Source organism: Callospermophilus lateralis, chromosome 2, assembly GCF_048772815.1.
Source record: "Callospermophilus lateralis isolate mCalLat2 chromosome 2, mCalLat2.hap1, whole genome shotgun sequence".
Lineage (NCBI taxonomy): Eukaryota > Metazoa > Chordata > Mammalia > Rodentia > Sciuridae > Callospermophilus > Callospermophilus lateralis.
The window spans coordinates 6,324,793-6,884,512 of NC_135306.1; the positions used below are offsets into that span (position 1 = coordinate 6,324,793).

General features: G+C 49.8%; 21 protein-coding genes, 1 long non-coding RNA gene, 1 other non-coding gene and 3 pseudogenes across 72 annotated transcripts in view; 12 read left to right on the top strand and 14 right to left on the bottom strand.

The window, feature by feature from the left end:
- The first annotated feature begins 33,051 nt into the window (after positions 1-33,051).
- Trnat-ugu (transfer RNA threonine (anticodon UGU)) lies at positions 33,052-33,124 on the top strand. Its single transcript has one exon. It is a non-coding gene; the product is annotated as a tRNA-Thr (tRNA).
- Positions 33,125-68,278: 35,154 nt separating this feature from the next.
- On the top strand, positions 68,279-69,777 carry Ier5l (immediate early response 5 like). Its single transcript, XM_076843088.1, has one exon. It carries the CDS (start codon positions 68,466-68,468, stop codon positions 69,690-69,692), a length of 1,227 nt encoding a protein of 408 aa, XP_076699203.1. The 5' UTR covers positions 68,279-68,465; the 3' UTR covers positions 69,693-69,777.
- An 18,525-nt stretch (positions 69,778-88,302) lies between these two features.
- On the bottom strand, positions 88,303-115,497 carry Ptpa (protein phosphatase 2 phosphatase activator). 4 transcript variants are annotated; one of them, XM_076845292.2, is made up of 10 exons: positions 115,318-115,497; positions 109,450-109,547; positions 107,153-107,239; positions 102,696-102,821; positions 101,266-101,383; positions 100,010-100,109; positions 99,087-99,211; positions 96,971-97,071; positions 92,959-93,066; positions 88,303-89,820 (listed from the first exon to the last, which is right to left on the bottom strand). In XM_076845292.2, exons 2-10 carry the CDS (start codon positions 109,471-109,473, stop codon positions 89,743-89,745), a joined length of 867 nt encoding a protein of 288 aa, XP_076701407.1. In that variant the 5' UTR covers positions 109,474-109,547; positions 115,318-115,497; the 3' UTR covers positions 88,303-89,742. The 4 variants fall into 4 exon arrangements, with proteins under 4 accessions (XP_076701407.1, XP_076964911.1, XP_076701406.2 ...); XM_077108796.1 differs by lacking the exon at positions 115,318-115,497 and adding an exon at positions 115,126-115,308; XM_076845291.2 differs by lacking the exon at positions 115,318-115,497 and adding an exon at positions 114,280-114,422.
- On the top strand, positions 114,956-128,611 carry Crat (carnitine O-acetyltransferase). Of its 3 annotated transcripts, XM_076845288.2 has the most exons (15): positions 114,958-115,178; positions 116,947-117,084; positions 117,779-118,042; positions 121,097-121,215; positions 122,449-122,502; positions 123,046-123,211; positions 123,502-123,676; positions 124,310-124,488; positions 125,039-125,139; positions 125,493-125,612; positions 125,773-125,895; positions 125,985-126,120; positions 126,465-126,527; positions 127,225-127,362; positions 127,805-128,611. In XM_076845288.2, exons 2-15 carry the CDS (start codon positions 116,989-116,991, stop codon positions 128,018-128,020), a joined length of 1,950 nt encoding a protein of 649 aa, XP_076701403.1. In that variant the 5' UTR covers positions 114,958-115,178; positions 116,947-116,988; the 3' UTR covers positions 128,021-128,611. The 3 variants fall into 3 exon arrangements, with proteins under 3 accessions (XP_076701405.1, XP_076701403.1, XP_076701404.1); XM_076845290.2 differs by lacking the exon at positions 127,805-128,611 and having other exon boundaries at positions 114,956-115,178; positions 127,211-127,356; XM_076845289.2 differs by lacking the exon at positions 116,947-117,084.
- A 2,149-nt stretch (positions 128,612-130,760) lies between these two features.
- Positions 130,761-139,600, bottom strand: Dolpp1 (dolichyldiphosphatase 1). 2 transcript variants are annotated; one of them, XM_076845295.2, is made up of 8 exons: positions 139,488-139,600; positions 136,055-136,155; positions 135,773-135,857; positions 135,575-135,674; positions 135,265-135,363; positions 134,631-134,759; positions 133,931-134,020; positions 130,761-132,092 (listed from the first exon to the last, which is right to left on the bottom strand). In XM_076845295.2, exons 1-8 carry the CDS (start codon positions 139,561-139,563, stop codon positions 132,056-132,058), a joined length of 717 nt encoding a protein of 238 aa, XP_076701410.1. In that variant the 5' UTR covers positions 139,564-139,600; the 3' UTR covers positions 130,761-132,055. The 2 variants fall into 2 exon arrangements, 1 of the variants encoding a protein (XP_076701410.1); XR_013090326.1 differs by lacking the exon at positions 130,761-132,092 and having other exon boundaries at positions 133,975-134,020; positions 134,574-134,759.
- Positions 139,601-143,702: 4,102 nt separating this feature from the next.
- On the bottom strand, positions 143,703-170,140 carry Miga2 (mitoguardin 2). Of its 10 annotated transcripts, XR_013090329.2 has the most exons (19): positions 170,074-170,140; positions 167,225-167,466; positions 165,841-166,051; positions 164,208-164,320; positions 164,018-164,074; positions 163,279-163,396; positions 162,811-162,947; positions 156,205-156,322; positions 155,472-155,572; positions 154,879-154,994; positions 153,724-153,796; positions 153,444-153,530; positions 149,424-149,522; positions 149,000-149,134; positions 148,273-148,377; positions 147,548-147,664; positions 145,013-147,315; positions 144,229-144,252; positions 143,703-144,128 (listed from the first exon to the last, which is right to left on the bottom strand). XR_013090329.2 is itself a non-coding variant. In XM_076845297.2 (18 exons), exons 3-18 carry the CDS (start codon positions 167,318-167,320, stop codon positions 147,109-147,111), a joined length of 1,890 nt encoding a protein of 629 aa, XP_076701412.2. In that variant the 5' UTR covers positions 167,321-167,466; positions 167,896-168,133; positions 170,074-170,114; the 3' UTR covers positions 143,703-147,108. The 10 variants fall into 10 exon arrangements, 6 of the variants coding, with proteins under 6 accessions (XP_076701412.2, XP_076701413.2, XP_076701414.2 ...); XR_013090330.2 differs by lacking the exon at positions 144,229-144,252; XR_013090327.2 differs by having other exon boundaries at positions 143,703-144,252.
- Positions 170,141-173,011: 2,871 nt separating this feature from the next.
- Sh3glb2 (SH3 domain containing GRB2 like, endophilin B2) lies at positions 173,012-188,281 on the top strand. 8 transcript variants are annotated; one of them, XM_076845303.2, is made up of 13 exons: positions 173,012-173,137; positions 177,334-177,475; positions 178,129-178,257; positions 181,680-181,813; positions 182,053-182,145; positions 184,203-184,265; positions 185,219-185,368; positions 185,742-185,765; positions 186,198-186,287; positions 186,508-186,608; positions 186,926-186,940; positions 187,037-187,277; positions 187,599-188,281. In XM_076845303.2, the coding sequence occupies exons 1-13, from the start codon at positions 173,075-173,077 to the stop codon at positions 187,704-187,706; spliced, it is 1,353 nt and encodes a 450-aa protein (XP_076701418.1). In that variant the 5' UTR covers positions 173,012-173,074; the 3' UTR covers positions 187,707-188,281. The 8 variants fall into 8 exon arrangements, with proteins under 8 accessions (XP_076701418.1, XP_076701419.1, XP_076701421.1 ...); XM_076845304.2 differs by lacking the exon at positions 186,926-186,940; XM_076845306.2 differs by lacking the exon at positions 185,219-185,368.
- Positions 188,282-189,098: 817 nt separating this feature from the next.
- Positions 189,099-244,873, bottom strand: Nup188 (nucleoporin 188). 4 transcript variants are annotated; one of them, XM_076845313.2, is made up of 45 exons: positions 244,798-244,845; positions 244,376-244,468; positions 236,932-236,986; positions 235,210-235,283; positions 229,413-229,497; positions 228,464-228,544; positions 227,986-228,030; positions 226,840-226,932; positions 226,593-226,712; positions 222,232-222,443; positions 221,387-221,501; positions 220,369-220,569; positions 218,438-218,527; positions 213,401-213,466; positions 211,984-212,103; positions 211,600-211,726; positions 208,662-208,814; positions 208,344-208,470; positions 207,983-208,070; positions 207,814-207,890; positions 206,337-206,451; positions 204,574-204,694; positions 204,378-204,444; positions 203,589-203,717; positions 202,938-203,077; positions 201,755-201,861; positions 200,402-200,608; positions 200,133-200,302; positions 199,096-199,165; positions 198,679-198,746; positions 197,877-198,072; positions 195,982-196,059; positions 195,629-195,714; positions 195,241-195,386; positions 194,795-194,976; positions 193,164-193,364; positions 192,923-193,015; positions 191,953-192,111; positions 191,573-191,710; positions 190,932-191,006; positions 190,613-190,852; positions 190,360-190,491; positions 190,026-190,099; positions 189,771-189,900; positions 189,099-189,652 (listed from the first exon to the last, which is right to left on the bottom strand). In XM_076845313.2, exons 1-45 carry the CDS (start codon positions 244,827-244,829, stop codon positions 189,476-189,478), a joined length of 5,355 nt encoding a protein of 1,784 aa, XP_076701428.2. In that variant the 5' UTR covers positions 244,830-244,845; the 3' UTR covers positions 189,099-189,475. The 4 variants fall into 4 exon arrangements, with proteins under 4 accessions (XP_076701428.2, XP_076701427.2, XP_076701430.2 ...); XM_076845312.2 differs by having other exon boundaries at positions 193,164-193,367; XM_076845315.2 differs by lacking the exon at positions 244,376-244,468 and having other exon boundaries at positions 244,798-244,873.
- LOC143390678 (proteasome subunit beta type-6 pseudogene) lies at positions 216,546-217,261 on the top strand (annotated as a pseudogene).
- A 61-nt stretch (positions 244,874-244,934) lies between the features above and the next one.
- Dolk (dolichol kinase) lies at positions 244,935-246,963 on the top strand. Its single transcript, XM_076843089.2, has one exon. It carries the CDS (start codon positions 245,228-245,230, stop codon positions 246,842-246,844), a length of 1,617 nt encoding a protein of 538 aa, XP_076699204.2. The 5' UTR covers positions 244,935-245,227; the 3' UTR covers positions 246,845-246,963.
- Positions 246,964-251,579: 4,616 nt separating this feature from the next.
- On the bottom strand, positions 251,580-261,896 carry Phyhd1 (phytanoyl-CoA dioxygenase domain containing 1). The gene is made up of 11 exons (XM_076845318.2): positions 261,776-261,896; positions 258,909-259,067; positions 257,238-257,313; positions 257,033-257,080; positions 255,003-255,058; positions 254,858-254,920; positions 254,226-254,247; positions 253,066-253,194; positions 252,864-252,980; positions 252,074-252,200; positions 251,580-251,983 (listed from the first exon to the last, which is right to left on the bottom strand). The coding sequence occupies exons 1-11, from the start codon at positions 261,806-261,808 to the stop codon at positions 251,938-251,940; spliced, it is 876 nt and encodes a 291-aa protein (XP_076701433.1). The 5' UTR covers positions 261,809-261,896; the 3' UTR covers positions 251,580-251,937.
- A 718-nt stretch (positions 261,897-262,614) lies between these two features.
- Lrrc8a (leucine rich repeat containing 8 VRAC subunit A) lies at positions 262,615-292,239 on the bottom strand. 8 transcript variants are annotated; one of them, XR_013090337.2, is made up of 6 exons: positions 292,122-292,239; positions 289,065-289,170; positions 271,934-274,098; positions 266,482-267,082; positions 263,138-264,466; positions 262,615-262,928 (listed from the first exon to the last, which is right to left on the bottom strand). XR_013090337.2 is itself a non-coding variant. In XM_077108800.1 (6 exons), exons 5-6 carry the CDS (start codon positions 274,088-274,090, stop codon positions 266,807-266,809), a joined length of 2,433 nt encoding a protein of 810 aa, XP_076964915.1. In that variant the 5' UTR covers positions 274,091-274,098; positions 278,739-278,824; positions 278,934-279,031; positions 289,065-289,170; positions 292,122-292,239; the 3' UTR covers positions 264,760-266,806. The 8 variants fall into 8 exon arrangements, 6 of the variants coding, with proteins under 6 accessions (XP_076964915.1, XP_076964914.1, XP_076701431.1 ...); XM_077108800.1 differs by lacking the exons at positions 262,615-262,928; positions 263,138-264,466 and adding exons at positions 278,739-278,824; positions 278,934-279,031 and having other exon boundaries at positions 264,760-267,082; XR_013090336.2 differs by having other exon boundaries at positions 262,615-264,466.
- A 15,837-nt stretch (positions 292,240-308,076) lies between these two features.
- Positions 308,077-341,920, bottom strand: LOC143392263 (uncharacterized). Its single transcript, XR_013090339.2, has 3 exons — positions 341,797-341,920; positions 341,425-341,540; positions 308,077-309,901 (listed from the first exon to the last, which is right to left on the bottom strand). It is a non-coding gene; the product is annotated as an uncharacterized LOC143392263 (long non-coding RNA).
- On the top strand, positions 310,987-311,947 carry LOC143390607 (kynurenine--oxoglutarate transaminase 1-like). Its single transcript, XM_076842975.2, has 3 exons — positions 310,987-311,052; positions 311,282-311,410; positions 311,813-311,947. The coding sequence occupies exons 1-3, from the start codon at positions 311,005-311,007 to the stop codon at positions 311,945-311,947; spliced, it is 312 nt and encodes a 103-aa protein (XP_076699090.1). The 5' UTR covers positions 310,987-311,004.
- Positions 313,167-344,550, top strand: LOC143392259 (kynurenine--oxoglutarate transaminase 1). Of its 4 annotated transcripts, XM_076845321.2 has the most exons (14): positions 313,167-313,256; positions 332,655-332,725; positions 336,820-336,878; positions 339,669-339,816; positions 340,755-340,904; positions 340,980-341,066; positions 341,292-341,420; positions 341,822-341,942; positions 342,447-342,523; positions 342,649-342,738; positions 342,858-343,044; positions 343,127-343,206; positions 343,931-344,017; positions 344,107-344,550. In XM_076845321.2, the coding sequence occupies exons 3-14, from the start codon at positions 336,826-336,828 to the stop codon at positions 344,170-344,172; spliced, it is 1,275 nt and encodes a 424-aa protein (XP_076701436.2). In that variant the 5' UTR covers positions 313,167-313,256; positions 332,655-332,725; positions 336,820-336,825; the 3' UTR covers positions 344,173-344,550. The 4 variants fall into 4 exon arrangements, with proteins under 4 accessions (XP_076701436.2, XP_076701438.2, XP_076701435.2 ...); XM_076845323.2 differs by lacking the exon at positions 332,655-332,725 and having other exon boundaries at positions 313,172-313,256; XM_076845320.2 differs by lacking the exons at positions 313,167-313,256; positions 332,655-332,725 and adding an exon at positions 334,442-334,575.
- On the bottom strand, positions 314,505-314,992 carry LOC143390680 (ragulator complex protein LAMTOR5 pseudogene; annotated as a pseudogene).
- A 4,979-nt stretch (positions 344,551-349,529) lies between the features above and the next one.
- On the top strand, positions 349,530-356,056 carry Spout1 (SPOUT domain containing methyltransferase 1). The gene is made up of 12 exons (XM_076845328.2): positions 349,530-349,580; positions 350,114-350,159; positions 350,428-350,556; positions 351,060-351,219; positions 351,548-351,637; positions 351,752-351,801; positions 352,026-352,156; positions 353,320-353,392; positions 353,508-353,606; positions 354,054-354,156; positions 354,325-354,472; positions 355,343-356,056. Exons 1-12 carry the CDS (start codon positions 349,545-349,547, stop codon positions 355,409-355,411), a joined length of 1,134 nt encoding a protein of 377 aa, XP_076701443.1. The 5' UTR covers positions 349,530-349,544; the 3' UTR covers positions 355,412-356,056.
- Endog (endonuclease G) lies at positions 352,907-358,982 on the bottom strand. The gene is made up of 3 exons (XM_076845329.2): positions 358,071-358,982; positions 356,786-356,895; positions 352,907-355,844 (listed from the first exon to the last, which is right to left on the bottom strand). The coding sequence occupies exons 1-3, from the start codon at positions 358,581-358,583 to the stop codon at positions 355,562-355,564; spliced, it is 906 nt and encodes a 301-aa protein (XP_076701444.1). The 5' UTR covers positions 358,584-358,982; the 3' UTR covers positions 352,907-355,561.
- Positions 358,983-359,081: 99 nt separating this feature from the next.
- Tbc1d13 (TBC1 domain family member 13) lies at positions 359,082-380,088 on the bottom strand. 3 transcript variants are annotated; one of them, XM_076845327.2, is made up of 13 exons: positions 379,975-380,088; positions 379,021-379,094; positions 376,818-376,858; positions 375,981-376,042; positions 375,729-375,828; positions 374,830-374,912; positions 371,386-371,545; positions 368,272-368,322; positions 368,112-368,178; positions 367,425-367,588; positions 366,094-366,254; positions 365,821-365,878; positions 361,704-364,980 (listed from the first exon to the last, which is right to left on the bottom strand). In XM_076845327.2, the coding sequence occupies exons 1-13, from the start codon at positions 379,995-379,997 to the stop codon at positions 364,915-364,917; spliced, it is 1,110 nt and encodes a 369-aa protein (XP_076701442.1). In that variant the 5' UTR covers positions 379,998-380,088; the 3' UTR covers positions 361,704-364,914. The 3 variants fall into 3 exon arrangements, with proteins under 3 accessions (XP_076701441.1, XP_076701442.1, XP_076701440.1); XM_076845326.2 differs by lacking the exon at positions 361,704-364,980 and adding an exon at positions 359,082-359,270 and having other exon boundaries at positions 368,112-368,322; XM_076845325.2 differs by having other exon boundaries at positions 368,112-368,322.
- Positions 380,089-396,730: 16,642 nt separating this feature from the next.
- Zer1 (zyg-11 related cell cycle regulator) lies at positions 396,731-426,007 on the top strand. 2 transcript variants are annotated; one of them, XM_076845332.2, is made up of 16 exons: positions 396,731-397,325; positions 407,444-407,693; positions 409,171-409,321; positions 409,546-409,982; positions 410,271-410,447; positions 411,367-411,481; positions 411,639-411,785; positions 412,024-412,191; positions 418,001-418,216; positions 419,078-419,119; positions 419,220-419,339; positions 419,984-420,099; positions 420,407-420,595; positions 421,461-421,558; positions 422,356-422,458; positions 424,433-426,007. In XM_076845332.2, exons 2-16 carry the CDS (start codon positions 407,536-407,538, stop codon positions 424,488-424,490), a joined length of 2,295 nt encoding a protein of 764 aa, XP_076701447.1. In that variant the 5' UTR covers positions 396,731-397,325; positions 407,444-407,535; the 3' UTR covers positions 424,491-426,007. The 2 variants fall into 2 exon arrangements, with proteins under 2 accessions (XP_076701447.1, XP_076701446.1); XM_076845331.2 differs by having other exon boundaries at positions 396,732-397,325; positions 412,024-412,197.
- Positions 426,008-433,021: 7,014 nt separating this feature from the next.
- Zdhhc12 (zDHHC palmitoyltransferase 12) lies at positions 433,022-435,536 on the top strand. 4 transcript variants are annotated; one of them, XM_076845337.2, is made up of 6 exons: positions 433,022-433,175; positions 433,926-434,062; positions 434,416-434,490; positions 434,591-434,757; positions 434,830-434,843; positions 434,887-435,536. In XM_076845337.2, the coding sequence occupies exons 1-6, from the start codon at positions 433,076-433,078 to the stop codon at positions 435,192-435,194; spliced, it is 801 nt and encodes a 266-aa protein (XP_076701452.1). In that variant the 5' UTR covers positions 433,022-433,075; the 3' UTR covers positions 435,195-435,536. The 4 variants fall into 4 exon arrangements, with proteins under 4 accessions (XP_076701452.1, XP_076701450.1, XP_076701451.1 ...); XM_076845335.2 differs by lacking the exon at positions 434,830-434,843 and having other exon boundaries at positions 434,907-435,536; XM_076845336.2 differs by lacking the exon at positions 434,830-434,843 and having other exon boundaries at positions 434,594-434,757; positions 434,907-435,536.
- On the bottom strand, positions 435,478-446,396 carry Pkn3 (protein kinase N3). 2 transcript variants are annotated; one of them, XM_076845333.2, is made up of 24 exons: positions 446,027-446,396; positions 444,813-444,977; positions 444,546-444,646; positions 443,762-443,986; positions 443,413-443,558; positions 442,984-443,095; positions 442,791-442,918; positions 442,392-442,575; positions 441,252-441,398; positions 441,070-441,179; positions 440,816-440,959; positions 440,328-440,403; positions 440,077-440,245; positions 439,555-439,663; positions 439,380-439,447; positions 438,942-439,005; positions 438,706-438,797; positions 438,163-438,339; positions 437,471-437,533; positions 437,253-437,329; positions 436,517-436,659; positions 436,328-436,435; positions 436,087-436,167; positions 435,478-435,974 (listed from the first exon to the last, which is right to left on the bottom strand). In XM_076845333.2, the coding sequence occupies exons 1-24, from the start codon at positions 446,368-446,370 to the stop codon at positions 435,762-435,764; spliced, it is 3,246 nt and encodes a 1,081-aa protein (XP_076701448.2). In that variant the 5' UTR covers positions 446,371-446,396; the 3' UTR covers positions 435,478-435,761. The 2 variants fall into 2 exon arrangements, with proteins under 2 accessions (XP_076701448.2, XP_076701449.2); XM_076845334.2 differs by lacking the exons at positions 444,546-444,646; positions 444,813-444,977 and having other exon boundaries at positions 443,762-443,990; positions 446,027-446,147.
- A 4,168-nt stretch (positions 446,397-450,564) lies between these two features.
- On the bottom strand, positions 450,565-457,945 carry Set (SET nuclear proto-oncogene). Its single transcript, XM_076845339.2, has 8 exons — positions 457,512-457,945; positions 455,947-456,004; positions 455,133-455,275; positions 454,401-454,504; positions 454,195-454,308; positions 453,498-453,668; positions 453,253-453,399; positions 450,565-452,389 (listed from the first exon to the last, which is right to left on the bottom strand). The coding sequence occupies exons 1-8, from the start codon at positions 457,582-457,584 to the stop codon at positions 452,366-452,368; spliced, it is 834 nt and encodes a 277-aa protein (XP_076701454.1). The 5' UTR covers positions 457,585-457,945; the 3' UTR covers positions 450,565-452,365.
- A 21,798-nt stretch (positions 457,946-479,743) lies between these two features.
- Positions 479,744-494,940, top strand: Dync2i2 (dynein 2 intermediate chain 2). The gene is made up of 9 exons (XM_076844980.2): positions 479,744-480,028; positions 486,413-486,661; positions 491,635-491,744; positions 492,182-492,339; positions 492,766-492,875; positions 493,258-493,425; positions 493,542-493,774; positions 494,019-494,176; positions 494,383-494,940. Exons 1-9 carry the CDS (start codon positions 479,744-479,746, stop codon positions 494,619-494,621), a joined length of 1,710 nt encoding a protein of 569 aa, XP_076701095.1. The 3' UTR covers positions 494,622-494,940.
- On the bottom strand, positions 488,008-488,305 carry LOC143390681 (prefoldin subunit 4 pseudogene; annotated as a pseudogene).
- Sptan1 (spectrin alpha, non-erythrocytic 1) overlaps positions 494,695-559,720 on the bottom strand; it is a 70,932-nt gene continuing 5,906 nt past the window's right edge. Inside the window, exons 2-57 of one of the 8 annotated variants that reach the window (XM_076845340.2) lie at positions 552,268-552,507; positions 550,510-550,635; positions 545,968-546,108; positions 545,558-545,704; positions 543,299-543,432; positions 542,967-543,111; positions 542,737-542,891; positions 541,923-542,058; positions 538,664-538,765; positions 538,104-538,241; positions 536,872-536,982; positions 536,219-536,296; positions 535,936-536,091; positions 535,550-535,754; positions 534,902-535,083; positions 534,315-534,558; positions 534,000-534,122; positions 533,245-533,462; positions 531,505-531,597; positions 531,166-531,300; positions 528,645-528,793; positions 527,543-527,602; positions 526,225-526,423; positions 524,192-524,296; positions 523,741-523,764; positions 523,162-523,197; positions 520,453-520,500; positions 519,861-519,952; positions 519,081-519,225; positions 518,811-518,992; positions 516,601-516,700; positions 516,288-516,485; positions 516,061-516,207; positions 514,930-515,033; positions 514,636-514,798; positions 514,268-514,282; positions 512,150-512,281; positions 511,810-511,947; positions 510,768-510,872; positions 508,159-508,367; positions 507,278-507,398; positions 506,935-507,056; positions 506,497-506,629; positions 504,382-504,480; positions 502,400-502,559; positions 501,924-502,000; positions 501,183-501,392; positions 500,467-500,763; positions 500,181-500,293; positions 498,784-498,801; positions 496,543-496,597; positions 495,970-496,166; positions 495,816-495,869; positions 495,592-495,738; positions 495,349-495,496; positions 494,695-495,166 (exon numbers count right to left, since the gene is read on the bottom strand). In XM_076845340.2, coding sequence (XP_076701455.1) covers positions 495,041-495,166; positions 495,349-495,496; positions 495,592-495,738; positions 495,816-495,869; positions 495,970-496,166; positions 496,543-496,597; positions 498,784-498,801; positions 500,181-500,293; positions 500,467-500,763; positions 501,183-501,392; positions 501,924-502,000; positions 502,400-502,559; positions 504,382-504,480; positions 506,497-506,629; positions 506,935-507,056; positions 507,278-507,398; positions 508,159-508,367; positions 510,768-510,872; positions 511,810-511,947; positions 512,150-512,281; positions 514,268-514,282; positions 514,636-514,798; positions 514,930-515,033; positions 516,061-516,207; positions 516,288-516,485; positions 516,601-516,700; positions 518,811-518,992; positions 519,081-519,225; positions 519,861-519,952; positions 520,453-520,500; positions 523,162-523,197; positions 523,741-523,764; positions 524,192-524,296; positions 526,225-526,423; positions 527,543-527,602; positions 528,645-528,793; positions 531,166-531,300; positions 531,505-531,597; positions 533,245-533,462; positions 534,000-534,122; positions 534,315-534,558; positions 534,902-535,083; positions 535,550-535,754; positions 535,936-536,091; positions 536,219-536,296; positions 536,872-536,982; positions 538,104-538,241; positions 538,664-538,765; positions 541,923-542,058; positions 542,737-542,891; positions 542,967-543,111; positions 543,299-543,432; positions 545,558-545,704; positions 545,968-546,108; positions 550,510-550,635; positions 552,268-552,504 — 7,434 coding nt within the window. In that variant the 5' untranslated portion in view covers positions 552,505-552,507 and the 3' untranslated portion in view covers positions 494,695-495,040. The remainder of the gene's footprint in view (positions 495,167-495,348; positions 495,497-495,591; positions 495,739-495,815; positions 495,870-495,969; positions 496,167-496,542; positions 496,598-498,783; positions 498,802-500,180; positions 500,294-500,466; positions 500,764-501,182; positions 501,393-501,923; positions 502,001-502,399; positions 502,560-504,381; positions 504,481-506,496; positions 506,630-506,934; positions 507,057-507,277; positions 507,399-508,158; positions 508,368-510,767; positions 510,873-511,809; positions 511,948-512,149; positions 512,282-514,267; positions 514,283-514,635; positions 514,799-514,929; positions 515,034-516,060; positions 516,208-516,287; positions 516,486-516,600; positions 516,701-518,810; positions 518,993-519,080; positions 519,226-519,860; positions 519,953-520,452; positions 520,501-523,161; positions 523,198-523,740; positions 523,765-524,191; positions 524,297-526,224; positions 526,424-527,542; positions 527,603-528,644; positions 528,794-531,165; positions 531,301-531,504; positions 531,598-533,244; positions 533,463-533,999; positions 534,123-534,314; positions 534,559-534,901; positions 535,084-535,549; positions 535,755-535,935; positions 536,092-536,218; positions 536,297-536,871; positions 536,983-538,103; positions 538,242-538,663; positions 538,766-541,922; positions 542,059-542,736; positions 542,892-542,966; positions 543,112-543,298; positions 543,433-545,557; positions 545,705-545,967; positions 546,109-550,509; positions 550,636-552,267; positions 552,508-559,720) is intronic. The other 7 variants (XM_076845345.2, XM_076845341.2, XM_076845342.2 and 4 more) reach the window with 7 other exon arrangements.

A 559,720-nucleotide genomic window follows, 5' to 3' on the forward strand; every position in this document is an offset into this window, starting at 1 on the left:
AAAGTTATAAGGCCTTTACTATTATGTTATGTGTCGTATGTATTATGTGTGCACACTTGTGTTTTGTGTTTGAACGTACGTATGTCCATATGTCATATATGATGAGCGCTCATGAAAAAATGGATCCAAATAATTTTTTTTATTCACGTGATTTAAATGGTTTAATTTAAATTGGGTAAACAGCTGTTGAAGATTGTTTTATAATGTGAACAAAAAAGGAGGTTAACAGATCTGTTTGTTTACTTTCACCTTTCATTTTCATTATATTTAATAATTCTCTTAAAGATAATGTAAATTGTTAAGAAAATTGTTTTCTTTTAATGCTTTCTGGAACATTACATAATTTTTTCTTTAGCCATTATTGCCAAAATTCCTATCTTCATCCCAGTGCCGGTGAAGACAATGTAAATTGTTAAGAAAATTGTTTTCTTTTAGTGCCTTCTGGAATGTTACATAATTTTTTCTTTAGCCATTATTGCCAGAATTCCTATCTTCAGTGAAGACAATGTAAATTGTTAAAAAAATTGTTTTCTTTTAGTGCCTTCTGGAATGTTATATAATGTTATATAATTTTTCTTTAGCCATTATTGTCAGAATTCCTATCTTCATCCCAGTGCATGAAGACAAAGATAAAACCAATCTACAGCTTCTGCAATAGCCATCACTGAACTGCTTGCAGAACTTGCCTGGACTATGTATCACTTATATGCATTGTGAACTCACCTGTATGCATTGTGAACTATCTGTTGGTGCAGCAACTTCTGGTAGTGTTGGGGTATTTATGCTGATGGTGTCGTCGGTGGTACAATTTTTCCAAAAGGAGCCGTCAGCTGGCTTGGTGTATCTTCCTCCCTTCTGTTTATCATGATCGTTCAGCTAAAATTTGGGGGCCAACAGAGGTGAGGCAAAGAACCTCACCCCCCCGCTGGTACGAAGACCTCTACACAGGTGTGGCTGTATACTGGACTGGTAGTCAATGACGGGTAAGATCCAATTACTATGGTACCAACCTAAGACAGGAGGCTGACGCCTTGAGGTCAGCTCATCCAATAACGGGTAAGGACCATATGTACTATTGGACAACCTAAGGCAGACACGGTCCCTAAGCCACATGCTTCTTGTTTAAACAGAGAGGGGGAGATGTTGAGAGCCACAGCCGCAGGGGCTCCAGCAAACTTTCAGACTGCCAGCTGATGATTGGCTCACAGCGGCCCCAGCAACACCTAGCTGATTGGCTCCTCTGTGGAGATGCTCATTGAGCTGTTTCCCTGCCCTTTCAGACTACCAGCTGATGATTGGCTCACAGCAGCCCCAGCAACATCTAGCAACATCTAGCTGATTGGCTCCTCTGCGGTGATGCTCATTGGGCTGTTTCCCTGCCCTTTCAGACCACGGAGCTGCTCATTGGGGGACTTTTTTGGCTCCGCCCATGCGACCCAGCCAATCGGCCTCAAGAGCAGGAGGATTGTGGGAGGAAGAGGTTGTTGGGGTGTGTGGCTTGTGGGAAGCCGGTGGTGGCAGTTGGGCTCTGAGGGTTTTTTCCTGAGGAGCTGTTTTGTTTATCTTGTGTGGTTCTAAAAATAAAGTTAGTTTCTTTTGACAAGTGGCTCCTGAATTGTGCCCAGCCAGACTGCGGCACTGACTTCCTCGTCACGGTGGCTTTCGCCTGAGGATGACTGGGGCCCAGGACGATCCAGGAGACGGGCCAGTGAGTGACGCAGGAGAGACGGGCCATGCTGGGGTGGAGGCCCAGGGAGGGGGCGCCTGGCACATGGCCTGGCGGGAGCTGGGGGAGTGAGAGGAGGGGAGGGAAGGCCGCAGTGGCCAGGTGGGAGGTCATAGCTGCAGGGCAGGGGGTCCTCCGGTTGCTTTGGGATTTCCATCAAGTAAGAGCAGCTCTTCCCGAGAGCTGGCCTGGAGGGAGGCCGGGCTGCGAGGTGGAGGGGGCAGAAGTCGCCGCCTAGGACACAGGGGCCGCTGATGGCAGCAGAGGGTCACGAGTGTGGCCTGGGCTTCCCGGTGCAGGTCCCACTGCGTGTGGCTGAGGGGAGAGACCAGCAAGGACGTGGCCAGGAGAGGAGGGGAGAAGGGGGCGCCCTGGGGCAGACTGAAGGTGGGCAGCTCCGTGGAAAGAGGACTGACGTGAGGGGCCAGAGAGGGCATTGTGGGCCGGGGTGGGCCGTAACTGGCCACTGGGTGAGGTCAGGGTAAAGGAAGGACTGGGTGGGGAGCCTCAGAGCTCATCGTGGGGTCCTGCCTTTGCTGTGGGGGGATGGGGTCTCTGTTGGGGGTCAGCTCCTCTGTGCAGCTAAGCAAGGACAGACATCTCTTGGTGGTGGCTTCTGGCAAAGGTGACCATCAAAGTTGTTTTAGTCAGCTTTTTGCTGCTGGGACCGAAAGAACTAAAAAGAACAATTTGAGGAGGAAAAGTCTTTTTGGGGGGCCTCACAGTTTCAGAGGTCTCAGTCCATAGGTGGCCAACTTCATTCCTCAGGGCCTGACGCAGAACATCATGGTGGAGAGGAAAGCAGTTTGGGGACATGGCACCAGGAAGCAGAGAGGCAGGAACTAAGCACAGCTCTCAAAATATAAACCCCAGAGGGGTGCCGCTGCTGCCTTCGCCACCTCCTCCTCCTCCTCTTCCTCCTCCCCCTCTTTCCCCTCCTCCTTCTCCTCCCCCTCCCCCCCCTCCTCCCCCTGCCCCTCCCCCTCCTCCTCTCCCTCTTCCCCTCCTCCTCCCCCTCCTCCTCCTCCTCTCCCTCCCCCTCCTCCCCCTCCCCCTCCTCCTCTCCCTCCCCCTCCTCCTCCTCTCCCTCCTCCTCCTCCTCTCCCTCCCCCTCCTCCTCCTCCCCCTCGCCCTCCTCCTCCTCCTCCCCCTCCTCCTCCTCCTCCTCCCCCTCCTCCCCTTCCTCCTCCTCCCCCTCCTCCTCCCCCTCTCCCTCCTCCTCCTCCTCCTCCTCCTCGGTTAAGCCCTCTCTGGAGACTGACATACTGATCCAGTCAAGGCGCTCAAAACCCAATCATTTCTCCTAAACTTTCTTGCATTGTCTCCCACGTGAGCTTTTGGGGGAACCTCACATCTAAACCATAACAGTTTTTTTATCCATAATTGCAAAATGCCTATGACCCCAAACTTGCCACATTACCATTTTAAACCGTGCAGTTAGGTGACCTTGTGTACTTTTGTAACATTTTGCAACCATCACCAGCAGGACGTTTCCATCTTCCCAAGCGGAGACTCTGTCCCCATAAATGAGGCAGGCCCCATACGACATTCTGAATCTGACTGTGCTAAGGGCTCACACGCGGTGTCACTGCACTTAGCCTCTGTGACGACTCTTCACTTAGTAGAATATCAAGGCTCACTCACATTCTAGAGTCAGAATTCCCTTCCTTTTGAAGGGTGAGTAATATGCCATTTGTTGGTGGATAGACACATTTTGTTCATCCATTCCTCTGTGGATGGGCACTTGGGTTGCTTCTACCTGTGGGCTATTGTCACATGCTGTTATGAATGTGGGTGTACAATACACTTTCAATGCCCGAATTCCAATTCCTTTGGGGATACACCTGGACATAGGGGTGCGGGGTCCTCTGGCTGATTCTACCTTTGGGTTTCTGAGCAGCCACCACATTGTTTTCCCCATGGCTGACCACTCCCTGTCGTCAGCAGCGCACAGAGTTCTGATTTCTCTACATCCTTGCTAACACTTGCTTTTCTTTTTCTTTTTTTTCTTCTGCTTTTCCCTTGATAGTAATCGTCAAGGTTATTTGACAAATATTCTCTGGTTTGGAGAAAAGAGGGCATCCTAGGCAGAAGGGGCAGCTGGAGAGGAGCAAGGGTCCTGGAAGACGGGCAGAGTTGGGGGCAGAACGGCAGGCGACCCGTTTGGCCAAAGTACAGGAGAGTACCTGGAGATGAGGCTGGAAATGTGGCTGAGTTGGGGACGTGGAGGGTCTGGGATGTCCCTGAAGGAGCGAGGAAGCGGCTGGGAGGCGATGGGAGCTGCTGCAGGGCTGGGGCCGCGGGAGACAGGACCACAGACGGGGACACTGGCGATGTTGGCCAGGTCAGGCTGGCCGTAAGGAAGACAGGAGGTTGGGGAGCCGGATAAGGGAGGCCTGGGACAGTCTGGAAGGAAGAGGAGCAACCCTCCCCGCTGAGCAGGCCAGGCTGAGCAGCCTCGTCCCTCACCTCAGGGCACCTGCTCAGGTGTCAGTGCTCACCCCACTTTATAGATGAGGAAAAGGAGCCTCAAAGCCATCAAGTACAGAGCTGGGATGCAAACCCAGTGTTTTCCATAATTCTACAGGATTTACAGCACCTACTATGTGCCAGGGCCCGTCTGGGGCTGGGTGGTAGCCATTGCTCCTGCTGGCTGCTCTGCGTTGGCCCCAGTCGCTCGAAGACAAGGTGCAAGATGCATGAAGGGAGCTCACTGGGGCATGGAGGATTCCGAGAGCAGCTGCTGAAGCTCAGGAGCTGTTCTATTGTCGCACACGCACGCTCACCCGGCAGTCGCTCCAGCAAGAGGAGAGAGGGGAGTCCAGGGAACAACGGGCCGCCCGCAGCCCCCTGCCCAGCAGACAGGCTGGTCATCGCTGACTGGTGGGGTCCTTGAAGCAGGAGGGCTCCCATCGGGCAGCTGAGTGCCCGTGGGTCTGTGGTGGCCGGATGGCGCCTCCGCATCATCTGACCTAATTCAGAGAGATGTCATCGCCTCCACTGGGTTTCACTCTCCATCCAGCTCTGGGGACCACGGAGGGGAACACAACAGACATGGCTGCTGCTCCCCTGAAACACGGGGTCTGCTGAGGGTCACAGACAAAAACACGAAGCCACAAGGACAATGGCGTCAGGCAGCCATAGGGGTCAGTTCAGGGACAAGGAGGACAGCTTACCTGATGATGAACCGAAAGCATGAGCAGGATTGCCCGAGGAAGGGGGCAAAGGGAAGAGGGTTCCAGAAAGAGGGACAAGAAGAGGGACAAGAAGAGGCCTGGAACATTGAGAGCCCCGGCCGCGTGGCCAGGGCTGAGCAGGCGCTTCGGCCACATCAGGGAGGCCTGCGGCTCCCCGTGTGCAGACCTGGGACGATCAGGACCAACAGGACCAACACCAGAACCCCCAGCCGGGCGCAGGAAGCTTGATGCACCCCCCTTGGCTTCTTGGGTGGAGTTTTGTAACACCCCCGCCTCCAGGAAACAGACCCGAGGGGTTTGCCCCAGGAGGGCCTGGTGTGTAACATCTGGATCCCAGAGTTAGGGACGCAGGGGACGGGACACCAGGAGCTCCTGCGAGACAGCCACAGGTCTGGGAGACCTGGCAGGGCAGGAGGAGCGAGAGGACGGGAAGTTGGAGGGCAGCCGCGGGAGACCCGGGTGGGGATGGTGGCATGGGCTGAACGGCACCAAGACACGTGGAGCCTGGACTGCCAGCACCTATAGATGTGACCTTGAAGTTAGGAAAGGTCATTGGAGTGGCCCTGACCCAACCAACAGGCGTCCTAACAGAAAGAGAAGACGTCCTTATGGAGACAAAGGCAAGATCAGAGCCACCTGTCCCCAAGCCTGGGGCTACCAGAGGCTGGAAGAGGCAGGAAGGACCCTCCCAGGGAGGTTTTGGGGGGGGATCTAGCCCTGCTGACCCCTCGGCTTTGTACTTCTGGCCTCTAGGACTGTGACAATCCACTCCTGCTGAATATAGCCCCTTGGTTGGTGGCACTCCTAACAGCAGTCATGGGGGTGTCGGGGCGGGGGAGGATACAGTCGGAAGAGGCTCCACTTGAGTCTGGGGCAAAGCAAGGTGCCGGGTTAGGTTTGAGGTGAGCCAGTGTCTGCAGGTTTTCAGTTCTGTCCCGTCCCCCTGCCACACCACCAAGATAGGAAAGGGCACAGGATCAGTTCTAAAAAAATCAGGGCTTCGCATACACCTTAGTCCAAGAACATACATTCCACCAGGCAATGTCCCCTTGTCAGCATGGTCTCCTTGGAGTTAGGGCACCTCTTTAAGTGTGGACAGAGAGGCTCAGACCCAGGTGGGGTGACCCAATTCATCATGAGGATGTTTGCTGGAGTCTAGCTGATGAAAGTGTTGGAAGCAACCTACATACCCAGCCCCATGGGATTGGTAAATAAATAATCACAGTGGACTACCATGTGTCACAAGCAGTTTAAGATGTAGCGAAGAGGCTGTGACCAGGGCTAAGCGGCAGGAGGAATCAGCCCGAGAAGGACGTCACAGGGTAGGCCCGATATTGACACAGTGTGGCTGCGTAAGGCCACTCTGACAAACACCTCCTAGACCTCAGCGTCTTAACACAGCAGAATTCTGTTCTCCCCTAAGACCTGATCCGTTATGGAGTGCCAGGGAAGGGAGGATCCCCTGCACGGGGGTCCTCCTCATGGCTTGGCTACTCCCTAGGGTCTCAGAGTCCTTCACTGGGTCCCTCCCTCCCATCCCAGCCCATCTGGAGAAGAGAGAGCACAGAGGATCCACAGACCTTATGGGCCAGACCCAAGAGTGGGTGACCTCACCCTCTCCCACATCCCATTGGTCAGAGCTCAGTCAGGTGCCACCCTTCCTGCAGGGGAAGCTGGGAAATGTAGTCCAGCCCCCGCCAGAGGAGACAGGCTACCAGACCAGGCTGCCACAGCTGATGGCAGGGACAGTACTGCCAGGAGGTCCCCACATGTTAATGATGGTTACTTAAAAATATCTCTTTTCTTTGAATTTTCCAAAAAATTCCAAATTTCCTGAAATAAATATTTTTTTTCCAAGAAAAATATAATTATAACTTAAAATTGATAAAATATCGTCCAGGCTTCAGAATTCCTTTGGAATTTGGACTGGTTTGCTCAGTGGTCAGGCTTTGGGGTCAGATCTATAGGAATATGACCAAAGGAACATTGTGTCCCCTTCAGATGGCTCACTACAAATGCCTTAAAGTGGGAGGCTTAGAAAAACAGACAGAAGTTTATGTCTGTCAGTTCAGGAGGCCGGAAGTCCATGGTCAAGGTGCTGCAGATTCCGTCTCCAGTGAGGACCGGCCTTGGCTTTATAGCTGTCCTCCTCGTACTCTTCCTCACATGGTAGAATGCCGAGCATGCTCCCCGGGCCTTTCATCAGGCACTATTGCCACAGTGGGACTCCGCCCTGGTGACCCCAGGGCTCACCTCCTAGTACCATCACCTCTGGGGTGACACCAATCATCACAGCATGATCTAAGCCTCGAAGTCTCCGTATCCATGAAATGAAAAATAGAAATACACATCGCAGAGAGAGTTGGAGACTCAAAAGGGGAAACGTGAAGCGCCGTCACCCTGGCTCAGGGTGAGTCTGCAGCGGGGCTCGCGGTGGCTGTGAGCACTGGTGGCAGACTTCCTTCCTCCACTCTGCCCTGTCTGGGGTGACCGCCTGCGCGTCCTCCGGCTCTCAGACCATCATCACCATCTCCCCACCCTCTCCTTTCACAAGGACAGAGGTGGGCAAGGTCCAGGGCCTGCCACCACCCTCCTGCCCTTGGCCCCTGGGCCACTCCCTCCACCCACTCCCGTTTCTAGAGCAGACTGCCCCCGGGGACGTGCTCCAGCTGGCCACCTCTGCCCTGCACCATCCAGTCTCCCTGCTGCTCTGCCACCTTGACAGCGCCCCCGGCTGTGCCACTCACTGCCACCACGGCCCTGCTCCGTTCCCTTTGTTACATTTACCCAAACACCTACCACTGCTGGGTCTGCTTCCTCCAAACAGGCCTCCTTTCTCTGTTCCTGTGACCTTGCTCTTGTGAAGGTCACCACTGACCTCTCTGTTGGGACCTCTGAGGTCAGCTCAACCTCCCCTATGGCCCCACGGCCATCACCACGTCCTCGGTACCAGTGCACACCCCACGGATCCTCCTTCACCTTACGGCCTCTCTTCCTCCACCTTCTTTGCTTGGTCCTTACTCCCATCTATGACCCTGGCGTTGGAATGACCAAGACTCATCCTCAGGTTCTGGGTTAGATTGTGTCCCCCAAAAAGATATGTTGGGGAATATTATTCAGCCTTAAAAAAAGAAGAAAATTCTGAGTGTTCGACCTCCTAGATGGACCTAGAGGGCACTGTGCTAGTGAAACAAGCCTGACCCAGAGGACAGATTCCTTCCTGTCCACCACGTGGTTCTGTCGGCATGAGGAACAGCAGGCATCAGAGATGGCCAGCAGAGGGGAGGCTTCCGGGGGAGGGGGCAGTTAGTGCTCAGCCGAACAGAGCTCCAGCTCAGGGAGATGGACACGTGTAGGTGGACCCCAGCGATGCTGCCCAGCATGGTGAGTGTACCTCATGCCGCTAACCTAAAAATGGCTAAAATAGTAAATTTTATGTCATGTGTATTTTTCCACAATATAAAAAGATAACCTAAACAAAATTTTTAAAAAATATAAAATAATTTATGAAAAGATGTTGAAATTCTACTGCCAGTGCCTCCGCATATGACCTTATTTGGAAACAGGGTCACTGCAGATGCAATCAGTCAAGATGAGGCCATACCTGATGGGAGTGGACCTTCAGTCCTCATAAGAAGGGGACAGAGGCCATGTGACCACATAGGCAGAGATAAGGGTGATACAGCTGCAAGCCAAGGAAGATCAGGGATGGCCAGCCACCGCCCAGAGCCAGGAAGAGGGAGAAAGGATCCATCCTGGGTCTCAGGAGACACAGCCCTGCTGACCCGTCAGTTCCAGACCTCTGGCCTCCTGAACCGTGTGAGAATCCGTTTTTGTTATTTAAGTTCCCAGTTTGTGGAAGTTTGTTACAGTCCCAGGAGACTAACACAGGCCCCTTCTCTTCCCCTCCCTCCAGGTTGGTCCCATCCAGCTCAGGGCTGTCAGCTCTATAACCACGGATGCCACACTGACATCTGCACCCACCCTCCCACCCCCAACGCAGGTTCGTCCGGCCCTTGGCCCACCTGGTTGGCTACCAGGCAACTCAGACGTGACATGTCTCCAACAGAACTTCTGCTGGTCCCCCAAACTCACTTTTTCCATCTTGGTTAATGGATCCTCATCCAGCAAGTGGCTTTAGCCCCAAACTCCAGCCTCCTTTCTGACGTCACCTTCTCTCCCTGCCCCTGTCAGGAGCACCAGGTAATTACTGGCAGCTCTGCCTTCAAACTAGCTCCCTAACCAATGCCTTCCCTCCAGCGGCTCCCATGGAATCCTGCGCAGCGGCCCCGCGTCTGCCTGCCGTGGGGTTGCAGGGGGTCTGGACCATGTTAGTCAGATTTTCTCAGCTCAGAATCCTCCAGGGACTGCCCGCCTCCCCCTGGCAAACATCACAGCCCTTGGTGGCTGGCAGGCCCCATGGAGCCCTCTGCTCCCTAACCTGGGCTCCTCGCCCACTCCAGCCACTCTGGCCAGCCACCTTGCTGTCCCGCAGGTCCCATCCAGGAGACTTTGCTCTTACTGTTGCCTCTGCTGCATGCTCTTCCCCGGAGCATGAAGTGCCCTTCACCCCCTGACCAGGGAAAGTGACTTTTCCACGAGACCCCTCAGGCCCCTTATTTTATACCACGAGCCACCTTCCCTGGGACCCTGCTCCCACCGGCCCTGCTTCTTTCCTCCCCAGCACAGTCTCTGTCCTCTCTAGCAGGGGTACCATGCCCACCCTGGGCTTCTTCCCTGCCCCTCTGTGCAGGAACATGGGCCCCGAGATGGCAGCAAGCTTTATCTCTTTTCCCTGCTGAGCCCCCGAGCCTGGCTCGGTGCCTGACACACAGAACTGCACAGTCGATGTTTAACAAATGCACGGGGACACGGATGGATGGATTTTCTGGTTAAGGCTCTTAATTTCTCAACATCAGTGTGGATTCCAAAGGAGGCTGGCTGAGACCGAGGCTCAGAGACGGCCCCCCTTGTCTTGCTTGGAAGCTGACTTTAGATTCTCCTTCCAGAGGACCCAGAAGCATTTCAGAGCCCACTGAGCTAGCTTCCGGTCAGGGCTGGAGGAGAGGTCTGCTCAGCTGTTTCTTCCCCATGTAACTTCTTATTCTCCTCCACCCTCCATCCTGCAGCTCGGGATCCTCCTCCTCCTTTTTCTTGCTCACAATGGCCAGCTAAACAGCCTCCTAGGACTGTGGCATCTCTGAGGAGCCTCCCGTGGGCCCAGCCCTGCAAGATGGCAGAGGATACAGGAAAATACCAGCTGCCTCTAAGATCCTGGAACTTGCGTGCAGGGGTGGGAGGGGGGAGGACTTGCACCAGGAGCTACCAGGCAACAGCTCAATCAATGGTGGCACAAAGAACTGCCATCGCAGGTGGGGCGCCGGGTTAGCAGCTCAGTGAGAGGCCAAGATTCAGATCCCTGGATCCCAAACTTCCACTGCCGTCATCTTCCTCCGCCTCCTCCTCTTGCTTGGAGGTAGATGCTCCTGAGATCAGAGGGCAAAGGTGGACCTGAGACGGGGCCAGCACCCTCTGGCCGAGGGTGGGAAGGCAGAGCCCACTGGTCCTGCAGAGCGCCGGGCCTATGTGATCCGGAAGAGCCCCACTCACCTTAGAGAGAAACCTAGGGCTCGGGGAAGGGAGGCGACTTTGCCAAGGGCACAGAGAAAGGCAGTGCACTGAGACCCTAATGCATGCCCTGGCCTCTCATCCCTTGTCCACTGAGCAGCAGGAGGGACACTGTGGTCAGCAAGGAGCAGAACGCTGGAGAGGAGTCTGTTCCCCAGGTGGCCAAGGCCCTGTGCTAAGGCTCTCCAACATGCTGCAGAAGCTGCCCACGGCACTGAGAGGACACTATGATTGTCCCCAATTGTCAGAAGAGGAAAGTTGGTGACAGGAACCCATCCGTCAATCTCACGGTGACACAGCAGTAGGGGGAGGGGCCCACTCAGAGAGCAGACTCCTAACAGTGCTCTCCACAGCTCCTTAGAGCCAGAAGCCCACGAGGGTCTTAAACCCAGCCCCGTCACCACCACTCTCTGAGCCCCTCATCTGCAAAGGGGGACGACACCTCTGTCCTCAAATGTGTCTCCAGAATGAAAGGAGGACGTGGGTGGCTGGCCCAGGGAGGCACTTGGAAAACGGCAACTGTGCAGTGGGGCTGACCCTCCAAGTTCAGCGAGCAGGAAGTACTTTGCTATTTTTTTTTCCTACTTTTTTTTTTTTTAACTGTGATAAAATACGCGTGACATAAAAGTAACCATTTTAGCCACGTTCAAGGGTGCAGTTCAGCGGCACCCAGCACATGCACACTGTGGCACGGCCACGGCCACATCCAGCTCCAGGACTGTTGCCCCATCCACGCTGAGACTCAGCCCACTCCACAGCTCTCCTTAAAACCAGCCTCCGCTGCATCTGCTGGTTGGGGAGGCCCGGGGAGGAGGCCCTGGGGGCCAGAGCAACGAGAAAAAGGAGACGGAAGTGACGGGGAGAAAGGCTACAGGGAGAAATCCAGGAAGCTGCTTCCCAGGGACAACCCCACCATGACCCCATCAGCCACAAAGCAAGGATCCGTGCCAGCTCCCCCACCTCTCCAATCAGGGACAGCAAGATGCTTTGCTGGCCTGGGGTCAACCTCAGCGTCCTCCTCTCTGAAGTGGGGTTGCAGATAAGGGTTGTATCATCCAAGACCCTGACGTGTGCAGCCCGAAGCAGATGCCAGTTGTAGTGGCCCTCAGTGTCAGCCACCACTGTCACAACTGCTGTGTTATTATTCACCCCAGTAACCAGAAGCAGAGCAGAGGGCCTGTGTACCATGCACCATCACCTCTGCCCTTTATGTCCCCAAACAGCCCAGCTGGGCCCTCACCACCCGAGACCAAGTCCTTGAAATCAGTTCAGCCCGAATGCACAGAGCTCCTACCAGAGCAGGGGACTGCTCCCGTGCTGGGCACTGTGGCCAAGAGACAAGCAAGACACTGAGCCGACCAAAGGACACGAGGAGGCAGACATGGGCTCAAATAGCTTTGAGTCACCTCTTCAGTGATGAGCACATTAGGTTCTGAGGAAGCAAAAGTGACCTGGTCTTAAGGGAGGGAGGGTGTGCCACTGGGGGATGGGCATGGGTCTCAAGGGGCCAATGCGGGGAGCAGATCAAGGACCTGTGTGTCAAGTTTGCACTTCTCCTTGCAGGCGTCAGGGGCGATGGCAGTGGCAGCATCCATATTTTGGGGCACTGGCCCTGGGGCCTGTGAAAGAAGAGGGGTTAGAGAGATGAAGACAGGTGCTTCTGGTGGATCTTAGGAGAGATGCCAGTAACCAGGAAGGGAGTGTCGGGAAGAATGGTGAGGAGGGGCCGACTGCAGAGATTCCAGAGGGGAAATGTCAGCACCTGGTGTGGCTGGGGCAGCAATGCCTCCAAGATGTCCCTGTCCTAATCCCCAGAACATATGGATAGTTTACGTTTCATGGCTGGGCAGAATTAAGGTTGCAGATGGAATTGAGGTTGCTAATCAGCTGATTTTGAGGTAGAGAGATTATTCTGGATTATCTGGGTGAGCCAATGTAATCACAGGGTTTTTAAATGTGGAAGAGGGAGGCAGAAGAGCCAGCGTCAGAGAGATGCTATTGCTGGCTTGGAAGACGGAAGGGGACCAATGTGGGCGGCCTCTATACTTGGAGAAGGCAAGGAAACTGATTCTCCCCCTGGAGCCTCTTGAAAGAGCACAGCCCTGTCACCACCTTGAAGCTAGCCCAAGGAGATCAGGTCAGACTTTGGGCCTGTAGACCTGAAAATAGTACATTTGTGTTGTTTTAAACCATTAAATTTGTAATTTGTTACAGCAGCAGTAGGAAACTAATACCACCTGTCATGTTGGGGGGAGTTGGAGGAAGGGGACATCAAGGACAATTGGCCTGGGGACTGGAAGGATGGTAATGCTACCAAACACGGGAAACTGCAGGAGGACAACACATGGGACAGGTGTCCAGGTCTCCTTCTCTGTCCACTGCATCTGAGACCCCAGCCCAGCACTAGGCACAAAGCCCAGTGACCCCTGTAGGGGCAGAAGGCCACATCTTCACAATTCTACAGGCGCTGTGGCCTGTAGAATGAACGGATGGTGGGTGGATGGCGAGGTCTCCAATTCCTTCAGTCTCTCTCTGTCTCTCTCTCTCTCTCTCTTTTTTTTTTTTTTTTTTTTTTTTTTTTTTTTTGAGTATCAAAACAACCACACTTGTAAGCTTCTGCTTCTGTAACAAGCCAGGAAAACAGAATTTTAACCTCAAGGGCTGATGTCAAGGCGGGATGAGGAGCCAGGGCCAGAAGGCATAAGTAGGACACTGCAGGTTTCCCAGCATGAAAGAGTCTGCGAGCCGGGTTTTTGCGGAGGAGGGCGGGCAGGTGGGACTGGCCGGGACCCTCTCCCACCTGGCTCCCACAGCAGTTCCCACCCCCACCTTCTGTCGAATGATGAGGGGTCCGGCTTGCAGGAGAAGCCGTCGCCCTCCCGGGCCTTTGTCTCGCTCCCGCGCTGCCGCGCACATGGTCCCCTGTCAAATTCCGGGCGGCTCCAGGGGACACGTGTCGGAAAGCCAGCAGCTCGGCCTGCCCCGCGTCACCATGGAAACGGCGGCCAATGGGAGGTCCGCGCCGCCCGCGGGGGCGGAGCCGAGGGCGGCCGGAGCGGGGCGGGGCCGGGGCGGGGCGCGGACGTCAGCCAGCAGGGGGCGGGGCCGGCCGCGTGCCGGACTCCGCAGTGCGGAGGACGCCCCCGGGCTGAGGTCGGCACCGCGTGGTTTTGGTGACATCTTGACAACATTTTCTTGGCACTCCTGGGCATTTCGTAGCCTACCAAGTATAAGGTTAAGATTCTAGAGTCCTACAGAACTGGGTCCCCCTCTCCCGCCACACACAGCACCCTGAGCCTTGTGCAGCAAGGAACTGGACCTTTCAGTGCTTCAGCTTCGTGACCTGCTAAATGGGGTCGTTGTGAGGGTCCAGGGAATGACAAGCGATTAGCCCCAGCCTGGCCCCAGGAGGTAATCAAGGAAAAGCAGTGACCCCTAAGACAAAGTTCTTTCTTGAACCCCATTGGAAGAGAGGACCTCTTTTGGGGGTGAAGAACCCTCTACTCAGCTGGGAAATCCTGGGGTTCTGCCTCTTGACTCTATTGTCAGAAGCTGGTTCTAATGCCAACCTCCATGTGCTTGTCAAAAAAATGGGGAGATGAGTGTCTCCATGGGAGGATCCCCACGCAGCAGCCAGGCTGCAGAAATCCTGGAAGCCGGCAGAGCAGAGCATCTCTCGGTGCAGGGCTGGAAGGAAATTCCAATGCCAAGACCTGGGGGCCAGGACAGGTTTGGGCACTGCTACCCACCGGGTGATTCACACTAGCGTTTTGGCCTCTGGGGAGGGGGGGAATCTTGTAAAACAATGAAGATTTACCTGCCAACTTCCCACACAGCATGGTCGGGGACCTGAAATGAAGATGTGGAGTCTCATCACCTCTGAGATGTCCAGTGGCAACAGATGCAGATGATGAACTGCAACAGGAGGGACAGGGTCCCTCTTACCTGGTTCCCCAGGGCCCAGGGCAGGGCCTAGGACAAAGGAACATCCCTTAGCCAAGATCATCAATGAGGCAGAATCCGCCTCACTTTTATGGAGTAGAAATCCATTCATTCATCCATTTAATAAAGATTTCTGCAAGTCAGCCATGTGCCCAGCACTCTGCTAAGAAGTAGGCTGTGGAGGTGAAGAAAGCAGTCGCCACCCTACAAGGGATCACCAACCCTCTGGAGAAATAGGCATTAAGGAAAAAAATAAACATGCAAATAACACAGGGACACAAATATCCATAAATGCCCTGAAAGAAGAGTGCAGGAGCCCTGAGCATGCCGGGAATCAAAAGGAGGGCTGGTGACAGAGCAGTGAGCACAGAGGAGAGATAGCAAAGGGAACCACGTGCAGGGCCCTAAGGAATGCAGGACATTCATGGAAGGGGAGAGTGTAGGTGGCCCAGACGCCTGCAACGACAGGCACCATGCTAAGGAGGTGGTTCCAGAAAATGACCGCAAAATAGGCTCATGGAGATTTGGACCAAAATGCACACCCCGTTTTTCAAAATTTTTCCCCGGATTCAGTTTGCATTCAGTCTGGTCTCCGCCGCCTTCTACCTCTTCCAATCTGAAGGCACAGGACCATCCAGAATCAGAAATGAGTTTCCCGTTGCTAAGCTTGCTCCACTGACTAGGAAAGAGGAGGAGACCACTAACAGAAAGAGCTCCAACACAAGATGGCAATTAGGGCTGGGGTGGGGTTAGGGTTGAGTTTGGGGTTAGGGGAAGACTGGGCGCGGGGGTAGAGCTGGTTTTATGTTGGGGTTAGGTCGGGAGGAGATTTAAGGATGAGGTTGGATTGGGGCTAGTGTGGGTTTGAGATTAGGGCTGTCTTTAGGATTTGGGTCAGGGTTGGGTTAGGGCCAGGCTTAGATTTGGTTTGGGGTTTAAGGTTGGGATTATGAGTTTGAGCTTCATTAAATATGCATATATCGCTGGCTCTCCACAGAATATCTGGCATGTAGTAGGTGCCCACAGATTTTTTTTTAAATGAATGAATGACTGTTTCATTGTGAAACCCACAAGACAAAGTGACCAGCTAACTTTATTTCCCTGGATATTGTGGTTATTTGGCTGTGTTTTGTCCTAAGAGTGAACAAACTGGTGAAACTTACCACGGCACTAATTTTATATTCTTCTAAGTCAGAACAACAAAATCATCCCAAAATAGGAGACGAAAAATAGTCTGAGCATGCCAAACAGGTGACCAGGGGAGGGGACCAGGGAGACAAAAGGGACAACCCAATGTGAGTAGGTTCTAGGCAACTGTCATAGCCCAGATAGGGAAGAGGGGAACCAGGCTTTTGGGAGAGGCCAGAGGAACCAGCCCAGCTGGAAGGTCAAGTGTAGAAAAGGGATGGGGGAGGGGGGAGAAAAAAATGGTGGTCGAGAAAATAGAAGAGCTGGGCAGCTCCAGGTCCCGATCCCAGAGAGCCCTGGAAGCCCCAGGGATGTAACCCAAGTAATTCCTGAGGTCCGAGTGGCCCGTTGCTGCAGAGGCTCATTAACGAGCTCAGGAAGGACAGCAACTCAACATTCTTTATAGGGATTTTCAATATTTTTCACGTCATGCAAAGAATATTAAAGGGAGTCCAAGTTATGCCCTTGAGCAGGGCTCCTCAGACCTCCCTCCCCCGGGCTCCTGCACACCCCCCCCCCCAGAGCCTCAGGCTGCCCTTGGTTCTCCATGTAGCTCGGCCCATGGTGGGACCGGTGACAGTGGGACCAGTGACTCTGCTTCTTGGCCTCCTGTTTTCCTGGCCCCCACCCAAACAAGAACAGACCAGTCGGTGCACCCGGCGCCCCTTCCCTCCTCCTCTGTGGTCCTGCCCTCCACCTTGTCTCTCGTCACCCCATGAAAGGTGCTGGCCAGGCTGGGAGAGAGCTGAAGACCGCGGGTCAGGATCCTCTGGAGGCTTAGGTGGCAGGGAACACTCCTGAGACTTGTCCCCAGCACAGTATAAAGACGGCACCATCTTCAGGGGGCCCTGGGGAGCCACGGGAGGATTTTGAGTCAGAGCGGAGCAGTTGGATTTGGGGGTGCCCTGAGAGCAGGGCTCCCTGTGTATTGTAGGTGACCCTCTGTCTGCAGCTGGAAGTTCTCACTTAAATACACCCCGGTGGAAGGGGCCAGTGGTGAATGGATTCTTGAATTTCTGGTGTGTTCTGGATTTTCATGCAGGCTCAAGAACCCCAGGATCACTGCCCCTACCACAGCTGCTCCAAGTCCTGTCCCTCACCTTGTGCCACCATGACCTCCAAACTCATAGGACGGGGACCCAGGCTGCCCGCCTGCACGGTGGGGCTCCTGGACCAGCTCCACCAGCCTGCTCCCCTGGGCAGGATCCGCTACGCACAGGAACCTCCCGAGCTCTGGCTGTGGCTGTAATTCTGGTTTCCAGCAACACATAAAAATAGCTTCAAGGACATCCAGGGGGCGGGAAGGGGGAGACCTGGTCCCAGGGTTTCCAGGAGAAGCAGATACACACGACTCCCCCTTTCCCTCTCCAAGGGCCCCCTGTCACTCACAGGCTTCATATTTGAACCTCCCTGAGGACCTCAGGCCTCAACACACAGAGCTCCTTAGTCAGCAGCCTCCTCTCCCGCTTCAGGCACAGGGAGGCATGCGGGGTTCCTCCCTTGGCCAGCCAGGCCAGCACCAAGCCTGGGAGCTGGAATAACAGGGAGCCCCGCAGGAGGGGGGGAGGCAGGAGGGAGGGAGGGAGGCAGGAGGGAGGCAGGAGGGAGGGAGGCAGGAGGGAGGGAGGCAGGAGGGAGGGAGGCGGGAGGGAGGCAGGAGGGAGGCAGGAGGGAGGGAGGCAGGAGGGAGGGAGGCAGGAGGGAGGCAGGAGGGAGGGAGGCAGGAGGGAGGGAGGGAGGCAGGAGGGAGGCAGGAGGGAGGGAGGCAGGAGGGAGGCAGGAGGGAGGCAGGAGGGAGGCAGGAGGGAGGGAGGCAAGAGGGGGGCAGGAGGGAGGCAGGAGGGAGGGAGGCAGGAGGGGGGCAGGAGGGAGGCAGGAGGGAGGGAGGCAGGAGGGGGGCAGGAGGGAGGCAGGAGGGAGGGAGGCAGGAGGGGGGCAGGAGGGAGGCAGGAGGGAGGGAGGCAGGAGGGAGGGAGGCGGGAGGGAGGTGGGAGAAAGGCAGGAGGGAGGCAGGAGGGAGGGAGGAGGGAGGCAGGAGGGAGGGAGGAGGGAGGCGGGAGAGAGGCGGGAGGGAGGGGGGCAGGCGGGGGGCAGGCGGGGGGCAGGAGCAGGCAGGGAGCTGCCCAGCTCTGGGGTGGGGCCTTGCAGGCCTTGGTACTCTCCTGAAAGGTCATTCCCCAGACCAAGGTGAGCCCACCCACCCAGGGGCTAGGGAGACCGCACAGCAGGCCCAGCTCCCAGCAAGGCTGGGGAGAGTGGGGAGGGAGAAGACAAGAGGCACATTGTGAGCTCCCTGGCCCTCTCCTTGTCACCATCTGTCCCCATCAGACAGATGAGCAAGGAAAGGCTCATAAAGAAAACTGACCCCTAACAGGGCTCACAGCTGGCAGGGCGGAACCAGCCCTGACCCTGGGGGACTCAGGAGCCTGTACCAAAGGGACAGACTGAGTGTGGAAACTCAGGGCCAGCGTCCACTCTCCTCCCTGCCTCTCAGAGCCCCGAAATAGACCGCTCCCTAGAAGAGCTCTGCAGCTCCCAGGCCCAGCCCAGGCGGGCCCTCAGGAGCACACGGTTGGACTATTTCTGGCCGCTGCCCGGCCGCCACAAGCAGCCTTCTGTGGTGGCCTCAGTCACGGCAAGGCTGAGGCACAGGCCAGACCTCCAAAAGGGCCCACTGTCCAGCTGCCAGTCCCCACGGCTGGCTCCTGGACATCCGGAGTGTGGGGCAGAAGGCAGCGGGGGCTGGCGCAGAGAGCGCAGTCTGGACTGAGGGGCGCTGTGTGCCCCAACACGAGGGACAGCCCCGGTCCACTGCGGCTGCCGGAGGAAAACAGAGTCCACCCTGGGATGGGCCTCAGAGGCGACTCCCCACCAGCTCACCCTGTCTCTGTGTCTGTCTGTCTGTCTTACGCGCGCACATGCACACGTCAATGCTGGGAGCAGCCACGGTGTCCCCAGGGACACTGGATTTAGGGTCCTCTATGGTGCCTGCTAACCCTCAGGGGGAAATCTAATTTTCGGGAAATTCTCATCGGGACCATTTTTAAAAATATTTTTTAGTAATGAATGGATCTTTTCTTTCACTTGTTTATTTATGTGTTTATTTACATGTGGTGCTGAGGATCGAACCCAGGGCCTCACACATGCCAGGCAAGTGCTCTACCATTGAGCCCCAGCCCCCATTTTTTGTTCAAGTAGAATCCAAGTGAGGTGCACACCAGGCATTTGGGTGTTATGTTCTATACTTTTGAAAAATTTTATTTTCATGACATTGATTTATTGAAGAAAATGGTGCAATTGTCCTGTGGAAGGCCATGGCCTTGGCTTTGTCTGTCTGCTTCTTCACAGTGTCACTTAACCTGTTTCTCTATCCCTGTTTTTATGGATCAGAGTGGAGCTCCCTCCCTGGTTTAATAGCTGCAGTTTATTGGGGGTATAATTCACATACCATAGAATTAACTTTTTTTTTTTTTTTTTTTTTTGGTACTGGGGATTGAACCCCAGAGCATTTACCACTGAGCTACACTACGGCTCCAGCCCTTTTTATTTTTTATTTTGAGTTGCTTAGGGCTTCACCAAGTTGCTGAGCCTGGCCTCCAACTTGCAAGTCTCCCGCCTCAGCCTCTCGCCTCAACCTCCCAAGTAGCTTGGATTACAAGCATGCGTCACTGCCCCTGGCAAAATTCACCCTTTTAAAGAGTCTAACTCAGTGGTTTATAGTATGTTCACAGAGTTGTGCAACCATTGTCACTACCAGATTTCAGAACATTTTCACCCCCCCAACAAGAAACGTCGTACCAGTTAGCAGTTACTCCCCAGGCCCTGGGTGCCAGCCCTCGGCAACCACTAACCTGTTCTTTCCTTCCGTGGATTTTCCTGTTCTGAAGGTTTCTCGGGAGTGGGATCAGACAATAAATAGCTTGCTGCGTCTGGCTGCTTCTACTGATTGTGTGTTCGAGGCTTGTCCCTGCACAGCACAGTTCCGGACTTCATCCCTGTTTATGGCCAAGAACTATTCCAGTGGATGCCCTGACCGTTTCCCTGGCCCACTCATCAGCTGGTGGACACCAGGGCTGTTTCCGCTTTGGGCCTGTGATGACTGAGTGTGCATGTGAGTGTGGTGTGAGCGTGGTGTGAGCGTGGTGTGAGCGTGCGTGTGAGCGTGGTGTGAGCGTGGTGTGAGCGTGGTGTGAGCGTGGTGTGGATGTTGGCTTCCAGTTCTCTTGGGCTGATGCCGAGGAGTGGACCTTCTGGACATGGTTTCCCACTCCGTGTGTTACAGTGCGGGGACTGCAGGCTGGGCTCTGCCTCATCTTGGACCCAGAGTAATGGGGTGGGGCCCCCATGGACGGAACCTCTGAAACGGTTTGTCCAAGATGATCTTCTCGCCTAGGTTGACCTTGGGTGTTTTAGTGGCTTTTTTTTTTAGTTGTAGATGGACACAGAATCAATCTTTCTTTCTTTCTTTCTTTCTTTCTTTCTTTCTTTCTTTCTTTCTTTCTTCCTTCCTTCCTTCCTTCCTTCCTTCCTTCCTTCCTTCCTTTCTTTCTTTCGTTCTTTCTTTCGTTCTTTCTTTATTTTTAGGTGGTGCTGAGGCTCCACCCCAGGGCCTCCTGCCTGTGAGGTGAGTGCTCACCACTGAGCCCCAGCCCCAGCCCGCTGGTCCTTTTTTAGGTCCTTTTTCTCACAGTGTTGCTAGCGGAGGTGAAAAGTGTCCCTTGTGGCTTTGATTTGATCCCCCTAATGACCAACAGCGCTGAGCACCTCTTATTGCCATTGGTACCTATTCTTTGGGGGAATTTCCATTGAAATTCTTTGCCCATTTTTAAATTGTCTTATTTGTCTTTTATTAGCAAGTCACAGGATTTCTTTGTATATGCTGCTCTGCGTCCCTTGTCACCTGTGTGATTTGCAGAGGTGTTCTCTGATTCTGTGGCTTACCTCTTCTCTTTCTTCATGTCCTTTTGAAGCACAGAAGCGTTTAATTTTGCTGAAGTCCATTTGTCTATTTATTGTCTATTTATGTTTCTATAGTTGGGTCTCATGTGTGTAATCCAACATCACAGATATTTACTCCCATGTCTTCTTCAAGAGTTTCACCGTTTTCGCTCTTAACATCTAAGGCTCTGATCCGGGCTGGGTGCAGGGCTGGGCCCGGCACTCAGGATGGTGAGGCAGGAGGATGGTAAGTTCGAGACCAGCCTGGGAAACCTAATGAGATCCTGTCTCGAAATAAAAGGTAAAAGGGGCTGGGGAAGTAGCTCAGTGGTAGAGCACCCCTGTATTCAAGCCCAGTGCCACACCCCCACAGAAGACTCTGGTCCATTTCAAGCTTCTAAAGTGACTCGGTCACTTCACCTTTATCCAGATCTGGGCTGGGACTCTCTCCCTAGCCCTGGGAGACATGAGGAGACAAGTCTCAGGGCCTGCAGGAGGGAGGTTCAAAGGGTCAAACCCCAGTTGAGGGTTAGGTTAATAAAAAGGCTGCGGCCAGTGTGGGCAGAAGAGTCTCCGCCACCCTGACGGCCTCCAGGCTGCTGGGCACGGACCCCCCAGGCCCCTGCTGGCACTGGTTACAGGTTTCCTCCTGGTGTGTTGCCTAAGACTGCAGAAAATGTCACATCCTTGGGCCAGTAGAGATTGCTCCGTTCCCCATGACCAAGGAAAGGACTGGGAGAATTTTTGGACAATCCAGAGCATTGGGGGAAAGAACCCGTGAGCTTCGTGGACCTATCAGCAGTCAGGAACCACAGTCAGGAGATTGACGTAAACACCAGCATCCGCCGCGCAGACAGGAGGCCGAGTCCAGAGCAGTTAGGAAGGTCGGAGATTCCAGGACGCACTCAAGTCGTCCAAGAGAATCAAGGCCCGAGGCTTCTCCGGCCTGATGCAGAGGAAGCCAGACCTGGGGCTGGAGAACAGATCCTTGGTGGTATCCCAGGCGCAAGTCCAAGCAGGGGCCTCTCCTGGACATCAGTAGAAGGTGCAGAGGAAACGACTCCTGGGGTGCCTGCCGCCACGTTTGTCAGACGGGTCGAGAAGCAAGCAGCAAGGAAAAGAGAAAAAGGTTGCGAGGAGAAGTCCCCACCCGTCTCTGACCCAGAGGCCAACTCGCCCCTGACGTCGGAACTCTTACCTCACCTTCTGGTTTTTCTTGCTAACCGTCTACCCAGAAGTAGATGGAATTCCGTGGTTTATGATGGAAAACATGTCGGGGAGGGTCTGGGTGGCCTGAGAAGACTCGGTGCCAGCAGGGACACCAGCTGCTAGCTGCCCTCCCCTCTGGAGAGCCCCACCCCACGCCCACCTGGTTCCCTGGATCTTACCCGACACCCGGTGGGTCCTCCTCTACGAGGCAGGAGGGGAAGAGGGACAACAAGGAGGCAGCCAGTGGGGAGGCCGAGAACACAGGGAGGCTGGGAGCCAGACCTGGCGGCCAGACTGGGCTGGAATCCACCGACCCCGCTGTGCTGACAGGGTGACCCGGGCAAGTCAGTTCAGCTTCCTGAGTGTGAATTCCCCCTCTGTGAAATAGGGGTAGTGACAACATGCCTTTCCCAGGGCCCCTGTGACAATGACACAGGACCCCCTTGTAAGTATTCTGCTTTGGTTTGGAACCAGGGATTGAACCCCAGGTGCTTAGCCACCGAGCCACATCCCCAGGCCTTTATATATATTTTTTATTTTGAAACAGGGTCTTGCTAAATCGGCTAGGACCTCACTAAGTTGCCGAGGCTGGCCTCAAATTTGCGATCCTCTTGTGTCAGCCTCCTGAGTCGCTGGGATCACAGGCGAGTGCCACTGGGCCCGGCCTTGCAGTGTGTTCTTCATAGTACAGAGCACAGCGCTGGCACTCCATGGACTCTAGGGACTGTTGTCATTGTGACATTTGCCACCATTTACATCCCACTGCTGGTGTGACGGTTGGCAGCCGTAGAGAAACAGTTTCTCTGGATTCTTAGCCTTTGTGATTCCTCAGAAGGCTCTGCATGGCTCAGATGGGGCTCCAAAGGCAGAGGCCTGCCAGGTCCTCCCCCTGGAGGCAGGTGCACTCACTGGTATCCCCATTTTACAGAACAGAAAACCGAGGCTCAGCGAGGTTGAGCGATTTATCAGTGCCCAAATACTTTTTTTGCTAAATTTATTGCTAAGTGTTTTATTCTTTTCTATGCTAATGCAAAGGAAATTGCTTTCTTAATTTCATTTTCAAAGCTTTCGTTGCTAGTGTATAGAAACACTGTCAATCTTTGTATATTGATCTTGTACTCTGCATCCTTGCTAAATTCATTTTACCTGTAAGGATTTGAACCTGGGTCATTGTTCTTACCTACCAGCTACATCCTTCTCCCCAGACCCAGGACCACTTGAAAAGCACATGTCAGCTTGGGACAATGGGGACAGGGCACAGTAGACATCCCATCCCCATCCTGTGCCCCTGGAAGGCTCCAGGACAGAACCATGGGGTTGGGATCTGGAGCCGTGGCTGCAGCACTTTATGGGACCCTCAGCATCCATGGTCACGACTCCCCCAAGCTCTGGGCCCCTGTGTGGGCTGAGGGGCATCCAGGTACCCCTGAGGGCTCACGCTAAGCTGTAGCCAACACGGACCTAGGACTTTTACAACACCACTGGTAGGTCACCTTCCACATTCCTCAACTGACTCATAGCCCGAGGGCAGAAGTGAAGGTTTCTTTCTAGTAAACCCCTGTGAGCTGTGGATCCCAGATGCGCATCTTAATCCTGACCAATTGGGGAACCAGCTCCTGAGGACCCTCCCTGCATCCGCCTTCCAGGGAGCCAACTCAGCTATCTAGATCATTCCATCCTTGCTCCTCACTCCACAGACTCACTCACCTCTGAGCGTCAGGTGGGGGTTCCAAGACAACCAAAACAATAGCTGAGCTGGGCACAGTGGAACTCGCTTGCAATCCCAGTGTGTCGGGAGGCCAAGGCAGGAGGATCGAAGGCTCGAGGCCAGCTTCAGCAACTTAGTAAGGCCCTGTCTCAAAATAAAGACTAAAAGGGCTGGGGATGTGGCTCATGGTTCAAGCACTCCTGGATTCCATCCTGACAAAAGCCAAGGACAGTGGTGACTGCTGTTCTCTGTCTGTGAACCTCTCCTTCAAGCCATCAGCAGTTCACTGTCAAGCTGTGCCAGGCATAGCAGGGATTGGGGACCCAGGTCCCTGCCTCCAGGGAGTGACGCAGGCCCGTCTTCAAGCCCCTGAGGGGCTTCCAACACCATCCCCCTGAAGCTCAGAACAACCCGTGAGCCACGAGCTGTCATGACTTTATGGACAAATGTTCATTAAAAAATATCCACTGAGCAGCTGCAGGTTGTCCCTGCAAAGAGCGGACACACACTCATGATGGACATCAGGTCCCTGCTCCATGGAAGATGCTCCCCAGGAGGCCACACTGGACGGGACAGGAAGGCGGGGAAGAGGGGACAGGAGGGGACAAATGGTGCTGAATGCTGTGGATGGAAATGAGGAGAAGTAAGAGGGGGGCGCCTTGAGGAGGCCACCTGTCAGCCACGGCCACGGCCACGGCTGAGAAGCCAGCGTGCGCGGTGAGGGGGTGAACGAAAGGCCGTGAGGGCAGCAGAGAGCAGGGGTGTGGGTCAGGAGCCAGGCCTGAGGGAGCAGGCCAGACGGCGCCCCTGGGCACCAGGGCCAGGACAGGAGCAATGAGGAGCTGAGGCCACGGGGTGCGGGCAGGGCCTCACTGGCTGGAGTCTTCCAGGAGGGAGAGGCAGAAGGCGTGGCCAGGATGGGCCTCAGCAACCGTCGTGGGTGGCCCAAAAAGCCGAGGTTTGGATGTAGGAGGTGAGGAGAGGAGGAGGTGGTCCCCCGGTGTCCCGCCAGAGTGATGGCTAAGACCTAGGGACAGATTTCCCAGTTCTGGGTTCGTCCACCTGGTTCGGATCAGGTCTCCCCACCAACGTGGACAGTGGGCAGTTTGAACGGGCAGGTCAACCCTCCCTTCCTCCTGTCTTTCCAGCTGCCACACTTGGCAGCGGAGGTAGGGAGAAGAGATGACTTCTGGGCCACCCACCAGCTGTGTGACCTTGCACAATCACTGCCCCTCTCTGGTCTCTGGTCTCCTCATCTGTAAAATGATGGGCCCCACCCTGTCCTCCAAGACTGAGACCAGGGTGAGCACGTCGAGGAAGTTTTAATATCTTTTAAAGAACGTTACAATGTGGAGAATGTCACATGCTCCCTGCAAACCCCAGTAGGAGTGCGGGCCTCACATCACATCCCGGCGTTTGCTCACGGGCTTCTGCGGGCCTTGGGAGGTCCTTCCGTGCCTGGTGGGGTCATGTCAAGTTCTCCTCTAATGAGGAGGACCTGGGGCATGGAGGTGGCACTCTACGCCCAAAGCCTCGCGGAAACAGAGGTTGGGGAACAAACCCTCAGACAACACCCCGGGGCACGCCTCTGTCCAGGTGATGGGAGGGGTTTTCACCGTGTGGGCTCTTCCCCACAGTGGGCCTGCCTGGGCCATGTCACTCTCATTAGCAGTGTTTGGGAAAGGCCACCGGCCCTCAGTTCAGAAGCAGGAAACCATGGAGGGTCCCCAGCCTGGATTAAAAGGGCGGTAAATCTCCAGGACCCTCCTTGATCTGTCCGGGCCTGCTCTGGGGACTGGGGCACGGGGCCAGGCCCCCTCTGCTCTTGTCCCAAGGCCCAGGCGCAGGCGGCCCAGACCTCTCCCGCCAAGCCTGGGCCTGTGCTCCCTCCCGGAAGCTGCACCTGGACAGAGGAACCTGCGGACATCTCAGGAGCAGATGGGGGTCACCCCCAGGTCCAGCCAGACCCGCTGCCTTCCCTCTGCGCTCATCATCAGGAGGCAGAGAGGTCTACTGTCCTGTAGCCCAAGCAGCGGTCCCCAGGTCCTATGTGACAAGCTGGCTGCAGGGATAGGGACAGAGCTTCATCTGGTCATTACTAAGTCCCAGAGACCTTCGGGGATGCTGGATGTCCCCGTTGTGAGGACCTGGGGCCCCTTGGCCAAAACTGGATTCCTTGCCTCTCGGCCACACCCCCTGGCTCCTACTCTGGGGCTCTTTCCATATGTAAAGGACACTCCCCGGTCATCTCGTGGTCCTCCAGAGCCTGAGGTCCAGGCTGTGGCTCATCCCCACCCACTCAGCCTCTAGACACCCCAGTCCCCACCACCACGGCCTCCTCCATTCCAGCCTCAGTGCTCCGAGTGCCTCCTGGACCTCCCTGCCTCTGCCCTAATCCGGCTACACCCCTTCTTTTCCTTTAGCCTTAGGATCCTGTCACTTCCTGGCTGCAGATTCTTTGTGCCCTTTAACACACACACACACACACACACACACACACACACCCTGCACTTGAAAGAACACCAATCTTTCAGTTCCTCCTCCTGCCCTGTCTACCAGATACCAAGCGGGGTGCTGGGGGGGCACATCTCCAGCCCTCAGGGACCCTGCCCCTGCTCAGTGGCCTCATGGGTGATTCCCAGGAGGGAAAGGGCAGTCTTCTGGGTGCCCTGTGGGACATGCAGGGAATGCTGAGTCTGAGTCGAGTGAGGCTCATTAGCTGTGTGACTGCGCAGTCACTGTACCTCTCTGGTTTCAGGTCTCCTCTGTAAAATGATCAGCCCTGCCTTGTCCTCCATAATTGAGACCAGGTTTGAGGATGTGGGCAGAACACTTACGTTCCACCTTTAGATATGTGGCGATGCCAGCACGGCTCCTGAAAACCCCAGTTCCACCTAAGTTCCACCACCCACCTTGGTGACAGCCTGGGATCTGGGGAGGTGTTCCCGTCAGGAGGCCCGTCAAGCAAGACCACCCCCCAGCAATCCTGCTGAGGAGTCTGGGACACACCCCCAGGTCTCACTCAGTGGTGCGTCCCCAGGGGCCCTCGGTCAATGCTCCACAGGAACAGGCAACTCGACTCTGCTCATGAGGTTCCTGCAAAGGTCTGAGCTGACCAGAATAAGGAGGAGGAGGAGCCTGGCCTTGAATGACAGGTGGGTGTGACCAGTCAGGGGAAGGGAAGGGCATCCTGGGGCGGGGCAAACCCTCCAGCCCAGCCCTCCATCAGCCTGGGGCAGGCGGGAGGGAACTCACAGGGTGAGCGGAGGATGCAGGTGGTGAGGATCTTTGCTCGGAGTCCCACAGTCAGGACGGCCAACCCAAGACCCAAGCCGGAGCCCCTGGAGGCCATCGCTGCCCTGGGCGCCTCCCCACCTTGCTTTCTCTCTCAGTGGGCTTTGAAATTTGTGGGTACAGCAATGAATTTTAGGTGCAGTAGGGTTTTCTGTGGTTGGAATTAAAACAGGCTGCTCAGGTGTATTTTCCTGTTCCTGTGACCTAGGGTCAGGGAGATGGCAGGAACCCCAGGAGGAGCTGCTAGGAGGAGCCTGGAGCCAGTTTGTGCAAAGGCCAGGAGGAGGCCAGGAGGGGAAGGTGATGCTGGAAGGACAGTCCTTCTGTCCAGGTACTGCCAGCTGAGTTGGGGAGCAGGAGATGGTCCCAAGAGACAGAACAACTGAACTGTCAGGGCAGGGTGAGAAGCAGCCACCCACTCACCCACCATCCATCCAACAAGCATGAGCTGAGCCAGTGTCCTGGAAGCAGGCAGTTGCAGCCCAAGGCCATCGGTGCTGTGACAGGAACGTGCAGGGAACTACCAGAGGAAGCACCTGGCAGAGCAAGGGTGGGTCCAGGGAGGCTTCCTGGAGGAGGTGGCCTCTAACCTGAGAGGGCCAGGCCAGGAGGTGGGGAGAGTCAGCTCAGCCTGGAGAGACCACGTAGCACCTGCTTCCGCCAGAGCTGAAGGGCTTGGAGACCGGCACTGCTCAATGTGACCGAAGTGGAGAGAACTAGGGGAGGCGCAGGAGGTGAGGTTGCAGGGGAGTGACCCAGCCAGACCTGCCAGGACCTGGGGAGACACGGTCAAGAGTGGATCCTCACTGGAGGGTCGCAGGAGCCTGTCAAGGCTTGCAAATGGAGGAGAGATGATTCCTGTTTAGAAAGATAAATGGTGGGCTGGTTGACTCTGAGCAAGCATCCAGCTGAAGAGACCTTCAAAGGTCAAATGTCACGACTTAATATAGAGAGATAGTTTCTGGTGGGGTTCTTCGTCTTGGTTTGGTTTGGTTTTTGTCTTTTTGTTCATTGAAACTAGGGGTCGAACCCAACACTTTGCCACTGAGATACATCCAAGGCTTATAAGAGAGTGAGAAATGATCCCATCAAACCTGAAGGGACAGCAGAAAGTCAGAGAAGGGGACACACACAGAGCCACTTTTGCCTAAAGACGGTTTCCCGCCATACAGACTTCAGCTCACCACTATAAAGAACAAGGGGGTCAGAAACAGAATCCCAGGGACCCCAGATCACAGCAAGTCTTGCAGGGGGTCCTCCCCACAATTAGCTGGAACTCCAAGGGCCACAGCCTCAGAGGGAAGGGGGTGACTGCCGAGGACCCACCGTCTGGGTTTGGGTGGTCTGGGTCTTCTAGGGAACCAGCCTCAAGTCTGAGCTACAGGGTCCAGACAGGTGACATCCGAGTGTGTGTTAGAAGAGACAGAAATCACTCTAGACAAAGGGGACTTCCTCATGTCCTTAATAATGTCCCTGCTCTTTGATTTTTCAAACACTGCACCCCACACACGAAGAACCCAAGGCACACGAGGAAATGAGATGTCATTAGAAATAGCAGCTACAACAAAACCCCTTAGAAACGTGACCCCAGAGTCTCAGGTGCTGGAATTAGCAGATGAAGTGAAAAACAACTAAGCTTCCTGATTCTCAACAAAGCAAAAAGACAAGCTAAGAAAACAGCCCAGGTGAATGCAGAACTGCTAAAGCAACGAGGCAAATTCAGGCAAGAACCAAGCGGAAGCTCCAGAGGTGAGCTTGGCAAAGGTCAGGGTTTTATTTCTTGGCCTGGTGGGGATGGTCCCATGTGTATTTGTTTCTAATCACCCATCAAACTGCAAGTTTGTGTTCTTCCGCAAGATCATATGTTTATAAAATATGCACTTTATGTATGTGTGTTATACTTCAAAATAATAAAGAATTAGAAAATATTCAAGAGATGGGTTTAAGCATAGATTAAATGCAGCCAAAGAAAGAATTGGGCTAAAAGAAGATATGTTGAAAGAAAATATCCATGCGCTAGGCCCTGGGCTCACTACCCAGCACTGTAAGAAGGAAAGAGAGAAATAGGGAGGGAGGTAAAATCAGAGGGAGAGAGGGAGACAGAAGGATAGAAAAGACTAGAGTTCAAATGGACCTAAAAGACAAAGAAAATAGGCAGAAGTAATGTCAAGAGATGATGGCTGATCGTTCTCCAGAGCCGATGGAAGACACCAAATCATGGACTCAAGACACCAAAGAGTCCCAAGAAAGAGAAAAAGATTCCTCACCTCAGTCCATCAGAGTGAAGCTGAAAGAAAAAAAGAAAACAACCAAAGTAAGAGGAGGGCATTCCTAAAAATAGCCAGAGGAAAAGCCCCCTTGGGAGGCCTCGGGCGGCCAGCGGCTGACTTCTCCACGGCAACACTGAAGCCAGAAGCCACCTGGATTGTCACCCACCAGGGGGTCCCTGGGCTGCTGAGTGGGGGATAGCATGGAGGGGCTGGCAGAGGCTGAGGACCCAGCAAGGGGCCACGATGACAGGGGCCTGGAGTGGTGTGAGGAGAGCAGTGGACAGGTCTGAGAGGGGCTGAGGGGGAAGAGCCAGGAGGACTTACTGTCCGGCTGCTTCTGGGGGTGAGATGGGGGGGCTGTCAGGGCAAAGGCCGGGTTCTGGCTCAAGAGGCTGCATTGTGGGGGCACCCCAGGAAGATGGGACCCAAGGGGAGGAGCAGAGCTGGGCGAGAACGGGCTTGGTGGCCGTAATCCCAGAAAACCAAGGCCATTGGCACCCAGAGGACGGAGAGTGTCCTGGGCAGGAGAGCCCCCCAGGAGTCACTACAGTTAGCTGTTAAGGGCAGGTGGCACGGCGGGAGCACAGGCTGGACAGGGAGGCTGGGCCAGGAGGACCGTTCCCTCCCAGGGCCACAGCAACCCGCAAAGAGCTTGGATGATGGCCAGTGTCAGCAAGGAGAGAGGCCTCCCCGCAGGTCGGGGAGATCCCAGTGGGTGTGACAGTGCGGCCAGAGCCTGGTCCTCCTTGTCCACCTGGTGCAGAGAGAAAGGCCAGGTCACCCATCATCATCCCCTGGATGTCAGAGTCCCGTGGAGCCTCTCTCCCTGTCACAAACAGAAAAGCTCAGCCCCACGCATGTCCAGGGTCCCCCCTCCAGGGCTCGATGCCCAGCCATTTAAGGACATGGAGACCCTCTCCTCCAGGGAGCAGAGAGGCCCCAGGGTCCCTGAAGCCTGTGAGGCTGGGGGAACTGAGGCTCCTCCCATCTGTGGCTGAGCTCTGGCGTGTGACTCACCCTCCCCAGGAAATGTCATGTAACGTCAGCTGTCCCAGCTCCCTCAGCAGCCCCCCGCCCATTTTGGGGGATGCTGTTGGCCTCCCCGGGATCGATCAGCATTCAGGGAGGGAAACAGAAACCCATTTAGGTCCAATTAATGGCAGTCGGGCGCCTGTTTAAACCCCGCTCCCCACAGGTCGAGGGTGGTGGTGCCAGAGCGGGCCAGGAACAGGCGCGGCGAGGCCGGGGAGCCCAGGATCCTCCGGCATTGAGAGGAGGCTTCCCCACCACCAGGACCCCAGGAGCAAGGAGGTCCTACTTCATTCACAACCCACCGTGTCCCTGTCGCTGCTGGGGCTGGACTCCCACCAGGAGGCTCATGGCCACCGTGTGACAGTCAAGGGTAAGCAGCCCTGGCTCCAGCTCCCACCTGGCCAGTCAGCAGCGTGACCTTGGGCAAGTGGCTGACCCTTGAGCCACTGTAAAATGAAATGGTAACGCGCATGCTTCGTAGGGGGCGGGGAGGAGGAAAGAGGGGGGGCTCTGGGCCCTGGGCGTGGAGTCCACCCGCCCCAGCCTTGAGACTGCAGCTCTGGGACATCCCGGCCACACACAGCCGTCCCAGCCAACGCCCGTGGTCAGTTTGCACCCTGGCTCCTGCCACCATCCCCACGACAGGACAGCCCCCCGGGCTGAGGACCTGGCAGAAGAGGCCTCACTCAGAGCCAGAGAGGCTCTACCTGGGCCCCCTGCACCGGGGCATGACCCCAAGCAGCAGCCGCTCCCTGTTCTTGGAATCCACAGTCTAGAGGGTCATGAACCCGCAGTCCCACCCTCAGGACCCTCAGCCGCCAAGGCAGGGGGTGCTTCTCACTCCTCCTAAGGTGGGGAAAGATGAAAGAAGGGATCTTAGAGTTCCTCCACTGTCAGAGCCGATCAGAAGACCGTGCCTCTCTGGGCCTCAGCCTCCTCTCTGCCCCCAGGTGAGCCCCAGGCAGGGGTCAGGCCCAGGCAAGCCCCTCAGCCCCTGTGCCCACCATGGTCCTTCTGTTCCCTTTCCCTACCCCATGATGCAAGGGAAGCCCTCTCCCAGGGCCTGCAGAGGCTTGCCCCAGGCCCCCTCCCACCAAATGGGGGTCGCGACTGTTGAGGGGCTGGAGCTGGGCTGCTTTCCAACTGTCCTCTGAGGGCCCCGGTAGGGATGGAGACCCGCTTCCCACAGCGATGACCAGCCCCATGCTCCCTGCAGCCCGGGAGCCCTTCCCAACAAACCATTGCACAGGAGCCTCATCTCAGGCTCCGCTTTCAGCCAAGTCAAGGATAAAAATCACAGGGGCTTCATAAGCCCACGTGGTGGCAAGGTGAGCTCATGGTGGCACAGGACGAGCCCAACACCACGGGCACGTGACAGGCCCGGTATGGAGCAGGTGCAGAGAAAATAAACGGGCGCAGTTTCCCAGGGCACAGTGGCCGTCCATCCACCTGCTCCAAGCCCCGTTGAGAGAACCTCCGTCTCGGGCCAAGCCAGGGCTCAGCCCCAGAAGGGCACAGTCCTGCCCTAGAGGGCCACACTCTCATAGGACACGTCAACCGACCGCTACACAGCCAGGTGGCGGGGTCGTGTCAAAGTGGCAGAGTGCAATAGAAGAGAGAAGGGCGACCCTGAGCCCTGGGCCCAAGGGGTGGGGAGTGTGCAGAGGCAGGAAGCTGGCGCGAGTGCAGGGGGCGGGCAGGTGTTCCAGCGGAGGCATCAGCTGGAGCAGAGGACCCGAGACCAGGAGGCCATCAGGCTGGGAGAGGGTGGAGGGAGCTGGGCAGGGACGCGCTGGGCAGGCGCGGAGCCTGGAGCTCCCGGCACACCCCGTCTCTGCCAACCAGGCCTTTGCTGGCCCAGGGGTGCTGCCTGGCCTCTGGAGCTGGCAGAAGCCCCCGGGCCAGGGTGGCACATATGTCCCTGCACCATGCCAGCCGCAGCTGGGCCTTTTGTGGCAGTTCCTGGCTCTGAGGGGTGCCTGCAGGAGGGACCCCAGCTGTGCTCAGGTTCCGTGTGGCTCTGCCAGGTTCGGAAAGGCCTAACAGAGAAAGGAGGCTGGCAGAGCTCAGCCCAGAGCCCAGGCCTTGCCAAGGACAGGCACAGACAAGAGGCCACCTCAGCAAGGCCAGAATATCCTGTGCAGCTGCGCTGCTCAGCCTTGCTCAGCCGGTCCAGGAAGCCACCATGATCAGTTCCCGGGGCCTCCCCACAGGGACCCTGCAGACAGTGCTCATCTGGCTTCCCACATGCAGTGGGTGGGGACATCAGAGGTGGAAGAGTGTTGAGTTAGCCAGGCTAGGCTGCACTCTGCTGCAGGAACAAACAGTCCCCAAATCTCCAGGGCTCAGCAAACAGTAGTTTGTCTCTCGCTGGGGCTACAGGGCCACTGCTCTGCTCCACACAGACACTCGGGGATCCAAGCTGGGGGGCTGCAGCACCCTGCAGCTCCCTCTCTGGAGCAAGTAGCCTTCTTGATCAACTTATAGAGGAAGAGGCTAGGGAAGTTGGAGCTTGTCTCTGTGTGCGTCAGCCCAGAGAGAACACGTCACTTCAGCTCTGGCCTATTAGCCAGAGATGCCTGGGGGCTGGGGATTGTGGGGGCTCAGACGGGACCCCTGGTGAGCACAGGCTGTGGTGGGACTGCTTAGGTTGATCCCCAAAGCTGTGGGCATCCGACTGTGTATCAGCTCCTCACCCAAACTCACTCCCACCCAGGAGGAACGGCCCCTCCTGCCCTCCCCGGATCCCTGCTACAGCACCCACAATGCTCCCCCAGGGTCTTCAAATGTCTGCTCCTCCGCCAGGCTGCTCTCCCAAGGGCAAGGACCAGGATGCTGTATGCCCAGCTCCCAGTCAGAAGAGGGCTCCCCAAGTGATAGTTGAAGAAAAAGAGATGGATAGAAGGAGGGAGGGGGCCTGGGGTTGTAGCTCAGTTGGTAGAGCGCTTGCCTTGTATGCACGAGGCCCTGGGTTCAATCCCCAGTGCCACCAAAAAAAAAAAAAAAAAAAAAGGAGGGAGGGACAGATGGATGGATGAATGGATAGGTGGGTGGGTGGGTGGGTGGATGGATGGATGGACAGGAGGATAGGTGGATGGATGGGTGGGTAGTTGGCTAGGTGGATGGATGGATGAAGGGAGGGAGGGATTAGGTGGATAGCTGGATAGGTAGATGGACGGATGTATGGATGGATGAATGGATGGATGGATAGGTGGTTGGGTAGATGAGAGGGTGGATGGATGGATGGATGGATGAATGGATGAATGGATGGGTGAATGATAAGTGAATTGATGGATGGATAGGTGGATGGATGGATAGGTAGGTGGGTGGATGGATGGGTGAATAGTTGGATGGATGGATGAATGGATAGATGGGTGGATGGGTGGGTGGGTGGGTGGATGGATGATTAGGAGAAAGACTGGATGTCTGGGTGAGTGGACAGGTGAATGAAGAGAGGAAAGGCTGGATGGATATGCAGATGATGACATTGAACAGATGGATAGATGACAGGTGGGTGGGTGGATGTGGGGATAGTGGGATAGAAGGTGTCATTCACTCTATACAGAGTCCTAATGGAGGCAAAGCCAGAGATATGCTCAGGAATAAGAAGGGTCCCCCTTTTTTTTCTTCAAAGCTTATAATTTAATAGAACTTTCCACTAAAAGGTGGTAAATCTTTTAAGATAGAGAAATGGAGTCCATGAGAGGAAATTCAATCTTTCTTTTTGCACCTGCGTTAATCAGCTCTCCCGCCAATACGTCTGCTCGTCCCCCACCCCGTGGCTCTGAATTACCTGGAAGTGTTTAAGAACCATAGCACCTGAAACCTTCCCCAGGTCAGTTAAATCTGAACCTCTAGGGGCAGTGTCCAGGCACCAGGGACCTGTTACGGGTCCCCAAGTGGCTCTAATGAGCAGCCAGGGCTGGGGCGTCTGCTCTGATATTATTTCATCTCAATTTGGTTCCTAAAGAAGGCAACATGTGATAGGAACAGATCCAGGACAAGCGCCCAGGCTGGGGGCTCCTTCCTCTGGCCCGGGCTGCCTCGGGCAGGGCAGGGTGCTGTGGGAAATGGAGGGTCCCAGCCTAGAAGAGGCCCCCCAGGAGAGGGCTGGGACCAGGCAGGCTCCCTAGTCAGACATGCTGGGCTCCTCCTCTTGCTGAAGTGGCCAGGTAATCCCACCTCTAGGCCTCACTCTCCATGTCTGTACAATGGGGAACCTGGTGGGACCACCTAAAAGGGTCGGTGTGGGGCTTCAGTAGGCCTGACTCGCGGACACGCTCCCCAGAGCTGTGGGCACTATTCTTCAGGGAGCCCAGGGAGTCCCTTTGTGCCTGATGACAGGCCACTGGAGAAACATCTCAGGTGGAGGGGACGTGCCAGCCCTCAGTCAGCCTCAGTTCTCTCTCTTGAGACCCAACTCGGGGGACAGGACATGGAGAGACAGAGACTCCAGGTCTGGCAGGCAGGCCGAGTGCCAAGCAGAGGCCAAGGGGTCAAAGGCCAGAGGTCAGAGGGAGACCCAAGGCTGGGGGAAGCCAGAGGGTCTGTGATTGAGAAGCCCCAAGCCCAGAGTCAGACCCAGGGGGCTCCAGCCCGACTCTGGTGCAGCACACAGCAGGCAGGTCAGCCCCTGCCCCCCCCCAGCCTCTGCAACCCTGAGCCAACCATGCTCTGAGCACAGTCCCCACCTCCTAGGACTCAGAGGCCGCGTGGGCAGGGCGCCTCCCCGTATGTCCACTCTCTGGATCACTGCTGGGGAGTGGACCCTGACGGGCCCTCGGTACGGAGGACACTTTAACTCCTTGTGAAAACTGTGCAGCTGGACCCCGACCCCTCACCCAGAGACACCCACACACCCACAGCCCTCCCAGCCTGCCCCACGGCTACAGGGAAAGGTCCTGCTGCCAAGGACGGGGCGAGGAACCCCCAAGGAATTCTGGGCCCATTTAGGGTCACCAGATTGAGCAAATAAGAATATAAAGTGCCCAGGTACATTTTGAGCTAAGCAACAAATAGACTTTATAGTTGTAAGAATGTTCCAGGTGATAACTGGGACTTACACTTTTTAGAAAAGCACTTATTTATCTGAAATTTAAGTTTCACTTGGTGTCTGCGTCCTGTTTTGTTTTTTTGTTTTTTTGTTTTTGTGGCAACCCTGACCCATTACAAGGAAAAGAATTCCTTATGTCCTCTCTGGACATCCATCCATGGCTCCCCAGTGCCAAGGCCAGAGTCTGGGACAGCAGAGCCCTGCGTGGTGGCTCCTGCCGCGGTCCAAGAAGGCTGTGGAGACAGATGGCGAAGAGGGGCCGAATCCCTGTCACCCCCGAATCTGACCTCCCCCATCGGGCAGCAAGAGGGTCAGAAGTCCTCTTAAGTTTGGGTTTGCCTGACGTGAAGAGCAGCGGGGTCCCCTCACTTCACCAACAGCGACTGAGTCCAGCTCCAGAACAGGCCTCTGGCTGGGGACGGGAGCCTCCTGCGTGACGCTGCTCCGGGAACCCTGGCTTCACCCCATCCCCGGCCAGGGGTCCCCCAGAAGCATCTTCCTTCATGAAGCACCTATTGCCAGGTCAAGGGCCCCCGGATCCCCGGTGCTTCAAGCTGAGCTTGCACCACGGAGGGACCATCCGCTTCAGGGGTCCCCAGGGCACCAGCGGAGCCTTCCCTGCCTTGCAGCAGACCAACCTCCAGAATCCTGGGCAGTGGCAAGGGACAGGCCACTCGCCTCCAGGCTGAGCAACAGGCCATGATGGGCGGGCAAGGACAGTCCCTTTTGGGGGGTGCTCTGTGCTTAGCACTCACCTCACTAAAGACTTGCTCCAAGTTGACCTTCCTGCACCCCCCCCAGAACAAGCCAGGTCCCCAAGGGACACTGCCCTGCACCCTGTGCTCCCCTTGCCTGAACCAGGAACAATGCATTCAAGGTCTGCCTCCCCCATTGGACTGGGAGCTAGCACTGGGGACAGGGCGTGACCCTGTTTGGGACTTCCCTGGCTACCTCCTAGCACTCAGTACCCAGCTCCCAGCCCCCAGCACCCAGCTCCCAGCACTCAGCACCCACCTCCACACCACAGAGTAGGTGCTCAGTAACTATGGGGTGGAAGAGGGAGGGAGGAGGACTCTGGGCTCCGCCCGACAGGGGCTTGGCCCAGGTGCGGCCCCAGGCGGGTCCTGGAGGGTCTGTACAGAGGAGGGCTCCCAGGTCAGCGCCATCGCACCCTTTCCCAGAGTTCCGGAGCCAGCGGCTTGGGGACACGCAGCGCCTCCTTCATCAGCTGTTTCTCCGCTTCCCCTTCACGGGAGACTGGGGCAGGTGATCAGTTCATGACGTTTGCATTTTACCTAAACTTCTTAGTGAAAGTTTTTCCTCTTTAAAAGAGAGGGGGAATTGGCAAGATTAGGCTTGTTTCCATTTTACAGATGAGAGAGACAAGGGTCAATAACAGAGATAAGGCCACGTGAGAACCATCTATACAGAGACCAGGAGTTCGCAGCCCCAAGTCCCCGCCATGCAGGTGGGCAGCGGAGGAAGCAGGTGCTTCTCCAGCCAGATTTCCTGGGTTCAGATCCGGCACTGCTTCGTGCTAGTTGTGTAAATAATTAACTTGGCAAGTCAATTCATTCCCCATACCTAGTTCCCCATCTGTGCAATGGGATCACTGGGGGACACCTGGGGTCTATGTAATTCCTCAGTTAACCAAGCAACAAGGTGACTACAGCGCAGGTGTGTGCTGTCATCACCAGCCTCCAGGAGGCCACCGGAGGGTGCCACCAAAGAGGCCTTGGTGCCCACTCCCAGCTCTGCTCTGAAAGATCCGCGTGGCTCACCAAGGAGCCTCGGGCTCTGTGCCTGGTCCACCAGCCCCGCCACGCCAGCCCTGCGGCATGCTGCTCCATCCCCGTGTCCCGAACCCCTCCACGTGCCCTTGCCGGCCTCTTCCTCCTCTTCTGCGCCTCTGCTCCCAGATCTCAGGCCCCCGGGGCTCTGGCTGCACCTGCAAATGGTGGGAGATCCCAGAAGCCTCCGGGGAGGGAGCGGCTCCTTCCTCACAGGTCCTCTAAGGCCCTGGAAGCCCGACTGTGGGGTCCCTAGGTGGGCTGGCCTCCAGTGTCCTCCCAGGAACTGCCCTGGACACCTGGATAAAGCTGATGGCCACGCCCTCCCTGAAGGACCCATCCCTCCCCCCTGCCCCACACTGGACTCCAGAGCCACCCACTGATTCAAATCCACAATGTGCTGGGCCCTGAATGGTGGCCCTGCTGCACCCCAGGTGGCCTGTGGCCAACAGCTCCAGGCCCTGCAGAAGGGAAATGGTTAAGATGAGGCCCAGGTGGGTCTCTGAACCAGCCTCAGTCACACCCCAGCAAGAAAGAGTCATGTGACCTTCCCAGAACCGCTGGCTCGCCAGGATCAGGGTTGGACGCCACCGTGGGACCGCACATCTCTACCACCTGTCTGAAGCAGAAGTCATGCCCCACTCTGACCAGGACGCACCCACTTCCGAGGAAGTCCAACTGCTTGTCAAATGCACCTTGGAGTCCCCAGGAATCAAGTAGACACTTGAAGACCTCACAGCAGCGAGCTGCCCAGGCTAATGACGAGTGTTCTAGGACAGGAAATAGCTCATGCAAAGGCCCCGGGGCAGTCGAGACCCTGTTCCATTCAGAAACGCAAAGTAGCTGCTTGAGGCAGAGAAAGGAAAAGAGATGAGGGAAATCAAGGAGGAACAAGACCAAGGGGAGCCGCCTGGCGCGTGGTCTTCGTGGGGAATCAGGCCCCAAACTCCACAGTCCCGGCACTGTGCCCTCCCAGAGTGTGGTCTGCCCACCGCCTGGAACTCTCTCCTGCCAGAGCCCTCTCCCTTCGCCCTTCCTCTCCTCTCTCCTCACCCTCCTCTTCCCCCTCCTCTGTCACACAAGCCCCTCCTCCGCTGAGGAGAGGACCGGCCGCCCCACCCCCACACCAGCTGGCAGAGCCGCCCTGACGGCCCAGGACCCTGGGAGCCAGGAGGCTCTTTCCCAAGAGCGCTGGCCAGGGGCGGCCTCAGTCTCCCCGTTCCTGGCCACACCGCCCCCTGCTCCAGCCGACTTCCCGCAGCCAAGGGTGGGCAGGCCTGGCCCTGTCAGATACGCCCAGCCTGCGGAGGAGGAAGGGGGTCAGGAGGGGGTGGAACTCTCCAGATTTTCTCCAGCCTCCAAGGGCCTCTGGAGAGGTTATGTAAGATTTCTTTTTTAAAAAAGTGTGGAAAGAAAATTTTTGCCAATATTAAGAAGTGTGGAGCCAGGCAGATGAGGGGCGAGTCCTGAGACGGGAACCCTGTGGCTCCCCGCGGGCAGGGGCCAGGCCATCTTGTCCCCGCTGCGTCCCCAGGACAAGCTCTATGCCAGGCAGGAGGAGGCGCTGGGCAAATATTTGCAGATTTGATGAATGAAGTGCAGGAGAAGGAAGCTGGGAGAGGGGGATAGGGCAGGAGGGTGAGAAGAGGGAGTCCTGTGCGTGGAGGCTGCTCTGGAGCCAGGAGAGGGCTGGGGTGGGGAGACCGCTCTGGAGTCTGGAGTCAGGAAAAAGTGCTGAGTAAAATCTGTCTTTGAAAAGGCCCAGATTATTCATCTAAGTCTTCATCTCGCTCAATTTCAGTTCAAGCGGCTGCAAATATTTGAAATGAGTAATTTCTCCTGATGAAGAGAGTCTGATTTTGATTCTGCCTCATTTATTTCGAGATTTAGGGGAGAACCCGGAGGGAGAGGGCTGGGTCTGCAGTCAGGCAGCTCCGGGCCTCTCCCCCCGCCGCCTCTGGGTTGGGGGTCCACACCCTGGTTGGTCCTGATCCCGGGTTTGAAGTCGAAGGACGGCGGGATTGGCTGGCGCACCTGGACCAGGGCAGGGGCCTGTCTCTGATTCACGAAGCCCCCGGCCTCAAAGCAGAGGCCCCATCCCAGGACAGAGGCCCAGCTGGGAGGCCAGGTCTGCACCAGCTCCTGGATCTCCAGCCCAGTTTCGGGTCCCCAGGCCCCTGGGTCAGGCCCCGGGGCCACTGGTACAGCCACAAGCCCTGCCTGGCCACTGCCCTCCGCCCACAGCTACGGTGGCTCCCCAGAGCTCCTGGACAAATCCCCGAGCATCTCACCCGGCCTCAGGTCACCCTCCAGCCTCACCCCTGGTCAGCAGGCCCAGACCTTGGTACCTCCTCCCCCTCAGCCGGCCACCAGGCAGTCCCTGTCCCTCCCACGAAGCTTGACCCAGCGTCATCTCCTCCATGAAGTCTTCCCTGCCCCCACAGGAGGTGAGGGCCACTGAGGCCCCTGCCTCTGCAGAGCCTGTCCAGCCCCGTCCGGGGCCTCCCTGAAGCTCCCACTCGCGCGAGGCCAGGGCTGCTCTGAAAGCTGGGGCTCTCCGTGCTCAGCGCCCAGCCCGGCTCACAGCGCTGGGAACCCGGGAGAACACACGGGGAGAAGTGCAGCGTGGGGACAGCGCTCGGAGGGAAGCTGCCCTGAGGGCCCTGCAGCCGGGCCAGGGCGGCCCTGGTGCTCCGGCTCCCACTCTGTGAACCACCAGCCACACCATCCCGTGACGAGGTGCAGAGAAGCAAAGACGGGTCCGTTCAGAGACGGGGGCCACCCCAAGAAGTGAGTCCAGGACACCGGCACAGGAGCACCCTCGGCCTGCTCTGCCACCCAGCAGGTCCCCACACAAGGAGACTCAACCTCCAGGGCCACTGGCCCTGTCCCCAGCAGTGAGACCACTGACCCACACCCAAGAGCAAACATGGCCACAGAGACTCGGGAGAAGAGGGTCGGGGAGCAGGCCCTGCTGGGGCCAGGGGTGTGTCTGGAGTCCTGGAGACACCGGACGGGCAGATGTGCCCAGGGGCCATGTCAGAGGCTGGCCCTGGGCGGGGCCTGGCTGGTGGGGACCTGCTTCTTCTCCTGAAGGAAAGCAGCCCATGGGAGGGGAGGGGCGAGACGGGGGCACCGTGTGGGGCAGCAGGGCCGGTGGGGCTTGGGTTCCTGCAGAGGACATGACAGCCCTGCAGCACACAGTCCCCTGTGCCAAACTGGGTCTGGGGCTCAAAGGGGAGAAAGGGGCTGGCCAGCAGGATTCCCAGTGGGAGGGGGCACCCAGAGCTCCCCTGGAGGTGGCCAGACCAGGTCTCCGGTCCAGGCAGATGGGGCAGGACTCAGGAAGGGGGAGCCCACCACAAGACCAATCAGCTTCTGGGAGGAGGTGCCATGCCCAGACCCCGCCTCGCCAGCAGAGACCTCCAGCCAGGAGCCAGCAGGCGGAGCTGGGCTTGACCCCTGACAGGGACAGTTTGAGCTGGCTGAGTGGGTGGGCCTCCACTCCTACCACCTGGTGGTCTCAACTTCCCGGAAGAGGGGCATGGGGCAAGGTGGGAGGGAGTTCCTGGTTTCAAATGCAGGTTCTCCACCTGCCCTGCTTCTTTATGTTTTATTTAGAGGCAGGGTCTCACTGAGTTGCTTAGGGCCCTGCTAAGTTGGTAAGTCTGGCTTTGAACTTGTGATCCTCCTGCCTCAGCCTCCCGAGCCGCTGGGATTCCAGGTGAGTGCCACCGCGCCCGGCTCTGCCCGGCTTTTGACTTTGTTTCTTTCAGCTGGTGCCAGGCACGGCCACCAGGAGGGCTGCCTGAGCTCCGCTCCTGCCTCTGCAGCTCCCTGCTGTGTGACCCTCCAGGGCTTCGCTTAACTCTCTGGGTGACAGTGCGCTCCTCTGGGCAGGGCCACCTTCATGATGCCTATGAAAAGGACGTGGCACCAGCACCAGCAGACACTGAGTGGATGCGGGCTCCGGGAACACGCTCCTGGCCTCGAGCCTGTGTCCCATCAGGTCTGCCGGCTGACCCCCTCCTGTGGCCACCTCTCGCCCTGCCCTCGGCTCTGCCCACTGCCCCCCTGCCCTTCCTCTGCCAGAAGCTGTCCTGGGCTTGACATCTCATCTGTCAGGTCTCGGTCCAAATACGGTACCTCCCCTGCACTGGCTTTTTAGAGTTGCATTTAACGGCAGAAAGAGACAAAAGGAGTTTGGGGGGAGGGGCAATACGAGGGATGGAACCCAGGGCCTTTGCACCTGCTCAGTGAGGGCCACCACCGAGCTACACCCCCAGTCCAAGAGGGACCTTTACCAAGAGTGAATCATGGGGCAGGGGACCATGCTGAAGGAACAGAGGCCAGGGGACTTCTCACAGCTAGGTGTTGACCAGACGAACGGACCACACACACGACAGAGAAATGAATGAATGGGTGCATTTTTAAGGTCACCTTCCGGGGGACATGCTCCTGGGCCAACCTTAGTAAATGAACACTGCTGTATATTCTTCCCCCAGGCTGAAGATCAAACCCAGACCATGAGCCTGCTGGGCCGGCCTCTGCCCCTGTGCTGCAGCCCCAGCCCCCAGGCCACTCTGTTTTGAGCCGTAGGCCTGTCGAGGACTTTCCCCGGTCAGGTGTGTATTTGAGTGTTGTGTGTCCCTCTCATTGGAATCGCACTCAAATGAGTGAAGGGTCATGTGCTGCTCAACCTCGTGTCCCAGAGTCTGAATCAGGGGACCCAGGCCAGAGGCACTGAATGGATACCTGTGGGCAGACAGAGAGTAACCACAGAGCTGCACCCACCTGCCTGACTGCACCTGCAGATGCTGCCCGGGGCTGCCCGGTGCAAGGTGACCTCGGACACAGGACTGAGCCTGGCACACCACAGGTGCTAGATGATCTTTCAAATGAATAAAGGAAGGAATGACTAAAGGCCTTTGGCCAGATGAAGGCATTTCTTCCAGGGGGACAAATGAAGATTTTTAAGAGGAAAATGACAGAGGAGCAGCATACAATAGATGCTCAATTCACAGAAGCTAGTACAGTAGTCCCCTCTTATCAGAAGGGACATCCCAAGACTCCTGATGGGTAGCACTGACCCCTCCACTTGATGTTTTTTCCAGACATGCACATCTAGGATACACTTTCCCTTTGCACCTAAAGGGAGCATTTTCTCTTCTCTTTGGTGTACCAAATTGCCAGTGGACTGCTGCTGTGCTTTGGGGCCACGTTTAAGTAAAATAAGAGTCATCTGAACACAAGCCACTATGCCACCGCGACAGTGGATCTGATGACTGAGGATAGTAAGGGAATAACAGGCAGGTAGCATATACAGCGTGGATACCCTGGACAAAGGATGATTCGATCCTGGGTGGGACGGAGCAGGATGATGTGAGATTTTGTCACACTCCGCAGAATGGCACAGAATTTCAGACTTATGAACTTTATTCATTGCTGGAATTTTGCACTTAATACTTTTGGGCCAATTTGACCACAGGTAACTGAAACCTCAGAAAGCAACAGCACAGTTGAGGTGGGCGGGACTACAGTGTGATTTATTACTGATCAATGATGATGGACCATCATCATTTTCTAAGAGCAGGAGGAAGAAATTTTTAAAAGCCCAAAGAAGAGAGGGAGGAAATTATTCCAGACACACAGAATTTCTATTTGGAAGGTTTTCTACAATAATTATATAATTTCCCCTTTCTTTTCAGAAAGTCTCTGTGTGGGTCTCTTGCCCTCCCTGTAAGACTTCCCAGTTTAGGGGTCATGGGTTCCGATCAGAGAAGCCACAGGTTCAGAACAGTGGTCAGGAAGCCCCTGGCCCCCACATGGCCGCTCGGTGGCTGGAGGCTGGGGAGGGGTGTCTGCCTGTCACCCTACCCGGCCCTTGGGTTCTGATCCTTGCCGTCCTGGGAGGGTTGCGTGGTGGAAGGAACCTGGCCTCGGGAATCTAAGGGCCCTGGGTCCTGTCCCACTCCTGACCTTCCCGCACATTCTAACCCGTCACCTGCCGCTGTTGGATATGCCTGGTCATATTTCAACCCCAGGCATCTTCAGGAAGCAGTTGGGTCACCGCTGGGTTCCCAGCTGAGCAGGTGAGGCTGGGAGACTGGCGGCTCCAGACCACCAGCACCTGCCAGAGGCTGGTCTCTGCCCCTCTCCCGGCCTCCCCCGCTTGCCTCCACCCGCTGAGCCTCAGTTTCCCTGTCTGTAAAACGGGGACACTGAAGACTGATTTTCGAGTTGGCTGTGGACACCTAATCCCTTCCAGAGTGGCTGGACCCCAGAAGAGGTCCCTCTGACGTTCTTGGCCCCCCTCCCTGGGGAAGCGCTGGGTCGGCCCCCCTGGGACAGCAGCCTGGCTCCCCGGCGAGCGGATGAGGGGGTGGCAGGATGGGGTGGCCCGCGGGGACCCGGGGCGCGGCTGGGCGGGGCTGGCACGGGCGAGGACGGGGTCTGCCGCCCCTGGCCACCGCCGCAGCCGTCTGTCCGGGAGGGCGAGGGCGGGAGGGCAGCGCCTCCACCTCAGCGTCGCCGTCGCCGTCGCCGGGTTTATTTTTGTGTGTGTGTGTTTCAACTCCAGCCACTCTGCGGTCCCATCCGGGGCCTCCTGCCTCCTCCCACCTCCTCGCTGGTGGCTGTCACACGACAGACATTTTTAGTGGTGACAGCTGGCCTTGTGGAACTCGGCTCGAGTACGGGAATGGTTTTTAAAAAAAGAGCGAGCCGAACCACCGCCACTTGAAATAGCAACGCGGGGAGGAGGGCGGAGGCGCCGCCGGGTCCAGGCGCTGGCGCTGCTGCGCGGGAGGGGGACCCCGCCGGGCACCGAGCACGAGCACCGCACGGAGCACCGAGCACCCAGCACCGGCTCAGCCGCCCGCCTCCGCATCTGACTGAGAGGGACCCGAGGCCCAGAGCGGGCAGACGTCACTCCCAGATCACACGCTTGCCAGTGACAGTGAAGGCTCCAGACTCCAACCCAGGTGTGGTCTTTCCCAGCCGAGCTCTTCCGTGATGGGGTCTGACACTGGAGGGCAGAGTGGGCTCCAGAGCCCACTGCAGGGGGAACCAGCCCTCCCCAATAGGGACAGCAGGGGGACAGAGGCCCCCAGTGCCTGGAACCCACCTCGTCCCCAATGCAGGGACTCAGCTGACATTTGCAAAGGGACCCCAGACACAAGGCAGGACTCCAAGTCCCCAGGCCCCCTCAGGATCTCACAGCAGCTGCAGGTCTGGAGACTCCCTCCCTCCAGTCAAAATAGGGTCTGTCACTTCTGTCCCCTTGATGTCCCTTTTGGAAGACTGAAATTGCCCAGGTGGGTGGGGACACCCTGGGGACCAGCACAGACTGTCCCTCAGAGAGCTGGAGGCAGCCACCCGTCTACACCCCGGTCCAGTCCTGATGCCCGGTCTCCTGGGTTCCCAGGCAGCTCCTCAGCATCACCCAGAGCCCAGAACTGCCCCTGCCACCTCTGGTCATGCAAAGGCTCGTCACCACGGGCACTTCCATGTCACCACGGGCACTTCCATGTCACCACGGGCACTTCCATGTGCCCTCTGTAGCGTGGGAATAAGACGGGGGGAGGGGCGCTCTCTGGATGGCCCAGGCATGGCTGCCTCTCTGACAGGCCCCTTTCCCTGGGCCTGTCCCCCTTTGCCTCGGGGTGACCCTGCACAGGGCACTGTGTGCCAGTTTGGCTCAAATTTCCCTGTTCTAGAGATTGTTTCTCCTGGTAAAACCTCAGAACGATTTCCCGGGCTCCAGGACCACCCTCCCATACCCCCCTTGCCGCGATTTTCTCCACACCACACACACACACACACACACACGCACACACGCACACACATGCACATACACACACGCACACACACACACGCACAGACACACGCGCACACACATACACACACGCACACACACACACATGCACATACACGCACACACACACGCACAGACACACACGCACACACGTGCACACACATGCACACGCGCACACACATGCACACATGCACACACGCACACACGCGCACACATGCACACACACACACATGCGCACACACGCACGCACACACGTGCACACATGCACACACGCGCACACATGAGCACACATGCACACACATGAGCACACACACATGCACGCACAGAGGCACACACACACGCACGCGCGCACACGTCCCAGGAGTGCTGGTTGAATACGGGCCGGCCCCTCCCCCAATACAGGCACCACGAGGGCAGGGAGTTGCCACAGCATCCAGAGCCCAGCCCAGTGGCCGGCACACGCGGCTCTTGGTGTGCATCACAAGGGCATGAGCGTGCCCAGGGACACCTCAGCTGAGTGACAGCTTCTCTGTGGCGTATTTCAAAGCAACCTGGAAAATTGCAGGTGGTGCTAAGGACTGGAAAACTGGAAGCTAAAGAGGACGCACGCAGCAAGAGGGAATTCTTGTGCTGTGGGGACCTTGGGGTAAGCACACCCCTCTACGAGCTCCTGCTGGGACTTATGTGTCTCTCCGTTAATCCCCACAACCACTTTAATCCCCAAAGCTCTGCCCAGGACAGTGGTCCTGCATCAGGCTGAGAGAGTCCTCAGGATGGACAGGATGGCAGGTTGGGGATGAGGAATCTAGAGGGACTTCAGGGTCTCGATGTTGAGAGGTTTCCATTCTACGACCAGGTTGTGAGCTGTATATTTGTATATGGATATTATCCTTAAAATATACTATATCACTTGATCCTCAATCTCATAAGTGAGCACTAGTATTATTCATGTGGCTTAGTCAGGTTTCTGCTCTGATAGTGCTGTGTAACAAACAGCTCCACCAATCCAGGGGCTGTCACATTTATTTTCCTTTTGTTGTTGTTGTTTGCTTTGTTCTGTGTGTGTGGTGCTGGGGATTGAACCCAGGGCCTTGTGCATGCGAGGCAGGCACTTTACCAACTGAGCTGGATCCCAGTCCTGTCACATTTGTTTTCATCTCACAGTTCTGCAGGTCAACTGGAGTGACTTTGCTTCATTCTGTGCGTTGACTCAATTTAGCTCCAGGCCACAGGGCAGATTTATTCAGCTCCATGAGTCTATCTGGGGACCATCCATTTCTTGGGACACATTGGTCTTGCAGAACATAGCAGACCAGGCCAAAATCCCAACCATTGTCCAAGATTATGTTTTTAAGATAGTGTCCCAAGTCACATAGCCAGACCATGCTTCAATGGGAGAGGTAAGGGACACTGGGCCTGCCCCAGTCCCAGACATTGCAAGTCATTTGGCAAACATAAGTGCAAAATTCAAGGATGAAAATTTGGGAATAATATCCAATCTACCCCCAAGAGGTCTCACACACAAGAATCCAGGGCCTTCCACAGGGACACAAGTGGCCCCATGACCCACAGCTGCATGTGTGATTCCAACCGGGAACAGGTTGTCTGACCTCAAGCTGCTCTGTCCCCCAGGTGCCAGGTGAGTATCAGGTACACAATAGGTGGATATTATTCTTAAAGTATACTATATCATTTGATCCTCAATCTCATAAGTGAGCACCAATGTTATCCATGTGGCTTAGTCAGGTTTCTGCTCTGATAGTGCTGTGTAACAAACAGCTCCACCAATCCAGTGGCTATTCTAAATCCCAAGTTCTCTGCTGAAATGGACCTTCCAGACTGTAGTTTACTACATGTCAACAATTCCTCCATGAATCTATTCAATTATTTCCAAAAGAGAACTTTAAAGAAAAAACATAATCCATTTAGAAAATGACACGTTAGTCCCTGGTATAAGACTTGATTTGGAAGAACCTCAGCAGAGGGTTGGGGCTCAGAGTCCATGAGCAGGAGTCAGAGTCTGAGAGACCTAGGTAGGGGCCGGGTGGACAGTGAGGGCCCTTGGCTTTCCCAGCAAGGCCTCGCTGGACACCAGGCCAAGGAGGACTTGATGTTCTCAAGAAGTGACAGCTGAAGCCAGGGAGAGTCTCCCACTCTGCCAGACACTGGGGTCCTTGCTCACCGGCCAGAGAGCAGAGGGGTGAGCTGGGAGGGTCTGCGGGGTCCAGGGCAGAGGGCCAGCTTTCACATGTGGATCTTATTTAGGTCCAAGTTCACGTGAAGATAGGCGCACATGGGTGTGTGTTCTGCATCTTACACGAGATGCATTTCTATATAGATACTTATAGACTAATAGATGTTACACAAGTGCATTTTGTAGGCATGTGTTGATACGTTGAGCAGACACTGGAAATCCGATGGTGCCGTGTGTTTGGCACGTGGAACTGTGGAAAGGTGAAGGTGCTGATTTGGTTTCCTTCGGGGACCACGGCTCGGTGTGGAGTGGGAATGGCCCTGATAGTTGACAGCTACGTCCTGCAGTGTCTCCAGGTGAAGCAGCATGACCCCTGGCCCTGGGACTGGCCTCAAAGTAAATCGGGAGGGGACAGAAATGAAGTGACACAGATGGCCGAGCGTCTTGGTGTGGCCGGGCGGGGGCTCACCAGCTCTCTGGTTTGGGTCAGTGCTCAGTGTTTCAGAGTGAGAATCAAAGCTAACCAGCTCCCACGATCGAGTCTAGCAAGGGTTCTCCCCGGCATTTAAAATCGTGTTAGAATCCATCCGACAGGAATGTACCTTCTTAACCGCCGTCAAGTGTCCATTCTGGTGGTGTTAGGCGGGTCACATTGCTGCGCGGCCATCTCTACTGTCCCCCTCTGAGTTTCATCCCTCTCCCCAATCTGAAACTCTGTCCCCAGTAAACACCAACCCCTGCAGCCCCGGGTGCCTGCTCTAGGGACCTCTCCTAAGTGGGATCACACAGGCTTTGTTCTGATGGCCTCTTCACAAGCCTCGTGTCCTGGAGGTCCATCCATGATCTGTGTTGTACGGCTGTCCAAATGTCCTTTTTTTCTTTTTTTTTTCTTTTTTCTGAGGCTGGCTTTGAACTTGCAATCCTCCTGCCTCTGCCTCCCAAGCCCCTGGGATTGCAGGCATGCACACCACACCTGGCTCCAAACTGTCCTTTTTTAAGGCCAACTAATATTCCATTGTATGGATGGATCACATTCAGTTCATCTGTTGTCCTTTAATGGACACCGGGTGGCGTCCACCTTTTGGCTCTTATGAATAATGCTGCTACGACCACGGGTGTGCACATATGTGGAGTTTTTTTTTTTCTTAAGATTCTATCAGTAGATAGTGGTCAAGCTTTTTCAAATCAGAAGTGAGACCTGTGGCCTGACATCCTACGCTTACTTATTTGTGAAGCATTGGATACACAACACGTCCAGTCCTGGCTGTGTGCGGACACCAGGGACGCCGCGGCTGCCACGGTGAGCAGGACGTGTGCACCCAGGTCCAGGCGGCCTGCGCTGAGGCCGTGGAGCGGGGGCAGGGCCCTGGGGGTGCAGCCGTGTTTCCAGGGAGTCTTGGCAGGGTGACAGCTAGAAAGGGACAGTGCTTGCCACGGCGAAGAAGCCCACCAGCCCAGCAGAGGGCAGGGGCATCGCCCCCATCGATGTCACAGCCCCACCCCAACCAGGAAGCCACCCCCAGCCCTCCTGTTCCTCCTCCGGGCAGCCTCCTCGGAGCCCTGGGACGGGGCCACCCCTGCAGCCCAGCCAGAGTCCAGGGTCACCTGTCCTCAGGGTGCTGGCCTGCGGGCCCACTTCTGGGTGCCTCTCTTCAGGAAGTGCCAGGAAGCGAGGGCAGTTCCCAGAGCTCCCTGCGGGCAGCCCCCCACCACCCACCACCACCACCCACCACCCACCACCCCGCGCGGCCTGGAGGGGCGTGGGGCCCGAGGCCCAGCCCTGGGGTCTGTTCTCAAGGGCTGGAAAGCAAGACACAGGCCACGGGCGGGCGGGCGGGTGCAGCAGGGTCAGCGCCCCGAGTGGGGAGACACCCTGGAAAGACCCGGAGGGAGGGCGCCAGGCTCCTGTGAGGCTGGGAGGGGGCAGGACCAGGGATGAAGCAGCAACAGACCCAGCCCTGCCAGCCCAGGTGCAGGGCCCAGCGCTCCTCTCTCTCCACCTGTCCGTTCTGACCCCTGTTCTCTGGGAGGTCCCCTTTCTGATTCTCAAACCACTAAAATCCTCCTTGTGCCTCTAAGCCAGCCCCCAGGCCACCTCCTCCCCAAGTCCACCTAGACTCCCCTTCCCGGGAACCCCCGGACCCCAGCCCCAGGCTCGCCTTGGCAGAAGCTCTAGGGTCACCTTGCCACCTCCCCTTTCAAATGGAGGCCTAGTACCAGGAGGGGTTGGTATGGGCAGGTGCTCAGCCCTGCGGAACAGACAGGTGGACAAAGGACAGGTGGAAGTGACGCACACTTTCTGCCTTAGAACGAGTTGCAAGTACAGAAACAATCCAAGATGCCCTAAGCCAAAAGAGGTGGACTGCCTCAGGCAAAGCTGGATCCAGGTGCTCCAACAAGGCTCCCGGGTGTCTCCCCACCTGCTCCATCTCTCAGCTCTGTGACTGTCTGGCTTCATCTTGGCTCAGGCTGTCCACGCGGCTGACTCCGGGAACTCCGGCTTTCTGCCCTGCCAGCCCAGGCTCCCCCGAAGAAAGAGAGCTACATTCCCAGGATTGGGTCTCATGGCCTCCCCAAGCTCTCTGACCAGGGGATGGAGTCCCCTGATGGCCAGGGAGGGTTGGCCTGTTCCTGGAAGAGAATGGAAATGCCTGAATGAGGACCTGGTTCAGGGAGACGCCCGGCAGGTAGAAAGAGCCTGCCCACCTTCCCGCCTGCACCCAGGCTGGCCAGCCCAGAGGACGGCAGCCCAGGGCGGACAAAGACAGAGGGCCCTTCTACAGACCCAGCCCCAGGGAGGAAATGTACAGGTAAACCTGCCCCAGGAGCTACGCTGTGGGGCCGTCAGACGGGGGTGCTGCAGCACAGAGGGCGTGGAGGGAGCCGTCCACCTGGGGCCGCCAGGGGCTCACAAGGCAGGAGCTCTGGAGTCACACCAGCCCTTCTCTGCCCTCTCCCTGCAGATGTTCCAAGCCACATCCCAGGCCCCAAGCGTGTCCCCAGCTCTGACTGGCCCCCAGTTCTGCAGTGTCCATTACAGCAATGACCCGCCGTCATTTAGACAGCAATAAAAAAAAAAAAAAAAAAGAAATCTAAAGCAAGCCCGGCACAGTGGCACGCACCTGCCACCCCCTACTCGGAGCCTAGGGCAGGAGGACCCCCCAGGTTCAAGGCCAGCCTGGGCAACTCGGCAAAACCCTGCATCAAAATAAATAAAAGCGGCTGGGGATGTGGCTCCGTGGTAGACACCTAGGTTCAGCCCCCAGCCCCAAACTCCTCGCTGCTGAACATGACGGCAACCTGGATGGGTCACTGCTTCGCGGACAAGGGAAGGGACATCACCAACGTCTGGCATTGGGCTGGTGCTGCTGCGCCCGTCTGTGTCCTCCAGGCTCCGAGGCTGCCCTCTGCTCTGGGGCGTGGTCTCCGCAGATGCCCACCACACCGCCTCGGGATGGCCTGAAATCCACATTCCTGGGTCTCTCCTTGGACCCTGTATCAGGATCTCAGGGAGGAGGGGCCAAGAATCTGCATTTAACCAACATCCAGAAGATTCCGATCAGCAGACACCTGGGAAACCATCAGAATACCAGCCCTGAAATCCAATCCAAGGGGTGAGGAGCCAGGCGAAGAGAGTGCCCAGGCCTCAGGAGCCCAGGGCCCCCATGGGGAAGGGACTTCTGAGGAGCAAACACCCATCGGGCCCCCACATACACTTTTTTTTTAAATTTTTTTTAGTTGTAGTTGGACTCAGTACCTTTATTTATTTTTATGCAGTGCTGAGGATCGAACCAGGGCCTCACATGTGCAAGGCGCGTGCTCTACCGCTGAGCCCCAGCCCCAGCCCCAACATAAGCTAAGTTTCAACTTATGTATACTCTGAATCTTCTCCCTGTCCCACCAGGATGGGGTCAGGGGCATCTCAGGACAGCACATTTTTCATGAGAGAAAGAGGCTCCCTGATCCTCCAGAGAGATTTTTTCCTGCCGTCTGAATTGCATTTGTGGAAGGGGTAATTGATTTGCTTCCCCATTTTTTATTAATCAAAGACAAACCACAACGCAGCCGGGCCTCTGATCTGGGGGACAAGGCCACACTGAGGGGCACAGAGCCCCGGCCTGCAGCCGGCTTCCTCAGGTGCCCAGAGCACTTAGGGGAAGTGCAGGGTCCAAGGTGCCGGGGAGGAAGCCCAGGACCTGGAGGGGCAGGATGGATACCTCCCTGGGGCCTGCAGGCCCAGGGCCAGGCACCAAGCCTCCCGCGAAGCACAGGCCCAGGCTGTCAGCATGGAGGCCAAGCTCCCTGCCACGCCCTCAGAGCCAGAGAACGTGACCTCCCGGGTCCCATGGCCATCGAGACCAGAAGAGGGACCCAGAGCAGCCATCCCAGTTAGGACCCCTCCAGGCCCCCAGCTCCAGGTGGCTCCGGGGGTCTGACATCAGGGGGCCTGAACCCTTCCTACGGCTGCCACATCTAGGCAGGGAGGGTGTGAGCGGACCCTCCTGATTTCTCGATGTCCCCAGTGTCCCAACAGCTGGCGTAGGCCACACAGCGGAAGTTCAGCAGGGTCTCGGTCTCCCTTCTCCCAGGGAGAGACGCTGGCCCCAGCCCCTGGTTTCCTGGCTGCCTGGCCCACCTCAGGACAGCACTGAGCCAGCTCTGGGGGTACCCTGGCCCAGGGAAGCCCCTGCCTCTAGAGACAAGCGGAGCCTGGGAAGAAGGACCCTGGGCAGGGGGCAGCCTCTGCCTCGACCCTGGTCACAGCCTCCTCTGGGATCCAACAGACCCCTGCTGCTGTGGCTCCAGGTCCCTGGGATGCACCTCCGCTCCCCCGGCTGGTCCCCAGGCTCTGCGCTCCAGCCCCAGGATTTCTTCCCCAAAAGCCCAAACTCCCTTCAGCCACTTCCTCAAGTGACCCCTCCCGCATACTGTTCCCCCGACCTGGACCCCATGGCCAGGCCGAGTGCCAAGGCCAATGGAAGCCAGCCTGGGCCAGGTCCCCGGGGCACCCTCTCCCACGGGGGAGGGGCGCTGGCGCGTTTTGACAGTGGACAGCTGTGATCCCCGCTCCTACCCGGCTTCAGTCCTGTACCCCCAGGGGCCGCACAGCTGGGAGCCAGCCCGGGCCAGCGGGCACTGGCGGGGTCTCAGTGACATCAGGGGCTGGAAAGCGCCAGGTCCGACTCCGCCCGGGGTGGCGTCCAGGGTGGGGCGCCCAGCCCGCCCCTTAAGGAGACCCCACGGGAGCGCACGAGGGTTTCTTCCAAAGGCCGGCGGCCAGCGGGGTCCCGCAGGGAGAGCAGACCGCGAGCCCCGCTGCCCCGCGCCGCGCACGTCCAGCCGGCGCCCGGGCGCGCGGGACCACAGCTCCGAGACGCGCTCCGCGCCGCCCCGCGGCCTTCTGGGGACCGTAGTTCTGGGGGGGGGACACCGGCGCCGCCGCCACAGAGCGGGGCTGAGGGCGCGCCCGCCTTGTGGAGTGGGCACCTACTAGGAGCTGATCTCTAGGAGGACAGACACAGGTGGACCCTGTCCCTGTCTTCGCTGGACACAAGGTCCAGGCGGAAGACCGACCTGAGACCTTTGGTGGATCCAACTTGTCATTGCTTGAGGAGTAGAGCTACAGGGTGACAGGGAAAGTGGCCACAATCAAAGACACCGGGCAGGGGCAGATGCCGGCGGGGTAGGCAGAAAGGGACTGGAAGCTTTCAAAGGGTGGATTTGATGGTGAGTGGGGCCAGTCCAGACCCACCCCCTGGTCATCCCACTAGAGCAACAGCAGGGCCGTGTGGCAGGGGGTCCCCGGCCTGGGCAAGGTTGGATCCCAGAACCAAGAAAAAGAACAGGAAGAGCAATTTGGCCCAGGGACAGGAGGGGACTTGTCCAAAGTCACACAGTGAATCAGAAGAAGGTGGCCCAGGAGTCAGGCTCGAAGGCTGGACTCCCCGAGGGCAGGGCCCGTCCTGTGTCAGCCAGGCAGCACCCGCACGGCCCCCCAGCCAGCCTGGCGCCTGGTGTGTGAGGGGGAGAGCCGGGTCCCCATGTCCAGCATCGATGCAGACGCAGGCCAGAGGCTGGTGATTCTCACATGCTCCTGGAGAGGCCGGAAACAGCACCCACTCCCTGGGCCCCCAAGACCTTCAAATCAGGGCTAAGAGAATGACCGCTCTACCCTGAGCAAAGGGGAGGCGCCCGTCCAGCCAGGGCCCAGAGCCCTCTCTCCAGGTGCAGTGGCCGGTGGCATCAGGGCCACCAGGGTGAGCAGACCTTCCATAGGCAAAGGTCCCCTGGAGCCTGTTTCCCCATCCATGAAGGGAGGGCTCCGTGACCTCCCTGGGGACAGGGTCAGCTCTAGCAGGAAAACCAAAGATGATGGATGGACATGCGTGGGCATTCTACAAACCAGAGAGGTGCCACTGGGAGCCACTTCCTGCTTCGCACCCTGATGCTAGCCAGGAACCATGTGTGGCCAACCGGGATAGGGGCTGCCAGGGCTGGAGGAGGGCAGAGGAGAGAGGCCAGACTGGAGGCCCTTCTCGGAGCCCTGGTCACGTCTTAAGTGAGCCCTGAACGCTTTGGTGGCTTGTCATAGGTTCTCAGTTTAAATAGCAGAGCTTCGGCACAAATCTCCCACGTCACCCTCCTGACAAGCTCTCTGGCTCCCTCTGGTCCCCCAGGTGAAGTCCTGGTGGACACCATGCGGTCCCCTCTCCATTCCATCCTCCACTAGAGAGACCAGCAACGTCTCAAGGCTTGTTTTTCAACCTTCCTTGCAGATGGAGGCAGCCGCGTAATCCGCATCTAGCCAATGGGACACAAGGAAACCCCGGGGAGGAAATTCTCTTTCTGAATAGAAATGGGCTCTGGCACGGACGAGGTCCCTGGACCTTTGGCTCTTTGGCCTTTTGCTCCTTCCCCTTCTTCCTGCCTGTCACATGGACATGAGAGCTGGAGGTGTAGCAGCTGCACTGTGACCATGAGGCAGCAAATGTGAGGGGACAAGTCCTCCACATTTGAAGACAGTGAAAAAGAAGAAAGTGCCACAGTGCCTGGTGACATTTATATGTCACTACATGAGCACCCAACTACCCACCCCAGGCTTAGTGTTCATTAAGTCAAAATCTGCTATCTGTTTAAACCACTGTAATAGTGTTTTTTTGTTTTGTTTTTTGCAATCAAGGCAATGGTGCCAGTACACAGCCGTGGGTGAGTGACCCCTGCTAACTCATAGCCTGTGGCCCTCCTTAGGGCTCACTGTGCTCCTGCCACTGCACTGACCTCTTTTGGTTCCTTGACCACACTGAGCTCATTCCTGCCTCAGGGCCTTTGCACTGCTTGTATCTACTAATGGCTGGCTCCTTTTCATCCTTCCAGCCTCTACTTAAATGCCACCTCCTCAGAAAGGCCTGCCCCGCCCACTGCAGGAGCGGAGAGCATCCCCAGGCACCTCCGCCCACCACCACCCTCTCACCACCTCCCCGTCACCGTCAGCGACTTTCTTCATACTTATTTCTTCATTTGCTTATTTACCAAATGTGAGCTCCACGAGGCACTGGGGGTTGGCCTGATCCTTGCCCTGTATCCCTAGCGCGTGGCACAGAGTAGGCATGCAGCCAAGGTCTCTCTGCCCTGTGCTGGCTCCCCCTCTGCCTGGAGCTGGGGAGTCTGGTACCTGCGCCCGGCTCTGGGCACGGCTCCCCGTCCCCAGGAGTTGGCACCTTCACCTCTTAGTGCCGCCCCGCCCAGCCCTGGCCAGCGCCCCGCACAGTAGGTGCTTGCTGAAGGAGTGACTGACAGGCAGGACAATGGGGCAGAGGCAGAGACCTCCCCCACCCCCAGGCCATCCCTTCCCACCGCCCTTCCCTGCTACAGGGACCAGGAACCTACTCCGTGGCTCCGCGGAGCAGCCTCGCTGCCATCCCGGGGTCGGGGGCGTCCCTGGCTAGGCCTGGCCCTCCCTGCGCCCCATCCTCACGCCCCTTCCCCAGTGGCCCCGCGCCCTGGGCCCCGCGTGGCGCAGTCTTCAAAGCCCTTTCTCAACAGGGCTCAGTCTGCCCCGGCACCGCGGGCTGCTGGCCTCGTCTGGTCACAGGCTGCAGTTTCCACGGAGCGGACACGGCGCGGCCCAGATCACTGTCTCAGGAGGGGGACATCGCGCTGCCCCAAGGACAGTGGCCAGGCAGGGCCTTGAGCCTGTCCCCTGCCCTCTCGCCCCTGGCCCCTCGCCTTCCTGCCCCCGGGAATGTCCCCTCCTCACCCCGCCCAGGAACACAGCCAGAGCCCCGGGAGCCAGGCCAGGGGCCTCCTGAGGAAGGCAGGTCCGGACAGAGGGACGTCACCTCGGGGACGGACAGACCCAGGTTCGGATCCCAGACCCGCCGCTGACAGGCTCTGGGCCTCGGACGGGCTGGACTCCTGGCCCCTGGGGGCAGCACGTGCCCAGCACAGGCAGGACTCCCAGGGAGGGCTTGCCACCCGGCAGCAGGTGCACGTCCAGGAGGGGACAGGCCCAGACCCCAGGGAGCCCTCACAGTGGGAGAGGCTTGCGGCCTCCCCCAGAGAGGGCTGGGCCCCGGCTGCCCCAGGCCCTAGTCAGAGGGAGGGGACCTCCCGGCCCGAGGGCTTGTGCTGAATGAACTCCGCTGTCCCCAGAGTCCCATCAAATATGCCGCAGCCCGACTGCACCGCACTGCGCCCGGCTAAGGGAGAGCCGGGTCCCTCAGGGCACCTACCAGGGATGGCCGGCAGGTCAGGGGAGACAGGCCCCCCGTGTGGCTCCCTGCAGGCAGGAACCCGTTCCGGGGTAAGAGCACTGCTGGGAGCCAGAGGACCAGGCGTCCCCTCCTGCCTCCTCCAGGGGGAAATGTGCCCAGGTAAAAATATTCCCCTCCCAGGCTCCTTTGCAGCTAGGGGGGCCACTTGGCCCAATGCTGACCCTGAGATGAAATCAAGAGTTTTCTGCTGGGAACTGAGCCAGGAAAACAACTGTTTTTCTGATAAAAATAGGAACTTACCTGGCAGGGCCCTTTTGTTGTTTGCTCTTCACCCTTCCCTGGTTTCCTCCCCAGTTTTACTGCCTGGAATGCTGTCATGATACCTGGCATGGAAGCAGCCATTTTGTGTCATAAGGATGAAAACCACATGTTGGGGAGGCCAGAAGGACATCACTGTAGCCCCGACGGTGTGTACTTCCTGTTTAAGTCATCATGGTTGGGGCTGGGGATGTGGCTCAAGTGATAGTGTGCTCACCTAGCATGCGTGAGGCACTGGGTTTGATCCTCAGCGCCACATAAAAGTAAAATAAAGATATCATGTCCACTTAAAACTAAAAAATTTAAAAAAATTTTTTAAAGTCATCATGGTTGGGTTTCTGTGACTTGCTGCTAACTGACTCATCAGCAGGCTTCCTCAGGGACTTCCCAGATGTTCAGCAGAAGAGCCAACCCAGAGCAGCTGTCATAAACACTGAGCAAAAGAGTGAATGGATGGACGAGGAGACCCTGAGACTCCAGGACCTGAACAGCAGCTTTGGCCCAAAAGGAAGGCGTGTCAAACAATTCCGTCCGACTTAGGGGACCTGGATTCCTCCCAGGGCCACGCTGTGTGACTCCAGGTAAGCTCCTTCCCCTCTCTGAGCCTCAGTTTTCCTATCTGAAAAACTATATGGAACTTGGAGGTCTTTAAGGTGGGTCTGGCCAGAAGGAGGAAGCTCCTCTCACCTTCAGATTCAGGTTCCTGGAGAGGACCGTGGGTGTCCTCTGGGCAGAACCAGCATCGATTGTGCCACTAGACCAAGAACATCCTGTCACCTCTGAATCTCAGGCCACCCAGGAAAGCGGGGCACTCTTATTGTCCCTATTTAATAAATGAGAAAACTGTGACCTGGGCGACTCAAACACCCTGGCCTGACATGTAGGGTGAGCGTGTGTCACCCGGTCACTGGGCGGCGGGCGGCAAGAGGTGGAAGGGTTTTTCCTGGAGCCCAAGGGAGAATGCAAAGGGCAGTCCGGACCCTGACTACTGCACGCCCTCCCAGGAAGAGCTGGCCGTGGGCAGGGGGAGGTCAGCGTGGGCAGGGCAGGTCGGCGTGGAGAGGCACCGTGTTGGCTAAGCAGAGAAGTTCAGAGTCACAGAGGCAGAGAGCAGGGAGCGTCTGTCGGGCATATCCAGGAAGGCTTCCTGGAGGAAGCAGCTCTGGAGGGGGCATTCTGAGGTGGTGGGAATGGGGAGGGGACTGTCCTCCAGCCGTGAAGAACACCGCCACGCTCTCTCGGAGTTTGGGGAAGACAGTGGAGGCAGCTGGCGCTGGACTCTCCCCCATCAGACTGAGCCCCTCTGTGCCTGGCACAGGCTGAGTGCACGGGAGGCAGGAGGGAGGCCAGGAGACGGGTGAGCTGGAGGGGTCCCAGGGCTCTCTGAGGGCCCGTGAGACATTCAGGACGGCTCTGTGGTGGGCTCACCTGTTGTGGTCTCTACCTGCTGCCCTGGGTGGCGGAAGTCCAGGTGGACGGAGGGGAGGGGCGTCTGGCTTGGAGCCCTGCGGGTCAGGTGACCTGCCTCCCTCCTGGGGTCCCGCATGATTGACGAGCCCTGGGTTCCGAGGGCAGTTTGAGAGCCGCTGGCTTGGCATTTGCAGGTCTCAGTTTCCTTATGTGGAAAGCGTGGGGCAGGGGTCCCACCCCCTGGCAGAGTCAAGAAAGGGTGAGTGGAGCCTGGAGCTGAGCACAGGCAGGGGACCATCATCCACCGACATCTAACCAGGAGTCCTCGGTTACCGCTAATGGCCCTGACCTCTGTGGAGACCAGGAAATGGCCCAGAGACCACAGCTAGAGGATCATTCCATTTGTGAAAAGTTCATTGGGACCAAAGCCTTTCACATCTCCCAGGTCACTTTTAAAATGCAAATTTTTGTCAACCAAGAGGGAAGCTGAATGAGCAGTTAGCCCAGGGGCAAGGAGGCAAGAGAAGAGACCCCAACACCAAACACTCCCCCCATCCCCAGACCCACGCAGCAGCAGTCAGGTACTGATTAATGTGTCTGCCTGCGGGATGAGTCACGTTTGATCTCACCCTGCAGAGACCAGCAATCCCAGCCTCTCCAGAAGGGCCCCAAGTCACCAGGGGAAGCAGACACGGGCTTGGCTGGACTAAGGGAATTTTCTCTTTAGACAAGTGTACCCCAATTTTCAATCATTTTTATATGATACCAAGGAGCCGGCAGGCATATTATGTTTACCTGGATGACAAGGTCATTGCAGGCATTTGGAGCTATTGAACACTTGCACTCTTGAAAAGAATAATCCACAGAATTTGTAAATAACACACATACGAGAGGACTCAGAAAAATTCAGCAAGGCCAGGTGCACACCTGTAATCCCAGCGGCTCAAGAGGCTGAGGCAGGCGGATGGTGAGTTCCAAGCCAGCCTCAGCAAAAGCAAGGAACTAAGCAACTCAGTGAGACCCTGTCTCTAAATAAAATACAAAATAGAGCTGGGGATGCGGCTCAGTGATTGAGTGCCAAGTTCAATCCCTGGTTACCCCACCCCCCAAAAAAGATGAACTCAGTAAGTTCCAAAGTAAAGCACATTCCCAACACAGGGAAATGAAATATTAAAATTCATAGCTCAGGAACTATTTTTAGAAATCAGACTTGGTGGAAATTTGAAAACTTTCTTCCATATGACTCTTAGGTAAAAAAGGGAATGCAAAAGGAAATTCTGTGCTAATTAGATGTTTTGTGCTAGTTCAATGTTAGGTAAAATGAGAAGATTGTACACTACAACTTGAGGATGCAGCCAAAGCAGTACTCAAAGGCAAATTCATATCCACAAATACACCTAAAACGTATAAAGTGACTGAGAGATTCTTTTAGCCAGAAAGTTGACTTTTTCACTAAACAGCCCTTAGTAAAGTAGAAATTTATAAGACTATCTAGTTGTCTAAGTTTCCTTAAAAGTTATAAAATAGAAAAATTGTTAATACATGGTTTTCCCTCCTAAAACTCTCCATCTCCAAACATGAATATGATGATGGAATTTTACAACTAGTCAAGATGCATCAATAAGTAATAGTCCCCTACTTATAGTGGTTCCACTTAATAATTTTTTGACTCCCCACTGATGCAAAAGCAATATGTACTTAGTAGAAACTATAGTTTAAAATTTGAATTTTGAGGGCTGGGGCTGTGGCTCAGAGGTATAGCACTTGCCTAGCATGTGTGAGGCACTGGGTTCGATTCTCAGCATCATATAAAAATAAATAAATAAAATAAAGGTCCATTTGCAATAAAAAGTATTTAATTTTTTTTTCAATTTTGTGCTTTTCCTGGGCTACTGATAAACCATACCATAATGTCTTGTGATGCTGGGCAGCTACAGTGAGCTGCAGCTCCCATGATCAGCCACGAGATCACAAGGAGAAAAAACCTAATACAGTACTATATATAGTGTGCCACACTGTGACATTTGGTAGATTCGATGTTTTAAATTCATTTTTTGCTAAGTGATACTTTCCATTTACAGTGGGTTTGTCAGACCCTGATTCTACCTTCAACCAAGGGGTGGTCAGGATCACCGTCTCCACTAGATACAGAAGGCGAGCTAGGAAAAGGCCCTGGGCCCGGGAGAACCCTCCCTCCTGGTTCCGTTCTCATTCCTGGACTCACTTCCCTGAAGTCTCCAGATGTGTACTGGAGAGGAGGTCTAAGGAGGCCAAGATCTAGGCCCTGCCCTTCTCCTTCTAGGTCTGTGGCCGTAAGTCACTTAATGTCGATGGAGCGGTCAGCTTTTGCCCTGACTATGCTGTCCTCCAAACAAATAGCCCTAACACTCAGAACTTCCTACAGAGGCATTTCTTCTCCCTGGTCCACAGCTGGACTGCGATTTGGCTGGCAAGGCTGCGCTCTCCCCAGTCACCTGGCTTCAGGTGTGGATGGGTGGAACCTGTCTCCACGCTGTGGGCTGAGCTCCAGTCTGCACAAGGTCTCCGCTTCCTTTGGGACCAGAAGCTCAGTAGGGTATTTTGTCACAAGAGATCCCAAATGTGGCAGAGGACAAACAGAAACCACAATAATCTCCAAGGACCTCCTCTTAATAGGTACATTAGCCCTCTTCCCACATTCCATTGGTCAAAACAATTCATATGGCCAAGGCCAAAGTCAGTGGGGTGGGAAAATTTTTTCTGCCCCGGGAAAAATGGAAAAATGTTGAACAGTAATCCAAGGAAACTTCCTACACAGAGGAACCTAAGGGTACCTGTACCCTGGGATGGTTGACTGTATGCATGGGTTACAGCCACTGCCCAGCCAAAGCAATACTCCAAGGCAAATTCATATCCACAAATACACCTGGAAGGTCTTAATACCTACGAAAGAAGTGTATTCTTTTAATAGAAAGTTGACTTCCTCGTTTAGTAGCTCTCAGCCATTGCCACGGAATCCTCGGGGCTGTTCCTTGACTGAGAAGAGCTGGATCCTGCGTCAGGAAGTTCTCCACAAGACCCACCTTCGGTGGTACACATCCCTGTTCACACACATCAGATACAGATTGCTGAAGCCCCACTAATTCGTTTGTGACAAGGAGCCCCGGGACCCCTCCTGGGCCACAAGCACGGCTGACATTGTAACTCTTATCCGCTGACTTGTCAGCCCTGTTGGAATCGGGTTTGTTCTGGCCCAAGACCAGCTGGTGTGCGTGCTTGTCCAGAACCCCAGACGAGGAGGCCTCACAGACCTTGTTCTCCAGGTGGGTCTCGGGACCGCTCCCCAGGGGCCCGTTCAGGAGACACTGGGTGCAGGAGAGCAGAGCTGTTCGCATTTGGCTTCTGGGAAGGAGAAGACGGGGGCTCCAACTCCAGCCTGCCGCTTTCCGACTGTAAATTCTCCATGCACCAGGCGTCCCCACCTGGGAAGTGGGTCCAGGACGACACCCCGTGACTGGGATTCACGCTTCTCACAAGGGGCTCTAGAAGAGCTCTGGTCTGCAGAATGGGCACCATGCAAACCCTTGATGGGTGTTTGAAAAGCCCCGTGCCATGAAGCCTGGGCACACGGCCCAGTGAGCACTCAGTTCTCAATAAAAAATGGCCCCCTTTCCCTTCTCTGAGCCCCTGAAATTCTGAGTAGGCTATCTTAACCAACCTACATGTCACCAGCTGTGGAATAAGGAGACATGTTGTGTGACGCGCCTGCCTATAAATGTTCACTAGTCTAAAAACCCAGCCCTTCTCAAATCTAAGAGGTCACAACAGCAAGACATTCTGATTTCTGAGATGTCAGATATGGGGATGAGGGTGCTTTAGAATAGACTAAACTCAGTGTATGATACTACAGATGAGAGACCAGACCTTGGTATAACTCATTGGTTGATTGCACGCCCAGCTAAGAACATTTTAGTTTATTTTTGCCTCTAAAAATCAGTCGAACCTCCTCTTGTGCATTCTTCAAGGCTTTTGTGCCTACAACAAAGCTGTAGAGTCCCTGAAGTGGGTCATCCGCCTGCTGAACACATCTGAGGACTACATTTCCCAATCTCCCTGGCACCTATGTGCTTCATGTGACTCACTGCTGGCCAATGACAGGGAGGAATGCTAATGAAGGCATCACAGTAACACATCTGTGTTTACTATCTTCAGACCTTCCTGCCTCCTCTGTCTGCCCTCTGGGTTGGTAAAACCACACAGTGAGAGGATCCTGGAGCTGGAGGACAGGGTTTGATCTACATGGAATTGTAGCATGGGAAGAAAACACACTTGTTCTGGTCAAACCTCTAAGATTTGGGGCATTATTTGTTACTGCAGCAAAGCATAGTCAACTCTCACAGACTCTTTTATAAAAATCACTGCCTTTTGCGCGGGAGGTGGGGCACAGGATTGAACCCAGAGACCCTTAACCACTGAGCCACATCCCTGGCCCTTATTTGTTTGTTTGTTTGTTTGTTTGAGACAAAGTCTCACTAAATTGCTCCCAACTTGCCGTCCTCTGGCCTCAGCCTCCCAAGTGGCTGGGATCACAGGCGTGTGTGGCCGGACCCAGCTCACTGTCCTTTCCTTCTGAAAGAAGCAGTGAGTCTAACCATGTTCTTGGAACCTCAGGAAACCAGGAACTGAGGAAGGGAGATGAGGCTCCCTTCAGGCGGGGCCATGGCAGGTGACCCTGTGGGAGCAGCCAGAGGCAGAGAGCTGGACAGTGAGCCCCTGCTGCAGAGATGAACCCCAGCAGCAGGGAAGCCTGGCTGGTTCCCCGACATCCACAAACCCCGGCCCCAGAGTCCCAGAGGCCACCTTCTACCTGGTACTGAGAAGGCACTGGGAGCCACCCATTTTACCACATCCTGAGGCCAGTTCTGGGGAAAAGGAGTGCCCACCTCACCCCACAGACCACCAGGCTCTTCTCGGTCAGTCTCTCCCACTCTCTCCCACCCCTCTCAGCCCCTTTGCGTCACCCCTCGGTTCCCTCATCTACACCCTCCTGAGGCCAGGGCTGCGGCTTTGGGAGGCCATGTAGCTGGGGCGTGGGGGTGTGGCTCAGAGGCCCGGGGTGTCCCCCACAGGAGAGCGCCACAGCCCAGCCTGGGGTGTGTTCCTGCCTCTGAGCCTGTTTCCTCGTCCGGTATGGCAAAGGCCGCGAGGGCACCTGAGCCCCCCGAGGGGCCGGGGTGCCCTGCCTGCTGCCCCTGCCCAGCACCAGGTCTAGAACGGAAATTCTACTCGGCCCCTTTTTTGCTTTTTAATTAAACAAGATTGGGAAGGAGCTCCGGGGACAGCTGAGGACGACCCACGGCCCAGGCCCTGCCGGCCAGGGCGCGCTCAGACTTGAGAAATGGGTTTTGAGCTCTTGAAACAAAAACAGAAACTCTGCTTTGTTCTGGGGAGCCACATTAGAAATTCAAGTTGTGGGGAGCGGGAGATGGGGGAGCCCCCGCCTCTGCAGACTGCTGGAGGGTTCCGGCCCTAGAGGCGCTTAGCGGACGCCTGGAGGGGACCTGCCCAGGGGAGGCCTGGGGACCCTCTGCCGCTGCCCTCCTCAGGCTTCCTTTGTCACCCTCGTGCAGACTTGTTTATTTTTCTGCTTACTTCCTTTTCCCATCTGGAAAGCAGGAAAGGGCTAAGAGGGCAGGACCGCCATGCTCCAGGGTTCCATCCCAGCACTGCAGAAAATGATAGATAGATAGATAGATAAGACATCTCTCGCCAGCTCGGACCACAGGCTCTTACGGCTGGTGGCCGAGGCATGCATGTTCCCTGATTCAGAGCTTCCCTTCTATGGGTCTCAGTTTATTCAAATGGGGGTTATAGAACTACCCACCTGGCTCGATCGTTTTGAGGATTAATGAAAAATAATTCGCGTTCAAGCGAGACCTGGTACAGTGGTGTCTACAGTTGTTATTCGCTGAGTAGGGAGTTGTGGGGGGCAGCAGTGCAGTCACCCGCCCCCACCGTGCAAATGAAAAATAAAATTCTAAGACTCAGTTCCTAAGATCCAAAGAGCTTCTCACTCCTTAGAAACTCCCAGTGGAGCCGGCAAGGGGACAAAGGTCTGCACTAAGTGAGTTATAAAAACAACTCCAAGCCAGGGACTGCAGAGCTGCCCCCCACCCACCCACTCCTTGCACACACCCACCCAGGCTGCCTAGGATTAACCCCGACCTGCCCAGCCTGTGCAGCTTCAGGAAGGATTTGGAGAAAGGAGAAGAGGGAGGGGCGTTTCCTGTTCTGTTTGCCATAATCCAGTGCTCCCTCTAGTCACCTGACGCTCAGAGCGCCTCCTGGAGGAGGGTGACAATAGAGCCCAAGGGAGGCACATGACCCAGGGACGGCGCCTATCAGGGGCTGATATCCCCTCTCCTGGCCCCTGCCCCGCTCTCTGTTAGACCACCCAGATGTCCAAAGCACTGAGCAGCTCCTCCATCCTCCACTCCAGCAAACTTGCCATAAAGACTCCGGCTAAGCCCTTGGCAGACATCACCAATCAATTGGGGCACATGTTAGATCCCAGAGCTCCTGGCAGATGCTACCAGTGGATCAGACCTGGCCCAGAAGATCAAAAGGCTCCCCAGCCCAACTCTGGGCAGTGAGACATGTGTGGCATCTCCCTGTAGCTTGGCCAGCCCTCAGCCCATGAATGAATGAGGGAATGAATGAGCAAATGTACGCCCAACAATGCCAGGAGCCCAGAGACCAAGACCAAGCGGTATCTGCAGTTTACGCAACTCCATCTACGAGTTCAGAATCACACATGAACCCACCTGGGCCAGTGTCAGGGTGTGGTCCTGCAGGACTGGGGGAAAGGGCTGCCCTGGATCTAGGACCCAGCCTTGCTCCTGGTGCCCACTGGCCACAGGCCTTCCTGAGATGCAGCCCAGAGCTCCCACATCCAAGCCCCAGTGGCCTCCCTGCCTCAGAAGGGACTCAACAGTTGACCCTGCGCTGGCCAAAGCCCAGGTGTCAGTCCTCCCACAGCAATTCACACTCAACCAAAGAGACAGGACATTGGGGCAGTTAGAGGCTGAACTGGGAAGCAGGACATCTGAATTCCAGTTCTAGCTCCTGGCCAGTTCTCTAAGGTCTCTGGACCTCAGTTTACCCATCTGGAAATTGGGGAGAGGGAAGCCTGGTCTCTAGGGCCCTTCTAACACTAGCAATGCCTTCTGCACAGTTGTGTTCATTGATTCACTTATTCCATAAGCATTTATTGAGTACCTACTGTGTACTGGGCCCTTTGCTGAGCCCCTTGCTGATCTCTGCCAGAAGGCCCTCCCCCTCCTTGGTCTCCAGTCTCCAGGTCTTGGCTCCCCACAGGAAGCTTCCTGGGCCAGCTCTGGGGTCCCTCCCGCGCCCTCCAGGTTCCAGGCAGTGCTTCTAATCAGGCTTATCACTCCACATTGTTCATCTATCTATCCTGTCTCTTTCCCGGAGAACTGTGACTTTCCGTCTTGTTCCCTTGCCCATTTCCAGGGACTCCAGAGGAGGGTTCTGGAAACATTTCCCTGGTGAACAAACACATGAATGCATGTGTGAAGCCCAGGTCTCTCCCCCTCCTCCCAACACGAAGCCCCCAGTTCAGCACTTTGCTTCTGCTCCTGTCCCCAAACCAGTCCCTGGGAGCCACTCGGCGAAACTCAACCTTCCCAGCCACCCCACGGCCCCAAGCCTGGGTGACCAGAAGGTGGCCACAGGTATCTGTGCACTTGAAAGATCTCCTGGCTCTGAGGTGGGGCTGACACCCCCTGGGGCTTGACGGGAGCCCAGGTCCCCAGCAGTCCCCACACCTTGCTCCATGCTGTCCCAGCAGACACTCGGTAAATACTGGGCCATTAATTAACTTCCTCCGGGAGCAGTGACTCAGGCCAGACCTCCCCAGCTCCAGGGGGAAAGGTGAGCACCCCAAACTTGTGCAGGTGCCCAGACAAAAAGGCCAGCCCTTCATCTCAAAAAGCCTCATCCCCCCCTTGACAGGGTACAGATGGGGGGCTGCACCCCAATGTGTGCACACAGACCCCCCCAGCGGCGCCCTCCCTGAACCACGGTGCACACAAACAGGGGAGCGACTCGCCCAGCCAATGAGCACTTGTGGTTCCTACGGGGAGCCCGAGCCGCACCCTCCCAGCCCCCCACGCAGCCCACTGTCCTATTGGCTCCTTTGGTGAGCTGCGAGAGCTCCCCTGCCCAGGCCACCCCAAAAAAGATCTAGCTTTATCAAGGTAGACAACGGCTTAGCCCTCCCTGCCGGCCACCTCCGGATTCCTTGGGAGAGACCTCAGGAGGAGCAGGGCTGAGAAGGAGCAGACTGACCACTTCTCAGTGGGGCCCAGGGAGTGCAAGGCCCTAAGGAGCTCCAGACTTGCTTCATGGCAGTGGATGGACCAGAGATTAGGAAGTACCAAGAGGAGTTGCCCCAAGTGAGGAGCCTGGCCCCCTGCCCACTATCCACTCCTACCCCACCCCACCCTGTCCTCTAGGTGCACCCGTAGAGTCAGGTTGCGGGGTACAGCTCCAAGAATGGATGTCAGAGGACTGAGCTCAGGCTGACTCTTGCTCCTGTGGGGCTCCGGCAGGCCTGGCCTCACAGCAGGTGGCTGGGGGGCCAACAGTCAAGGGCACATTCACCAAGAGCTGAGCCCAGAGAACAGGGCTCAGCTCCACTCACAACAGAAGCGGACTTTCAAGGAACCTGCTGACATGGGTTCAAATCCTAACAACTCCAACTAAAACTGTCTTACTGTTCCCAGTAAACACTGGGCAAGAACAGAGTGAAGGCCACACTACCTCCCGGGCCCCAGGCTTGTCTGTGGCAGGCCCATGTCCCTGGCTGTGAGTCGGACAAAAGTTACAGATTCTCTCCACATGCTGGTGACATCTCAAAGGTGAACTTCAAACATAAATAAATGAAGCCTTTGTGTGTCTTTGAAATGGAATTTAAAGAAATATAGGGCATTGTGGTTTTATTCTTACAGGTATCACCACGTGAGCAGGTTCCCCAGCCCTGGGTGTCCCTGTCACCAGATCACCACTCCGAAGTAAATAAAATGTGCTTGCTCAGCAATTCCGCTATAAGTTAACCCTGGCTTCTCTGGGAATGGCGGAGAGAGGTGCTTCTGGTCCCTGGGGTCTTGGACCAGTTTGAGAATGACCTCAGAAGGCATGGGAAGGACAGGGCACTGCACCATGAGCCCCACAGTCTTAGGCAAATTCCTTACATTGTCAGTGTCCAAGTTTCCTCATCTGAGAAACGGGCAAACACCCTGACTTTTTTTTCCACTCTTGACACCTGGCACTGAGAATGTGCTGGAGAACTGTTTGAAGAAACAAACTGTGAGAATTCTTAGGGTTAAACGGAGACCCCCGAGACCGCAGGATGGGCTGGCTGGGTCTCTTGACTCTCACCTAGGGACAAAGACTGTACTGAGGAGGGACCAAGGAACAAAGAGATTCAGAAGAACCCCAAGTAGGATGGGAAACAACAGGAAGTGGCCTCCCCTACCCCAGCCCCAACCTCTCTCAGGACAGGTCCTTCTTATCTCTCCTGGTCTCTGAGGACCGAGTTCACCCACTTCTGGACCCCTGCTCAGGTAAGGAGAGAGCCTCAGGAGCTGCCATGCAGCCCGGATCTGGCACCTCGGAACCCTCAGAGCATCAGTCACCCCACTGCCCCTCAGGCCTAGAGCTGCCAGAACCCGCTGCCCTGTCCCTCTCTTCCCAGCTGGGAGATGGTGGACCATGGATAGCTCAGGATAGGAAGGAAAACAGTCCCCAAAACTTGTCAGTGAGCTCCTCTGCCTTGGGGACACATGAGGGTCTGGAGCTCAGGGTCGTCCTTGTCCCTGTCTTAGCTCTGTCCCCAGGAACTGGGTGCCTCCCAAGTCATTTCACACCTCCAACCTCAGGCCCCTCCTCAGCAATGAAGGCCTTTCTGGAAAGGGCCTGCTCCAAAGACGGCACATAAGAATGGTCCCTATTGTCATTAGTTAGACCAGAAGGGAAGCGTTATAGAACCGGTGGTTAGGAAGCTCAGGGTCCTCTCAGAACCGGGGCCCTCGGCCGCAGAAGGGTCCTCAGCTCCCTGGGGCGGGCCTGGGTGCTTCTCCATCCGAGATCAAAATTCACCACCCTTGGGTTTCCCCCATCAGTGTCTGAGTTGAGGTGGCAGGGCATTGCGCGAGCATTCCCAAAGCCCTGGGCCCAAAGAGTCAGGAAGTCATTCTCTGCGGTGAAAGATACCTCCAAACCTCTCTCCCTCGAGGGGCCCCCAGTATCAAGCAGCGGCCCCACAAGCCTCTTGCAGAGACCTTGGCTTCCCCTGGTCACCCGGGGGGCCGGCAGGTGAAAAAGAGAAGGCGCCCAGTGCCCGTCAGTTGGGGAGCCGCGCGCACCTGCAGCAGGTGAGGCCCAACCGTGCGGAAGGAGGAGGAGCCATGGTCGCTGCACTCAGATGAACGACCCCCAGCACCAGAAAGCTAGGCTGAAGGAAGCTGCGGGCTCCTGCGTGGCCGCTGCGAAGCGACCCATGTTGCAGACCGCAACCCGGCGGCTCCGAGTCCCGCGCGGTGCGGCGGCCCCAGGAGAACATTCGAGGCAGCGGCGGCGTTGGAGGCCCGGGGTCCGTTCGGTATTTGAATAGCACAAAGGAACCGCCTTGGTCTGATTGGCCAGCCGAGTGGCCCCGGGGCGGGCAGCGCCTGTCACTCGGGAGGCTCTGAGCACTTCTATTGGCTCATCAGGTGTGAGGCGGGGCTCGGGTGCTCAGCTAAATAGCTGGGGCCGGGGCCGGCTGAGGCTCATTGCTTTGGCGCCGTCTGGGGAGCGCGAGCCTGCGGGTGGCGCGCAGCGCATGGTGGTGGCTCCTTTCGGAGCGCAGCCGACCCGCTGACCTGGGCTCCGTTCCCCTGCCCGGCGCGCTCGGGCGACCTTCTTGAGACAGAAACAGCAGCAGCATTAGCAGCAGCGGCGGCGGCTGCTTTGCCGCCGCCGTCTCCACGGGAGCATGGAGTGCGCCCTGGACGCCCAGAGCCTGATCAGCATCTCCCTGCGCAAGATCCACAGCTCCCGGACCCAGCGCGGCGGCATCAAGCTGCACAAGAACCTCCTGGTGTCCTACGTGCTCCGCAACGCGCGCCAGCTCTACCTGAGCGAGCGCTACGCCGAGCTTTACCGGCGCCAGCAGCAGCAGCAGCAGCAGCAGCAACAGCAGCAGCCGCCCCACCACCAGCACCAGCACCTCGCGTACGCAGCGCCGGGCATGCCGGCCAGCGCGGCCGACTTCGGCTCGCTCCAACTTGGCGGCGGCGGGGACGCGGAGGCGCGTGAGCCCGTCGCCCGGCACCAGCTGCACCAGCTCCACCAGCTCCACCAGCTGCACCTCCAGCAGCAGCTGCACCAGCACCAGCACCCAGCGCCCAGGGGCTGCGCGGCGGCGGCGGCCGGGGCGCCCGCGGGCGGCGCGGGGGCGCTCTCGGAGCTGCCCGGGTGCGCCGCGCTCCAGCCGCCGCACGGCGCGCCCCACCGCGGGCAGCCCTTGGAGCCGCTGCAGCCGGGTCCTGCGCCGCTGCCGCTACCGCCGCCTGCGCCCGCCGCGCTCTGCTCGCGGGACCCTCGCGCCTCAGCCGCCTGCTCTGCGTCCTCCGCGCCCCCGGGGGCGGCCCCTCCGGCCGCCGCCGCCTCCCCACCAGCCTCTCCGGCCCCCGCCTCTTCCCCTGGCTTCTACCGGGGCGCGTACCCGGCCCCCTCGGACTTCGGCGTACACTGCAGCAGCCAGACCACCGTGCTGGACCTGGACACTCACGTGGTGACCACGGTGGAAAACGGCTACTTGCACCAGGACTGCTGCGCCTCCGCCCACTGCCCCTGCTGTGGCCAGGGCGCTCCGGGACCGGGCCTGGCGTCCGCCGCGGGCTGCAAGCGCAAGTATTACCCTGGCCAGGAGGAAGAGGACGACGACGACGAGGACGCGGGCGACCTGGGGGCCGAGCCCCCCGGGGGCGCTGCGTTCGCCCCCTGCAAGCGCGCCCGCTTCGAGGACTTCTGTCCGGACTCGTCCCCGGACGCGTCCAACATCTCAAACTTGATCTCCATCTTTGGCTCGGGCTTCTCCGGGCTGGTGAGCCGACAGCCGGACTCCTCCGAGCAGCCGCCGCCGCTCAACGGGCAGCTGTGCGCCAAGCAGGCGCTCGCTAGTCTCGGCGCCTGGACTCGAGCCATTGTCGCCTTCTAGGGACCCCGGAGAGCACGGGGACCCGGGGGCCCCGCGGGGCTGGGGCCAGACAAAGACTCGGCCAAGGGGCTAGAGGAGGGAGCGAGCGGGCGCCTGGCCACTCGGGGCTGAGCTGGGGGCGACCAGGGGGAGGCAGCTGATGTTTTATAAATTGTAAAATAAAAAAAAAAAAAAGAAATCTAAATTCTTGGACTTTATTTTTGCAGAGAGAAAAGCGCCTATTTAAGTATGCTTTGTGTTTCTCCTACTCTTTTTCCCCCTTCTTTTTATTGTAGTGATTGCAGTGGTGTTTAGCAAGGAGCCTGCCACGTGAGGGAGGGCTGCTGCCCGGAGGAGGTGCCGGGCAGCCGGGGGCGAGGCAGGGCGCCCGGGCCGCAGGGGCGCGCCGGGGGCGCAGCGCAGGAAGGTGCGGAGCCGGGGACGCTGATTCCAATCAGTTGTCAGACCCGGGAAGCCCGACGTTCCGCTCTCCTGAGTTCCTCCGTGGCGTGAGGAATGGGTCTTGTGAAATCCTGAGCAAAAAACAAAGGCAAACTCAATCTCCAAAAGGGACGTTTGGGTCACATTTCCTCTCTGGGGGCGGCCTCCAAAGTTCTCAAAATGAGAAGGCAGAAATGAAAACACTTCAACTTTTTTTTTTCTTTTCTTCCCGGGGCGGGTGTCTGGAGCCCCTCCTCTCCCCGCCCCTCTGGCTCTGTTCTTCTCCCCTCCTCCACCCGTCTCCTGGACTCGGGGGTGGCGCCGGACACCCCAACACTCTTGGACACTGTTTGGGGAAGGGGTGGGGGGCGAGCACGGCGGACTACATTTCCCATCATGCCCAGCATTGCGGTCCTCACTAAACAAAAAAGGAAGTCGATTTCTTCACCTGGATCCCGGGCGGCCCCAGGGGAGGGAGGGGCCGAGACCGCCGACTGCGTTGGAGACTTTTCACTAAGTTCCTGGTCAGCTGTGGTGTTTGTGTGTGTGCTGCTAAGTTGCACTGTCCTGGTTCAGTCTTAGGTTGCATTTCATGAAACCAGCATTGTTCGAGCCTGTGAGAACCCTGTCTTGTGTCTTCAGCTCGATAGATTTTGTTTAATTTAAAATCCTTTTGTTATAAAAAGGTGGGGTTCTTCTGCAGCCCCTCTGGTTCTCTGCCATCAGCATCATGCGGACTCCAAAACAAGTCGCCAACCCTCCCTTTCTCGGCCCTTCTCCCTCGTCCTTCTGTATTTTTGTGCATACTGAATTGTATATCACCGGATAAAACTGTTCAGATTATTTGTTTAAATTTATAATCTTAATAAAAAGTCGACTGTAGAGTATGGTGGTGCCTGTTTTCGTATGGGCCTGGGGTCAGCAGGGAGGGTAGAGGGAGGTGGGAAACACACACACACACACACACACACACACACACACACACACACACATCCAGGCAAACCCCAGCTCTCCAGGGCCTGGGCGGGCGGGATCTGCCCACATCCGCAGGGCTGGGGGGTGGGAGCGGGAAGGGGGAGAGGAGTGGTGTTATTGGGGGGATGAAGCCGGTGCCGCGCGCCTCCTGCCCACCCCCTCGCCTGCGGGTCCTGTCCCCCACGGGAACCGGTCGCCCCGAGGTCTCCTGCAGGAAACCTAGCCAGCCTCCAGCCGGTTCCCTGCGCAGCCACGGGTGAAGGGCCTAGTCGGCCTCAAGTCTGAGCTTTCCGCAGTGGAGGGACGCCGAGGGGCTTCTGGGCCACCCACAATCCCCACCCCGCGCCTCCGCCCGCACGTCCGCATGTCTCGGCTGCAACTTGGGAAGTTTTTTTCCTTTTCTTTTTTCCTTTTTTTTTTTTTTTTTTTTTTTTTTTAAGTTGAGTTTGTTATCACTGCTCGGTGCCACTTGGTGGTGTGCTGGCGGCGTCTCCCTCCCTCCTCGCGCCCCTCCCCTCTCCTTCTCCTCTCCTTTCCTCCCGCCTCTCTTCCCTCCCCAGTGGATGGAGGCAGGAAGGCTCCAGGCGCGCGCTCCCCTCTGACCACCTACGGAATGACCTCAGAGTGGGAGAATGTGCCAAGGCCCGGAGGAAGCTCGCGTTCTCCCCACTGGAACCAAATTCACATCTGGAACCGCGGCTCAGGCCTGGGGGCTCGCGGGGTGGTTCCAGCTTTGCAAAGAGGGGATAGGCAAGAAAGAACAGGACGGGGGGGGGGGGGGGGCGGGTGGTAATAAGCAAAGCAGCAGCCTGCTTGCTGTTTGATAGTGCCTCTGTCGGTGTCTCTGTCTCCCAAAGCACTCGCTGGCTCGCCCCCGCGCTCCCCTTTCCTGCACAAGCCTCCCAGCCACCGGCAGGACGGCTCGCGCCCCCCACCCAGCCTTCACGCCTCCCGCAGCGAGAGGAGGGGCTGCTGCCAAGACAGCCCAGCCCAGACTCCGAGAGGCGAACACAAGCCAGTCTCGGGGGAAGGCTCGCCTCTGGATCCCGGTGTCGATCGAGGCGAAGTTCTCGGGGACACTCTCTAGAACGCAGGGGGCAGTGAAGGTCCGTGACACGGGTAGGGGGAAAGAGGGAGGCTCTGGAGGCGTGAGTTACTGGGAGGAAAGGCACCTTCACACACACACACACACACACACACACACACACACACCCCAGGGCTGTTTCCTCGGCCTCCCACGGGAGGAGTCTGAAGCTGCTGAGGAGGGGGAACAGTGCGTCTTTACCCCTCCCCATTTTCCCCCTGCAAGTCCAAGGAAATAGCTGTTGGATGCACGGTTTTGATTCAATCCACCAAGCCAGTTGCCAGAGCTCCCCCTAGCGCCGCTTCGAGGGCGCTGCAGCGGTTGCGGATGGGAGTGGGCGAGGCACAGCCGGGGGCGGCGGGGCTGCTGGGGGTTGCTCCGCGCTGCACCCGGGCGCCGCACAGCTTCTTCACCCACCCCGGGCGAAAGCCGGGGCCGGAAGCCACTGCTGTTCCTACTCCAGGTCCGCGATGAGAAGGGCACGTGGTCGGTCGCCTTTGTTGAGAGCGCGGTGCTGGGCACAGAAAGCCGTGCGGCTTGGGAACTCCGCACCGACCCTGGGATCCCTATGGCAAAGAAGTGTCAGTGGTGGGATGCGACACAGGAGCCTTGAAATCTGCAGAACACCAGATTAGGGTGCTCCTGCCAACCACCTCCCCACCAGGATTTTTGAGCTTCAGCTCAGACACGCTGGGCACATTGAATCTAGAGAAACCTGAAGCTGGGTGTGGAGTGCTGGGAGCCCCCCAAGAGAGGTGTTCTCCCCTTTTATCTTCCTAGAGCCCAGGGACCTTGAGTAGTCACCCAAAGGGTTAATGCCCTGAACATAATGCGTGACCCAAAACAAGCCCCTTGGCAACCTACCAGCGCGCTAAGAATTCCACACAAGCAGCCTCTGCACAGCCCTGATACTATGCTAGGCTCCGCACCCACAGCTGGAGCTGGCCAAATGCACTGTCTCCAACACACCATGCTCCAAGCATTCTCCTCATCCCACCGGAGACCCCTAGGGCCACTGGCACAGCATGCAACATGCTGGCCTTGAACATCCAGAGAGACTAAAGCTCCCAAGCATAGCACACAGAAACACTGGCTCTGGGAGGGGCTGAGCGTGGATGGTGCTGTCAGGCCGTGGCATCCTCTGAAAGTGCTGGGCTCAGGCAGACAGAAAACCCAGAAATCCAACCAGGTCCACAGACAAGCCCTTCTCCCTCCAGCAAAGAGACCAGCTGGACCCCATGAGAGCCCGCAGGCAGGACTTTGAGTGCTGCTGGGGAGCAGGGGGATTGGAAGAGGCTGGAGACTCCCGGGAATGTGGAGGGGGAGCTTCCAGAGAACAGCAATGCAGGAAGCCAAGAAGCCCCTTGTTCTCTCAGGTTGACCAGCTCCCCCTACACACTTTCCAGCTCCTAGGACACCACAGGGCCTGCTGCCCTTGATTCATGGTTCAGGGCTCAGTCAGGCTCTAAACTGCACTCCCAGCAACACGGAGCTGCTGGGATGACAGCCAGTGCCTTGAAATACTGCAGGCTGCCTCCAGAGAAGCCAGGGGCTGGGGATGCCCTAGGATCCCAGAATGGCCACTGGCACTGAGACCTGAGCCTTGGGTGTGTGTGTGTGTGTGTGTGTGTGTGCGCTTGTGTCCTTCTGGTACAGTGCAGACACACCAGGAGCTGTGTCTTGGACACATTTACAGAGTGTCAGCTTAGTGCCCAGCCCATGCAATACACTAACTGTCCACCATGCACAGTGACTAAGAGCAGCAAGTGCCTCTGCATGCATTAGTTCATTTAATTTACCCCGTGACCCTGGGAGGTAGTTAGCATCCGTATTTTAGAAATAAGAGACTTTGCCCAAGATCACACCACTAAGAGCCCAGCCTCTACCTGGTGGGGCTCACAGTCTAGTGGGGAAGAATCTGAAACCTTATGGTACAAGCTGGCAAATGGCCCTGATGTTATTTAAATGGTCATTTTGAGACTTGCCATCTGAGCCTAGGCTAGATTCTGGGATCTGGTCATGCCTGAACTAGCAGGTTGAGAGCAGTGCAGCACCCCTTAATGTTTCAGGCTCCAAATTTCAGGGACAAGGGATAGAAGACACAGGGCAGTGGTGTCTGTATGCTGCCCCGTGTCCATTTCTGTGTCCATCAAGACTCCCGTGTGGAAGGGGACAGCAGCGTGACTGGCATGAGCTTAGGCAAAAGGGGGGAATTTCTTGGCTCATGCACTAAACCGTACAATGGGCAGGTATGCACCTGGCTTCAGGCACAGCTGGATCCAGGCACAAATCTTCTTCAGAATGCTCTCTCTCAGTTTCCTGTGACTTTCTTCTCTGAACTTGAGCTCCCCACTCTTCCTGCAGACCAGCTTCTCTATACAGCTGCAGGAAGCAGCTCTGGCCTTCTACCTCACAACTTTACTGCCCAAGAGAGACTGTTTTTTTCCCCAATTGCTAACTCAGAAAATCCAAGAAAAAAGACTGTGTCCCAAACCTAGGTCCCATCCCAAACCTATGACCAGGCTGAGGGGCAGTTGGCTTACCCTCTCAGAAAAGAATGGTACCAGGTGACAGAGCAGGGATGTCCTCCAAAAGCAGCAAGTCAAGGACTTGGGGAGACAGAGGGCTGCCTCAGGCCCTGAACGGTGCCCGCAACTCTGGAAGGAAGCTTCTCCTTGCTCCATGCCTGGACACCTGCTGCCTCCAGGGTTTGCCACCCATGAGAGGGCAGGTGAAGCCCCCAGGGCAGGGGACTAAGTTTTCCAGCAGGCTCACCCCAGGGATCTCAGCAGGAGCCACCCTCAGGGGACTTAGAGCAGGGGACATCCATGGAGGTCAGAGTGGAAGAATGTGGCTGGTACCTCATAGGTGGATCCTCTGGGGACTTTAAGATGGACCTGGGATAGGCTTCGAGGGGAAGCCAGGCTCCAGCCATCAGGATGGAGGGGACAGGGCCATACAAGCCAACATGGCCACCTTTGGTTGGGACCTGGGGACCTCTGGGGTCAGGTAACACCATCTATTTACATGTTCAGATGAAAAAGTCTCCACAGTGTTGGAATGGCATTCCTTGGCGGTGTGATTCGAGATGACCATCCTGCACCGGCTCTCTGGTCACTGTGGTTTGTTCCGGGGGCTGAGCCTTGCGCGTGCCAGGCAAATGCTCCGACATTGAACTACACCCCAGCCCTGCAACCTGTTCTTGTTAAAAGAAGTGGCAGACAAAAACACAGGCCTGGGCTGGGGTGTAGCTGATGGCCAGGGGCTCCCCCAGCATGTGTGAGGCCTGTTTGATCCCCAGCATATTAAAACCCATCCCCACACAAAGCAACCAGACGAAGCACCAGCCCTTCTCCAAGGGCTGTGGCAGGGCCTTCTGGAGGGAGCCTGCTCATCCTTACAGCTGACCAGTGTCCCAGCTCCATAGTCCTACCCATCAATCATCGCAGGACAGTTTGCTTAGAGCTGCTAGATTACCTGGTGAGGTGGTGCAGAAGAGGCAAATGTGCCAGGGAGATCTTTTTAGCAGCTTAGGCAGAAGCTAAAAAGGAAGACGTGAAACTTCATAGAAGAGCTATGAACCAGGCAGCCAGAGACTGAAGGCAAGTCCCGGCTCAGCCGAAGACTCACCTAGTGACCTGAGATGAGTCACCCCCTGAGCAGGCCCACATTCTCTCCTCTGTAAAGCTGCATGAAAGGAGAGGTAAGGCCCTGAATCAACTTGGATGCTTTGGAAGTCAGAAATGCAACCATGGCTTCCAGCCTTCTAATGACCTGAGCCTTTGCGTCCAAGCAGATTAAGTGCCGATTGAATACCAAATTCTACAGCTACCTACAAGCACGGACATCTGCCTCCCACTCATGCATTCAATAAACACTCATTCACTCAAATATGTCTTGCCTGCTTAAACATGTCCAGCATTGTGCTGGGCTCTGGCCTCATGGAGTTTACACTCTAGTGAGGGAGACAGACAGTAACCAAGTAAACCAGCTGGGCATGGTGGCCCATGTCTGTGATCTCAGGGACTTAGGAGGCTGAGGGAGGAGGATCACAAGTTCAAGGCTAGCTGGGGCAACTTAGTGAACCCTGTTTCAAAATTTAAACCACAACAACAACAACAAAATATTTTTAAAAGTACATTTTAAAAGACGTTGAGGGGCTGGGGATGTGGCTCAAGCGGTAGCGCGCTCGCCTGGCATGCATGTGGCCCGGGTTCGATCCTCAGCACCACATACAGACAAAGATGTTGTGTCCGCCAAATACTAAAAAATAAATATTAAAATTCTCTCTCACTCTCTCTCACTCTTTCTTTAAAAATAAATAAATAAATAAAAGAGGTTGAGGATGTAGTTCAATGATAGATCACTTGTCTAGCATGTTTGCAGCCCTGGATTTGATCCCCAGTACTTAAAAAAAAAAAAAAAGAAAGTGAACCAAGGAACAATTAGAAAAGTGATACAGAAAAATAAAATCAGGGGAGGGGGTGGGATAACTATGGATTTGGTGATTATAGTAGCTGGCATTTTAGCTGAGACCTAAATGAGTCAGTATGGAACAGGCCATGCTGCAGTAACAAATTAATCCTCATTCTCAGAGAATTAATTCAACGATGAATTCTTTTCTTTTTCTTTGTACAGTGCTGGGGATTGAACCTAGGCCCTTGTGTGTGTTAGGCAAGTGCTCTACCCTGGAGCTACCCTCTCAAAGATTCATTTCTTGACTATGCAAAGTCCATGCTCTGGCCTTCCATGCAGTGACTCAGCAATTCTGGCTGCTCCTATCTCAACACCACCGACGTGGCAGAGAGTGAGAGCTAGGTCTTGCAAGGGCTCTTTATGGCCTCGGTCTGAAAATGATTCTCCTCACTTACACTCGCAGCTCATTGGCCCCTGCCTAGCTGCAAGGGGACTGGGAGGAAGACTGAAGTGCATGTCAATGAGCACCGGAGACCTCTATCACACCAGTAGAACAAACAGCAACCAAAGCACCTTCCCGGCAGAAGGAAGAGAGGGGGCAGAGACAGGAAAGAGAGGAAGGCAGGGATGGGTCCAGCCCTGTCACTGTGGGAGGTGTTTCCTAAGCACAGAGGGTGAGCATTCATCTGGGGCCCTGGACTGACAGGGATTTGGTCCCAGCTTCCCCCCAGGACCACAGCAAGGAGCTGTGGGATTGAGGTTTCTGAGACTCAGTCTCCTGGGAGAGCGCTGGGTGACTCAGCGGTGGCCTGGGAAGGGGCCTGAGCAGCCTGACGCCCAACACGCTCTCAAGAGGCGGCGGCAGCTGGAGGCGGCTCCGGCTCTTCCTTCCTTTCCCAGGTTGGGGGAGGGAGGTGCCGAGGGGCAGGGTGGGGACAAGGCAGCTGCCCCGACCAGTTTTCCTGGTTGTGCCTGGCAGGCTAAGGCTGCAGACCAGCCAACCGGAGCGATGTTGCTAGTCCCAGTGGGCTGAGCCCCATGGACAGCTTCTCCCAGGGACCCTCAGCAAAGAGGGAGAAGGAAAGTGTCCCAGGCAGAGCAAGGCGGAGAAGGTGTGCCTTTCTCCAAGTGGCTCAACAGCAGGTGAATGGTTGGAGACAGCAGGCCCCCCCACCCCAGTGCCTGTCCAAAGCCCCAGCTGGTGGTCCAGACTCAGCCTCCCAGCCACACCCACCGAGCATGGATCCGGCTCTGCCACGTTCTAGGTGACTCACTGCAGCTCCTTCTTCTCCCAGTACTAAGGATTGAGCCGAGGGTGCTCTACCACTGAGCTACTCCACCTCCTTTATCATTTTCATTTTGATTTTGACGTGGGGTCTCGTTAAGTTGCCCAGGCTGGCCTTGAACTTGCCATCCTCCAGCCTTAGCCTCCAGGCTAGCTGGGATTATAGGTGTGCGCCATGGCAACCAGCTCCTGCCAATAAGCTCTGCAAAATAAGGACAGGCCCGAGAGCTCCTGCCTGTGCAGTGAGCTTCCAAGGGCAGATGGCATACAGTTAAGTGCCCCCAATAATAAGAGCTGTAAGGAGGGTCACAAGTTCAAGGCCAGCCTGGGCAACCTGGTGAAACCTAACGCAAAAAAAAAAAAAATTAAAAAGAGGCTGGAAATGTACCTCATGGTACAATACCCCTGGGTTCAATTCTCAGTTATTTACTTAAAAAATAATAATAATAACTGCTGCAGTCTGGCTGGGCACAAAATAACCGGGAGGTCACGAGCCACTTGTAGGTTCAAAACAGGAACTACTTTATTCCCCAAACCACGTGAACTCAACGGGAACTCTGCGAGAACTCAAAAGTAGCGGGCACCCAAGACAGCAGGAGCCGCCCCTTCTGGCAAAATGCCAGGCACAGTCTTGACCTGGCCATGGCTCTCAACAAATAACAACCTGGGTACGGTGGTGCACGCCTGTAATCCCAGTGGCTCGGGAGGATGAGGCAGGAAGATGACAAGTTCAAAGCTAGCCTCAGCAAAAGCGAGGCGCTAAGCAACTCAGTGAGACCCTGTCTCTAAATAAAATACAAAATAAGGCTCGGGATGGGGCTCAGTGGTTGAGTGCCCAAGTTCAATCCCTGGTAGCCCCCCGCCAAAATAACCTGGGTGTGGTGGTGCACACCCGTAATCCAGTGACTCAGGAAACTGAGGCAGAAGGATCACAAATTTGAGAATAGCCCTGACAACTTAAGGAGATGCTGTCTCAATATAAAAAATAAAAAGGGCTGAGGGTGTAGCTCAGTGGTAGAGTGCCCCTGGGTTCAATCCCTAGTACCAAAAAGTTAAAAATAAATTAATAACAAGGCTAGTCCCCAGAAAGGTGTCTAGGTGTCTTCAGGGCCTGGCTGTGCCGGACAGTCAGCGTTTACTCAGTACTTGCTAAACAATGTCGTTCAGTGGCCCAATGAGTGAACAGGTGGATGAATAGACTATTGGTCCATTCCAGGGAGTGGCCTAAGCCCTTTCCCACCCCCAGGCGCTCCCAGTCCCAATTTCCCGATGCTTCTTAAAGACCCCCAGGTCCTTCTTGCTCTCCATTCACTCTCCAGCCCCCAGGTATCCCCAGCCCCTATACACACACCCCTCCTTTGACACCCACATCAACCAGCCTGGGGAGTGAAACTGGAAAGACTGGAGAATAAAGCTTTCCTTTGTTCTAGGAAAAAATCTAGGCCTAAGATAAAGCCCATGGCCTGAGGCCAGAGGGAGCCACGTGGGGAGGGGCGCCCAGACCTCTGAGTGAAGTACAGTCCAGTGTCTGGAGGGCACCAAGGTACTTTAAGTCAAGGGAGGAACCTGGGTCTGGAACCCAGGCCTGGCTCTGTACTCTGCAGGACCCTATGGTCAGGCCTCAGACACACTGTGGCTTCTGCCCCAGGGGTCTGATCGTTAGCTGGAAGCTAGGAGATCCCTGGTGTGTTGGTTTGGGCACAGCACATGCTGTGACAGGGCTGGTGTGCTGTCTCCTGGCACCTCCCGGTTCTCCCTGGCCTCTTCCTTGGTTTTCTGTGGCATGCACAAGACCTGCCAGGACCAGTGCAGTCACACCAGATCCCAAATCCGGATGTCCCCATCTTGGGGTTTAATGCTCTGCAGTTGCTGTGTTGAAATACACAACCATATCTTTGAATTTGTGTTTTAAGTCTGGGACGTCAGGAGCATGATCCAGGGGCTTTGAGTTTCAACTCCCGTAGTCCTGTCTCCTGTCACCTCCACCTCCTTGGGGCAAATGCTTGCCCCTGGCATCCTGGCCCATTTACCTGCCCTCCCAGCGTTGGCCAAGGCCTGGGCATAAGCACAGAGAGGGCTTGGGCTCAAGCAAATGTTCCCAGCAGCTTTCAGGGTATGGTAGCAGCTGTCACCGCCCTGGGTTGACCACATCACAGCTGACTGGCAAGCAACCAGAGACGGTATGGGGAGAGCTTCTCCCCTCCCCTGTCCAAGTACTGACATCCTTGGGGGCTATTTCTGTGCAAGCTAGAAGGGAGGCCTGAGAGAAGGGGGCAGTGCTGGAGCTCAAGACTTCAGCCTGGAGGTGGAGGGCCTGAGCAGCAGGTGTCAGGCCCAGGGACAGGGCATGTCCTCTGGCTGGCACGGCAGGGGTGAAAGGTGCTGGAAGGGTACATGCTTCCTGGTGGCAACCTTCTCCAGAGGGTAGAAGAGTCCCTTGTGCTGGAAGAGTCCTCTCCTCCTGCTGTGGCTACCTGCCCGAGCCTGGCTTCTGGTCAGCTCAAGGGACCCTCCAAGACAAGCCACGAAATATTAAATATTTATTTTTTACTTATAGGTGGACACAATATATTTTATATTTATGTGGTGCTGAGGCTCGAACCCAGTGCCTCATGCATGTTAGGCAAGCGCTCTGCCTCTGAGCCACAACCCCAGCCTCTCATTTTGATGATTCTGCAGATGAATTCATATATGTGTGTATATATATATATATATATATATGTACATACATATATTACAAAAATATCCATCCAACCATATATGGATGGATATTTATATAGTAAATGTTTATTTATTTTATAAAAAAAATAGTTTATTGCATGAAATTTAAGGAATTCCCAAGCACTCTTATATTCATAAAAAAACAACATGCTTTTTAAAGTTACAATCTGTTACACACAGTGACACCTTTCCTGGGAAAGCCCCAAACTAATGACTCCTTTTACCTGCACATGAATTTAATTGATATTCATATTTATTTAAACTAAACTGCACTATATAAAAATGAGTGGCAAAATTCATGCTAGTAATTTCTTTTATTTACTTATTTATTTAGGTACTGGGGATTGAATCCAGAGGTACTTAACCACTGCCCACACTTGTTGTTTAGGGCCTTGCTAAACTGCTGAGGCTGACTTTGAATTTGCCATCCTCCTGCCTCAGCCTCCCTATAGGCGTGCACCACTGCGACCGGCTTCATGCTAGTAACTCAACTTTTTAATTTTTCCTTACTTAGAATGACATAAATAGAAAATTTAAAACACTAGGACAAGCTGAGAGAGAGACTATGGAAGTGTCATTCTTCCTTACTTTTTTTTTTACTTTTAGCAAGGGGCCCTGAAATTTCATTTTGCACTGCACCCCATGGATCATGTACCTGGCCCAGCCACGGCCATGCCCAGGAAAACACCTCCCCAGCTCACCAGCCCTGGCAGAAGGGGCAGCTTCCCAACAGCTTCAACAGGAAGTACCAGGCATAATAATCATTGGCACAATCAGGGTCACATGCCTATCCCTGAGCCAATCACAGTGGGCAGGGAGATGAGAGCCCTCTGAATGGCCAGGTCTGGGCATGTGACCTTCCCTAAGAGTAGGGTGCCTGATTAGCTCCACCTCTCCCCCTTCTAGTGGGTTCTCTTAGGAGGGATCCTGTGCCCAGAGGGAAGGGAGCAGCAAGTTACAAACTCCCACTGTGCTCCCTCCACACACTTAGTTTGAAACAAAAAAGAAAGCAGAAAACCCAAACCGCTGGGCAGGAGAGAGCTAGTGAGCTCCTCTCTGCTGCTCCATGGGCCCAGGCTCCTTTGCAGGGCCCTCCTCTTCCTTCAGGGTTGGGAATACCCAGGGCTCGGGCATGACTGTGTTTTCCTTCCCTGCCCGCTCCCCTGGGCCCCTTGATCCTCTGACAGCGCTGTCCAGCCAGGGTGTCTCTCCAAACGCCATCGTGGGGGTCTCAGGCCCACCTGACCTCTGCTCTTGAGCTACTGGTCTCTCAAGAGCTCACCTGTCTGAGGCCAAACCCGAGAGCCACCACCTCTCCCACAGCCCAGCAAGCTGTTCAGGCCAGAACTTTTGACTCCTCGTTTCTCACACCCAAATTCAGCTCGTCGCAAATCCATCGGTACGCTCTCCTTTCGGGGTCACCACCCGCCTACTTTCAGGGCTGTTCTCCGCCTTGCCCGACCCCCACAGGGGCCCTCACTAGCCGAGGTCTTACTGGAGCGCCAACCCTCTTCCTTCTCTGGCATTCGGAAGTGTTTAGGTTGGACCGTGGCCCCTCCCGCTGATGCACACCGAGGGCTCTCCCAGGCCTCTCTGAGACGCTCCAGCAGCCCTGCCTCTCTGGCCTCACTCCGCAACCTCCAACCGTGGCCTCTAGCATTCCCCGCTGGATCAAGGCTGTTCCCGCATCAAGGCCTCGGCACTTGCTCTTCCTCTGCTGGGAATTTCCTCTCAGTTCTTTCCATGGTTAACTCTGGAGCCCACTGGATCTGTTCACTTGTCTCCAAGCCACACCCCTCTGTCACGCTCATCCTGTTTTTTTCACAAATGTCCTCACTGCTGATGCGTTGGGTGCATTGCTCCTTCATCCCACCAGCAGATCCCCTCAGTTCCCAGCTCTGGCCCAGCACCTGCAGAGCACAAGTTGTGCACATAGTAGGTGCTGCGCAAACTTCTGTTGAAGGAGCCTGCTCCTGTGGGTTGGGAGGGTGGCTGTAGATGAGCTCTGGCCCAAACCAAAAATGGTCCAGGGGGAGACAAGGAGGCCAGATTTTCCCCGGAGAGACATGGGTGCCAGGACTGGGGCCTGGACTCTTCCTGCTATGGTAGGAGCCACCTCTAGGTTGCTGAAGCACTGCCACTTCAGCGCACCCAAGGCCAAGGTCATTGGTCTGCCCTGTCTCCATCAAGGGTGCTGCCCGTGCTGGGGAGGCTCAGAGCGGGGGACGTGAGACTTTGTCCTGCATAGTGGCTCTCCAGAGGAGCTCCTGCAGCACAGGGGGGAGAAGGGTAATGTGGCACCCAGAATCAACGAGCTGCTAGATGATAATATCTCAGCCTGGGGCTCAGGTGGTCTTAGGTGAAGGACCAGCAGGTGCAAAGGCCCTGGAATAGCAACAAGTTTGACCTCTTGGAGGACCACAGAGAGCAGGGTGACAGGCACAGGGAGAGGAGGGAGTAGAAGGAGCCCTGGGGGCCAAACCTTGTAGCAGAGTCTCTGTATTTGGAGGCGGCTCCTTGAGGGATCTGAAGGGAATCACCTGCAGCCGCTCAGGCAGACCCTAGGGATGGTGGGCAGTCAGGGGAACAGCGAGAATGCTGCAGTTAGCGAACCAGTGACAGCTGACAGTGGCTGAGACTGAGCTGGCATGGTGCAGGTAAGGGACAAGTGGACAGACCTGGTATAGCCCAGGAGGGAGACCCAGTGAACCTTCCCATGGGTGTAAAACAAATTAAGGGAAGTGCCCTGGTTTGGGACCCAATGCCTGTCCACTGAGATGACCAGGAGCCAACTTGGCCATAATCAGTTCCCACTACTGCTGAGAAGTCTTCCTCCTGCCCAGCCATAAGTGCCATGTCATGGTGGCCCTTAGGACCTGCCTGGTGTCAGACAAACCAGGACGAGCTGGAGGCCCTGGACAGCCCCCAAGATCCCCAAACTCCACCTTTGTCATCCCTAAACAAGACATGATGCCACTCTCCGGCTTGTTGTGGGGACTCCATGAGGGGGCAAGGGAGCATGCCCCGTAATGAGCACACTGAGATGCGTGCTGTCAGAACTGTGCCACTGTCACCATCCTGCCTCTTCACTCTTTGTGCAAGATGGCACCTGCCATCTGGAAAGAAGCTGGGCTGGGTGCCCCAGCCAGGGCCAGGATCTCAGCAGGAGGGGGACTTTCAGCCACAGGAATGGGCGCAGCACAAGACAGCCTCAGCCTGAGCCCCAGGGAGAGGCTAGAGAGGCACAGGTTTCATTGGGAAGAGATCCAATGTCTCCTAACCAACCTGAGCCTCAGTTTCCTCTTCTGTGGAAGAGGATGAGGTGAGACAGGCTTTCAGGCACTTGGCTCCTGGCCCAGTGTGCAGGTGGGACACATAGAACACCAACTCCTAGGATCTGCAGAAACCCCAGGGGTCAGGAAACCTGTGGCCAATGAGGACATGCTGGCCAGAAACTGGCATGGAATGGGGTATGAAGCACTCCTGAAAGAGCTGGGCCTGGGATCCACAGCCAGCAAGGGGGCAGGCACTCTTGGCTCCAGATGTTGTGACACCTCAGAGCCCCACACGGTCCTCGTGGCTGGGGGCTCTGTTCCTGCTGCAGGGAGGCCTGCACCCTATTCTACAGTGTCACAGTTCTTGCATGCTTTTGTGTCCCCCTGACCCTCTCAAGAGAAGGACAGCATCCGCCTCCTCCTTTACCCTTGGCTCGCACTCAGGGACTGCACGCAGGATGGAGGTGAGGCTGTTACAGGGCTGTGCTCATTTGGTGGCTCGGGTTTGAGCAGCACTCGTCAATGAAGTCCTGACCCCTCTGTGCCGCCACCACCCGCCCACCTCCTGGGCCTGCGGAATTTAAATGAGATTGTGGCTGCAGGGCCCTGGTACTCAGTAGCTTGTACAGCCAACCCGGAGGGAGGCCATGTTTACTTACCCCATGCACAAGTGAGGACCCCGGGGTTGGGGGTTATAATGGGTCAAGGTCACACAGCAGCAAGTCCAACAGCCGAATCCAGAACTCAGACATGTCCTGACCACCACAGGCCCCCTTGCAGAGGCTAGCAACTTGCGCTGGAAGGGTTGGTGGATCCCATAGCCAGGACATAGTCGCCAGAATGTCCATAGGCAGAGGTCTGCGCAGCCAGTCCACCTGGACCCCCAGCCTGCAGTCGCGCTGGGGCTGCTCTCCAGGCACCTGAAGAGGCGCAGTCCCTGCTGTGCCTGCTTTTCAGGTGTCCCTTTTGAAAAGCTCCATTCTAGTCTCAAGCAAATAAGATTAAGGGGTTTGTCCACACAGAGGCCCTCCTGAGTCGGCAAAGGTCCAGCTAGAGAGGGGGCTGCAGAGGGAGAGCGCTGAGACCAGAAGTGGGTGTGGTAGCTGCCCACAGGAGGGAAGTGCTTGGGTAGCTCCGGTGGCATGTGGGGCACTGCAGAGTCTGCTTTATGACATGCTTCTGGATTGTCATCCCCATGTGCAGAGAAGTGACCAGGGCTCCGAGGGGGTGGAGCCCATGCCATGGTCACACAGGGCTGATTCTTGTCCCAGGCACTCTGGTGCAGGGAAGACACTGGCTCAAGCTGGACTGCCAGGGCGCTGCCCCTCTCTGGGGCTCAGGGAAATGCTCAGCAGAACCACAGCATCAAGAAAATGGAACTGCCACTGGCACCACGCCCAATCCAGCCACAGGTGGAGAAAAGAGCACCTCAACTTGGAGACGGAGTTCTGTACCCAAGCCATGTCTGCCAGGGTCCCAGGAGCAGCAGTTGGGCCCCAAAGTTCACTTCCAGGCCAGGGAGGCTGCAGATGCCCATCAGGAAACTGCTAGCCTTCCCCTCTCCCCGGTTCAAAGGCCCTGGAGGTACCCACTGCCTCTCTTGCAGGCCAACCAGATGGACTCTCAAACCCTGTCCCCCCAGCTCTCCAGTCCAAGAAGTCCCCAGCTCCCCTAGCCTGCTCCTTCTTCTCTGGGCCAAACTACCTGATGAGAAGTCACTGCCCCTTCCTTTACCTGAGGTCCCTAAGCACTGCCTCCATGTCCCTCCACCTGCCTGAAGGGACAAGCCCCCTCCTTCCCCCAGAGGTGCACAACTCCCAGGTACACTTTAGAGGAAAATATTTTTAATTAGTTTCCTTTTTTCCCCTTAGTACAAGAGTAACATGAACATTGTGGAAAGATCTGAAAATCCAATAAGAAACAAAAAGTGAAGTTAATACCCAAATGCCTTTTCTCTTTTGTTCATAATGTTTAACATTTTCATGACCATCTGTGGAAATAGGAAAAACCAGTAGGATTTCCCAGAACTCTCACAGCCCCACCACCCAGAAATGAGCACATTCTCAGTTTCACCCAATAGATGGGCAAACAGAGGCAGAAGCATCTAGAATGTGGGTCTGTTTTTCACTAAAACAGGCTGCACTTCACCCACCATCCTTGCCGCTGCTCCCCGTTGAACCAGGGATCGTTTGCACCTTTCCAAAAAGAAAGAACACAAACAAGCCCCCTGATAGTCCACTGTATGACTGCCCCACCGGCCTCGGACCACCCCAACCACTGGACAACAGAGCTGTTTCCCAGAGGCCGCTGCAGGAGGCCACCTGTTGCCTCCTGGATACAGCCAGCCTCTGGCCCTGGCCTCCCTACTGCTCCTCTGCAACCACATTTGGTTGTCCTTCCCCTTCTCTGCTGTCCTAATCCACCCTCCTCTTTTCCCCAGGCCAGGGCACCTGTGCCTCACAAGCCCAGCACCCTCGGAACACTGTCTGAGGCCCCCACCTCCAGTGCTGGCCATTAGGCTTCAGGACAGCCACGGCCACCTGGTCTCAGGCTAAGTGCCCAGTCTCACTTCTTCCTATTGGATCTTTCCAGGTGATCTCACCCTCTCCTTCATCTCCATCATCCTTCCATGGAAGAACCCCTGACTCTATCTGGGTCAGATGTGTCCCAAGCATCTGCCATGTGGGCACCTTCCTGGAGACATCAGCAGATGGTCAGAAGAGGGGCCTGCACTCCCGGGGAGCAGTGGGACAGGTGCCAAGAGCAGGTGCCCACCTCTCCCCTTCCCCAGAAAGTCACCGGGCATATGTAACCACAGCCTCCATGGCCACAGCTAAGGCCACGCTCAGGGCCAAGTGAGGCCTCTCAGAGGAAGTGAGGCCTTAGCTGAGCCCTGCAGAATAACCAGGGCTCCCCAATGGGCAAAGGGTTCTGGGAACAGGGTCAACCGTTCAGTCACCCAGAGTTTGAGGAATGCAGAGAAAGCCAGTGCGACAGGGACAGAGAGCAGGAGAGGGCAGGGAGCCTAAGGCTGGAGCCCTGGGTGGCTCTGCCAGCCTCTGTGGTCAGGCCCCACGTTCTGCCCAGCAGAGCTTTCCAGCCCTTAGCAGGAACCTGCCCCGGCAGCCCTTCTCCCTCCCCCCACCTCCTCACCCTCATCATGGGGTCTGGTGGCTGCATCCTTGCCATGCTGCCCGATCTCCAATCTTCTTGGGCAGCCCACCCTGCCCAGCCAAGGGCTAGACCAGCACCCTAGTGCCCGCTCTGGTCCTCCCAGGGGAAGAGGTGTGCCCAGCACCAACACGAACCCTCTCCCTCTGGCTCAGCAGGAGTGGCGCAAGCTGCACAGGCCAAGAGGTGGGCTCTCCTCCCACACCTCCCAAAACCTGATCTGAACCACTGCTCAGCCCACCCTGTACCCTCTCCCTGGCCACCATTCTGTGCCTGACCTCAGCTGCAGCCTCCCAGACAAGTCCTGCTCCCCTCCCACCTCACCGCAGGCCCTTCTCAGGCACAAAACCCAGATCGAACTCCAAGTCCCCAGGCTGGGAGGCGGCCCTGGCCCCTGGCAGCACTGTGGGCTGCCCCTACAGCTGCTCTCGGCTAAGGCCTCCTCTAGCTCAAGAAACCTCTCCACCCCACCTTCCCGCTGTTGCTGCTGCTTTCTTTACAACACACTCCCCCACCAGCATCACTGCTTTTTGACCCAAGGCTACCATGAACACATAGCCACCACCTATGAAATGACAGGCTCAGAAAGAAGTCAACTGTCCTGGGTTTCCACTTGTCCTGTCACCAGCAGCAGGCCTCAGGTTTGGCCTCACATGTGCCTAAAGGAACCCCTTAAAGGAGGTACAGGTGACCCAGTGCTGAGGCCTCCAGGGCTTGGGGAAAGCAGCTAAGACTGTTCACTCCAGCACTACAGGAACGGGGTGGGGGGGGTGGAGGAGGAGGAGGAGGAAGGCCACCCCCTTAAGAACTGCAGAGTGTGTCCCAGTGCCATGCCTAGAGGGGCTGCTTCATCAACAGCCACAGCAGGCTGGGCACAGCTCACTGACAGAACTCGTGTTTTGCAGGCATGAGACTGAGTTCCACCAGAGCACCAAATAGCACCACAACCAGCAGCCGTGACCACAAACGTTTGCTCTGTGCCAGACCAGGGCTGAGGACTTCACGTCCAATGACACTTTATACATGAGGAAGCTGGGACTGAGAAAGATTTGGTCATTTACCCACAACCTTGTCACTGGGGGTAGGGATGACAGGATTTGAATCCTGGTTTCTGCTCTAGAGCCTGAATCCCGTGGGTTGCACTGCCAGGGAAATCAACCCAAACTGAAATCCCTCAAGCCCCAGACACAGGGGCCCACAGGAAAGGACCTGATGGGACAGTCATACAGAAAGGTGGCAGGAAAAGATGGGCCTCACACAGGCAACAGGTGCAAAACAGAGGCTTTAATCCAAACAGCAACAAAAGAGCAGGAGCTACAGGCCCAGGGGGGCACATGGGAACCAGGAGGGTGATGATCTAACCCTGGGAGGGAGGCAGGCCCTGGGCCTCTCCTGGGAAACTTCATCTGTGACTCTCAAAATCCTGTCCCAGCCTCTGCCCAGACCATTGGCTGGTCCTGGTTCAAGCCCTCGGTTGTGCTTCTCGGTGTCCCCTCCCTGAAGGTTCTGTAGACTACACCAGGGAGGGGGCTGTGGAGAAGGGCAGGCCTGGCTGGGCAGGGAAGCCTGCAAGAGTCAGCCCAGGAACAGCCCCAGGAGAGACGTGGCCAGCTGCTGTCAGCACCCCCACCCTTGGGGGCCTGCCAGGCAGCCCTTCCCATGCTCCAGTCAGTGCCTGGGCCTGGGGGCCGTTGCTTACCTCATCCCGTGAGGGGGTGGGAGGACGAGGAGTGTGTGGCTGCAGCCTCTCCAGCCTCCCACACTGGCCACTCAATCTGCTAGAGGAGCAGGGCAGAAGCCCAGGGCTCGGGGGAGGCTGTGCAGTGAGGAGGGGGCAGAGGCAGCCGGGCCCTAGACAGGCTGGAGGAATGAATCCAGGTTCTCCACAGACCCAACAGCGAGGCCTCCCGCCCCGCCAACCAGTCTCTTAACACCACTCCTTGCTGGGGAGAGTTCTGGGAAGACAGGCCACCCAATGAGACGGCCCTCCCGGGTGTCCAGGGCCTACCCAAAGGGCAGCTTCCATAGCTGAGCCAGCCCCAGGGTGGGGGGGGTGGGGGGTGGAGGTATGCAGCTATGGACAGTAAATCTGGCAAAGTCAGGGGCCGGAGCACAGAAAGCCAGGACGGAGCTCTGGGTATAGATGCACTCTAGCTCTGGGGCTGCCTGAGGAGTCTGGAAGGTCACTGACTAGAACAGTCAAGGCCTTTCCAACACCCACCCTGCCCACCCCATGGCTGCCCGCCAGCCTCAGCCTCCAGCCCATATGCCCCCACTACATGGCTTAGGAGTGACCCACCCTTGCGCGGGGCAGCCACCCCAACCCCTAGAAAGGCCTCACGGAGAACTGGACCAGACAGCAATGGAAACAGTGAGATGCCTCCTCAGCCCCTGCCTCCGAGTGGGACTGGACAGGTAAAGCAGGAGAGGGGCAGGGAGCAGGAGTGGGAAACAGATCCTGTCCCTTTTTCTTGCCCATCCACCACAGGGGAGGTCAGGAAACTGGCCACACTTTGGTCATTTCTCCCAACTTGGGTCCTTCAACTTTGGGATCTGAGCCCTCCTCAAGCCCCCACTTACCACCCACCCAGTCAACAGCCTCTCATCAAACAGAAGAACAGAGGGAGGGGCAGGAGGAGGCGTGCCAGGGTCGGGGAGGGCACGGGAACCCCGGCCTGGATGGCGCTGGTGGCTTGGCCCCTCCTAGCCAGATGTGACAGGATGGATGGGCAGCAGGCTTCCGAACTTGAAGTGCTGGATCACAGGGAACTTCTCCAGGCACTGTGAGGAAAAGAAAGAGCGGAAAGGTAAGGCCACACAGCACCCAGCCGGCCAAGATCGGTCACTCAGGTCCCCGGGAAGCTTAGACAGCCACAGAGGCTGGGACAAGCTGCTTCCAGGAGGTGTCCCAACAGGACCTAGGAAATGGCCAAGTCAGAGCAGCGCCTTCAAGGAAGGGTGACAGATACTCTCCTGTTCCCTATCACGAGAGCAAGGGGGAAGGGGGAGGGAGAGGGAGAGGAGGAGCCAGACTGGCCCCCGAGTGGAAGCCGAGAGACGTCACTTGGTCCAGAGGGGAAGCTGGATACGGGACCAAAAGGACCCTCCTAATCATGGGACCTCCCAGCCCAGCCCAGGTCCTGGCCGTAGAGGTACGAGAACGTCTGAACATAAGCTTACAGAGCAGCTAGGGCCCATTTTTTCCATTTTTTAGGTTCTCTGGACTGAAAAAAGGCATCTTGGCACTTCAGAGTGAGACAATGGGAACCAGCTGACACCCAAAGCAGTTCCCTGCAGCCCTGTGTGGGTACAGGGACAAGAACACTGGACGCTGACATCCTGAACCCGCCCAGCCCAGCTCCTTCAGAGGTTGACCATTGAGACCTGCCCCAGAGGCTGGCTTAGTGCACAGGCAGCCCAAGCCTAGGCCACAGCCCTACACTGGCCTCCTGTGCCCACAGCCCAGCTCAAGTCTCAGGGCAGCAACTCCAGACAGGCAGGCAGGGTCTGCCAGGCTGGTCAGGGCCTCCTCCCACACCTTTGGCCATGGAAACAACCAGTATGCTAGGTGCCTCATGGCTGGGCTAGAATAAGACTTATGGCCTCAGAGCGGGTGAGAGCTTCGCTCTGGCTATAGTCTTGACCTCAAGCTAATGCAGAGGGACAATGGGTGCTGGGACTGGACCAACTTCCCTCACCTCAGAAACCAGCTGCAGAAATGGGGAGGGGGTTGGGTTGGGTTGGGGGGGTCCACAAGTCAGAGGAAAGGAGAGGGACACAAGGCTCAGGTGAGCAGGGTCCCAAGCCACAGCTGGGACCCTGGTGTGGTTCCTGGAGGAGCAGCAGATCCAAACCAGGGACAAGGCAGCTACCATTATGCTTTGGTCATCTGCAAGTGGTGGGAATGTGGAGAGCAGGCCCTGAAATGCCAGAAAAGGTCAAAGGTCAACCTGCCTCCAGCTCTCATGTGAGAACCCACAGGAGAGGCCAGAGGCTACTGGGAAGAAGTCGAGGCTCCCTACCCGGGAGCCTCCAGCAAACCCTTTTCTAGGCACACCAGGCAGCCCTGCCGTGCACCTAGATAGAGAGCTGCCTCAACTTGTCCCTCACAGGGCTCCCAACACCAGGCCCTTGAAGGTCCCAGCAATTCAAGTAGAGGGACCGTCTCCTCAGACACAGTGACGACCTCAGAAGAGACAGGCACTACCGCGCAAAGCCCCGGGAAGGCAGGCCAGGCAGGTCCTCCGACTCCTGAGCACCAGCACCAGGCCTGGGCAGGCTCTGTGGCTGCTCAGGAGGCCACTTCCCTCCAGCAGCCAACTGTGGCTCGTGGCCCTGGTCCTGCTAACCTCCTTCTGGACTTCAAAAGTGGTGGGTCTCAAAGGTCCCCATTGCCGTATGAGAACTGGGCTGACAAAGTTCCCTGGGCCCTTGGGGACCATAGGTAAGGGTTGCTTGCTGCCAACTCAGAAATGAGAGGGGGACACTACAAAGCCTGGGCTCTACCCCTCAGAGGAGTCACCTGGCAGCACCCAGGGCAGGGGCAATCCCAGCTCCCAGAGCGGGCAGCCCGGTAGATGTGTCTTGTCACCTATTGCTGCTCCCATGACTCGTCCTGAGTTGGTGGCCATTTTCAGCAGTGTCTTCCTTGTGTTCAACAACCATAGAAATGCCGGCCACCTTTACCCTTCAACTGTCCTGCTGACGGCCTGCACTGTCTCTGGCCTGCCTCGGGGACCCTGGGCCAAGGTCCCAAACAGGGAAAGAAGGCAGCTACAGCACTGTCTTGACACACGAGTGGGGCAGGCACCCCTATCACCACTGCTGGGACAGTCCCCAGGGGTGGAGAGGGCCAGCACTGTGCTCAAGTTCCCAGCAGAACTGTCAGAAAGAACAGAGCTGGGACAGAGGATACTGACCCGGGTGCACTCAGGCCGGAAGGAGCCTGGGCAGCCCTAGCAACTGCCTCTCAGATTAGAGAGGTATGTGGGCTGGAACCCAGACACAGGATGTGAAGCCCAGAGGAAGGGGATCCAGGGGGAGGGGCGGAAGGAGAGGTCTGGTCAGCTCAAGCAGCTCGCCATTAACCCCTTCAGGCCAAGCACAAGGAGACAGGCCAGCTGGAAGCATCTGTGCTACTGAATCACGCTACCCTCTCACCCCTCCCTGGTCCTGCTGCCACTCATAGATGGAGAAAGCTCTGAGCACCCCCTCACAGGAGGGAAGGAAGACTGACCAGGAATCAAGACATGGGCAGCCACAGGACAACCACCAAAGGTACTTTGGGTTCCATGGCTTCAGGTGAAGGACTACAGGTCCAGGTCTTCCTTGGCCAAGGTCAAGCAGCTTCTGCATTAGTGTGCCCAAGACATGGGAGAGCTAGTGGAAGGGGCAGGATGAAAAGACATAGGCTCTCTCCAGGCTGGGAGGGTGGTGCCAAGGAGCTGTGGGCAGGAGGCACCAAGAGAGGGGCAGCACCTCCCAGCAGGGGGAGCTCCAGCACCCGAGGCCCCTCCCAGCCACAGGTTTGAGAGTAGGGACAGTACCTGCCATTGGTCATTAAAATGCCAGTTCCCAGCCTCCCTGCAGATCCCCACCCACTCGGCAGCCACACACACAGCTTCCGAAAGGGCCTCTGGAGGAGCCCCTTCCCAAGAATGCCTTGTTTCCTGTCACCACAGGGACAGACATTCAGGCTGCCTGAGGGGCCTCTGGGCTCACTGGGCAGACGGGGCTTAGCCCAGTGCCTTTCTGACTGCCCACACACCAGATGGGGACTCTGAGGTTCCAGGTGTCACAGGCCCTGGACTAAGAGTTGGAGCAGAACAATGGGGTGGGCGCAGCAGCCTTGGCCCCCATCTGCTTGGTACCCAGCCCCAGAAACAGCACGGTAGCAGGGGGATGGCGGCAGCCACTCACCTCAGCCTTATACATGCGGATGAGGCCCTGGTTCACCTTGGACCAGGAGGGGACGGCGCTGATGTTCCACAGCTGGTTGGAGTGCTCTGCAAATGGGCCGGTCTTCATCTGGGAAAAGAAGACCACCAGCTAAAAGAAAGTCACCTGGAGGCTGGCCCTGTCCCCTGCGGCCTGTGCTCTGTCTTTCACACATACACACCAGGGCCAGGCCACAGCATATTCTGAGGGGCACACATGCACACAAGTGCCAGAAGCAGGGGTCCCCTTGGCCTTTGAGGCCCACTGGAAAAATACAACTACACTTGCCTGTACCCCCAGTTATCACTCTTCCTGCAGCAAAAATAAGGGCTGGGTTTCTATCACCTGACACATCCTGCACCCACAGAAAATGTCATGGCCACACAGATCCTGGTACAGCTCCTACCAGCTCCCTCATGCCACAGAGTGCCTCTCCAGCTGTGGATTCATTCCCATTCAGATAACAGCAGCAGCAGCTTAGACAACCCCATTCCCTGCAGCATACTTGGTCCCCACCTGCCAGGCAGAGCTAACGGGGCAGAGGAAAGGGGCTGCAGGAGGGCTGTGGTGGGTCTGGCCAAACATAGGCATCCACTGTCCCCTGCATGGCAGACAACGGAGGGAAGGAATGCGGGGTGCACAGGAGGCAGGGGCACCAGCAGCAGATTCAGGAAAGACAGCCTGGCTGGCAGGAGGGAGAAAGGGATGGCAACCACAACAGCAAGACTGGCAGGGGACACAGTCTATCCTTTAGCCCAGAAGTCTGACCCTCCAGGAAGGAAGAACATTCACAACTTGGGAGAAGGAAGTGTGTGTGTGTGTGTGTGTTTGTGTGTGGAGAGCTATTCTGCACTCCACAGCATGAGGCTTACAACACCATCCCAGCTCCCTCCCCAGCCTGTAGGCAGCACTATGCTGGGGAACAGGACTCAGCACTGGGGCCCCAGACTGCAGAGACAGACTGTAAAGCAAAGAGGCTTGAGTCTGGCAAGGAAGCAGCCTTGGACTCTGAGTGGGTGGAAAGTTCCAGATGAAGCTGTGCATGGAGGATTGAGAGTGGGGGACTGTTCCATGTTCCAAGCAAAAAGGAGAAGCCCTAAGTTCCCTCTGGGTGGTGGGGCACAAAGCCCTCAGGAGCACAGAGTGGCACCCCCAGCTGGGGACCCACTGGGCAGGCCCCTCACTTCTCCAGGGAGGCCAACTCAGAGAGTTCATCTGTGCCTCAGGCTCAGGCACCAGAGCCCAGCCCATCCTGGTCCCCAGAGGCTCTTCCTGGCCCTTCCCTGAACCTCATAGCATCAGTGCACCCCAGCTGACAGGGCCCCTTTGCACAGCTTTATTCCAACTGTCCTACTCGCCAAGATGCCACCTAAGCCTTTCCCAGATGCCCCTTCTCCGGGTTCGCTGCCTACTCCCAAGCCCTGTGAGCAAACTGCCTGGGAGGCACCCTGGTCTCTGCAAGGCAAAGGCATGCAGATGGACGCAGGGAAGGCGGGCCTCGCCCACCAGAGGCATGGGCTACATCCCCCAAAGGCCCCTGTGGCCTCGTGGCAGAGCCTGAGTGAGGCTGGGCTGTATGGAAAGGCAGACATCCCCAGGCCTCCAGAGCCCCCAGGTCTGCCTAAGTCCTTCAGAAGGAGACTGAAACTCTGGGAAAGGAAAACAGATGAGGAAGAAAAAAGAAATTGGGGGCGAGGCGACGAAAAAAATTAGCTCATTCTAGCCACAAAGGGAGAAGAGCGCGCAAGAACGAGCAAGCAGGCTGCAGTCCCGCAATGACCCCAGGGGAATCGTGTGAGTCAGAGCAGCCATATTGAGCAGGAAATTACTCACAGACGCTGCGTTCCTGCCTCTCCACTCCCCAGAGAATCGGCCTTTTGTAAATGGTTCCTCTGTCAGTAACTGAGGGGGATGGGCAGGGGGTGGGGGAGGCTCTGCACAGCGCCTTCCTGTCAGCTCCTTCCCTTCCAGCTGAAATCTGATCCCTCCCTTCCCAAAACTCCAAATTTAGAAGCCAGATTGAAACTGAAATTCTTTTCCTGCCTGCCCTGGGCTCTTAAAGGCGCCAGAGCTTCATTTCCCAAAGCAGAAGAAAAACTCCAGCGCAGGGTCCTTCACTGGGGACACATTCCAGGGCTATTAGGGCAGCAGAAGACTCCCCAGTTCCAAGATTCCCAACTTCTTGGTGTTTGGTTTAACCTCCTAGCTGCATCAAACCTTAGGAATTTCCAGGTCTCCAAAACAACATCGCCCCCTTTCTCAGCAAAGAGCACAGGGCCTCCACATAAACCCCCAGGCTCCTGAACCCCAGAGTCTGGGTGCACCAAACCAGGCCACTCACCCACCCACCACACTAAAGTGCAAGAGTAGAATTAAATACAAGTGTGAGGCTACCCAGCAGGTTCTGAGGCCCACGTCCCCCAGAATCCACTGCTTAACACCATGTATTTCAGTGAGTCTCGACCCCCTGAAAACCAGCCCTTGCAGAGAAGGTGCAAAACAGCCCCAAATTGCCCCCAGCTCCCACATTTCCCCCAATTAAATGTTACCAAATTCACCCAGAGTTCAGTGTGCCTTTAGCGCCACCTACTTGCTACAGTTCAAGAACGGTTTTGGGGTTTTTATACCACCATAACCAACTAAACAACAAAAATTGCAAAGTTTTAGCATGGAATCAATTCTCATAGTCCCTGAAGCTCCCACGACATTCCTCCTTCTCAGAATTACTAACAGGGATCTAGGAGCATGGCACAGTCACCAGAGGGAACCAGACAGCTTAGCCTTTGGGCCTGAAGGCCAGCGGGGTGTGGATCTGCACCCCCAGCTTCCCACCTGCTCTTCTTCTCTCCTAGGCTCTGCAGACCCCTACACTGCACTCCCAAGAAAGCAGTGCATGATCGGCTTTCAAGGCAGAAAGCCAGGCTGCTCGAGTCCTTCCGACCTTGGGCCAACTACACTGCTGAAGGCAGCAGATCTCCAAAAGCAAAGCAGTAGCCATCCAGCCGTCAGTCCCAGCTCCATTTGCTGACTTGGAAAAAATGTGTCATTCCCCTTTGGCCTCTGGAGTTTGGCAGAAGCCTGAGCCGAATGTTGACCAGGAGGGGGGAGGTGAGCTCTAGGCTGCTAACCATGTTTTTCCCTGCCTCAGGGGACTCAGAACAGGCAACCAAGGAGGCAGCCCCCTGGGGTGGGAGTGCACAGGCACCAGGGGGCAGACAAGCATGTGGCTTTAGGGAAGAGATAAGAGCCACCTCTAGACAGCAGAGTTAGGGCACCCTTTGCAAATTCAGGGATAGAGGGTTGCAGGCACAGGGTGGAGACATGGAGTCTCCACACCTCCTGGAAGCAAGGCCCTGAGAGCTCTGGGCCCCAGGATTTCCTTGCAGTCAGGTGTCCAAATACAGCTCTTGGTGCTTGTCCCGAGGTTCTGGTTCAAAAAGCTAAGGCGAGGCCTAGGGATTCCGTAGAACCCCACCACCCATGGGGGTTCCCACCTAGGGAGACAAGAGCTTGCAGTCAGAGCCCTTGCCAGGTGGGTTGGGCCCAGCGACTGCCACCACAGGCTGCTCATTTTCACTTCTAACAGTTCACTCAGGCGCATGTCCTTAGGCACTAAGATATGTCCCTTTAGGTGAAAAGCTGTCCCCTCCAGGTCACTCTAGTCCTCCATTCCTACAATGGCTCTGCAGACTTTGGAGGCCCCACCTGGAAGATGCTGGCCCTCCCCCCACAATGCCCACCACCTTCAAACCCACTGCACAGGTCGCCAAGTCTAGCTAGTAATTGAGTCTTAGATCAAGAGTCCTGCAGTGTCCAGAAGGCTGGTTAGCCCCTTCAGGAAAGGCAGAACGGACTTTCTCTTTCAATGCCCACTTTTAGTGCCACCCCTGCCCACCTTTGGTAGCCCACCCTGGGCTGCTCTGAGCCATCCCAAAGCCATCAGCCCTGGTCCCTCTAAGCTGTAGGCTGTTTCCCCCCTGCCTGTTTCTCTCACCTCAGTGATAAACAGGATACACTCCAGGAACATATAGTCCTTGTGGTTCTCGTTCACGGCCTTCTCGTCCACAAAGTGCCTGGGCTCCAGGTACGGGTGGTCTGGGAAGAGCAGAGCCCTAGGGGTCAGAACAGGCCCTCAAGCCACCTGGGCTCCCCAGCCCAGCACTCTCCAGGGCCAGTTTTGCCTGCAATGTTCTCAACAATGACCTCGCAAGAGCAATAAATGGCCTTCTCTGTGTGTCCAGTTGTGCATCACATGGTGATGCTCAGGCAATGAGGGACCATGCCCAGGAGCAATCCTCCTGCAAGATAATCATGGAGGGGCTGGGGTGCTGCGTGTGGCAGCAGGCATGGTGTACTGGGTTCAAACCCCAGCACTGAGGGGGGCGGAGGGAGAGAGGGAGAGAGGGAGAGAGGGAGAGGGAGGGAGAGGGAGGAATGTGTGTATGTGTGTATGTGTGTGTGTGTGTGTGTGTGTGTATGTGTGTGTAATGGAACTCAAACACTCCCATCAGCTAGTGATGCAGCCATCATGATGTTACACTATGGAGCAGAACCTGTCACTCTCAAGGTCATGGTGATGCTGGTGCAACAAACCTGCTGCATTACCAGTCACAGAAAACATAACACTCACACTTAGGTACTATACATAACACTTGATCACGATGATAAACGATTGCTACTGCTTTATGTTTTTACTATACTATACTTTTTATCATTATTTTAAGAGTATACTCTTATGTATAAAAAAGTACCATAAAACTGTTTTGGAACACCTCTTAATATATATACATTTTTTTTTTTTTAAACTTTAGGTGGACATAATATTTGTTTTTATGTGGTGTTGAGGATCGAACCCAGTGCCTCGCGCATGCCAAGTGAGCACGCTACCACTTGAGCCCCAGCCCCAGCCCCTGGAACGCCTCAATCTTTATGGCCACCGGCCTGTGTCAGGAGACAGCTAAATACAGCTCAGCTGTCCCAGGCGGCGCGGCAAGCACAGGATGCTGGCGCAATGAGACCACTTGAAAACACGCTTCTCAAACTGTGTCCAACATGAAGCGACCTGACTGTGTTCTCAGGCACTCAGATGACTGTCTCTCTCTAACTGTGACCCTGGATGAAGGAGGTCAGCCCTGTTTCCTCATCTGGGCGGTGAAGATGAGAACAGTGGCCCCTCGGGATGTTGAGGACCACATGACAAAAATTACCACACAGCACTCAGCACCACGCCTGGCCTTATGCGGGTAAAGACCCTTTACTGGGTGACCCTCCATTGGGTCACTAAGAAGATTGTGGGGTCAGGGAGTAACCTCTACCTAGGCACTGAGGGCAGCACCTCACACAGAGAGGGTCCTCTACGAACAGGCACCCAAATATCATCTTGTAGGCAGTTCATCCTACATTAAAACAGAGATAAACCGAGTGCAGATGAACCCCAGTGGCTTGGGAGGAGGATTATAAGTTCAAAGTCAGCCTCAGCAACTCAGTAAGACCCTGTCTCAAAATAAAATATAAAAAGGGCTGGGGGTGTGGCTCAGTGGTTATGTGCCCTGGGTTCAATCCCAGTACTAAAAAAATAAAAAAAATAATAGAGACTATGACACACCCCCCCAGCCCACTGGTGGATCCTGAGCGAATGATCACGTCTGGAGAACAGTTTCACAGTGGGGCATCACAGAGCAGGTCTGTCCAAGCCCCACAGGAAGCAGCCCACACCCCATCATGGCAGCAGTTCCCTGATGGGCCCCAGCACACAGATTGATAATAAGTGGATGACGTTGGTCATCAAATCGAAAGAGCCCCTCGTTTTCAACATAAAATCCCGCAGTTGCTGCCAGGAGCAAGGTGCATTTCACACAGTCCATTATGCATCCTTGCTCCAGCCCATGTCACTTTCCATTATCTTGGTGGCACTCGGCCTCCGCCTCCCCCGGCCGGCCACACGGGCTCACAGCAGAAGGTCGACAGCAAACAGTCTTCATCAATAGCAGGTCTAATGCCCGGCTTTACAAGCTGTCACTGTCTGCCCTGGGCAGGAAGGAGGGAAGGGAGGAGGGGCACACGGAAGGCACCCAGGGTCTGGGCAAAAGGATGGGCGCCCCCTCCATTACCTATCAGCTGTGAACTGCCCCAGATGAAGGGCAGAAACTGGAAATCATCCAGGCCCCACACACCCTGGCTGCCAGCCGGTTCCATCCGGTATGTTTTCTGGAGCTTCCTCATAACCTCCAGGTACCTGCATGGGAAATGGGGGTGAAAAGTGAGTACAGTCTCCATCCCTCAGCCCCTGCCTCCAGAAGAAGGCAGCCAAGAACCACGGAAGGGCGTAGCTGGACAAAGGCGGGAGGCCCAGCCAGCACCTCCAAACCACGTCACTCTGTCCCCCCAACTCAAGTCTTCTTTCTGCAGGAAAAGGGACAAAACACCAACTAGGAAACTGGATTTTGTTGCCATCAACTATAGCAAGTGAGACCTCAGGCAAGAGCCTCCACTTCTCCAACCTCCAGGTGCTGTCGAGAGGTTGGCGAGAGTCTAAGAGATCATCTCCTCGGTCCTCTCAGCTCCAACCTCCCATTTTGTCAGAATGGGGCTTCCACAGGCCGCACCGCCCATGGGCCTGTGCACTGGCATGGTGGAACGCACCCAGGAGCGGAGGCTCTGTGCACACGGCACTGCCCAGCGAGCTGCCTGGCTTCAGGGGCTGAGGGATCTCAGTAGAGACCGTTTCTCTGTGAAAGGAAAGGGACGCCTGCACTTCAAAGGGCTGTCACAGGACTCTGTGAGCTGAGCAGGACTCAGGACGGTGCCTCACAGGCCCAGCACCAGGAGCATAGCTCACAACACTTCCTTCCCTGGCCTTCATTTGAGGCCACAACCGGGTGAACAAGGAGTTGTGGACGCCCACAGCCAGGGCTCAGTTAGGACAGGACGAGGGTTGTAGGCACTAAAGACCCTCCGGCACCCCACCCCAGGACAAGAGACCCCCTTGGCTCCCAACCCCAGCAGCGCCTCTCCTGCCCCTGTTCCCCCTTACCGATTGAACACCTTGAAGACAATAGCTATCTGGTCGTCCACCCGGAGCACCCCGATCTTGCAGAGACAGCAGAGGAAGGCAGCAAAGGCCGCCTCATGCCCTAGGGGAGAAGAAACAGTCAAGTGGACAGTCTTCCAGGAGAAAATCCGGGCTGCTCCTGACCTGCTAGAGGCCAGCGAGGAGGTAAACAAGCCCTCTCTCCTACCCAGGAGGACCTGGGCCTTTCCAAAACATCCATAAGAGTTCCCCAAAGGCCCAGGCTAGTTTTTGTTTTTTGTCTTTTTTGATACAAGGATTGAACTAAGGGAAACCTCACCAGTGAGCCATAACCCCAGCCCTTTTTGTTTTCTACTTTGAAAAAGTGTTTTGCTAAGTTGCTTACAGCCTTGCTAAATTGCTGAGGCTGGCCTCAAACTTGCAAACCTCCTGCCTCAGCCTCCCAAGTGGCTGGGATGACAGGCATGAGTCACTATACCTAGCCAGGCTATTGGCTTCTTAAAAAGACACGTACCTGCTGGGCACGGTGGCTCATGCCTGGTATCCCACCACTGGGGAGGCTGAAACAGGAGGATTGCACATTCAAAGCCAGCCTCAGCAATGGCAAGGCACTAAGCAACTCAGTGAGACCCTTCTCTAAATAAAATACAAAATAGGGCTGAGGATGAGGCTCAGTGGTCAAGTGCCCCTGAGTTCAATCCCCAGTACCAAAAAAAAAGGGGGGGGGATGCACATTTTATTTTATGGTTTTACTCATTCAGCAAGCCTACCCAATTTACTGAGCACCTACTATTTTTGTAGTCATTGTCCACGTCAGGTACTGGTGAGACAGTAACAAATGAGAACACGGGTAGGAGGCAAGAGGCACCAGGGAGTGGGGCCAGATGCTGCTGGGGGCACAGAGGCTCTTTCATCTGACAAAGCTTCTGTAAGCAGTTGCCTTGAGGTATAGTAAGTGCTCAATCAGTTATTATTTGAGTGATGATACTGAGCTCACAGAGACTATCTTTACAAAACCAGCAATCAGCTCTGAGTAGCCACCATGCATGTGGCATTGGCTCCCCCTGGTGGCCCAATCCAGAGCTGCAGCATTAGGCTACCCACACACACCTCCCCAAAACAAGGGCACCCAAGCAGGCCCCAGTAGGCTGTGAGGGCTGGGGGAACTGCTGCCAGCTCGGAGGAGGGCCATGAAACAATCCCCAGCAAGAAGAAAGCTGCAAGGCCAAACCCGCACAGACCCCACAAGCAGCAGATACCTGTGCCGTAGTCGATGCGCGTGGAGTTCCCCACAGACTCCTTCAGGTAGACAGCCACTTCAGGCACGGCTGCGGCCAGCTGAGGGGGCACGACTGTGGATACCAAGTTTTCTGCTTCCTGATAGCACAAGAGACACAAAGACAGGGCAGCAGGTCAGGTAGTATGTGGGGCAGCATCTGGCTGGAGCCCAGGCTGCCATGTAGGCTGGCCCTGCGCCCTGATCTGAGTGCCTCAGAAGGACGGACACTTACTTTTCACAGCAGAAAGAATACCCTGGGTTGACCTATCACCTGCTGACCTTCCCCCAGGGCACAGGGGTCTGAGGCCAGGACAGAGAATCTACTCTCCTTCTGGTAACTCACTGGGAGCCCAGAAGGACTCTGGGAGGCCAGGGCTACTGTCCCCATAGTCAACATCCTTCACACTCCAGGGCAGCAAGAGCCTGTGCCATAAATATGCCAAAGAAACACAAAAGAATGTCCCAAGCAGCATTATTCTCCCTGATGGAGAGCCCAAATACTCTGCAGTTTGACATGGTGATGAGTGTAATGGTAAGAACATAGGTCATGATCCATATGGCTGGCCAGGTACAGTGGCGCACATCTGTAATCCCAGCGGCTGGGGAGGCTGAGGAAGGAGAACTGCAACTTAGCAAGGCCATTTCTCAAAAAATTAAAAAAGGGCTGGGGAAAGGGCTCAGGGACAAAGCGCCAAAGGTGCAATCCCCAATACCAAGCAAACACTTTAGATGGGCTGCTCAGGTCTCTCTCCACCCCTCCCCACCCTCAGAAGAAGCCTTGCTGGAAGAGCCTCCTGTGCACCTTCCAGGGTGCTCCTCACGCAGATGCAAGCAACACAGACACGTACTTTATTTCCTCTTTCTCACCACCTGCATCACTACACGGGTTCTTCCTTCACTTGACATTAAGTCACAGATTCCCTTCCAATGAGCTCCCTGCACAGTGTCCTTATTCTTCTTTATAGCTGCATGGCACTCCATGGTGTGGGTGGCCCAGTATTGGATACCCCTCGATGGGTACTTGAGATATTTCCTATCTGCTGCCAATACCAACAGTAACTTAACAAGCAGCCTCCTGACTGGGTATTTAGCTCAGTGGTAGAGCACTAACTCAGCAATTGAGAGACCCTGGGTTCCATCCCTAGCACCACAAAAAAACAAATAAGTAAAAAAGTAAGCTTGTTCATGAGATCATGTAACCACAGTAGCAGTTCCCAGAAGACGTCTGGGACATACGGTAAACACATTTGCAATTTGAGAAAATGGAATTGCCATTTTAACAAATTCCCTGTGACTTTTATGTGCTCAAAAGCTTGATATGCCTGCTCCACACACGTAGGCCCTTCTCCCTTCAGTGCCAGAACCAGCCTCCCACCGGCTCACCCCACATCTGTGCTGTGGCAGCCTTACCTCATCGAGCTTGGCATACCAGGTCCTGTAGGCCTTGTTCCCAAATCGAGAGGGCTGGTCCACCGGAGGGGTCTCATCAATCCACCTGTCGAGTGTGTTGAGAAGGGCCACCAGCTTCTCAATGGCCTGCATGGTAAAAGAGAGGTACCAAGTCAGTGACCTGTGGCCCTAGGCCAGAGCAACTGAGGGAAGTCCCAACTGCTGCTGGATGGTGACGCCTCACCATGGCACCTTCTGATCATCCTCCTTGCTGACCCCCTTTCTTCCCAACTATCCTGAAGATGAAGGAGGGTCATGGGTGCAAGGGGCAGTGGAGCTTTAGAGAGGGACCAGCACTAGGCCAATGGGAAGGAATGGGTGGTTCAGCACTCTTTCTATGGAGGGCTGCTGGACAAGCACAAGCCCGGCCCTGAGCTTTGCTAAAATAGAGTTTATTGTGGCCTTCCATAAGGACACCTTCCCTCCCAGAATACAGAAGTGTAAAAGGAAGGACATGAAAGTGGGGAATGGCCTGCCATTCACAAACGATCCACATCTCAACAAGCCCCCTGCTCTTGTTTTTTTCAAATGTATTTTTTAGTTGTCAATGTGCCTTTATTTTATTTATATGTGGTGCTGAGAATCGAAACCCAGTGCCTCACACATGCTAAGCAAATGCTCTACCCCTGAGCCCCAGCCTAGCCCCCTCTGCTCTTTTTATACTTTGTCTTTTCCCATGTTTAGCACGAACTCTGACGGCAGATGGGCCTGTATTCAAATCTTAGCCAAAACACTACTGAGCTGCTGCAACTATAGTTGTGAGCCTCCATTTCTTCATCTCAAGTCTAGGAACAAGGGTTCCTACGGTGCACAGTGCCCACACAGGGTGGCAGGGTGACTGATGCACACATGGACTTGAGACCCAGAGGAACCTCTTCCCACATCAGCACGAATTGAATGCTATGATGCCCCTACTGAGTGGGCACATCCCACTGCACAGTGCATGGCAATTGATCTGGCAATTCCTTGCTACTAAATGTCTGGGCCGTTTCCAATTGTTTCACAGCACAGACCACACTATGGTGAACGATCTTCGACTCAACCTCCATGGAAATGCTGGACCATCGCATGCAATGCCCACCTCAACACCTTTCCCTCAAAAGACAGGGACTAGGGAGTGGAAACGGTGCCATGGAGACGGGAGGTACGAGCGCACAAACATCACTCAGAAAAGAGATCTGGGCAGCTAGAGACTGTGGCTTGGAGGAGCTGGCCAGAAATGAAGGCAGGAGGGAGAGAGCATGCAAAGGCAATCCCAAGCCAGGCAGATCCTGCCTGTGTCTACAGGAACGAATGGCATCAGGAGAAACCTCAAGGAAACCCTGGCAATAGCTAGGAACCAGCAGGGCAATGCCCACAGAAAAAGCAGTGTCTTAAAGGCAGAGTCAGATTGCAGCTGTGTGCAGGGCCGCTGTTGTGAGTGGAGATGCCAACGGCTGTTGTCCCCCTGTAGTGGGGGAACTTTGGCCAATGAAATACAGGCTAATCTGCAGCTCCAGCTGTGTCCAGTCAGGAAGCACCAACCACGACACAGGCAATGTGCCGGGCTGTGCAGCTCCCTTGTACCTGTGCTCGGCACATGGGGGAAAGGAAGAGAATTCTTCCTTTAATACCTGGCTGAGGCAGATTGCTAGGGTGGCATAACTGCCTTGCTGAACCGTGACAGCAAATGCTGCCACAGCCTGGCTTTGTGAAGAACCAGGTCACCAGGAACTGCTCATGAGCACAGCCCAAACCAGACCCCATGCGGCAACCAGGGCTCAGGAAGGGTGATAAGGGAAGCCTGGCTTCAGGAAGCACAGCCTCCCTGGAGGTCCCTCCAGGCCCCAGCTTCCCTGGGCACTGAAGGAGACCAAGGCGTGGCTCCAGGAGGCAGGAGCCAGGCCCCAGCTGCTAGTTCAGCTGGGTCAATGAATGATTAAAAGGCTCCCAGCTCCTCCTCCTGGAGAGGGCTTTTTAAATGCAGAGGCTGCCTCCACTGCCTCTGTGGAGTCTGTGGAGGGAAGAGTGAAGGAGGTGGGGGACTATGAGCTGGATTCCCTTTGAAGCACCAAGAATAACCTGAGGGCCCTCCTTCTGCCTGGAGCAGGGCTTCCTTTATGGATTTCATGGACCAGGAAAACCTCCCCTAAAACTCTTATCAGCCATCATCTCATCATGCCCCCTTAGCATGTTAGAAAAACAAACAACAAAAATAAACCTTCTATCCACTATCACCTTTATTTTACAAAAACAAAAAAATAATAACGCCCAAAGAGTAGGACAGGCATCTAAAATAAAATCTATCTTTTAAATCTAAAGTACAATCTAAATCTAATATAAAAGCTTCTAATCACAGGCTGAGACTGTGTGGAAGCTGTAGCCAGGTCATTCTGCCTGTGCTGGAGCAGCAGCCACCATCTGTGAGGAAGGAGCCAGAGCTGAGAGGACAAGGCAGCTCAGCAGTTGCGCAGGGCAGGCGGAAGGAGGAGAGGCCACAAGCCATGCACAGTGCCTCTGCTACCCTGCAGGCTGTGGGCAGAAGCAGAGAGACCGCTGGAGACCAAATTAGTCATCTCTGCTCAGAGTCAGGCCAGCACTGGGATGAACCCAGGTCAGAAAGACCCCAGATGAAGCAATAGCATAAACATTAGTACCCAGTAAAACCTATCGAGAACACAAAGCAAGAGAGCAGCAAGGGCCTGTAGTCCGTGTCAGGCACAGTAGGTGGGGAAAAACCCTGCACGAGATTTCAGGGGCCCCTCCCTGGGGCCATACATACATACATCTGTTGTCTCTTCTCACCATACAGATGAGGACACCAAGAATCAAAAAGGGCAAGGTCACTAGGTTTGGAAGTGGTGCAATAGCAATCCCAGTTAGCCTGACTCCAGAACCCCAGCACATAAACAATGCCACATCCTGCCAAAAGAACAGCTCTTACATTAAGACAATGCCTGGCATGGTGGCCGTTTCCCATATACCCTCAGGAGCAGCTGAGGAACCAGAAAGGGATTGGCAGCTAAGTATTTGCTGGGGTAATTATGACATTCCCCTTTAATTAGCCCCTCCATATTCCTGGCCCACTGAGCAAGATGAGCAACCTCCCCACAGGCTCAAGGAGGAACCTTTTCTCCTGCCAGTCACCTGTGCCCTGAGCCACAGCCCAGGAAGAACCAACCTAAAAGCCACTGGTGGGCTGGCTCCCAAGGGAAGGCTACCTATCTGCACCCAGCACAGGCCTAGCTCCCCCAAGAGGACGGGAACAAGTCCTGGGCCACTGAGTAGCTAGAGAGGACCCAAGAAGAGGTACTCCACCAGGGACATGGTGTGAGGGCCGAGTGGGCAATGTCAGCTTTGGAAGGTGAAGAAACTGGGCCAGGGCAAGCTAGCCCTTACCCAACAGGCCCCAGGCTGTGGTTGGGTAGGCCGAAGCATTGAGAAAGGACATCAGGCTCTGGTGGCAGAGATAAGAGGTTCACAGTGGCTCTGGGCCAACTAGAACATGAACCCAAGAGGCCACTGAAGGCCTAGGACCTAGCCTTGGGAGATGGCACTGCCACAGTGAACAGTCTGCAAAATACGCCCTCCCACAGGTTCTGCCTGCCCACGGTTCCTGACCACCCTGAACAAACAAATCTGCCTGTGGAACCACCAGAAAGCACCACTGAGCAGTGCAAACCAAACACCAAACAAACAACTGCATGTGACCTCTGCTCCACATTTCCCCTTCTGAGAATGAAACCTCAGGAAATAGGCCCACAGGTCTGTGTGTCAGCTGTGATCAGAGCAGCAGTGTCCAGGGACACAACCTTAACCCTCAAGTCAGGGCTGTTTAAATAAACAAGGGCTGGGCGGATGAGGCAGTCACTCGGTGGCAGTGCCAAGAGGCATGCCATCTCCAGGGCACTGAGGGAAAGGCCAGCTTTTTTGATAGGGTTACACACATTTCAATAAATGATCTCTCCAGGGAGCACATTTACTTCTTTTGTCCTTTATTTTAGTTTCAAAAGTTATATTAAAATGCCAGGTAATCCCTGGGGTTCAATTTCCAGGACCAAAAACAGCAAAAATGCAGGTATAAACTGTACGAAGAGTTACAGGTAAGGCGGTCATGCCTGTGATCCCAGTGGCTTGGGAGGTGAGGCAGGAGAACTTTTGAGTTCAAAGCCAAAACCTTAGCAGGGCCCTAAGCAACTTAGCAAGGCCTTGTCTCAAAATAAAAAATAAAAAGGGCTGGGATGTGGCTCAGTGGTAAAGTGCCCCTGGTTCAATCCCTGCTACCGAAACAAAACAAAACAAAACAAATCTGTGTATTGGCCTTGATTCCAGTTATAAATTTTCATCTCTTCAGACATAAAATGTTAGAGCTATGGACAGCAGAACAAACCATGCATCTGGCGAGCAGCCAGGGTGGCGCAGCAGCAGGCTCCGCCTACCTCAGAGACTCTGTACTCAAAGGTCAGCTTCTTCCCCTTCACGCCTTCGTTGAGGGTGAGGATGAATCCAATGTAGTCAGCGTAGGCCTAGCAGACAGAGGAGAGGACGTCAGACCCCACCTTCACCCACACCGCTCTGGCTCCCAAACCCATGGGAGGGCTCAACACATAATGTCACATACTCAGTAAAGCTGGCAGTTCCCAAGTACAATGACACCTGGTTCTAGTTATGCTCACTGAATGCTTGCTGTTGCTGCCAGTGGCTTTCCTGCACAACACCCCCATGAGGGGGACACTACTGCTGGCCCCACTTCACAGATGAGAAAACCAAGACTTCCAGTGGAGGAGTGCTTTGCCCAAGATGTTCAGGACCAAGATCTCACCAGACACGGAGCTGGGAGCCAGCCAGCCCAACTCCATAGCAGAGTACCTGGGTGCCTGACCACTGTGCTACACTCCTAGGACTCCAGGGAAGACCTTCAAGGGTCCTTCCCCATCATCTTCCAGATGTCCTCCTGCTGCACACAAGCCAGGGTGTCTGGCTGCAGTGCAGAGGCTGTGCTTCCAGGAGCTGTGTTCTGCCTACAGCCAGGTCCCTGACACATGCAACCCCAGCTTCCTGCTGGACCCCTCCTCAGAGCCAGGCTGGAATGCACGTGGGAACCAGGCATTCCTACACCAGACAATCCTGTCAGCCCATACCAGCTGATGAGATGAGCTGGGTGCAAAAGAGTTGGCCGTATCTATAACTATGAAAACGGCGAAGAAGCCTCTCAAACACGAAAACAACTTTTTCTCAACTGCTGAGGTTAGGGATGGCTCTGGGACCTCAGGTATCAGCTCCCATGCTAGAGGGCAAGGGGAGCAAGGGAGGTAAGAGGCAAGAGAGCAGGCACACCCTGAACCCCTCTATTTATTGGGGAAAGGACATTGGATAGAAAGTTCTACCCAAATAAGGCAAGGGATTGGGTTTCAAAGGGTGGAGTCTTGCTCAGTGATGTCTTGTGGTCAGCAGATTGACTGACATCATGGCAAGTCATGCCCATCTCAGGTGCTGTGTGAGATGACAGGCAGAGCAAAAGGAAAGGCACACATACAATGCAGAGCCCAATCAGACAGCAACATCAGACCAGTCCCCTCATATCACTCAAATGCGCAGAGCTCACACACAGCCCATGGATGGCTCACGACAATGTGTTCACTCACTGCCTCACAGGGATCCTGGGGATCCCAAAACACTAGCAGGTGAAAGTAGAGAAGCAGGTTTCAATGGCTCCCAGAGGACAGCTGACAATGCCTGGAGACATTTTTGGTGCTAACAATTGGGTAAAAAGGTGCTGCTAGCATTCAATGGGTAGAGCTGACCACTCCCAGGACAGCCACCTGCAATAATTCTCTGCCCCAAAATGTCCCCGGTGGAGATTGAGAAACTCTGAGGCAGGGAAGTTGGAGATAAAAGAACTCAAACTCAGTTTTCTGGGCAGCTGGAGAGGCCAAGGTGTTTATCCAGGGAAGACTCAGAACACTGAGAGGCAGACATGTGAAGCCACAGGTTGGTGACCCCTGACCCCACCAAGACAAGGCACAGGAGCTGCAGGGTCTGGGCTCAACGCAGCAGAGCAGATCCCACTCCTCAGAGAATCTGCCAGGCACACAAGGGCCCCTGGCCTGCCTGCCTGCATGAATGACAGACACTCTCTATCCCAGCTGACCAGATCAGGTGTAGGAGCTTGACAGAAGCTGGGCCCAAGGCCTTCCCTAAGAATTCAAAATGGGCTTTGTTTTTCTCAGTCCCCATCTTTCCACAGCTGGACCAGAAGCCTGGCATGTACATGCCACTATTTGAGCTGAGCAGCAGAGAAACCCTAAGCCCTGTCTGCCCACAGTCCCTAGCTATTTTTAGGCTCAGCCATGTCCCTGGCCAAAGTGAACACGAAACAGCATTTTCTATCTCTGACGCACTGGATCCCAGTGACCAGATATTATTCAGAATACTCACATTCAGCCAGTACAACAATATTCAGGGCCATGGTCTATGACAACCAGAGTAGAACTCTCTAGGGCTACCAGGGACCTAGCCCTGAGACTTCCTGATCCAGCATCTCTGAAGGCTGCCCCTGAGGGCAAGGGACAGTCAGCAACCTTGCCATTCCTCTCCCTTACTTCTGACAACTCAGGCTTCAAGAATAAGAAAGGCCAAGATACTCATGGCCTCAGTCATACCTAGAAAACCCTGTCTATGAAGAGGCCCAACCTCTCTCCCAGTTCTAACTCTACAGTACAGACACCATGGGTACCTGAGAACGCTTCCATTTGCCCATGTCTGGAACTGTGTGGATCTCCTTTTTCGGAATGATGAAGTTCTGAGCACCTGAAGGGGTGTCCTCTGAAGAATCTTTATAAAGATAATGAAATGGCAAATAGGTAATTAGAATCCCTCCCCCGGTACATACATACACATGTGTGCTCACTGTTATCTCTCTTTTCTAAACCAAGACTCTAACACCTGACCCTAGCAGAGCCAGACATGCACTTCCAGGACAAAGGAATACCTTATTAAGCCAAACCCACAAGCCTCCTGCCTTCCTCACTCTGCAAAGATAAAAGGTGAGGTGATCCTAGCAACCTGGGAGGTTGAGGTAGGAGAATAATTAGTTTGAGGCCAGCCTAGACAACTCAGCAAGGCCCTGTCTTAAAAAAAAGAGACTAGCTGGGCATGCTTATAATCCCAGTGGCTCAGGAGGTTGAGGCAGGAGGATCACAAGTTCAAAGCCAGCTCAGCAAAAGTGAGGCGCTGAGCAACTCAGTAAGACTCTCTCTCTAAATAAAATACAAAATAGGGCTGGGGATGAGGCTTTAGTAGCCATGGCCTGGCCTCCCACTGTCTAACTGGGCAAGAGAGTTAGAAAAATAAAACCAAGTTGATACACAGGCAATTTAATGATGGAAAAGAGAAATACAAATTGCAAACAACATTAGGAAAAAAACCCACCAACTCCCAAATAAGCAGAGACCAGTAAATTACCAGTGAGCCCTTATCCCAAATAGGGCTGGTGGATTAAAATAACTGGCCCTGGACTGGGGATGGAGAAAGATAGGAACTTTCCTGCATCGTATCAGCAGGAGAGGCAGTCAGTAGGACCCGCTCAGTGGCACTCTGCTGTCTCCTCAAGAGCCAACTCAAGCAGTACCCATGGGGCCAACAGCTCCTTACAGCAACCTTCCCTTCAGATGCACTTGTCAAAGAGACTGAGGAACACACAAAGGCACTTACTGCACTGAAAAAAACTTGGAAACAACCCAAATATCAATCAATAAGGTGATGGGTAAACAAGGATATGACCACATAATGGAAATATTCAAAGCTTTTAAAAGGAAGAAAGTCTATATTATGGGCCTAGGAAAGGCAGCCTAGATATTAAAAAGTAAAGAGAAAATTGCAGTATGTGGGCTGGGGCTATGGCTCAGTGGTAGAGCGCTTGCCTTGCAGCACAGGTGAGGAGGCACTGGGTTTGATCCTCAGCACCACATATAAATAGAAAAATAGATAGATAGATAGATAGATAGATAGATATTGTGTCCATTTACAGCTAAAAATATTTTTAAAAAGGAAAATTTGCAGCATGTAATATTTAGCATAATCTCATTTTCGTAAAAACATTTACACATCCTAACATAAATAACACATGCACATATTAGTATATGAATCGAAAAAAACCTAAAGGGTTAAACACCAAAGTTACCGATGGTCGTATCTAGGAGATGCGATATAAAGGATTTCCATTTTCTAAGTTACGTATTACGGGTTTTTTATTTTTGGGGAGCATTCCCCCCCCCCCCAGGGAAAATCCCAGCCCTTTTTTGCATTTTACTTAGAGACAGGGTCTTATTGAATTGCTTAGAGCCTCGCTAAGTTGCTGAGGCTGGCTCTGAACTCACAATCCTCCTGCTTCAGCCTCCTGAGCCACTGGGATTACAAGCATGCACCATTGTGCCTGGCCTACATATTACTTTTAAAAACAAGCATACAGCACTTTTGTAATCCGAAAAAAGCCACAATTTTAAATAGAAATTTGTATTTTCAGAGGTTGGGGGAAGGAAAACAGGAGAGCACAATGTGCCAAACCAGAGGCACACCTCACACTAAGCCACAGAATACCCTCCACTTTGGGACGTTGAGAAACATGAGCTGCAAATCCTCATTCAGAATTCCAAAATCCAAAGATCTCTGGAAACCCAAAGGTTTTTTTTTTGTTTTGTTTTTTTTTTTTAAATGAGTTTACTACAAGCTCATTTGGAACAAAACTTAAGGAGATATGAGGACACTTACAGGCTTTGTGTGGCCCACTTGGTGAGGGGATTCATACATTTTGTGGAAATAACCATTTGGTTTGGGGTGCAGCTTTCTTAAACATGAGAAACTGAATGCCAAAGCACAGCTTGCAGCAGGATTGGTGAGTGGTTGCAGGCCCAGACCCACGACTGGAGAGGGCAGTGAGCTGCGGGCGCTTCCTTCAGAGACACGGCCCTTGAGAAGAGGGCTACCACTCAACATAGCACGAATCCCCCTTCTAAGATCCAGCTGCAAGTACCTGCATGAAGGGACGGGGAACTAGGAAGGTTCTGGAACATGTGATATTTGGGGGAATAGACCCTGCCTGGAGAGGCCCTGAGGAAAGGAAAAGTGCCAGGAGATTTGGAGACCTGAGCGGGAAGGACAGAGAACCCAAGAGCAAGAAGACAAGCCTCGCAGCCTCTGCCTAACTCAAGTCAAACCAGGGCCCCAGGAAAAGACCAGCTCTTCCTCCTCCCTCCTGTCCTGTAAGCCTGTTTCCCAGAGCTCCAAACTGAGGCTCCCACAATTAGCAAATTGCTACTTTAAGTATGATGCCAAATAAAGAGTTTTGTAGGCTAGGCTGGTAACCCAGGTTTCTATGGGAAATGTGTTCCACCTTCAACCAACTAACTGGCAAGCCATCTTTGGGAATTGAGCCTTTGTAGACTTTCTCGGCAAGAAATAGCCCTCCCGGCTGTTTCACAGGGAGGAAGGAGCCTGGCCCCATCTCCACCGGCAAAGGCTACCTTTAGCAGAAGCAATGAAAGGTACCACTGGTGCAACGCCCAGACCCTAAATTTAAAACACAAGCTTTCTGTGGGCACAGTGGCACACACCTGTAATCCAGCAGCTCAGGAGACTGAGACAGGAAGATTGAGAGTTCAAAGCCAGCCTCAGCACTTTAACAAGTCTCTAAGCAACTCAGCGAGAACCTGTCTCTAAGTAAAATATTAGAAAAGGGTGGGGATGTGGATCAGTGGTTAAGTGCCCCTGGGTTCAGTCCCCAGTACCAAAAAACAAAAGACTTAAAGACTATGTGATGAATGAGGGATCTCTCTCCAGGTCCTGAATGAAAGAGGACAAAGGGGACGGTGAATCCCCTATGACCTCAAGAGTACAAGATGGCAAGCAACATCTAGGGTTTTTAGAGATGTTCCTAAAAAGCCCCCAGGAGCATAGTGGATTATCATCCAGCATTTGGAAACAGGTCTACATGTTCAACCTGTCCAAGTCTGAAGCTTATCAGCATCAGCGTTCACTGACTACCCACCGTAGTGGGTCTTTTGCTCAGTCTTTTGACTGAACACACGTAACTCCCTGAAGAAAGCGCATTATCCTCATTTTAACAGACAACTGAGGCTCACAGAGACTGTGGCTTGCCAGGCCAGAGCCAGGACTATGGGATTCCAAACTCCCAAGTTTTCACCCCTGCACTAGGCAGAAATTCTTTCCACTTGATCCAGAAACTCCTGTTCAAGCTTCAAAAAGGGCAACCTCCAAGGACCTGGATCTCTCTAGGAGCCATAGATAACCTCCTGAGCCACCCTGTGTAAGTCCACAGGTTCTCTTCCCCCACCATCTTCAGAGACATGCATCTCACTGACAATTCTGGTTGCTTCATGTCTCATATCTCCTGCTGTCATGCCCAGAAAACCTGGAGTGATATCTCATATCTCCAGCTGTCATTGCTAGATGACCAAAAAGAATATCTCAGCTTCTAATGCCATCACCAGAACTTATAAGGGCACATGCCCACAGAGGGTTTTGTATAAATTAATGTCTTTTTTTGAATTTCCTAACAGACAAACCAGCACTCTGCTCATCCATTTGGGGGAGCAGAGAGGATGCCTCCTCTGATTTTCAAAATTTCTTCCTGAGACCTTCCTAGGGACCAAAAACATGTATGGCAGGACATACAGAATATCAAATGCCTTCAGAGCATTAGTTGTGTTTGGACTACCTTTTTGCTTCTGTTAGATTTCTAAGTTACCTATGGCCTGTCCTTCTCAGTTAAGGGTAGAGTCAGCCAACAGCCTTCTCCAGGTGAGGGATGGACCGAAGGGCCTTCCCTACATCCCTACGGATCTCTTTAAGGAGAGGTTTTTCTAGGCTTCCCTAGAGCGGTCCCTCATCTCCATCCCAGTTATTTGAGATTAACTAAAAGGAGGCCAAGGTGTAAATAAAAGTTACAGTAGGTGACGCCAGAGACTCTCAATTCCTGGCACAACCAGCCTTTTTAAATTAGTGGTCTAGACACCAAGGACAGTTTCTCTCAATAAATTCCCAGCCACCGAAACCCCGGTGCCCTGCCTCCAAGGAGAGAGGGAAGGAAGACGAGAGACGGCAGGGCGCGGGGAGGCTGAGACGGGGCAGGCAGGCCCAGGCCCATCCGAACAGGGCCCCACAAAGAAAGCGGCGGCCCGAACCCCTTCCGCCCCCATCCGCGGCAACTTTCCCACCAGGCCCGGAGCTCGCTTAAGCACGCGCTGCCCAAATGCGGGGAAGACGGGCTCCGCTGGCCCCGGGCTCCGCGTCCCGGTTGTGCCGCACCCGCGCCCCTGGGGACCCCCGACTCCCGTCCTCACTGGACCCCCAACTCCTGTGTCCCCTGAGCGCCCGACTCCCGGCCTCTCTGGCTCCCCAAATCCTGTCCCCCTGGGTCCCGACCTCGTCCTGCTGGTACCCTCGACTCCGGTCTCCGCCGGGTGCACCCCGGCTTTCACGCCCCGCTTCCCCGCCCCGCTTCCCCGCCTTCCGGGCCCGTCGCCACACCCCGGCGGCCCCGGCCTACCTAGCGGCGGCTGCCGCTCGCCCTCAGCCATCTTCTCCCGCCAGCGGCCGGCCGGCGCCCGCGGTGCCCCCTCGCCTGGCACGCCGCACCTGCCCTCCGCTGCGCGGGCTCTGAGGTCCGGAAGAGGAGCGAGTGCCGGGCGGCTACAGCCGAAAGCCGAGAGCTGCAGTCACCGCCGCGCCGACGGCCGCCATGCCGGTGCGGGGCGCGCGGGGAGCATGCCCACTAACGGCCGGCTCGCGACGTCCGCGCCGGCGGGGGCGGCGGCCATGTCCGTGAGGGGCGCCACGGAGCATGCGCGCCAACGGCCGCCAACTGCCAACCGCCGCGGCGAGCGCGGCCCGCAGCCATATCTCTGAGGGGCGGCGGGCGGCAGCCATGTCTCTGCGGGGCGAGCCCGCCGGCCATCTTGGTGCGTGAGACCGCGCCGAGCCCGAGTACCCCGGAGGACAGGACTCCGTCGACATGGCTGCGCCTCCCTGCCACGCGCGAGCGGCTCCCTGGGACGCCAGGCGGTCGTGGGGAAGCGCACCGCCGACCCCGCCCGCCCGCCCCGGGCTCGGAGCGCCGCCGGCCGCCTGCCCGCCCGCGCCTGGGCCCGACCGCTAGCTGCGCCCGCCCCGCCCCGCCACTCGCTGCCGGCCAGCCCGGGGCCGCGGCCGCCCGAGGCCCCGCCCGAGAGCCCTCCTCCCGGGCCGCCAGCCCGCCGCGGGCCCGGTGGGTGGGCGCGGGGCCGCCTCCACCGCGGGCGGCGGCTACGCAGCGACCTTGGCCCCGGAGCCCTAGCGGGGACCCACACTACCCGCTGCGGAGCAGACTTTGCCCAGCGCGGGGGGCGGAGCGCACCGAGTGTCGGTGCCAGCACCGCAGAGATGTTAGCCTTCGCCGCCAGGACCGTGGTGAGTGCGGCCGCGCCCGGCCCGTAGGGCCTGGCACCGGGCGAGAGGCCGGGCGGGGTCGGCTGGGCCGAGGAGGAAGCGGAGAGGCAAGGGCAGAGGCGGGAGCGAACCCGCGTCCCGGGCGCGCAGTGACAGCCACCTGCAAAAGTCGGCGGAGACCTTGGCTTCAGGCAGCACCCTGAGACCTGGAGCCAAGCTGGGAGGGACCGGGAACGTGCAGCCCCGCATTCGCTCCCCCGGTTACGGTGACTGGCACCTGTCGCAGGAGCTCAGACTGAGCCACCCTTGCGCAGGCCTGAGTCACTTCTCCAAATCTACAGTTGGTCCGTCTCCTTGTGTGTATCACATGCCCCCTCCCTCGGGATTTGTGTGTAGCTAGACAGACTCGTTGGAGGCATGAAGCTGAGCTGCACACGAAGTCCTTGGAACTGGTAGGGGACAGCAAGTGGCAGTCCCATGCCCTTTCTCCCCACCAGCCCACTTCCCCAATCTGTCCACAGCCACCCTATTCTCCCCGGAAGGCAGCCCAGATATTGCTATCCTGATATGGATTCCTTCCCTTTTTTGGGGGTGCCGGGGTGGTGGCCGGTACTGGGGATTGAACTCAGGGGCACTCGACCACTGAGCCACATCCTCAGCCCTATTTTGTGTTTTATTTAGAGCCTCCCTTTGCTGAGGTTGGCTTTGAACTCCTGATTCTTCCTGTCTCAGCCTCCCCAGCTGCTGGGCTTATAGGCATGTGCTGGCTGGGTTCCTTTCCTTTTTGATCCAAGCATTTCTCTGCTTGGTTCTTTCCCAGACAGATACTCCAGGCCAGTGGCTGAAGGTACACATTGGAACTCAGACTTAAAGAGACTCTTCAAGGTGTTCCAGCACCTGAGTCTCCACCTCACCATTTGCATTTCAAGAAATCTGTGCTTTGTCCCACAGAGGGCCTCTAGGTCATCCTCCATACTGGCCTGATCACTCTACTGCTGGGGAAACCGAGGCAAGGGGGGACTTGGCCAGTCCCCCTGGATCTGTTGATTCAAATTTACCCTAATTCCAAAGCCAGTGTCATTTTGTTTATTTTTTAATATATTTTTAGTTGTGGTTGGACACAATATCTTTACTTCATTTATTCATTTTTATGTGGTGCTGAGGATCGAACCCAGCGCCTCCCAAGTGCTAGGCAAGTTCTTTACTGTTGAGCCACATCCCCAGCCCATTTTGTTTATTTTAAATAATAAAAGTTCTCCACTTTCCACCCCTAGCAGAACCAGCCACAGTGAGGAAGAAACACCAGACATTGGTAGAGGTGTGGTGCAGAAGGGTCTCATTAGTCCAGGAGAGAAATGGGATGGATGGGGCTCTTGGCAGTCACACTGGTGACTGGTGTCTCTCACTTGCATCAACCCCAATTTCAGAGCTGCTATGACTCAGTAGCCTGGCAGTTTCTGCCCTCCAGCCAAGTTTTCCCACATCAAAAAGATCTACATAGATTTTGACAGGTGGATTTTTAAATACCTCTTGGCCTGCCTCCCTGGCACTGGGCCCATCCTGAGAAGAAAGGAAAAATACTTAAAGATTTATTGCTACTTCATTGCCCACCACCGGCAGCCCATTCACCTGCTCCCCATTCCTCCACTTGAGGAAGCTGGGGAGGGTGGAGCAGGTGCTTCAGTCTGGCAGCTTTACCCGTCAGTGTCTCAATCCCAGATGCCACCATAGCCATCACCATTACCATCTTGCCTCTCCCCTGAATCTTGGCTCTTGTCTTTTTTTCCAGCCCGGGCAGGTGGCTGCCTCTTGGTAGGTTCTGCTCACCCACATGGTAGCACAGTTAGGCTTAGAGATCCAGCCAAGGCAGACAGACAGGGCTCAGAACCTCAGTCTTGCCATGGAAGACGGGCAGCAGAGAGAAAAGGTATGGAATGGAGCTTCTGCCGCTTGCCTACCACCAGCCAGCAGCCTGGGACCCTCCTGTCTCTCTTTCTGCCACCTCCAGAGTCTCCTGGACTCCTCTGTGTATCTTTCTCACATTTTTTTACCACTCACCTTCCACGCCAGGCCACTCAGCTCTCGCCACTGCACTGCCCTTATACCCCCTACTCCCACCCCACAGGCAGGAGAAATCCTGAGGCCAAGGCCTCACCCAGGGGTTCTCTCAATGTCTGGCTCTCTAATTTTCTTCTCCCTTCTATTTCTCAGCCTGGAAAGGGTGGGAGAAAGGAAGGTGGGGACCACAGAGAGGGGGCTGTCAGCTCTCTGCTGCTGATTCATCTTTTCAGAGCAAGAAGGCAGGGCCTGTGCATCCAGACAGCAGGGAGGCCCTTCACCTCTACCATTCCAACAGCACCTTTCATCCTGACTGGGGTCCCTGGAGCCTTGCCAGGATCAATGGCCACATCTACCCTCCTCCACCCCTGCGTGTAGCTGCAGGCCCCTGGGAGGCGGGGACACCTGTAGCTCAAGGGTTGGGAGACCAGGGCAGGCACCACCCATGAGGCCATCTCTGCCTTCAGGGGTGGACACATAAGCACCTACCTAGGATTGCAACTTTGGGAGATTCAGGTGCTCAGAGCCTGCAAGAGAATAAACAGGTCTTCTGCTGCTCACAGGTGAAGCCCCTGGGCCTCCTCAGGCCCTCGTCCCTGATGAAGGTTTCCAGCCGCTTCAAGACACACCAAGATGCTCTGCCGAGGCTGCCTGTGCCCCCACTTCAGCAGTCCCTGGACCATTACCTCAAGGCACTGCAGCCCATTGTGAGTGAGGAGGAGTGGGCCCAAACCAAGCAGCTAGTGGATGAGTTTCAGACCTCCGGGGGCGTAGGGGAACGCCTGCAGAAGGGACTGGAACGCAGGGCCAAGAAAACCGAGAACTGGGTAAGTGCGATGGTAGGCTGCACTGGTCCCCAGCTCCCAGAGCTCTGGGTCCTCCTGAGCACCCCTCACTGTGGCCTCTTGCCAGCAACACACCCAGAGTTTTCACTTATTTGCAATGTAGAGTTTGCTGAGCCCTTACCTGGGCCTGACACTAGCAGGTGCTGAGTGGGCAAGAAAGACCTGATAACCAGCCTCTCAGATCTGACACTGACAAAGTGCAGAGAGGAGGGAAAGGTGGTAAACAGGATGCAGGTCAGTGGGTGAGGTCATTTCAGGCAGGGAAATTCCATGGAAATAAAAGAAGGTTGTGAGGGCTGGCATATGGCTCAATGGGAGAGCCCTTGCCTGGCATGCCTGAGGCCCTGGGTTCCAAAAGAACTAAAAAGAAAGATGATGATGCAAGTGTGGCCTGATGAATGGCAGCATCTTCATAGTGGGTGAGCAGGGAGAGCCGTAGGAAGAGGAACTGCCCTAAGACTGTAGGGCAGAGGTGACAACAGCCTGGGACAGAGCCTGGAGTGGAGTGAAGAGCAGGGCAAGTCAAGTAGAAGGAACATGGACTCGAGCTCAGTGGGATAGTCTTGGACAGGAAATATGCCTGCCAGGGGTCAGTTGCCCTGTTCTGCAGCTGCACTGTCATGTGTGTTTGGTGTGGCACATGTCTGTACTGGTGCCTGTGCCTTCCTCTATATTATTTTTTTTTTTTTTACATTTTAGTTTTTGGCAGACACAACATCTTTGTTTGTATGTGGTGCTGAGGATCGAACCCAGGCTGCACCCATGCCAGGGGAGTGCGCTACCACTTGAGCCACATCCCCAGCCCCTATATTGTTCTTATACTTCAACATAAAGATAGAGAAGGTGATCCCAGCTGCTGGGAGGGAGGCAAGCTTGAGAGCAGAGGCAGTGGGAGGCTGGCACTTGCCCCCCAGGGAGATGCTGGTGGCCTCAGGCTGGCATTGCAGGGAGAAGGGGGAGTCATGAGGTCCAGGATGGTTTGGATGGCAGTATCACTGGTACTTAACTGATGGGTGGGGGTGCAGTCCCAATCCTGAGCAGCTAGGGGCAGGAATGGATAGGACCAAGGGAGAAGCTGATTGGGACAGAACCAGTGCTGGATTCTGTTCCTGTGAAGTACAGCTGTCCTTCAGTATCCATAGGGGATCCACTCCAGGACCCTGTGCATACCAAAATCTGAGGATACTCAAGTCCTTTATAGGAAAAGGCATAGTATTTGCATAGGACCAATGAAGGTTCTCCTGGGTACTATATGTCACCTCTAGATAACTTACAACACCAAATACAATGTAAATGTTATGTAAATGTTGTTACACTGTGTAGCTTAGGAAAAAAGGCAAGAAAATAAGTCTGTACTTGTTCAGTACAAACATAGATTTTTCTTCAAATATTCTCCATACTGAGGTGTTGGATCTGTGAACAGGAACCAGCAGATTCAGAGGGCCAACTGCACTGTGAGGTGGGAGGTGTAGAAACTGGCCCAGGGATCATTAGAGGTGAGAGGCAGATGGGAGTTGATGTAGGGGCAGCATTTACTGAGGCTTGGCAGGTCAAGGCCTTGGATTCTGGAGTCAGGGTTTGGCCCTGGTAAGACCTTGGAGGGTCTGGAGTCCACTGGTTCTCCAGTTGTGTTAGCCAGGGACTCCTTCAACCCAAAGCTTCTGACTCAAGGAGTAGGGCCTGTACACTCAGAGCTCCTGAAGCAGTTTTGATGCCACCTAACAGGATCCCACGGGGCCATACCAGTAGGTTTTCCTGCCTCCCAAGATGCAGCCCAAGGCTCTGAGATCCCTGGGAGAGTGCAGACCCCTGACTGTGAGGGAGCTTCTGTCTGTCCCTCCCTGTACATAAAGCACACCAAGGCCCAGAGAGGTAGATCAAAGCCCAGAGCCTCACAGCAGCTCTCAGGAGGCACTGTGCTACACAGGAAGACCTGCGTGACTCAGGAGTCCAGTCCTTAGGCTGTGAGTCAGCGATAGCAGTCACCCAGTATTCATCCTAAGGCAAGTCACCTCCCCTTTCCCTCTTGCCAAGGATCCAAGGCAAGTGGCCTGGTGCCATAGGCCATCAGTTCCTCAAGGGGAGCAAGTGTTGAGGAAGTACCTCCTGATGCTGCTTGGAATGGGACAAGGGTGCACAGGGGGTGGCCTGGGTCTCCAGGGTCTGAGGGATCTGCAGAGAGGTGCACAGTGGTGGGGGCAGTGTTTACTGGAGAGGGATTGTAATCAGCACAGAATTCTCAGGGACACCTTGGACAGTCACCTAGGAGTGTCCACATCATCAAGATAGCCTTTAATACCATGCCCATGGCCAGTCCCCAGAGAGACCCCCTACACCCCCAGGGCAGAGGATAGATCTTAAGGACGTGTCATCCATATCTTGTCACTAGCACAGTAATTACCCTTCCTCTCTGGTCAAGATTGCTCTGACCTTGAGATCAAAGTTTATTTTCTGGTCTGACACCAAGAAAACTGAGGCTACTGAGGAGGACAGGACTTGTGAGCTGTCCTGACACCAAATCCCTGTCTCCTTAGAAAACCTCTCAGCTGGGGATGGTCAAACACTCATTCACTGAGCCAGGTGTGATGGGACACACCTAAAATCCCAGCTACTTAGGAAGCTGAGTCAGGAGGATCACAATTTTGAGACCAGCCTTGGCAACTCAGTGAGAACCTGTCTCAGAATAAAATTTTAATAAAGGGCTGGAGATGCAGCTCAGTGGGAGAGTGCTCGCACAGTATGTGAGAGGCCCTGGGTTCAATCTCAGCACCACACACACACCAAAAAAAAATCATTTACCTTCCTGCCACCCTACCACCCCAGGTTTCCTTCCTGGCAATGCTAATTGCCCAGGCTAAGGGGAAGATGGTAGGTTTAAGGAGGTGTGAAGGGTTTCTGAACCTCAGCATTCACTTGGAAAATCTGGGCTGCAGATATGGGGCAGAGGGCATGGGGCCAGCCAGGTCCCTGGCCCTGGGGAGAAAGGGTATCAGGTGCCCATGCCCCTCTCCTAACCAGACTCTGGTCCTCGTCCAGCTGTCTGAGTGGTGGCTCAAGACAGCCTATCTCCAGTTCCGTCAGCCTGTGGTCATCTACTCCAGCCCTGGAGTTGTGCTGCCCAAGCAGGACTTTGTGGATCTGCAGGGTCAGCTCCGGTGAGTGGCAGGTGCTGGGGTGGGGCAGGGACATAGCAGCAGGGCTGTGCAGTTTTCAGCACCCCCAACCCCCAAGTCTAAGCCCCAGGAGATTGGAAGGACCCAACCCTGATCTTGTATCCCTACAAACAGACTTGTGAAGTAGGGAGCATCCTAAATTCTACAGATAGGGAAACTGAGGCTCAGAGCAGTAAAGGGACTTGCCCAAGACCACTAATCAGGATAGGAGGCAGGGCCTCCAGGGTCAGAGATTCAAACCTGCGACTGAGTCCACTCCTTCCCAGTTTCCTGAGCTGGCCACAGGGGTGACCTTTGTACACAGTCCCCTTTTCCACATTCGGCATGTCACCTGCCCTGGCCCACGTTCCAGTCCTTACCAGAGATAAAAATACCAGCAATAGGGATCTCCTGCCCAAGAGCCAGCCACTCGATGCTGCCACCTGCTTCTTTTAAAGGGCCAGGGTGAGACAGGAGGGTGTGGCCCCGTGCAGAGCACTTGCCTCACATACTCAGGGCTCTGGTTTTCAATCTCCACACCACAAAAAAGGACCAAAGCACTTGGGGAAGGGCTGGAACTCAGGCCGAGGAACCCTAGCCAGTGGTGCGCATGTTGAGGCCACTGCAGGCCCCAGGTATAGGGGCTGATTGGTGTGGGCTAGGAAACCCCTCTTCATAAGCCCAGATGACCCAGGGAGGAAGGCCAAGTTGAGACCAGTGGCCCAGGGAGGACACAGAGTCTCAGAGAGGGGAAGGGACCTAGCAGAGGGGACACCATGAGCCACTGCCGTTTCCTCCACACACACATCCTGAGGTCCCTCCATGCCTGATACTTCACAGCATATGTCCTCTCCTGGTCCCAGCCTGTGGTTCAGGACCTCAGACCCTCAGACCGTGGTTCAGGACCTGATGCCACTGACCATTAATGTGCTGCCATTGATTAGCACCTAAGTCCTGCCAGGCCGTAGACCACCAACCTCCCCCTGAGCCCTGCTGATGGCCTTCCTCTAGAGAGTGAGGAAGAAAGCTCTCAGAAGAGCCTCTCATGGAGGGGCTCAGAGATCCCTGCCTGAGCCTCCAGTTTTCTGTAAGCAGTGGGGGAGGTGGGGAGAGGGAATCGGTAGGTTACCTTGGCTAGGCCTCCCTCTCCCCCACCAGGTGATCTTGCCCAATCCCACGTGTCCTGGGCCTCCCTCAGTGTCCACACAGTTTCACATCTCTAACCAATCCCTCCAGGTTCGCTGCCAAACTAATCGAGGGTGTGTTGGACTTCAAGACCATGATTGACAAGTGAGCATCTCTACCCTGACCCTGTCCCACTCCTGCTCAGGCCTGCCTGAGCCTGTGGCACCCTTCACCCAATGTGTCAGCTTGGGTGCTAGGCAGGCCCAGAGGCCAGTCATTTTCACTTCCTGTTGACCCAGCCTCGGTGGGGGCTAGAGACTGCACATTCTGGGGATTAGAATGTTTAGGTCCTCCTCACTCCCGCCACTGGGACCACCAGGTAACCTTGCCCCATCCCAGAAAGAGGACCCCAGAGATTGACTTGCTGCCTCATATCTTCTGTGGCAAACCGAAGCCCAAAAAGTGGGAGGGAGGGAATTTCCAGATGACTCATAAATGGGACCCTTGGGCAGGAGTAATATAGGCCTCCTGACCCCTGCCCAGCTCTGATGGCCCCTGTTCATGCTGAGGGTGAGTAGGGATGCAGGGGTTCCTGGCCCTGTGTGAGCTCCCACTTGGCTGGTCCAGCCCCTAGCAGATTCCTGTCCACCTTGGCCGCCTCCCTGTTTACTTGCCCAGTAACCCCTCAATGTTCCCCTTCCCCCACAGTGAGACCCTGCCTGTGGAGTATCTGGGGGGAAAGCCACTGTGCATGAACCAGTACTATCAGATCCTGTCCTCCTGCCGAGTGCCGGGCCCCAAGCAGGACTCAGTTGTCAACTTCTTAAAGACCAAGAAACCACCCATGCACATCACTGTGGTGCACAACTACCAGGTGGGTGTCCCTGCCTCAGCCCTGCCCTGCAGCAGGAGGCAGCTTCCCAACACAGATGCTCACCAGCCCGGGAACTCCATGCCCTGGCCAGGAGGGGCTGTGGGCCTGCCCAGCCTGAGGAGGGCAATCTGAGGATCTCCTTCCTCTCTTCCTCTGAGCCTGACTCCATCCTCTCAGCTGGGCCCTGGGACAGCACTAGCTGTGAACTCCAAGATGCCAAAAGGAGGCTGGGGGGTGGGTCAGGACGGTTCTTGCTCGAAACCCCCCAGCCCCTGCTTCTGCCTGCACAGTTCTTTGAGTTGGATGTGTACCACAGCGACGGAACACCCCTCACCTCGGATCAGATCTTTGTGCAGCTAGAGAAGATCTGGAACTCATCTCTGCAAGCCAATAAGGAGCCCGTGGGCATCCTCACATCCAACCATCGCAACACATGGGCCAAAGCCTACAATACCCTCATCAAAGGTGCCTCCAGGGTGGGGCCCACACTGAGGCCATACTTCAGGGCCTCTTTGCACAGTGAGCAAGGCCAGCACCAGGCTGGGGCAGCCACATGTCTCACTGGATCCTCTCAACTCAGAGTGTCGTTGGCCCATTTTATAGATGAGGAAACAGGCTTGGTTTGGTTAGGCTGGTTCCTCTCTGTTAAGTAACAGGTTGGGATCAGAGTCCAAGTCTTCTGCTGCAGAGCCTGCCTTTCACTCCATACTCCCTCTATCCCCCTAAGTAGGTCCCCCTAAGGCTCCAAATCCATATTGGTCAAGGCATCATCATAGAGCCAGACCACCCACTCTGGATCCTTGATGCAACATTAGTCCCCTGGTGTGACCCTGGGCTTCCACTTCCAGTGTCCACAGTGGTCAGGTGTTTGGCCTTGCCATTTAGGGAGGGTACGGGGGAAGTCTGAAGTGCCTCGTTGAGGGTGAAGTTCCAAACATACACCCAGCACTCAGTGAATGTCCTGGAATCCCCCAATGCAGGGAGCTGCCCATCCCCAAAGGGGTGCAAACAAGCCATAAGATCTCCAGGCAGGAAACCATAGGTCATGGGACTCAGCCCTGTCTCCCCACCCCTACTTCCCCCTTCCACTAACCACAGACAAGGTGAACCGGGAGTCCGTGCGCTCCATCCAGAGGAGCATCTTCACCGTGTGCCTGGACAGGCCTGTGCCCAGGGTCTCAGAAGATGTCTACCGCAACCATGTGGCTGGCCAAATGCTGCACGGGGGTGGCAGCAAGCTCAACAGTGGCAACCGCTGGTTTGACAAGACATTGCAGGTGAGGACTTGGCAAGGCCATGACCCCCAGACACCTACCCAAAGCTGCACTGTGGCCTAGGGACTTCCTGCCCCTCTGGATCTGGCGTCCCTAGCCTCCCACTTATAAAGCAGAGAGGAAGCCAGCAGGCTGGACGGCATGCCACCATAATTACCAGGCAGCCAACCTGTCATTATCAGATCTGCACACCGCTGTCAGCCCCAGAACAACGCTTGGGCTCATCAGAGATCCTGGAATCTGGGGGGTCAGGCAGGCGGTACAGGCTTGGGCACAACTTTTCCTCCCTGCGCCTTTAACATGGTGGGGGCAGAATTCTCCGGGCCAGGGGGGCTTTCTAGGCTTGGCTGAGCTGAGCATGAGACGGGCTTCGGACAGCCTGGGCTGGCAGAGCCAGGGTACCCTACAAGTGTTAGTTGTCATTAATAACAGAAACAGCACAACCCCTTGAGATGACTTCAGAGAGGCCCTTCACATGAGACCTACCTGGAGTGGCTGGGTCAGGAACCACCCTCCTGACCTGGGCCTGACAGAGTCCCTTCTCCCCCCACAGTTCATTGTGGCAGAAGATGGCTCCTGTGGCTTGGTTTATGAGCATGCAGCAGCGGAGGGACCACCCATTGTTGCCCTTCTGGACCATGTCATCGAGTATACGTGAGTAAGGTCACACTCTGGTTTCCCAGTTCCTGGTGTAGGAACTTTAGGGATTGTTACTCTTCTTTTCACCTGGGAATCTACTTCAAAGGGAGTTGGCAGAAGACATGGTTCTTAGAGCCAGTTGGAACTCTGGCTCCCGACTTCCTGCTGTGTGGCCTTGGACAAGTCCCTTGCGTCCCTACATTTAGCAGCGTGGAAGCTGGCGCAAAGGCAGTTTTCTGAAGAGCAAATTTGAGTGTCCCTGAACTGGTCCCCCATCTTCAGGGACCCATCCGCTCTACCCCAGTCCCAGGGACACACTCAGGCTCTGGGGCACCAGCATGAGCCTGAGCCCCCAATGTCCCATGCAGGAAGAAGCCAGAGCTCGTGCGGTCCCCCATGGTGCCTCTGCCCATGCCCAGGAAGCTGCGGTTCAATATCACCCCTGAGATCAAGAACGACATTGAGAAGGCCAAGCAGAACCTTGGCATGTAGGTCTTGCACAGGGGCAAGGCCAACAAGCCTTCAAGCCCAAGGCTCCATGCAGGCCTGTCCCGGCACCTGTCCCTGTGCTCTGGGTCCCTCCCTGGGGTTGGCAGGGGCTGCTGGGTACCTGCTTCTCACCTGTTCCTCCTGTGTCCCCCTTCTCAGAATGATCCAGGACCTGGACATCACAGTGATGGTGTTCCACCACTTTGGAAAGGACTTCCCCAAGTCAGAGAAGCTGAGCCCTGATGCCTTCATCCAGATGGCCCTACAGCTGGCCTACTACAGGTGTGCCTACCTCCTATTTGCAAAGAAAGGAGAGATCTGGGAACGGGGTGCAACCTTTCAGGGTGGGCTTAGCAATGTCTCACACCCAGGATCTACGGGCAGGCGTGTGCCACATATGAAAGTGCCTCCCTGCGCATGTTTCACCTGGGACGCACTGACACCATCCGCTCAGCCTCTATGGACTCACTGGCCTTCGTCAAGGCTATTGATGACTCCAGTGTGACGGTGAGAGATCTAGCAAGGGCCGGTGAGCTGGACTCAAGCCATCTCCTTTCCTGTTCACTCTGCCATCACACATGGATTGCACATGTGTGGTCTTCCAGCCCTATGGTGGGCAATGGGAATCCAACAGAAGATGAAGCATCGATTTAGTTCTGAGCTTTCTGACAGTCAGAGGAAACGGGAGCCATTCCTATGTTGGGGCCTTGGGGGCTGGGGACTGAAGAGATAGCAGTACTCAGCTCTGAAGGAGCTGGGAACGTAGTGCTGGGTAGAGAGTGGGCTACGAAGTAGGGGAGAAAGAGGGAAGGGACAGTGCTTCAGCTCTCCCTTACCTTCACACCCACCAGGAACATCAGAAGGTGGAACTACTGCGGAAGGCTGTGCAAGCCCACCGAGCCTACACTGACAGGGTGAGTGAGCCCAGTGTATCACCGCTTATTGTCCCTTAACATCCCCCACCTTTCCATCTTTCTTCTCATCCCTGCATTACATGGCTGCTAACCTTTCACTAGAAGCACTCCTTCCCTGAGCTCTGGAACACCCAGAGCAATAGCCCCATTTTAAAGCTGGGGAATCTAAGGGGGACCTGGTAACTGCCCTCATCCCAGTTCCAGAGTTGGCATGGGCCCCTGGGCGTTGTGGGATGCTGAGGGTGTCCATGGTTCAGCAACGATGCGTTTCCTGCTTTCTAGTAGCTTGGGCTACAGCCAGGGAGCTAATGGTCTAGGTGCCCATCCTAGCTGTGGCACCTGTTTGTGCCATACACTGCTCACATCACATGCAGCTGTCATCTAGATCTTACTGCTTTCTGCCACAGATGGAAGACACTGAGGCTCCAGAACCTAAGGGTTTGTCAAGGTCCCACAGCCTGGACAGGACTGGGCCGCCCACCTCCGGGGCTCATGCTTTTAAATCCCACATTGTCCTGCCTCCTGGCCAGATCTCTGTCCCTCCCTGGGACTTAATTTCCTCATCTGGAAATTTCCTCTCCTGCCTGGATACTTTGATGTCTTGGTTCCCAAGGACTAGTGGCTGGAAGGGGCAGTGCTACCGTAGCCCTCTCCTGCTCCTGGCCCTCACCTACTCCTGACAGCTCCTTCCCCACAGGCCATCCGTGGAGAAGCCTTTGACCGGCACCTGCTGGGCCTGAAGCTGCAGGCCATCGAGGACCTAGTAAGCATGCCTGACATCTTCATGGACACCTCCTATGCCATCGCCATGCACTTCAACCTCTCCACCAGCCAGGTGGGCCACTGCCAAAGCCTCGAGTCCCCAAGGAGGTGGGGACAGGGGCAACACTGCAGCCTAGGCAGGCTGAGGTAGTGTCAGAACTCCTTAAGAAAACTGGCTTCCTTCACTCACTGGTCAGATAGAAACACCTGATGCTGGACTAGCAGGGGACAGACCGCCATGCCTGCTCCCCTCTGTGGGAAGTGCTGGGGGTCGGGAGGGCAAAGGAGGGAGCAACTACAATCCCCCACACCCCAGGAAATGCCTAGGAAGGCTCCCCAGAGGAGATGACTGCACCCTGGAGGACAAGAGGGAGTCCCCCTCTGCTGGAGATAAGGAGAGGGTGTCTGTAGCAGAGCAGGGTGGGAGCAGACAGAAGAGAAGACAGGCTGGTGCCTCCTCATGGTTGGAGGCAAACCATGGACCAGGGATGAGAGCTTTGATCCACTATCCCCAGGTCCCTGCCAAGACAGACTGCGTCATGTTCTTTGGGCCTGTGGTCCCTGATGGCTACGGCATCTGCTATAACCCCATGGAGGCCCATATCAACTTCTCTGTGTCTGCCTACAACAGCTGTGCTGAGACCAACGCTGCCCGCATGGCACACTACCTGGAGAGGGCACTCCTGGACATGCGTACCCTACTTCAGAACCACCCCCGGGCCAAACTCTGAGCCTTGTGCTCAGGCCTGCTTGTGCCATAGCCAATCCCATCTGGGGATAGCTACCCTCCAGGCTCAATTCTTTTGCTTTCTCTGCCCTTGGCCCCAGGATCTGAACACATCTTCTTGGGGGTCCTACAGGCTCAAGCAAGTGCCTTCTGTGAGCTGGGGCTCAGTTCAGAAGCTGAGCAGGACCTAAGACCCAGGCCTCCAGCGAATCATCCCCTGGAGAAGGGACCCAGTCTAGCCCAGCACTTATCATACTAGGAGACTAGAAAGAGCTCCGTTTCTTTCCTAGCTCAGCTCTGGCTAGTCCTTGCCATTTCCATAGCCACGCCAGGGTCTGTACTCTGAACTCCATGCTCTCAAGGACCTGAAGACAAAGGATGATCTGGAGCTGAGGAGCCAGGGAGCAAGGTTTCCTGGTCAAGGGGACCCCCTGAGGTACCATCAACAACACGGTTGCTATGGTCTTTTTGGATAAGGTGACTCATGAGCCCTGGCCCTCTTGCTTCCACGCAGCATGATCCCTGAACCACTTCACAGTTGTAAAACATGAGCACACCAGGTAATTAATTAATAAAGGGAAAATGTGCTGGCAAAGAGGTCTTTCAGCTGAGGGGAAAAGAGGGGAACAGGTGCCTTCTTCCACCTTGGTGTCCCAAAAGGGCCCCCAGAAGAGTCCTTGGGTTCAGGGAGGTAAGGGCCAGCTGGGACCTTAGGTGCTGGGCCAAGAATGGTGCCACACCCGGGGCCACATTCTTCATCAACTCTCCACCCACTTGTCCTGGCTTGGGCCTTCCCAAGTCCCATGAGCTGAGTGGCACCATGAGGCCCTGATCTGATGGGCGGGGTGGGGTGGCCAACACCCAGGGCCCATAGGCTGGTCCAGCTGCCCTCCATGGAGCCCAGCAGGACTGGTAGCAGATCAGGCACGCTTGCCCCAGCTCGCCCCAGCCCTCACTGCTGCCAGGGCAAACACCTGCTGGGGGTGCACCAGGGAAGCAGCCACCTGCCAGCACCACATACCTGCCCTCAACCCCGTACACCTAGTAGAAGTGAAGCATCTTGTCAGGGTCAAGTGGGCACATATGGAATGCCAGGAGCAGGTGCACTGGGTCTAGGAGGGCAGCAACGTGTGAGGCGCTTCATGGCCCGACCAACCTGTGACCATCACTGAGGGTGTGGCCCATGGTTTTCCATTTTTCAGATGAGGAAACAAGCTCAGAGTTAAGGTTACCAGGACATTAAGTAGCAGAACAAATTCCAAGAGAGCACACTTATTTCCTTCAGGTCAGAGCCTGAGGAACATGTGTGGCTGAGCCCCCAGCCCCACAGCATATCCACCCAGGGCAGGGGATGGAGATGAAGATGAAGGTGGCTATTGGTGGAAACTGGATTTCAAGCACGAGAGGGCAGTACAGGAAGGCACTGGCACACCAGGCACTGATCCAGCCTTGAGGCCCTTAAGGTCTGACCAAATCTTTCCTTCACCTGTGAAGGTGGACACTCATTGTGGCCTTCTTTTCTCCTTTCTTGATAAGGCTAGATAGATGCCGCTTGCCCAAAGCCCCACGGAACAAGAGATGGACCCCAGACCACAGGCTCCATGGTGATTTAAAGCAGTATTTTATAATTAGCTGGGGCACAGTGGCACGTGTCTGTAATCCCACTGGCTAGGAAGGCTGAGACAGGGAGGATCACAAGTTTGGGGCAAGCCTCAGCAACTTAGCAAGGTCATAAGCAACTTGGAAAACCTGTCTCAAAAAACAAAAAGGGCTGTGGAAACAGCTCAGTGGTAAAGCACCCCTGGGTTAAATGCCCTATACCAAAAAAAAAAGTAAGTTGATAACTAGTTTTAAATCTACAAGGCTCCTGGGTCACCACTAAACTTAAGTTGGCTTAACTGAATGTCAAGGTTCAGTGGCCCCAGGGGACCTCACAGGCATTAACACTTATTTGATTAGGGATAACTTTTGATTCCTCCTCCCATGAGGGTGTAGCTGTTCTGCATCTCAGGGCCATCCCTAGGTCCCTCTCTTATAAGGCCTTTAAAAACCTAGTTCAGGGGCTGGAGTTGTGGCTTAGAGGAGAGCACTTGCCTGGCATGTGTGAGGCAATGGGTTCGATCCTCAGCACCATATAAAAATAAAAGGTATGTGTCCATCTACAGCCAAAATTAAAAAAAAAAAAAAATACCCAGTTCAGTGTGCAGTTACTTCTGCAAAAGCAAGATTTTCATGCACCCAGAAATATGGAATGAAAGAAGTGGAGGAGACGGTCCTCTTGCCTTAAGAAAGGCAGGCCCTGTTCCCCAGTCTTACAAGCTGCCCCATGAAGATGGAACCCAACTTGCTGAGAGCAGGCCAGAGGCAGGAAGGGAGAATAAGACTTGAGAAACTGATGGTCCCCAATGCTGAGAGCTGCAGCTTCGGCAGGAAGTGGGACCACAGAGAGGATGGAGCCAGAGGTTGGAAGGCCCTGGTGGAAAATGCAAAGGCCTTCAAACCCCTGCCTTGGGGCCTAGAGTGCAGCTCCCAGGTGAGGCACTCACCTGGCACCTGTGAGGCCCCTGGCTCCCTGTCCAGCATTAGTGGAGGGACTAGTTATCTCAAGATGCTTATGATTTCCTTGTCCTAAGGGTCACATGTCACCACAGCCACCCCCAGCCGCCTCACATAAGCTATCACATGCTCAAGCCGCCATAGTTTAAGATTTTATTTTAAAACAATAGTAAACAATTTTGTTGATTTTTCTTAAACCACCTTACACTTGGCTTGTCTCAGGCAAAAAGTAAAAAATAAAAATACTAAGGGAATGGGAGGGAAACATGGGGACTGACCTACCTCCCTAGAAACCAGCCCTGGTCCTGGCATCTGGAATGGCTTTGGACACTGCCTTTAACAAATGAGAAAAGAAAGCACCGAAAACTTGTGCTTCAGCAGCAGATTAGGACCCTCCACTGAGAAAAGGGTGGGGGGGAAACACAGGTCCCCAGGGGCCTGGGTCAGCTCTGGAAACTTCTGGGAGTCTGCAAGCCTCTCCTCCATGAGTGTTGCAGAGTGACTCAAGAGATGGTCCCTAGGAAGAGCCCTCCTCCAAGCTGGGCATATGGGGATCTGTGAGCTCACACCTGGACAGATTCCCCGCCTGCTGGGTGAGGTGGGAAGGACAAGGACATCTTCAGAGCATATAGAGAAAGGCAGGGGATCAGGCACTGGCTGCCAGACTCCTCCTGTCGTGGCTCCTGGTTCCTTTGTTCGAGGGATGAAGACTGACTGGTGCTGGGTGGCAGACACGAAGCTGTAAACAGCTTGGGTGTGTCACCCATACGTGCAGGCTCCTTTGTCATCTGGAGACCAGAGAAAGCCCTTGTGGTGTCAGGTTGATAGGAAGAACACAATGATAGCAGCCGCCAGACGCGTGCTTGCTCTGGGCCCTGCCCCCAAACGAAACACTGACGGTTCTGGAATGGCAATGGTGGCAGGGAGGGCACAGGGGACACTCCCTTCTTCTGGCCCCCAGCCCCTCAGGTCCAGGAAGAGGCAGTCTGCCCCTGGCTCGGGGCAAAGGGCCTGGGCCCCTCTGTACCCAGGACAGCCACTGCAACGTGGACTCTCTAGGTTCCATCTCCAAACTCCCATCTGCCTTTGACAAAAAAATCAAAAAATAAATAGTGTGCACTTTTCACGTCACCTGGAATCTCTGGCCCAAGACTAGAGATGCAAGCCCTCATCCCCTTCCCCACACCCTGGTGCCACGTCAGGGGCACCTTCTGCCCAGCTGGGGGCTGGCAGCAGCAGAGTTAAGTGTCTCTGGCCATTTGGCCCCCAGGCAGCAGGCTTTCCAGGGTCCTAGTTGAGGGGCTGGCTCAGCCCTTTGGTCCACCTTGTCCATTAAAATTAAAATAAGAGGGAAAAAAAAGGCTCCACTTGGTGACTCAGGTCTGTAGAGGTCTCTGCTTCAGCCCTCTGTCAGTCATTCTGTCCATCCTGCAAGGCATCATGCAGGCCAGATCTGGAGGCTGGATCCAGCCCTACCCACCAGTCACTGCAGTTTCGTCCCCAGCTTGCGCTGTCTATTCCTGCAAAATAGGATAGGGTCAGATGTGGGGACACCTGGTGTTCAGTGGTATCCCCTCCCCACTCAAAGTTCCAATGAAATGGACAAATGCCCATACAGCAGCTGCATGACTGACCCAAGCTGTACCAATCAGAGTCCCTGCCCTGGGGCTGGGACGTGGACAGGGTCAGTCTCTGCTGGACTGTATCATGATACCTCCTCAGCTTTGGAGCCCACGAAGAGGGCCAGGAAACAGGCAGGGCGGAGACCTGGACAAGAGGGACCTGGCTGATTCCAATTAATCATGGAGCACTCCCCTTACATACAGGTCAGCCCAAGCAGTTCACTTATCACCAAAATAGAATTACAAAGAAGCAGCTTGGGACTGGGGTTATAGCTTAGTTGGTAGAGTGCTTGCCTCACATGTACAAGGCCCTGGGTTCAATCCCAACACCATCACCACCAAAAAAAAAAAAAAAGCAGCCCTACATCTGGGAATATGTAAGCAAAGCAGACTGCAGAGTTTGGAACTGCTGACATCCTGGTTTGGAATGTGTCTATATCCAAATGAGCTCAGGAACCTAATCAAAGCAGGGAATCGCCCCTATTTTCTAAAGCCGCTGACTGAGGCTCAAGAAGAACAGGGCTCGTCTAGGATCCAGGTTAAAATCCAGAAACCTAACCATGGCCCATGAGGCATAATATGACGTGGCCCCAGCCCTTCCTGTTCCCTGGGCTCCTACGACATCTGCCTCTCTGCTGAGCACCTCAGCAAACTTTTCTGCCTCAGAAGCTTTGTGTATGCTGTTCCCTCTGCTGAGAGCCCCCACTTCTGGCCCTAACAGGACCACTGTTCCTTCTCCTAGGAGGCGGTCCTGGGCGGTCACGCAGCAGGTTAAGTTCCTGTTGCAAACCCTCAAACCTCTGGGTCTGACTCCCTGGCACAGACCTCACTTCACGGACAGGCTCTTCATTCCACACATCTCCCTGCAGCTGTGAGTGCCCCCAGGGTGGAACCCTGGCTGACTGCACCCAACCTCACAGCCTGGCACAGAGCAGGTCCATGTGGAGGACAGGCAAATGAAGGCAGGTGGCAGCCAGCCAGCCAGGACGGGCAAGGCAGCACCACTCTGGGAGCCAGGTAAGAGCACAGCAAGGGTGGCTGGGGCCTTTCTGCTGTTAATGGGATTGCCCAGCCCTAACTCCTTTAAATCCCCTTTTCTCTTGGAGCTGAGGCTTTACAGTTAAGCTTATTAGGATAATTTGGACCTTAATATACTAAACACATTTCCTAGCTGCTGGGACACCCCTCCCTGCCCCACCTCTTCGTTCCTCTCACTCCTCTTTGGAAAACATCCTCTGGAGCCCAGCCTGCTTCAGCTCCTCTCTGAACCCTGAGAGGAGCCAGTAGACATCCCACCCAAGATCTGGGGTGAGCTGAGTGGAAGAGTGTGAGTCAGGAGCATCCAAAGCCCAGCACTGCCCCGACATGCTCTGCACCTGAAGGCTGCCCTAACTGGGTGTGCCTGCTGACCTGGCCACCAGGAAGCATCTCAATAAATAGCTTGGAGGGCCATACACAGGACCCCTGAGATCTCAGTGGACAAGCTCTCCTGTTTTTGGCTGCAGATGTTAAGTGCAAGGGCTCTGGGACAAAAGTTCACTGCCCAGCTCCCTCACCGACTTTCTGAAAGATGTCAGGCAAGTGACTTCCCTTTCCTCTGAGCTTACTTTCTCATCTGCAAAATGAGGATCACAGGAAAATTCAATAAAGCAATAAAAGAAAAGTAGGCAAGTTCCAGGCTTCAAGGAAGCCCTCCAAATATGGGGACAGCAGTAACTTCTGGCCCCTTAACTTACCTGGCTTCTGCCCGGGTTACCGTGTACTCAAACCAGAGTACATTGGGAATAAGGCTCGTGTCCCGGATTAGGAAGAACTCAGAGACAGGCCTGGAGAGACAGACCCAGAAAGCCACAGCTGTGTCAGTGCATGAGCCTCCCACCAAGCCAGATGCCCCACCAGATCCTGGGGCTGGTGCTGCACCCTCCCCCACTCCTACAGAGCCACAGTACTCACAACCCAGCAGGACTTTGGCCCACCCCACCCTCCCTTCTTCCTTTTCTTTTGGCAGAACTGAGGATTAAACCCAGGGGCACTCTACCACTGAACTCTATCCCTTTGCTCTTTTGATTTTACTTTGAGACTGGGTGTCGTAAGTTGCCAATGTTGGCCCTGAACTTTTGATCCTCCTGCCTCAGCCTTCTGAGTCCCGGTATTATAGGTGTGCACCACTTTGTATGACTCCAACTGTTTTCTAAGTCCCTCAGAGCCTAGGCAAGGACAGAGGATGGTACTCTGGCTTCTGGATGTGGGGAGGCCCCATAAGACCCTGCAGCAAGACCCTAGGGGAGGTGGAAGCTAGGCAAATGGCTGGGTACTGGGCCCTCCCAGGGAGATGAGGCTGGACTCAGGTTGCTGGAGACTTCCCATTGATGGCCACACCTGTGGGAGTGGACAGGTGCCACAGGCCAGGAAGGTGGAGGGACAGGAGGCAGTTACCAGGCTGCTATCCTGGGGAACAGCGGGGTGAGGACCTCCTGGGTGAAGACGAACCAGGCGATGGCCATGAGGCTTCCAGCAATGCCCCCATAGAGCACCTGGCTCCAGGTGTGGTACAGCAGGTAGACCCTGGGCCAAGGCCAGAAGGGAAGTTCATGAGAGCCAGACAGGGACAGGCTTACACAATCTCCTGTGTTCAACACGGTCAGTTTCCCAGGGACCTTGTATGCACACGTGGTGTCACACGCAAATAGGACAAGCTCCCAGGAACATGCCTCAGCCCACCTTCCGAAGGGGGGCAGGGCACTGGAGCCCAATAGCTGCTCCCTATCTCTAGAAGTGACGAGGTTGCTCAGCTGGGATCTGCCTCCCTCCCATCCAGCCCTTAAACTGAGTCTGTCTGTAAGAGCCTCCCCCAGGAAGCTGGGAACAAATGGCTGACACACAGGGATATCCCCAGAATCTTAGGCTCCGTCAATGGGCTAGAAGGAGCAACTAGAATCCTGTCCCTTTAAAACCTGAGGTGTGGGGCTCTTTCCCAGACCTTCCCTACAAGACCTGGGAGGGGACCCACAATGAGGTCTAGCAGGATCCCAAGTGGGCAGTGCAGGGCAGGGCTCCTCCTGCCTCATACCTGCTGTAGGAGACCAGGAAGGCTGCAGTGAGGAGCCCCAGGGACAGCACATGCCTCCACAGCAAGTCCAGGAACCTGGCGTTGTTCGTCTGGTGCATTCTGGGAAAACAGACCATCAGCCAGCCTCAGCCCACAGTCTGTGGTCCAGGCCTTCTAAATAGCCCCTGGCCCCATCCACACGCTCCTGGAAACTTCTGCCTCAGCTGCAGCTCTTTCCACCCCTAGAGGTATCTGAAGGGCTAGCAGTAAGTCCCCAGCACAGCCCATCCTGGGCCATTTTAGGGTCACACCCACTGGGACAGAAGCTCACCTTAAATACAGGAATAGGAAGGAATAGACGGAGAAGAACCACATAAACTGGGAATGGCTGGAGGGCATCCCGTACTTCGTGCCCACGGCTGCATGGGGGCCTGGGGGAGAAAGGAGACCAGGGCATCACGGGAGGACGCAGGCCTCCTGGCAACACCCCAACCTGGGGAATCACAGGCCCTTGCAGCCCGGGCCCTACCTCCACAGGGCCGTGGTTCCTGGATGACGTGTTTGATCAGCCAGTTGACCCCTTCGTTCAGTGCCAGGCCCCCGAGGAATGAGATCTGCCAGGGGAAGATGTCAGTCAGCTGAGCCTGTGTACCTGCTGGCCATAGCGCAGCCGCAAAGACTGTGGCTTCTGACTGCCCTCCCAGGCCAACAAGTGAACAGCCTAGACCAGCTAAGAGCTCTGCACCGCAAGACACGCAGCAGCATGGAGGGTACAGCAGAGCAGAGTGTGGAGCTAAGGGGACAGACTCACCGTGTGTAGCTCCCGCTTGAATATGATGAGGGTCACAAAGCCGACAATGACAAAAACAGGGCTGAGGCTCAGGTAGGCAAGGAGGTGGCCAGAGAGATCACCTGTGGGAGACAGAGAAGCAGGCATGGGAACAGGAGCCAGTCCCTACAACCCAAGTAGGGCCTGAGCCAGCAAGGAGGTCCCAACAGGACCTGGTGCCCAGGGCGAGGCAGTGAAGATGCCCAGTAGACCAACCGACCATGCCAACCTAGTAAAGCAGGTATAACAAGAAAGGTCTAGTCCTAACCACCAAAAGTCACACAGCATGAGCTTAATGCAGGTGCCTTCACTGTCCCCATGCTGAGTACCAGAAGGAGTTATGGACCTGCCCAAAGTCACTCCCACAAATCACACACACACAGAAGTGAGGGACTTAGAAATCCAAGGATCCAGCCTGGTCCACATGCCACACCCATCACTCTGCCAGAGCAGAGATCTGAAGCCTGCTTGGTCTGACACCAGAGGCAGGTCCCTGCATGGAGGGCAGCCCAATGGCACAGCACCACACCTCTGCTGCCCCAGCCAAGCCCTGGGCCTCCGGGAAGGCTGATGGTCTCTGGACTCACACAGACTTTTGAGTCCACACTAAAGCTCCAGTGCAGCCAAGCTGGGACAGTGGCTACTTGTGGCAGGTAACAGTTTCTCACTGCTTCCCCATCGGCAAGAAATTGTGACCTACTGACTACCAGGGTTTTAAACTCCTGACAAGCCTGGAGGGAGGTGGCATGAAGACCACTGGCCCATAGAGACACTGAGGCCAAAGCAAGGATGAGCTCAAAAGCTACTTCTGCTGTTTGAGACAAGGTGGCCATGGTGATCTGGGGTTAGAGGGATGGCTCAGTCCTTGTGTCCAGGACATGCTGCCCACAGAACTCAGGCAAGGATTACCCCTGCCTGAGTCTCAGTACTATCCCAGGAGGTGCAGGTATTAGTACCTACCCCCTCCAATGGTGTAGACAGGATGTGATGGGGCCTGAGAGCCACCAACTTGGTTCCTGGCACCCAGGACACTTCCACATGGGGGTCACACAGAGGCTGGGAAGTGGGAAGTGGTCCACACCACTGGGCTGGCCCCAAGCAGCAGGAAAGGTGCCCACAGAGGGCTGAGTATGGGTTCCAAACCTGAAAAGATGGGTGCCTCATCTGGCCTTACCTGAACTTACCCAGGGATCTGGCTTAGAGCTGGTCTGAGAGAACAGAGCAGCAGTCTAGGTTCAAGTGCTTCTGCTGTCTGAGCCCCACTGGGAAATGCTGAGTGAGTCCTTTCCCTTTTCTGGGCCTCTGCTTCCCCATCCATCCCCTCTTAGCTCTGAGATTCTGGGTCTCTCTGCTACCTGGCTGATGGCCCTAGTACTGAGCTGTGAGGACAGAGCAGTAAGTAGCTGGTACCGCATACCTTCAGCCATCTCATCCGCCTGCCCTAGAGCCAGAACTACCCTGGGACCTTCCTGTATGTGCTGCCAGGAATTCTGGTCTTTCGACTCTCTAAGTTCCTCCATGGCTCCCACTGCCTTTGGGATACGTTCCCCTCATGCAGTCCTGGCCTGCTTCCCTTCCACCTTCTGCTCCAGTTCCAGGGACAGCATTCTAGTTCCCTGAAGGACTGTGCTCTGTCCTACTTCTGGACTTCGTACACACTACAGTCCCCATCTGGGATGCTGCCGGGGTGAACTCAACAAACATAAGTGAATACACCACAGCGGCAAAAAAAGACAAGACCCTACCATTGCATAGCTCTCAGTCTGGACAGAGAATCTGTAATCGGGACACAGCTCATGATCTGCTAGTTCATGTAGCTTTTGGTCTAGTGTGTGTCTCCCCCTACACTTCAGGCCCCATGAAAGGAGGGTCAGTCTTTCTATACTCCACTACTCCCCTGCCCGCCACTTCACCATGCCTAAAAACCATGTGAGGTGAAAGATGAAGGAAGCAAGTTCAGTGTAGGCAGTGACACAGAGGAGAGCAAAGGATTCCAGAAGCATCTACAGGGGATTAGACCTTGCAGGCACAACCAGGTCCCTTATCACAGCCTGTGTGTACACTGCCAAGTTGCTTCTCCCTTGTAAGACTGAAGCTCTCTGAGAAGCTACTCTGAGGCCAGGGAGGGGATGTCAAGAAGATGCTTGGTCAAGACCCTTCCCCGCTCAGAGACCTCCTTCCAAAGAACAGGAATGTAGGGACCTATCAACTAGGACTGTTCATCAATCTAAACCCAGAACTGCCCAGGGCCTAGCACTTGGGAGGTGCTCAGTGGATACTGGCTAAATCAATAATTGAATGGTGGGCAGGCAGGCAGATAGGAAAAAGCACCTGGCAGCACGGCCCCACCCCTAGTATAGCCCAGAACAACCAGTCAAAGTTCTCTGGCATCCAGCCCTGAGGTCCTCTGCAGGACCAGGTTCTCATGTTCCTGCCCAAGAAAGCAGTAACAGCAGGCCCTTTTTGAGCAAACTAGGGCTCGGTGAGGGGTCCCCAACCTCACCCACCACATAAACATCCTACCTGTGAAACAGGTAACATCAGCTGCAGGTATTTAGGGGTTGTTTACCCTGTGGTGGGCACTGTGCCCTGCACTACTCATGCCTGCCTTCGTTTGATTCACACATCATTACAGAAGAGAGGCACTGAGCTTAGTGCCACTTCAGGGATGAAGTGGCAGGGTCGGGTTAGGGTGGGGATAGGCACTTGCTCAAGGCCTCAGCCTGAACTGGAGCCCAGATACGTCTGACCCCAAGGCCCAAGCTCTGCAGTGTATCTACTAGACTGCCTCCGAACGGTCGCTAATGGACCTCTCAATTGGAAAGCTCTGCCCTCCTAAAAGTGTGTGACTGCGAAGCTGCATAAAAGTCAGGATCCTAGGGGCTGGCTGACTGCCTCCTTGCCCGGTGCCCCCAGTGAGCGCTCCTCAGGGCGTGGCTCCACAAGAACTCACACGCCTTGCCTCGGCTTGCACACTCCCTGCAACAGGGAGCTCTTTCTCTTACAGCCAGTCCAAAGCGCTATCCCAAAGAAACAGGCACTCCCCGCACGCCGAGGAGGGAATGCGGCCTCTTTGGCTTCGGGGAAGGCGGGGAACAAAGGCCAGTGATCCTTCTCCGCCTCATACAGACCCCAGTCCCATTTCAGCCCACCGGAGCCGCGGGACCCTGGGGGATCGCCCCAGGCGCGCAGTCGCAGAGTGCGCGATCAAGAGGCACACAATTTCGCCCAGCTCATCGCCGCCCCACTGCGCCTGCGCGGCGCGCGCGCCGGCCGAGCCCCTCCATGGCTCGCTATTTGACAGTTCCCACCCCGGTGCCTCCGCGCCCCCTCCGCGGGCCCACGCGGGCCGGAGCGCCCAGGGCCTCGGGGCCGGGCCCGGGAGGGGGGCCTCGGGGTCGGGGCCGCCTTTTACCTGCAGGATATTCGACGTGGGTGAGAGTCACCGGCCGCCATGAAGCGGGGAGCGAGCACTGTCCGTCCGCTGCCATCTTACCCGGAGACCGGGCTTCGCCAAGCAGCCAATGGGGAGCCAGGGGGGCGGTGGTCCTGACCTATCACGCCGGGAAGGCGCCACGCACCCAATCGGAGACCGATACAGGTATTGGCGCAGCCATTCAGCGTACAGGCCGTGAGGCTGACCCGAGTAGCGAATCAGAGAGCTGGCCCCTAGGAGCCTGGGAGCCGTCCCAGCCGGCACCCAATCCAGGACCAGCGCAGGTAGTTGCCTGACCAATTAGGAAGAAGGAGAGTTCCAACCCAGAGCAGAGAACAGGCCAGCCAATCAGAAGGTAAGCATGGCTCATAGTGTGGGTAGGATGGGCCAATCAGGCGCTAGCTTGGGGGGCGTGTTGAGCTTTGGTGGGAGCTTTGGTTCGGCTGGGATTTGCTCTGGAGGAAAGTTTCCCGGTACCGGAGTACCTCTGCGGTCGGCGGGACCTGCGCGCCGATAAGAGCGCGTGCTCGAAGCAAAGAGGAAACCTCAGCACCACTGGGTCCTATCCGCTTTTAATTATAAGTAAACTGAGACCAAAGACTCGGGCATTTATTTTTCTTTGTCCTTTACTATCAACGGAAGGACGAGTCCAACGAAGCAGAGGGTTTTTTGTTAAAGAGCTCGTGGGTTGGAGAGGGAACTCCTGGGGCGGGGCCACACACGTTTAGGTACCCTAAACGCTTTACAGAACAGAAGCCTAATTGAGGTTAAGGACGCCTTCCTTCTTCCACTCATTTAACAAGGATTTATTGGTTCAGCCATATTGATACTACTTAATGAGGCATCTTGGAAGCATGTTTTCCACCTACCCCTCAGTTTTCCCAAAACATTCTTAAGTAAACCTCCATACGTCCCCACCCACCTCACCCTCTGACTCCCTCTCCAGCTAGATGAATTACAGGTCAGGTCAGGTGCTCTTGTCTCCTTACCTTGGCTTATGCAATGCCTCTGCCTGGAATGCACATCTCTTGCCCTACTTTGCCTGGCCTAGTCTGACTCAAGTGTCTGTTCACACGTAAAGGTTTTTGTGGCCAAGTGAGGGGCCTCCACTGGACTCCTGTGGTTGCATCCCCTTTTCTACCTCAGCCCTCACAACACAGGATTGTTAATTGCTTCCTTTTCTGTCTCTGCAAGTGAGCAGTGGTTCTCTGACAACCTGGGCCAACCTCAGCTTGTAGAAAACATGGATTCTTGGGTCTCACTAAGACCTCCTGGGTTGACCCAGAAGATCCAGGATGGAGCCTTAGCCTCTGCACTTTTTTTTTTTTTTTTTTTTTTTTGTGTGTGTGTGTGTGTGTGTGTAGGGGAGTACTGGGGATTAACTCAGGAGCATTCTACCATTGAGCTACATTCTCAGTCCTTTTTATTTTGAGACAGGGTCTCAATAAATTGCCCAGACTAGTCTTCAACTTGCAATCCTCCTGCCTCAGCCTCCTGAGTAACTGGGATAACAGGTGGTGGCAAACATCAGAAAAGCCCTGGGCAACATGTGGACAGAGTCCAGTACATCCCTGAACCTGTCTCAGGCCAGACCCAGAACAAGTGCCTGATAAATGACATCAGTGCCTGTGAGGTGGAGAGAGAATCAACAGGAATCACACTGACCAGAATGGCTGACTCTGCCAGCCTGCCTGCCTGCCAGCCAAAACCAGGACCTCTCAAGTGGACAATAAGTAGACAAAAACCAAGGGCCCAGGAAGCCCCTGTCCCAGCTCAGCTGTGCTCAGCTTCCCTACCTCCCTACCCAGTGGGCCTTTCTGGGTCAGCTGCTCTTGCAGTCATCTGGTCACCTGCCCTCAGCTGCCTCAGACACTGCCATTATTAGTCTCTGGGAAGCAGGAGGTGTGAGGAGTGGGTCCTGAGCTTCCCAGAATAGTTCCCTGGGACATGGCAGCTATCATGGGTCTGGGCTGCAGTGCCCTTCCCAAACAGGCCCAGAGGAGCAATTCCCTGAATCACAGAATTCTCAGACCCCAGATTCTCTCCCATCAGGGAGTGTTCCTGAGGAGGTGACAAGGATGGGGGACTACAAAAGGAGTGGGAGTTTTGCAAGGTGGGTTTCCTGGCAGAGGAAACAACACGGCAGGTGTCCTGAGGCTGCAGTGGTGGGTGACAGAGACAAGAGGGACAGGGAAGCTCTGCAGGGAAGAGGTCAGCAGGGGTCTGGCCATCCATGGCACTGAGGGCATTGTTGGTGCTGAGGAGAAAGGGGACTTCTAACGCCATATGCCATACACGGTATGTCTAGGTTTTGCACTCACCCCCTGGATTGAACCCAGGGGCACTTAACCACTTAGCCACATCCCCAGCCCTTTTTATTTTGAGACAGGGTCTCAGTAAGTTTCCAAGGCTGGCCTGGAACTTTTGATCCTCCAGGCTCAGCTTTTGGAGTCATTGGTCTTAGAGGTATGCACCACCCAGTATTGTTTCAGGAATATTTGAACTCCTCGTCAGTGCCATCATGAGTGTCAAAGAAGTCTGCCCTCATGAAACTTCCATTCTGAGGAGGTTGCAGAACTTCTGGGTCCTAAAGATGCAGTTAGAGAGACTAGGAGTCTCAAACTAGGAGCAACCATGTCAACTGTCAAGACACTCCCAGAGGAGCCATCTATGGCCTGTCTCTTAGAATAGCTTCTGGGAAGCTGGGCACGGTGGCGCTCACCCATCATCCCAGCTACTCAGGAGGCTGAGGCAGGAGGATCACAAGGCTGAAGTCAGCCTGGAAAACATAGCAAGACCTTGTCTCAAAAAATAAAAAGGGCTGGGGGTGTGGCTCAGTAGTAGAGCACCCCTGGGTTCAATCCCCAGTACCCCCCCACACACAAACACACACACACACAAAGCTTCTGGAAGGCAAGGCTTGGGGTTCCACACACTGCAGGACCTAGTCCTCGAGGCTGCAAGCTCCCCGGGTTTGGGGCATTTACTGATTTCCATAGTGTAAGTACTTTAAGTTGTCTCAAAAACCAGAACAGAGAGCCCAACCCAGCAGCAAACACCCATGGTCCCAGCACCAGAGGCTAAGGCAGGAGGGTCACTCAGCTTAGAAGTTCAGGGCCAGCCTGGCAACGTGAGGAGACCCTGTCTCAGGAAAAAAGCCAGGGTGAGCAGGTGGCTGCTGCACATACCACACCTGAGCAGTGCCTGGAGCACAGACCTAGCACACAGGAGGCCCATAAACACATGGTGGGTGTCCTCAGCTGTCCTGTCCCCCTGTGTCCAACCTGGAAGTCCCTTATGTTGTAATTCCTGCCACTGTTTGCTGGGCCAAAGACTCAGTACTGTGTCCTGCAGGATCTTATGATCATTGTCCTCTATGACCACCTGAGTAAAGGCTGGGAAGGGCTGGGATTAGATGGCTCATCGCTAGCTGCTTATGGCCATGGGAGTGCCATGCCAAGGTAAGGGGCCTGGAGTTCTAGGCTAGGCTCAGGAGACCTAGATGTCCATCCCACAGCTGCCATGGCTGGCCAGCACCACTTCCCTCCAGATCTCCGTACCATTAGTGAGGGGACTGGGCACAGTTACCTCTGTCCACAACACCCTCCCCCAAACCTGTGCTGAAAACCACTGTTCTGCACTGTGGGTCTGAGTTCTTGCCTGGGCTCCACTGGGCAGTTCTGCTGGGTCACTCATGCAGCTGGTGATTCAGCTGGGCCCAGGTGGTACCAGACAGCCACCTTTGAGTCTAGAGGGGAGCTGCTGAGCTTCCTGCAGCACCATGCTGTGTTCTGTGAAAGACTGATGGGAGGGTGTCCAAATGAACTGGCAGCTATTCCAAGAAGCTCCCAGTGGCTAAGCGTGTGACTGTTTTAAGTATTACAGGAATGATTGTGACTGCATCATATCAAATAATTAAAAACCCATGAGTTCATAGAGGTATTGAACAAGCAGGGAGCAAATCAATTCCAGAATGGTCTGCAGCAACAAAGAAAATACTGGCCAGGTGTGGTGATCATCCCAGCGGCTCAGGAGGCTGAGGCAGGAGGATTTCGAGTTCAAAGTCAGCCTCAACAACTTAGTGAGGCCCCATAAGCAATTCAGCAAGATCCTGTCTCGTAATAAAATGTAAACACCCCTGGGCTCAATCCCTGGTACCAAAAATTAAAATACTGATCCATACTATAGAGCGAGTAAAGCTCAAAAATATATATATATTTTAGCCAAAAAAGGTAGAAACCAAAGATCACATAATGTGTGATTCCATTTATAGAAAAGGCCCAGAAAAGGCAAGTATAGAATAGAGGTTGGTGGTGGCCTGAGGGACATTCTGCAAACAAGCACATGGGGTCTTTTCAATGTGATGGCAATGTGCTGATGCTGTGTGTGGTAGTTAATACACACCTATTTTTAGTAAAGTACCAAGAATCATTACAGCAAGTACATTTTATCGTTTGCAAAGTACACCTTTACAAAATTGTTTAAAACAAACCAAGAAACATACTAGAGAATCACTAATAGTTTAGGTGTGACTTTGGTGTGTGGGTCTTGCTGGAGAAGAATTACCTTCTGAAGAACTACCTGCTTCAAGTATTCATGGGTGAAGTTCACATCTGAAAACTAAAAATATTTTGGAAAAGAAGCCAGCTGTGGTGGTGCACACCTGGAATCCCTCTTACTCAGGAGGCTGAGGCAGGAGGACCTCAAGTTGAAGGCCAACCTGGGCAAATGAGTGAGATCCTGTCTGAAAATAAAACAGGAAAGGCTAGGGAGGGAGCTCAGGGATACAGTGCTTGCCCAGCATGTGTGAGATTCTGGGTTCAATCCCAAGGACCACACCCACACAGCAAGGAATGGAAAATACATACAGGAAATACTATAGCTAAGTACTAAATACTGACTAGAGATATTAGTTTTAGCGGTGTTCTTTATAGGCTTTGTTTTGTTTTACAGGGTCAGGAATTGAACCCAGGGCTTTGTGCATGCTAAGCAGGTGTTCCACTACTGAGCTACAACCCGACATTGTGTGTGTGGTTGTAGATGAACACAGTACCTTTGTTTTGTTTATTTATAAGTGGTGCCAAGGATTGAACCCAGTACCTCACACATGCCAGGCAAGCATTGTACCATTGAGCCACAATAGCAGCTTTAACCCCAGATTTAAAAGGTTCCCCCCAAAACTTTTCTGTAACATTTGAATTCTTGTTTTTTTTTTTTTTAAAAAAACTGGAGATCAAATCCAGGGCTTCTTGCATGTTAGGCAAGCATTCTATCACAGAGCTATGTTCCCAGCACCACCACACCCTGCCACTTTTTAATTTTGGTAGTTGCTTAGGTCTTGCTCAATTGCTGAGGCTATTTGCCATCCCCCTGCCTCAGCCTCCTGAATGCTGGGATTAGAGGCATGTGCTATGCTACCACTGCTGGCACCCAGCTCACTTTTTAATTTCGAGGCAGGACCTTGTTAAGTTGCCCAAGGTGGCCTTGAATCTTGTTTCTCCTACCTCAGCCTCCCACATTGCTGAGACTTAACAGCTTGTGATTTCCAGATGTCCATGAAGTAGCTGAAAACATGGCAGGCTGGATCTGCACCCCCACGGGTCTCTCTGCCCCTGCAGGGCTCTCCTAGTGCAGGCAGTTAGAGAAACTGAGCCTGGAAGCCTGTGGGCCCCAGCCCAGTGCCTACAGCTTGCAGACCTGGAAACTAAGGCCCGGAAGTGGCCTTCCTGCCGTGGCGCTGAGGTGAGTGCACGCCCAAGGCGCCCGCCTCCCGCCCGCCTGTGAGCGTGGCACTGCTCGGGACCAGTAGTCCTGTTCAGTGAGGGATTTCTCCCGCTCTTTGTCCCCTGCTTTGGCCAAGAAGCAAAGAGCCACCCCATCCCCATGTCAGTGCAGGAGGAGATGGTGTCCGTCATTTATTGGACTCGCGGTCAACGCACAGGCTCCACCACACGCTGCACCACACAGAAGCTGGAAGCAGGCCAAGTGCACGGCGTGTAAACAAAGACCAGGTGAGAACGCCACTTCCAGTGACCGGGGCAGCCGGGGCAGCCAGGGCAGCGAGGGCCCAGGGGTACATTCACAGCGCAGGGTAAGTGCAAAAGAAGGAATGTGAGGATGGAGGGCCGGGAGGGGGTCAGGCCAGAGCCACACTAGTGCCCAAGGGTCCTCCAGTCTGGGGACCAGGTTCAGTGAGGACAGGCATGCCCAGCATCACCCTTCTCCCGTCCCCCCTCTGGGTGTGCCCTCCCCACCCAGCAGCTCTTCCCATTCCAGTGCTCTGGCTCCAGCCTGGGAAGCCAGGAGTCTGTTTCTCTAAAGGTCTCAGAACCTGGAAGGGGCAGAAACTCCAAATAAAGTGTTAAGGCAATGAATAAAACTTTCCAGCTCAGGCAAAACACTGGCAGAGCCGCGAGTCTGAAGGGCTGGCAGAGCCCTAGCAGCTGCTGGGACAGATGCTAGCAGGATCCCCACAGGAGCAGCGGGTGGCGCCAGCCCTGAGGCGGGCCCCACTCCCTTAGTCAGCTCCTGGAGCGTCTGTGCATCTTGTTGAAGGTACAATGCCAGGTAGTTTCTTGTCCCCATGAGGGTAGGGGATCTGATCCAGCTGTGTTCATCTTCTGATACCCCCCACCGTGGTCCCCAGCCCCTCACTCCTGGGGCTACTGATGGCAGCACAGGTGATGGTCCCGAGTACCCCTGGTCAGCACCCCCAACTCCAGCCTAACACCACTCAGGGAATTCCTGGCTTTCCAGGGGAGGTGGGAGGGGCCCAGAGCACCCAGCACCACCTCCTCCATCTTTGGTGGTGGCAGAGGTGGAAGGAGAAATGACAGTCTTTGGCAGGGTATGGGCACATGGGGGGACAGTATCCTGGGTTGGTGCTCAGGTTTGTAGGGCCAGTCCCTGCCAGGGGGAGCACAGGGGGAGCAGGCCCACCTCTGTCCTGGAAAAACAAAATTTTTTTTTTGGCAGCGCTGGGGATGGAACCCAGGGCCTTGCACACACTCGGCAAACACCATACCCCTGAGCTACAGCCCAGCCTCTGTCAACCTCTGGATGACCCAGACCTTTGCCACTAGGTGCTGTCCCCTATCCCTGTGCGCACTTGCAAACTCTTGCAGGAGGCAGGCAGGGTGGGGCCTTCTGGACTGACCAGAGGACACCTGGGTCCTGAGACCCGCCACACAGGTGCAGGGTGCTGTAGCTCAGGATCCCGTGATGCTCCCGCCTCCACCTCCCCCTTCACAGCCCACCTGTGGACAGCCATAGGGTAGTCAGAGATTCTAGGGCCCCACACTCACAGGACTTTGGCTTTTCCTGTCCCAGGTCTCCACGATGCCACCCTCTCCCACGGACCCTTCCCCAGAGACAGCTGAGAGCACTCAGGTGGGCCTCTCTATGCCTCCAGCCCTGTCCAGGGAAACTTGCTCTCTGGGCTTTGGGGATTCCCAGATGAGGGGGGTGGGGCAAGCTCAGAGGCAACTGCCCTGGCCACCATGGCCCTTGAATGCCAACCCAAAAGGAGGGAGGGTCACCTTCTCTCCCATCTGCATGAGCGAGGCCAGACAGCCACCTCCCCTCCAGCCTGTGCCTGCCACTACTGCGGCTCTGCCAGGGGCCCATTCTCTCGGGGCAGTGCCCCATTCAGGCCAATGGTGCTGGTCATTGGTGTCCCCAGGTATCCCAGAAGGATCTCGCTGCGGCGCCGGGACAGCTGCAGGATGTCATCCGCCAATGCTGGCACCGATGTGTAGCGCACATTGTCCAGGTCAAACATGTCCCTCAGGTACTGCACAATCTGGTGCTGGGGGCACAGGGCTGGTGTTGGGCCTGGGCCCTTCAACGATGTCCTCCAAACCCATTAGGTCCCTTTCTCACTCACCAGGGCCCCAACCCATCCTCTCCCACCCTTGGGCTACTCTCCTGTTGCTGCCCCTGGCCCCTTCCTCTGGGAGCAGGTCCAGGCCCTCACTGCACTGCTGGCCCCTCCAGGGCTCCTGTGCCAGGGGCATGGAAAGAGGGGTGTTGCTGTGTACCTTAAAGAAAGCACAGACTTCAGCGAGCTGGGGCTTGGGTCCAAGGAAGCCAAAGGCCAGGACAGGACTAACGTGCTCCGATACGGAGTAGAAATGGGAGATGAAGCCATCGGGCACCTGTCAGGGTGACAGTTAAAAAAGCGCACTGTGGTCAGGGAGGGTGAGCGCCACCAGGTCCTGGGGGGCATCTGAGGGTGGTTACATGGTGGCTAGGTGGCCCTGGGCAAGCAACGGGCACTTCACAGCCATTTCTCACTGGGACAGGAGACTGCTATGGGAACTGCATGAGGCCTCAGCAAGGAAGTGCCCAGAGTACTGGCAGTGGCAGCTGGTACCAGCTGGGCAGCAGAGCCCAGAGGGCAAAGTGAGCATGGACAGCAGCTGAGAGAATGCAGCCGGCTGTCACCGCATGTTGCGTGGGAGAAGGGGCTCTGCCTGCTCCCTGGGCATTCTGCCCCCACCTTGACCTGCCAGCCCACCCTGTGCACAGCCCTCCCAGGATGTCCCTTCCCCTATGCCGAGTCCCTGGACACTTCCTAATGGCTACTCTGTGCTGGGCCCTGGGGGGGGAAGACAAAAAGGACCAAATGACCATGGGGATCTCCAGGCCAACGGAGGGGTGAGGGTAGGACAGGTGGCCAGTGCAGGAGATGAGAAAGGCCAAAGGTGCAGCAGTCTGGGGACTCGGGAGACCTCCCTGCACCAATGTTTCCCACCCGTCTTGCCTGAGAACCAGGTCCGGTACCAGGCTCCCTGGTGACTGTACGGCCACTCACCATCAGGAGCCTCCTCTTGGCTTTTAGGACCGACCAGCAAGCAGTGGCCAGGGCCTAGAGCAGAGATGGACCCACCTTGGTGTCAGAATAAGGCCAACCCCAGAACCCCTACCCACCCTGCCTGGGTCTAATCCCTTATCCCCAGCTCATCCCACCCCAGGGAGGAAGATGGGGCTCAGTCCTGAGCTCTAGATTCTTTCCCCTAACTCAGGAATTTAGCCTTGACTGCAAGGGGCCCTGAACTAGGTGCTGCTCTCCTTGACCTGGGTTTCCTCCCATAGAAAATGGCCAGGATGAAGCCCCCATCCCATCTGGTGGTTGGGGGAATCACAGTGACTGCTGAAGAATCCCTGTGGCCCAGCAGACTCTGTGCCTCATTTCTTCTTGTTTTGATTGTTTTCTCCTATTTTCGCTTAATAGGATGTATCACTATTGGGTGGAAGTAATGCCAGCACCGAGTAAGCAGAGCTGGGGATCCACGCTGAGAAAGGCCGGGCTCGCTCCTGGTGCTGGACCCAGTGGAAGGCAGTTCTAGGGTGCCCAGGAAGAAACCGCAGGCCCAGAAACTGATGGGCAGGTGCCCAGCCCTGGTGCCCCAAGCAGGGATGGCATGAGAAGGGGTCAGGTGAGTTCCAGGATCTTGTGATGTGAGGTTTGGGGTGGGACAGTGGCCCACCGTCTCCTTGAAGCTGTCTGACAGCCAACGGTTTCGCAAGACAGCAAGCACTGAGGATGGGGGGTTCTCCAGGTCCTCGAAGGCATCCATGAGGATGAAGTCAAGCACGATGTCGAAGAAGCTCATGCAAACCACCTGCGGGGAGTTCGGGGCTGGGCTCAGAGCCACTGTGCACACAGCAAGGCTGAAGCCAGAAGGAGCCTGGATGTGACATGTGGAGGGTGTATATATCTTTCCCTCTGCTCTGCAACAGAGGTCACCTCCCTCATGCCTGTGCCTGGGGCAGGGCAGGAACCAGGGCTCTGAGCAGTAATGGTGTCATCTCAGCTGCTTGGAAGAGAGGCAGAAGTTGGCATACCCTTCCCCCACCCCCAAGGATCTCAGGTACAGAGGAGCCCAGGAAGTTGAGCACAGACCAACTCACCCCACGGCCCTCCAGCTCCAGCCGAGTGGTGGCCCAGGTCTCAGGCCGCAGGGCATAGCTCAGCATCTCCTCATAGCTCTCCAGGAAGCCTTTGGGGCTCTGTAGGGAGAAGCACAGCCTGTTTTGGTTGTGGGAGAGGCCCCAAGCCCCAGCTGGATGAGATCCACAGGGACAGGCTGGCCTGTGGATGGGGACATGCCAAGGCAGGGCTGGGGCCTTGCCCTAGGGAAGAACAGGTGAGGAAGCATCTACTGCCTGCTGCAGTGGGCCTCTCCAGAGAACCAGGGAGCACCTGCTGCCTTCCAGATGTGCACAGCCACAGCACAACCTGACTCAAGGGAGGCACAAGAACCTGAGCTTTAGTCAGGTGGTGTATGATCCAAATTTTGACCTTGGGCCTCAGAAGCTACAGCCCACATTCATAAGGCTGTTCTGGGGGAACTGGTGAACTCCTGCCTCTAAGACAATCAATCCAGTGCCTGACACCTAAGTGTTCAATACAGAGTCTAAGACTAATGCAGGGCTGGGGCAAGACTCAGTGGCATAGTGCTTGCCTAGTGTGTGCATGGCCCTGGGTTCCATCTCCAGCATAGCAAAATCAATCAAAAAGACTGCTAATGTTGGGGCTGGGATTGTGGCTCAGGGGCAGAGCGCTCATCTAACATGTGTGAGGTGCTGGGTTCAATCCTCAGCACTATATAAGATAAATAAATAAAATAAAGGTATTGTGTCCAACTACAACTGAAAAAATATTTAAAAAAAAAAAAAAAAAAAAGACTGCTAATGCTACTAAGAACCAAGACCCTCAGCTCTACCGTGCACCTTCACTCTGAGACCCTGTGGTTCAGTCGGCCTCTCGTTGAGTCTGTGCAGAGACAGGAAGTACCAGGGTCTGCTCTAAGCATGGCTGACTCCCCAGCGGGAGTTATGCCCACTTTAGGTGATGCTCTAAAGAGCCAGGCAGGATGACAGGTTGATGACATTTATAAAGACCATGGGCAAAAGGGGACAACAGGTGGATATTCATTAAACTGTGAGCAGGGTAGAATCAGAGACAGTTTTTACTTTGTTCTTTTTGATTTCTTTTGTGCTCCCCCCCACCCCCCACCCCCCGGGGATTGAATCCAGGAGCACTTTACCACTGAGCCATGCCCCCAGATCCCCAGCCCATTTTTAAATTTTGAGACAGGGAATTGCTTAGGGCCTTACTAAGTTGCTGAAGCTGGCTTTGAACTTGCAATCTTTCTGTCTCAGCCTCCTAGGCCACTGGTATTACAGGCATGCGCCATGGCACCTGGCTGGTTTTTTTTTTTTTTTTTTTTCCTTTTCTTAGTTTTTCCTACAAAGAGCATCCACCCATCAACTTTTTAACCATTTATTTATTTATTGGTACTGAGGACTGAACCCAGGAGTGCTCAACTACTGAGCTACATCACCAGCCCTTTTTTATATTTTATTTAGAGGCGGGTCTTAGAGACAGGGCTGAGTTGTTTAGGGCCTCGCTAAGTTGCTGAGGCTGGCTTTGAACTCATGATCCTCCTGCCTCAGGCTCCTGAGTTGCTGGGATTACAGGTGTGCACCACTGTGCCTGGCTATCATCACTTTAAAATTTTTTTATCCTTACTTAACTTTATATATATATATATATATACACACACACATACACATATACATGATATATATAGATACATATATATGTATGTGTGTGTGTATATATATATATAAGTTAATTATATATATGTAATATATATAAGTTAAGCAAGTCACATGCTCAGTAAGTTCTCTACCACTGAGCTACATCCCCAGCCCTACAATTTACAATTTTATTTATTTATTTACTTACTTATTATCATTTTACTTATTACTTATTACTGTGGCCTAGGCTGGTCTCACGCTCCTGGGTCATCAGGCATGCACCACACCACCCCACTGTTTTTATTAAGTTTGAAAGAGAATTTTAGAGACAGCCCTGGGCTGTCAGGCACTCCCAGAGCCTATGTCCTTACCTACAAATGACCAATGACTCTCAACATCAACATCAATGTCAAGGAGGAAGGCAACTGATCCTTGACACTTCTAAGCCAGCTGAGCAGGTCTGACATGGGACATGCCCGCTCACACACAGGGACCCACTGACATACAATGATCCGGAGGTTTCTGGGACTGGCCCATTGACACACGGTGAGGAAGAAGCCTGATGCTGTAACTCTAGGGCCTGGCCACGCCCTATAGGGTCAGTATCTTCTCAGATGGCCTGGCCCTGGCCACCTGTCTGGGGGCCCTGATGGGGCTACATCGGCTCCTGCTGTAGTCACACAGCTCAGCACAGGCTGTGGCGCTCGGGAGCTGCCAGACAGCCTCTTACACTTCTTAATGACAACAAAGCCCAAGTCCTGCCCGGGGCAGAGGCTGGACAGAGGCATGCCCCAAAGGAGCTGGTCTGTCCAGCTCCTGGCTCCTGCTCAGCCTTCGTTCACTCATTCACTTGTCCTCCTGGGGATGCCACAAAGAGCAGGCCACAGGCACAGGATAGGCCAGGCCCACATGGGTGCAAAGCCCCGCTGCACGCCTCACCTGCTCAGAGTCCAGACCGTCCCCTCTGCCACACAGGAGCTGCAGTAGGCTCCAAGGAGCAATTGCGAGTAAAGAAATGCAAGTAAAGCGCTCACTACTAGGTAAATGGCAGGTGCTGGAGGTGACCACCCAGCGAACATGAGCGTTCAAGGAGCACTTGCCCTAAACCTCGTGGGCTTCACTGAGAGGGGAGGAGGACAGGACTTGAGCAGGATGCAGGGCACTGAAGCCACCGCAGCCGGGTGAACCCTCATCTTTTTATTCATTAAGTCCTACACATACTTTTTCACATGCTTTTATGTATATTTCACATAAAATTGCTGAAGTAAAAAAGAATTGGTTGGATAATGTGGTTCTAGCTCCTAGAAATTAACAGATGAAAAATTAACATTCAAATGTAAAGACCCAGCTGTCAATAAAAACAATCTTATGCAATGGAAAAAAGAAGGAAAAAGAATTAAGGAACAGTGTGCTAGGCACACAGGGACCAGCACAGGGGAAGGCCAATACCAGGCGGAGGGTCTGCTGTGCACTGGAAGCCCTGGGACCTTCACTCTGGCCAGGGTGAGGCCATCACAGAACCGAGCTCAGACTGCACATGGCAGGCAGCAGGAATGAAGGGTGTTCAGAAATGGAGGATGAGGGCACATGTGGACTTCAGAATCGCTACTCCAGCAGGTGGGCAGAGAACTCGGGAAAAGGCCTGTTCCAAAACTTTGCTCCAATTCGTTAAAGAAACAACAAAAAACCCACAAGTGGCCAATAAACTCGAGAAATTATGCAACCTCACCCATAACCAAAGAGCCATAAAGCAATGGATAAAATACAAAGAGTAAAAAGATTACTAATATCTCATGGGAATATAAGTGTCCAGGCCTTGCCGAGGGCAAACTGGCAAGCTCTGCCGGCCTTAAAAACTTCCTGCCAAGACCATGGACAGAGACTTCATGATACCACAGTCCTGAGTGAGGACAACTAAAGTAGCACTGTCCGTGATGTGGACTGCTGTACAGTCAGCAACTGTCACCCCAGGGCCTGAGGTGCCACCATGAGTGAGCTACGCCCTTAGATCACACAGCAAAGCTGCAGGCGGTTGGGAGGGTCCTGAGGCTGGGAAACCAGACAGCAGTGTCCAGGGGTCAAGAGCCTCCACAGAAGCTGGCAGAAGGGGCACGTTCCCAACCATAGACAGGGCTCACATTTCCCTTGGGCAGAGAGGGTGCAGGGAACCTTTTACAGTTTGTGTTTTATAATTGGTAAGTTTTGTAAAACTGTACTATGTTGGAATCAGAAATAAAAAGCAATACAGATTTTTTGTTTTTCAAAATTGGCACAGGGAGTCAAACCTCAGCCCTTCCTCCATTGCCCACAGGATGAAGTCAAAGCTCCTCTGCTTGGTTTTAAATTGTTTTTTGAAAAAAAAAAAGAAAACCCCACCCTGGCTACCTTCTCAGCCTTGGTCATCAGGCCTGTCACCATCTGCCGGCCGACCTCTCCAAAGAACAGCTGGTTACTCTGGTCTTCCAGGAGCCCCTACAGGATGAGGAAGGGAGAGCTGCTGGGGCCCCGTTGCCCATGGAGGAGGCAGAACAATGATCCCATCTGCCCAGGAGGTATCCTGCACAGGGCAGCTCTGGCCAAGATGGAAGCCATGTGCACACCACATGGCCACACTGCCCCTCATCCTTGGCTCCACCATCCCCAAGAGGCCCTGGACCACACCTACCTCAAAGGCCTGCCGTACACAATGCAGCTTGGCCAGGAAGTCCTGGTCACTGTAGCAGCCCAGCAGCTCCGTCCTGAGGGGCGGACAGATAGTGTCACACTTGCCCGCTCAGCAAAGTCGAGTGGGGGGCAGGGCGCACTCGGGTGGGGAGTGGGAAGCTTTGCCAGCCTCACCTGGCACTCTGACGCCTCCCTGTAGGCCTCAGCCTCCCACAGCCTGAGGCAGAGGTTTGATGGATGGTCTCTGAGGAGAGGCCAGCCTCCTCATCACGGTGGCTGGGCTGACCTTGGCCTCCTTTAGGCCACAACCAGCCCTCAGCCATCACTGGCAAAGGACCAAAATGGTCAAATTGCTCCCAGAGGGCAGCACATCGAGCAGGGGGTTTCCACCTGCTGCCGCTGCCCTTCATCCAGATCACCACAGATTCAACCAGAACTTTCAACCATTTTTGATCAGTGAACTATTTTTTTTTGTGCGCATGTGTGGTGCTAGAGATCAAACCCAGGGCTTTGTGCATGCAAGGCAGGCACTCCACCAACTGAGCTACTCCCCAGCCCAGCCCTGATCAGTGGACTTTTAAATACATGAATTTGCAAGCCTTAGTCAGGAAAATTTGAGTTTTATACTATACAGAAAAGCTAACTCTCTGATGGCAAAGAGACCGAAATATAAGCACAGACAAAAGCAGGATGAGAAGGGACAGACCTGCTCAGGCCTATACACTACAAAGGACAGAACCTGGACAGAAGCCAGGGCTCTGTCCCCAAAGCCTGGGTTCTTTACCTCTACTACCAAGGGTTGTCAGGACACGGTGTAGGACTGTGTCCACTGTGCTGCTGGGATGGACCATTTGAGAACTCAGAACAATGGTTAACTATTACTGTAACTTTTGTTTTTTTTAATTTTTTTACATAATACTTTATTTACTTTTACATGGTGCTGAGGCTCGAAGCCAGGGCCCCTCGCATGCGGGGCAAGCACTCTACCTTTGAGCCCCAGCCCCAGCCCTGCAGCTGTCATTTAGCGGACCTGCTGGACTTAGTTCAAGACCAGCCAGGTCTCCCTCAGCAGGGGCAGAAGCCACGAGCAGCTCCTCCACCAGCTCCACGCAGCGGCTTTCGCCCACTGCCTCCTGTGCCCTCCTTGCACCCTCACCTGAGGCTGCGACAGGGCACCTTCCCATCTTTCACCAGTTGCAGGGCCTCCTCGTAGGCAGCAGCAGGCCTGGATAGTGGGATCGGGTAGTCCCCCACCTGCAGGGACTCCAAGATCTGGGGAAGAGACACAGGAGGGGCTAAGGGAGCCAGCGAGCAACACCCCACGAGGCGAGGGCACCTGCCTACCCATCTGCCGGCAGAGGCTCCCGAGGGGTCTGACCACTGCCCCTCTCAGAGCAGATCAGAGGGAACACTGGTCCATCAGATGGAGGCTTGGCTTCAAGTCCTCCTGTCCCAGGCAAGGACATGTGCCCAACACTGGAGGCCACACGGGAGGCTAATGCCAAGCACCAACCCCACGACAGGTGAGTAGGGGCCAGAGCCCCGGGTGGGCCTCCTCTCTAGCCATGATGCCTAGCATCTCAGGCCCAGTCCTCAGCAATGCAGAGTCCCCAGGGAGCAACACTCTGCTTCTGCGAAGTTCAGCTCCAGCTGGAGGAAGTGCCTCACATTCCCACAGCCCAGTGCTCCCGGGCTGGCCTCCCGGGAGCTTTGGGCTGTCCAGTCTGCTTGGTTCCCTGCCCTAGTTACCTCAGTGGCTGAGAAGAAGGAGTCCTCCGAAGTCAGACTCTCCTCGTCGTCAGCCCGCAGACGCAGTGAGCCCTCGGTGAGGGGCAGCATGAGGGTCCTCTCTGAAAGAGCAGTGAGAGGGCTGAACTGAGGCCCCTCTCAGGGCTGAAAGGAATCTGGGCACAGGGATCGGCAACTGAGCCCTCCTGGCCTCCAACGTCTTCCCTGGGCCTGGTAGGTGTGGACACCAAGCTGCCAAGGGGACTTGCCATAGTTACAGCACTGGACTTGAGGTCTGCAGGAAAGCTCAGTTTACTGTGCAGCCCTGGGCAAGATGCTTCCCCTCTGACAGGCTGGAACTTGGCCTGAGGGAGGCGGTGGCCACTCCTGGCATCCCATCTCTGCCTGCTGAAGTGTGGTAGGCTCTGGTCCTTCAAAGGCACTCAGCTACACAGCCTCCCAAGGGTCTCAGAGCTCGGGAACATGCTGACACAGGCCCCAAGGCCTGCTCTCAAGGGCTGCACAGGTACCTGGCCAGGGGCTCCAGGGGCCTCACCTGCTCTACTGGCCCTGCTGAAAGGGTGCCTCAGCTCCTCATCTGTGCAACAAGGACTGGGTGCATGAAGCCAGACCCCAGTGGGCCCCGGGAGTCAGGAGCTGTCTAAGGTACCCAAGGGGCCCCCTGGTTCTCTGGCTCCTCTATACCTCCATCCCTGCCACCCTCAGCCCCACAGCTGCTCTACGGCCCCCTCACCAAGGTCCAGCAGCATGCTCTCCGAGGGGAAGGTGGAGCCGAACTCCTCCTGCAGGTGGTAGGCCCGGTGCAGCAAGGACTCCAGCTTCTCCGCAAACTCCCTGCGCTGTGACTCTGGCTGTGAGGAAAGCCGTGACCATCAACGCACGCCTGCCACCTCCCCAGTGAAGGGCCTCTTGCCCCATCCAGCCCCTGGAGAAAGGGGAGAAGGCACTGGGGCCTGGCACCAAGAGCATGAGCTCTAGACCTGCTGCCCATGACAGGAGACACCAGGGCCATGGGCACTTGAAATGTGGCCAGTCCCAACAGACATCCCTATGTACATATGCACAATGGATCCCTCACTTAGAGCCAAAAGGAAATGCAAAATATCTCAGCAGTCTTTTATGTCATCTACAGGCCAAAATGATCAAAATTTGGATACACCAAGTTATATAAAGCATACCATTAAAATTAAAGTTAAAATTTCTTTTTGCCTTTGTTTTTTTTTGGATATTGGATTGAACCCTGGGGTGCTTTATTACTCCGTTACATCCCCTGGGTCTCAATAAGATGTTGAGGCTGGACTTGAACTTGCAATCCTGCCTCAATGTCCTGAGCTGCTAGGATTACAGGTGAGTGCCACCATGCCTGGCTTTTTTAAATATGGTCTCTACAAAACTTTAACATGGGGCTTTCTACTGAACAGTACTGTTCTACAGCCAAACACACCCGGGTGTGGATCTTGGCACCAGTTCCAAACTGTGTGACCCTTGACAAATAATTTTCCCATTTTGAGCTTCTCATTATCTGTCAATGGAAATGAGTGTGCCCATCTCCTAGAGTTTGGGGAAAAACTTCAATGAGAAAAAGTGTGCAAACCACTTCACACAAATACTGGCCCCTAGTGACAACCCGTGGCTGCCAGCTCTCATGATAATTACTGTAATTATTATTTTAGCCATGAGAGCAGTTCAGAGCCAGAAGAGATGGGATGAAATTCCTTGTTGATAGCCACTCGCGCCTGGGAAAGCACTGCACTGAGCCTCATCAGCACTGCCTTATGAGGACAGAGCCTGACCGCAGGTAACAGCTGCTGTGCTTGGGTCTGGCATGACTCCCAAGGTCACATGTTGAAGGCTCAGCCCCAACACAGCAAGGTTCAGAGGTGGGGCTTGGAGAGGTGCCGGGGTTGCACAGGCTCTGACCTCATCAGTGGAAGAATCCACTCATGGACTCCATTCAATGGCATTATGGCAGGTGGGGCCCAATTTTTAAAAGTAGGTCACTGGGAGACCATTTTTTGCCTGGTCCCTTTTCTTTCTCTCTGTCGTCTCCCAGCTGCCATGAGCTGAGCACGTTTCCTCCCAAGCCCTTCGGCCAAGACATTCTGCCTCACCTCAGCCTCAAAGCAACAGTGCCCACCGCCCACGGTCTGAAACCTCTGGAATTATGGGCTAAAATAAATCTGTCCTCCTCCAACTTGCCTGTGTCAGGTATTTTGGTCACAGCGATAAAATGCTGACTGACATAGCTGTTACTGTGGTGTTGGGGTGCAGAGTGCAGGAACCCCAGCACCATGCTGTGGGGTTGCAGCCAGCAGATCACAAGGCTGGCCAGCAGAGGGAAGGCTGTGTGGGAGGATGAGGGAGGCAAGGGGACGCTTGCAGAGAGGCCCAGGAGGGTCTTGGCTATGGGGGGTGGTGCGGGTCTGGAGTGAGCAGGCTCCCTGGGGCACTGTCTTCTGCTACACAGCACCCTGTGGCCTCCAAGGCCTCCTTGAACCCTGAGCGCTCTGGGCCCAGGGAGAGACACAAGCCAGACTACTGTGTTTCCGCAGGTTACCAGAGCCTGCCCCTGCATGTAACTGGACCCTGGGAGGAGGCTGCTGGGGAGAAAGGGCTGGAAGGGCTGGGAGTCACTGGGCTTGCCCTGGACAGGGACCTCGCTGTTCAGCCTCGAGGTGTCCTAGGAAGGCAGGGATACTGTGATCCAGATTCACACAGAAAATACAAGGAGGTAGCAGAGCATGGTGGCGACTCCGGAAGCTGAGGTGGGAGGATCGCAAGTTCCAGGTCAGCCTAGGAACTTAGCCAGACCCTGTTTCAAAAAATAAAATAAGAACTTTTAAAAAGAGCTGGGGGGGTAGGGGTTGAGGTTGTGGCTCAGTGGTGGAGCACTTGCCTAGCACATGTGAGGCACTGGGTTCAAACTTCAAACTTTATTTGATAAATAAATCAAATAAAGGAATTGTGTCCATTTACAACTAAAAAATACAAATAAAATTTTGTTTTAAAAAAAGTGGGGGCTGTGGGTACCTGGGGTGGTGGCTCAGCAGTACAGAGCTTGCCTGGCACATGTGAGGCCCTGGGTTTGATCCTCAGCACCACATAAAAATCAATAAAATAAAGGTATTGTGTCCAACTACAACCAAAAAATAAATATTAAAAAAAGGGCTATAGGCTGGGCACAGTGGCACATGCCTGTAATCCCAGTGGCTCTAGAGGCTGAGGCAGGAGGATCGTGAGTTCAAAGCCAGCCTCAGCAATGGTGATACACTTAGTAACTCAGTGAGACTTGTCTCTAAATTAAAAAAAAAAAAAAAAATGGGGATGTGGCTCAGTGGTTGATTGCCCCTAAATTCAATCCCCCCACGCCCCCAAAAAAGGCTGCGGTTGTAGCTCAGTGATAGAGCACTTGCCTACATTACACAAGGCCCTGGGTCCATCCTCAGTATTGAAAAGAAAAGAAAGAAAATAGAAAAATTTTAAAAACTCAAGAAGTGTCCCAGATTATCCAGTTAGAGCCTGGCATAGCTAGGACCCAGGCTCAGCTTACAGGACCTCAGACCCATGGGCCTCTTTGCTGGGTTCTATAGCAGGGCCAGGGCCCGTCTGTGTGGCCAGAAGAGCCTAGCAGCTCTGGCAGCAGCCTGCTCACTACTTTGCTGTAAAATGACCTCAGAGTAAGCAAAAGTTTCTTAGCTATGATACCAAAAGTATGAACGATAAAATTTAAAAATAAGTAAACTGAATTTTAGAATTAAAAATTCTAAAATTTTTAATTCTAAAATTGGTTGGGTGTGGTGGTGCATATCTGTAATCCCAGTGGCTCAGAGGCTGAGGCAGGAGGATTGCGAGTTCAAAGCCATCCTCAGCAACTCAGTGAAACCCTGTCTTTAAATAAAACATAAAAAGGACTAGGGATGTGGCTCACTGGTAAAGCACCCCTGCATTCAATCCCTAGTACCAATAATTAAAAAAATAAATTTTGTGCTTCAAAGGATACTATCAAGGAAGTGTAAACAGCCAGGCATGGTGGTACATACTTGTAATCCCAGCTACTCAGGAAGCTGAGGCAGGAGGATCTCAAGTTCAAGGCCCGTCTCAAAAAATAAAAGGGCTGGGGATGTGGCTCTGTGGCAGAGTACCCCTGGGTTCAATCCCTAGTACAAAAACAAAACAAAACAAACAAAAAACCAAAAATCAAAAATACCCACCCCTACATAAATGCTCATAGAGCGTTCTCATTACAGCCAGAGTGCAAATGACGCAAACATCCATCTACTGATGTATAAAAATCAATCAAGTGGACACATAAAATGGATATCCATATGCTGGAATGTCATTCAGCAGTGAATCTTGGAAGCACAATGCCATATGAAGGAAGCCAACCACAGAAAACCACATATTTCATGATTCCACTTATAAAAATGTCCAGGATAGGGCTGGGAGTATGGCTCAGGGTATAGCGCTCGCCTCACATGTGTGAGACCCTGGATTCAATCCTCAGCACCACATAAAAATAAATGAATAAAATAAAGATTTAAAAAAATGTCCAGGGGGGCTGGGGATGTGGCTCAAGCAGTAGCGTGCTCGCCTGGCATGCGCGGGGCGCTGGAGTCAATCCTCAGCACCACATAAAAATAACATAAAGATGTTGTGTCCACCGAAAACTGAAAAATAAATATTAAAAATTTCTCTCTCTAAAAAAAAAAAAAAAAAGTCCAGGATAGGCACATCTATATATGGAGAAGGGAGACTCATGGTTGTACAGGGCTGGGGGATGAGGAAATGTCGGGGTGACTGCTGAAGTATAAGGGGTTTCATGAAAATGTTCTGGGAGCAATTTCCATGATGGACAGACAACTCCAGGAAGCTACTAAAGCCACTGAATTATAGAAATAAAGTGTATAGATTTGACAGCATGGGAATTCTATTTGATAAAGCTGTTTTAAAAATTATAGTGTAGAAATATGCCTTTGGGGGCCCACGGTGGTTACTCCTGGGAAAGGATGGGGGCTCAATGACAAGCACCCCGTGTGACAGCCCAGCACCCAGGAGGCTGAGGGCCTTCGCCCCACACCACAACCATGAGCTGCGAGGGCAGGGGCTGGGCTCCTCCATTTTCCTCTCTGGGATTTCTGTGGTTTTCACTGTTCTCCAAGTGGGGATTCCATTGCTTTCACAGTGAGGAAAACAGTACAAGATCCAGGATCCTAAGATGCAGCTTCAGCAATGAGTATAATTTGGGAAACAAAGCGGCCTCGCTCACTCCCCCTCCCTGACAGAGCCTGCAGGTGTCCATCATCTACTGCATGGACTGGCATCAAGAGGCTGTAGTGTGGGCCCTCTACACCATGCCCCAGGCACTTCCCTGCCCTCGTGTCTGCCCACGGCCCCCGTAGGCATGCCCACATGGCAGGAGGCCTCTGAGCTCATGCTCCAGCCAGGGCAGAGGGCAGGTGCACTCTTAGCCTTTGAGCGGCTGTGCCAGGTGCAATCCAGGTCTGCAAACTGCTTGCCAGCACCCCCACCTAATGGCTCCTGGCCTACGGAAGACACAGGTGAGACACAGACAGAGGTGCAGGGTGGAAGAGTGGGCATTTTTACTGTGAGTTCCCCTGTGGGCCCAGCTCCCACAGAACAGCCCTGACCTGGGCTCAGGGCCACAACCTCTTCCCACATCCCTCCAGCTCCTCCTTCATCCAGGCAACTGAGTCCCTGGATTAAACTCCCTGTCTGGTTTGGTTTGGTTTGATTTAGAACTGAAGGTTGGGGCCAGGATGCTGCAGTAGTGAGCCACAGACCAAGTCCTTTTTATTTTTTATTTTGAAACAGGCTCTCACTAAGTTGCTGAGGGTCTTGATAAATTGCTGAGCCTGACCTTGAACTTGCAATCATCTCCCAAGTCTCTGGAAACTCCCTGTTTTTAGCGCCTCAAGTTGTTGCCATTTCTTGGCTGGCTGCAGATACCATCATGCCATTCCTGAAAGAGGGCTCCTGCTTGTCCTTGCTCCAGCAGGACAGGAACCCACCAGCCTTTGGTTTTGCTTTTTATCTTTTTCAATACAGAAAGGCATGAGGGGGAAAAAAACAGCCCAAGATATCACTACCTATATAAACCCTTGCCATAAGGGTCTGTTCACCATTATGAGAATCAGAGAGGCTGAGGGTGTGGCTCAGCAGCAGAAGCATGGCAAGGCCCTGGGCTCCATCCCCAGCACCAAAACAAAACAAAACAAAACCTAAAAATATTCAAAAAGAAAAGTACTGCAAAGTAAAGTAGAAGTTTTTCCCACCTTCCTCTTCAGACCTCTCCCCTAGTAAATGCATCCATTCAGAGAAAAATGGAAATGTACGAACACACCAGTGCTCTCTACTGCACATACACGTGCGTCTTGTTCAAAGCCAATGCACACAGGGTAGTGCTATGCACACAGTTCTCTGGCTTATTTTTGTCACTCAAATGACACACCCTGGGCCGGTCTGTCCACACGGCTTTCCCCTGATCCTTGCAGTGGTAGAGGTGACCCAGGCCATGTTAATGGGCATTTAGGTAGTTTCCAGGATTTTGTGTTAACTTCAGTGAACATCCATCTTGGGACATGCATTTGGTGCCCTTTTCACAGAAATGTTTACTGTAAAAAACAGAAGCCTTGGGGCTGCAGATGTGGCTCAGTGGCAGTGTCCTGGCCCAGCATGGGTGAAGTCCTGGCTTCAATTGTCAGCCCCACAAAAAAAGCAGCAGCCACCTTTATTTTCTTTCCTAATATTGGAAAACAAAAATTCACTACAGAAAACCACCTACAGTGTTCCAAAATACAGCAAAAGAAAAGAAAAACAGCCTGCCCGGTGGCACACGTCTGTAATCCCAGCAGCTGGGGAGGCTGAGGCAAGAGGACCACAAGTTCAAAGCCAGCCTCATCTAAAATGAGGTGCCAAGCAACTCAGTGAGACCCTGTCTCTAAAAAATACACAGAATAGGGCTGGGGATGTGGCTCAGTGGTCGAGTGCCCTTGAGTTCAATCCCGGGTACCAAAAACAAACAAAAAAGGCCCCGTGAGTCAATCCCCTCTGAACAGAGGCCCATTTCCTTCCAGGCTTTGGTCAATGTACATTTTCCTCAGAGTTGGGAGGAGGGGTCTGATAATCATTTACTGAGGAACTACCAAGTGCCAGGCACTGTGCCAAGCACCATCGTGGACTGTTATATAAATCCCAATAATGCCCTCATGGATGGGAAGCTTCAGGCCAAGAAGGAAAGGAGTCACAGCGCGGCTGCCCAGTGTCCCACATCACCAACCTCAAATGGCCCGGGGGCAAGACGTGGAGGAAGACCACCTACCTCTGACAGTGCCTCAGAGGCAGTCTCAGGGCTCCGGAGGCTGTCCCCTGGCGTGGGGGTGCTGCCGTCTTCCCCCCTCTGGCCCACGCTCAGGGCCTGCTCCCACTTCTGCAGTGCCTCCTCGAAGAGCTCCATGCCTGGGCACAGGCAGGAGGACAGTCAGGCCCCGCCTCCCGAGCCTCGCTTAAGAAGAGCACCACAGAGGGAGGCAGGGGGTCACGGGAAAAGGAGAACCTAGCACGCCTGGGGAGCTGGGTCTGACCACTCTTCAGAGTTGGTCAGATTCCAGGCCTTCACTTAGACCAAATTTGTTCCTGGACACTGTCCCCTGTCCAAAAAGGGCTGAAAACCACTCAATGGAGGGCTTGGGGCAGGGTTGGGGCAGCACCTGGAGCAGGGCCCAAGCCCCAGCGGCTCTGGGCAGCCCTCTACCACCCCGCCCTGGCGGAGTCAGCCTCCTGCTTGCACCTTGTGCGTAGAGACGCTCAGCACTGCCGTCAGTGACGGGCACAGACTCCTCCATCCCTTGGATGTCCCATGGTCCTGAGCACGCAGCAGTGGGACTGGATGAGTTGACCACCACCATCTGGGTGCCAAGCACAAGGTCAAGGAGTGAGGACTCTGCAGACCCTTTCCAGGACCCCTCTGAGCCCACCCCCACAGCCTCCCAAAACCATCCTGCAAGCCTGGCCACTGTTCAACTTTCAGAATGGCCTGAATCCACAGCTCAAGCACCTGACGATGCCAGCCAGAGCCACCAACGCAGGAGGAACCAGGCCAAGGCCCGCCTGGCACTCAGTGTCTGCCTGTGAAACATGCTCCCAGTCCTTGCTGTACCAGTCAGACTCAGAAGGCAGGAGTGCCCACCACGTGCCAGGTCTCTCATCCACAGGACTGGCCGTGCCCTCCTGCCAGAGGCTATGGGCTCCAGAGGACAAGAACCATCCCTTGCTCACCCCTGTGTCCCCAGGGTGGTGCTGAGCTCCCGATTGCTGAGTGAATTATTAACTAGACGAGTGAAGGAGCCGAAGCAGTGCTCCAGGAAAAAACAAACTTCCCTTTGTCCTATTTATCTCTAGATCCTCAGCACCTAGCAGTGTCCCTGTCACCAGCAGGCGTTTGCTCAGTGTCTGAGAAAAGAATGAAGAAAGGTATTTTCAGAGATAAGTGCCTTCCCCAAGAGGCCGTCAGCCTCTCTCTTCTGCACCTGTCCACTTTCTCCCATGATGGCTGCAGCCAGCAACCAGCAGCCATCTCTGAAGACCTATATGCATGGATGAACAAAGGCAAGAATAAATTGAAACTTCTCCGTCTTCCTGCTAGTCCAGAAGCTCCCTGAGGGCAGAGTGGGGCTGTGCTGGGTGCCCTCCCTGGCCATCCCCACCCCAGCTCCTCACCGAGGCCAGGCTGTGGGAGGAGCCTGAGTGTTTGCTGGGCTCAATGGAGGAAATGCCACTGAGAGTGTCATTGCTCTTGCTACTGGGGCTCTGTCCCCTCCGGCTGGAGTAACCTGTGAGGAACAGGAGGCAGGTCATGCAGAAACCCCCCAATTCCCTGGCACTCCTCATCTGGGAGCACGTCCTGACCTTCTGGGTCAGGTAACAGCAGAGCCAAGGAACACGGGGCTCCTGCTGTTCTGCTCAAGCCCTAACCTGTCATCCAGCACAGGACCATGCCAGGAGGAGCAGCCCAGGCCTGCTGGGATGAGCTTAGGATGAGGTCCGGCCACTTCCCTGCCTCCGTACTCTGCTTCCCTGTGTTGTTGGTTATGTGAAAGATTTGGAATTTTCCTCCTTCCAAGAGGGAGTTGAGACAAAAACATTTTTAAAATATAGAAATTTTTTTTTTTTAAGTGAGAAAAGTAGGGGCTGGGGTGTAGCTCAGTGGTAGAGCACATGCTTAGCATGCATGAGGCCCTGGGTAAAGAAGGGAAGGGGTCAAAGATGAAGTGGGATGGTAGTGGTGGCACAGTGCAAGCAGACTAGAGGCTGGTGTGGACATGGGTCCAGACCTCCCAGGGGCCACTGCAAGGTGACAAGACTATCGTTAACTTTTTCTAACTATAAAGATAAAACTTTACTTTGCTGTGAAATTTTATATCTAAAATTCTTCTTCCAGCCAGATGCGGTGGTACATGCCTGTAATCCCAGCAGCTCAGGAGGCTAAGGCAGGAGGATTGCAAGACCAAAGCCAGCCTCAGCAACAGCAATTTAGCCAGACCCTAAGCAACTTAGTGAGACCCTATCTCTAAATAAAATATAAAGAGGGATGGAGATGTGGCTCAGTGCTTAAGCACCCCTGGGTACAATCTCTGGTACCAAAAAAAAAATAAAAATAAAAAAAAAAAGTTCTCCCCAGAAGGAGGCTTTGGCTTCTTAAAATGAATTTCTCTCCAGGTGAAAGTTTATGAGAACACTTTGCACTGGAACAGATTGATAGGATGCTCAGGTGTGGCAGACAGCTTCATTTAATAGATTACAAGGAGCCATAAGAGTTTTCTAAACCCATACCAGCTAGCCACAGATGGGCGTCTGCCAGGAATAGGAGTAGGGGAGAGAGGCTGAGGACAAAGGAACTGGGGGGGGATGAGGGGATGACAGAAAGGTTATTGTTGTGGGCCAATTATATGACCATATGCATGTCAAGGCTCAGAAGTGTTATGCGAAAAGGGTGACTATTGCCACAGGCAAGTTGTGGCTCAGTTTTCTAAAACAAGGGAAGAGAGCTACAGCAAGAGCCAACGGCCCTTCCTGTCCCTGAACCTCAGGGAACTGCCCCCAGCTGGCCACACCCACCAGCGCCCCTCTGTACAAGTGCTCCCAAAGGGTCCCTGGAACCACCCCACTGGTGGGACATGTGCATCAGGCACACCATCCACTACACCCTTACGATGACTGCAAGAAGGTTCTACCCCTGTCTCTTGGATGGTGGGAACCTAGCTATGAGATGGAAGGCACTAGCCCAAGACCCCACAATTACTGGTGGCCCCTGGAACGTGACCAAGTCAGTGCTTCCCCACTGCAAGCTTACCTTTCTTCACTGATGGGACCTTCCGGGCCATAAGGATGGGTAGGGGCACTGTGCCCAGCTGTTCACCTCCAACTTCAGGGCCAACCTGCTTCTTCCTCCGCCGGCGCCTCTTCAGTTGGTGGGCAGCTAGGGCCAAGGCCACAGTCCCGAGGGCTGTGGCAAAGAGAACCTTGCGCAGGCCTGGGGTCAGCCGCAGCTGTGAGAATGCAGACTGTGGGAAAGAGAGGGTGGCTGGTTACACTGCCCCAGGGAACACTATCCCAAGAGCACTCAGGTGCCGGGCACCTAGCGTCCCTGCACTGACCAGATAAGTGACAAAGGCAGTCACTACTGGAGAGAAGACCTGATCAGCCTCTCTGAAAGTGGAAACTATAGATACATAAAGATGGCAAAGGGCCAACACCAAGGAGCTGAGGCCTGGGGTCCAGCAGGCATCCCTGAAGTCATTAGTCAGGACGACCTAGGGCACAGGGATACAGCGCCTCTCCACCAGGCACTGCACCAGCACTTGAGCTGTGTCACATCCCGGTGACACATTGTCCAGGTGAGGAATGGAGGTCACAGAGGTTAAGACACATGCTCATAGTGACAGAGGCAGCATGGGAACTCAGGTCTGCCGGCCCTCGATTCTCTGCGAAGATGATGATGCGTCTCACTCTCCCCTCGCCCTCTGCTCGCTGGACTGGGAGCCTGCTGGGTGGACCACATCCCATAGGACAGGGCTTCAAGAAGCATCCAGAGGACTGGGGCTGTGGTCAGTGGTAGAGTGCTTGCCTGGCATGTGTGAGGCCCTGGATTTGATCCTCAGCACCACATAAAATTAAAAAAATAAAGTAAAAAATATTCATTGTCAACTAAAACTTATTAAAAAAAAAAAAAGAAGCGCCAGGAGTCCAGGTCAGCTGGGTGCAGTGGCCACGCCTGTAATCCCAGAAGCTCAGGAGGCTGAGACAGGAGGATCATGAGTTCAAAGCCAGCCTCAGCAAAAGTGAGGCACTAAGCAACTGTGAGACTCTGTCTCTAAATAAAATACAAAATAGGGCTGGGAAGTGGTTCAGTGGTCAAGGTCTCCTGAGTTCAATCCCTGGTACCAAAAAACAAAAGAGCCCAGGTCAGCCAGGAAAGTTGAGCTGCCAGGAAGGCAACCCACCTGCTTCTGCAGACAAGCTCTGAGGTCAAGGACTCACATGGCCTTGAGGTGAAGACCAGGCTCAGGGCCCAGACCCCTAACCCAGTCCCTCTTACTCTGCTCAGAGATGACACCTGATGGTTGGGACAGCAGTAACAAGGGCCCAGCTCTCCCAGACACTGAGGGTCCCTGGGCTGAGCAGCTCAGTGTTTCAGGGACCAGAAGCATAAGAGGCAGGGCCATCCCCATCCTTACCTGCCCAAAGGTTGTGTACAGGAATACAGGGATCTCCGCCACCGTCATGGCCAGAGCCTGGATCATGGACATGCCCTCAGTCCTCCGGAACGCCATGGCAGGACCGGCACCCCACGCAAGAGAGCCCGTGGGGCCAAGAGTTTCCCAAGAGAACACCTTCAGCTGATTGCCCACCGGGTCTGAGGCACCGTCCACTCGCCAACCAGACAGGGACACTCATACCAGAGAGTCCCTCCACAGATCTGAGAGACAGACAACCAGGTCAGCACATGGATATGCACACATGGACACAGAGATCCACACAAGGCTTCAGAGCACAGGGAGAGACAAAGCCTATGTCTGGAACACCCAGCTGGAATCGGGCCCCAGACTCTGCACCTGGCAGCAGGTAGGCAGCCAGATCCTCACAGACCCTTGCCCACCTCAAGCCCTGGGAGCAGAAGGCAGCACCTCTGGCATGCTGGCCAAAAAGAGGACCCAGGCCTGGGAGATGGACAGGTCACCTTTTTAAGCCCCGAGCCACTTGCCAAACAAAATTCTCAGCCCAAGACTGAGAATAATCACATCTTTTTCACCTTCCATGAAGTTAAGCTCTGTGGACTGTACCAGAAAAGGACAGCAGGGTCCATTCCCCAGACGAGGACAATGGCTATTTTATGCTGAACTCTTACCTATGTTATTTCATCCATCTGTCACAATTCTTCTTTTTGGGGAGAGGTGAGGGAGAACAGGGTCTCACTAAGTTGTCCAGGCTGGCCTTGAACTCATAATCCTGCTGCCTCATCCTCCTCCCAAGTTGCTGGGAAACATCACAGCAGATGCTACCTACTCACCCTTCTGCCTGTGCTGCCTCCACCTTCCAATGAGGAAACTGAGTCTCAGGGAGGCTGTCAGGAGTCCAAAGTCACACTGGTGTGGGGAGTCAGGATTTGTATCAAGTTCCGTTGGACTCTAGCCTGCTCAATGCAACCCTTTTGCTAAATTTGACAGGAAGCAGGAAGTTCAGGCCCAGAAGAACCACAGGGAACAAGAGCAGCTTTCTCTGGACCTTTTGAAACCCTCCCAGGGTATCCTACTGTTCCCTTCCAAGGCCAGGGAATAAGTACCTTGATCACACAGCCCAGATCCCAAGACCCTGCAGGGTGTTCCCCAACTGCCAGCACGAAGCCTAAGGATGCCTTCAAGGGACCTCAAGCAGAAGGAACACACAGGCCAGGACAGACCCTGCCTCCCTGGGATGGCAGCCAAAATCACTGGGCCAGCACAAGATACGGTTTATTCCCAGTGAGTGGGAAGGACCTACGGTCCTATCAGTCCAGCTCTGAGGCTGGGAGGTGGGGTGCAAGGAATGATGGCACAGTGACGTTCTAGGACTAAGGAAACTGCCACGTTGTCAGGAGGCTTCGATTAGCTGTGACCTCCAGTGGTTGGTCCAGGTCATGCTGCAAGCCCCTCCTCCCATCCCCAAGCCTGGCTCAGGCCTGGAGTTGGGGTGATAAGAACATCAGAGGTTCAGCAGCTACTTTTCCCAAAGCACTTATTACAGGTTTGAGTCCAGCCACAGCAGAACCCTCATAATAACCACAGTTATCATGGGGAAAGTAAGGCTCTGAGACGTGAGTAACTTCACTGAGGTCACTCAAATATCTCCAGTTGGGGCGGGGGTGTCTCTAAGGCTGCAGTGGTGCTTCCCAGCCACTGCTTTCCCCAACTCCACTGCTTGTCTGTGCCACACCTCAAGCCCCTGAGCTTCTGAGAAGCCCACCTGGGGTTATAATGATGAGCACGGATGCATGTGCCAGGAGCCAGACAGGTAGGGGGGGGACTGAGGCCTGGTATTTGTCTGCCTGACAGTCTAGATAGCCTCTGCTGTCCCCCTTGAGAAGAAGGTAACAACTTCCCTTCCAAGCCCACCTCATTGCAGGGAAGGGTCCAAATCCAGTCCATTCATGACCTAACCTATCCATCCCCTGGCACAAGCCAGGGCCAGAGGAAAAGAGGCCTCCACCTCCTAACTACAGTGAAAAACCTGTGGCAACATCCCCCGCAACAAAAACACCTATTGCTGGGCAGGGCAGGGCCCCACCTGGGCAACCACCTCTTTCCTGCTCTACAATTTTGGGTCAGCACCTCCTCATTCCACTTCCAGACACTACAACACTCCCAGCCTGGATGCCCATGCCTTCCATCCTAGGTCCTCTTCTCCTGTTCTGGACAACCCCCAAAGGCCTCTGGCCTGGGTACCCTTTAATCCATCTTGACCCCAGAATGTCCCCAACCCAGGCCCTCCCTTGGGCCACCCTGTGCCCAGTCTTCTGTTCATCCCATCCCATACACCTCCGAACTCCCACCTGGCCCAGCATTGGGTAGACAAGCACTGAGACAGCAGTGCTCATTCCATTGCTCATTTCATTCCGGATATCTTGCACTGCCTGGGACAGGCCCCTTCCTCTTTGACTCCTACTCCTAGAATATCCTTGAGGTTCGTCCAGGCACCCTACAGCATCACCCGCCGCCAGCACACCTGGTCCTTCCATCCCGAGTACTTTCTCAGTCTGGGTTCGGACACCTGCATTCATGTTCGGATCCAGCAACGTTCCAGGCCCGGGTGTCACCTCTCTGACCCTGGTACCTTCTCGTTCTACCGCCAAGCAAGGCACCCTCTCGCGCCTCCCTCGGCCCGAGTACCTACTCATTCCATCCTGAGCACCTTACCGTACGCCTGGGCCGGGACACCTGCACCCGCCCAGTTCCCTGCGCAGGGCTGACCCCGCGCAACGCAAGCTTCTGTCTGGGACCCTGTCCCACTGCCTGCCCGTAGGGTCGACTCAGCCCAGGCCGCCACTCACCCGGGATCCCATCGCTGCGGAAGGGCAGCGTCTCCTTCCCCGGCAGCCGCGCAACCAAACCCGCGACTGCAGGGGGCGTGTTCCGAGCCCAGCCGACCGGCTCTAGCCAATGAACGCCGCCAAACTACTCGGCACCGCCTTGGCCCTTGGCCAATCGGGTGGCGCACGTGATCACTCTGGTCCCGCCTCCCCTGCCCTCTGACCCTCCTCCTAAGTGCGGTTGAGATGCGGGAGTGCTCTCTTCTCTCCTACCATTGGCCACCAGGTTTAGATTGACACAGACGGCCGAGAGAGACCCGGAGCCTCTCAAGGAGAGGAGGCGGAGCAGTCAGGCCCCCGGGGGCTGTCTGTGTTCTAGTGTTTGGCTCCTCTATTCCAATCCAGCTGCTCCCTCATCAACAAATCCTTCCTGCTTCTTTTTTTTTTTTTTTTTTTTTTTTACCGCGGATTGAATCCAGGGGCGCTTAACCGCTGAGCCACACCCCTACACCTTTTTTATTTTTTATTTTGAGCCCGGGTCTCGCTAATTTGCTTAGGGCCACACTAAGTTGCTGAGGTTGGCTTTGAACTTGTGATCCTCCTTCCTCAGCCTCCTGAGTCTCTGGGATTACAACCATGCGCCATCCGCCATCCACCGGACCCCTCTGCATCCTCTTAATCAGTTGCCACTCTCCACCTTGTTCTGGAGCTTCTGCAGAAGTGCCCCTCTTGCCAGCCAGACATTGTGCCCAAGGATTGAAGTCAAATTGGAAATCAGTTCTGACCACGTAACCATGCCCTATGCTAAACTTTGGGACCTTGTTTTGTTTACTATTTCATTTCTGTTGCCTGGAAAGAACAATACCTGGCACGTAACAGGTACTCAATGTGAGTTATTATGATTTTCTTTTAAATTGATGTGTGTTAATAAATGAACATGTAACTACTATTGGTACATGGCTTTAGATGATATAATATGGCTGGATACTGGTTAAATGCTATGGTTGGCCAAAGACCAATAGCTGATGAACAAATCAGTGATCAGTACAGACAAACAAGGCACATAGTGAACAGATACATGGAGTTTAGGAATTACAGTTGTGATTTTAAAGTCCATAAAAGCTCTTTATACACAGTAAGTCACTAGTGGTTCTGAACTGGTCAGTGGCTCTAAAATTGAGTCACCTGGGAGCTTTTTAGAACTTCACCTGCCTGGGCCTCACCCCCACTAACAGGACTAGAGGAGGGACCAAGGCCTGGATTTTCAACAAATCCCCAGGTGATTCAAGGCTCACCCCTGCACAGACAGGCAGAGGTAGGTGAGAGGGAACTGGGGAAGTACAGGGAGATGAACAAGCCAGTAAGGACAGGGTACCAGCTCAGGAACATCTCTTTCTGGGTTAAAAGATGAAGCCTAGCCATGGTGCACAAGGGCAGGGATGTAGGAGCCACCCAGTGTCAGCTACTCAGGAGGCCAAGGCAGGAGGATGGAAAGTTCAAGACCAGCCTCACCCACTTAGCAAGACCCTGACTCAAAAAATAAAAAGGGCTGGGGATGTAATTCAGTAGTAAAGCACCCCTGGGTTCAATCCACCATACAGGGGGGATAAAGCCTAAACTGGGGAGCAAGCCTGTAATCCCAGTGACTTGAGAGTCTGAGACAGGAGGATCACAGGATTGAGGCCAGCCCGGGCAATTTAGCAAGAACCTGCCTCAAAATACAAAATTAAAAAAGGGCTGGAGGCATAACTCAGTGGTAGAGTGCCTGTCTGGCATGTTTGAGGCTCTAGTTTGATCTCCAGTATCAGAGGGGGTGGGAGAGAAGAAGAGGAAGAAATTAAAAAAAAAAAAAAAAAAAGGTCTAGAGGTAGGGAACAAGGACAGGTACAGAAAGGTAACAAGCTCTTTCTAAACCCCAAGTTCCAAGAGAATGTGGGCAGGCAGCAAGAGTATCTTGAGGTCATGCTCCTATCAGTCTGGGCTGTGAGGAACTGAGTTCAAGTTCAGCACATGTCCATACCCTAAGAATAGCCCATCCGCAGAGACAAATGTTGGCTGTCCAACCAAAGTATCTTATCTCCTCACACACTGGGTTTGGGCTCCAGCCCCAGGGCACCCTTCTTTCCCATGATCCCTCTCTACATCCCACTACAATTTTGGGAAACCAGAGGGGACAAATAGCAGTAGAAGGTGAGTCCACAGCTAGCTTGTCCCGGCTCAGTTGTTTCATAGGGTGACCAAGATCAGGGCAGAAGAAGAGAGGGAAAGGTGAGAGCGGAGGAGGAGAGTCCCAGGGAAAGAAGTAGAAAAATTGGGAGACCAAGGGCCTACCAGACAGGGGACAGTGTTGGAATAAAGGGAAAGGGAGATGAAAAGGCACAAACAGGAGAGGAAGGGACAAAGGAGGGGCCAGCCACAGAGGCCTGCCCAATTTAGAGATCGATTGCTCAGCTGCAGAACGACTGTAGTTAATGAAAATGTGTTGTATATTTCAGAACTTCTGAAGAGGTAGATTTGCAATGTTCTCACCACAAAATAATGATAAATAGGTGAGGACATGTTAATTAGCTTGCTTTCATCATTCCACGATATGAACATACATCAAAACATCACTTTGTAACCCCTAAATATATACAATTCTTACTTGTCGATTAGAAATAGAATTTGTAAAAAGCAGCAGCAAGAGGGCAACTAGTATATAATTATGCTGTGCACCTGCAATAATCTAGCCACACGTGTGCTTTCAGGCGTAATAATCCCAGGGGGAGCGGCTCGAGAGGCGGGGCCGGCTCCGGCCGGCAGGGGCAGCAGCGAGCCCGGCAGCTGCCCGCCAGGCCCCGCCCCGGCCGCGGCGCCCCGCCCTGCGCTCGGGCGGCTCGGCGGCGGCTCGGCGGCGGACTGGCCGGCGGAGGGCCGGCGCTGGCAGCAGGTGGGCGGGGTGCGGGCGGCGGCGGCGGCGGGGCCGGGCCGGGGTTGCCCGCAGCGCTGGGGCCCGCGCGGCGGCCGTGCGTGCGGGCGCGCCATGGACTTCAACATGAAGAAGCTGGCGTCGGACGCGGGCATCTTCTTCACCCGGGCGGTGCAGGTGAGGCCTGGCGCTGCGCCGGGCGCCCGGGGCCCGGATGTGAGGCTGGCGGCGAGCACCCTGCGGCAGGAGCATGGGGACACGGGTCTACCCTTCCCCTGCTGCTGCCACCGTGCCCGCCGCGGTGACACCTCGCCCCGCTGAGGCCCTGCTCCTTCTGCCCTACCCAGAAGAGAGCAAGAGCCGGGGGACCCGGCGCCCTGACCGCACGGTCTGCGTGGCCCAGGGCCGGGCGAGCAGGGCCTGAACCCTGTTGCCTGGGAAGAGGTAGCAGCGTCCTCCATTTGGACCTGCCAGGTTGCCCCGCTGCCCTGGCGCCTGCCACCTGGAGGGGGAAGCGGGCACTGGGTGGCCCCTATATCCCTGTCCTTGTCCAGCAGTGATTCTGGACTCCACTGGGGCGTTTGGAGACATGGGTCCCAGGCCAAGGCCACAACCCCTTCTCTGAGCCTCAGTCTCCAGACCTGTGCAATGGACAGGTGGTCCGGTGGTTTCCTATGGTCCGTTTTCCACGCTTGGATAGACAGGCCGGAAGCCAGGAGTTATTTTCTTTCTGCTCCACTGGAGGCCTGTTTCCTCCATTCCCCAGGCCTGGGGGATGGGGAGAGGGCCAGGGTCTGGCTCATTGCCCTCCTTGGGAGGCTGCCCAGGCCCATGTTGGGGAGGCTGGAGCCCATTCTGTCCATTTGGGGTGAGAAAGAGAAACTGAGGCAGCTCCATGTCCTGGTGAAGACCTGAAGTCAGCTATGGGTGTGAATGCCCCTCGTGTGACCTTGGGGGAAGGGGCTTCATCTTGCTGAGCCTTCTTGAGGTGAGAAATGAGGCCAGAAATAGGATGAGCCTCCCCTGTGTCCAGGCTGGATAGGAGGGATGCTGTATCAGTGCTCACTAAAGGCAAGCTCCTGGTTGGGGTTAGGGTGGTTTGAACTGCACCAGTGCAGCATGTGACCTTGGGCAAGTCACTGTCTGAGCCTCAGTTGGCACCACTGTAAATCAAGTGTGAGGCCTCCAAGGGTGGGTGTGGGACTCCATGAGATCCTGCACACCCAGGGCCGGCCCATCTCAGTATTCTGGAACAGGTTCTGTTGTGCTGTCCTTGTCATTGTTGGCTCTGCTGCGCAGTTGCAGTTTTCTGTCCCTAGAGAAGCCTAGCCCCAGCCACTCTCTCAGAAGCCCGTGTGGCCATGTTTACTAGAAAGCATTGTGTCCCTTTGAGGAGGAGTGCCCTGGTAAGGGTGAGGATTGTGCCTCCATTTTCCAAGCTGGGAGATTCTGGGACCCAGAGCCCCAGTCCAGCTGGGAGGTGGCAACCTTTCTTTGTGTTGTTATGGCAACCACTCTATCTCCCACATCTGGGAAGAACCTGATCTGCCACTTTCCTGCTACTGGTGCGGCCCTGCCACCTGACCTGGCAAGGCCCTCAGAGGGAGCATTGGGTGTGGGGGGTTGGGCACAGTGGCCTGATGGGGGCAGCCCACAGGGTCACTCACACTGGAAGGGGAGCCAGTGCCCAGAGCCGGGTGGAGGAGGGAGCTGGGAGTTTATAAATAGAGGCTTTCTCTGCTCTGCACGCCCACCCCCAGCTGTTGCCATCTAGCTGGGAGCAGTCTCGGACTCAAGCACCAGAAAGTGGCAGGTCAAAGGAGAGGGGGCCTGAAAAGTGACTGGGCAGAGAGGCCACTGGGATGGCTGGGTCTAGGCTGCCCTGGGATGGAGGGGCTTCTTCTTACCAATATGTGGGCAGCTCTCTGGTCAGTGCCACCTTGTGCCAGGTTGTGCTGGGCGGGTGCCTCACCCCTGTGTACCCAGAAGGACTTCAAAAGCTTCACCTCACCCCGACCCCACAGGGCACAAGAGGACATTGGCCCTGAGGTGAGACCCAGAGGACAGGATGCCTTTTGCAGAAGGATACTAGGGTGGTTTCTAGGATGGAGGGCCCCAGAGCTGGTCGGAAAGTGAGGCAGGGTGTGTGCGGTGGGCTCAGGGAGAGCACTTCAGGGGCCAGAGCAGCCCAGATCAGGGCCCTGAGGCAGGACAGCTGAGGGCATTTTTTGTTAAGATTGGGAGTGGGCACAAATGCTGCCAAGCCCACTGATGTCATGGCATCAACAGCCGTGGAAGTCGGAGAAGTACTGACAAAAAAAGCCAGAGGGGTGGTGGCATTGCCACTGTCCAAGCCAGGCAGGCAGTGGTGGGCAAGGGATGAACACCCGAAGGGTTGGGAAAACCTGGTAGAACCTCAGACTTGGGTGGGTATAGGTGTGAGCGCCAGGTGGCTGGGCGGGGTGGCGCCTTAACCTTAACCCCAGTAAGAAAAGTGGGCTCCAAAGTACATTGTAAGGTGACATTATTAGTGCCATCAGGGAAGCTCCTGAAACCCAAAGGGACCTGAGGGAGGCCTCCCTCTTATGGGTGATGATGATACTAGGCTCACATTTATCAGTCCCATACTGTGCGCCAGCCAGACACTCTGTGAGATAGGTTATCTGCATTCTTGGGGGGAAAACTGAGAGCCAGCAGGGCACAGTGGTACACGCTTATAATCCTAGCAGTTAGGGAGGCTGAGATAGGAGGATCCAAGTTCAAAACTAGCCTCAGCAATGGTGAGGCACTAAGCAACTCAGTGAGACCCTGTCTCTAAATAAAATCCAAAATAGGCCTGGGGATGTGCCTCAGTAGTCAAGTGCCCCTGAGTTCAATCCCCAGTGCCAAAACAGTAACAAAAACCCCCTGAAGCCCAGAAAGGTGACTTTGCCTCTGTCAGTCTTGGTTTCCTCATCTGGAAAACGGGACTGGCAACAGCCCCCTCAAAGAGCTGGGTGGGGTAAAGCCTGCTCAGTGATAGGGCAATCAGGGCATGGCCCAGGGTAAGGTGCGGGCCTGAGACACTGCCTCCTCACTCTGGGGATTGTGAGGAAGTGGGGAGGAGGAGGCGGCGGCTGTGACCCTGCCCACCCTGCACTGCAGGGAGAAACCCAAGCCCTGCTACATAATTGATGACTTCTGTGCAGCCTGAGCTGGCAGCTGCTCAGCTCCCCACAGCTGGAGCCGTCTGCAGTGTCTGGGTGATTCATCACTGCCAGGTGGCTCAGAAGGGCCCCCAGCCCCCCAGATCATGCCAGCCCAGACTCCAGCACAGTCCTGCCTGCATTCATCCTCAGTGGCCACATCTGTGAGATGGGAAGCTTGGCCCTGCCTTGTATGGACATAGTGAGCCCTGGGAGCCCCTGGCCAGGCTGGTCTGTGGCACCTGCTGCTGTCCTTAACTTCTGCCTCACCTCTGGCTGTTTGGCCGTGACCATGGGCAAGCCCCATCTCCTAGCTGGAGAAGGCCTGGGTATCTGTTTGGAAAGTGGGTACATTTGTCTCAGGGCCCTTTGATCAGAGGGGTCAGGACTAGGGCCACTTGCCCATTGTTCCTAGTGGCCTGCATAACTCCTGCCAGCTCTGATGGGGACCTGTGTGACCTCCTGGGGCCCTGGGTGTGCCCAGTCGCTGGCACCGTTGAGCTGGCGGTGTTTTCTGTCCATCACACCGGCAGCCAGAGGCCAAGCACTTGGCCATCTCTCCTCCCGCACTCCTTCCTGCTCGGCCCGCTGCCCCTCTGCTCTGGCAGCACCTCTCAGGGAACAGCAGCTCTGGGCACAGCCCTCACGGCTCACCCTGGCTCCCCTGTCTCGCCTCAGCCTCTGAGCAAGAGGCTCTAAGTGTCTTGTTTGCAGCTGGAGGTGCTGATGGCTGGAGAGGCAGAGCTCGTTCCCCAGCTCACACACCTTGACAGGGCAGAAGTGAGGCCTGAGTCAGGCCCTTTCAATTCTAGAAGCCTGGCAGCCCCTTCCCAGCAGTTCCCAGGTGCCATGGAGCCCCTGACCACCCTGGGCCTCTGTGCCTGGTTGCTGCCTGAGCACTTGCTACCAAGTCTTGTGCCTCAGCGTCAGGCCTAAAAGACCCAAGAGATGGCCCCCCGAGGCCCCTGCCTGGCTGGGCGCTATGCCCGTGCAGGCACGTGCATGTGGGGAGAGGCTGTGGCCTTCCTTGAATTCCCAGGAGGACTGTGATCCCAGCACCCTGGTTCTACAGAGGGACACATTGAGGCCCAGAGTGGGGTTGGAACTTGGCAATGCTGTAAAGGTCCTTGACCCTGGAGGATTGGGGCCTTCCTCCTCCTCTTCCTGATCCTGCCTCGACCCCCCCAGTTCACGGAGGAGAAGTTTGGACAGGCCGAGAAGACCGAGCTTGATGCCCACTTTGAAAACCTTCTGGCGCGGGCAGACAGCACCAAGAACTGGACGGAGAGGATCCTGAGGCAGACGGAAGTGCTGCTGCAGCCCAACCCCAGTGAGTGGGCGCCGGGGGAGGGGAGGGCAGCGGGGGGCACAGGCTGTGGGGGCACTTGGTGAAAACGAGGCAGGAGGCTTGGCATTGGGCTGCAGGACATTCCCTGGGGCAGTGGAACTGTCAGGTGTGGCACAGAGGAGGTGAAATGCCTGGCAACTAAGACCCCTGTGGGAGAAGGTGCAGGCAGAACCCGAGCTTGTGAGCCGGACCCAGAGATGGGAAGGGCTGCCCAGCCACACCACAGGCCAGGAGCGGCTGGGGCTGAGTGCAGGGGAACCTGGGGAGAGAAGTGGCTTTTGGGTGACATGCCTATGTACCTGTCGTCTGCTGTGTAGCCAGCTGCAGTGTCTGAGAGCTGCTGGGGGCCAGACCATGTTAATAGATCCTGTGTTCATGAGGGGATGTGCACAGGCTTTGGCTTGGCCCCCCACCCCCCAGCTGTGTGACCTCAGGCAGGCATGGTGTGTCTCTGAGCCTTGGCTGCTTCCTCTGTGGAGTTAGGGGTTGATGGAAGCAGTTGTGCAGTCAGAGGTGGGCACCCAGCCTGGGCACTCCTGTGGGCAGGGCCTGGCCTGGGCCTGTCTGTCCCTGTGGCTTTCTTCTTTGGGCTTGGACCGGTGAGCCCTGTGGCTTTGGCTGCTGCTTCCCCACAGGTGCCCGAGTGGAGGAGTTCCTATATGAGAAGCTGGACAGAAAGGTCCCCTCGCGAGTCACCAACGGGGAGCTGCTGGCTCAGTACATGGCGGAGGCGGCCAGCGAGCTGGGGCCCACCACTCCCTATGGTGAGCAGCCCCACCAGGGCCGGGCTCCTGGGCTTCCCCACTCTCACCTTCCCTCTTCCCCTCCCTCCCTCCCTTCCTTCCTTTTTAAAAAATTATGTAGCTAACGCCTGGATTCATTCCACGTGTAAGAACCGCCATCCCTGCGAAGACGATAGAGTAGAAAGTGAGACCCTCCCTCAGCCTCCTTTGGTTTGTGTGAATTTATTTTTTTATTGATTTGGCACTGGGCACTGAGCCCAGGGCCACTCTGCCACTGAGCTAATTCCCTAGGCCCTGGCCCCATTTAAAAAAAAATTGAGTCAGGGTTTTACTAAGTAGTCCAGACTGACCTCCCACTTGTGATCCTCCTGCCTCAGCTTCCCAAATGGCTGGAATTATAGGAGTGTGCCCTGCATCCAGCTTCATTTTAATTTTTGTTGTTGTTGTTGTTGTTGTATCTTCTTCTTCTTCTTCTTCTTTTTTTTTTTAAGAGATAAGATAGTATCCTTAAAAAAAAAAAAAAAAAATCTTTATTTTTATGTGGTGCCGAGGATCAAACCCAGTGCCTCACACATGCGAGGCAAGCTCTACCTCTGAGCCACTGTCCTGGCCCTGTTGTTGTATGGTTAACATTTTAAAAAAGCTCCCATTCCTTAATTCTGTGTATTACAATTTTAATTTATCACAGTCTTCTTCAGAATAATCCTCTAATCCCAGCAGAATAAGAAAACTTTGCTACAGTGTAACTTCGTCCCCCCTCCTTCCTGCTATGATTGTCAGAGGTGTTGGTGTCTATATTACAAGCCCAACAGTAGTTCATAGCTATAGTTTTATGCAGTTATCCTAAAATTAGCTGGGCACTGTGGTGCATGCCTGTAATTCCAGCGGCTTCAGAGGCTGAGGCAGGAGGATCGCGAGTTCAAAGCCAGCCTCAGCAACTAAGCAAGGCCCTAAGCAACTCAGTGAGACCCTGACCCTAAATAAAATACAAAATAGGGCTCAATCCCTGGTACCAAAAAAAAAAAAAAAAAAAAAAAAAACCAACCATCAGTTAAGGGAGGAAAGAGAAGTGTCTGCCTGTATGCTGTTTTTTATACTTTAGGACTGCCTTTCCTGTGCTCCGTTTTTTTTTTTTTTTTTTTTTAAAGTTGTAGACGGACACAATATCTTTATTTTGTTTTTGTTTTTACGTGGTGCTGGGGATCAGACCCAGTGTCTCCCGAATGCTAGGCGAGTGCTCCACCACTGAGCCCCAGCCCATTTTATGTTTTATTTTGGGACAGGGTCTCACTAAATCATTGAGGCTGGCTTCAAATTTGCAGTCCTCCTGTCTCAGCCTCCAGAATCGCTGGGATCACAGGTGTGCACCACTGTGCCCGCTCTTTATGGATATTCTTTATTTGCTGAGTCATTGTCATCATAATTTCCTTGAATTCTTTCAATATGATTCTTTCTTGAAAAGAATCTAAAGAATCTAAGGCTAGCGTCTGCTTCCCTAGAGAATGTCTTATTCTTTTTTCTCCCTGCGTCTTTATAGAGTCTCATAGTTCTTTTTTTTTGTTGTTGTTGTTGTTGTTGTTTTAAACGTTGTAGACAAAAGTCTGGATTCTGGTACCCCTGGGGGTTGTTGCTGTTTGTTTGTTTAAAGACTTGTTTGAGGTACTTGTTTATAGAATCTATGAAGTGTGTAGCTACTAATGTTTCTGCATCCCAGAAACATTTTTAAAACAGTAGTTCATAACTACTGAAAAAAAATATATATTTTTTTTGTATCAGGGATTGAACCCAGAGGCACTTAACCACTGAGCCACATCCTCAGCCCTTTTTTGGTATCAGAGACAGGGTCTTGCTGTGTTGCTTAGGGTTTTCTTAGTTGCTGAAGCTGGCTTTGAACTCACAATCCTCCTGCCTCAGCCTCTGGACAGCCGTGGGCCACCGCACCTGGCTATTCTTTATACTTTTGAGCTTGGCCTTGAGGATTGCTCCTGGATCAGCATGTAATAGTGATCAGGCAGTGATTGCTCAGAGGTTGAGCCGTGAAGACAGGCAGTAAGTGTGTGTGTGTGGTGGGGGGCATGTTCAGAGGTCAACAGTGAACAGTCTGCCCCATTTTTATTCTGGGAATGTGCAAGGCTGCTGTTCTCCAGGGTGAGCGAGTGCATAGCTGGAGTTCTCCGTCCCTCCTGGGCATGCTGCAGGTGTGCGCAGCCTGTCAACACTCACTTTGACTGTGTCCTGGGTCTCCTGTTAAATCTCTGGCAGGTGTGGGGCTTGTTCCCACCCACATCACAGTGCCAGGGTACCCGTTGCAGGTCTTTCCTCAGCACGGTTGTGATTAGTGTGGTTGTGATTGCTGAGGATTCCCGCAGCGTCCCAAGGGTCCTCTGGGCTTCCAGCCCAACCAAGTCAGCCGCTCCTACAGCAGAGCTGAGGCTTGTGGCTTGCCCCCACCCTGGCAGAGCCACACACATTCTCACTGGGCGCACTAGTTTTGAATCGATGCTCTTCAGTTGGTTTGTTGATGCCAAGGATTGAACTCAGGGGCACTCGCCCACTGAGCCACACCCCCAGCCCTGTTGTGTATTTTATTTAGAGACAGGGTCTCACTGAGTTACTTAGTGCCTTGCTTTGGCTGAGGCTGGCCTCACACTTTTGATCTTCCTGTCTCAGCCTCCGGAGCTGCTGGGATTCAGGTGTGCACCACCGCACCTAGCTTTTCAGTTTGTTTTTGTCTTTGATCAGTTTCCGGAGCCTGGAAATGGATTTTTTTTCCTTGTTTGGGATTGAACCCAGGGGTGCTTAACCACTGATCCACATCCCCAGCCCTTTTCCATATTTTATTTAGAGAGAGAGTCTTGCTAAGTTGCTTAGGGCCTTAATAAGTTGCTGAGGCTGGCTTTGAACTCTCTATCCTCCTGCCTCAGCCTCTCGAGCCACTGGGATTACAGATGTGTGCCACTGTGCCTGGTGTTGGAGGTGGATGATTTTTACAGTTGTTTCCAATTTGGGGGGAGAGTGTGACTGGTCTAGCTCCTCTCTCTGGTTCTGGAAGTCGTCTTCCCAAGCTTTTTTTTTTTTGTATTGGGGATTGAACCAGGGGCACTCTACTAGTGAACCACATAAAAAGGGCCACATTCCTGGCCTTTTTAAAATTTTATTTGAAACAAGAGTCTCACTAAGTTGCTGAGGCTGGCCTTGAACCGCTGTCCGAGTCACTGGTATGTGCCACCATGGTCAGCCCCCCAATCTCTTTAATGGCTCTGGTATTTGTTTTTGGGATATCCCAGTGTTTGTCCTCCCGCCCTCTGTTGATGGTTCTGTAGGTCTCTGCCAGGCAGACTGTTCTGCTCTGGGTCCTCAGGTCTCTCCTTGAGCTCCCTCTGCACCTGGGGTCAGAGTAGCCTGGGCCTGGCCTGATCCCCACCCGCCACTGCTTTCCCCAGGGAAGACGCTCCTCATGGTGTCTGAAGCGGAGAAGCGCCTGGGGGCTGCGGAGAGGGATTTCATTCACACGGCCTCCATCAGCTTCCTCACACCCCTGCGCAACTTCCTGGAAGGGGACTGGAAGACAATTTCGGTGAGGGGCCTGTCTTTCCTGGCAGCCCACAGCCCCTGCTCAGAACTCTGCACAGGCTCCCAGCCGTGCGGAGGGCCAGGACCCCGTGGTCTCCAGGGTTGGCTTCTGTAGGCTGAGGGAGCTGCCATCTTGGGCCCCAGTTTCCTTGTCTCCCTCGCAGCTCACAGGCCAGTCTTGCCGTGGCCAAGCGTCTCCCAGGGCTGGCCGGGGCCTCACTGTTCCCTGTTCCCACCCTGCAGAAGGAGCGACGGCTCCTCCAGAACCGGCGCCTGGACCTGGATGCCTGCAAGGCGCGTCTGAAGAAGGCCAAGGCAGCGGAAGCCAAGGCCTCGGTAGGTGCCCACCTCCCGCCCAGCCTGGTTGGAGCCGCGGAGGGGCATGGGGGAACTTGGTGTCAGCATGAGCCTTCTCCCTGCACTGGCTGGGGCTGGACTCTGCGGCTGTTCAAGTCAAGTCCTTCTCCCACCCCAGGGGAGCCCTGATGGTCTAGGGCAGATGATTATGGGTTGAGTGGACCAGCAGTGCCCCACCTGGGCACAGGCTGTACCTCACGGCCTCCCCAGACAGCCAGCTGGAGTTTCTCGCATGCCCTGCCTGCTGGATGCTCGGCTCTGTGTCCCTGGCTCTGTGTCCCTGGCTCTGTGTCCCTGGCTCCACCTGGGCATGGCTCCCCTACTAACTCTCTACCTGCTGCTTGAGTGCTGGTCCAGGGTTCCCTGTGCCTGGCCTCCCACAATGCTGTGGAGCGCACCAAAATTGGACAGCCCACCTGCTCAGGGGCTGTCTGAGGGACAGGGCCTGGGCCTCCCTGCTGGCTACCAATGGGATCTGGCATGGAGACCTGGGCTGACTGGGCTAGGCAAGGAGTGGGAACTGGGCCTGAGAACAGGTACGCTCCTGGCCTGCCAGGCACCTGGGGGTGCAGGGGACTTAATGGCTACCTCGAGCCCTGAGGAGGGTACTCCTGGGCCCAGGGCTAGGGACACTGCCACTCATGGGTCCCCAGGCTCTCAGCCAAGGAAGGCCAGGCCTAACACGGGTGAGAGTCCAGGTGGGCTCACAGCTGCCTGAGCCAAACCTTACTTGTGTTCCCCTCCTACAGTGTGGCCACGGCGCCCTGGGTGCAGGCAGGTCTGCAGCACCTCTGGTGACAGCCAAGGGAGGTCTTAGCTCAGCTGGGTGCAGAGTCCAGAGTGGAGGCAGGGGGCTCCGTGACTCCTGTCTTGAAGAGTGACCTGTGGCTTTTGGGATGACCTCTTCTAAGTCACCTGAGCCGGAGAGCCTCTCTCTGTCACTCTGGGCTGGACAACCTCATGCCAGAACGAACTCTTCCTCCACTGGCCAAGCCAGAGGAGCCTGTCCTTAGGGCAGTGGTGTGACTTCTCCCCTCAGTGGGCCCCAGTTAGGCCAGAAAGGAGCAGCATCTCAGAGGCCTCAAGTCCCTGGAAAACACACACACACACACACACACACACACACACACACACACACACACACACACACGACTTCTGCCAGAGGACCGGCTGCGTGCACCCTTCTGCCTGTCCACCTGGTGTCCCCCCTGGGGCCGGGGCCTGCTCCCGCCTGCTCTGTGGACTCACTAACTCTTTGTTTTTGTTCCTTTCTGTTCTGCTTTGGGTAACTTGGCTCAGTGTGAGGGAGATGTGAGTATACCTGTCCCCATGCCGTGCTGCTTCTGGCCCGCCCGTCTTGCCCTCGGGCCCTAGTGCTATGGCCAGCCCAGGGCATGTCCTTGGGCGTTTTGCAATCAGCTGGTCTCCCCGCCAAAGCCTCTGCAGCGTGCGGAGTCTCTGGTTGGGGGGTGCAGGTGTTGCAGCCTGCAAGGCAGCTTTTTGCAAATGTTGAAAGCCTGTCACTCTGTCCATCTCTGCATCCATCTGTTCACCCTCATTGTGGGGGAGGGTCCTGGCCCCCAATACAGGAGCCAGAGGCGTGGTGTGCAGACACTCTGGGAAGGGGGAAGCTATGGCAGGGGTGGGCTGTGTGTAGGGGACTGTGGGTCTGACTGGGGCCTCTGAGTGCCACTGCGGTCCAGGGAGGAGGGGCGAGGCCCAGACTGGTTTGCAAGGACTGTGACGGCACGACAGTATCTGCAGGCTGTCTCCTTGCCCGCCCCATCTCTGCTGGGCTCCCCAGCACACTCACCCGCCAGGTCCTTATCTGGACTCACCCAGCTGTAAACCCACCTCATCTCCAGTGGGTTGGAGTGGGTACAAGGGAATATGTGGGGCTTTTGTCTGTATCCTCCTGTCCCCAGGGCCAGGGCCTCTGGCATCTCCTTGTGGGAGACTCTAGGGCAGCCTCCTGGCCTCGACCCAGCCCTGACCCAGGGTGACCCTTCCCCCCCATGAACTCTATTCCCCGCCAGACGGTGCCTGACTTTCAGGAGACTAGACCTCGTAATTACATTCTCTCGGCCAGCGCCTCTGCGGTAAGCGCCCCCCCATCCCTCGGCCTCCTCTCCCCCCACAGCCCTGCCACTGGCCCTGACTGCACAGGAACCAGGAGCCAGCAGGTGAGGCAGGGTGCTGCTCACATGGTCAGGCTATCCTGGCAGACTGGGGGAGACAAAGGTCAAAGCAATAGGGAAGAAGCAGCCCCTGCCTCTGCCCATGGCTGGCCCCAGTGCCCAGTGACCATGTCACTAGATTTGCTTCTCCCTGCAAAATGCTGAAGATAGCAGCTTTGCCAGCTGCACTGGGCCACCCGGTGAGCTGAGGACACCCTCATCCCATCTCCAGGAGGTCTGAGCGTCTGCCTGCCCCCACCTCCCTTGAGGAGGCGCCCCTGCCCCCCAGTTGCCTTCACATTTCTAAATGTGATGGGGGCCCAGGCCTGTCTTACCCAGCTCCATATGCTCTCAGGCAGTGGTACTAGGCTTGTGTGGCACACCTGCTAAGTGACCTGAGGCACAAGGAGGTCCCTGGAGGGAATCAGGGGGACCAGAGGCTTGAACTTTGTCTTGGGGTCTCATGCAGCTCTGAGCAAGGTGGTAGTTGCCAGTCCAGCAGGAGCGAGGTCCACTCCCCTTGTGCCCATCACAACCACCCTGCACACCTGCCGCCCTCCTCCAGCTCCCCTGGTTAGGATCCTCCCACACCGGCCGCTGGCCCCGGCACTTGTCCTGAGCATGCTGCTGTGTGTTCATGCGGTCATTCCGTGGCTGGGAACTGTCCATTGAGCCGCCCTGGTAGTTTAGATTGACCCCATGCTGGGCCTTCCAGTGTGGCTGTGAGGATGCTCCTCCCTGGTGTGGCCATCTGGTGGCCAGCCTGGTTCGCTCTCTGCCTATCGGTGTTTTTGTCCTGGGTCAGATTTCCACAAGTGGGGGAGAAGTGGGATCTCCTAAATCACGGTGGGGGGAGGGGGGTCTTTCTTCTCTAGACTCTGGATGACACTTCCCGTCCCCCGCCCTGGGCCGAGTGGAAGGAGAAACATCCTGGAGGGTGGCGGCCGCCCTGTTTTTTTCTTTTACCACTGACCCCCAGTGTGACTCAGGCCCGAGGCTGCCTTTCTCTGCCGGAGGACAGAAAGGTTCTGTGACTGGCCCGGGTCACATGTTCTGCCTCCCAGCCCTCCAGCCTTAGCCAGGAGTCAGGGTGGGGTGGGGACACTTGGTCTCTCTGGAGACCCCCTGTCAAGAGTTGGGGGGCTGACACTGTAGGAGAGACACAAGCAGGACATCCTGGCTGGCTGTCCCCTCCCTGCATGTGGCATGTTAGATGGGCCGATTGTCTGCTCCCTGCCATCCAGCAGGCCTCCCCCAGCCTCAGCTCCTGTTTGAGTGGGTGGGGGAGGCAGAGGGACTGGGTGGCAGGGCTGGTTGCTGGGAGCTGGGGCTGGGCATGGGCTCTGGGTTTGAGCTGTCCCCCTCCTTGGCTGACTGGTGCTGTTGTGGTCTCTGCAGCTTTGGAATGATGAGGTGGACAAGGTGAGTTGGGGTCTGGAGGCTTGTGGGAGGAGGACCAGAGAAGGTGGAGAATGGGGGTCTGTGTTTCAGTCTCTGGGCTCTGCCCCACATCCACTGAGGCCACTGGCAGGGGCTGTTTCTTGGCCTCTCTGGGTCCGTTTCCCGTGGGAGGCATTTGCTGTGTGGTGCCTAGGGCCTCGCAGCACAAGTAGGCCCTGGAGAGATGTCTGCTGGGTGGATTTTCCCCAGGGAGCTAGGGGAAGGCCTGCCCTGCTGCCACCAAGTGGGCTTTAGCTTCTCCAGGGATCAGGGTTCAGTTGAGAAGTCGTATGGACACAGATGTCTGCGTCCCCAGGGAGTCCAGTGGGACTGGGAGAGCCAGGGGAAGGCTGATGGGAGGGATGGTGGCCGATGCTGGTGCTCATGCTGTCACACTCGGCCTCCACTGCCCAGGCTGAACAGGAGCTCCGAGTGGCCCAGACAGAGTTTGACCGGCAGGCAGAAGTGACCCGTCTCCTGCTGGAGGGGATCAGCAGCACACACGTGAGTTTGCCCCGGTGCCCTGCTGACTGCATCCACCAGTGGCAGCGCCTAGACCTTCCTGAGAAGGGTAGCACTGGGACGGTCACAGTGGTGGCTTTGTGCAACAGGCCAGTCCACAGGCTGGGCCTCTCCAGCCTCCCCTGGCAGCACAGGTGGTGGGGGCAGGGTCTGTGAGGATAGGGTGGGGATGACCCCGCCCTCCATGGGCCTCTCCCCCCAGGTGAACCACCTCCGCTGCCTGCACGAGTTCGTAAAGTCTCAGACAACCTACTACGCGCAGTGCTACCGCCACATGCTGGACTTGCAGAAGCAGCTGGGCAGGTGCGGCTGGGCCCTGAGTCCCAGGGTCCCCTAGCTCCTGGGCCCATCGTGGCCCAACTCCTCCAACTGAAAGACTCCTCCCGTGAGTTCAGAGGGCCTGCAGCTTGGAGCCAGATGGGAGGGCTCAGCCCAGAATCCTGCCTAGTCACCTCCTATGTGGTGGCAAGCTTCAGGTGGCTGTCCTTGGGGACTGCTGAGTCCCCTGGGGTAAAGAGCAGTTTAGAGAAGGCTTGAAGGGAAAGGGGGTTCAGCAGGGACCAAGGGAACAGGGCCATCTCACTCTTCTGCTTGCTTTGCTTTTCTCTTTGTGCTGCCAGCGCCCAAGGTGCCATGTAAGTAGCTGGGGCCAGGAACTGGGAGGGGCCCTGGGTTACCTTGTGGGGCTCCTACAGGGCCCAGATCCTGCTGAGATGCCCCCTCCGCTCCAGATTTCCAGGTACCTTTGTGGGCACCACAGAGCCTGCCTCCCCGCCCCTGAGCAGCACTTCACCCACCACCGCTGCAGCTACCATGCCTGTGGTGCCCACTGTGGCCAGCCTGGCCCCTCCAGGAGAGGCAGCACTCTGCCTGGAGGAGGTGGCCCCCTCCGCCAGTGGGACCCGCAAGGCCCGGGTGCTCTATGACTACGAAGCAGCCGACAGCAGTGAACTGGCCCTGCTAGCTGACGAGGTGGGCCTGGTTCTGTAAGGGGGGCAGGTGAGGGCTGTAGTAGGAGCCACTGGAGAACCAAGGCTGGGAGCACTGCTGACAGCTCCATGCCACTGTCCCAAGAGTCTCTCGGGGCCCCTGGGGGAAGTGGGGCCTGAGGGGGCAGGTAAGGGGAGGTGGCTTCAGCTCTCCAGGAAACAGCCATTCTCCCATAGCCAGTAAGATGAACACCCACCATTGAAGATGTACGTGCCCTGGGAGATGACAGCTTTGTCTCCACCCAACCGTGGGGCCAGTTCTGCCCTTGGCCAGGGCATAAGCTTCCCTGTCTGCTTTCTGCAGCTCATCACCGTCTACAGCCTGCCTGGCATGGACCCTGACTGGCTCATTGGTGAGAGAGGAAACAAGAAGGGCAAGGTCCCTGTCACCTACTTGGAACTTCTCAGTTAAGCAGGCCCCTTCCAGGCCCTGCCCAGGGCACAGCCCTACCACTTTTCTTGTCTGCTGATGACACAGCTGCTCAGGGTGGAGATATGAAGCCCATTCTGCCCATTCCCCTGGTCATCCAGCTGTGAAGGGAGTCCAGAGGCTGAATGGCCCCAGGCTCCCTGCCAGCCCTGCTTCTGATCTGTGGTTCTGGAGCCCCGGCTCTGCCTGCACTCCCCACGCACCTCAGCCCTCCCAGCTCCCAAAGGAGGGAGGGACACTGTACTCAGCACAGAGGCGGGCCTAAGATGCACCCCTAGGATGCACGGGGGCACCTGTGGCAAGAAGAAAGCACCTGCCTTTTAGTTGCCAAAGGCCAACAGCGGGACAGCAGTGAAGCAGGCAGGGCTCTGGCAGGGGACAGGGACAGGGTCAGGCCCAGAGCAGCAGCTGCCCGGTGCTACCCTGTCCCGCCTAGCGCGAGCCCAGTACGTGGCTGCAACTCACTTCTGCACACACTTTTTAACTGGTATTTTTACTTCTGCCTGTCTGCTTGCTTTCTAGCCAACAGCAAATAATAAATCCTTTGTGTGCAAGTTGCTGAGACTCCTGTTAGTCCACTGCATGGGCAGGGCTGGCCCTGAGGGTGGGGACAGACTCCCCTAGCCCTCTTCTGGGTGGAGGTAGCCTAGAGGGAGCAAGGTGCCATGCTGGCGGGCTGTTCCTAGAGCACTAGGCAGAGGGAAGGGAAAGTCCTTCACAGCCTGCACTCCCACGCAGGGCTGGGTTCTTAGAGCAGTGTGTGGTTCCCATGCATTATAGGCACAAGGAACATTATTTGTAAGAAAAACTTCCCTAAATTTAGACTGTGGGGCAGGCTGTCGTTGAATTTGCCCGACTACTAAAGCTCAAGTAACCGACAACTGTGGACCAAACGTGGAGCCAAGTGCGCAGCCCAGTGTGCACCTGGGAGTCCTCTACCAGGCTCAGCGTTCACACTGTACGGATGAGGGAAAAGGCCAGTCGCCTCATTCCTCAGGTGGCCAAGCAAGGACTCAAACGCAACTCAGCCTGCCTGTGGGGACCTCCAGTGTGCTACCAGCAGGCTTAGCTGCTGGTAATGATGCTGGGGTTTCTGGGGCTGTAATGAGAAGGCGCTGAGCTCCAGAGAGGCGGTGCTCAGTGACAGGCAGCCAGCCCAACAGGGGCCTGGGCAGACCCAGGCAGGCCAGCAGGGGAGCATCTGATGTCCTGGGAGGACCCCAGCAGAGGAGTGTTGGTGAGTCAACCATCAATGCATCTCCTGTCTTCCACAAGCCACTGCATCACAAACTGGGTCCCCAAGGCAACCTGTCCATGGCTCGAGGCCTGGCTTATCCTCCCAGGGCTTGGAAGGCATGTAGCAGTCAGTTGTCTATAAACAGTATTTTAATATTCGTATAAATAGACCACAGTATTACCAAAAAACTGCAAGAACAGATCATGGAAAACAGACTCAAACACACGCACACAGCCTCCTGTGTTGCCAGCCACCGCCATGGCCAGCCAAGTGCTGCGGGGGAATGCTTGAAGGACAAGACCACCCCTGGGGGGCTTTGGCCAGGAGACCTAAGCACAGCAGACCCCTGGCTCCCCACCCCTGCTGTTGACCTCTTCATCTTACAAAAATAATGTCAGCAGGTGGGTGTTTGGAGTCGCGCTACTTAGAAGAGGGTGACGGGAGCTGCTCTCAGTGGCAGGCAGCAGCCCTCTGCTGTGCTGGGGAAGCAGCAGGCAGGCAGCCCACCACTGTGCTATCTCTGCACATGCCGCACAAAAGCCTGCACCAGCTGGATCAGAGGCTCCTGACTCTCAGGGATGGCTTTAGAGAGGGAGGTAGCCTTGCCCTGGGGTGAGGGCAGGACACCAGCAGCAGGGGAGCTGGGGGCTCCTCGGCGGAAGTAGCGTGAGAGGCTGGAGAGCAGTGTGCTCTACAAAAAAAAAAAAAAAAAAGATGAGGCTCAGTACCCAGGGCCATCATCCCCAACCCTCAGGTGGCTGGCCAGGCAGGCCCCTTTCCCTCCAATCAGATCCTATATCCATTCATACCAACTCTGAGCTGAGCTCCTGCTTCATCCGCTGTTTGTCCCGTGGGTGCACAGCTGGGTCCCTAAGGTACCGCATTGCCTGGGAGATGAGCAGGTAGAAGCAATTTTCCATGGTGAACATCAGGAGGGACCTGGGAGGAGGAGCAAGTTGGCAGTGTGGCAGAGGGCCAAGCTGGCAGGTGCGGGTGAGCCACTGAGCCAAGAGAGCAGCAGCCATGATTGCCCCGGACCCTTAGCAAGTCCCAGAAGGTCTTACTTTAATGTTCTGGTCCCTTCTGCCTGTGTGCCAAGCCTCACAGCCTGGGTGAGGGGCTCCTTTTTCTTGTCCAGCTGGAGAAAGAAGCAACCATTAAAAAAAAAAAAAAAAAAAAAATCAACATCCGCTGCCCTCGGTTTACAAGAGCATCCTGCCTGGCAGGTCCTGCACTAAGCAACTGCACCAGTTACCTCACTGAATCCTCTCAGGTGGGTCCCCTCAAGCTCATTTTAAGACTCAAGGACAGATAACTTGCCCCAGGTCCTGGGAAGTGGTAGACTAAGGGGAAGAGCTGGGTGGACAAGGGGCCAGAGTCCTATAGCACCTAACTTACCTCTCCAAGCATGTTGAGGGCCACATTCACTGTGGCCAGGAGGGTCCCAAAGGAGGGGGCCACCTCAGAGTCAAATGTGGGAGTGGTAAAACTCAGAGCAAACAGGAAGTTGTATTCAGCAAGATCCAGGGACTGCAAAGCAAAGAAACAATGCTCCTGGGACCCCACTAAGAGCCGGGTGACTCTCTAGCGCAGCACAGAAGCCTGGAGGATGCCTCAGGGGCCGAGGGTGTGAGGAGATGGTGGCTGGTACCTGATCCAGCAGGATCTGGCAGACATCTGGGGTGAAGTGGCGCAGGGCTGCCAGGGTCCTGCTGAGGATCTTGAGAAGGCCATACTGGACTGTGTGTAAGGCTCGCTGCTCTGAGGCCTCTAGGTCAGCAGTGGGCTGTTTAGAGGAGCAGGAGGGGACAGCAGAAGCAGCAGCAGTGGTGGTAGGAGGTCGTTGAACTCTGGGAGCAACAGTCGAAGGAAGGCCATCCCCATTTTTGTTCTGGGAAGAGTCAAGAAATGAAGGGGAGCCCAAGGAGGCCAGGGTGAGCACTGTAGGCAGATGGGCTGGGATTCGTTACCTGTAAGTAATGCTGCAGCATCTTGCGGCTGTGCAGGAGGGAGGTGCAGGCCTGGCACAGGTAACCCAGGTTCACCTGGACACACAGGGTAGGAGTGGGGAATTCTTGGCAGCAGCCCCAGCCAGCCGCCTAGGCCAACCAAACAGGTCTGTCCGCGACGCCAGTTCCCTTCAGCACTGGCGCCCGCGCCTCACTTAATGTCTCTGTAGCCATTAAGTGTGCCAGAGTGTAGGCCTTGCTTCCCTGCAACCTAGCAGCACGCTAGGTACCCTGAAAGGTACCAAGTAATTAAACACAGAAGAACAAAGGGCTCAGGGTGAGGGGTGACGGTGATCAGGCCAGTCACACAAGCAGAGCCTCTAGAGCCTGTGTTTGTGTCCTGCCCCGCTGCCCATTGCCTGTAACTTCACACCTATTCCTCAGGGTCCTGAACCTGGGTCTATCTCAAAGAGCTCAAGTTCTTAACCTACCCACTGCCCTTTACTGTGGAGGGAAAACTTCAGAGTGAGCAACCTAAATGAGCCCTGGGCTGCCAAGCATAAGCTCACACTGGGGATCAGCCTGCAGTTCCCTGGAGAAGCAGAGTCCCTGTCTCTCGGCAACTCCCCAGACTCCTCCAAGAAACCACGCCCAAGGCCCACCTGGATATCACACATGAGCTGAGGCAGGTGGAAGTGCCACTCCTTCCTGAAGTGGGAGAGCTGCAGAATGAAGCCCACGGTGTGGTCCGCCTCCTCCAGGCAGGCCAGGCTCTGCACAGTCCTCACTGCATTAAGGCACTGGAAGGACGGGGGATGGCAGGGGAGGACAGGACAGTTCAGGGGCCGAATGCAGTGTGCTTACCCACCAACAGAAGGCCAAGTCCCAAGCCACAGCTGAGAAGGCAGCACACAGTGGCCTAGCCTAACAATAAAAGGCTTCTGTCTGAGTAGACCAGAAACCTTACAGTTCCCCCAGAAACAAGGGCATCGTCACTCTCAGCCACTGGGCCCCTAGTCCCTGGGAGGCAGCAGCCCCTCACTTGCAGAGTCCGCTCCTGGTGGACGCCCACGAAATCCAGGGCCTCAGTCAAGAAATTGTAGCGCAGAGTCTTGAGCAGCCGCTCCATCAAGGACATGGACAGGCGGTAGACCCCTGGCCAGGAAGGGGCATCCAGGGATTTCCGAGATGTGCTGGGTGTCTAAGAGAAAACAGCAGAGGAGCTCAGGAGGCAGGGCCACAGGAATTCAGGTGAGAGGGCAGCAGGGCCTCCCTGTGGCTGGCAGCTGGGAGGAGAAACCTCCTGCAGTGAGCGCAGGCACTGCAACAGCAAGTCCATCCACCGAAACCAGCAGGGCCAGAAGCAGGCAAGGCCAGCAGATGCAGAGAGTACTGGCAGAGAGGTACAGGATTCCGAGTTCTAGTCTGAGGTGCCATAAGCCAGCAGTATTAACATGAATGTATCCCTGCCCTGGAAACAAATACAGACCAATTCTGACAGGAGCGAGAGTCTGGCTGAGAAGCACTCTTCTGAGATTAGAAGATAGCTGCTATACTAGAGGTATCTGGGGTGGGGTATGCAGAAGGCTGGGTGCTGAGGACCCACCAAGCACCCACAACACAGGCTGCCCTCCTCCTCACCAAGGGCTAAGAAATCACAAGTACACACTGGTTTTTGGAGGAAGAGGATTACAACTGCCCTGGTTGAAAACCTACCCTCAAAGTCCTGTCCTGTTCCCCTTCACAACTCAAAAGGAAGACTCTATCCCAGCTCCCAAAGCTGGTGTACAGGGACCAGGTAGTGCATCTTGCACATCTGAATCTTTGCTCAGCTGCCTATCAGTGAGATCCACCTGGGGGCAGGGAAGAGTCCACACCTAGGGGCACTGGATGAGCCACGCAGAGGAGAGCAACTGCAGAGTCACAAACAGGCGGCAAGACAGGAGAGGTCACTTTTTGCCTGAAAAGTGCAGGAGGCCAACCCAGGCTCCTGGTAAGCTCCTGGCACTCACCTGCCCAGTGCCGTTGGTGCTGAGCTGGTACACACTCAGGAGAGGCAAACAAATGCTCTGGGTGAGGCCGGCCCCAGCCACTGCTGTGGCTCCCTGGGAGGACAGATGTGGAATGAATCTGCACTGCCCCATAAACTAGAGCCAAGCCTGCAGGCACCCTGCAAGCTCAGCCCAGCCCCCAGCTTTTGGGAGCATCACCACTAGCAGGGAGGTTCCTCCTACCCTCAGGCTGGCCTCCTACCTGCTGGGTGCGAGCCAGGGTGAGGAGCAGATGCAGTGCAGCCTCAGTGAAATGCAGGTTCTGCTTCATGCGGAGGCTCACCTCCAGGGTGGTGAGGAGGGTGGGCAAGATGGGGAGCCTGCGAGTCACCTGCAGCCACGAGTCCCCGTCCTCATCCACCTCACACAGCTCCTTGGCTAGGTGCAGGCCCAGGACACACACCTGCTAGGGTCCAGGGTCAAAGATGAGTAAAAAGAAAAGGGCACAGTACACGAAAGAAAGAGGAGGAGGGGCCCTTCTGGCTGCCCAAGACCTCTTGTTACACACAGCTGAGTGTGGCCTGTGATGGATACAGCTCACGCTTCCTCCTCGTCCTGCCCCACTCCTGTGTCCACCTCTAAGAAACAGCAAGTCCATCCACCCAAACAAGTAACCCCCAAACTGACAAGAGTCACCACTACCTCTTCCCTCTCTGCCCCCAACACTACCATCATGAGCCTCATCAGTACCACCTCCTGCCTAGCACCAGCTCTGCCAATCGGAGTCTGGGTGACTTCACCTCTTGCTACACCACTTGCACAGGCCTCACTCCTGACACCAATGGCTTTTCACACTTATTTTGACCACAGACTGTGCCCCCATGTACACCCAGGTACAGTTTTCCACTAACAGTATCCACTCTCACATCACAGAAAGCATGCTGATTTTCGGTTTTCGGTGCTGGGGTTCAAACCCAGGAGCACGGCATGCTAGGTAAGGGCTCTACCACTGAGCCACACCTCCAGCCCTTTTGATTTGAGACAGGTCTCACTGTGTTGTCTAGGCTGACCTCGAACTTGCAATTCTCCTGCCTCAGCCCCCAAGTAGCTGATATTACAGGTGTGTGCTATCACACCCAGTTGATGTTTCTTTTTAATTCTAATTCATTTTTTAAAAATATTTTTTAGTTGTAGTTGAACACAATACCTTTATTAATGTATTTTTATGTGGCACTGAGGATCAAACCAGGAACTTGCATATGTTAGGAAAGCGTTCTACCATTGAGCCCCAGCCCCAGCCCTATTCTAATTCATTTTAAAAATGCTAATTGTAGTCAGATGAGCTAATTTCACTAATAGGTCATGACCCAGTTTAAAAAACACTGTTCTGTACTACATATATCTGGTGATCTCTCTCCTTGGCTTAAGAGCCTTCAATCATTTTCTGTGTCACTTCAGCACCAGATCAAAGAACCTGAGAAGCGAGATTGCTACCATCCAGCCCCCATTTCACTCACACCAGCCTTTCCTCAGGTCATCAGAAGATGCTGACCAAAGTTTGGCAATGTACCCTTCTCGCTGCCCAAATCTTCCCTGAACCTTCTGCCTGCTGGGGCCTGTCTACCACCCACTAAGCCACTGCTGGGAAGGCACCTTCTTTTCAGGGGCACTCGATCACTGAGCCACAACCCCATCCCCAGCAAGGCACTTTTTCTTGAGTCACCAGATGAGGCTGAAGCCAAGATGAAACTCTCACCCGCTTTCTCCAGCAGGCTGCACTCCAATGGCAACTACCACCTTTCCCACCAGGCTGCAAAGTCCACAAGAGCACCCCAGGGCCAGCACAGAGCCAGCAGGGTGTGAGAAAGACAGCCTGCCAGGGTGCTCCCTCACCCCATCACGCTGGTCCTTATGTCGGAGCCGAGAGCAGTCATCCGTCTCCATGCTGTCCTTGTCCTCTGTGGCACTGCCTGATGCCAGACTGTGGCGGGTCTGGTCGAAGAGTGCAATCACCTCTTCTTGGAGTGTCTCGCAGACATTCAGAACCAGCTGGGAGTACTGGGGGATGTCACTTACTGTATACAGAGCAGATGGGGAGGGAACACTTGTCACAATCAGAGGTCAACTCTCACTGCACACCAATGCTTCTTTCCCAAGCAGGGGCTGGGAATGCAGTAGGTGCTAACAGCGTCATCTCACGGGAGGGAAGGAGTGATGGGTGGGAAAGAATTATAAAATTAAAAACCTCGAGGCAAGAATTATAAAATTAAAAACCTCGAAAGTCAGAGGAAAAACATGTGGCCCTGGCTGGGGGAAGCCCACCCAGGCTGGCCCTTCACCTCGCATCTCCTTCATCTGTAACACTGTGATGAACGCTGAGAACACCTTGGCCTTGGTCTTCTCCATGAGCTGCTGGTCTGCCTGCAGCACGCCTTCCAGGATCTCCGTCAGAGGCCCAAGGATTTCATCCACAGGACCTAACTCTCTGCGAGCAGGGGGGGCAGCTTTCACCCACAGGCCATGCACGGCCCTGTTCCACCTCAGGTACCTCAGGTGCCTCAGGCAGACTGCTGTGCCCCTGCTTGTTTGGTATGCCTCCCTTTCCCTATGATAAAAGCTAGTCCGGCCCGCTGTCCCTGCTCCAGGGTGATGAGGATCATTAAGGAGGAGCACGCAGACCTGCAGAAGAAGCTGGAGCCTTGAGCTTCTCTCCTGCCTGGTGCTCACCTTTTCCACTGCCGGAGGAGGACGAGCAGCAGTGTGCACATCATGGAGCCAAGGCGGAGGCAGTTCATGGAGGCAGGAACTAGGAGCTAAAGGGAGACAGTGGAGCAGGTAGGAGCTCCGCTTCCTGTGAACAGTCGCTGTGCAAGACCTGCACTCCATCCACAAGGAACCATTCGGCCTCCTGCCTTCTTTCTCTGGCAGTGCGTTCACAGGGGTGCAACAAGGGAGGAGGGGCCCAGGGCTGCTGCCCACCCGAGCCCTCTGACCCGACCACCTACGTGGCCTGCAGGGCATGAGCTACTTCACTGGAGAGCACCTCTAGGAGGAAAGGGAACTCTGCCAGACACACTTACTAAAGCTTTGGTCCCGTCCAGCACATCAAGAAAGAGCTGGCGTCGTACCGCAGAGTCAGTCAAGTGCATGATATCTGCCTACGAAGGAACAGAAAAAAGTTTTGGTTGGGAAAATTTCCTAGACTTCGGAAGCCAAGAAATGTGGGGCCCTCCACAATTTGTCATTGACAAGTCCCTAATTAAAATGGGGCTTAAGGGTCATGCTGCTTCTCCACTGATCCGGTCAGAATCAAGCCCAAGTTCACCTCTTCTTCCAGATTCCAGACTTCCTCTGCTTAGAAGTCTTCAAAGACTTCCCAGTGCCAGGGAAATGCAAGCCACACTCTTCCATATGGCCCACCAGCCTTGTGGGCTCTGGCCCCACCAGCCACACGTACCACCCTACCTTCCTCACTCTGGTCCAACCCTCCTTGCCTTTCCTGCTTTAACACACTTAGCTCTTTTCTACTTCTGGACTTGGCACCTGCAATTCCATCTGCCGAGACATCTTTACTTTATAGGCATTATGCTCGGAGGTTCTTGTCTACACAGGCCCCAGCTGGGACATCACCAACTTGGGGAGGGCCCGCCTGACCACTCCTGTCTCATGTGTTCATCACCACAGCATCTTATTTTTCTTCAAAGCATGAATAACATAACAATCTGAATCTGTATTTTTTTAAAAATACCTTTATTTATTTATTTTTACATGGTGCTGAGGATTGAACCCAGTGCCTCACACATACTAGACAAGCATTCCACCACTGAGCCACAACCCCAGCTCCTAAATCTGTTTTTTCATTTGTGAATTTGTTTATAATCTACACCCTCATGGGAACTCACCATGATGTCAAAGACCTCATTTTCCTTGCTTACTACTACATTGCTGGTGCCAACTGGCACAAAGCAAGCACCCTGCCAATACTTATTCAATGAATGAATGAGTGGTCCCAATCTGGACTTAACCAATAAGCTTCCTGAGGGGCAGAGGATTGCAGGGTTTTCAGAGCTACTTCTCAAGAATTGCTCCTGATGACGGCCTTTTTAAAAAGGAGGTGACACAGACATTTATTCCCTGGGGAATCAATCGCTACCAAAAGTGGCCAAGTCTGGAGGTGTGTCTGAAGACTCAAGGGTCCACAGTCACTAATGTTCTCATACCTACACTTCCTAGGTTCAAAGCTCTGAGCACACAGAAAGTCTGGCACTGAGGAACAAGCCACAGAAATGAACAAGATGCCTGGAACAGGGGGCACCCACCCATCTCAATTGTTAATAAAGCTAAGGTATCAACCCAGATGCCCTCAGGAAGAACAACTCCAGACCAAATCTTTATAACACAGCATGGTATTGAGCCACAAAAAAAAAAAAAAAAAAAAAAAACGCCAAGAACAATGGAAACTTCCCAAATGTCAACTCTAAAAACCGACTCTCCAGACACAGTACAGTGACAGTGGTCTCACTTCTTTTAAGACCAGGAAATGCAATTTCTAAAACCAAAGAAAACAAACATCTAAGAGGAGGCTACTGCAACTTCTACCTGTTAGCCAGTCCCCAAGCCTAAGCCCAGTGCTTACAGGGCATATAGCACCAGAGGCAGAGACAGACACATGAAGGAAGGGAGGCACATCAAGCTCAGGGTAAGCCAGGCCAGAGAAGCTTCAGTAGGCCTCCAGCAATGGCTGCAGGAATTCTGAATTACTTCTCTATAATCTTCTCAAGAGTCTCCTATTAGACGCAAAACTCTCAACCACCCCTTATCAGTCCCAATCTTTCGGTGCAGAACCCATTACATTTTGAATCTCAAAGAGAGAAACTCTGATTCATTCTTATCAAAAGAGGCTATTATTTGCTAGGGATCTCAACACAACAGTGCTAAATTACCAAAGTGAAAACTCCCCCAAGGAGATCCTTACGTGACTGGTGGCAATGATGAGAAGCATCCTCCAGGCAGAAATCAACATCTGATATTCTAATAAGGACGTACAGCTGCTGCCCTCTGTCTCAGCCATGTGAACTGCCAAGGACTTGACATACCCCGACCAGTATGCAAAGCACTTCTCACTGGAAAATTTCTTGAGTGTATCTTTTAATGATTGGTCTAATGAACCCCTACGATATTAAGAAAATACAAACCCCATGGTTAGGTTGTAAAAGCAGGTGGGAATGTGATGGATGCAGAATGTAATATGGCAGAGAGAGCCATATCACATGGACTTAAGGCAGACAGATGGCTCCAGGATTACCTGGAGTGGACTGAGACTTTTTGGTCAATATAATGGATTAGGCTGAGGCCCTTCCAGGATTCCTCCTCCATAAAATCCTGCTTTGTAATACCACTCCTAATAATCATAATGCCATCAACAGACTATCCAGGGAGCTCACTGGCCCTTCACGAATGGTTCTAAACCAGCCCTCTCCTCTGTACTCACTCTCAAGCCTCCACGTCCCCAGTGGTGGGCCACCACAGTCTCCTTCTCCAACCTTTAATTAACATCTCAACATGACGATGGCATGTGCCTATAACCCCAGCTACTCAGGAGGCTGAGGTAGGAGGATCACAAGTTTGAAGCTGGCCTGGGCAATTTTACCGAGACCCTGTCTCAAAATAATAAAAGGGCTGAGGATATAGCTCAGTGGTCAAGTGTCCCTGGATTCCATCCCTAATAGTGCCCCCCCAAGACAATAAAAAATAAATCACAACAGGAAAGAACTCACTTAACTACATAGTATATCTCCAAGCAAATTATCTTCATGATGAGGGCACAGGTTTCCAGGATGCTGGGCTGTGGAGGGGAGGCAGAACAAACATCATATAAAAAAACCTCTTCCCTCACACCCCCACCCACTTATAGGCTATGTGACAACAGTGATCCAACACTCGGAAAACAAACAAGCACAGTCCCTGTTAAAGGTGAATGGGCATCTGATGTATAAGGGCAGGGGCTTCAGGTCCACAAAGTCACCAAGCAAGAAAAGATCACAGAGCCATCCACCCAGAGCAAGGCAAGCCACTTTCCTTCCCAAAGCAAGACTTGAAAGATGTTTCACGCACAGAAAACATTTTGTGGCTAACCGGGAAACGTATTGTTCTCTTCACCTTCCCCTCACAGCCCAGCCTCTACCACAGCTTACCTCAGATGTCTCTGAGGGAGGAGAAAGGGTTCCAAACAACGGACTGGTTAAATTCTCCCAAAACTTGGGTCTAGATGAAAACAAATATTGGAGAAAACACATTTTCTCTCCCATAGTCTTTTCCAGCTCCCCTCGGTGGTCACGTTTTACCAGTTCCAATACTAACATGTGTTCCTCCATAAACGTAAAGGGTTCCATAGATAAAAATTATATTCTCTTTAAGAAATCCAACTGTACATTGAAGAGTTGATCAACAAAAAAATTATAATACTTGGGATACAACCCAGGAGCACATTACCACTAAACTACATCTCCAGTTCTTTTTGATCTTAAATTGTCCAGGCTGGCTTCAAACTTGTGATCCTCCCACCTTAGCCTTCCACATCATTGGAATTATGGGTATACACCACTGCACCCAGCTCTTTATAGAACTCTTAAGGATCATTCCACTATATATTTCCCAAAACCCTATAAAAAAGAACAGAGAGGAAATTAAGAGAACAAACTCCCAAAACTGAGCCTTTTTTAACATACATTCCTTTTGGGCCACCAGGGTCCCAGAGAATAGGGTTTTTCGCTCTGTCCAATGGCCCAAGGAAGCCATTCTCATCTACTGTTTCTCAAGAATAATAGGTTCTGCCAGGCAAGGTGATGCACACCTGAATCCCAGCAACTCTGGAAGCTGAGGCAGGAGGATCGTAAGTTCTAGGCCAACCCCAGCAACTTAGTAAAACCTTGTTTCAAAATATAAAATAGTGAAGTGCCCCTGTGTACAATCCCTAATACCAAAAAAAGAAGAATGAATACAGAAGACAGAACACAAAAGTGACGGAATCTGAAGATAACATCTGCTAGTGTCAGCATTAAAAAGAAAAATACAAGACTCCCCTGTAATTAGCTATGTGATAAGCATTTTTTATGCACATTCCCAATAGAGAGTCACAGACATCTCTGCAGATAAAAGCTACTGTTATTCCTTTTTCACAGACAAGGACAAGGAGACTCAGAAGCTAAATAAGTCTGGGAGGCAGATTTACTTGGTTCTGAGGACCAGCATGGCACTATCCCGGCGGTCCTGCCACAGAGCATGCAGAAAGGCAATGGCTGCACGATGCAGCAGAGGTGGGCACCAGTACCGATCCTGCTGCTGGGAATCAATCAGCTCCAGGACCACGTGGAGACAACTCCACTCACCAAGGCTGAATTCCTGCAAGGGGGAGAAGTGGGAATTCAAGTTCCACAGCCACTGCAAGCAGCCACACCTCCCAGGAGCCTCTGCCCAGCCTCACACCAAGTGCAGGCTCACCTTGGAGCCATCACTGCCGTCTGTCACCTCCAGATTCAGAAACAGTTCTATAAGGCCTGGCTGGGTCTCCACAGCAACTGTGAGAAATTCCAGAATCATGACTTTGATGCGCATATCCTCAATCTTGCTCTGAAGGCGGGTCAGGAAGGCATCACGAATGGCAGCTGCATCATTGCCCAGACAAGCATACACTGACATTGGGGCCACCTAGCAGAGACCAGGACACACTGGCTTATAGTTCTGCTTTTAGAAAAACCTCAATGGGCTTCTACAGAAGGGAGCTCAAAGAGCTCCAGATACAGCAGAGAGAGATGCATATAGTCATAAAACTCTCAGATGAGGACCAACATTTACAGAAGAGCAAACATAAAAAGATGGCCGGGACATGACTCAGAACTAGAGTGCTTGGCTAGTACATGTGAGGCCCAGGGTTTAATTTCTGGTACTACATTAAATGAAGGAGCTGGGGCTGGGGCTCTGCACGTGCCTGGTATGTGTGAGACACTGGGTTCGATTCTCAGCACCACATATAAATAAATAAAATAGAGGTCTATCAACAACTAAAATACAATATAAAAAAAAATGAAATCAGAAAAGATATTTTTTGGTCTATTAGATTGGTAAAGACCGAAAAACTGATAAAGTCTCTGTGCAAGGATGTAAAACTTAGGTGTTAGAAACATAAATTGTTGAAGGCAAGGCTAGTTGTTCCAAAATATGTAAAGTGGTAGCTGGGCACAGTGGTACACTGTAATCCCAGCTACTAAGGAGACTAAGGCAGGAGGATTATTAAGTCTGAGGCCAGCCTGGGCAACTCAATGAGACCTGTCTTAAAATAAAAAAAAGACGGAAATGTAGCTCAGCAGCAGAGTATCTACCGTTGCCAGATGTTTCAGCAGCTGAATGGCCAGATCTAGTATATGTAAGGCCTGGGTTCAAGCCCCAATACCCCAAATCCCAGCATGTACAGAGGAACTAGCCTTTGGTATAAAGAACAAAAGTGTACAAATACCTATATTCAATACATATATACAGATAAAAAGAAATCTCAAGTCACTGAATGAACCTTTCCTGCTCACAGGGATTCTTGGAATAAGAGGGTACCTTAATTTTCTGTTACGTTTATCTGTAACTTTAAATAAATATTTTACAATGAGCATGTACGTCTCGTGCAATCAGGAAAAAAAAAATCACATAAACACACATTTACTTGTGTGTATTTGTGTGTATGTGTGTGTGTCTACATTACTTCAAGTCCAAGTTAGCCAGATGCTTCTCTTGAAAGAGGGCAAGAGTGGTCTGTAGCAGAAAGAGTCCATGTCCTGGGGCTCTGGTTGGCTAAGTGGATCCTACCGTGGCCAGACGTTTCAGCAGCTGAATGGCCAGACGTGGCAAAGCTGGGTCATGTTTATGGTAGATGTACTTGGCTAGAACAGCAATGAGGTTGTTTCCATGGGCACCTGGAGAAGCACAGGAATAGTAAAGACAACAAAGGCACTTCAATTCAAGCTCTTACAGAGGCTGATGTTCCAAATGGCTAATGCACTTGGGGGACTAGCCTTGAGTATGTGGAGGGTCACCATGAATCGACTCATTCTCTTTTCTCAGAAGCAAAGCAGCAGCCAGGATATTTTTTGGGGGGGTTGGGTTGGAGGTGGGGGGTAAATAGTTCAATATAATTCATTAATGGCTAAGATACATTATTATGAAAATAGGTACTTTTAACAAATAGGTTAGAAAAAGGAATTGTATAGAAATACAAAATATTCATAAAAATTCCAAAACCATACTACTAGAAAAGATCTTAAACATGACCCAAACAAAATGAAAATGAATAGACTTGGCTGGGCATGGTGGCACACACCTGTAATCCCAGCCACTCATAATCCTAGCCACTCAGGAGGCTAAACCAGTAGGATCACAAGTTCAAAGCCAGCCCCAATAACTTAGTGAGGCCCTAAGCAAGTCAGCGAGACCCTGTCTCTAAGTAAAATATAAAAAGGGCTGGGGAAATAGCTCAGTGGTTAAGCACATCTGGGCTTACTCCCTGGTACAAAAAAAAAAAAAAAAGGAAATAAGTAGACTGAGTCACAAAGGATTGAACAACTACTATAGAGTCACAAAGTAGTCAGAGGCAGTATTCATTAAGCACCAGGAACTTTCCTCTCCATTCAGTTATCCATCTGCTCTTTATTATGCTTTTATAAAGTAGATACTATTTACTATCTCAAATTTATAGATGAGAAACCTGAGGCAAAGTTTATTAACAATAAGCCCAAGATCACAGAGCTAGCTAGAGTCTGAATGTGGATCAAGGTGGTCTGACTTGAAGCCGCATTCTCACTACTATTCTGTCATCAATAGGAGATAGAAATTAAGTATGATTCAGTCCCCTTATTTCCAAGACTAGGAAAGGAGCTACTATCATGTCCAAATTTCCTCAAGGAGTTCATCAGAAAAAGAGTGTCAATGCCCAACAATGCCTAAAATAGATGCTCATGGGAGGAAAGTTGCTGAGTGGAAGAGAAGTACATACCATGCTGTGTGAGAGCCTGCTCCAAGGGGGACACCACATTAGAAGGAGGTTTCAGCCGAATGACATTATTGGTGACAGAGAATGCCAGTTTCACAGTCTTGATCAGCAGCTGGCCCTGCCCCTGGCCCTCTGCCCCATCACTAGAGTGCGAAATGGAAACCAAAGATGATCAGACAACATGAATTAATTTGCAACATACATGTTCTCATAACTGTGATGCTAACAATACTCCTAGAGTTCAACAGATTCTGAGAAGTAGTAATTCCTTTTCCTATGTATCAATCTATACAGCAGCCATTAGGTAATATTAAAGGCTATGCCCTTGGAAGAACAAGGTTGTCTTAAACTATCGCAGCCAGGTATAGTGGCACATGCCTGTCATCCCAGTGACTTGGGAGGCTCAGGCAGGAAGATAGCAAGTTTGATGGAAATGGAGATGGAGATGGAGATGGAGATGGAGGAGGAGATGGAGATGGAGGAGATAGAGATAAAGATGGAGATGGAGATGGAGATGGAGGAGGAAATGGAGGAGGAGGAGGAGGAGGAGGAGGAGGAGGGAGGAGGGAGGAGGGAGGAGAAGCAAGCTACTGGAAGCCTTAAAATATTCAAGCATAGTAAAGACAAAAGGCGAAGTAGAAGAGGGGGTCCTACCTTCGAGGCTGAGCAGCCATCACCATGTCAATGGTGTCCACACCAATGCCCATGATATTGATGACGGTTTGTCCTGCTTCTGTGTATGCCAGACTACAGATGCAGAGAGACTGCAGACTGGGAGTATGACTGGAAGACAGAGGTATTGAGTTACAGGATGTGGCCAAGCTTATCACTGGAAGAGAAGGGCACTGTCCAGCTGGAATAGGGAGGCAGACCCAAGCAACTCGACAATGGGATACACAGACCAGCTCTCTACAAGATGCAGGCACTCTGAAACAGACTTGGTCCCAAAGACCACCCAAAGACCACAATCTAATCATCCATCAATTAATAGACATGTTTACAGAAATGAATCATGATTAACCCATGGATAGAATTTATGGAGCCATTAAAACAAGAAAGAAAGAGCAGTGAGTACAATCCAAGGAAAACACCTAGAACACACACTAACAATAGCCCGTTAACAACAGCTACCTCTGGGAAGTAGATTCATTTTGCACCGAATGAGAATTTTTCCAATGAACATGCATAACTTTTGTAAAGATCATAAAAATCATAAAGTGTACATATACACACACACACACAGTACATCCAAAAAACCACCCCATCTCATTCCTACTTCATTTGTTCTTCTCTCTCTACTGGGAGAAATGATAACTGAATCAGTAGAAAGTACCACAATGTTGAAACTACTAAGCTTTCAGTTTAAGCAAGGTGAGTGCTCTAGAAGAAAACCCCAGTCTTCCCTTGGTGAGTGGTGCACTCTAGCAACCAGCCCCTTATTACCTGTTGTGCAGGTCTGTCTCATGGCACAGGTTCAGTATTGCATGAATCAGCTCCAGGATCAGGCAACCTAGACTCCAATGAAGATATGATAATGATGTGGCCTTGTGTGATCGCCATTATCCCACAAAAGGGAGAGAAAGAAGATGTCCGGGGAACCAGAAAGTGCCCAGGATTGCCCTAAGCACGCTATCCTTACCAATCTGTTCCCGCACACCATGGGAGTTGTAGCGCCACTTGTGGTAGCTGGGAAGCATCTCCTTCAGCACAAACATGACACAGGGTACCAGGCCTTGGCTCTGGGTACTACCAAGCTGCCCCTGTAGGAAACCATTCTGTGAGGGCCTCTGATATGGAAGGAAAAGTTGTTCATGATTTAACTCCAAAAGTACATGTGGGTCCAAAGAAAACATAGGCAAACTTTATCCTTCAGTGAAAAACAGAAAATCTCCCTACTTCAATTGAGTCCATGTTGTGGATTTCTCTAGAACAGAAAAAGTAATTAAAAAGACAATGTGACAGTGTCATAAAAGGTGCTTACATCAGGGATGGGGATTTAGTTCACTGGCAGAGAGCTTGCCTAGTATACACAAGACCTAATCCTATGACCCAGAGTGGGAGAAAAATGGTGCCTATATAAAGAAGAAAGGCTACCTGAAGGCAGGGGTATCTTAAACATAAAGGACATAGGATAACAATGACAAAGAATGTCAACTTCACTGATATGCAACTATCCCTAATCACAACCCCATCACTGGAATACACTATGATCTGACACCCCCAACTTTGTTGTCCTAACAGTACCTTTTCAGTTTCCTTATCTTAAAACTGTGACTCTTTATTTACATAGACATTTGCATCAACTGTTCCTATGTTTTCAAACATTCATAGATTGCTATAAGTAGTAAGTGTGCTGAGTGTTTTTCATGTATGATCCTTTAACCTACCCTAAGAGATATATTCCTATTTTAGAAAGGTTCTAAGACATTCTGTACTTGTCCAAGGTCATAGAGCCAGTGTATGATCAACCTGAAATGTAAACCTAATTCTATCCAACTCCAATCCTTGCTCTTAATCTTATTCCAGTATTTTTCAGAGTTATGATCTACTAATTATGAGATCAGCCTATGGTCACAACTCACTTAAAAAAAAAAAAAAAAAAAAAAAAAAAGAAAGAAAAAGAAGAAAGAAAGAAACAAACAAAGAAAAGGGAAACAGGCACAATACCACACTCCTACAAACCTGACTCAGGGGGCTGGGGCAGGAGGATCACAAAAGTTCAAGGCCAGCCTGGGCAACTTAGTGAGACCTAATCTCAAAATAAAAAGGGCTAGAGCTGGGGTTGTGGCTCAGTGATGGAGCACTTGCCTTGCATGTGTGAGGCACTGGGTTCGATCCTCAGCACCACATATAAATAAATAAATAAACAAACAAACAAACAAATAAATAAAGGTCCATCAACAACTACAAAACAATTTTTAAAATAAATAAATAAAATATCATAAAATAAAAAGGGCTACGGATGTAGCTCAGTAGTAGAGCACCACTGTGTTCAATCCCCAGTACTACCAAGAAAAAGAAGAGGAAGGGCCTGAAGAGGAAAAATAGGAACGCTTCTTAGGTAGCAAACACTGCACTGTGAACTATGCTCCTGGAGTATACATACACACACACAGGTACTAACTGGGATGTAAAAATAAAATGTACACATTACCCTGGGGTATAGTCAAAATAGCTTAAAAGGTACTGCATTACCCTTGAGGTCTATCCCTTAAGCCTTCTGAGTATTAAATATATTTGCATAATTATATACCTTCGATCATACTAATATATACAATAGGTTTTCAATACACAGAAACTATGGCCACCATAACTTTAGGACAACTGTTCTTCCTACACATAACCTGATTATAGAAGCAGGGGACAAGAAAACTATTTCACAATCATATGACCAGACCGTACCTTGACAAGGGTGGTAATCAAGCGGAGAAAGGCGACAGTGACGCCATACTCGCCTTGGGGCTGTTCACTGTTCATCAGAAGGTTCCCATACCCACCAGCATTCATCCCCTCCGCACTGGGAAGACAGAAGCCGAGAAAAAACACTCATGGAGAAATTTCAAGGTTTCAAGTTCCTACAGCCAAAAGCATTCTCATTACTGTCTAAATGCTCAGGCATAAAACACAAATGCTCTTACAAGGGGAACAAACCCAGGCAATCTGAAACCAGGGCAAACATTAAGAACATATTTTACTGATGTACAATCTCAAGAAGTTTAAAGTTAAAAATCAAATTAGGGGGTGGGGTTGTGGCTCAGCAGTAGAGCGCTTGCCCAGCATGTGGGAGGTCCTGGGTTCGATCCTCAGCACCACATAAAAAATAAATAAACAAAATAAATGTATTAAAAAAAATCAAATAAGCATCAGAGAAACATCTTTGTTTTAAAGGCAAGAGAGAGCAAAGAAAGAATATTCAGAGAGTAAGATGGAGTCTGTGGAGTAGTAACCAGTCTCCTGCAAAGTAGTACCCATGGAATAAGGAAAAGAACAGAGTGAATGTGGTTAACAGTCGGGGACGGGGGCCTGGGGGTGCAGGGTGCGTGCATAGAATGGAATGGCCCTGGGTTTGATCACCAGCACTGCAGAAAAAGCAAAAAAAAAAGAGGACATTATGTCTCTGGATCCAGAAACCTCTGGATTCTCTCAGCTGAGAGTAGAGTCCCACTTTTTTTTTTTTTTTTTTTTTAAGAGAGAGAGAGAGAGGGCTGGGGATGTGGCTCAAGCGGTAGCGCGCTTGCCTGGCATGCGTGCAGCCCGGGTTCGATCCTCAGCACCACGTACAAACAAAGATGTTGTGTCTGCCAATAACTGAAAAATGAATATTAAAAACTTCTCTCTCTCTCTCCCTCTCTTTAAAAAAAAAAAAAAAAAAGATGAAAAAAAAAATAAGAGAGAGAGAGAGAGAAAGAGAGAGAGAATTTTTAATATTTATTCTTTAGTTTTCGGCAGACACAACATCCTTTGGTTTTTTTTTTTTTTTTTGTATGTGGTGCTGAGGATCGAACCTGGCCGTACGCATGCCAGGCCAGCGCACCACTGCTTGAGCCACATCCCCAGCCCCAGATTCCCAAATATTTAACAGTCACAGCTGGATGAGAAATCCATCCCTCCCTCTGCCCCTCTCCCTTCCTCCCCTCTTTCTCTGACTTTAAAAACTGGGACTAATTATTGTGTCCTTGGAGAAGAGAGCAGCTCTGTGCTTCCTGTGCCCTCTTCGCCTTTAGTTTGTCCTCACTCACCCTCAGGTCTAAGGGCTGAACAGAAGTACACAGAATATGTGGATAGGGAGTGTCTTTCAAACTAATAAAGCCAGGCTGGACCTGAACCAAGAACAGCCTGCACTAGTGAACAAAATCTATCAATCCAAGACCTGGCTCACCTAATCATCTGACTCATGTTGGAGACAGGATGGGCCACAAATGGTAAAAAACCTGTGTGATGAAGATCAGTCCAGACCTAAGGAAGGAAAAGAAAAGTTAAGTGCATTTATCTTCAGGTATATGCCAAGTGTGACACTGCTTGACTGTCAGGAAGACTTGGCATCTCACCTTTGCTGGATTCCGGGCAGCCAAAACTGTCAAGCAATTGACACAAGAAGCAATGACATCCACAGGGGGAGAGATCACTGTTGTCAACCTGGTTAGAGAATGGAGCACTGCACTCAGAAAGATGAATAACACAATTGATTCTATCACACATTATTTTCCGGTTCTCTCCCGGAATCCCTCCTGTCAGTGGGGCTATAGAAATAGAAAAGCCCCCAGCTGGAGAAAGACTTCCGCCAGGCTTTCTAATAGGGGAACATGCGTGAACTTTAATCCAGATGGTGTGTGGTTGGGCTCCTGGACCCCAAGAAAATAATCACATGAGCTCAGCCAGGCAGCTCAACGCTTGCCATGAAGGACCCACCGTTGCAGCAGCATGTAGACACGGGACGTGATGGGCAGGAGCCAGTCTGCTATAGACAGGTCTGTGCTGATGACCTTGTGGACCAGATCAATGATGGGTTTCACTCTCTGGCAATGCTGAATCACATCTGAGGGGAAAGACAGACTGTAACCTCACAGAAAACAACTTCATAATATCACTTATTGGTCTCTGATACCCAGAAAAACAAATCAGACATTCCCAACCTTGATAGCTCTGAATTTTATCTTGAAATTCCAAATTCTCTGAGCATGACCACTTTTCCCTCCCCATAGAGATGTCTCCAAAAGATGACCATACCTGCAGTTGAAACAACATGAAGCAGCATTTCAATCTCACAGGTAAAAAGGGTCCAGCTGCTGTAGGAGTATTCCCAACGCACCAGGTAAGCCCTATCATCCAGCATTACTTGGCCCACAGTGCCTTGAGGTATGCGAAGGTTGGTCTGACCACCTAAGAAGGAAGAAGAGTGATCTGCCTAATATCTGAAGACAAGGAAGAGGAGTCAACTCCTGTACCACACACCAACATTTAAACACAGAATTTAGACTCTCTTTAGTACCAAACATTCCTACATCTTTTTCCTTTAAAGAATAATTAAAAACTCTCTTCTCATTGGAAAAGTGATTCTTCCTATGTGTCTGAAAACCAGCTGCATGCAAAGTGGTTTCCACCTCAACAACTACAGAAGTAAGCTGTGGCAACCAGTGCCTGGATCCTAGCACATTACTGGTGACACAAGTTAGAGCAGAAGCTGTGCCCTCTTTGCACTATACTCCTTGAGCACCTGGGATATATGTTCAAGAGTAATGATTGCTCACTCTTACACATTCACTACAAACAAGAAACAATTGTTGCCAGGCATGGTGGCACACACCTATTATCCCAGTGACCCAGGAGGCCGAGGCAAGAGGATTGCAAGTTCAAGCCCAACCTCAGCAACTTAGCAGCAAGACCCTGTCTCAAGAAATAAAAAGGGCTAGGGAAATAGTTCAGTGGTAAAGCACCTCTGGGTTCAATATCCAGGCAAGAAAGGAAGGAAAAAGGAAAACAAACAAATAAACAAAAAAATTGTGAACAACCTTTTCAAAATCATGGTAAAACACACCTAAGATCAAATTAAGTTCAGCGGCATTCAGTACAGCCACACTGTGGTACAGCCATCTCCCCACACACCCGCCAATCTTATGCTGTACATCTTGCACTATTGAAGCTACACCAGTTCACCAATGATTCCCCATTCTTTTCATCTCCTGGCCACTGACAACCAACACTGCACTTTGTTTCGCAATGTGATAACTCTGAGTATCTCATGAGTAGAATCAGACAGCATTTGTCCTTTGTGACTGGCTTATTTTACTTAGCAAAATGTCTTCAAAGTGCATCCATGTTGTAGTATACAGCAGAATTTCTCTTTTTGGGGTAGGGGGACAGAGCTAGGGTTCAAACCCAAGGCATCAAACATGCTAGGTGGGTACTCTACTACTGAACTATACCACCATGAAGAATTTATTTTTTAAGAATGAATAATGTTCCTTTGTATGTATATCCCACATTTTGTTTACTCATTTCATCTAATAGTAGGCATCTACTAAAAAAAATTATATATATATATATATATATATATATATATATATATATATATATATATATCCTTTTACCCAATCAATCATCCCATTTGGAGGATTCTACTAAAAATAAACACAAGCTGAAGCTCAGTGGCAAAGTGCTTGCCTAGCAAATGTGAGGCACTAGGTCCTCAGCACCACATTAAAAAAATTTTTAACAAAATAAAGGCATGCTGTCCATCTACAACTACAAAAATTAAAAGAAAAAAATAACAAGGGACTGGGGTTGTGGTTCAGAGGTAGAGCACTTGCCTACCATGCATGAGGCATGGGGTTTTATCCTTAGCACCACATAAAAATAACAAAGATATTGTGTCCACCTATAAATAAAAAATAAATATTAAAAAAGAAAATACCAATATACAAGGATGTATGTGTGCATCCAATGCAATATTATTTATAGTGGCAAAACGCTGACACAGTCTAAATGTCCTGATCATAAGGAGAAAAATAAAAAGTTATGAAACATCAAGGATAAGTATATGGTTACTAAGAAGAATGAGTAAGGTGATGGGGGGCAGCTCAGTGGTAAAACATGTGCTTAGTATGTGCAAGGCCCTGGTTCAATCCCCAGAATAATAATAATGATGTAGTAATAATAATGAGTCAAGAGTCGTATAAGGGAAAATCAAGCCAGGTACAGTAGCTCACACCTGCAACTTCAGCAGCTTGGGAGATTGAGGCAGGAGGATCACAAGTTCAAGGCCAGCCTCAGCAACTTAGTGAAACCTTGTCTCAGAATAAAAAACAAAAAAAGTAGGGGGATGTAGTTCAGTGTTTAAGCACCCCTGGGTTAAATCCCCAGTACTGGGGGAAGATGGGGGAAGAAAACCAACTTGCAGAATGAGTTTGTTAAAAGAACGAATATTTGAAAGAATATACATAATATTCTTTTTTTTAAATATTTTTTTTAAAGAGAGAGAAATTTTTTAATATTTATTTTTTAGTTTCTGGCAGACACAACATCTTTGTTTGTATGTGGTGCTGAGGATCGAACCCGGGCCGCATGCATGCCAGGCGAGCACGCTACCACTTGAGCCACATCCGCAGCCCCATAAAATTCTTTTTTTAAAAAAAAATATTTATTTATTTATTTATTTTTAGTTTTTGGCGGACACAACATCTTTGTTTGTATGTGGTGCTGAGGATCGAACCCGGGCCGCACGCATGCCAGGCGAGCATGCTACCACTTGAGCCACATCCCCAGCCCCCCCCATAAAATTCTTAACATTGAGTGTCTGACAGAGATGGGATGGAAATGAGATTGACTTTTAAAATAGACCTGCATTGTTTACCTTTCTACAATGAGCATGCAAAATTAAAAAAAAAAACAATTTAATGATGTAAAACAGATAACAGAAACTGGGCTGGGGATGCAGCTCAGTAGTAGAGTGCTTGCCTAGCATGCATGAGGCCCTCAGTCTATCCCCAATATCACACACACACAAAAAGAGAGAAAGAGAAACTAATTATTTATCCATGAATCATCAAACACAGTGAGATGACAAGGAGCTGTTCTATAATCCCTCACACAAAAGGATTAACCCAGCAGCAAGGTGGTCTAAGGAGAGCTGCTGTGAAAAAGGCTGCGGCATTGAGGATCTCCTTACCCAGAGGATATAGGAGTTTGGGCGTCTGCCTTCTCCAAAGAGTTCCATCTTCATGAGAGATTACATCATGGGGCTTGTGCTTGTAGAGTTCATTGTAGAAAGACATCTTATCTAGGAAACTATACACCTGGCAACATGCAGAAAGAAACTCAATCACACATTTACCTACAGAACATTCATGGGGGTCCCAAGTCTGCTCTATTAACCAGACTGTGTAAACTGCTCCTCAAACTCCTTCCCAGTCCACCACTGTAGATCATCTTGGAATCGCCTTCTGCTCTCCTACCTAATCTCCACTCAAGTTTTCCCCTCTCTCCACAGAGACAGTTGTCTCTCCTGAACAGCATCTCAGGTTCTATTTAGGGAGCTAACTGAACAACTTACCTTTTTGGCAGTGGACTTTCCTGATACCAGGGCTCGGAGTAATTGCAGGAGTGGGGAAAGGAGATGGGGGAACATTCCACATACACTGTCCAGAATGATCCCAAGACCAGAAGTTGGTTCCTACAGCGGAAGGGGAGAAGTCACTATTCTTCAGAACTGCCTGATAATCCTCAGAAAGTCTAGAAGCAATCCTTCCCTAATAATCTAAGACTTTCATGTCCCCACTGAGAAAGGACAACATTCAGTTGGGATTTGATTTAACTGGCATCTGAAAAGCTCTTAAGTCTATCCAGTGATCTCTTCTTCCTGGTCACCCTTTCTATGAGAAGGTAACTTGTTCCTTAGTACAATGTTTCCACTGACATGAAAACTACCCTAAAACACGTCAGCAGCTAGCCACTACACACAAGCAAAGATGCTCTATCTACATACTGGTTCACACCAGCTTCTACCAGGGATATTGCTGGCATCTGTACAGCAACTCAGGAGAAAGAGGTTAATACACACAGGCAGATCAGTCTGGCTTTGGTACAGGTTTGAAAACAGACGTTTGAAGTCACTGTCAATGCTAACACCAGTGCTGGTGAAAAACCATTCTTTCCAAATGCTCAAACCAATCACAACACTGATGACTTGGTAAGATCTATTTACAACCCTCTAAGTATTTTCAAAAGGAATCATCAGGAGGCTGAGGCAGCAGAATTGCAAGTTCAAAGTCAGCCTCAGCAACCTAGTGAGGCCCCTGGCAACTGAGCAAGATCTTATCTCAAAATAAAAAGGGCTGGGGATGTGACTCAGTAGTGAGGCACCTCTGGGTTCAATCCATGTAACAGTAAATAGCATCTCAGGAGAAAGAGAATAACATACACAGAAAAAAAAAAGAAGAGTTGCAGGACCCTAAGCCAAAAGTGAAGTATGGAGACATATGCCCGAAGTTCCAGTGACTCAGGAGCCTGAGGCAGGAGGATTACAAGTTCAAAGCCAGCTGGGGCAACTTAGTAAAAACCGGTCTCAAAGGATAAATTTGGTAGAGAAGCTCTGGTTACATCCCCAGTGTACACACATACACATGGAGAAAAGTTTTAGGAATCCTGGTTGTTGAAAGACTGTCAATATGAAAAAAGACTTGGTGATAACACATTGGTTGATGATTTGGGCTACAGACTCAAGTCAGATAGAACTGGGTCCTTGCTGTCTCTTTCTGGCCGTGTAACGTTGGTGGAATCCCTTCATATCCCTAGGCATCACATTTCATCATACACAATGTGGCATCAATAACAGTATCTACCTCACAGTATTTTGACAATTAAGTGAGAAAATACATACAAAAGCCAAATATAAAGCCTCTCACAAAATGTCTGATAAATCCTTTTGGTCCAGAGTAATGTCAGAGTATGATTCCCTCCAACATACTTACTGTTCCCCAGAAGAGTTCTGGAAGAGAAGGGTCCGCCAGGACTTCACACGCTGTGTCAATTACATCCTGTTGGGGGAGGGAAGAAATTGTTCCTTTTCCCTGGTTGAAGTTGTGTCTTTTTTTTTTTTTTTCCTTACTGTATTCTGTTCACATAAAAACACCAATAAACATCTCCATATATGTTACAAAAAATTCTGGGTTTAAAGAATAAGATCACACTTTGTCCAGGGTGCATATTGTGTATGCTGTATACACATTTACTTCTCTGAATTTCACATGCTCGTTTGTAAAATGGGGAAAAAAATAGCTTATGTTACTATTTTGAGTGTAAGGAATAAAAGCAAGTTGGCTACAAATTCAAAACTAGTATATAAGTAAGGTATTACTACTAGACTCACCTTTACTTTGCTCCTAACAGGCAGGGCAAGGACAATGTCTTGCCAGGCGTGGTGTCACACGCGCCTAAGATCCCAGCGGCTCAGGGGGTTGAGGCAAGAGGATCGTGAGGTCAACTTAGAGCCTCAGCAACTTAGAGAGGCTCTCCCTACACAACTTAGTGAGATCCTGATTCAAATAAAATATAAAAGGGACTGGGGATGTGGCTCAGTGGTTAAGTGCTCATGGGTTCAATCCCCAGTACCAAAAAAAAAAAAAAAAAACCAAACCAAACCAAACCAAAACAACAACAACAAAACAATATCTTTTTAATATTTTTATCCTTAACACCTAGTACAGAGTTAGACACACACTGGGCATCTAATAAATGCTTACAGAGTCTTTTTTTTTTTTTTTAAACCAAGCACCACGACTCCTACAACATGCTATATCTATTCTCCAAGCATAGAATAGGACCAGACCCTTCCATTGTGATTAGAATTTTCCTGAAGTGTGCATAGCTTGTTCTATGCTCCAGAGCTTGGGGAATTGATTCTTTGAATTAGTACCAATCTCATTTTTATCCAATAATAAGACATTTCCATCAGTTCACAAAACAAGTGACTAATCATTGAAAATGAATACAATGATTTAGTTTTAAGGATACTCATCAAATATCATTTCCCACTAAAAAGAACCAGAACAACTTGGAAAGCAGGTTCTAGGTCTGAAACAAGAATCCTACACAATAATCCTGTAATATCTTGTCATACCTTAAGCAATAGAGCTATCAAAACAGAAAAGGGTAGTGTCAAATGAATTCAGAAGACAATTGGAAAGTCCTTACTAACCAAAGATAGGGCAATCTCAGCCTAAGAATAATAACTGCACAGATTAAAACACAGCTAGCAGGGCGGCAGTTGTAGCTCAGTGGTACAGCACTTGCCTAGCATGCATGAAACACTGAGTTCAATCCTCAGCACCACATAAAAATAAATAAATAAAATAAAGATATTATGAAAAAGAAAAACACAGTACGTTTATATCTATGAGCTCAGGCTGGAGGTAGAGTGCTTGCCTTGCATGCACAAGGCCCTGGGTTCAATCCCCAGCACCACATTAAAAAAAAAAAAATAATTAATATTTTGGGCTGGGGTTGTGGCTCAGCAATAGAACACTCGCCTAGCAAGTTCAAAGCCCTGGGTTCAATCCTCAGCACCACATAAAAATAAATAAAAGATAAAGGTATTGTGTCCAACTACAAGTAAAAAATATTTTTTTAAAATAAATAAATAGGGCTGGGGTTGTGACTCAGTGATAGAGCGCTTGCCTAGCAATTGTGAGGCCCTGGGTTCGATCCTCAGTACCACATATAAATAAATAAAATAAATGTATTAAAAATATTTTAAAAAATAAAATAATAAATAAATAGAATAAATCTATGAGCTCATACTGATATTAAAAAAAAAAAAAACCCACTAGATACCTTGAGAGGGTGCTAGAGAAAACAGGTAAATACAAGAAAAGAAGCAGGTATGTATAGAATTCTATAACAGAGTACCAAATAGTTAATGTATAGAAATGTTGCAACTGATAAACAAAGGAAAGACAGAATTAAAGTGCCATTTTGCAATTTTCACTTCTAATAGACAATGAACATCAATAGGTACTTACATCACACAAAAAGACAACCAATACTAACTTCTGATGGAAGTACAAAACATCATCTAGGAAGCAGTCTTGCTTTAAAAAAAAGTCAAACCTAAATGATCTTAGCGGAAATACAAAGGATGAAAGAATATATTAAACTGCATCACAGGGATGCAATCAGCAAAATCCAGAAAATGAGGTAGTCACCAGGAACAATGTCAGAATCAACAACAAAACTGTCAGCAGCACTAAAAAGAAAGTGAATTAAATGTGGATGTGTAACCGATGTGATTCTGAAATCTTTGTAATGTTTTGAATAACCAATAAAAAAAAAAAAAAAAAAAAAAAGAAAGTGAATTTACAGATAACAATGGACAACATCCTAATTTTATATGATGGGAAGGTTCTAGGTATGCTGTGCTTTCAAATACGAAAGCCACTAACCAGACATGACCATTAACACACTTGAAATGAGGCCAATGATGCTGAGGACCTGAGTTTTCAATTTCAATCATTTAAATTTAAATAGCCATGTGACTTGTGGCCACCAACCTATTACAATATTTGAACCTTATCCCAACCCAAACTTACGTAAAATTTATGACATATATAAGACAATTGGAAACTTGAACCTGGACTTCATTTTTGAAGATACTGAGTGCTTTTTTTTTTTTTTTTTGGTGTGATAACAGTTGAAAAGTTAAGTTTTACTGAAATATTCATAAATGATATGAAATACTACATCTGGAAGTTGCTTCAAAAGAATTTGGGAAGGAGTAGAAATGAAATAAAATTAGCTCTGAGTAGATAAATATTGGAAGCTGGTGATGGGATTACAAAGGTTAATTATACAACTTTTTCTACTTTGGTACAAGTTGAAATTTAGTATTTCTTAAAAATGTTGAATTTTTATTAAAATGAAGAAAACTTATTAACAACTGTAAGCTGGGCAAGGTGGTGCACACCTGTAATCCCAACAACTCTGGAGACTGAGGCAGGAAGATTGCAAGTTTGAGGCCAGTCTCAGCAACTTAGTGAAATCCTATCTCAAAATGAAAAATAAAAAGGTCTGGGGGTAGAGCGCTTTATGACAGTTGCTTTGTGGCAGCAGAGGAGGAAGATGGCGGCCACCTTAGTTGTTGCTCGAGGAGAGGGTCCCGCACCCGTCTGGGGGCGGGAGGCTGTCGCCCCAGACTGGGAAAACCAGGAAGTCTCCACAGGGACCACTATCATGGCTGTGCAATTTGACGGGGGTGTGGTTCTGGGGGCGGACTCCAAAACAACCACTGGGTCCTATATCTCCGATCTAGTGACTGACAAGCTGACTCCTATTCATGACCATATTTTCTGCTGCCGTTCAGACTCTGCAGCTGACACCCAGGCTGTAGCAGATGCTGTCACTTATCAGCTTGGATTCCACAGCATTGAAATGAATGAGCCTCCATTGGTGCACACAGCAGACTCTTTAAGAAGATGTGTTACCAATACCGGGAGGATCTGATGGCGGGAATTATCATTGCTGGCTGGGATCCTCAAGAAGGAGGACAGGTATACTCAGTTCCCATGGGAGGAATGACGGTAAGGCAGTCCTTTGCCATTGGAGGCTCTGAGAGTTCATTTATCTATGGCTATGTTGATGCTACCCACCATGAAGGCATGACTAAGGAGGAGTGTCTGCAGTTCACTGCCAATGCTCTTGCTTTGGCTATGGAACGGGATGGCTCCAGTGGAGGGGTGATCCGTCTGGCAGCCATTGAAGAATTGGGGGTAGAGCAGCAGGTACTTTTGGGAGACCAGATACCCAAATTTACCATTGCTACTTTACTACCTCCCTGAGTCTGGGATTCTAAGATGTAATAATATTCACCCCATACCGAAAAGAATTTAATAAACAGTTTGTCAAAGAGAAAAAAAAAGGTCTGGAGGTGTGGTTCAGTAGATAAGCACCTCTGGGTTCAATCCCTAGTACCAAACAAACAAAAAAACAACCACAGATGTCTGGGATAGATGAATTTTAAAAATGCAGTTACAAAATAGTATACAGTTGGCCCTCTCTATCTACAGTTACACAACTGCAGATTCAACCAACCACAGATCAAAACTATTTGAGGAAAAAAAAAAAAAATGCATCTATACTGAATATTTACAGACTTTTTCCTCTTGTCATTATTCCCTAAATAAGACTGCATAATAACTATTTACATACTGTTTACATTGTATTATAAGTAATCTAGAGATGACTTTATTTCTTCATATATATATTTTTTAAATTTTAGTTATAAATGGACCTTTATTTTATTTATATGCGGTACTGAGACTCAAACCCAGGGCCTCACACATGCTAGGCAAGTGCTCTATCACTGAGCCACAACCCCAGCCCCTAGAGATCACTTTAAATTAAAGTATTCTAGAGGATGTCCATCAGTGGATTTTAATATCCTCAGGGGTTACGAGATACCAAAACATGACTGTGTACATTATGATTTTATTTCTAAAAAAAATTATTATATTTTTATGTACATACAGGTAGAAAACAGCAGAGAACACATCAAAATGTCCATAGAAGTTAATCTGTGTGATAGGATTACATTTTTCTTTTTATCAGCATTTTCTATTTTTTCTACAATTAACATACATCATTCATATAATAAATAATGAATACAGCCGGGCACAGTGGTGCATGCTATAATCTCATTAACTATGAAGGCTGAAGCAGGAGGATCACAAGTTTAAAGGCAGCCTCAGAAACTTAGCAAGGCACTAAGCAACTTAGATCCTGTCTCAAAATAAAAACTAAAAAGGGCTGGGGACCTGGCTCAGTGGTTAAGCACCCTTGGTTCAATCCCCTCTACCAAAAAATTAAATAAATAAAAGGAAAAAATTATAAATGAATATAAACAGCAATGAACAAATTAACATGTGAAAAACACAATATAAGATCTAAAGAGGGAGCTGTAGAAATCTGATTGCTAAGCTGAGTAGGACAGAGCCTCAGGAAAGACAGACACTGACCTGCTGATTTCCCAGCGTGTGCAGCTCCAACGAGGTCAGAACGAAAGAAAGGAGGCCATAGACACACATGCAGGCAGTACTTGTGGTACACTGGAATGGCAAAGGAGTTGGTGATTAGTTTACAGCTCCTTCCAGACTCAGCATAATTCCCTTGTGTTAATATAGTACTTGTAAACAAATGGGAAGGGAATCTGAAACTTTCACAATTTTCCTCATTTAGTTATAAAATCAGGACGACTAAGGGAGAAACAAAAAAGTAGGAACACGAACATCACAACAGCCAATAATAAATCAAAACAATCATTTTCAAAGTGATCAAAGTTTGTATGGGAAAGGGGTACTTCGAATAAAGTTACTTTGGATTAGGCAGAGAGAGCAGTGAAGGGAGAGGAGGGGCATGGGGTTAGGAAGGATATTAGAATAAATTCAACATTATTACCCCATGTGCATAGAAGACTACACAACTGGTGTGATTCTACATCATGTACAACCAGAAAAATGAGAAGTTATATTCCATTTATGTATGTGTCAAAGTGCATTCTACTGTCATGTATAACTAATTAGAACAAAAAAAAAAAAAAAAGTTTGTATGGGGGGAAAAGAAAACCCAATCCAGGGCTGGGGATGTGGCTCAAGCGGTAGCGTGCTCGCCTCGCATGCGTGTGGCCCGGTTCGATCCTCAGCACTGCATACAAACAAAGATGTTGTGTCCACCGAAAACTAAAAAATAAATATTAAAATTCTCTCTCTTAAAAAAAAAAAAAAGAAAGAAAACCCAATCCAGCCTACAGAAGGACTACTGTCTCTATGTCTCTATGAGCTGATACAAATGACACTTGGCCTGAACTGCCATCATTAATCAGCCAGTGCCAGCCAGCAGGACCTTTTGGCTGAAGTCTGTGGTTTCCTTTTTATAAACTGTTTTACAGCAGTTTCAGGTTCACATCATACAGTGCCATTTTATTGTCTTATGAATCCTCCATACCCGGCCTATTCATCCCCCCTCTACCAATTAACCACTATTCTTTCTACTGTCTCAAAGAGTTTTGAATTCTCCAGGATGTCTTATCCTTAGAATCACACACCATGTAGCCTTTTCAAATTGCTTCTTTTACTTAGTAATATGCATTCAAGGTTCCTCCCATTCTTCACATAGTTTGATAGCTCATTTCTTTAAGCACTGAATAATACTCATTGTCTGAATGTGCCAGTTTACTTATACCTACTGAAGGACATTTTTGCTGCCTTCAAATTCTGGCAATTATGAATAAAGTTATAAACATCGGTGCACAGTTTTTTTGTGTGTGGACATTCATTAGTCTCCAACTCAGACTCTACATACCAAGGAGTGTAAATGCCGAACCTAAAAGTTTCATTTTATTCGTTCATTTTATTTTTTGTGGTACTAGGAATCCAACCATGGGTGTCATATGCTAGGCAAACGTAATGACCGCTGAGCTATCTTTATTTTAGTACATCAATATTAAATTATGTGAGCCATATCACTCAAAATAATCCCCAACACAAGGCTCAAGAGAATTCCCATTCATCCTGGTCCAGCTGAATGAGTAAGTTCCCCAGAAAGAAATACCCAGTCAAAAACGGCCCAACCCTGTTTTCTAACACACTTTATTGGCAAAGAGTCAGATAATGAGTTCAAACTATCCACCACCTACTGGCTACTATCATTTTGGGCAAATTATACCTCCCTCAATCTCAATTTCCTAATGCATAAAATAAGACAATATAATCCTAAACAAAGTGATAATCAGGATTAAATTAGGATTAAATTAGAAAGTGCTGAGCAGGGTCTGCTTTATAAAGGTTAGTTACACTTTCACTCTTATCCACTTCACTATTAGGATTCTCACTGTTCTCATAGCTCTGCCCAGCTTTTTGCCCCTGACGCTCAACCAACAACCTGGACTCACATCATTTCCCCCAACGGCAAGTGACCGCAGTAGTCGAGTCAAGTACTGAAATACATTCAGCTGGATAGCTGTGCCACCTATCTTCCGGACCACACTGCTTGTTTCTTCTGGGTTCAGGGTGTGACGGAGGAGAGCCCAGGCCAAAAGCACCGGGGCATGATGTAGAATGTCCCCAAAGGTCAACATCAAGTGGTCCATATCCTAATGAAGGGAGAAAACATATCTGTATCTCTGAAGAAAAAGAGTTAAGTTCAATAAGCATTTAATTCATCCAAAGAGGTCTCACTTTCCCATTCTGATATTTCACTGTTCTTAAATCCCAGCCAACTCACTAACAAGCACCTCAGTTACTTTTCCCTTTAGAAGTTTTTTCCTATTGATTTTAAGAAGTCTTAATTTAAAACTAAAACACACGCTCATATGAAAACTATAAATTTCATTACCTTGATTCTCCTTCCTAATTTTGTTTTCCTGGTGCTGAAGATTGAACCCAAGGCTTTATACATTATAGGGAAATGCTCTACCAATAAGCTACATCCCTAGCTCTTTCTTTTTTATTTTGGCACAGCATCTCACTAATTTGCTGAGACTGACCTCAAACTTGCAATCCTCCTGCCTTGGGCTCCCAAATCACAGAGATTACAGATATGCACCACCACACCCGGCTCATTTTCTACCTTTCTAACTACCTCATCTCAATGTTCACCCCTTTTCCTTTTTCACAAATCCCCAAAATACAGACTATCCCCAAGGTTTTGTCTTCAGGCATCTTTTTTTCTTATACCATCTCCATGAATGACTCTAATTGCCCTCACAAATTCAATTGTCACCTCCATAAGGATGACCCCAAAACAAAACAAAACAAAACAAAAACCCAGATTTCTTCCAAATCTAATTAACTATTTAATAAATTCACATTACTGAAAATTTTATGCAGCAGGATAGTTCAGTGTTTAAGAACACACTACTAACTATAAACCATCTGATAGGGAAAAAAAAGTAGCTCTTCCAAGCTCACCTGACAAATAAGCCCATCCTGAGCAAATTGGTGCAATTCTCTCCTATCATCCAAAGCACACTTATGCAGGGACTCAATATCCATGCCTTCCACCAGAATAAGGGCACTGAAATAGCTGGAAAGAAAAATGGTACTAGTCTCATGTGCTGCTTTGAAGCTCACAACAGACCAGGTGAAATGCAAGATACTTCCCTATCAAAGTCATTACTAAGTTACTTAAAGTTCTTTTCCCACAGTGTCTTCTAAATCTAGAATGTGTTTTATACTTCTAATACATTTCAATATGACCAGCCACACTTCAAGTATCTGACAGTCATATGCATCTGTGTCCACCATATTGGGCAGCACATATCTAGTATTAAAGGTTTCTATAGTCACCACATATACCTGACCCCGGTAAGCCATCTTATTTCTCAAGCATTCATCTTTGCTCACAGAGGGAATAATCCTCAAAATGTGGCTATGTCCCTGGCCATTAGTGGGAAAAAAAATGAGAAATTCAAAGTCAACAGATATGGCCTCAAAGAGCTGAGAACACCTAAGTCATATCAGTCTTCTTAGCATTTTGATGTCTACCCTGTAACAGTTGCTCAACAACTATTGTTTGTTGAATGAATGAACTCCTTAAAAGACAGAAATAAAAGAACCTTATACTTTCAAGAATATGCCCCCTTAAAGTCCCGTCTTCAGCTCCTATATGAAAAGAACAAGTCAGTAGGCCCATCTATTTCTACACCAGTTAAAGGAAAAGTCCACTTTTCCCCTCACTTATTTACAGAATCTCTACAGTATCAGTGCTCTAAACATTATTCATCTCCTATGATATTTAATTCACTCAGACTTACCCAATCCGATCTACAAATGGATCCATGGTCTCATCCACTAAGTGCCGATTAGTCTGCCTACTACCAAATCCTTGCTCTTTAAACATTTTGGTCAATACTAGTAGGTCACTAGGTGCCATCTCAAAATATGCGTAGTAAAGGAAAATAATTTCTAGCAGCATGGACTGCTCCCGAAGGCACTGAACAAACCAGCGTGACACCTGGCGCTCAGTCTGCACAACCAAGAAAGAAAAAATGGGAAAATGAAATTAAAGATCTCTTTAAAATTTAAAAAATTGTATTACATGTGATATGCACATTATATTGGGGGTGAGGATACATAGCTCAGTTGGTAGAGTGCTTGCCTCATCTGCACAAGGCCCTGGGTTCAATCCCCAGCACCACAAAAATAAAGAAAAAAAGAAAGAAAGAATATATGCACATTATAGAAATTCAAAAAGTATAAGTGGGGGAAAAAAGGTGTTCCTCTCCCTACAATTTTTTTAAAATATTTTTTTTAGTTGTCAATGGACCTTTTTTTAATTTATTCATTTATTTATATGTGGTGTTGAGGATTAAACCCAGTGCCTCACATATGCTAGGCAAGTGCTCTACCACTGAGCCACAACCCCAGCCCCTTCCCTATTATTTCTATTGCCTAGTTATCCAAACCCCTCTCCACAAGCAGCCAGTGTTGAGACTCGTATTTCCTTTCAGCAGTATGTTACATATATCCATTTACTCATTCTCTAATCTATCTTTAATCCAAATTTTGTTTTGTGTGTATATATAATATCCCCCACTCCCCTAGTACTGGGGACTAAACCCAAGGGCATTTTACCACTGAGCTGCGTCAACAGCCTTTTTATTTTAAGACAGGGCCTTACTAAGTAAGTTACAGAGACTGGTATTCAACTTGGGATCCTCCTGCCTCAGTCCCCCCCAAGTTGCTGGGATTACAGATAAGCGCCACTACCCTTAGCTCAACCAAATAACATTGCACAAACTATCTATCAGGCACCTTTCTTTTTTCATTTAACAATATATCTTTTTTTTTCTTTTTTAAAGCTATTTATTTAGTTGTAGATGAACACACAGTATCTTTATTTATATGTGTTACCGAGGATCAAACCCAGTGGCCCATACATGCGAGGCAGGCACTCCACCACTGAGCTACAGCCCCAGCCCCTTAACAATATATCTTCAGATTATTTCCTGGGCTAGGGTTGTGGCTCAGTGGCAGAGCACTCGGCTAGCACTTGTGAGGCACTAGATTCAATCCTCATCACCACACAAAAATAAATAAAATAAAAGTATGGGTCCATCTGCAACCGAAAAAAAGCTAAAACAACAAAAAAAAAGATTATTTCCTGTTTTTCACTCCTTTTTTTTTTTTAATATATATATACACTTTGTTTATTTGTTTATTTTTATGTGGTGCTGGGGACCAAACCCAGGGTCTCACGCATGCAAGGCAAGCACTCTACCACTGAGCTACAACCCCAGTCTGTTTCACTCCTTTTTAAAGCTTTATATATAGAAATCAATTTTATTGATATGCCATAGTCTATTCAATAGTCCCCTTATTTTTACTGCTGCATAGTATTCCACTAAAAATGTCATAATTTATTTTACCCAGATCACCTGGAAGGGCATTCAGTTAATAGGAATTTTTGGCTAATAAAACCATGCTGTATGACAACAGAACTCAGCAAACACAGCAGATCTGAACCATATTGAGCCAGTTGATATTCGTAGACCATCACACTCAACTACTGCCAGATAAACACTCCTTCAGGTGTCCCTCCCTGCTACACTTACCAAGAAAGATCATATGGTGGGCCATAAATTATAGGACAATAAATCTGAAAAGATTACAATGATACAGAATGTGTTCACTGATAATAACAGAATCAAATGAAAAACTGTTAACAAGATATCTAAGAAATGGGGCTGGTGATGTGGCTCAAGCGGTCAAGCGGTAGCGCGCTCGCCTGGCATGCGTGCGGCCCGGGTTCGATCCTCAGCACCACATACAAAACAAAGATGTTGTGTCTGCCGACAACTAAAAAAAATATATTAAAATTCTCTCTCTCTCCCTCCCCGCCCTCTTAAAAAAAAAAAAAAGATATCTAAGAAAAACATTAAATATTTGAAATTGAATAACATACTTCATTTACAGCTTAAATTTTTCTTTTAATCATGGATCCATTCAGATTTTCATATAACAAAACGTTTGAAGAAAGAAATGCTAATTTTTCTCCAGATCGAGTAGTTTCAACATTATTTATTAAATAATCCAATGTTTTCCCACTGATTTGAAATCCCACTTTAATATAATTAAATTTCCTACCTGTATCCGTGTCTACATCTAGGATTTCTATTATGTTTTATTCAACAGCCTATTCATTCATTTTCCAATTCCATATTTTAAAAATTGTTACACTTTTTATTATCTGGTAAGATTAATCTTCCTTCATTATTTCCCTTTTTCAAAATTTTCTCAGTTATTCTTACTTTTTTTTTAATTGTTGATAGATCGATATTTATTTATTTATTTGTGGTGCCGGTGGCTTTTTTTTTAATAATATTACTTTTATTTTTTTATTATTATCATCATTTTCTTCTTCTTCTTTTTTTTTTGGTTACCAGGGATTGAACTCGAGAGCACTTGACCACTGAGCCACATCCCCAGCCCTATTTTATATTTTTATTAGAGACAGGGTCTCACTGAGTTGCTTAGTTCCTCACTAAATTGCTGAGGGCTTTGAACTCATGATCCTCCTGTCTCCAGGATTATAGGCGCCCACCTTATTATCATTATTTTCTTTGGTACAGGGGACTGAACCCAGGGACTTGTACATACCAGACAAGTGCTCTACCACAGAGGTACAGCTCTAGTCCCTGGCTATACTTTCCTATGCCCATTTCCCTCCCTCCCCTTCATTCCCCTTTGTCTAATCCAAAGATCTTCTACTCCCCCTTATTATAAATTAGATCCACACCAGAGAGAACATTCGGCCTTTATTTTTTTATGTGTGTGTTTGGTGCTGGGGATTGAACCCAGGGCCTTGTGCCTGCAAGGCAAGCACTCTACCAATTGAGCTATATATCCCCATCCCTCAGCCTTTGGTTTTTTGGGACTGGCTTATTTCACTTAACCTGATAGTCTCTAGTTCAATCCTTTTACTGGAAAATGCCATAATTTCATTCATCTTTATGACTAAATAATACTCCATTGTGTATACAGACCCCATTTTCTTTATCCATTCATCTGTTGAAGGGCACCTAGGTTGATTCCACAGCTTAGCTATTGTGAATTGAGCTGCTACATTATGCTGATTTTAAGTATTTTGGATATATGCCAAGGAGTGGGATAATTCCATAAGCTACACTCCACGCATATATGATATGGTGGTTCCATAATATGAGTTTTCTAATTAGTTTTCCCAGTACCAGTACCAGAAAAAAGGCAGAACACACACTTACTGGTATTTTTTTTCTGGGACTACATTAAAGTGATAGGTTAACATATGTATGATGAACTAGATTTTTTATAGTATTGAATCTTTATAATCAAGAAAATGGTCTTTCCATTTGGTTATGTTTCCTTTTAACACCCTTTATAGCATTTTAAAGTCCTCTTCATTTTGATTTTGGACTGCTTATTTCTGGGAATTTTATGCTTTTATTATTATTTTATGCTTTTGCTTGCAAACTTTCTGGGGAGACAGAAATGTTAAGTGGGCCGTTTTCTCCCATTAAACATTTTAAATAGTTAATGTCTGTTTTTGTTGATGGGTTTTAATAAAAATGTTTTCTCTTCAAAACAAAAGTGCAGGATGTAGTGGTGGATGCCTGTAATCCTAGTGGTTTGGGAGACTGAGGCAGAAAGATCACAGTTTGAAGGCCAGCCTCAGTAACTTCAGTGAGGCTCTAAGCAACTCAGCAGGACCCTGTCTCTAAAAAGGGCGGATGGGGCCTCAGGATGTGGCTCCGTGATTAAGCACCCCAGGATTCAATTCCTAGTAGCAAAAAACAAAACAAAGAAAGGCCAACCTACAATCTATAAATGCATGCTGCTTTAGAATTTACAATAAAAACAGTCAAACTAACTGATAGAAAATGACAAATAAAAAGACAAAATTGTGGGTTTATAGTATCATTAACCACTAACAGCATATTTTCATTGAGAACAGAAAATAAAGAAAGTCCAAGGAAAAGGTCCAGAATTAAGTACTATTTAAAATTAAAGTCATTAACTTTCTGAAAGTAATCCATACATGTGTCAGTTTATACATTAGCAAATAATTCAGCCTGGGGCTCCATAAGCAAGGACACACCACTCCCCACAGGTTACAGGAGAGCACAAGCACACATACCATGAGGTTCCCATGCGTCTCCCAAGTTGGTGCTTCAGTTTTATATAGCTCTTCAAATTGCTGCCTATATTTTAAAACTAGTTCCTTCTCCAATTTATCAACACAGTCTGCATATTCAACCTTAAAAAAGAAAAAGAGAATAATCCATACCTAAAAAAAGATAAATATTCAAATAAATACAAATAATATATTTAAAAGGTTTGAATGATATAGGGTGGAAAGAACCAAGAGGATTCAATAGGCTTACCCTGTAGGGGTGTCTTTCATCTTGGAAATAAGTGAGAAGGTGTAAGACACAACGAAGAATATAGGTTCTTTCTTCATAGTAATAATCTGCAATCTGGAAAGAACCCAAAGATTCAAAATTAGTTATTCACATTTGGAAAGAGGATATTCAATTTTGTAATTACTGATAATGAGATCACATAAAGACATGGATGGAAAAGATGAACTTACATAAGCAGTCACAAAAAATGTAAACATGTTGAACTAAGCCCCCCAAATGCAAAAGGTCTTTGTAAACTAGGTAAGCCATGGAAGGTGATACAAGAAATTATTAAAACAAGCTTTCCAAAAAATTTTCAAGCATGATTTCTCAGAGCATTCAAGTAATATACAATGCTATTGGCTGACCAAACACATTAAAACAAATATAAAAATACCGCTCACTGATAAATGTTCTAACTGCTTATAACTAATATACTTAAGTCTTACTAAATATTAAATGAGAAACTGCTTTAGAAGTCACAAATTCCATTTTTAAAACTAAATCCTAAATGAGATGGGGTTCCAGGAGGGGAAGTGGGAAATAAAGAAACACAAGTTAGGGCTGGGGATACAGCTCAGTTGGTAGAGTGCTTGCCTCACATGCACAAGGCCCTGGGTTCAATCCCCAGCACCACACACACACATATACACACACACATACACACTCAAGTTAATGCTGTTGAATTAGAGAAATGATAACCAAGAACCAGTTCCCAACACTGGTAGCTGAACAATTGACCTCCTTCAGGAAAACCCCTCAGCTGGGCCAGGCGATAAAAACCCTCCTGTTTCACAAATGAGCTAATAAGCATCTGCACTAAAACCTCAAACTCTCCTAGCAGATGAGTCAAAACCCAGCAATGCTCAGGAAGACAAAGTCAAAACTGCCACCCAACTGTACCTTAAAAAAATTGAAATGGTAGCCAGGTGAGGTGGCACACATCTGTAATCTCAGAAGGATCACAAGTTCAAGACGAGCCTAAAAGCAACTTAGCAAGACTGTCTCAAGATAAATATTTAAAAGGGCTGCATGTGTCGCTTAGTAGTAGAGCACCTGTGGGTTCAATCCCCAGTACCCAAAAAAGGAGAAAAAAATAATAAAAAGGAAATGTTAACTACTACTGACCTTCAGGATTAAGGCCTGGCTCTGCCTCTCATCTTGCAAGACCATCTGAGGAAAAACAGCAGTCAAGAAGTCACCTCACAGGCAATACTCAATTGAGAAAGAAAAAGTCTCACATTTCAAGATTATAAGTGCCCATTTGTTTTTATAAGCATTTCTTACCTTATTTTTATTAAAATGTATCCAAAACCTGTGCTCAAATCCTTCCCTGCCTCTCCTCTGGCCTCAGTTTCCTCATCTGTAAAATGAGTAGCTGGGCAAGGAGGAAGCTCTTTCAATTCTATGATTAGCATGGCATGCTCTGACCTCTCTACCCTCCATATGAGAACTGATCTCAGTTGTTTTTTAAGCCTTGGGAAGCCTTTCTTGAGAATGGCTATATCTGACAACCCGCCTCTATTGAAAGAACTGGTGCCCAAACCCTAAATTATCTAAAACCACCAAGGAAAAGACAGCTGATAGAGCTGGGCAGACCACAGACCTTGAGCAAGTCCCGAGTACCCCTGTAATCCTCCTGAAGGTAACATTGGAGCAACTGCACGCTCTGTTCTTCATCAAGACTCTGAAATGTAGAGCTCTTAAGTTAGGAACAATCACCTCAGCTCAGAACCACACACAGCATGCAAAGCACTAAAGATTTTTCCTCTAGCCAGGCATGGTGGCTCACAACTATGTAATCCCAGCGGCTTGGGAGGCTGAGGCAGGAAGATCACAAGTTCAAAGCCAGCCTCAGCAACTTAACAAGACCCTAAATCAAAATAAAAAATAAAAAAAGTACTGGGGATGTAGCTCAGTAGTCCAGTACAAAAAAAAATTTTTTTTTCCCATACAACATAACAATTTTAACCCAACTAGAAGGGGCCACTCACTGACACACAATTTGCATGACAATACCACATTCCAGAAACAAGTGCTTTTTTACCAAGCACATTAATATAGCAGTAGGCATAATATGGGCTCTAAAAATTGAACGAGAACACCTAAGTACTGAAACACAAATGTAGTCAATTTAAAACATGTATGCTGCCAGGCATGGTGGCCCACACCTGTAATCCCAGCAACTCAGGAGGCTGAGGCAGGAGGATCACAAGCTCAAGGCTAGCCTCAGCAACTTGATGAGACCCTGTCTCAAAATAAAAAATAAAAAGGTCTGGAGACATGGCTCAGTGGTTAAGTGCCCCTGATCAATCCCTAGTACCAAATAAATGAATAAACACATGTATGCTGAAGAAAACTCTATGATATGTAGTAAACAGGATGGGCAACTTCGCTATGTGACTTTGGTGAGAAGAGTTGTAACTTGGGTATTTCTAAAACACAACATATTCAATTAATTCCTAAAATTGAAATAAATTAAATTTGTACTAACAATAAAACCACATATGTCCACATCACAAGCAATAACCGAGTCAGTGCTACTTTTTACTCACCAAAAACTTGCTGATCCTTAAGCCCAGTTCCTTCAGTGGTGAAGCTACATCTTTATTAGCTTTCACTTTTTCCGCTGAACTTGGACTATGAAAAGAATAGAACATTTCCTCATTCTCAATAACCCTTTAGGGGTTTAAAATAAAATTTCTTAGATATTTTTACTACAGGCTTTTTTCCTGCCATTTAGGTCTCTATAAATACACACACACGTTCTCCACTATAGACTTTAAGACACAAAACTCGTTATACCTCAGTAATAAAAAATAAGTTATGTCTGTTTAAATTATAAGGATATTACCTATAAATCTGCTAGGTTAAATTCTTTCTCATCCATAGAAATACCCTAAAAGATAAATACTACTACCCCATTTTACAAATGGAATTATCAACACTTAGAAAGAGGAAATAACTTACCAAAAATCCACAGCTAATAAAAATTTGAGATGAAATGTAAAACAAGGTCTGTTAGTGTACACACATGTATTATCAAAATCTGTGGTGTACGCCTGGAATCCCAGCAACTCAGGAGGCTGAGACAAGAGGATCACAAGTTCAAAGAGCCTCAGCAAAAATAAGGAGCAAAGCAACTCAGAGAGATCCTGTCTCTAAATAAAATACAAAACAGAGCTGGGGAATGTGGCTCAGTGGTAGAGTGTCCCTGTGTTCAATCCCCAGTACTATAAAAAAAGAAAGAGTCTTTCCACTGAGAAGGCCTAGAAGTTGTGACACCCCAGTAAGAGCAAACACAGTCAGAACCCAGATCTTGGTTTCTAATACCATTCTTCCATAAAAGGAACCAGGACTCCTTGGAGAATTATTGATTCTAGAGCTGAGGCAGGAAAAATATGAGACTGAAGCATTTTTTAGGGCTCTAAAGTAAGGAAGTATTCAAAAAACAAAAAAAACAGACATCAATTTGAAAGAACTCCCAAAGTCTAACAAAGGAACAAAGTATTAACAAAAATAGAGGGGGCTGGGGGAATATGCCTAGCATTCACAAGGCCCTGAGTTCAATCCCAAGTACCACCCCCAAAACCATAAAAAATGGTACAAAATACATATACATGAGTTCTTATTGATATAAATGAGTGATTAAATAGGTGAAGGAGTAGGGGCAAAATCTTCCTTAAAGGAGACTTCAAAATAGCACACACAGATGCTGCCTCAAGAGGTGAGTTTTAATTCCACCACCCCATATGAACAGTGTACTGTTCTAGTAACCCATTTCCAAAAAAAAAAAAAAAAAAGAGTAGGGAAAGTGAACAAAGTAACTACAGAGGAAAACCCCACAAATAACTGTGTGAATCAGGTAAACATTACTAGTAATTTTTTTTATTAATACTCATTTTTTAGTTGTAGTTGGACATAATACCTTCATTTTTTTATTTTTATGTGGAGCTGAGGATTGAACCCAACCCCACAACCCCAGACCCCACTACTACTAATTTTGAGGAACACGCCCTCTGATACAAGAATGGTATTTCAGCTGGGCACAGTGGCACATGCCTATAATCCCAAGCAGCATAGAAGGCTGAGGCAGGAGGATCACAAGTTCAAAACCAGCCTCAGAAACTTAGCAAGGCCCTAAGCAACTCAGTGAGACCCTGTCTCTAGTAAAAATATTTTTATAAAGGACTGCAGGGGCTGGGGTTGTGGCTCAGCAGTAGAAAGCTCACCTAGCACGTGCGAGGACCTCGGTTGGATCCTCAGCACCACATTTAAAAAATAAATTAATAAAATAAAGGTATTGTGTCCAATTATGATAACAACAACAAAAAAAAAGGGCTGGGGATGTGGCTCAATGGTTAAGCTCCCCTGGGTTCGATCCCCAAGACCAAAAAAAGAGGTACTTCACCTCTGTAAATTCTTGTATATTCTTCCCAAAACTCACACCCAAAGTCTAATGAGAAAAATATTAGACAAATCCAAATTAAGAGCATGAAAATTAAGAAAAAACTGAGATGTTGTCACAGCTAAGTGGACATTTAGGAGACATAACTAACTGTAATATAGTACTCCTGGATTGGATTCTGTAAGAGAGGGAATTAAAGAAAAAACTGATTAAATTCCAAAAGTCTAGAGTTTAGTTTTAGTTTTTTTAAAAAAATAAAAATCTACGGGACTTCAAATTCCACATTACTGCAAAGGGCATTTTTCTCTTTAGAAAATAAAAGTAGAAAACAGTGATAGAGGGGCCGGGGTTGTAGCTCAGTGGTAGAGTGCTTGTCTAGCATGCATGAGGCACTGGGTTCAATCCTCAGCACCGCATAAACATTAACAAATAAAATAAAGTCATGCTGTCCATCTACAACTACATTTAAAAAAAAAAAAAAAAGAAAAGAAAACAGTGATAGAGCATGTAAGCAGTAGATGCAAGGCACTGGGTTCGATCCTCAGCACCGCATAAACATTAACAAATAAAATAAAGGCATGCTGTCCATCTACAACTACATTTTTTCTTTTTTTTTTTAAAGAAAACAGTGATAGAGCATGTAAGTAGTAGATGCAAGGCACTGGGTATGAACCAAAGCATATTAAAAACAACAACAACAACAAAAAAAAAAAAGAACGAAAAGCTATAATGTCCTTTCTATGACCTGAAACACAATGTTGTTGGATTTTTTTAAAAAAGATTCTCACATTTCATAGAAAATCCACAACATAAAGGTTAGTGTGGGGCTGTGGCTCAGTGGTAGAACACTTGCCTAGCATGTGTGAGGCACTGAGTTTGATTCTCAGCACCGCATATAAATAAATGAATAAAATTAAGGTCCATCAACAACTGAAAAATATATTAAAAAAAATAATAAAGGTTAGTATACGGGTAAACAAAAGTTCTGAAAGACACAACATGGAATAATAATTAAAAACACAGACACTGGAGTAAACCGCCAGGTTTGAATCCTGGTACCACCACTTACTAGCTGTGTGACCTTGGGTAAATTACTTAACCTCTTTGTGCCTCACTTTCCCCACCTGTAAAATGGAAACAATGATAATAAGAGTATCTAAGGGTGATAAAGTATTGATTGTATTTTTTTTAAAGTTCATATGTTTTAGATATTTAATGAAGTATTTACAGGTAAAACAGTATCTAGGAAGTATTTCAAAATAATTAAGGAGGAAGAATTCATTGCTAAACAACAACAAAAAGTTCATCATTAACCTGAGAGAAAAAAGATGATAAAGACAATAAATTCAAGGGGCTGTGGCTCAGTGGTAGCTCACTTGCCTGGCATGTGTGAGGCACTGGGTTCAGTTCTCAGCACCGCATATAAATAAATAAAATAAAATAAAGGTCTATCAACAACTAAAAAAAAAAAAAAAAATTATGTAATAAATTCAACAGATGTTCAGCAGTAGAAGGTGCCGAATTGCAAGCGACTACTAAAACACTTCGGGTCACTCCAGGGGAACTGGGCTGCGTGAAATAACCACAAAAGAGATAGAAATACCTTTTTCTTTGGGGGTGCTATGATGGCTCCTCTGACCTTAAGGGTCCGCAGAAAGAGGGGGGGGAGGGAGGGAGAGGGAGAGAGCACACATGCTGACTCTTTTATTGAGAAGAAGCCATTCAAATGAGGCAAGGGGTCAGGTTTCAAGGGGCTGAGTCAGCTGTCAGCAGATTGACTGACATCTGGGAAGGCCACACACAAGGGCAGAATAAGACAAGGGGACACACAAAAGGTGTTTCCATGGAACATTCTATCCCAAACATGGCAAGGGGTAATATTACAAAGGAACAGGTGAACGTAGCTCCACCCATGGGGATGTAGGAAGGCACACCCATACACAAAGACACATTTGCTTGACCCTAAAGATAAGGTTACCTAGGCAAACAGATCACAAGGTGACCGACAATGCCACACCAATCAGAAGGGGAGACAAATGCTGGTCACATACTATGTCGGCCTCCCACAAGAAGGGAAATGAGGATGACAGGACTCTGATGTACAACAGGGGAAGACGTACAATAGGAATTATGATAAATGAATCTCTATTGCTTCTTTGTGGGGGTTGCTGGAGATCAAACCCAGGGCCTTAAAGATGCTAAGCAAGGGGCTGCGGTTGTGGCTCAGTGGTAGAGCACTTGCCTAGCATGTGTGAGACACTGGATTCAATTCTCAGCACCATAAAAATAAATAAAGATCCATTGACAACTAAAATATATTTTAAAAGATTCTCACATTTCACAGAAAATCCACAACATAAAGGATGGCTAAGCAAGCCCTCTACCGCTGAGTTTCATCTCCAGCCCTCCATTCTTGTCTAACATATTTTATTATTATTGTTAAAAATAGAAAACTAGCCAGGAGCAGTGGTGCACACCTGTAATCCCAGCAGCTCCAGAGTCTGAGGCAGGAGGATGGTGAGTTCAAGACTGAGCAACTTGTCAAGTCCCTATCTCTAAATAAAATATAAAAAAGGGCTGGGGGGCTGGGGATGTGGCTCAAGCGATAGCACACTCGCCTGGCATGTGTGCGGCGCCAGGTTCTATCCTCAGCACCACATACAAATAAAGATGTTGAGGGCTGGGGATGTGGCTCAATGGGCTGGGGATGTGGCTCAAGCGGTAGCGCACTCGCCTGGCATACATGCAGCCTGGGTTCAATCCTCAGCACCACATACAAAGATGTTGTGTCCGCCGAAAACTAAAAAAATAAAATAAATATTAAAATTCTCTCTCTCTCTCTCTCTCTCAAAAGATGTTGAGTCTGCCAAAAGCTGAAAAATAAATATTTTTTTAAAAAATCTCTCTCTCTTAAAAAAAGGGGGGGCTGGGGATGTGGCTCAATGGTTTAAGCACTTCTGAATTCGATCTCAGTATCAAAAAAAAAAAAAAGAGTAAACTATCTCATCCAGGTGTGGTGGTGCAGGTCTGCAATCACAACTACTTGAGATGCTCAAGGAGGAAGATCACAAGCTCAAGACCAGCCTAGGTAACTTTGCAAGACCCTGTCTTAAGACTAAAATTAAAAAGGGCTGGGGATGGATGCAGTCTGGTGGTAGAGTACATGCCTAGCGTACGTCACACCCTGTTCAATCCCCAGTACCACAAAACATATTATTTCAAAGGATCATTATAAGGATTAATTAATGATAAAACAAATACTTAAAAAAAACAACTGGTTATGCTAAGCAAAATAGGTCAATACCAAAGAGCCAAAGGCTTGACTGTTTTTTCTGCTATGTGGATGCTAATTCACAATAAAGGGGGAGAAGAGAGGTACTCTGGATTAGACAGAGGGGAGTGAAGGAAGCAGAGGATGGATGGGGGTATAGAAATGATTGAATGAATGAATCAGACATTATAACCCTATCTGCATATGTGATTATATGACCTACATCATATGTAGGACCAGAAGAATGAGAAGTTATACTCCATTTACGTATGATGTGTCAAAATGCATTCTTAAACTGGTATACAGTAAACCTACAGAAGTGTCAGTTGATATCACTGTTCACTGCTCTGTGTCATTAGCTAGTGCTTCACTAGCTAATAAATAAATAGTGCTTCACAAGCCATAAATAAATATTAAGAATAGCAACTGAATACTTAATGAATCCACAACCTCAGACACAGTTTAGATAAGTGGATTGTACAATATTACATTTCTAGAATAAATTTCCCTTTCTTTCACTACAAAAAAAAGGTACCATATTCTTTTTAATTGATAACTAAACTATATTCTCTCTGATCTACCTAACCAGCAATATAATAAAGGAATCTGTAAGAATGGTTTCATCTATGCCAGTTTCCTCAGAGAAATTACAAGACTCATGGAATCACCATACCTTGGAGGTTTGTAGTAAGAAAGCCCTTCTAACAACCGCTGCCAATGTTTATTCAATTCTGCTTCAATCTGATTCTGGAAAAGAACAAGGCAATTATACAAATGCAACTTTAATCAGATTCTAGGATCACACTGAGAAATACATATTCCATTGAGCCTCTTTAAAATGCATTTTCCTCCACATTTGAAATCATTCTGAACACAGAATTCTGTAACCACCTTTTCTTTAGCTAAACACTGTAGTATAATGATTTGCCCTTACTAGGAAATTTCTGATAAACATATTTTGTAGTGGTTGCACAATAATTCATCAAGTGGCTAGATTGTAATTTATTTACCATTTCATCTAATGTTAGATACGCTTAAGTTAATCATAATTTTTTAAACAATTTTTGTGTTAATTTTATTGAGATACAATTAACATACAGTAAGATTTGACAGGTTTTTTTTGTGTGTGTATATGGTGCTGGGGATTGAACCCAGAGCATGCAAGACAATCACTCTACCAAGTGATCTATATATCCCCAGCCCAACCACAATTTTTTTTTTAATATTTATTTTTTAGTTGTAGGTGGACACAATAATTTCATTTTTATGTGGTTTATATTATATTATAAATTATTTATATCATTATATGGAGACACAGCGCTCGCCTACCACGTTTGAAGCCCTGGATTCGATTCTCAGCACCACATAAAAATAAAATAAAGATATTGTGTTCACCTACAACCAAAAAATAAATATTTAAAAATACATATATAAATAAAGAGCCAGGCATAGTGGTATGTGCCTGCAACCACAGTGACACAGGAGGCTGAGGCAGGAAGATACAAGTTCAAAGTCAGCCTGAGCAACTTAGCAAGACCTGGTCTCAAAACAGAAAATAAAAAAGGATGGGGATGTAGCTCCATAGTAGAGCATTCCTGGGTTCATTCCCCAGAATCACCAGAGAGAGGTGATGGATGGATAAGATAATGAAGTGCAAAAAGCTTTGTGCACACAACCTTTCAAGGATTTCCTTCTCTGAAGACTCACCCTAGAAGGAGAATTCTCAGTTAAAGGCTCTAAAATGGGTATTCACATTATTATGTTAATTATAACAACATCATCTTAACACTCTATCCTCACAGGGCCCACTACCCAAGGATCAACATGAATAACTCCCTTTATTGATCATATACTTGGCAATGTCCTAGAAACCACAGCCTCTCTGACCTAAAGGAAGAAGAAGGAAAATGAAGAAAAGGTAAGGAGAGTATGAAACAAAAAAGCCTGAGAATCCATCTTAGCCTGAGGCAGGAGAAAGGTATTTGAACCCCTCCGCACCACAGCTGATGAATCAGCACTGGTATTTTTTCAGAACAGGAATCAATGAAGTACAAAGAAAGGCAGACTTAGAAAACTTCAATAACCAAGACACATTCCCATATCTGCAAATAGAGGCTGAACATGTACAATATTTATAAAGTTTAGGAATAAGAAAATGTGTTTACTTCCCACTTTAAAGGCAGTTTTTTTTAAAAACATTTATTTTTTAGAAGTAGTTGGAAACCGAACCTTTATTTTATTTATTTTTATGTGGTGCTGAGGCTCGAACCCAGGGCCTCACACATGCTAAAGGAGCACTCAACCGCTGAGCCACAACCCCAGTCCGGCAGTTTTATTTTTTGTAACATTAGATACACAAAAAACTCTGAAGCTGCTCAAGAACATTACCACTTACCAGTTCTCTCAGAGCTGACCTTCCAAGTAGAATTGTCCACAGTTCTCTACTGCTCCTGAAAAATGAGAAAGCAGAGGTAGGTTTGCCCTTCTAGATTATATAAATTTGACTAAGCTACCTCATAGCTATTTGACTATATGCTACCAGGAATGGAACCCAAGGGCATTCTACCACCGACTTACATTCCAAGAGCTTTTTTTTTTTTTTAAACTTTGTTTTGTTTATTTATTTATTTTTTAATGTGGTGTTGAGGATCAAACCCAGTGCCCCACACATGTGAGGCAAATATTCTACCACTGAACCACAACTCCAGCCCTCCCCAGTGCTTTTTCTTGTTTATTTTGAAACAGGGTCTTTCCAAGTTGCCTTGAACTCAGGATCCTCCTGCCTCAGCCTCCTGAGCAGCTATAATCATAGTAAGTATCTCTACACCCATCTATGTCTAGTCTTTAAAAGCAAACAGACAAACCCACACACAAGAGACAATCTGTTTTGGAAAGTTTTGGAAAAGTAATCCTGTGCATGATCTTAGAAATACGATCCTCAAATAAAAATTAAGAAACAGTTACCACATTTCAACACAAAATTTAAGATGCCATTAGAGCTGCAGGTATAGTTTGTTGGCAAAGAGATTGTCAAGCAGGCTTGAGGCCCTGAGTTTAATCCCCAGTACTGCAAAGGAAAACAGAAAGAGATAGAAAACAGATGCAGGCAGGCACAGCACAACACCCCTATAATCTCAGTGACCTGGGAAGCCGAAGCAAGAGGATCACAAGTTTGAAACCTGCCTAGGCAACTCAGCAAGACCCCGTCACAAAAAAAATAAAAAATAAAAAGGGTTGGAGACATATCTCAGTGGCAGAGCTCTTCCCTAAAATAAAGAGACTCTGGATTCAACTTCAAATACTGCATTAAACAAACAACAAAAAGAATGAAAAAGCTGGCATTAATTGTAAGATATGTCATCATTTATGGTTCACTAAATGATTTCAATAAATTATGTGCCCCACACGTGTGAGGCAACGCTTTCAATAAACTGTGACAACTCATTAATAATACAACATAAATGGATTACAGCGGCACTAAAATTATGAAAAGTTTTGTACCTTAGAATTAATGAAATATAGTAATTAATAAATTACAGTATATCCTCCATACCAAGACACCTCAATTTAAAACTTCTATCTTGGAGTTAGGGGTGCAGCTCAGTGCTAAGCACATGCTTAGCATGCAAAAGGCCCAGGGATCAATCTTCAGCAACAAAAAAATTTCTCTGCCCTTCTCACTACAATGTAGTAACCAATATGGAAGAAGAATCTAGAAAAGAACTACATATATTTTACATTGTAACCTCTAGAAAAAATTCTAATGATACAATGCAATATAATTCACTTTCTCAGTGAAGTCTAACAGCCATTACAACAGTCCTACATTCATTCATTAATGAATTCCTACCAAATGCCAGAACCAGAGGTACTTACAAGATAAAACACATCAGGTGTGGTGACACACACCTATAATCCCAGAGGCTTGAGAGGCTGAGGCAGGAGGATCGCAAATTTCAAAGTCAGCCTCAGCAACTTAGCAAGTCCCTAAGCAACTTAATAAAACCCTGTCTCAAAAAATAAAAAAGGATGGGATGTGTCTCAGAGATTAAGCTCTCCTGCGTTTAATCCCTGATACCAAACATGCGCGCGCGCGCGCGCACACACACACACACACACACACACACACACACACACACACCGTTACCAGTGTTTCTTCAAATAAGCTACAATCCCCAGAGTGTGCTTACCTCAAGCTCCTGCCCTCATCAATACCTTTAGAATTTCACAAAAATTGGTCTTAGGGCTTAAGTCTAGAATTAAATATCCAAATGTAACCAATAAGAAATGCTCTCAAGGGCTGGGGTTGTGGCTCAGTGGTACAGCACTCACCTAGACCAGGTGAGGCACCGAGTTCGATCCTCAGCACCACATAAAAATAAATAAATAAAAATTAAGGCATTGTGTCCATCTACAACTAAAAAAATATCAAATATAAAAAAAAAGAAATGCTCTCAAGAGGGGATGGTAGTGCACTTGCACTTGTGAGGCACTGGCATTGACCATCAGCACCATAAATAAATAGACAGACAGATAAATAAATAAATAAATAAAAGTTATTTTGAAAAAATGCTCTCAAGGGGCTGGGATGTGGCTCAAGCGGTAGCACACTGGCCTGGCATGCAAGCGGCCCGGGTTCGATTCTCAGCACCACATACAAAGAAAGATGTTGTGTCTGCCAAAAACTTAAAAAAAAAAAAAAAAGAAAAGAAAAGAAAAAAAAATGCTCTCAAGAAAGAGTTATAAGCAGCACAGGGGTTATATTTTGTGAGATCCCAAATCAGTACCTAGAATAGTAACCTGAAACAAACACCACTTAAGAAAATTTATCTGCAAAGTAAAGATGAAAGGCCCTAACAAAATATACTATACCACAAAATAAGTTAATTAATTTAATTAAACATTTAACAAAGAGAAGGCAAGCTCTGCTAACTATGAAGATACACGGAAAACTGTTTTCCCATTAACACTGTAACACAAAGTCCTAGGTCCATCTAAAAATTGTCCTTCAGGATTTCTCCCATCAAAAGAGGCTTAAGCACAACTAAAATTATAAATCTCTTTCCTAATGGCTAATACTTCTGAGAAAATAACTTAGATTCTGTTAAATCTATAGCCACCAACTTCCCCAACAGCACACTGGAATCACTAATCATCTTTTCTGATAACAAGTTAGCATTCATTGTTCAAAAGTAATTAGGAGATTAGATTCATTTAATGAAACAAATGTGTCCCTTTACGCTGAGAGTAAAAAGGTGTAATTCAAGCCTTAAGTAATTTAAAACAAAAAGGCAAGCTCACCATTTAAGAAATTCACAGTAAAATTTTAAAAGTAAGTCTTTTATAAAGGTATAATTATTCTCTAACTTGTGTGATATATTTTAATTAACAAAAATAAAGCAAAAGCGTTATTTTAACTGACATAGTGTACTTGCCTAGAATGTGTAAGGCCTTGGGGTTCAATTCCCAGAACAAAAAAAAAGAAAAGAAATGCCGGACAAGGTGGCACATGCCTGTAATCCTAGAGGCTCAGGAGGCTGAGGCGGGAGGATCCTGGATTCAAAGTCAGCCTCAGCAACTAAGCAAGGGCCTAAGCAACTCAGTGAGACTCTGTGTCTAAGTAAAATATAAAAATGGGCTGGAGATGTGGCTCAGTGGTTAAGCTTCTCTGGTTTAGATCCCCGGTACCAAAAAAAGAAAATGGCATGTATGGGCTAGGGTCGTGGCTCAGCGGTAGAGCGCTTGCCTGGTATGCTTGAGGCACTGAGTTCGATCCTCAGCACCACATAAATATAAAATGAAGATATTGTATCCACTTAAAACTAAAAACTAAATATTAAAAAAGAAAATGGCATGTATTTTTTTTCCTTTATCTTTTCCTTTCTGGTTTGCACAGATAGGAATAATAAATAATAATAATCAGATATTATAATAATAATCAGATATCTATTATTACAAAAAATTCACAGCCAATAATGGACGCAAAAGTATATACAAATTTATGGAAAGAAATATTTCACTAATTGAAGGCTTTTGTATGCCTAGGCTAATTCACTTTCTTAATCATCTTCTAATTTCAAAAAGCTTAGGTACTAGCTTACTTGAACTCATCTGCATTTCCTTTCAAAACAGATCCCCATAGCTAGCTAATAGTGATTCCCACAGAAACTAAAAAGACCAATACCTGCATTCAAAGACCAATCAAGATCCATAATTCCTTGTTTTCTCATATCCAAGCTGTTGCCATTTGTCATATCAATACTTGCATAATTTTTTTCCTTTTTCTTTCTTCATACTAGGGACTGAACCCAGGAGCACTCTACCACTGAGCTATACCCCCAGCCCTTTTATTTTTATTCTGAGACAAGGTATCAATAAGTTACTCAGGTAGGCCTCCTTGTGATCCTCCTGCCTCAGCCTTCTGAGTAGTTAAGATTACAGGGGTGCACCATTGCACCCTGCATATTTGTACATTGTTTTTTTAAAGTACAGTATGTTAAAACAATGTTTCTCAAAAATGCAATTGGAGCCAGGCACAGTGGCACACACCTATAATCCCAGCGGCTCAGGAGGTTGAGGTAGGATCTTGAGTTCAAACCCAGCCTCAGCAAAAGCGAGTACTAAGCAACTCAGTGAAACCCTGTCTTTAAATAAAATACAAAATAGGGCTGGGGGTGTGGCTCAGTGGGTGAGTGCCCCTAAGCTCAATCCCTGGTACCTCCTCCCAAAAAAGCAATTGGCCTTCAGACCACTTACAGCGAAATCATCTGGGAAGGATACAGCAACCTTACAGAACCTTGGTCACCATCCCATGCTATTCTTTTGGAGGCTACACATGGAAAATCTACATTGTAAACTAAACACCCCAGATGAATTCCTTAAATACTACTACCCTAGAGCATCATTGTGCCTCAGGGGAGCAGGTAAAAGCCCTGGTTGGTAGAAGTCTAATCTGTCATTTATGTTTAATATATTGGCACTCCCCCAACCCACCACCCCAAATAAGATTCTGCTGCTAAATAAGATTGGAGATCAGTGCCCAGAGTAACACAACACCGTTTATATTCACTACTCAAAAAAATAAGATAAGAGCTAGAGATGTAACTCAGTGGCGGAGTGCTTGCCAAGCAAGTGTGAGGCCCTGGATTCAAGCCCCAGCACCCATAAAGAGTTAAATGTCCACCCCCCTTCTGTTTAGCTGGGCATGGTGGTGCAAAGCTGTAACCCTAGCTACTTGGGAGGCTGAAGCAGAAGGATTGCAAGTTTCAGTCCAGTCTTGGCAACTTAGTGACACCCTGTCTCAAAATTTAAAAAGGGCTGGGGACATAGCTCAGTAGAAGAGTACCTCTGAATTAAATTTCAGTAGCCACTCCCCCAACCAAGTGACAAGAGGCAGTGGAATCAAAGAGAAAATTATTGTTTATCAAGAAAGGAATCCTTGTAGAAGTAAGAGTTAATGGTTCTTCAATTGCTACACATTTGCTGGTGGGGAATAACAAAAATACAAAGAAATCTAAAACTTTCATAAGCTCTATACTCTTAAGCTTAACACTGCAAAAGACAAACACATTAAATGCTCTTTGCATAAAGCACAAAAAGAAAAGTACTTAAGGGAATGATACTAATAATTAGAAAGTCAAAAGGAACATAATCATATAGAACAGTGTCAGAGAAGAGAGATCACTAGGAACTGTTCTAGGGATGGAGGAAAGACCTCACCTCAAACTGGGACATGAAGGTTTGAGTCATGTGATTCTCAAAAAAACAACAGATGCTGGACATACAGGGGCAGGCCAGTAATCTCTGTGACTCAGGAGCCAGAGGCAGAGTTATGAAAACTAAACGGGGTGGGGGTGGGGCAGCTGGGGATGTAGCTCAGTAATAGAGAGCTTGCCTAGCACTTGTGAAGCTCTGGGTTCAATCCCCAGTATCATAAAAAAATAAAAATAAACACTAAACAACATAACAGATACAGCTGGAACTATGATGTTCAATCTAAAGTCTCAGGGAAACATTTTCTAAATACATTTTAAAGAAACTAAATAAGTGCTAGAGTGTTGCTCATTTATTTGCTCAATAAATAAATGAAACTGAGCTAAGTATTTGGGGAAGAAACTAAAACACAAAAATTTAATTGCCTCAAAGTTAAAGTTTAAAAAAATATATTGACTTCCAGTCCAAAAATTCTAGCAAACTTGAAAGTCCATTTCTGAAAGAGATGAAATAAAGGATACTGGACATTATCTTCCTTACAGAGATTGATTTGATTATAAACTTTTAGTGAACGCTACTGGGAGGTCAGGAGTAATAGTTTCTACAATTCAGTCCTTTTGGAGAAAGCTAAGATAGCTGGGCTACTCTAATGAGACAGTTCTTTTGAGAAACTCGGTTGTATTCCACATAGAGATAATAAAACCAGCCACTGCCCATCTAACTCCACAGATGGGATACACCTCTCTTGTGTAAAGTTGAGATTCAAGATTAGCAGAAAGAGCTTTTCAAACTGCAGCCCTGTGTATACTTTCAAGCATACCTACACCACTCAAGACTTCTACAAAGATATTAACTGAAGAACACAAGCAAACACAAAAATGTCAATATTTAAACTGACAACCTCAAACGACATTCCCCAAACTCTTGAGTAAAAGTATTCTTCCATTTTGACTATTGCCAAGTCATTTTCACACACACAATGACTTTGCTACAAGAACAACATACTTCATAGTCACCTCAAATACTCCCCTGAAAAGGATTCACATTTGGAGAAACAGGAGATCAAAAGGATAGACCTGTCTGAGGTCAACTGCAAATCAGGAGGCACCAGGAACAGAATGAAAATTTTCTTAGTCCAGACCTCTAGGCATTTCAAACAGAATGGCTGCTCAATATAATCCCAACTGCTATGAACAAGCCCCCCAGCGCTAAAAGAAAAATCACTCTAATACAAATCATGAGCAGAGAATTGCCTAGAAATCCAAATGTCTATCTTGAGGATGTTTGGTAGGTTCCTCAGCACAACAATGCTGGCAAATCAAAACTTTTCTTCCCCTGTTTTCTCATTAAAAGAACATGCCTTATCCTACAGTAGCTAAATTTTGTGCAGGCTCCACAATGACAATGAAGCAGACCTAGAAAAGGAAGGCACAGAAGACCAGGCAGCCAATCAATATAACGGCTGACAGGAAAGAGCAGGAGGGAAATCCAAACTGGTCCTCACAAGGATCATAACTCACCCTGGGGAAACTCCAAAGAAAAATCTCACTTTCAGCTGGGTGAGAAGGGAAGACAGTGATATTGGAGAATACTGGCAATGTGTGTAATAAATATTTACGTGTTCTTCTGGGTGTTTAGGATACAGTGGTGAAGGAGACAAAAAAAAGTAGGGAAAACTGCTGGCACAGGCAACAAGAAGTGACAGGAAGGAGGGTGGTGGGGAGAATGAAGACACTTCTTCAAGCAGTAACGTGGACGATGTGGTCTGGTGTTGTGGTGTGGTTACAGCTTTGGAGTCGGAGAGCCTCCAATTTTACCACGGGACTATTTATGAATTGGACTTCTGAGTCATCTGCATAATATACAGCGCCTCTCCGGGCTGTGGGAATTGGATGAGATGACGCCGACAAAGCGCTTCGCCATGGGATGGCGCTAGTAAGCATCTTCCAGGGAGTGCTGTCTTTTCAGCAATTCATCTTCTCTCCCCTAAAGCCTAACACAGTGCCTGGAATCTCTCAGCTGATGGGAGCCAGTCGGCTAACTGAACCAATGCATGAAAAAAAATGAACAGAAGCGCGGAGAAAGAGAGCCCTCGGGGGAGAACCTGGGGCGCGGGCAAGGCCTACCCGGTGCCGGGGCAGGACGCGGGGAGGCTGCAGCCGGGACGGGTGGCGGACCCTCCAGGCGACCGCGAAGCGCTCCGTCGCGCCTCGAGGGAGCTTCACCGCCGGACGAGGAAGCGTGGGTGGGGCGCCACGAGACGCGCCGGTGGGGAGAAGGGAGGAAGCAAAAGGGACCCGGGTGAGCAGACGGAGGCCCGGCGCCGAGCGAAGGGGGCAGCAGCTGGCCCGTTCTCTCACAAGTGCCCTCCGGTCCCCGCGCGCGGGGACCGTTTGGACGTAACCGCCTCCCGTCTCAGCGCCTGTCCACCCGGCCCGGGCTCGTCCCGCCGCCACCACCTCATCCCGCTCCCAACTCCCGCCCCGCTCCCGTTCAGCTTCCACCCGGAGCCTCACAGCCGCCCCCGCCGACTTGGCCCGCTCCGCACCTCACACACGGTCCACCGGCGGCGGCCGCCATCTTCGCGCGCGCGCGCCCAGCCCCGCCCCCAGACGCCGCTCCCACGTGACCGCTCGCCCCGGGACCCGGCGCGTAGGCGGTATCTTTAGTCACGTGACAGCGGGGCGGGGCCAAGATGGCGATGCCCAGGGACGTGAGGAACCCGTGGTGGGGGCGGTGGAGCCCGTAAAGAGAGCCGAAGAGCGGCGACGTCTGCACCATAGGTTGGAGGCAGTGAAGAGTCATCGGGCGCTAGCTTCTAGCCGCAGACCGTGACCTGCTGGTGGAGCTCCCTCCTTAAAGCTGGAGAAGATTGTTGGCAGAGTGAAGCTGCTGCTCTCTTCGTGGCTGGGTGAGGGGCCCAGAGGCCAAGGCGTCCCTACTCACCCCGACTTCCCCAGAGCCCTAGGCGTATAGACATGACCCGAAAGTGCCCTCCGGCAGCCCCGGAGTCCGGGGCTCTCCTGAGCGGTACAGTGCTGGCAGAGGCGGCAGTGGTGTTCGCAGTAGTGGTGAGCATCCACGCGACCGTCTGGGACCGATACTCGTGGTGCGCAGTAGCCCTCGCAGTGCAGGCCTTCTACGTCCAGTACAAGTGGGATCGGCTGCTACAGCAAGGAAATGCCGTCTTCCAGTTCCGAATGTCTGCAAACAGTGGCCTACTGCCCGCCTCCATGGTCATGCCTCTGCTGGGAGTGGTCATGAAGGAGCGCTGCCAGGCTTCTGGGAACCCGCACTTCGAGCGCTTCGGCATTGTGGTGGCAGCCACTGGCATGGCAGTGGCCCTCTTCTCCTCGGTGTTGGCTCTGGGCATCACTCGCCCAGTGCCCACCAACACTTGTGCCATCTCAGGTTTGGCAGGAGGTGTCATCATTTATATCATGAAGCACTCGCTTAGCGTGGGCGAGGTGATCGAAGTCCTAGAAGTGCTGCTGATCTTTGTTTATCTCAACATGATCCTGCTGTATCTGATGCCCCGCTGCTTCACTCCTGGGGAGGCACTGCTGGTACTGGGTGGCATCAGCTTTGTCCTCAACCAGCTCATCAAGCGTTCTCTGACTGTTGTAGAAAGCCAGGGGGACCCAGTGGACTTCTTCCTGCTGGTGGTTGTGGTAGGGATGGTGCTCATGGGCATCTTCTTCAGCACTCTCTTTGTCTTCATGGATTCAGGCACTTGGGCTTCCTCCATCTTTTTCCACCTCATGACTTGTGTGCTGGGACTTGGGGTAGTCCTACCCTGGCTGCACTGGCTCATCCATAGGAATCCACTGCTTTGGCTTCTTCAGTTCCTCTTCCAGACAGAAACCCGCATCTACCTCCTAGCCTATTGGTCCCTGCTGGCCACCTTGGCCTGCCTGGTGGTGCTCTACCAGAATGCCAAGCGATCATCTTCTGAGTCCAAGAAACACCAGGCCCCCACCATTACCCGAAAATATTTCCACTTCATTGTGGTAGCCACTTACATCCCAGGTATCATCTTTGACCGGCCACTGTTGTACGTGGCTGCCACTGTATGTCTGGCAGTCTTTATCTTCTTAGAGTATGTGCGCTACTTCCACATCAAGCCCTTGGGTCACACTCTGCGGGGTCTTCTGTCCCTCTTCCTGGATGAAAGAGACAGTGGACCACTCATCCTGACACACATCTACTTGCTTCTGGGCATGTCTCTTCCCATTTGGCTGATCCCCAGACCCTGCACACAGAAGGGTAGCTTGGGGGGAGCAAGGGCCCTAGTCCCCTATGCAGGTGTCCTGGCTGTGGGTGTGGGTGATACCGTGGCCTCCATCTTTGGCAGCACCATGGGGGAGATCCATTGGCCTGGAACCAAGAAGACTTTTGAGGGGACCATGACATCTATATTTGCACAGATCATTTCAGTAGCTCTGATCTTAATTTTTGACAGTGGAGTGGACCTAAACTATAGTTATGTTTGGATTTTGGGATCCATCAGCATGGTATCCCTCTTAGAAGCATATACTACACAGATAGACAATCTCCTTTTGCCTCTCTACCTCCTGATATTGCTGATGGCTTAGTGTTACACAGAGACATGAGGAGAATGAATGGTCCCCACAGCAGTTAGCCACTTGGGTATGAAGAGCCAAGGGTAAAAAGCAGATTTGGTTTTTCAGTTAATCAGACTTAAAATAAAAAATAAAAAATAAAAACCTCTCCTGGTTTTAGTTTTGCCAATATTTAAAAAAGAAAAATGTCTGACTGTACAACAATTCAGAGAACTTGAATTGTAGAGCCCCCTTTGCTTTTGTGGTGGGAGGCGCAAATGAACACTGAGGCATTAGAGCATAATGATTAAAGCTTCAGGTTCTAGGGTTAATCTGATCAGAATCTTGGCTGCATGACCTGTTAACTGTATGACCTTAGGTGAGTCATTTAACCAGTCTGAACCTAAGTGGATGTTAAGAGGATCCAATTTGAGATAATGTATGTGAAGTATCCAGCTGATGGCCCACCCAGGCCTAGCAATCAGTAAGGGAAGATGTCTTGGGCTGGGGCTGTGGCTCAGTGGTAGTGTTTACCTAACATATGTGAGGCACTGGGTTTGATTATCAGCACCGCATATAAATAAATTAATAAAATAAAGGTCTATCAACAACTGAAAATTAAAAAAAAAAAAAGGAAGATATCCTTATTACCCAAGACCAGTCTTCAGTTCATTGAAAAGCCAGGTGAGGGGGAAAAAAAAAAAAAAGGCCAGGCAAGATAAGAGGTTTTATGCGTTGTACTTGGAAACCAGAGTGACCTTTGTTCTGACTTCACTTGGAGGAGAACCAAGAGAGAAAGAGCCAAATGCATATGTTTTCTCCTACTTAGGCTAGGAAGAGCTGAAGGGAGAAATGGGTCAGCTTCTGGGTCACTTGGAAGGGCTGGAGGGAAAGGATCAGATCCTGGACTCAAGTCCTATTCCAGCCAGCCTCGCTCCAAACTCTCCGTAGCTGGGCAGTGCTAATAGAAAAGGATTGGTCAGACATTTCTGACTCCTTGTCCTAGGGTCCCTCCTGAAACCCTTTCACATTCCAGTGAAAGGGTCACATTTCCAAGCCTTGTCTCTAATGGTATATGAATCTAGGAGAGATTCACGGGGCTGGGGAGTTTTCTGAGAGTTAAAATGGGTCCACTGGGGGTGCATACTCCAGTCAGATCCCAAACTCCAGACCACAAGCCACAGGGGTAACAGCCTAGCCAGTAGCAAGAAGTCACCAGGCGTTCACTGAATGGAAAGATAGCACAGCAGGATTCCTATGCTGGGTAACCCAGCCTGGTAAGAAGAGTAAGAACTTAGGCCCACCACGGCCAGAAGCCAGGCGTGAACTTCAGAGCTGGAACTCTTCTGCTTAGGAATTACTGCCAAGTCATTTCCCTCAGAGAGGAGTACTAAAACATTCTCCTGGATCTCAGCAAACTTAACAAACTCATTCCTTCTCCCAGGCTCCCTTCTGTGTTGGCAAATGTGGGTGAGAGAGCATCAACTTCACTAACCAGCTCCCTAAGTGGCCTTGGGAAAGAGCTCTCCTCTGAGCCTTACAGTAGGGGAAGAACTAAGCCAAGGTTATAGATGTGGCTGCCAAAGCTAGACAAGTGATGTCCAGAATGAGGACAGAGAACTATGGTGGGCCTTTCTCAAGGAGGCTGCTCTAGCTTGTAGTGACTTTGCTAGAGTGTGGACCCAGTGTTATCAATTGCTCACTCATTGAATGAAGTTAATGAAACCTGGATTATTATGTGGAATTTCCCAATTTTAAAAAGCTATATTTTCTGGTGCTGTGGATGAAACTGGAGAACTGCACATACTAGGCAAGTGCTGTACCACTGAACTACATCCCCAGCTCAAAAGTCTGATTTTAAATGCTGAGGCTCAGACAAAACACATCTGCAGTCTGGAATCAGCCAGTGATTTCCATTTTGCAACCTCTGGACCAGACCTCCACTAAGCAGGTTTTTGGATTTAGAAGTTGTTTCAGAAATTCTGAGTGTCTTCCAAGCATGCCAAAGCAGGAGGGGCCACTGGAGGCCTGATCTGGCCTCCTTGTTGTCCAGGTAGGGAAATGTCCCTGAAAGAGGAAGGGCCTGGCTTGAGACCAGAGACTGGTAATGGATTCCTGGTCCTGGGCTTTTTTCCCCTCTCCAGCAGAGGATTGGACAGCACAAAGAACAGGAGCCCAATTTCTGTATATCAGTGACAAATCCTCTGAAAGGGACATGAGGAAGAGTACCACATTTACAATAGCCTCAAAAAAAAAAAAAAAAAAAAAAAAAAAAAAAAAAAACCCAACAACTTGGGAATTAACCTAATAAAAGAGGTGAAAGACCTCTACAATAAAAACTACAGAACACTAACGAAATTAAAGAAGTCCTTAGAAAATGGAAAGCTCTACCTTGTTCTTGGATAGGTAGAATTAATATTGTCAAAATGACCATACTACCAAAAGTACTATATAGATTTAATGCAATTCCAATCAAAATCCTGATGACATTCCTCATAGAAATAGAAAAAGCAAACATGAAATTCATCTGGAAAAATAAGAGACCCAGAATAGTTAAAGCAATCCTTAGCAAGACGCCACCTTCTTGCAGGTGGCATCACTATACCAAGACCTTAAACTATACTACAGAGCAATAGTAACAAAAACAGCATACCAAAACAGACTGGTAGACAATGGTACAGAATAGAGGACACAGAGACTAACCCACATAATTACAGTTATCTTATATTAGACAAAGGTGCCAAAAACATACATTGGAGAAAAGATAGCTCTTAAACTAATGGTGCTGAGAGAACTGGAAATCCATATGCAACAAAATGAGATTAAACCCCTATCTCTCACCATGCACAAAACTCAACTCAAAAGTGGATCAAGGACCTAGTAATTAAACTACAGACCCTAATAGAAGAAAAAGAAGGCCCAAATCTCCATCATATCAGATTAGCCCCCTACTTCCTTAACAAGACTCCTACAGTGCAGGAATTAAAAACAAGAATTAATAAATGGGATGGATTCAAACTAAAAAGCTTCTTAGCAAAAGGAACAATCAATGAAGTGAATAGAGAGTCCACAGCTTGGGAGCAAATTTTTACCACTTGTACATCAGATAGAGCACTAATCTCTAGTGTATATAAACAACTCAAAAAGTTAAACTCAAAAAAAAAAATATCCTAATCAATAAATGGGCCAAGGACCTGAACAGACACTTCTCAGAAGGTGATATACAATCAATCAACAAATATATAAAAAAATGTTCAACATTTCTAGCAATTAGAGAAATGCAAATCAAAACTGCTCTAAGATTTCACCTCACTCCAGTCAAAATGGCAGATATTAAGAATACAAATGGGGGCTGGGGATTTGGCTCAAGCGGTAGCGCGCTCGCCTGGCATGCGTGCGGCCCAGGTTCGATCCTCAGCACCACATGCAAACAAAGATGTTGTGTCCGCCTATAACTAAAAAAAAAATAAGTAATAAAAAAAAAGAATACAAACAGAGGCTGGAGATGTGGCTCAAGCGGTAGCGCGCTCTCCTGGCATGCGTGCGGCCCGGGTTAGATCCTCAGCACCACATACAAACAAAGATGTTGTGTCTGCCAAATATTAAAAAATAAATAAATAAAGTCAATTGTTAAAAAAAAAGAATACAAACAACAATAAGTGTTGGCAAAGATGTGGGAGGAAAGGCACACTCATACATTGCTGGTGGGACTGCAAGTTGGTGCAGCTAATTTGGAAAGCAGTGTGGAGTTTCCTTGGAAAACTGGTAATGGAGCCACCTTTTGACCCAGCTGTCCCACTCCTTGGTCTATACATAAAGGACTTAAAAACATAATACTATATGGACACAGCCACATCAATGTTTATTGCAGCACAACTCACAATAGCTAAACTGTGGAACCAACCTAGATCCCCTTCAGTAGATGAATGGATAAAGAAACTGGTATACATACACAATGGAATATTACTCAGCCATAAAAGAGTATAAAATCATGACATTTGCAGGTAAATGGATGGAGTTGGAGAATATAATGCTAAGTAAAGTTAGCTAATCCAAAAAAAAAAAAAAAAAACCAAATGCTGAATGTTTTCTCTGTTATAAGGAGGCTGATTCATAGTGGGATAGGGAGGGGAACATGGGAAGATTAGACAGACTCTAGATAGGGCAAAGGGGAGGGAGGGGAAGGGAGGGGGCAAGGAGTGTCAAAAAGATGGTAGAATGAGATGGACATCATTACCTTAAGTACATGTATGAAGACACGAATGGTGTGAATATACTTTGTATACAACCAGAGATCTGAAAAATTGTACTCTATATGTGTAATGTGAATTGTAATGCATTCTGCTGTCATATATAATAAATTGGAACAAAAAAATTTTAAAAAAATGAACAGTCCACAATAAGAAAGAAAGCATGATGCTTTAAAATGAAAAAAAAAAACAAAAACAGAAGCCCAATCCTGGACCAGGGTGACACAGCTGAACAACTGAGCAACTGTGTGACTTAGCAGGTAGGTCACTTGCCTTTTCCTTGGCCCAGCTCCTTCACTTATAAACACAGATCATCACAGCACCTTCCTCTCTGTGTGAGGAGTTGTGTAAAACAAAGCGCAAAGTGTGCAGGGCGGCATGTGGCCAACGCCCACTAAGTGTTGTGAGTGAAGTCACGCACACTGCGCAGCAGGGCTTGGGGACCAGAATGGTTTTCGGCAGGAGTCTCATCTGGAAAGCAAGAATGCTTGAGAAGAAGGACAAATGGAGAAGCTGCATTCAGAAGTCATTTTTATTGAGTGTCTTACAGCGGAATTATTAGAGTTGCTCCTGAGAGAGGACTTGAAAATGGACCAGACCTCTTTCATGGCTGAGAGGCCACCTCAAGGGGAAGTTTGTGTCGGGGAGTAAGGTGCAGAAAGACCAAGATCTTGGGGAAGGCCTTCATCCAGCCTGGGCCCTGCCCTGCCACTTCAGCCTCCCCCAGCTGTCTGCAGGGCTGAAAGCACAGACCCTGAAGGAGGAGAGCTCTGCAGGTTCACAGCTTCCCCACTGCAGCCGGCACAGGAGGCAGCGTGCTGGGGTTTGTAGTCCACAGCTACACTGGGAGGTGACGGTCCCAACCCTTCAAGGGCTTTAAGTGTACAAGGCAGGAAACGGTAGCTCAGCTGTCGGCTGGAGCCTGTTGAGATTGAAGACAGGACCACTCTTCCCAGTCCCCAGGCCCCCTCAGGGGACTTGAACACACACACACACACACCCTGCCATGTACCAGTTCTCTGGGCTCCAGACGGTGCCAGTGGCTTCCATGAGGTGGAAAGTGTAGGCCTGGCGTGAGTGGTCTGAAAGGTTCTGCTCACTCTTGTGCACCACCTCTCCATGGATCAAGACCAGGGCCCCTAGTAGAGACATGAGCAGGTCAGGGGCACCGTAGGCCCAGTGCCACCTTCCCAGATCAGGAAGGGGTGCGGTGGTCCTCCCTGGAGTGGTTTAGTGACCTCACCTATCCCCATGCCTTTCCACAGACTGCTTGTTCCGGGTCCAAGCCATGTTGTTTAGACAGGGGCTCCCTGCAATCAAGTGTCCTCTGCTGTGGGCTGTGACTTTGGCAAGCCTTACAAAGGGCCTCTCCACCCCAGATGTGGGCAGAAGCCCTCTGCACTGTGCCAGTCAACAGGGACCTCCTGATGATGCTGGGGTGTACCTCAGTGTCCCTTTCCATAAGGAAGAGGGATCACGATTAGCCAACATCTGTGAAGCCCTTGCCGTGTGTCACCTAAATTCTTTATAAACATTCTAGATGCATCCCACTTTACATTTGGGGAAACTGAGGCTCAGGGTGATTTCCGTCATTTACCCAAAGAAACAGACTGAGAAGCAGAGTCTGGACTCTAGCCTGGCCTGCTTGAAGTTGCTGTGATCGCGCTGCTTCCTGACTTCCAAGTATCCTGCCAGCCCTATCTCCTCCCATTCTGTGACTTCCCAGTCCTCAGGTGACACCAAAAGAGCCTCCCAGATGGTGGGTGGTGGAGCACACACAGACCCCTGGGTGTCCTGCCTACCTTTCTGCACTGGTGTGGGCACAAAGAGGCTGTTATCCCAGTCTGGCTCTGCTCCGAGGAAGCTGGTAGCAGGCCATGAGCCAGCAGGAGCCCGGATCATCCTTCTTGACACTCCGCCTGCAGGCCAAGATGGAGCCTCTAGACCCTCTGTTCACCTGATCCCTCTCCCTGGGGGTTGGGGTGGGGAGCCAGGGGTTCTCACTGGTGTGGGAGCCAGGGATGAACCAAAGGCAGCCATTCTCCAGCGTGGCATCCTCCAGTGCCATCCACATGCCCAGCACCCGGCCCAGGGGCTCCGTGTACAGGAACGAGGCATCCTGGTGAGGGGAGGCTGCGGCAGACCCGCCTGGAGCTGAGGAGTCTGACCCTTCCCTCTGTCCCACCTCATCTTGACCCACTTCCCACTCCACCATCCTCCCAGACTTCCTGTTCTGAGAATCTTCCACTTCTTGACCCAGGGACTCTGAGCAGAGATTTTACCTCTTAAAGCTTCCATTTCTTCAACTGTAAAGTGGCCCTAACAATAACTTCCCTGAAAGGGCTGCTGGAGGGTTCCATAGGACAGTGTATGAAAAGTGCTTAGGACAGGGCTGCACACCCTAATTGCTAAAAAGTAGCTGCTACCATTGAATTCCAGCCAGGTGACTAAATCCACCCTTGTCTTTCTTTCTTTCTTTCTTTCTTTTTCTGTGCTGGGGATGGAATCCAGGGTCTTGCCTTGGCTAGGCAAGTGGTAAAGACCACTGAGCTACACCCTGGCCCTAAAGCCACCATTCTTTACCAGAGATGAGCAGACTCCAACCACCAGATAGCCCACCCAGTGGTGTAAATTTGGAAAGTTGGGGTTGGAGAGGGGATACCTATGACCAAGCATCCGGTTGTTGTTGTTTAAAGAGACAGTTTTGCTGTGTTGCCCAGGCCAGCCCTGAGTTTCTGGGCTCAAGCAATCCTTCCACCTCAGCCTCCAGAGTCACTGGGATTACAAGCAAGTGCCACCATGCCTGACAGTAGTGAGTGAGTATGTGTGTGCATGCGTGCGTGTGTGTGTGTGTGTGTGTGTGTGTGTATTTGATTTCCTTTATTTCACACTGTCTGAAAACCATCTGTGTTAGTAATCTATATTTTTAACCTGCTAAGGGTTGCTGTCAGATTTAGAAATCTGTGTGCCAGGGGCTCCAGGGTTCCCCACCAATCCCCTGTTCTGGGAAGGAAAGGAAGGTGGCTCCTCCTCCCCTGGCCTGAGCTTCGTGCCCACAGGTAATGCAGTAAGCATTTTCCCTTCCTCCAAAGACCTGACCACCATGATATTCCAGACTTCCTGCCCATGGCCTATGCTGGGCCCCACAATTGCTCACAGCTTACCTTCACCACCAAAGTGAGGTTGCTGCAAGATAGGGGAAGAGTCTGGTGAGAACGGATGAGAACAGGGAGGAGCAAGGCTTGATCTGAGTCTTATAGGATGCTCCCACCCTGGGTACCAGCTAGTGAGCCCCTACTGTGAGCCAGGCTCAGGAGAGAAGCAGAAGGAAAACCACCTGCCCAGCAGGGGGTGCACAGTCTGCCTGGGAGACAGCAAACACTAGCCTAACAACAAGGTCATGAAGCAGAACCAGGAAAGGGCTAGAAAGAGGGATACAGCATTGGCCAGGGGTTGGCTCAGAGGTTAGCCCCCAAGTCAGAGCTGGGTCCCTGTTTTCCTCAGGGGTCTAGAAGGCTTTTTAGAGGAGGTGGCACTGTACTTGGGAGCTGAGAGCAGAGCATCTCAGTAGTCAAAGAGGGGAGGAGGGATTCTTGGGGCTCCCTTTTCTTCATACCACCAAATTCTAATAGAGCACAAACTCAGTACCAGGTACCCACTTCACATGTGCTCTGGCCAACTCAACACTGATAACCCAGCAGCTTTGGCCCACTATGGGGAGGGGCTTCCTATGAGCAGCCTGCCAGTTTTACAAAGGGTAAAGTAAACTGAGGCCTGGGAAGGACACATCGCTCACCTTGAAGATGTACATGCTCTGCACCACCACAGGCATCTGGAGGCCCAGACTTCTGGCCAAGGCCTGGAAGGGGGCAGAGTCACACTGCAGCCTGCCCACATACACCTCTATCTGTCCCCACTTGCCCGTCCCCACCTCTGCTCACCTGCACCTTGGGGGAATGTGTGACACTCCTGAAGACAGGGTCATGGGCATGCAGAGCTGTGGGACAGAAGCCTGCTGATGGGCCAGTCTCAGCCCCCATGTGTCCCTCCCACCCTGAGAACTGGACTCAGGCCTCACTTTGACACTTTCAACTATTTTAGGTGCTTTAAACTTTATGCTTTTTATAACCAAGTAATGGGCCCCAAAGACACCTTCATCCCACCCAGCCCCATCCCACCATGACCTTATCTTGGACCATCTGGCTATCTGGGAACCTCACTCCAGCCCTAACTCCCCACCCCTCAGGGAGGACGAAGGATTCCAAGGGACTCTTAGTTGGCAGCAGCTTCAATACTTCCACTTCCTCTATGTGATCTGAGGTGACTACTATTTCTCTCTGTAAGTCTTGGTCTCCTCCATTGTAAAGTGAGGAGGAAAAGAGCTGCCCACCCCCCAGGGCTTCTAGGGGAGCAAATGAACATGGGCAGCAGGCACAGTCGTCAGCGGTCTTTGTGGTTTTTCTTGTTTTATCTGCAGTACTAAGGATTGAACTTGGGGGTGCTTTACCACTGAGCTACATGCCCAGCCCTTTTTATTTCTGAAATAAGGTCTCACTGAATTGCTCATATTTGCCTCAACTTGCAATCCTCCTGCCTCAGCCTCCCAAGTCACAGGGATTACAGGTGTGTGCCACCATGCCAGGGATTATTTGCTATTTGGGTGGGGGGGTACCAGGGATTGAATTCAGGCACTCGCCCACTGGACCACACCCCCAGCCCTATTTTGTATTTTATTTAGAGACATGGCCTCACTGAGTTGCTTAGCACCTCACTTTTGCTGAGGCTGGCTTTGAACTTGTGATTCTCCTCTCTTAGCTTCTCAAGCCGCCAGGATTACAGGTATGTGCCATTGTGCCCAACTGCTGTTATTACTGTTATTACAAAAAAGTAAGTTTTGAATGCACTTAATGCCACTGAATGAAATATTTTAAAATAGTTATGGTTATTGGAGGCTGGGTTTGTGGCTTAGTGGTAGAGCACTCGCCTAGCATGTGTGAGGCATAGGTTCAATCCTCAGTATCATTAAAAAAATCAAAAAATAAAATAAAGATATCATGTCTACCTACAACTAAAAATATATTTTAAATAGTTATGGTGACAAATTTTATGTCACATGAATTTTATCACAACTTGTTTACAAAGCCACCATGCTATAACTTCAGGTTTAAAAACAAGGAGTCGGGAGTGGGGATAGTAGAAGATAGGAAAGGCAGCAGAATACAACATACACTAGTATGGCAGTATGTAAAAAAGTGGATGTGTAACTGATGTGAATCTGCAATATATATACGGGGTAAAAATGGGAGTTCATAATCCGTTTGAATCAAATGTATGAAATATGATATGTCAAGAGCTTTGTAATGTTTTGAACAACTAATAAAAAAAAGGGAATATAAAAAAAAATAAAAAATAAAAACAAGGAGTTCACAAAAATAATTACAACGTGATCCTGGGGGAAAAAAGTGAAAATTTCTACACTTGGTTTTGGGGTCTCAGAGTAGGAGTAATTTCAACATATCAGCTGCCCCTTAAGAGGGCTCCAGGAGGGCTGGGGATGTGGCTCAAGCGGTAGCGCGCTCGCCTGGCATGCGTGCGGCCCCGGTTGGATCCTCAGCACCACATACAAACAAAGATGTTGTGTCCGCCGAAAACTAAAAAATAAATAAATAATTAAAAAAAAAAAAGGGCTCCAGGAATCAACAGGTCCCAGGAATCCCCCATGCCTGGGACAGTAGGTTGTGGAGAAGCCTGCACATGCCCTCTGTTGGGGTCTCAAGTGGACCCCTCTTCCCAGTGCGGTGGTAGAAGTGCCATGTGATTAGCGTTACACAACATCAAAGACCACGACCAAAGGGGAGCATGCAGCCAGAAAGGCGACTTGCCCAACCCCTAACTCAGTACGCATTTGACGGCTTCTCAGCTCTTCAGGCCATTTCCCATCTATGTCCTGCACTCCCAGGTTTCTGCTCACCGTGACCAATTTTGTTGACTGATTTCTCTGGATGCACCAAGAAATTTCCTGTGGCACAGAGAACAGGTAAAAGAAGAAGAACAGCAGTGCAGCCTCCCTCAGGCAGCTGGCCTAAGTGCCCTGCCCTCCCAGCCCTGCAGGGCAGACCCCTGGATCCAGCAACTTCCCAGGGGGCTCCCACATCTCTGGGGACCCAGCTCCAAACCTTTATTGTCCAAAACACCTTTCTCAAAGAAGAATCGAATCTTGTCACCACTGCTCAAGAAATAGTTTGTGCTTCCCTGTGGAAAGGGACATGGGAGAGAAAGAGAGAGCATCCCAGGGTCAGAGCAGGGGCTTCCCATGCCCATGGGCTACAGATCCCCAATGACATCTTGGACATGTCCACTGAGGCACAGACAGCGGCTAGGAGCCCCAAGTGCCTGTAAGCAGAATTCAAAGCTACAAGCATCGGATTTTTCAGAAACCTCTTATTAGATTCCACTTAACTTACAATGATGCTACATCCAGATACACTCACTATAAATTGAAAACATTAGAAGTGCACTTAATACACCTAGCCCACAGAACATCCTAGATTTCTCTAGCCTCCTCATGGGACATGTACATTAGCTCACAGTGGGGCAGACCCATCCAGTCCAAAACCTATTTTACAAGCTTAAGTGTTTAATATCTTGTTAATTTATCAAGTACCGTGCTGAAAGTGAAAAACAGAATGGTTGTCTGGCATGGGAGACAGATGGTGAACACAGTATCTTTGCTTCCCATGATCAGGTGGCAGACTGGGAGCTGTGACTCCCTGCAACCACCCAGCATCATGAGAGAGTATGATATCGCGTGGTGTCAGTTCTGGAAAAGGTCAAAATTAAAAACTCAAAGTATTGTTCCTACTGAATGAATGTACATCTAAAATCCTAAGTCAAACCATTGTAAGTTAAGGATCATCTGTGCCCTTTCTTCTTGCATTCCTCCTGCCCCAATAATCTACTGGCCTCTGGAGCATTCTCACAAGGCAGATTTGGGGTACCAGTTTCAGCCCTCTTTCTCCTCAGGACCCTTGAGTGGCAGGTCTGTAGCCGCTCTGCTTTCCTGGGATGCAAGGCTTCTAGCTGCTGTAGTTTTCTCTGTTGCCACTAGATGGCAGGAGCTCCTTGGTATGAGTGTGAGTGGCCTGGACCAGAGCTCAGCTGCTCTGCAGGAAGGACTGTCAAACTGTGTAGGGTTGAGATAACTGGATGGGAGAACCACTTGTCCGTCTCAGACTGTGCTGAGTCTTGGGAAACAGCATGTTCTGAGTTTGGGTGCAGGGATAAGACACACAGGCAGCCCATTAAAACCTCAGGGCTCTCTCTGGGATGCTGGCCACAAGGAGGCCCTTTGTGGCAGGAGAATCTGAGGAAGTATAATAGAGCAGTGCACAGCACCAGTTGGTATCAGACAGCTGACTTCAAATCCTGGCTCTACCAGTTAACTATGGTTTGGACAAATGATGGAAGCCTCACTTTCCCTCCCTTCCAAGTGGAAACAATAACCATATCTACCTTGTAAATTCATAGTGACAGGTGTAAGGAGTGGAGCCTGGCACGAGGGAGCCTGCACCTGATCTGTTATCAGAAGGAGCCATGGAGGCTGGGGTTGTGGCTCAGTAGTGGAGAACTTGCCTAGCAAGTGTGGCACTAGGTTTGATTCTCAGCACCACATAAAAATAAATGAATAAAATAAAGGTCCATCAACAATTAAAAATATACATTATATAAAAATATTTTTAAAAGGAGGAGCCATGGCCTTAGGTCCTCCCTTCCAGGATGCTGCTTTGGCTAGGGACTGATCCCCCATCAAAGACCAGATTCCATCTCCACCTACCCCATGTACCCACCTGTGCTCGAAGCTGTTCCTCGTGTTGGGTGGAAAATTCTATGCGGCAGTGGGGAGGGACATCCATCTCGGCCACGATCTCACCAATCCTTTGTTTCATAGCCTCACACTCGTCCACAGACAAGAATCCTTCCAGCACCAGGAATCCATCCTCCTGGAACTGCAGGCAGGAATGAGGCTCAGGCTTCCCTCTGCATGCTTCCCCTTATGAACCATATTTAACCTCCCCACCAAACCCCAAATGTGTGAAGTTGAGACCAATGTCCTATTCATTGCTCTGTCCCCTGCCCCTGCCGTGGTGTCTGGTGCCCTGTGAAGAACAATTGGCTACTTGGATGTTAGGAACGGAACGAAAGGGGAAGGGGAGGTTGTCCTGTATTTGCCCTCCAGTGGGCTGAGCCAGATACAGCTGCATCCGTGTATCCTGCCAATGTCGACTCAACATCTACTGTGTAGGAGACACAGCTTTAGGAGCTGTTATGAGCAAACCAGCTGAGGTACCTGCCCTCACAGAGTTTATAGTCTAATAAAGGAGGCCAGGCATGGTGGTGCATTCCTATAATCGCAGAGAGTTGAGAGGCTGATGCAGGAGGATCTCAAGTCCAAGTTCAGCCTCAGCAATTTAGTGAGAATCTAAGCAACTTGGTGAGACCCTATCTGTAAATAAAAATTAAAATGGTTGGGATGTGGCTCAGTGGTTAAGCACCCCTGGGTTCAATCCCTGGTGCTAAAAAAAAAAAAAAAAATGGAGACAAACATTACACCAACCATCACATGGGGAAGCACACGATCATAAATGCTGAGTGCAGGGAAAGAGGGGGCAGGCTTTGAGAGCTAAGAGCAGAAGTCTGAAATGGAAATGAGATGGGGGGCTGGGGATGTAGCTCAGTTGGTAGAGTGCTTGGCTTGCATGCACAAGGCCCTGGGTCCAATCCCCAGCACCTCAAAAAAAGAAAAGAAATGAGATGGGAGTCTTTGGCAGCAGCTCTGAGGGAATGGCATTTAAAGGGGCCTAAAGGATATTGGGAGGGGAAGAGATGACAAAGAGCACTCTAGATAGAGGAAGCAGGATGTGCGTGCAAAGCCTCTGAGTACATGAGGACAGGAAGAATCAGGAAGGGATGCAGCACAAAGTGAGGGCAGAATGGAAGGGAACAGGATGGTGGCAGGGGCGGGCCAGACTGGGAGCGGGCTTTTTCCTGAGTGCGGGTGGAAGTTAAGGCAAATAGCCTAATCTGACGCCTTGAGTCCTTCTTAGGAGGTTTTGTAACAGGCATCTAAGTCTTCTTTGGAACCCACCACAGTGTCAATTTCCAATTACTGTCAGCCCCCCCACCCCCACACTAGCCCTGATGGATATCCAGTGTGGATTGTCATATACCAGGTATTGTAATATTCATGACATCCACTACAAGCCCTTCTGTCTCTGGAAAACTCTGTACTTTAGAAATTGGTGTTAGGCTGGAAATTGCCTCCTTGGGAAGTGGGACATCCATGGCAAACTGTGCACATGCTTGATCCAGTAACCACTCTTCATGAGATCAGGGAATGGAGCCTGGTGCAGTGGTACATGTCTATAACCCCTGTGATTTGGGAGGTTGAGGCAGGAGAATTTCAATTTAAAGCCAGCCTGGGAAACTTAGCAAGTCCCTAAGTAATGTGGAAAGATCTTGTCTCAAAAAATACAAAGGGCCAGAGATGTGGCTCAGTGGTAGAGTGCTCCTGGGTTCAATTCTCAATACCTACCCCTGGCAAAAAATATTAGGGAATAGAGGAGCAAAGACATATGTGTGTAGGTATTCACTAAGTCTTGCCTGATGAAAACTTACATTGGAATAGTTAATGATTACGTTAGTATCAAGGGATTAGTTTAACAAAGTATGGTTTCCCTGTCTGGAACACAAAACAGCTGATAAAGAAGCCCTGTGGTCACCTGGATGCTTGACTAGCCGGCAAGAGGCCCTCCCTTCAATCCCCAGAACCATAAAAATCATGTAGAAAAATAGTTAGTGACTTGGGAATATGTTCCTGATATACTCTAAGAAAAGGAAAAAGTTGGCCAGGGATGAGTATTTGGTGGCCATGACAACTGGACCAATGGTTTTCTCTCTGACCCTGAAAGTACTAAATGGGGCTACGGGCCTTTTTTTCTTTTTCTTTTTGTGGAAAAGGAAAGCACACTCCACCAACTGAGCTGTATCTCCAGCCCCGTGTAGGCCTCTTTTGAAAACAGGTTAGAGCTCCATCCCAGGCTGGGATGGACTTTTTTTCTTGCAGTGCTGGGGATGGAAGCCAGGGCCTCATATGCTCAGCTAGCTCTTACCATTGAGTACAGCTCTGCCCCAGGACAGAGTTTGAAACAAGGCCTCTAGGGCTGGATACCAATACGAACAGCCTCCATCTGGAATTCCTGGATGATTATCTTAAAGTCTGTGTGCTCTAATTCCCGCAAGTTAGCCTTTTGAATTTGGACTGAGAACTGGGAGGACAACCTCCTGCCTGGCTACTTGCTGGCCAGTCCCCATCCCTCTGGGCCTTGCCTCCACACCACAGGCAGCCAGGCCAGCTGAACTGGCTGATCAGAATGCTTTATCGGTTTTGAGCCCCGCCCCCCCCCCCCAAACATGCCCATGCACAGTGCACACAGCCCCACCTCACCCCAGGTCCTGTAATCTAGATACCCCAGGGCTGTGTGTACAGAAGTTAGGTCTTGTGGTTGGGAACTGAAACCCCACTGTGGGCTTCAGTGTCCCTTTCTGTGAAATGACAGGGAGTGTTGAGTTCCCAAGGGGCTACTGGAGATCTGGACCAACCACACACACTTTTGTAGGACCCTCCCAGTACCCATCCCAGTAGATCCCTACCTACCTTCTGGAGCTGCAAGGGGCTCAGGCAGGCCATGAAAGGGGCTCAGGCAGGCCAAGAAAATGGCTCAGGGAACCAGAGGCTCTGGGTGTGGCTCCAGGGCTAGGGAGGAGAAAGTTCAGGAAGGGAGGGAGGCCACAGCAGAAGGCCCAGGAGGACTTAACCCTTCCCTACCCAGAGAGCAGCTATCCTACCACTCAGCCCTCCCTGCAAACATAGGCAGCCTGCACCCTCCACCCTGGGCCCCAGCCCTTTCTCCCCACTCCTGCCTGCTCCGTTGTTCTTCCCTCTTCACAACTAATCCAGGATTAGCCCTTTCCTATCTCCTTCAGGGTATTTCGGGGCTCCCTGGGAGTGTTCTGGGAGTGTCAGGCAGAGAGGGGGCTGGGAGGACAACACTGTCTAAGTCCACCACTAGCTGTGACTCTGACAAAGGCCTGTCCCTCTCTGAATCTGAAGTGAAGAAAGTGAGACCCTTGGCATTAACATCTCTGTTGCAAGGTGTGTCTGGGGTGGCTTTGCATTCAAGGTGGAAGAGGTCCTGGGGGGACAGTCTGGGCCCCTCCCAGCTCTGGTGTAAACTGCTCCCAGTCTTAGGAAGACTATGGAAGGGAGTTGAGGGATGTGAAGCTCAGAGGAAGGCAGAGAGAAGGACAACCTAAGAGGAAGGGGGCTGGAGAGTGGGGCCTGGGTCTTCAGAATGAGGGAGATCAGGGCTCCTGTTTCCCATCCTCAGACCCAAGATGTTTACCATCTCAAGTTAGGCTTGGCAGGGAGGTCAGAACTGCCCGCCAGCCCGGTAGCTGACAAGGCCACTCTGGAAAACAAGCCCCTGGCCTTCCCAGAAATGATGCTTTGAATGATGAAGGGACAGAGTGTTTCAGGAGGGAGTGAGTGCAGGGACACTGTTCAGCCCTCAAGAGCCTTGGCCTCAGGTCAAGTCTTGTTTTCTGGGCCACTGTGCTGGGAACAGCTGCTTTGTCCAAGCGGGGCAGGCTTCTGGAAGGTCAGGGGATGGGAGCCCGCTGGGCTTCTGGGGCTGGTGGGAGAAGCTCAGGGGGCCTAGGTGGGGGAGGAGAGAGGCCAGAGACATAACCATGAGGGTCATGGGGGCAGGGCTGTTCCCAGCTGTCCTAACCCCTTCTGATGCAGGCACCTGCCAACAGAGGAGCAGTGAGGCCCCTCATGCTCAGTCAGCAACCTCCCCAAGGACCTCCCCGCAGGCTGGCGGCAGAGGCTCAGGGAGGCAGCTCAGCTTTCAGGCCCACTCTCACTTTACCCACCTGCAACTGGGACTAACAGAAGGGCCTCCTGTGAGCAGTAAGTTGAACACCGCTGATAAAGAGGTTGGCGTGAGCATGGCACCTGGGGAGTACCTGCAGCTGCTTTACCCAGTGCTAGTGGGGGCCCTTTGGGGCAGAAGGCGAAGGTTGATGGTTTTTAAATTTTTTGAGTTTCCCCAAGTTTTTCAAATTGCTGTTGGAACCAGAGAAAAGTCTACCACTGCGGTTTTAGGCAGAGTGGAAAGGACTGGGTGGGGGTGGGTAGGGGAAGAACAGCTTGGCCTCCACCCTTTGTTCATTCTGCTGGACTCTGGGAGGCGGGTGGATGGTTTTCCCACATTGTTGTTCTTTCCAGAAGTAACCAGTTCCAGATCAAACTCTAGTTCAAAGCACTGGCTGCAAGGCCCCATGGCTGGGGTAGGGGAGGCGGTGGGGATGGGGCATGGGGGCTGGTGAGAGGGTTACCAGACCAGACAGAAAGACTCTACTGTGGAGGTACAAGAGGGTCTTCTAGGGGGTGGACACTCAGCTGCTCAGTCTCCCTGTCAGCAGTCCAGGACAGGGGCAGAAGGGGGAGTCTTTGCTGAGACCTGAGGTTGCTTCCCTAAGGAATCAGAGACCTGTAGAGGGAAGAAGGCAAGGCCCTGGCTTATTCCAGAGGAGGGCCCAGGCAACTCAGGTCTCCGGCTGAGGCCTCTCTTCTGCCACAGGTTCCCTGCTGGTCCAGGAGGAGGACAGGTGGTGGGAGCCTTCCTCACACTAAAGAGCTTCCTCACCTGCGTGCTGTGGTTTCTGCATGTCCCCCAAGTCCATCTGTTGGAACCTCCCTTTCTTAATGTGGGGGAGGCAGGGCCTAGCAGGAGGTGATTGGGGCTGCCCATGAATGGACTGGTGCTCCCCCTGGCAGGCTTAGCTAGTAAGCCTTCTCCTCTCCCAGGGAGCCTTCTCCTTCCCAACTTCCGCTACCTTATGAAGCAGCACAAGGCCCTCACTAGATGAAGCTGCCAGGTCTTGGACTTGCCAGCCTCTGTATCATGAACCTAAATTACCCAAACTTAGGTATTGTGTTCTAGCAACAGAAAAAAGACCAAGACACTACAGTCATCATTGTTCCTCACAACTATCTTACTGATGCCATTCTGATTTTACAAATAGGGAAAAATGAAGTCTCATGTCAAATGAATTGCAAAACTGGGATCTGAAGGCAGCTCTGTCCATCTCTCTGAGCCTCTGCTCTTGACCCCCAGCACCTTCAGCAGGCCCCCCAAGGGGCTGAAACCTGAACGGGGCCTACCCACAGTGATTGTCAGCAGGGTTCGGTGGTGCATATCTGTAACATCAGCTGCTTGGGAGGCTGAGGCAGGTGGATGGCAAATTTGAGGTCAGTCTAGGCAACATAGTGAGATCTCCTCTTAAAATAGAAAATAAAAAGGGTTAGGGATGTAGCTCAGTGGTAGAGCACCATTGAGTTCAATCTCTAGCATCACAGAACCAACCAACCAACCAATAGTAACAACAACAAATAAACCCAGTTGGGCACAGTGGTACATGCCTGCAATCCCAGTGACGCAGGAGGATTACAAGTACAAGGACAGCCTCAACAAGTGCGGAAAACCTTGTCTCAGAATAAACAAATAAAATAAAAAGGGATGTGGCTCAGTGGTGAAGCATCCCTGGTACCAAAAAAAAAAAAAAAAAAAAAAAAAAAAGAAAGAAAAGAAAAAAGAAAAAGAACCCTGGGGATTTGCTGTTGGGACCACAAGGGACCTTGGAGAGCACAGAATGGAAATGCCCATCACACAGATGGAGACATAGAGGCCATAGGAAGGGACTCTCCACCACTATGCAGGGGATGATTGAGCTGTGAGAAGGACCCTGAACTACTGGCCCCCATTCTGGTGGCCTCTCCTACTCCACAACTATCAACGCTCAAAAGGGCTTATACCACAGGCAACTGGGAGGGCGGAGAACATGCTGGCACCTACGGGAGCCCCATTCAGCTCAGAACCTCCAGAACCTGCCCTGAAGGAGCTCCCGACTTCATGGAGCAGTAAGATGAGCGAAGCTGACCATTCTGTGGGTACCCAAGAAATGGTCCCTCGAGCCCAGCAGGCTTCAGACATGAGGGAAGGGCCCCCATTACATGGAGACCTCCAGAGGCTACTTTGTGTTATAGATTTATTTGATATTTGATCTGAGTCTACAATCAGACCCACAGGTAACGGACTGCTTCATGGTTGTCAGAGGCTAGTGTGCATTATTTGTGAGGATTACATCCAATGACACGACGCAGAAAACACAGACAGACAGACATAATCATTAAGACGAGAGACGCTAAAACGTGCCTTAGTGTCCACGTGATTGATCTAAGGCGGGGACCCTTCTAGAGGGGGGACCAAGTGATTGCTCTAAAGTGAGTGTCCCCCCACCAGGCAAGCCAGGCACCGGACGGAAACTGGTGTGCAGCCAGAACCTGGGCGTTGCCCTCCCAGCAGTGACACCCGTGCCCGCCCACCTCGATAGTCTGCTCTTCATGAAGGACCAGGTGGTGATGAGGCCAACGTAAGCAGCATAGGTGAGTGGTGGCACTGAGCAGACCATGACAGTGGGGGACAGATCGGGGCTAAGTAGCCCCCTGGGCGCCTAGTACTGCGCGTGGAGGGGTGGGCGGCGGACGGGGTGCAGCACCGTTCATTCGGGGACTGGCCAAGCCGAGTCTCCTCCCTTCCTGGCAGCCCCAGAATGTTCCTTTTGGCTGACAGCCACAGAAATGAGCGCCTGCCAAGACCCATGGAGGAGAAAGAAAACAAGACACCAAAAAAACCCCCGAAAACAAACAGGAGGGGAGAGGGACAAACAGAACTCTTGGCCAAGGTCACAACAGACTCGGAAGACACCCTGCACCCCACACCCCGGAGGAAGGAAACGCAGTTCAATGTCTTGCTGCCTTGCTCAAGGGAAACTGCCACCTACCTGAGACTCCAACTCACTGGCCCTTAGTGTTGTTGTTTTTTTTTCAGTTTTTTTTCTTTTTTAATACCCAAACCATCAATTTTCAAAGCTTAGAAAATAAAACTAAACAACAACAAAAACATTCATTTGACTTAAAAAAAAAAAAAAAAAAAGAATCTGAAACGCCACAAAAACGGATGAGGAGAACCCAGGCCTGGCCTTCTGCCGTGGCCCGCTCTCCACAGGCCCTGCTGCCAGAGCTCAGTCGGCACCGCTGGGCACTGTCCTGCAGCTGTTTATCCTGGACCATTCTGCCCAAGTCTGGATGGGCATCCGATGCTGGTGGCATCACCCAGAAAGAAAAAGGGGAAACACCACCCAGCGTTCCTTAAACACCTCCCGTGGAGCTGAACTTTCTCAGGAATGTCTAAGTTATCTAGAGGAAGAAGATGGGAGGTGGAGAAAAATAAATACCAAGAGCTAGGTTGGTGTCCCTGGACCTCTGGTGTCTACCAGACTCTGAGGCAGAGGTGGCCTCAAAGGAGGAGACCCTGTTGTCCAATACTGCGCTCTGAGACTGACTCGGTCTCTGGCCTCCCCGACAGGCGAGCATGAGGCTCAGGGAGAAGAGGGGCCAGCCCCTCGGATACTGTCCTCTCGCCCTGGCCCAGCTCACACCGGCCCCAGGCTCCGCCTGGCTAGGGCTGGGCTGGCTGTCCAGAAGTCCTGGGAGGGACAGGGTGGCCCGCCTGGCCTGAGGACTCGCGAGGGTCCCACTGTTGACTGCTCCTCTGGCCACTCAGGCCTGCTCCTTGTCGGCCCTCCAGAGCCGTTCCTTGACTTCGGGTGGCAGCGTGTTGAACAGGTCCTCCTCCACCACCAGGCCGCTGCGCTTGAGCAGCGGGCACTCGCCCAGCTCCACTGGCAGGCACTCTAGCCGGTTGCCCCGTAGCTCGATCTGCGCCAGGTTGGTCAGCTCGCCCACCCTTGAGGGCAGGGACTGCAGCACGTTGTTGCCCAGATGCAGGGCCCGCAGCTTCCGGCACTGGAAGAGCTCCGGGGGGAGTATCTCGATCTGGAGGAAGAGCAGAAGGCCAGAGTGAGGTGTGTGCAGCCAGGACGGGGCCCCCTGGCTTCCCCTCCCTGCGGACACCTTCCCTGATCCCTACTGCAGCTCCCCAGGAGCCTGGCACCAGCAGTGTGGCTAACACGTTCCTGTACATTAGTCTCTGCCCTGCAGTCACCTCCTTCATGAATCCTTCCCTGACTGTCTGGGTCTCCTGGCACTCCTGCGCCCCCTTTACAGCACTAATTCTTCCATCTGTCACTCCTGGATGGTGGGCTCTAAAAGGGCAGAGCTGGGTCTGTCTTGCGCTCTAGGAGGCTTATGACGCTGGCAGCCACTGCCTGCTCCACCGTGTCTCAGGGCTCTCCAGGAGTGAGTCTGTTGGTGCTGCCTGGCTTGAGAACAATTATGAACGCAGCGCAGCATGCTAAGGACATCCAGCCCCTGAAATCTGAGACCTGGGGAGGTTCACTGAAACTGACAGGAATCCCAGCGAGGTCACTTCTTCCTGGTCCTGTTTCTTCACGTATCAAGTCTCAGCAAGGACAGGGGTGTCAGAACCTAGTTCTGGCCATTGGGAACCCCCTCCTCCTGGATTGGCCGCTCCAGCATGCAGCTCACCACAGAGGAGGCTCACTCTGAGCATGGATGCCATGGACTCTGATCCCCCGAGCCACTGTAAATGCGCTTCCCATTGTACTGATGGGCTAACGCGGCCTCTAGAGAAACTCACTTGCCCGAGGTTCTGCAGAAGGTGGAAGAGCTAGGACTTGACAGCCACACTATATTGACTGTCCACACTGATGGCAGAGCTGAGCAAAGGGCAGGGCCAGAGTAGAGCCATGCTGTGCATGTGGGCATGCTCCCTGCCCTTCCGTGCCCAATCAGCTGACAGTGGTCCTCACTGATCTGGTCTAAAGCATCCTCCCTCACAGGAGGGGCTGGAGGCAGGAGCAGGAGACCTCGGTCCCACTCGCAAGTGAGCACAGAGGAGAGGCTGCTCTATCATTCTTCCCATTTTCCTTCTGAGGAGACTGAGGCCTGCAGAGGTGAAGGGCAACTTGTCCGAGGTTGCAGGGCCATAAAGGATCTGAGAGGATGTAGGCCTTGCTTCCTCCCACTCCCACCCCACCCCACATTCCTATTCTGTGAAATATGTCACTCGGAAATATGGTGGGCCTCGGTATCCCCATTTGTAAAATGCAGGACCTGGATTAGAAGTGCCTCTCAGCTTGGACATTCTGCGGCTGAGGACCTTTAGGCAGTCTGGTATCTCTGGCCACTTGTGGAGGACTCCAGGTGAGTCCTTCTCCTTGCTGAGAAGGCCAGTGAGAAACTCAGCCTTCTCAGCAAGGCAGTAAGTGTGGGTGGCTGAGCTAAGGCCAGGCCATAAGGGGCACTATGGGGGTCTTTAAGGAGACTCTTGGCCTGAGTACTCACAATTGTCCCTGTTGTACCCAATGGTCAGAAATGGGTGGGTGGCTTCAAGGACTGGAAGTTAGGAATATGAAGGGCAGAGGGCAAGGGAAGTGGGCTCTGTAGGACCAAGGAACCACAGCATCCCCAGGGCCCACCTCTGATGATGGTCAGGACAGTGAAAAAGGCTCTGCCTAGTCAGCGTGGCTCCAGAGCGCCCTCCCCGAAAGTTCCCCCTTCCAGAAGCCCCCTGCCTCCTGCTGCTGCACTCCCCCAGAGCCTCCAGCAAAGAGGAGGTACTTTTAGTAGTTCAGCTCCTCACCACAGCCACACCTGTCCTTTGCACCGTCCCTGATCCCCTGAAGGCTTGAAGTCACTTCTCATCACTCCCAGTCCTACCATTCCTGCCTCCTCAGACACCCCAGTGCCTCCCCCATCAGCGCTGAAATGGCCTCAGGTCTACCTGGTCTTCAGACTCTCCCAGCAGCCTTCAGGGGTGCTCCCTGGCTCCCTGGCTCTACGACCTTCTCAACCAACCTCCTGGAAAGATGCTGTCTTAGCCTACACGATCCAGCTCCTGCCCCCTCCCCCTCTACCCTGGACTACCACTAACATGGTTCCCACCCACAGCCCTGCATCTGCTCTCTATCCGCAGACTCCCCAGGTACTGGGGATCACATGCGCTGGCCCAACCTTCCTCTTCTACCATCCAACCCCAAAGCTGGAGGCAGACTCCTGTTCTCTCTTAGTGATCATATCAAGGAACCCTCTTCATCCACAAGCATAGAATAGATGAATTCTTGATCTTTAGGCTGGCATGACTCAGAAGTCCTAGACCCCTGACACAGGTCATACCTTTGCCTCTCATCTAAGGTCCTGTCTCAACAATCTTCCATCTACCAGCCAGTTGAGTAAGAGACCTCAAGCCGCCCAGGCTCCCTGCCCCACAATCCTACCTCCAAATCCATCCATGTCTCTGTCCCTAGCAACATCGGCCAGTACAAGCCCATCCATTCACAAACCATGCCCCTACCAGGAGCAAAAATAATCTCTTTAGGGGCTGGGACTGCAGCTCAGTGGTAGAGTGCATGCACAGCCTGTAAGGCCCTGGGACTGAACCGCAGCACCCAGAAACCTTGTAACCTTGCTAACAGCAAGCAGGCTCACCCTTCTCGTCCCTGCCACCAGCGAGAACTCAAGCACTGAACACAAGAGCTGACATCTCTGCAGACATGGCTTAAGGGCCAGACATAAAACCAAGACCCTGAAACTGGAGAGGAAGACAGGAGCTTCCTAGGGGCTGGGGCACAGCCCACCTCTGCCCTCAGGGCAAAGTCCACATTCCAGGGCAGCTGACCTCCCTGCACCTTCCAGTCTGACCTTACTGACTCTCCCTTTCCTCTTCACCTGACCACCTCCCTCCTTGTCCTTCTGGAGCAGGTGACATGCCCCTCCCTCCAAAAGGACAGGGATCCACAATCCCTAGCGGAACCCTAGCTATGCTTCATGCCAACTGCCCTGGTCATCCCAGCACCCCCTCCCTAGCTGGACTCTAGCAATGCTCAGAAAACACCTGCCTGTGGAGAGGTACTCATTAGTATGAGTACAGCCTGAGAAAATAGCACCCAAGGGCCCAAGCGGGGCCACACCCACCCCTGCTGCCCCACCAGTCCATAGTGCTCACAGGATCCAGGGAGCCTGAGTAGGAAGGAGTCTGACCCAGGCCTTGCCCTAAAAGGAGAGGCCTGCCTGCCCACCTACTGTTGGCCCAAGAAACCCCTTTTCCCTGGCGCTCTAGGAGGTGGGGGACAGGATGTGATTAAGCAGTGTGCTAAACTGGGTGTCCAGAGGGTCTCCTTCCTCAGGGACAGCAGGCCTCCGCCAACTCCTTTCCTGAGATGACCTCAGTCAACAGGCATGACACCGACAGAGGAGCCTGATGTGAGGAGATGGGGGTGGGGACTGGGCTCTCACATAAGATGTGAGGTCAAAGCCTGGTCAGTTCCAGGAGTGGCCGATTCCAGGAGCAGGAGGCACACAGTGAGGCATGAATACTGTGCCCTGAGGAAGCCACCTAGTATCCCCTCCTCACATTATGCAAGGTGCTGGGTTTCTGATGCTTCCCAAACATGGCCTCCCACAAGAGACTCCAATTCTGATCAGCAGGCCTGTGCTTTCCACAATGGTGAAGCATCTGCGTGGACCCTTGCCCTGTATTCTCATACACTCGAGTCATAATTTGAGGGAGTCATAATTTGGGGGAGGGAGACAGGATCTGTCATGATTCCTATGACACAGAGGAGGCAGGCTGGTTTTTAGGAAAAGGCAGGGAAGAGAGGAGGAAGGCTGCTGAGTGGCAGCAGTCTGGGCCAGGAACCCCTGCCACCTGTCTGAGTGATGCTGGAGAAACTGTGCTCCTCTCAGAGCAGGGAGAAGCAGACAGAGGCATTTTAGGGCTCAGCACCCTCTGCCCTCGGTGTCCAAGGACGCTGGAGAGATCCTATCAGGAGAACCAGCAGTGCTGGTGGAGAATGGATTGCTCACCCAGAGCAGCGCAGACACAGCAAGTGTTCAGCAGGTCAGCAAAGGCTGCATTAGGGCCACTGCTGTGACAGGCACAGAGTAGTAAGCAGCAGAAGGGTCTCCCCACCCCGGGCTCAGGCTTCTACCACCTCCCACGTCACTGCAAAAATCTCTACCTCAAAGAAGGCCCAGGAAACCCCACAGTACCCTGCCCTCAATCCTGCCTGTCTGCCTCCATCAAGGGACCCCCAAGCCCAAGGGTGGGGTTGTCCTAGCCAGGCAAGGAACTGTAGCAAGGAAGCCACCAGTCCCAAGGGTGTTGCCTCCCATACAGCCAGCTCCCAGAGGCCTGCACAATTTCTTTTTTGGAAAGGTGGGTAGTGACAACCATCTAAGCCCAACTCTGAGGTTCACTATCCCTAATGCAGAGGGGAGATGGGTGTGAGGAATACTGGGAGCTGCAGAAACCATCTCAGCCAGGATAGCCACTCAGTTTCTGTCCTAGACTGGTCCCCTGGCTGCCAATCCAGCTGGGGACAAGCTGAGAAGACACCACAAGCTTCAGGCTAAGTTCTGCCTCCTACCACTCGGCCCCATTCACATCCCTTCCTACAAGAAACCCAGCTTGAGGTCACCTTGGAGACACACCCTGACAGGCCACACCACCTCTCCTGGCAGGAAAACTCTACATCATTCTATGGCAAAGGGAGGTTTTTTCCCCAAACCCATGGGTCTGATTCAGCAGGTCTCAGAGGTGGCTTGGGAGTCTGAATCTTAAACAGCTCCCTCCTGGGTGGTTCTGGGGACCACAGGTAAGGACTTCAAACTGAGAAGCACCAATTGTCCTGAGATACTGGGCATTCTGAGCACCCGTCATGGGCCACCCCAGCACACACATGGCACCATGGCCAGGCCACTCACCCGATTGGCCGTGACAGCCAGATTCTGAAGGTTCTGCAGGAGGCCAATGTCGGCGGGGAGGAAGGTCAAATTGTTGTGGCTGAGATCCAGGTAGCGCAGCTTGCGGCAGTAGAAGAGCTGGGTGGGAATTTTCTCAATCTTGTTCCGGTTTAGGTAGAGGCGCTCGAGGTTGGTGAGGTTGCCAATCTGGATGGGGATGTAGGCGATGTGGTTGTACCACAGCTTAAGGCAAGTGAGGCGGTGCAGATGCTGGAAGCTGATGATCTCCTCGATGGTCTTCAGGTTGTTGTCCTTGAGGTCAATCTCCTGCAGGTTGTGGAGGCTGAAGATGGAGTGGGGGATACGCTCCAGGTCACAGCGGATCAGCTCTAGCTCGGTCAGGTTCACCATCTTCTTGAGGCTGTTGAGGACAATGAGCTTGGTGCCCTCGTTATTGATGGACAGCTTCTGCAGGTGCACACCTACGTCCGTGACCACCTGTGGCAGCTTGCTCAGGTTGCTCTTGAGTCGAAGCACCTTGAGGCGCTTTAGCTCCCGCAGCCCATCGATGACGATGTAGCGGTTGTTCTCAGCGCTCAGGTTGCCGGTCAGGTGCAGCTCCTCCAGTGTCTTCAGGCTGTAGATCCACAGCGGGATCTCCTTGATGTCAGTGAACTTGATGTGCAGTGCCCGCAGGTTCTCGCGCAGGAAGGCCAGGGCAGGGGCCTCGATCTTGGCTGCTGTGTGGTACAGCCACAGCTCCTTAAGGCCCGTGAGCTGGGCGATGCTGGGTGGGATGGTCACGTCGGGAATCAGCTCCAGCTTCAGGACCTCTAGCTCGACCAGGTCAAACACAGTGTCCGGGATGCCGCTGAGCATGAATAGGTGCAGCTCCAGCTTGTCTTGTGCATTTTTGGTGAGCCGCTGGCGCAGCTTGTCCAGTGTCCACTCGTTGTTAAGATTCAGCTGCCGAAGCTTGTTCTCACTAACCTCTGAAAGGAAGACAGCGAAGCGCTTCGAGTAGAGAGGGTCATACTGGTCGATGAGGTGCAGCATGAAGGCGAAGTCGTTCTTAACATCTGGGATGTCACTGTAGCTGCTCTCCTCGCGGATCGACTCAAATGAGTACTTCTTGAGGGAGCGGCGCAGCATCCACCACAGTGTGTACATGCAGATGAGGCCATAGAAGATGACCAGGCTGATGTAGAAGGACGCCAGGATCTTGAACAGTGTGGCCAGAGGGTGTGCACACCGGTAGGTACGGTAGCCCGTGAGGCTCTCAATGTCCACGGTGCAGTCCACGTCAAACTTGATGTTGTGCACATAGTAGACAGTATAGCAGATGATGAGGATGAACTTGATCACCTTGATGATGGTCTGCCGCATGTAGAGGCGGTAAACGATGTCCCCCTCCTCCACGTGGGTCCGAAACTTCTTCACCTTCTCAAACAGCGCCTTGGCCTGCTCCCCCTCCTTCTTGTCCAGCACGCCCGTCTCCGAGCGGTCCACAATGCCCTGCTCTATCCGTGACTTGGTCCGCTGCAGCATGGGCACAGTGGCCTCCACGTCCTCACTGACTGTCGACGACTTCTTGTCCATGGAACCATTCATCTTGCTGAAGGCAGGCTTGGGGTCACTCTCTTCCACCACTGTCTCTGAAAGGGCCCTTGTAGTCCAAGGCGAATCAAAGCACTTGAGCAAGATAGACACAAAGTGCTCCAGCTTGGAGCTTGTGCGTGGGAACTTAAACCAGAAGTTGCTGCAGGCCAGGAAGATGAGGGTGTGCAGGAGCACGAGGTAGGGGAAGTACTTGGCGAACCAGTGCAGGCGGTTCTCGTAGCAGACGGCGTCCACGTAGTTGTACTGGTGGCGGTCCAGGTCATACTTGATGCCCGTGGGGCCCGTGTCAGGGGTTGGCAAGATTGTAGAGTTGGGGTAGGTGGGCTCTGGGCTGGGGGCTGTCCAGCCCCGAAATGAATCATTGCAGGAATCCTTGGTGACCCACTTACAAGGCAGGCAGATCATCTTGTCCTGGGTGACTTGCAGCGTCCCACCAAAGACAGCAATCATCAGCATGACAATAGAGATGTAGTCAGTGAACACGTCCCACCAGGGCTTCAGGATCCGATATGCTGGTTGTGTGTCCGCAAAGTAGCGCAGCTCCGTCACTGGAATCATGGTTCAACCTGAAAGGGACCCAGGAGGGTCAGGGTAAAAGTATCACCACTGTACAGATTTCTACCTCACATCTACCTGGGAGTCACAGCCCGGCCCCTCCAGAGGTGGCCTCCGTCAGGCCTTCTACAGAAGCCATGTGGTCACTTGTTAGCTGGAAAACTACCATGGGGGGGCAGTCTCTCCATTTCACAGGAAGATGGTAGGCTACAAGGTTAGTGCCATCTCCACAGATCACTGCCTGCCTCCTGGTCCCCCTACAGTCTATTTGGAGTTCTGAGAATCCCTATTTGGAGGCCATTCATTTAATAACCAGAGGGGCTTGTTTAAAATTCCCAGGAACTCGAAACCAGCTGCTGGGAAGCAGAAGTGGCCTGAAGAAAGCAAAATGCAGAGGGGGCTTATCAAGAACTCACTTTTTTTTTTTTTGGTACCAGGGATTGAACCCAAAGTTGCTTAACCACTGAGCCATGTCCCCATGCAGCCCAGTCTCTAGGGTGTGCAGGGACAGGGAGGCGGCAGAAGGCAAGCAGCCCAGGACCCTGAGTGAGGGAGGTAGCATCTGGGCATTTAACAGAGGTGGCAATGGTCGTAGCAATGCTGAGGGCACTGGGCAAGCCACTCCCATGCAGGCTCTGCCAGCTCCCTCTGATGTCCCAAGGTAGGGACTCTTTTGTCCCATTATTTGGATGTGGGAGCAAGGGCTCAGGGAAACAGTCACCTGTCCAACGACACTCTGCTAGTCACCCTATGGCATGGCAGGTCTGCCTTTCTAGGTGAACTCAGGTCCTCATTGTGGGGACTTGCCCCTTCTGGCCTAGGGCTCAAACACCCAAGTGGTGCCTGACCCAGGCAATGCTCATAGAAACCAGGCCCAGGTGTCCAGCTACCCCCACTCTGGAACTCCCAGAGCTCAGGTCACCTTGGGGCCAGTAGACACTTCCACCGCCCTGGGTCTCCTGGTGAAGCTTGGATTTGTGGGCCAGGGAGCACACCCACCCCACAGGAAGGCCCCAGCCCTCTAATGACCAGCTGGCTCCACACACCACCCACACTCCTAGGAAAGAGGGGACTCTGGGCGGACAAGGGCCTGCTGAGTCACACAGCTGGCCTCCAGCTGAGACAGCCAGTACAGCCCTCCTTCCTGGCTCCCTGAGGCCTTATCCAGGGCAGGCTGAAGACTGGGGACTGGAAGGGAGGAGTGATGAAGAGGAGGGCCTCAGGGCCTGCCCTAAGAGCAGGAAGGAGGCTGGCAGGGACCAACCAGGAGTCGGCATTTATGGCCGGGGGCAGCTTCTGACCAGGCAGGATGTGGCTTAGATACAACAATACTCCCCTCACTTTCTGAGGGGGAGTGGATATGTCAACTAATGCAGAACATCCAGCCCCCTCTGCCCTGGTGAGATGGAAGTGTGCACAGCTTTAGTGCAGGCCGGGAGGCTGGGGCTCGAGGGGTAGGGCAGGAAGCAGCCCAGCCATTCCAATCTTTCTGACACCCTCCCCTATCTCAAGGCACACTAGACTCTACTTAGGCCTTGGCTAAGTCCTGTGGGGACAACCAGTGCTCAGGGTATGGTCCCCACCTTAGCATCCTCTGGCAGAGTGAACATGTGTGGTGAGGACAGAGGGTGCACAGGCTGAGAGGCAGGGCCCGGGGCAGCCACAGAGCCAAGAAGGACCAGATTGGAGGTGGAACAGGCTGGAGGATGCAGAGATGCAGAGGCAGGACCTGGGGTGATCAGAGCCAAGAACCCCCAGGATGGAGGCCAGTGTGGGTCTGACCCAGCAGTGCCTAGGCATGCCCTGCTGCGGTGACGCCTAGAGGGGTCACTCCCTCGCTGGACCTGTCCTGCTTCCTCACCTCTGCTGTGCAGCTCTGGACAAGTCGTTGCCCCTACCTGAAGGCATTTTGGAGGAGGCCTAGAAAGAAGGTGCCGACACCAAATCTAGGGATTCAGTTCCTAGGGGTGTTGAGGAAAAAAGAGACATCCCCCATGGAGGCAGCCAGGTGGAGTGGTTCCTGCTGTGTGTGAAGCTAGCACCAAGGTGGGGCCAGGGCTCTGCTGGGAGGCCACTCACTGGCCTGTGGCTTCAGGTCCTTCCTGTGTATAACGGACTCACAGGACTCCACCTTCTCATTCCCCAGGCCAGGCCAGATGATCACTGAGCGCAGGAGTCTGCAGCAGACACTGGGTAACTCAACAATTGAGAAGTGCTCCCAGAGAGCGACCAACTGAAGGGCGGCAGGGTGGGGAGCCCAGGAAGGGCGTGGGTCTGGGTGTGAGAAGGAGGGCAGCAGTTTCAGGTAGGTGTGGCCTGGGAGTCAGCCAGGCTCTGGGCCCCTCCTTCTTCCTGCCATGGAGTCACAACATGGGGGGTGTGGGGGGGCAGTGAAAGACACACCCAGGAGTCAGGTGTGTAAGATGACTCAACACCTACAGTTAAAACGGCTCCCCATTCAGAGACTGAGACTCGGGGCCCAGCCCAGAATCCTCATAAGCCAAGGGTATCCATTGTTTTTCTCAACTGGTTTTATACTGTGGTGAAATACACATACCATAAATTCCCCATCATACCCACGTTAGTGTCTGGGTCAGTGGCTGGGTAGTGAGTAGGAGGTGGGGAGCAGACAGATGGGGGAATGACACCCGCAGGGTGTCAATGAGAAGTGTGTGGAGAGCTCAGGAAGGACATCTAGGAAGGAAAGCCACTAGGGAGGGCTCCCAGACACCTGGGGAAGAGCCAGGCGGGTGGGGCCTGGCACACAGTAGGTGGGCAAGAAGTCACCAGAACTACAGGGCCTTTTCGATGGACTGCAGAAGCTCATTTTGTACTGCAATGTCGGAAAATGTGAGAGCCAGAATACTAAGGGACATAAGCTCATGATGCCTAGACCCTTGGCCAACATTCCTACACAATGGGGAAGGTTCCTCTTCAAGTAAGCTAGACGGAAGCCTAAAATGAAACCTTGTAATTTAACCAGCATACATTACCTACATGATTAAAAAATAAAACAGGGGGCCAGGCACAGTGGTGCATGCCTGTAATCCATCCGGCGGCTCTGGAGAACAAGGAACGAGGATTATGAGTTCAAAGCCAGCCTCAGCAACTTAGCGAAGCCCTAAGCAACTCAGTGAGACTCTTCTCTAAATAAAAAATACATAAAAGGACTGGGGATGTAGCTCAGTAGTTAAGCACCTCTGGGTTCAATCCCCAAGATCAAAAATAATAACAGGGGGCTCAAGGGTGTAGCTCAGTGGTAGAGCACTTGCTTAGATGTGCCAGGCACTGTGTTCAAATTCTAGCACTGAAAAAAAAAAGTATGTAATGTTAAATAAATATAACCTTATAACTGTAGAACATGAAAAAAAAAAAAAAAAAAAAAAGGGCTCAGGCGTGGAGATCTGATGTTCTTTGTAACTTTGAGCTGGAGGTTTTAGAAGGCAATATGAAGACAGGTCAGGCCAGGTCTCTGCTCCAAAGATAGGGGAATTTGGAGAATTCCCTGAATCCTAAATACAGGACAAAGATCAAAGGGTTTAAAATTGGGGCTGGTGAAAAAAGACAATAAGGAAGTGAAGTGTGCCTTGCTGTGCTACTGGCTGCAATCTAGTTGTTTTTCCTATTTCCAGCATAGATTGGTGTTGGATGTCACTGCCCAGGGTCAGGGATTAACAACAAATGGGAGATTCCCGGACACAACCAGGGGACTGTGGGCAAGAGACCACCAAAAGCAGGAGGGGAGGCTGGGAAGTCTGGGGGACAGGGACTTTTTCAGGGGCATGCCACCTCCCTGGTGTGCAGCAGAGAGTGCAGAAGGTGGAGCAGGGGTTGCTAGAGTGCACAGAGCCCTGGAAGGAGAGGGGGTGGGAAGGAGGACAGCCAGTGCCTGGGAAAGACTCTAGCACAAAAGTTCAGTCACAGGGACTTTGATCAAAGTGAACAGGAAACTTGGGAAAGCCAGATTTGGTGGTTGGTGATTTGTCAAATATTTACCAGCTGATGGAATGCCACACAGCAATAAGCACACACCAGCTAAAGACACTTGATGACCCTAGGAGAGGTCCACTCTCCTAACTACATCAAGCAGGCAACAAAACCGTGCACGGGGATCCTCTACCACACAACGCACACACTCCACCCAAGCTCTCTTGGAGTGAGGTGAGATGCTCTTTTTTTTGGTGGGGGGGTACCAGGGATTGAATTCAGGAGCACTCAACTATTGAGCCACATTCCCAGTCCTATTTCTTTTTTTTAGTTGTACATGGACATAATAACGTTATTTTATTTATTTTATTTTTTATGTGGTGCTGATGATCAAACCCAGTGCCTTACACATGCTAGGCAAGTGCTCTACCACTGAGCCACAACCCCAGCACTCCCCAGCCCTTTTTATATTTGGTTTTGAAACAGGGTCTCACTAAGTTGCTCAGAGCCTTGCTAAGTTGCTGAGGCTGGCTTTGAACTTGTGATCTTCCTGCCTCAACAAGGATCCCCAACAACCTTTAGGATTACAGGCATGCACCACCACACCCAGCTGAGATGCTCTTTACAATGCTTCTCACATCCCAAATTTACCTCTTTTTTTATTATTATTATAACTACAGGCATATGGTATTCAGGCAATTAAGAAAAAAGTTTTTTTTCTTACTTGTTATTTTTTTTGTGGTGCTGGGGATGGAACCCAAGGTCTCATGCATGCCAGGCAAGTGCTCCACTACAAAGCCACACCCCAGCCTGAAAAAAGTTAAAAAAAAAAAAAAAAATCATGATTTCAAGGGATCAAGAATAGCTAAGATAATTTGGAAAAGTAAGAGGGGAAGAAACACTAGATACTGAAACTTACCAAAAACCTATCAGAATTCAAACAATGTGGTGCTGATGCGGGGACAGATGTGTGGACCCAAAGAACAGAAGAGAGCTTTGAAACCATCCATCACATTTCTGGAAACAGATGTGTCATGTTGGCTATGCAGATCAGGGGAAAGAAGGGGCATAACGAGCGAGCAGTGCCAGCTCTCAGGGGGGAACATGAGAAAGCACAGTCCCAGCTCCTTCCTACCTCAAAATAAATCTCAATGAATTAAAGACCTAAAGCAAAACCTGAGAATGCTGAGGTGCCAGGGATGCAGTTCAGTGGCAGAGCACTTGCCGACTTTGTGCGAGGCCTGAGGTTCCATCCCAGTACTGAAGGGGAAAACAAACAAACAAACAACAACAAAAAAAAAACTAAAGAAAATGAAAAATCTAAAGGACTATCTTACTTAGTGTAGTAAAGACAGGAAAGAATTTCTTAGCACAAATGTGCAATTCCTCATTCGGTGAGATTGAATTACATAACCCCAACACCACAAATAAACAAATATATCAAACTAAAACATGCACATCAAAGAACATAACAATGAACAGATGGAAAGAAGGAAGGAGGTATTTCCAATGTGTGCATACAAAGAATTAATACCAGTTAACGCCTAGGAACAGACAAAGCAGACTATTCAATGGGAGGAAACAGCAAGACACATGGATAGGCGATTCATAGGGAAAAGTACAAATGGAAATCAGTGCACAGAACGATTCTTCACCTCATTAGTGGTCAAGGAACATAAACCAAAACAATCAGATACCCAGACGAGACCATTATACTCCCTCAGTCTGACACAAACACTGAACTCCTAGCTGAAGAGTCAGGACGCATAAAGCCTATAGCCCAGGAGTCCATAAAACCCATAGCCCAGCAGTCTGCTGGAGCAAAGCATCCTAGAGAGTCTGCCTTACACACACTTACACACACACACACACACACACACACACACACACACACAAAATGAGAACTACCCACAAGGATGCTCAATGGAGTTGTTTATAAAAGCAAAACACCAGCAGCGATCTAAACTCATTGACAGGAGAAAGGCTAAATTGCTCTATTCATATAATGAAATGTTTTGAATCAATTAAAATTATGAACTAGAGCTGCATGTATTAACAGGGACAAACCTCAAAAACAATGCTGAACCAAAACACAAGTCAGAAAATGATATATAATATAAGCTTTGTGGGGGTTTGGGGGGGGTTGGGGATGGAACCCAGGGGCACTCTAACACTGAACTACATCCTTGGCCTTTTATAAAAACTTGGGACCAGATTTTTAAGTTGCCCAGGCTGGCCTTGAACTTGTGATCCTCCTGGTTCAGTAGCAGGCCATGTGCCACCTGTGCCCAGCATCTTTACACTTTTCTATGTGCTTGAGCTATGACATCACACAATGCTTACCCAAACAATCACCTATTTCTAGCCCCTTATGGCTGGTCCTCTCCCAACCCTTGCAGGTGAGAAGGCCCCACAAGCAGCCACAGCCACTATGCTGATCACCAGAGCAGTAGACACAGTTCCTCTGCCAGGCTGCCCACCCTCGCTCCTCTTTTACTCATGAGGTACCCCCTTGCCTGGTCCTGCCATGCCCCCAGGGAAGACACAGAAATGCCCGAGAGGCAGGCCAGACAGATCCTTGCTGTAAGGCCACACGGGCATGTGAGAAGAGCAGGACTAGATCCCGCAGAAGGACTGGGGCATCCTTGTTCCTGGAGGGCCAAATGAGGAACCCAGAGAGCCTCCATCCTTCCCGCAGTGGTAAGTGGCCTGGGGAAGGGCAAAGAGTAAGGGCTTTGGAGTTGGGGACAAGTGGATTCAAATCCAGCTCCAGCTCCAGCATGAAATAATTCATGACCCCAGATTATTTATTATTATTTATATTATTATTTAGCCCAAGCCTCTACTTTTGCAACTTTAATAATAATGCCGTCTTCCTCATGGTTCTGTATGCAGTGACACAAATGATGTCCAAGATATATTAAGCTAAAAAAATTCCCAGCTGGGCTGGGTTGTGGCTCAGCGGCAGAGCACTTGCCTAGCATGTGCAAAGCCCTGGGTTCGATCCTCAGCACCAAATAAAATAAACAAATAAAATAAAGATACTGTGTTCAACTACAACTAAAAAATAAAAAAAATAAAAAATAAAAATTTCCCAGCTACTCAGGAGCTGAGGCAGGAGGATCATGAGTTTGAGACCAGCCTAGGCAATTTAGTAAGTAAGATCCTGTATGAAAATAAAATGAAAAGAGCTGGAGTATAGCTCGGTGGTACAGTTTCATGAGTTCAATCTCCAGAACCAAAAAAAAAAAAAAAAAAAAAAAAGCTGAGAACACCTAAAATGTATGATCTGTGAAAGCCCAGTCACAAAAGGACAAATACTGCAGGATTCCACAGTGAGGTACATAGAGGGTCATTCACAGAGAAGGAAGAAGAGCAGGTAATTCACAGAGAAGGTCATTCACAGGAAGCAGAAGGCAGGTAGGGAATGGGAAGACAGCATATAGTGGGGACAGAGTTCCTGTTTTGCAAGCTTATAGGTTGTGGAAAAGGATGGTGGTGCACACCTATAAACCCAGCAGTTCTGAGGCTAAGGCAGGAGGATCTCAAATTCACAGCCACCCTCATCAATGGCAAGGCACTAAGCAACTCAGTGAGACCCTGTCTCTAAATAAAATACAAAATAGGGCTGGGGATGTGGCTCAGTGGATGAGTACCCCTGAGTACAATTCCTGGTACCCAAAAAAAGAAAAGTGGTGAGAACAACAGGAATGTACTTATGGCCACTCCCCGTGCACTGAAACATGGCTAAGATGAGAAGTGCTATGTGCATTTCACCATAATAAAAACAATTAAAAAGAATAGGACTCCATTCTTGTTTTAAAATTCTGTCAGTAAAAATTTCATTACTGAAGTGAAGTTAGCCAATCCCAAAAAACAAATGCCGAATGTTTTCTCTGATATAAGGGGGGTGACTCAAAGTGGGGTAGGGAGGGAGAGCAGGGGAGGAGATTACCTCTAGATAGGGAATAGGGGTGGGAGGGGAAGAGAGGGAGAAGGGGAATAACTATGATGGTGGTCATCATTATACAAAATACTTGTTTGAAGATGTGAATTTGGTGTCAACATACCTTATATACAAACAGAGATATGATAAATTGTGGTATAAAGGTATATTAAGAATTGTAATGCAGGGGCTGGGTTGTGGACCAGAGGTAGAGCACTTGCTCGCACGTGTGAGACCCTGAGTTTGATCCTCAGCACCACATAAAAATAAATAAACAAACTAAAGATATATATATATATATATATATATATATATATATATGGTTTATCTGTAAAAAAAAAAAGAATTATAATGCAAAAAAAAATCAATAAGAGAGTTCATGTATAATGGCATAATTTGCAGTGAACATACTTTATATACAGTTATGAAAAATTGTGCTGTGAATGGATAATTATGAATGTAATGCATTCCACTATTGTCATGTATGAAAGAAATAAATTTTTTAAAAAATCTCATTACTGTTCATACAGAAAAATCTGGACAGCTATACATAAATTATATGTGGTGAAATCTGTGGGTAGGTAAGATCATAGGGTTATCTATGTTACATATTCTTCTATTATTAAAATATGGCATGTTTGTGAGCAGAAAAAATACTTGGAAGAAATCAGAAGAACTTCTCACCATGTGGTTTATGAGATGTGAGAAAAAGGTCAGTCTGAGCGTCCTGCCCTGCCTTGCCCTGCCCTGCCCTGGAGTTGGGGGCCACTCCACAGGTCACTGCATGCTCGCCACGAGAGCAACACACAGGGCAGGGGAGAGCTCAGACCTCGGAGCTGGACTGAAGTGGCCACTCAAATACCAACTCCAGCACTTCCTCAACAGGGCCACAGAGTCCCAGCTCTAAGATGGGACCATTCCAGCATAAGATGAATGATTGTGAGAATAAGGATGAGGGAAAATACTGCATGTCAACTGGACACCCAGCACAGTGAGAGGCTCACTGTGGTTCCACAGCCCCACCTGCCATCACGGAAGAACCCTCCCAGAATTCAGTGGGGATAGAACTAGGTGAGGGCTCAGCCACAGCACCAGTATCTCTGAGAAGAAGCCAGCCTACCCAGAGAGCCCCAGGACCTCTTGGTCTCTTCTTTGCTCAGGATCCCAAGAAAGGACCAAGGGTAGAGAAATGGCCATCTGCTCTCAAAACCAATCCTTGAGCATCTACCCCAGTCAACACAGTTGATCCCTTTTTTCTTTTCTTTCTTACTATGATGCCCATATTGGTTCAAAGTCCTGGGCTTAAGTGATCCTCCTGCCTCAGCCTACAGAGCTGCTAAGACTACAGGCATCACAGACAGTTTCAATTTCCTTTTGATGCTTCTTACAGAAAAAAGAATAAACAACAACAAAAACAACATGTAGTGGGGTAAGTGGGGCATTCCAGTAATCCTGAGACAAAATGATTGAAAATGAGGCCAGTCTCAGCAATTTAGTAAGACCCTGTCTCAAAAATTAAAAAGTTAAGAACAGGCTGAGGATGTGGCTCAATGGTTAAGTGCCCCTGGGATGAATCCCTAGTACCATAAAAACAAACAAAAAAAAATGAAAAGGGTTGGAGATGTGGCTCAGTGGCTGAGTGCCCTGGGTTCAAGTCTTAGTACCCCAAACAAACAAACAAAATGCTGCCGCTTTTGTCCTCAAGGAGACCACCCAAGCATGTCCCAGACCCCACATGGGCCAGCAGAGATTTGGGCAGCTCCCACACTTGGGAGGCAGTGGGTAGACAGGGCACAGAGAGCCTTTTGTTAAGCACAAACAGGGCTGAAGGGAAAACTTCCCAGGCAGGAGGCTGGTGCCCCTCCCCTCGCACAGACAGGACCGCCCCTCCAGTTCTCTCCCAGGAAAGGGCTGTTCCTGAGAGACCCCAAGAAGACACTGAGTAGCTGGTCCTGTGGGGTGGGGGGCCCTCCAGGCCTGTGAATCTGCTCCAGCCTTGTTCTGCCTCCAATCTGAAAGCCAGGAGCGGGAGGAGAGGTCTCACACTCCTCTGGCACACACAGCCCTCAGCTACCCAAGAACAGAGCACTGCCCTCCAGGCCCCACACTCTCTGGGTAGACCAGGCTGCAGGCTAGGGTGTTTCAGGCTGGGGACTTACCCTGCACAGAAGGGCACACCCTGACTTCCTGGGGAAGTCCGAGGAGAACAAGTGTCAGCTCCAAACTGCTCTCACATTTGGGCTGGGCTTCCCAAACAGGTTCCTCCTCATGCAAACTTGCCAAGGCAGAACCTGCCTTCTAGGCTGAAGGGTGACAGGTGAGGAACACCCCCTCAACGTTCCCCCATTAACAACCCAAGCCAGGACACAGGGAGCACCAGGTCCAGCCTAGGCTCAGGGCCTGTCTTTACCCTGTGCAGAGCACTGCCTGAGTCTTAGCTCCCACTCTCCTGGCACACCAGCAAGGTGGCTCCCCTGCTCACCAACGTGACCTTGGGAAAGTCACTTTGCCTCACAGGGTCTGGTAAAATGGGCTTACGTGTCTACTCCCTGGAGTTATGGTGCAGACTAAACAAAGCAGTTCCTGTAAAACTTTTGGACTGTGTCTGCCACATAGTCAGACTAATTTTTGCTGATGTTGATATTATTTTGTTTGTTGTTTGTTTATTTGAGAGCTTGTTCGGATGTTCTAGCAGGGGAGCACAGCTATTCATATACCCTTACCGAAGAATGGGCCTCCTCTATCGGGGAAGGTCGTCCTCTTTGACATAGCATGCAGCTTTGGGAGGGATGCACAAGGAGTGGTAGGGAAGGAAGGGGACATCCGCCTAGCCAGCCAGATTAGTCGAATGTCTGTTTATTTGAGAGAGGATCCCCCTATGTTGTTCAGACATGCGCACTCAAGCGATCCTCCTGCCTCAGCCGCCTAGGTCACTGGTATACACAAAGACAACACCGCCTTTACAGTGAAATCTGAGATCCAGAAAAGTGAAGTCACCTGCCCTAGGCCACACAGCTGGAAGTTAGTGGGAAGAAATATCCTAGATTTGACATGCAAATGTGCCAAACTGCTTCTGAGGCAAGCAGGTGACCTGGACTATAGGGGCCCTTAGAGATGCTATTCCTGGGATGAGACTGCTTTACCTGAGTGGCACTGGAAACAAGGTCTTTGCAGGAACCCCTAGCAGGCCACACTCAGATTTTTCTTGCCTTTCAGGTGTTAAGGAAAGGAGCTCAGCATTGGGTCGGGGCCCCTGGGCACTAAGGGGTCCTGAAGGCAGTTATGACTTGCTATGAACACCAACACTGCCTTCCAAGACTAGCTGTGAAGCATGGGCATAAGCACTCTGGACAGGCTGCAGATGCAGGGTCTGCTGAAGTCCCAGGGAACCAGGCACTGTCCAGCCCCAGGTGGGCCAGGAAAAGGACTGAGGGTCTGGCCAAAGGTGAGCTGTCTGCTATCCCACTCTCAGGACTGTAGGGGAGTTGCCTCCAGGGGGCCAGTTGGGAGATGTAAGATGCCCCTGCAGGGCAAGAGTCCTACTCCATGTTACTTTCACTGCTTAAGGCAGCACATTTGTCATGCTGATGGTCAGAGGGTGCAGGTTTAGCAGGTGGCGTGTGAAAGCTATGGAATTTTACAGCCACTCTTATTCCACCGGAGTGTCACTCCAGGCGTGAGGCAAAGTTGCAGCAGGCAATTTAATTTTGAGGTTTTACGCCTCAAGAGACATTTAGATGTACAGAAATTGCTGTAAGACACAAGATACAGAAGAAATGCTCCAGGAGAGACAGCAGGGAACATTTGTGACTAGGAGTAAAAGTCCTAGAAACCTCAGTCCACAGACCTTCAACAAGGGAAGGTTAAGCTCCCTGACTCCCGCATGCACACACACACACACACACAAACACACAGTCACTAAAAAGCAAATGTCCAATCCCAGTCTTAGGGGAAGTTTAGCCCTGCTCCCCAAAAGGTAGGGGTGTGGGTGGCAGATGACCTCATTCACCAGGGATGGGAACCAGGGCTGAAAGAATGGCCCCTGCCAGCATCCCCACTGCAGCCTGCAGACTATTAGCCTGACCACTCGGGGAGCTTCTGCTAAGTATATTCCTGGTCCAGCCCTCCTGACTCATTCCAGATATCTGGGGGTTGGCTAGGAGACACAGAACTTTAAATAAGGTCCCTGGGTGACTCTGAAAGACCCCGAAAAGCCCAAGACCATACAGAAAAAGAAGCAATGTTGGGGAATAGAAGGAGCACGGGCTGCCTAGCCATGCAGACCTGCACTTGAGTCTCAGCTTCACCATGTACAAGTTGCACACCTTGGGGCGAGAGATCTCATCCCTCTGACCCTTGGTCTCCTTGACTGTCAACTGGTAAAAGTACCTCAAATGCAAGGCTGGAGAAAGGACAAGGTGGGAAGGTGCATGCAGTGACCCTGCACACCATTCAGCACTCATGAAGTGGCACTAAGGATGATTATGGGAGGTGAAGATGTTGCTACTGGAGGGAAGAGAAGTTGGAGACCACCAGCATCATTTATAGGATGCTCTGCCAGGCAGGCCCTTCTGGGAAGGAAACAGTGCAGGGGATGACAGGAGGATGAGACATAGGAGAGGGTAGAGCAGGACAGGGAGCCTGAGAAAACTGCCAGGTGAGGCAGACAACAGGGCTTCCAACAAAGACCTCATCCCCAGCTGGATTCTGACAAACTGCAGTCTCCAGATTCCACAGATTGAGGCTGCTGGGCCTGAAAACTCTCCTTGCAGAACCAATCCCAAAGTCATCTATGTCCCCAGAGAGATTCTTTTTTTTTTTTTTTTGAGGAGGTATTAGGGATTGAACTTAGGGGCACTCAACCACTGAGCCATATCCCCAGCCCTTTTTTGTATTTTACTTAAGAGACAGGGTCTCACTGAGTTGCCTATCATCTTACGTTGCTGAGGCTGGCTTTGAACTCACAATCCTCCTGCTTTAGCCTCTCAAGCAGCCGGGATTATAAGCATGCACCACCATGCCTGGCCCCAAAGATTCTTTAGAATCTGGTCCTAGGATGGAACCCACTCTCCTCACCTGGGCACACTCAGAAATAAAACTAGAAAGGAGCATTCTAACAGGACCAAGACCAAAATAAACCACAAGTAATACAAGGGTAACTGAGTCAGCACCTGCCTGTTTCTGAAGGTCCAGAAAGAGCCAAACTAAGGCATGTGAAACGACTCCCACAACACTCACTGGTGTCCTCAAAACCCCAACCTGGGCTGCACCTTAGGCAGACAAAAAGCCAGTTAGTCAAACCTTCGAGCCCAGACCATGTTGCTCCCTGCAAGCTGTCACTGGCACCCAGGAGGAATTCTGACCTCACGGAAGTAGGACTCACTGCCTCTTGCTCATGGCTGCCCTACAAGAGACTCCATCTCAGGCCTCCCCTCTCCAGGGACAGAGTTCCTCAAAACCAACAGGAAACTCCTACAAGGCAGGGCCCAGCTTTGCTGACCTTGTCCCAATAAACAGAAGAATGACCAGAACCACACACAAGGCATTCCCCACCTCCCTCTACTGCTATAAATGCCCAGACAGAAAGCCAGAAGGCCAGCACCACCGAGGGAAGGGCACTGAGGATGGTGGTGCCAGACGCCCCTTCTGCAAGCTAGATTCACCAGATCTGTCTACCTCTAGTGTCAGAAAGGGGGTCAGTGGTTGCCATTCCAGGAAACAGAAGCAAGCTGCAAATCAGCAGCTTGAGCAGGATCTGACTCTTGTGAAAGTCAGCACACAGAAGAAATGGCCACGGAAGGCTTTACTTCTCTCCTTTTCCACTGCTGAAGATGCAGACTGGGAGAGGCTCATAAAAATCCAAAAAGTAAAGAAACATACAAGCCCATGCCATACTTTAGTTACTACAAAAAAAAGGCCTAACATAACTATTTCTCTTAAAGTTCAGGCTGGGAGGCTGGGGCCTTCTTTCAGGAAACGCTGAGGTGGGCATGGAGGCAGGGAGGCTCAGGCAAGAACTAAGGACCTGGCCCAGGACTGCAGGCTCTTGTTCCAAGTCTAGGTCCTTGCCTTCCTCCCAGCGGCTTTGGGCATGCTGCTTCCTCACTCAAGGCTGCCTCCACATCTGTAAAATGGGGGCAATGGCCACTGTCCAAGTGTCTGCAAATGATCACATGTAATCACTGGCATGGATGGTCTCTGCAAATTGCCCAGCAGTTCCTGCTCACATAGCTATGGCCAGGGACAACTTTTTGGGGACACACATTCTGCTAACGGTCTTCTCAATGTCAGCACAGCTAACCCTCAAAACTTTCTAAAGGAAGTAGGCATTAAGCTTATCCTCTTTTAAAAAGATGAGAAAACTGAGGCTCAGAGAGGTTCAATGATAGCCCCAGCCACTTGGCAGCTGAGAGTCAAGCCCCGGTCTGACTACAGATCAGATCCTCTCAGGCTCCTGCCTTGAGAACTCTTTTCCAAACCACAGGCCAAGCAACACCAGGCCCTGTGGACATCTATGTGATCAAGTAAGAGTAGGGCTGGTAGGCTGCTGTCAGGGGCAAAGTACTTTCCTCGCATATGTGAAGCCCTGGGTTCCATCCCCAGTTCCCAAAAAGAAAAGACAAAAAAAAAAAAAACAAAGACCCCAACCAAAAAAATCAAGTAGGAAACCCACATTGCTGGCTCTGTCTCAGACTCATTCTTCTCAGCTCAATAAAGTCAAGGCTGTGAGAAGTTCCACAACAAGCACAACAAGACCTTGTTTCTCAGAACTATCTAACCACTGAGACCAAAGAGCCTGGTGTTCCAGGGAATACACCTTGGGAAATATGTCATGTGGCAGCTTTGTCAGCAACCACACTGATAAGATGGGGGTGGGGGGAGCAGAGGGTCAGCACACTGGCATTCACAGAGCACAGCAACCAGACACTGCTGAGCTGGCTGCTAGGGCAGGAGGAGGGACAGCAGACAATTCTGTCTTCTGCCACCTCTGTCTGGGAATCCCCGGGGCCTATAGTGAGGAACCCAAAGGACCATGGAGACGGAGATGCTGCCCTCTGCTCTGGGCTGGGACAGGCAGCTGAGGGAGACTGCCGCAGGCCTTACCCCAAGACTCCTCTGCTATCTGCGCTTCGGCTGGCGGCGCTGAGGCTGGCTCACGTGTGCCTGGGCAGGGTCCTGGCATTCCTCTCGCTCCATGGACGCTGCCTCCCTAGGAGGAAGCGAGAGCTGCTGTGAGCAGGTGTTTGTGTCACTATCAGAGCTACCTGCCAAGCTGCCAACGTTTCTGAAGAGCCAGGTGGTGCCAAGGTCTGAGCTGGGCTCCGGGGGAGACAGGAACTACCTAGACATGGTGTCTCAGGCACACAACTAGGTCGTCCAAGAAGATGCCAAGTTAGCAGCACCTAGAAGGCCCAGGGCTCTGCTGGGGAGAATCCAGGAGATACATGACACCAGCTAGAGGAGTGGGGTCAAGGGAGGCTTTGTGGAGGACTACTGGGGAGAGGCTGAGATGGGAGGGGTGGGAAAGGAGCACTCAGGGCAAGAGTCACACCACAGTCCTGACTGCAGGAGAGAAGAGGTACCATCTACAAAATGCTAGATGCTCCTCCCTACCTAGCTCTATCTTCTGGGAAGTGTTGAGACAAGAAATACAAGTGGGTAAGATGGGCCAGCAGACTCCAACTCAAACAGAAAGCAAAAACATCATCCATCATTCAGACTACACAGTGCCATCGACCACACCCCCAGCACTCTGCTCAGAACTGTTCACAAGTGAACAAGACAGGGTGAAAAGAAGTAGGAAGAAGTGTGGGCACTACTCTAGGCTCAGGGGGTAGCAATGAGGAGACAGGAATTGGGCATGTGGCCAAAGCATGAGCATGAGTTAGTTCGGGAGCTGAGGAAAGACTCAGGACCTGAAGGCACTAAGGAGGCACTGTGGAACAGTTCAATAGCTTGTGCCAACAAAAATTTGTCACACCTACTTGGTTCCAGGTGATGTTCTGGGAGTACAGAGGCAAAGGGGGCATCAAACTTCACCTCAGCAAGATCTAACACTGTGAAGTTTGAGACACAGCCACAGGGAGAAGCAACAATCAGTAAGGCCACAGAGGTAACCTTAGCCATCCAGCCATCCAAGAGCCACCAAGACACAGAGGCCATCCAGGCCCCTCTGCCAGTCCCACACTCCTCAGCAAGGATGGGGACATGGCTAACAGTGGGAAGGAGAGTCACTTGCCCATGGCAAAGCTGGTACAAGAACCTGGGCCTCTGGACTACCTGATTCTTCTAGTCCCTCCTGCCAGGAAGCATTCCCTGACCATCCTGCATCTTCACTCAGCCAACTCCTCCTTCCCTGTGCTCCTTGGTGATATTTCCACTATAATACTGGCCAGTGTCTCCTCCCAGACTGCAACTCTGAGGAGGCAGGGACCATATCTTCCTAAGGCCAGTTCCAGATAAACGACAGAATGAGTCAGGGATGGAAGGGTAGAATGTGGGGTTCTACATCCATTCCACCTGAGCCCCCATCAATCTGTCAGGCTGTGCCTCAGTGTCCCCAGGTGAAAATCAAGACCTACCTCCATTGTCAGGACAGGGAGTCAAGAACCAGGCTGATTCTCTTCCTCCAGTTCCTACAGGTGAGACCCAGACCACACCAGACAGCAAACCAAGCCCCTGCCACCTCCCTGAGAGTCCTGACTCACTGGGACATTCCTCAGGCGCCCCCACTGTCCAGAAAGGCTACTCAGTGTTTGCAAAGGAAACTGCTTCCCAGTGGGCATGCCCAAGGCACAGAGGGCAAACCCCATCTGCTGAGTCCCAAGAAGTGACACACACTACCTGTGCCCCTGCTCTGTGCACCAAGGTGCCAGGAAGAAAGAGGCTCAGCAGACTCCATCCCAAGCAAGGTCTAAGATAGGGAAGCAGGGCTGCTCAGACTCAGTAGAAGCATCTCTACAATACCAGGTCCCCCAGCACAGGTCAGCTGTCCTTGCCTCTTTGGGCAGCCTCAGAAAGGGGACCTTCATGGAGGCTACACCCGTGTCACCCCAGCCCACACCTTGGAACACATGCCCACTCCCCCACCCCCAGCCTCTATACAGGAGTATCACCAATGGCCCACCTCCTGTCCCTTCCAACAGTGTTCACTGCCAGGGGCTAAAGGTACTACTTATAGAAAGGACAGAAGAGGCCCAGAGAACCTTCATCTCTCCAAACCCCTCCTCCACGACTTAGCCCCCAGTTCCCTCCTCCTCACCAAGCTCTCTCCCTGCTCTCCTGTCCTCAGAAGGCACCCCCAGGTTGGGCAGGGGAAGAAGTGCCAGGAGAACCGTGGCTCACCAGACCCACCCTGTGATGCCAGCCCAGTCCCCTTCAGGAAGAGATTACCACACAACCCCAAACCCATGACTCCTTCCCAAAAAAGGCAATAAGTGCATCAACCCAGGACCAGCTGGGTCTTGGTTCACTCCTGCTGGGAACCAAGGGCAAGGGCCGGTCAACACCATAGCAGACTCTCCAAGAACCCACAACCCCAAGCCGTGCTCCCTCTCCCAGGACCAACAGCGCTGCGTCTCTGCCCACCTAGACCCTGGCCAGGCCCCGATCTCACTAGACGTGGCTCTTCCGACCCGCTGGATGCACCGGGCAGGACAGAGGCCGGGGTCTCAGACCCCGAGCTGGTCATCCTGGGAACCCCAGCCCACACCGGTACCAAGAGCCCAGCCAGGGATCCTGCCCCCAGGTCAGGGCACTGTCCCCGCATGACCAGGAGCAGCGAGCGTCCGAGGGGAGAGGACGCGCCGCGGAACCCAGCCCAGGACAGCTGCGGGAAGGGGAGCGTGTGCGCAGAGGGCATCCGGGGACCGGGGATGACACGGGGACCTGGGGAGCCGGCGGAAACTCTGGGTAAGAGCGCGCAGCGGGCTCGGGGTGCTGGCAGGGGGCTCGCGCGCCGCGGCTCCAGCGAGAGGGTGGGGCCCTGCGTCCCGAGACCTGGACCCCGCAGGGAGGCCCAACCAAGCGGCCGCGGGACGCGGGGCAGACGACCCGGAGGGCAGAGCCCTAGCTGCCCCGGGGGGGGGGGCGGGCAGGGGCGCGTGCGAGTGAGCGTCCAAGGTGACAGCTCGCGCCCCCGGCCCCACGCGACACACTCACCTGGGCTCTGCGCGCCCGACCCCACAGCAGGCCACCCCCGCCCTGGCCGTCCAATCCCGCCGCCGGCCGCCGCGATCCTCCGGCGCCTCCTTTTGTTTGTCCCTCACTGCACCACTCAGTCTCCTCCGCCCCGGAAATGACGTCACCGCCAGGCGCGAACGCCGCGCTCAGGGTTTCGCCATGTTTGTGAAGGAGCTGGACCTCACACTACTCTCGATACCGCGCATGCGCCAAGTTGCTTGCGGGTGTAAATAGCGGTTCGGGCTCCGCCTACTTAAAGGCACAGGAACTGTTGCAACCTCTGGGATGAGCTGAGAGACTAACGGTGAAGTACTGAAACGGAGGTGAGTAGCCGGTTCTCAGCTAGAGTGACTCGAGGTGGGCGGCGAGTTGGGGAATACTTATTAAGGAATCCGAGCTTGATAGTGCCAGAGCGCTTGATGCGTTGTTCCCGGGGTATGCGGAGTGGCTGCCACCAAAGATTGAGGTGCGAGTGGGAACGATTTGTGCGCGCTGTCCGCAGATGCTCGCTCAGCCACTGGAACCAGTCAGAACAGTTACCTCTGCACATTCATCCCTGATCCACCACGTCCTGGCGGGGAACCTGAGTCCCGAGGTAACAGCGAATTCTGGGTAGAGCTGAAGCTCGAGCCTGGTCCTCGGATGCTCCTAGGTCCTCACATGTTCAGGTTGCCAATAAGGCAAAAGAGTTAAAAAATAATCCATACGCTAGAAAACTGTGCAACCATTAAAAGAAAAATAGTTTAATATGCACTACTTTGGAACAACTTCCCAGATACAGTAGGTTAAAAAGGAAGGAGCAGTAAGAATATAGCTGAGTGCTTCCTACCCTTTATGGGTTGTAGGTTTGTTGGTATCTGCGGGTGTGCGCGCCATCTGTCTGATAAGATGCAGAAGTAGTAGACAACTTGTTACCTCGCTCAGGAGAACTGGGGCCCTGACTGCATCCCACCTTGTGTGCATGTGGTTGTGAGATGTCCAAGTTGTTAACTGGTTGCCTCACACAGAACAGGGTCCTGGGTACCTCCGCAAGGAGGAAGCACTTACTACCTTTTGCACAAATTGATTATCCAAAATGAAGTGCTGAGGTCCCCTGTGGAGCCAAGGCCTAGTTTCAGCTCTCCTGCTGGGAGGTCTTGTTTTCCCCTTTTAATACAGGAGGAAAGGGCCCCAGGGAGGGAAGGGAATCTAGCAACCTCAGCCAGGAAGCAGAGAGGCTGGGTTGGAGCACAGGAAGATTTTACAGTAGTGCCAGTTTGTGATCCCTCTTGTCCTGCTCCCTACTGGGAAGCTGCTTTGCTGTCAGTCATGTGACACCCTGTGGGGCTGGCTCAGGAAGGACATCCAGTAGCTTCTTATTGCCACAAAAGTGGAGCACACGGAGAGACAACCTGGGATAGAGAGGACTGAAGCAAAAGTTGATGGCCAGAGCCTAGGATGAAGTCCAAGGCTAGCTGCCCCTTTTCAATCTTGAGACTGTGCACCTGACACCTCCTCTCTGGGCCTCCATGCCCCCACCTGTACAACAAAAAAACAGAACTACTATAGCAGACCCTGAATGACACCCCCCAAATCATTCCTTGTCCTTTCACCATATCAGTCCCATTTAACAGAAGGATACTTGAGGCACAGAGAGGTTGAAAACTTGCCCAAAGAAGGTTCCCACAAGACCTCACTCCCTCTTCCCCAGGAGAGGATGTTAGACTCCTTGGTAGCTCCCTCAGCTTCCTGGGATCATCAGCAGGAATGCTTGGGATTACTGTAAAGGGACTTTGAAACTGCTTTTGTTAAAATCAGTGACTTGAATTTGGTACTGTAGACGCAAGATAGGTAACCAAAGGCAAGAGAAAAGCTTGGCATTTCTGCCCTCACTTTGCATCTCTCTCCTTTGCTGCCTAATCTTTGGGTCAGATTCCTGCTCAACTCTGCAGATAGACAAGTTGTTCGTCTAACTCTGTTATTCCTTCCCCTTTGAGACTTGAAGGCACCCAGATAAGAATAATTAAGTAAGAATTTTTCAAGATTTGCAAGAACATTAGAGTCAATATATTGCCTGGTGCCAGCATTTGCAACATCCTTTTCCAGACCCCCAGAGCCATGCCTAGGAAGTTCCAGTCATTTTTATAAAATTGGGAGAACTGCATCATTCTCTCCCACAGTCAACTTGGATTCTAGGAACAATAAGAGTTGAAACTACCCCAAGCAGCAGCCACTTTCTTATGGCAGATCATGATCAATCAATGTGTAGTCTGACCAAGACTAGGTGACTACACATGCTTCTCCCCCGCCCTTCTGATCTTCTGGCTTTTCCCTTATTTAACCCAAAAGCCCTTGTTTGCTTCCCAAAACTGGACTGAGAATCAGTCCTCCTGATACTTCCCAATTCCCTTCCTGTGTCACTGTTACTTTTGCTGATTGACTTTTGGGGTGAGTGGCCACACTTGGTCTGTTGGGACTTCCCACCTTACCTAGGACTGGTAACACTCCTGAGAGCTAGGTGAGCTGCCAGAGGCTGAGAGTCCGTGGAGAACAGGACATGCACACAGTTTCTGTCCTGAGTCTAGCAAGGGCAACAACCTAACTAGTGGCCTGTGTTCAGGACCCTAGAGGCAGAGGGGAAGGCCAACCAGGCTGGAGTCAGACAGGGCTCCTCCTAGGAGGTAACATTTAACCTGTAGCAGAGAAGTAGGTGAAATGTCTGGAAGGGGTAATGATGAAGCTGGAAGCTGATGCTGGCTTATTCCCTGCCCCTTCTGGGTCTTCTGTCGGCGTTGTCCTTTCCCCCTGGACAGTGACTGCAGTAGGTGCTTCTGTAGCTGCGCACCCTCAGCTCCAAAGGGCCTGGCTCCTGATTTTCTAATGCAAGTGGTAGTGATGAAGGATCACAGCAGAGTTCAAGCAGTGAAGAAGTTCTGAGCATTGACTTGTCATGCTCTACTTGTGAGCCACACCCCCATCCCTCTTTTCATTCTTCTGAATTTCCATGTACTACTTTTGCTCACTTTTTCTCTATTGAGTTTTTGGTCTTTTATTATTGATTTGTAGGAATCTTTTATATGTTAAGGCTCACACTCTATTAAAATGGCCCAGTTACTTGTCTGTTTCCCTCATCAGATTGTGCAGTGCTTAAGGAAAGGATCCTATTAACCCTCTTTGCATAGTTGTTAGCATAGGGAATAGCACAGTGGCAGGTTCTGCACCAGTTGTTGAGAATAAAAAGCTTAATACAATTGAGTTTTTGTAACTGAGGTCTCTGTTGGGGGTAGGAGATAAACATTCATTCTGTCTTTCAAAGATTTATTGAGCCAACTACTGGGGAGGCTAAGACGGGAGAATTGTAAATTTAAGGCCAACCTGGACCACTTAGCATGACCCTGTCCCAAAATTAAAAAAAAATAATAATAATAAGAGCGGGGATGTAGCTCAGTATAGAGGACCCTTGGTTCAATCCCCAGTTTTAAAAAAAAAGTGTTTGAGCAGCCATGCTGTGCTAGGTGCACAAAGCCCACTGGAAGAATGGATGTGTAAGCATGACAAAAATAGCAGGAGTGTTCATAGATACCTGGACATGAACTTGCTTGGTCATATGGTTGCCATTCATTGAAAAGCCTATCTTTCCCCCAATAACTTGTCTGGGAACCCCTGTCTAATAGCAGTTGATCAAAAATGTGAAATTTATTTCTGGATTGTCAATTGTCTTCCATTAATCTGTATATCTGTCCTTTAAAAAGTCCCATAAGGGGGCTGGGGATATAGCTCAGTTGGTAGAGTGCTTGCCTGGCATGCTTAAGGTCGTGGGTTCAATCCCCAGCACCACAAAATAATAAATAAATAAATAAATAAAGTTAACAACTACAAAAATATTTTTTAAAAAGTCCCATCAGGGCTGGGGATGTGGCTCAAGCGGTAGCGCGCTTGCCTGGCATACGTGCGGCCCGGGTTCGATCCTCAGCACCACATGCAAAGAAAGATGTTGTGTCCACCGAAAAATAAATATTGAAATTAAAAAAAAAAAAGTCCCATCAGCCTGGCATGGTGTCACATGCCTGTAATTCCAGCCGCTAGGGTGGCTGAGACAAGAGGATGGCAAGTTCAAAGTCAGCCTCAGCAATGGCAAGGCGCTGAGCAACTCAGTGAGACCCTGCCTCTAATAAAATATAAAATAGGGCTGGGGATGTGGCTCAGTGGTTGTGTGCCCCTGAGTTCAATCCCTAGTAACCCCCCCAAAAAAAGTCCCATCATCTTGTGTATAGCTTTGAATTCTGAAATTGTACATACAGTGTGACTCCTACAACTTTTTCTTCTTTCTCAGGAATTAATTTTTTTTTTCTTTTTTCTTTCTTTGGAGTGGGTATTGAACCCAAGGGTGCTTAACCACTGAGCCACATCGCCAGCCCTTTTTAGTTTTATTTATTTTTTAAAATTGACAAACAGCTTTATTTTGTTTATTTAGTGTGGGGAGCCACTCTGAATGATTCCGGCCTTCCATCCTGAAGGGAGAGACTTTGACCGATCACTGCATTTCATAGTGACCTGGACGTTGTCCTGGTTCAGGAAGTTAAGGGCATGCCTTCAATGTAGGCATGTTGCCCCTTGGGTTGAATTACACTCACCTGTCCCTTGTAACTCTGCCCCTTCTGACCGTTTTTTGGATGAAACTTCCTAAGAATAAAGGTTCCTCCAATAAGAGCCCACTTCCAAACGTGCTTGCTCTCTCTCACCAGCCTCTCGTGACTTTCTCTTGCTCCCCCATTTGGGGAGCCTGAGGCTGAGAGCAGAGAAGCCATCCTGAAGCTTTTTTAAAGGTGAAGTGTGTCTGTGTTTTATTTGGTGTCCCTGGAAATTCACATGAGCGACCTTAAGTTCAGCTGCCGGTGCAAATCATGGGCAGCAGGTGGTGCCCAAACAGGGACTGCTCAAGGTGAATTTCCAGGTTGACTGAGAGAGCGTGCTATAGAAATTTAGTGAACCGTGTTTTTTTTGTTTTGTTTTGTTTTGTTTTGTTTGCAGGGGAGGTGGTGGTCACAGAGGAAGCAGATAGTTTCAGAGCCAGGGACATTAAACAATTATCATGGGCAGTTCCATGTCTTCAGATAAAGAAATGTATTTAATATTTCTGGAGACAAAAATCAACCAGAGAGGAAAACAAGTTAGGAGGGCCCAGCTGACTCCGTTCCTGAAAACGGTTAGTGACTATACCCATGGTTTTGTCAGCAAGATTTGCCAGATTTGCATACTTGGGAGAGGCTAAATAGAAAATTATATAAATTCAGCCCCTCTGCCAAGCTGTCTAAAAGTACAATAGAGAATGTTCAGTAGCTCTGGACCTCTTTAGAAATGTGTCTTTTTGAAGATCTAGAACAGGACCGATGGTCCCCCAAGGACCTGCTGAAAGGGCTTCAGAGAGCCATTAGGAGTTTGGAGCAAGAGAAACGGCCCGAGGCTACTTCCAAGAGGCTTTCTCTTTCTGTGGTGGGACTGAAGGCAGAGTCAATTTTCGCTCAGTCTGCAGCTCAAAAACTGCAGACAGGCAGCTTCAGGGCAAGACATAAGACCAAAAGTTCAGTCTCCGCTGAGCCTGAGACACCCAGCAGCTTAGAGGAGCATCAAGGGGCGTGTTCCAGAGAGGAAACCAGCCCCCATTGGATTTCTGTGAGGCAGTTTAAAAATGGAGAGGAACAAAATGGACAGGAAGATACAGGCAAAAAAGATTCACAGTCTGAGGGGACTCAATCAGAAGATGAGGAAGACCTGGAGGAGGGTTTTACTAAATTACCTCTGGCTGGCTGGGCACCCGACATTCGAATTGGGCTGCTCTCCTCCAGGAGAACAGGGTTCAATAATTACTCTGAACTGGCGGTCGCCAAGCTTACATCCCTACAACGTGACCTTAGAAGAGCGCAGGAAGTGGGGGAAGACATTACAGGTTTTCAGCTTTTTCCAGTCTTTGAACAGATTAACTGAAAAACCAGCATGTCTGCATGCATGCTGCAGTTCCTTTTAATACTCTAAAGGAGCTCCAAAGCGCTTGCTGTACCTATGGTTCCAAACTCCACCTTTATGCAAAGCCTGCTTGGTTCATTATGCCATGAGCCTTTACCCCAAAATGACTGGATTTTGATGGCAAAAGCTTGCCTTTCCAGGGGGGTGATCTTCTCCTTTGGTGATCTCACTGGACTAATTATTGCACAAACCAACCGGCTGAGAGGAACAGGAGGCAAGGCTTTGATGCCCCCTTTGGAGATGTTAATGGGAACTGGGGAATTTGCAGACCTAGAGAGACAATTGGATTATGATTTAGCCATTTATGATCAGATCACTGCATGTGCCAAAAGGGAGTGGCTTGAAATATCTTCCTGGGATCAGTCTAAATTGGATTTAAGTCAGATTAAACAGGATCAAAAGAACAATTCTCCAATTTTGTAGCACGCCTGTACCAGGCAGCGAACAGATTGATGGGAGACTCAAATGCCTCTGACTTCGTAGTCAAACAGCTAGCATTTGAAAACGCCAATCAAGTTTGTCAGGATATCCTCTTACCCCATCCGGGAAAAAAGGGACAGTTTCTGAATTCTTTCACCTTTGTGCAGATGTTGGTCCCACACAATTTCAAGGTTTTACAGTCCCGCAGCTTTAAAACAGGTACTCCATCCCCCATCCCAGACACACCAATTAAAAAACCATGGTGTTTTAATTGTGGCAGAACTGGGCATTTGATGCGGGACTGCTAATCTCCGCACTTTAGGGCAGAGGCCACCTCCTTTGCGCTGCAGAAACGGGCAGTGGCAAGACTCTGAGCTATCTATTCCACTGTTGCAAAGGCTTGTTGATCATCCAGCTCTGGAAACCCACCGCATACCTGCTCCCCGAGGTCTGGTCTTTGTGCCTTCCCGAAAATTAGTAGAACAGGTGCAGGCTGTGGCCCAGTCGCTAGGCCGCTCCTTGGGCCTTCGGGTACAAGAACTAGGAGGAGGTCATGGCATGCATAGAATCAGGCTGCAACTGTCCAAACAACCTTCAGCACATGTGTTCACAATGGTGTCACTATGGGACAGAAAGCTGCCTGGCGAGGGGGGATGGGAACAGATATGTCAGCAGCCCACCTCCAATTCTGACATCACTTTCGCCTTCTTCGGGCCAAAAACAAGGGGTGGGACCTGCCCCAGGCCCCACAAACAATGGAGGGCTCTACAGTATTCACCGGAGGAGGAATCAGAGTTGCAGTCATGGTGGACTGTCACTATTACAGCCAGCCCCACCCAGACAGTACTTTTATGACCAGCTGTGGTAATAAATTTAACACCTGAAATGGGACCACAGTGAGTTCCTGCTGGAATCCATGAGCCATTACCCCCAGGTACCATAGGCCTAATTGTGGGACGAAATGATTTAAAAGAGGGAATTCAGGTAATGCCAGGGGTTATTGACTTGGATTTTAGAGATTAAAATCACTGTGAGATCAGAACATGCCATTCGGCTCTCTACAAAAAGACGTGCTGGGGGGCTGGGGCTGGGGCTCAGTGGTAAAGGGCTCGCCTAGCACATGCGAGGCCCTGGGTTCAATCCTCAGCACCACATAAAAATAAATGAAATAAGGGTATTGTGACCAACTACAACTAAAAAATAAATATTAAAAAAAAACCCCACGTGCTAGCACAGTTAATACTTCTGCCGTGGGTTCTGTGAATAGCCCGCTTAAGACCTCAACTTCCAGGTCCCCATACCAAGTGTACTGGGGTCAATTAATCCATTAGGAGCACCCCTTAGTGGAATTTAAAATCTATCATTAAAAATTTCAAGGTATTATAGATACTGGGGCAGATAAATCTGTTTTATCGGGCAGATTTTGGCCCAAAAGCTGGTCTTTACATATTGCATCTGCCAATTTAGAAGGCATAGGACAGATCTCTCAATCTGCTCAGAGTGCCCAGTATCTTTGCTGGGAAGACTGAGATGGAAATACTGGAATTTTTAAGCCTTATTTTTTGGACACATTACCGGTAAATTTATGGGGCAGAGATAGCCTCAGCAGCTTAGGATTATTATTAGTAACTCCAAATTCTATCACGTCATTTGAGGGACTTAATCAAGGATTTACTCCTAGGGAAATTTACAGGAAGAGTACCTACCCATGACCCCATCTCCCCAACTGAGATTAGTTAATGCACCCAGCCAAAATTTTTGGCAGGGACCCTGACCTTTTCCCCAACCCAAAGAACAGCAGAAGAAATTAACTGGCTCACAGAACAGCCAATTTGAGTTAGTCAGTGGCCCCTAACAGGGGAAAAACTTAAAATAGCCCACATGTTAGTTGAGGAACAACTTCAGATGGTCATTTAGATTCTACACTCAGTCCTTGGAACATACCCATCTTTGTAATTAAGAAAAACTCTGGTAACTGGAAATTATTATAAGACCCTAGAGCTGTTAATCATGTTATAGAGCCCAGGGGAGCATTACAATCTGAGCTTCCTTTTCCTACAGCCATTCCTTTAGATTATTATTTGATAGTAGTAGATCTAAAAGATTTTTTTTTCTATCCCTTTGCACCCAGATGACTGTAAAAAGCTTGCCTTTAGTGTCCCAGAAATTAGTTTTAAAGAACCCGTCAAAATAGAATTTGGAAAGTGTTGGCCGGTGATAGAATTTGGAAAGTGTTGCCTCAGGGAATGCGTAACAGTCCTACCCTCTATCAAAATTTTGTGACACAGGCTATACTCATGTGAGGGAAAAATTATTCATTTTATGGATGACATACTTTTAGCTCATGGTAATTTAGATGTACTCTTAAAATTTTTTGCCCAATTAGAGACTTCACTCAGCAATGGGTTTGTACATTGCACCTCAGAAGGTGCAAAAGACATCTCCTTTTCAATATCTAGGTCATGTGATTAAAGGACATACAGTCTGTCCTCAGACATACAAATAAAGAGTCAAGAAGTTGCACACCCTTAATGATTTTCAAAAATTATTAGGAGATATCAATTGGCTGAGGCCATCTTTAAAGCTAACTACTTCAGATTTAAGTTCTTTATTCCAGATATTACAGGGAGAACTTTCTCCAACTTCTTCTGCCAGCTCACAGCAGAAGTGAGAACGGCTTTGAGGAAAGTTGAAATTGCTATTAAGAATGCTCAGCTTACTAGAATTAATCCACAAGAGTCGATATATTTATTGATATTTCCAACTGCTCATGCTCCTACAGGGTGATATGGCAAACATTGGGAGTTATTGAGTGGATTCATTTAGCCCACTCTCCTCAAAAGTCATTAACTTCTTTTCATGATTTTGTTGTTCAATTAGTGATAAAGGGCAGAACAAGAGTTTTACAGCTAGTTGGATCAGAACCTAATGTTATAATCATTCTGTTTTCTGCTCAACAAAATGATTGGCTTTTTCAAACTTCTAATTTTTGGCAAGTAGCTTTTGCTAATTTTCCTGGTCAGATAGAAAGTCATTATCTTCGTGATAAAATTATTCAATTTGCATTGGTAACTCCATTCATATTTCCAAGGATTGTACGAGCACAACCAATAGATGGTGTACTACCAGTATTCACTGATGGCTCAAGCTAAGGTAAAGCAGATTTTTATAGTCATGCTCTTACAGAGGTAATAAAAACCTCATATGCTTCTGCCCAATGTTAGCAGAACTACAGGCTCTCATTTGTGTTAAGTCATTTTGCAAATGAGCCCATCAATATTTATTCTGACAGCTTATATGCAGTTGAAGTTACAAAAAAATTGAAACTTCAATTATTGGGTATACATCACAAGAGTTATTCAATTTGTTTCATGCCCTACAAATGCGAAAACACCCATGTTTTATAGGCCACATACAGGCCCACACTAATCTTCCAGGGCCTCTAACATCAGGTAATAATAAGATTGATAAATTGGTTGCTGTTTGTCAGCAAATGTCTTTGTATGACTGTGCACATGCTTCACATTCTTCGCATCATCAAAATGCTTCTAGCTTACATAGACAATTTAATATTACTAGAGAACAAGCTCGTCAAATTGTACATCACTGCCCCCAGTGTGTTATACACACTCCACCTTTACCATCTGGGGTAAATCCCCATAGATTAAAATCAAATTAATTATGGCAAATGGATATAATTAAATTCCTCAATTTGGTAGACAATGTTATGTACACGTAATTGTAGATACTTATTCTAGGTTTATCTTTGCCACAGCCCGTGCTAAAGAAAATACTCAGCATGTTATTTCTCATCGTTTAGCTGCCTTTGCAGTATTAGGATGTCCTTTACAGATTAAAACTGATAATGCACCTGCTTATGAAGCTCTTCTTTCCAACAATTTTGCCAGGAGTTTCGGATTGACCATACAACAGGTATTCCTTATAACCCTCAGGGTTAAGCCATTGTAGAACGAGTTCATTTATCTATTAAGCTACAACTACAAAAACTAAAAGAGGGAGATAGGACTAGGACTCCCCAAAATAACCTCAATCATGCTCTGCTTGTTTTAAGTTTTCTAAATTGTGACTCAGAAGGTCACATTGCAGCTGAACGACACGTCTTCCACAGAACAAATTGGTCAGTGGAGAGGACCAGATCCAGTGATTATGGGGGGCAGAGGTCATGCTTGTATTTTCCCAGAAGGTGCTTTTCGTCCTATTCGGGTACCTGAATGCACCATCAGACATGGAGGACCTAGAACCAAGATTCAAACGGCTGAAGATGGACCAGAGATGCCAGACGTAACTTCCCTCAAAAAGAAGAACTCTTGAAGGAAGAGAAGAAGAAAGATCCCAGAGAGACCGAATGAGGAAGCTGCCCTCATGGGAGGACCTGAGGAGACCCACGCTGCGGGCTGCGCCAGTGACTCTGCAGCCAGGGACAGCTAGACCCGCAACCACCGCGCTCCAGCCACAATAGCTCTGGCGAGCCCTCAGGATGGCGAGCCTTCAAAACACGGATTCAGGGACTCGAAACAGTGACCCGTCACCTGCTTTTTCAAAGAAAGAAGGGGGGTATGTGGGGAGCCTTCCATTCTGACGCAAGAGGCTTTGACGGGTCACTGCATTTCTTGGTGACCTGGACATGTTGTCCCGGTTCGGAAGTTAGGGGCGTGTCTTCAGATGTGGCTGTGTCGCCCCTTGGGTTGAATGACACTCCCTGTCCCTTGTAACCCGCCTCTTCCGGCCCTATTTTGGACAGAACTTTCTAAGAATAAGGGTCCCCCCAATAAGAGCCCACTTCCAAACGTGCTCGCTCCCTCTCTCCAGCCTCTCTGGCTTTCTCTTGCTCCCCCATGTGGGGAGCCTGAGGCTGAGAGCCAGGGAGAAGCCATCCTGAAGCTTGCTGAAAGGTAAAGTGTGTGTGTCTGTGTTTTATTTGGAAATTCACATGAGCGACCTTAAGTTCAGCTGCCTGTGCGGGTTGGGGGCTGCAATTTAGTTTTTTGTTTTTTGTTTTTTAACGTGGCGCTGTGGATTGAACCCAGTGCCTCACGCATGCTAGGCAAGTGCTCTACCACTGAGCCACAACCCCAGACCCCCTTTATTTTTTTTAGACAGGATCTTGCTAAGTCGCTTAGGGCCTCACTAAGTTGCTTAGGGCCTCACTAAGTTGCTGAGGCTGACTTTGAACTCAAGATCCTCGTGTCTCAGCCTCCCAAGCTGTTGGGATTACAGGTGTGCACCACCATACCTGGCCTCAGGCATCAGTTTCTTTATTTGCCAGCTAACTTTTTTTAATCTCTCGAGTCCCAATTTTTTTACTTGTACATTTTTTCATATTTACTTATTTTTTGGTCCTGGGGATTGAACCCAAAAGGGTTCTGCCACTGAGCTACTTCTGTTTACCCAGCCGTTTGTTTTTAAATTTGAGGCAGGATCTCATTAAATTGCCAAGGCTGACCTCTAATTTAAGGTCCTCCTGCCTCAGCCTCGTGGGTCCCTGGGATTCCAGGCTGTGCTGCTACATTTTGTTTATTGACAGGGTCACTTGTTCTGTAGAATTCACATCAGTTTGGATTCATCCATTGCGCTTCCATGGTCATTATTTTTACTATTTTTTTATTTTTATTTTTTGGTACTGGGGATTAAACTCAGGGGCACTCAACCACTGAGCCCCATCCCCAGCCCTATTTTATATTTTATTTAGAGACAGGGTCTCACTGAGTTCTTAGCGCCTCACCATTGCTGAAACTGGCTTTGAACCCACGAGCCTCCTCCCTCAAGCCCCTGAGCCACTGGGATTACAGGCATGGCCACGTGCCTGGCTTGTTCTGTTTTCAGTCTCATGGCCGGGTCTGGTTTAGGCTCACTTTCACAGCAGGAATGCCACTTTCACAGTAGGTATGTATGTTTCCAGGGTCAGAATGAGAGGTTGTGCTGACACTCTCTGTGATGTTTGTAGTGATTGATCTCCTCACCTGGGTCACTTCTACATGGGAGCTGATTTGAACTTTAAAAGATCACTCTGGTCACTGGTGTGCGTATATGCGTGTGTACGGCAGGGTTGTCGAGAGGACCCTGTGGTATACATAATCCTGCAGCAGAGCGCTCTGGCACGTGTCTGACACAGTGACATGCTGTTGTTGTTAGACTGTGTGTAGGACCCAAGTGCTGAGCTTCTTGCCTGGCGTGCTCTTCCTTTCTCCTCTGCCCCTGGAGGAGAAGTCAGCAGTGCCCCGTGGCCCTGGGAGGCATGTTCAGGAAGGCCGGAGCCTCGCTCACCCGGTGCTTGCACCACTCTGTAAGTGCCCTCTCCCAGCACCTGCCCCTGCATGGCCCAGGCTCCTGGGATCTGGCGAGGTCCTGGCTTCAAGGTTGTGCGTGAGCCTGCTCCCTCAGGAAGCCTTCCCTCATTGCAGCCTGGCTGTCAGCCCTGCCTGGCTCCTGCTACCCTGCTCTAGACCTCGTAGCTGTGCATCTGGGTGGTCAGTGTGGGTGCTGCTGCTGCCTCCCGATCATCCCAGTGCCCAGCCCAGTACCTGATACACAGTAGGTGCTCCATAAATGTTGATTGAATGACTGTTATGTGTAAAGTATAAGAACAGGCATTCGTTTATCCCAGCACACTTGAAGGTCAGTCCTTTGAGCACACCATGTTTCTGAAATCTCCATGATTTCCACCTCCTTCCTAAACCCACTGAACTCCCCTCACCTCTGTTCCTCTCCCTGCCAGTCTGTGCCCTGCACCCCTATTCCTCCCCCACCAGCCCTGCCTAATGCCCTCACTCCAAGGTCTGTCTCCCAACACCCCTCCTCCCCACTGCCCCTGACTCGCCTCCCTTTACCCTTTTTATAGAACACATCCCCAGTTCAAAAGTAACTCCAGGCTGGGCACACACCTGTAATTCCAACTACTCAGAAGGCCAAGGCAGGAGGATGGCATGTTCAAGGCCAAACTGCAACTTAGTGAGACTCTGTTAAAATAAGAAATAAAAAGAATGGGATGTGGCTCAGTGGTTGAGCACCCTGGGGTTCAATCAGCACACACACACAAAAAGTAATGCATGTATCACTGAACCCATGACACTGTGGGTTTTAAGATGTGCTGTTAATTTATGGACCAGTAGGAGGAGCAGCTAAACTGATATGTAGGTTATAAAACACCTGAATTCAGAGAAGATGCCATTTGAAAAACTGTTCTTATCAGAATCAATCCATCAATAGTTATGCTCATGTACAAAAACCTCTAGAAACAAACACAGAAACACGGAACCAGAATCACCTAGTCGCCACTGAGGGAGCAGCTTGGTGTTTGACAAATTGCCTTCTAAACTCCTCACTCTGCTCTCATGTTTTCACAGAAAACATGCATGCACATACAAACACGTATTAGGGTATTTTTGTATTTACAGAACAGGTATTACTGGTACTATTTTATAGCCTATGTCAAAGACATCAATAAACCCCATATGTCGCGTCCTCACGACTAAAACACTCAGGGTCACTCCAGGTGAACTGGGCTGCACGAAATAACCACAAGAGACAGAGATACTTTTTTCTTTGGGTCCTATGACCTTAGGGGTCTGCAGAGAGAGAGAGAGAGAGAGAGAGAGAGAGAGCGCTAGCACACACGCATGAGTGAGCTGAACCCTTTTATTGAGGAGAAGCCATTCAAATGAGGCAAGGGGTCAGGTTTCAGGGGGTGGGTCTAGCTTCCTAATGTCTTCTAAAACGTGACTGTCTCACACATTTCTTCCACTTTATTTTTTCCTTTTCTTTTGGAGACCAGGTCTCCAACTCAGGCTCAAGTGATCTTCCTACCTTGGTCTCTCCTGTTGGTGGGACTTCAGGCTCACCATGACACCTGGCTCCCTATTTTTTAACCATAAAAACAAAAATTTTATATTAGGAAATTTAGAAAATAATAGTTCTAAGTAAGAAAAAAATTAAATCTAATAAGTGACCAAAGACAGTCACCAGCACCACCTTGGCTGCAGCCGGTGGTTCCTGGTGTGCGTCTGAGGCGCGCTGAGTGCTAGGCCTGGCGATGGTGTCAGGGACTCAGCCAAGGGACAGTGTAACCCACTGGGGAGGGGCCAGGCCCTGCACAGCTGGTCCAGGGCCCCTGCAGGAGGCCCAGGTGCCTCCCCTGCTGGTGCAGCCACCCTGACAGGTCTTGGCCTGCTTCTCTGACCTGCAGCCAGTCCCTGAGCCTCTGGGCCTCGCATCTTCATCTGGCAGGTGGGGATTACCAGGTGGTTCTAGAGGGATGGACGCTGTGGGGACTGAAGACATCTGGGCCACAGCAGCTGTCACTATTGGCCCTGGCAGGCGGCTCCCAACCCACCAGCCACCTGGGACGGCGAGCCCCCAGGACAGGAGTTCCCTGCCACGAAGCCCCACTCTGTTGTACTGAGGGGAGGATGAGGCCAGGAGGAGCCGCTCCCTATCAAGGCAGGCTGAGCAGGGTGGATATCAGCCTGGGACAGTCTCTGACGCCTGTGGCACAGCAGGGAGCTGGCCTGGCAGGATCCAGGGAGAACAGTGTGATCTGGATGAGGACCCTGAGGCCCTCCCAGGTCGGAGTGAGTGAGGACATGGCCTGGGTCAACAGGGCAGCCAGGTGTGACCCTGAACACATCACGCCCCCACCCCTCTGTTGGCCCATCTGTGAAATGGGCCCAGGCAGGTCCTTCTGGGAATTAGCCAGAAGAGCTCAGCAAAACCCCTGTGAGTGCTGCTGTCCTCCCAACCTCCCACCCTCCTCAGCCTCGGCCCCTCCTGGGTCAGGCAGTACTGTCCCAGACCTGTGTACAGAGGTTAATATTTTTTTTTTTTTTTTGTCTTGTTTCAAATAGGAAAGAATTGTGTTCGTTGTTAGTAGTGATACAAGGACACAAGGCAGGATGTGTAAGGAAGATTTAGTCATCCTCGCTTCCTCCCTCCACACTGGACAGGGCAGATACCTCTATACTTCATATACATGTATTGTTGGCTTTTATACTTACAAAAAGCAGTACTACTTTTTCTTTCAGACTACCCTAATGCCTAGAATTTTGTGTTTCACAAAAATTTTAGCCGGTGTGGTGGCACATTCCTGTAATTCCAGCAGCTTGGGAGGCTGAGGCAAGAGGATCGTGATTTCAAAGCCAGCCTCAGTTGCTCAGGCACTAAGCAACTCAATAAGACCCTGTCTCTGAAAAAATACAAAATAGGGCTGGGGATGTGGCTTAATGGTCGAGTGCCCCAGAGTTCAATCCCTGGTACCAAAGAAAAAGAAAAACTTTGCACACTCTTCTTCAATACTGCATGTTGAGAAGAGACAGCCAGGACCAAGGCCTCACCTCACCCTGCTGCCTCTACCCTGGGCTTCCAGACCTAGAACTTCAGGCTGCCCACCTTGTCCTGAGCTGGGCAGCCACATGGCCTTCTGCAGAAAAGGTAAAGTCCAGCTCTGTAAGAATACAGACAGGATAAAACGATTCAGTTTCTCTTCTGATACACACAGTGAAGAACACTCCTGTGACACTAGATCCATGGGGAACCCCAACCCTGCAGATGATTCTTCTAGAAGCTTCAATAAGGAAAATGGCTACTGTATATCAACTCGATCTTTATTTTTTTTTTTGTAGTTGGACAAAATACCTTTATTTTACTCATTTATTTTTATGTGGTGCTGAGAATCGAACCCAGGGCCTCACACGCACTAGGCGAGCGCTCTACCCCTGAGCCATCAACTCAATCTTTAGTTCCTCTTCCCTCCCTGTAGATGCAAGGGTGGACCAAAAGTTCCAACTCTAAATCATGATTTGATCCCCTGGAAAACAGACCCCTCTAGCCCATCTATGGTCCCAAGTACCAGTCATCCCATTAGCATAGAAAAGGCAGTCTTATCCCTCTGGGGAGTCCAAGGATTTGGGGAGCTATATTCCAAGAAACGTGCTGGAAGACCTAATATGGTCACAACCTCAAAAGCCCAGAGGGAAGAACCTGGCAAGCTGAGCAAGGCCAGGGGCTCTCTCCTAACTCAAAGAAGGTGGCAGGTTCACGAGGTAGGGCAGAGAGTAGGGAATTCATTCCAGTCATGGCTCAGAGTTTACTGGTCTCTTCTGTCCCAGGCCCTGTGTCTCATGGCCTGGTGGGGAAGGCAGACCAGGAAGCAGGTGCTGTGGAGGAGGTGGGACATGGGAGCAGGTAGGATGGCATGAAACCTGGGTTGGGAGAGTGGGACAAGGGGAAGGCTGCCTAGAGGAGGTGACCCCTAAGCCATGCTGCTGAATGCATTAGACCCTAAACCCAAGCCTTTTCTGTGAAGGACCACATAGTAACTATGTGCCAACTTTGGATTCCAACAGTGGTTCTTAAACTTGGGTGTCTCAGCCTCACTAGAGGGAACTTTTCCATCTGGTGTCATGGCATCCAGAGCCCATAAGTGGACTTATACTGTGCATGTTCTGCCACTTGTCGATTTCACTCAGCAGTATATCGTGGACACCTTTCCATGTCAGTACGGCCTCACTCTCTAATGGCTGCAGAGATACTCCTGCATTGGCTAGAGGCGCGGGAACTGACTTCACCAGTTCCACTCTTGGATGCTACAGATAGCACCCTGTGGTAACCAAAGCCGTGGTGATTATCCCTGTGTGGAAGTCTGTTCATACATGTGCCTTTCTCTAAGATAAATTCCTAGAAGTGAAACTAGTGAATCAAAGGCTATAAGCATTAACAGTGTGGTATATCGACATAATGAACTTGCTGTCCCGTGAGGGAACCATTTATAACCAGCTAATCAGCAAGTCTCAGCGCTACCTGGAAAATTCATTTCTTGGGCCAAGGACAGGATACTTTTCTCTCCCTCTTGCAAACCACTGACATTACAAATCTTACAAAGTGCTAATTTTGTATTCTTGCCATATTACAGCAACATTTTAATGTTGATTTTCTTCTTCTTTCTTTCCTCCAGGGCTGAGAACTGAATCCAGTCTTGCACATGCTTGGGAAGTGCTCCACCGCTGTTATATCCCCAGCCCCAATTCTTTTCATGTGCATCTGTATTTTTCCTTCCTTTCCTCATTTTTCATTTTGGTGTGTGTCTTCATGTTGGTGCCTTGTAAGAGTTGTTTTTGTTTGTTTTCAAGAAAAGGGATTGAATCCAGAAGTCTCTTTCTGGTGAGCTACATTCCCAAATTCCCCCTTTTTTGAGACAGTATGTCCCCAAGTTTCTGAGTCTGACCTGGAATCAAATTTTCAAAACTCATTCCTCAGTCTCCTAAATTGCTAAAATTATAGGCACACTCTACAATACCTGGCTTTAAGAGCTTGTTGGTGTTTTCCTAAAAAAAAAAGAAAAAGAAAGAAAGAAAAGAAAAGAAAAAGTGATTGCTAATCGCTCATATAGGGATTAGCATATCTATTATATCTATTAATTTAGAAATTACCCATGTTCTACTTTAATCATTTTTTAAAAAATTGTTTCTATTTCCACATTTCTTTTTTTTTAATTTCAATTTTTTTTTTGTTGTAGATGGACAGCATGCCTTTATTTTTTTTAATGTAGTGCTGAGGATTGAACCCAGTGCCTCACATATGCTAGGCAAGTGCTCTGCCACTGAGCTACAGCCCCAGGCCTCTTTCCACATTTCTTACTATTACATTATAGTTGGAAAGAGTTCTTTTGGTTTGGGGGTACTGGGGATTGAACTCAGGGGCATTTGGCCACTGAGCCATATTCCCAGCCCTATTCTGTATTTAGAGACAGGATCTCACTAATTTGCTTAGCGTCTCGCTTTTGCTGAGGCTGGTTTGGAACGTGCGATCCTCCTGCCTCAGCTTCCCAAGATGCTGAGATTACAGGAATGTGCCACAGTGCCCAGCTATAGTTATTAAATATCTATATCTCTTTTTCATAGGTTGCAATGATTTTTCTTGTCTAACTTTGTTCATGGTGTCACCTGTTATATAGGACACTGTCCTTTTGAGTACTTGCACATGGATAACTGGTTTCTTGGGTTCTAGACCAGGTTTCAGTCACTCAAACGGAGTGTTTTACACAACTCCTCAGCACACAAACATATTATCTGATCTTCTTCTGCTACATGGGGCTTCAAGACACAACATAAAGCCCTACCCCTCTGCCTCATCTGTTTGTGACTGCAGCCAGCTCATTTCCCTTCTCTGAGAACTGTCCCTGCTGTCCTGCAGGGTTACCCACCCCTGACAAAGATCCTGGCAAGTTTCTTTGGGAAGCTGCGGGGACAGGAGTTGGACCCACTTGAGAATGTGCTGGTGACCGTGGGTGCCTACAGGACCCTGTTCACAGCCTTCCAGGCCCTGGTAGATGAAGGAGATGAGGTGGGTGACATGACTTGGGCTGGGTGTGGTGAGGGGTCAGAGCAGTGCTGACCACAGTGAACTTTTTTTTAACTGTTATGAGCCCATGACATTGATGGCTGGGGGTCGCCCTGTGTTTGTGTCCCTGAAGCCGGTAAGGATGCCATGTGGGGTGTGGTGGGCCCAGGGACCCACGGACTGGGTGGGACTGGGCCCAGGGAGATGGGACAGAAAGGACACAAGTGAAGGAGACCAGGTCCTGTGGGCTGGGAGGTGTAGTGGCCTCCAGAGCCCCAGGGAGGAGGTGGAGGGGGCAGATGCCCAAGGAGGGGACTTAAATATTCAGGAGGTAACTATAGCCACCTTCCCACCTCCTCTTGCAGAGCCCCACCCAGGATGGGGAGCTGGATTCCAGCAGCAACTGGCGGCTGGACCCCACAGAACTGGCCAGCAAGTTCACGTCCCGGACCAAAGCCCTGGTCCTCAACACACCCAACAACCCCCTGGGAAAGGTACCTGGGACAGCTCTGTTCAGGGACCCTCCACCTGCATTCAAGTCCCGGCTCTTCCTGACGAGCTTCCTCGGGGCCTCAGTTTCTTCATCTGTGGAGTGGGAGGGTTGCCCGCCAATACCTGAGGATGGAGGTGCCGGAGTCCCAGGGAAAGAAAGGGGCAAGAATCTCAGGGAGGTGAAGGGTGGGTTGGTGGGGACAGGGACTTGCCTCTCAGCATTTCCTCAACTGTAAATAGGAACCTGAGGGACCATCTCACAGGGTTGGTGCTGCAGAGGTTCGATGGGATGGTGCAGGAAAGCCCCCAGCAGCCAGCATGGCCACAAGCCCTCTGTCTGAGCAGGACTTTGCATTTGGGCATGGTACCGGCTGCAGACCTGTGCCACCCCTGGGTCCCTGCAGGTGTTCTCCAAGGCGGAGCTGGAGCTGGTGGCCAGGCTGTGCCAGCAGCATGACGTGCTCTGCATCTCGGATGAGGTGTACCAGTGGCTGGTCTATGACAGGCTCTTGGAGACTCTGAGCAGTTCATTCACTTGAGTCACAAGCATTTGTCACACCTACTTGTTCCAGGCACTGTGTTATGAAAACAGAGGCAAAGAGGGCATCAGACCCGACCCAAGCAAGGTCTAACACTGTGAAGTTTAATTTTAGGGCTTAAAGGTACTATTCACTGTGAGACACAGTCACAGGGAGACAGGAAGCAACCCAGCAAGGCCACAGAGGTGACCCAAGCCAGCCAGTAAAGCACCTAGAGCCACCAAGACTCAGAGGCCATCCAGGCCACTCTGTGTAGTCCCACAATCGTCAGCAAGGATGGGGACATGGCTGACAGCGGGAAGGAGAGTCACTTGCCCATGGCAGAGGTGGAACCAGATAGCAGGGGAAGAAGTGCCAGGAGAAGCGTGGCTCACCAGACCCACCCTGTGATGCCAGCCCAGTCCCCTTCAGGAAGAGGCTGCCACACAACCCCCAACCCATGACTCCTTCCAAAAAAGGCAATAAGTGCCTCAACCCAGGACCAGCTGGGTCTTGGTTCACTCCAAGAGCAGACTCACCAAGAACCCACAACCCCAAGCCGTGCTCCCTCTCCCAGGACCAACAGCGCTGCGTCTCTGCCCACCTAGACCCTGGCCAGGCCCCGATCTCACTAGACGTGGCTCTTCCGACCCGCTGGATGCACCGGGCAGGACAGAGGCCGGGGTCTCAGACCCCGAGCTGGTCATCCTGGGAACCCCAGCCCACACCGGTACCAAGAGCCCAGCCAGGGATCCTGCCCCCAGGTCAGGGCACTGTCCCCGCATGACCAGGAGCAGCGAGCGTCCGAGGGGAGAGGACGCGCCGCGGAACCCAGCCCAGGACAGCTGCGGGAAGGGGAGCGTGTGCGCAGAGGGCATCCGGGGACCGGGGATGACACGGGGACCTGGGGAGCCGGCGGAAACTCTGGGTAGGAGCGCGCAGCGGGCTCGGGGTGCTGGTAGGGGGCTCGCGCGCCGTGGCGCGTGTAAGTGGGCGTCCAAGGTGACAGCTCACGTCCCTGGCCCCATCAGGCAGCTCTCGCCCTGGACGTCCAGCCTCACCGTCGGCCGCCGCGCCCTTTGGCCGCCGGCACTTCTTCATTCTCCACTTCACCGCTCACCTCCCCGCCCCAGAAGTGATGTCACCACGGTCCTCACCCGCCCCCCGTGCTCCGCCGTCCCTCACGCCCCTCCTCGGGTCACCCCACCCGCAGCCATCTTTCTTCGGGGCGGAAGTAGCCTAACCGGCGCTCGGTCCCCTTAAAGGAGCAGGGACAGCAGGGACGTTGGTGTTAAGCTTGGGGTCAAGAAGCAAAGCGACCTGAGCAGAGGTGAGTCGTTTATTCGAGCGTGGCCGCTCGGAGGTCGGTTGTCGAGCCCAGGAAGACTTGTTAAGTGTTTGAGCTTCTTGTTTCCCAGCGCTGGATGTGTGTGTGATGCTTCTGTGTGTGAACCGTCCCTGGTTAACTTCGTGTGCTGCCTGCACCTCTGCTTTGGGGCCACCTCTTTCATCACTCCGTGATCGGAGCAGCGGAGAACTTGAGCCCCTAGTGTCAGCAAAGCAAAGCTGGGCGGGAACCGAGTCCTGGGATGCCAAGTCCCCCCTCCTTGGATCCTTCTGGGTCCTCACAGTTCCCTGGGCCGATGTAGAGTTAGCAAGCAGTTAACAACAACCCACACGTTGGGAAGCTGTGCAGCCATCCAGATGAGAAGTGTCTGATGTGCACTGACATGGGGCTACTTCCAAAATACCTTGGATGAAAAATGAAAGCGTTGGGAGCGTGCTGTGCCATTAACATGGATGAAACACCGTGTGCATCTTTCCACAATGTCAGAATTCATTGAATAACAATAAATTCACCGGCTACACCACTTTCATCAGTGGCAGTTTATGGGATACTTGTAGGTAACCTGGTAATTATAAGCTGAGTAATCATGGGTTCTTTTATTCCAATATTAATTTCTAATATCTGAACACTCAAGTTACATATTGCACTTTACACAAATTGTATATGGGTGAGTGTGTGTGTGTGTGTGTAACAGAAAGGCCAAGAAAGTGTTAAGGCCACCACAGGGGTTCAGGAGGCTGAACTGAGAGCAAAGGTAGAGAGCAGATATGAATTCATTGTTGTTGGTTCAGAGTGCAGAGCTATCAAGGCAACTTATTCTAGACCAAGGTCCAGAAGGAGGCAGTTTCACAGTGTCAGCTTGAGATGCCAGCTTAGAGTGGGATATGCACGGTCGTTATGCGCAAGAGAAACTGCACACTGCTGATGGAGTTGTTTTTTTTTTAATATTTATTGTTTAGTTTTTGGCAGACACAACATCTTTGTTTGTATGTGGTGCTGAGGATCGAACCCAGCCTGCATGCATGCCAGGCGAGCGCGCTACCACTTGAGCCATGTCCCCAGCCCTGCTGATGGAGTTTTTTTTTTTTTTTTAAACATAACTTTATAACTGAAAAAAATGAACGTTTGATTAGGATTTTAAAGAATCCAGAAAATACCTAAGCTTTCCTCCAAGCAGATTTATTTATATATAAAGTGAAAATTTTATATATAAAGTCATCTGGACATGCTGCTTCAAAACATGATCCTTATTAATATCCTGATACGTTGGTTAAAAAGCAACTCACTCTAAAATAAATAGAAAAGTATCCAATGCATATTCAATAAATGGCTTAATCACTGCAACTTAACTAGTTTTTTAAGATGATTAACATAGTAGGATTGAGTCCCTATGACAGGCTGCTAGAGAACTGATGAGAGACATCAAGAGGCCATTTTGTGCACTGCCACGGTGTTGCCATCATGTTTTTGGATCATAATGTTCCCATTATCTGATTCTAGGCACACCACAGGAATATCAGTGGGGTCAGAGGTTAGCTTAGCTGCTTATTGGGCTAGAACAGATATAACCCCAGCATGTTCATCTGACATGTTCATCACAACAGCCCAGATTAAGTCCTTGTGAATCTGTGCACAGGACTCCAACAATGGACGGATTCTTCATTGTATCCTCCAAGTGCTGCTCCAAAGTCGCCTCCATCCCGCTCGAAAGCCACCCCAGCGCCCCTGATGAAGTTTTTGATGATTGTTTCTGTAACAGTTTTCCTGGGCAAGGCTCGTAACAAGTGACCAGATGACAGGGTCAGGGTGCTGCCATGTCCAGTCCCGGGGAGCTCCTTCTTTTACTGGTCTGAAATGAGGGGTTTGCATCTGGTAAGGTTGATGCGCTCCTATGTTTGATGTTCCTGTTATGATTTGGTATATCCACATGTCCAGGTACTCCTTGATTCAGATGGATATGTTGGCATGTATAAGTTATTTATCAATTTGTGCCTATAGTGGTGCCAGACAGATGGTACTTGTTTGCTTGTAGAAACAAGTTGTGGAGTCATTCCACCTGAGCCCTTAAATTCAGAATGGAGTAGCTCATGGCAAACTACTGCTTTACAAAGTGTAGTAACAAGGTTTAAGCACAGCCTGAAAACTACTGTTCGCCACATTGTGGAGTGACTCGGTGCGGAGCACAGCCTGCTGTCCACAGAAGGAACAGGAAGAACATCATTGAGCAGGACTGATTTGTGTTCTGGGTGATCTGTGGATGTGATTGTGAGTGTCTGCGAGGTGTGTGCACAGTTGTCTGATGAGATGTACAAGTTGTTGTCTAGTTTCTCACCCAGGAGCCTTGGTTGCATCCCACCTTGTGTGCATGTGGTTGTGAGATGTCCAAGTTGTTAACTGGTTGCCTCACACAGAACAGGGTCCTGGGTACCTCTGCAAGGGGGAAGCACTTACTACCTTTTGCACAAATTGATTATTTGATTGCACAAATTGATTAATTGATTCATTTTGAAGTGCTGAGGTCCCCTGTGGAGCCAAGGCCTAGTTTCAGCTCTCCTGCTGGGAGGTCTTGTTTTCCCCTTTTAATACAGGAGGAAAGGGCCCCAGGGAGGGAAGGGAATCTAGCAACCTCAGCCAGGAAGCAGAGAGGCTGGGTTGGAGCACAGGAAGATTTTACAGTAGTGCCAGTCTGGGATCCCTCTTGTCCTGCTCCCTACTGGGAAGCCGCTTTGCTGTCATCATGTGGGGCTGGCTCAGGACGGGCATCCAGTAGGTTCTTATTGCCAGAACCAGCGAAGCAGATGGAGAACAGGCCTGTAATCCCAGCACCTGGGACAGCTGAAGCAGGAGGATTGCAAGTTCAAGGCCAGCCTGCAAGCCAGCTTAGCAAGACACGGATCTTAAAATAAAATAAAAAAAAAAAAAACAATGAATAGGGCTGGGGCCATAGCTTAATGGTGGAGCACCCCTGGGTTCAACCCCCAGTACTGGAACACCCAGAGCAGGTCACTGTCCTCTTCCCCAAGAGAGGCTGTGGGCCCCTCAGTGTGTCCCTCAGTACCCTGGGGTCATCAGCACTGAAGTGTTGGAACCTACTGCGCACCTGTCAAGCTGCCAGAGGCTGAAGGTCAGGTGAGAGCAGGGTGCATGCTCAGTTTCTATCCTGTGAGTCTACAAGGGCAACTTGGCAGCTCATGGTGCGTAGAGGTCCTTGGGTTCACAGAGGAGGGGGCTGCACCTAGCTACCCTAGCTAAAGTCAGAGAAGGCTCCCAATGGAGGTGACTTAATTTGCAACAGAAAGTGTTTGGAATGTCTGGAAGGGGTACCAAGGAGGCTGGAGACACAGGAGCTCACAGGGCTCATCCCCTGCCCTGCCTCAGAGTTACCAAGGGGCTGCCAGAAACTGGCAGGAGGCAGGTCAGAGGATGCCATCTGGCTCCTGCGTGGCTCATCTTTTTCCGCAGAACAGTGATTTCCCACCCTCAAGGACTCCCACTCAATCTCCCAAACCTCCCAAGGGCTGGCTCCTGACTGTCTAATCCAGGTGGGGCGACAGAGGAGCGCAGGACAGCTAAAGGCACTAAGGAAGTTCTTCACCCTGCTTCTCCCACCCCCATCTCTGGCGGTCCCCAGAGCAGCTGTCCTTGCTGACGCAAATCAAGGTGTCCAGTCTCAGGATTGGAGGCTCCTCTGTCCTGACTGTCTCCAGCTGCCCGGGTTCTCAGATGGCACGTGTGCAGGCTTGACCCCTGCTTCTGCAGCCACCAGGCTAAATTACTCCAGCTGTAGCAGGACAGGAGGTCCCTGCCATACTGTCCTAATAGACCTGGGGCCACATTCCACTCCTGGAGGGCACTGCCAGCTCCCTGAAAAATCTCCAAGGGCGCATCCCTCTGCCTCATTCCTGCAGAGCTGGGAGCTTTGAACGTCCAGCCGGGGACCTCCTGTGCTTTTCTGGGACTCTGGGTAAGCCCTTTCCCTGCTCTGAGCCTCAGTTTCTCCCCTAGAAAACGGATGGGCCCTTCTCAAAGGTTCCCGCCAGGCTCCGTCTCCTGTGGGGTTTTCCATGTGTGAACCTGCCCTTGGGAGTGAGATTTTGATTTTGGATCAAAGGGAATAAAGGGTGGGAGGCCTGCTGTTTGTCTCACTGGAGTCCCCACGAGTCCCCTGTGGGCTAGGAACCTGCAGTCTGAGCCTCAGAATCTATTTCTCTGTTCTCCAATTCCCAAGTCAAGGGAACCGGGCCTGTCACTGTACTGCTCAGATCCCCCCAGGCTGTCCTTTCCTTAGGGGTGAACAATTGACTCAATATGTTTTTACCAAACATTTGTCTTTGGGAACTCTTATCCAAAAAAAGAAAACAAGAAAAAATCTGGATTCACTATCTCATAAGAAACTTTCTTGTGTCATTAAACAAATGTTTTTAGAAAGGTTATAGGTTTAATTTTTTGTTGTTTTGTTTTGTTTTGGTACTGGGGATTGAACTCAGAGGCATTTTACCACTGAGTTATACCCCACTATTTTAAGACAAAGTCCCACTAAGTTGCTCAGGGCCTCCCTAAGTTGCTGAGGCTGGCTCAAACTTGCAATCCTCCTGCCTCAGCCTCAGCCTCCTAAGTCACTGGGATCGCAGGTGTGCACCACCGAACCCAGCTCAGCTTTTTATTTTATTTTTTCTTTCCCTCATTTAGTGCTAGGGATTGCGCATGCGAGGTAGGCTCTCTACCACAGAACTATAATCCCAGGCCCGGTTACTGCACTGTCATCCCAGGGCTAGTTCATAGTGAGTTGGGGCCATTTTTTCCCACACTAAAGCTTCAGTCCTGGAATAGACCTGTCCTGCCCGCCTTCTATAGAGGCACTGCGTTGTCTCAGCGACTGGGAGTCACCTGGCATCCTTCAGTGCCCCAGATAGCTGCCTTTGAAAAGCCGCCTCACCCAAACACCAAGTTGCCCTGTAGAGGAGCTCCAGAACCAAGGAGCTATGTCCTCCTTGATGTAGGTGGTGGGAGGCCAGCCTGGGAAACCATGGTCATCTGTCTGTCCTGCAAAGTGGAAGCTGGACAAGGGATGGCCCCTGTCCCTGAGGGGCTGGTGGTCTCCTGTAAGAAGGGGAGCTAATAGTGGTGGCTGCGCTCACCTCCTTAGAGAGGGGTCTGGGGTGAGAGTTTGGACTTTGGAAAGAAATGAAGAGCAGCATGGGCCCAGCTCTGGGCTGAGTGAGGTTTTGTTTGTTCTGCTCTGGAACAAAATAGGGACAATAAAACCTTCTTTATAGGTTGGGGCGCTATAGCTGCATCCAGTCTCGCTGCTCACCTTGTTATGGGACAATTAAGTAGAGAAAAGGCGTTTTAGCAGGGAAGGTAAACTTTACTCAGAAAGCAGGCTGAGCTGGGCATAGTGGCTCTCGCCTGTGACTCCAGAGACTGAGGCAGGAAGAACGTGAGTTCAAAGCCAGCCTCAGCCACTTAGCAAGGCCCTAAGCAACTCAGGGAGACCCTGTCTTTAGATAAAACATAAAAAAGGGCTGGGATGTGGCTCAGTGGTTAAGCGCCCCTGGGTTCAGTCCCTGGTACCAAGGGAGGAAAAAAGCAGGCTCAGCCAGAGGAGAAGGACCCTTGCCCAAAGTCTATCTTTCCAGAAACCTCTTTAGGGGTGGCTAGTACAGGGTTTGATGGGTGTCCCAGGCTGGTGGGTGTCTTCACTGCAGGTGACCTAGATGATGAGCATCTGATCCCGACTGGCCACAAGTTCTTGTCACACACAGTTGCTGGCATATTACACAATGGACAGGCCAGAGGGGTGGTGGCCCCAGGCCCTTTTGCTGATCTCTAGATATTCAGTAATGAAAGAAGACGTCCTTTGTGCTCGGCCTCAGTGAGGACCAGGGCACATAGCTCAGGGCTCGGCAGGTACCAGGTGCTCCCTGAATTCAGGGGAGAGCCTGGGTGGATACAGAGGCCTCAGAGAAGAGGTGGAGCTGTGCAGGCCCTGGTGGGGGCAGGGGACTACAGGGCAGCCAGGCAGGGGGCAGGACTTGAGCCCCAGAGGGCCAGGTGGCTCCCAAAGCTGAGGATCTGCACATTCAGAAAAGGGGGCTGTGGAGGCTGCGAGTCTGCCTGAGGCCACGTCACAGGCCCGGCTGGGATGGCCTGCACCTTACCCTGTGTCAACGCGCTGACCTCCCCTGGACACCAGGCCCTGCGGGGGCAGGGTGTACGTGTCACCACCCAGTTCGTGGGCACTGAACACTCCAGATACCCTGGAGTCACCCACATGCCTCTGTCCGGGCTGGTGGCGTTAGTTGCCCAGGCTGATGGAGGTGTGTCCCACAGGGGAGGGCGCTGGCCCCTGGCCGACAGAGGCCTGGGAAGCTGTGTTGGAAGGCATCCTGAAGGTCACCCGGGACAACTCTGGCCCACTGCCCGGTGTGACTGGGCCTCGAGCCCCTGGCCGTCTCCTTTGCAGCACTTCTCCCACTGATTTACTTTTGACTAGTACCCATAACAGTCATGACATTTGTGGGACACGGACTATTGGCCAGGAAGCATGATAAGTGCTTTTTGTGTGTCAGCTCATCATGTCTCACTCCAGCCCTGTGAGGCAGGTGCTGTCATTATTCTCACTTCAGAATCGATTCTCAGAAAGGTCTAGTAATTGGCCAGAAGTCACACAGCACATAAATGCCTTCTCTCCAAGGTCTGTGATTCAGAGCCCCCTCACTTGTTATTAGCAGCTTCATTAAGTTACATTTTATATACCATAAAGTCCTCTTGTTTTAATCATACAATTCCATGATTTTTAGTAAATTTACAGAGCTGTGCCACTATTGCCGTGAAGCAATTATACCGACAGGTCCCAGATCCCGGGTCTGTGTGGGCTCTCATTCTTTCTTCCACCCCAGCATCAGGCAGCTCGGAATCCCTCTTTTATTATTATTTTTTCCGTGGTACTGGGGATTGAATCCAGGGGTGCCCTCCCACCGAGCCACATCCCCAGCCTTCTTATTTAATTATGAGACAGGGTCTCACTAAGTTTCCCAGGCTGGCCTCGAACTTGTGATCCTCCTGCCTCAGCCTCCCGAATAGCTGGGATTACAGGCAGGCGCCACTGCACCCAGCCTGGTGGTGTCTGCTGAGATATCCTCGTGCACAAACCTAAAAACACAATCGAGCAGTCCTCCTCGCTTTGTTTAAGTCTTACGCAGATGGCTTTGGGGACCAGAGTTTACTTAAACAACCCAGTCCCTCAAGGTCAAGGTTGCCGTGTCAGCTGCCATGTCTTATTAACTATGAGTAACCAAGAAACACCAACTTTGCAGCCAGTTCTCGTCCCTGATCAGTCACCCACCAAGTCCCCTCCTGCAGAGTCAGTTGCTGTGGGTCACCACGAGTGCTGACCACTTCATGGACAGGCAGCAAAGCATGGCTTGTCTCACCTCCTGCCACCTGGTGACGAGACCCTGTGACATCCCACAGAAAGGGATTGTCCAAGGAGGGAACAGGCCCACAAAGGCAGAAGGGTGGCCAGGCCAAGAAACGTGGTCAGCGTGGAACCAGCCTGCCTTTTCCAGCGTGCTCCTTTTTGCAGCTGCATGATAGTGCGCAATGGGGACAACTGTACGGTGATACTGAGCCATACTCAGGGACACTGGGATCATCTGATGGTCCAGGTGTGTGTCTGTGTGTGTAGGTAGAATATTCCGGTAAGATCCAGTTCCAGGAGAGGAGGCACTGCATTGCATTAAAGAGTAATGTGTGTTATTACTTTGCCTTCCAAAACTGATACCAATGAGCACTTGAACCCGATTTTTTTTTTCTTTTTTGTGGTGCTGGGGATTGAACCCAGGGCCTTCTGCATGGGAGGCAACACTCTACCAACTGAGCTATATCCCCAGCCCCTTGAACCCAATGTTTTCAAATCATGTATTATGGCTTTCCGGTGCCTTATAACACCATTTGGGTGGGTTTCAAACTCATTCTTCATTTATCTGAGGCAAAACAATAGTTTCACTTTAGTTTACATTTAATTAATTATGAGTAACCTCAAGCAAGTTTTTGGTGGGTCTGGATCTGGAACACATACTAGAAAAGTGTTCTATCCCTGAGTTATGTACCCAACTGCAAGTTTTGTTTGTTGTGTGTTAATTTCCCATAAATATATATAGGGAAACTAATTATACACACACACACACACACACACACACACACACACACAAGGAATTAGGGATGCTTACCTCTAAACTAGATCCTTTTTATTTTTCTCTTTGAGACAGGGTCTCACAAAGTTGCTGAGGCCGGCCTTGATCTTGCAATCCTCCTGCCTTAGCCTTCTGAGATGCTGGGATTTCAGATGTACAACACCACACCCACCTCCAATTCTATCTTTTGACTACTTTTGCTTTTCTATTGAAATGTGGGTCTTTTGTTAGATTTGTAAGAATTCTTTGTTTTAGTTGTAGGTGGACACGATACCTTTATCTTATTTATTTAGTGTAGTGCTGAGGATGAACACAGGGCCTCACACGTGCTAGATGAGCGCTCTAGCACCGAGCCCCAGCCCCAGCCCAGAATCCTTTGTCTGTTAAGGCTCATCTGTACTGACTTGGCCAGGTTGCTTTTGGTTTCCTTCATTAGATCATGCACTCGTTAAAGGATAGGAGAATTCACACTTTTATACATGGTGGTGGCTGCGGGAGTAGCACATGACCAGTCCAGTCTTTGCTGAGGTACTAAGGTGTGTGCCCCGTGTGGCCAGCCCCCGTCAGGTGTGGAGCAGTAGGGTAGAGTCTGTGACAACTCACTCTGGGTGACAGGAGACATTCCTCCTCTCATTCAGTGAGTTTATTGACCAGTTACTCTGTGCCAGGTGGAAGACCCAGCCTGCTAGGAACAGAAAAATACCCAGCCTGGGACTCAGGTGAGCTGGCCCCAGTAGCAACCTGGTGGGTCATTCCCCCTTCCCCAGTTATCAGTATCCTCACCTATAAAGCGTGCCTGACTAGACTGCATTCCCCCCATTTTCCACTGAGCATCCATTAGTCTCTGCATCTTTGGTGCCCTCAGAATGAGGAGCAGCCACCACGTCACTGCTCCAAGTGTCCCATGCTCCACAGTGGCAGTAAGTACAGGCTTTGAAGTTAGAGTCCTGAGTTCAAATCCTGGCTCTTGTCATCTTTGGCTTTGGGTATGTGATGCAGCTTCTGGATGGAATCTTTTTCCTGGGGTTAAAAGTGATGCACCCAGCCAGGTTCCATGGTGCATGTCTGTAATCCCAGCCACTTGGGAGGCTGAGGCAGGAGACCTCAAGTTTGAGACCAGCCTTGGCAACTTAGTAAGACCCTGTCTCAAAATAAAAAAATAGAAAGGGCTGGGGATGTAGCTTAGTGGCAAAGTGCCCCTGGAAGGAAGGAAGGAAAGAAGGATGGAAGGAAAGAAGGAAGGGAGGAAGGGAGAGAACAGGCTAAAAACAGGCTGGTGGACGGGGAAAGGGACATTATTGTTTAATGGGCACAGAATTGCAGTTTTACAGGATGAAACAGGCTCAGGAGGAGGATGGCGGTGATGGTTCCCAACAATGTGAGAGTTTAATATTGTCAACCGTCCACTTAGAAATGGTGAAAATTTTTATATGACCTGCATCTTATCAGAATTTTTAAAATTTGAAAAAAAAAAAATTGAAAGGGCTGGGACCTGTAAGGTGCTCAGAGTAAATAGAAGGCCATCGTCTTTACCCTTAGGTCCTCGGCGTTGGAGGACTGACTAGGGGAGCCCTGGGAAGAGGGGAGGCTTGGGGAATAGGAGGTGGATGTGCCTGGAAAAGGCTGTCCCAGAGCCAGGAGGAGGAGGCCCTGGCCACAGCCCTGGTGCCCAGGAGTGAATCCCCAGGCAGGTCCCCAGTGACTAGGAAGCCAGCAGCCCTGCGTCCCCCACTGAGCCTGTACAAGTGCCCACGCTGCGCCGGGCCTCCTCTGTAAAGTGAAACGACAGTCCCTAAAGGGCACCCAGGTTGCCCTGTGCCCAAACTCAGAGCCCCGGGACCACCCAGCCCCGTCAGGACCAGGCGGCTCCGCGCGCCCCCTGCTGGCCGTTTCAGAAACAACAAGTCCCCGAGCCGCCCCAGGGCACCTCCCAGACACCTGGACCAGGGAGGTGGCACCTTGTGGCCCTTGGCTCAGACCCTCATGACCCCCTCCCTTTAAGGTTCCTAGAAACTGCCCCCACTACACTCACATGTTCACAGACACAACAGATGTGCACAGAGAGATGCTCAAGTGCAGACACTCATATTTGCACAAGAAGTCCCAACCACACACAGATTTACCTGTGTTCAATGCCATATTACCACTCTCCCGGGCCTTAGTCACTGTTGCCTTCAGAGGTCCCTTTCTCTGTAAAAAGAATGCAAGAGTTATGTTTGACACCCATGTTTCTAGAAAGAACAAGCATTCAGACTGAATTCATTATCCCACATTAATTATTATCTTTTCGTACATTTTAAAAGAAATTAAAATTAAGATATTTTTATGGTCCTCTCAAAGTATCATGGGCTTTCAGATCTATGCCTTTTTTTTTTTTTCCAGTACTGGGGACTGAACCCAAGGATTTGTCTGTCCATGCTAGGCAAGCTCTACCACTGAGCTACACCCCAAGTCCCCAGCTCTAAATAGCCCTTTTGTAACTGATGGAGAAGTTGACCAGCCAAGATGCAGTGTGAATTCACATACCTTGAGCCCCCTGTACCCTGTTATATTAATTTAACGAGTATTCATATAAAGTACTCACTGAGCTCGGGGATCTAGCATGCACAAGGCCCTGGCTTCCATCCTCAGAACTTCAATAAAAAAAGAAGCACCCACTCTATAAGTAGTGTCCATCATCTACTGGGCGTCTCTGTGAGTCCAAGAGTAGGTAAAGTGCTTTCCTTGAACTATTTGTATTTATTTGTACTTATTTGATAAGGAAACTGACTTTAAAAGGCAAACGGACAGTTGGTCCCCCTAGAACACACAGTGGTCACAATACCTACCTCCAGTGCCTCTGGACTCAGACCTGGCCTTAGGCCTGTGGTCCTTTAGCTGAGTGTTCTGAGGCTGAAGCACCCAACACCACTCTCCCCTGATGTGACATAGGGAATGTCCCTCCTGGAACGATAACAATCTGTGTTGCTCCAGAGCACAGGTGGTCAGCCCCAGGCATTCTGTAGGGTTCTCACGGGAACCGAGTCAACAGGATGAGCTCCACAGTGACCTCAGTTCCTGAGTCCACCGGCTCTCGTCTTCCCCCAGCCCCTGCACCTGCCATTCTTTTGGCTTAGTACATCTTTTCTCTTCCTTTGGGACTCAGCCCTCTAGTGACCTGGCACTAATGTCCTGGGGCTGTCCTAACAAAATAGCAGCTTTCTAAAGTGGGTAGCTTTAAACAACTAAAATTTATTCCCCAGTGGTACTGGAGGTTATGAGCCCAAAGTCAAGGGATCAACGGGGCGTGCTTTCTGTGCGGTTCCGGTGGAGGATCTCTCCCACACCCCTCCCTGAGCTTCTGGCGTCCTCAGCCATCCCTGGCGTCCCTGGCTTGTAGATGCATCACTCACTTCGGCCATCTTCCCATGCCATTTTCTTCTGTGCCTGTGTCTCTCTTGCCCATCTTATAAGGACACCAGGTGGATTAAAATCCACCCTAAACCAATTTGACCTTGTCTTGAATTGATTCATCCACAAAGATCCCATTTCCAAGTAAGATCCTGTTGCATCACACAACTGAACCCGTCAGGGTCGCTCCAAGACACAGACACAGGAAGCACCTTTTCTTTGGTTCAGTGACGGCTCCTCAGCCGCAGCTCCCACAGGGACAAGGCAGGCAAGAAAGAGCGAGGAGCCGCCCTGAGCCCTCTTATGGGGAGAAGCCATTCAATGAGGCCAGGGGTCAGGCTTCAGCGGGTTGAGGCTAGCTTCAGGATGTCCCCTGTCAGCAGGTTGATGGACATCTAGGGAGGCCACGCCCATCTCATGTGCTGTGTGGGATCAGGGGCAGAGCCAGCGGAAAGGCACTTACATCACCCGCCCAAACAGAGAGGCAGCGTGGGTCCAGCCCACCCTGTGCGCCCAGCGCCCTGGTTCACACACAGCCGGGGCTGGCTCGCCACACCCCCACACTCGTGGCTCAGGGCTGAGGGCGCTGGGTTCCGTGTAGCAGCTCCCGACAAGGTCCCATTCTTAGGTACTGAGGATTAGGACCTCAGTGTTGCCTTTGGGGCAGAGGGCTGGAGCCGTCACACATGCCCGCACTGGTCAGGAAGTACTTGCTGGGTGAGTGGAGAAACACTGAGGGGCATTTCCAGCTCCCCTGTGTGGCAAGGTCTTGCTGGACCAGGTCCCTGCTGTAATCTCAGCACGATGCCAGGGCCTGGCCAGAGGAGATGCTTGGGAGAAGTTGATGACAGACAACGGAGACCCACCTGTGAACGGGTGACTCCTCTTAAGTACTTGAAAATGCTCTGAAAGGCAGAAATGGTTGCCCATGGAAGGGACTGGCAAGTTGCTCAAGTATTGCCAGTTTTTTTTTATGTGTTGTGTTGGGAATGGAACCAAGGCCTCGTGCATGCCAAGATGCTAGGCCAGCCCTCTACCCCGAGCTACAGCCCAGCCCTGAGCTTATTTCTTTATGGTCTCCTTATGGAACCTTCTAGTGTGGGTGTGGGCAAGCCTGAGCACTTTCATACCAAAATATCCATTTTTGGCTGGGTACAGTGGTGCTCACCTGGGATCCCAGCCACTTAGGAGGCTGAGGCAGGTGGATTGCAAGTTTGAGGCCAGCCTGGGCAACTTAACCATCCTAACAAGTAAAAATCTGAACCGACTGAAGAACCAGCATATCCCTCTTAGATCCATCAGAGAACTGAGGTCACAGGACAAATTGCTGCCCTAGAATTGGAGAGAAAGACAGGCAAATAGATGCACAGAAACCCAACTTCCTGGAGTAGAAACTCCCAGAACCTGGACCTGGGTGCGGGCCCTGAGCTGAAATGGATGGATTTCCAGGGGCTCAGTGTGCGCAAGTCTAAGACTTAAAAGTTTAAAGGGAAGCAGCATCGTGAGGCCTGCCTCCCAGAGCCCTGCCGTTCCCCACCATGAACACTGGAGGGAAATCTCCTACTTCTGGCAGAGGGAGAAGTAACAATTTTGACTATGCCTGCGTATACTCTACCCCCGAGCTACACCCCCAGCCCTTCTGATTTTCTTGACAAGACCTGCCCTCCTGAGAAGCTAGACCAGGCGCTGCAAACAACCATGACTGATATGCTAAGAGCTCCAGGGGAAAAAGGAAAAGAAAGACAATGTGCAGGAACAGACAAGTAGAGGAATGGGGAGATCCAACAGAAATGCTCAGGTTCAAAAAACAAAATGAATAGTGACTACACCTCAGTAGGAATGATTTACTTACCTCAGTAGCCTGGGTGCAGCTGAGGAAAGACCCTCTCAGCTTGAGGATATGACAGCAGAAATATTGAAAATGGAAAAGCAAAGAGAAAAATCACTGGGGATAAAAAAGAAAACAGAATAGAATATTCAAGAACTGGAAGACAAGTAGGAAAGGTGTAACATACATATAAGGGGAATGCCAGAGGAGAAGGAAAAGAGAAAGGAGCAGAAGCAATAATTGCAGCTATAATGACTGAGAAGTTTTCCCAAGTTAACATCAGATGCCAAGATCCAGGAACCTCTTAGAACACCAGGCAGGAAAAATGCAAACAATACAAACAACAGTAAGTGTTGGTAAGGATGTGGGGAAAAGGCACACTCATACACTGTTGGTGAGACGGCAAGTTTGTGCAGCCAATCTGAAAGCAATGTGGAGATTCCTTGGAAATCTGGGAATGGAACCACTATTTGACCCAGCTATCTCACTCCTCAGTTTATACCCAAAGGACTTAAAAACAGCATACTATAGGGACACAGCCACATCAATGTTTATAGCAGCACAATTCACAATAGCTAAACTGTGGAACCAACCTAGATGCCCTTCAGTGGATGAATGGATAAAGAAACTGTGGTATACATACACAATGGAATATTACTGAGCAATAAAAGAGAATAAAATTATGCATTTGCAGGTAAATGGATGGAGTGGGAGAATACGATGCTAACTGAAGTTAACCAATCCCAAAAAAACAAATGCCAAATGTTTTCTCTGATATAAGAGGGTTGGTTGATTCATAGTGGGATAGGGAGGGGGAGCATGGGAGGATTAGATTAACTTAGATAGGGCAGAGGGGAGGGCAAGGAAAGAAGGGGGCAAGGAGTGTCAAAAAGATGTTGGAGTGAGATGGACATCATTACCTTAAGAACTTGTATGAAGTCATGAATGGTGTGAATATACTTTGCATACATCCAGAGATATGAAAAATTGTGCTGTATATTTGTAATATGAATTCCAATGCATTCTACTGTCATATATAACAAATTGGGATAAATAAATAAATTTTTAAAAATGCAAACAAAACCAAACCAAATTTTGGCATATCATATTGAAAGCTCAGAAAATTGAAGATGAAGAAAAAAAATTTTTTGAGGGGTTGGAGATATAGCTTAGTGGTAGGGCACTTACCTAACCTTCAGGAGACCTTGGGTTCAGTCCCCAGCACCACAAAAAAGAAGCCTTAGAATTATATGCATCCTCTCCTAGAAACCATGCAGGCTAGAAGCAAGTGAATCCATAGCTTATATTGGGTATTTAAACTATTTCAGGAGAGAAAAGGAGACATTATGACCTATTTGGTATAAAGAGGGTGTTGAAGACTGAGGGTGTAACTCAGTGGCAGAGTGCATGCCATATGCAAGGCCCTGGGTTCAATTCCCCAAAATAAGTAAATAAGCAGGGCATCAAGTCTCATGGGATCACAAATCACTGTCCCAGGGGATGAGCGTGTGAGAGGAAGAATAGGATCTGAGAGGTTGGAGTGTTGGGATCATTCCCCAAGGTTTACTGAGCACTGCTACATGCCAGGCTGCTGCCGGGGACTGTAGTAAGTAGGACAGACCAATTCCCGTCTTCTGGCACCTTGTGTTCGAGCATTGAAGGACACGAGCATTGAAGAAACACACACAGAAATAGACGGCATGATGGCAGGTGGTGATGCGGGCTATAGAGAAAGAGAGAACAGCAAAGGAGCTGCAGGTGAGGGCACTATTTTATGCAGGGGGCTCAGGGCAGGCTTTCTGATGAGGAAGGGAACTTGGCAGACACACAGCAGAGAGAGCACTCCAGGGAGAGGGGACAGCAATGGCAGAAGAGGCCCTGAGGTGGCACATTCATTAAGACGCGTGGCCAGCATTATGGCTTGGATATGGAACGTCTCCCAGGGGCTCGCGTCTTGAAGGCTTGGTCCCCAGTGCAGCAGTGGCCAGAGTCGGGCCTTCAGGGAGGTGATTGGATCTCCAGGGCTCTGACCTCATCAACGGCTTGATCAGCTGACGAATCCAGAATTTGTCTGCTTTGTTGGGGGAGGGGTGGAAACTGCAGGAGGTGGGGCCTAGTTGAAGGGAGTGGGTCCTGGGGGGTTATATCTTGTCCCCAGCACACCCCACCCTCTCTGCTTCCTGGCTGCCATGAGCTGGTGGCTTTCCTTCCCCTCGCCCTTCTGCCAGCAAGGCCCATAGCGACAGAGTCAAGTTACCCCAGGCTGAAACCTTTGAAACTGGGAGCCAAATTACGTCTTTCCTCCTTGAAGTTGTTATTCTCAGGTGTTTTGTCACAGCAATGGAAGCTGACACAACCAAACAGCAGAGATCTGAAGTAAAAACAGCTTCCGCAAGATAGAAGTTTATTTCTTGCTTGTGAGAAAGGTGGCTCTAATCACAAAATCTTGATTTTACAACTTGTTGCCACCTAACGACCTGTGGCTGCGTTGCAAACATCCTGAACCCTGTGCTTCTCAACTCTGCAGCTTGGCCAGCTCATGGCTGCTGCACGTGGTGTCACCAGGGGTGCCTTGACCGGGGTGGAAAGTCCACTTCCAAGACAGCTCCTGGTCTTGGGCAACTTGGAGCTTTCTGTTAGCCAGGAAGGGACTTGGCCTGGGCCTGGTTTCCTCTCCACGTGGGCCTTCCTCAGGCCCTTTGGACTTTCTCAAGCATGATGACCAGGTTCCAGGAGTGATGTGCCAAGAGAGCAGGGCAGACGTGAAAGGCATTGTTTCGCACAAGCCTTGGATGCCACACCTGTTACAGCTGGCCCACTCTAGGCCAGGGCAGTCACAGAGCTGCCCCCAGTGTCATGGGAGGGGGAACAAGATGCCACCTCTCCATGGAGGAGTTTCAGAGTCACACTGGTAGAACTCACAGAATGGATTGTACCATTGCTTCTGTTCTTTGGAAAGATACGTCTAGCTGAAGCCCAGGCCCGTCGCGGTCTCCCACCTCTCCAGACTCTTGCCCAAATCCACGAGGTCCAAACGCCTCCCTGTAGTGACTCATTCCATCCAGCATGGAGAGAAGAGCAGGGGGGCTCTCACCAAATGCCACTGGTGATTCAGCTCTACTGCCAGAGCATGGCACAGGCTCGTCATGTCTGCTATGACATGAGAGGTCTGTCGCCCGGAACAGGGTGGGCACAGTACCGCTCAGAGCCAGATCACTGCCTCCTGCCTGGCCCTCTACAGAAGGGCTTGCTGATGGCTATAGAGCAATGGATATTGGGGAACAGCGTGCCTGGACAGCAGCAACAAAGTGGGATGGCCACAGGAAGTGAGGTGGGACCCATGGCCCCCCATGAGAGCTCATCCAGCTCTGTGGATTGGTTTGGTTTTTGTTGTTGTTTTGTCTTGTTTTTGCAATGCTGGGTATGGAACCTGGATCCCCCCATCTCAGGGCTCTGGATTTTATTCTTCGTACAAGAGTTCAGGAGGAGAAAAGCCGCCTGGCACCCACAGTTAGGACTGTGCTTTCCTGTTGAACATGAGCAGTTGCCCAGAACATCAGCATCAGACAAGGCCACCCCATGGCCATGCTGAGTAATCCCATCCAAACACAGGCAACCATAAACGCTGTCAAGGCACACAGTCCCAAACACCCAGGCTTACGTAAGTGACAGCTGCTTCTACCAATCACAGCTGCAGCCTCCCTACAGCCAGCCATTCCTATAAATAAAATCATTGAGGTGCCCAACCCTAAATTATCCCTGTCATTCAGAGAAAACCCTGAGTTTTCTCCTCCCTCAAGCATTCAACTGAAGTTCAAATTTTATAAGTTCCAACACCCTCTGGGCAATAAAAAGGGTGGAGCCTGTGTTGCTTTTACCCTCACTGCAGCTTGTTCAGACACAGTGGTGCTCTCTGGAGTGGCTTTTGGCTGCAGGCCTCAATAGGGCACATCAGTTAAACCTCAACTGGCTGTTAATGAAGCCAACGGCTTAAACAAGATCCAAATTTTGATGTCTCCCCCTCCCTCCCCCTCCCTCCCCCCTCCCATAACCTCAGTCCAGAGGTGAACCATGCTTCCTCCATCACCAGGGTCCCGGGCTCCTTCCACATTGTGGCTCTGCCTTCCTCCTCATGGATATGTAGCATTTCCAACAGATACAAAGGGAGAGAATATAATGGCCCCCAAACCTCAATTCATGGCTCATCTCACTTTGCTGTACCCCAGCTATTTTCCCAGTTCTTCCATCTGGGTAGTTTTAAAGCAAGTCCTGGATATATCTTAAAACCTTTATGTCCAGGGGCTGGGACTGTAGCTTAGCGGCAGAGCACTTGCCTAGCATGTGTAAGGCACTGGGTTCAATCCTCAGCATCATATAAAAATAAATAAATAAAATAAAGGTATCATGTCCATCTACAAAAAAAAAAATTATTGTTTAGACCACTCGCCCTTGGCCATCAACTTAGCCTTCAACTGCTTACTCTCCTCCAAGCTCAAGAGGTGGGATTGAAACCAGCCTGCTAGTGCTGCTGTGGTCTTTCTGGTGAGCGGGCAGCCCCTCTTCTGAAGCTACCCAGGAGCTGCCAGCCATTGGTCAACTCAGTAGCACACAAAAAGATACTATTGCTTTGAAGAGTCCTAGGAGGGAGACCAAATGTATATTTCACAGGGTCACAGAATGTTACTGTCTCAGTTCAAACATTGAGTCCAGTGATCCTCACACAGTTCATTTTTTAGAATAAAGTACAGGAGTCAGGTGTGATGGGGCACACCTGTAATCCCAGCAGCTTAGGAGGCTGAGGCAGGAGGATCACAAGTTCAAAGCCAGCTTCAACAATTTAGTGAGGCCCTTAGTAACTTAGTGAGACCCTGTCTCAAGACAATAAAAAGGGCTGGGAAAGCTTCCAGGTGGCAGTGTGGCCCAGCCTCTTCACAGATGGCCTGAGCCAGTCTGGCAAACCTGGTTGTGCCCTTGCTGCTGATGTGCTCTGTCCACAGGAAAGGGGACCAATCCACCATTCCTGGTAGACCTGGCCTTCCCCCCGCTGCCTGAATTCTACCTGAATTCTCCTCCAGCCTCCAGGGTGGTCCCCCCACCTGTTAGTTGCTGTTAATGATTCTGTCTTTCCATCCTCCCGCACCCCTCTGCCCCACCTGTCCCTTACACATTGAAATTGGTGAGCAAGGTGAGAGCCAGCTCTGGGAGGACATTACAGAACCCCCTGTTCTGGCCGACATTCACCGTGGTCTTGGAGGACACCTTGGCAACGTGTACATTGCTTTTTTTTTTTTTTTTTCTTTTTCTCTTATTCCACAGTCAGTACTATAAAATTTGTTTTGAGTTTTATAACTTTGTGGCATTTTAGGTAAGATTGTATTTGTTCTTTGTTGTCTAGAATGATTAAAATGTATTGAATAAACCTAGGATTAGAATGCTAAAAAAAAAAAAAAAAAGGAGGGAGCTGGGGCTGGGGCTCAGTGGCAGAGCGCTTGCCTAGCATGTGTGAGGCACTGGGTTTGATACTCAGCACCACATAAAAATGAAGCAAATAAAATAAAGACATTCTGCCCATCTACAACTATAAAAAACATTTTTAAAAGGTTGCACTTTGATTCAGCATCCTCAAAATAAAGCCAAGGAGCTTTTGAGGGACTGGAGCCGAGGCATGTGCTCCCCTGAGTATTTGTGAATGGGGCCACAGCACAGCAACTGCGCATCCTGGGCCCTCGCCTGCGCCCGCCACGCCTGCAGCCGCTGAGCAGTGGTGCCTCCTGACAGATCCTAGCAGCAGCACACCCTGGGCCCCCTCCACCCATCCTGCCGTGAAGCAGCTGGGCAGCGGCAGGCTTGGCCTTTTAAAACTCCACCCTTCTCCTCTGTGCTCAGAACCCAGGCCCTGGACGCTGCAGTGCCTTTCAAACCCTGCGAACGCCTTCCTTTGGCCTGACTGTAATTTCCTTCCAGGTTTGTTCTCAATTGAGCCCGCAGCACTCTCGAGGTCACTCTCCCGCCACCCTCTTCACATCACCACACAGGTGAGAGTTGATTCCCGCATTGTCAGTTCTATCCGTTCATTTATGCACCTGTCCTCCAGCTAGGCGTGTCCTTTCTTGCTTCCTGTGGCTTTTCTGTTAACTCTTATTTAATCTACAGTGACTTTTATTCCCCTTGCTTTTTTTTTTTTTTAAGAAACAATATTGGGCATGGGAACTTCTGACTCAGTGGTGGCAGAAATGAAATCTCCTCAAACACAGGCACAAACACACAGGCAGGGCTTTAGTTGGGCCTTTGCCAAAGCGGGTAACTGGGACTTCAGCTAGGGGCACACAACCCTGACCAAGGGACCAGGCTGCTCTCCAGACACAGGGAGAACAGGCTTTCATTGGCTTGCGAGAGTGACAGAGTTTTGGTAATTTCCAGGTCCAAAAGATGTTTCTTCTTGCATGAAATTTGGACCACCAGGCGGTCACAGTTGACATTTCCTAGTGTAGCTGGTGCCATCCTCCTGTGCAAATGTTCTGGACTTCTGGCTCTACCTGGGCCTTACAATGGAGCCGAAGGACTTGGGCTGCTTGGGCTACTGTAGCTGCTGAGAAAGCACGAGAAAACACACACCAGTGCCAGTCCGCAACCCACATGCCCACATGGCCACGTGCAGGGCCCAGTAGAATCAATCCCAAAGGTTAAGGCAGCAAAGTGACAGATGTAACATGAAGACAGAGATGCCATTCCAGTCACCCACCACACATGGGCAGGCCCAGGAGTCAAAGCAGCCTTCAAGTCCCTGAAAAGTAACCTAGCAACTGTTGTCACGACCCGCATGTCAGAGTGTGATCCTCAACCAGCTGTTGGGAATCTAATCCTGTATTGCCCAGCTCAGTGACCTCCTAAGACAGTGATTTTTAAGTTGTATCAAAAGAAGTGAAGCTGTTGGGCGAGGTGGCACACACCTATGATCCCAGCAGCTCAGGAGGCTGAGGCAGGAGAATTGCAAATTTGAGGCCAGCCTCAGCAACTTAGCGAGGCTCTGTCCATATTTTTTTTTTTTTAAGACGGGGGGGGGGGGTGCGAGAGAGAAAGAATTATTTTTAATATTTATTTTTTAGTTTTCAGTGGACACAACATCTTTATTTTATTTTATGTGGTGCTGAGGATCAAACCAGCACCCCGCGCATGCCAGGCGAGCATGTTACCACTTGAGCCACATCCCCAGCCCCATGTCCATATTAAAATATAAAAAAGGTCTGGGGATGTGGCTCAGTAGTTAAGCGCCCCCAGATTAAATCCCTGGTACCAAAAAACCAAAAGTGAAGCCAGAGGGTTTGTCTGGATTGTTACCTGGTGAGGGCTTCATCTTTGCAAGCGTTCACTTCTGTGGTGTTATTAGGGTCTCATGGTGGGTCTGGGAACAAAGCCCAAGAGTGGAGAGGCACCAGATTATGCCACAAAGGGTAATTACTTATGGCATCAAGGGACTTACTCCACTGTCCCCTCCTCTGTCTCACCATCATGCTCCCCAACGGTCTCACCTTCTATCAGTGCTCCTCACTGGGTCACTTCTGCACTGAAGCTGATTTGAACTTTTAAAGATCACTCTGGTTTCTGATATGTGTGTGACTGTGTGTGTACATGTGTGTGTGCGGGAGGGCTGTCAAGAGGACCCTGTGGTATACATAATCCTGCAGCAGAGCGCTCTGGCACGTGTCTGGCACAGTGACATGCTGTTGTTGTTAGACTGTGTGTAGGACCCAAGTGCTGAGCTTCTGGCCTGGCGTGCTCTTCCTTTCTCCTCTGCCCCTGGAGGAGAAGTCAGCAGTGCCCCGTGGCCCTGGGAGGCATGTTCAGGAAGGCCGGAGCCTCGCTCACCCGGTGCTTGCACCACTCTGTAAGTGCCCTCTCCCAGCACCTGCCCCTGCATGGCCCAGGCTCCTGGGATCTGGCGAGGTCCTGGCTTCAAGGTTGTGCGTGAGCCTGCTCCCTCAGGAAGCCTTCCCTCATTGCAGCCTGGCTGTCAGCCCTGCCTGGCTCCTGCTACCCTGCTCTAGACCTCGTAGCTGTGCATCTGGGTGGTCAGTTTGGGTGCTGCTGCTGCCTCCCGATCATCCCAGTGCCCAGCCCAGTACCTGATACACAGTAGGTGCTCCATAAATGTTGATTGAATGACTGTTATGTGTAAAGTATAAGAACAGGCATTCGTTTATCCCAGCACACTTGAAGGTCAGTCCTTTGAGCACGCCATGTTTCTAGAATCTCCATGATTTCCACCTCCTTCCTAAACCCACTGAACTCCCCTCACCTCTGTTCCTCTCCCTGCCAGTCTGTGCCCTGCGCCCCTATTCCTCCCCCACCAGCCCTGCCTAATGCCCTCACTCCAAGGTCTGTCTCCCAACACCCCTCCCCCCACTGCCCCTGACTCGCCTCCCTTTACCCTTCTTATAGAACACATCCCCAGTTCAAAAGTAACTCCACATGTCACTGAACCCAAGATACTGTCAATTGGAAGATGTGCTGGGACTTTATGAACTTGCCAGGGAAAATGCTCCCTAATTAGCAATTGTAAGGTCACAGCCACAGTCAGAGATGTTGCAGAGTGACAAAATATGTTTATCAGAACCAATAATGTGCCCACCACCAGGATAACTGCGAAACAGAGAAACACACCCATGAACCAGAATCACTCATTATCCCACTCCTTGAGAGAGGCTTGGTGAACATTTTGATAAATTTCCTTCCAAAAAGTTTCTCCTATTTATACATGGTCACAGGAAAACATGTCTGTGGATAGAAAGATTTATTAAGGTTTTTTTTCATCCTGAAAAAGACCCTAGACCTCTCTACACATTGTGTTCTAGACTTTTTTATTGATATCAGTGTATATCAGTAAACATTTTTCTAAAATGTGTTGTCTCCCATATTTTTCCCACATTTTTTAATCACTAAAGCTAAAGGTTATTTTAGAAAATTTGGAAAATAATAGTTATTCATCAGGCAATGAAATATATCTGGTAAACTGACCAAAGACAGTCACCAGCACCATCTTGGCTACAGCCGGTGGTTCCTGGTGTGCGTCTCCCTTGTGGCAAATGATTCTGAGGTGTGCTGAGTGCTAGGCCTGGCGATGGTGTCAGGGACTCAGCCAAGGGACAGTGTAACCCACTGGGGAGGGGCCAGGCCCTGCACAGCTGGTCCAGGGCCCCTGCAGGAGGCCCAGGTGCCTCCCCTGCTGGTGCAGCCACCCTGACAGGTCTTGGCCTGCTTCTCTGACCTGCAGCCAGTCCCTGAGCCTCTGGGCCTCGCATCTTCATCTGGCAGGTGGGGATTACCAGGTGGTTCTAGAGGGATGGACGCTGTGGGGACTGAAGACATCTGGGCCACAGCAGCTGTCACTATTGGCCCTGGCAGGCGGCTCCCAACCCACCAGCCACCTGGGACGGCGAGCCCCCAGGACAGGAGTTCCCTGCCACGAAGCCCCACTCTGTTGTACTGAGGGGAGGATGAGGCCAGGAGGAGCCGCTCCCTATCAAGGCAGGCTGAGCAGGGTGGATATCAGCCTGGGACAGTCTCTGACGCCTGTGGCACAGCAGGGAGCTGGCCTGGCAGGATCCAGGGAGAACAGTGTGATCTGGATGAGGACCCTGAGGCCCTCCCAGGTCGGAGTGAGTGAGGACATGGCCTGGGTCAACAGGGCAGCCAGGTGTGACCCTGAACACATCACGCCCCCACCCCTCTGTTGGCCCATCTGTGAAATGGGCCCAGGCAGGTCCTTCTGGGAATTAGCTGGAAGAGCTCAGCAAAACCCCTGTGAGTGCTGCTGTCCTCCCAACCTCCCACCCTCCTCAGCCTCGGCCCCTCCTGGGTCAAAGTAACCCGGCTGCATGAGGCCTCTGCCTTGGGACCTGGGAGCCAGGGCTCCATGTGTGACCCAGGCAGCCTCTGCAGACGGGGGACCTGGGGCTGGGGGAGGGCAGAGAAGCCTTCCCAGAAGGAACAGAAGGGAGAAGGTGGAGCTGCCTGGCCACCTGGGAGCACAGGTCCTCCAGGAAGGAGGACACAGCTGTGGCCAGAAGATCTCTCCACACGACTGCACCTGGAAGATTGGGATGCTGACCCTGATTTGCTGTGTCCCCAGCTCACCATGTCCAAACGACTCCCTGCTCGAAGGCTGGATGGAATGGAATACAACCCCTGGTGAGCTGGAGGGCCTGGGAAGCTTGTGGGGGTCTCCTCGGGCGTGGGTTGGCCATCCCTGGTCGCAGTAACTCAGGGGTACCCAGTACAGGTGGCAGCTACCACCAACAGAGGAGGCTTAGTCTCGAATCTCAGCTTCGCCCTGCTGGGCCATGGGCTGGGACAGGGCACATACCTGCTCTGAGCTTAGCTCCCCAGCTCCCAAGTGAAGAAAATATACCTCCCTGGGCGGAGAAGGCAGCTGTGTATAATAGCAATAGCCACTGACCCAGGCATGGGCAAAGGGCTTTCCTGGGGTCACAGCAGAGTGTCTGCCTCAGTGGCCTCCACATGCCCACAGAATCAACCAAGTGCAAATCAGAAGTAATTTCAAAATTATATTTGTACCAACCATGTAGAGACTTTGTCCTTGCCATTGCTCCCCAACAATACAGGATGCCAGCCTCCCCTGGTGTTAGGGGTTGGTAATGTGGAGATGATTTAAAGTACCCAGGGGGCTGGAAGTCAAGCTCAGGGGTGGAGTCCTTGCCTAACATGTTGGAGACCCTGGATTCCATGCCCAGCACTGCAAACAAACAAATAATAAATATATAAAATAAAAAACAAAGTATCTGGGAGGGGCTGGGTGTGTGGGTCCGGGTGTAGCACCTGCCTAGCACGTTTGAGGTCCTGCCCTGAAAAAGTGCACGGGAAGACACACCTAGGTTCTATGCAGATACTGTGACATTTTATTTAAGGGACTTGAGCTTCTGCTGATTTTGGTATCCTGGGAGAAAGGAGGTCCTGAAGCTAGTCCTCCACCGGGTACCTGAGGCCAATTTTCACTCTTTCGCACTTGCCATGGAGTCAGATCATCTAAGGGAGGATGAACCAGAGCTTTTCATCAGCCTTTTCCAAGGCTTTTTTCTCTTTCTTCTTCTTCCTTTGTTCTGTTTGTTTTTTGTCGTGCTGGGTATTGAACCAGGGCCTTGTGCATGTGAGGCAAGCACTCTGCCAGCTGAGCTCTGTCCCCAGCCACTCTTCCTTTGTTCTGTGTGTATGTGAGTGTGTGTGTGTGTGTGTGTGTGTGTGTGTGTGTGTGAGATGCTGGGGATTGCACCTGGGGTCTCACACATGCTAGGCAAGTGCTCTACCACCGAGCTATATCCCAAGCCCAATATCCTTTTCTTCTTTAACTTCTTCTGAATATGAAGGCTCCATGTTCCTATTGCTACCAGTGATATAATGAATGCAGTAAAAAGATGTGTAAGGATTACGGGGGCCACACCAGCAGTCCCTGCAACGGGGGAGGCTGAGGCAGGAGAATCTCAAGTTCAAGACCAACCATGGCAATTTAGCAAGGACTTTCCCAAAACCCTTGAGTTGTAGCTCAGTGGTAAAGTACCCCTGGGTTCAGTCCTCAATATAAAAAAAAAAAAAAAATTGACCCCATCTCTTAAAACACATGCCACAACCACCATTGAATAACACTTGTGCTGTTGATGCTCAAAGAAAAACAATTTTTTTTTTCACAAAAATTGGAACCAAGCAAGGTGAGAGGTGTACACCTGTAATCCCAGTGGCTCTGGAGGCTGAGGCAGGAGGATTGGAAGTTCAAAGCCAGCCTTATCCATTAAATAGGCCTTAAGCAGCTCAGTGAGGCCCAGAGCCCTGCCTTGCTGGCTGCCATCTAGGCTGGTCCTGCAGAGGCCTGATCCTCGGGCTGCCCCCTCAGCCTCTTGTGAGTGGTCTGGGCAGTCACAAGGGCTCTCTTGCCAATAAGGTAACATCCAGCTCTGTGAGATGCCAGAAGAGACAAGAGGGCAGCCTGTCCCCCCAGCGGAGCCTTTGAGCCTCACATCCCCTGTCCCAACCACCATGGAACATCCTCCTTCCAATTTTGGGTCTACCATTTGCTGCTATGTGACTCTGAGCCTGTCACTCCCCACTCTGAGCCCTAGCTACTCTGGGCCTCCAGAGGCATTGTGGAACTTGGTGGAAGATGACAGATTTTAGATATAAATGATATCTAAATTTGCATAAATAGGCTGGCAGGACCTTATTCTGTCCAGAGTGGGGTAAAGATTACTTAGAGATATACATACAGATATATATATACATACATACATACATATTATAGACAGATAGAAAGATAGATACATACATACATACATAGATATAGGCTGGTCGTGCCTGTGGTACCTGGAAGACCTTGTCAGCTCTGTCCCCAGAGTGGCCCAGAGGGTGTGCCTCAGAGGTCCTCCTGAAGGTCATGTGGTCAGGGCATTCACACTATACTGTGGACCCATCCAATAATGAGTTCAGCAATCGCTTGGCGGGTCTCCACAGGTGTTCTTGATATTTTTATTTATTTATTTATCTCATCCCACCCCCAGTGTTAGAGATGGAACCCAGGGCCTGGTGCGTGCTAGGCAGAAGTACCACTGAGCCCCATCTCCTGCCCACTCAATAGCTGTTTTCAAACAGGGTAGGACGGGGAAGGACAGAAAATGGTGTGGTTGTGGTCCTCCGCACTCTGCAGTGTTTGGGATGGGAACAACATTTCTTCCCCTGGCTCATGGTCAGGGAATCTTGAAATCCTCCTTGCTCACCTGTGTGTCGTCACAGTGTCTGGTCCATCTCTCGTCGACTTGTGGGACCAATTGTGACCCCAGGCAGATCTACAGGTTGGGGGCAGATGCCAGTTGTCCAGGTTTCACCATCGGGCCTAGGCATGCTCACTCTGGCCTGGAAACAGAAGTCCAGCAGGGTAGAGGGGTGATCTGGGACCAACTCTCTGTTTGTCCCCAGGGTGGAGTTTGTCGAACTGTCCAAAGAGTATGAAACTGTGAACTTGGGCCAGGGCTTCCCCAACTTCCCACCCCCAGACTTTGCTGTGGAAGCTTTTCAGCAGGCCGTCAGCGGGGACTTCATGCTCAACCAATACACCATGGCCTTTGTGAGTTTACTGGTCTCTCTTGGGGGGCCTGGGGAGCCAGAAGGAATGACCAGTCGGTGGAGAGATCATGGGGCAGGGCGGAGAGCAGGGAATTCAATCTGGCCATGGTTCAGGGTTTACTGACCTCTTCTGTCCCAGGTCCTGTGCCTCATGGCCTAGTGGGGAAGGCAGACTAGAAGTCAGTCATAACCAAGGGGGTGGGCAGGCACCGTGGAGGAGGTGGCACATGGGAGCAGCTCCCATGAGCCCCAGCCCCACCCAGCCTTGTGTGTTTTCTGTGTCCACAAGCACATGGATCCAATCTTTCCCCAAAGTTAGGTGCTTCAAAAGCAGCAAAATAAAGGCCTATTTCTGCTTCACCCGTATGTGACTTTAGCCAAGTCATTTTCTCTTTCTGGGTATCTATTTTTCTATGTATCAAATATCTGTCATTTGGTTGTTGTTATTGTCGTACTAAGAATGCAACCCAGAAGCACTTTATCTCTGAGCCGCATCCCCAGTCCCTTTCTATTTTTTATTTTGAAACAAGGTCTTGCTAAATTGCTCAGGCTGACCTCAAACTTGTGATCCTCTGTCCTCAGCCTCCTGAATCACTGGGATTATAGGGGTGCACCAACATTCCTAGTCTTGCAAGGCTGCTGGGAGGATCCGATGAGCACAGATGTGCTTTTTAACTCCCTGAACCACATGGGAGGTGTAGAGTCTCCACGGCCTTGGGCCCTGCCACACTGTGCTGGCCAAGGAAGGCCCTCTGTCAGCCTTCCCACCACATGCCAGTCCCAGGCAGGGACCCAGATCAGAAGAGGCTCATTGGCAGAGGCTGATGGAGAAAGTGAGAGAGCTCATCCCCAGGAGTTGGCTTTGCCCTGAGGCCTACACTAGAAGGTGCTAGAATTGCCTAGGGTTGAGTCTGGAGGGCTGACCCTGCTGTCCTGCAGGGTTACCCACCCCTGACAAAGATCCTGGCGAGTTTCTTTGGGAAGCTGCTGGGACAGGAGTTGGACCCACTTGAGAACGTGCTGGTGACCGTGGGTGCCTACGGGGCCCTGTTCACAGCCTTCCAGGCCCTGGTGGACGAAGGAGACGAGGTGAATGATATGACTCGGGCTGGGTGGGTGATGGGTCAGAGCAGTGCTGACCCCAGTGATCGATCCTTTTCCCAGGTCATCATCATCGAACCTTTTTTTGACTGTTATGAGCCCATGACATTGATGGCTGGGGGTCGCCCTGTGTTTGTGTCCCTGAAGCCGGTAAGGATGCCATGTGGGGTGTGGGCCCAGGGACCCACGGACTGGGTGGGACTGGGCCCAGGGAGATGGGACAGAAAGGACACAAGTGAAGGAGACCAGGTCCTGTGGGCTGGGAGGTGTAGTGGCCTCCAGAGCCCCAGGGAGGAGGTTGAGGGGGCAGATGCCCAAGGAGGGGACTTAAATGTCAGGGGGTAACTATAGCCACCTTCCCACCTCCTCTTGCAGAGCCCCACCCAGGATGGGGAGCTGGATTCCAGCAGCAACTGGCGGCTGGACCCCACAGAACTGGCCAGCAAGTTCACGTCCCGGACCAAAGCCCTGGTCCTCAACACACCCAACAACCCCCTGGGAAAGGTACCTGGGACAGCTCTGTTCAGGGACCTCCACCTGCATTCAAGTCCCGGCTCTTCCTGACGAGCTTCCTCGGGGCCTCAGTTTCTTCATCTGTGGAGTGGGAGGGTTGCCCGCCAATACCTGAGGATGGAGGTGCCGGAGTCCCAGGGAAAGAAAGGGGCAAGAATCTCAGGGAGGTGAAGGGTGGGTTGGTGGGGACAGGGACTTGCCTCTCAGCATTTCCTCAACTGTAAATAGGAACCTGAGGGACCATCTCACAGGGTCAGTGCTGCAGAGGTTCGATGGGATGGTGCAGGAAAGCCCCCAGCAGCCAGCATGGCCACAAGCCCTCTGTCTGAGCAGGACTTTGCATTTGGGCATGGTACCGGCTGCAGACCTGTGCCACCCCTGGGTCCCTGCAGGTGTTCTCCAAGGCGGAGCTGGAGCTGGTGGCCAGGCTGTGCCAGCAGCATGATGTGCTCTGCATCTCGGATGAGGTGTACCAGTGGCTGGTCTATGATGGGCTCCAGCACATCAGCATTGGTGAGCCGGGCTGGGGGTGGGGCTCGAGGCCAAGCTGGGAGCACAGGCCTGTCACTTAAACCAGGGACCAAGAAGGGGCTGTGGGGCTGTGTAGGTCATTTGATCTTGGGCAGTGACTTCACCACCCTAGAAGGAAGGTCACAGTATCATCTACCTCTGAGGTTGTCTTGAGCATAAGATTAAATAAGTCCTTGGTAGGCCCTTGGCCTGGGTCCCACCTGCAATCCCATCTACTCCAGAGACTGAGGCAGGAGGGTCCTGAGTTCAAGGCTAGCCTTGGCAACTCTGTCAGACTTGACTCCAAAGTAAATAAAAAATAAAAAGGATCGGCATGTAGCTCAGTGGCAGAGGGCTTATGGAGAATGTACGGGGGGTCTGGGCTCAACCCCCAGTCCTGCCCCTCCCTCCCTGAGTCCTGGGGGTAGAAAGCCTGTGCTTCCCCAGAGCCAGGCCACCTGCTCCTGCCCTTGCCCATCCCAGCAGCCTGTCTTTAACTTTGGACAGCCAGCCTCCCTGGAATGTGGGCCCGGACCCTGACCATCGGCAGTGCTGGGAAAACATTCAGTGCCACAGGCTGGAAGGTGAGTCCCTGTGGGCACGGGGCAACCTCCCGCCCAGTCCTCAGCAGGAGAGCCAGGCCTGGGAACTGAGAGAGCCTGTGGCCAGGGCCCGGGAAGCTTCATTCCCTACCTGTGTCCCCATCCAGGTGGGCTGGGTCCTAGGCCCAGATCATATCATGAGGCACCTGCGGACTGTGCACCAGAACTCCATCTTCCACTGTCCCACGCAAGGCCAGGTGAGGAGGAGCAGGGCACCCTTTGTGGGCAGGGGGTGTTCACAAGGACAAATGAAAATGGGCGGGCCGGCTCCAGTGCCCAGGCACAGCTGACCTGCCTGTCCATCTGCCCTGCCCAGGTTGCAGTAGCCAAGAGCTTTGAGCGGGAGCAGCTCCACATGGGCCAACCCAGCAGCTACTTTGTGCAGTTGCCAAAGGCCATGCAGCGAAACCGTGACCACATGACACACAGCCTGCAGTCTGTGGGCCTGAAGCCCGTCTTGTCCCAGGGAAGCTACTTCCTCATCGCAGACATCTCAGACTTTAGTGAGTGGGACTGGCCAGAGTCTGCTGGAAGGGTCTGGGGAATGGTGGCTTCCCAGGGCTCAGCCTGGCCTCTGTCCCCCAGAAAGCAAGATGCCTGACTTGCCTGGTGCCGCAGAGGAGCCATATGACAGACGCTTTGTCAAGTGGATGATCAAAAACAAGGTGGGCTGGGCCCTGACAAGGTCACTAGGTATGAATGCACATGGAGTGCACTGCTCAAGTATGCCCAGCTAAGGGACACCCGTCTGCCCCTGCCATGGGCTGGGTGCAGGGTTGCACCCATTTCAAGAAAGAGGGAATTGGCCAGGCATGGTGGCACACACCTGAAATCCCAGGGATTTGGAAGACTGAAGCAGGAGGAGCACTAATTCAAGGCCAACCTCCGCATCCTAACAAAGCCCTAAGTAACTTAGCAAGACCCTGTCTCAAGGTAAAAAATAAAAAGGGCTGGTTCAGTGGTGAAGCACCTCTGGGTTCAGTTCCTAGTAGAAAAAAAGAAAAAAAGGGAACATAATTCTAATGTGCTCCAAAATGGCATGCTGGCTGGCAGGAATGCCCACCCCTCTCTGGGTCTCAGTGGTCCATCTGTGCAGTAGGGAGGTGGCCCAGGCCTCCGAGTCCCACCCAGCTGGGAATGCGTCCTCAGCCTTCTTCCTTCTCTGGCTCTGCTGGCTGCTGCATGGTCTAGCCTCTTGGTGCACCCTCCCTCACTGCCCACGCGGGGACCTGGCATGATGCCCGGGGTCCCAGGTCTGAGCTGACTCGGCCTCCAAGGCGATGCGCTGGGCTGACTGTCCTGCGGCCCCTCCTGGAAAACTCCTTGTCTCCTAAGCCGAGGCTGCCAGACCACAGGGCTGAGTGGACACATGGGCTTCCTCCTCCCCAGGGCCTGGTGGCCATCCCGGTCTCCATCTTCTACAGCGTGCCACATCAGAAGGACTTTGACCACTACATCCGCTTCTGTTTTGTGAAGGTAAGGGTGGGCTGGGGTGTGTCTAGTGCCTGCGCTTCTGCCGGCTGCGAGGCGCGGGCAGGAGGGAGGACCAGTGTGTGTCAATGCAGGATGAAGCCACACTCCAAGCCATGGACAAGAAGCTGCAGAAATGGAAGGCTGAGCTCGGGCCCTGAGGCTGTCCCTCGCCCTGCACCACACTGTCCCATAGCTCTCTGTCCCTGTTCCAGCTGTCTCCACTTCATGGAGGATGGTACTGCTCTATGATGCAGAGTGTTCCCAAGGAAGAGCCCCTCCTTGGTCTTGGGGCCTCAGCAGTCCCCTCCCACAGCCTGTGTCCTGGCTCAGAGGCCAGAGAGGCCTGACCTGGGCCTCTCCTTCTCCCTCCCTAGCTGGTTTTCAGCTGGGGCTGAACAGGGCAGAGTTTGAGGCCTGGAGTCCCAGCAGGGTCCCCAGCCCTGAACTCACCGTGCCTCATCTCAGCCTGTCTCCAGGAAGTCAGCTCCAGGCTTGAGTCTTTTTGCCCATAATAAAGTTTGAAGTTTGCAAACCTCGCTTCTGTCTGCTTCAGACCCTGGTATCAACCCCCGAGCTAGGCTTCGTCAGAACAGGAAGAATCTCAGAAAACTCCAGCTCACCCTTTTCCTTTATACAAAGTTTCTGTGGAGTAAAACGAAGGCCCAGAGGAGTGGGGCATTGGGACTTGTCTGAAGTCACAGGGCTCATTCCTGAGAAATCCAGGCCCCTGGGCTGCCCTCCACACCCCTCACCTTCTGATGGTGCTGGCTGGCTGGGCTGGGGGCTGTGTGGGTACGTAGTGCACAGGGGCTTCTGACAGGAACGACATGGACCTGAGTCCATCTGGACAGTGGTCCTGGGGCAGGCTGCGTTGACAGAGGGAGCCCATGAGTTTTGGCTAAGGCCAGTGATGTGCTCAGTCACACCCAGGTAATACACCTGTGAAACGAGAAATTTACAGCAAACTTAGTTTAAAGGTCTTATTAGCTATTATGATTTATGAAGTGTCCCCCAAAAGCTCATATGAGACAATGCAAGAACATTCAGAGGTAAAATGATTGGGTTGTGACAGCCTTAACCCAATCAGTGAATGAATCCCCTGATAGAATAACTGAGTGGTAATTGAGGATTAGGGGTGTGGCTGGAGGAGGTCGGTGTTGGGGGCCATGGCCTTGGGGTATACATGTGTATCTGCTGAGTGGAGTTTCTCTCTGCTTCCTGGAGCTACGCTCCCAACTGCTTTCCTCAGCCACTCTTCCACCATGATGTTCTGCCTCATCTTGAGCCTGGAGGAATGGAGCCACCTGTTTATGGACTGAGACCTCTGAAGGCAGGAGCCCCAAATGAACTTTTCCACCCCCAAAGTCATTCTTGTCAGGTCTTTTAGTCAAGCAGCAAAAAAGCTGACTAAAACGTTGGCACTTATTAGTGATTCTGGAATCAGTAATATCTAGTTTTATAAAATAAGATGAGTGCTCAGATCAGCTGAGCAGAAGGGATTGGCTTAATAGGCAATAAAGGACTGAAGAAAGCAGAAATAAGAACTGGTCACTTCAATGTTCGTTTCCTTAAAGGGCTACAATGGAGGGGACTCATTTACCACACTGGCTCAGGTACACTGAGCTCCTTCTCACTGGTTGATGTGAACTTCTGAGTTCCGGAAAAGTGATTCATTTTCAAAGTTTGATTTTATCACATGCCACAAAGCATGAGTGACTCCATTCTGGTTTGGTCTGGTCTGTTGGGGCCCCTGCAGGAGCTTAGTCCAAAACAATGCCCTGTAAATTGTTTATCAACGCCACATAGAAACCCTGAAACCATGAGGTTTAGGCAACTTCTGGTTGGGTGAACACCTCCTTGTTCTAGAGAGTGGGTGGGTGGCTAGAGAGGGCACAGGAGCTATCTGTGCCCCCTCCCCTGATACCTTGCCTCATGTACTTCTAACATCTAGCTCTTCCTCAGCTGTGTCCTTTACAGCTGTAATAGCAAACAGAGCTTTCCTGTGTTCCATGAGTCATTCTAAGAAATTATAGAACCTGAGGGAGGATTGTGGGAAATATTTAAGTTTGTAGCCAGCCAGGCAGAAGTGCAGGCAAACTGCAGACCCCACTGTTGACCAGCATCTGAAGCAGAGCCAGTCCTATGGACCCGAGCCCTTAACCTGTGGCTTCTACACTAACTTTGATAGTTGTCAGGATTGAATTTGCTGGGCACAGTGGCACATACCTGTAATTCCAGTGACTCAGGAGGCTGAGGCAGGAGAAACAAAAGTTCAAAGCCAGTCTCAGCAACTTAGTGAGGCCCTAAGCAAATTAGAAAGACTCTGTCTCAAAATAAAAAATAAAAAGTGGACACAGCTCAGTGGTAAATTTCCCTGGGTTCATCCTAGTGCCAAAAAGAAAAAGAAAAAAAATTGAATAGTAGGATACTAATTTAGTGTCAGAATTGTTATTTATTTAGGGGCTGGGGTTGTGGCTCAGCAGTAGAGCGCTCGCCTAGCACGTGCGAGGCACTGGGTTCGATCCTCAGCACCACATAAAAATAAATAAATAAATAAAAGGTATTGTGTCCAACTACAAATAAAAAAATTAAAAAAGAATTGTTATTTATTTATATTTTCTTATGGTATTAGGAATGTAACCCAGGTCTCACACATGCTAGGCATAGTGCTATACCACAGAGTCACATCCCCAGCCTAGAACTGTCATTTGGACCTATTTGGTGCCAGAACAACATAAGTCACTGCCCTCCTTTTCCTTCTAAGTCACAGTGTGGTACTATCACTGGTCCAGAGGACTACTATGAAATGAAATGCCAGCGCCAGGGCTCAGCAGTGGAGCCCCTAACCACAGCATACCAAGTAGCCTGAAATTGGCAAAGCCCTTGATGGTGGTAAATGCATGGATTTCTTGATTAGAACCACTCTACCAAAGACCCCATGTCTCGTAAATCAACCAAGAATGTGCCCATAACCATTTTAGAGGTTCCAAACCTTAGGCTGAGTCACTCAGCTCGAGTATAGATCTCGTCTTAGTTGTGTAAGCATGACTATGCACCTTCATTCAGGGGTATGGAGAGAAAAGGTGCAATAAACATGTCCCTGTAATATCAACATACACTGAGTAAGAAGTAACTTTATAATCATTATGATTAGTATGCAAGAATGTTTTTTTATGGTGTCTGAAATGTTCAAGAATCTGGCATATGGACTTAAAATTTTTCTTTTATTTACTGATACATAAAAACAAATTTGTACATGTAAATGGGCTACATGTTATGTTTCAATTCATGTGTACTGGAATTGAACTTTAAATAATGCCAGCTGATACTAAATTTATTTTTTATTATTTATTTGTTTGTTTGTCTATTTTTGCAGTGCTAGGAATCAAACCCAGGGTCTATCCCTAGCCTCAGAGTCTTGTTAAATTGCTGAGGCTAGACTTGAACTTGTGATCCTCTTGCCTCAGCCTCCTGAGTTACTGGAATTACAAGCATATACCACTACATGTGGCTTATCTTCTTTTTTAATATTTATTTTTTAGTTGTAGTTAGACACAATACCTTGATTTTATTTATTTATATGTGGTGCTGAGGATTGAACCCAGGGCCTTACACGGACCAGACAAGTGCTCTACCGCTGAGCCTCATAACTCCCTGGCTTATCTTTAATATTTGCTTTTAAATGTATTATTCATTGCTGGCAAAGTGGTCCAATCACTTTGAAGAGAGTTTAGCAGTTTCTTACAAAGCTGTACATAAGCTGAACACAGTCTTACCATTGGACCCAACAACTGGATGAATTGAAAACTCACATTTATACAAAACCCCACATATGAATATCTATAGCAGTTTGGTTTATAATTGCCAATAAATGGAAGCAGAGCTGGAGGTGTACATTAGTGTTAGAGCATTGCTCTAGCACACACAGCCCTGAGACTCATTTCCAGCAGTGCGTGTGCATGCTGGACATGGAGGTGCAAGCCTGTAATCCCAGAGACTCAGGAGGCTGAAGCAGAAGGATGGCAAGTTTGAAGCCAACCTCCACAATTTATCAAGACCTTGTCTCAAAACAAAAAATAAAAAGGGCTAGGGATGTAGTTAAGTTGTTAAGCCCCACTGGGTTCAATCTTCAGCACCAAAAAATAGAGGAGGAGAAGGAGTTTGGGGGAGGGAGAGAAGGAAGCAAATTGAAAAGTTGAATAGATAAACTGTGGCACTTCCATCCAATAAAATAGCATCTATCAATAAAAAGTAATGAGTAAGTCACACAAAGAATGGAGGAAACTTAAATTCATATCCTTTAATGAAAGAAGCCAATCTGAAAAGGCTACATACTGTATGATTTCAACTATATGAAATTCTGGAAGGTAAAACTATAGAGACAATTCCTACTGTAATAATGATACATGCCTATGCTTCAGTCAAAACCCATAGAATGGGGCTGGAGTCATAGCTCAGTGGTTCTTATCTAGCATTGTGAGGCACTGGGTTTGATCCTCAGTATCATATACAAATAAATAAATAAGCGTATTGTCTTCATCTACATCTAAACAACAAAAACAGAATATACTCAGAGAGAACTCTTGTGTAGACTACAGAACCTTGGTTGATAACAATGTATCATTTTTGTTTACCAAGTATAACAATGTAGCACGCCACTGCAAGATGTTAACAATTTTTAAAAAATACAGGTTTAGAAGAGGTCTGTGTCAAACTCCTCAATTTTCAAATTAAAACTGCTTTAGGGCTGGGGCTGTAGCTCAGTGGTAAAGTACCTGCCTCGCATGTGTGAGGCACTGGGTACGATTCTCAGCACCACATAAAAATACTGTATTTTTTTACAACTAAAAAAACAAACAAACAAACAAAAAAAAAAACCTGCTTTGGCCAGGTGGTGGCGCTTGCCTGTAATCTCAGCAGCTCAGGAGCCAGAGGCAGGAGGATGCAAATTCGAAGCCAGGACTCAGCAATTTAGTGAGGTCCTAAGCAACTTAATGAGACCCTGCCTCAAATTTAAAAAATACAAAGAACCGGAGATTTAACTCAATGGTAATTTCCCTGGGTACAAAAGAGAGAGGTTGCGGGAGAGAGGGAGAGAGAGAAAGTACATGAAAGTAAGAGCTGGAGTTGTGGCAGAGCGCTTGCCTGGCACGTGGGAGGCGCTGGGTTCAATCCTCAGCGCCACATAAAATTCATAAACACATACATAGATAAATGTATTTAAAAAAAACTGGATTAAATTATTTCTAACGTGATTTCCAGCTCTGGGCCTGAGAGTCCCCTTGCATAAAACGACGCTGAGGTCTGGCTGGTGCCGACTCAAGAACGCGGCTCTCATCCAACGGGGGGTCGGGGAAAGACCCAGAGGGCTGCGCTCCCCACCACTGAGCCCACCAGTGCCCAAACGCTCCCCTCGCGGACGCACCTCGGCCACGCCCCACTAGTTCTCCGATTGGACGGCTCGGCGGGGGTGTGGCCGGAAGGCATGGGTCTAATTGGCAGGGGCGTGGCCGACGGCACGCGGCGGAACATGGCGGAGCGCGCGAGGAAGCGGCCCTGCGGCCCGGTAGGTACTGGTAGGTGGGGGTCCTGCCAGCCCCCGGCGCTCGGGGCGTGAGAACGACCCACATGCGGGCTGGTGGCGGGTCCCGGCAGCGCCTCCCGCTCCCTGCTCCTCGAGGAAGGTGCTGCACGCCGGTGGACGCGTGTGCCCCCGCCCGGATGCGATTAGGAGGTGGGAGTCGCGGCTGAGGCCAGCGCTGGGACTCGGCGGGCAGCCAAGGCCGACGAGTCCCTGTGGTTCTGAGGCGGGGGCTGCATTCCAGAGGTGGAACCCTCCCTCACCCTGAGCCTTTTCTTGCCTTGTCTTCTGATTCCCATGGCGGCTATGGCCGGTCCTGCCCCTGAGCCGAACTCATTCAACAGTTTAATGCTTATCATGGCCTGATCTCAGGCATTGTGGGTACAGGGGGTCCCTGCCCTCCTGAGGCGTTTTCTGTGGTAGAGGGACAGGTTGGCTGTGGAGCCCTATGTGTGCTCCCTTCGCAGATGTGACCATTCAGCCTCTCACTCTTAATCCTCCTCCCACTCCTACTCCAGGGTGAACATGGCCAAAGGGTGGAGTGGCGAAAATGGAAGCAACAGAGTACGTACCGGCTGGGTCTGGCTGGGCCTGGGGTGGGAAAGAGTGACTGTGCCCAGGCCATTCCAGGAGAACACAGCCAGCCTTGGCCAGATACAGGGAAGAACACAAATTTATCCCCTCTGGGTCTCACAGCACCCAAGGGTAGTAGGCTCTGGCTGCTGGCCCAGTAATACCCCAGCACTCAAGCTATCCTAATGAGAGGTAATGATCCCTCTGACTGCTCCAAGTCACTCTCTCCCCACACCAATCAGGATGTTCTCTTATCCAGAGAAAGAGGAGAAAAAGAAGTGGAAGGATATGAAATTGACAAAAAAACTGGAGAAGCAACGGGCACAAGAGGAGCAGACAAAGCGACAGAAGGAGGAGGAGGAGGCAGCTGCCCAGAGGGAAAACCAAGGTGTGTGGCTGAGTCCTGGGGAGGGGCACAGGATATGGCTTCAGCAGATGTCCTCCAGGCAGAGCAGAGAATGTCATATCTGGAAGAGTCTCAAGTGACCATTGGGTCCAAATGTCCTGATAGAAACTGAGGCCCAGAGAAGAGGAGGGACTCTTTTTGCTGAGTCCTAACCTCCTACTTAAGTAGATTTCAAGCATCATGTCTCTTAACTTTCGTCCTCCAGAACCTTGACATTTTCTTCCTTCCCTGCCTTGCCTTGCCTTTCTTCTCCTTTCTTCTTTTTCTTTCTTCTGGGGATGGAATCCAGGCCCTCACACATGCTGAAATACATCCCCAGACTAAAATTTCATGGTATTAATGATTGTTGTTGTTGTTTTTACTGTCTTATTGAGCTTTCTGAATGCTTCAATTTCATTTTCATTTAATTTTTATTTCACAATGAAGTTGTTTGTCTTCCCATTATAAATAATGCATGCTTAACAACACCCTCTTCTGCTGCCTAGGACGGCCCTACACTCTGAGTGTGGCCCTGCCAGGCTCTATCCTGGACAATGCCCAGTCACCTGAGCTTCGTACCTACTTGGCTGGCCAGATTGCCAGAGCCTGTGCCATCTTCTGTGTGGATGAGATTGTGGTGTTCGATGAGGAGGGTCACGATGCCAAGTGAGAGGCCATCCCAAGGGCCTGGGAGCTCAGGGAGGAGGAAGGGGCTGCCAGGGTTGGCTGTGACTTCACTCTTTCCACCTGCCCAACTCTTCCAGAGTACCCTGTCTAAAATGCTGCAGTATAATCCTTAGTGGGTCCACTGGCCAGCCATGGGTAATGACCACAGAGGTCACATTAGGTGGGAGGAGCTCTAGAATGAGACTGTTGTTTGCTTTTGTTTGTGTGGTTGTTTTTTGTGCTGGATTTTGAATTCAGGGCATATACTCTATCACTGAGGTGTATCCGAAGCCAGAAATTGGATTTTGAGTCATGTCTTTCTCTCCAGGACTGTGGAAGGAGAATTTAAGGGAGTTGGCAAGAAGGGGCAGGCATGTGTACAGCTGGCCCGTATCCTGCAGTACCTGGAGTGTCCACAGTAAGCAATGATTTCCTTGGTCATGGGGGGGGGGCAGGTGTATGGGATCAACATGCAGGTGAGCTAGGAGGTGGCTTCCCCTGGGAACTTCCTGAGATCTGCATTCTTTATTAGGTACCTGAGAAAGGCATTCTTCCCCAAGCACCAGGATCTACAGTTTGCAGGTATGCCTGGTAGGCCTGATCCCTCTTCCCATAGATCACCCCTCAGACACGAGAAAAGCATCCAATCCCCTACCAGGTATTCAGGGGAAGGCAGGCCCAGGAGGGCAATGTCATGCCTAATGTCAAGCTGCAGGTCTGTGGCAGAGTTGCGACTTAAACCAGGGTCCTGGCCTCATCCTTGCATGCTTTGGCACTTCCCAGACTCCTCCTGCCACCCCCTCCAGGGCTCCTGAACCCCTTGGACAGCCCTCACCACATGCGCCAGGATGAGGAATCCGAGTTCCGAGAAGGCATTGTGGTAGACAGGCCCACCCGACCAGGCCATGGCTCTTTTGTTAACTGTGGAATGAAGAAGGTAAGAACTGGGGGGGTGAGCTGTGACGTACTTCAGGGACACACGCCAGCTATGGAGGACAGGCAGGGCATGTAGGTGGGGTCACCTGACTATAAAGCCCCATTGATGCATATTTGGGCCAGGGAGGAGCCCAAAACAAGCCTTAAGAGATAAGGCAGGAGCACATGTAATATTTTTTACGTATTTATTTTTGGTGCTGAGGATTGGACCCAAGCCTGCTAAACATGTGCCCTACCACGGAACTGCACCCCAGCTTTACTGTTTTTTTAAAAGCAGATCAAAAATAAGTCAGAGGGAGCTGGGGTTGTGGCTCAGTAGTAGAGCGCTCGCCTAGCAGACGTGAGGATTGTGTTTGATCCTCAGCACCACATGAAGATAAATAAATAAAGGTATTGTGTCCATCTACAGCTAAAAAAATGTTTTAAAAAACAAAAACAAATCAGAACCCTGTAATAACAAATTGAAAACCACTCAGCTCCAGTGTGACACAGAGCCAAGCTTGGGAGTAGAACACTAATTTACTTCCTGTTCACTCAAGTCCCCTGGAGTCATAGACAGAAACAATGAAGTGTGTGGGATTCCCTCACCCCAAAAAAAGAACAGACCAGACATGAATGGCTAAAAGCAGACCAGGATGACACAAACAAAAGGGAAAAGCATGAGAAACTCTCAGAATGATAAGAGAGTGCCCACCAAGGGTGATAAATTCCAAAATGGCGCAGAACACAAATAATTGTCACTCATCACAGCTAACGTTTAACCATTTACTTCATGCCAGAGCTTGAGCAGTTTAAGAATAGCTGTTGTTTGTGGAAGGGTTTTCAGTTTGACAGATGTGGAAACTGAGGTTCAGGGGCTAAGTGACCTGCTCAAATTACTATAGCCAGTAATTAGCAAAATGATCAAAATGTGGAAAACTGGGATTTCATCTATTGGGGAAAACTCCCTGTGTGTGCTAAGCCCCCAGCCTTCATTTCTGACCAGTATTTTGTGATAGTACTATGAACAGGTCTAGCCCATTCCAAAGCAGGAGGATTGTAAGTTGACCTGAACCCCTTGGGTCCCATACCAGCCCTGCTGTTCCCCCAGCAGGGTCTCAGAGGGCAATGCCTCCTACTGGTTGTGGTGGGAAACAGCATCCATTTCTTCTGGCCTCTCCCCAGGAGGTGAAGATTGACAAGAACCTGGAGCCTGGACTTCGAGTGACTGTGAGACTGAACCAGAAGCAACTCCCAGGTATCTGGAAGCTTCCTTAACTTTTATGGTGGCCTAGCCAGTCCCACGTCTCCAAATTTCCCTCCACCTCCCTTCCCCTCGGCTCATTGTCACAGCTTCTCTATTTCCCTTCCAGAATGTAAGACCTACCGGGGAACAGTTGTGTCATCACAGGACCCTCGCACCAAAGCCGGTCTCTACTGGGGCTACACAGTCCGGCTAGCCTCCTGCCTCAGTAAGGACAGAGCTTCTCTCTCTCTGAATGTCCAGCCAGCCCTCTGTCTGGGAGGTGGCAGAGAGCCTTCCTTGACCCACAAGTCAAAACACAGTCCTTGCCCTACCATACTGAGTGTGTCCTGGGCAACTGTCTTTTCTGTTGGCTTGGTCTCCTTGAATGCACTGCCTAGAATGTTCTTGAGGACTTCTGAGGAAAAATATCAGAGTTGACTGATAATGTCTCGGATAGGGACAATAGGATCAAAGTTCTCCATGTTCTTAGAGCTGCTTCCTGCCCACCTTTTTTCCCCAACTAATTGCAGGCTTGGTCTCCACTGTGCCCAGTTCTGACTTCTCAAGAGTAGTGGAGGGCCCCCTTACCTGAGCCCCAGCTCCACCCTACCCCTTCAATGTAATGAACACACAGCCAAGAGCAGGACTCCCACTGAGTTGGCCTCACCCCCAGGTGCTGTGTTTTCTGAGGCGCCCTTCCAGGACGGGTATGACCTGACCATTGGGACGTCAGAGCATGGCTCAGATGTGGCCTCTGCCCAGCTGCCCAGCTTCAGGTGGGTGCTACCTGTGGCAGGGGACAGGGGACAGAGGCCAGGGGAGGAGAAAGAGGCAGGTATCTGCCTGGTGGGGCCAAGCTGCCTAGGCTGGGCCCCTGCTGTACTCTGGGACTTTGTTCCGTGGGGCCTTGGTGAATAGTTACTGATTCCCCCTCTGGGTGACAGGCATGCAGTGGTAGTGTTTGGGGGCCTCCAAGGGCTAGAAGCTGGAGTGGATGCTGACCCCAACCTGGAGGTGACCGAACCCAGTGTTCTCTTCGACCTGTATGTCAACACGTGCCCCAACCAGGGCAGTCGCACCATTCGCACTGAGGTGAGCCCACCTGTGTTGACTTCCAGCCAGCAGCTGGGGCCTCAGATCTGTCCAAGGTAGTTAGCAGCTGGCCTGGTAGCCCATCCTGGCCAATGTGCCTTCACTGGAAAGGGACTCCTCACCCCTCACTAACACAAACTGTGGCAGGGAGATGAGTGCAGTGCAGGAGGGGTCCTGAATCCTGGGTGCCAGTGTTAGTCCTGTGCTCCCAGTGGTTCCCAGCAGGGACCCAGGCAACCTGTGCATCCCTGTGTGGGCTTCTATTTCCATTACTGTATACTTAGTGTTCTTCAGTGGCTCCGGCTCTGCCACCTTCTCTCCTGTGACCTCAATGGGTATGGCTGCTGTCCCTTCAGGTGTCACCTGCATCCCTGTCCACTAGGAAGCGTTGTACCATTAGAGCTGAAAGCCTCAGTGCGCTCACCTCTCGCACAGAATGCTGTCCTCGTGACAGAGGCTGTACTACCTGTCAGTCTCAGTGAGGTGGTGGCTTCACAAATAGACAGCCCTGGTCTCCCTGTCCCTGAGGTCCGCCCTGCCCAAGTGCTTGAGCCTGCCAGCCATACCCACATGAGAAACCTGACCCCACCCCTGACACCCATTCAGGGAAGGTGGAGAACTCTGCCCATGGCATCACTTCCCCAGCCCAGGGAGGCTGGCATTAGTACTGTTATGCCCAATTTAGAGAGTACACAAGAGCAGGGCATTCTGCCTGCCATGGGGCAGATCTCAGGATGAACCTGGCTGGCCCTTAACCTCCCAAGGCCCACTAAGAGCAGTCAGCTCATGGGGCCGGGCCTGGGGTGGTCAAGAAGGAGCTGGCACCCACCTGCCTCCCTGGCCCCAGTCTCGCATTCGCTTCTCTTCCAGGAAGCCATACTCATCTCTCTGGCAGCCCTGCAGCCCAGCCTCACCCAGGCAGGCACTCGGACCACCTAAAGGTTCCCATGAGTGTCAGATATGGGTGAAGCAGCCGTGAGACGGGGCTGCTGCAGGCCATCAGGACAGCCACAGCCAAGACTTCTCTCCAAAAATAACCTTCTTTAATGCAATCCAGGCCCTAGGCCCCCAGTCTCTAGGCTGCTGCCCTCACTTGCTGCCAGCGGTAATGGCCTTAAGGTTTCCTGCTCGTGCCAGGATGTTTGGCACAAAGAGCAGTCCTGAGGCCCGCTCAATGTTCTCAATGGGCACCAGGAAGCGCTCCAGGGGAATGGCCTCATCCACAGGTGCGTTCGGCATCACGTAGGAGCGGAGCTCTATTTGTCCACCCGTTGACTCCAGGATCAGCACCTTGAAGAAGTGTGTGGGCACTGCCACGTGATTCTTGCCAATTACCTGGTACTTTACATAGGACTTCCCGTCGGCCTCCGTCCTGTGGGCAGACCCAGGTGTACATGATCAAGGGTCCTGGATGGACCCAAGGCTGCTTCCTCCAGGAAGCCTTCCCTTGCCTGACCTCCACCTTCTGCCCCCCACCAGGTCACCCCCTCATTGTGAGGCTTCTGTGTCCTGTCCGGCTCCTCCTTGGAGCTGGAACCCACAGGAGTCAGGCAGAGTGGGTGGCAATAAATGCTGCTGAAAGAATCAGTTCTCTCATCTTCAGTTCACTAGCACGGACACATTCTGGCTGCCTGTCTGTTCTGTAGCAGTGCACCAAGAGGGCAAAGGCCAAGGCAGCGGAAACCCCAGTGCCAGCATGAGATACATGTAGGTGTGGGGACACTGGATGGGCAACTGGCTTCTCAGCAGTGTTGCCTCCATTTCACCATTCTGTGCCCTCAACGACAATGAGATCACATGTTGTAATCCCATTTTACAAGGAAAGACATTGAGGTCACTGACCCATGGCACCGAGGAACTAGATGTAAGGCCTGGATTCCATCCCATGCTTGTGGACTTGAGAGGCAACTGCTTAGCTGTGACCTACTGCCTCACCTGGCCTTGTCCTCTGTGCACCAGAAACATCACTGAGCCCGACCACAGGAGCTCAGCCCTTCTACCTTGGGAGACAAGTGCAGAGGGACTGGAGTGAAAGCCCAGATCAGGCAGATTGGAGGACAGGGAAGGGTCACTCCAAGCCGAGCAGAGACAGAAGGCAAGAGCCTGGTGAGAAAACAGTGAGGGCTTCCATCCCTGCAGAACATGAGGCAGGAGGTGTCAGGAGAGGAGCAAGGGGAGGTTCAGGGCCTTGTGACCACAGAGAGTTGGTCTAAGGAGGGCATCCAAAGGATTCACTGCAGAGGAGGAATGAGGGCCCAAGGCAGAAACAGACTTGCCAAGAAACCAGATGAGTGATGACTTTTGGAACCTCACCTGGGCAGGAAGAGCGGCCCTGTGCAGACATAGACGTTTTGGTAGGTGCGGGCCAAGCTGCGGCTATACTTCTCCAGGTTGTTCCAGGCATTCTGGTTGAGGTGGGGCACCTGGTGGAAGAAGTGAACCAGAGTGGGATCATGCCTGGGACCCTTTCCTCTCTGCCACAGGGCTGCTCTGGGCCCAGGGGTGGGGTGGGGGGCATGCAGGCAGAAGAAACAAGCTCAAGGAAGGAAATAGTGAGGCCATGTGGCTACAAGGATGGACAGAGCCTGGGCAGGGTTGACAAGGATCCCTCCTGCACCCCCACTCTCACAAATCATTTTCCAGCTCAAAGAGCTACACAAAGAAAGGAGAACTTCTCCCCCTTTGAGGACACTGAGGGCCATTTGAGCTCTCCAGGGTCTCAAGAGAGCCCTCCATTTCACCATTCTGTGCCCTCAACGACAGTGAAATCACATGTTGAGATCACAGGACAAGGTCTAGGAAAAATGGATAGAGGATCGTGCATGGGAAAGAAGCTGGGTGGGAGGCTTGTGTTCATGGGTTTCACGCAGAGCCCATCTGTCTCCATCCTGGGTGCCAGGCTCTGCTGGGAACCCAGCCAGAGGTAGAGCAGCTGGTCTAGGATGAAGTGATTGGCAGTGACACCCTGCCTGCCTGCCTGCCCACTTGCTAGTTGTGTTCCTGGTAACTGCTCACACGCACACAGGGCTGAAGTCTCAGCTCCTCTAGACTGCCGCCTGGATTCTCCTCCTGCTGTGTGGATCACGAAGTTACTCCGACCTTCTGAGCCTGTTCCCTCAGTGTAGCCAATGATCAGTGGGCCATGAACTGTGCTGGGCGCTTTGACTCATCACTACTGCAAGGAGGTGAACAGAAGCTTTATCCCCATTTTATTTAACTTATTTTTAGGGAATGAAACTCAAGCTCTGCTACTAAGCTACACCCCAGCTTTTTATTTTGAGGCAGGTCTCCACTAAGTTGCCCAGGCCAGACTCAACTGGCGATCCTCTTGCCTCAGCCTTCCCAGCTGCTGGAATTGTAAGAATATGCCACCGTCCCGGGCTCATCCCCATTTTACAGAGGAAGAAACTGAAGAACAAGGAGGTGCCCAGGGCTCAGTTTTTTAAGTTCAAGTCCACGTCTGAAGGCACAGCCCACGCTCAGAGCCCCAGGGCTCCTCCCTCCCGCCTGGAGAGCGCATTAGGCAAACAGCCTCAGGCTCAGGGAGGCGAGACGCTGGCCCCGCGTGCCGCAGCCCTGTCTAGGGCGTGAGCGCTACCTGGGGAGCGACGTTGCTCAGGTAGAAGGTGTCGTCCATGGCCTTCTGGCTCCATCGATGGTTGGCGGCAGCAGCCAGGTGGCCGCGGTCGAAGCCGCTGCCGCGGTAGTCGGCATTGGTAGCACGATGATATGCATGCACCGAGTCATCCTCGCGGAAGTCGCACGAGCGGCGGTCGCCGTCGCCGCGGAGTCGCTCGGGCCGCAGCTGCTCGACCACCCAGAGCGCGCCGCGGGTGCGCGGGTCGTAGCACAGCACGTACGACTCTCGGCTCTTGAGCTGCGCCACGCCGGGCAGCCCGTACTTGGCCAGCTCGCCGGGCCCGCGGCCCGCTGGTCCCCCAGGCAGAGGGGGCACGGCAGGCAGCTCGGCCGCCGCCGCCACGGGCAGCACGGGCAGCCGCCCCAGCAGCCCCGGCGTCGCCTGCGCGTCTGCCCGTCGCCGCCTCCAGTGCTCGGCGGCCGCACCCAGCCCGGCGCCCAGCGCCAGGGTCAGACCGACCCGCAGCGCCATGCCCGAGCAGCTCCGCGAGGGGATGCGGCGCAGGCTGAGCGCACGCCGCGACCTCGGGCCTACCCACCCCCGGCGCTCTTAAAGGGGCAAAGTCGCACCGCGGGGCCCACAGCAGGGCTGACGCAGGGTGGGGGTCGTGGAGGGTGGAATGTCCTTTCCCTCAGCTGGCAAACGCTCCCAAGGACTTGGGACTCAGAACCAAAAGAAGTGGGACCGGCCCCAGGTGAGTGCCCGGCGCCCTTACTTTGCCCTTTAAGTCTCAGGCCCAAGGTATGGCTCCGCCTTCACCCCCTGCACCACCGCCTCGGACCTTCCCCTCTGCGCCTGTGCAAGGCGCTCCGCGTCAGCGCCACCTGAGGCTCACGCGGGACTGTAAAGCGTTTTTATCACTGAATTTAATCCTCACAACTGCCCCAGGGGAGTTGGCGGAACCCGGACAGGACCCCAGGTCTGTCAGACTGAGATCTCCTGATCAGTACACCACAAAACAACCAACACTTCTAGATTGCCAACGATTTCCTTATTACCTGGCGTGAGGAGCAAGGACGCAGGCAGCAGAGGCCAGCTGCTGGACGAACGGAAACTTGGTACAGAGATTCCAGAAGGCAGCTTTCATAGCGTGCGTGAAAAGCTTCAAAAGGGTTCATATCTTTCAACCCACTTAGAGGACTGAGCTGGGGAAATAAGCTGAGAACGCAAGGAGTTGAAACACATGCTCAGCGCAGTATGGCTTATGATAGAGGCTGCGATGGCAAATGTTAAAATAGGAACTGGTTAAGGGTATTTTTTCTTTTTTGTACTTAGAACAGAATTTAGGCCATTAAATATTTTAAAGTCATACAGTAACTTTCTCACCACCTAAGGTGAGGGAAGAACAATACACAAACACGATAAATCAAGAAAATAATAATTATGCAATAAAAATTACATGCAATAAAAATCTACATGTTTCAGGTATTTTCTCTAGATTGTAGGATGGGGGCAGGGCATGTCTTATTACCTACTTTTGAATTTCCAGTTTTTTGTAACTTGTTAAAATATAATTGTATATATTGCAAGGCATAATGTGATTTTTTAATATATGTATGCAATGTGGAATGATTAACATCCATCATCTCAAATGCTTACTTTTATGATGAAAATATTTAAAATACTCTTAGCAATTTAAAAATATACATTATTAACCACAGTCACCATACTGTGCAATAATTGATTTCAGAAAAAACTTATTCCTCCACCAGGCTTGGTGATGCCTGTAATCCCAGCTACTCAGGATGCTCAGGTGGATGGGAAATTGAAGGCCAGCCTGGGCATCTTAGACCTTGTCTTTCAAAAAATTTAAAAAAAAAAAAAAAAAAAAAACGCTAGCACAGTGGCAGATGCCTGTAATCCCAGCGGCTCAGGAGCCTGAGGTGGGAGAATCGCAAGTTTGAGGCCAGCCTCAGCAATTTAGGCCCTCTTTCAGCAGTAAATTGTCCCAAAAGACACAAATTTAAAAATCAATTGACTACAAATGTGTATTTCTGGGCTTTCTATTCTCTTGGTTGATATTGGGGGGCGGGGCAGGAACCAGGGATTGAACTCAGGGGCACTTGACCTCTGAGCCATATCCCCAGCCCTATTTTGTATTTTATTTAGAGACAGGGTCTCACTGAGTTGCTTAGGGCCTCTCTAAATTGCTGAGCTGGCTTTGACCTGGTGGCCTCTTGCTTCTGCCTCCCTGGGGTTACAGTCTTGTGTCACCATGCCCAGCTCTTGGTTGATATTTCTATATTTTGAAGTCAGGTAGTGTGATACCCACAGCACTTTTTTTTTTTTTTTTTTTTTTTTTTCCTGTTAAGAGGGCAAACCCAGGGCCTCATACATGGTGGGCAAGCTCTCTACCACTGAGCTACATCCCCAGCCCCTCCAGTTTTCCTTTTGTTCAAGATTGCCTTGGTTGGGCTGGGGATGTGGCTCAAGTGGTAGCAAGCTCGCCTGGCATGCGTGTGGCCCGGGTTCGATCCTCAGCACCACATACAAAGATGTTGTGTCCGCCGAAAACTAAAAAATAAATATTAAAAAAAAAAATTCTCTTTAAAAAAAAAAAAAGATTGCCTTGTTATCTGGGATTTTTTTGTGATTGATTGCATACACATTTTAGGATTGGCACCAGGTGTAATGGCATATGCCAGTGATCCTGGAAACTAGGGAGGCAGGAGAAATGAGCATTCCATATCAGCCTCAGCAATGTAGCCACACCCTGATTCAAAAATTAAAAAATAGTAAGGGCTGGGGATATACATCAATGGTAAAGCCTCCCTGGGTTCAATCCCCAGCACCCCAAAAAATAAAAATTAATTTGCTTGTGAAAAATCACGTTGGAATTTTGACAGGATTGCACTGAATTTGTACATTGCTTTAGATAATATGAACATTTTAACAAATAGTTCTTCCAATCCATAGCTTGAGATCTTTCCATTTATTTATGTTCTTCGATTTCTTTCAAAGTTTTATAATATTCAATGCTCAGATTTTTCATCTCCCTGGTTAAATTTATTCCTGGGATTGGGGTGTAGCCCAGTGGTAGAGCTCTTCTTGCCTAGCATTTGAGAGGCTCTGGGTTCCATCGCCAGCACTTTAAAGCAAAACATTTATTCTGGGAAGTACTTGAAATTTTGTGGCATACCAACTATAATTTTCTTTTTTGTTTGTTAATGTATAGAAATGTTGATTAGCCAGACAGGGCAGTGCACATGTGATCCAGCTACTTGAAAAGTTGAGGCAGGAGGATCACATGTTTGAGGCCAGCCTGGGCAACTTAGTGAGTGGCTGACTCAAAATAAAAAAGAACTAGGTGGTGTGGGTCAGTGGTAAAGCATCCTTGGGTTCAACTCCCCATACCAAAAAAATATAGAAAATTTAAAAATGCTACTGACCTGTTTGGTTTTTGTGATGGGGGCTGAACCTGAGGCCCTGTGCGTAATAAGCAGCAGCTCTACCCTGAGCTACACCCCAGACTGCGTTGACTTTGTATCTTGCAACTTTATTGCATTTTCTTATTTTTTTCACACTGTTTTGGTGAAGTCTTTTACATACAAGATCATATTGTCCAAAGAAAATTTTAAATCTTTCCCATCTGGATGACTTCTTTCTCTTGCCTAACTGCTCTGCCTAGGAATTCCAGTCCTGTTTGAATACAAGTGGCAAGAATGAGCATCCTTGTCTTGTTCCTGGTCTTAAGAGGAAGTTTTCAACTTCTTGCCACTGAGTAGGATGTTAGCTGGGGGTTTCTCATCTATGGCTTTTATCTAATTGAGGTATATTCCTATTATGCCTCATCTGTCAAGTTTTTAATCATGAAAAAAATATTGAATTTTGTAATACACTTTTTCTGCATCTAATGAAATTACCTAAGTGTGTATGTGTACGTTTGTGTTTTGCAGTGCTGGGGACTGAACCCAGGAACATTCGACCACCAAACTATTTTGAGACAGGGCCTAGCTAAGTTGCTAAAGCTGGCCTTAAACTTGCAATCCTCCTGTCTCAAGTCTCCCAAGTCACTGGCATTACAGGTGTGTGCCATTGTGCCCAGTGTTTTAAAATCCAACTTGCTATGTAATTATGTGGCACTGTCTTCCTACATTCACATTCCCCCCTCCCCCAGCTACAGATCACTGTAGTTGGATTAGAAGAACTGAACAGGCTCTCCCAACAAGGACTTCTTGGCCTTTTCCTTAGACTACTCTAAGAGACTATGACTCCATCCCTGCCCCTACTTTTTCCCTTGTTCCAATGTCTCAAAGGTGTCAACCCATCAAGCACGAATGCCCACTGTAAAGAACACATGATTTATTAAAGACAACTCATCATCAACAGCACTGATTCAAAGAACAAAACACATGAAAAAAAAAAAAAAAAAAAAGCAGATTACCACTCTGACCCTCTGGACTGAGACCTTCTGCACTCACAGCTTAAGCTGTAGTGACCAAGGTCCTGGGGCAGCTTCCCAGTAGAAGCCTCAGGCACTCTGACTCTGGATCTCCCTTGAGAATCTGGAGAGGAGGCATCAAGGGTAGGTCCCTTCCTCAGACAGTATCCCACTGGGGAGTTCAGCTTAACCAAGACATGTCCCTGGGCTCTTGACCTTCATCTGAAGGACAAGGAGGGCACTGGACTCAGCTTTCCCACTGAGGAAAATCAGACGCAGTGATTCAAGTAGTATGGTCCCAGGAAGGAAGCCAGGGACAAGTAGGAGGGAATGCATCGGGTGTCCTGGGCAGTGTCTGCTGGGTCCCAGGCAGTGGCCCAAGCCTCATGTTGTGACGGGGGCAAAGCTGGGGTGGAACTAAAGCTGACAAGTTCTGGGTGAAGGGTGGCCAGGCTGGCAAGAGTATGTCTCTGCCCCATTTCCGGGGTCTCTGAATCTGGCATGGACACCAGCTATCTGGTTTCCCTACACTCAGCTTCAGTGCAGAGTTCACAGTCATCCCAGCCAGGACCTGCTGGAAATCCAGAAGGACCCAGAAGCTGGGGAGGATGTCTATGTTGACCTTGAGAAACAAAAGGACTAGGCTTCCGACTCCTATCTTCTCAGCCCCCACCCCACCCCAAAGCACTTGCCAACCTACAATAAATAGCCAGGAATCAGAATAAATAGGAAAGAATCTCCAGGACTGTGACGGAGAGAAGGTAGCAAAGAGGCAAGTGCAGCAGCCCTGGCAGCCCCCCCGAGGCAAAAACCTAGGGAGGAGACCCTGGGCCCACAGAGCAGCCTCAGGGCAGCAGGAGGCCCTGCCTGCCAGACTCAGCAAAGCTTTGGGGCAACAGGGCTGCTTGGGCCAGCTCCTGGCCAGTCTGGGGAGAGGGTGAAGACCCTTGCACTGCCCAGCCTTCCAGATCCAGACCACCTGCCCTTCTCAAAAGCTGGGAAGGGATGTGGTCAGAACACAACCCACTCCTTGCAGAACTGGGAGCAGTCAGTGGCTCCTGCTCAGGATACCCCTGCCCCAAGTCCTGGGAACATCCCAAGCAGGTGACTAGAGGGGGAGGGCCAGCACCTCCCTTGGTGTGTGGAGGACACACCAAGGTGCAGACATGGGCCCCTGACACTGACAGGATCCAATCTATGTCCAGCTACACCAGGACCCAGGGAGGCTTCATCAGGTCCCAAATGCCCTTTATGGGACTTGTGTACACCCTTGGGTTGGGACTTGTGTACACCCCTGGGTTGGGACCTGGCTGGAAGTCAAGAGGATGACAACATTTCTGAAGCACTTGGATGCCAACCCCTGTTCACAACCACCTTAATGTCCTTTTCCTTTGAGATAGGAGGACCTTTGGGGGAACTTCTTGCAAACATCTGGGCTCCCTCTCCCGCCTCCATTCCTGGGTAGAAAATAGGGGCAAGAGAAAATATGGGCCACCATTTCTCAGCTATTTTTGGTTTCCAAGATTTCTGTTCTGGAGAACAGGATCAGATCCCTCCAGCGAGGCACTGTGGACTCCTTCCCAGTCTGGGGGAACTGGGAGCCTCAGGTTGGGGGATGACCAAGGCCATGATTGACCATCAGGGGCCTTGCTGAGCCGGACTCCTCATTCTGTCTCCAGGTTTCATGGAGTGGAGGTGGGGAGAGGCTCAGGATAAGGCACCCCAAGGAAAAGGGCAGAGAAACAGTAATGGGAGAGGAACAGAGTATCACACACACCCCTAGGAACAAAGCAGAGGGAGGAGAGAAACAGAGAAGGGGAAGCAGGGAGACCTGGAGGGGCTCCAAGACACCCTCCCCACCTCCAAATGCATGTGCACACAGAGGCAGGACACCTGGGGGATTCTGGGACACATACACCACTGGCGGCTGTGAGGAGACACACACACTCAGTGGGAGACAAGGGGTGGCCCTAGCCTGGCAGTTGCTTAGCTCCTCTGGTGTCACTTTCCTCTCAGAGAAGCCTAAGCAGCAACCCCAGAAGTGGTTTCTGGCCCACTTGCCAAGCACCTCCCCAACCAGCACCCAGGAGGAAACTGGAAGCAGGAAAGGATGGAGAGCAACAGAGCAGAGGCAGGGAGGGTCCCTTGCCAGGATCCTGTGTCCCCAACAGAGAAACAAGTTCAGGAGCTCCCTTCTGCTCAGCAGCTTGGGCAGAGGATCCCAGAGCTGAAGAGCAAAGAAGGTACCAGGGCTTGGTGGCCGGGAAGGAGCACAGCACAGTGCGCCCACGTGGGAGCAGCCTGGGTTGTGAGAGCAGGCCAGAAGACCTGCTGCTTCCCCTCAGGACGCTGCACATCCCAGGAACCAGAGGACAGAGGACACGTGGCTGTTCTCCCTAATCTGGGCCTCTTGCTGTCAGGCTACTTTGAGTCTTGGAGTTCCTTGGCTTTCTGTAGGATCTGGCAGACATCTGTGATGGGGTAATCCTGGACATGGGAAAGGCAACAATGTGCCCCTGAAGAGCTGCCCTTGCCACCTCAGCCATACCCACACCCTTCCCACTGGGACCTGTCATCTTGCTATGGACCTCTAGGGCAGGGACCACAGAAGACCAGACACCCTGTGCATCCTGCCCAAAGCTCTGCTTGTTGCCAAGGCTACACCCATGAATTTAACCAAGCCAGTCATGACAACCCAAAGGGTCTCACAGCCGTTCCTCAGGACAGGACTGTCCAATCTCCCCTCTCCCACCTCCTGACACGGAACCCCGAGTTTCACTCGCACTGAGTGGGCTGGGGCTGGGCTGCTGGCTGTGTGGGCATCAGCTCCGAGTCCCTTCAGCAGCAACAGAGCTGTTGTGATCCTGCCGGCTTTACAGATCTAGTTAAGGACATCACTGAAAACCAAACCTAGGCCAGGCACTGGCAAAGACACTGAAGCCTAGGGAGGTTGTCACTTGTCTCAGGTCACATGAAGACACAGCAGAACAAGATGTGAACCAAAACCTGTCTGGCCCTCAAGCCCACATCCTTAACCACCATGCTCCGCATGTCCCCAGGTCTGAGCCATGTGCTGGGCACCCGCTGTATCCCAGGTATGACTAATTTATGGAGAACATGTGGTTTAGAGACCGAGTCATTAGTTTAAGGGCCACACCACACTTGAGGTCAGTGCTGGGCAGGGACTATGACTCAGGAGTCTGGACCCTGACCCACCACTACAATCTCCTGTCCCTGATCCCTGCCTGCATGGCAACCAGCACTGCATGGGTACTTTGCAAGTGCCTGCCTCATGGCTGAGACCAGGCTCCTTCCAACTTGCTTTACCTGCAGGAGCCGCATGTTGATGGTGAAGTCGCCTTCCAGCAACTGCTCCCGGATCAGTCTAAGGAAAACAAGTAGCCAAGGTTCTGGTCCCTGGGCAGCCCAAACACAAGCCAGCCTGAGCCTCCCACCTCTCCCTCACCACCCACAGCATCTGACTTGGTGCTCACCAAGAGGCTTGCTCTGGTCATGAGAGGGCAGCCCCTGCCCACCCTCCAGGCAGAGGCCTCCCCTCTGTCTGTTCCCAGGAACTGGCCAGGTCATGGCCACACTCACATGAGCATGGCACAGCAGACGAGGAGAAGGAAGTCAAAGCGGTTGTCATCAGCAAAGAGGGAGTCCCAGATACGGATGACATCAGGCAGCAAGAACTCCTGGGACAGCAGCAGCGTCAGCCAGCGGAAGGCAAAGAACTGGGGCTTGATATTCTGCTCTTGCTGGGGAGACAGCGGTGGGTTGAGACAAGCATCTGTGTTGGCTGACTGCCGCATACTAGCATGAGCCTAGGGGGTGAACTCCAGGGGGCAGCAGGCCAGGTCTCCAGGTTAAGGACGCAGCGGGCTGGGTGCCAGGGGCAGCAGGGGAGGGGCGCTGAGTTGCCTAGGGAACCTTGCTGTTAGGTGCAGCTGCTTCTTGCCGCCCACCAATGTAGATAGATCTTCTAATTTTCCAAGAGAATCCAGAAACATCAACTTCTCTAAGCTCTCAGATGTATAAGCGATGGCTCAAAGTCTTTTAAAACTTTTAAAAGTCTTTTAAAATTATCACCCTGGACTGTGGCCACACACAGCGACCACCACTGCACACTCAGCACAAGCCTGGCCAAGACTCTTCAAAGAGTATGCACATGTAGTACACACAACAACACTAAGGCACTTACTCCCTTTGAGAGACGAACCCTCTCATCAGCCACAATGAATAATATTATTATTATTTTGGTATTGAGTATGGAGCCCAGGGACACATTACGGAGTCACACCCCTTGTTATTTTGAGACAGGATCTAAGTTGCCAAGGCTAGCCTTGAACTTGCAGCCCCCTGCCTCAGCCTTCCCATTTAGAAGGGATTACAGGTGTGCCCCAAAGAATATTATTAACTGAAAAAAAAAGCTTTCTATTAAATAGCAAAAATGGCAATCTGTATTATATTTTTTTCACAAAACTATTTCATTTACATATAAATATATCTTCTTTTTACTGAACTGCTTTTTGAAATACACAGGTCATGCCATCATAGTTGTTTTTTTTTTTTTTTTTTTATGAAGTTAATTCTTTCTAACTCACTCAGACCTCACTACCTCGGTGCACTGTGTCTGGCACCCAGGGCACTGTTCTCAACTCCCCCTCCCTCCCAGCCTGCCTCCTGCTATCTGGCCTGGCCTCCCCCACCTGCCTCAGCATGTGGGTCAGCATTCCCTAGCACATGGGCCAGCACCCCCAGGACAGAGGCCAGCATCCCAAGCATGTGGGCCACTGTTCCTCAGCAACAGCAGGAGCCACTTTCAACCCCCAGACTCAAGCCAGACCTCACCTGGGGCCAGGGCACTCAGGAACCTCCACCCCTTTCCACCTGTCTTCCCTGGCCTATGTGATCCAGGGGGACCTCACCAGTTTTAGATAGAGTTCCACATCTTTATCCTTCAAGGTGGAGTACACCTTTTCCATCTTGTAGGTGATACCACACTGTGAGTCATCCAGGCTCTTGATGAAGTTGTCCCGGATCTCGGCCATGAGGTTGGTGAAGCAGAAGAAGGTGTCTGCCTCAGCGTGCTCTGGGAGACACAGGGTGTGAGCAGGTATGTGGGGAGAGAGGTGTTCTCAAGTCCAAAGTGATCTCTCATCCCAGGACATCACCCCAACCTCTAAGCCTCGCCAAGGTGACACCTTCATGGTTGGGATGAGTCCTTCCTCTGTCCTTGGCCACTGTCCACCCCACCTAAGGACATTACCACTTTCTTCTCACATCTTCTGGCAATACTGTCCACTCAGCAATTTATTACATGCCCTCCTGAAGACAGTATTCAAATCATTATTTAAATCTTACCATTCATCTTTCCACATATATATTCCATCTCTATTTTCTTAACCAGAAATTAAGTTATAAGTAAACATCAATATTCTAGAAGGCAGAGCTGGAAAGGCTCCTAAAGATGATCCCAGCCAACCCTTCATTCAGAATGGAGGCCCAAGCGGGGACATGGCTTCTCAGCTTGCTCTGGCCCATTGGCCTGGCTTGCCTTGGTCCCTTTTCTAGGGAGCCAGCAATGGGATGTGGGCAGCCAAGAGTCAGTCTACCTTTCCATTCGCTGTTGGGATCCGTGGCAAAGGTGTAGTAGAGGGGCCCCACAATCTCATTCATGCCCTGCACGTAAGCGATGCCAGGGTTGAGCTTGGCATAGATGAACAGAATGCGCTCCACCACCTCCCAGTGGGCCTCACAGCCATTGGGCAGCACCTCGTACTCATCCAGGGATGGCGGCACAGAGTTCTTGTGGGGGGAGCTCATCTGGGGAGAAGAGGAGGGAGGGGTCAGCTAAGCAGGATAAGGTTTGCCATTTGGCCCATATTTTATTTCCAGCTCATGGGGAAGACAGGCCATTGGAAGAATGGATCAAACACTACCACAAGGATCAAGCAGGCAAGACCAGAATATGAGAAGTTCTACAAAACACTTGGGTTAAAATCTAATTTTTGGTGCTAAGCACCAGAGAAGCAGTTACCTCTGAGGTGAGGGGTACTGATGGGGAAGGAACAAGGAGGAACTTGCTGGATGATGGGCACATTCCACATCTTGATCAATTGGTAGTTACACAAATGTAACCATAAAAAAGAAATCTGGTTGTGTATTTAAAATTTGTGCATTGATGTCACATAAGTTACATTTTAACTTTAAATACACATACATCAAAAACAGATGACTGGCCAAGACTCTTCAAAGAGTAAGCTGGTGGGGGTGGGGGGAGCTGTTCCAAGTCATGGGACTAAAGAAACAAAACATCCCAAGGCAAGGAGCAGCGGGTGGAGCTTGGTGATGTAGCACGCGCCCAGCATGCACGATACTCTGGGTTTTATGGATACTCTGGGTTTCGTCGACAGTACTGCAAAATGATAATCAGTAATAACACAAGGCATAAGTCTTGCTTGGATCCTGGTTTGGAATAGAACAATAGAATTACTCCAGACACAACAGAGGACACCGGGTTGCTCTCAATTGCAAGTGGACTGGGTATCAGTGAGACTTTGGAATGAACCCTCTAGCAGTAGGTAGGAGGAGGCCCTTTTCCTTGGGAGGCCTGCTGAGATATCTGCAGTATGGGTCAGGTTCCTGCAGCTCTTTCTAGAATGCACACACAGGTAAAGCAACATGAGGAAAGGCCAAGTACTGCTGTGCTCGGGAAGCACACAGGTGTGCATCACACCCTCTATTCAACACCTCTGCATGTCTGCAAATCTTCAACAGGAAAGGTTGGAAGATAGAGGGATGATCCCACGAAAGACTCATGCCAGAGACCCGGGGTCCCCAATACAGGATCCCTAGAGAATTTGTGATGCCCAGGCTCTGCCCTGTACCTGCTCAATTAGAAGCTCCAGGGTGGGGCCTATAGGAGAGAACCCAGGCAGAGCCCATACATGAAGCCACCAGGAAGCACAGTGATCCAGGCATATGAAACTCCTGTGTCCACTATCAACACACATAGGTATGCACATACAAGCAGGCTGCACACCTCGGTAACACTCACTCAGTCTTCTCTGTGCCAGACAGTGCTATATGTTCTTCCTCCATTTCATCTCCTTATTGACTAAAATCTTCCTTCAACATCATTTTCAACATGAGGAAACTGAGGCTCAGAAATCTTCAACCACTCATCAAATGTCTCCCATTAAGCGGTGCTCCTGAGACTTGACCTTACACTGGCTCACTCTCTGCAGGCCAGGCCTCCAGGACAGGCTGCGTCTTGAGGATGCTCAGCGCTCCCCAGCTTTCCAAGAATTGGCACTGCCATGACCTTGTTGCACCTACCTGGCAATTCCCCAGCCAGGCAGGGCAGAAATGACTATGTCCGGTCTGGGGAACAGGAAAGAGATGCCCAGAACAAGAGCCTGGAATCATTTGGCCAGAGTCACACAGCTGGTCAACTTTAATTCTCATGCCCAGCAGAGGCCTAGGGATGAAGCTATAGGAGGGAGGAGCTCTGCCACCAGGACCAGGTCCAAAAATTAAAATGTTTAAGGCTCAGCTCTCAAACCCTGCTTATGACAGTGAAAGGAGTGACTGGAGCATGTCCCTTCAGTCAGGAAATCAGCAGCCAGGCAAGGGGGCTGCTTACAAAGTGAGTCACGTGGGGACTTAATCAAGCCTCTGGCCCCTCACAAGATTCTGCCAGATCCCAACCCTATCATAGGCACATGGAACCTGGATCACTTGGTTCTGGCCTCGCTCATCAGTTCTTCTATCAAAATCAGTCCCTAGGGGAACATAAGCTTCTATGGTTATAACCATTTTTAGCTGGTTAAGGTTACAGAGAAGGATTTTTTTAAACTTTAATTTTTATTTATTTATTTTATGTGGTGCTGAGGATCAAACCCAGTGCCTCACACATGCTAGGCAAGCGCTTTACCACTAAGCCACAACTCCAGCCACCAAAGGAGGGTTTTTCCACTGACGGAGGACAGTGACAGGTTTTGGAGAAAAGCCACAGCTCTGAGTACTGAAGTATGACTATAATTGGAGGAAGAGGCAATGCACTTGTTTAGCTACAAGCAGCTTCTCAGTGACCACAATCTGTCAGATTCTGGGGTTCAAACCTCAGCATGACTGTTTCAGTATAAATTCTGTTAATTTGGCCTCCTAAGTCTCTGAGATCTATCCCTGCCCAGCCCAGCCCAGCCCAGTCCCTTCCACTCTTGCTGGGATGACAGCAGACAGCTCCCAGGCAGCCTCCCAGCACCCACAGCTCTCCGTCACCAAAGCAGACCTCTTGCTCACCTCCTGTTCAGCATGCTGCAGGGCTCCCAGCCCCTAAACCAAGACCCTGACCTTTCCTGAATCCTCCAGCACCTTCTCTCTCGCTTCACTCTCTGCCTCTAGCCACACAGGACCTCGCCATTCCTTGAACACCATGCTCTCTCCTTGAACACAAGCCCTCCTGTCCACCTGATCACTTTCTCCTCCATCTTTCCAGCCTCAGCTTAAAAGTCACTTCCTCAGAGAAGGCTTCTCTTGAACACCAGCCCTAATCAGCTCCCACCACCCCAGCCCTGCTCCTGTCACACTTTCTCACATCTGTGACTACTGTCACTCTTCTCCACCTAAGACTAGAAATGGGGTCTGATCATTGGCATCAGACCCTTCACTGCCAGCCAGAAGCCCAGTTCATATGCAACAAGCCAGTTTTTGGAGAAAACTGACCTTCAGAAAGCACCCAGAAGTGGGTCTGGCAGGACCAAGGTTACTTTAGGTGACTATCAGGGCAGATGGTCATGGGCCCAATGACTGTGGCTAGTGGCCCAAGGGAAACAGGAAGGGAAAGGATGTCAGAGGAGTTTGGGAGCCCCAGTGAGTACTCACATTTGTGACCCCGCTTCGGTTCCGGGCCACTGTCTGGGATTTCAGTGTTGTCTGTTCCACCCGCTTACGAAGGGTCTCAAACTCATTTTGAGGGTCCAGGATGAGGAGACAGGGGTATTCAGTGGCCCTCTGGAAGAAGGATATGTCTGGGCACAACCTCCTGTCAAGAGGGAACAGTAGAGGGCTGGGGTTGTGGCTCAGTGGCAGAATGCTTGCCTAGCATGCATGAGGCACTGGGTTCGATCCTCAGCACCACATAAAAATAAACAAATAAAATAAAGGCATTCTGTCCATCTATAACTACAGAAAAAAAAATTTTTTTAAATAAAGAAAAAAGAGTGGGGGCTAGGGTTGTGGCTCAGCGGTAGAGCACTCGCCTACCACGGGCAAGGCCCTGGGTTGGATCCTCAGCACCACATAAAAATAAGTAAATTAATTAAAGATATTGTATCCAACTACAACTAAAAAATAAATATTTTTTAAAAAATTAATTAAAAAAAAAAAAAAGGAACAGGAGAGCATGCTGCTCCTGTGGCCATTCCAATAGAACCTGCTGCCAGGGGCCCAGCATTCCCAGGACATTTTTTGTTGCTATTGTTTTGATACTGGAGACTGAGCCCAGGGGGACTGAGCTACATCCCCAGTCCTTTTTACTTTTTATTTTGAGACAGGGTCTCACTAAGTTACCTTGTTGCTGAAGCTGGCCTAGAATTTGTGATCCTGCTGCCTCAGCCTCCTAAGTTGCTGGGATTATAGGCATGTGCCACTGTGCCTGACCCCAATTTTGTTTGCTATAAAATTATAACATTTTATCTTAAAAAAATGTCTTTTTAAAAAGCAAGTCTAGGGCTGGGGTTGTGGCTCAGCATTAGAGCGCTCTTCTTGCACGCGCGAGGCCCTGGGTTCGATCCTCAGCACCAGGTAAAAAATAAATGAGTGAAATAAAGGTATTGTGTTCAATTACAACTATAAAATAAATGTTAAAAAAAAAAGCAAGTCTACTACACATGTTCATATACCCATTTTGGTATGTATTTGTAAAAAGATACATATAACCTTTTCACAGACACATACACTTTTGTGTGTGTGTGTGTGTGTGTTGCACTGTGGATTGAACCCAGAGCCTTGTGCATGTGAGACAAGCACTCTACAAACTGAGCTATATCCCCAGTCCCGATATATATATATATTTTTAAAAAGTGTCTTTATGGTCATACAACCTAACTTTTCTCTTTTTTGCAGTACTGGAGATTGAACCGGGTGCTCAACCATTGAGCTACATCCCCAGCTTTTTCAAATTTTATTTTAGACAAGAGGCTGGCCTCAAATTTGTTATCTTCTTGCCTTAGTCCCCCAAGTAGCTGGGATTACTAGACATGTGCATCACTGTGTCTGGCTTTTTCAGACTTCTTATGCATGCTACATTACAAATGTGCTTTCGAGAAACATGGAACAACATACTACAATTACCCACAGTGTGAGCAGAACCCCTGTTCCTCCCCAGAATCACAAAATGCAGCTCTTAACCTGGCCATTACAACACCTGAGGGTATAGTATTGTCAGCCTAAGAACAAAGACAAGAGACCCTTTCTCTGCAGCCACCTTGCTCAGAGGGGTATCACCAAGGGTGACAGAAGCAGGACTTTCCTCCTGACTTCACCCCACCACAACCTTCTTCCCAAGCCGTGGGCCATTCTCACAAGCTGTCCCTCAGCCCAGGAGGTTCTTCCAACAGCTCTGGGCCTCCCGTCCTTCCTCTTCCTTCCAGTCTCATGCTGAATCACCTCCTCTAAAATAAGGGCCCCTCTTACTCTCTCAAGAGTGCCGTTTTTTTTTCCCCCTTCCTTCACAGCATTCACAGTGTTTGCAATGATGTATCTGTTGGACATCTGCCTCCTCTCAGAAACTGGAAGACCCCTGCTGTCTTTTTTACCCCTAACCCCTACTCACACAGGCAATGAAGGAAGGCACACCTAGCCTGTGTCAGAATAGACTAATGTGGGGATCCAAGAGCTGTCCTTTGGAAATACTGAAGGGTCACTGTGCAGGACAGAGATTGTCGTGTCTGACCAGGGACAGAACGCCAGGAGAGGACTTAGCCAGGCTACTGTGAAGGGAACAGGCTCCTGGGACCTTATCAAATGGCTGATCTGGTGTTTCTAAGGGACTCTCTCAGCTGTGCTAAGACCAGCATAACACTCTTATTTATCTGTGGTGCTCCCAGGCCCCCTCAATGTTCTGAACCTGATCCATCTCACTCCTTCACAGATAAGTAATGTTCAGAGAGCCTAAATCACTTGCTCAAGGTCACCAAGTAACAATCAGCAAAGCTGTAATGGAAACTAGACAAAGAGACTCCAGAGTGCTTGACCACCCCACTGCTCCAAGACAAACCTCCCTTCCACCCCTCCCCTAGCCTCCCGGGAGATTCCACACACTGCCAGGCTCCCCCGCCCAAGAGCTTAGCAGAGACAGCCTTCCCACGTTTCTTCATCAAGTGAAAAGTGCAAACACATTGTAGCTCACAATTTTTTAAAAATACATGCCTGAACTTGTCATTCCCTTGCTTAAAACCTCCATACCACAACTACCCCATGACCTTGGGACCAAGTCTGAGGTCGTCCCTGCCTCCCACAATAGCCTTGGCATGGCTCCTCAGATGTGCCCAGCTCCATGGGCTCTCAATGCCCCCGCAGGAAGTTTCAGCCTACAATGGCCTCTCTCACACTCTCTCCCCGAGGTCCCCACTCCCTGAATCTTGCTGGATCACTGCTCTCAGACAAGGCTTCCCCAAAGCCCCAGGCCTCCAGCTTCTCCCTCAGAGCACTCACAGGTGCTAATGGCACGTACCATCTAATTGGATGAAAAGTCTGCCTGGACATCTTCCCCTCTAGCTTCAAAGCTCCTTCCATGAACAGGGGCTGTGTCTGCCTATTTATTCAGTGCTCAATCCTGTATAACCCTGAGCCTGACCCTCAGGAAGGGCTCAATAATTATGGAATGAATGATGAATCCCCAAACACCTGGGTACAAATGAAACCAGGCATGGATAAGGAGAGCCAGTGCACATAGGCACAGATGCCCACCCCCCTGTGCCCACAGCCTGGACCCACAGAAGGGAAAGTTCGCCAGCAGCTACTCAAACACCCACCCTGAGGGCGTGGGGGGACAAGGAAAGGTCTGGGTGTGGTGGCACACACCAGTGATTCAAGCCACTCAGGAGACTAAGGCAGGAGAACTGCAAGGTGAAGTCTAGACTCAGCAACTCAGTGAGACCCTATCTCAAAATAAGAAATAAAAGAGCTAAGGGTATAGCTCAGTGGTTGAGTTTCTCTGAACTCAATCCCCATACTACCAAAAAAAAAAAAAAAAAGGAAAGCACAGAACAAAAGAAACCCTTGGAAGGCTGCTAAGCCAGCTGCCAGCCACTACATGCGTCTTACCGGACATCTTTGTCGATCTGCAGCAGTACCTCGTTGTCCTTGAAGTACGTGTTCCACCGGCTGTCGGGGCTGGGGTTGAGGGGCTGTGGGAGACAAGCAGCTGCTCTGTCCAAGGCCCAGTCAGGGAGGTCCCAGCCTGAAGACCTGAGCAGTGGCCTCACAATCCTCCACAGCCTCAGTTGTGGCCAGGCAGCAGCCTGAGGACCACTAAGAGGACAGAGCACAGGCCTCAGACCATGTTCAAACTGCACAGCTGCCAGTGAACCTGTGGTCATCTCTGCTTGGCAGAGAGTGTTATTTCTGTCCACCACCCCAGTTGCAGAATTCTGCATTCAACAGGTGCTCCTAAAAGTCTGCTACATGGTTAAATGAATGAATGAATGTTGTATCATTAAGCTTCTTTGAATTTCATTTACTCCTCTGAGCTATCAACTCCCTCCCTTGGAAGACAGGCCCAAGACCAGGCCATCTGCACTTTCTGCACTGTGCAGCACCCAGGAAGCAGCTCAGTATTGGAGAACGGAGCTTCCTCCAGGCCAGACACGCAGCTTACCATCACTTCTGCCCTGCTCTGCTTCCTTCAACCAAGCAATCACAGGACCCTCCTCAAAGAATCGGAATGAGAGCTGAGCTACAGCAACGGGCACAGGGCTGCACAGACAGCACTCTTGGGATACTGGTTCTTATCTATGTTACTCACTAGGCCAGGCCATTTGGTTGGGCAGGGAGAGACAATACCTGTCAGGCTGGCAACACAATGCAGAGAGAAGGAATTGGCAAGGCCAGAGGGGACCCAGGCCAGGCTGCATTTATCCTCTGACAAGGAAGATCTTCATGGCTCCAAATCCCCTCCTCACCCCATTAAACAGCCTCAGTCCCTGTTGCCAATCCCTACTCACATGGTCCTCAAAGGTCACATCCTCCCTGGATACACCCATGTTGGCCTTGGCAATGCCAGGCTGTATGATCATTTCCCTCAGGAACTGAGAATATAGCTCCCTGCAGGAGAGAAGAGGAGAGAGGGATGACTCCTGAAGGTCTTGCCCAGGGAGCCCAGACCAGAGAAGCAGTAGAGGAGGCAGGACAATCTTGGCAACGCTAGTCTTCTCTGATCAAAAGCCCTAGCGTTGTTACTTTTTCATGGGTCCTACCTCTGCTTGGCCAGGATGGAAGTCCATGCGGCTCTCTCCAGGGGGAGGTAGTTCAACAAGATCTGCAAAGAGGGGCACAGCTCTGAGGACTCCTGTCCCAAGCCTGAACAGCAGATAGAAGCAGATGAGCCTCAAAAAAGGCCTCATGAATGGGCTGGGAAGTGGCTCAGTGGCAGAGCACTTCCTAGCATGTGTGATGCCTTGGGTTCCATCCCTAGCACCACACAAAAAAAGAAAGGTTTTTTTTTTTTTCTTTTTTGGTGGTACTGGGGATGGAACCCAGCGCCTTATACACACAAGGCAAGTACTCTACCAACTGAGCTATATCCCCAGCCCCCAAAACAAAGTCTTCACAAAGTCTAGAGCAGATCAGATGACTACCCAGGAACGCAGACCTGAGCCTCCCTTTCCTCCCCACTGCCTCCTCCTCCTTTACCCCTAAGTACCTTTTCCTCTGCTTTTCCTCACATTGATTCTTCCAAATCATAGTAAAACAAGGTGCTCAAAGGGGCTGGAAACCAGGATACTGAGCTTCCACCAACATGTCTGCTAACAGTTTCAGGCACAATACAGCCTTTGTTTTGTCCCAGTAAGCACCACTTTGGTGTGCCATATGTGCCAGAAGAAGGGGCCTTTACTGGCATTACAAAGTGTATCTTCCCCAAGGCGATGATGGAGGAGATCCCAAGGACAGGAAACCCAGAACTTCCCAGAAAAGCTTCCTTAGACAAGCAAGGAAAGGTGCAGAATAGGAGGAAGGGGCCAAGGGTGGGGATAACCCATGCAGGAACCCAGGGACTCTGAGCAGAGCAGTAGCCCCACCCCAGGCACACCCACCTTCCAGCAGAGGCACCGCAGTCCGCCCTCACAGGGGATGCCTGTGGACACAGCAGGCAAAGGTCACCCCAGGCCAGATTCCCATACCCCCCAGTCATCCACCTTGGAGCCAGTTGGCAGGGAACAGAGTGGGCAAGAAGTACTTCTTCAAGAATCACTGAACACAAGATCACTAAGCTGGCCGCTCACTCTCCAGTTTCTGTCCATGGCCCCAGCCACCCTGTCTGGGATGCTCTTTTAAGGAAGACACCTTCTCATCCTTGATCTTTCTTCCTCAGAGGAGCCATTACCAAGCACTAACTCTACCCAGTCAAATCATTATATATATAAACAACAATGGCTCTGTGACTTCTTCATATCACCAATCACAACTGAAATTATGTAATTTGTTTTTTAGTTCTGATATTAGAAATTGAACCCAGAGTACTTTATCAATAAGTTACACCCCAGTCCTTTTCACTTTTTATTTTGAGACAAAATCTCTTTAAGTTGCCCAAGCTGACCTCAAACTTGTGTGCCTCCTGTAAACAGGCATGCATCACCACACCTGGCTACTTTGTATATTTTAGTGTATGTAACTCCTTTACTATGGGAAGCCTCAGAAAGACAAGAACCGCATTTGTTTATTATTCTCAGTGCCTAGAGAAGGGCCTGTCACACAGAAGGTATTCAATAAGCACTTGTGGAACACAAACTAAGCTATGGGGCTAGGTACTTTGTACTTTACAGACATCATTTCATGTAACACTTATTATACCCCCAGAAAGGAAGAAAGATTAGCATCATCATCCTCTTTCTCCCTGCACCCTCCCCAGTACTGGGGATTGAACTTGGGGCACTTTACCATTGAGCTATCCCCCCAGTCCTTTGTATTTTTAATTTTGAGACAGGGTCTCGCAAGGTTACTAAGGCTGGTCTCAAATTTGGGATCCTCCTGCCTCAGCTTTCTGAGTAGCTAGGATTACAAGTATGCATTACTACACCTGACTCATTCTTATCTTACTGATTAGGAAACTTATCTGGAAAGACACAGCAATCAAGGACCTGAACACAGGTCTGACTCTAGAGCCCAAACTCTTTACCATCACCAAGACTGCCTCCCCTTTGGTGCCTAAGTCCCATTGCAGAAAGACCAACTTTGCTCCTATAATGGTGTCAGAAACCTCACAAGAGCAGATGTTGTGATGGTTTCCTTGATACTGTGAACATGAGCAAATGCCCTATAGATTCTGAATCGACATGAGCATATACTTCTTGCTGTCAAATTTACAGGGACAGGGCTGGGGTTGTGGCTCAGTGGTAAGCACTTGCCTAGCATGTGTGAGGCACTGGGTTCGATTCTCAGCACCACATACAAATATATGAATAAAATAAAAGTCCATCAATGTCTAAAAAATAATTTTAAAAAATTTACAGGGACAGGACAATGACAATCTATATGAAGACCATGGGATATTTTTAAAGGTGGGTAAAAAGCAGGTGATCTCTATGCTGAAAGATTAACCATGCTGGAGAGGGCAAAGTCAAACATAGCCAAGTTTTACCTCCTGTTACTGTACCAAGGCTGGAATTTTACCATTAACCAAAGTTCACTGTCTCCTTAGTCAGCTTTGATCCTAAGCCTGAGAACCTGGAACCACCTTATAGCTAACCAAATTCCCAACCACAGAGCCATCTGAGGAGTGAGGAAAGGGCAAACTAAGGTTCAAAAATTTCCCCACTCTCATCCTCCCGTTTCTTATTTATTTATTTATTTGTGGTTCTAGTGATTTAACCCATGGGTGATTTATCACTGAGCTACATCCCCAGCCCTTTTTATTTTTTATCTTGAGACAGGGTCTCACTAAGTTGTCTAGGGCCTTGCTAAGTTAGGGAGGCTGGTCTTGAAATTGTGATCCTCCTGCCTCAGCTTCCCAATCACTGGGACTATAGGCGTGAGCCACCACACCAGACTTCATCCTTCCATTTCAATTCTCTCCAGTGACTCCCAGGAACATAGGCCTCCCTATCTAAGGCTTAACTGTAGCTACCAGTCCTCTGGGTAACTTCTTTTGAGATCAGGACACTGCTACACAATCTGTAGAAGGCCCCAAGAGTCAGGCTACTCCCCAGAACTGACCAGATGTGGCTTTGGATGCCTTCCCCTCCACTTTAGCCATAGACTGTTGTAGAGAAGAACTGAAAGTGCAGGGGTGCCGCTTACCACTAAAACTGAGTTCCCGCAGCTTTTCCAATGCAATTGAAGGCTCCTTCAGGACATCCTGAAAATCTGCAATCCTAGAAGGGGATAGAAGGAGGCAAATTTAGCACACTCAAACCCCAAGGTGCTGACTTAGTCACCAAGCCTGCAGCCCACAGTTTCCTTACACTGACCAGTCTCCAAGCTATAAACCACTTCTTCCTCTGACCCCAGAAACAGAATGCCAGTGAAGAGACTTGAGAGATATTTTTCTCTAGAGCTTATCAAAAAAGCATCACAAAATTAAGTAAGAACTTTCTAATGTTTAGTGAAGTGGCATTTGCTGGGCACTTCCTGATGACCAGGCCCAGTCCACAGCAAGGCCACTACCTGAATTCAATCAACTCTAGGAACCCGGAGTAACCTGATCTGCAGACAACGGACCTGTGCAATCTGCGCGGAGTTCTTCACGCTCAAAAACAAAACCATTACAAGATCTCTGAGCCTGCCCTCAGGCAAGGACAAAAGGTTTAAAAAGTCCAGGAGGAAAACTGAAGAGTGAGCAAAATTTAGCCAATGCTTCAGAATTCTGCCTAGGGGAGAAGATAGACGGCAGAATCAGGGTTTCCTAGTACTTCTAGTAAGAAAAGGACAAGAGGGACAGGGCGCATTTGGAGAAACAAGTACTGGGGCAGAGGGCTAGAAAGGGGGAAGGGGCGCAGGATGTGAGATCTGGATGAGGAAGACCCAGGGGAAGGCGTCCAGGGGGAAGGAGAGAAGGGTGCAGGGGGGCAACCCGGCGACTGCGCGGCGCGTCTCCTCCGGCCCACAGGCAATGAGGTTAAAAAGTGGGCGCCCGAGACCCTCTGCCCCGGGACCCCGATTCCTAGCCGCACACACGCTGACCCGCTCGCGGGGCAGAAAGGGCGGCTCGGCCAGGAGCGGCCCGGCCCAGTCGGCCCCCCAGTGGCCCCTTACCGGCTCTTGTGCAGACTAGACATGGTGTTGACTTCTGGACCCCCCCAGCTGCCTCCGCAGCCTCAGCCGCCGCCGCCGCCGCCGCCGCCCCCCAGGGACGCGGGGCGCTGGGTGAGAGCCTCCGGCCGGAAACTAAGCCACAGTCGCACGCGTTCCGCTCAGCCCGGTCCCGCTGGCCCCGCCCCGCCGGTCACGTGCCTCACTTCGCCGTTCCGCCAGGAGAGGGCGCCGGAGCCCTCGGCCCAGCTCCCCGCCCCCTGGACCTTGCGGACAGAAGCGAGGACACCAACGCAGACTGCCTCCCTGGTCTATTCCTTGAGCTCGCCTGGGCCTCAGTTTCTATCTACGCAGTACCTGTCAGCCTGTCTCTTCCTTACAATTTAACGACTGCATGATTGTTTCCTGGACATCAGCCTATGCTGCTGATCCGGGCAGACCCCCTGTTTGCCTTACTAAGTATCCAGTCCTAGAAGCAGTGGCGCTCAGAGACCAGGTACTGATCAGTACAGGAAAGAGGAGTGTTTTCCTTGACTTTGGGATTTCATGAATAGTAGAATTTCTGTTATTGAACCACATATTAAGAACAATCGAAAAGGGAAAGATTTCAGAAATCCTTCCCGAAGGGGCTGGGGTTGTAGCTCAGTGGTAGGTAGAGCGCTTACCTAGCAAGTGCGAGGCACTGGGTTTGATCCACAGCACCACTAAATAAAATAAAGATATTGTGTCCACCTACAACTAAAAAGAAAAAAAGAAAGAAAGAAAAACAATTTTTAAAAAATCTTTTGCAAAAAAAGATGGCAGGCAGCCTTAGCAAGATTTTCTCTACACAGGCATGTGAAGATTCACAAACGTCCTCATTTTTAAAAAATTTCTTCACAAATTGGTAAAAACTTTAACACTGAACTATATAATTTCTAAAGTCCCTTTAGCTCTCATGTACCTGCACACTACAATTTCACCGCCCAATAGACCAGGCACATAAATATCTGTTTCTTTATTCACTCAATCCACAAAAAATTTCTGCTCACACTATGTGCTAGGCCCCATACAATCATCCCTCAGTATAGAGGGGAATTGGTTCCAGAATGACCTCCCAACCCCCTCAGGATAGCAAACTACAGGATGCTCAAGTCCCTTATATAAAATGGCAAATCATTTGCATATAAACTACCCAGATTTCTCTGTATACTTAAAATCCTCTTTAGTGTTGGGGGTATAGCTCAGTGGTAGAGCACATACCTAGCATGCCCAAGGCCCTGGGTTTAATCCCCAGCACTGTACAAAAAAAAAAAAAAAAGGAAAAAATATCTTTAGATTACTTATCATATCAAATACAATGTAGCTACTATGTAAATAGTTGCTCTACCATATTCTTTAAGGAATGAGGGCAAGAAAAAAGTCTGCCACATGTTCAGAACACACAGTTTTTCCAAATACTTCTGGTCCAGGTTTAGATGAATTCACAATGTAAAACCTATAGATATGAAGAACCAACTGTACTAAATATTTCTGCAACATACAAGATTAAGTTCCTCTGTATAATTTTATATATATATATATAATTATGGTTCTAGTGATTTAACCCAGGGGTGATTTATCACTGAGCTACATCCTCAGCCCTTTTTATTTTTTATCTTGAGACAGGATCTCACTAAGTTGTCTAGGGCCTTGCTAAGTTAGGAAGGCTGGTCTTGAAATTGTGATCCTCCTGCCTCAGAAGAAGGTAGGAGGAGATATATATATATATATATATATATATATATATATATATAAAATTATATATATTATTATATAATTATTATTATATATATATATAATTGAAGCCAGGCATGGTGGCACACAACTGTAATCCCACTTACTTGGGAGACTGAGGCAAGAAGATCTCAAGTTTGAGAATGTAATGCAATGTAGAAAGCCTCTGTCTCAAAAAGAACTGGGGACAGCTCAGTGGTAAATCACCCCCTGGCTTCAATCCCCAGTACTAAAAACCAACCAAACAAAAAAACAGCTGGCCCTTTAAAGACAAAGGGAAAAAAATCACATAATTGATAACTTAATAAAAATATGGACAAGGGCTAAGAATGTGAGTCAGTTGTAGAGTGTTTCCCTGGCATGCATGAGAACCTGCGTTCAATCCCCGGCACCACCACCAAAACAAAAATATGGACAAGGCAGGCATGGAGGCACAATCTTGTAATCTCATCTACTGGGGAGTCTGTGATAGGAGGATCACATTATCTCAAAATAAAAATTAAAGCGGGCTTTATGTAGTTCAATGATAGAAAGTCCCTAAATCAAATTTCCAGTATCACAGATAAAATTCAGACAGTTGGCTATCACTTAAAAAAAATAGAGCTAGGAAGTATTCAATGAAAGACTGCTCTCCTGGCATAAGTGAACCCTGAGTTCAATTTCTAGCATTGCAAAAAAAAAGGGGGGGGGGTGTTTGATATCCTAGAAAGATATGCTAGATGAAATAAAGCTTGGAATGGGGAAAATCTATATCATTAGAAGAAAAATATATACAAAACTTATATTACAGTCTTAGTGAAGGAAGATACAAAGCCCCAAAGTCATGAAATACAAGACAGCTATGTCACCACAAAAAAGTTTAAATTTTTGTGTAGAAAGCAAATGAGAAATATCAATAAGGAAAATATTTGCATCTTTAGACAAAAGGTTCATGCCTATAACATATAAAGAAAACTTACATCAACAAGTAGCTCCATAGGAAAGGAAAAAAAGCAAGAATTTATTTTTTCACAAAGTCTATTTTCTACGGTGTGCCAGACATATGATAGGTATTAAGTATTTAGTAGAAAACAAAATAAAATAAATCCCTGTCCTTGATGAAGCTTGACATTTTAGTGTGAGGACATAGGTGTAAAATAAGATAAATTAGAAAACTGAATAGTGTGACAGATGGTAAAAAATACTACCAAGAAAAATTAAGAAATAGGTTGTGGGAGTTGTGAGAGCCAGAAGGCTCTCCAAAGTGATGGCTAAGCCAACACCTAAGGAGAAAAGTCAGCAAAACCCATGAACAGGTATGTCAAAGAAGGCATAAAAACGTCCCTCCAAAACCAACCCAATGTAACATTAAATTAGACAACAAGCCAGACATGGTGGCGTGCCTGTGGTTCCAGCTACTCAGGAGGCTGAGGCAAGAGTTCAAATCCATCCTGGGCAACATAGTGAGACTCTGTCTCAAAAAAAAAAGAATTACTTACTTATTCATTCATTGGGTTAATTGAGTAACAACATTGAGTCTTCCAGATTGGTAAAAGTAATCAATGTTTATTACATCCACCATTAGTGGGTGCACCCTAAGGCCCTTTTTATTTAAATATATATATTTTGAACCCTGGGCTTCATGTACGCTAAGAAAATGCCGTACCACTGAGTTATGTCTCCAGTCCCCCTTTTTGACTATTTTTTTTTTTTAAAGAGAGAGAGGTAGAGAGAGAGAATTTTAATATTTATTTATTTATTTTTTTTAGTTATCGGCAGGAACAACATCTTTGTTTGTATATGGTGCTGAGAATCGAACCCGGGCCGCTACCACTTGAGCCACATCCCCAGCCCCCTTTTTGACTATTTTGAGAGGTCTCTCTACATTGCCTAGGCTGGTCTTGAATGTATAATCCTCCTGCCTCAGTCTCCCCAGGGGCTAGGATTACAGATGTGTGCCACCACACCCAGCTTATATTATGTATTCTAGTTTTTATTTTTATTCATTTATATTTTTTGCGGAATTAGGAACTGAACCCAGGACCCTGCACATACTAGACAAAAACTGCCGTTGAACTATATCCCCAGCTTTTTTTTTTTTCTTTTTTAAGTACTCCTTTTAATCTGGTGCCTGTCACTCAGCATCACTTTTTTTTCTTTTCTTTCTTTCTTTTTTTTAATTTTAGCTGTAGATGGACTCAATATCTTTGTTTTATTTATTTTTCTTATATGTTGTGGGGGAATTGAACCCAGGTCCTCGCATGTGCTAGGAAAGTGCTCTACCACTGAGTTACAGCCCCAGCCCCAGCATCACTGTTCTGAGATTTATATACGCCATAGCATGTATCAGCACTTCGTTCCTTTTATTGCTGTATAGATTTCATTACATGAATACAGCGTAGCTTATCCTGTCATAGTTTATCAACTATTATTAGACATTTGGGTTGTTTCCAGTTTTGATCTATTACAAATAAAGCTGCCACAAGCATTTGTGTACAAGTCTTTTTCTGAGTCATTTTTTGCAGTGCCAGAGATGGAACCCAGGGCCTTGGGCATGTTAGACAAGTGCTTTTTTTGGGGGGGGACGTGGGTACTAGGGTTTGAACTCAAGGGAACTCCACCACTGAGCCACACCCCCAGCCCTGTTTTGTATTTTATTTAGAGACAGGGTCTCACTGAGCTACTTAGTGCCTCACTTTTGCTGAGGTTGGCTTTGAATTCATGATACTCTTGCCTCAGCCTCCCAAGCCACTGGGTTTACAGAGGAGCGCCCAAAGGTCAGTCTTTTTAATTTGGACATTCTAGTAGGTGTATAGCTATATTTTATGATTGGCTTTTTTGTTCTATTTTGTTTTGCTTTTGGTGCTGGGGTCAAACTCAGGGCCTCAAGGTTGCTAAGCACATGCTGTACCACTAAGCCACACCTTCAGCCTCACATTCCTCTTTGTCAACAATGTTTTGACCTCTATATTTGGTCCTTTGCATTCTATATTAATTTTAGAATCAGTTTATTGATGGGGGGGAATTCTGCTGGGATTTTCACTGCAATTGCATTGAATCTATAGATCAATTTGGAAATAATTAATATCATAATATTATTGACTCATCTGATCCATGGACATTATATATCTTTCCATAAATTTAGAACCTTAATTTCTCTCAACAATACTTTTTAGTTCTCAGTTACACATAATGGGTCCCTAAGTGTCTCATATTTTTGATGGTATTACAAATGGTGTTTTTTATTTTTTAAAAAAATTTGTTTTTTAATTGTAGTTGGACACAATACCTTTATTTATTTATTTTTTTGTGGTGCTTAGGATCGAACCCAGGGCCTCGCACATGCTAGGCGATCACTCTACTGCTGAGCCACAATCCCAGCCCTACAAATGGTATTTTTTTTAATTTCAATTTCCAAATTATTTATTACTATAATACAGAAATAGAATTGCTTTTTTCTTTTCTTTTCTTTCTTTCTTTCTTTTTTTTTTACTGGAGATTGACCCTAGAGGTGCTTTACCACTAAGCTATAGCCACAGTCCTTTTTATTTTTTATTTTAAGACGGGATCTGGGGCGGGGGGGCACTGGGGTTGTGGCTCAGCGGCGGAGCGCTTGCCTAGCACTTGCAGGGCCCTGGGTTCAATCCTCAGCACCACATACAAATAAATAGAATAAAAAGTATTGTGTCCAATTACAACTAAAATATATATATATATATATATATATATATATATATATATATATATATATATTTATATATATATTTAAATTTAAAAGATGGGGTTTTATGTTGTGGAGGCTGGTCTGGAACTTATCATTCTCCTCCCTCAGACTCCCAAAGTGCCAAAATTACAAGCTTCTGTGCCTGGCTTAAAATTGTTCTTTAAAAAAAAAAAAAAAAGTTTGTAATTGTCAATGGATCTTTTATTTTTATTTATATTTATGCAGTGCTAAGGATTGAACCCAGGGCCTCACACATGCCAGGCAAGCACTCTACCTCTGAGCCACAACTCCACATCTCTTAAAACTGTTCTTAATATCTTTGAAAGTGTATCTTACAATCTTGCTAAAGTCACTCATTAACTTAAGAAGCTTTTTTGTAGATTCCACAGAATTTTTTTCTTATACTCTAACCTTCTAATAGCAAATTTACAGGAACATCACCAAAAGCAGACATTTAATACATGTGTCTCCATACAGGACAACTCAATCAGAAAGGGTAGTGAATGGACGGAATAGTATGTGGTAAAAATACTACAAACAACATTTGGTTTCTGTCGATAAGAAATTTACTTGTTTTAAAATGATCAGGGGGACTGGGGAGTTGGCTAGCAGTAGAGCACTTGCCTAACATGTGAGGCCTGAGTTCTATCCCCAGCACTGAAAAAAATAAAAGTGCAAGTGCTGACATTGTCCAGAAAAACTTAACTGGATAATTTATAATTGTTATAGAGTTGAATTGCTGATATTTATTCAATGAAACATTTTGACCTGCATTAATGCCTTATGTTCCCATGTTCATATGAAAAATTTACACACAAACAAAAGCCAGAAAACTGTCAATACCTCATTGCTGTTCTCTCTAGTTTTCCACTCCCAATCATCAAATGTATCTTTTGACCCCATGGGTGTGAAAAATGTCTAGCATTCTGAACTACCAATAACTGAACAAAGAAAAAAAATTGAGAATGAAATGTTTCCAATCTAATGGTTTCTAAAGCACATACTCCACCCTTGCAGCATGCCAGCTGGACATCTTTTGACATAATTTTTATTTATTTGGCTTGCATACACAGGTTGGGGTCTTTAAAAATGCCAACCAGGTCAGCCTCACTTTCCTCCTACAAAGCACCAATGGCTGCTCTCTGGAAAACTATCTCCTTTTGAAATCCTGAGCAATGTCTCCCATCAGACTCTGGAGGGGGACTTTGCACATCAGAAGTTCAAAGGACTTTTGACATGTTTTGCAGAGTGCCATAGTGCCAGGCCCTAACAGTAAGGTTTGTCCCCCTCCAGGAGAGCTCCCACTCTTGCAAGTGGTTTTTGTAGCTAGTTGCTTCCTGGGGGCATCACCAGCAGGTGGGTTTGCTAGAAGTTCACTTGGTACAAGCTTTGATTAATGGTTTCCTTTCCCTTCAGCTGGAGTCCAGCAAGCTACAGGGAAAACTGGCATTAAAGGGTGATAGCCCATAGATTTTTTCATATAGACTACTGTTTTTGTTTTGTTTTGCTTTGTTTGCTTTTTGGTACTAGGGATTGAAGGGCACTTAACCACTGAGCCACATCCCCAGTCCTTTTTATATTTTATTTTGAAACAGGGACTAAGTTGCTTAGGGCCTCACTATATTGCTCAGGCTGGCTTTGAACTCACAATCCCCCTACTTCATCCTCCCAAGCCACTGGGATTACAGACAGTAATTACAGTCTATGCCTGGTTAGACTATTGTTTTGATGTCCTAAAACTTCTGCAACAAATTGCCACAAACTCTGTCGTGTTTTTTTTTTTTTATTGTTGTTGTTGTTGTTGTTGTTTTTCTGTTAAGAATTATGTTTATTGGGCTAGGGCTGGAGCTCAGTGGTAGCACACTTGCCTGGCATGTGTGAGGCAATGGGTTCAATTCTGAGCACCACATGTAAATAAATAAAATAAAGGTCTATCAACAACTAAAACAATGTTTAAAAAAAATAATTATGTTTATTCATTTTTTTTCTCTTTGGTACTGGGGATTGAACTCAGGTGCACTCAACCACTGAGCTACATCCCCAGCCCTATTTTTGTATTTTATGTAGAGACAGGGTCTCACTGAGTTACCTAACACCCCATCATTGCTGAGATGACTTTGAACTTGTGATCCTCCTGCCTCAGCCTCCTGAGCTGCTGGGATTACAGGCATGTGCCACCCTGCCCGGCAAGACTTATGTTTATTCTTTTAAGACTTTATGCAGTTAAAATTCCAATTTTGGGGCTGGGGATATAGCTCAGTTGGCAGAGTGCTTGCCTTGCAAGGCCCTAAATTCAATCCCCAGCACCACACACACACACACACACACACACACACACACACATACACACACACAAAAAAAAACCCTCTAATTTTTAGCCAAACTGGTGGAGCATGCCTATAATCCCAGTGGTTTGAAGCCTGGGGCAGGAGGATCACAAGTTCAAAGCCTACCTAAGCAACTTAGCAAGACCCTGTCTCAAAATAAAATATACAAGGGCTGGGGAATGTGGTTTAGTGGTTAAGCACTCCTGAGTTAAATAAAATAAAATTCTAATTTTTGTATCTATGGGGATAGGGAAAATAGGAAAATAAAAGGGTACAAACTTTCATTTACTGGATGAACAAGTTTAGGGGATCTTTGTTCAGCATGGATGATGAGGAATGTGTTAATTCAATTGTGATAAACATTATACAATACCTATGTGTATCAAATTATCTTCAAGTACCCCTTGAATATGTTCAATTTTGGTTGAATATGTTCAAATTAAGGTTTTAAAGAGTACAATAAAATAAATTTTCACATCTATGTTCATCAGGGATATTGACCTATAGTTTTATTTCTGTTATTCTTTTCCATTTTAAGAGTACAGTTCAAGCCAGGTGGCCTGGTGCATGCCTGTAATCCCAGCCACTTGGGAGGCAGGAGGATTTCAAGTTCAAAGCTGGCCTCAGCAACTTAGCAAGATTCTCTCTAAATAAAATATAAAAAGTGATGGGGATGTGGTTCAGTGGTTAAGTGCCCCTGGGTTCAATTCCTGGTACAAAAAAAAATAAAGATAATTCAATGGCATTAAGTACCTCATAATATTGTGTAACCATCACCACCACCCATCTCCATTACTCTTCATCTTGCAAAACAGAAACCTTGTCCCCATTAAACATTAACTGCCATTCCCCTTCTGCTAGTCCCCAGCTCCCACCTTTCTACTTTATGTCTCTATGACCACTCTAAAAATCTTATATAAATGCAATCAGACAGAATTTGTCTTTTTGTGACTGTTTATTTCACTTAGCCTGATGTCCTCCAGGTTCATTTCTGCTATATGCCTGCTTTCTTTTCACTAGTGTTAGCATGATGTATCAGTCAAAGTCCAATTAGGAGAAAGAAACCACACAATAATTTTAATGGGAAAAGTTTAATATAAAGATTTATCAACAATTTAATATAAATATTTATCAACAAGTAAGAAGTAATGAGAATGTTAAATAATATAGACATGGCTGGGTGGAAAAGCATGCACCTACAGTCCCACCTACTCTGGAGGCTGAGATAAGAGGACTGCTTGAGCTCAGGAGTTCCCAACCAGCCTAGGCAATGTAAGAAAGCCTTGTTTCTAAAAAATAAACTAGACTCCACAACAATATTTGGCCAGGGAAGAAAATAGAAAAAGAAATTTAAGTTATAAGAATGGCAGATATCAGGAGCAGCACTAAGGGCTGAGGTGCAGCACTAAGGAAGTACACCACCTCCCCAGCCTGCGATGCAGACCCTGTGGGAGCGGACAGAGCCTTGACTCATTGAATGACAGCAAAGCCATTGATGGGACTTTCTGGAAATTCTACCTCTGGAATTTGCTGGAAATCAGCTATGGTGTCATGTCATAGAACACACTGGAATTTTGCCTTCTTAAGTTCTCGGGAAAGCTGTTTACAGGAAGGTGTCTCACCAAAGGTTCCTATCCAAGAATAACCCCTGGGGCATGTGCTGGGAGAAGCTGCCAGCTGCCAGCAATGGTTAGTAGGCAGCTGCTGGAGAAGACATGTGTTGCAGAAGCCTGTCTAGTGAGCACACCAGAACTAGGAAGGAAAATCCCTTTCATGCAGGAAAAATATTTAAAGGACCCCAATTCATTTTGTCTGAGTGAGCAAAGAAACGTGAATTTGGAGCTCTAAGGCAAAATTGATAACTGGCAAAAAATGTATATATATTTTTCCATCCTTTGACTTTTATTTTTATTTATTTATTTTTTTAGTTGTAGTTGGACACAATACCTTTATTTTATTTATTTATTTTTATGTGGTGCTGAGGATCGAACCCAGGGCCTCGCATGTGGTAGGTGAGCACTCTACTGCTGAGCCACAACCTCAGCCCCTCATTCTTTGACTTTTATTTAAATAGCTTTATTGAGATAAATTCATATGTCATACATTTTACCCTTTTAAAATATATAAATCTGGGCTGGGGTTGTGGCTCAGAGGTAGAATTCTGGTCTAGCATGTGTGAAGCACTGGGTTCGATCCTCAGTACCACATAAAAATAAAATAAAAATATTAAAATATATATATATTTTTTCAATGGTTTGGGCATATTACATTATTAATTTATTTAAAGTGAAGTATAATACTTATAATGTAAAATTTGCCCTTTTAACTATTTCATGCATACAACTCAACAGCATTAGTTACACTTACAATATTATGTAGCCATCACCACTATCTAGTTCCAAAACTCTTCATTACTCCAAAGAGATAATCTGTAACCCCTGAGTAATTTCCCTTCCCTGTAGCACATGGAAACATCCAATTAGTCTTCAATTTCTAGGAATTTCCATTCTCCTTGCTATGTTATACAATGGGAACCATACCATGTTTGTCTTTTTTTAAAAAAATATATTTTTTTTTATTTGTAGATGGACACAATATTATTTATTTATTTATTTATTTTTATGTGGTGCTGAGGATCAAATCCAGTGTATGTGAGGTAAGTGCTCTACCACTGAGCCACAACCCCAGCCCCCAGGGTTTGTCTTTGCTTAGTGAAAGGTTCATACTTGTGATAGCATGTAAAAGAACTTAATTCCATTTTGGGGGGTGGGTGGGTACTGGAGATTGAACCCAGGGCCTAGCACATACTAGGCAAGTGCTTTTCCATTGAGCTTCATCCTTAGTCCAAGTTTAATTCCTTTTTATGGCTGAACGATATTCCATGATATGTATATACCATATTTTATTTTTATACTCATCTGTTGATGGACACTTGGGTTGTTTCTGCCTCTTGTGTATGATTCAATAAGCAAGACCTATAAGTTTCTGCCCCAGCTTTCCATGTCTAGGAGTGGTATGACTGAGACATATGGGGACTACATTTAATTTTTTGAATAACAGCCATAGTATTTTTGATAGCAATTATACCATTTTATATGCCCTCCAGCACATATATAAATCCAATCTTTCCAATCCTTGTAAACATTTATTATCTCCCTCTCTTTCTTTTTATCACATCCATTCTAGTAGGTGAGAAATATTCTTATTTTGGCTTTGATTTGCATGTTTGTGAGTCCTTCAACTATGTTCCTTTTTTTTCAAGCTTGTGCCACCATGCCCAGCTAAAGTGAGTTTCTATAGGCAGCATATTATTAAGGCTTCCTTTTTTATTCAATCATATAAACTCTGTCTTTTATTAGAGGTATTTGGACCTTTAATATTCAATGTGATTGTTCTCATTATGGAGTTAGGCCCGTTCTGCAGTTTGCTATTTTCCATTTTTTTCTATTTGTGTTCTATTTGTCCTAAATGTGTTCTCTATTCCCTTTTTGTTCTTTCCCATTTTGCCTTTTCCTCTCTTGAATTGACTATTTTATATTTTTAGATCCCATTTCATCTCCTTTGCTATTTTAGTGGTTGCTTTAGGATTAATTGTGTACATCTTTAACTTATTGCAATCTATCTTCAAGTGACATTACACTACTTTATAGGTAGAATAAGAACTACTTTTATTTATTTATTTTATTTTATTTATACTTTTATTTTGCTCCTTCTGCTACAGTAACCAACCATCCTGGGTTGCCTGGGATAAGGGTGTTCCCAGAGTACATTGGACTCTCAGTTTTAAAATTGGGAGAATTTCAGGTAAATTATCCTGGATAATGACTTTATTTATATGTTGTTATAAAAATATTTTTGGGGAGCACTTCCAAACTCATTCCACAAGGCCAATATCACCCTGATTCCGAAACTAGGCAAAGACACATCAAAGAAAGAAAATTTCAGACCAATATCTCTAATGAACATAGATGTAAAAATTCTCAATAAAATTCTGGCAAATCAAATACAAAAACATATCAAAAAGATAGTGCACCATGATCAAATGGGATTCATCCCAGGGATGCAAGGTTGGTTCAACATGTGGAAATCAATAAATGTAATTCTTCACATCAATAGACTTAAAGATAAGAACCATTTGATCATCTCAATAGACAAAGAAAAAGCATTTGACAAAATACAGCACCCCTTCATGTTCAAAACACTAGAAAAACTAGGGCTAACAGGAACATATCTCAACATTGTAAAAGCTATCTATGCTAAGCCCCAGGCCAACATCATTCTAAATGGAGACAAATGAAAGCATTCCCTCTAAAAATCAGAACAAGACAGGGATGCCCTCTTTCACCACTTCTATTTAACATGGTTCTTGAAACACTGGCCAGAGCAATTAGACAGACAAAAGAAATTAAAGGAATACAGTAAGGAAAGAAGGACTCAAATTAGCACTGTTTGCTGATGATATGATTCTATACATAGAAGACCCAAAAAATTCCACCAGAAAACTTCTAGAACTAGTAAATTAATTCAGCAAAATAGTAGGATACAAATCAATACCCATAAATCAACAGCATTTCTGTATATCAGTGACAAATCCTCTGAAAGAAAAATGAGGAAAACTACTCCATTTACAATAGATTAAAAAAAAAAAAATACTTGGGAATCAACCTAATAAAAGAGGTGAAAGAACTGTACAATGAAAACTATAGAACGCTAAATAAAGAAATTAAAGAAGACCTTAGAAGGGGCTGGGATAGTGACGCAGTGGTAGAGTGCTCGCCTAGCACATGTGAGGCCCTGGGTTGGAGCCTCAGCACCACATATAAGTAAATAAATAAAATAAAGACAGGGCTGGGGATGTGGCTCAAGCGGTAGCACACTCGGCTGGCACGTGAGCGGTCTGGGTTCGATCCTCAGCACCACATACAAACAAAGGTGTTTTTTCCGCCTAAAACTAAAAAAAAAAAAAACATTAAAAAATTCTCTCTCTCTCTCTTTAAAAAAAATAAATAAAGACAAATATATATATAAAGAAGATCTTAGAAGATGGAAAGATCTCCCTTGTTCTTGGATAAACAGAATTAAATATTGTCAAAATGACCATACTACCAAAAGCACTATACAGATTTAATGCAATTCCAATAAAAATCCCAATGACATTCCTCATAGAAATAGAAAAAGCAGTCATGAAATTCATCTAGAAAAATAAGAGATCCAGAATAGCTAAAGCAATCCTTAGTAAGAAGAGTGAAGCAGGTGGCATCACTATACCAGACCTTAAACTATACTACAGAGCAATAGTAACAAAAACAGCACGGTGTTACCGCCAAAATAGGCTTATAGACCAATGGTACAGAATAGAGACAGAGACTAACCACATAATTACAGATATCTTATATTAGAAAAAGGTGGCAAAAGCATACATTGGAGAAAAGATCGCTCTTCAATAAATGGTGATGGGAAAACTGGAAATCCATATACAACAAAATTAAATTGAACCCCTATTTCTTACCATGCACAAAACTCAACTTAAAGTGGATCAAGGACTTGTAATTAGACTAGAGTCCCTGAGCCTAATAGAAGAAAAAGTAGGCCCAAATCTCCATCATATTAGATTAGGCTCCTACTCCCTTAAAAGTCTCCAATAGCACAAGAATTAAAATCAAGAATTAATAAATGGGATGGATTCAAACTAAAAAGCTTCTTCTCATCAAAAGAAACAATCAGTGAGGTAAATAGAGAGTCCACAGCTTAGGAGCAAATTTTTACCACTTGCACATCAGATAGAGCACTAATATCTAGATTAGAGCTAAACTCCAAAAAAACAAATATCACCTTCTCAGAAGGTGATATTCAATCAATCAACAAATTTATGAAAAAATGTTCAACATCAATAACAATTAGAGAAATGCAAATCAAAACTACTCTAATATTTCCTCTCACTCCAGGCAGAATGGAAACTTTTAAGAATATAAACAACAATAAATGTTGGTGAGGATGTGGGGAAAAAGGCACACTCATACATTGCTGGTGGGACTGCAAGTTGGTGCAGCCAATATGGAAAGCAGTGTGGAGATTCCTTGGAAAACTTGGAATGGAACCACCTTTTGACTCCCATTCCTCCATCTATACCCAAAGGACTTAAAAACAGCATACCACAGGAACACAGCCACATCAATGTTTATTGCAGCACAATTCACAATAGCTAAACTGTGGAACCAACCTAGATGCCCTTAAGTACATGAATGGATAAAGAAAATGTACTATATATATACATAATGGAATATTACTCAGCAATAAAAGAGAATAAAATCATGGCATTTGCAGGTAAATGAATGGAGTTGGAGAATATAATGCTAAATGAAGTTAGCCAATCCCAAAAAACCAAATGCTGAATGTTTTCTCTGATATAAGGAGGCTGATTCATAGTGGGGTTGGGAGGGGGAGCATGGGAAGATTAGATGAACTCTAGATAGGGCAAAGGGGAGGGAGAGCAAGGGAGGGGATAATGGAGTAAAAAAAAAGATGGTGGAATGAGATGGCCATCACTACCCTCAGTACATGTATGAAGAAGACATGAATGGTGTGAATATACTTTGTATCAACCAGAGATATGAAAAGTTGTGCTCTATATATGTAATATGAATTGTAATATATCCTGCTATTGTATATAACAAATTAGAATAAAAATTTTTTAAAAATATTTTTTGGAGGATCAACCAAGTTCTTCCATTAAGAAAATTGTATAGTTAGCCAAACACAGTGGTACATGCTACTAGGGAGGCTGAAACAAAAGAATCAAGTTTGAGAACAGCCTGGGTAACTTAACAAGACCCTATCTCAAACAATAAAAAAGGCTAGGGATGTTACTTGGTGACAGAGTACCCGGGTTCAATCCCCAGTACCAGAAAGGAAGGGAAAGAAAAAATAACTGAGAAGTTATTGTAATACTATGCAACCATTCAAAAATTAAATAGAATTATATGATATTACATAAAATGATTAAAAATTTGCAGAACAATTTATATAGCATGATTCTTCTTATATTTTAAAATCCATCCTGAATTATAAGTTTACATAACTATTTACATGCTTATCAATGTCTTAATAGCTTTATCAAGATACAATTCACATACCATACAAACTAAACATTTAAAGTGGACAACTCAATGTGTTTAGTGTATTCCCAGAGTTGTGCATATGTAACTATCATCCATCAAACATGCAACCATCACCACCTAATTTTAGACATTTTTTTCTGGGGGGGGAAGTACTGGGGATTTAACTCAGGGGCACTCAACCACTAAGTAACATCCCCAGCCCTATTTTTTATATTTTGAGACAGGGTCTCACTGAGTTGCTAAGCACCCCACAGTTGCTGAGACTGGCTTTGAACTCCGGATCTTCTGTCTCAACCTCCTGAGCCGCTGGTATTACAGGCCTGCGCCACCATACGGCCTCTAGAGCAGTTTTATCACCTCAGAAAGAAGCCCTGTACCCTGTAGCAGTAGTTTCTCATTCCCCTAACTACCTAGCTCTACCAACCACTAATCTACTTTGTCTCCAGAGTTGCCTATTCTGTACATATAAATAGAATCATATATTGTCTCTCTTGTAACTGCTTTTAAGGTTCACCCATGTTGTAACATGAATCAGTACTTCATTCTTTTTTATTAATAAATAATATTCTATCATATTACTGTGCCATTCCATACCATATCCATTTCCTAGTTGTTGGGCCATTAGGGTTGTTCCCACTTCTTGACTATTTTATATAATAGTGCTATGAATATCTGTGTACCAAAGAGCTTGTATGGACATATCTCCATTCCATTTTTCTTGGATATATAAGTTTAATTTTTTTAAGAAATGTTTTTGTAGTTGTAAATGGATAGAATGCCTTTATTTTGTTTATTTTTATTGGTGCTGAAGATCGAACCCAGTGACTCACAAGCGCTTTGCCCCTGAGCTACAGCCCCAGCCCCAGCCCTATAAGCTTACCTTTTTTTTTTTTTTTTTTTTTTTTTTTTAAGAGAGACAGAGAGACAATCTTTTAATACGTATTTTTTAGTTTTCCGCGGACACAACATCTTTGTTTGTACGTGGTGCTGAGGATCGAACCCGGGCCGCACGCATGCCAGGCGAGCGCGCTACCGCTTGAGCCACATCCCCAGCCCCTATAAGCTTACTTTTTGAGAAACTGCTAAACTCTTTTTTTTTTGCGGGAGGTGGCAGTAATGGTACTGGGGAACCCTTTTTATTTTTAGACAAGGTCTCGCTACTGAGATTGGTATGGAACTTGAGATCCTCCTGCCTCAGCCTCCCCGTTTGCTGTGGCTCACCAGCCTCATCATTTAAAGTTCCCGCATGCAGTGCTTGAGGATTCCGGGTCTCTCCTATCACCAACACTTGTTTTATTTGTCTCTGACCAATGAGGTAGAGCATGTTTTCATGACTTATGGCTATTTGTATATCTTCCTTGGAGAAAGTCTATTCATTTCCTTTGCCCAAGAAACCAAAAGGATGTCACTGAAAATTCTTTATATGTTCTGGATATTCTTTGAATACTCTGGGTGACAAGAGGCCGGAAAAGGTGGTAGAGACAGATCATGAAAGTCCTTGTCATCTCGATTTACGTTTTAGAAAAAGCACTCTGGGACTATGGGGCTTCTGAGAGGAAGCTGTGCAGAAATCCAGGAAAGCAATGATGGTGGGCAGTAGCAGGTGAAGGGAGGAGAGAATCTTAGGACTTGGCGACCAGCCTGGGGGCGGGAGGAAATGCGGGGACCAATGCCGACGCCCCATTTCCACCTGAAAGCTCGGTGGCCCGCGGCCCATCCACTAACCCGAGGTGCGGCGTCAGCTACCTCTGGAGAGCCGCGTGGGGGGGTGGGGGGTGGAGCTGAGTCAGAGCTGACGGTGAAAGGTGGAGTCAGTCCTGCCCTAAACAAGACAGGGACCTAGTCCTGCCTGGGCCTTGGGCTCACGCAAGCCGGCCCCTCGCAGGCCAGGGCGAGCCCCGGAGCAAGCGAACTTCGGGCCGCGGTGTCCACGCACGGCTCCCTCCTCCACTGCGAGCCAGGGTCGCGTACCGGGAGGAGCCGCCGCCAAGCCCCGGAACCTTCCGCTGCCGCCGCCCGCGTTCGCCGCGGGACCCGTCGGGGGAACCCCTTCACTGTTGCTAAGGGGCGGCCCCGGAAGTGACGCGCCCGGGGTTTGTTGACAGCGGAGGCGGCGGCGGCTGGCCGCTCTGAGTCGTAGAAGCCGGATCGGGGGAGGGGCTGGCCCCGGGAGGCAGCACCTGGCGGCCCTCAGCCCTGCCCGCAGCCAGGGCAAGGTAACGGCCACGGGGTCCCTGTCGTGACCCGCTCCGGCCCCGGTCTCGAGCCCTCAGCATCACAGGCTCCGCCCCGCCGACCCCCGGGCGCCCCGGACCCCGGCCCTAGGCGGACGAGATCCCCAACCTCCTGAAGCGCTCTGGCCCCGGATTCTCCCGGGCCCCATCCTCCGCTCCTCCTCGCCTACGAAGCATCCTGACTGCTTCCCAGCGCTGAGGGCAGCCCCATCCCAGGGTAGGTCCTGGACCCCAGGCCAAGGGATGTACCTGCGTCCTCATCCTTCCCCTCCTGCCTCGGGGGCCTGTCCTTTGCCGCCGCAACACCTTGCAGAGGTCTATCTTGGCCCTTGGTGGGAGGGCTCCCTTCTCCACCCTCGCCGCCAGGTCCGAAAAATGTGCCTTTAAAACTGAGCTCCCTTCCTCCAGAAAGAAAATGACGCTCTGTTGGACGCCCCTGCAAGATGGGGGAATCGATATAGGGCTGAGAAGGCCAGCCTCTGCCCCTCCTACCTGTTGGATGAGCTTTTGTTTTCCCCAGAGCAGTGCTTAAAAGCTCAGGGAAGGCTTGGATTCTGGATCAGCTCCCCAAAGGGATGACAAGGGACATCCAATAGGGTGGAAAAGGGACGGATGGGGTTCAACCTGAAGGCCAGGAAATCCCGGTAGTGAGTTGAAAGTGAAATTGACCATGCTGGCTACTATCATTCTATAGGTGGAACTTGATTTGGCTGCTCTTTGACCGCTAGAATCCAAGCTTTCCCGTCTCTGCCTGTGCCTTTGAGTTAATTGGGTTTTTAAGGAGGAAGAGGATGCCTGACACCTGGGGAAAGGCCTTCTTTATGATCTTTCCCACAGAATGTTTCTCTTTAGTATTCAAACTGGTTAAAGTGACCATGAGAGATAGATTTGAAAAGGATAACAGGAGCTATGCTTAGACCAAGAGTCAGTTGTCAACGGTGAGGGGACTTTATTTTTGTTCATTTAACAAATAACAAATGTACAAAATGTAGGTGGTGATAGGTGTCATGGAGAAAAATAAAGGAGGAGAACCATGGGAACCAGAGGCTGGGGTCACCTCTTTATAAAAGGTGGTCAGGGAAGGTCACTAATAAAGTGATATTTGAGCAGAGATGAGTAAGAGAGTAAGCCATACACTCTCTGGTGCAGAACATTCAGCAGCAGGTGCAAAGGTCCTGAGCTCATGTGCTTAGTAAGTTTAAGAAACAGCAAGAGAACAGAGAGCTGGAGAAGGGTGAAGGAGAAAGTGGTTGGCAAGGAAGTCACAGAAAAGTTGGAACCAGATAATGGAGGGCACATGCCAGAGCTGTCTCTGTGGTACAGGGTCACAGGGTGTCTCATGGGTTCCCTTTCAGAACCGTGCTATTGAAGTGCTGCTGGTGGTTGGAAAAAATACAGATTTGTTTCAGATGACAAATGACCACTGTGCTCTGGCCTTGTGCTGTAAGTGCTCTTGTCCCATCTTTGTAACAACCATTGATGAAGCACATACCAAAAAACACCCATAGAGCACCATTGTCAAATCAATTTATGGTGTTGGTTGTGAGCATGTGGGCCACTTTCCTCTGCCTCAGTCTTCTCATCTGTAAAATAGGGCAGTTGAGTTAAATGAGAGCATTGCTGAAGTATTTGGCACACAGCAGTCCTTAATATGTAGCAGTTGATGATGATGTGGATGACATGACAATGAGTAATTGTCTGTGCTTGTGTCTGTCGAAGAGCCTTTCTTTTTAGCACCAGCTGGTAGTGTCCACCAGCTCTGTATGCTCCCCAGAACTAGTAGGATTTGGGGGCATATCAGGGAGGCACAGTAGAAACTTCCTGACACCCCTTAGTGGTGACAGTGGTTGTGTGTCCTACAGGGATGCTGGTAGGTGGGTCCTGGCTTTTTGGTACTGGTGAGTAGCAATGGAAGGTGATGGGGACTTTTGAAATAGAAGCAAAATTATGTTGTCAAAAGTGAATGCCACTTGGAGGCAGATTGTGAAGGGCATTGTGCCTAGATATGCCATTGGAGTATAGGTGGCCAGTCTACAGGTAGAGGCCTGGCAGAGGCAGAGTCAGAGGCTTCGCAACCTTTCAGAACCACTCTGGCTCTCCCTCCTCCCTGCCAAGCCTAGCTGCAGCATCAGGTCTGAGTCTTGGGCTGAGCATGGCAACTGTAGCTCAGTGGTGGAGTACTTGCCTAGCATGTGTGAGGCCGTGGTTTTCATCCCTAGCACCATGAAAGGAAGATAGGAAGAAACTGAAATGGAGAGGTCAGAGCACTTAGAAGCTGGGAGCCCACATGTTAGAGCAAGCTGTTGTGATGGGAGCTCCGGACTAGGGACCCAGGGATCTGGGTGTATACCATAGCTCTGCTGCCAGCTTCCCATGTGTACTTGAACAAGTCCCATCCCCTCTCTGGGCTTCAGTTTTCTATCTGTACACAGAGAATAATGCCCTCCTATTCTGGCTGACTCTGAAGGTTACTGGGAGAATGAAGTGAGACAAAGGTCAGAAAAGAATTAGGTGCCCTCCAAAGCTCCCTGCAAAAGTGAAGAGCAGTTCTTTCTTTCTTTCTTTCTTTCTTTTTTTTTTTTTTTTTTTTTTTTTGATGTGTGTGTGTGTTTGTGTGCGTGTGCATGCACATGCGTGTGGTACTGGGGATTGAACCCAGGGCCTCACACAAGCTAGGAAAGTATTCTACCACTGAGATATATCCCTAGTCTTTTTTTAAATTTTATTTTGAGACAGGGTCTCAGTAAGTTGCTCAGGCTGGCCTTGAACTTTCAATCCTCCTAAAGTAGAACAGTTCTTGCATTAGTATCACGAGGTTTCTGCAGACATGTCCTGGGAGCCCCTTAGGCAGAGGGATGCTCTTAGCCCTCAGGTTTTTTGCTTGGCTTTAGCACCACTGCTGTTCTCAACTCCTGAAATGTGAATTCAGAGACCCCTGTTGAGTCATCCATTTTGGGACCAATGTCATCATATCTGGTTCAATCAATGAGGCTGGTTTTTCAGTTTCAGAGGTGAGCAGAAGGGTCTCTCTAAGAGTGTGCTCAGGAACCTCACTCATTATAATTATTCATTACCATCTTCCTGCCAGTATTTCATGATATCTCCTCAGCATGAGGCAGGTGCAGTTCACAACACACCTTAACAGGTAAGGACTATGATCAGTATTGAGTGTGGAACACACTGGCTGGGGGACTTCACAGAGCTCAGGCTCCTTTATCTGCAAGTAGCTGGTCACCCACCCCATGCATAATGGAGACCCCGTGGATCCTGTAGGGGCCCTGCCCTCAGAAAACTTCCAGTCCTGTACCAAAAAAATGATACATGCCCTTGGACTCCTTGCCAGGACGACACGATCATCTGTGCTCAGTGCTCAAGTGCAGAGTTGTGAGGATGCGATAGAGGCTCATACACAGAAGGGAAGCCAAGGCCGGGAGAAACGGTCTGTGCCTATAGCATGTAGTAATGAGCTTGGCTTGCTGGGGACCTTGTGCAAGTTAACGCACATCTTTGAGCCATAGTATCTTCATCTGGGAAACAAAACAATAACATGTTAAATACCCCTTAGAGACTATCTATGGCATTGGTGATAACGTCCCTAGAAAGCTTGAAGCATTGAGCCTATACTGTGAACATCATGCTGGTATCTGTAGGCCCACACGCACGAGCCACATGCGTGGTCTGTCGCAGTCTATGTGGCCACTCAGCCTCAGCTGCTGCACCTATCAATCGTAAACTATAACAACAATTCCTGCCTCGAGTGGGGTTGAGAGAATGGAGAGAGGTAACTCATATCAATGGCGAGCAGAGTCCTTGGCGTGTACTTTGTACTCCATGTGAGTGTGATCATTAATTAGTTTGATTGCTAGAAGAGAGTCCAGGCAGTCTGATTCCTAGCCTAGCCTAATACCCCAAAGGCCTGCCTCTCTCTTTTTCACAGTATTTGTTAATTGCTTAGTTATCAAAAGAGAAGGTACCAGTAGCCACCTAGTGGGGATATGCATTCCTCCCTCCTTCCATTTCTGCATCTTCCTACAGTAACCTGCCCTGCGAATTTAGTCCCTGGAGACCTTTCAGGCCAGGTGATCTCTGATCCTCACTGTACCCCTGCCCCTGGAGATCCCTGGCATTTGTCCTGACTCTCTTCCTAGCAGCCTCCCACCCCCAATCTCTGGCCCATGAGTTACTCCCTCCTGGCAAGCCTCCAGCCTCTGTAAATAGGGCATTTGTCTGGGTCCCCCCACCAGCTCACTGGTTAATATTTCACAGGGTGGGCACTGCTCCAAGATCAGAGTTTCTGGCTCCCTCAGCTTCTCTGTCCCCTGAGAATCAGGATGCTGGTGGGGTTCCTTGCCCCCTCCTCCGGTCCTCAGTTGTCTTTCCCCTCTCTTGGTTAGATGGGTGGACCAAAGAGCCAGTGGTTGGTGAGAAGCTGGAGTCTGGCATAGGTTTGTATCCCACCCTGTTCCAGGATCTCAGGCCAGCTCTGGATTATGTGTGCGCCTGGCAAACTTATCAGCAAATGGGCTAGCGGTCCCAGCCTAGTAGATCTCTAGTGAGGAGATTCCCACACAGCAACCTGTGCTCTGCTAGATGCCAGGCGCAAGCGGCAGGGAGGGTGCAGAGGATGTGCAGGGAGGAGACAGTCTCCATCTCTGGAGCTGGACTGGGGGAGGGGTCATAGACAAATTGTTATGCAAATGATGAATTCATTCCAAGTACAGGGCACTGGGATCTGTTGTTTTGTTGGTTAAATAAGAAACTATACAAAGTAAAGCCTATAAAGAGCTTAGTACCAGTCTAGAGCGCCCAACATGGAGGCAAGGTGGCAGCTGCTATTGCCGCTGCTGGCACTGTCACTGTTATTTTTCTCTTCTCTCCCACTGTCCCTTTCCCCCAGAATTTTTTAAGCTTGTGATGGATCCAGTTTTAGAAAATCTGCAAGAAAAAGGGACTGACAAAAGCATAGAATTTCACCTGGCCAGTGCCTGCCATGAGAATGAGGATCCCTAAGGCCCCAGGAGATGGAGTAGGTGGAGAAGGCTGCCTCTAGCAGGTGCCAGGCCTGCAGCTAGCTGGGGCACAAGTGGCAGGGTGTTCCAGCCCTCAGGCCTGCTGGCCTCTGTGCCAAGATGAGAAAGGCTTCTTCCTCTTCCAGCCTACCCTGGCCCCTGGCAGCTGGGTTAGCACTGCTGAAGGGAGGTTAGCAGATGGTGCCTTCGGCCAGGGTTGTCCTTGGGGGGCTTTTGGTGGCCTGGGCAATAGACATGGTGGTGTTTCCTCCACATGGGGGCAGGGCACCTGAGATCAGACCTTCAGGAAAGAAGAGCCCCGGCAGCTCTTCCCACTCAGGCGCGAGGCTCCACCTGCAGCCACTGAGCGGCCAGCAGGGTCCTGGGCGCAGTGGACCCTTTCCCAACTTCATGGGACTCAGACTTTGAGGCCTTCATCGCTGCTGCCATGAACACTTGTTGAGACTGTCCTGGATATCAGGCCCCACATTGGGTGTCCAGTGCCATCCTCGTTCATTTAGCCAGCAGTCCTGAGCCTGAGCCCATGGCATCAACCCTGCAACCCCCACTTCTAGCCTGTGCTCACCTGTTCCTTCTTCTTAGAACACCTTTCTCTTCTTTTCTCACTACCAGAATTAACTATGACTCATCTTTTGAGCTGAATTGCAACTTCCAAAGGAGCCTGCCATGATTCCCCAGCCTAGAGCAGAGCCTCAGAACACTGGCCTTCAGAACACTGGCCTACTTGTGTGAGGTGCATTTGTGAACTTCCTAGGTGGATGTCTATCCCCCCCAGAGCTATAACGTTCCATGGGGGTAAGGATCTGGCCTGGTTTGCTTACTATTGGATCCATAGCACTCAGGAGAGAGTGGCTGGGTACCCAGGCCCAGGGATATGATGCCAAACAGGCTGCCGACTTCCTACCCTCATGAACTGCTGTCTGACAAGGAAACTAAATGATTAGACTCATCTAGCTTTGGGGCAGGGCCCACGGAGGATGCGCAGCAGGAGCACCCTGCCAGGTCAGGGATGGCTTTGCAAAGTAAGTACCCTTGGCACTGGGTCATAGGATCAGCTAAATAAGAAGTGAGTTTGGAGGTAGGATGGGCTGGCGTGGTCAGGAGATGCTTTCTGAAGGGAGGACATAAATGTGATTATAGATGGAGGGTAGAGAAACAGTATTTAGAGTAGAAAGTGGCATAATGAGTTAAATTTGGATGGTTTCTGTTGAAAGAGAATAGACTGAGCAAAGGTCTGAAGGTGACCTGGGCCTAGGTGTCTTGCCAGTCCAGTGAAGGCGGCCAGACTGGCCAGAGTAGGGGGTCAGAGGGGACTGAGCAAGGCAGAGAGCTGATTCTAATTCCAGAGGCCTTAAGTGACTGCTGGAAGAGTTGGACCTGCTGGTTCCCAGCAGGGTGGGGCCTCCTGGTTCCAGGCTCCCAGTGGAGAGCTACTGGGTCCTGAAGATCCAGAAACCAATGAAGGCAGAGGATGGACATGCCTGGGATCTAGGCAGCCCACTTCTGGTGCCTTCCCTAAGGGTGTCACATTGCCAATGGGGCAGCTGACACAACAGTGGGCCTTGTGGGAGGCCCAGGCCTGACAGCCCCGGGCTGGAGCTGGGCTGGGACAGACCCTGCTCTGTGTGGAGGCCAGGCAGATGGCGTAGGAGATGGCAAAGATGATAATGATGAGGATGATTTTCTTTTATCGAGTAATTACTACCTGCAGCCACCATGCAAACCTGTCTGTATTATTGCACGTAATCTTCATGCGGTACTATGGGTAGGGGACTGTGACCCTATTTTATAGAAAAAGACCCTGAAGCACAGAGAGGGGAAGACCCTTGCTCAGGTCCACCTGCTCTTATGTGACAGGGCTGAGACTTGGAGCTAGGTCCACCCAACTCCACTTGTCCAGCTTGGTCACTGGTGAGTGGTGGTGCTGCACTTGAGCTCAGAGCTACTGGCTGCGGAGCCCACAATGCATTGCAGCCTCCGTTTGTACAGTTGCCTCTGTCTCCCAGATTGAGTTTCCTCATCTGTGACAGGGGTTGTAACCAGCATATGTTGTGTTCTGTTTGCATCAAGCTGGTACTGCACATGTCCCCAGCATTGTCTCATTTGCTCTACAGCCCTGAGGAAACAGGTCTGGAGAGGTTAAATAAGTCACTAGTAAATTTTGGAGTTAAAGCGTTGATCTGTCTGACCACAGAACCTGCAGTTTTTAAAAAACTTTTTTTGGTGTAATGAAGATCAAACCCAGGTCCTCATTCACTGTATCCCTAACACCCTAAAAACTTGTTTAGAATAGTCATCTCTCAGTGTTCATCAGAGACTGCTTCCAGGACCCCTCTTGGATACCAAGATGCCCACGTCCCTTACATAAAATGGTATAACATTTGTGGAAAGCCTGTATACATCCTCACATGTACTCTAAAACATCTCTAGATTACTTATGATACATACTATAATGCACCTGCTGAGTAAGTAGTTACACTGTCTTACATGGGGAATAATGACATGAATAAAGTCTGTATATGTTCCATGCAATACAGACAATTAAAAAAATATATTTTTTTGATTCACGTTTGATTAAATCTGTGGAAGTAGAACCCCTGGATACAGATAGCTCACTGCGTAACATGCATAATAAAAGGCACACAAAATGTGAGTGCAGAGTTTGATGGATTTCCATAAGTGAACACACTTGTCCCAGAAGCCACTCTGTCACCTAATTCCTGCTTGCCTGTAAAGGTAGATACTACCCTGACTTCTAATACTGTAGACTAGTTTTGCTTGTTTATTTCCTCCTCTTTGATACAGACCTTAATAGGAAAATGTTGGTTAGGGTTTAACTCCTGACTGTCCTAGGTTCTAGAAATTTTCCTTCTTTCTTTTTTTTAATTTTTTAATTTTTTTAAATTGTTGATGGACAATACCTTTGTTTTATTTATTTATTTATTTTTATGTGGTGCTAAGGATCAAACCAGTGCCTCACCCATGCTAGGCAAGTGCTCTACCACTGAGCCACAGCCTCGGCCCCTAGAAGTTTTTTCTTTCTTTCTTTTTTTTTGCCGGGGGGAGGGATCTCTTACTATGTTGCCCAGGCTGGCCTTGAACCCCTGGGCTCAAGCAGTCCTCCTACCTCTGCCTCCTGAATGGCTGGGACTACCGGCATGTACCGACATGCCTGGCTAGAAATTGTTCTTGTTCAACCAATTTAAATGTGACTGTTCAGTCTCTAGTGGTGATCAGTACATTATTAGCTAGATTATCACTTGACCAACTCCTCTCCATTTTTTTTTTTTTTTGTACTGGGGATTGAAACCAGAGGCACTTTACCAGTGATCTACATCCTCAGCCCTTTTTATTTTTTATTTCGAGACAGGGCCTCACTAAGTTGCTGAGACTGGCCTCAAACTTGTAATCTTCCTGCTTGAGCCTTGTGAGTTGCTGAGTTTACAGGTGTGCACCAGCCCTCCTGCCCTTCTAAGCGTATACCTTTTTGGTGTCCAGACCATTTTCTTACCTTTATATTGAATTATACATTTGAAAAAGTGCCCACAGAATGATATATAGCTTCAGGAATATTCAAAGTGAATATGTCTGTATCCGGCACTCAAATAAAAGGCTACAAGCTCATCAGCACCATAGAAACCCTCTTCCAGAGTATTTCAAGTTCAAGGCCATCCTCATAATTTAGTAAGGCCCTGTCTCAAAATAAAAAATAAGGGGCTGGGGATGTGACTCAGTGTGACGCTCTCCTGGGTTCAGTTCCAAGTACCAAAAACAAAACAAAGCAAAAAAGAAAAGGAAAAGAAACCTGCTTCCAGTCACCCTTCCCATCTAAGGAACCACAGATTAGATTGCGGTTTTGAATTTAAAGGAGTGATACCTAAATGGATTGATATAATGTATACTTTTGTGTCCAGCTGCTTTACTTGTGAGGTCCATCCAAGCTATTAATTAGATTGTGATTCTCATGGCAGTGCAGTTCATCTGGTGAATATGCAATATTATCCCAATCTCATTGGACATCCAGGTCCTTTTCTGTTTGGGGCCATTTCATGGTGCTGAGGCTGTGAGTGTTCATATACAAATGTTCGTCTCTTTGGTTGTCTACCTGGGAGCAAAATTGCTGAACCTTGAACATACGTATATTCAGCTTCAGTAAAGTGTTAAACAGTGTTTCATTGCACTCCCCATGCACACTGATTTACACTCCCACTAACAGTGGACTTCAATTGTTGCATGTCTTGGCTGATGCTAGGTACTACCGGCCAGTGGTAGTGGTATTGTTTTCTCTTCTGGTTCTGGAGATTGAACTCGGGGTGCTCTACCACTGAGTTAAATCCCCAGCCCTTCTTACTCTTTATTTTGAGACAGAGTCTCACTAAGTTGCTCAGGCTGGCCTTGAACTTGCCTCAGCCTCCCAAGCAGCTGGGATTACAGTATGCACCACCACACCTGACTTTAGCATAACACTTCCAAGGTCCAATGCTACATCAGTATTTTTGTGAATGAATAATATTCAGCTTTTTATGGCTCAGTGATATTCAGCCTTTTGTGGATGAACCACGTTTTGTTCATCCCTTCATCAGTTGATGTCATTTGAGTTGTTTCCATCTTTTGGTTACTACAAATAATGCTTCTATGAACATTCATGTACAAGTTTTGACATCAACATATATTTTTCTTTCCCTTGGGAGGCACCTCCATTTTTAGTCATATACCATGAGATTTGAAGATATTGTGTCTGTGAAGCCCTGGCACTGTTCTCTGCAGAGGGAACTCTACACAGATGAGGAAGGACCCCACAACACAGGTCACCTTGCTGTAGCAGTTAGGGTCTCAAGAAGCAGATGGTGAAGGTCCCTATTATCCCCTCCCAAGCAGTGGTCCTCAACTCAGATGTCCACCCACAGGCATTATAAAAATCAAAGAAACAGTTGGACAAGGCCCCCATTCTTTTTTTTCCTAAATATTTATTTTTTTAGTTGTAGGTGGACACAATATCTTTATTTCATTTTTATATGGTGCTGAGGATCAAACCCAGTGCCTCACACATGCTAGGCGAACGCTGTACCACTGAGCCACAAGCCCAGCCCAAGGCCCCCATTCTTTGAAGGTCAGATTGTACATAGATTGTGGCACAGCAGAGATGGGTAAAAGAGGGAATCAAGAGTCCTGGGCCTAGTGCTACCAACCTGCTAATTTGAGTGTGATGTCGGGGGCCTGTTTCCCTACTCAAAGAATGGACATAGGGCAGCTGATGCTTCTGACCCTTATCTACGGTTCACTTGGCTTCTTTCCCATTCCCCAGGCTGTAGCTCTGCCAATGATCCCTTGAGTACTGGGGAGTCACTGTTGCCCTTGGGGCCCTTGTCCTGGAGTGGCCACCTGCCTGCTCCCAGCATGGCGTCTGATACGCCCGAGTCCCTGATGACCCTCTGTACTGACTTCTGCCTACGCAACCTGGATGGCACCCTGGGCTACCTGCTGGATAAGGAGACCCTGCGGCTACATCCAGACATCTTCTTGCCCAGCGAGATCTGTGACCGGCTGGTGAATGAGTGAGCAAGCCTCAGGGCTGGGACAGGGTGGGGGTCTTAGCATGAGTTTGTGCAGAGATATTAGGACCATGTGGGTACCGGAGAATGGTGTTGTATCCGTAAGCGTAAGAGTTTGCATGTGTGCATGTTGGTATGTGTATACAGGGATGTGCACATGAAGAAATGGGTGTTTATACATATGTGGTATTAAATTGCATGTGTACATTTAGGGATGAGATGATGTAAAAGCCTGCGTGTAAATGAAGGAGTTATGTGCTATCCCATGTGTGTGTACTTCTATGGGTGTCTGCACCTGTGAATTAAGTGAACACGGACACATGGGTTGATGGGCTGCTACTAGAATAATGGATCCATGGCCAGAGATGAAACCATCCAGAAGGTTTTGTTTTGTTTTTTTGTTTGTTTGTTTTGTACCAGGGATTGAACCTAAGGGTACCTAACCACTGAGTCACATCCCCAGCCCTTTTTTATTTTTTAAATTTTGAGACAGGGTCACATTAAGTTGCTTAGGGCCTTCCTAAATTTCTGAGGCTGGCTTTGAACTTGAGATCTTGCCTCAGCCTCCTGAGCTGCCAGGATTACAGGCATGCACCACTGTGCAGGGCCAGAAAATCTTTATGTAGCCCCTTAAGGGACTCCCCATTGCTCTGTGCTCCTAGAGGCAGATATAGCTCAACCAGGAAGCTTGCTTGCACTGAAGGAAATTTCCTGAAGGGGAATAGTTAGACCAAAGAGTTGGATAGCAAAATGGGAACTTTGTGGGAACTGAGGATAGAGCTGGACTCATAATGATGTCCTGAGGGCAAAATGTGGGTCAGGCATGGTTGGTCACTTTGCCGACCAGAGTTACTTTTAATTTTACAGATAAAGAAACAGAGGTGCAGGGAAGTTCAGTTATTTATATGAACTGTCCCAGGTAGGGAGCCAGCAGGCCAGGATTTAGATTCAGAGCGTTGAGCCCCAGACCCCTCCAGCAGCCCAGGGTTCTGGTATGGGCTGATGCCTCTGTAGGCTCTTACTGAGGGTTTGCCCTGTGCCCAGCTGGGAACTCCAAACCCCGTGGTTTCATCCACTGTTTGAAAGGTCCTGGGAAGGCCTGCAGGTGAAGGCAGGTGTCCTTTGGGGGAGGTGGCACAGGTATCTGTTTGGTGGGGTGTTGCTCAGGCTTCTGGGAGGAAGAGCTTGGGATTTTGTGTTGATTGAAGCCCCTGAATCACTAGGTTACCCTGAGAGCTACCATTAGACCTCTGGTTTCTGGGGCATCTTCAATCTCACCTGTAGTGCAGTCAGGATGGAGCCAGGTTGAAGAGGAGGAGGAGGAGGAGGAGGAGGAGGAGGAGGAGGAGGAGGCGGCGGCGGCGGCGGCGGCTGCTGCTGCTAGGGCGATTCTGCCAGTCTTCTTGGAGAGAAGAGCTTGTGTTCTGAAGGAGGCCCTGAGTCCTGGGCCCTTCTTGGAGCCAGGTTTTCTTCTTCCCAGGTATGTGGAGCTGGTTAATACCGCCTGCACCTTCGAGCCACACGAGAGCTTCTTCAGCCTCTTCTCTGACCCCCGCAGTACCCGCCTCACCCGGATCCACCTCCGTGAGGACCTGGTGCAGGACCAGGATCTGGAGGCCATTCGCAAGCAGGTAAGACTGTTCTCATCAGGGCACTGGTCACGGTTAGGGGAAGTTGGCTGAGAGAGTCAGACAAAGGGCAGAGACAGATCCGGGTGCCTCCCGCACAACCATCCAGTGCCCGTTGTGCCCGGTGCCCTTCCCACTGTGTGAGCCCCTCCCCAGTCACCTGGAGGTCAGGGCAAGGCGCGGGCAGGGGTGGGTGTTAGTGTTGACGAAGCTGTGCCTGATCCCAGGACCTGGTTGAGCTGTACCTGACCAATTGTGAGAAGCTGTCCGCCAAGAGCCTGCAGACATTGCGGAGTTTCAGCCACACCCTGGTGTCCTTGAGCCTCTTCGGCTGCGCCAACATTTTCTATGAGGAGGAGAACCCCGGGGGTTGTGAAGACGAGTGCCTCGTCAACCCCACCTGCCAGGTGCTGGTGAAGGACTTCACCTTCGAGGGCTTTAGCCGCCTACGCTTCCTCAACCTGGGCCGCATGATCGATGGGGTCCCTGTGGAGTCACTGCTACGGCCGCTCAACTCTCTGGCCGCCTTGGACCTCTCAGGCATTCAGACGAGTGACGCCGCCTTCCTAACCCAGTGGAAGGACAGCCTGGTGTCCCTTGTGCTCTACAACATGGACCTTTCAGATGACCACATCCGTGTCATTGTCCAGCTGCACAAGCTGCGGTGAGCTGCTGGCCTGAGCACCCTGGGCAGGGCAGAGGGGACGAGGGTGGTGTCAATCCTAGAGGGTTCAGGAGCCCCTGGCTAAACCCAGGGTGGGGATGCAAGAGCCGCTTGGTTCCTTAAACTCAGCCCAGTGTTTCAGTCAGATGAGGACTGCTGAGGGCACCTGGGTGCCCTCAGGATTTTTCCCAGAATATCCTGGAGTAGTTGTGGCAGACATGGGCCCTCCCCTACTGTGGACTGAAGGAGTAGGGGTCCTGACCTAGCGCCCCCCCACCCAATATCCAGACACCTAGACATCTCCCGAGACCGCCTCTCCAGCTACTACAAGTTCAAGCTGACCCGGAAGGTGCTGAGCCTCTTTGTACAAAAGCTTGGGAACCTAATGTCCCTGGACATCTCTGGTCACATGATCCTGGAGAACTGCAGCATTTCCAAGATGGACGAGGAAGCCGGGCAGACCAGGTAGGACCCACCTCTGTGGTTGCTGGTCAGCTGATCACCAAGCACTTACTAAGGGCCCCTTCGCCAAGGGCTGTGCTGGGCGCTGGGATGAAGAAGCAAATCAGACCTGCCCACTCTGGTCTGTGAGTCAGTGAGGACAGACATTTGGAGGAGTATGGCCCTGAGGGTCAAGAAAGAGAGAGGAGGAGAAATGGGTTTACCAGTTTCTGAGTTTGCCAAAGGAGAAGTTTTCCAGCAAGAGGGGTCAGCGTGTGCAGAGGCTGCAGCCAAGAGCATGAGAGACCGGGAAGTCGCCAGCTCTTCTGAGGAAGGGCACAGTGTGATAAGAGATGGTAAGAGAGGAGGCTGCAGGATCTGCCCCCATCAGGTGTCTCTGGAGAGGCGTTGGTGCCTGGGTAGCTTGATGGAGAGGTCTCTTCAAACCCAGCCACCTGTAATTAGCTTTGGCTTGTGGCCAGTTCCAGCTAGCTGGTGTTTGCCTGATGAGCTTGTCCCTTTGTGATTGAGGGTGAACCCTAAGGACAGCACAGCTTGACTAGAGTGGCAGTTGGTATATTCTAAGGATGGCTGCAGCAATACCTTCTGTCCCACATATTCTGCTACAGTGTGACCTTGCCACCCTTCAATCAAGTAGTGGGGTCTAGGTCTGGGGTTGTAGCTCAGTGGTAGAGTGCTTTCCTAGCACATGTGAGGTACTGGGTTCAATCCTCAGCACCACATAAAAATAAATAAATAAAGGTATTAAAAAAAAGAGGTGGAGTCTATGCCCCCAACCCTTAAAAGGGAGAGAAAGAAAAAAACTTAAAAAGGAAGTGTCTGGAGTGCCTAGAAGAGAGAACGTTAAGTAGATGCCTAGCCACTCTTGGGGAGAGGCCCAGGTCAGGCCCCAAGCCACTGATCCCAGTACACTCTTTCCCAGCATCGAGCCTTCCAAGAGCAGCATCATGCCTTTCCGGGCTCTGAAGAGGCCACTGCAGTTCCTCGGGCTCTTTGAGACCTCCCTGTGTCGCCTCACACACATTCCCGCCTACAAAGTGAGAGGCAGGAGTGGAGGGTGCATGGGGGAGGGGGAGCTCTGGGAGAAGGGAAGCCCTGGGTGGGGCATGGCAGTGTCTGGGGCCAGAAACCAAGCTGGGATTTGGGGTCCACCCTGGCCTCCTCTGGCTTGTCCTAAGCATACCCCATCCCCAGGTAAGTGGTGACAAAAATGAGGAGCAGGTGCTGAATGCCATCGAGGCCTATACAGAGCACCGGCCTGAGATCACCTCGCGGGCCATCAACCTGCTTTTTGACATTGCACGAATTGAACGCTGCAATCAGCTTCTGAGGGCCCTGAAGGTCAGCCCCAAACTCTAGACCCTGCGCATCCCCAGGGAGCAGCCAGTCACGCCTTCTGAACCCCAACCCACCCAACAGTGCCTGCCTTGCTTCCCCCTGGCCTCTTCCAGGCCCTGCCCTCCCCCCAACCCCCTCCCTAGGCCTGCCTGCCCCAGAGGAGCTGCCAAGCCCCCCTAGTGCCCACCTGTCGCAACTCTCACAGCTCTTCCAACCCATGCCCCACCCTGTCTTAACACAGCTGGTCATCACTGCCCTCAAGTGCCACAAATATGACAAGAACATTCAGGTGACAGGCAGCGCTGCACTCTTCTACCTGACCAATTCCGAATATCGCTCAGAGCAGAGTGTGAAGCTGCGCCGGCAGGTCATCCAGGTGGTGCTGAATGGCATGGAATCCTACCAGGAGGTGACGGTGAGCCCCCTGCCCACCATAGCCCACACATTCCGGCCTAGGCATCCCTTTCCTGTCCCCTGGGCCCAGACACGGTGCTTCCTCGCCTGGCTCTGTGTGCCTCCTTCCCAGATCCCCTTCCCAGGACAACCCTCTCTGACTCCTGGATCTGGCACTCAGGTTCGCCAGAACACAGCCCCATCAGAGGTCCATGACCCACAGTGTCTACCCTCAGTCACTTTGCTCCACATGGAGCCCAAGGATCCTGGCCTCCTGCCTGGGGACCTCAGGCCTGCTGACTCTGCCCCTCTGCCCCAGCACACTCTGTCTTGATGTATTCTTTCTAGTAGCTACTTCTCTTATAAAAGTAATAAAATTTTTCACCATACAACAATTATAGTTACAGAGGTTTAAAATAAATATCTCCCCTAATCCCACCACCCAGAGATAATCACCATTGCCAATGGATACATATTGTTCTGTGTTTTAGTCTGTGGATGTGTGTTTAGTAAATGGAGTAATTTTCAAAATTCTCTGTACTATTCATAAAATATGAATGTTTACATTAACAGTGTCTTGTGAATGTGAGCATCTCTCATGTCAGCAAACATCTCTTGTTACACATTTGTGTGTGTGTGTGTGTGTGTGTGTGTGTGTGAGAGAGAGAGAGAGAGAGAGAGAGAGAGAGAGAAAAGAGAGTGTGTGTATGATGGAACCCAGGGCCTTGTGATGCTATGTAAATGCTCTACCACTAACTAGCCAAATCCCCAACCCTAACAGTTTTTTGTTTTTTTTTTTCCTGGTATTTGGGATCAAACTTGGGGCCTTGCACATAAGCAAGTACTCTACCATTGAACCTACATCCCATCCCCAGCCCACAAAAAAGTTTGGGAGGGATACTAGGGATTGAACCTGCATTCTACCATCAAGCTACGTTACACTCCCAGCCCTCTATTTTATTTTTCATCTTGAGATAGTCTCGATAAGTTGCTTGAACTTGGGATGCTCCTGTCTCAGCTTCCTGGGATTATAGGCCTTTGCCACCACATCCAGCACAATTTTTTTTTAAAGAGAGAGAGAATTTTTTAATATTTTTTAGTTTTCAGTGGACACAACATCTTTTTTTTTTTTTTAGAGAGAGAGAGAGAATATTTATTTTTTAGTTTTCGGCAGACACAACATCTTTGTTTGTATGTGGTGCTGAGGATCGAACCTGGGCCGCACACATGCCAGGCGAGCGCCTACCGCTTGAGCCACATCCCCAGCCCCATCTTTATTTTATTTTTTATGTGGTGCTGAGGATCGAACCTAGCTCCCCGCGCATGCCGGGCAAGCGCGCTACCACTTGAGCCATATCCCCAGCCCTCCAGCACAATTTTTAAAAATACTGTCTCTTTTCTTATTAAAAAGTAAGATATCTAATGCTAAAAAAAAAAAAAAATGATTAAATCTTTGCTGGACACAATGGTACACACCTGTAATCCCAGCAATTCAGAAGGCTGAGGCAGGAAGATTCCAAATTCAAGGGTTGCCTAGGCAACTTAGCAAAATAAAAAGAACTGGGAATGTAGCTCAGTGGTACAGGACCCTAGTGTTTAATCTCCAGTACCAAAAACAAAACAAAAAAAGCGAAAAACAAAATACCTCAAATAATACAAGACTGAATTGTCTAGAAATTGAAAATCATTCACAGTCTGCTCCAAGCTCCAGATACAGCTGGCTCTGACAATTCAGTTTTATAATTGTTGACCCCAACATGGTGCCCACTGTCCTTTTCCACAGAGTGACCACTCAACCATGGCCTCTAAGGGAGCATTGAGGCGATGGCCGAACCCCATACCACAGGCTTGCAGATTAGGGCTCTGCCAGATTATTGAGTCAGGTCCCCATGGTGGAAAATTTGGGTTGCTTTTTAATCTTTTACTTTTCACTTAATTGATCATCATCATAATGTATTTCTAGAGTAGAATTGCACAGGCAATGTGTGTGCGTGTTTTTAAGCATCTGGCATGTGTTGCCACATTGTTCCCCAGAAAGGCCAGTGTGGGGACAACCCTTTGCAGGGATGAGAACACCCACTTCTCCAGCCTTCACAGTGATTGTTCTTTCTACATTAAGATCAATTTTATAATCAGATAAAAAGCAATGTCTTTTCTTTTTGTACTGGGGATTGAAAGCAGGCACTTTATCACTGAGCCACATCTCCAACCCTTTTTATTTTTTATTTTGGGACAGGCTCTTGCTCAGTGACTGAGGCTGGCCTTGAGTTTGTGATTCTCCTGCTTCAGCCTCCTGCCTTGTTGGGAATACAAGTGTGTGCCATTGCACCTGGCTGGGATATATATTTTTAAAAATATTTTTTAACCTTATCTTTTATTTATTCTTGTTTTAAATTATTTTATTTTATTTTTATATTTTTAGTTGTAGATGGACACAATACCTTCATTTTATTTGTTTTTTATTTTTTTATATGGTGCCAGGGATCAAACCCAGTGCCTCATGCATGCTAGGCAAGCACTCTACCACTGAGCCACAACCCTAGCCCTTATTTGTTCATTTTTTTTATGTGATGTGCTAGGCAAGTTCTACCCTGTTTTTTTTTTAAATGGAAAAAAAAATCTAATTGGAGACTCCCAGATGAATAAATAAGCCCTATAAAACAAATGGCAATTAAAATAATAAGATATCACATGTAATCTCTTAACAGCATGTTGGTACCCAACATTGACCAAGGAGTGCAGAGCACCCTTATACTTTCTACTGGTGTGGGATGAATTGTACAGTTTTTTGGGGGACAATTGGAAGAACCTATGAAAATTTTAAAGGTATCTATTTTTCAATCCAGTTAGAAATGGAAAGTGGGGCTGGGCATATACCTGTACACAACTGTAATCCCAGTGACTAAGGAGGCTGAGGCAGGAGGATCAGATGCTTAAGGCCAGTGTCAGCAGTTTGGCGAGACTCTGTATTAAAATAAAATAAAAGAATATAGCTCAGTTGTAGAGCACCCCTGGGTTCAATCCCCAACACCAATAATAAAAATAATACACATATACACACACAGACACACATATGTACACCCTTATTTGATTAAGTAGAAATCAGAGGAAACTAAAATACTTTAGGAATAGGGTACTAGAAAAGTAACATATGGTCCAGCCACACAATGGGCTGTTATGATAGAATCCCTAGGTCCTGGGCTGGGCTGTGGCTCATGGGTAGAGTACTTGCCTAGTGTGTGGGAGGCACTGTGTTTGAGCCCCAGCACCACAGAAAAATAAATATAGGTATTGTGTCCATTTGCAACTAAATTTATTTTATTTTTTTATATTTATTTTTCAGTTTTAGGTGAACACAATATTTTATTTTTATGTGGTGCTGAGGATCGAACCCAGTGTCTCACACATGCTAGACGAGTGCTCTACCTCTGAGCTACAGCCCCAGCCCCATTTTCAACTCAATTAAAAAAAAAAAAAAAAAAAAGAATCTCTAGATCCTACATGGAAAAATGTCCACTTCCTCCCCCACAAATATATGTTTGAATTTTCATGATGGAAAAAATCTAGAAGGATGTGCACTATCATTAACAGTGATCATTTCTGGGGAATGAAATGGTAGACTTTTCTGCTCGGATAGCATTATATGAACTTTTTTGTGTGATGCTGGGGATCAAACCTAGGGCCTTGTGCATGTAAGGTAGGCACTCTACCAACAGCTATATCCCCAGCTCTATATGAATTTTTACAGCAAATAAGTATTACTTTTATAATTTCAACTTTTCTTAAATAAAAAAATAATAATAATAATGGGCCTGGCACCATGGCACACACCTGTAATCCCAGCAGATTGAGAGGCTGAGGCAGAAGGATCACAAGTTCAAAGCCAGCCTCAGCAATTTAGCGAGGCCCTATCTCATAATAAAAAAGGGCTGGGGATGTGTCTTAGTGGTAAAGCTCCCCTGGTTCAATCCTGTACCAAAAAGAAAAAATGGGAGGCTGCGGACAGTGGTGCACACATGTAATCCTAGTTACTCAAGGCTGAGGCAGGATCATGAATTAGAAGCCAACCTGAGCAATTTAGTGAGACCCTGTCTCAAAATAAACTTTAAAAAGGGTTGGTATGCTCGGTTATAGAACACTTGCCTAGCATGCATGAAGCCCTGGATTCCATCCTCAGCACCTCAAAAGAAAAAGTGTGTGTGTGTGTGTGTGTGTGTATGTGTGTGAGAGAGAGAGAGAGACAGACTGAGAGACAGAAAGAGAGAGAGAAGCTTGTTGGAGGAAAAAAACTATAAGTTAATCAAGGGTTATGTTCTCTAAATTACATGTTTAATAAACTATGGTGAACATCCAATACCTAATAAGAAAAAAGGAGGAAATTAGATGGTAAGGAAAACGTGCTGACACTATAAAACCACATGTAAACCTACAGACAGTGTGGAGAGCAACTGAGCATGTGGAGCAACCAGAGCCTCAGACACTGCTGCTAGGAGTATCGACTAGCATGGCCACTCCGAAGTTGGGCATTACCTAGTAAAGTTGAAGATATGCACACCGTGTGATCCAGAAGTCCCACCAGGCATGTGGGCCCTAGAGTAGCCCATGCCATGTACAGTACACTGTGTACAGTGGCCAACTGTGGAAGTCATGTAATCAGCAGAGGAATGGATGGCTCAACTGGAGTACCATTCAATGGAATACTATATTGCAATGAAGTGATCTTGCAAACTGTTGAGCAGAAAGAGCAAGGAGACCCAGGCGTAATGGAGCACTCCTGTAATCCCAGTGACTTAAAAGACTGAGGCAGGAGGATCACAAATTGAAGGTCAGCCTCAGCAAATTAGCAAGCCCCTGTCTTAAAATAAAAATGTTAAAAAAGGGTTGGGGCCATAGCTCAGTGGCAGAGCTCTTGCCTAGCATGTGTGAGGCACTGGTTTGAGCCTCAGCACCACATAAAAAATAAATTAATAAACAAAGATATGTGTGTCCCTCTACAACTAAAACAATATTAAAAAAAAAAAAAAGTTAAGGGGCTGGGGATGTGGCTCAAGCGGTAGCGCGCTCGCCTGCCATGCGTGCGGCCCGGGTTCAATCCTCAGCACCACATACAAACAAAGATGTTGTGTCCACCAATAACTAAAAAATAAATATTAAAAATTCTCTCTCTCTCTCCTCTCTCTTTAAAAAAAAAAAAAAAAAAAGTTAAAAAGGTCTGGGGCTGGGGCTTAGCAGTAGAGTGCTTGCCTAGCACGCGTGAGGCACTGGGTTTGATCCTCAACACCACAAAAAAATAAAGATTATTGTGTCCACCTACAACTAAAATATTAAAAAAAAAATAAAAAAGTTCTGGGGATGTAGCTTAGTGGTCCTGGGGATTGAACTGGGTTCAAAAACAACAACAACAAAAACCAGAAATGCAATAAGATGAAGAAATAAGAAGGGCTGGGCTGTAGGTCGGTAGAAGGGTGCCTGCCTAGCATTTAGGAGCCCTGGGTTCAATCCCTGGCACCACAGAAAGAAAGAGATTGACTAATTTCCTGGGCGGGGCTAGCTCTTATGGTCAGGAACCGACACATGGGGACTTTTGTTTTGGCAGTGTTGTTTCCTGACACAGGTGGTAGCTACCTGTGTGTTCGTTTTATAATTATAAAATCATGCACTTATGGTTCTTCTTGCATTCTTCTCTATGAGTATTTCTTCCAGAGAGCCTGGACCATCCAGCTCAGGTGACCTCATGCCTCCTGAGAGCACCCTGAGCCCTGCCCCTGAGCTCTGCTCCCAAGTCCAGCCCTGAACTTGCTCTGTTTGTCTCCCACCCTGCCCAGGTGCAGCGGAACTGCTGCCTGACCCTCTGCAACTTCAGCATCCCCGAGGAGCTGGAGTTCCAGTACCGCCGGGTCAATGAACTGCTGCTCAGCATTCTCAACCCCACCCGGCAGGATGAGTCCATCCAGCGCATCGCCGTGCACCTGTGCAACGCCCTGGTCTGCCAGGTGGACAATGACCACAAGGAAGCCGTGGGCAAGATGGGCTTTGTCGTGGTATGTGTGGCTTGCTTCTGCCTGTCACTGAGGAGCCCTGCCTGCCACACTCCATCATAGACCGTGTCGGGGGGGACTGAGGCTGGATGTGAGGAGTGGGGAAGAAGGTACATGGAGGCAGGAAGGATTTAGACTAGGCCAAGGAAAGCACTTCCTCCTCCCTTTTCTTTTTTTTCCGGTGCTGTGGAATCAAACCCAGACCCTTGGGCATGCTAAGCATGTCTCTCTCGCTGAGCTACGTCCCCAGCTCCTGGAAGAATTTCTTAGTGGTGAATGTTGCTTATGACTGTGGATTCCTCACCCTTCTCCCATCCCCTGCTGCTCATCTATCCGGTCCCACTTTACAAGTCATTGTTGCCTCCTCAGACCAGATTGGTGTTCCCATATACACCCAGCCAGATGAGGCCAGCACATTCTGCATGGGCCTCCCCTCCTCTGGCCCAGCTAGCTCTTGAGGGAGAAGCACGGTGCTTGTCTGGGGTCCCTGTGTCCACAGCACTTCCCCACCCAGGACAAGCCACTCCTCTCCTGGGCCAGGAGCCAGTTGAGGAGCATAGAGAAGGCTGACAAGGATTCCCCTCCTCTCCCATTTTGCTGAGGAAGCACAGGCTACTAGAGGGAAGGCCGTGGCCAAAGTCACAGTGAGTCAGCTCAGGGCTGGGACCCGCACCCGGGCTTCCTGGTGCCAAGTTCCAAGCACTTGTGCTTCCTGAGCCTTCCAGTAGCCTCCCAGGGCCATATGGAGATTTGATCTTGTTGGGATGTGTTGGTCAAGAACGGATCACCAGCTCTCTTCTCCATTTCTGGGGGCAAGCTCGTTTGGAGCCCGGCCCTCTGGCAAGTTCCTTCTTCCACCCACAGACCATGCTGAAGCTGATCCAGAAGAAGCTGCTGGACAAGATAGTAAGTCGGGTCTTCAGGAGCCACTCCACCCTTCCCCCAGCCCAGAGGGAAAGGAATGTCCCTGTGTTGTCCAGGTGCTGAGCCCTGCCCCTCCTCCCAGTGTGACCAGGTGATGGAGTTTTCCTGGAGCGCCCTGTGGAACATCACAGATGAGACGCCTGACAACTGCGAGATGTTCCTCAATTTCAATGGCATGAAGCTCTTCCTCGACTGCCTGAAGGTAGGGTCCACCTTGCAGTGCGGGTGCCCCTGGTGGCTGTGCAACGCTCTCCTGACCCTAGGCTCCCCCAGCTAGACCCATTAACACTCCTCATGGACTCCCACGGGCCACCTCATGGGCCCCACAGCCCAGGATTGGCTGGGAACAGGGCAAGACCCCCCCCTCACCTGCTTGGTCTGGCTGGGACTCTTTAGGGCCCTCCTCCCACCTCCATGGGAAACCCAGCCCCATCTTCTTTCCCAGCCATCATTTCTCAGGTTGCCCACGCTGGCTGGAGTCCATCATGGCATCAACTGGACAGAATTCTGTCCAGTAGGACGATCTGTCAGCCTAAAAGCAGGCTCTGATCCTCACTCTAGAGTTCAAGGGCATCCCAGAAACGAATATTCTGAGCCTTGGTAAATGGAACCATGTTTGTTGAGAGCTCAGATCTCTTCTCAGCCTTTGTCTCATATAAGGATCCTCCACTTTTAATCCCTCATTGAGAGTGCCAGCTGCCCTGGGTCCACTGGAAAGCAGGAGGCCTATGGTAACCCCTTTGTCTAGTTGGAATGGCCAGATAGATGCCCGCAAGCTTTCAGGTTAATGCGCCAGAAACTAAGTGATTAAGTGCTAACTGGCTGCAATGGCTCTCATTTTGCCAGGAATTCCCAGAAAAGCAGGAACTGCATCGAAATATGCTGGGACTCTTGGGGAATGTGGCAGAGGTGAAGGAGCTGCGGCCTCAGCTAATGACTTCCCAGTTCATCAGCGTCTTCAGGTTGCCTTTCCCTTTTTGCCTTGGCTGCCGGGATACTTAGAACTATGGTCTGTTCGGTTGCCACACTGTTTCTGGCCTAGGTTTCTGTTACAAATGTCGCCTTCCCGCTGTAATGTGTTTCTTATTCTTTCAACTTTCTACAAATGATCCTCTTGTAACTCTCTTAAGTAACCTCAAATCCCTTTAGAAGGAGTGTGAGTATAAACAAGTGACAAAGAAGTAAATAGTAACCTTGGCATCTGGTTCCTAAGTGGCAACCCCTTGGCAGTATGGGAAGAGGGACCGGGGCTCCATTTCTTTCTGGCAGCAACCTGCTGGAGAGCAAGGCTGATGGCATCGAGGTCTCCTACAACGCCTGTGGTGTCCTTTCCCACATCATGTTTGACGGGCCCGAGGCCTGGGGCGTCTGTGAGCCGCAACGGGAGGAGGTGGAGGAGCGCATGTGGGCAGCCATCCAGAGCTGGGACATCAACTCCCGGAGGAATATCAACTACAGGTGCGGTGTAGCCCGGGAGGTGCAGGCAGGATGTTGTCCCCACAGGTCTGGCCAGAGTCTGCCTTCCTCCTAGTCCTCCACGGGGTTTTGTTCTTACTCCTTGAGGTACAGCCACACACAGCCAAGGGCACAGAGGACATGGACCACTTGTGCCGCCTGGTGCTCTTCGCCTGTGCTCCATGGGGCATCATGCTCGCGCTCCCTGGAACCCCGCCGCTGGCCTTCGGGCCCCCTCTTCCCGCAGCTTTTCTAGGCACACATGTCATTCCTTCCAGTCCCGCTGGCGTCAGCTGCTACTGCACTATGACAGCATCACCAGTGACCAGGCTGGTCTCCCTCACCGCCATATGATTGAGTCACTTGCTTTGTGCCGCGCTGTCCCGGTGGACGGATACGTTGGGCATGCATAGTGGAGGGTCGGGATCACACCAGCAGCTCTGCTGAGGCCCCAAGTACTACAGCTCCCGGGTGGGGTGGGGTGGGGTGCCGGCCCTGAGCTTTTCCTGGTATCTTTTTTGGGGGCTTTTGAACCATAACTTCAGGTTGGCCCACGCATGACCCTGGGAGGAGGTGCGGTCATTCTTTCTTCTGCTTCCTACTTTGCTTTTCCCCTCCCCACCCCACGTTGGACCCCTGTGCTGAGCTCCTCAGCTTTCTGCCCCACCCGACTTATGGCCTCCTGCCTCCCTCTCGGGCTCTTAGAAGTTCCTTGGTGGAGCTTGCAGTGAGGTAAAGGGCCAGCTCTGCCTCTCCCTGGCATCTTACCCTTGTTTGTCCTAAGGACCCTTCAGGGTGGAGAAGCCTCAGACAAGAAAAGCTTTACCCCCACTCCCCGGCAGAAATGACTTTGGTTTCTCTTCCTCAGGTCCTTTGAGCCAATTCTCCGCCTCCTTCCCCAGGGCATCTCTCCTGTCAGCCAGCACTGGGCAACCTGGGCCCTGTACAACCTCGTGTCTGTCTACCGTGAGTGCCTACTACCCCTGGTCCCACCACTCACCCCCCTGAGAGCAGAGTGGCCCCCGGGAGCACTAGGAGAGCTGGGTGGCACTGGGCCTCAGAGCAGAGCCTCCTGCTCTCCAGCACTGTGCGATGCCAGCAAGATGGCTGTCCCCTGCCAGGTCACCAGAAGACAGCCACCAGTCAGCTTTCTGAACCTTTCTGCCCCAGTATGAGTGAACAATCAAAACCTACCTGCTTCTGCACCCACAGTGGTGTGTTGTACATAAATACAGGCCCCTGAGCTAGTGCAGGGGCCATGCCTGTGATCCCAAGGGTTCTGGAGGTTGAGGCAGGAGGATGGCAGGTTCAAGGCCAGCCTCAGCAAATTAGGGAAACCCTGGCTCAAAAAAGACTGGGGCTGTAGCTCAGTGGTAGAGCACCCCTGGGTTCAATCCCTAGTGACAAAACAGGGCTCTGGGTCTGCTAGATCCAAACACCCAGGGGCCGGGAATCAACCAACCTTCACAGCAGCTCCCTCTGTGTGGGCCACTGATTTGGGTGATATTGTCACTGAACAAGCACTGGGGGAAAAAATGCAGCCACACTGAAGCATAGCAGGGAAGTCTTTCCAGGGAGTCACCACTGCCTTGCAGGTGGACACAGTTCCACCCACTAGGCCAGGCAAATGTGGCTTGTCCCTGCTCCCAGCAGGGCCCTTCCAGCTAGCCGCCCGCTTCAGGTAGTCCTCAAAGCAAGGGTGGGTTTCTGGTACAGGCTGATGAAAGAGCCTCCCTGCCATCAGCTGTCTGCCCTACTCACAGCCGACAAGTACTGCCCCCTGCTGGTCAGAGAAGGTGGAATGCCCCTTCTGAGGGACGTGATCAAGATGGCAACTGCAAGGCAGGAGACCAAGGAAATGGCCCGGTAAGAGACCAGCAGTGTCCTGCTGCCTGGAACCTTGATGTGGGGCGTGAGGGACACAGTGGGCCCCTCTGCTGGTTAGAAATAGCCAAGTTCCCAGGGGCCACTCAGGGTCATTTCAGCCACAATATGCTGGGAAACCAGATGGTAGAGCTCGGAGTAGAGCCTGCTGCCCTTATTTGTGAGCTTAGTCTTCTTTCAGTCCCAACAAATTCCACCCTTTATGTCCAGGCACTACCAAGTAAATTATATTTTTGGCCAAAGACATTGCAAAAGAAAAGGACAAAGTGTGGGAAGGTACATTCCATCAATTAGATGGCAGAAGGCGAGTGAACTTCTCTGAAGGTGAATGAGAGTCACGATAAAAGAAAAAAGCATTGCCTGTGTTGGGCGGGAGATGCAGCTCGCTGGCAGATCACTTGCCTAATGTGTGTGGAGCCCTGGGTTCAAACCCCAGCACCGCAGACATGTTGATGTGAAGGTCGTGGACGTGCCAGACTCAGCAGCTTCAGTTGCTGTGCAGGTTCCATTGCTGGGTCTGAAACATCAGTTCCGATTCTCCCATCAACCTGTGTCCCAGAAACACTCAAGGGTGTATGTGTCAGAACCAGCCATGACAACCTTCCTGAATCCAAGATCCTTTCCAGAAGGGAGTGCAGTCCAGTCTACATCTGGACTCCTGTTCTGAACGTGGGGTAGAGTAGAAGGAAACCTGGAGAGACTAGGCCTGGTGCGCAGAGCTCCCAGACAATGACGCCCCCGGCCAGAGCCAGCAACTGGTTCTGCCAGTGTTTCTGGAGAAAGCGCTACCTAAACATTAATTGACAGATTTGTTTTGAGTTTGGGAGTGGTGAAATGAGTGGTTCTCAAACTTAACTCCCCAAAAAATCACGAGGAAAATTTGTTTAAAATTTGGGCTGGGGGTATGGCTCAATGGCAGAGCACTTGTCTTGATGTGAGAGGCACTGGGTTTGATCCTCAGCACCATATAAAAACAGATAAACAAAGATATTGTGTCCATGTATAACTTTTAAAAATTTTTTAAATAAAATAGAGAAGCCCAGCTAGGTGCAGTGGTGCACACCTGTAATCCCAGCGACTCAGGAGATAGAGACTTGAGACCAGCCTGGGCAACGTAATGAGACCCTAAGCACCTTAGCGAGACCCTGTCTCAAAATTAAAAAGAGCTGGGGATGAGGCTCAGTGGTTAAGTGCCCCTGAGTTGAATCCCCAGTACACCCCTACCTACAAAAAAAAGGCCTTTTTGTTTTGTAGTGCATTTAGGAAATACAGTAAACAGGGATCCCAGGATATTTGAAAAACACACATACACACACATACAGACACATCCATATTGAGATACAATTAAAAAAAGAAAAAGGAAAAGAAAAGAACTGGATAAGCCTGGCCAGTAAACTGGGCGTGCAGGAAAAGGCCTCAGCGCTCCTGCCCCACTCTGGGCCTTTCCCCTGAAGAGGCCTGTTAGTGCATGGGGTTCCCCGTTAACATGGGAGTCTGCAGGGAGCCCCTAGCCCAGAGGCTTTGTGTTGAATGGGCAAGCTGTCTAGGGTCCAGGTGGCACCTGACAGCAGTGGGCAGCAGTTCCCAGGGGTCAGGCTGGAGCACACAGCTTCCTCACCTAGCCTGGGCCTGCTGCCGGGACAGAGCATCTGGTTTCTGGGTGTGCAGCTACTTGAGAACCTCTGGTAGACCTGAGGAATGAGGAAGGTACTGCCGAGGAGAGGGACAGGGGGCTTGGGAGGTGAGCTGTCCGTGGTGCCGTGGGGCTGAGGGTGGTCAGGAGCAGAGGAAGCGGAGAGGGGAGCCTGGGTGATTCGTGGCAGGGAAACCTCTTCCTGGGTGTTTCTCCATCCACCTTGTGCCCTTCGTTCGGTCAGCGCTGCATGGCCCCTGTTGACCAGCTGCAGGTCTCCAGGACCCACCTGCACCCTCCAACCCTCTCCCCCCTGTCTGCAGCAAGGTGATTGAGCACTGCAGCAACTTTAAAGAGGAGAACATGGACACGTCCAGATAGAGGTCTCAGCCTGTAGACGCCACTGCTCGGACCACAGGCCCGGAGCAGCCTCACGTGGCCCAGCTGGCAGGTCCCTCCAGGAGCCTCCCACGTGACAAAGACAGAGGGGACTTTTGCACAACCGACGCTTTTCCTTAACATTAGTGAGATATATATATATATATTATATATATATACATATATATATATTATTTTTTTGGTTAGGAAGTGTGAAGTTTTGTGTGTATGATTTCTGTACAAAAACAAAAGAAACCTCCCTGAATTCTTGCCACTTCCTTGGCCATTCTCACCCTGACTCTAAGCCTTCATTGCTGCCACACTCACTCCTACCCCAGCCAGACTACATGCCTCTAACGTTGTGAGTGTCCCATCCTTTCCTGGTGACCTCAACCCTGGCCGGCCTCCCTTCTGTCTGGAGAGGAGTCCGCGTGGGTCAGCCTGCTCCAGCATCCTAAGCCACACACCCAGGCCTGACAACCCCACTGGGCTCCTGGGCATGGCTGATGGAGTGTGGGGATTAAAACTGTCCCCATTGGGTCTCCCAGAAGCCTTGGTGCTCCCGGCTGTGGGCCATCAGGGGCAGGACAGTGAGTGGCTCCCAGGCCTAGGGCCAGGCTGCCCCTGCTCCCAAGGCCCCACCCTCTGGCCAGGCCTGCTGCGGCCATGCTGCTATGGAGACTGCTTCTGCGTCTCCCACCAGGCCCCAGGCTGTTGAAGGCCCCAGCCCAGGGATGGCCAGAACTCGGGGGCAGATTCTACTGCCCCTCCTGCCAAACACATCCCATTCCTGCCCAGCTCTGGAAGCCAGCACCTTCTGGGGCCAGGGCCTTGCTCCCACTCTCCACAGCCCTCATTTGCCCATAAGCTCCCAAGGTGCCCAGGCACCCCCACCAGCAGAACTGAACCTGCCTCATTCACCCCTGCCTGCCCGCTCCCAGAGGACCCCACAACTCTCCGAGGCAGGAGGTCCCCACTTTAGCCCTACACAGTGACAGCAGGCAGCCACCTCCAGACCAGCACTGGGACAGGCTGTACCTGGGAAACCTCTGTGCTGTGTTGCAGACCCCATGAGAGGCTGCTGCGTCTCCATACCTTGTGTATCCCCTGCTCCAACTCGGAGTTGCTTCTCATCGGACATACGGGTGGCGGGCCACGGGGAACAAGAGACCTGGGGCAGAGCCAACCCTGGAGGCGGCCTTCCTCCTTGGCCCTGTTTTGGATTCTCCTGGCTTTTCTACCTCCAGGTAGAGCAGACCAGGCAGCCTTAGGGAGACGTAACTGGCCCTTTTCTCCCTGAGTCTTTCCCTCCAGGCCCTGGGAAGGGGGCTCACCCCTGTTCCCTCCAGTGTGGCAGATGGCCACCTTGGCTCCTTCCTTCCATCCCAGGCCCCAACAGCCCCATCCAGACCCGGGGCAGAGCTCACTCATATCGCATTGCTTTCTCAGCCTGGGGCCTGGGGAAATGTCTGTACTTTGGGATGTCACAGAAATACATTTTTGTGCAAAGTGCAGCAGAACAGAGTGTCTTTGTTTTTTTGTTGTTGTTTGTTTGTTTTAAGAGCGTCTTTCTTGCAGAGGGGTTGAGAGTGCTGGCCTGGGGGGCATCTTGGCAGGGGTCTGGAATGTGGCTAGCTTTGTGGTAGGGAGGGCTGTGTCTGGGGATTTATGCCCCGTCCTAGGAACAAATCAACTGCAGGTTGGGGACAGGTGGCAGGTTGAGGGTAGAATATATGTTTCCTTCACATTTTTGTCACATCCATGTCTAGACACCCAGGTCAAGGCTGGCCATTGACCAACAGGGCCCCTGCCCAGATGAGACAGACCGTTGGTAAACAGGAGGTCACAACCCTGTGGGACCCCTGGGAGAAGGCACCTCCTGCCGACTGCTAGGTGTGGACATGGGTCCAGAAGACCAGAGGCAGCTGGCTGCGGTGCTGAGGGCAGGGAGCCAGCGCCTGCTCCCTGAGGAGCCCGCAGGCTTCTCCCAAGAGGAGACAGCTGAGCTGACCCAGCAGAAAGACGGAGCCCGCCTGGGGTCCTAGGCATCCTAGATGGGGGACCCGCCAGGGAGAAGAGTGGCATGAAAGGAGCAAGGGTGGCAGCAGGAGGGGAGGGGAAGTAGCTGATCCACAGTGAGGCGGCCAGGCTCCGACACTGTCCAGAGAGTCCTGGGTACATCCAGGTTCTTTCCTTCCCTGAGGTGCCAGTGGGAATAGCAGACGATAGGGTCACACTCCTACAGGCCATGGTGAGGTGTGGCCCTAGTCTCCATGTGAGGCAAGGCACTGGAGGCTGAGACAGAGCACCAACACCAACATTCCAGGAGCTGAGGGTGCCTCCTGCATCCTCCTCATCCCTGGCACAGGTTTCTCTCTTCCCAGGGAAGAGTCCCTGTGCTGCCAGGCACAGTGGCGCACATCTGTAATCCAGCCGTTCAGGAGGCTGATGCAGGAGGATTGCAAGTTCAAAGGCAGCCTCAGCAACTTAGCAGGGGCCTAACAGGTCAGAGAGGCCCTGCCTCTAAATATATATATATAATTTTTTTTTAAAGGGCTGGGGATATTGCTCAGTGGTTAAGCGCCCCTGCTGCTAGCCATCCATCAGGTCTGGGGAGAAAGGGTATCAGCAACAGAGGTTTGCCTTGGAATCCTGGTGCATGATCCATTTGTGGGAGGGAATTGGGTACCATCTGCCAGGTGCTTGCCAGTGACCGCTGGCACTGCGGAGCCTTTCTTCTGTGTGCCAGGCCCTTTGCCGTGAGCTTTGTGTACACTATTCTTCCAAGTAGTCCTCACAGATAGGGATGCTGAGATGCCGAGAGGCAGAGTGGCTCCTTGCCTCAGGTAGCCACAGTAGAGGAGGGAAACACAAGTTCCCCAGATACGCCAGGCACCACTCCCCCGGCCCCCCAGCCCCAGCACCTACTATTTCCTGCACACCCCATCACAGTGCCTGTGACTTCATGGGGCTGAAGTTACTTTGCGTCTTGTGCTAAAATGCAAGCAACAGGCAACGTTAAGGCTCTGCTGGGGCACAGCCCAGAACCCTGCACATGGGGATGCTCATTTAAAATTTGCTGGACTGGGGGCTGGGGCTGTAGCTCAGTGGCAGAGCACTCGCCTAGCATGTATGAGCACTGGGTTCGATCCTCAGCACCAAATCAAAAATAAATAAATAAAATAAAGGCATTCTGTCCATCTATAATTATAAATTAAAAAAAAAAACTTGCTGGATGGGCTGGGGTTATAGTTCAGTGGTAGAGCACTTGCCTAGCACATTTGAGGCACTGTGTTCAATTCTCAGCATCACATAAAATTAATAAAATAAATTGTATTGTGTATACAATACATATATAAATGTATTGTATCCATACATAAATAAATGTATCCATCTACAACTACCAAATATTAAAACAAAAATTGGGCTGGGATTGTGGCTCAGCAGTAGAGTGCTCACCTAGCATGTGTGAGGCCCTGGGTTCAACCCTCAGCACCACATAAAAACAAAATAAAAGATATTGTGTCCACCTACAACTAAAAAATAATAAATATTTTTTTAAAAAACACTTGCTGGATGAGTGGAAAACAGGGTAGTGTCTGGGCTGCTATAACAAAACAGACTGGTAAGCACTAAAGAATAGATATTGAGGCTGGATGCTGTGGCGCACACCTATAATCTCAGCAATTTGGGAGGCTGAGGCAGGAGGCTCACAAGTTTGAGCCTCACCTCAGCAACTTTTTTGAGACCCTGTCTCAAAAAAAAAAAAAAAAAAAAAAAAGGCTGGAAATATAGCTTAGTGGCAAAGCATCCTTGGGTTCAGTCTTCATTACAAAACAAAAAATGGGGGCATGGTGGCGTGCACACCTATCATCCCAGCAACTCAAGAGACTGAGGCAGGAGGACTCTGAAGCCAACCTCAGAAAGTTAGCAAGACCCTGTCTCAAAATAAAAAATAAAATGGGCTGGGCATGTGGCTCAGTGATACAGTGTCCCTGGCTCCCCTCCCCAGTACAAGGAAGGAAAGAAGGAAAGAAGGAAGGAAGGAAGGGGCTGAGCAGTGACCTGTGCCAGTATCCCAGCTACTATGAAGGCTGAGGAAGGAGGATCACTTGAGCCCAGGAGTTTGATGCAGCCTGGACAACAGAGCAAGAGCCCACCTAAAAAAATAAATAGGAGCTAGGATTGTGGCTCAGTAGTAGAGTGCTAGCCTAGCATGTGTGAGGCACTGGGTTTGATCCTCAGCACCACATAAAAATAAACAAAATAAAGGTATTGTGTCCATATACAACCAAAAAAGAAAGTCTTAAAAAAAATAAGTAAAACAAAGGTATTGTATCCATGTTCAATTAATTTTTTTAAAAATAAGAACAGAATTTTATTTCTCAATTCTGGAGGCTGGGAAGTCCAAGATCAAGACGGCAGCAAGAAGACTGGTATCTGATGCTTCCAAGATGATGCCTGAATCCTCCAGAGAGGAGGAGTGTCATGCCCTCCTGTCCTCACAGGGCAGGTCAGAGCAGAAGGGCAAAGGGGCTAAGCTAGTTGCCTCCAGCCCTTTGACAAGGTACTAATCCAATTCATGAGGGTGGAGCCCCCATGATTTAATCACTTTCCCAGGGTCCCACTTCTTAATACCATCACCAAAGTAGCTGAATTTCAACACATGAATTTTGGGGGAGACACATCCAAAGCCAGCTTTGGAATATTTGCTACAACTCAGGGTCTAATCTGATGTTTCACTGGTGAAGAAATCATATTTTTCCAGTTGGGGTCCTCAAACATGACCCACTTCTTCAAAAGAAGACTAATGTCTCAACCAGAGAGTCATTTTGCAGAGCTCCATGAGAATTGTGATCTCCCCTGGGAATCAGAATCAGTGCAAATTTCTATATGAAGTTCAATAGCAAGCAAAAGATGTTCAAGATACAACCTTCATGCAAGAGGGCTAAGGGGGCCCAGGCTAGGATCATCAAAGTAGACCCACTGGATGCCCCCCAGCCACTTTTTTTTTCCCCCATTTCTGTGGTGCTGAAGATGGAACCCAGGACCTTGTGCATGGTAGGCAAGGGCTCTATCAACGAGCCACACCCCAGCTCCTGATTTCTTCTTATCTCTGCCCCAGTAAAATACAAGCTCCACGAAGGCAGAGCTCATTCTGAACTCTGGCTTGGTTCAGATGTTTCAGGTGCAGGCAGCAGAGACCCACCTTGGAGTGCAGCTGGGCTCCCAGAATGAGGACCAGCTGGAACTCCAGGCCTCAGAAGGAACACACACGGGAATGGCCTGGGGGCTGTTCTCCCAAGGGCTTTGCCATCAGTGTGACAGATCAGTCCCAGCTGCTTCCTTTCTAGTTCAGAGTCTGGGCTCCAGGAGAGACAAGCCAGCTTGCTATGCTCTGCCTCTTCCTGACAGGGCCTCAACCTTGGTCTATAAAAACAACAGACTCTTGGGCTGGGATTGTGGCTCAGGGGTAGAGCGCTCCCCAGCGTGCGAGGCCCTGGATTCAATCCTCAGCACTACATAAAAATAAAGAAATAAAATAAAGATATTGAGTCCAACTACAACTAAAAAAACAAACAAAAAAAAACCCTACTCTTTTTTTTTTTTTTTTTAAGAGAGAGTGGAGAGAGAGAGAGAGAGAGAGACAGAGAATTTTAATATTTATTTTTTTTTAATTATCGGCGGATACAACATCTTTGTTTGTATGTGGTGCTGAGGATCGCGCATGCCAGGCGAGCGCGCTACCGCTTGAGCCACATCCCCAGCCCCCCCTACTGACTCTTAACCCACATGATTTTATTCACTCCCCTCCCTGACAAACATTAACATAGTGTCTAACATCTCAAGGTCGCATCCCTAGGACAGCCAACCCTAGATCCCTTTAACTGCCTGCATAGGAAAGCTCAAGGCTGCCAAAAGAACTTGAGTTTTTCCTCGACAATACCAGGCACCAGAACCCCTGCCCTGCAAGACCCTCAGAGCATTACTGAAAGGGTTTATGATGGTGAATCCTTCCTCTGTGCCTTTATAAATGTGAATCTATCTCCTACAACTCAGGAGAGGCATTCTCAAGAACCAGAGAGCTGCTCCTCTGAAATGCGATCTGCAGAGGCCACCTGACTCCACCCTTACAGACACAGGGCTAGTCTCTCAGCATCAGCATTGACCAAGACTTTGCCATTTTTCATTTCCCTGACTGCTCAAATCCCCTAGGTTCCCTTTCCTTACTCCCTCATCTACCTTTTGTTTTTATTTATTTACTACTGCAGTACTGGTGCCTGGACCCAGGGCCTTGCACATGCTGGGCAAGTACTCTGCCATTGAGCTACACTCCTAGTCCTGTTTTATTTTATTTATTTATTTTTTATTTACTTATTTATTTTTTGGTACTGGAGATTAAACTCATGGGCATTTAACCACTGAGCCACATGCGCAGCCATTTTTTATATTTTATCTACCAACAAGGTCTCACTGAGTTGCTTAGGACCTTACTAAGTTGCTGAGGCTGGCTTTGAACTTGCAATCCTGCCTAAGCTGCCCAAGCCTCCCAAACTGCTGGGATTACAGGCATGTGCCACTGCACCTGGCTGTTTTTAGTTTTATTTAGGGTCTTGCTAAGATGCTCAGGTTGGCCTTGAACTTGGGATCTTGCCTCAAATTCCTGAGTCGCTGGCTCATTCTACCTTTTAAATGTCAGGGTACACAAATAGAAGTTGAGTTAGTTCACATTGGGTCCTCTTCCATGTTGCAATGGTATAACACTGATCAAAATCTATCCTAGGGGCTGGGGATTACAGCTCAGTGGTACAGCGCCTGCCTGGCATGTGTGAGGCACTGGGCTTGATCCTCAGCACTACATAAAAACAAAATAAACATTAAAAAAAATCCTAACTCTTTAGTTGATCAGCTTGTCATCAACATAATGCCTTACTCATAAAAGCCTGAGAACTAGAGGCTGGGGTTGTGGCTCAGTGGTAGTGTGCTCGCCTAGCATGTGTGACGCACTGGGTGCAATCCTCAGCACCACATAAAAATAAAGACAATAAAGTCCATCAACAACTAATATATACATATATATATATATATATTTTTTTTTTAAAGCCTGAGAATTATCTGTTGATTGGATAATGTAATAGAGCTCTCCACTGGGCACATTAAGTAACATACCCATCACAGTAATCAAGACTGAGTTGCAAGTGACAGACACCCAACTTGAACTGACCAGGATAGTCAAGGTGGGAAATTCATTGATGAACGCAAGGGGCAACTTAGAGACAATAACAGCTTCAGGCATAGCTGGATCCAGAGGGGGAGGGAAAATTCTAAGACTCACTCTTTCTTTTAATGCTGCTTATATTCATGTCCCTATAAGCTGGCCTATTAACTCCTGCCAGATAGGACCTTTTCATGTAAAGATGCCTTTATATCCTATTATTTATGCTTGAATCCAAAAGAATGTCCCTTTTTCAGCAATCAATCTCATGGAATGATTGCCCTTGCTGAGTCACATGCCCATGCCCTGCTCTCGCTATGGAGTGAAGGGCAATCCTTCTAAAGCCATGCTGGATTGAGATGTCATTTCCTCTATAGAAAAGGGAATGTTGAGGGCTGGGGCTGGGGCTCAGTGGTAGAGCGCTTGCCTAGCATGTGAATAAAATAAAGGTCCATCAACATCTTTAAAAAAAAAAAAATTTTTTTTTTTTAAAGGGAGATGTTGAACTGGCCAAGGCAATACATGTCCGAAGAGTGCACTGCAGGAGTGGGAGGCTTAAGGTGGTCGCTGGCATCAGTGGGAGGTGTGCTAGAATCAGGGCTGTAAGGGAGAGCAGTCGGGCTGGGAGCGGGTGCTGGCTTAGAACAGCAGGAGCGCCAGGTAGGGCACTTCCAGTACTTAATCCTCCGATCATCTTGGGAGGTGGGGGGTGCTGTTATCATCCCCGTTATACAGAGAGAAAACACTCAGGGGAGTTCAGACACTTGCCCGGGAACATCAGGGAGGAAGAGGCAGTGTCAGTATTTCTGACACTAACCAAAAGATGGGCCGCTCAGCCAGAATCCGCACCAAGGACCTCCACTTTTCCATCAAACGTTTGCGATATTAGAAAACGAACTGAAGGAGGTAAGAATGCCGTCCCGGAGCAACGTAGGGCAGCCTCGGTCTCTTTTGACGTCTTAACCATCACACCTTTGAGATGGGCACAATTTTGCCTGCTGGAATCATGGCAAGGACCTGGAACTGCGGGCCGCTTAGGGAACTGCACGCATGCGCGAGGCCGTGGGGGCGGAGCCCGAGGGAACGGCTGGAGCCGCGCGCCTGCTCAGGGGCTTTGAAAAGTTACCTGGCTGGTGGGGGCTGGAGTTGAGGGAGTTACCGGCTGCGCGCGCGCCGGCCCCGCCCTCAGCCTCCTCAGGCACCTGTTGGCTTGAGGGCCCACTCGGCTGCAGCTGTCATCCAATAGGCAGCCTCCCTGCGCCAATTCGGCCCTGCCCACCATCCGGATCCGCCAATCCCAGGGCGACCGCGGCCCCTCTCCCAGGGCCGGTTCCTCCCGGCGCGTCTTCCGGGTGGGGCCCCGGCCCTGGCGATGGCGCCCTGGGCGCTCCTCAGCCCTGGGGTCCTGGTGCGAACCGGCCACACCGTGCTGACCTGGGGGATCACGCTGGTGCTTTTCCTGCACGATACCGGTGAGCCGGACCCCGAGCGACCCGGACCCATCCGATCCCGTGTAGTGCCTCGCACGTTTGGGTCTCGGTCCCCCACCTATTCCCCAAAGAGCTCGAGATTCACCCCGTTTCTGCCGGCTCCAGGCCCTCTCGCCATCCGTCATTCCCCCAGCCACCTGCTCTCCCCTGATGACCAGTTGATCCTTAATTAATCCCAGCATCTTCCTGATTACTGCCAGATGCCCTGTCCATCCCAAGAAACACTAAAGGATCGACTAGAGCTCCCATCTCCCTGACCCTGGACCAGACTCCATCCTTCCAAGGAATTGACTCCCAATCCCCCTATTCATGAGATTAGTAGGATCACCTACATTCACGGACTGGCATCCCAGTTCCGTCTTCCCAATCTCAGGCAAGGTAATACTCTGGTAAGGGAGGGTCCCGTCTCCAGAGTCACATAGTAGCACCCATTCACCCACCCACCTGCATCCCATCATTCTCCTCTGGAGTCCCCTACCCACCACCTTTATCTGCCACAGTGAGCCCCCACCCGCTTTAGCCTAAAAATTTGCTCAAGTCTCTCCATCAGGAAAGGATGTCCCTCAAAAGCCCCCCTTCATTCTCTGCTCCCTTTTATAACCAAGGGCATCAGAGCTGTCCACACCCTGCTGTCCTCAGCCCTCTCACCTCCCTGAAATCCTCCTCACCTCCAGCCCTGCCCCTCCTGTTCTGCTCTGGGGGACCAGCCTCACTGTCCTCTGGTCTCTCCAGAGCTGCGAAAATGGGAAGAGCAGGGGGAGCTGCTCCTGCCCCTTACCTTCCTGTTCCTGGTGCTGGGCTCCCTGCTGCTCTACCTGGCTGTGTCGCTTATGGATCCTGGCTATGTGAATACTCAGCCCCAGCCCCAGGTAACCAGAGGCCCCTGGGAGCCTGAACTCCTCTTCCAGACAGCAGGGACCCAAGGCCCAGTAACAGCCTCCATGACGGGCCCTATTCTATGGGCTTTTGTGGGGCATCTCAGTAAACTGTCTTGCCAGCCCTAGACCCTTATCTTGCAATGAGGAAATCACCAAGGCCCAGAGAGATGAACCTTGCAAAGGTCACATAGCTTTACTCAGTGTAGGGTGCTCTGCTCTACCCACCTACATGGGATGGGCCCCAAACTCCACAACCAGAGCAAGCTGGCCCCCAAGGAAGATGCCTACCAGTGTCATCTACCTCCTAAGGAGACCCTATCTCGTACTCTGTCCCTTATTTTCAGGAGCCCAAGGAGGAACAGACAGCCATGGTTCCACAGGGGATTGCCCTTCGGCGCTGCAGATACTGCCTGGTGCTGGTGGGTGATGCAGGGACCCCCATGGGACCTTCTGCCCCAGTACTCTGGCCTCCCAAGTTCAGGCCCTGACCCTGGTCCTCATCCCTCTCTGTGCCTACAGCAGCCCCTGCGGGCCCGACACTGTCGTGATTGTCGCCGCTGTGTCCGCCGCTATGACCATCACTGTCCCTGGATGGAGAACTGTGTGGGGGAACGCAATCACCCGCTCTTCGTGGCCTACCTGGCACTGCAGCTGGTGGTTCTTTTGTGGGGCCTGTACCTGGCATGGTAGGTGTAGGTACCACTGCCACCCAGGGCATGGAGGGAGCATGGGCAGCATGTACCCACAGGTGTGTAGAGCCAGGGCTCCCTGGGCCCAGCTGAGAGGGATGGGGCAAGCCTTCTCCTGTCTCTGAGTCCCTGTCCCTGTCCTGCAGGTCTGGCCTCCAGTTCTTCCAGCCCTGGGGGCTGTGGCTGCGGTCCAGGGGCCTTCTGTTTGCCACCTTCCTGCTACTGTCCTTCTTCTCACTGGTGGCTGGCCTGCTCCTGGCCTCACACCTCTATCTGGTGGCCAGCAACACCACCACCTGGGAGTTCATCTCCTCACACCGTATTGCCTACCTCCGCCAGCGCCCCAGCAACCCTTTCAACCGTGGCCTGACCCGCAACCTGGCCCACTTCTTCTGTGGATGGCCCTCAGGGTCCTGGGAGACCCTCTGGGCTGAGGAGGAAGTGGAGGAGGGCAGCAGCCAGGCTGTTTAGATTTGCTGGAGACAGAGCTGCCATCTTGTGCCTGAAAACCAGAGGAACCATACCTAGCTGGAGTCAGCCCTTGGAGGGCCTGGAGCTCCTCACTCCTGCCCACCCTCCCTGGCCTCAAAGCAGAGCATCAAGACAGTGGCTGGTTCTGTCTTCCCAAGGAAGAAAGAAAAGAGGACCTAATTTGGGTTCCAGCACCAAGGCACCCCAGACTCCACCCTACCCCCAAACCAGGCTGCCTCCAGGGCACAGTTTTTCAAATTTAATAATCCATAAAGCAAGTCAAATATTAAAGACAAATCAAGCCACTCCTTACTGTGTACCCTCTCTGGTCCAGTTTTGGCCAGGAAGAAGAGAGGTGGGAGGAAGGGCGGAGGACACACTTTGCTCAGTGAGCAAAGTCCACCATAGTAGCCCTCTGGCTGCCACCACGAATCCTACAGCTTATAAACCTGGGCCTCTGGGTGGGCACACAGATGGACAAGTGGGGGTTCCAGTAGTCTAGGGGCATGGGCAAAGGTGTAGGGGAGCCCTCAGGGCCCCAGGAATCTCTCGGACACGAAGTCAAAGTCCTGGAAGGCAGCCTGTTGGCAGGTGGTGAGGGACCTTCGAGGGGCAGGCGGGGTCAGAGCCGGTGGCAGCCCCGTGAACTCTCCCTCAAAGTAGCGCAGGTCTGCTGGGCCGCAAAGCGTGGGCACGAAGGGGGGCTGGACTGTGCGAGTAAGCAGGGCCTGCCAGTCGGTAGTCTGGGGACAAGGGCAGAGGTGCCTGAGATGGTGGGAACAGCAGTCCCCGGGGGGTTACTCCAGGTTTCCCCCATACCAAGCACCAGAGACCATTATGGTCCAAGCCTCTCACCCTGAAGAATGGCTGCACCTTGATCTCCTCGGCATCCTGCTTGCCTGCCCCAAGGCGCTGCTCTGGGCACTTCTGGAGGAGCTGGGCAGGAGGGCAGGTGTGCACTCAGGGTGCTCCACCTAGGCACTCTCTGCCCTCCACAGGTACCCATGTGAGCAGCGCCACAGGGCCCCGAGCATGGTAGCGAGAGCACGCAAGCCATAGTAGCTGTCAGGCCCAGCCCTCACCCCACAGTACCTACCTTCTGAATGAGCTCTAGACTTTGCACAGACAGAAAGTGGGGGTATGGGGCTTCTGAATTGACGATGCAGTCAAACACCTCCTCTTCTGTGTCTCCTGGGAACGGGCACTGTAGAAATGGGACTCAGTGGGTATATGGGCCACTTCATTCCACCCTACCTGAGGCCCCAGCAGCTGTACCCATCCTTACCTCACCCACCAACATCTCGTAGAGCAGCACTCCCAGCCCCCACCAGTCCACAGCCCGTGTGTAGGACTCCTGAGTCAGCACCTCAGGAGCCAGGAACTCTGGGGTGCCACAGAAGGTGCTTGTCCGGTCCCCAAAGCCGATCCCTGCAGACCATCATCCATACCAATGCCTGCTTAGTGTGACCTGTTCACTATAACTTCTGTGATAACAATCAATGTCAGCTGGACCTGGTGGCGCAGGCCTATAATCCCAGCTACTGAGAGCCTGAGGCAGAAAGATCTCAAGTTCAAGGCCAGCCTCAGTACATTAGTGAGGGCCAATCTCAACATAAATAAAGGACTGGGGATGTAGCTTTGTGGTAGAATGCCCTCAAGTTCAATCCCTAGTACCACCAAAAAAAAAAAAAAAAAAAAAAAATCAATGCCAAACCTTAATATCCCAGGTAGCCAAGCCCATGCCAAGCCCTACCCCACACACTCAAAAGTGGCATGGTCATGAGGTGGTCATTGGACTGCATAAGGGAGCTAAGTCTCAGCCAAACTCACAGGCCAAAGTCACGTGAGATGCAGGACTCAACTCCCTCTCCAGCCCTAACCATAGATTCTCCTCTGACCAAGTCCAGGCTACGAAGGGCGGGCCAGCATTCCCAGTCCTTCGCCAGAAGGCCTGGGGGTTGGAAGGAAGGTATCTGCTGCTTGGTGAGGAGTGGGGTGTGGACCTGGACAGGTGACCCCACCTTCTTTGCATAACCCAAAGTCTGCGATCTTCAGGAAGCCCTGGGCATCCAGTAGAAGATTATCCAGCTTCAGGTCCCTGAGGGCAGGGGGACAAACAAAAGAGGCTGAGAAGGCTGAGGCCCAGGGACCACCAATGGTCCCCAGAGCAGCCCAAGAGTGGGGTTGTATCCTTACTGCCTACCCTTACTGCCCTCAGCACCTCCAAGGAAAAAGGTACCTGTAAATTATCCTCTTCTCGTGTAAGAACTGCAGCCCCAGGACCACACAGGCCAGGTAGAAGCTAGAGGGGGGTGTGGGGGAGAACTCAGGCCCAGGCCAGGTACCAGGAAGGTGAATTCAGATGTGGGTGAGAGATGGGACAGAGGATCCTCATGTCTGGGCTGAAGGGCTTCTCCAGACAACAGGACCCAGACTGTGCTGAGGCTGCTGCACAATAACGACCTATCCTTCCTGGAGTCTTCAACTGTGCCAGGATCTATGCCAAGTGCCCCCCATACCTTACTTTCCTGGAACCCTCCCCGAAGTCTAGGGGGATGCTCACAATGTCTTTTATTCAAATAAGGACCTGAGACTCCAGTAAGGGACCTGCCCAGAGTCAAAAGCTAGGGGCAGAACTAATAGACCAAGTTAGGCCTTTCTAACTCCAGCGCCAGCACTGGACAGCAAAAAATAACTCCAGCTGCCGGTCTCTATGCCAGGCAATTTATAAGCATTACTGACATCTCCCCAACACTCCTATAAAGGAATGATGACAAACCCACAGCTGCATGAACAGAGGTCATGAATGCCATGGGAGTTGAGCCAGGTCTGACTCTATGCTCTTCTGTTGATGGGTACCCAGGGAGCAGCGGGATGAAGGGACAGGGAACCAGGGAGAGTTTGCTAAAAGATGCAGGCAGGAAAACCCACCAGGCCTGGGGCTCAGGGAAGACATCTTCATGTATCTGCATCATGAGGTCACCCCCAGGCACAAACTCAGTCACAAAGCAGACGTGGCTGGCAGTCTGGAAGCAGGCAGCAAGGGAGAGCAGGAAGGGGTGCCCCGCGCAGCCTGCGGCCTCCAGGACCCGCTTCTCACAGTAGAGGCTGTAGGGGAGCGCGTAGGTCTCAGAGGGATAGAAAGCTTCTGAGGGTTCTAACCTGCCACCCACCCAGCACGGTGCCCACAGGGTGTACAAAGTGCCAGGCAGGCAGTGTGATGGTTTCTGTGGACCAAGGGCTCACAAAGGTCCTGAGCCTGCACAACTACCATGGCCCCATGTCAAGGAATAGGACAGGTGCTGAGAAAAGGGGGCCCTGCCCACGAGCATAGTTTACAACTACAGGTGCCAGGCCTAGTAGACCCAGGGCTTTTAAATGCTGTCTGGATGCCCAAAACCCAGGTCAGCCACCCTGGGTACCTCCAAAGCCAATGCCCGGATACTTGGAGCCCACACTGGTCCCACCACACACCTGTCGATTTCATCACGGCTCAGCACCTCCTGCTTCTTCAGAGCCTTGATGGCATAGTATTTCCCTGTCCCCTTGAACTGAACCAGGAGAACCTGGAGACCAGAGAGAGGCTGGGTTCCAGGTGAGCAGGACAGGGGGAGACTCCATCTCCCCAGGCACTGCCTCCAGGACCCAGCATCTCCTCGCTAATGTGCTGGGGTCTGCCCACCTGCTCCACTGCCCCCTCAGCCCACTACCTTCCCAAAGTGTCCCCGGCCCAGCACAGCCAAGCAGCGGAAGTCCTGAAGCCGGGGGGCTTTCCTGCAAGAGAGAAAAGGCACCAGACAGAGGAGGCTAGGGGCGTGCTCAGTGAGAGAGCTTGCCACCATGTGCAAGGCCCAGGTTCCACCCCTAGCACCACCAGAAAAAGAAAATGAACAAAACAAAACAACAAAACCTGTAGGACCAGGGCTGGGACCCCAGCTAAACTCCTCCCAACCACCCATGTCCCAGCCTGGGCTGTCCCCACCTCTGTGCTTGCGGGAGAAGAGCTCAATGACACGGTTCAGCAAATAAGCAAGAACCTGCGTGAGCCAGGGCCTGCCCCCAAGGAGCCAAGGAGCGAGGGATGCTTGGTTGCACACACACTCAGGGGAGCTGAGACCATCTCCAGGTGACCCTGAGCCCATGGGTACCTGACAGGTGAGGCCGGAGAGGTGGGTGTGCGTCCAGTCCTAGGCGCCATGTGTGGGCGTTTGGTGCACTGTGAGAGCAGGGCACGGGGGCTCAGGCACACCTTCCCTGCTTCCCCACTGGCCTGCCACCCTCCCACCAACACCACCAGCTGCCCCTTCCACCAGGCCTGCCCACCGGCACTGGAGTCTCCTCCAGGTTTGGTTCCTGGGCCAGGAAGAGGCGTGGGGGCTTGGGTGGGGGCTTCATCTCTTCTCCCAAGGAAGTCTTCTTGGGCAGGAAATCACTGTAGGGAGGAAGCAGACACAGAATCAAGACCAAGATGACGGAGCAATTCGTGAGAAAGACTTGTAGCCATGTGAAGAGACAGAGAGTCAGAAAGTGAGCAACACGGTTGGGTACACTGGCACATGCCCGTTAATCCCACAGGCTCAGGAGACTGAGGCAGGAGGATCAGGAGTTCAGAGCCAGCCTCAGTAAAAGCAAGGCACTAAGCAACTCAGTGAATCCCTGTCTCTAAGTAAAATACAAAATAGGGCTGGGATATGGCTCAATGGTTGAGTGGCCCAGAGTTCAATCCCTGGCACACCCCTCCCCGCAAAAAATAGAGAGCAACAGGGACGTAAAGACACAAACTGAGCCTGGAGAGAGTCAGACACAGCAAAGAAGTGTACAGTCTGGCACGAGCTGGCTCCTCACCTGGGGGAAGCAGAGTTGGAGGTTTCATGGTGTGTAGCTGGAGTGTGAGGGCACCCCTTAGGTGGGGAGATGGTGCTTGGTGAGCTACAGGGGGGCAGCAGGTTCATGACCAAGCGCCCCCAGGCTGCCATGCTGAGATTCATCTGGGACGCTCTCAGGAAGTCCTGGCCTGTGGCAGAGGAGCATCTGGTCTCAGGATCCAGTGGCCCCAGACCTGCTGCCTCCAGCATAGAACCCTTGCCCCCACACACCTCTGCGTTTAGAGAAAATGCGTTTCTGTCTCTGCAGACGGGGCCTTCTCTCAATAACAGGATCACAGAAGGTCACCTGCAGGGGCAAGGGCAGGGCTGAAAACTAGTCCCCTCCCACCCCATCTGCCATGGCCCCTCCTCCAACTTGAACCCAACTCCAACCTATCCTCCCACCCAGTATCCACCAGTGGATACAAGAGCCAGAAGGACCCAGAGAAATGGATTCCATGTCCTCATTGGTGCCAGGGAATAAATGGAGGCTCAGAGAATGGAGGTCCTTGACCAGGGTCACACATGAAGAAGGGCAGAGTCAGGACAGGGACACAGGCTTCCAAACTTTCCCTTAGAGAGTGGCTGGGCATCCTTGGTCTTGGAGCCTCCTCTCTGGCCCTCGGTTTCCACTCTTCTGCAGGGGAGCTCACTCTCGCAGGCTCTCCTAGCCCTGTGCCCAGGGGCCCGCCAGGTCAGAGGGCAGGGAGCACTAGCACCTGGGCAAAGAGCTGCCCCTGTGGCACCAGGCTGAGGGACAGCTGATGACAGGCATTGTCCAGGAAGTCCTCCAGCCTCAGGAAGGCCACACCACACAGCTGCCGCCAGTCCTTCCAGTGCACCCCGATCTCCAGCTCACGGGCCTACATCGAAGAGGCCAGGTAAGGGACAGAGCACACTAGCAGCCCCTGTCTGGGCTGTCTTCCACCCTGTGGCCTGCGACCACCCGCAACCACACAAAGGCCAGCCTTACTCGCTCCAGGGGGATGACAAAGGTCTGGTCCCAGGAGTGCTCAGCCACCTGTCCCCAGCTTGTCTGGCCCACAACACGGTTGTCCACCTTTAGCACAGCCAGCACCTCCCCTGTGGGGCCAGAGCTAGGGCTCAGGACAAGTACAAGCAGAGGCCCCTGCCCCGGGGCTCCTCCCCACTCACTGGCCAGATCGCCTCCACCACGCTGCTGCTTGGCTCTGGCTCGGATCCAGCCCTCAGAGGGGCTGCCAGCCAACACAGCCACTGGAGAACGTCCAGGCACGGTGGTCAGCAGCTGTTTACAGCCCAGGAGGCGGACCTGCAGTGTTCCTGAGGGGAAGTATGGGGGTAGACACGTCAGACACCACCAACATCCCCTGGAACCCCATCCTCTCTAGGAGGTGACTGACCCAGATCCCCTGCACATTAGACCTTAGTAGCCACCTGCCATCCTGGGGCAAACCACGGGCTCCTTCCTTCTGAACATCCCTACGTGGGGTAGCAGGGACACAGGCAGAGTTGCAAGACCCAAACAGGCTGCATGGAGCCACAGGATGGGATAAGATGCTCCCACTGCTCAGGGTATCAAGTGCACTGTGTCTTCAAGTGAGCCACGGCAGGGATGAGAGCCTGGGGCAGGCAGTGAGAAGCCTGGTGTGTTCTATCCTGTCCCACTTGCTTCCTGAGCCTTAGTTTCTCCATTTGAATGATGAAGGGAAGCTCCAGCCATTCACACTCCCCAAATGGGTTCAAAACCTGTTCTGCCAACTGAGTGGGCTTATTTTAGGATACCTAAGAGTTTTGTCTCAAAGGATAGCGGAAGCCAGGCACAGTAGCACATTCCTATAATCCCAGCAGCTTAGGAGGCTGAGGCAGGAGGATCATGAGTTCAAAGCCAGCCTCAGCAATGGCGAGATGCTAAGCAACTCAGTGAGACCCTGTCTCTTAATAAAATACAAAATAGGGCTGGGGATGTGGCTCAGTGGGAGAGCACCCCTCAGTGGCAGAGTGGCTGGGAATCCTCAGTACTGCAAAATAAATACATAAATATGTAACAGCAGCATGGCATTGTCCCTGCTCACTGTGCCAGGCAACTGGACATGCAACTAGCCACTGGATTTGCATAGTAACCTTGTGGGGTGGATGCTAATATCATCCATGTTTTACAGATTGATAAACTGAGGTTCAGGGAAGGGATAGCAGTTGCCCAATGACGCATAGATAATGGGTGGTGTAGTCAGAACTGGAACTCTTCCCCAAAGTGCTTCAGGATCTTCCCTGAAAGGAAAGGGGAACTCTGAAGTCAGTGGGACTCCTGTCTACCTGTCAGGGCGACGGGCTTCACAAGCATTCCTGAAGGCTGGCTGTTCCCAAGCACTGAAGTCCGCAGTTCTTGGGCCACCCTGTTGCGCAGAGGGTGGGCAGGAGGTAATTCCTCCAGCAGCTTCTCCAAGGCCAGCCGCAGGAGGTCCAGCTTCTGGGAGGATTCCTGCAGTTGGAGCTGGGCCTACACCAGGGACAGAAGCAGGGACAGGCCATGGGATACATGAGGGAGGGCAGCTGCCATCCTAAAGACACCCCCACAGGAGGTCTGACACATGTGCCTCTTTTCCCACTGCCACCCTGCAGCCAGTCCATGGTGCCCCATGCCACTGCCCAGGGTGAAATGGAGATAAGCAGACCCTCAGGCACAAGCTACAAGGGGAAGGGACATGGCCTGACCTCAGCCAGGGCTTTGCGGTCCTGTATCCTGCGGCCACCAAGTAGCTTCACCACATTCTTGGCTCCCTCGGCCACGGCTGTCTCAATGCGCAGCCGATGCTGTAGCTCCTCTGTCCGAAGCTCAGGGCCTGAGGGGATACTGGCCTTAGGTCTGGCCCAGCCCAAGCAGCCCTCGCTGCTTCAAAGGCCTCACCTGACTCAGAGGATCCGCTGGCCTCCAGGCTGCTGATCTTCATCCGCAGCAGGGCCACCTTCAGCTGGCTATCCTGCAGCATCTGTTGGGCAGCTGCCAGGAGCTTTCTTTCCTATGGGGATGTGACATATGCCCCTTGGACCAGGGCTGGGCCAGAGTCTCCCCACAACACCCCATAACAGGGTTAAAACTTCCCCTGTTAGCCTGTAGGTCAGAGCCATGCCTTCCCACCAGCTGGGGTTTGAAGCTCTACTCCCACCACCAGATTAAGGGCTGACACTGATCTCCCTCACAGGGCCCAAGGCTGCTTGTATTTCCCTGTCAGAATAGGGGCTGGATCTCTACCTGACCTGATGTCTGAGAGCCAAGCCTCTCCCATCAGATTGGGGGCCAGGACAATGCCTTCCCATCAGACCCCAAGGCCCTTACCTTGGGGGTGCCGCTGGCACACGTGTACGTCATGTTCTCAGCCCCCTGCTTCACCTTCAGTTCCACCTGCAACTGCCTCCGCAGGGCCTCCAGATGCCCAGCCCGTGACTGCTCTGCCTGCAGCCGGGGGCCAGAGGCCACAGGCTCTGTGTCCAGGGAGTGTGGGGCACACAAACCCGTCACCAGAGCCAAGATCCCTGTGACCAACGCTTTCCTCCCTCCCCTCCTGGGCATACTGGGGAGGACACTATGAGAAGTGTGGCAATCTGATACAGTGGTCAGGGCCAAAGCAAGGAGTTGGGTGACCTGGAGCCTCCTGTCCCTTGGGGTCCATTGACTCCTCACTCACCAGCCGGGCTGGGCAGCAACACGCGGGCATGCAGCTCCTGCAGCTGGCCATGCAGCTGCTCCAGACGGCGGTTGGAGGATCGCAGCAGCTGCTGCACGTGGCCCAGATGGCGGCGGTCTGTGGCCACACGCCTCAGATTCTCCATACCCTCCTTGATTTTCAGCTCCTTCTGGATGGCCCGACGGATCACCTCTTTCTCATCCTCTGGGGGTCTCTGGCCTGGCCCTAGCTAGAGGAGGGTGGAGAGGAGTCATGACCTGCAGCCTCCATCATAGGGAAGAGGAGTGGACAGCACCAAGGAGGACGTTTGGGAGGTTTCTCTGTCCACTGAGCTCAGGGGTAGAAACCTCACAGCCACACGTGCAGCTCCTGTCCTCTACCATTTAGAGAAGGGGAAGGGGAAGTAAGTAAGGCTCATAAAGTGCTTACCAGGTACCAGGTTCTAGTCTAAGAGCTCTGCAGACATTGCCTCCTGTGACTCACGGTACCCCACCAAGTAGGAGCAGAGATTTTATTTTATCTTTGTGCTGGCAATGGAACCTGGTACCTCATGAATGTTAGGCAAGCACTCCACCCCTGAGCTGTACACTCAGCGCCTTGGAGTAGTTAATATTCCCATTTTACACATGAGGAATGGACCCAGAGAAGTCAAGTAGCTTGCCTACAGTGGCAACAGAGAAGAGGCCACCATGCCTCTCCCTGCTGGCCACCCAGTCTCTCTAAGCCTGGAAACCAGAGTAGAATCTGGGAGTCAGAAAAAGCTCACTGCCAAAAAGGAATTCACCCAAAGTCACAAGGAGAAGGCAGGCAGTCAATGGCCCAAGAGGCCAAGGTCTGTTCCTCTGCTTTCCCGATGCCACAGAGGCAGCCATTCCCAGCTCAGCTCTAGGAGGAAGCAGAAGTCTCCTTCACTATTCACCCTGGTTGGAGCCAGGAAGAAGAAAACCCCCTCTCCAGAGGCCAAAGCTGCAAACAGACCAGTGTCAGAGCTGATCTTGCCCAGAGTAACCCATGATGTCCCCAAGGGACTCCGCAGCAACCCCTGTCTCACCTCTCTTGGTTCCATCTCCTGAGCCCAGTGGAAGGGTGGCTACCCAGGCTCAGACACCCCCCACTCCAGGTCTCTGCTGGGCCGCCTGGCCAGGCAGTCAGAGGGCAAGGGCGAGGTTCAGGAAATCCTTTGGCCGCCCCAGGCAAGAGGGCCAAAGCCAAAGGCCTGAGAAAACAAAGATCTCTTGGAGCTGGGGGACCAGCCACCAGGGTCCTGAGTCACCCAGCCTTTGCTGCAGGGCGGAGGCTTCAGGAAATTGGAAAATGTGTACACGCTAGGGCTGGAACAGGGGCAGAAGGCCCTCCGGAGGAAGGGGGTGGGAGGGAGTAGACCCAGCCCTGAAGGCTGCCTAAGTCATGGGGTGGGGACTCGGGAGGAGTCCCTGCCTACTACACCTCACCCCTGAACCCCATAGCTGGTGTGCTCTGGGCTGGAAGCCTGAAGACACACACAGACACACAAAGACACCCACAGACACACAAATACACACACACCCTTCCCCCTTTCTGCTCTGAACTGGGACCCTATCTGGTAAACAAATGTCCTAGTCTAAGCCTATCTCACAGCTGCTCTGGGATAGGATACCAATTCTCCCTCCTCAGTGAGTTACACACACACACACTAAGCTCTTTGGGCCCACAGCACACCTACTGCCAACTAGGGGTAGAAGCCTTGACACCGCCCCCCCCCCCCCGCCCCACATTCTGGAAACCCTTGTGTACCCAAAGATTCTAGTCCAAGGCTAGGCTGGGCGCCTCTCTGGCTTACACATCGCCCATGTGCCCCATGTGCTCTGGGGTGAGCGCCCCACAAGCGCACACAGACTGGACCCCTACCCACTGCGTGCACACCTCCTTGCCCCCGGGCACCTTCCCAAGTGCCACTGGGCCCCTCTTTGCTTTCCCGGATAACTCCCCTGGGCCTTGGAGTTCTGGAAGAACCGATTGTAGGGAACTGTGGCGCCCTCCCAGGCAGCGCCCACTGCAGTTTCGGACAAGCTCTGGGCTGGCCGGACTAGGGGCTCCGAGGAACCCAGGGACCATTAACTAATTAACCCGGGGCTCGGGTCTGCCCTGAGAAGCCGTCCCGGTCAGCGACACTGGAGGGTTGGAAGCGGGGCGGGGCCACGAGCCGAGCTCTGGACTCCGGAGACAGTGGACAAGGAGGCCCGCGCCCCTCGGCCCACGCAGCCCGTCCTCGCCCACGCCGTTCACCTGCCGCGGAGCCCCCTCCTCCATGGCGCCGCTCGGGCCCCTCCTCTCGTCCACTCCGGTTCCGGAAGCCCCGGCTCCTCCGCCAGCGCTTTCAAACTTGAAACTTCCCGGGAGGCGGCGCGGAAGACGCGGGATCGGGCGCCCCCTCCCGAGACCCGCGCGACCAGCGCCGCCTCTCGGCCGCGTCGCAGCAGCGCCCCAGACCCCTCTCCTAAATCCGAGACCGCAGCGCAGCCGCGGGTCCGAATTGAGCCGGAATGGGCCCCGCGCCTGGTCTCCTGAGGCTGCAGTTCCGGCTCGGTGTGACACTGATGCTCCCGGGAATGGAGGGGCAGGAAGGGCATTTCCCCAGTCCAGGTTCCTCCAGCTTTGCCCCTCCGCGTGCTCAGGCGGGTCGGCCGGAGTGGGGACAGCGCCCCCTACCAGTCGCGGAGCACTGCTTGGGTAGCGGGCCCCCTCCCTGCTGGGGTAGCCTCTTCCTACTCCCCAGGCTCTCCCGCTGGCGTCCCTATGCCCATCCCAGCGACCTGGCTCCTGCCCCTAACGCGCCGGATCTACTCCTCTAGTGTTGGTGTCAAATGGGCTAATTCCAAACCATTGTCCCCCACGGGTAGGCCCTGTCTAGATATTAGTCACCCCAACCACTCGGGAGGCTGAGACAGGAGGATCGCGAGTTCAAAGCTAGCCTTATCAGGACCGTGTCCCAAATGTCTCAGTGTTAAGAGAGTTTGCCTATCATGTGTGAGTCACTAGGTTCAAATTTTAAGCACCGCATATAAATAAATAAAATAAAGGTCCATCAACTACATATATTTAAATAAAATGGCTGGGGTGATGGCTCAGTGGTAGAGCGCTTGCCTAGCACGTGCAAGGCCCTGGGTTCGATCCTCAGCTGCACGTAAAAATAAATAATAAAGGTATTGTGTCCAACTACAACTAAAAAATAAATATCAATCAATCAATAAAAAGGGCTAGGGGGGGGGTCAGTGGTTATTGCCCCTGGGTTCAGTCCCTGGTACTCCCCCCCACGCACACACACAGTCACTGAGAACATATACAGTAAGCAAAAAGTAAAGTTTCACCCAAATTATGGAAATTACAAGTGAAACAAAACTTCTCTCAGGAGGCTGGGGTTGTGGCTCAGTGATAGAGTGCTTGCCTAACATGTGTGAGGCTGGGTTCAATTCTCAGCACCACATATAAATAAGTAAAGGAAAGGTCCATTGACAACTAAAAGGAAAAAAAAAAAAAAAAAAATCAGCCAGTCACTTTTCCTTTCCTGAAAAGTCCGGAGAAAAGACATTTGCACCTTGAGAAATAGCCACTATCTCAGCAAACTAACTAGTTCCATGAGGTGCTCTGGGAACAGCCTGATGCTGCTGAGTGTGGGAGAACCTGGTTATTGCTACCTGGTCTATAGCTGGCAACTTCTTGGCATCCTGTGCTTGCCAGCCTTTTATGCTGACTTCAATGGAAGGTGCTTCATCAGAGGAGAGAGTGAAATATTGACCCTCACCTGGACTAAGTGCCCTCCAGTGCTTTAATTGAAGGAAAACCACTTGTATTAATTTGGCAAAGGTTCAGCGAGAATGCCTAGGTCTCACAGAGTGACTGACACATTTACACAAAGGAGTTGTGTAAGAAAAGAGTGAGAGAGAGTGAGAAAGAGGGAGAGAGAGAGAATTTTAATATTTATTTTTTAGTATTTGGTGGACACAACATCTTTGTCTGTATGTGGTGCTGAGGATCGAACCCGGGCCGCACGCATGCCAGGCGAGCACGCTACCGCTTGAGCCACATCCCCAGCCCCGCAAAGGAGTTTTTGAGGGCTAAACACTAAGAACCTGACAAGGACCTCGCTGTGGCCCAAGCTGGTCTCAACCTCCTGGATTCAAGGGATCCTCTCACCTGACTTCCAAGTTCTAGAACCATAGTAGCATAGTAGGCTCCTTAAACTGAGAGTAATCCTGAGCTATTATCATTCATCATTTATAAGTAAAAAGCCCCAGTTGACTGTGTCTCATCAAAAAAGAAAAACACAAACCAAACTAGCAAGGTTATTCTCTTTTTGAGTTGCCCAAAGGTACAATCAATTCAGTTAACACTAAAAATAATTATTAGACTTGATATTTATTAGCCACATAACTCTCCACAGGAAGGTGTTCACTTCTCAGCTCCAGGACCATTTATCCATTGTGCACCCAGGAAGCTGAATTAGTTAGTTTGCTGTAAAGTGTTTCCTTCACTGCCTCATAAGGGGAAGGAGTCCAGAGGTAGCAGAATCCATCTAATGTGTCCAGGATGGGAAAACCAATGAGAAATCAAGTCCGGGGCTGCTTAATTCTTTAAGGCTCTCAGCACTGCAGCCCATCTACATTTAGTCTCTGGGTAGATTCTCAGTACACAATGTCACCAACTATTCAAGTTGACATACACAGGCTCCACTTTAAAAGTCCTTGCCACTATTCTTATTCTTTCCTCAGACCTGTTAAAAAGTAAACTTGTAACAGCGATCACATTCTAATGGGAATGGTCATTGCTGGGGTGGCACAGACTCTAGAAAATACATAGTATTCACTCAACTCAGGGCTGAGAATGTGGCTCCTAGGTAGAATACTTCCATTTGAGGCCCACAAAAAAACTTACCCCCCCCCAGTCACTGAGAACATATACAATAAGCAAAAAGTAAAGTCTCACCCAAATTATGGAAATTACAAATGAAACAAAACTTCTCAGGAGTCTTCATTTTGTAACAGAACTGCACTATGGTGACACTTTTAAAGGGTTCATTGCAAAAACCTAGTTACTAAAATGAACCCATATGCACAATTGTTAGGAGTCCTGATACCTACAAGACCCCCAATATCCATATAATACAAATTTCTTTTAGAAACACATAGGTGGATTGAATGCAAAGTAACATTGTCAGCCAAACATAGCATCCATGTACTTTGTGGATCATTTAAACTGCATGTTAGCTGAACATGGTGGTACACACTTGTAATCCCAGCAAATCAGGAAGCAGAGGCAGAAGAATCTCAATTTGATGTCACCCTGGAGGAATTTGCAAGACACTGTCTCAAACAAACAAAAAACAGTAGGGGAGAGTGCCTCTGGATTAAATCCCTAATATTGAAGGTGAAGAAAGCTTATTATGGAGGGAGGTCAGGGAACAGTTACATTGGAGAAAGTCATCTTTAACTTCAGGAATGGTCTTAAACAGCATTCCTTAAGGTTTTTAAACTGTTTATACCTTGCAAGCTAGTGTCCTCTATCCCAATTCATGCAGTTAAATCCCGGTCCTAAGCAAAGTATGGCACAGGTTTGAAAATATACAATACCCTCCAAAGGTGGAAACTACTAAATCAGGCCACTTGTTCTTTCTCCTTGAGCAAGAGAGTACTTTGAGATATATCTAATCCTTTCCCATACACACTAGAATCCCTCTTATAACAGGACACAGGCACAATGGATATTCCAGGAATGTTCAGGCACCAAAGATTACCATTTTGCTTCCCCACAGCTTAGTATTCTTGCAAAATTTGTATAGACAGAGGGAATATCTAGAGAATTAACAATAATGGCAGGGGGTAGGGGGGACTATTACTTTAAAGGGACCCCAACTTTTGATATATACCCCCCAAAATAAAGGAACATTATGTTATAGCTGGGCACAATGCCCCCAGTACCAGTTATTCAGGAGGCTGAGGCAGAACTGCTTGGGCACAGTAATAAGGCTGTCCTGGGAACAGAAGATTCCTCATAAATATAAATTGGCTGGGTGTGGTAGTCACACCTGCAATCCCAGCAACTCCAGGAGACTGAACCAGGAGGATCACAAGCATAAGGCTAGTCTCTGTAACTTGGCAAGAGCCCAACTCAAAACTCAATGGTAAAATACCCCTGGGTTCAATCTCCACTATTGGGGGTGAAGGTGTGGGGCAGCAAATATACATATGTATTAAAAATAAACAAAACTAGAATCTCACACGTACATAAAACCAGTTGTGTGGCAAGTGACAACTTTCATGAAACACTATCAGAGGCTGAAATATTTATAAATTACTAAATTTCTGAATCAATGCTAAGACTGCAACATAAAAAAATACCCGATTTCTGGGGCAAGGGTTGTGGCTCAACTGTAGAGCACTTGCCTTGCATGTGAGGCACTGGGTTCAATCCTCAGTACCACATAAAAACAAATAAAGGTATTGTGTCTGTCTACAACTATAAAAAAAATACCCAATTATGATGTGAATACATTTTTATGAGGCAGGCACAAATTTTACAATTCAGCTACTTAGGAAGCTGAGGCAGTAAGACCAGTTCAATACCAGCCCAGGTAAAACCCAATTTACCCCCCACCCCCCAAAAATTATAAATTCTGTGCCAACCAGCTCAATCCTTTGTTACCTATGGAATAATTCCTACTAAACTATTTGAGCAGCCCCCCCTCCTTCCCCAGTCACTAATACATTATCCAATCCAAAGAAAGTAACGTTTTTCTACAAAACAAGGAGAATGATCCCAGTCCAAAAAAAATCTTTATGTTCCTTTATTGGAGCAAGATTTCCTGACCGGTATACAGTGATGTATTTACTAAACAGAGACCTGTGCAGAAATTACACACTATCCATCTAGACAGGTTTTGGTTACACTTTGCCTATTGATGGAATAGTTCCATATATAAAGTTTTATACAACAAAAAGCTTTGAATTTGACCAGGCTGTCCATTAATTCACGTTTGAAAAAGTGGCATTTAATTTCAGCTATATTTTACAGCATTAAAAAGCTTATGCATTAGGTAGCTTTTCAAAATGCTACTCTCTGCACAGCAGCACTGAGCAGACAGAGCAGAGTCCATCATCCCACCCAGATCCACACATTGGCGTTGGAGAGATTTATGCCAGATACCAGGGACTTAAGAGAGACAAAAAGTTCTTCCTGACAACCAGCACGGACTTCTTACTCTGAGAGCCCATCTTCTTGGCCACACTTTATAGAGCCAATGAAGACATGCCAGCAACTGTCCCACGAACAACTTGACATTAGAGCACCAGGTCTGTTTGATGGTGGCAGCAAAGCACTACTATATCCAGGTAATTGAAGACCTACTTTAAAAACTGCCAATTTGAGATAAAAATCAAGGGTATCACTCATAACTCAGTTTTGAGTTTCTACTATCCCAAATGACATGTTCAGAAACCAATAACAAATTGTACCCATGTTTCCCAACTACGGAGACATTAAGACATTGATTCAAATCCCTTTAGTCAATCCACATTGCCCTGAGGTCATCCTGCAAAGTGCGTATCAAAATATACGAAGTTAGGGTGACAAAGTTTGACGATGATGTTATTATACAAGTCAAACTTGGAAGGTCATATTAAAAGTATATCTATTCTGAGAGAAAAGCATCAAATCCTTTGTGTACACATTTAGTTTTATTGTAACAAAGCAACTTGTACACTTTTAACGTTTAAAACTGAGCATCATCTTTCCTTTCCAGTGAAAACAAAAAAGAAAATTTAAAAATAAACAAACAAAATTACAATAGAGAATGTCAATTCCAAATAAAATCCTACAGGTTCTGCTGATTCTCCCATTGAGTGGCAGGGCTCAAGTCATCATTAGGAGAGAATTTTATTTTAAAAGTGTCATCTTAAACTGCAAGGATGTCCGTTAAACATCACAATTAAACATGCCAAAGGAGAAGCCATGTTGTCAAAATGCCCACTTAACCCACCCAAACATCTCAAACCCACCCTTTGCTGACCTTCTATAACCCCATTTTTTTAAGTTTTTTTTTTCTTTTTTTAAACAAGAAAAAGTAGACAGATACATGTTGGTAAATGCTAACTGTCCATATTCACATAGAGACACAGTGTAATCTCTGAGCCCAATATACAGAGAAAGGAGGAAAAAAGCTAGAATTCTATGCACTACTACACAGGGGCCTAGCACCCTCCAGCTTCCAGCAGAGTGAAGGGAGCAGAAGGTTTTTCTTTTTTCCCACAGAGCACGGTGGTGTTGATTCCATACAGTTTTTTGTTTTTTGAGACAGGAAGGGATAAAAATGAATTTAGAACAGAAGGGTGTAGAGATTCTTTTCCCATTGAACTCTGCTCAAGGTATTTCCCCCCAAAATAAGTTGAGAAGCATGGTTTGAGAAAAGAGACCTCAAGAACAGGGCGAATGAGCACAAAGGGATGGGGAGGAGGGGGGAAAAAAAGACTGCAACTTGCTCCCAGGGACTGAATTAAAAAAACAAAAAACAAAAGAAAAAAAAACAAAAAACAAAAGAATAAAAGAAAAAGGTTGGAATCCATCAGTGTTCAATTAGTCGTCTTCTCCTTCATCCTCCTGAAAGAAAAAGTGGGCAGTTAACTTAAGGGCTACTTCTGAGTGCACTAACTTTCCACTGGATCACATGGAACAAGAGGGCAATATACTCTGGGTACCATCTAATTTTCTGAAACTGTATTATTAATCTGCATTAAATCAAGGTTGAAAGATCCAGAGACATTGTTCCAGAAAAATAACTTCAAAGTAAAAAACAAATCACCGTGTACAGTTCAGACCAAACAATCTAAACACAACCCATCTACCCCAATTTAACCATTTAAAAATTCTTTAGTTACCCTCATGATGTACCTTAGTAGAACCCTTGTCTAGCATGCAAATTCTATCTCTAGCACCAATTAAGCAAGGAATGGGGGATTCTATACTTTGTCTAAAACACACACACACACACACAAAAAAAAAACAAACCCATATCGCTTCATTAAGTACTGGCTAAGAGGAAAAGACAGACTTTTGTGGTCAGAAAACCAGACCTAGTTAAACCATTAATATGAGCTTAGCAAACATTTCCAGTTTGCCGAGTACAGTGGCACATGCCTATAATCCCAGTGACTTGGTAGGCCATGGTAAGAGGATCACCAAGTCAAAGCAAGTCCCTGTCTCAAAGTAAAAAATATGAAGAGCAAATGATGTGGCTCAGTAGTTAATTAAGCACCTCTGGGATATTAGCACCAAAGAAAAAAAAAAAACACCACCACATTTACCACATTTCTAGTTCTTAGACAATGCAATAATAGCTCATCTTCCCCCAAATCCTCCCACTTAGTGTCAGGTCAGTTCTATTATTCTATATATAAAACCCCACCCCATATGGTGAAACCTTTGTACATTATCTTTTGGGGTTTAGCCAAACTTTATTTTACCTCTCCTTCCTCCCCTTCATCATCATCTTCATCTTCTTCACCTTCATCCTCATCCCCTTCTTCATCAATATCTTCCAATCCTTCTTCTTCTTCATCATCATCATCATCTTCTTCTCCTTCCCCTTCTTCATCATCCATATCAGGAACCTTAAAAAAAGAAAAAAAAAGAGTCGAGAACTCATTTTTTCCATAATTGAGACAAGTACTCTTTGTGTTAATTTACCCAACAGTACTTGTCAACTCACCAAATAGTACTGCAATGGATTTGGCCAAATATCATCTTTGATGACCTCTCCTAACTCATCTGCACCTGCATCAGAATGGTCAGTAAACCAGGTAAAGAAGCTCTCTGGTTCTTCATGCTGCCTCTTCCTGCTGGCTTTATTCTGCGTTTGACTTGAACGTTTCGTCAAATCCTAAAATGAAAACAGAAAAAACTTTTGGTGCTATTTCTCTACTACACCTAAACTCCATACAATTGGGAGGAAAAAAAAAAAACCTTCCCCAAAACAGAACACCACAAATATCAGTTCAGTATAAATACTACTATTGTCTAAAAGCAATTAACTATAAAATATACAGTGGGCAGAGACGAAGTTGCACAAGATTGCTTTCTCAGATGAAATATCAACTACACTTAGTTTTTTCATAAAAAATCAGTCCCACTTTCACTACCCTCAATAATACAGTATAAAATCTTTCAAATTACAAATTATAGTTAACTTACAAATGGATTTTGAGAAATGTCATGTCATTTGAAAAGCTCAATCACCAACACAAGGCAAAAAAGTTAACTTATAACCTCTAAAGAGACATATAAGCATTGTATTTGGCTTCAACACATTGAAATTTTTTATATTTTAAGAAAAGCACTAGGTTAAGTGGATTTACAAAACAAAGTAAACAAATGTTATTTTTGTCCATTAATTCCTTAAAGCATACCTTTCCAGATTTCCATTTGATTTCAGTGGACTTTGAAGATGGATCACCACTCTCATTCAGATGAAATTCTTTGGAGAGAACTTTATTTTCGAAGTAAGGATTTTCATCAAAATACTGCAATGAAGGATTGAGAAATCAATAAACAGGTGTTCTCAATAAAGCTCAAATTAATTTCCATGGTGGCAAACAAGATTGTGCATACTTACAAAATCTATTCTGTAACCTGATTTGATATCTTCAAATTCTGTCACTTCAACTCTGGTCAAATAATGCAGCGCCTCTTCATCTTCCTCCCCAAGCAGTGCGGACACTAGACCAGCAAATTATAGGCCAGTTAAAGTTTAAAGAGGCTAACATTAATAATATCTAATTGATCCCTTTTAATAATATCTAATTGATCCCTTTTAAGCTTTCCCACCTTAATGAGCATTTTTAAACTTATTTTTTAGTTTTAGATGGGCATATATCTTTATTTTATTTGTATGTGGTGCTGAGGATTAAGCCCAGTGCCTCATGCATGCTAGATGAACACTCTACCACTAAGCCACAATTTCAGCCCCTTAATGAGCATTTAAAAAAAAATTTCATTGTTGTAGATGGACACAATACCTTTATTTTATTTATTTACTTTTATATGGTGTTGAAGATCCAACCCAGTGCCTCGAAAGTGCTAGGCAAGAGGTCTACCATTGAGCTATAGCCCCATCCCCTAATGAGCTTTTTTTTAATTTCATAAACCTATTAAGAGAAAGCCAAAATGTTCAGTGCCAGTGAGGTCCCTACCTTTCATCAAGTAATAAACTGAGTTCTAAGAGTATAGTCTATTTTAAATAGACATCTCCATTCACTGGATTTCACTCTGCTCATGCACTAAGTATCTTCTACTCTAATAAGCTAACATCCTATATTATCTTAATAGTGCTCTACCCAAAACATACCTTGTGGGTGGTTGACAAATGTTGTTACCCAAAAATTTGGGATTTTGGCGATCAATTCTGACCTCTTCTGAAAAAATGGTTGGCGGAGTTTGTTATATTTCTGTTCTACTTTCAATATCTCCTCACTGGCTTGTTCATTAAGTCTGAAGTAAATGAAAAGACATATTGACAATGATGGTTATTTCAATACAAAAACGTGGAAGACTACAGAATGTATATTTATTCTTATTTGCCCTAGGACTGCACAAAATACCCACTTTCAATAATCAAATCATAATAGTTTTTTACTCTAGACTAAAACTGAGATAGCAATTTTATCAACAATAAGGAACAATTCTTACAATTCTCAAACTCCACATTCTGGTAACGTTGTATACTTAATTCATTTACTATTTCCAGGCAAACTCCAAGTTTACTTCCCTAAAGCAGAATTTCTAAATAAAACTACTAATTGAGTAACAAAGTTGCAAGGCAAGTTAGAGCAACACTGATGCCATAATGCTAAACTATCTGAAGACAAATCACTACACTACCATTCATGCATGTTCCTGACAAATCGATTTACTACACTACCATTTGGACAATTTGTAGCCTTTAAAAGCAAAACTAATCATTACAGGGTCAAACTATTTTCATCAAAACCTTTTTGTGATTTGTACAAATATTTCATGGAAAAATAACATGAATCTACATAGTATTTCCAACCAAGACATAATGAGCTCCCTTTCACTGGAGAATATAGATTTAGCTGACCAGAGTTTCAATGATTACCAGGAAATTAAAGGTGCTTCAGAAAACTTAAGAAAAACTTTACCTGTCTATTTCATTTTGTACTTCATCGATATGTTCAATTGCTTCTTGTTGTTCTTTTTCTGCAAAACAAAAAAAGGAGCATAAGACAAACTAGTTCTCCTGACATTAAGAAAGCCTATGATGATAGGCAAACTGACAGAGAAGCTGTTTTTTAAAAAGTGCCTACAAGGCATGCTCTCCACGTGTTCATGCATGTAGTTGACAAAGTCACTTTTACATTAAGAGACCATTCACAAATCATGGTCTCTGCTAGGCTACTCAAATAAATAAGTAAATAATATATAAATATATAAACGTTTTGCTGTAGTGCTTTAAGAGTTCCCTCACAAGACCAGAATCCAACTTTCAAGTTATGAATGCTGAAGAACAGTCTTCCTCAGAAATTTCTGGTGTTTATTACTTAGCATAGCTGCTAACTAGTATATGAAACTAATCCCTGTCAATATAAATTGGGACACTACAATGTATCAATCCAACCAATACTTTTTGCAGATTCTGCTCGGTACCCATTACAACCAAGACATCAAGACATCAAGACACACCGATAAAGGCAAGAACTCAGAACTACCCCACAGTCTTTAAACACTGGACTCTGCCTTCTTAGAACATGAACCCCAGGATTCGAATCTGACCTTCCTCACGCCTCCAACCCAATTCAGGTTGGACCGGTGTCACACACGGTGCCACACGATTGTGAGTACACTTACTGGGACTAAGTATGAGTTCAGAGAATTATGAGGTGCAGGAGGGAGAGAACGAAAAGGGGGTGTGCTCCTAGTAGGTGCCCTTTTGTCCGGGAAAGACTGCGAACCCTGCAAAGCTAAGTGGGCGTGAAGGGGCCTGATCCCGCGGCTCATTTCCGGTAACCATCCCAGGAACGGTGGACCCCTGCCGGGAGAGCCTTCCCCAAGGAGGCTGGGCGTCCCGAAGACCCGCTGAAGACCCTGCCCGCGCTGGCCGCCGCGCCGGGCTTCTGTGCACGCCGGCGCCACGGGGTGGCCTCCCCACGTGGGGAGAGAGCCCGGGCGGGTTAGAGCATCCTCCCGCCGGCCCAGGCCCGGCGCGCGGCCCGCCGCGTGCTCCCGAGCCCCCACCCCGCCCCAGATCGCGGCTCAGGGTAGCCGGGGCCGGCCCCGGGTGGGGGCGCCGGGGGCGCCGCCGGGGGCCGCGCGGGAAGGGCAGCGGCGCGGAAGGCCGAGCGCGGGGCCGCGTCCGGCCGCACCATGTGGCGGCGGCGGCGGCGGCGGCGGCTGATGGGAGCGAGGCATCATGGCGGAGCACAATAAAGAGAGGCTTCTCGGGAGGGAGGGAGGGGGAGGAGAGCGAGGGAGGGGGGAGAAGGGGGGGTCTCCTCCGCCCGCGCCGAGCAGGCCGCAGCGCCCCCGCCTCGCAGCGCCGCCCGCCGCCGCGGCGCCACCCAGGCCCCCGGCCCCGCCGCGCACAAAAAAGGGCGCCGAACCCACGGCCCCCGCCCGGCGCGCGCCCCCCGCGCCCCGCCAGCGCCCGCGGCCCGGGCGGGCGGCGAAGATGGCGGCGCGGCCGGCCCCCGCCTCGCTCGCTCCTCACCTGAGGTCTCGTCGGCCCCGTCGTGGTTGGAGTTGAGCTCCTTTTTACTGACTTTGGCCGCCGGCGCCGACATGGTGCTGCTCCGCGGTCGGGGGGGGAGCGGGGAGGGGGAGAGAAGGGAAGGCGAAGGGGGCGGGCAGGCGGCTTCCCCTCACGCCACACGCGCGGGCGCCCGCTCGGTCCGGCCGCCTCCTCCCGGCGCTCGCTCGCTCGCCCTCCCCCTCGCTCGCTCGCGCTGCCCTCGCGGCCTGACGACGAGGGAGGGGCGGGGGCGGCGTGCCGGGCCCCGGCCGGGGCTCCTGCTTGCGGAGGGGAGGCGGCAGCGGATGGCTAGGCTCCCTTACTGACGCTCCGCGCTCCGGCTCGCTGCTCGCTCTCCCCGAGCCGCCTCCTCCTCCACCTCCTCCTCACGGCGAGGGGCGGGTGGCAGAGCGCAGGCGCGCCAGGCTCGCGCGCACGCCCCGCCCCCGACCGGAGAAGCTCGCGCCGCCGCGCCATTGGCTGGGGCGCCGGGGCTAGAGGGCGGGGCCGCGTCGAGGAGACACAGGGCCTGGCGAAGAGGCGGGAGGAAGGAACGCCGCGACGTACGGGCCTGCCCCCCGCGCCGCGTTCCCCTCCCCCTCTTTCCCCTTCTCCAGCCCGACCCGGGACATTTGCGCGCGACGGGCGCGCGGCGGCCCGAGGGGCGGGGCCTCGCCGTTCTGCGCGTCCCCTCACGGCCCGCGCGTCACGTGGTGGCGGAGCGGCTTCCCTTCCCGCGGGGTGGCGCGGCGGCTGAGGCGGGCGTTCGCAGACCCCGAAAGTCCAGGCCTTGTAGTAGCCTGGCTTCACATCCGGGGCTGGAAATCACCCGCCCCGGGTTATGCACTCTAGGACATGGCTGGGGCATCTGGGCGCCTCTTCGTGGGAGAAGGCGACACCTGCATCCGGTTTTCCAGATAGGGAAGCTGCAGTCCAGACTCAGTTTGGAAAAGCCTGAAGCTGTGCAGTCCACTCCCAGGGTCATTTCTGGGTGTCAGTCCAGGATTGCCCAGGAGGCTGTATGGCCTTGGGCAAGTAAAGTCACCTTCCCTTTAGGACCCGTTTCTGTTATGAAATTATAAATGTTGTCTGCTGTCATACTTAAGCAGGACCACACTATTGTGGAAGCCCTCTTAAGGCAAAGAGGTACCACACCAACAGGTCCTTTGGACCCATCTGGCTGCCTAGTGCTACCAAGAAACCATACCCCAAGTACCTGTTCCTCTCTCATGGAGTGTACCATCCGCTCTAGGAGTTGTGTTAGTTCCCTTGCACATTAAGGATGTGATGGGCCAACAAGACCTGCTTTTAAAGCAGAGCCACGAACTACCAAGTAGAGCAGAGGCATTCCTGTTAAAACAGTGCTGTCCCACAGTGACAGATCCCCAGCTCTGCTCTCACTTCAGGGCCTCAACACATGGACCTGGAAAAGCCTGAAATCTCTCCTTGGGTGTTTGTAACCAGAATTTGGGACTAGGTTGTTTGCCTTCCAGCACTTTTGTTATGGGCTCTTAAAGCTCAAGCACTGAATTTAATGTTCAAGTTAGTCCATGGTGGGTGATCAATAAATATTTAGAGTGGCATACAGTCCATGTGGTTAGAGAATACAAAGGTCTTCCTGAAACTCTCATCCAAACCTAGAAATTCATGGTATCTTTCCCTCTAAACCTTGTTTTCAATTGAGTCCGGCTCCACTCTATTGCAAATTGACAACTCTCTTTGACGTTTGAGGGTTTTCTGAGCCTGGTAGGTTGGCACAAGCCTGGGATTACCCAGCCATTCCTGATTGAGGCAGGAGGATCACAAATTTGAGGCCATGGGCTGGGGATGTGGCTCAAGCGGTAGCGCGCTCGACTGGCGTGCGTGCGGCCCGGGTTGGATCCTCAACACCACATACAAAGATGTTGTGTCCGCCGAAGACTAAAAAAAATAAATAAATATTTTAAAAAAATTCTCTCTCTAAAAAAAAATAAATAAATAAATAAAATATTTTTAAAAAATTGAGGCCAACCTCAGCAATTTAGGGAGGCCCTCAATTAAAAAAAAAAAAAAAAAAAAGGATAGGGATGTAACTCGGTGGCAAAGCACCCCTGGGTTCAGTCCCTGGTACCACAAACTAAAGGGAGAATTATTAGCACCAAGGACAAATTGGTAAATGTCTAACAACCAGCTCCCATGGGAAAAGATAAAACAAACAGTAACCCCCCCTAATTTATAGCACTTGTTCATTTCAGTGATGTAAATGGCTTCACCATGGCCAATTTCAGCCAGTGACATCAATGTCACTGAGTTTCAAAAAAATTCTATGACTTGTGGGCAGGTCCTGCTCTGCCACATCACTTGGGCATATACCAAGGACCACAGACTGTGATAATTACATGCACTTTTCACTTAATCCTCAGAAAATACAAGATACATTTTAATGTTCACATTTCACAGATAAAACGTTTTCCCCCCTTTTTTGTGGTGCTGGAAGGAACCCAGGGCCCCATGCATGTGGGGCAATCACTCTATCACTAAGCTATTTCTCTAGTCCCAAATGAACTTTGACACAAGTGGCAAAACCAAAATTTTAAACCAAGTTTACAGACTACAAAGCCCTTGCTCTAAAACTGTTTGTCTACCTGCCTTCCTTTCTCTCTCCCTCTCTCTTTTTTCCAGTACTGAGGATTGAACCCAGAGGGACTCTTACCACCGAGCTACATCCCGCCCTTTTTATTTTGAGACAGGGTGTTCCCAAGTGCCCAGGCTGGCCTTGAACATGCAATCATACTACCTCAGCTTTCCAAGTCACTGGGATTACAGACATGCACCATCAGGCCTGGCCCTCAGTTTGCTTGTTTGTTTTAATATTTTTTTTTAAGTTGTAGATGGACATAATACCTTTATTTTTATGTGGTGCTGCAAGGTGAGTACTCTTACCACTGAGCCACAAACCCAGCCCCTCAGTTTTGTTATTTGTTTTCTTTATAACTTCATCTTATTTATTTTTTATATGATACTGAGGACTGAACCCAGTGCCTCACACATGCTAGGTAGGCAAGTGCTCTAGTACTGAGCTACAACCCCAGCCCCCCTCAGTTTTTTTTTAACGTGACCTACAATAAGATGTACATTTGACATCATGACCTGGTACACACCTACACAAAAGATGATATGACTCTAATTTTTTTTTTTTTCCCCAGATGCAAGACTGCATGTCTTACTCATGGGCCAGTTTTGAGCTGAAATTGGTCTGGATAACACTGCTGTTATTTTCATCTACAAAGCCTCTCTAGGGGTTAGTACCAGTGACCCACAGCATCTCCAAGCTCCTGATTCACCTGTTTCCCAAGCATCCTCATGGGGCCCAGGGAACCTTGCAGTGCCTTCAGATTGGGAAATGGGCTTGGAGGCTCCTTTCCCACCCTCCCAATAGGGCCTGGAGCCATCCTCTTCCTGACCTTTCCCACAACACTTCTCAAACTGAATGCAAGGAGCACACTAGGAAGTGGAAGAGAAAGAGAAAGCAAAAGGGCAAAGAGTTTCAGTAAACAAGGGAGGAGCAAGGCCCAGCCAGAGATAACTCAGCACTCCCAGCACCATGGTCTCTCCCCTTCTCCAACACCAGCAGCTCTGCATTCTCTCCTTGGCCTCTCACCTCACTCTCAGTATTCCTCCCTCCGCCTCCCTTCCCAGCTCCTTTGAAGAGGAGTGGACAGCACAGCCAGTATGACTGGAACACAGAGATGCTGGCTGGGAAATCTTAGCTAGGATGGCCTTGAACGCCACCCCCCACATTTCTGTGCTTTTTCTGATCTGTATAATAAGGATATCAACACATGCCGCTGTCATAAGGACTGACCAGGTGGAGGAGTGCTCTGCACAGTGCCTGGCAAGTCACCAGTGCACACTGAGTGGTACAACCTCGGAGGGACTGTGGTTGCACCCTCCATCCCTCTGTTCTTGTTTTTAATCCCAGAAACTAATGGAAGGAAACCAGGAAAACTCACCTACATTTTTCTGCTCACAGTGGGAAGGAATTTCCTCCCATCTCAAGAGGATAGGTTGAGCACCAGCCGCGGTCTTAAATGATTTACTTAGGTATATGTCTCAGCAAGCATGAGAAGTAAGAACCACTGAATCCATTTTCCCAAAAGGGAGTAAGCACAGATTAGGTCACCCACCTAACAAGACAGGTTTCACACCCTGTCAGTACCACACCAGGGCATCAGTTAACAGGAGGCCTCTGCATCACCCATTTGAAAGGCCAGGCACTGAGACTCAGTAAAGTCAATCAACAAGCCCATGGGAGTACTAAGATGAGGACTCCACATCCAGTGCTCCTTCCACAAGTAGAGTTAACCCTCAGCCAAATTGATGTCTGCTTTCCTGCCGTGGACCTGTGCAGACCCAACCACAGAAAGCCTGCTACATATCCATTCTTATATAAGAAAAACTAAGCAGTAGAAGAGTCAACTCTGTGTTCAAGTTCTGTGTCTGAGAAATGCAACTCTCACCTCAGAGTTAAACCAGCTAGTGAGTGGGGAGCGGGCATAAAACAACATAATGATGCAGGGCCAGGATGGGGTGATTCTAGGTGCTGCCATGGCAAAGAGACTCCTGATGCAAAGAGGCTGAGACTGAGAGGACACTGCCTGCAAGAATTGACTTTGGGTTTTCCCAGAGCTGAGAGCTGGCCCCTTGTGGGGGTTTGCAAAGGTAAGAGAGTGATCCTGGAAGGGGGACCATAGACACCCAGGCCCAAAGGTGAGGAAATGGAGCCCCTGGAAGCGAGGAAAAGCTAAGGGTGCTGGAGTGAGGCCTCCAGTGGTGTCAGGAGCATAAACCTGGAGTGATGGGCAGGGACTTGGAAGTCTTAGTCCATACCTGAAGGGCAACTGGAAGTTAAGCCAGGAGTTGGTCACATGACTGGCCTTGCTAGGGCAGGATGGGAGAACAGGAAGCTGGGAGCAAAAGAGGAGGCTGAGGCAGGAGGATTGAGAGTTCAAAGCCAGCCTCAGCAAAAGTGAGGCGCTAAGCAACTCAGTGAGACCCTGTCTCTAAAAAATATACAAAATAGGGCTGAGGATGTGGCTCAGTCGTCCAGAGTCCCCCTGAGTTCAATCCCCAGTAAAAAATAAAAAGAGGAGGTGGCAGTAATTCAGGCGAGAGTTGTGGGCCAGCGTCAGCAGCAAGAAACAGAGGTGGACGGATTCAAAAAGGATGGAAGAGGTTTGACCACCAGTGCTGGGGAATCTGGCTGGGTGTGCAGTGGTGGAGGAGAGGCCTCAGCCTGGCTGGTGGTGGAGCCCTAGAGAAGGGAGTTGAGAAGCTGGAGAGACTAGTTCAGCATTTGTGCTGAGCTCAGGGCAGAGATGAGCTCCTTGGTGCTCCTGCGTCCCAATTCTGTGCCTTCTGCTTCACATCAACCTAATCTACCTACCCCTTATTAAAACCCTTCAGGGGAGTTTGGGGTCACACCTCAAGGAGAATTGAAGAGGGAAAAAAATTCACAGTCAATTCTTGCAAATCTCTTAAATCTCCAATAAAATGTAGTTTAGGGACTTACCTCCCTTCAGCAAACCCAGAGAGGCCGATGAATTCGCCTGCTCAGGGGTGGCAGGCAGTTTGGGTTTTTTTGTTTGAGACTGGAGCGAAGATTGGCGTTTGGGGGCCATCCTGTGAGGGAAGTCAAGGAGCAGACCCACAGGTCTCACAGCTCACCAGGGAGAAGTGCAGAGAACCGGTTGCCCCAGCTGCAGGGGCTTTAAACCAGCCCTACAGCCGCCCCGCCTGTCATTTACATGACAGTGGGACATCAAGACCCCACGCCCCTTCCCCCAACCTCCTCACCCTCCCTCCAATCAGGATAAACTTCTTTTAGTTACACTCCTGCATTTCTCAGCGGGGCACTCCTGGCCTCGGAGGAGGGGGCCACTTCTTGTGAAGAGTGATCCCCAGCCTTTGTAATCTCCTCGGGTCTTCCTGGGAAACAGCGGCATGTCCCTTGTCCATCCGTTCCCAAGTCCCCCCAGTAGGCAGTCCTGCCCCACTGAGAACACATCCTCCTCCTCTTATCCCTTTGGCCTCCAGATTTAAATACATGCTGTTGGCTCACCTCTGGCTGGAATGTTCTTCATTCACCTCACCCCCACTCCCTTTTCCGGCTAATTCCTTCCCCACTTTCAAGGCTTCCCTTGAGGGATAGAAGAAAAACTGGATTCCCAATCAAGAATGTAACAGTAGGGGTGGGGGTGTAGTAGCTCAGTGGTAGAGCACACGCGGGAGGCCCTGCCTGCAATCCCCAGTGCAAACAGGAGGTTGATTGGTACACTCTGAAGATCTGGGTGCCAGGTCTACCGAAGCCGAGTGTGTGCATACTCTATGACACAGCAATTCTACTCCTGGCTGTGTTTCCAGTGAAAATGTATACACGCGTGCACAAATATGTGTGGTAAATGTGTACAAGAGTGATTCATAATGGCTCAAACCTGGAAACTATGTAAATATCTGTCACCAGTAGAATGCATCATAGGATAGTCACTGCAAAGGAACATTATAAAGCAGTGAGAATAAATGAACTATGGCTTATGAAGAAAGATGTGAACGAAACCGACAACATTGTTTTGTCCTATTGAAATCAAGGGTGCTTTACCATTTTTTTTAATATTTATTTATTTACTTAGTTATCGGCAGACACAACATCTTTGTTGGTATGTGGTGCAGACACAACATCTTTGTTGGTATGTGGTGCAGAGGATCGAACCCGGGCCGCATGCACGCCAGATGAGCGCGCTACCGCTCGAGCCACATCCCCAGCCCAGTGCTTTACCATTGAGCTGCATCCCGAGGCCTTTTTTTTTTTTTTTTTTTAAGACAGGGTCTTGGGTAAATTGCTAAATTGCCTTGAATTTACAATCCTCCCACCTCATCTTCCCTAGTTCCTGGGATTATAGGCGTGAGGCTCCACCTTGCCCAGCCAAGCAATGTTGAGTGAAGGACAAGAGACACAAAGCAACAAACATTTATTTCAGGGCTGAGGATGTGGCTCAAGCGGTAGCGTGCTCGCCTGGCATGCGTGCGGCCCGGGTTCGATCCTCAGCACCACATACAAACAAAGATGTTGTGTCCGCCGAAAACTATATAATAAATATTAAAAACTCTCTCTCTTTAAAATAATTAAAAAAAAAAAAAAAAGAATAGCCATTAATCTTTCAAAGTAAAAAAGGGCTGGGCATGTAGCTCAGTGGTAGAACATCTCTGGGTTCAATCCTCATACTGCAAAGAGAAAAAAGTCCAGAGTGAGGGTAGCCTTGTCTTGGGAGAGTGGGGAAATCATATCATTGAAAGGGGACAGACAGGGCTGGGGATGTGGCTGAAGGGGTAACGTGCTCACCTGGCATGCGCCTGGCGCTGGGTTCGATCCTCAGCACCACATAAAATAAAGATGTTGTGTCCGCCAAAAAAAATCTGAAAAATAAATATTAAAAAAATTCTCTCTCTCTCTCTCAGGAGCACTCACCCATTAAGCCTCATCCCCAGCACTATTTTGTATTTTATTTCAAGACAGGGTCTCACTGAGTTGCCCCATCCCCAGTACCAATAAATAAATAAATAAATAAAATGAATTTTGAATATCAAACAAAATGTGATATCAGGCCACTTTCAGCCCATGAGTCATGACTTTGCAACCTCTGAGACAGTATGATAATTTCTCTCTTTTTTTTCCCCCTTCTTTGTGTTGTACACCATTCATTATGCTTTTCACAAAATAAGCCTTAGACAAAAGTTCACCATGTTAATGCCAATGGAAATCTGAGCTCTCTCTAGTAAATGAGCTCTCTCTAGAAAATGTAGAAGACCCTCTCCTACCACCATTCCCTATTTATGAGCTTCCAAGGGACTCTGTGCTCCTAACACTTTTTTTTTTTCCTCCCAATCCCCCTGCCTAAGCCTTCTGAGCTGCTGCAATTACAGGCCTGTGCAACCACGCCCAGCTGCTCCTAACACATTTATTTTTATTTATTTTTTTAATATTTATTTTTTAGTTTTCAGCGGACACAACATCATTGTTTGTATGTGGTGCTGAGGATCGAACCCGGGCCGCACGCATGCCAGGCAAGCGTGCTACCGCTTGAGCCACATCCCCAGCCCCCTAACACATTTATAGTCACAGGTCTCTTGACTTTACAGCTGGGTAGGCTAAAGCATGGGAGATGTGATAGGCCAGGAGGGGAATAACTAATAAGAACACAGATTCTGGAGCCACCATATGGCAGGGATGTGCTTCCTAACAAGTGAAACCCTCGGTGTTTGCATCGGTAAAATGGATAATGATACCTTACCTTGTTTCAGGTAAGATTACCTGGAGGATTTTCAATGTGAGGTCAAGGGTTATCTGTTTCCTCTTTCCCCCCAGAAATCATCTATAAGCAGTGTGGGAAACAAAGTGACAAATCTTGTGGATGGAACTGGGAGTCAGCTAACAAAAGAGGTGGCCAGGGACTGGGGTGTAGCTCTGTGGTAGAGCACTTGTACATGGCCCTGGGTTCAACCTGCAGCACTGCCCCCAAAATAAAAAAATGGGTGACCAGATGACCAAAGCAGGAATAGGATGTGTGCAAGAATTGATAACACATCCCTAGCCACAGATTTCAGGGAGTATCATCAAAGACTACTTCTAGAAGGTAAAGGACACCAAACCCCTTGCTTACAGCAGCCAGAACAGAGAATACTAACAGTTCCTATAAAGAAGGGTTGCTCATGAGGAGTAGCTCAAAGGAGCTGTATAAGATAAATGCAAATGACAACTACACTGATATTCCACCTTTTATCTCCCCCTGGTACTCAGGTGCACTTTACCACTGAGCTACATCCCTAATTCTTTTTTAAAAAATTAAATTTTTTAGGGGCTGGGGATGTGGCTCAAGCGGTAGCACGCTCGCCTGGCATGCGTGTGGCCCGGGTTCAATCCTCAGCACCACTACAAACAAAGTTGTTGTTTCCCGCCGAAAAAACTAAAAAATAAATAATTAAAAAAAATTTTAAAAATAAAATAAAAAATTAAATTTTTAAAATTAATTTTTTTAGTTGTAATTGGACACAATACCTTTATTTTATTTATTTTTATGTGGTACTGAGGCTCGAACCCAGGTCCTTGCCAATGCTGGGCAATGAACGCCTATTCTCTCACTGAGCTTTACCCCAGCCCAATTCCACATTCTTTTCTTTCTTTCTTTTCTTTTTCTTTTTTTTTTTTTTAATCCACCAGCTTCATTAAATATCCAGAAGCCTGAAAGCATCCTGCCTGGGAGAGGGCAGAAGCTGAGTCTCATCTTTTCTAGGGGCAATTTAAACGGAGACACCTTCCTTGGGAGGGCAACATAGACATCAGGTCATCTATCAAAAGTGCAAAAACCGGGGCTGGGGATGTGGCTCAAGCGGTAGCGCGCTCACCTGGCATGCGTGAGGCCCGGGTTCGATCCTCAGCACCACATACCAACAAAGATGTGTGTCTGCTGAGAACTAAAAATAAATAAATAAATATTAAAAAAAAAAATGCAGCTACATGAGGAACTGAAAAAAAAAAGTGCAAAAACCCATAGCTTTGACCCAGAAATTCCTCTTCTAGCAATTCAACCAAAATATTCACTGCACAGCTATGAGGTCTTACCTGAACAAGGCAATTCAAACTCATGGCAACATGGTCCAGAAAAGCAAGATTGGAAACAAGCACCAGGCATGGTGGCACACACCTATAATCTTGGGAGGCTGAGGCAGGAGGATGACAAATTCAAGGCTAGCCTCAGCAACTTAGCAAGGCCCAGTCTCAAAATAAAATGTGGATATAGTTCAGTGATATAGTCCCCTTGGGTTTAATCCCTAGGGAAAAAAAAAAGAAGGGGAAAAAAAGCATGTTCACTGATATGGTTGATGACTTAACACAGACCTTGAAGGACTCCCAAGTTGCTGTCCTCAGGGGGAAGCTGGGTGGTGAAAGAACAGATACAGAAGGGAGCAGGAGTGGTTCACTTTTTTTTTTTTTTTTTAAGTTTTTTTAGTTGTTGATGGACCTTTATTTTATTTGTATGCAGTGCTGAGAATCGAACCCAGTGCCTTACACATGGTAGGCAAGTGCTCTACCACTGAGCTATAATCCCAACCCACATTTCACTCTTTATACTGTTGTACAATTTGATTTTTTGAGCCTTATGAACATATTACATTACAAACAAAACAGGCTGGGGCTGGGCGCAGTGGCGCACGCCTGTGATCCCAGCGACTCTAGAGGCTGAGGTAGGAGGATCATGAGTTCAAAGCCAGCCTTAGCAATGGTGAGACACTAAGCAACTCAGTGAGACCCTGTCTCTAAATAAAATTCAAAATAGGACTGGAGATGTGGCTCAGTGGTCCAGTGCCCCTGAGTTCAATCCCAGGTACCCAACCCCCCACTACAGAAAAAAAAAAAAAAAGTAGGCTGGGGATATAGTCCAGTGGTAGAACACTTGCCTAGCATGTTCAAGGCCATAAGTTCCCTCCCCAACATTGTGAAAACAATAGCAAAAAGTAAAAATAAATAAGATGAGGGTTTGGGGATAGAGTACTTACCTAGCATGAATGAGGCCTTGGGTTCCATGCAGTACTGCAAGAAAAGAAAAAAGAAAATTTATCTGAGCTCTGGTGCTTAGAATCACTTAATCACCTCAGAGAGCACCCACCCAGCAGATCAGCTTAAATTCAAGCAGGCAAGACCCATCTTTCCTTTCCTATCCAGCTTTCAAAATTTTAGCTTCCTGGATCCCCAGGGGTGTAACTAGGCAACTGTGGCCACTCCATAAACTCCACTTCAGAAAGACTGCAGGGGAGCTGGGGGCAAAGCAAATGGCCTTCCTTCCCCCCAGCTGAAAGTCGGTGGGCTCTAAGAGGGCCAGATGTTCCATAACCCTGAGGCCAGCCTCTCCCTAGAAACCAGAAGTTTCCAAAACAGTATTGTCTGGTTATCTGTTTGCATGCACAGTAGAAGGTGCAGATAGTTACCTTTTATTGAGCATAGCTCTAACAAAGCATTATCCTTTACAACCCTCTCATCAACCTTTCCAGGGTAGTATTACACCCTTACTTTACAGGTGGGAGAATTCACCAAAGCAGCAATGCTCAAAGAGGCAACCTACTCTAATATTAAAAGACTAAGTCGAGAAGAATCTGGATTCAGGCTGGGGTTATGGCTCAGTGGTAGAGTGCTTGCCTAGCAAGTATGAGGCACTGGGTTTGATCCTCACACCACAGAAAATTAAATAAAATAAAGATATTTTAAATATAAAGAAATAGAGGCATTGTGTCCATCTACAACTAAAAAAAAAAAGAGTCTGGATTCGAACTCATGCCTCTCTGACTCCCCGGTACCAACTTAGCCTTAATGTCATAGCAAACGGGTTGCTCATAGAGGTTGGCAGTTAAGCAAGCCTCAGCCTGCCAAGATTTATCTCTGAGACCCTGTTGAACTCCTGAAGATTCCTCTGTAACAGGGCCATACAACCGTCTGGGCTCTGGTAATTTCCTGGTAAAGTTCCCTCCATCAAAAAAGAGCTTCCTCTTTTGAGGTCCCCACACTGCTTGACTCCTCAGTGTTCATTAAGATGTCATAATAGCTTTTTATTTTGTGGGTAGGATACCAGAGATGCTTTACCAGTATACCTCTAGTCCTTTTTATTTTTTTATTTTGAGACAGGGTCTTGCTAAGTTGATTAGGGCCTCATTAAGCCACTCAAACTTGTAGTCTTCCTCCCTCAGCCTCCCAAGTTGCTGGGATAACAGGGGTGTGCCATCATGCCTGGCTATAATAGAATTTTTATGAAAATTTAAGCTGGGCACAGTTTAGTTCCAGGTGCCTGTAGTCTCAGCTACTTGGGAGGCTGAGATGGGAGGATTGCTTGAGCTCAGGAGTTTAAGTTTAGCCTGGGAAATGTAGCAAAAGTCAATTTAAGGGGCTGGGGTCATTGCTCAGTGGTAGAGCACTTACCTAGCAGTGTGAGGCACTGGGTTCAATCCTCAGCACCACATAAAAATAAATAAATAAATAAAGGTATCATGTTCATCTACAACTAAAAAATACTTTTAAAAACTCTTCAATTTAAAAGAATATAGAGGGGCTGGGGATGTGGCTTGTAGCACGCTTGTCTGGCATGTGTGCGGCCCGGGTTTGATCCTCAGCACCACATACAGAGATGTTGTGTCTGCCAAAAACTAAAAAATAAATATTAAAAATTCTCTCTCTCTCTTAAAAAAATAAATAAAAGAATATAAATATGTGTATTTCATTTTTTTTAGAAAATTAAAATAATGCAAACAAATCACTATAGGCATTCCACCACCCAGAGGTAGCAACTACTAATATAACCTACCTATATAACCTGCATACTTTTTATGAATATCCCTTATCTGCAATGCTTCATGCAAAAGAAGTGTTAAGGAGTTGGGATATTTTTCAGATTTTTAAATATTTGCTTATGTATATATAAGGAGATATCTTGAGTATGGGACCCAAGACAAGATCCAATTATATTTCTTACATCCGTTTTTTCCCCTAGTTTTTGTTTGTTTGTTTGTTTGTTTGTTGTAGTTGTAGATGGACAGCATGCCTTTATTTTATTTTCAGGCGGTGCTGAGTATTGAACCCAGTGCCTCATATGTGCTAGGCAAACACTCAACTGCAGCCCAAGCCCCATGTTTCATACCTTCTTTGTATACATAGCCTGGAAGTAAATTTACACAAAATGTTTAGTGTATCTGTATGGGATTTTGAGGGGTTCTTTTTGGTGATGGAGATTAAACCCAGGACCTAGCACATGTTCCGCACTTTAACTGCAACCTATCACAACCTAACCCATATTCACAGGTATGGAATTTTCTAGTTGTGCTGTTATGCTGGTTTTCAAAAAACTCCAAATTTGTGATCTGGGGTTGTGGTTCAGCCATAGAGTACTTGCCTCGCAGGTGTGAGGCACTGGGTTCAATCTTTAGCACCACGTAAAAATAAATAAACAAAATAAAGGTATGTGTTCATCTACAACTATAAAAAATATATTTTAAAAAAAGAAAAAAATCCAAATTTTGAAACATTTCAAATTTCAGATTTTTGGATTAGGGATGCTGAACCTGTATAGCCTATATCCATGTAAATTTTCATGTATTTATTTTTCCTCAAGAGACAGGATCTTGCAAAGTTGCCAGGGTAGCCTCAGACTTCTGGGCTCATGCAAACCTCCTGTCTCAGCTTCCTGAATTGTTGAGACTACAAACAAGTGGCACTGGGCTGGGGATGTGGCTCAAGCGGTAGCACGCTTGCCTGGCATGTGTGCGGCCCGGGTTCGATCCTCAGCACCACATACAAACAAAGATGTTGTGTCCGCCGATAACTAAAAAATAAATATTAAAATTCTCTCTCTCTCTCTCTCTCTCCCTTTCTCACTCTCTCTTTAAAAAACAAAACAAAACAAAACAAAAAAACAAGTGGCACTGCAACTGGCTCATGTACATTTGTGTGTGTGTGCGTGTGCGCCCATGGTGCTGGGCATGAAACCCAGCGCCTTTGTCATGTTAACCAAGTGCTCTACCACAGAACTATATTTCCAGACCCTGATGGACATTTTTAAAACTGAAGATTATAAAAGCTGGGGGTGTAGCTTAGTGGTAAAGCTTGTCCACCAATGAGGCCCTGCGTTCAATACCTAGCACTGTAAAAAAAAAGAAAAATGGCTGTGTGTGGTGGCATGTGCCTGTAATCCAAGTGACTCTGGAGGCTGAGGCAAAAGGATCACAAGTTTGAGGTCACTATCAGCAATTTAGCAAGACCCTGTCTCAAAATAAAAAGCAAATGGATTGGGGGATATAGCTCAGTGGCAAAGTTTCCCTGGGTTAAATCCTCAGTTAAAATAAATAATAAATAAATAGGGATTATAGTATAAAACTCTTTGTTAGTATAATATTTCCCACTAACATTTTTATTTTATTTTTGAAGTGCTGGGGATTGAACCCAGGACCTTGTGCGTGCAAGGCAAGCACTCTACCAACTGAGCTATATCCCCAGCACCCCCACTGACATTTTTTTTTTTTTTAATATTTACTTTTTAGTTGTAGTCAGACACAATATCTTTATTTTATTTATGTGGTGCTGAGGATTGAACCCAGGGCCTCGCACGTGCTAGGCAAGCACTCTACCGCTGAGCCACAACCCAGCACCACCACTAACATTTTTTAACAACTTTTTTTTTCTTGGAGTAGGAATGGAACCCAGGAGTGCTCTGCCACTGAACTATATCCCCAGCTGTCTTTTTTTTTTTTTTTTTTTTTTAATATTTATTTTTTAAATAACAACATCTTTGTTGGTATGTGGTGCTGAGGATCGAACCCGGGCAGCACGTATGCCAGGCGAGTGCACTACCGCTTGAGCCACATCCCCAGCCCCCCAGCTGTTTTTATTATTGAAAAAATTTTAAAATTTGTTCTAATTAGTTATACGTGACAGTAGAAAATTTTTGCAGTTTAATATATCATACATAAATGGAGTATAATTTTTCATTTTTCTGATTGTACATGTTGTATAAGCACATTAGTAGTGCAGTTGTATATGTACATAAGGTAATAATGTCTGTTTCAGGGGCTGGGGATGTGGCTCAAGCGGTAGCGCGCTCGCCTGGCATGCGTGCGGCCCGGGTTCGATCCTCAGCACCACATACAAACAGAGATGTTGTGTCCACCGAAAACTAACTAACTAAATAAATAAATATTTAAAAAAAATAAATAAAAAATAATGTCTGTTTCATTCTGCTATCTTTCCTATCCCCACCCTACTTCCCCTCAATAAAATTTAAATTATCTCTATTCTTCTCTAATGCTCCCCTCCCTTTATTTTAAATTTTGAGACAAGTTCTTGCTAAATTGCCCAGGCTGGCCTTGAACTTGTGATCCTGCTGCTTCAGCTATCTGAGTTGCTGGGATTACACCATTGGACCCAGCTGTCTTCAACAAATTTTTACAATGTTATAACATTTTTCATTGCTGTGTTATCTTTTTGTTAGGTAAAAATGTGCTATTATTTATTTTACTAAGCCTCAATAGTGACCATTTAAAATGTCCCTACTGTCAGGCTCAGTGGCACACATCTATAATCCCAGCAGCTCCGGAGGCTGAGGCAGGAGGATAACTAGTTCAAAGTCAGCCTTGGCAAGGGCGAGGCACTAATCAACTCAGTGAGACCCTGTCTCTAAATAAAATACAAATAGGGCTGAGGATGTGGTTGAGTGCTCTGGAGTTCAATCCCTGGCACCCCCCCAGAAAAAAAAAAAAAAAATATATATATATATATATAAAGGGCTGGGGATGTGAGGTATGGCTCAGTGGTTAAACAAGCACCCCTGGGTTCAATCCCTGGTACAAAAAAAAAAAAAAAAAAAAAAAAAAAAACTTTACTAGATATAAATAAAATTCTATAAGACTTGAGGAAATGGTGCAAATAAATCTATGGGCAGAAATCAAGTTTAGTGCAGGTCATTAAGAGTGAATTGATGGAACAGGATTTCTTACTGGGGTGATGAAAATGTTTTAAAACTGATTGTGGTGATGGTCGTGTTATTCTGTGAGTATACTGAAAATCCTAGAACTTCACACTTTCAATGGATGAACTGCACAGTACATGAAGTATGTCTCAATAAAGCTGTTAGAGTTAAAAAAAAAAAAAAAAAAAAGAATGAATTGGAATTCCAAGTAGTGTGGATATACATTGTTAGACATAGGTTTTAGTTTATAGAGAGTATTTGTGAGGAGTTTTTCTCTTTAAAAGATGTGATTCCAAAGCTGGGCATAGTGGTGCATGTCTATAAACCTGTAATGGAGGTGTGAGTGTTGGGGGGTGCTGGGGCTGAGGAAGGAGGATCAAGTGCTGAAAGCCAGCCTCAGCAATTTAGCAAGCTCCTAAGTAACTCAGCTAAATAAAATACAAAAAAGGGGCTGAGGATGTGGCTCAGTGGTTAAGTACCCCTGGAATCATTCCCTAGTAATAACAACAACAACAAAAAAGATGATATTCCATAAGTGCACAAATATTATGTGTCAATTAAAAAATACAATAAAATAAATATGGGCCAGGATTATAGCTCAGTGGTAGATCAGTTGCCTCATGCATGACACCCCAGTTCCAACCAAGTACCAAAATATATAAATAAAATTAAAGCGGGGTGTGGGGGGGTCTTAAACTGCAGAGCATAAAAGATATCACTAGGGAAGTCCCAGAGCCCACCTTTGAGGTAATGAACTTGTAGGACTGCCTGAACTGAGGCAATCTGTTGCTCACAACTCATTCTCCACTCTGCAGTTTGAGGTCTTTTGAAAATACAGTCAGGGCTCAGGGTGTAGGTCAGTGGTACAGCAAGTGCTTAGTGTGTTCAAGGTTCTGGGTTTGTTCCTGAGCATAGAGATAGTCATCACTAGACATCAGCTAAACCAATTAAAATAATGATAAAAGGCATGGTATTATTTTCTGTACATAATATAATTGCATGGGCTATACTTTTTGGGTGGGATATTGGGGATTGAATTCAGGGGCACTTTATCAGTATGCTACAACCCTAGCTCCCTCACCCTTTTAAATTTTGAGACTGGCTTTTGCTGACACTGGGGGGCCCAGACTTCGAAACTTCTTGACTCATCCTCCCAAGTTGCTGGGATTTAAGTGAGTGCCACAGAGCCCAGCTGTTCTACATTTTATAGGACTAGCAGTACAGTTGGTTTCTTTTTCTTTTCTTTTTAAAAGAGAGAGAGAGGGAGAACTTTTTAATATTTATTTTTTAGTTTCCGGTGGACACATCTTTCTTTGTATGTGGTGCTGAGGATCCAACCTGGGTCACACACATGCCAGACCGCTTGAGCCACATCCCCAGGCCCCTACAGTTGGTTTCTTTACACCAGAATTACCACCAACAGTGTGTAAGTTGCACTAAGATGTTAAAATGGAAGGTGGGTTCAGTGGCATGTGCCTGAAGTCCCAGCTACTCAGGAGGCTGAGTTGGGAGGGTCGCCTGAGCCCAGGGATTCTAGATGAGCCTGGGTCACATAGCAAGACTCTGTCTCACAAAATATAATAGATAAATAAATATGTTAAGTTAAAACAGCTCTGATGTCACCAGCCCATAAATTTTCAGCTCTGTTATAATCCCACGGGACCACTATCATATGTGCAGTTTATTTTTTATCTTTACACAAGGTCTTACTAAGTTGCTTAGGACATTGAGTTTGTTACACTCCTGCCTCAGTCTCCTGAGCTGCTGGGATTACAGGTGTGCGCCACTGTGCCCAGTGGATTTCTCTTTTTGCAGATCTCAACCCAGAAGCTCTCTCCTGATCTCCCAACTGAACGAGGGGCTCTTACCTACAGCCTGTGCTCTGTACTGATCAATTTCTCTCTCTCTGTCTTTGGTACTGAGAATTGAACCTCAGGAATGCTCTGCTACTGAGCTACATCATCACTGTTTTTTTTTTGTGTGTGTGTGTGTATGTATGTGTGATAGAGCCTTGCTAAGTTGCAGAGACTGACCTTGAACGTGTGCCTCTTTCCCAGTCTTCTGAGTAGCTGGAACTGCACGCATGTGCCATGTGCTACTATATCAGGCTACAAACTTTTTTTTTTCCCCCCTGTGGTGCTGGGGGTTGAACCCAGTGATGAGTACAGGGGATTGAATCCAAGGGCCTTGTGCATGTGAGGCAAGCACTCTACCAACTGAGCCATATCCCTATCCCTCCAAACTATCTTATTATAGGTCACCCTTAAGTTCTTGAAGGGCAGAGGCAGTCACAGCCCCTGATACAAAATTGGAGGCAACTTGGGGGAAGACTGACTAAATTTATTTGGATGGCCAATCATGAAGGTGTATGTGTATTTATTATGTATGTATGTGTATGTACATACAGTTGTACCCTCAGTATCCATAGGGGATTAGTTCCAAGACCTCTGGAGACTCAAAAATCAGTAGACACTCATGTCCCTTGGATAAAATAGCATAGCAGGGTGCAATGGAGGACTCTTCTAATCCTAGCTACTCAAGTAGCTCAGTGATAGAGGGCTTGCTTAGTGTGTGTAAGGCCTTGGTTAAATTCCCAGCACCTCAAGAAAAGAAGAAAAAGGCCAGGCATGTTGGTCCCAGAGGCTCTAGAGGCTGAGACAGAAGGATTGCCAAGTTCAAAGTCAGCTTCAGCAAAAAGTGAGGTGCTAAGCAACTCAGTGAGACCCTATCTCTAAATAAAATACAAAATAGGGCTGGGGATGTGGCTTAGTAGTCAAGTGCCTCTGAGCGGCCTGGCACAGAAGAGAGAACGCCAGGCCTCAATCCCTGGTACAAAAAAAAAAAAAAAAAGAAAGAAAGAAAAAAGAAAAAGAGGATACTCCTATATGCAGATTCTATTTAACAAAATTTTAATCTTTGGCAAATATTTTGCCACATTTCTTTTTTTTTTTTTTTTTTAAGAGAGAGAGAGACAGAGAGAAAGAATTTTAATATTTATTTTTTAGTCATAGTTGAACACAATACCTTTGTTTTTTTAAGGAAAGCAGTCATATTTTGCATATAGCAATTTTTTTTTTTAAAGAGAGAGAGAAAGAATTTTTTGATATTTACTTTTTAGTTTTCGGCAGACACAACATCTTTGTTTGTATGTGGTGCTGAGGATCGAACCCGGGCCGCACACATGCCAGGCGAGCGCACTACTGCTTGAGCCACATCCCCAGCCCATATTTTGCCACATTTCATCATCCATACACTATCCCTTCCAATGGCCATCTGAGATTCTGTACATGTCAGTGATAATCAAATACCTACCGTTCAAATAATTCACACATATTTAATAAATATCTGTTGTACGCCAATAGTCTGCTTGGACATTTATGCTGTCTGAAGTACTTTATTTCTTTTTTGGCAGTGTTAGGAATTGAACAAAGGGCTAGGGCATGCTAGGCAAGGGCTCTACCACTCAGCTATACCTCCCATCCTGCATACAGTATTTTACTATTATAAACATAATACCATCATAAATGGTTGTTGCAGCTGGGGTTATAAATATGTGGTATTATGCCTGGCACAAATGTGCAATTGTTGACTCCGGAAAATTTGCAGAAGTGGGATTTCTTTTCTTCTTCTTTTTCTTTTTCTTTCTTTCTTTCTTTTTTTTTTTTTTTTTGGTACTGGGGATTGAACTCAGGGGCACTTGACCACAGAGCTGCATCCCCAGCCCTATTTTGTATTTTTATTAGAGAGAGAGTCTCGCTGAGTTGCTTTAGTGCCTTGTTTTTTGCTGAGGCTGGCTTTGAACTTTCGATCTTCCTGCCTCAGCCTCCCCTGCCACTGGGATTACAGGTGTTTGCCAAGGACCCCAGCTAAGAAATGGGATGTCTTAATTGAAGAGGAGACTAAATCATTCTCAAATCAGATTTTATCAGTTTACCCTCACACTTGCTGTGTTTTTTCTTTTTCTTTTTCTTTTCTTTTTTTTTTTTTTTGAGCCCTGCTTTCTCCTTCACTATTTATTCAGGATCACTGTACAAAAGCACCCTTTCTTGAGGCTGTGACTCTCATCATCTTAACACAGTGACCCCAGGTGCTTTCTGTGACCCTGGCAGAAAAAAAGCAGAAATGCTGAGTGAGGGTCCTGAGACTGAGGGGATGGGGCCCAAATGCATTCCATTAATTGTTTTTCTTGATGATTTAATGGTTCTTTTTTTCCTTGTTTTTTGCAGTGTTAAATTGTAGAAAAAAACACTGAAAATTGAAAAGCAAATGTGTTCATGAAGCCAGAATTAGACAGGCAGTCAGTACAGAAAGATAACTTGAGTCAGGCAAGATCAAGAAGACCAATTTTGAGTAATTCCAACCCGCTGGAGACTGTCCTATAAGAGAAGAAATTTTAACTCTCTCAGAATGCTTCTTTGACCCTTGTCAAGAACCTCACTCCTTCATCTGTAACCAAGATAACCTGTCCCAAGAATTGCCCCTCTTTACAGGAAGCTTTAAGGTTGTTCATTTGTCTTGGCTCTCTGTCCTCCCCTTTCCCCTGCAGCCCACCTGTTCCCTACCTTTGGGCCACCACACCAAGAATTTCTTGGCCTAGTTCTGGGTCTAGTCAAGGATTCAGAAAGTAGAAAAATAAGAAGAAAGGCAGGAGGACAAAGGAAGCCTAGAACACAATAAAGGGCAGAAATCCTCACTTCATCGGACACCAGTGTTACCGCTGTGTACTGGTGACGAGTAAGTCTTTGCTTCCCCAATGTTGAAGTATAATACCAGAGAAGCACACCGAGGCAAGGTCAGAGTGGAAAGCACAAGTTTATTAAAGGACAGCAGAAAACACTTCTCCCGGAGGAAAAAGGGGACCCAAGAGATGGAATCCACACTTGCTGTCTTTAACTTCCAAATGAAGTCTCATTACTTTCTCTACTTTCATTCTTTGATCTTGTGCAGTCTGGCTTTTGTCTGTTAATACTCTACTGAAATTTAATATCTACCAGATATCACCTAAAATGCCAATTTCAGTGATTGAGCTATTTTCTGGCCTTCCCACTCACCCTGTACTGGGGATCACATTTAGGGCTCCACACAAGCTAGGCACAAACTCCACCACTGAGCCACATCCCTAGCCCTGGCCATATCTTCAGTGAGTTGTTTGTGACACTGAATACCTTGGACTACTTCTTCTCTTACTGAAATGTTCCTCCTCTTGGTTAGGTATAGCAGGTCTCTTCCTAGACTTATTTTCCAGCTAAAAACTAAGGATAGAGAGCTACTAAAGAGGTGCCAAAAGAGGATAAATTTCTCCCCAGGCTTCTTGAAGGACAGAGGCAGTCACAGGTTTCCCAATTCTCATAGCCTTGAGCTTCTTTTTGAGTGTGATGTTTTGGAATCCTTGTTGTTTGCAAATTCTTCTTAGGCTTAAGAGGGCCTCACAATGAGAAATTTGTCTTGTTCTACTTTCTTTTTTTTTTTTTTTTTGGTACCAGGGATTGAACTCAGGGGCATTAGACCACTGAGCCACATTCCCAACCCTATTTTGTAGTTTATTTAGAGACAGGGTCTCACTGAGTTGCTTAGTGTCCGGATCCTACTGAGGTTGGCTTTGAACTCACAATTCTCCTGTCTCGGCCTCCCAAGCCGCTGGGATCACAGGTGTTTGCCACCGCACCGGCTTTTGTTCTATTTTTCTAAGAAAATGTTTTTATTTCAGTTTTTCCAGTGTTGATAATCTAATTTGTCTTGAGGTTGGACCCTGTCACTGGGTGACGAACAAGGAACTATAACTGACTGGTTTTCATCTCTGAGATTGGGAGGAAAGAGTCCCAGAGCCCTTGCTACAGAATTTCTGCCCAGAGGCTCAGAATGTAGCTTTGGGATCAGGCCAGCCAGAGTGGAATCTTGGGACAGTTTCATCTCTGACCATTAGCTCCCTCATGAGACAGATGTATAAATAGAAGTTGAGTTGGGGAGATTGGTGTAGTTCTGTGATACAGTGCTTGCTTAGCATGCAGGAAAAACCTTCTACCCCCACCACTGCAAAAGCAAAAAGAACAGTTGCTCGCTCTGGGTAAGGACTTAAGATAAATGTACATAATGCGGCAGGCTCTTTGCCAGATACCTAGTAGGTACCCAGTAAGTGAGCACCCCCAACTCCAGTAGATATGTCCTTAAATTCGGTTTAACATTTATTTTTGGTGTACTTCCTCATTTGGGTCTCCCAACTTTCCAACCCCACTTGGAATTCGCATATGCCAATTTTTCATCATCATTCTATTCAGGAAGAAACTGAGGACAAGAGGATGAGTAACTGGATTCAGAATGGCCGCCAATTCGAGCGGCTTAGTTCTTGGCTCTGCTGGCAGCTGAGCCGGCTTTGAGACTGCCGCCCCCGTGCCGGGCGCCCAGTCCCGGCGGCAGGTTCTGGCGGGCTGCCGCAGGCTCCCGCAGACCTCGCTCTCTCTTCTGCGCCAGGCCGCTCAGCGCCATCTTTGAGCCTGGCATCCGTGCTCACTTCCGTACTTCACTTTGTTCAAGAGTGGCTGCGCCTGCCCCAAGATGTCCCTTTTGGGAACACGATATCCAAAACCAACCACACTTGTCGCGCCAGTTGGGAAGAATTACCCTTTTTTTTTTTTTTTTTCTACTAGCAGCAGGGAAGTTGCTGTGACCAGTCCAAAAATGGCGCCATCAGTTTCACCTCCCCTGTTTTCCGCTCCTGGAAGCGCGGGGATCGAAGGTCATTCCGACTGCGCCGGCGCGAGAGGGCGGGATCGTTACCACGGCAACGCGCGAATAGTTCGGGCAGCTGCACCGGGCGGGAAGCGGGGAGCCGCGGTGCTGGCGACAGGCGGGGCTGCGAGCGCCGAGGGGCCCGGGCGCCCGGGGCCGCTGCAGGACGAGACCCTGGGCGTGGCGTCGGTGCCCTCGCAATGGAGGGGCGTCCAGGGCATCCGCGGGGAGACGGTGAGGGCGCGGACCCCACGCCGGGCGACGCGGGCGGGAAGGCCGGGGCGGAATGCGACCCCCAGACGAGTTTCTGACGTCCCACCGTTTTGTTTTTATATTTTAATCCTCAAAAACTGACCGGGGGATGCTCCTGGACCAGTCTTTCATTGAAAACAAGAACTTAACAAAACTCCAAGGATCCTACGTTTTGAAGGGTTTTGCGCAAATGACGATGTTGAAGCATTTCAAACTTTATTTTCTCTCTCTCTTTTTTTTTAAATACCAAACTGCAGGTTAATGTCTAGATAAATTGGTCTTCTAGTTGTTTAGTCAAAAGCACACAAAACGGGCTCTCTGTTGAGCTGAGGGCTCACATCCCCAGCCCTTTATGATTGAACTAAATTCCTAGCCTTGTGCATAGTATTTTTTTTTTTTTTTTAGGTACTGGGGATTGAACTTGGGCACTCAACCACTGAGACCCATCTCAGTTCTATTTTGTATTTTATTTAGAGACAGAGTCTCACTGAGTTGCTCAGCACCTTGTCTTTGCTGAAGCTGTCTTTGAACATACAATCCTCCTGTCTCAGCCTCCTAAGATGCTGGTATCACAGGTGTGTGCCACTGTTCCTGGCCTTTGTGCATAGTATTTTGTGAATGCATTTTTTCCATTTACTACATCCTGACATTTTATGTGTTTAAAAAATTTTGTGGGGAATTCTGGGGATAGTTAGTTCAGTGATGAAGACTTGCCTAGCATGTGGAAAGCCAGGGTTCAAACCCCAATGTTGCAAGAAATAAAATAGTTTTTTTTTTTTTTTGTACCAGGGATTGAATCCAAGGACCCTTAACTGTCCCAGCCTTTTTTAAAAATTTTATTTCGAAACAGAGTCTCGCTGAATTGCTTAGGACCTCAATAAATTGCTGAGGCTGGCTTTGAACTTCTGATCCACTTGCCTCAGCCTCCCAAGCCTCTGAGATTACAGGTGTGTGCCACCATGTCTAGCCTAAGTGTTACTTATTATCAATTAATTCTGTAATGAGTTGTAACTAAATTTTTGCATGTTTTTTTTAATACTTTAATTTTTAATTTTTTTATTTTTTGTGGTGCCAGGGATTGAACCCGTGCCTCATGCATGCTAGGCAAGCATTCTACCCCTGAACCACAACCCTAGCCCTGTTTTTTTTTTAATTTGCTATGTTCCTCTGGAAAAAGTTGAACTTCACTCTTTGGTTGGTTGGTTTATGTAGAAGTGCAATACCAAAACGTACTTCTATGTTTTAGTTATAGGTTTTTTTGTTTTGGTGATACTAGGGATTGAACCCATCATACTCTGCCACTGAACTACAACGCTCAGCCCTATTATTTATTTATTTAATTTTAGTTTGAGGTAGATCTAGTTAAGTTGCCAAGGTTGGTGTCAAATTTGTGATCCTGCCTTAGCCTTCTAAATACCTGGGATTACACATGTGTACCACCATGGCTGACTCAGTAATGAATTTCAAAAAATGTAAATAGTCTGGCTTTTCTTACCCTATCCTGATATGTTCACAGGTGGACAAGTTCTGAGCCTTGGTTTGAGGTGAATTTTTTTTTTTTTTTTTTTTGAGAATTTTAATATTTATTTTTTAGTTTTCGGCGGACACAACATCTTTGTCTGTATGTGGTGCTGAGGATCAAACCCGGGCTGCACGCATGCCAGGCGAGCACGCTACCGCTTGAGCCACATCCCCAGCCCTGAGGTGAAATTTGAGGGTGCAGATTCTTACAAGGGGCTTGGGCCTGGGCCAGTCATGTGATGGCTCCTCTGCAAAGTATTAGTCTTTCTTGTGGGATTAAATGAGATTGCTGGTCAGCAAGCAGTTTGAAGGCACAGTCCTGATCTTATGAAGGGGCTTCTGAGTGTCTGAACTGGAGGGCTCCTAACCAATCCCTCACTTTTTCAGTGTGGCTAATGAGGGCAGGCCCTGGAGAGTTCTGGAAAACACACCTGTGTTCAACCTGCAGTGATTCTAGCGTGGCTGATAAATGAGTGGCCCGGGAAACTGGTTTTATAAAAGCTCCTGAAGTGATTCTAATGTGTAGCGAAAGTTGAGAACTACTAACTTAATGCATCCTACTAGCCAAAGCATGATTGAGATTCTGTTGGATTGTGCGGTGCCTTAAAAAAAAATGTGGTCAGGCACCGTGGCTTAGGAGGCCAAGACAGGAGGATTTTGAGTTCAAGGCCTCAGCAACTGTGAGGCTCAAAGCAACTCATTGAGACCCTGTTTCAAAGTAAAAAATTAAAAGGACTAGGGGTGTAGCTTAATGGTAAAGCATACTTGGGTTCAATTCCTGGTACTAAAAAAAAAAAAAAAAAAGTTATGTGGTAAAATACACATAACACTTTTTACAATTTTTTATTTTTATTTATTTTTTTTAAAGAGAGAGAGAGAGAATTTTTTTTTAATATTTTATTTTTTAGTTTTCAGCGGACACAACATCTTTGTTTGTATGTGGTGCTGAGGATCAAACCCGGGCCGCACGCATGCCAGGCGAGCGCGCTACCGCTTGAGCCACATCCCTAGCCCCTTTATTTTTATTTTTAATATTTTTGGTTGTAAATGGACACAATACCGTTATTTATTTATTTTTATGTGGTGTGGAGGATTGAACCCAGTGTCTCACACATGCTAGGTAAGTGCTCTACTACTGAGCCACAACCCCAGCCCTAAAATTTTCTATTCCTTTTTATTTTTTTTGCTACTGGGAATTGAACTCTTGTGTTTTATTTACAGACAGGGTCTTACCGAGTTGTTTAGCGCCTCTCCTTTGCTGAGACTAACTTTGAACTTGAGATCTTTCTGCCTCAGCTTCCCAAGCTGCTGGGTGTGCGCCACCATGCCCATGCCAAATTTTTTATTCTTATTTATTTTTTTGAGATTGGGTTCTAGCTATGTTGTGTAGGCTGGCTCCAAACTCCTGGACTCCAGTGATCTCCCACCTCAGCTTCCTGAGTAGTCTGGACTACAGGTGCTGCTAAGCCTGGCTTTTTTTTTTTTTTTTTTTTTTAATAAAAATATTTTTTAATTGTAGTTGACACAATACCTTTATTTTACTTATTTTTTTTATGTGGTGCTGAGGATCAAACCCAGGGTCTCGAACGTGCTAGGTGAGTGCTCTACCGTTGAGCTGCAACCCCAGCCCTTAAGCCTGGCTATTTTATTTATTTATTTTTAAATATTTATTTATTTATTTATTTATTTATTTATTTATTATAATGAGAGAGAGAGAGAATTTTAATATTTATTTTTTTTAGTATTTGGCGGACACAACATTTTTTTTTGTTTTGTTTGTATGTGGTGCTGAGGATCGAACCCGGGCTGCACGCATGCCAGGCGAGCGCGCTACCGCTTGAGCCACATCCCCAGCCCTAAATAATTATTTTTTTAGTTCTTCTTCTTTTTTTTTTTTTTTTTGGTGGACACAATATCTTTATTTTATTTTTATGGGGTGCTGAGAATCGAACCCAGTGCCTCTCGCATGCCAGGCGAGTGCGCTACCACTTGAGCCACATCCCCAGCCCCTGGCTATTTTAATCATTTAAGTTTATTGTTTATTTTCTTGGTACTAGGGATTGAACCCAGGGCTGCTTTACCACTGAGTCACATCTCCAGCCCTTTTTAATTTTGAAATAGGGTCTCACCAAGTTGCTTAGGTCCTTGCTAAGTTGTTGATGCTAGCTTTGAACTTGTGGTCCTCCTGCCTTAGTCTCCTGAGCCACTGGGATTACAGGTGTGTGCCACTGAGCCCGACCGTCTTCATCAGTTTTAAGTATTCTCTTAAGGGGTCAAGGGCCTTCAGGATGCAGCTATTGCCACTTTGTCCCTCCAGGGCTTTTTTTCCTCATTGGGGTGTATCTTGGACTGTCAGGTTGTCTACCAGGGCTAACTCAACTCCCTGCAGGGGGCAGTGGATTTCTTCTCTTACCCAGAGGCTCCCAGAAAGTGGTGAACTGAAACACTTCCTCCCAGGGCCAGGGCTGTGCTGCTCACGAATGGCTCCGGGGCTTGGTTAAGGAGGCCCTCCCTCATCCTGGCTTCCTGCAGCTTTGGCCTGTTTGGGTTCTGCAGTGTCTGGCACCCCCTGCTGGAGTCTATCTATTTTTAAGCTGGGGTTTGTGGCTTCAGGGAGAATTAAATCCTCGGTTCTCAACATTTTTAAAAAAAATATTTTGTTTTTTAGTTGTAGTTGGACACAATACCTTTATTTTATTTTTATGTGGTGCTAAGGATCGAACCCAGGGCCCTGCACATGCTAGGTGAACGCTCTACCACTGAGCTACAACCCCAGCCCCCGTTCTCAACATTTTTGAGTGTCTACAGATTTTATTGTATTTTGAGACAGGGTCTTGCTGAATTTCTGAGGCTGGCCTTGAACTTGTGATCCTTCTGCCTCAGTCTTTTGAGGATCTGGGATTACAAGTGTGTATACCAGAGCTGCTGTGCTTGGCTAGACTTTTTTTTTTTTTTTTTCCTGCGGGGGGCAGTTACCAGAGATTGAACTCAGAGGCACTCAACCACTGAGCCACATCCCCAGCCCTATTTTGTATTTTATTTAGAGACAGGGTCTCGCTGAGGTTGTTAGAGCCTCCCAGTTGCTAAGGCTGGACTTGTGATCCTCCTGCCTCAGCCTCCTCTGAGCGCAGTCCTTATCTACCTGAGGTTTTTGTTTGCTGGTGCTGGAATCCAGGGCCTTTCACATCAGGCAGGCACTCCGCCTCAGGAAGGCGCTCTGCGGCTGAGCCACATGCATCCCTTTTCTACCTAAGGCTTTGCTCTGGCCCCTTTGCCCCAGCCCAGAACTCTTCCCTGCAGCTTCGCCTGGGAGCTCCTCTTGGCAGCTCCCGCTCCTTCACATCTCAGCGCAAGCACAGTGCCCAAAGCCTCCTGTTCCCACCAACCTGTTCATATAGCTTCCCCCACTATCCCCCAGATCTCAGTACCTCTGTGTGCACTGAGCTCTATTTGCTTTTGGGGACGTTTCCATGTTGTTACTTGTCCTTCCTACTCCTGTGAAAGTGCCTGGGACACAGGGTCTTGCACATTGTCTCCTGCTCTGTGCTGAGTACCTAGATGGGGCCAGGCTCTAGATGTGCAGTGGTGAGTGGGTTGGTTTTTTTTAATTTTTTGTAGTTGGAAATGGACAGCATAGCTTTTTTATTTTTATTTTTATTTATTTTATATGGGGGATTGAACTCAAGGGCCTTTGACCACTGAGCCACATCCCCAGCCCTATTTTGTAATTTTTATTTAGAAACAGAGTCTCAGTGAGTTGCCTCACTGTTGCTAAGGCTGGCTTTGAACTTGAGATCCTCCTGCCTCAGCCTCCCCAGCCATTGGGATTACTGGCATGCACCACTGCACCTGGCTGCATACCTTTATTTTATTTGTATCTGGTGCTAAGGATCGAACCTTAGCACCTCACACATGCTCAGCAAGTGTTTTACCACCCAGTCACAACCCCAGCCCGTGTTCTGTGTGCTGATTCATTCTAAGGGCTGAGGATACTGAAACTGATCAGACTGGTCTTCTGGTGGTAGGCCCAGCTGACCAGGAGACACGGAGCAGTGTGGAGGGAGAGGAGGGCATCCCTGCTGAGTTTGCTGATTCTAAGGAGAGCTGCCTGCTTGGCTAGCCCCCTTCCTTCAGTAAGATGGGCCTGGCCTGCCTCTGAGCCCACTGAGCCTGTGTGGGGCCCTGTGAGCAGAGCCTCAGTGAACGACGTGATTGCAGCAGTTACTACCCCCCAGACTCCATGTGTGTGTAGGAGAGGGAGGCTGGCCTCTGCTCCGATGTGCTATCTGTTCCCAGCCAAGTAGGGACAAGGAAGAGGAGACAGGTGGCAGGATGGAGAGCATGGCCACGGGGAGTCCCATCTGCCTTTCATCAACTAGCTCACCTCAGATACACCTGCTTTCCTTGGTCACATCCTTCAGGAGGGCCCTTGCCAGTGGAGAGGGCGAACCTGTGTCAGTGGGGTGACCTGAGGTGCCTGCCACAGCTGCTGCTGGTGCTGAAATGATGTGGTTCTCTCGGCTTTGGGCATCTTCAGAAAGGGCACTCCTGCCTCTGAATGAAAGTCCTGGGGCAGGCTCCCACTGGCCAGCTTGGGTCACTGGCCACCCCTGGCCAATTACTGGCCAGGGAAGTGCTCTGATTAGCTGCCTGAAGGTCATGTATTTCAGGGAACATAGGGTGGGGGGTCATCTCCAATGCTAGCCACACAATGGGCTCCCCCTAAGAAAGGGGGGGACTAGTTACAAGAGGAGGGGGATACACTGGGCACAAAAGTGATTAGAGGCCCGGGAACTGGAGAGGCGAGGGCGGTGGGTAGTGATGCTCATTTGCTCTCTGCCTCAGAAGGGTTGCCAGACGGCCAGCATTGTCACTGCCGATGCATCTGTCCAGGCCCGGAAGCAGGCAGATGCCCAGGTGCAGACGGAGGTTCCCGTGCCAGTTACTGTGCTGCCCATGTCCCAGCATGACACCTCACGGCTGGCAGCGTTTCTCCGGAGGGTAGAGGCCATGGTCATCCGAGAACTAAACAAGAACTGGCAGAGCCATGCCTTTGATGGCTTCGAGGTGAACTGGACTGAACCACAGCAGACGGTAGGGCTGGTGGGCCCGGGCTGCGCCCCTGCATGTAGTCCCCTCAGCGGGTTTTAGGTCTTGAGTAGTGGCACCCAGTAGCAATAGTACTGGTAGCAGCCCGTGTTCACCAAGCGCTTTCTCCAGGTGCTACAATTTTGTTTTTTGCTACTGGGGATTGAGCCCAGGGTGCTCTGCCAAGTGCTACAACCCCAGCTTTTTTAGGTTTTATTTTGAGATAGGGTCTCGCTAAGTTACTGAGGGCGTAGCTAAATTGCTGAGGCTGACCTGGAACTTGTGATGTTTCTGCCTCAGTCTCCCAAATTGCTGGGATTACAGGTGTGTGCCACCATATCTAGCCTGAACCAAGTGTTTTTTAAGACTAAATCATTGAGCCTTTGCTGATACCCTTGGAATAGGTGGCATCAGTCTCTTTCCACTTTCTGGCTGGGGAAATGGACCCCAGAGGGCAGCCACTTTTCCAGGATGAACCAGACCTGTCAGTTTCATTCCCTAGGACCTCCTCCTTCCCTCCCCTGCATCCTCCCCTGACCCCCTTCTAGTACTCCACTGGCCTCCCTTCTTCCCTTTCTTTTTGTTTTTTTGGATGATTGCTTAGCTGATTTTAATCACATGACATAAAGCCCCTAAACTTGATATTGTTATGCAAAATATGTAGATTAATATATATTTTTTTGTACTGAGGGCTGAACCCAGGGATACTCCACCACTCAGCCCTATATTTTATTCTGGGACAGGCTAGAATGTGTAGCAAAAGTTGGGAACTACTAGCTACATGACTGGGTCTGCCTTCCCCTCCTGCGCTGTTGGGATTACAGCTGTGTGCCGTTTCGCCCAGCTTGAATACTATTTTATTTATTTATTTTAAACTGTTTGGAGTTTTAAAAATATTTTTTGTTGTTGTAGTTGGATACAATACCTTTATTTTATTTGTTTTATTTTTATGTGGTGCTGAGGATCAAGCCCAGTGCCTCACGCATGCCAGGTGAGCACTCTACCACTTGAGCCACAACCCTAGCCCAAATGCTCTTTGTTTTAAATATAAAATAAGCAAGACATATGAAAACAGGTAAGTTTCCATTAAATAAATGAAACGTTAAAAGAGAAAATTTTTGAGCTGGGGCTGTGGCTCAGCGGTAGCGCACTTGCCCGGCATGTGTGAGGCACTGGGTTCGATTCTCAGACCTCTATTTAATTTATTTATTTATTTTTATGTGGTACTATCAACAATTAAAATAATATTTAAAAAATAGAGAAAAATTTTCTTTCCATGTCATTTGGAGAAGGAAAATTATCATTTTAAACAATATTCAAGTTCATTAAACAAAAAAAGTATTATAAAATGATTAACTTTCATCAGCTTCAAGGTTTATGTTGCTGCCAAATTTTGAATATAACTGAACTTTCAAATCTGCTAACACCCATTGAATTGAATCCAATCCGGATTCCAAGGCATCAGTTTTTTTTGCAAATTTTTCTTTGCTTCCTCTAATTTCCTGTGATTCTTTTTGAGAATTGCTAATGAAAACATCCCCAATTTGATAAGGTATTATTAAGTGGTCATTCTCTGCAAGCATAATGTCCTCACAGGAATCTTATAAATTTTCCAGTGATTTCTTCTGTTAGCTCTGTGATTCTGCTCATATTCTGGTGTAATCTGTTTATCTTTTGCTGATCTTCAAAAATAATATTAGCATTTGTAGCTGCCTTCTTCATTGTGGCCGCCATCTTGAAACCACACCATCCAGCCCCTTCTTCCCCTTCTTAAAACTATCTAACCTATTTTTCTTTTTTTTTTTTTTTGTGCCAGGGATTGAACTCAGGGGCACTCAACCACTGAGCCACATCCCCAGCCCTATTTTGTATTTTATTTAGAGACAGGGTCTCACTGAGTTGCTTAGTGTCTTGCCATTGCTGAGACTGGCTTTGAACTCTCGATCCTCCTGCCTCAGCCTCCGGAGCCGCTGGGATTATAGGTGTGCATCACCATGCCCAACTAAAAGTTTATCTAATTTTTTAAGTCTAAACACCTTATTTAGATATTTCTGTGTGTGTGAGGAAAGAGGCGGAGTCTCAAGTATGCTAAATCTGAGCTATCACTGAGCTGCACTCTAGTTATCTAATTTTTATTTACATTGTTTTTTGTTGTGCTGGGAACCAAACCCAGGGTCTCACACATGGTAGGCAAATCTCTACCACTTATATCCCCAGCCTGATATCTAATTTTTTGTTTATTCTTTTTTTGTGGTGATGGGGATTAAACCCAGGGCCTATGCATGTAAGACAAGCACTCTGCCACCTGAGCTGTGTCCCCAGCCCCTAATTTTTTTTTTTTTTTAATATTTATTTTTTAGTTCTCAGCGGACATAACATTTTTGTTTGTATGTGGTGCTGAGGATCGAACCCAGGCCGCACGCATGCCAGGCAAGTGCGCTACCGCTTGAGCCACATCCCCAGCCCCTCCAGCCCCTAATTTTTAATTATAATTATTTTCTGACGTTGAAAGCAATGCCTGTCATCATGGCCAACTCAGTCTTTGCAGAAATGCGGAATGCGCTGGGTGCAGACAGTGCAAGGTGGCACTGGCTCACAGACCCTTGGAGTTTCTTCTGTGCTACAGTCATGTAGCTTTTCTCTTGTCATCAAGTACCTTTGAAATGTGAGAGCACTTTCTGTTTTGTGTGTGACCCTTTGTTGTGGTTGGGTATGAGATGTGATTGGGTAGGAATGTCTGGAGGAGGAGGGCTGCAGCCTGGTCAGCAGATTAGTCCTTTGATGGACTGATAAAGGTGAATGGGTCACTGGTGGTAACTGCAGGCAAGCGGGGCACGTCTTTGCAGACTGTGTCCTCCTTGCATTCTGCCATGACGCCCCGCGTCATGTCAGGTCCAGAGCATTGAAGTTGGCCACCCATGGACTGGACCTCTGAAACTGTGATCCCAAAATAAGCTTTTCCTCTCTGAGTTGCTGTTGTCAGTTATTTTGGTCACATTGACGAAGCTTACACCCTTCCCGTTCACCAGTGCAGTCTTTTTTTTTTTTTTTTTTTTAGTTGTAGATGGACATAATATCTTGATTTGTATTTGTTTACTTTTATGTGGTGCTGAGGATCAGACCCAGGGCTCACATGTGTGAGGCAGGCACTCCACCACTGAGCCCAGCTCCAGCCCACCAGAGCGGTTCTTGTTGGGGACTTTTGACTTTCTGTCCCACTGTCAGACACACCATCCTCTGTCTGGGTCTGCTGTTGGTGCACTGTCTAGGCAGCAGCTCCACATCTAGAAATTTGTGTTCCAGGGCTAGGCTGTGGCTCAGTGGTAGAGCACTTGCCTCGAATACATGAGATGTTGGGTTCGATTCTCAGCACCGCAAATGAAGAAAAAATAAAGATTCATCAACACTAAAATAAATAAAATTTTTTAAAATTTGTGTTCCAGTGACTTGTGACCAGGTGGGAGGTTGGGCTGCACCATTTGAACAACTGGGGTATGCCAGTTTCCTGATGGCCCGCCAGTGTCGTAGCATTCCCTAACGTGGGGCACAGGAATGCCTTTAAACCTGGCCATGATCTGGCAAAACTACAGTGAGTCTCTTCCTCTTCTGACTTTTTCTGTTCTTGAGCCAGTTCTTGTTTATTCCCAAAGTGGGTTGGTATTATGACTGCTATTGGGGCTGGAACCAGGGCCTTTGTGCATGCTGGGCAAGCCTGCAGCCCTGAGCCTCACCCGGCCCTTCTTTTTCTCCCTTTCTCCTTCCCCTCTCTCTCTTTCTCTCTCTTACCCAGGGGTGCTTAACCACTGAGCCACATTCCCAGCCCTTCTAATTAATTAATTATTTTTTAGCTGTAGGTAGACACAATGTCTTTATTTTTATTTATTTATTTTTATGTGGTGCTGAGGATTGAACCCAGTGCCTCACCTGCTCTAGGCGAGTGCTCTGCCGCTGAGCCACAACCCCAGCCCCCTTTTTATTTTTTGAGACAGGGTCTCACTCAATTGCTTAGGGCCTTGCTAAGTTGCTGAGGCTGGCCTGGAACTTGTGATCCTCCTGCCTCAGCCTCCCAAGTCACTGGGGTTATAGGTGTGCACCACTGTGCCGGACTTGTGTACACATTTTTTGCAGTTTGCATCTTTTGTCCCCCTAGGGTCTATACCCTGGAGTAGAATTTCCATGGCCTTTGGGTGCCTCTGCTGTTTTCTGTAGCAGCCACACCACACGGCTCTAGCAGTGCATGGGGTGCTCACTGTAGGGTTTCTTATAGACTTTGTATTTTTACACAGGGTAGTGTCCATACCTGGGACCAGGAGAGTGAGAGATGGGAAACTTTTCAGTGGTATTTGTTGGGAATACCTTTGTGAGAATCTCCTTTGCTGCTCCAGCATGATGGACTAAGAAACAAGGGCCTGAGAGAGAGAGAGAGAGAGAGAGAGAACACACTTTGAGGCCAGCCTCAGCAATTTAATAAGGCGCTAAAAAAGCTTGGCAGACATCTGTCTTGGAATGAAAAATAAATAGGATTGGGGATGTAACTCAGTGGTAAAGCGCCCCTAAGTTTAATCCCCAGTACCAAAAAATTAAAAAAAAAAAAAAAAAAAACCAACAAAACCCAATATACAAAACAGAACTGACTATTTGAGCCCAGTTTAGGTGTCTCAGTGACGTGGAGCATGCTCATGTGGTGTGCAGCCATCCACACCTACCAGCTCCAGGGCTGGAGCACAGGACCCTGTGAGTGTGGCCACAGCTCTGTCCTAGAACCAGCGTCGGCCTTGGTCCTCAGGCTTGCCTTCCAAGTTCTGAAGGATCCTGTTAGGAGAGGTCCCAGGGGGAGGCTTTCTGTGTCTCTTCAGGCCTGGGAAGTGGACTTGAATAATTAGGGCTTTGGGTTACCCAAACCCAGCTGTGATTTTCATTGGTGGCCATGAGACCTTGTGCTGGAAGGCTTGGGACTTATGGTTGGCTTTTCTCTGCAGGTGTCCTGTCTGCACACCCTGGGCTACCCCCCAGCACAAGGGCAGGGTCTGCATGTGACCAGTGTTTCCTGGAATGCCACTGGGTCAGTGCTGGCCTGTGCATATGGTCGGTGAGTGGCAGCTGAGGCAGGCAGGAGGCCATGAGAGGCCCCAAGCTCAGCCATTCTGGGGTCTCCTTGAGACTGCCCACCCAGGGCTGGCATTGGGTTGGAGGAAAAAGCGGGAGGTGGGGAGCAATGGAGAGCCCATGCCTCAGGTCACCTGTGCCCTGGGCAGTGGTCGTCTGTTCTCACCAGCTGTTTCTCTGGCCTGGTGTCCACAGTCCAGCGGCCCCATCCTGCCGCTGCACAGGCCGCTCTTCAGTGCCTGGGGACCCTTCCCTGGAGAACACCATAATCTCAGGGTGTCTGGGAGGAACCTGTGCCACTCGGTACCCAGAGTAGGCTGCCTGGGTGTGGAGGGACACAGGCAAATCTGGGGTTAGAGTGTGGAGAGGTGATGGCAGTGACAGGAGCCCTGGGAGCCACTGAGGCACGTCCCTCTGCAGGCTGGATGATGGGGACTGGAGCACTCTCAAGTCCTACGTGTGTGCCTGGAACCTGGATCGGCGAGGCCTGAACCCCCAGCAGCCATCGGCAGTGGTGGAGGTGCCCAGTGCTGTCCTGAGCCTGGCCTTCCACCCCACCCAGCCCTCCCACATTGCAGGTGAGCCCCGCCCATGGCCAACCGCCTCCCCTTGCCTGCTCCGCCTTGGGCCTGGCTGGGCCGCCTGGGCTGCCTGACCTAGGTGTAGTCTGGAGTCGGCTGGGCCTCTTGGGGAGATGTGTGGTATGGAACCTGACGGAAGGGGCATCTCTGGGACAGGAGACACGGCAGCTGTGCAGAGGCAGGATTGGAGGCCCAAAGAGGTTGGCACCCTGGGCAGCTCTCAGCTGTGACAGGGGCCAGTGTGTGCTGCCGAGGGTGGGTGATGCTGGGGGGTGGACGGCCAGGCCAGGGCCTCAGCTTGCTGTGGGGCAGGCTCCCTGGGGTACAGTGAGGGGGGACTGAGGATGTCCCCTTTGAGGATTTTCAGGCAGGTAAGCTGGGCTCTGGAGAGTGCCAATTGATGTGCAGCCGTGGTCCCCACAGGAGGGCTGTATAGTGGCGAGGTGCTGGTGTGGGACATGAGCCGTTCTGAGGACCCACTTCTCTGGCGCACAGGCCTGACAGATGACTCCCACACGGACCCAGTGTGCCAGGTCAGGGTGTGGGAGGTTGCTGGGCAGGGGGGCATCGGCTTCCCACCTTCCCTGGGAGGCAGTGGACCTTGAGCAGAGAAGGGAGGTCACAGGGAGTTGGCAGTTGGACAGCTGCCCTGGGCCGCCCCAGAAGCTCTTCTCCACCAGTGGGAGTCCCCTGGGGCCTCGTGCTGTTCCCAGCCTTCTAGGCAGGTGCTACACCTGAGTGGTCCAGCGGGTGTTCGGCCTGGGGGGGAGCTCGGAACCCTCCACGGCTGCCCCTCACGCGCGCGTCTGTCCCCCGCGCCCGGGGCCACCCAGAACTCCTCCCCGGTCCCATCCCTTTTTCCCCCTGGAAGTGGGCCACTGGGCAAGCTTGTCTTTCCCCACCCTGTCATCTCAGGTCCTCTGGCTGCAGGAGCCTCAGCACAGCCACCGCTTCCGGCTGCTGAGTGCGGCAGGGGATGGGAAGGTGCTGCTGTGGCAGGGGTCGGGGGCAGGCCAGCTGCAGCTCATGGAGGGCTTCGCCCTGGTGGCTCAGCAGCTGCCGCGAAGCACCAAGCTGAAGAAGGTAGGCAGCCTGGGGACCTCCCTGAGGGCCCGTGAGCCCTCCTCTTGGCCCACTGCTGTTGGGTCAATGGGCTCGAGGCCCTCGGCTCTGACCCCGCTGTTGCCACCTCTCCACAGCCTTCCCGGGGTGAGACCGAGGTGGGTGCCACGGCGGTGGCTTTCTCCAGCTTTGATTCCAGCCTTTTCATTGTGGGCACGGAAGGCGGCTTCCCACTCAAGTGTTCCCTGGCGGCAGAAGAGGCGGCCCTCACACGGCTGCCCAGCTCGGTGCCCCTGCGGGCGCCCGCGCAGTTCACCTTCTCCCCGCACGGGGGCCCTGTCTACTCCGTGAGCTACTCCCCCTTCCACAGGTACGGGAGGCCGGGCCACTGCCCTCCAGCCCACCAGGCCATATGACAGCTGCTTCAAGCAACTGCATTTTGCTGGTTCCCCATTTGAGTCCCAGGAACTGTCCTCTCTGCTAAATAACCTGTTCAGGGAGCCCGGGGGGTCTTCCTGAGCTCATGGCTCAGGAAGAGTCTGGTGGCAGGTGCCAGCTCCATACAAGACACCCAGGCCAATTCCCTTATCCCCTCTGCCCTCCATTCCATCTAGGAACCTCTTTCTGAGCGCAGGGACAGACGGCCACATCCACCTGTATTCTGTGCTGCAGGCCCAGCCCCTGACCTCACTGCAGCTGTCCCACAAGTATCTTTTTGCAGTGCGTTGGTCCCCTGTGCGGCCCCTGGTTTTTGCAGCTGCTTCTGGGGAAGGTAGGAGAAGTCGACCAAATGTCTAAGTGGTGTTATGGACATACCTGGGACCTGGAATTGTGTTGGGGACATTGCGAGTAGAGTGAGGACAATTATCCTCCCTAAACCCCAACTGTAGCCCACCACGGGGCGGGGGTGGAGCACTGAGCGTCTGCAGCAGCCTTGCTCTGGGCTGTGGCTTCTAATGTCCAAACTTCTCCCTGCAGGTGACGTGCAGCTGTTTGATCTCCAGAAAAGCTCCCAGAAACCCACAGTGTCCATTGTGCAGACCCAGGACGGAAGCCCGGTCTACTGTCTGGAATTCAACAGTCAGCAGACCCAGCTCTTGGCTGCTGGTGATGCCAAGGGCAAGGTGAAGGTGTGGCAGCTAAGCACTGTCTTCACTGAACAGGGGCCCCGAGAAACAGAAGACCTGGACCAGCTGGCAGCGGAGGTGGCCACCTGAGGGCACAAGGGTCACAGTGGGATGAGGCGGTTGAGCTGTTTCTGGTGTGAGCTGAATGAAGAGGAGCAAAGCGTTCAGGGGGAGAAGTCAAGTCTTTATTTGTCTTTTACATGAAAACGAAATCATCTGGGGGAGGGAGAGAGCACATGAAGGGAGAGAGCCAGCTGCCTGGACCTTCTATGGTGGAATGCGGGCAGCTACTCAGACATGGGGCTGGTCCCACAGAAGCCCGGTGATGGTGGCTGGACCAGAAGCGGTTTATTTATTAAAGCACCATTTTCAACTAAGTCTCACCCAAGCTAAGCACAGGCTGTGGTCACACTGGGAAGGAGCACTGTCCTCAAGAGCACAGAGGAGTTGACATGCAGCGGGGCCCGGCAGGGCAAGCGGTGGGAGCCGGGCCAGTGGGGAGCAGGGGGTCAGTTCACAAAGAGTGAGCGGGTGAACTCGACGTAGTCGAAGGCGGTGGGGAGCTCACGGCCCTTGCTGTCCACATAGGGCTTCATGTGGGAGACGCAGTAGTCGGCCTGTTCCCGGGTCAGGTTCTGGAGGGAGAGATACATGGGCTCAGCCCACCTGCCAGCCGAAGCTGGGCTGGTCTAGGCCGGGGCCAGTTCTGGTTCACACTGAGCTGTGAGCCCCCCACATCCAGCACAGGGCAGGCCCATCATTGGGCCTGTAGCTCCAGTTGTCTGCAGCACACTCCCTGCCCTTCCCGCAGCCGCACCTGGTAGAGCTCCTCCTTGGTGACGTAGGGCTTCCCCTCGGAGCTCAGGGCCCGGAAGGCACTCTCGATCTCCTCGCTGGACTTGACATTCTCAGTTTCACGGCTGATCATAAAAGCCATGTACTCTTGCAGGGAGACATGGCCATCCCTGGGGGAGGGAGGGAGGGAGCAGGTGCAATGAGTAGGCAGGAGGGGCGGGAGCCTGGGGCCAGGGCCACATCCACCACTGTCCCTAAAGCTCACCTGTTGGGATCCACGGTGTCCAGGATCGCCTCGAACTCTGGATCAGGTTCCCCCTCCTCCACCATGGGCAGGTCGTAGCCCAGGGAGCGCAGGCAGGACTTGAACTCCTGGTGGTTCAGCCTGCCAGACTTGTCCTTGTCGAAGTGTCTGCAGCAGAGCCGAGGGCTACTCAGCACAGGGGCCCCACCGCCCAGCCATCCCCAGCCAGATGGGGCTATACTTACTTAAACATCATGCTGAACTCCTTAAGGGCCTCCTCAGTCACACCTGTTGTGTTCCTGGAAGAACAACAGAATCAGGGGCCAGCCAGCCACACAGCAGGTGGCACGTTCTAACTGTTGGACTCTGGCTGACCCCACTGCCCTCTAGGTGCAGTACCTGGCCTGGATCTGCTGCTCCAGGTTGTGCTGCATGCGCATGCCCAGCTGGTCAAGTTGGTCCCACTGCTGGGCCAGGCCCACGGTGCTGTGCTCCGTGTACTTGTTGTCCAGAATGAGGGCTTCCTCCATGGCAGCCCCCAGGTCCTCAATCTTCTTGAGCTGACTTCTCATGGCTCGTATTTCCTGGTGCTTGCGCTGCAGGGTGGGGGCAAAGACACGGGGATGGGACTCTCCCTCAGGCCTGGCCCAGGAGCCCACAAGCTCCCTCCTGGCCTCAGGTACTTAGCCTGAGGCCTTCTAGGATAAGAGCAGTGGTGACACTGCAGAGAGACTTTTTCAAGCCAGCTGGTCGACCCGCCGGGGAATTATACATTGTGGACAAAAAGGCCCCTCCCTTTTCAAGTAGGGATCCAGGTAGCAGTTGCCACAGACTGTAAAATGACAAGTCCCAGGCTGCTTTCAGACTTGGGAAAAGCCAGCCCGTGAGGGGCCTGATGGGCCAAGAAGGAAGAACAGGTCTGCCCAGGGATAGGGGTGAGGCTGAGCCAGGTCTGAGCCTTCAGGCACTCACTTTGGTAGCTTCAAGCTGGGATTCTAGGGTTCCAGATTCTTCCACCATGCAAGACCTAAACACAGAAGCATAGTGAGGGAGGGGTCCAATCCTGCAGATGGCAGCTCAGGACCAACTCCCTCTTGGCTAAACACCGGGTGGCCTGCAGGTCCTTTGTCAAGGAAACAAAGCCTGTCTGCCTTGGGCTGTGCTTCCTGACTGGCCCTGGGAGCATGAGAGCAGAAAACACCTCTCCTGTTTCACAGCCACGCAGGCTGAGGACACTTTCTCAGGTGCTTCTCAGCCCCAGCCAAGTGAGGCCTCCAAGAGGTCACTTGGGAATTAAGTTTTGTTCCTTGAGGGGACAACAGAGCCCCTTTTCTCTGGAGCTGTGGGGAGGACAAGAGACCCAAGACAGGAGGCCTAAGGACTGAGGACCTGTCAGCAGTCCCAGGCCCCCTGGAGCCTCCTTGCAGGTGCCTAAGGAGGGGAGCCACATTCAAGTGACACTGCAGGCCCTCAGAGGAACAAATGAAGAGGCCCAGGTGGGCGTCTGGCAAGTGGTTTATGCTGCCTAAAAGGGTTGGCTGTGACTAAGCCCTGGGACTCAGGTCCCACTGTAGAGCCAGGCCTCCTTACAGGGCTAAGTTCTTGGGGGAGCCTACTTCTCCCCAGAAGAACACAGTAGGAGGTCATAAAAGGCTACCAGTGAACAAAGACAACAAATGAGTTGGGGTCACGTGCAGGGACGCGTTCAAACAGTGTGCAAGACCTTAGTGGGATTTTAACCCCGTTTCCACACTACCCAATGTTTGCCCGGATCTACCCCTGGAAACCTGGAGGACCAGGGTGAGCTCCAAAATCTCCCCAGGTTCAAAGTGCACTAGCAAGGCAAGGCACCAGGCTTCCTCCTACCCCAGCCGCCGAAACTCACAGGCACGCGCCGTCCCAGGGGAAAGACGCCCCAGGACTTGGGGCAGGAGGTGGGGCCAGTGCAGCAGAGGGGAGGACAGACCCTCCTGCCCAAGCGGCTGAGGGCGTGGGTTAGTCAGAAAGCGGAGCCGCCTAGGGAGTCCAGAGTGCATTGGTAAAACCACAGTGAGGGAAGAAGAGAAATAAGAGGAGAAAAACCTTCCAGACAGATCATCCCCAACTTCATACTGATAGACACGAATGACCCGACGATATGCTATGCTAGTCAAAGAAAAGAAACCAAGTGAATACACCACAGGGCGGCAGCAAGGGCCTCCCTGACAGACACGCGCCACAGGCAAGGGCAACCTGGCACCAGCAGGGACCTGGAGGTGGTGGGCCCAGCGGCCACCTTGGGGCAGCTCAGTGGTTCTGGGCAAGGCGGGACAAGGCTTGGGAGGAGCCACAGGAGAGCGGGCACAGCACCACAGAGACAAGACCAAGCGCAGCAGACAGGGCGGGGTGGGGGGAGAGCCAGGGAGCCGCAGGGCTCAGGCCGCGAGCTGCCACCGTCACCCCTGCATTGAGTGGACTCCTGTAGCCTGACTGGTTTGGGTAGATCTTTCCCATCACCATCTCCACCCGCCTGGCTGTCCTGTCTGTAGAACCTCAGGGGCACCAGTTAAGCCACTGTGGTCTTGGTGGAACTGGTCAAGAATGCAAGGATGAGCATCCTGGATGAAGGTCCCCAGCTCTGCAGAGGCCCTGCTGGGAGTGGGGGAGCACCCTGCTCCTCTCTGGGCTCCTCCAAGCCCTGTCTCCACATCACATAGTTAACACTGGGCACTGCCTTCTTTCTACTAGGTTACCCTCCCCTTAGAGGATGCTAGGGGTCACCTTAGTCCTGGGGGGAGGCATACTCTGACCACACCTTGTCCGCACCCCCAAACTGTAATTTAGCTTCATGCACCATGGACATCTAGGGGTGAAATATGGCCTCTTTGGACAGACTGGGGAAACAGGCAAAAGAAGTCCAATATGATCCCAGGGGCCGAGCAGCAGTTGGGGCTTTTGTTCTGGCCTCCTGCTCTGTCGCATTTCCCACCTCAAGAGAACCTGTGAATTTGGGTGGGAAGGTGGAAGTGCTGGGCCGGCCCCCAGACTGCAGGCCCTGTCAGGGAGGAGGGGTGTGGGGAGAAGGTACACCCTCCTTGTCAGGTGACAGGGTGGGTAGGCAGGAAGGCCTGGCCTGGGATCTTCTACAAGCCAGGCCACAGGGGGACGAGGCTCAGGGACAAGCACACAAGACACCAAGACATCACGAGCCCGGAAAAAGAAGACAATATTAACCCATCGAGGAGGTACGTTCTGTGGAGTGGAGATCCAAGCAGCCACGAGACAAGGTGGTGTCCAGACGCAGCAGCAATCAGGGGAAGGGACAAGGAGGACACGATAAAGAAAGAAAGAAAAAAACCAATATTGTCAGTACCAGTCTGCCTTTGCCCCTGCCCTGGCCGTTGCCTAGCTGCTGCTGGGGGTTGACCATGGCCCAAGCATGCCCCCCGCAGAACACCTGGGGGCGCAGCCTCAGGGGAACATATGGCCAGTGCTGTTCTGACTGACTGCCCACCCTCTGGGGGCAGAGCCCCGGGGCTGTGTCAACCTTTTCTGTTAGTCCAAGCAGGCCACCTTTTTTTTTTTTCCTCCCAGCACTGGGAAGTGAACCCAGGGGTGCTTCATTGCTGAGCGATGCAACCCACCCCACCCAGCCCTTCAATTTTTTTTTTAATATTTATTTTTTAGTTTTAGGTGAACACAATCTCTTTATTTTTATGTGGTGCTGAGGAGCGAACCCAGTGCCTTATGCATGCTAGGTGAGTACTTTACCACTGACCCACAACCCCAGCTCTGCCCTTCTAATTTTTCAAAAAACATTTTGACATGAGTTTTGTTATATTGCCCAGGCTGGCTTCAAATCCATGATATTCCTTCCTGCCTTAGGCTCCTAAGTCTCTGGAATGACAGGAAATAGCACCAGGTAGGCCTCCATTTTTTTGTTTGTTTATGTTTTAATGGTATTGGGGTTAGAACCTGAGTATTTTTCTGCTGAGCTACTTCCCCAGCCCTTTAATTCTTAAAAAAATTTTAAATTTATTCTTCTGATATTGGGATTGAACCCAGGGGCACTCAACCACTGAGCCATATCCCCAGTCCTTTTTATATTTTATTTTGGGACAGGATCTTGCTAAGTTGCTTAGAGCCTTGTTAAATTGCTCAGGCTGGCTTTTTTTTTTTTTTTTTTAAATTAAATTTTTTTTTTTTTAAGTTGACAATGGACCTTTATTTTATTTATTTACATGCAGTGCTGAGAATCAAACCCTGGGCCTCACACATACTATGCAAGTGCTCTACCCCTGAGCCACAAAAACCCAATCCTCAGGCTGGCTTTGAACTCTCAATTCTCCTACCTCAGTCTCCCAAGCTGCTGGGATTATAGGCGTGCACCACTGTGCCCAGCCCCAGCCCTTTTTATTTTTTGAGACAGGGTCTCACTAAGTCTCCCAGGCTGGCCTTGAACTTGTGATCCTCCTGCCTCAGTTGCCCAAATTGCTGGGATTATGGCGTATACTACCACACCAGATTCAGGTCCCTGGTTTTAAACGTGCTCCCCATGCCCAGGAGCTGGAGTTCGGGGGACCAGCTTCAGGTCTGTAATGCGCCTGGGTCAGTCCCGCAAAGGCAGGCACCTGGTCTCCTGGATCCACTGGTGGAATGCGTTGGCATGCTGGGCAAACTCCTGGCGCAGCTTGTCGTTTTCCTCCTGCCGCCGCTGCTCTTTCTGCAGCTCCAGCTCCCGCTCCTGAGCCAAAGGGAGGCAGATGCCACTTTGGCTGACCCTGACCCTCCCTCTCAGAGGGGTTCAGCAAGGACATGGCTACACCCTGGGGAGCTGTTCAGCAAGCCTTACATCTGAGGGGCAGGAAGGGTGGGAATGTTAGCTGGCTTGGACAGGACCGTATGCGGTAGGCGCACCTTGATTATTTTTTGCAGGTTCCTCCAGGTCTCCTCCAAGGCCTCCATGGTGAACCAGGTGTAGGGGTTGGAGGCCACGCGGAAGCTCTTGATCTGGCGGTCCAGCTCGGCCAGCTGGTTGAAGTCGGCCTGTGCGGAGCTGAGGGAGGAGCGGAAGGCGTCGTGGGCCTCACGGAGAGCCCTGATCTCCTCCAGGGAGTTGCAGCGCACCGGGTCCGTCAGGTCCTCCTCTGCATTCTCAAACCAGCTGTTGAAGGCAGAGGCCTTTTTGGCAAATGTCAGGAAGAGGTCCTCCACCTAGAAGCAGAGAAGCTAGTCAGGAGTTGCAGGGGCAGGACACACCATCCGCAGGCAGGAAGACAGGGTAGATGTGTGGGCAGGAGGTGGGGCAGCTCTCAGGAATCCAGGTGAGTATGGACTGTTGGGAAGGCAGCGCCACGCTCTGCCTCCCGTCTCCCACACCTGCTTCTCAGCCTTCACTGCCTTCTGTTCCTCTCTTCTTGCCCCTGCACTCACACACCTCTCTCTCTCCTGTGGCTCTAAAGGGCAACTTCCCAAAGGCAAAGGTCCCATCTGCCTTGATTTCAGTTGACACAAAGCCTGGTCTCAGCTTCCATGGGCTGAAGCTTTGGTGTCCTTACAGGGTGGTGGCATAATACTGTAGAGTGCTGACCCTGTCACTGAGCCACTTGAGCCTTACCTGCTCCCATCCTCACCTTGCGGAAATGACTCTGAGCCTCCAGCAGCTTCTTCTTCCTGGTGGCCGAGTTAGCCAGAAGCTGGCTCCATCTCTTCATGAGGGAGGCATGTCGGGCTTCGATGGCCTTGGATTGGATGTGCTTAGCGGCCAGCAGTTGATCTTTGAGGGCAGTGATGTTGGCAATGCCCTCCTGCTGGAAGGCCTGTAGGCCAGCATCAAAGGTTTCCTGGAATGAGGAAGTGACAGAGCCACTTACAGTGATGGCAGCAAGACTAGAACTTGCCTTTCCTGGTGCACAGCTCGTAGCTTCAGCATCTGTCCTCCCAGGTAGGCAGCCTGAGCCCGGCTTCCTCCTGGAACTTGGGGCTCCCCTCTGCTTTCCTCCTTGCCCCAGACCTCAGATTAAGGCAGCAGCCTCCTCGCAGCCTCCTGCCCCCAACCAGCACTCCACCCAGGCTCTGGGCACTGGCCCTGGACTACCGACTTGCCAGGCCCTTCCCACGACCTGGGAGGGCCTGGAACACTTGCCTCCCCATGTGACCAAAATCGTTTTACTTTCGTGACTGAGCCCAGGTCCATGACCCCTGGCAACACACTCACTTTGCCAATAAGTCTGGAAGCTCCAAGTCTCAAGACTGGAGCCACTCACTGCTGAGGACCTTACAGGAGAACTTCTCAACAGCAGGACGACATGAACCTCCTGCTGTCTACCATAAATGCTAACCTAATAAATTTCACTAACACTGGCCACACTGACCTGCTTGGTGAGGAGAGTTTGGACAGAAGACAGATCTCGGCCATAATCATCTGTCTTCAAGCTGTTTTCCTTTTCACCTAGAAAACCAAGCGTGGAAGTTATACCACCTTTTTGCAGCGCAGCAAGATGTATTAAAATAGAAAATGAGAGGACTGATGCCAACTGTTATTCTGTTTACATTTAAATTTTGAAGTTTCTAATACCTTTCTTGACCTTACATCAGTTGGCTTCCCCTGCACCCAGACTGAACCTTCCTCTGAGGCACAAGAATTATCAAGGTCACATGGGCCCTGCTTGATATCAGCGCAAGGGAGTTGGATGACACCCCAGCCTCTGGAGGCAGGTTCTCTGATCCACATTTGATTAGTTTGTTAGAGAAGAAAATCAACTGCATGGGAACACACAAGTCGTGGCTCTGGGAACAACCCTCCTGCCCTGGGGAATAAGAAACTCAGGGTCTTGCTGAAGCTGCTCACCAATCCAGGACTCCACCACGTCCGCCTTCCAGTTGAATTGGAGGAAGGCTGAGTTCTCGTCTAGTTTTGCCTTCCTCTGGGCTGCAGCTTTCTCTAGGTCGGACACTTTTCCGTTCAGGCCTTTCATCTTTGAAGAGATATTCTCCTCGTGGTGATTGTTCTAGGCCATGAAGGAGAGCATACCCTGTCATCCTTGCTTCCCACCATGGTCACCTGTGACCCCAGAAGGTGCTCAGTTTCTAACAGATGGGTCACTCCCCTTGACCACTGCTGGCTTAGGGGCTATTGATGAGGCTTCCAAAGAGCAAGCGGAGTGAAAGACTCAGGATGAAGACTCAGAGGCGGCCCTGCTCCTTTTGGGAAGGGGCTGACATTTATGCTACAATGCCTGGGAACTGAGCCTCTCGCACTCCACAACTGAGCCACATCCCCAGCCCTTTTCATTGTTTCGAGACACAGGTATCCCAGGGTTGCCCAGGATGGCCTGAACTTGCGATCCTCCTGCCTCAGCCTCCTAAATCACTAGGGTTATATAGATGGGTGCTACCACACCTGGCCACTTGTGTTATTTTTTTTATTGGGAGTGGGGGAGGGAAAAAGCCTAAGGAATTACTATTCAAATAAAAAACTATATAGCCAAGGAATGACTACTATAATATGCATTAAAAACAGTAGTTCAGAAAAATGTTTTGATATTGCGGACACTGAAAATTATTAAGCCCTAAACACTGGGACTTGGTTAAAATCTTATTTGAAAGGACACAGCAGCCAGCACAGAACTGAAAGAGCAGCTCTGCAGGAGAAAGCACTGCTGGGGACAAAGCCCCAGATCCTTCCAGAAGCCCAAGAGCTTCCAAGCCCAGTTATCACACAGCTCACAGAGCTGAGCTGTCAAAGGTGTGAGCAAATCACAGAGTCTCTGAAACTAGTTTTTTTTTTTTAAATTTATGCTGATGCAGCCAGTAAGAGAGCTTTCCGGTGATGAGATGTCCAGCTTCCCATAGATCAAAACCTTAGCCACAAGGGCAGTTACCAAACGCAAATTTTGTAGCATTCAGTCTCAGATGCTCAATGTGTGTGCGCTATTCCTAGGAAATGGGGGTTACCAAAACATCTGTCCTATGGCATTAGACACCTGTCCACGCTCCCAGGTGATTAGAGGTGGTGGGCTCTGGACTGAGGGCTACATGGCTTATCTGGAACTGAAGCATGGGGCAGCTTTGGCCCCTCTGCTGTCAGGACCCTTTAACTTGCTTTCTCTGGGAAGAGCTGTTTGAATGAAAGATTGATTCATTTCTAAATTGTCCTGTACTATAGATGGGTTCTGGATAATTTATATTTACAAAATATGTAAAGCAACGTGATCCTATAAAACAGATCTAAGGCAGCTATTTTATAGTAGGTATGTCTACATCATGTACAGACAAAAAATTTAGAAGGTCAGACATGAAGACTGTGATATGGCTGTCTCTGGTGCCTTTACGGGCGATTTCTAGTTTTTCTTTCTTTCTTTTTTTTTTTTTGAGATGGGGGTCTTGCTATGCTGACTAAACTGGTCTAGAACTCCCCTCCTGGGCTCAGGTGTTTCCCCCCCCTCAGCCTCCTGAGTGGCTTTGCAGGCATATGCCACCACGCCTAGCTACGAGTACTTTGTTTTACTTATTTTTATTTTCTACTATATCTTTAAATAGCTTGTACTATTGAGAAATAAACTAAAAACAGCATTTTTGAAGTGCTATTGTCACAAAAGAACCAAGAGGGATACCTCTCTGTTTAATCAGGCAGAAAAAGTAAACACTTCATTAACTTCACTAATTGTCTTCAGAAAGGGGGAATCAGCCAACTGATCATGTAATCCTCCTCGTCCTTATGAAACATGGGACCTTTGTCTCCACACAAACCTCAGTCTGGGCAACATCCCAGCAGGTGAGCTCTGTGGGCTACCGCATCACCTGCATGTAGCTGTCCCTGAGTGGGCTTACCTTCCTGATGAGGTCTTGCCCATTGGTGCACACATCATTCACACGATCCTTGTGGACAGTGAAGTCGGTCTCGAAAGCTTCATGTTTCTTCAGTAAGCCCTGGAGAAGAGGAGGAAGGCTGGGTGCTGAGTGCTGGCAGGTGACCTGCTGCGCAGGGACAGAGGGCAGCTTCACTGATGGGGCCAGCCCTCAGCTCCATGGTCCAGGTGGGAATGAGAGGACAGCGGTACACTGGCAAGTACATTTTATAAAGAGAGTGGAAACAGGATGCAATAAGAACCAGCCATGGACGGGGCTGGGAAGCTCTGGTCAGAGAAGGCCTTTCTGAAGAGGTTAAGGACCTGCTGATGGAGCTCCAGGTCTCTCTGCCCCTCATCACACCATCAGGTAAACATCCAACAAACATGCATACCTGTTTAGCCTGAAGGACCTCCCAGGGACCACCTAAGTCTTTTTCCTCCTCCCTAGTAGCCTTGGCACTGGAGATGACATGCTCTTGTTGCTTCGAGGGAACTCAGCCATGCACCGAGGGGAAACTGCTGACTCCAACCAGATTTCTAAGTGGTCCTCCCGGTCCCCACTGTGAGGTAGATGGCTCAGAGGCCACCTTGATTCTTTTTTTTTTTTTTTTTTTTTTTAAGTTGTAGATGGACAAATACCTTTATTTCATTTATTTATTTTTATGTGATGCTGAGAATCAAACCCAGTGCCTCACACATGCCAGGCAAGCGCTCTACCCCTGAGCTGCAACCCCAGCCCACCACCTTGATTCTTGGGACTGGAAACTTAGCTTCCACAATCTGCTGGCTAGACCTCAGAAACATCAGAACATGTCATTTTTTAGCATCTCTTACCAAGAGGGGAGTCTCCATCTTCTCTGTGACCCTTGTCTGCTTTAGGACTGGCTTTTTATGTGTGTGTGTGCTGTTGAGGACTTAACCTAGAGCTTTGTGCATGCTAGGTAACCCTCTACCACTGAGCTATACCCTCAGCCCTTTTTATTTTTTGTTTTGAGATCAAGTCTTGGCAAGTTGCCCAGGCTTGACTTAAACTTGTGCTCTTCCTGCCTCAGCCTCCTGAGTTGTTGGGCTCACAGGCATAGGCCACTGCGCCTGACTTAGCACTGATTTTTTTTTTTTTTTTTCTCTTTACAGTACTGGGATTGAATTTAGGAGCTCTTTAACTATTAACTATATCCCAAATTCTTTTTAAAACTTAATTTTATTTTGACACAGGGTCTTGCTAAGTTGCTGAGGTTGGCCTGGAACTTGTAATCCTCCTGTGTCAGCCTTCAGAATGACTGGGATTATAGGTGTGCACCACCTATAATTGGCCTTGGGACGGACTCCAACAATAGAATGCAGGGAGAATAATAATGAGCGATGTCCTGAGAAACCCTGCAGCATCTCCCTTTATCTCTCTGAATGCTGCCAAAAGAAGCTAGTTCAGCTTCCTGAAGGATAAGAAGTCATGTGGAAGGGGATTGAGCTTTCCCAGCCAAAATCTAGGCCTGGCTGTCAGCAGTACAACTGAGGCCTAGGATCTTTCCACCTACTGCCTTCTGCCAGGATGCAGCTGCACAAGTGATTTCAAGTGAAAGTCCAGAGGAAATGCCCACCGACTCACAGAATCTCGGATAAGAGAAATAGCTGTGGCTCTGAACCATGGAGTTTTAGGGTTGTTATGCAGCACCTGTTAACCAATGTATGGTGTTCTGCCCGCATTGTGGTGCCTGTAAAGGTGGAAATAGGCTTTGTGCTGCTGGGGTGTGCCTAGTTAAGAAGAGGTCACTAGGGCAGATCCTAATCCAACTGGACTGGTGCCCTTACAAGGCGGTGAACTCGACAGAGACTGGCACACAGAAGAGAATGCAAGGGAAGAAGAGATAGAGAGAAGACAGCTGTGTAAAAAAGCAGAAACTGGAGGATGCTACCGTACTCTAAGGACACCTGGGACTATAGGATACTGGAAGACGAGGAAGGGCTTTCTATAAACTGGGGAGTGAATGGCCCTGCTGGCATCATGGTCCAGACTTTAGTCTCCAGAACCGTGAGACAGCACGTTCCTGTACGCTGAGCCATTGAGTCTGTGGTTCCCTGTCTGGCACTCCCTAACCTGGATAGCAGCAAGCGTGTCTCCGTAATCTTCACTGGCCACCAGCGTCATTTTCTCATTGATCCAGGCTTCTTCCTCTTCCACATTGGCTACAAACTGCTGATACTCCAAGGACTCCTCTAGCCGCTGACCCCTAAAATTACAGAAGATAGGAAAAGCCATCAATCTCCTCTGACTTACATTCTGAGTTAACACCAGCTTAAAAACACTCAGGAAGGAAGATGTATGAGTGGTTTGCTCCAGCCTTCCATGGGATACAAAGTAGGCAGTGTATTGTTCAGAAGGAAACACACTGGGTCCAGATTCGGGTACAGGACAAGCTCCAGCATGCTGGCCAGAGGTGGCCTGGAGCACACGCCTAAGAAAAAGGGCTAGGAGCTAGCAGGAGACCCAGGCCTGGCACTCTGCACCCAAAAGCTCCCTCATCTGAATGCTCACCGAGCAGCTGCCAATTGCTTCAGCTCTTTCCAGTGCTCCACAAACTGGGCCAGACGCTGCTGGATCTCCTCCTGCCCAATGGTGTTATCATCAGAGAGCTTCTTCCCAGTGTCCAGGACGCCCTGATAGGCAAGAAAAGTCAGGTCAGTGGCTGGTAACACTCTTGGTACCTGCTTCTGGGTGCTTCTATCTTGAGGCTTCCAGAAAAAGACCTCAATAGCAAATTCAAAACTTCTCCTTCATGGTTTGGGCTGAGGCACCATGAACATAAGACCTTAGTGGAATAAGAACAAGGGATTCTTTGTTACCTGGCCCATTCCCACCCTAGAAGACGCCTCCTCACCTGAATGGCTGGCTCATGCGCAGCCAATTCTGCCTCCAGCCGCTTGTGCTTCTTCCTCAGATTCTGAACACCTGTGAGGTCTCGGCCATAGTCCTCGGAGCTTACTAGCAGCTTCTTCTCCCTGGGGAACAGAAGAAGAATGCTCATTTTCATGTGGGCTCAGCTGCTGACCTGTGGTGTCCTCATCACACCTAGCAATCTCTCTAGGAAAGCCTTGCTCTTTCTTGGAAGACACACTGCCTCTCTCTGTCCATGTGCACTAACTCAACAATACCCCGGTTCTGCAGAGGCTGGCGCTATGTTTGGGATGGGGCACTGTATTATGAGCCCCATTTAACCATGTATCCATCATAGATCTGTAAATGCATTCGATATTTAGGTGCATAATTTTTTTAAAGGTTTTAAGAAAATTAATAACTAAAAGAGAGCTCATAAGTGGTCTGACAAAATGCTATATCATTTGCAAAAGAAAGCCTGACATTTTGGGGGATGGGGAAATTGGGGAAACACAAACAAAAACACTCTCATTCCTTGAAAAAGTGACCTTCCCCAGAACAGAACAAACCCACTAACACCTAAGGGACCAAAGGGCAAGGTCGAATGGAACATCAAGGACTGCCATCAACTCGGGGCCATCACTGGTCATCCACTACATACCTCGATAGCCAAAGAAATGAGGCAACTCAGGCAAGCGTGTGTGGAGCTACGGTCCAGCCCAGTGGAGTCTCTGAGCTGTGCCCTTTTTTGCGACACTTTCCTTCCTCATGGTCCAGAGAAGCCTGAAACAATCTGCCTCTGCAGGCAGCCTGTATTCCTGCCTGCTGTTGAAGGCTCTAGGGGTTTCCTAGAAACACAAAGCATACAGCTGTACGAGCACATACTTGATCCAGGACTCCTCGTCATCCATATCACGGAAGAACTGGTGCAGGCGGTGAGACTCGCTCAGCTTGGCTCGTCGGGAAGCTGCCATGCTCTTGATCTTCTGGAAGCGCCCATTGATGGTGTCCCTCTTGTCCTTCACTTGGGAGGTGTCAAAGGCACTGCTGGTCATCAGGCTATCTGCCTGGCTGTTCAGGTCCTTCAGGCGATCCTGAGGGGAAGGGGCAGACAGGAGGGATCAAGAACCCGCATCTCCCATGAACAGCTACTTGAAAATAAGAACTCAGAATTCCTTACTGAGGTATGGAGCCTTGTGGACCCAAACTGTCCTCTCTGCACTGTGGTGGGGAGCACCAGTGCTTCAGCTGCAGCACAGCAGCAGAAACAGAGGGTTCTTCATTGTCATCTGCCTCCAGTAAGAAATGCAGTTTCCCCTAAGAATATCCTTTAAACTTTCACTTTTATTTTTGTTTTTTTTGGTGCTAGGGATCAAACCCACGGTCTTTCACATGCTACACACATGCTCTAGCAATAAGCTACACCTCAACATTCTTTTAAAAAGTAGCAAAAATTCATTTTGTTAAATATTCAGTTTTGGATATCTTGGTTGGGAATGGAAAAATAAGCCTGTTACTTTTTTTTAAAATATTTATTTTTTAGCTTTAGGTGGACACAATATCTTTACTTTACATTTATGTAATGCTGAGGATTGAACCCAGTGCCTCGTGCTTGCTAGGCGAGTGCTCTACCACTGAGCCACAACCCCAACTCTGTTACTTTAAAAAAACTGGTTTACTACTATTCATAAAATTCAAACTTTCAGGAGAAAATCAGAATTTTGAAAAAATTGTATCTGCTACCATGAGCTTGACAGCCTCCCCTAACAAAGATTTTTCTGAAGAGACTGGTGGTGTTATTGGTGAATGTGATATTTTAGTGTCACCTAATAGAATGTGTCAACACTTAGAACACGCATAACTCAGCTAACCAACATCTACCAAATGAGACATGCAGCTGCTATAAAATCACATGAGCATAAAAGACCCATCCACAGTCCAGGATGCACCAGTGTATTTTAATAAAATTAATTCAGGGTGAAAAACTGATAGGGGTGTGTCCCCTTCATCACCACTGTTAGGGATGAAGAACATGAGAAGAAGATTACCTCTAGATAGGGAAGAGATGTGGGAGGGAAAAGGAGGGAGAAGGGGAATTGCATGGAAGATGGAAGGAGACCCCCTTTGTTATACAGAATACATGTATGACGAAGTGAGAAAAAAAAAAGAAGTGTGTCACATTAGATTGGGTAGAGAGAAGTGATGGGAGGGGAGGGGAAGGGGAAGGGGGGAAAGGAAGGACAGCAGAATAAAACAGACTTTATTATTGCTGTATGTATTATGTGACTGCATGACCAATGTGATTCTGCAACCTGTACACTCAGAAAAATGAGAAATTATACCCCATATGACTCAAATGTATGATATGTCAAGATCATTGTACTGTCATGTGTAACTAATTAAAACAAATTAAAAAATTATTATTTTTTTATATAATATAGCTGTTTTCGTACTTTTTTTTTGAGAGAGAGAGAGAGAGAGAGAGAGAATTTTAATATTTATTTTTTAGTTTTCGGCGGACATAACATCTTTGTTTGTATGTGGTACTGAGGATCGAACCTGGGCTGCACGCATGCCAGGTGAGCACGCTACTGCTTGAGCCACATCCCCAGCCCAAAACAAATTTAAAAAATTATTAAAAAAAAAAAAAAAACCAGGAAACTGACACTGGTGTAATCCAGAGGGTTATGCTTATATAAATATAAAATGCCACCCATTTTTATATGCACTCATTCATGTATCTGTGAGATTATGTTCAACTGCAAAGTCCCAGGCAATTTTATTACATGTGTAGGTGCATGTAAGCAAGATACAGAACTCTTCTGTTCCCACAGGGAGCTCTCCTGGGTGGTCCTTTTACAGGTGCAGCCCTTTCCCACCCTACCTCATGGCATCTACAGATCTGTTCTCTGTATCTTTACTTTTGTTATTTCAAGAATACAGAAGCAGGGGGCTGGGTTGTGGCTCAATGGTAGAGCACTTGTCTAGCATGTGTGACACCCTGGGTTCCATTCTCAGCACCAAATACAAATAAATACAAAAATTCATTAAAAAAATAATAAAAGAATACAGAAGCAGAATCATATGGTATTGTAAATCTTTGGGTATTTTTTTTTAAAATCTTTTTAATTGTCATTGGTCCTTTGTTTTATTTTACTTATTCATTTATTTATTTATATGCAGTGCTGCGAATCAAACCCAGTGCCTCACACATGCTAGGCAAGTGCTCTGCCATGAGCCACAACTGCAGCCCAAACCTTTGGGTATCTTTAAAATTAATTTTTAATGATGGTGAGTAGTGACAGATAAGACCTAAATAAACAACCTTTCTTATGGGCCTTGATAATTGGCAATCCCTGACCTTGCCACCTCGAGAGCCAATACATTGGTGCCAGACAGCACTCTCCTTCCCCAAATGTTTAGCTCTCTTCCTGAGGTGCAGATACCTGGGGCCTGATGCTTTCCCACTCACCACGTGGCTGTGCCCACCTTACCTCATGGGCAGAGATGTCTGCCTCCAATAGCTGATGCTTTTTCAGTAAGTTGTTCACAGAAGCCAGGTCTTTGCCGTAATCTTCTGATGCCAGAAGGGCCTCCACCTGCCAATGAAAATAAAAGGGAAAGGCTGCAGTGCAGTGTTCACATGGTGCTCTGAAAACTCCAGGGTGCCCAGCTGGTATTCCAAGTTCTTCTCAGCCATGAGGTGTATCACCTACTTAGCTGGGCCAGTATGACACTCTCCCCCTCTGCCAATTCAATGCAACTCAAGAGCCCATTAATTTCAACAGTGTGGCCAAATCCCAGGCCTGCCTGGTGGGGTAAGGGCAAAGAGTGCAGCACCCCACTGTGCTGAAACACCCTAGGCAAAGAAGCAGGAGTGAGAGCAGAGAATACCACACTGGGATGTTCACAGCACTAAGAGTGTATGCCCTCGAAACAGGGAAACAAGAATGTCCAACAATATGGAAATGATCAAATACAGCGGGGCTCTGCAAGGGACTTACCCAATCATTCAAATGGTAGGGAAGAATTTTTATGGAGTTGGGCTAACACTCCCCATACATACTAACGAAAAGTTACACCTCAACTACATGAAATACAAATACCTCTTCAAATACTCAAGGACATACACATAAACTAGAAAGATACACTCTAAAATGTTAATGGTGGTCTCCAAACTTTCAATTCCTAATCTCTCTACTTTCCCAATTTCCTCACTCTGGTTCCCTGACTCCCTGCTCCTCTGGCTCTATCTTGACATAGATCTGTCAGAGCTGACCACCAGCTAGACCCCCTGTCTCTTCCTTGCTATATTCTCTGGGAGAGGGTGATGTAAGGTTCAGGTCCTACCCCATCCATATCAGCTCTTTTCTCTAAACCTTCACAGCAGATAACTCATATTTGCTAACAAGGACTTTGGTTACTGTGTACCTGGTGAACCCTCTCTACTCCTGGTTTTGGGCTTGCTTGCTGCCTCATTATTCCAAATGACAAGAAATTCCCTGCTCCAAGGAAGGGAGAACCACTTTGCATTACCTCAGAGAGCCAGAAGTCAAAGTCCTTGATTCCAGTGTTGAAGTTCTGCTGTTTGTTAGCCTCTTTCAGTTTCTGGCTCTTCTCAGCCGACTTCTGCACCAGGAATTGCCATTGGTCAGCTAAGGCAGCCAGGCGGGCCTGTGGAGGAGAATGGAGTTGCTGGGCTGGTGGAATCTATGCCCTCTCCTGAAGCCCAGTTTGAGAAAATCAATGGAAGAGCCACTGTTACCAACATTCCATCTGCAATGCAGCCTTCGCAAAGTCCCTAATCACTTTATGTTCTTAGGTCCCTGCTTAAGAGGCAACATGCTGTGGATGGTCAGGAAACCCTGGGCCATACCTTGACAGCGTCCTCACTTCCAGCACAGGCCCCACGCTCGATGAGGGAGTTGCCCATATCGATGACCCCACGGATCCGGTCAGCATTGGCATGTAGTTCTGCTTCAAAGGCCTGGTGCTTTTGGTGCTTGCTCTGAAAATGCCAAAACCACCTTTCAAAGCCAGCGCCTGCGAGGCACATCTTTAAGGCAGGATAGAGGCTCAAAGGGAGGGAGGGAGTGAAGGAACTTAGAAATGGGTCAAGAGTCAAGGTACTTTATAGAAGGCAACCAGAAGGCGTGTGAAATGTAGGGTTTGATCTGTGAGGAGTTCAGTGAGGGTTCAGGCTGGAAAAGGAAGGAAGCTCAGGAGCAGGGGATGAAAGTCAGTTCTGAAAGCGTCTGCACTAGCTCACTGGGAACAAGTCCCAGAAGCACACGCTTTCTAACATTCCACAGCAGACAGCAATGGCCATGTTCAATTTTGAGCATACTTGTATGTCAACTTCCATCCATGGCTTTGTCCTTATTGAACAAAAGCTCTATGTGTGGGGATATCTCATCATCTAAGGCAGCCATCACCACATAGCAATAGATTTGATGGCTGGTTCTGTCCTTCATTGAGGAAAAAAATCTATAGTTCCTATAGAACTTGGCTTTGTTGGTGTATAATTTGGTAGCTGTCATTAATCAAAACATCGGGCTACTGTCAAAACATAGGCCTGATGACAGGTTGGAATTTACTCTTGCTAGGAAGAGAGGGCTGGAGAACTACAATGGTTTTTAAGAATTCATGAAGAAACAAAAGGCACTGAAGCACTACAAGAAGCAATTGCAGGGACACAGCTACAGCATGATTCTGCAAAAACACTTGGATGAGAAATGCAGCGTCTTAGGGGAAAGCGTTAATGGGGAGAAAAAACTAAAAGAAAAAAAGCACTAGATTTGGGGAAGAATTCTGCATCAAATGTTTCATTTCAGAGGCAGCAATTGTCAGAGGGTGCCTCCCCACCCCACCTGCAGTGGCTCAATTCGGCACCAACACGACATGTTGGTGTGGTCATACCCCAAGCTCCTGATGGAAAACACAAGGACAAAGGGTGTCTCAAAGCACAGACCCTGACAAAAGTCACTCCCTCTTTTTTTTTTTTTTTTTAATATATTTATTTAGTTGTAGATGGACACACAGTATCTTTATTTATTTTTATGTGGTGCTGAGGATTGAACCCAGTGCCTCACATGAGAGGTAAGATTTTATCCTGAGCTATAGCCTCATCCCTCTAAGTCCCTCTTTCGTGCATTGCTCCAACCACTCTGGTTCAAACCCCACTTATTTTCTTTCTACAAATTCATTCCTTCCACTGACATGCAACTTTTCAAAAAAAATTCATTTAAAAAAATTTTTTTTTGCGGGAGACTCTGAACCCAGGGACAAGCTTTATCACTTGAATTATAGCCCCAGCCCTTTTATTTTTTTGTTTTTTTTTTTTAGGAGAGCTTTATAGTTATTGTTTTTGAGACAGGGTTTTGCTAAATTCTTCACCCGAGTTGCTGGGGTTACAGGTGCAGATGTGTTACTTCTGAGCTACCTGCTGATGGACGTGTCTCCTTTCACTGTGCAACATCTGCCTGCTCCTTTCTTAACCTCTGTTCCTGCTCTTCTCAAATCTGGAAGCAAACCATGTCTCTCCAAAGCTCTCTACTTGCACCTCTCCAGGGGGCAGCACCTTTGGATGCCAGAAAGGGTATGCATCCAACTCTCACCCCCCACCCCAGGCTAGACTGCCCTGCCTGGGTCACAGCAAGACTGAGACAAAAGTCTGTACAGAAAAGCTACTTATTCCACTTTAAACAGAAGCATCTCTTGAAAGAAAGTGGTTAACTACTGCCCCGCAAATCAAACACTGTACAGAACTTGACTTGGGGGAGCAGAGAGGGTAGGGTTGCAGGCTAATTACAACAGAGAAAGCCATATCCCACAGGGACACTTGGATGGAGGGTGATGGAGGATTAGAAATTAAAAGCCTGGATGAGGAGACACCAGCAGACCACATGTGAGCACAGAAACAGTACTCCACAGAGAACAACACAAATACCACAGCTCATGAATCTATTAATTCTTAAAAACATGGACAACTTACCAGCAGCTTGGAAAGCTACAAAAACAGATTAAAAGAACAAGAGTTCAGTACACTGATGTGAATACAAGTATTAGCTATTAAACAGACTCACCCTGCTGTCATACTTCCCCTGGGAAGCTCAGCGCAGTTAATAGGAGGGGTTACATAGATGTTTTGTAGCAGGCTTTGGTAGAGACAACTTAGGGAGGCGGCTTTCAAATGGCTCTAACCATTTAGTGAGGCTTTCTACTGTCAGCTTATTAAAATAGTTGTCACTGGCTTCACCATGGCCGCAAAGTGTTTTACAGGTATATCCCCTTCAAAGACACCTTGTTTAACAGAACCTACTTAGTAACATGGGGCTATTTCATCCCATCAGCCCTGCTCACCTGGATGTTGGTGGGATCCTTGTAGGACTCATCGCTTGCTGTCTGCAGTTTTTCACTGATCCAAGCTTCAATCTCATCCACATCCCGGCTGAACTGCTGGAGGGTCTGAGATTCTCCCAGTTTTGACCTTTTCTCAATCATCTGGGCTTTCAGGCGTCGCCACCTGAGAAAGTGAACCAGAAGAGCAAATGAGAACAGCCCTTTCGATGGAGATGGAAGCTGGAAGACAGGCAGGCCAGGCATGAGGGCTCGAATCCTGCCAGAGCTGGGACTGTTGTGCCATGGGACACCCACCTGTCCAAGACCTCATTGCGCCGGCTGGCAATGTCTCCTTTAGCATAGTGGCCGGCACTGATCAGTTGGTCGGCAAAGGCCTGCAGGGCGGCGATCTTCTCCTCCTGGGGGCAAACAAAGGGTAAGGTGAAGTTAGCCAGGGCTGGACTTTTCTACACTGCTGGTCTGCAGAAGAGAACAGTTATTTTGGGTGACTGGGAACTAGCTAGTGACAGGATCAGAATACACTGACACTTTAGAAGCAGGAGTGTAAAAAGCCAAAAGAAAGCTTGATTTTAATCATGACTAGAGTAGAGTTTTAATTTAGGAAGATTCCGGGTCACATTGGGGTAGGGCAAATGCTGGAACACTAGTAAATGTCAAACAATAAGGCTGCATAATAGGAAAATGTTATCAGACTTTTCTATCAAAAACAGAATAGTGTTTTTTTATATTCACATACTTACCTACTCACATTTCCTTCCTTTAAAAATAAAATGATTTTTTCTGTGACAAAACTAATACTAAATCCTCAACACTACTAGAATTTATTTAAAAATTTAATACTATTTTTTTGTACTGGGACTGAACCCAAAGCCTGGTGCGTATTAAGCACAGTCTACTATTAAGACACACCCCCCAGCCCCAAAAGTTTTTTAAAAAGTCATTTATGAAAGTATTTTTCTGACCACAGAGGCATTCTTTGGAGATTTAATGGTATCTACATTGCTTATTTTTGTAGTTAACACCAGTATTTTTGTTTTGTTTTGTTTGCAGTACTGGGGATTGAACTTGGGGCCTCTGGAATGCTAGCCAGGGCTCTATCACCTAGCTAAACCTTGAGCCCTAAACAAGATTTTTTTTTTAATATTTATTTTTTTAGATATAGTTGGACACAATACCTTTATTTATTTATTTATTTTTTATGTGGTACTGAGGATAGAACCCAGGGCCTCACATGCACTAGGCGAGTGCTCTACCACGGAGCCACAATTCCAGGCCCCAAAACAAAATATTTTAATTTAAGGAAACGGTTGAATCTCTTTAGCTGAGAAAACCAAGTCAGTGACTGTTTTTCATTCTAACTGTTAAAAAGAGAAAATGCCAATCAGGAAAAAATCTAGATTCAGACTCCATTGTTGAGGGCCTCACCTGGACATTGATAGCTTTGTCAAAGTCCTCGTGTTTTTTGATCAGAGCCTCCACGCTGTCCAGTGAGTCTCCTTTGTCTTCAGTGTTCAGGAAGGCCTCCCGGGCAGCCATCCAGTTCTCAGCTTGCTCACAATCCCGATGAAATAGCTGAAGAGGCAGACAGGCCAAGTGAGAAGATGGGGCCTTCTGCAAGGAAACCCCTGGTCAGAAACCTAGGCCACACGCACCTGCAATTCAAGGCACTGATCCAGCATCATTCTGCGTTGAACCCAGGCCTTCTCCAGATCTGCACGCTCCTGATCAAGAATATCGAGTTTCTCCTTGATCTCTGGGCTGGCATAGTGCCCATGAGCCAACAGCTGCTGCCCAAACTGCTCAAATGCCTGGAAAGTGCCAGCTCTGGCATCAATTTCCGTCCGGTGTTCCTGCCAAGTGGAGAGAAAGGATTAGATAACTGGCAGAAGATGCCCATTCAAGTGTCAACGAGTGGCTCACAACCATGGGCAGGGGTGAGGCTACTCAGCAGGCAGGGGTACCCACCTGGTGTCGCTCCAACAGAGCTTCCGCTCCAGTGACATCCTTGGCTAGCTCATCTGAAGACACCAGCCCTCGTATTCCATTGATCCAAGACATGAGGTCCCTGGAAACCAGATCCAGGGACTATTACACTACCTGGCAAGCAGACCTCCCGCCCAGGACAACAGACCCACATCATTCTTGCCTCAGAAGGTCATTTGGGGTTAATCTAGTCAGCTACTGCATGTGCTGGGTCTCTAGGCAAAGGGTTTCATAGCCTCTTGTTCTTCTCGATCAGATATTGCGGGGGCAGGGAAGCCCATCATTTCTCAAAGGGAAAAAGAATAGCTTACAACTAAGACCTTTTACCGTGTGGAATCCAAGTTCTAACAGAAGTAATACCCATTTTGATGGCTTCAAATAAAAAGTCTTTCTTTAGAACAAAGTCTTGGAGCCCTAGGCCTAGGCATATTTAATCCATTTTTCATGGAAATACCAGTACAAGGGGGGTAACAAGTATATAGAGCAACATAGCATATGATTTTTTTTTTTCCAAAGGCAAATACACAGCGATACAAAGCAGATCAGAGGATCCTAAGTCCTGGGAGTGGTTAGCTAAGGGATGGAGTGTTACTCTACGGTAAGAAAAAGGTTTCCAAACTTGGCAGATATGATGGTTACATAACAGCGACTACATTAAGAACCAGGGTATGGCACACTTGTTACTTGATCTTTGCCTCAAAAAAGAGGAAAAAAATCCCAAATTAGTAACTGTGACACCCTACCTGAGACCTAGAAAGGAAAGTGGCCTCATCCACCTACTCCCATCCAAATAGGAATCACCTGACACTGCACACATACGTATGTGGGCAAGAACACTGCTAAAGAGCATAACACACCCAGACAGTACTACTGAACAAGTTACACATTGCCCACCCCACAGAACACTATGTAACCATTAAAAGACTGAGGCACCAGACCAAATGACAGTCTACAAGACAACTGTACTGGACTAAAAAAAAAAAAAAAAAAATGCTAATGTCATGAAAGGGTGGAGGGATATTATTCTAGGTTAAAGGAAACTAAGACAAGACTACCAAATGCACTAGGAATCCTTGTCTGGACCTTGGATCAAGAATAAGCCTTAGTAATAAAATATATAATGGCATGCAGGTATGGCAGCACATGGCCTATAATCCTAGTGACTCAGGAGGCCAAGGCAGGAGGATTGCAAATTTTAGGCCAGCCCCAGCAATCTGGCAAAACCCTGTCCCAAAATAATAATAATAATTAAAAAAAGAAGGGCTAGGGATGCAGCTCAGTGGTACAGTGCCACTGAGTTCACTTCTCAATATCTCTTCCCTTCTAAAAAAGGGGAAAAAAAACTCAAAACAACAACAACAAAAAAGAGAGTGTGTGTGTATGTATAAATATAAATATAGGGGCTGGGGATGTGGCTCAAGTGGTAGCATGCTCGCCTGGCATGCGTGCGGCCCCGGTTCGATCCTCAGCACCACATACAAACAAAGATGTTGTGTCTGCCGATAACTAAAAAAAATAAATATTAAAAATTCTCTCTCTCTCTCTCCCTCACCTCTCTTAAAAAAAAAAATATCTATCTATCTATATATATATATATAATATATAAAAATATATATGTAAAGACTGAAAAACGAACCGAATATGGACACACTTGGTTTTTTGGGAGTGATAATGGAAATGTAGCTAGGTAGTTTACTGTCAATGTTGGGAGATGTATGCTCATGTGTTCAGAGGCAAAGTGTCAGGGATATTCAACCTGCTTACAGGTGCTTAAACAAAAAAGTGTCCACAGATAATAAACAAAGTTAACTGTTGACTACTGGTGATAGCATCACAGTTGCTCCTTTTTGTTATTCTTTCAGATACTCTGTGGCCTTGAAATGCTTCTAAAAATTTTTTTGATGAAAAAGACTAAAGTATATCAATATTAAGTGAAAAATATAAAACCATTTAGCATGTGGCTGGGGCTGGGGCTCAGTGGTAGCGCATTTGCCTGGCATGTGTGAGGCGCTGGGTTTGATACTTGGCATCATATACAAATAAATAAAATAAAGGTCTATCAACTAAAAAAAAAACCAAAACATTTAGCAAAAGGATGAGGAGGTGAGAATGTCTACATGTGTGTGCACAGGAAAATAGACTTAAAAAGATGATTCTATGTTCTAGATCTCTGAACAATATTTAATTTTTACCGGAAATCGCTAAGAAAGCGCTGCAGGTCATGGGAGTCACCCAACTTCGCCTTGCGTTGGTCTGCACGTTTCCCAAGGCTGGTCCAGGCCTGATTTAATTCAGTGCACTTTTCTTTAAGGTCCTCTGCAGACTCCGGGTGAGACTGGATCAGGCGCTGGGCTGTCTCCCCGAGAGAATTTACCTATGGGAAGAAAACAGTGAGAAAACACAAATAAAGGAGCTGAGCTCTGCAGAGAGTAAGACTTGGCTCTGTTCCATGCATCTCTCACCTTGTCACCGAGAGCTGCAAGGTCCCTCTCGAAGCCCTCATGCTTGCGCTGCAGGGCCTGGACGCTGGCCAGATCATGACCATAGTTGTCTGTGTTTAGAGCCTGATTCTTCTCTTCAATCCATTCTTTGGTCTCATCAGCATCTCTGTAGATCAAACACACATTCAGATTAACAATCACTGAGATTAGCCAGGCGCAATAGTGCATGCCCATAATCCCAGCAGCTCAGGAGGCTGAGGCGGGAGGATAGTAAGGTACTCAGTAAGACCCTAAGCAACTTAGCGAGACCCTGTCTCAAAAAATAAAAGGGGCTGGGGATGTGGTTCAATGATAAAGTGCTCCTGGGTTCAATCCCTGGCACTAAAAAAATAAATAAATAATAAAATAAATAAACAAATAAAAAGGGCTGTGGAAGTAGTTGAGTGGTAGAGCACCCTGGGTTCAATCCCCAGTACAGCAAAAATAAAAACTCAATAAACAAATAAATAAATATAAATAAATTATCAGAATTGTTTGTCTTGGTTCCAGGATAAACAGAAAAAAATCCTTCTGGTATTTGTACCTTTGTCAGAGGTAAGCACCTATAGTTCTAGGAAGAGGAGGAACACCACGTCTGCACTCTCAGTACTTACAAGCATCAGCCTGTGACAGATATGGCCCTACGTGCCAGAGAGTTCACATATTAGCAAGGCCCAGCCGATACTCTGAGACCCCAGTCAGTAAGTCTGGCCATCCACATCAGGCAGACAGTCCCCTTTCTCCCTTGTCTGGCCCCCTCACCTGTGGAATCTCTGTACTTCATGGGCACTGCCCAAGAGCTGGCTCCGCTCCTCAGCCAGCTGCTGCAGGGACCGCCAGCGCTCATTCAGTTCCTGCGGGAAAGTGGCAGTGTCAGCCCTGCTTCCATCCTCCTCCATTATACCCACAACCAGGTCTTTGGAAAAATTACTTAAATTGACAGTACATATAACTTCCTGTGTCCAACCTTCCTGGTGGAATAAATGAGTATACGACAACAAAATTTCAGGAAATCAAAATCAGCCATACCCAATGACTGGCATTCACCCAATTGCCTGACCTAGGAATCCCCTTTGGAACAGGCATACATACAGCTAACTCATCCTCACTCTATTCTGGCCTTGGGCCTGGCATGTGGCACCTGCCTCCTGAACAACTGTCAAGTGGAGAAATGCCAAAGCCTCCAGCTCCAACACTTGCCCAACTGCATCCTCAGGCTAGAGCAGACCTGGGAAGAGTTGGCATCTGCCCCAGATGCTCAGGGGCATCTTTAGGAGATCCAGGGACTGCAGACAGGAAAGGAATGTAGTGAAGGAAAGCAGGAGGGTCAGTGGAGCTACTCACTGATTCTTACCTTGATGGAATTGAAGGTAGCCACGGTGTGAACCATCAGGCGAGCAGACTACGTAAGGAAGAGAGAAGAGGAAAACCCAATCAAGCTTATGCCAGCTAAGAGACAGAGATCTGAGCTTCAAGTGCCACCAAGTAGGTCCAATGGTCAACCAAAAACCATGAAGGGGATAGCAGCAACATTGAAAACAAAAACATTAATAAAAGCTATCAACCTGAGAAAGACATGAGAAAAGCCACAGTGCACAGTCAGACCCAGCTCCATGACTAGATACACGGGGGAAGAGTTTTCACCAAAACCATGTTGTCGTTTTTGGAACTAGGGATCGAACTCAGGGCTTTGTGTATGTGAGGTAAGCACTTTGCAACTGAACTACATCCCAGCCTTCAAAAACCACATTGTAACAGGCGGTTGGGCAGAAAAAACAGCTCAAAGATTAATAAGTGTCTTAAAACTTGTCCATGTTACAGAACATTCTAGGAAATGCTCAATTTAACATTTGCCGGCAGCTCAGATAGTGAGGTGTACTAAAAACTCAACCTGTCTGAAACAGCTATGAGGCTGCTGTTCCCTCTAACAGGATCTTCCTGAAGGAAGGTCAACAGCTTCACCAAAGGAAAAAGGAATAAGTCAGTGAGTTAGTTCACTTCTCACTTCAAAAAATCTTAAGTACCCCCAGACTATAGAGCCCATCCAATTTATGTGAAAGAAACCTTTTCAAGCCCCCCAGAGAAGAAGAGCAGGGGAGTAAGTTCACCATGGTCACATGACCTGCCCCAGGTGACATGCAGGTGTGTGCAGGGCCCCTGTCCCTAACCCTCTCAGAAAGAGGAGGCATTGGCGTCTACAAAGATCTCTAAACACAGTTTGGGGGGAGGACCACTATGGTGCCAGGAAACCGCTAATGGTCAGATAAGTAGCTGTTGCCTATTCAAATCACCATCAATTTTTGTTATGAGAAAAATTAAGATTGAAAAGAGGAAAGTTGAATCAAAGGAAAAATGTCCCAGCCCCTCAACTGAGCCTATTTAATGAGAGAGAGTAGTCAGAGCCAGTGAATGAACCCCACTGTTGGCAGCCTGAGTCCCCAAGACAGGGCAGATAGGTCAGTGTCGGTGCAAATATGAGCAAAAGACAAACGGTGAGAGGCTTTTGAGTTTAGGTTTGCATGCTTTCTTCCTATACCAGGTAGACAGACTGTGTGTGTGTGTGTGTGTGTGTGTGTGTGTGTGTGTTTTAACTTTAAAAACAATTTTTTTTTTTTTAGTTGTAGTTGGACACAATATCTTTATTTATTTTTATATGGTGCTAAGGATGGAACCAGGGCCTCGCACATGCTGGGTGAGTGCTCTACCAGTGAGCCCCAGTCCCAGCCCAGTAGATATACTTTTTTTTTTTTTTTAATATTTATTTTTTAGTTGTAGTTGAACACAATACATTTATTTTATTTATTTATATGTGGTGAGGAGGATTGAACCCAGGGTCTCACACGTGCTAGGCGAGTGCTCTACCGCTGAGCCACAACCTCGGCCCACCAGTAGATATACTTTTAAAAGCAGAAATCTGGGGTTGTGGCTCAGAGGTAGAGCTCTTGCCTACCACACGTGAGGCACCGGGTTCGATCCTCAGCACCACATAAAAATAAAATAAAGATATTGTGTCCACTGAAAAAACTAAAAAATAAATATTAAAAAAATCTCTCTAAAAAAAAAGATAAGATATTGTGTCCACCTATAATTAAAAATAAATATTTTAAAAAAAAGTTATTAAAAAAAAAAAAAGCAGAAATTTAGCAGACACATGCCTATAATCCCAGTGACTTGGGAGGCTGAGGCAGGAGGATCGCAAGTTTGAGACCAGCCTCACCAACTTAGTGAGGCCCTAAGTAACTTAGTGAAAACCCTGTCTCTAAATAAAATATAAAAAAAAAGGGCTGGGGATGTGGCTCAGTGGTTAAACACCCCTGGGTCCCTGGGTTCAACACCTAGTATCAAAAAAAAAAAAAAAAAAGGAGAGATCAGCGATCAAGTGACAGACAGTCATACAAACTGGGTTAGGAGGGAAGATGCTAGAATTGAGAGTCCAACTCAATCTCACTTTTCTGTATGATGTGGTGTGTATGTGTGTGTGTGGTACTGAGGACTGAGGATTTTGGAGCTATACTCCCAGACTTTTCTTCTTCTTCTTCTTTTTTTTTTTTTTGATAAAGTCTTAGTCGCTGAGGCTAGCCTTGAACTTGAGGCCCTCCTGCCTCAGCTCCACAGTAGCTAGAATTATAGGCCTAAGTCCCTAAGCCTAATAGCAGGAAACCTTTCTTAGGCTACAGGAATCAAAGGTTAGACAGATGATTAAATGGTGGCGGTAGGGAGGTTTATTCTCTTTCTGTTCTCAGTCATTTATGTGTTTTTATCACTTGTCTTGGACTGCCATCCTACCAGTCTGATGATGTGCTGCATTTGAGGTGTCTCTGGCATAGACAGGATCTGCCCACTCTGAGCATCCAAACACAAGCACTTTGTTTCTGTGTATTACACATCATATTTCCAGAGACTGATAGAACACAATATCAAGGTCAGAAAAAAGCCAGCCCAAATGAGTCCAGAGATTACCAAAGGTCCCAGAATACTTAGAAAAAAACACATCAGAAAGACATGAAATGCTGCATGTTCCTGTAAAACTCTTAGAGACAATAACTTGCAAAGGAGTTCTTACCTTCCACGGGGAGGCCGTCTTGGAATCTGTTTCATCCTAGTTAAAGAAGCAGCAGTTTAGGCAGCGTGCAGGTGGGCTCAGCACTCCCACCAAAGACTATAGCTTTCCCCAAGGGAGTTCACAGGTCAGTGAACAAAACTGAATCACTCTCTATAACTTAAAAAGTTTACCACCAGCTAGCAAAAAAACCCAAGACTTTTGGAAGAAATTATACAAATAGAAAAATTACAAATTTTTCAAATCTCCAGTAGAATTGGAGAAAATGAGTCAGCTTAATAAGAAAACGACCAACTTTTCTTTAGCTCATACGAAAGGATTCTTTGAAAGAGGTAAAAACCAAACCTAAAGTGGTAGCTGTGAATAAGTTTTAGAAAACTGAAGGGATATAAAATTTTTGGTCTTTTGGAAAGGCAAATAGAAATCAGTATCTAGAGTTTCTCTTCCACAGAATTTTACACACGAAAGGAATTCTGATGTTCAGGAACAGAAATCCTCAAGAAGCAGCTCTTGACTTTACATTGTTCCCAAGATCTACCTCCTTCTCATGTCCAAGTTCCACACAGAGCTCCTGCAACTTACCCTGGGCATCATGCCGTACACCTCCTATAAGGAGAGAGAGAGAAACCAATTTTATCTTCACAGGAAATAAAACCTCCCAGAACATTCAATACTGTAACAAAAGAAAGACTAGAATGCTAGCCCACTGGCCAGCAGAACTTCAAGTCATTATTCATATGCAAAACCTTTTATTTATTTAAGAAACTTGTGAAACTGCCATTAATTAAGGACTATGTAAATATTCCACAACTTTCACAGGAGTACATAAAAACTTAGGAGAACACAAAAGCCCCCGACTGGATGAAGAGAGATAATGGCCCAAGGAAGTTGAGGGCACACAGAGGACTGCACCTCCATTCAAGCCACCATTCTGTACTCTGAAATATCACTCCGGGAGCACTGAAGAGCCCAGTAAGAAGTCAAGTTGCTCCCTAATGGCAACAATGCCTGGCTCCAAGATGAAGATACCCACCTGCTGCTGTACAGCCTGGACCTCCTCTGCCATCAGACCTTCAGACTCCAGGTCTTCAGCCACCTTGTTAATGTCCTTCAGCCGGGACTCATTGGCCTTCAGATCCTTTAAAGCAAACACCATCATAACTAAACCCACAATGGCCAATCAAGGGAGAAGAGGGCCAAGGATATCCACAAAAATGGCTTGAGCCTAGAAAGATCTGCTCTATGGCGTCCTATGAATTGTTTTCTCTACTCTTCAAGGGGTCTGGATCAGGAAATCCTGACTGCAGCTATCAAGGGAAAAAATAATAGGGTTCTAGAAGCAGTCTGTCTCAAATTTACTTGATTAATTATGGATAAAAAATAATTACTCACTTCAAATGTAGATTTAAGTAAATATTTTTAAGGGAAGAAACAGTGTTAAAATGTGATTTAAAGTCCAATGACTAAAGAACAGAGAAAGGAGGGAGAGAAAGAAAAAAGAGGTAGAGAGAGGTGAGGCAGGGAGAGAAATCCTTCTCCCACTTTTTTTTTTTTTTATATTGGGCATTGAACCCAGGGATGTGTAACCACTGAACCACATATCCCCAGTCTTCTATTGTATGAAACAGGGTCTTGCTAAATTGTTGAGGCTGGCTTTGAATTTGCGATCCTCCTGCTTCAGCCTCACAAACTGCTGAGTTTATAGGAATGTGCCATAGCACCCAGCTCATCCTCCCACATTTTAATTGGTTATAAGGATACTCTTGGGGCTGGGATTGTAGCTTAGCGGTAAAGCGCTTGCCTTGCATACTTGAGGCACGGGGTTCAATCCTTAGCACCACATAAAAATAAATGAAATAAAGATATTGTGTCCATCTACAACTAAAACAACAAAAAAAGATACTCTTAGTCAGCACAGTGGTGCATGCCTGCAATTCCAGCGGCTTGGGAGGCTAAGGCAGGAGGATCGTAAGTTCCTCTCTACTAAAATATGAAACAGGGCTGAGATGTGGCTCAGTGCTCGAATGTCACTGAGTCCTAACCCTGGTACCCCTCTAAAAAAAGAATACTCTTACTCTGAATATAAGAAAAATATGTGCTAAATCATACAATGGACTATTATTCACCAGTAACAGGAAATGGAATACCAATACATGCTATAAGGATGAATTCTGAAAATACATTAAATAAAAGAAACCAATCACTTAAAAAAAAAAAATCACAATTCCATTTATATGAAATGTGCAGAATAAGAAAATCTACACATAGGGACTGGGATTGTAGCTTAGTGGTAAAGCCCTTGCCTAGCATGTGTGAGGCACTAGGTTCAATCCTCAGCACCACATAAAAATAAATAAATAAAATAAAGGTATTGTGTCCATCTGTAGCTTAGGAACAACAACAACAAAAAATTCAGACGCAAAGAACAATGGTAGAATGTTTCCTTAGCATGCAACAGGCCCTGGACTTAATTTGTAGCACCAAAACAAAACAAAAAAAGTAGATTAGTTGCTAAGGTTTGTGAGCATTGGGAAAAATGCACAGTGACTGCTTTATGGATATATGGTTTTCTTTTCAGGTAATACTGTCTTGGCACTAGATAAAGGTGGTAGCTACATAACATCATGAAGGTACTAAATACCACCAAATCCTACGCTTTAATATGGTTAACTTTGTTACATAAATATTACTTCATTTAAAAAAAAAAAAAAAAAAGAGCTGGGCACCATGATGCATGCTTATAATCCCAGTAACTTGGAAGCCTGAGATAAGAGGACTTCAAGTTCAAGCCCAGAGGCAGCAATTTAGCAAGGCCCCAAGCAACTTAGTGAATATAAAAAGGGTTGGAGAGGTAGAGGGGTAGAGGCTCAGTAATCTGTGGTCAAAAATCAAGAAAACCAGGGGCTGGGGCTGTAGCTCAGTAGTAGAGCGCTTGCCTAGTACATGCAAGGCACTGGGTTCAATCCTCAGCACAACATACAAATAAAGGTATAAAGTTAAAAAAAAAAAAAAAAACAAGAAAATGAATCAGTGATTTCCAAGCTCATCTGTGAAGACATCCCATACCTTCTGGAAGTCATCAAATTTCTTCTGCAGCACCTCGACCTGTTCTAAGTCTGCACCGACCTCTTCACTCGTGAGAGCAGCTTCCTTTTCATTGATCCACTGCTGCAGCTCGTTTGCCTCCCGGAACAACATAAACTTCTTGCAACTCTTCTCCAACATGCCTTTCCGCTTCTCCCCCAGTTCCAACAGAGAGTGATATCTGATGTAAGTCAAGAGGGTGACAAGAAGGGCAGAAGTGGTTAGATGGTAAGTACTAGAGATGAGAACACAAACTCAAACTACTGGTGTCTCTAAGATGCGATTCAAGGCATGAGTTTGTAAAGATGGTGCCCTAGTGACAAAGGATCAGAATGCACGGATGAGGATTCCAAGAACCCACACCACAGCCTTGGGGATGAGCATACCCTGTAGCGTTCACAACTAGGTGGCCACGACAGCTAGGCACACATATCCCAAGCCAATCCTGTACTTACAACATCACGACCAGATGACCAAAACCCAAACATTTAGCATGGAAACACAGGGTTCATGCAACTACAGCAGAGAGTGAGATGATGTTGCATAATACATACAGAGGGTTTTCACATTTTTTTTTTTAAGTAATTCTCCAAGCAGCCTCCAAGTAGAAGGTACACCAGACTTTAAAACAATCTCATAAGGACGTCTGTATCTTTGGATCAGTAGGACATTTCTAAAATTATAGACTTGTTTTTCAGAAAGTCATGGCAACTTCAGAAGGGCAATCAGGTAGAGTACAGAGTACCTGTACAGTTTCATTACCAGGAAGTCCTAAAAAGAATCAAAGACTATTCTAACCCTTGGGAACTAAAGTACAAAAAGTTGAACTCCCACTCTCCTTAGAGACATGAGAATGACAAATGATAAAAAAACTAAAAGTTAAAAAAAATATAAATTCTAAAATCACCATTAAATCTAAGCGTCCCAAACAAAAAAGCAATGAGTTACAAGGAATGCAGGCACTCTAAGAGAGCCATTCAACTTCCTTCCTCCTAAGGATTCCACAGGCTCGCCTTCACATTGGCTGGTGACAGTGGAGTATACCAGGAGACCAAGAGCAGGGGACCAACACCACTCTGAATGCACAGCTGCACATAAAGCAACTGATGAGAGCAGCAGTCACCCGCAGCACAGCTCACCGAATCCTCTCTCCTGCCAGCAAAGCTGCTGCACAGATGCCTGCCCCTCCCACCACCTCATCTTCCTAGATGAATAAGTGCCTTGGAGAGAAGCAGCAGAGGGAGGATGGACAGGCTAGCAGTGGACACAGGGAGCCCAGCGAGGCTCTTGGCCTACTCACAGTTCTTCCACCTGTTTCATACGTAGAGATACACTGCCGGCCTCCTTAGTTATGCGTGTCCTGCACAGAGGGGGTACAGCAAAAGCATGCACAAATTAGTGGTATTAATCCACAGGGATGAAAAGCAGCAGCTCCGACTGGTGCCATGATGATGGATGCTTAGAGTGGGGAAAATTAAGGAGTCACTCAAAAGCTCTTAGAAGCAGTCCAGGCCATGAATGAAATCACAGTAGGGAAGAAGCAGGAAAATTTAAATCAGAGTGTTAGTTCACCTTCATCTTCCTGACACATCTGCCATGCTTGAGGCAGACTTTCCTGTACTGCAAGCACTATTAACTTCACAGAACAAAGCCCAGGGACAAAACGCACTTGGAAAGAAATTTTACTGATTGATAATAGCCAATTTAGCCATATATATATAACAACGTTTCTGCTCTTGTATTAATGACCAAGGCTGCTGATAAGAACATGAATCCAAATTTCTCCTTATCTCAACACTAAGAGATTCTGGACATACACAAATAAATTCTAGCATTTTCAAGAACCATTATGAGTCAGAAGAGTTCCACTGTTATAAATTCTAATGGGAATGCATGTTCTGGATGCTTGCCAAGCATCCAAAGCCATTGATCTCATTAGGAGTAAGATATGCCCTAAGGGAGGGCACAAGTCAACAAGGTGGCTTAACTATAGTAATGAGGATAGAGACATTTCACAAAAAAATAAATGCCATCCTTAGAATACAAAGCTATGTACAGAGAAAAGTTCTCTAAGCAGCCATCCAAAGAGGGAGGCACATCCGAGGGGTGAAAAAATCTGAAAATCCATTTCAAAAAAGCATCTTGAACCACAAAAGAAAGATTAAGATGACAATGTTTAGAAAAATGCCATTTAGAAAAAGAAACAAACGGGAGAAAAATGAAACACAGGAGATTAAGGTATCAGGTATTTGAGGCTCAAACAGGGAGGTAGGTGGATTAAAAGTGACTTGGGGAAAGCAAGAGGAAGGCTGCAGAGGCCTCAAAACTCCACCTATACCTGCAGGGCACAGACCAAGCCCCTAGTGATGTCTGACCCTTGGTGTCAACTGTGTGCCCCTTACTGGTTGTCGATCTGCTCCTGCCGCAGCGCTATGCTGCCCTGCTCCTCTAGGAGGTTCTCCCGGGAGGCTGACTGGGCAGGGTCCAGCTTCTTCACATATGCAGCCGGCACAAAACCCTGACGATCGTTCACTTCCACTTTCCACCAGTCCTAAGAGAAAAAAGGAAGAGAAGTGAGAGCAATTCCTTTCCTGAGAAAGAACCCGTGTAGGCCTGTGTATCTGCATGCACATATACACCTAAGAGAGCTCTGAGTATTTTAAGAAGCTGTGACAGAATCAGTCACTGTGCACTGTCATGCACAGAGTCACAGGTGAAGCAGAAATGCCAGAAACCACATAGGACTGTGTTCCCTTTGCTTAGAGACTCCAGAACTGTGCTGTGCAATACTTCAGCCAATACTATTTAACTTTCAGTAAGTCAGAATTAAATTCAATAAACACCTCAGTTGTAGCTAGGAGGCTAAGGTAGAGGATTATAAATTCCAGGCAGGCCAAGGAAACATAGCAAGACCTGGTCCCAAGATAAAAAATAAAAAGTGCTGGGAATGTAGCTCAGTGGCAGAGCAACCCTGGGCTCATTCCCAAATACAGTAAAAATAAAGACAAAAACAAAACCCAACTCAGTTGTAGACAGGTGTCATGTCAGTGCATACCTATCATCTCAGTTACTCAGGAGGCTAAGGCAGGAAGACAAGTCTGAAGCCAATCTAAACAATTTAGTAAAACCATGTAAGACAAAGTTTTATTTAATTAATTGATTTTTTTTGGGGGGGGGGGATGGGAGTTGGAGGTTGGTACCTGGGATTGAATCCAGGGCCACTTAACCACTGAGCCATATCCCTATGCCTTTTTAAAATTTTTTTAATGTTGAGATGGGGGCGGAAGGTTTTGCTAAGTTGCCGAGGCTGACTTTGAACTTGCAATCCTCCTGCCTCAGCCTCCCAAAATGCTGAGATTACAGGTGTACAACACTGTGCCTGGCTCCATTTTACTTTTTATTTTGAGACAGGGTCTTGGTAAGTTGCATAGGGCTTTGCTATATTGCTGAGTCTGGCCTTGAACTTTTGATCCTCCTGTTTCAGCCTCCTGAGTTGGAGATTACAGGCTTGCACCTCTCACACTCGACTAAATTAAAATTTTAAAAGGGCCATAGCTGGGAGTGGTGAGGTATGCCTGTAATCGAGTAACATGGGAGCCTAAAGCAGGATTGCAAATTTGAAGCTCCTCCGGGCAACTTAGTGAGCCCCTGTTTAAAAATAAAACAACAACAAAAACGTCTGGGGAAGCTGTGTACGGTGGTACACACCTGAAATCCCAGCAGCTTGGAAGGCAGGAGAATCATGAGTTCAAAGCCAGCCTCAACAACTTAGCAAAAGGTACTAAGCAAACTCAGTGAGACTATGTCTTTAAATAAAACACAAAAAAGGGCTGAGGGATGTGGCTCAGTGGTTAAGTACCCCTGAGTTAAATCCCTAGTTCCCCTCCCAAAATACAAAGAAAAATAAAAATTAAAACAGGCTGGAGATGCAGCTCAGTGGTAGAGTGCTTGCGCAGCCATTTGTGAAGCCCTGCTTTGAAATAAAAAATAAACTCTGCTTTGAAATACAAAAAGGGCTTGGTGGTAGGGTGCTTGTCTGGCATACACAATCCCCAATACTGCAAACAACAACCAAAACACTGACAGTAAACTAGATGAGCGAATAAGGAGGTTCTCAACAATGCCTCCAAATGTTTCTCTGGATATAACCAACATGGGAGACAGAATCCTCCAAGAACAGTTAGGTAATTAGTGGAAGAACATGTACCACCTTTCAAGGTCACTGTCAATCAGCTTGTGTCAAGGAAAAAAGCTGATGAACCAGGCAGTATTTAACCTGAAGAAGACAAAACCTACAGGGTGACATCTTGGCTGTCTTCAACTACCTGCCAAGCTGAGACAGCTGTAGGTCTAGATTAACAACCAACAAAGACAGGCATGAAGGCAGATGCCTGCGATCCCAGAACTCAGAAGGCTGAGGCAGGAGTTTGAACCCAGCCTCAACAACTTAGTAGAACCCCATCTCAAAATAAAAAGCTATGGAGATATAACTCAGTTGTACAGCAACTATGGGTTCCATCCCCAGTATTGCAAAAAACAGCAGGTAGGTGCTGTGGATATGGCTCAGTGGTAGGTATTTGCCTAGCATGCACATTCCATACCTGGTATTGCAATACAATATGGAAAACAACAACAGATTCAAGTTACAAACCAGCAGATTGTGGCTCAAAAGGGAAAGAATCCCACCTGGAGAGGTTCAATGTGAAAAAGCCACCAGGACAGTGTGACTCTCTACACTATCCGCAGGAGACATGTCCAGTGACCTTCCTAATGACTCACACACTGGACAAATGTATACTAAGTGGGAGACAGACAGGAGACCCTTGTCTCTCTCTCTCTCCATACTCTACCCACCCACAGATCCCTGACAACATATATGATGGTACTGATGTGCACGTGTGCCAGCCAGTCTCTGTGCCTTGCCTTGTTGGTGCTATTGAGCAGGGTAAGAATGTCCCCTTTTTTCATGGTGACTTCACGAGGACTCTTCTCCTGATAGTCATAGAGAGCCAAGACCAGCTCCTTGCCTGTCTCATCATCCATGGGGGCCACTTGTTGCTGAAAATACAAAGAACATATATAATTAAAGGACACCCATGGCGTGTCCTCTAAGCAAACAACAGACACCAGCTTTACCCCAAATTTACTGTGTACACATTTAAATACTGCTGACAGCCATAATATCTGCTGGCAGTATTTGGCCCCAAAGCTTTTCCTGCCCCCACCCTAACCCCCAGGGACCCGGAACTGAGACACACTTACCCGGCATGACTGAGCCTGCTCTCGCAGAGCCTGGATGCTGCTGCCATAGGCGCTGAGATCTGAAAGCAGTGCTTCGTGTTTCTTTAGTAGAGCCTGAAACCAGAATCTCACATGGAGCACCGGACACACAGCCCAACCCCTCCTCAGTGTCTCCCAACATGCCACCCTCCTGAAGCAGATTTTAGTCACACAAAGATGTGAGTCCCTCTTGCCCTGAATTCTCTCCCCTCTTTACTCATTTATTTTTGTGGTACTGGGAATTGAACCCAGAGGCGCTCTACCCCTGAGCTATATTCCCAGGTCATTTAAAAAAAAGATTTTTTTTTTTTTAGTTATTAATAGACCCTTTATTTTATTTATATGCAGTGCTGAGAATTGAACCCAGTGCCTCACACATGCCAGGCAAGTGCACTACCACTAAGCCACAACCCAGCCCCATCCCCAGACCTTTTTATTTTGAATAAGGTCTCACTAAGGTTGGCCTCAGACTTGTAATCCTCCTACCTCAGCTGCTCGAGTAACTGGGATGCCCAGCTTCTCCCCTTTAAAGATAAACATTTAATTTGGGGAAATATTAACTGTGACTTGCATTTAAGGCAAGCGTTCTACCAACTGAGCTATATCCCCAGCCCTTTCTACTCTGGTTTTACCCACTTAATTTTGTAGTATTTGAAATACACAAAGGCATAAAGAACAATATGCAAACAAATTTGTGATTCCACATCCCATTCTAAGAAAGAGGTCACCAGCCAGGCGAGGTGATGCACCCCTATAAATCCAGCAGCTCAGGAGGCTGAGGTAGGAGGATCACAAGTTCAAGGCCAATCTCAGCAACTTAGTGAGATCCTGTCTCTAAATAAAATATTCAAAGGCTGGGAGCCAGGCGCGGTGGTGCATGCCTGTAATCCCAGCGGCTCAGAAAACTAAGGCAGGAAGATCGCAAGTTCAAAGCCAGCCTCAGCAAAAGCAAGGCGCTAAGCAATTCACTGAGACTGTCTCTAAATAAAATACAAAATGGGGCTGGGGATGTGGCTCAGGGGTTAAGCACCCCTGGGTTCAATCCCCAGAACCAAACAAAAGGAAAAAGAAATCACCACAAAGTGGCTATGTATACTGCCCTTCCCTCTCCACATTTGGTGCTTTCTTATTCTCCACTGGTACTAAGGTTTTTATTTCAACAATAAAACTCATTCTAATTTTCCAGAGGCCAGTGAGAAAAGAGATAGGTATGGAAACTATATCTAGACCTTTATAAATTAAAAGCTATAGTAAAAAAATATATATGTATTTTGCCAAACAATGTGTACACATGTTGGTGTGTATGTTGGTGTATTTGTGTGCTGGTGTTTGCATGTGTTGGTATGTTTGTGTGCATGTTGGTGTGTTTGCTGTGTTGGTTTGTTTGCACATGTACATTGGTGCATGCTGATGTATGTGTGTTGGTCTATGTGCACATGTGTGTTAGTATGTTGTTGTGTGTATTGGTATGAAAACAGGCATGTCTGCATATGGTGGTCAGAAGAACAGATCCAAAAACGGCAAACATTAATGGTTGAAGACAGGTTATAGGAAATGTCTTCTTCCTTTAGTTATGACTAAATTTCAATAATAAAAAGTAAAAGCCAGATTCCAAAACACCTTAAAAAATAACTGCCATGATGCTACACCTCCCCAACACAGTCATTTTCCTAATCTGCCTTCTTTCTCTGGCAGGTGTGACACCCCTGAGCTCGGGCTTACCTCAGCAGAGTCCTCATCCTTTCCGTAGTCAGTACTGCCCACAATGGGCTCCTTCTCCCGCATCCAGGACTCAGCCTCGTTGGCATCAGCAAAGTACTGCTGGGCCTGTAGCGAGTCCTCCAGGTCCTGCCTCCGCTGGGAGGCTTTGGCTTTCAGTGCCTCCCACTTCTGGTTCAGCTCGTTGAGCTTGGCCTTCACGTCTTCTGCCGCAAAATGGCCTGCGGAGCAGACAACAGAAAGTGTGCTGACACAGAATGACAAGAAGGCTTCTGGTATGCTGTGAACACTACTTTCTCACAACGTTCTAGGGAGGTGTGCCCTGTCATAATTATATTTCTAATGAGGGGCTCAGCTTCTAGCCCTTGACTGCCTCCTCAAACCAAGACTATCTATAACACAAGAAGCAGATATCCCAAGGAGGCATAAGTGACATTAGCAAAACTAATAAAAACAGCAGCGCTCCACAGTTCTCAGTTATGAGACTTCTCCCTGTAAGAGCTTTCCCAGGCCCTATACACAGTTGAGCTCATTTAGTTAAACTGCTATATGGGGAGACGCTGTCATCCCCACTGCATCTGTCTTACAGATACGAAATTGAGGTTCGGCAAGGCCCAGTCAATGTCACATGGTTAGGAAGGAATGGAGATGTCAGACTCACCCTGCTGTCCAATCTGCTGTGTGCAGCCCATGCACTTAACCAACGGTCGAAAGGGGAGAGCAGAGCCAGGCCACACTCACTGCCTACAACCACTCACCTTCCTCCACCATGGCATTTCCCTTCTGGGTCACAGCTTTGATGCGGGGTTCATGTCCGGCAATTTCTGCTTGTAAAGCTTGATGTTTCTTTAACAGATTCTGGACTCCAATCAAATCCTTGCCTGAAAGCAGAAACCACTCCCTTGTCATCTAGCCACAAAGAGAAAAAATCACCACTAAACTGTCACTCACAGGTCCTATCACGGTTCCAGTGCAATAAAAGTGGTCTTGCTCCCTCTGGCATGTGTCTCCTTTATGCAACAATGGCACAGCCCTACTGTAGCTTGAATCCCACCTGCTGGAGGAACACTGACCTCTGTTGGTAGAGGCAGCAATGGGTTCCTTCTCTCGAATCCAGGTCTCCTCATCTTCCACATCGCGGAAAAGCTGCTGCAAACGCAGAGAATCTGCCAACTTCTGCTTTCGGGCAATCATGGGTTCCTTAAGAGCCTCGTAGCGAGCTACAAGGGCTTCCTGCTTCTTTTTGATATTTTCAGCATCAAAATGGCCAGCATCCTGGAACTGACGGGCCTGAATGGTGATGCCATCAATTCGATCCTGGGAAGAGGAGAGCACAAAGCCTTGAAGCTTGAACTAGTACTGCATGACTACACATAGAACGCTTCTAAGTTGACTTTATTACTTTGGGTATGGTTTTGTCACATATGAAGAAAAATCAACATGGTTTTTTCCCATCTCAAGAGAATTTTTTTTTGCCAATCCTCCCCTCCCACTAGGCTTCCTGAAAGCTTTGAGGAAGTAACTTCACTTGAACGGCAGCACATGCATTCCCTAAGACACCAAAACATGTCCCTGCCTTCCAGTGCTAGTCTCATCTTGAGATTCTTGCTCTCCTTCCCTTTTGTCACTCCTCCATCTAAAGGCCCAATTCATACTCCACCTGGTGAGCAGCCACATCTGCCTCTAGCAGGGCGTGCTTCTTCTGGAGGTTCTGGACATTGGTAAGGTCTTTGCCATAATCATCTGAAGCCAAGTGACCTTCTACTTCATACAGCCACAATTCAATGTCCTCCACATTGCGATTAAATTGCTGTTGCTGGTTAGCTTCACGAAGCTTTATTCCTGTCCAAGGAGGCAAGTTTAACTGTCTATTGGTTTACATGGTCCTTCCTCTAATACTGCTCATGAACCATGGTATGCTGGTGATGGAGTATGAGTCAGAATGTTAGTTACAGCTTCACTTCCACCTCCTAGAGGCTGAAGGGGAGGCTGCCAGGAATGCAGTCTAACACTACAAAGTAAGGGCGCTTAAGAATTATTAAATGCCCTTGGTTCACACATCAACCATGATTTTCAGTGATAAGGCCCAATTCATTCCTTTCTGGCTTTCCCAGCAACCAGTGATTCACCCACACTTACCAAATCACCAAAGCATCAAGGACCCAAGTAACTCCTGCACATGACATACTCTCTATGCCCAAAGTCATCTCCCCTCCTTCCCTGGGTGGTTTATATTCCTAGAACATTTAACTAGGAAAGACTGGTACTCTAAATGTTCCTGTCACCCTCAGGTACGAGATTCTTTTACCTTTCAGTTCTGTGGCCTCTAGCAGCTTCTTCCACAAACTAATGACTTCATTCATACGAGCTGCAACTTCATCTTTGGCATAGTGGTTGACATCTATTAGCTTTTGCCCAGCCTTCTCCAGGGCATCAATGCGACTCTGGTTTGCTGAGAGCTCAGCCTCAAAAGCCTGATGCTTCTGTACCTTTCCTTGCAGGTTGGATGGGTCCTGCCAATGGAAGAGAAGAGTTCTTTCTGAAATCCGAATATGCCAACTTACCCTGAGCTGCTGTTGTACTTGTTTCTAAGCAGGGGGAGGTTTGCATAAAATAGCTTGTGTTAAATAGTTCAGTTTGTGGAATCCCATTCTTTTTTTAGCCACACTGTTTTACCCAAGTACTAATGATTACTTTATAGGCTTCATCGGTGGCAGTTTTCATCTTCTCGTTGACCCAACTCTTAAGTTCATCGGAATCACGGAAAAACTGCTGCAGGTGGAAGGAATCAGCCAGCTGGGCCCTGCGGCGCATGGCTCGCTCATGGAGGGCATTACGGCGGCTCAGCAGCTGAAAGACAGGCACTCCTGTGAATCTTCAGTTCAGATTCCCAAAAAGATTGGGCTAGACTACAGAGACTGTCACTGAAAATACAACTGCATACAGCAAGCAAGAAGCACAAAAATCCGGAACTTACAGCATCTCGGCGAGTGGCCACATCCTCCATTGCGTAGTGGTTGTTCTGGATTAGCTTGGTTGCAAACTCATCCAGTGCCTAGGAAGGAAGATGAGAGTTGTCACTATGTGCACGGTTCCTCCACCTAGCTGATCTCTAGAGAGGTCATGAAACATCCCCAACCTTAATGTGAGCCAAGATTCACAGCTACAGTTGGTAACGACAACATTTTCCCATAACTTGTAAGGTTCTGCTTGATGTTTTTAGCCAGAGAGAATAAAACTGCTCATTCAAGTCTAGAAACATCAGCTATAGTGTGAGCACCCAACAGGTAGCACATAGAGGTTAACAGCTTTCCAATTCTTGCTTCTATAATGTGTTTTCAACAGGAAAAAGTATGCATTACATTAACTCTGAACTAGTTTTAGTGAAAGGCAAATCTCAATTTGGAGACACACATCAAGTAAGTAATTTCCTTCTATAAAGCCTGAACAAGATTTTTCAAGTAAGTGATTTCCTTCTATAAAGTCCTGAACAAAATGGCATTTTTCAGATTTTAAGCACCGCAAGAATCCCTTTACATAGCTCCTTCATTAAATTGGCTCAGAATCCTTTTAGGAAAAGAGGGGACTCCTGCTTACTCTATAGGTTATGTTGACAATAAGAAGTCTTACTGTGATCTTTTCCTCCTGGGCACTAAGGGACTTCTCAAAGTCCTCATGCTTCTTCAGAAGCGCCTCGACACTATCCAAGGAGTCTCCCAAGTCCTCATTCAATAGGAATGCCTTGCAGAAAGAAATGAGAGTTAGAATCATGTCCCATTCTTTGATCTTCTATGACTCGAAAGTGAAGGATATTTTGGCCAAAATGCAAAAAGAAAAAGAGTGATCCTATGCCTATGAAACCTCTGGGGTCTCTTCTGGAAAGTCTAAAGTCCTTTCAGATTCACCTAAAATCAATCCAGTGAGGCTCAGGGTGTAGCTCAGTGCTAGAGCGCTTGCCTAGCACAGACATGCAAGGCTCAGTTCAATGCCCAGCACCAAAAGCAAAAAAAAATAAATAAATAAAAATAAAACTCAAGTCAGCAACACTTGACATTCTTGTTCTATATTCTATTGAAATTTTTTTCAAACAATGTTGCTGCTGCTCTTAGATTTGGATTACACAAAAATACTAATTCTAAGAACAAGAATTAATGCTAATTACTAATTAGTGTAATACTAATTACTAATACCAATTACGTGCAGTGGCACATGCTGGAACTAATTCCAGCAACTCGGGAGGCTGAAGCAGGAGGATCACAAGTTCAAAGGCAGTCTTAGCAACTTAGCAAGTTCCTAGGTAACTTAGTGAGACCAAATAAAAGGGTAACAAAAGAAAAGCAAAAAACGGGCTGGGGATATAGCTCAGTTGGTAGAATGCTTGCCTTGCACGCACAAGGTCCTGGGTTCAATCCCCAGCACCACAAAGGAAAAAGAGAAAAGCAAAAACAAGGTGGTAGGGTCGTGGCTCAGTGGTAGAGCACCTGCCCAGCACGTGTGAGGCCCTGGGTTCGATCTTCAACACCACATAAAAATAAATAAATAAAATAAGGGTATTAACAACTACAACTAAAAAATAAATGAAAGAAAGAAAAGCAAAAACAAAACAAACCCTCTCCTTTTCAGAAGAAAGTTTTTTATCCCAGTAATCTTAAAAAAATGAGGGCCTTTTCCAAGTGCCCTTCTATCTCAGCAGGGAGAGATGTTGGCAGAGCCAACAGAAGCCTACTCAGGCCCCTGCCAGCTCTGCTTGAATCAGAGCTGAAATGCCACTGAGTTCCTCAAACAAACTAAGCAAACCACAAGAGAATTGGTCAGCATAGCCCTCATTCCTCCCCGGCTTACAAGGCTTCTGCTCCAATTACCTCCTGCTTGCTCATCCAGTTGTCCACCTGTTCAGTGTCACGGTAGAAGAGCTGCAGGTCCATGCACTGCTCATACTGCTGTCTGCGAAGCTCCCACAGCTCCAGCAGGGTGGCTCTCTCATCTGAGAGGATGGTCAGCTGTGGGGACAGGAAGCAAGGTCAGCTTTCATGCTTTCTGGTCAGCCATAGACTGTCTGGGGGTTCTAGTACTCATTCTATGCTTCCTAAAATCTGTTCAGTTCATGAATGCTCTAGATTCATATTATAAACACCTGTTTCCTCTTTGCTCTAACTACAGAAACAGGACTGGCTCTCTCAAAGTCCCTTATAAGTAGGAAACACATCAAATAGGTCCCAAAGAGAAACTGTCCTTGGGACCAATCAGCATACTGTACATGTACATACACTTTTTTAAATCTCTGAAGGGAAAAACTGCTACTTTGCAGGCAGAAGCATGGGCCGTGTTCTTATTCATGATGGTGAATGTCACATCTGGACATTGAGGCCTTGGGAGCCTGGCTTCCTCTTCATGAGCTTCTTAGCCCTTGCCCCTCTCTTACCTTCTCCCGTACTTCGTCTGAGGCGTAGTGACCAGCAGCTAGCAGGGCCTGACCTGACTCCTCTGCAGACTTAAAGCTGTCTTCATGAGCATCTATTTCACCCTGTAGAGAAAAGGGCATTTTATTCCCAGCAACTTGCAAAAGAAAAATAAGTTACTGCATTTCAAACAATCATTCCAAATCAGACTAGCACATATAATATCAGTCTGGATCACCAAACATAAAAGCACCATTGACCGAGAAGTCCTTTCCACTGGCTCTGCAAGGCCCCTCTGTCATGCATCAGGTTTCCACTGGACTCTGTATCTTCCCTGTGCCAAGTGGATTTGTTTACTATGATTTTCTAGTACCTCATAGGGTGAATCCCTTCCCACCCCTACCATGTTCTTCAAAATTATCTCAATTGCTGAACCATCTGATGGCACACTCCTGTAATCCCAGGGACTGGGGAGGCTGAGGCAGGAGTATCACAAGTTCAAACCTCAGCAATTTAGTGAGACTTAAAATAAAAAGGGCTGAGGATGTAGCTTGGTGGAGGAGTGCCTCTGTGTTCAATCCTCAGTACAAAAACAAAAAAAAATAATTATCTCACCTATTTTTGAACTTTTTTCCCCCACATAGCTTATTTATTTTCATAACTTATTTATTCCACATACACACACACACTCCCCTATTGAACATTTTTTTTTTAATAATTTTTAGTTGTTGATGGACCTTTATTTTATTTGTGTATTTATATGTGGTGCTGGGAATTGAACCCAGTGCCTCACACACATGAGGCAAACATTCTACCGCTAAGCTACAACTCCAGCCCCACTTGTTGGGGACTTTTGACTGTAATTTCATTAAGTGCCCATGTCCTGTGAAGAATTTATAAGAGGATCATTCTATCCATGCCCTGGGTAAGTAATTCTACCTAGTCAGTTCTTCCTTAGGGGCCTGGGATATAGTTTAGTAGTACAGCAGTTGCCTAGCATGTGAGAGGCCCTGGGTTCTATCCCCAGTATGGGACAGGAGTTAAGTACCCACCCTCCTTATGTACAGCTGGATGTGATGGTGCATACCTATAATCCTTGCTACTCAGGTGGCCGAGGCAGGAAAACTGAAAGTTCTAGCCAGTCTGAGCAATTAAGTAAGACCCTAATTCAAAATAAAATACAGCCTTTTCCTGGCTTCATGGTCCTCTGGGCTCTATCTCACCCGCTCTCCCAGTCAGTGCTGCAGCTTTCACAGTATTTTCCTTGCGCCTGTGTGAATCCACCCAACTCCACAGGCAGACCTGTAGGGCTTCCGGCCCATGGCACTCAGCCCTTTCCTTCCTGATACAGTGGGCAGTGTGTGGCACCAGCACCATGCTCTTTTACTCCTTTTTTTAAGTCCTTTGTAGTCAAGGATGTGATTGTGGAGCTCAAGAACGATCTGAGCATCCATGGAATCCTCCATTCTGTGGATCAGTATCTCAACATTAAACTGACATCAATGTTACAAACCCTGGGAGATATCCTCACATTATCAGTGAAAAATTGCTTCATCCAGAGATCAGTGGTCCATTATGTGCAGTTGCCAGCAAACAAGCTGGACGTACAGTTGTTACTGGATGCAGCAAGGATGAAGCCCTGCGAAGCAGTGATACCCACTGCTCCTTTCCCCCTCCCTTTCCTATTGGTTACTCCATAACCTCATGTCCCCCCAATACTTGAGGTTTGTTGTTTTTTTTTTTTTTTTTTTTTTTTTAAAGAGAGAGTGAGAGAGGAGAGAGAGAGAGAGAATCTTTTTAATATTTATTTTTTAGTTATCGGCGGACACAACATCTTTGTTTGTATGCGGCGCTGAGGATCGAACCCGGGCCGCACACATGCCAGGCGAGCGCGCTACTGCTTGAGCCACATCCCCAGCCCTTTTTTTTTAATAATGATGGATTTGGGGCTAGAGTTGTGGCTCAGTGGTAGAGTGCTCGCCTAGCATGCATGATGCACCAGGTTTGATCCTCAGCACCACATAAAAATAAAATACAGGCATTGTGTCCATCTATAACTAAAATATATATATATTAAAAAAATAGTGATAGATTTTTTTTTCTTGAAGGGATTTAGTGGATGAGAGAAATAGCAAGGAGTAGCTCTCCTCTGTTGAGAAGGGAAAGATAAATGGGCTGGGGAACTGCAAAGCCTTCCCTGTCCCCAGCACCTTTTCTTTCTCACTCCTTCCCTGGAGATAGTGGGAGAGTTTTCTAGGTCTCACCAGGGCGGCATAACATTTTGGGGAAGGAAGGATCTGTTCCACATCAGGAATAAAATTTCTGATGCAAATTAAAAAAAAAAAGGGGGGGGGGCTAGGAGAGACATAGCTCAGTGGTAATGCACTTCCCTGGTATGCTCAAGGCCTTAGGTTCCATCCCCAGCATTTGTCTCTCTTACACACATACACAAAACCTACTCATTTTTCTTTTAATGTCTTTCAGCACAGTTTTATAGCTTTCTTTGCAAATGTCCTGCATACTTTTTATAAGATTTTTTCCAAGTACCTATATTCATTATTACTTAGAAAACCTACTCCCCTTTTTGAGGTAAAGCATATTAAGATCTTGTATAAAAGGGTCAGATTGTAGCTCAATGGTAGAGCACTTGCCTAGCATGTGTATTCAATCCTGTATTCAATCCTCACTGTATTCAATCCTCAGCACCACATAAATAAAGATACGTATCCATATACAACTGAAAAAAAAATTTAGGAAAAAAAAATATGTAAGTAGTTTTCCATGAAACATACTTTTGGGAAAACACCAGAATAAGAAATTTAGATTTATTCAAATCAACTACGAAATTCATTTTTTAAGATGGCACAGATGGGGGCTGGGGATGTGGCTCAAGCGGTAGCGCGCTCGCCTGGCATGCGTGCAGCCCGGGTTCGATCCTCAGCACCACATACCAACAAAGATGTTGTGTCTGCCGAGAACTAAAAATAAATAAATAAATTAATTAATTAAAAAAAAAAAAAAAAAAAAAAAAAAAAGATGGCACAGATGGATATGCAAAATAGTGGCACCTCTTCCATGCCAAAGCTCGCCTTTTTGCTTTTATGGGTCATAGTTTACCCTGCACTAAAGCAGGTAGAGCAGGTCTCCAGAGCTAAAACCAACAAGGCTTACAACAAAAGCCACCAGTGAATATGTCCCAATAATATCAACTCATAGGCTTCTCGGTGATGTACTGACATGTTATCTGTTAATGTCTTCACTTCTGGAAGATCCTGCTATTACCTTGTGCTCTTGATGCCTATCCAGCAGGGCCTCAGCTCCGGCCACATCATTGGCAAGCTCATCTGCATTGATGAGAGCTTTCATCTCAGTCACCCAGCTGGTGAGGTCACGAAAGTCAGCAAGGAAGCGCTGAAGCCTTAGGGATGCCAAAGATATGTCATTAAATCCCTCTAATGGAGGCCCTAGAGTGGAAGATGGCCTCCCTAATGCTCTGAATTCTACATTCCCACATCCTAACCATACAAACTCTAATCCTGGGAAATAGAATATCCTCTCAATCTATTCTGAAAGGAAAACAAGAGGAGACTGAATCAATCCTTTGAAACAGCTTCTATCACTATAATGCCTCAATCTTGTCTCACATTTTGCTTATTTGTCTTTGAGATAAGTATGTTGCCCAGACTGGTCAATGTCCCACATTTTAACTGTCTTATTCCCAGGGACGCCCCCAGATGAGTAAGAAGTATCTTTTATTCTTTTCCAATACTTGATTTACTCAATTTTTATAACAGGATATTTCACATGATACTCAGATGGCTAAGGGGATATTTCCATTTCTATCAGCCACAATGAAGTGAGAGAGGATGGAAGAATTCATGAAGTCATAAACACTAAATATATCCTACACTTTATCAGTTGCTAGTCTCCAAACAAATATAAGTGAGAAAAATGATGTGCATTTTCTTAGTAGGTGTTACCTGGCAGGATCTATAAAACTTTCATACACAGAACCCACCCTTCACTCTGCCCTCCCCTCCTCTGTATAACAGAGTTGAATGATCTTGGCTGTTAAGCATTGGCAGACTATTTTCACCTGTATGAATCATTGAGCCGTGCATGTCTCTCTGCTGCCAGGGTGCGGATCTGTTCCCAGTTTGTAATAAGCTCCTCTCGCTTCACTTGGATCTGGGTGGCGCTCAGTGGGTGGGACTGCTGCAGGCGATCAGCCTCAGCACACAGGGCCTTGACCTAGAAACACACACTATTAGAAACACTCTCCCGACCCTTGTAACATTTATAGAATCAGCTGTTTTCAAAACCAACCTTGTCCTCTAGAGCAGCAAGATCTCTCTCCAGACCCTCATGCTTCCGAAGCAGAGCCTGAACACTTGCCAGGTCTCGTCCAAAATCATCAGAGGCCATTAACTGCTCCTTTTCCTTAATCCAACTGATTGTCTCATCCACATCCCTATGGAATAAAGGCACGAGTTATCCCACAGTTATGACGACTCTCTAGAACTAGGACTGCCACACAGGTAGGACTGCCACACAGGTCAGGACTGGTCAGCTCTTGCAACTTATCAGTACATGCCTTGGATTTTCCTAAGCCCTTCCCAGGTGATGCCCAAGGTCCAAAGCCCACTCTGGGCTGGTACCTGTTAAAGCGCTGAACCTCAGCAGCCCCAAACAGCTTCCCCTGTCTCTGAAGAGCCAGTCCCTTCAGCCTCTGCCAGGCTGCATTCACTTCATCCTGCTTGGTTTTGATCAGTTCCTCCTCAGGATGCTGTTCCTAAACAGGGAAGAGGCTGGATTTACCTGACATCTCTGGCTCCTCCAACTAATTACCCTGGGATTGGCTCCTCCATCTATGTATATGGGCAAATCTTCATAATAAAGAAAATCTTTACAGAAGAAACACTGGTCTTCTGTTGGAAATAAAGAGAGCTGCGGTTTGGCTCAAGAAATTGTCAGTTACCTCTTACACCTCCCTAGAAGCAACTGCTTAATCTACAAAGAGGTTGGTGCAAATTTTGGCTCCAACTCTGTGCAGCTCCATCAATGCACACAACTACCCCAAGTCCTCAAAAATCTGGTTATATCAAATGTTTCTAGGTTGTTAAGCACTGTTGCCCACACATGTTCTGTTCAGGGCTCACAGGTTTGTTCCTGGTGTCAGACTACAGGCATTAGTTTAAAAGTTTCCTTCCCCAGCAATCAAATTTATTATTATTATTATTATTATTATTATTATTATTATTATTATTATTATTATTTTTAGACAGTATCTAAGTTGCTGAAACTGGCCTCAAACTTGCAATCCTCATGTTTCAGCCTCCTATATATTTTTTTAGTTGTTAATGGATCTTTATTTTTATTTATTTATTTATATGTAGTCTTGAGAACAGAACCCAGTGCCTCACACATGCTAGGCAAGTGCTCTACCACTGAGCCACAACCCCAGCCCATATTTTCTTTTATTTTAATTAAAGATAACATGTGCCAGGTGAGCTGGGATATAGCTCAGTTGGTAGACTGCTTGCCCTGCATGCACAAGGCCTTGGGTTCAATCCCCATCTCCACACACACAAAAAAGATAACACGTGCCAGGCATGGTGGCAAACACCGGTAATCCCAATGACTCAAGAGGCTGAAGTAAGAGGACATCACGTTTGAGGCCAGTCTGAGCAACTTAACAGGACCCTGTCTCAAAAGGACTGGGAATGTGGCTCATCGGAAAAGTGCCCCTGGGTTCAATCCTCAGTACCAATCAATCAACCAATATTTCACATAAGGTGAATCAATATTTCAGGGTGTGGGGAGCCCCTTGTGAGATCATGGGGTTGATCTGACTGTTCTCCAGCACAACCTTGGGATGGCTCAGGATTTGGGGAGGGATACTGTCCCTTGGAAGGTACCTGTAATCTCGGAAGGTATTTCTGAAGAATGCCATCTATTCATTCTCTTGATCACCGACCAGAAAAAGGGGCAAGTACCAGCCCTGAAGCACATCTCTAAATTTAAAATCTTTGCTCCTCAAATAAAATTTCCCTAAAGCAAACACTCTGTACTTTCTCCTATTTAATGACTTTGGAGCAGTTGGATTCTGTACAGGCCGGGGAAATGAAAAAGAAGCTGATGGAACTGTACAGCAGAATCCAGGGAAACAATGTCTCACCCTCTTATGGGCTCCATAGCTACCAGTGTAGAGCTCATTCACATTTACTAAAAGATTCCCACAGACTCCCAAGAGAGCCCAGGGAAGTATCCACAAAAAGGAAGGGATGTATATAACTAAAAGAATGTATATAATTTAAAATATTCTTATTTGTTTAAAAAAATGTAAGGGATGGCCCATGCCTGTAATCTCAGTGACTTGGGAGGCTGCAAGATGACTTCAAGTTGGAGGCCAGCCTGCGCAACTTAGTGAGACCCTGTTTCAAAAATAAAAATGACTGGAGATGTAGCTCAATTGTCAAGTGCCCCTAAATTCAATCCCTAGGACCAAAAATATAAATAATAAATGAACAAAATAAAAGTTAAAAGAAAGGGAGGAGCAATTGACTCTGGTGGACATCTGCCAATACCAAGCAAGCATTTGCCACCACACCCTTGTCTGAGAAACCCAGAGACCAGACTTCATCAGCCCAATAAAAGTTTCACCCAGCCCCACCCCAAAGTGGGTGGAGGAGACAGATCAAATGAACTCTGCCCTTCCTGCCATAGGCCACAAATTAAAAAGCTTGCTCTCATTTAGGAGTAATCAGTATAGGGCCTGACTTATATCTGAACATATCTGGATATGCTTATAAAAACTCACTCACTTAAAAATTAGGGGTCAACAAAATTTTCTTCTGAATATATTTAAAGATTAACACCTTGCTGCTGTGAGAAGCACATAGCACTCTGCTAGTTACCTGGATGAGTTTGGCAGCAAATTGGTTCACTTCATTAACTCTTTCTTCATGAGCAGCCAGATCTGTTTGAAATTCTTCAAATTTCTTCTGTAGAACCTCCACATGCTCCAGGTCCTGGCCCAGCTCCTCAGAAGTCACAATTGCTTCCTATTCAAAGACCATAACAGAGCCAGAATCACAGCCCACAGTTGGGAACAAAGGTTCCCAGAAACTTATCACAAACCAGACACATTAGAGATGAGCCATGTTAGTTGGAGTGGACAGTTTTCTGTGCAGTTTCTAATTTTGGTCCTCTCACAGAACTCTGTCCCAAAGACCCCAGGTTTCAGAGTTACTCAATAGGTACCTAGAGATCAGTGGAGACATAGTAGTCTCACTCCCACCTTCAAACCTTCCCTCCCAAAATGTACCTTGTCATTGATCCAGTCCATCACGTCCTCACACTCCCGCAAATACTGCACCAACTTCTGGGCCTGTAGCAGTTTGATTCCTTTCTCCCGCATCTTTTCCAGAAGCAATTCCCACTGCCTGTGCAGCTCCAGCAAACGGCTCTGGACATTAAAAACCAGATTTTGGTTTTTTAAAATTTTTTTGAGAGAGAGAGAGAGAATTTTTTAATATTTATTTTTTAGTTTTCGGTGGACACAACATCTTTGTTTGTAGGTGGTGCTGAGGATCGAACCCGGGCCACACACATGCCAGGCAAGTGTGCTACCGCTTGAGCCACATCCCCAGCCCCTAAAAACCAGATTTTTAATTGGATTACAACTGGCTCTGAGAGAGCGGGCTCTTCCAAAGAGTTCTCACAAGTTATACCCAACTCCATGAGGCTCTGAACAAAAATCTTTTAAAAAGGTAAATCCCTGTTGTCAGGGCTGGAATTATGGCTCAGCGGTAGAGCATTCGCCTAGCACGTGCGAGGCCCTGGGTTTGATCCTCAGAACCACATAAAAATAAATAAAATAAAGATATTATGACCAACTACAACTAAAAAATAAATATTTAAAAAAAAAAAAAGATAATCCCTGCTGGGCACAGTGATGCATGTCTTTAATCCCACCAGCTCAGGAGGCTGAGGCAGGAGGATTGCGAGTTCAAACCCAGCCTCAGCAACAGTGAGGCACTAAGCAACTCAGTGAGACCCTGTCTCTAAATAAAATACAAAACAGGGTTGGGGATGTGGCTCAGTGGTCGAGTGCCCCTGAGTTCAATAGCAGTATAATAATAATAATAATAATAATAATAATAATAATCCCTAAACTAAGTAGAAATCATAAATTTATAACTGAAGCAGGCAAAAGTACACACTTCATAGTGGTTTGATTGATCTTACAGTTAGAAAAGGACCTTTCATAGATAAGTTCATTCCAGTTGTGTCATTAAAATTATTAAATTAGATTAGATATTAATAATTGTATAATTAATTGTATTAATAATTATTAAAGTGGGATTCCTAGGCCAAATGACTATTGGGCAAGGAAATGAGACATTAATATGGAAACTGAGCAGAAATTACTGAAGGTTGTATTCTGAATTAATGAAGATATGGGGGAAAAAAAGAAAGAGGTCCTACAGACATCATAAATGAAAAGATTGCCAGACATGGTGACATACTCTGTAATCCCAGTGACTTGAGAGGCTGAGGCAAGAGAATCAAAAGTTGGAAGCCAGCCCAGGCAATTTAGCAAAACCCCCAACAACTTATAAAACCCCACCTCAAGATAAAAAGTAAGGGCAGGGGTTGTGGCTCAGTGATAGAGTGCTTGCCTAGCACATGTGAGACACTGGGTTCAATCCTCAGCACCACATAAAAATGAATAAATAAAATAAAGGTATTGTGTCTGCCTATAACTAAAAAAAAAAAAAAAGAATGTTTAAAAAAAAAAAAAAAAAAGATAAAAAGTACAATGGAACACACCTATCATCCCAGTGACTTGGGAGGCTAAGACAGAAGAATCACCAGTTTGAGACCAGCCTCAGCAACTCAGTGAGGCCTTCACTGACTTAATGAGACCCTGTCTCAAAATAAAAAAATAAAAAGGGCCGGAGATAAAGCTCAGTGGTAAAGCGCCCCTGGGTTAAATCCCCAGTACCAATAAATAAATAAATATATAGATAGGGGCTGGGAACATGGCTCAGTGGTAGAGCTCCCATGGGTTCCATCTCCAGTGGAAAAAAAAAGTGAAGATTATGAGGCACAACAGGAAATCTTAGGATAGAAGTAGGGAGGATGGGGTCCTGATAGTCATCAGTTATCAAAAGGATTCTTGGCAGAAAAGGGTTTGGAGATGTATAAAAAAATAGTTGTGGAACACCATATCTCAAGTCAGTCGTAATTCAAACTTCACCCAAACACATTTACTTCCCAGTATCTTTGGGTGCTCACAGTACAGGCCCAGCAGTGATTTAAGAAGTTGGGGAAATTGCTAATCATTCAAGCTTGGGGCTGCATTCCAGCATTCCAATCCAACCTCTGTGGCCCTTGATGCATACCCAAGATACTGGGAATTTCCATGTGACACTGATAGGCAGAGGTCAACCAAACAGAAAGGGTCAAACAGGAAAAGAACCAGAGTCTGGAGTCTGGAATCCATCCATCATTGAGATGCTACTCAATGCAAAGAAAAAAAAAAAAGTCCTGAAAGCCAGCGGACAGCATGGGCAGAGTCTCTCAGAAACAAGAATGGATATTTCCCCAGTAAGTAGACAACAGTGGGAAAAATGAATGCTCACACAATTCACTTCCACCTGTGGGTGAAAACTGTACCACCGCTGAGAAGGAAGTGAAAGGCAATTCACAGCAACCAACAGCAATCAGTATTCCACCTACTCGGATATGGGACCCGATGTGGGTGGCAGTGACTATGGGGCGCCACGCAGTCCGGTACGGTGTGAAAGTCTAAACCAGTGACAGACAGGTTATGCAGGACACAGACACAACCTCCATACCACCCACCTTCCTCAGCGCTAACTGCTGCCTGTCAAGCCAAGCTGCAGAGTTAGGACAAATAAGCTGCCAAGGCAGGATTGCCTTGGGAACTGTGAGCACCACGGCTCTCCCTGCTCAAGTTGAGAATGAGGCAGAGACTAGAGAAAACCTCCCCCATCAAGTCCACTGTCAGTCTCACAAATTTCATTTTCACATATTTAAGACTCAGGCAAGGCCTGTCCTGGTACTACAATTTCCCCATGCCTGGTTTGTCTGATCTCATAAATCCTGAAGGTTAGACAGTGTCCAGCCTCACAGGCTTCCTATTGTTTGAGAGCATGAGTGGGCAGGGAGGCAGGTGCACTTCAGAAAAACTGAGTGTGGGCAGGGCGGAGAAGAAAGTCCGGATCTGACTCAGGTGAATTTCTCAACAGAGGTATGAGCCATCAGTTGGAGCTTTTAGAGATGCAGATGGCAGAAACATTAAGGTAAGGACATAGCAATAATATTCTCTGAGTTTCAGTTTCTACTGTTCCATGATATGAAGGAAATGGCCACTTTGCAAATTTATTATGAAGATTAGAGATTAGCAAAGTGTCTGTACACTAATAGCTACTCAACAAATAGTATTTAACAGTACTTTTAATGTTGCTTTAACAAGGACAAACAGGGCACATGATACTAATGGACATGAATGATGTCAAATTTGGGTCCTGGTCCTCCCCCGCAGATTCATTTCTAAAGCTAAACACTTGGTCTATTTCTCCTATCACCCTTCTGTGACAGAGCAACCCTGTTTACTACAGAAAAACAACTTCATCAAGGAAATAATAAGCAGGCTAATTTTATTTACTTTAAGAATACATAAAAAAATACAGGCGAAAAGGGCAGATAAATACTTGTATTTCATTGCACAGATATATTACATAGCCCAAATGGGTTCAACATAATTTGATAGTTGGTCATATGACATTTGGAACCCACTTTTGTTTCCTATTTACAATAATTACTAGCAGTAAGTTAATAATTGTTAATCACAAGCTTAAAGCTAATTGCAAGTTTTCAATGAGACTGCAGAGCACAGTATACATGAGACAACAAGTCTTTATTGTTGAAAACCACTAGCATGGATCCTAAGGAAATGAAACCTCTGAAACTACATTGGGGAAGAATAGGAGATGAAACATTTCTAGCTGGGGATAAAGAAAATAGCTTTCTTCTAAATCTTCAGGATTACTTGACAGGTCAAGGCATGGGAAAGGCTGAGCCCTCAACACAACTATAGCTTTGGACACAAAGAACCAAACAAAACACATAACTAGATAGAAGGTATATCCTCTGATATAGGGAAGAGCACTCACTTAGAAGTTCAGACTCATCATAACAGGTTTGTGTCCCCTTAATACTCTGGCATTAGAAATGTGAAACAGATAAAAAGCAATTATTGTCCTGAGTCCAAAACAAACTAGACCAGAGTTTGAAGATATCTGCCTCAAAGTTCGTCATATCACATCAGAGACAACAGGTGCCACAAGTCACTCCATAAAGTTGGACCTTTACTGGCTTGCTGCCTAACCTTGATGAACCCCTTCAAGGGCAAGCCACCACAATTCAGAGAGCAAGCTTGGAAAAATAGAACTTTCCACAGAGTGGCTGTGATTGTTCCTATTTATTTTTGCATCCTAATTCCTAAATTTACCAACTTCACTAATACACTCTCCCATCCAATTACCATCTGTAAATGTTAGAGCTAAATGATACAATTTTCTTTAAAACATAATAACATTCTAGTTTGTTCTACCAAAAGAATCTTATTTCTAACTGAATATACAGCACTGGTTTATATCTGTGCTGAATCTTAATACAAAGGCAGGATTTGGGCAACTCCTTCAGGAGCCTACACAGATTCTCTAAAAGGCTGGAAAGGGCTATCACTTTAGGAACCCAAACTGACACTTAAGCATGAATGCAATTCCTCCTCGTCCCAGGCAAGGCCATCAGTACAGGCACCACTCATACTCACCCGGATGGTTTCAGAGGCAAAATGCCCTTCTGAGATCATCAGGTTTCCAGTTTCATCCAGCTTGACAATGGCTCCAGAGTTGGCCTGCACTTCAGCTTCAAAGGCTTGATGTTTCTGAAGCTTTCCCTGGTGGAGGATGTGAAGTGAAACAGGTGTCACCACACTGCACTCACCCTCCCTCCCTCCCTTTCTGACCCATTCCTCTAGTTAGAAAGGTACTCTAATACCTTACTCACTCTCTAAGGCTCACCTACTGAAATACTCCAACTGCATCTCCACTGCCCTTCTGAAGCTTACTCACAAGGTCCTCCAACTTTACAGACAGAAAGCTACAAAATATCCTAATTCTACTGTTTATCAGGAAATAAGTCTTTCTGTGGACATCCAATCCCTTCTAGAAATATAGAACCATATTGAAAGTCTTCTTAGCTTTAAGTGTTTACCCTTGAATAAAAGAGTCACACTCACAACATGACACCTTGTTTTGCTTGCTTTAGAAGCCATACTGATTCTGTCTACATTCCATTTCTCAGTACCTCTGATTCATCAAGATTTGAACTGGGAAGGGGACTGACTGCTTTCTCAACTAGTGCTCATCATTCTTTCTTTTTATACTACTTTGATATAGTAAAAGAACCCACAGGGCTGGGGTTGTGGCTCAGTGGTAGAATGCTCGCCTAGCAAGCATGAGGCACTGGGTTCGATCCTCAGCACCACATAAATATAAAATAAACATACTGTGCCCACCCAAAACTAAAAAATAAATATTAAAAAAAAAAAAAATTTTTGCTGGGGGGTGGGGGGATGGAGAAAGGTGGGGAAGTATGCCAGGAATTGAACTCAGGGGCACTTGACCACTGAGCCACACCCCCAGCCCTATTTTGTGTTTAGAGACAGGGTCTCACTGAGTTGCTTAGTGCCTTACTTTCGCTGAGGCCGGCTCTGAACTTGTGATTTTCCTGCCTCAGCCTCTCAAGCCACTGGAATTACAGGCATGCACTACTATGCCTGGCTCCAAAACAATTTTTAAAAGAAGTTTCTTGGGGCTGGGATTGTGGCTCAGTGGTACAGTGCTTGCCTAGCATACGTGAGGCGCTGGGTTCGATCCTCAGCACTACATAAAAATAAAATAAAGTATTGTGTTCACCTTAACTAAAATAAATAAATAAATATAAAGTTTCTTGCCAAAAATCAATGAGAAGACTGAAGTGGCAGAATGCTTGCCCAGCATACTTGAAGCCCTGGGTTCCATCCCTAGCGCGTGCACATACACACACACACACACACACACACACACACACACACACACAAATGAGAAGTTTCCCTTTAACAAATTTATTGAGGTAAATTTCAATATTACAAAATTCACACTTTGCTTTGGATAAGTACTAAAGAATCTTAAAGGACTCGTAACTATAAATCTTTGCCAGCAATAGCATTGTTAGCATGCCTTTCTCAAACACACACAGTCCTAAGAATTCAGACCTTTTCTGAAAAAAAGTTTTAGGGATACCAATGTGTTTTAAGGCAGTGTTTGAGAACCATTAGTTCTAAAGCATCCAGAAAAGAAAAATTAATATCTGCAAAACCCCACATTTACCCTTACTAAAATACAAGGGGCTTTTCAAGAATAGCAAGTCAGTCCTTCCTTATGTCTAATCTACATTCTTCTTGCTACCCAATAACTTTATCCAATTTTTGGAAAAGAACCTTTGGGCTCTTGAATTTTGGTAGGAATCTCAGGAAGATCAAACACACCTGCAAGTTGGTTGGATCTTTATAATTCTCATCAGAAGCAATCTGAAGTTTCTCCTGAATCCACTTCTCCAGCTCCTCAGCATCTCTTTGGAAAAATTGAAATCGATACGAATCTTCTAGCTTCTGACGTCGCAGGGTTGAGAGCTCCTTGAAGCGATGGTATCGGTCCAGGACCTGCTGTCGCCTCTCCTGGATGTCTTCAGCTGTTTCCAGCACCTTGACCCCGCTTGGATCCATTTTCTGAAAAGACAGATTTCCCGAGATAAGTACTACAAGATACCAAGACAGAGTTGTAGATCAGTGTCCAGGGGCTTGCCTGGCATGTTTGGGGTACTGGGTTTGATCCTTAGCACCACATAAAAATAAACCAAAAAGGGCTGGGGATGTGGCTCAAGCGGTAACCCATTTGCCTGGCATGCGTGGGGCGCTGGGTTCAATCCTTAGCACCACATAAAAATAAAATAAAGATGTTGTGTCCACCGAAAACTGAAAAATAAATATTAAAAAACTCTCTTCTTTCTCTCTCTCTTCCAAAAATAAATAAATAAATAAAAATAAGTAAACCAAAAAAAGGCATTCTGTCCATCTACAACTATAAAAATTTTTTTTAAATTTTATATATATATAAAAAAAAAAGATACCAAGACAGACTCAGGGGAACTAGCCTCTCTGAAGGAATGAATTATCAGAAACCCTTGGCAGAAAAATGACCTGAGAAGGTAGTCTCTTCTAAGAATGAGAAAGCAAGGCCCTTACTAAAACACCTACCTATCTGGGCTCCTCAGTCATTGCCCAGTCAATGAAACCAAAGGAAAAAGACAAGTGGAAGAAATGTTTTTCGTTTCGTGGTTGGTTTGTTTGTTTTTTTCCTACTACTGAGGATTGAACCCAGAGGTGTTCTGCCACTGAATTATATCTCCAGCCCTTAAAAAAAATTTTTGTTTTTTGTTTTAAGTTTGAGACAGGGTCTTGCTAAGTTGATCAAACTGGCCTCAAATTTGTAATCCTCCTGCCTCAGTCTCCCAAGTATGGGATTATAGGTGTGCACCACCACACCTAGCTAAGAACTATTTATATTGCCAATTCTATAAGAGCTTCAAGGATTCAAAGGAAACACCAATGATGATCCTCAGAGAATTATTGATAAGTCCATTCAAAAGTCCTTCATCTGGTCTCTAAAGTTTATGGTGTGGAGGTTAGAATAAAATTACTTATGCCCTCAGTTTTTCTATCTTTCTAGACCGAAGCCTGTTATTCAATGAAAGAAATGATTATAAAATAACCGAGTTCTCAAAATCAACAAAAAGGCAAAGTAGCTGAGTTCTCAGTTATTCTAAAATGTCAACCCTACATATCTTCTTCAGACTATCAGATAGCCCGGGCAATGGAAAAGCTTAGTTTCATTTGCCTGTGCACAAATAAAATCACAGTTTATAGGCTGGGGTTGTGGCTCAGTGGTTGAGTGTTTGCCTAGCACACGTGAGGCACTAGGTTTGATCTCTAGCAACATATTAAAACAACTACTACTAAATTAAAAAAAAAAAAAGGTATTGTATCCATCTACAAGTATGTATGTATATAAAATAAAATAAAATCAGTTTATGATTTTATGGGGAGGAGTACTGTGAAAGATGTATTCTACATATTGTTTTTAGAAAGACAGGAGACTGGGCTGGGGTTGTAGCTCAGTTGGTAGAGTGCTTACCTTGCATGCACAAGGCCCTGGGTTCAATCCCCAGTACCACCAAAAAAATAAAATTAAAAAAATTTTAAAACCAACAATAAAAAAGGGCTGGGGAGGGGCTGGGGATGTGGCTCAAGCAGTAGCTCGCTCACCTGACATGCGTGCGGCCCGGGTTCAATCCTCAGCACCACATACAAACAAAGATGTTGTGTACGCCGATAACTAAAAAATAAATATTAAAAAAAAAAAAAAAAAAAGGGCTGGGGTTGTGGCTCAGTGAGGCATTGGGTTCAAACCTCAGCACCACATAAAAATGAAATAAAGATATTGTGTCCACCTACAACTAAAAAATAAATTGGAAAAAAAAAAGGAGGCTGCACAGATCCAATATCCATTTCAAGTTACCTATAAATGTACTCTAACTGCACAGTGGTGCTTCCCTGTATAATTCCACCCACCCCAACTTTAAGCCCTCAGATTTGTCACTAAATTTTAATGTCAAAAAGAGAACCTGATGCTGGGTGAAGTGGTACATGCCTATAATCCTAGCAATGTGGGAGGCTGAGGTGGGAGGATTCCAAGTTCAAGCCTAGCCTCAGCAACTTAGCAAGGCCCTGTCTCAAAATAAAAAATAAAAAAGCTGAGGATGTGGCTCAGTGGTACAACACCCCTGGGTTCAGTCCCAGTACACTCCCCCCCCCAAAAAAAAGGGGGGGAGAGAAAGAGAATCTGACATATGTGATAAACACAAAATATTCTACTTGCTCCTTTCAAGAATAAGGCACTTTCAATTGAGGATCACAGAAGTAAACAGATATGACAGAAAGCTTCTAAATTTGTTAGCACAAGCCAGCTTTTTTGTCTACGCCTCAGTTCCCTAGAGTAGTTAACAATGGCAGGTGAATATGGCATGGTCCAGGCCCTCCCAACTCTTTAACTACAGTCTGTAGGTGGATTCTGGATTTGTTAAGAAGCAGAAGAGGTGTTACAGTCCCTTCTAGCTCTTGTTCTACAATGTACAAAAGGAGTAAACACTGTGTTACCAAGGAAACGTGGGGGGCGCTCTTCCTATTGTTCTATGGCTTGCTAATGGAAAGAACCAGCAGGCTGAGGATGGGGTGAAAGTCAGCAGGGTGCTGCTCACATGGCAGTGGGAGGTGACAGCATGGTGAGACTGGGGAAAGCCTGTGCACGTGATCAGCTCTGAGGGATGCCTTTCTCCTCACTGAAAAGTCCTTGAGGTTTTTTTTAGCGATATCATCCTACCTTCCAAATTATACTCTGCACAGCCACCAGTTACTTTTGTCCAATTATTGTTTTCCACAGTTTGAATTTTTTCTTTAACTATAAAAAGAAATGTTCTTTACCACATCACTCCCAAACCTTTATAGCTGGCTTCTGACTGAGAGAGAAGTCTCCTGACTAGCAAGACCTTTACCACCTGGTCCCAAATTTCTCTGGTTCCTTTTCACACAATCTTCCTACCCCTACCCCACTGGTGTGCAGAAATATTCATTCTTTTCCAAATTACAATTACTTGTAAAACTACAAGCCACATGCCCACAATTCCTTGGCCTAGAATGCCCCATCTCTTCTCTGCCTGGTTAACTCCTATTTTTATACTCAATGCCCAGGTGAAATAAGTAAGCTGCAGCCTTACAAAACTGCACACAGCACGCCTCCCTTCCCTCCTCGGATGCAACTGCTCTTGCATAGATTTGTAAAGCATCCATATTCACTTTACAGCGTATGATGAGTCTGAGTAACCTCATTTTTGAATCCCTGATTTCTGGTGTATACAGGTTGTTATGGCTTGGATCTGGAATGTTCCCCAATGCTCATGTGTTGAAGGCTTGCTCCCCAGTTCAGCCCTTGGCAGGTGACTAGAACATGGGCTCTAATCTCATCCATCAGTGGATTAATCCATTGATGAATTCATAATTTGATGGCATTATTTGAAGGTGGTAGAAATGTATGAAGGGGGTCTCCTTGGAAGAAGTGAATCACTGTGGGGCATGCCCTGGAAGGGCATATCTTCTCTCCCAGCCCCTTCCTGACATTCTGCTTCCCAGCTGCCGTGAGGTGGCAGTTATGCTCTGCCACACCCTTATGCTAGGATGTTCTTCACACAAGGTTCAGAAACAACAGAGTCAGGTGACCATGAACTGAAACCTCTGAAACCATGAGCCAAAAGAGATCCTTCTTCCTTTGTTTTTCTCGGGCATTTTATCACATTCATGATGAAAAGGTGACTAACACAGAGGTCATTAAGAAAGGCTTGATGGGAGGTTGGGGCTGTGGCTCAGTCATACAGCGCTCGCCTAGCACACATGAGGCCCTGGATTCAATACTCAGCACCACATAAAAATAAATCAATAAATAAAAGGTACTGTATCCAACTACTATTTGGAAAAAAAAGAAAAAAGAAAAAGAAAGAAAGGGAAAGAATGCATTATCAAGCACATACTGAGAGTGTAGCTGCCCTGAATTCACTCGCTGGGGCAGAGATGACACAATAATGAAGCTTCCACTCGCTATACTGTGAAGTTAGAATCCTGTCCAGGTAAATACTAGATCTGTGACAAGGGCAAACAAAGAATGTGCTGACTAAAGCTACACAACTAGATGTCACCCTAATGAATAAGTCTGAGTTACCAATCTTGGACTGACCACCTGGCATGTCCTCTAAGGAAGCACAGGGTGGAACCTCGGGGAAACAAAGCTCAGAAAGGCACACCTTTGTGTCCCCAGTAGACAACTGTGACTGGAAAAAAAATAGATTTTTTTCTTTTGTGATGCTGGGAATAGAACACAAAGCCTCTTACATGCTAGGTAAGCACTCTTCTACTGAGCCACCCCACCAACCATAAATATCTTTTTTGGGTGGGGAGGGGTTGGCTATTAGGGATTGAACCCAAGGCTGCTTTACCACTGAGCTATATCCTCAGACCTTTTTAATTTTGAGACCAGGTCTCCCCCTAAATTGCTGAGACTGACCTCAAATTTGCCATTCCCTTGCCTCAAGTGACTAGAATTACAGGTGTGAATATCTTCTATTCTTAAAACAGACTTTGAAAATCCATAAAACCAAAAACTAAGGTGACCTTGAGAAGCTAAATGCTGAGAGCAGAGTTTCACTAACAGCACTTAAATACTTATTATAGGCAGTCCTGGTTGACACTGCACCCAAGTGTATCAACGTAGTTTATTAGAGAAGGCTAGTTTTGGACAAGGACCACTACACAATTGCCAGCCATGCTTACCATGAGCTCAATATGACCACTCATTCACCTTCTAGCTGTATCTCACCTGGGCAGGGTTCATTTCCCAACTTGAAATGCTCCCTTTACCTGAAACACACTTTTCTCTCTACCATTTAGTAATATCATCCAAGTCTTCCAAAGTCTAAAGCAGATCCCTCAGCCTCTGTGAATCTTTCTGGGTCAGAAGTCTCCTTTCCCCCAGCTGCCTTACCACTCACCTTACAGTACTATCTCCTTCTGCAAACAATTATTTTTTTTCTTACAAATATACATTTTTAAGTTCTGTAAGGAGCTTGCAGCTCCTCAGGAACTATAGGAACTTATTCACAGGCAGATTATGTGCTTAGCAAACTTGGAAATAAACTACTGGAGCTTCAATTTTTTATTTTTTGTAGAGCTGGGGATTGAATCCAGGAGTGCTCTACACTGAGCTTCATCCTCAGCTCTATTTTAATTTTGAGACAGGGTCTCACTAAGTGGTCCAGGCTGGCCTCAAATTATAGGTCCAGGCTGGCCTCAAATTATAGGTCCTAGCTACCGTGCCTAGATGTTACTTTATAACTAGTCAGGAGACAAAGGTGATTGGTAAGCAAGTCGCAGAGCCCAGGGTGTTTCAGGATCCTTTCTTTGGTTCCTAAACAAGTATATACATGATTTTTTTTTTTTTTTTTTTTCTGGGGATTGCACCAAGGGTCACTTTGCCACTGAGTTACATCCCCAGTCCTTTTTAATTTGAGACAGGTTCTCACTAAGTTGCTTGGGGCCTTGCTAAGTTGCTGAGGCAGGCCTGAAACTCGTGATCCTCCTGTCTCAGCCTCCTGAGTCACTGGGATTACAGATATGAGCCACTACACCAGCAAGAACTGGTGATTTTTAACAGTACTGAAGCTGATGTTTAATTGTTTATTAATTTCTTTTACTCCCTCTTTTCCATCCTCACTTTGGAGGGGGGATAAAAAAGGGAAAGTGAGGTATTAATCATTAAAAGAAAAATCAAGTTCGGCATGGTGGTACACACTTGTAATCCCAGTAATTTGAGAGGCAGGAGAACTTCAAGTTCAAGGGCAGCCTTGGCAACTTAGTGAGACCCTATCTCAAAAAGGGCTGGGGATGTTGCTCAGTGGTAAGAGCATATTTGGGTTCAATCCTCAGTTCTTAAAAAAAAAAAAATTATATCTTTAAGATTCAGTCTTAAACTAGGTGCAGTGGTGCACACCTGTAATACCAGCGGCTTGGGAGGCTGAAGCAGGAGGATTGTGAGTTCAAAGCCTGCCTCAGCAATGGTGAGGCACTAAGAAACTCAGTGAGACCCTTTCTCTAAATAAAATACAAAATAGGGCTGGGGATGTGGCTCAGTGGGCAAGTGCTCCTGAATTCAATCCCTGTTCCTGCCCCCCCCCCACCAAAAAAAGATTCAGTCGTAAGTTAGTAAACAATAAAGGTTAGAATCATTTACATACTTTCATTGTTCTTATCCCTGGGAAACAAGAGAGAAAAATATCAGAAAATTATTAATTTAATTTGCTTGTTTATAAGACTTTCTTGTAAAAACTGGTGTGGTAGCACATGCCTGCAATCTCAGCAACTCAGGAAGCTGAGGCCAGAGGATTGCAAATACAAGGCAGCCTCAGCAACTTAGCAAGGCCCTAAGCAACTCAGTGAGACTCTGTCTCTAAGTAAAATAGACTGGGGATGTGGCTCAGTAGTTAAGTGCCTCTGGTTTCAATCTCCAGTACCAAAAATAAATAAATATAAAAATAAAAAGGGCTGGGGTGTAGCTCAGTGGTAGAGCACCCTGAGTTCAATCCCCAGTAAAACAAACAAACAAACAAACAAAACCTTATAAAGACATTTTCTGGGTAGGTATAGTTATACATAGTTACTCATGGAATGATAAGCACACTGCATATGAGTTCCCAAAAAACATCTAAATTTTCAGGATTAAACTGTGGCATTTTCCTTTCTTCTATCACAGGATACACTGAATTTTTTAACTCCTTTAGCTGCTATGGAAATCTCTTAAGAAATAACATTTGAGAGAAGCTCTTGGAGTGGGGGTGGGGGGTGGGGGGTGTGGGGGTCTCCAGCATAATACTGTAAAGGTTCCACCTTAGCACATCTCCCTGCTGGGGCCCAATCCAGGGAGTAGGTCCACAAGGCCCTGCTGAAATTAACCAACCTAAAAGGCCCTCTTTGTCACCCCAGTGAAGTAGAACAAGTCAATTCTATACCAAGTGCTTTGGTCAGGCTATAATGGACTTTTCTTTCCTGCAGTAGATCAGCCGATGTCAGCAGGTGGGAGCTCTGCCAAGCCACAACCCGCTGTCTCTGGGGAGCTGGACATCAGAAAGTCACCAATGTGTTCCCACTGCAATAGGCATTCAGATTTTTCATTTGGGTGATTATAGGAGACAACAAAAAAGACAATGGGCAAATAAGAGTTTCCCCCGACTTAACCCAATAGGGAGCTCTCTAGTTTATCTACCAGAGTCCCAGTTCTATCTGT

What these genes read in the sequence shown, in the direction of transcription:
- Ier5l (XM_076843088.1), top strand. Translation starts at nt 68,466, where the DNA reads ATGGAGTGCGCCCTGGACGCCCAGAGCCTGATCAGCATCTCCCTGCGC.
- Ptpa (XM_076845291.2), bottom strand. Translation starts at nt 114,310, where the DNA reads ATGGCTGAGGGCGAGCGGCAGCCGCCGCTAG. An exon ending in TTGAGTACAGAGTCTCTGAG is followed by an intron (nt 102,822 to 107,152) that starts GTAGGCGGAGCC and finishes TTTACCATGCAG; the next exon opens with GCCATTGAGAAGCTGGTGGC. An exon ending in GGGCAGTTCACAGCTGATAG is followed by an intron (nt 97,072 to 99,086) that starts GTAATGGAGGGG and finishes TGCTCTTCCCAG; the next exon opens with ACCACCCGTACCTGGAGCCC.
- Crat (XM_076845288.2), top strand. Translation starts at nt 116,989, where the DNA reads ATGGTAGCACAGTTAGGCTTAGAGATCCAGCCAAGGCAGACAGACAGG. An exon ending in CTACAGCTGGCCTACTACAG is followed by an intron (nt 125,896 to 125,984) that starts GTGTGCCTACCT and finishes TCTCACACCCAG; the next exon opens with GATCTACGGGCAGGCGTGTG. An exon ending in ACCGAGCCTACACTGACAGG is followed by an intron (nt 126,528 to 127,224) that starts GTGAGTGAGCCC and finishes CCTTCCCCACAG; the next exon opens with GCCATCCGTGGAGAAGCCTT.
- Dolpp1 (XM_076845295.2), bottom strand. Translation starts at nt 139,563, where the DNA reads ATGGCAGCGGACGGACAGTGCTCGCTCCCCGCTTCATGGCGGCCGGTG. An exon ending in CCACGTCGAATATCCTGCAG is followed by an intron (nt 136,156 to 139,487) that starts GTAAAAGGCGGC and finishes TGTCTCCCACAG; the next exon opens with GTGATCTCTCTGGCCACCTC. An exon ending in GTAACCCGGGCAGAAGCCAG is followed by an intron (nt 132,093 to 133,930) that starts GTAAGTTAAGGG and finishes CCTATTTTGCAG; the next exon opens with GAATAGACAGCGCAAGCTGG.
- Miga2 (XM_076845296.2), bottom strand. Translation starts at nt 167,320, where the DNA reads ATGGCGTTCCGGAGGACTGAGGGCATGTCCATGATCCAGGCTCTGGCC. An exon ending in CCTTCTTCTCAGCCACTGAG is followed by an intron (nt 154,995 to 155,471) that starts GTAACTAGGGCA and finishes TCTCTTCCCCAG; the next exon opens with ATCTTGGAGTCCCTGCAGGT. An exon ending in GTACCGGACCTGGTTCTCAG is followed by an intron (nt 147,665 to 148,272) that starts GCAAGACGGGTG and finishes TCACCCTGACAG; the next exon opens with GTGCCCGATGGCTTCATCTC.
- Sh3glb2 (XM_076845303.2), top strand. Translation starts at nt 173,075, where the DNA reads ATGGACTTCAACATGAAGAAGCTGGCGTCGGACGCGGGCATCTTCTTC. An exon ending in CAGCGGAAGCCAAGGCCTCG is followed by an intron (nt 182,146 to 184,202) that starts GTAGGTGCCCAC and finishes ATTCCCCGCCAG; the next exon opens with ACGGTGCCTGACTTTCAGGA. An exon ending in TGGCCCTGCTAGCTGACGAG is followed by an intron (nt 187,278 to 187,598) that starts GTGGGCCTGGTT and finishes TGCTTTCTGCAG; the next exon opens with CTCATCACCGTCTACAGCCT.
- Nup188 (XM_076845312.2), bottom strand. Translation starts at nt 244,829, where the DNA reads ATGGCGGCCGCCGCCGGTGGACCGTGTGTGAG. An exon ending in GCAGGCTCTCACACAGCATG is followed by an intron (nt 201,862 to 202,937) that starts GTATGTACTTCT and finishes GTGCTTCTCCAG; the next exon opens with GTGCCCATGGAAACAACCTC. An exon ending in TGGACGGGACCAAAGCTTTA is followed by an intron (nt 195,715 to 195,981) that starts GTAAGTGTGTCT and finishes GTCTCCCTTTAG; the next exon opens with CTCCTAGTTCCTGCCTCCAT.
- Dolk (XM_076843089.2), top strand. Translation starts at nt 245,228, where the DNA reads ATGACCCGAAAGTGCCCTCCGGCAGCCCCGGAGTCCGGGGCTCTCCTG.
- Phyhd1 (XM_076845318.2), bottom strand. Translation starts at nt 261,808, where the DNA reads ATGGCCTGCCTGAGCCCCTTGCAGCTCCAGAAG. An exon ending in ACCTCACTTTGGTGGTGAAG is followed by an intron (nt 253,195 to 254,225) that starts GTAAGCTGTGAG and finishes GGTCTGCCGCAG; the next exon opens with CCTCCCCTCACCAGGATGCC. An exon ending in GCCCACACCAGTGCAGAAAG is followed by an intron (nt 252,201 to 252,863) that starts GTAGGCAGGACA and finishes TGTCTCTACTAG; the next exon opens with GGGCCCTGGTCTTGATCCAT.
- Lrrc8a (XM_077108801.1), bottom strand. Translation starts at nt 274,090, where the DNA reads ATGATTCCAGTGACGGAGCTGCGCTACTTTGCGGACACACAACCAGCA. An exon ending in TGGCTGTCACGGCCAATCGG is followed by an intron (nt 267,083 to 271,933) that starts GTGAGTGGCCTG and finishes CTCTTCCTCCAG; the next exon opens with ATCGAGATACTCCCCCCGGA.
- LOC143390607 (XM_076842975.2), top strand. Translation starts at nt 311,005, where the DNA reads ATGACATTGATGGCTGGGGGTCGCCCTGTGTTTGTGTCCCTGAAGCCG. An exon ending in TGTTTGTGTCCCTGAAGCCG is followed by an intron (nt 311,053 to 311,281) that starts GTAAGGATGCCA and finishes CTCCTCTTGCAG; the next exon opens with AGCCCCACCCAGGATGGGGA. An exon ending in CCAACAACCCCCTGGGAAAG is followed by an intron (nt 311,411 to 311,812) that starts GTACCTGGGACA and finishes GGGTCCCTGCAG; the next exon opens with GTGTTCTCCAAGGCGGAGCT.
- LOC143392259 (XM_076845320.2), top strand. Translation starts at nt 334,528, where the DNA reads ATGTTCAGGAAGGCCGGAGCCTCGCTCACCCGGTGCTTGCACCACTCT. An exon ending in TGGTGGACGAAGGAGACGAG is followed by an intron (nt 340,905 to 340,979) that starts GTGAATGATATG and finishes TCCTTTTCCCAG; the next exon opens with GTCATCATCATCGAACCTTT. An exon ending in AGTGGATGATCAAAAACAAG is followed by an intron (nt 343,207 to 343,930) that starts GTGGGCTGGGCC and finishes CCTCCTCCCCAG; the next exon opens with GGCCTGGTGGCCATCCCGGT.
- Spout1 (XM_076845328.2), top strand. Translation starts at nt 349,545, where the DNA reads ATGGCGGAGCGCGCGAGGAAGCGGCCCTGCGGCCCG. An exon ending in GAGGAGGGTCACGATGCCAA is followed by an intron (nt 351,220 to 351,547) that starts GTGAGAGGCCAT and finishes CTTTCTCTCCAG; the next exon opens with GACTGTGGAAGGAGAATTTA. An exon ending in CCAGGATCTACAGTTTGCAG is followed by an intron (nt 351,802 to 352,025) that starts GTATGCCTGGTA and finishes CACCCCCTCCAG; the next exon opens with GGCTCCTGAACCCCTTGGAC.
- Endog (XM_076845329.2), bottom strand. Translation starts at nt 358,583, where the DNA reads ATGGCGCTGCGGGTCGGTCTGACCCTGGCGCTGGGCGCCGGGCTGGGT. An exon ending in TGAGCAACGTCGCTCCCCAG is followed by an intron (nt 356,896 to 358,070) that starts GTAGCGCTCACG and finishes TTCTTCCACCAG; the next exon opens with GTGCCCCACCTCAACCAGAA. An exon ending in GGGCCGCTCTTCCTGCCCAG is followed by an intron (nt 355,845 to 356,785) that starts GTGAGGTTCCAA and finishes GTCTGCCCACAG; the next exon opens with GACGGAGGCCGACGGGAAGT.
- Tbc1d13 (XM_076845325.2), bottom strand. Translation starts at nt 379,997, where the DNA reads ATGTCTAGTCTGCACAAGAGCCG. An exon ending in ACCGAAGCGGGGTCACAAAT is followed by an intron (nt 368,323 to 371,385) that starts GTGAGTACTCAC and finishes TCTTCTCCCCAG; the next exon opens with ATGAGCTCCCCCCACAAGAA. An exon ending in TCCCAACAGCGAATGGAAAG is followed by an intron (nt 367,589 to 368,111) that starts GTAGACTGACTC and finishes TGTGTCTCCCAG; the next exon opens with AGCACGCTGAGGCAGACACC.
- Zer1 (XM_076845331.2), top strand. Translation starts at nt 407,536, where the DNA reads ATGGCGTCTGATACGCCCGAGTCCCTGATGACCCTCTGTACTGACTTC. An exon ending in TGGAGGCCATTCGCAAGCAG is followed by an intron (nt 409,322 to 409,545) that starts GTAAGACTGTTC and finishes GCCTGATCCCAG; the next exon opens with GACCTGGTTGAGCTGTACCT. An exon ending in CAACCTCGTGTCTGTCTACC is followed by an intron (nt 421,559 to 422,355) that starts GTGAGTGCCTAC and finishes CCCTACTCACAG; the next exon opens with CCGACAAGTACTGCCCCCTG.
- Zdhhc12 (XM_076845335.2), top strand. Translation starts at nt 433,076, where the DNA reads ATGGCGCCCTGGGCGCTCCTCAGCCCTGGGGTCCTGGTGCGAACCGGC. An exon ending in GCAGATACTGCCTGGTGCTG is followed by an intron (nt 434,491 to 434,590) that starts GTGGGTGATGCA and finishes CTGTGCCTACAG; the next exon opens with CAGCCCCTGCGGGCCCGACA. An exon ending in TGGGGCCTGTACCTGGCATG is followed by an intron (nt 434,758 to 434,906) that starts GTAGGTGTAGGT and finishes CCTGTCCTGCAG; the next exon opens with GTCTGGCCTCCAGTTCTTCC.
- Pkn3 (XM_076845333.2), bottom strand. Translation starts at nt 446,370, where the DNA reads ATGCCCTTCCTGCCCCTCCATTCCCGGGAGCATCAGTGTCACACCGAG. An exon ending in AGGAGATGGAACCAAGAGAG is followed by an intron (nt 444,647 to 444,812) that starts GTGAGACAGGGG and finishes GCTTCCTCCTAG; the next exon opens with AGCTGAGCTGGGAATGGCTG. An exon ending in TGGAGGAGACTCCAGTGCCG is followed by an intron (nt 439,448 to 439,554) that starts GTGGGCAGGCCT and finishes CTGCTCTCACAG; the next exon opens with TGCACCAAACGCCCACACAT.
- Set (XM_076845339.2), bottom strand. Translation starts at nt 457,584, where the DNA reads ATGTCGGCGCCGGCGGCCAAAGTCAGTAAAAAGGAGCTCAACTCCAAC. An exon ending in ATTTGTCAACCACCCACAAG is followed by an intron (nt 454,505 to 455,132) that starts GTATGTTTTGGG and finishes TTGCTGGTCTAG; the next exon opens with TGTCCGCACTGCTTGGGGAG. An exon ending in TCAAATGGAAATCTGGAAAG is followed by an intron (nt 453,669 to 454,194) that starts GTATGCTTTAAG and finishes TTTTCATTTTAG; the next exon opens with GATTTGACGAAACGTTCAAG.
- Dync2i2 (XM_076844980.2), top strand. Translation starts at nt 479,744, where the DNA reads ATGGCGCCATCAGTTTCACCTCCCCTGTTTTCCGCTCCTGGAAGCGCG. An exon ending in CCAGCCCTCCCACATTGCAG is followed by an intron (nt 492,340 to 492,765) that starts GTGAGCCCCGCC and finishes TGGTCCCCACAG; the next exon opens with GAGGGCTGTATAGTGGCGAG. An exon ending in ACACGGACCCAGTGTGCCAG is followed by an intron (nt 492,876 to 493,257) that starts GTCAGGGTGTGG and finishes CTGTCATCTCAG; the next exon opens with GTCCTCTGGCTGCAGGAGCC.